The sequence below is a fragment of the Anguilla rostrata genome, chromosome 5 (genome assembly GCF_018555375.3).
Source record: "Anguilla rostrata isolate EN2019 chromosome 5, ASM1855537v3, whole genome shotgun sequence".
Lineage (NCBI taxonomy): Eukaryota > Metazoa > Chordata > Actinopteri > Anguilliformes > Anguillidae > Anguilla > Anguilla rostrata.
This window is the reverse complement of record NC_057937.1, coordinates 48801933-49262545: the sequence shown is the minus strand read 5'-3', so window position 1 is coordinate 49262545 and position 460613 is coordinate 48801933. Positions and strand designations below refer to the sequence as shown.

Genomic DNA, 460613 nt, shown 5'->3' with positions numbered 1-460613 from the left:
AAGGACATATATGAATTGGAAAAGAAAAGACTTGCTTACTCACTTGATACTCCAAAAAAGAAATAATATTATTTGTTTAGCCATGAGAAGGGCTGATGTTTAGACTACATAAACTTCAAGGGAGGCGCAAAAACCATACGTCAGAATAGCAATAGTACATACAACAAACATTTCCATGACTGAATAAATATGAACCAGTATATCACAACAAATAACATGATACAGTGTAAAAGAAAATAATTGGAGAATATTGGATGTTCCCCAGTTCTTCTCTTTCTAACATTTAACAGTTTTCAGATAAATAAAGAGGTCATTGCATTATGTTTTTTCTGTGAACACTTCCACAGAGACCATTTCTCCAGTATTGATGGGTAACAGCAACAAGAACAGGGAGGAAGTCAGCTAAGCTGTTATTGGAAAATCAAAGGAAGAGACACCATTAGTGAGTATTTTTTCAGGTTTTTATGCTGACTAACAGCACAACATACATTAAGTGATTTTGTACTTCAGAAAAAAATTATATTTTATATCAGGGTGGATCTCGAGAGGTTCTTGAGGATCCTTGAGAACATAAATAGTACTTTCTCTTTTTAAGAATATGTTTTTCAATATATTACAAAAGTTACATAAATTAAAGTTTTATTTAAAATAAACATTTCCTGAACAACACATCTTTTTGATCAGTGTAATTACCAAATAGACCTCTCCCTCAATATTTACAAATCAGCAAGATTTCGTGGGGAAGGAAATTCCAAGTGGAAAACTGAAGCACACTGATGTAGAAAATGTAAAACATTTGGACAACTAAATGCAATTTAATTCTGCCACACTTTAACAAGAATAAATACAGAATAAATTGATGTTTTTTTTATATTAAAAATATATAGGCATTTCACTCTCACTGTCTCTGTTGAATGTTATGTTTTAATGTGTCAGAACAGGCACATTTGGAAGACGATTAACAAAATTCATAAATAATGTGTGGTACAAAACATACCTGTTTATGACAGTAGTACATGCATGAACTTGCTTCATTCTGCCCATTAGAATTTGGGATGGGAAATTTAGCAGGACATATAAATGTGCGCACACGCGCACACACACACACACAGCCCTTCCCAATACTCTTAAATTGCGTCCTCTCCTCTCATCTTTTCGTTCATGAGCATTGATCTATAAGGACATAAAAGGTGACAGCATGGTACCAGATCTATCTAGTTGGTGCTGTAGAAGGCAAACCAGCTTTTGAGACAACCAGCCATATGCACTAAAGATCTTCTTTTTTTAAAGCCAAAATATTGAGGAAGTGCAACACTTGGTATTTCTAAAGTAGCAAGCATTTAGCTGTCTTCTCATCTCATGTGAGCAGATCACCCACAGTTTGCAAACTGGCAAGCAAATTATCTAGGTTTTACAGCTTGCATTGTGCTAACAAAATATGATGAGAAATATGATGTTAAACAATCATAAAAATCATCCATAAACTATAATCTTTGCAGACCTAGTTGCCAACTAACTTACTCTGATTATCTCAGGGAACAGTCTCATAGTCACGCACACACAGCAACAGCAGTGTGTCAGCAGAGACTTCCCGTGCACGGGAAGAGAGAGGCCTACGTTCCTATTGGCTGCGTATATTCGACAAAGGCAACATTGTGCGCGACATACAGCTTTTTGAAATGAATAGATATTCAGAACCTGCTTGACAAGCTGACAAACTGAGCAAGTTTTAAAATGGAACAGCATCCACACTTGATATGTACTACCCAGACACCGTCCCCCCCACATGCTCTCTGGTAGCAGTTGTTATAGAGGTGAGCACATGCTGTTGGCTGGTTCTTATTTTCACCCTGCAGTCCACCAGCTGAGCCATGCAGTCATTGTGTGAAGACAACACTCACAGCTGGCACCCAATCAAACAGAGGTGCTCACTGGTGCACAATTAGCAGGGCCTGGGTTCTTCTTCTGCAGACAGGATTAATAGAATGCAATTTCTGTTATTCCATTTTTATATTCCATTTTATTTGACAGATGTTTTTATCCAAAGTGATCTACGATAAGTACATACCGAAGGTCACTGGAACAACTACCGAACACAGGTCCAATAAGGTACAATTCTCATGAAGTATCAGTTATCCATAGCCATGGACCTCAAGTCTATTTCACACAGTAAGCCTGCGCTAAGACATTAAAGTTATAGAAAGTCAAGCTAGAAGTGAGGAATGATTACAAGAGATATGATAAAGAGCTACAACTTCAAGATGGCAATACAAGTACAAAATAAAACTGCTAGATGAAGATACAACTGCAACATGAAAGTGCTATAAGATCAAGAGATCAAGATAGGGGGTGCCATCTTTCCACTTATACTTATACTATACTGAGCTCCTGACTCACTGTGCTTGTTACCATGGTGCTTATTGCAAGGATTAGGAGGTTCTCTGGTGTCCTGGGCTTTGTTAAAATCCACCTCCTAAATTCTGTGTCCTCAAAGTATTTGCTGTCCGCTAAGCAGTTTAATTTGGCAAACTAGTAAAGAAATTCATTTTAGAATAATCAACAGCTTTCGATAGTAAGCCCAGTAACACATAGCACACATGGAATATTCTCACAGCAATCAGAAATCCTTGAAATCCCTGTTTTGTTTTGGTTGTACTGCCCATTTATAGCTGTTTTTATTCTTAGAAAGACATTTAAACATCTTACATCTGTGGTCTTATTTTATCATCTGTGAAGTTTTTTTTTAATGAGGCTCCTAAGGAAACATAGAGAAACAAGACCAGGTTAAAACCTAGTATACAGCTGGACCTAACACACCTGATCCGGCCGACCAATGGTGTAACTTCATCACTCAGTTAGTCAGTCACTCATACACATTGTTGCGGTCCAGCCAAAAATATGCATACATCTTTTGGCCACAGTATTTACTTAAGATATTAAGAAAAGTTATGCATCATTCTAAACCCTTTTCAAACTTAGTGTCATCAGCAAATCTAGTCTAATACAACATCCCAGTCTGAAGCTTTGGCAAAGAATAAAATATGCAGTGATCTGAAGAACTACAGACCCAGCACACATTGAACCTCACATGCCTTTTTCCCCCTTTTTTTTCCCTTTTTCCAAAAAATAGTACATTTTTCCTGAGTAGGTTTCTTTATATCTACTTGACACACCACATGCCACATAAATTATGAGAACAGGTCAGTAGCATACTGTCAACCAAACAGAAATAAATTCTGCATAGCCTTTGTTTCCTACTATAAATGTTGGTGGTCCGCCTCTTCCCTAGGTCACTGTATATTGACTACTGTAGCACATCTCACATATAATTATGACTAAAACACCACTAGATATTTTCAATTTACATTCAATTTACTATAAATCCCTGCCTCTTATGCATACTAGTGTTCTCATCAAGATACTCTATAAAACAGTGGAAACTGCATACTGAAACCACCAGCCCTCACAGGCCCCTATTACATCCCACTTTGGGCTCTTTGACTGAGGAGCTCCCACAAAGGCAATAGGGGTGATGCTCACTCACACAAACAGAGCGTGGAGAAAGAAGTGACCTCACTAGTGTACATCCCATATTTTCTCCCCTTAGCAACCACAGTAACCAGGGGGAATACTTCGCCCAAGAATCACCTTGGCCTTTCGCCCCAAGATCTAGATACTGGCTGAACACACCATTCCCACACCTGTCTCTTCCCACACAATACCCAGCTGACACAAAGCTTGACAGAAGTAGCAAGAGACCTACAATTACTTATGCTCAGTTATATACTGAGAGATGCAAATAATGAAAATTTTGACTCAAATCAAAGATTTCATTATTCACCCACCACTGTTCACAGTGGCTCCTCAATCCTCACTCCTCAGTTCTCATTTCACGAGTATTGTTTTACTTTTTTATATTTGCTTTGCAACCATGAACAATTCTGCATAATAGAAATGCATTATATGCAGTACTAGTACAGCTAGGCATTTGGTACACTGGTTTTCCCCAATGTATGAATCAAATCTCCAGACTTCCATAAAGAAACTATTGTAATAAACTATAATTCTAGTGCCTTACAGTGGCACAACATAGAGCAAGAAGAAAAAGTACCAAGCCAAAATTGAACTTTTTGCTGCTGATCCTCTTTCCACTTGCTGAATTGCTTATTCATTTTATTCTTTGTAGTTGTAGTATGGTTCAAACTATTTGGAAACCATCCAAGGAAAACAGGTGAGACAAACAGCTGTTCTGGAAAGCAACAAGTTACAAGCTACAAATTGAAACATGATTAAATGTCTTGCTGAAATATATGCAAATCTACAGCAAATATTCTGCAGCATTTTCAAGGCTGTGAAATAACTTGGGAAACTTCCATATGTAACACATCCCCAGTTATATCATTCCTTATCAATTTATTCCATGCTACTATTAGCCTACCTTATCATATTTTTGAAGTTATTTATTTGTGTATGAGTCAGAATATATAAACCAAATTCGGATGCACTCATTTTGCATCTGAGCATTTCTTTCACTCAGAAAGGCTGGGTAAGTGTTTATTTTAAATTATTTGGTTTGATAGAGTGCGCAAGGAAAATCAATTATAATTATGCTGTTTTGATTAGCAGTGCTATTGCTATGATCGTATTTCAGTTGACGTGAATCATTTTTACGACCTCTAGGACTTTGGCTCCAATGGCTTTCTTCACATTTCCTGTGGGTCTCCTGACCCTTCTGCTGGTTTCATCCACCTGGGCAGATGAGGTGAATATAATGCTGTTGTTTGCATGTGAGTTGCTGCAGGCATACACATGCACGTGTGTATCATTGTATGAGAGGGACTGCGTGTGTTTGTGCTGTTTACATTCACAAGATAGATATAACTATATACAACTACCCAGTTTGATAAACACTTCAAGTAAATAAGTGATTGTAAAAGTATCACATATGTGGGAATTTACATTTTAATGGCTTTGAATGCTGATGCATTCATACACTCTGTTCATAATGTTATCAATGCATCATTTTTTACTGTTTGTATTGATGGCCATTTTTGTCTCTTTTTAACCTCTGTACAGGGTCTGAAGATAGGTAAGTGCAGTATATAAACTTTGGCTTTCTTCTTGATATTGTGATATCAATAAAATATATTATATAGGTTACAGCATGATTCCAACCAACTCTTTAAAGCTCTTTCTGATGAATATAAAACAAATCCAGAACACTTTCAGGACATAATGCACAGTACATTTAAACAGCAAACAGCAATGCAACCACTAGGGCAGACAGAAGAGAGGGGAGGGGAGGGGAGTCAGAATAGTTTTAGTATGTGAATGACAAGAATTAATGCACTCGGTGTATATGGTGCATGATGCAACAAGGAAGCGGTTAAGAGTGAGAGATTGATCTCTCTCTTATGGAGCAATTTAATGATACTTTGATTCTACTAGATATACATATTCATGACCAATTCATGTTCTGTGGATTCTGTTAAATGAGGTGTTAAGCAAAGTTAAAAAAAATTTTGTGCTGTCACATCAGTATATGCAGTATAAAACAATTTGATCTGGATGTACCTCTGCACAAGGCTGTGACACTGCTGCTGGCCTTTTATTCTGGATTATGTTTCCTGTCACTTTTCCAGTATGTTTCCAACCACTTTTATAAAGTGTTTATTTTGTGATTGTTTGTTTACTGTCAATAGAAATAAATGGCTGTGAAAGCACATATTTCTGTCAGTCAGTAAATTTAAAATGTAGGACTTTAAATTTATCCATCTTGATATATAAAATGTGTTTATTAAATGCAATGTTCGGTGTTTTGACATTTTATTCTTTTAGTAGGCAATGGTAATTAACAATAACAAAGTATTCATTCAGGTCTCTAATTACAAGCAAACCCCCCTTTCATAAACCTTTGTAAATGTGGTGTATGAAATAAAGGTACAGCTCTCATTCTCAGGGATATAATGCACCCCTTGGCCCTTGTTGGCTCTCTTGCAGGGTGGTATATAATTGCCCACAGAATTTTCTCTCATTGGATTGATTTTGCAATGTAAGCTAATCACACAAGAGTGATTCCTTTTGTCAATCAAGCACCCGCTGTCTGTCTGTCAAAGCTGCACAAGTCTCTTGCACAAAGACTGTGCATCTGAACTGGTGGACTGCAGGGTGAAAAGAGGCAGACTACAACTTTGTAAGGACGTGCATACCTGTCTGCATAACTTAGAGGTGCATGCATTTACAGAAGGTTTCTAGGAAACTGGACAGACTTAAAATGCATTCATATTAGGAGAAAAAAATAAAATAAAAAGGGGGATCAAAAAGGAGGCATCCAATTTGAAAATCAATAAATAAAATAAATAAAATTACATCAATAAATAAGTAAATTAATTAAGCAATAAATAGATAGATAAATAAAAGTCAATCTCATAACATTACACACTTATTCTAAGAAATTACTGAATGTATAAGGTCAGCTTGTATTATTTATGCAATGAGAATTTGATGAGTACTTTCTCCCATAGAAAATACCTTTGAAGAGGATCTTTCTGTCTCAACCTTACTTGAGAAAGCAAACCGGAATGTAGGTAAGATGTTACTTTTCAAACAAACATTTTATTACTTACAGTATGATTGCCATCTCAAATCCCAGGTTAAATAATGTTATTGCACCTTTAAGCAAACAACCATACCATAATAGCTTCTAAAAATACCCATTTAATATGTAAAATGTCAATAAACCACAAAAAACATAAGTTCCTGTGGCAAATTGTATCTGTTAAGCAGCTATATCATGCAGTAATTATGTCTTTACTCAAGAGAAAAACGAAAAAAGAAAAAAAAACAGGAATCATGTGAAGTTCATTTGAAGTTGAATTTCCCTAAAATTTTACCTGCACCATAACTGTCTCTTGATGATTTTTCTGCCAAACCTCTGTATTAGCTGTTTTTGTGCCAAATGGGCTGGATGCAGAGATGCTGATGCTGACAGTTCTATTCCATTACTTGGATGCCTGCTGGTAGTCTGCAGGTGAATTAAAATTCACTGCAATCATGAGCATTCAAAGCTTTTTTTGTAGCAAAATGCCAGACAGTACGTGCCGATGACGGTTGATATCACAGACATTCTCCAATTCTTTCACCACACACCAGTTAGCTGTGATACTGTGACGCAATATGTCTCCCCAGTGTGCTGCTTGTTATTCTGGTCGGTCTGTGTGTTCCTCCAGCTTGACTGCACAAGCCTGTGAGAGTGTGTCGGCAAGAACATGCAGACATACCGGCCAATCTAATCCTGAGAAACATTGCCATTCAAGCAGCTCAGATACTGGCTCGTAACTGAAAGGACTGAGTTAATATGCATAGCAGTGTTCCAAACGATATACCAGTGGCTTGTGTTTGGCAAGGACCATAGGTAGATTTGTTATTAGGCATAGGATGGCAATTGCTTGGGGCCTTGTGACTCAAACCTTCAGCTTGAGGCCTTGTGAATCTAGAATTTAGTTTTAAAAAATTTAAAAAACAAGGACTCAGTTAATACATACAGCGGTGTTCCAAACAATATACCAGTGGCTTGTATTTGGACAGGGATGCTAAGGTACCTGCTAAGCCATTTTTGAGCAATCTGTAGTATGAGGTGTACACTCTAAGAGGAAAATACTATTTTTCTGGCATTAAACTAAGGTGGATCAGCTTAATGAGACTTACAGCAGATTACGAGACTTAACAGCAGAATGCATTTTCTAATTTACTTGTTTAGTTGTATGAGATCTAGACCTGCGCATGTGCATTTTCAAACAAGCCAGATTATACACATTTTGCACAACCATGATAGCTGCAGTCTATCAGCCCATGCGATTAAAATGGATGCTGGTTTCTCACCAGAGAAAGCACTCAATCTTTGTATGTCTTTGGTGGCATTCTTGTTGGAATGAAGATTTATTTGATGGCAACTAAGGCCCTTGTTGACTACTGTATTGTATAAATATTAGATAAGCTCTTACAATTAACATCAATACCGAACAAATGATAAAAGATATTTTTGAAAGAAAATATTATTGGTCAGAGTCTAAATAATGTTGCAGGAAGCCACTGAATAACAGCAGAAACTCTCATTCTCAATATTTCTTGATAGAATGCATTAAGCCAAAACAAAGGGTAGTAGACTTTTATAAATTTACAATAAGCCATTATAATTAAAGCTAGAGTTAATTATATTGCGCTTGATCGTGCCTTCACTGACCTTTTCTTCTATTTTTCAAGTACATGACCCCAATGAGCCAACCATTGTGGATGACATTGCCATTGTCTCTGAGAAGAATGCAGACCCTTGCACATATCGTGGTTGCCTGTGGCCTAAGTACTCTGATGGGATAGTTTATGTGCCCTATGTCATCGCCAACCAATACTGTAAGTAACTTATTTTAAATTTTAATATGTAATGATATATATGCATTATATATACATACAGTACTGACAAAAGTCAGAGACCACCTTTTTTTTACTTTACATTGAATACAGCCAAGTTATTTATTTTTCAATGTCAGAAAAAAAAATGCAGCAAACATATATTTAACTCAGAATTACACAAAAAAAACTCTGTACAATATCAAATATTTTACTTTTTTGTGTCCACCCTTTATTACGACTTCAGTCCTTTATGGGAGACTTGCTTAAGAAATCTGCAGGGATATTTTTTCCATGCTTCATTTAAACACCTTCAAAGTTCAGTCTTAGAAGTTGGTTGCATTTTCTGCTTCTCTCAATCCAAGTAATCCCAAACACATTTAGTGATGTTTAGGTCTAGATTCTGGGGTGATCAGAACATTGTTGATCAACCAGCAGGTTGATCTACTCACTGGTGTGTTTTGGGTCATTATATTGCTATAAAATGAATTTGGTCACAATCGAACGTTGTCAATGAATATTGCATGATATGTTAGAATTTGTTTTTATTTATCAGCATTAATCATGCCTTCAATCACCACCAAATCACCAACTCCAGATGTTGTTATACAACCCAAAACTTCTCCACCATGTTTCGTCTTTCATTTCAACATACATACTGCCTTCTCTTACTTTTGAAAATCTCAAATTTAGATGCATCAGTAAATAAAACCTACACATAATAGCCACACATCCTTTCAGAACCATTGTCTTCTCACAGTGGAATGACTTACAGAGCTGAAGTAAGAGTGGAAATAGATTCTTTCCCATCTCTCAAAGATAAAATCTTGAAATACTGTCTTTTTGATGGTGATACTTTTTGTGGTCTACAAGCACTGTTATTAGGAATCCCATTTTCTCAGTATCTTGCAATCATTTGAACTCTAGTTTTGGCACCTATTTTTCTTTGACTTTCATCTCGCTTATGCAGTTGAATTAACTTATGTATAATTGCATCAGAAATATCTTTACATTCACATGACAAAGAAATCTGCAAAGCAGCTAAGGTGTGCTTGGGTAGTTTGTTTGAATGTTAGAGTCACTCTTGAAGGCAAAGGGTTCTAAGATAATATCATTGACACTAGCAGCTTTTGTTGGGAGGATACAGCTGTTAAATATATGTTTCCAGCATTATTGTCTGACACTGAAAAAAAAAAGCATAGAATGGATTTGACTGGAAAATGGATAAACAAAAGTGGTCTCTGACTTTCCCACAGTACTTCATATGTGTGTGCGTGTGTATGTGCGTGTGCGTGTGTGTGTGCGTGTGCATGTGTGTGTGTTATTTTTCTAATACTTCATGCCATGAGTTCTTATAACAATGTGGAATACATCATGATGGTGTTTTTTTTTTTTGGCATTTCCCATATTGACTCTGAAAGCATCCCGTGAGTTATCCATTATTGAGCGTGGGCTTGAGTCCTTTGCTTCCTCCACCTGCATACGTTTCATACGCCGCACCAATCAGAGAGACTATGTGCACATCCAGTCTCAAAACGGGTGAGTAAAAAAAGACAAAAAGTGTTTTATGATACTGTTTATGGGACATTGTAAAATCTGGTCCTGGTCACCAAAATGGTCTCTGATTTAACTACAAATGGCACTAAGCTATTCCATGCAACTCTCAGTGTGAATGCCTTACTAGTAACAGCTCAAAACTTACTAAAACTAATTAAAAAGTCTTTTTATGCAGTTGACACTGATTTGTGCTTTGTGCTGCACACTGAGGCAAATTCAGAATCTGTGTTACTTTGTACAATGGCTTTTGAAAATTCAAAATATGAAATATTGTATTTCAAATTTGAGTCTTTAAACAGTTTGTAGTATCCTCTCAGAAATTTAAAATGTCTTCACAATCTCTCATGGTAAATATCATGTTGAATAATCATTATGACACTGTTGGTCATGGTATTAATTCAAATTTGTCCTAAAATTGTAGACTCCCGTATTTTTCATAATGTGTTTATTAATGCGTTTATAATTAAAAGACTGCATTTTCAGTCATGAAAGATTTCTTAAGATGTGGAAGAATTTTTGTTAAGTTAACATGAAAAAGAATTCATTGTTATTGGTTTACCCTTGTTCATAAACAATTATGGCTTCATAGCTTATTCATTCCAATATAAATACTTATTAATGGTATTGCTAACAATTTTTCTAGAGAAGAGCAATAAGTTCTCTTAACAGCAGAACTGAATCTCAATTTAATAAGATACTTATAAAGGCAAACTCTTTTACTATCAAGTTTGTCCTCCAGTGTGTGTGGCTGAGTCCTCCAGATTGTTTTCCAGGTGTTATTCATATGTGGGGCGGCTTGGTAATGGCCAGGTAGTGTCTCTAAGTCGTCAAGGCTGCATCTACCATGGTACAGTACAGCACGAGCTCCTGCATGCTCTGGGTTTCAACCACGAGCAGACGCGCAGTGACCGTGACAACCACATCCGCGTCCTCCTGCAAAACGTTGTCTCCGGTGTGTACAGTATCGCTACTTCCTCTTATGTACAGTCTTTTTGGTTCCTTTTTTTTTGGTTCTGCCATGCAATGAACAAGAATGTATTTTCAAATATCATTATATGGCTGTGTTGAGAAAAAAAAACATCTTTCTAGTTTGACATTCTGACTGATTTGGCCTTTAGAATCCACGTGAAAATAATTAGATTGTGGTTGTAAGGGGAGTACATTCAAAATAAATATTTTAGTTAGAAATGCTAACAAGATTATGTGAATTGTAATACTGTATATAGAACCATTAAGTTGAATTATCAGCTGCTTTTAGATCCAATTAGAAATGCCTGGTAATAGTATCACTTCTTTGTTTCAGGTATGGAACACAATTTCAATAGAATTGACACCAACAACCTGGCGACTCCATATGATTACAACTCTGTTATGCAGTACCATAGGTCAGTGAAATCAACATTACTTAAGAGTACTGTATGCACTGTACAATACACACAGTATGAACTATGTGCTACTGCAATTCTTTCTTATACACTTCACTTTTGACAGCCAAATGGTTGTCTACTTTATTTGGAATACAAAAGCAACATTATCTGCATTAGTGTTTCTATTAAGGATGTTTTTAACTAAAAAAAAAAACAGTGGAATGCACTCAAAAATGTTTTTGCCTTCTCACTTTTTTAGTGGCTCTTGTGGGAGGAATCCTCACCTTATGTTTGATCCTTTCTTTTTACTCATGTTGCCATGGCAACTGACAGGCAGGCAGGCAGGGTGATGAAGCAAAAGAAAATATGTTTTTATGTTTTTTTTAAGCCTTCATGTGAATTTGGACTTTTTAAAAATGGATTTTATCCAAGAAACAGAAAATCTTATCAATTTCTACTGTTATTATATTCATACTTCACCAGACCTTTGAGACTATGTTTCTATAATAACAAGCATATAAATATTTTAATAACTTTTAGAAAATTGGAAAGCATATTAGAATCTATTTAGATTTAACACAGCCACTTACGTGGATTCCATTCCAGTATATTCCATTCATTTAGCAGGGAAAATTGCGACTTTGTGGCCAGTGACTGTGTGTGATGTATTCTGCTCTTAGGATATGACATTAAATGTGCATAGCATTGATGATTTGAGTATCTTCAGCATTCCTTCAGAAAAGGGCAGTTTACATAATTTAACAATGTATGATCATTGTCACCAGCTATTATCACAGCTGATGGTCAGTAGCAATGGTTTTGATTTATGCTAGGGCAGCAGATTATTTGTCATCATTGTGATCATTTGTGTCCATCTTTGAGACTGAAATTGTATTGAACATTGACCCCATCACTGGCTCAGTTGTCATGACAGCATGCAAGAACATTCTCATCTCCCTTAAATCAATTGTCTTCTGCGTTAAGTGCAAATGACTCTACTTCAGCGATGCAATCTATTATCATTCATGTGTTTGTATGTTTTATGAGTGACAGAATTTAGAATCAAAGATGAGTGATGATGGATGGCGGGTGACAATGTAACGATATCCATTAGGCAATCATATGTTGCCAACCTGTAAGCTGCCCTTAATAGCTCTGTTGACATCAGTCCTTCATCCATCCATCCATTTATGCATGTTAAATGCCAGCTCAGAGTGCTAGTGGCTTGGTGAGAGGGTCAGAATCTTTACTGTGCTTTTTATTGTTGTAGGTATGCCTTCTCCAAGAACAACCAGCCAACTATGGTGCCTATCCCAAACAACAATGTGGAAATTGGGGCAGCCACACAAATGAGTTACAATGACATCTTGAGGATCAACAGGCTGTACCAGTGCTGTGCGTATTCTTTCTGTCAAAATATAGGTTTCACAAGGTAACTGTATGATGTTAATTCAATAGTGTTCTACACTTGATGAAAGATTAATATCAAGGTTGTTCAGGTATAGGGGCCTTGTTTGTGTATAGTATGTGTGTGTGTGTGTGTGTGTGTGTGGAAGAGGCATGACACACACACACACATAGAATGAGCTCCATAATGTTTGGAACATAAATATAATCTGTCTGTGTGTCATGCATATTTTTAAAAAAGCCATTTTGTTTTGTTTATTTCATAGAATGAAACAAGCTGTATGAAGTCCAAACTGAGGAATCCCCATAAATTGCTCCAAAGACGAACTTTCACTTTCTTTTACAGCATATGTTCAGTGCTGACATCTTTCCTTTTATAGAAATGTGGGGGTACAATAGAGATCTGTGCCCAATCCCAATAAACCTATATATCTGCAAAGAAATGTTGAAATTGTGTTTTTTTCCCCTTCACTTTTGGTATAATATGTTTTTATTGTTGCATTATTGCTCCCAAGTTGTGTGATGAACCAAATGTTGGTGTGAGGCTGAGGCATGTTTTTAATGCCCTCAACTTCATCTACATGGGGACCTCCTAACTCCCGCTTCCCAAGATGGTAGCCACAGTAGCGCATTTCTTCCCTGGCCCACTCGCATTTCTACAAGGAGTGTTGTTATGTCATGTAGTTTATTCAGACTGTTTGCAACTATGCTTGGAAAATAAATATTGGTGACTCAGAAACAGACAAGGAATTATAAATACCCAGCAAATATCCAGCAACACAACACAGAAGTCCACACACCAAGCACACCGGCTGCTCAGGCTCAGGCCTGTACTTATCAGCTGAGCCCTCCTGGGAGAAGCTCTCCTGTTGTGTCCTTCCAGATGATAGATTGTTTATGCAGGTTTACATTAAGTTTGCATTTTCCTTGGCACAAAGAGGAAAAGACTGATTGGTCATTATAGAGTTACAAAACCCAAATGGCAGGCAACTCTTTGCTAGGCAGATATGTTGCTTTATTGACAGTATAGAAAAATTCAGCACAGAGGTTTAACAATATATATCATTATTCTTTTATTTACGACATGCATTGAGAAGTTTTAAAGAATGAAGTAAGCTTAAACATTTTTATTGCTTTTAGATTAAGCATTAAAATGATAGATGCAATAAAAAGATGCAAGGACATTTTCTTGAGATACCAGTCCTGAATTACATGGATTTTCCTGTTTCAATGCACAAAAGAGATAACAGAAACAAATGATTAATATTCTGGATATGAAATGCAGTATGTGTCTGAAACAATGTGACAATAGACGCATTCACCATATTGTAAAACATATTCATGCACCTAGTCTGAAAAAAACATGGATTTCCTTTACCTATTCTCAAGTTCATTTATCAAGAAGGTAACAGCATTTGTGTGGATGAGGATTTAGAAAGATGAGACATTAACACGTTTGAATATAAGGTGTGATTGAAATGGTGGTGCACGTACCTGAACTTCAATATAAGAATCACTACAATTACTTATGATATACTGTATATTCCTCAGTAGCATTCACTGAAGATAACATACAATATTATGTCTGCTTATAAAAAGGACAAAGTGTGGTCTAATATGAATGAATATAGACACTAGGGTCATTTAAATCATTGAACAGGTATGCCAGTTTTTCCTTAAAAAATGAGATTAACACATAACAATAAAATGAGGGGAAAAAAATTTTTGATTGATATGACAAATCATACCATGTAGAAGGGTCACAATAAAATCATGCTGATTTGAAAATAACAGATGTACCACTGTCTGACTTTAGCTGTGTGTATATAATGCAGTTTTAAAGCAGCATTTACTTTATTGGCTTAAATTGTCAATGCTAACAACTCTACAAAACTCTTGAATTTCCATTACTTTGTTTTCATAATGAACAGCAGAGATTGAAACTTCCTAAATCAAAGTGATTACTTGCATTGTAGCCACATGAATTACAGGCTAGGCAGTGAGTGTATTAACAGTGTATACTCATTAACTAGTACTGTAGCTTACTGTTCTGTGCATCTGCTTATCGCCAGACTCCCCTATTGTTATTTTAAGCTGTGGAAGGTGTTTGTCTCTTCCTAGTTAACCCAGAGTGTGTTTACTGAATGATTGACATGTGCGAACAAATCTGTTCTCCTAGATGATGCTATTTAGTGTAAACCTGCTGCTCTGAAACATGCTGCTCTTAAAATGTATTTTTCCCAGAGGCATCTCAGCGTTCTGGATTTAATTATTTTGTCTGTTGCCTGTTGTACTGCTGTTGCTGCTCTGATTGGTTTCTACTCCCTTTGCCTCCCTCTGCTGTTTACTTATTTAACGATAAAGCTATAAAAACAGCATATCATGCTTTGATGAAGAAATCCGTTTCTCTAGTTTATGTTTCTCTGACAGCTCTTATCTCGGTTTGGTCAATAAAATAATGCTTACCACACCCATAGAGCTTATTAATCCTCAGAATGTCAAGGCGACTCATCTGCTTCCTTTTTCCAATTTCCACATTACTGTTTGGAATGGGGATAATGGTTGGCTCCCTGTTTTTGGAGAAGGCATACCTAGAAATGATATTAAATGTGTTTTAATATTTCATTATTTACTGACTGCATTAATGTGACTTTCCTTTGGAAATATCAGTTATTTGAATGATTTGACAGATTGGCTAAATTGGAATTTAACATGTTACAAATGATTTCTCAGCATAGGCAATAATATTCTCATTTATTCTTATTGATTATGTTAGTGTTACCAGAACTGCCAGTGCACATCATATTACTGTACATCATAGAATTTTGTCTGACCTCCCATAGTGCATGACAGAGCTGTAGTCATATGCGGTCCCTAGGTTGTTGGTTTGGATTTTCCTGAAATTGTGCTCCTTACCTGCAGGAAAAAAAATGACAAGAAATGATTATGCTGTTGTCCCCATTTCTGCTAAAGCACTATGGTGTTGGTTTGACCGAGTAGTTACTATTGAGCAATGCAATGGCATGGGTGATGCCACTGGCCTTTATTCTGCTTTATTTCTCTTCCTCCTTATTTTCGTTGGATATGAAAGATTTCTGTTGTTTAGAGGAACATTTCAGACTCAATACAAGTGTATTGGCCCTTCCTTGCCATCTGGATTTGTAGCTCGTTCCACACAGTTGACATTCTGGGATAATATCCAAACCATGCCTTAATTTAGCCAAAAAGAAGACCATCTGTGATTCTGCCTATTGGACAGAACTGGATAAGTTCACATGGTCCTTTGTCCTCAGTGTGGTCTTCATTAATATAATTGAAGCTGCACTTAGTGTCTTCTCATCTCTATGGCAATTATTCCAGTATTGAGATTCTAAAGGTTATTACTCGTGCACTGTGCACTACATGCAATGACATTCTTGGTATATGTTACCTGTTTGTGGGGCTGATACAGTCCAACTAGCTGTATAAAAGCTGTAGTAGAAGTTGGACTGTTTCAGTCATGGTGTCGTATAGTGACTATAATACCTGGTGTTTGTAAGGAACTAAATGTTACCCCACCCAATAACAGAACTACTTTTATATTAATGCTTTGCATCAACAAAGCATCTCCACTAGTGGTACAGGATTGCCACTGGTACAGTCCAACTTATGCAATGGCTTATGTAAATCTCAATTAAACATGGCTAATAGTCTGGTCTCTTGGATGGGGTCTGTCTCCGCACCTCATCCCCTTGTTACAGGAGTCCCACAGGGATCTGTACTGGGGCTTCTACTACTCTCCATTACAGTAACACCAAATCTCTTGGTTCAGTCATTAACTCACATGGCTTCTCTTATCACTGTTATGCTGAAAATACACAACCCCAATTCTCTTTCCCCTCCCCCCTCTGTCATTCAGATCAATGACAGAATATCTGCCTGTCTGGCTGACATGGATGACCAGGCATCACCTGAAGCTCGACCTCAACAAGACCAAGCTGCTGTTCATCCCTTACAAGACCTCCCTACTACAGGAGCTCTCAATTACTGTTGATGGAACCACAGTGACTGCCTCTCACTCTGCAAAGAGTCTGGGGGTGGTCCTGGATGACCAGCTGGACCACATGGAGCACATCAAGGCAAAATCACGGTCCTAGAGATTCCTCCTGTAAAACATCAGGAGGATTCAACCATACCTGACCACGTACTCCATCCAGCTACTTGTCCAGGCTATGGTGATCTCCGGACTACTGCAACTCCCTCCTTGTAAGCCTGCCAGCTTGTGCTGTCCAGCCGCTTCAGATGATTCAAAACACTGCTGTCCGACTTGTCTTCAACTTTCCTAAATTCTCACGTCACTCTCCTGCTGAGGTCACTCCACTGGCTACCCGTTGCTGGCAGGATCAGGTTCAAAGTCCTGACCCTCGCCTACACTGCAGCCAACAGGAAAGCCCCCGGGTACCTACAGGACATGATTCAATACTACAAGCTCGACCACTCCGCTCTGCTGCAGCAGGGCGATTCACACTCCCTGCCATCCGGGTGAATGGCTCTCCCTCGTCCCTACCACGGAGCTTCTCCACCCTAGCTCCCCAGTGGTGGAATGATCGCCCTGTTCCTCTACAAACCATTCAGTCATTGCCCATCTTCCGCTGTTACCTGAAGACGTATCTCTTCAGACTGTACCTGGACTAACACTACTGCAGGAAACTCCTAATCTAGAATCACCCTTATCACTTGTATCCTTTTATTTTGTTCCTGTAGCACTTTCATGTTACACTTGTACCTCTGTCCAGCAATTATATTGCACTTGTTATCTTGGTGTTGTAGCTCGTTGTCATGCCTCCTAGTTTGACTAACCACAGCATGCTGACCTTGCCTATGCTTACTGTGTGAACAGGACTTAATGAGTTTATGGCTATGAATAACTGTTACATAATGAGTATTGTAGTTGTTCCAATGACCTTTGGTATGCACTTATTGTACGTCGCTTTAGATAATAGCGTCTTAAAAATAAATGTATTGTAATATAATGTACTAGTTTGGCAACTAAAGCAAAAAAAAAACCTATTTCCTGGCCTCTGTGGACATTCCGGTTTAAATCTGAGAAAAGGAGACGGTAGAAGCACATACCTGGGATGATGTTCTCATACAAGATACGAACATGCTTATCACGATCGCTGCGTGTCTGCTCGTGGTCGAATCCTAGGGCGTGCAGGATTTCATGCTGGACAATCCCATGATAGACGCAGCCCTGGCGTTTCAGAGAAACCACCTGACCACCACCCCGTCGGCCCACATAAGAGTAACACCTGGAATATGGTGAAATAATGACCAGTGCTTTTCATGAAAAGATGATGTACTGTATTATAATAACAGCTAGAAATTGAATAAAGTGCAGTGCAACACAAGGCAAAATATCAGAGGGGTTCAGTAAATTTAGAAAAACTTTATCATTACTGTAACACTTTAATTAGTTTAATTAGTTGATGAAAAAAAATGTACGTAGATGTAAACCCTAAAATGTGTCATTTTGTGTCTTTGAGACAGTTGTTTATCAGAGTTGTGTATAGGCAAATGTACCCTTCACGGGACTGGATGTTCAAAAAGTCTTTCTCTCTTCTGTGTCGCCTGAAACGGATGCAGGTGCGGGAGGCAAAGGACTTCAGCCCACGCTCAATGATGCACCTTTCTCTTTTTGCTATTGGAAAACAATATGACATCACCCAGCTGGCCCTAATGCATAGCAAGTCTAACAAAGGAAGATTAAATAAACATAATATTTAAACATATTTAAACATAATAAACATTACACTAATCACAGCATGAAGCCTGTAATACTGTCTACTGTCATTGCAAAAACTGCTGGCTTCATACAAAATCAATGTAGTTAATTTATGTGTTGAATAACAGTATTTCAGAAGAGGTGACTTACAGTACTGTTTGGAGATTACATAGGGTACATAAACCTTCCCTTTTGATGATTTTTTCCACTTGCATCCACGGGATGTGCAAGGATCAGCATTCCCAAGATCAGTAGGAATGGCAATGTCCCCAATGACAGTTGGCTCATCCAGTCCTTGTCCTTAGAAAAAACATAACAAAACAAATTGGGACTGACTTTCCTGAAGAAAATGCAGAATGAGTTTGCTTTGCATCAGAGGACATGGTTCTTGGACTGTTGGCAGGTGATGGAATTTGACAATGGAACAACTTCCAAATTGAGTGTCAGGTGACCATTGTGAATTTATATATATATATATATATATATATATATATATATATACACACACACACACACACACACACACACACTGCCTGCCTCTCCTGCCTCTTGCCCAATGCATGCTGGGACAAGCTCCAGCACCTCCTACAACCCTGTTAGGAAACTGTAGAATTGGATACACACATGATAGATAATGGTCACTGCACTTACACATTCTTGTTGTTTCACTGTCACATTACCCAATCTTGTTTGCTTTCTCAATTAAAGTTGAAATATCACTTTCGTCTTCATCCAGACTGTTGTCTGTCAAAGAATTGGCAGAGAATCATCAGATTTGTTGAAAAATTGAATAAATAAATGAAACACACATTGCAAAATAATTCAGTTTCATGATAATTCAATAGTTTAAAATATGTGGTGAAAAAGGAATTAATGGTAGTGATAATTTTTTCAATTGACAGAAGAGCCTAGGAACATAGTCACATGTGATTATAAAGCTGCACTGTAACAATTGTTTTATTCTTTCCATCTTTGTAATGCTTTATTGTGATTGCATTTCCAATGTATTTACTTGGTAAACACCTACAGTTATCTTGCCAAGTCACTCTTGCAAAAGAGCTTTTGATGTCAATGACACTGACTGATTCAAAAAGGTTAAATAAATAAGTAGAGGAACCTACCATAGATTGGGTCCTTCTCCTGTACAGAAAAAATTTCAGAAGAACCCTGCTATATAAATAAAAATAAAAATGTTTTGGGGTATATGATTGTACAGTGTTCAGTCAGATTTTTTGTAGACAGCTATCAACTAGTTCACAGCTATCAACAACTTCACTCTAGTGTTTCTTTTGCACCTCTACATCATGAACCTATGCACTTGTTGGACGTCGCCCTGGATAAGAGCGTCTGCTAAATGCCTATAATGTAATGTAATGTAACTATATATTAATTGTATTTGCACGTGTATTAAACATGAATGCTTAATTGGATTGTTCTATATTTGCAGGAATGTTCAACCATGGGAAGTAGTTCAACATGCAGGGAACTGGGACTGAAAATATCTGTATACCAGCTCAATGAAGTTAAGCTGAATCGGGTGGTTTTGTGTTTGGAGTACAACAAAAATCTTCCAGCACAATGGGTAGCTGGATGAGAAGAAATACAGGATGATTTGATACAAGACAGGTGTATAAATACACAGAGATCAGTTACACAAATCATTTATTTGGCTGACACTCAAGCCAATGAGAAATTATTAGACCACAAAATATAGGCGATTGGAGTGCAAAGGGCTAAATAAATTTGACAAATAACTAGAGCAATCAGACCCAGTGTTACTCATCTAAAACATGTGACTCTGTAACATGTATTAATATTATATATATTAAAAAAAACAATACAAGTTAAAATGATTCAATTATCTAATAATGGTAAATATTTATATTCGTAATAATTGTTCTTACCTCTGAGGGGTAACAGTGCACTGCCGAGAGCACCATGAAGGCGAAGGTGAGCCAGAGAAGAGATGACATGATGAAGAAGTTGTGGTCTTGGCAATTTGTCCCACTATTACTGTATGAGAGCCCCGTAATTTATATGGGTAAACTGGTCATGTGTTTTCAAAAAGAGATGTTGCCTAAGGGTATGGCTAGCCTCAAAGGTTTCAACAGAGTCTAGAAAAAACGTTTTTTAACGGTTGACGGAGTGTGGCACAGTGGGTAAGGAACTGCGCTTGTAACCGAAAGGTCGCAGGTTCGATTCCCGGGTAAGGACACTGCCGTTGTACCCTTGAGCAAGGTACTTAACCTGCATTGCTTCAGTATATATCCAGCTGTATAAATGGATACAATGTAAAGTGCTATGTAAAAAAAAAAAAAAAAGTTGTGTAAGTCGCTCTGGATAAGAGCGTCTGCTAAATGCCTGTAATGTAATGTAATGTAATGCTGAATAAGACAAGAATGTGTCATTACAAAAATAATAAATTCACAAATGTCCCCACACGGACACAGGGTGAACATGCAAACTCCACACAGAAAGGCCCCAAGCCGAGATGCAAACCCACAACCATCTTGTTGTAAGGCAACGGTGCTACCCACTGCACCATAGTGACACCCCACTTATTTAGCTCCATCATGCTCCATGCTAACCCATGTTAGAGAATTTCATGAGGTTATAATGAGACAACTACATTTTATGAAATCAAGTTCATCAATACAGGCAATGCATTAATAAAACCAGTGAAACCAATACTTTTTTGCTTGGTTAATAGAATATCATAAATTACAATGTAAATGAGTGCACGGATCCATTTGTATTTTAATATTTTAATAATTAATTAAAACATACTTTAAATACTTGTATTTATTTATTGTGACCTACATGTAAAAATTGGTAGGCCAAATCTTTGGTATGCCACATCTGTCTGTGTTTTCTCTATGATTAGATTTCATGTTAGTGTCAAATAATCACACCAGTTCACATTGGGTAAAGACAGTTCCTCTTTTACACAAACCGTTCTTTCCAGTGAATGCAGAAAGAGACCAGCGTTGCATTGCAAAATTTGACCTGTGGTTTTGTCAATATTTTGCAGATACCTTACAGACTCATCCTTAACATAATTTTCTATTTAATTTAGACATAAATTAACAGTCTATTAAGGTATTTTCTGAGTGCCTTTATAGAAGGTAGTTCTAAATGGAAGGGATTGTGATATGATACTCATACTGTTCACAGACACTGATACTGGGGTTGTGGAGGATGCAAAAAGGTTGTGCTGCCAACAGACAGCTGAAAATATTTGCTGGATATTTTGTAGACTGTCATAAGGGGCAATTGTTGAAAAGTAAAAAAAAAAAAACATAAATAAAAAATAAAGTAAATTTTTGTATGAAGGACTGTCAGGTCCGAAACTTTCTCCCATAGAAAACACCTTTTAAGTGGATCTTTCTGTCTCAGCTTTATGCGAGAAAGCGAATTGGAATGTAAGCAAGACGTTACTGTACCTGCATACCTGTATTATTTCCAGACAGTGCGTGCCTATGGCGGTTGACATACACACTGCATTCTCTTCACCATATACCAGTTAGCTTTGATACAATGACACAATATACACTACATAGCCAAAAGTATGTGGATACCCGAACATCACACCCATACAATAATAATACTACTAATAATAAAATTACTACTACTACTTCTACTACTACTATTACTGCTGCTACTACTACTACTGCTACTACTAGTACTAGAACTACTACTACTACTACTACTACTACTAATAATAATAATAATAATAATAATAATAATAATAATAATAGCTTTATCTGTATAGCACCTTTCATACTGAATGCAGCTTAAAGTGCTGTACAGAAATAATAAAAGCAAAGGAAGATAGAGAAAAGCACAACAACGATAGTCAGATATACAAGTTAAAACATATGTGCTTGTTGAACAAAACCATCAGCATTGATATGGAGTTGGTCCCCTCTTTGCTGTTATATCTGTCTCCACTCTTCTGGGAAGGTCATCCGCTAGATTTTGGGACATGGCTGCAGGGATACACTTCCATTCCGCCACCAGAGCATTAGTGAGGTTGGGCACTGATGTTGGGTGAAAGGTCTGGCTCACAGTCGGCATTCCAGTTCATCCCAAAGGTGTTCAATTGGGGTGAAGTCAGGGCGCCAGTCAAGTTCTTCCACACCAAACTCGGCAAACCATTTCTTTATAGATCTTGTTTTGTGCACAGGGACATTGTCATGCTGAGCAGGAAAGGGCCTTTCCACAAAGTTGCCACAAAGTTGCAATTGCACAGTTCTCTAGAATTTCATTGTATACTGTTGTGTTAAGAGTTCCCTTTACTGAAACTAAGGGGCCTAGTCCAAACCATGAAAAACAGGCCCAGACCATTATTCCTCCTCCACCAAGTTTTACATTTGGTACTATGCATTCGGGCAGGCAGTGTTCTCCTGCCAAACCCAGATTCATCCGTGAGACTGCTAGATAGTGAAGTGTGATTCATGACTCCAGAGAATGTGTGCAGCTGCTGGGTCATGGAAACCTTTTTCATGAATCTCACGCTTCAGCACTCGGTGGTTCTGTGAGCTTGTGTGGCCCACCGCTTCATGGCTGAGCTGTTGTTGCTCCTAGACGTTTCCACTTCACAATAACTGCACTTACAGTTGATTGGGGCAGCTCCTGCAGGGCAGAAATTTGACAAACTTACGTGCTTTGTCAAGGATGGCATGTTATGACAGTACCAAATTGAAAATCACTGAGCTCCACAGTACGGCCCATTCTACTGCCAATGTTTGCCTATGGAAATTGCATGGCTATATGCTTGATTTTATGCACCTGTTATAAATGGGTGTGACTGAACTAGCCAAACCCACTAATTAGAAGGGGTGTCCACATACTTTTGGCCATGTAGTGTATCTCCCTGGTATGATACTTATTATTCTAGGTCTGTCTGAATAAGCTTGATTGCACACGCATTTTAGAGGATGTCAGCAAGAACATGCAGACACACCGGCTAATCTAACTCTGAGAAACATTGCCATTCAAACAGCTCAGATACTGGCTTGTAACTGAAAAGACTCGGTTAATACATATAGCAGTGTTCTGAATGATATGCCAGTGGCTTATACTTAGGAGGGAGCAGGGACAGGGCTACTATGGTATCTGTTAAGTCATTTTTGAGTGATGTGAAGTGGCAGGTGTACACTCTAAGATGAAGGTGCTTGTCATTTTTTGGGAGAGTAAAGCAGATTAAATTAATTAGACAATTTTGAGATTTAACGCTAGAACACAGGTGCTAATTACATGTTTAGTCATAAGAGATGTGTGCATGTGTTTATTTTCAGACAAACCAGATTATACAATTTTTTCACTACCATGGTAGCTGCAGGCTCCCTGCTGATGGGTCAGCCCATGAGATTAAAATGCATGCTTGTATTTCATCAGAGAAAACATATTTTCTTTGTACAGTATGTATTTTCTGGGGTTCTTTTTGGAATGGCGATTGATCTGATGACAACTAAGACCATTGTTTTTGCCATCCAATGCTGGCAGAGACAATATCCTTCAATGAGTTATAAATCATTGAGGGTGGCTGGCATCCTTGACTTGCATACGTTCTACACACCACACAAATCATAGAGACCATTTGCACATTCAGGGTATGTATAGCAAAGACAACTATGGATTTATAACAAAAGACAGTGTCAAATCTGGTCCTGAAAGCAAAAATGGTGTCTGCATTAGCTGCAAATGCCAACATTCAGCTCCATGCATTAACAACTCTTCTCATTGTCAAACGTCTTCATAGTAACAGCACAAAACTTGCTAAAATTATTTTTCACCTACACTTATGTCTTTTTGTGCTGTTGACTGAATTTGACGTCAGAAATTACACCCCATTTCCCCCAAGTTTCTCATATGTTTCTACAGGTCTTTACTGCCTGCAAAAAAAATCATATAATGAATAAATTATTTTTTCATAATGCACACAGTCTAAAATTATCACCAGGCATAACATCACATTTACTAACTTCAAACATTTTCTTCACCCTCAAATTTATTCTCAAAAATATCAGTTAATTTAAGTACTGCATGTCTAATATTTCTATAAATGTCATTTATGTAAATGTGAAAGAGCAGATATCCCAAAATGTATCCTTAGGGAACATAATTTCCTACAAACCCCTGCCTTGACATGATTATTCTTATCATTATCCTTTGTACTGCACACTGAAGCAAATTTTAAAATGCTTTGAGTCTTTTCCTTTAATGGTGCTTTTGGTTGCTCACTTTAGTTGTTACTTTATACAACGGTTTTTGAAAATTCCAAATATGGACTATCATATTCCCAGTTTGAGTCCCTAATCACTTTGTAGCACCCTTTCAGAATTCCAAGACAACTCCCATTATAAAAATGTTGAATATTCATCACGATGCTGTTTTTCAAGGCATTCATTCCATCATTTGAAAGTTAAACTAAATTGGCTGCAGTATCCTTCATTTAATTGCAAATACTTTTGATTGTATATTATCAAATGCCTGTATTTTCAGTTATGAACAATTTTTCATAAACCATTATGGCATGATATCTTATTAATTGCAATATAAATGTTATTCATTTCTGACTGTCATTATATCACAGAAAATTAAATATTATTCATTTTGTATACTGTGTTAAGTGCTCTTAACAGTAGAATTGAACCACGGTTTTATAATAACAATATATTACATTACAGGCATTTAGCAGACGCTCTTATCCAGAGCGACTTACACAACTTTTTTACATAGCACTTTACATTGTATCCATTTATACAGCTGGATATATACTGAAGCAATGCAGGTTAAGTACCTTGCTCAAGGGTACAACGGCAGTGTCCTCTCCCGGGAATCGAACCTACGACCTTTCGGTTACAGGCGCAGTTCCTTACCCACTGTGCCACACTTCGTCCTACATATATTTATAAAGGCAAATTCTTCTGTCCTCCAGATTGTTTTCCAGGTGTTATTCATATGTGGGGCGGCTTGGTAATGGCCAGGTGGTGTCTCTGAGTCGTCAAGGCTGCATCCACCATGGTACAGTACAGCACGAGCTCCTGCATGCTCTGGGCTTCAACCACGAGCAGACGCGCAGTGACCGTGACAAACATGTTTGCGTCCTCCTGCACAACGGCATCTTTGGCGTGTATCTTTACCTCCTCTTATTCACAGTCTTGTGGGTACTTATTGCCATCCTGTGAACCCGCTATGAACAAAATTATTATTTAACCCTCCTATTATGTTTGGGGTCAAATTGACCCCATTCAATGTTTACTGTCTCTAAAAATATGGTTACCATACTTTTTTCAGCTAGATATTTCATGACTTTTCCTAACTTTATGGGGAAAACATGGCAAACATGAAATTAACTGAAAAAATTATTTTCAATGTCCTGTACACATGTTGTACGCATCGGTGTTGTTGGGGTCATTTTGACCCCAAACTCTATTGTTATATAAAACCATCATTTTGATCTTGTTTTTGATCTTGATCTTTTGTTTTGCTCCTTTTGTTTCTCAACCACCAATAAACTGTCCTGTCATCTCTCAACCACCAAGAAACCCCCCTGTCATCTCTCAACCCCCAAGAAACCCCCCTGTCATCACTCAACCACCAAGAAACCTTCCTGTTGCCTCTCAACCACCAAGAAACCCTCCTGTCATCTCTCAACCCCCAAGAAACACCCCTGTCATCTCTCAACCACCAAGAACTGACATGTTCACCAGAGGTGGGTAACCCGGCTTCAAAGAGTAAAAAGACTGACCCTGTATTTGCGCCATCACTATGCACTAAACCAGCTGATTCTAATTAGCATAACTCTTCAGCATGATAGGAGAACTAACTATTGTAATCAGCTGGTTTAGTGCATGTTGGTGGAGCAAATACATGGTCAGTCTTTTTTACTCTTTGAAGCCGGGTTACCCACCTCTGATGTTCACTTCCAAAAACTGGATCCCCAGTTGAAAGACAGGCATGTACAAGACATAAAGTCTGCATTTGAGCTCTTCATAACACCATCAATGCAAAAGGATATTCTTGAGATGGCAAACTTAGAGGGGAGGCGTGTGTATGGTGACATTGGAAAGAGCTGGATGTGACCCACTAGCAATCCTATATTGGGTTGCTTATTTTGGCAGGAGTGTACAAGTCAAAAGGTGAAGCAACAGCAAGCCTTTAGAATGCTGACACTGGTAGGGCAATTTTTCCAGCCAGTCTCTGGAGAAATTTCATGTTTTCTCCCACATTATACGCTTTGATGACAGGGAAACAAGGCAGAGTCGACAGGAGCATGACAAACTTGCACCTATCTCATCTGAATGAAAAAAAAATTGATACCCACGGGTACCTAGTTGAGCTGTTATGTTCATTTTTTTATCAAAACTCAATTCTGGTGATTAATTTACTTTTTATTGGTGTTTCATCATTATTGAATAACTGTCATATGTTACTTATTGATGTTCTGAAGTGTTTTCTCAACCTAAACATTTGAAATGTTTGACATTTTAAATATTTTTTCCTGGGGTCAAATTGACCCTGAACATAAAATGTTACTACACCTGATAATAAAAGGTGTGTTTCCTTCCAAATGTTATTTTTCTTTTTTAATGAGCACTTAATACCAACATAAAGCCATGCAAACACCAAAACATACTTTGTTTTCCATTTTAGGTCAATGAATGAGATTGTACAGTCATTTGCATATTTCGCAATAGTCATATAAAATCAATACTTGATGTATAAGGGGAGGATGGGGGGAGTCATGTTTTATTTACTGGGCTATTAAGATGGTCAGTAGAAAGGCCTGAAGTAGCTGAGAGAGAAACTTTGGTAACACTTTCAGTTACAATTATTTTCTGCAGGTTTATATTGCTGGTCAAATTGACCCCAAACATAAAAGTTGTTAGTTAATTTCAACATAATAGGAGGGTTAAAAAAATATATTATATATGCTTATTTTGAGAAAATAATATTTCTAGGTTGATTTGGCTGATTCGGGCCACATTAAAATGTTACGTTGCATTCACAAGGGATATAGGTTTCCCTGACTATAACTGACTAGGGCAGTTATTATTGTGTGCCCCTTATCAGACCCCTAAAGGAAAACAGTCTGTATACTGCTGACAGAGAGTCAGCAGGGTGTGATAAAGACAGTGCTCAGTTGCAAAACATCGTACTGGATCAGCATTATGTAAACCTTAGGTTCTCCGTAATACAGAGTAATAACTCTTGGTATTGTTGGAAAACCAATGTTATGGGGAGCAAGTTGGTGTCTCAGCTAGAAAGGTTAACTCGGTGTGATACACTTACAGAAGTAGCACAAGCAGGATCATTGATGTACTGTTTTCTTATGATTGTGTCTTTATTTGATAACTTGGGGTTTTTCCTTGGGCATATAAAGGGAAAAGTGCAATGGTTTGGGGAGATCTGTCAACACCGTCTCCTTCATGTCATACATGTATAGCTATTCAGCTATGCACACATTTTTCACCATTGTATGTTGCCATTATTGAACACACCGTACAATAAACTGCATTCACTTTAACTGACCCTTCCTCTATGACTCTTACCACTATACACCCTAGAGTTTTAAGGTCCTAACATACACACAGAACTCAGGATATCTGCACCCCCTTGTCACTTGCCTATACACCAGTGTCATAGCAAGATACACAACTGTATCACAACTTTGTGAACTAAACTGTGTTCTTGGCTAGAAATAGCTGTACAAAATAAGTATTGTACCTTACTGAACCTGTGTTTAGTAGTTGTCTATGACCATGAAGTGCACTTTTTGTACATCGCTTTGGATAAAAGCGTCTGCCAAATAAATGTAATGTAATGTATCTATGCAGGCTAGCCAGAGGCACATCTATGTCTATTATGTCTATGTCTCTCCCCCCCCCCCCCCCATCCCCTGTCAGACAATAGACAACAACAGGTACTTATACCCAGTTTCCAATGTGCTGCTGTCTACTCCGTCATGCTAATCAGCAATTGAATGACTGGCCCTTTGATACTAATTTCTCAATCAAACGCTATCTGAACTCATTTCACACATACTGTATAATCACACGAAAGTCATTCACTGCAATCGTGTGATGAAGTTCATAAAACCTTTAGCGTGGGGATGAATAATTGTGGATGCTGTAGTTAAAAATTATAACTCCGCGAATATAACGCCAACAACATATTTTCAGGTTTTCATTGAAACTGAGACTTGGAATAAACTGAATAGAGTCGCACATGACAACTGTGTGAAATATAACCCATTTTTGTGTGTGCGCCCCCAGCAAACCACCAAAGCTGTGCATTCTCCGTGAAATGGATAAGAGGAGAATGATGGCTCATAGGCTATTTAAATGCACCCTCCAAAGTGAGTGCTGAATGACCATAGAAATTACTTTGTACAAAAAAAGAATTATCAACTCATGCACTCAAAGTTTTTAACAAACTAGGCTATATAACAAATGAATGGTGCGTTGGCTTCTCATAGATAAGCATAGAAAGGAAAGACGGGAGCCTGCACTCTTAATGAATAGATATAGATTATGAATGTCTACGCAACAAAATAATTTTCATTTTTATTCCTATTTGGACAAAGAGACAGACATGTTTCGGCCTAAGCCGTTTTCTTATTTTTCTTATTAGCCTGCCTGATAGGCACTGTTTTGGGTATCTGATGGGGTTTCTTATATTATTCCTTATTTTTGCTAGGAATTCTACGAGATTATGTAGGTTACAGTACAATAGACCCAACGTATATAAAACCAATGAAGTCAAATTATCTGCTGCTTTTAGATCCAATTAGAAATGCCTGGTAACAGCACCATCTCTTTTTTCATGTATGAGAATTTCAATCAAATTAACACCAACAACCCGGCGACTCAATATGATTACAACTGTGCTATAGGTCAGTGAAATGAACATTACTCAAGACCACTGTATGTACTCTATATATGCACTATATTCCTACTGTGAGACTATTACACACTTGATTGGTAACAGGCAATTGGTTGTTTAATTTCTTTGGAATGCAAATGTATCATTATCTGCATAATTGCTGCCTCCACTGAAAACAAAAACAGTGGCATGCACTCAGAAATGTTTTTGCCTTCTCATTTTTTTTTCTTCAGTGGCAGTTCTAGGAGAAATACTCACCTTACATTTCATCCTTTCTTTGTAATGCTGTTGCCTTGGCAACTGAACAGGCAGGCAGGCAGGGTGATGAAGCAAAGAAAATATAGATTTTTTTGTTTTTCTTCAGCCTTCATTTGACTGAAAATTTTTTGTATCCATGTATTTATATTCTAAAAAAATATAAATAGATATTTGTATTGATACGTCAACGTGAGTGGAAGACAATTGGGAATTCCATACTCCAAATTATTATTATTTAAAGAAACTAGAATTAGCAGCTGCTACTGAGAATTCTAGCTAAGTAAAGACAATCTAGTGAATGGTTTTGCTGGCTACTTTACATTACATTACAGGCTTTATGCTGCCTGCATAGCCAAGGCTGTTGTTGACCTGGTTTAAAACCTTTTTCACATCTATTTAAAACATGTTTAAATGCAACTAGAAATCATCCCATTAGATTTACAAGAATTCCCTAAAAAAATTGTGAAATCATCTGTTAATTTTTAAAAAATCCTTTTCACTGATACTGTAGCCGAAGGAAACAGTTACACGCATTTACTTTATAGCCTTTCAGTGGCTAGCTAGTGCCCCTTAATAATGAATATGAACCACTGGGTAATTTTCCATTTAATGTCCTTGCTCTTAGTTTCGGTCATTACTGTCTTCGTTTATGTTTTCTACCAAGTTCCACATACCCATTCTTTTGAGTTACATAGGCATAGTTTATATAAATGAGGTTATATAGTGTCAACTAACTTAACCACACAATGTCACAATGTTGCGCTGAGTAATACAAATGTCACAATTGCAATGCTTGCACAAGACATAACACCAGAACCACGAAGATCTCTTTCTCTCATACACCAAAAAGAGAGCATTCCAATGAACACAGCAGCCCCTCATGGAGTGAAAAGGCTGAATATTTCAAATCCATGAGTGGCTACTTAGAACTCTCCATTTAATATTTAGCTCTGAACAAGTACTGTGAGTATCCTACATTACCATGGGCATGTGGTGGTTCATGGTTTTGGTTATACACTTTGTTGTATGTCGCTCAGGATAAGAGCATCTGCCAAATGCCTGTAATGTAATGTAATGTAATGGTGTATAGCAGTATTAGGCATACCCATATGTAACTTATAGCCTACTATAGTAGGAGTGGATAAAAAGCAGTAACCTGTTTTTACAGCATCCCAGCCATAGGTGTAGAGACCGACCCAAGAAAAAGGCCAGGGAGCAGCTAGGCAGCCTCAGGAGGATTGCTACTATATAAAACAGGGTTTTTATATCTGTGATCCCAGCTTTGCTTTGTGTTTTATTGGTTTTAAACATTCTTACACGTTAAAAAGTAATCAACTCAAAAGTCCACATGCAAAACATCACCTTGATGTTCCTTGTCTCCCATAGGACTTGTTTTATGGTGTTGATGATCCTCCGCTGATGCTGGAGCTCAGTTGTTTTCCACCCTCCTGGGTGACTGTAGGGGATGCCCTCAGCAGTCAGGGAGGACCTTGGCAGCAATCTGTTCTGGGGGACAGGAGGGACTATAAGGCTCCAGAACCTGCCTGGCCACAGTGCACTCCAAGAAGAGATGGTGTTCATGCTCTGTGTCAGTGCATCCGTGGGGACAGCACTCAGTCATAGTTTGACTCACCATGACTTTACTGACTAGGCTTACTGCATGAACTAGACTTGATGTTCATGGCTTTTGTAGCGATTGATCTGCCATAATGGGTACAAGATGGAGACTACATAAGTACGAGTTAACAAGAAACTATTTATTACAATGAAACACATCACTCAAACATCCAACATGCCAAACATGAGATGTGAAGTGCAATGCAAATGGAGTATGAATGACTGCTTGTATGTGCACCATGAGATCAGTAAGCGAGTGTTACATGGACATAAAGAAAACCAATGACAAAAAAAGGCAGACACCTGTGCACAACCACAGCTGCCCGGTTGTGTGGGGGAGAGGGGATAAAAATGAGAGCTGCCATGGAGCGGCAAACAGTCTCCCGAATAGAGGCAGGACAGGTGGAGCGATAAGGTGTCTACCGCTACTGCTCGACGCACCTGTAAATTACAAGGAAACATTGCAGCCGGCGGGGGAAGGGAGGGGCACAGAAGACAGGGTCATCACACCACGGATAACTGTTTAGTGCTTAGTGGGAATTGCACTTTAACGGGCCTGTGTTCTGTAGTTGTCCCAATGTCCTTCGGTATGCGTCTATTGTACATAGCTTTGGATAAAACCGTCTGCCAAACAAAATGTTATGTAATGATATATACCCGGCCAATGTGCAGCAACACAACACAGAAATTCACACACCGAGCACACCGGCTGCTCAGGCTCAGGCCTGCACTTATCAGCTGAGCCTTCCTGGTTGTATCCTGCCACATGATGGATTGTTTACACAGGTATACTTTAAGATAGCAGTTTGCTTGTCACTAAGAGGAAAAGGCTGATTGGCCATTATACGGTCAAACTTAGAAAGTCTGTGAATGCAACCTCTTTACCAGGAGCATTACCAAGCACTACCGCTTTCCTTGCCGTGTCCAACAGCCAGTTGCATACTGTGTTATGATAGTGTTATGATAAACAGTAGCAGTTACACCGTAAAAACCCAATGCGAGGCAACCTTTTGCAATGTAGATATGTTGCTTTATTGACAATGCAGAATTTTTTAACATACTGTAGTTCTGATGTGTAACAACATATTATCTTTTTATTTATGGCATGCACTGAGAGGTTTTAAAGAATGTTTTGATAAAGTAAGCTTACATATATATATATATATATATATAATTTTTTTTTTTTTTTTTTTAATTGCAATGAGCGTAAGCGTTATATTTCCTTTCCAAACAACAAACAAAAAAAAAAAGGAAGGAAATCTTCATTTGTGAGACGTTTGTGAGATACCAGTCTTGAATTACCCGGATCTTCCTGTTTTCATGCAGAAAAAAAGATTACAGAAACAAATGATTAATAGTGTGAATGTGAAATATGTGTCTAAAACAATGGGCCACATGCACAACACGTGTACGATCACATTTGTTTGTAAACTCAAAGAACATTTCGGCATTCATAATTTTTTTCTTATCTGTATTTGTATATGGCTGTTCCTGCATGTTAATCACATGAATAGGATTGCGCGTGAAATTTAGAAACCGCATTCATCATCTCATACACCTGGGATACTGTATGTGCAAAAACAAAGGTCTGCAGGTGTGTCATTAGTCCCATATTGGTTTTTCATAGGAACATTTTAAGCATAAGTAAGAATAATATAATAATGAGTTTTGTGAATGAGGCCCAATGTGACAATAGACATATTCACCATAATCTAAAAATATATTCATGCACCTACTCTGAAGAAGCATGGATTTCCTTTACCTATTCCCAAGTTCACTTATCAAGAAGGCAACAACATAAATTTGAATTAAGATTTTTATAAATAAGACAGTAACCCATTTGAATATAAGGTGCAATTCAAGCATAAGTGCATATACTATACCTACACGTCAATATGTGAAATACTACTTGCCCTTTCTGTAATTTGGAAATGTAAATGAATTCAGCCATTGTGGCCAGGTGATGTCACAATGCTTTCCATCTCAGCTTGTTAAGGACATTATGGAAATGTATTATCCATGAGCATATTAATCCAGAGTTGTGCGATCTTACCCAAAAAGGACCAGTGCGGGTAAAGGTTTTTGCTTTAGCCCAGCACTATGACAGCTATTTCAACTGATTAACCAATCGTGGTCTTCAGTCAAGAAATAGATAAGTAAAGACAGGTGTCTCAGTGTTGAGCTGAAACCAAATCCTGCATCCACGTTGGCACTTAACAACTTACTGACAGAACTCATATGTTGTGCATGCAAAAATGGTCTGTCATACAAAAATGTTAAAGCTACCTAGAAACCATTGTTTTGTGGTTTTCATATATAAATGTATGCAGTTTTGTTTCATGAGTAATATTACAATATACAGAGCCCTCCAACATGTTTGGGGCATAGACATTTTTGTTCTTAATTTGTCACTGCACTACACAATCTTTCATATGTGGTTAAAGTGAAGATTCTCAGCTGTTATAAAGGTGATTTTTATACATTTTGGTTTCACCATAAAGAAATTACAACCCCCCCCCCCCCCCCCACTACAAATATAATTGTGGAGTACAGAGGCAGATTCGGACAAAAACATTATGGAGGGCACTGTATATTGCTTGAATATCACTCAGTACTTACTCACTGAAAACAGCATAAAATGTTATATCTGCTTATGTAAAGGACAAAGTCCTCTCTGCTATGAAGGAGTTTGGACCTTAGGGTCATTTACACACACACACGCACAAGAATTTATTGCTATACTTGTGAGGACTTTGCATTGACTACATTAATTCTGTAACCTCTAACCCTAACCGCAACCACTACATGCCTAACCTTAACCTAATTGTAACCCTAACCCTAACCCTAAGTCCTAACCCTAAAACAGCCTCTTGAACTTGTGGGGACCAGCAAAAGGTCCCCACCTTGTGTAATTTTCCTCATCTTTCTATCCTTGTGGGGACATTTGGTTCTCACAAAGATAGTAATACATGTCCACACACACACACACACACACAAAGCCACACAAAAAATGTTTTTAAATCTTTTTTTCTTTCTTCTGGTTTTAATTATTCTATCTGTAGCCTACTTGTAGCTCTATGGCTGCTATGATTGTATTCCATTCCCTCTGCCTCCCTCTGCTGTCTGCTTTTTGAAAGCTAAAGAAACAAAAGCAGGGGTGGAAAATCCAGCGGTCAGAAATTAAAAGCCCTGCCATGTGTTTCTTCCACCAATGAACTCAGTCAGCTGATTTCACTTACTAGTTCTACCTCCTGGCTGAAAGATTTAGCTAATTAGTAAATCCAGGTGATTGGAACAAAATACTGGGGAGGATTTTTACCTTCTGAACCTGAATTTTCCCATCTTTGTGCAAAAGCAAAATGTTTTTCTTTGATTAAGGAATCCGTTTCTCAAGTTTCCTGACAGACCTTATCTCTTTTTAGTCAAGAAAATAATGCTTACCACACTCATAGAGCCTATTAATCCTCATAACGTCATAGCGACTCATTTCTATCGCTTTTCCAATTTCCACATTACTGTCTGGAATGGGCACAATAGTTGGCTGCCCATTTTTGGAGAAGGCGTCCCTGGAAATCATATTAAACGTGTTTAATATTTCATTATTTACTGACTGAATTAATGTGACTTTCATTTGTAAAAATAAGTTATGTGCATAGATTTTCAGACAGATGAACTCTAATCAATTGGTTAGAAAATAATATTCTTCTTAATTCAGTGACACTCCATCAGTGTTACGAAAACTGTCACGTTACATCATAAAATGTCTGACCTCCCATAGTGCATGACAGAGCTGTAGTCATATGGGGTCCCTAGGTTGTTGGTATGGATTTTCCTGAAATTGTACTCCTGACCTGCATGGGGAAAAAATTACAAAAAATTATTGCAGCTGTTGTCCGTATTTCTGCAAAATACTATGGTGCTGGTTTGACCTTTGTAACTACTGAGTAATGCCATGGGTGAAGACAATCGAACAATGTGGTGAATTAATATCATAAGTAGTCCCATTATAGGGCTGAGGCCCAATAAAAAACAGATGCTGCAGTGTCTCTTCTGCTTTATTTTTCTTGGATATGCAATATTTCTGTTGTGTATGGAAGGCAGCAAGTGGCACAGTGGGTAGCACTGTTGCCTCACTGTTGGTTCGAATCCCAGCTGGAGCCTTTCTGTGTGGAGTGTTGCATGTTCTTCCCAAGTTTGTGTGGGTATCCTCCCACAGTCCAAAGACTTGTAGGTTAGTTTTACTGAAGGCTATAAATTGCCCCTAAGTGTGAGTGAATGACGTGTGTGCCCTGCAGTGGACTGGCAAACTGTCCTGGGTGTATTCCTGCCTCTCGCCCAATGCCTACTGGGAAAGGCTACTGACAAGGAATAAGCAGGTATAGATGATGGGTGGATGTTGTTTTTGAAAGCAATTCAGACTCTATACAAGAGTATTGACCCTTCATTCTGGATTTTAAGCTCATTCCACACAGTTGGTTCTTAAATTCTGGGAAAATATCCAAACAATGCCTTTAGCCACAAAAAAGACCATCTGTGTTTCTGCCTACTGGACCTCTTGATTCTTTGTCCTGAATGTGGTATTATTATTGGCACTGTCCTTAGTGTCTGCTCATCCTCATGGCAAAGATTCCAATACTGAGATTCTAAAGGTTAACAACTCTTGTACTGTGTACAGCACACAATAACATACTAGCTATATGTCACCTGTTACTTTGGTATATGTTACTTGTGTGGCTGGTACAGTCCAATTAGTAATGTAGAAGCTGTAGTAAAAATTGGGCTCTATGAGTCATGCTGTCACAGTGATCATAGCACCTGGTGTTTGTCAGGACCTAAATGCTACCCCACCCAATAACAGGACTACTTTGATATTAATGCGTTGCATCAACAAATTGTCTCCATCACTGGTACAGGATTGCCACTGGTCCAGTCCAATCTATGCACTGGCTTATGTGAATCTCAATTTAACATGACTAACAGTTTGGCAGCTACAGAAAAAAAAAACCTGTTTCCTATCAGTGATTCAGGCAGCCAGGCAAATGGCAAGATTCTAGCTGCCCAGAGAGGTGTAGCTTCTAGGGACATTTCAGTTAGATCTGATAGAAGGAGAAGGTTGGAGCACACACCTTGGATGATGTTCTCAAACAGGATACGAACATGCTCATCACGATCGCTGCGTGTCTGCTCGTGGTTGAATCCTAGGGCGTGCAGGAGTTCATGCTGGACAACCCCGTGATAGATGCAGCCCTGGCGATTCAGAGACACCACCTGGCCACCACCCCGTCGGCCCACATAAGAGTAACACCTGGAATATGGTGAAATAATGACCAGTGCTTTTCATGAAAAGATGATGTACTGTATTATAATACCAGCTAGAAAATGAATAAAGTGCAGTGCAGCGAAATTTAAGGAATTTAAGGAAAAGTGTAGCTCCTTCCAAAGATTGGGATCATATTTCAAAATGAGATGTTTAATTCAGGGAGATAAATTCAGTTTGAAAAATAGTTGACACGAGTGAATTAAAACGACAAGGTCAATAATGTAGACACAAGGCAAACTATCAGAGTGATTCAGTTCATTTTGAAAAACTTCTAAAAACTTAAATAAAAGCATAGTTCCTTCCGAAGATCGGTACAATCCTTGGGATTTTACTTTATCATTACTTCATATCTTCAAAATGAGGGGTTTAACTCTGGGGGTTCCAAATTCAGTTTGGAAAATAGTGAATTAAGAGTGAATTAAAACAAAAATATCAATAATGTAGATGTGCACCCTAAAATGTGTCTGTTTGTGTTTTTGAGACAGTTGTTCATCAGAGCTGTGAATAGACAGACGTACCCTCCGCGAGACTGGATGTGCACGAAGTCTCTCTCCGTTGTGTGTGGCTTGAAACGGACGCAGGTGTAGGATGGAAAGGAGTGCAGCCCACGCTCAATGATGTATCTTTCCCGCGATGCTGTTGTAATGCAATTTGAGAACACTTCACTAGCCCTAGCCGATCTACATGAACATTATATTATAAGACAGAATATGTCTTCAGAAAGAATCAGTCCAGTTAATTTATGTGTTGAGCAACGTTACTTCTGAAGAGCTGACTTACAATACTGATTGGCGATTACATAGGGCACATAAACAGTCCCGTCTGAAGATTTTTCCCACTTGCATCCACGAGATGTGCAAGGGTCAGCATTCCCAAGATCAGCAGGAACAGCGATGTCCCCAATGACAGTTGGCTCATCCAGTTCTTGTCCTTTGGAAAAATATTTTTGAAAATGCATATAAAGCCTCTGTGATGGGAGGTCAAAACACCACATGCAGTTGTAGTTTCTAGTTGTAGTTTCTAGCTCATACTCTTAATTCATTGGCCACACGTGGACAGTACATTGACAACACACACCTTCTCAAAAATAAAATGCAATTCAATTTATTTGTCAGGCAACCTCCACATGTCCATGTCAACATTGAACCAAAGTAACAAACTCAAAGAAATATCTAAGTAATATATGACAATGTCATTTTACATTATTAAGTGGTATTTACCATTGCCTGATTTTAAACAAAATGCATAGAAGACCAATTAGACCCTCATTAAGCCCCCCCCCCCCCCAATTAGATCCTCTCATCTGTCTCCAGAAAATGTGTCAATTTTGCATCTCTTTGCAATAATAATTGTTCTTTATTACCACCCCTCTTTAGACTTTGCACTGCCCCAAAGCCCTGAAATGTCAGAGTGCATGACCCATTGCATTGACATATCTAGCAACCAGTGGATTTTTGTATTTGGATTTTTGCACAGGAGGTGTCTAGTCACAGCTATGCTTTAAATGTACCTTTTTATTTAGCCTGAAATTTTGTTCTGATTTTATATAAACACCCACTTACCCACATACTTGTTTGCTTTCTCAATTAAAGTTGAGACATCACTTTCCTCTTCTTTCAGACTGTTGTCTGTGAAAGAATTGACAGAAAATTATCAGGTTTATTGAAAAATTAAAATCAATGAAATAAACTTCATTATAGTTCAAGTTAATAATAATTCAATAGTTAAAGATAATCAAAATGATAGTGAATTAATGATAATGATATATTTCCCAATGCATAGAAGAGCCTAGGAATATAGCCACATGGTAATTTAATTCTGTACTGTAACAATGTGTTTTATTCTTGTCATCACTGTAATGTTTTGCTTTGATTGCATTTCCAATGTTTTTACCCTGTAAACTCCTACAACTGCCTTACCAAGTCAATCTCCAAAAAAAGACCTCAATCTCAATGAGACTTCCTGGTTCAAAAATAAGGAACCTACCATAGACTGGGTCCCCCTCCTCTTCAGCAGAGATGTCAGATGAACCCTGCTATATGAATAAAAATTAAAATGTTTCGGGGGCACGCAGTTGTACAGTGTTCAGTCAGATTCATTGCAGATGAGAGTTATAAACTATATATAAATTGTACATTTTGGATTTGCATGTGTATTATATATGCATGCTTAATTTGTTTGTAATATATTTTCAGAAATGCTCAACAAAAGTTTGTAATTCAGCATGTTGAGAACATGGACTGAAAATAACTGTACACCAGCTCAATGACATTAAGCTGAATACATTACATTACAGGCATTTAGCAGATGCTCTTATCCAGAAGGACTTACACAACTTATTTTTATATTGCATTTACATTGCATCCAAGTGAATATAAATTGAAGCAATGCAGGTTAAGGGTACAATGGCAGTATCCTCCCAGTATCAAACCAGTTTTGTACCCATTATACTACACTGCCACCCTACATGAATCAGGTGGTTTTGTATTTGGAGTACAACAAAAATCTGCCGGCATAATGGGTGGCAGAATGTCCTGAAATATGCTTTTGATGCAAAACAGGCACATAAATACACAGAGATCAGTCACAAAAATGATTTATTTGGCTGACACTCAAGCCAATGAGAATTTATTAGACCAAAATATAAGTGATTACAAGTGACACAAGTGCAAATAAATGTGAAAAAAGGCTAAAAGACACTCTCTCTCTCATCTAAAAATCTGTAACTGTAACATACGTGAATATAATACACATTTAAATAACATTACAGATTACAAAGATTTAATTACGTAATGATGGAAAACGGAGATTCATTCTTACCTCCAAGGGATAACAGTGCACTGCACAGAGCACAATGAAGGCAAAGGTGAACCAGAGGAGAGACGACATAATGAAGAAGTTGTGGGTCTTTGTAATTTGTCTCACTATTATATGAGCCCCACATTTTATACAGGTAGATTGGTCATGTGCTTTCAAAAAGTGCAGAAGTTCTACACATTGCCTAAGAGTGTGGCTAGCTTGAAAAGTTTCAACAGAAATAGTCCAAACTGCAAAACGTTTTTCTTTTTTTTTTAAGTTTCCTTCTTTGGATGTTGAATAAGGCAAGAAATGTCATTACAAAAAGCAGCAAACTAGACTACTTGAAATGTGCACACTGTCATTTATAGGTTTTTGAATTGTATAGTGCTGTGGAAAAGTATTTGCCCCCTTCCTTATTTCCTATTTTACTGAATATTTGTTACACTGAATGGTTTCAGACATTTGGACAAAATGTAACTGACATTAGCTTAGGCTGCAGAGGCCTGCAATACTTTCAATGTTCTTTTGGGATCTTTTGCAACTTCCTGGATGAATTGCTGTTGGATTCTTGGAGAAATTATGACAGGCGAGCCACTCCTGGGAAGATTAACCGCCTTTTCAAGTGTTCTCCATTTGAAGATAATGGTCCTCACTGTGGTTAGGTGGGGTCTCATAAATGGCTTTGTAACCCTTTCCAGACTGATATATTTCAACAATGTACGTGATTGTGGCATAGTGTACTTGTAGAACTTAAGTAGTCTCAAACTTTGTTGAGACTACTTAAATCGGAAGGTTCAATATGAGTGAGGTTTAGATTCAACAGGGTTGGCCAGAAGCAAGTGTTCAATAAGCTGAATTTAATGATCAATAAAATTAGGTTAATTCGTTTATTGTGTAACTAAAGGGGAAATTACGTGTCACATGGGGATTATGGGTGCTTTTTTCATTAAATAAATGAAATAAATAATGCACTTTCTATGTACTCAGGTACCCTTTATCTAATATTATATTTTGTCTAAAGATCTGAAACCATTCAGTGGGACAATTATGCAATAATAGAGGAAGTCAGGACGGGGGTGAATCAGGACAGGGTGGTGGGGGTGGGGGTCCTAATTTATTGTGGTTTGGGTTGTGGAGGTTGCAAAAAGGGTGTGCTGACTACAGGTAGCTGAGGCAGAACATTCAGCTGGACGTTTTTATATAAAAGTGAAATATAAAATAATAAAGCATAAAAACAATAATAAGACTGTAAGATCCAAAATCCAAAAGGTGTTAGAGATGGGCAACACCATACTGTGCAACACCTTACAAAATATCTTTGCCAAGTGACTGTTATTTGGTTTCTTGCAAAATAATGTTTTGTAACTCTTTTGTATTGTATTTAAAGACAGCCAAGCGATAAGATGTTAGAGGTAAATGTGCAAAACACTTATAAATGTCGGAAATAGCATATTCCAAAAAATGTAATGTTTGTGTCTCATTTATCAGAGGTTAATTTCAAAGTACTGTTGATATGTAAAAACCAGACATGAATTAATTATGCAATCAGTGTAGTTTTCTATTCAGTTGAAATACAGTTGAACAGTTGAAACTGCGAGAATGACATGACCTTTTATACATAGTTCCTCAATTTCAGGGCACATAAGGTAGAGACATTGATCAAACCTTAAAATAAACTGTTTGGAAGATCACTAAGAAGAAAGAAAGCACTGGTAAGCTTAGTGATTGCAAAGGGGCTGGTTGGCCAAGGAAGACCTCTACAGATTATGACTGAAAAATTATCACCATAAGGAAGAAAAAACCCCAAACACCTGCCCAACAGGTCATAAAGACTCTTCAGGAGCCTGACAGACAGGGACCCGGCAGAAATATGAGATCATAGATTTTTATGAAGTGGTAGGGCCTAATGTGAGATCCTTTCATGGGGTCAGCCCAAAATCCCTGGTGATACCCCAGTTACCTGGTATTATAACTTGGCCACTGAGTGGATGTAAGGTGAATGGTAAATGGACTGCATTTATATAGCGCTTTTATCCAAAGCACTTTACAATTGATGCCTCTCATTCACCCATTCACACATACACACTCACACACCAACGGTGAAAGGCTGCCATGCAAGGTACCAATCAGCTCGTTGGGAGCAATTAGGGGTTAGGTGTCTTGCTCAGTGACACTTCGACATGCCCAGGGCGGGGGATCGAACCGGCAACACTCTGACTGCCAGATAACCGCTCTTACCTCCTGAGCTATGTCGCCCCATCATATCTCATGTCCATCTTGTTACATGTGCAGATTGCTTGGAAAAGCTCAGAAAATAGCAAATCGCTGTACATTGGCATGTGCTTTACGTTGCAGATGTGGTTTAGCTGGCAGGCAGCAAATAGCACAAATGGCAGACTAGTCTGACCTGAAATTTCCAATGTTTTCCAAAATTTTCAAACTTGCACAGCGCAATGCAATAATGATTGACATATCCCCAGCAGCACCTCCCCTCCCGCTTCGGGGCATGGTGGGTGATAAAATTACCAAAGGACATTGGCGCGTCAAAATCAATGATGGAAATAGCATTTCACCAGTGCGATGGCTCACAATATGCAACATGTCTCTCAGATATATTGAATAGACTGACAATAAATCTAGACTTGCATTTGAAAACTGCAACTACATTTTGCTAAATTTCGGCTGTTTCAAGACCAACCTTACTATCTGCAGAAAACATACACAAAGCACAAAGCATGCAGTTTTAATACTTCAGAAACATATTCTGAGAAATAAAAGTTATTAGTAAAACTACCACTTCATGCCATACTTCATTCTAAGGAGGAAGATGATGGTCGGGAGGTCAAAGGGAAAGTGCACTAGGGATGTTTATTTCCATGAAAGATGATGTACAATTCAGGGCGACGTGAAACTGAATTCACACACTATTTTAACGGGTTACATGTTGTTTTATGGTTTGTGTAACGAAATACAAATGTAACTCTATATACATTCCACTACTATATTGCCAAGTATAACTATAGGAATATAACCATTGTTTTAATGACATTACAAAGCCCACAGTTATTCTGACTCTGAGTCTGAAACTTTGGGGTTCCGTAGGCTGTTTCACCTGCTTCAGTAGCGTGTAGACAAATCATTCAGTTCATGGCAAAAAAAATATATATAAGTAGTAGTTGTATGCATAGTTATTTATAAAGGTATTTATTTTTGTTTCATCTCATGGTTATATATAATGTAAATTGGTTTTCTTATTTTATAATTTATTGTTGTTAAATATTTATTGATTGTTTGAATTGGTTCCAATGTATTCAAAATAAAAGAAAACTGTTTTGTTTAACCATTTCAGTTCTCAGAGCATATTTCCACCAGGTACTCTGTTGATATTTCTGTGCATTATAAAGCAATGGTATGTCCTATTGACATGACCTTATGATGTGGTTACTCCATACAAACTACTCTTGCAATGTAAGGTGTATGCCTGAGGTGACAGTTTTGGTTTTGGAGATATACTCAAGGGAACACATTTTTTTATAAAAAGATTTTTTTCTCCTAAAATAGGGCTTAATAACAACGTACGATGAGAACAGGCCATTCAGCCCAACACTGCTTGTCTATTCCTACCACCAAACTGTACTTAATGCTTAATTTACCTAAAAGCTAGACAGTATCTAACACTGTATCAAGCCGGCTCTTGAATACCCCCAGTGTTTCTGCCTCCACTACATGTCCAAGCAAGCTATTCCACACATTAACCACTCTCTGTGTGAAAAAATATTTCCTAATGTCTGTGTAAAATTTACCCTTTGCCAGTTTCCATTTATGCCCCCTCATTTTGCTAACCAAACTCAACTTGAATAATTTCCTGTAGTTCACTTTGTTAATCCCTTTAATAAATTTAAAAGCCTCAATCAAATCTCCCCTAAGTTTCCTTTTACTAAGCTTGAAAAGTCCAAGCATCTCAAGCCTTTCCTCATAAAACTTATCTTTTATACCCGGAATCAATCTGGTTGCCCATCTTTGGACCTTTTCCAGAGCCTCTATATCTTTCTTGTAGTACGGTCCCCAGAACTGCACACAATACTGTAAGTGTGGTCTGACAAGGTTATTGTATAGGGTGAGTATGATCTCCTTAGATTTATACTCAATACTCCCAGCTATGTATCCCAGCATTCTGTTGGCTTTTATTTTTTTTTACTGCTACAGCACATTGCCCAGACCCTGATAGGCTTTGAGCAACTATTAGTCCCAATGTTTTTCTACATGTGCACATTCTAATTTTACAAACTAATACATATCATCTCTAGGCCTGAACTTGATATTTCCAGATAGGGACCTTTTAAATCTGGAAATAACTGAGGGTATTGAAAAAACATCAAAATCACCATAGGGCTCAGTGAGTTAAAACAGTAGCATTTACACTGTGAAAACCCAGGCAAGGCAATGTTTTGCAAGGTAAACATGCTTTATTGGCGCAGCAGAAATATTTCACTCAGGTCTGATGTTTAACAGCGCATTGTTATCCTTTTATTTATGACATACACTGAGAGGTTTTAAAGAATGCCTTGATGAAGTAAGCTATACATATATATATATTTATTTTTTTTTTATGAGCTTAAGCGTTGCATTTCCTTTCCCAAAAAAAAAAAAAAAAGGGAATCTTCTTTTGTGAGATACCAGTCTTGAATTACCCGGATCTTCCTGTTTTCGTGCAGGAAAAAGATAACAGAAACAAATGATTAATAGCGTGAATGTGAAATGTGTGTCTGAGACAGTGTGACAATAGATACATTCACCATAACATATTACTCTGAATTAATGTGGATTTAGAAAGATGGGACAGTAACCCATTAGAATATAAGGTGTGAATCAAGCATCTGTGCATATACCTACACTTCAATACGTGAACTACTACATGCCCTTTTGTGCAATTTGGAAATGTAAATGAATTCAGCCAGTGTGGCCAGGTGCTGTGACAATGCGTTCCATCTCAATTTGTTAAGGACATTACGGAAATGTATTATCTGTGAGCATATTACTTCAGGGTTGTGCAATCTTATCCGGGAAGGACTGGTGTGGGTGCAGTCATAGATAAGTAGAATCAGGTGCCTTAGTGTTAGTCTAATGCAAAAACCTGCATCCACAGCAGCCCTTTTTGGATAAGAATGGACACTCCTGTATTACTCTTAGTGACAGAACTCATATGTTGTGTGTTTGATATCTAGTTCTTAGATGATCACCTTTGAGAAACAGGTGATATAATTTGGTCTGGCAACCTTGCTGTGTGTGTTTTCTCTTCCTCTGTCGCCACTTCCCTTCACAAACACCAAAGGAATGCCTTTGGGGTAATTAGGGTCACACCAGAGGTCTCTCAAATGTATACAAGGCCCCAGACTTTTCTTCCTTGAAAGTTTTATTATTTTTTTGTCAGTGCGTGGGCCATAGACCAACTGTATGACTAAAGGATTCTGCACAAGAATGTTCATTGTGATCTGAAATTTTAATACAATTTGTGATATTTCTCTGAGGATTCTCCATCTCTGCACAAAAGCACGGAATCAATTTTTCAAGTTTCCTGGCAGTCCTTATCTCTGTTTGGTCAAGAAAATAATTCTTACCACGCTTTTTACACCCATAGAGCCTGTTAATCCTCAGAATGTCAAAGCGACTCATCTGTGTCGCTCTTCCAATTGCCACATTACTGTTTGGAATGGGGACAATGGTTGGCTGCCTGTTTCTGGAGAAGGCGTACCTGGAAATCATATTAAATGTGTCTTAATATTTCATTATTTACTGACTGCATTAATGTGTCTTTCATTTGTCAAATTCAGTTATGTGAATGAACTGTGAGATATATTTAATTAAATTAATGGATTAGACAGTAACGTTCTTCTTGATTCAGTGATAGCCCATCAGTGTTACCAAAACTGGCATTGTACATCATAGGATGTCATAAAATGATTTCTGACCTCCCATAGTGCATGACAGAGCTGTAGTCATATGGGGTCCCTAGGTTGTTGGTTTGGATTTTCCTGAAATTGTGCTCCTGACCTGCAGTAAAAAAATCAAATCAAATAAAATTAATTACAAGAAATGCTTGCAGCTGTTGAAATGCTTGCAGTGCTATGGTACTGGTTTGACCTTCCTAAATACTGAGTAATGCAATGCCATGGGTAAAGATAATCTATCAATGTGGTGAATTTATATCACTGTAGTCCCAGTATGGGGCTGAGCCCCAATAAAAACCAGATTCTGCTGTGTCTTTTGCTCTTTATTTTCCTTGGATATGCAAGATTTCTGGTGTTTATGAAAGCAATTCAGACTCCATACGAGAGTATTGGCCCTTCCTTGCCATCTGGATTTTAAGATCATTCCACACAGTTGGTTCTGACATTCTGGGAAAATATCCAAACAATGACTTTAGCCACAGAGAAGACCATCTGTGATTCTGCCTATTGGACATATCTGGATAAGTTCACTTGGTTATTTGTCTTTAGTGTGGTCTCCATTAATATCAGTGAAGCTGTACTTAGTGTCTGCACATCCCCATGGCAATTATTCCAGTATTGAGATTCTAAAGGTTTGTAACTCATACTGTGTACAGTACACAGTAACGTACACACTGTACTATATGTTACCTACTTGTGGGGCTGGTACAGTTCAACTAGTACGGTTGCGGCTGCAGTAAAAATTTGACTGTATCAGTCATGCTGTCATACAGTGATTATAGCACCTGGTGTTTGTTAGGACCGAAATGTTGCCCCACACAACAACAGGACTACTTAGATATTAATGCTTTGCATCAACAAAGTACCACCACCTCTGGCACAGGATTGCCACTGGTCCAATCCAATTTATGCATTGGCCTATGTAAGTCTCAATTTAACATGGCTAACAGTCTGGCAAGTAAAGCCAAAAAAAAAAAAAAAACCTATTTCCTTTTGGTGATCCAGATAGCCAGGCAAATCGCAAGTTTCAAGCTGCCAAGAGACATCTAACCAATGGACACATTTCAGTTTAAATCTGAGAGAAAGAAAAGGGAGAGGCACACACCTCGAATGATGTTCTGATACAAGATACGAACATGCTGATCACGATCGCTGCGTGTCTGCTCGTGGTTGAATCCTAGAGCGTGCAGGAGTTCATGTTGGACGATCTGGTGAAACACGCAGCCCTGGCGACTCAGAGACACCACCTGACCGCGACCACGTCGCCCCACAAAGGAGTAACACCTGGAATATGGTGAAATAATGACCAGTGCTTTCACGAAAAGATGATGTACTGTATTATAATACCAGCTAGAAAATGAAAAAAGTGCAGTGCATCACAAGGCAAACTATCAGAGTGATTCAGTTCATTTTGAAAAACTTCTAAAAACTTAAATAAAAGCATAGTTCCTTCCGAAGATCGGTACAATCCTTGGGATTTTATTTTATCATTACTTCATATCTTCAAAATGAGGGGTTTAACTCTGGGGGTTCCAAATTCAGTTTGGAAAATAGTGAATTAAGAGTGAATTAAAACAAAAATATCAATAATGTAGACGTGCACCCTAAAATGCGTCTGTTTGTGTTTTTGAGACAGTTGTTCATCAGAGCTGTGAATAGACAGACGTACCCTCCGCGAGACTGGATGTCCACAAAGTCTCTCTCCCTGGTACGTCGCTTGAAACGGATGCAGGTGGAGGCAGCAAAGGACTGCAGCCCTCGCTCAATGATGGACCTTTCTCGTGATGCTGTGGAAATACAATATAAGAACACTTCACTACCCATAATGCATAGCAGGTCTAAGGTGTGCAGATTTATGTAAACGTTATATTAAGGAAAACATAAAGTAAGCCTGTAATACCATCCACTTTCATTGCAAAACCTGCTGGTTACAGACAGAATGGGCCTCATTCTCAAAACTTTTCTTAAATTACTCTTTTTTTGTTCTTAAAGATGAAAGTTCTGACGAAAAACCAATATGGGATTCAGGGTACATGTGCAGACCTTTGTTTTCGTGCATGAGATGATGAATGCTGATCCTGTAAATTCTTACGTGCAATCCTGTTCATGTGATTAGCATAAGGAAACACCCACCCAGATAAGAGTAAAAATGATAAATGTCGAAATGTTCTTACACACAGTTCATGATCAAATCTGATTGTATGCATGTTTTGTAAATGAGGCCCATTCAGTCCATTTATGTGTTGATATTTTTGTGTTGAGTAATGTTATTTATGATAAGGTGACTTACAGTACTGATTGGAGATTACATAAGGCACAGAAACAAGCCCGTTTGATGATTTTTTCCACTTGCATCCGCGAGATGTGCAAGGATCAGCATTCCCAAGATCAGTAGGAATGGCAATGTCCCCAATGACAGTTGGCTCATCCAGTTCTTGTCCTTGGAAAAATATATAATAATGCATATAAAGCCACTGTGATGGGAGGTCGAAACACTATATCCAGCTGTAGAATTTCAGCTAGGTAGTAGGATGAGAAGGTGGCTGTTCACTGCTTGCATTCCTAAAGATGTGAAGTCAATCTCCTATCATAACTTGATGGAGGATATTGCAGTGATGAGATGGGCTAAGAATGTGGAATGGGCAATCTTGAGAATGAAGTGTGTGAAATATGGAAAATTTGTTTTAAAAACTTGATAGCTTACAGGTTGGAAACATATAATAACCTTTAAATGATAGTTTCTGGTGTTATTTGTTTTCATGATAAGAATATGTACATTCTATGGACATACCCTCTTTCAATTGTGATCTAGTTTAGCCAGTCAATGTGTTAAATAAGATAAGATAATATAAGATATACTTTATTGAACCCCGTGGGGTAATTTGACCTCTGCATTTGACCCATCCTAGTTACTTAGGAGCAGTGGGCAGCCACAGTACAGCGCCCGGGGACCAACTCCAGTTCTGAGGCCAGTGCCTTGGTCAAGGGCAACTGCAGGAGCGCACCTAACACGCATGTCTTTTAAATCAGAGTCATAACTATATATCCCATGGCTAATCATGAATAGCTAACCAATACTATTTCCAACACCTGGTAAAGGTAGCTTACTCCTTACTTAGCTCAGTAGCTTACTTAAGCCATCCAGCAATAGCACTTGGTCAGGCTATCTGGGTTTTTAAATACCCATTTCTAATTTAATAAAACTCAGAGGCAGCACAAAAATGAATAGAGAATTAATACGTTCATAATTAAAAAGGCGCAATACAAACATTATGCACAAACATATAATTACATATTCATTTTTTCTTGATTAAAATATTTAATTAGATAATTTATTTATTAATGTATCCATATTTTTTTATGTTTTCCTATAATATTTTCTCCCCAGTGACAAATAATGCAGCACCACAGTCATGCAGCAATATCATGGGGAGTGTAATCAAGTCTGCACTCTCCTCAATAGCTTGTAATGTGGCTACCTTTCACTGCACCACCCAACCAGTTGCCGGAAGACACTTTTTTGTGCAGCTTTAGCAAACAGACCATGAGAGCAGAATCGACCTGTGGAGGTCATTAGAGAGTGTTGAGATGCAGATCCCAACCACCCCAACTCTGGGAGATTCTAATGCCAATAGTGTGTCACCCTGTGGGGCTACCAGCCACAGTCACCATTCAATCCTGGACCTTGGGGCCCAACCATGCACTAGAGCAGTTACTTAACGGGATGAGGCACCCAGCAGCTGATATTTATGTATTTTGACAAAATATGTATTATTTGGGACTCTGGTCTCAAGAAGATTTTTTTAGGATTTTTGCACAAAAGGTGCATAAAATCTAGTCACTTCTGTGCTTTTTTCTTTCATCTGAAATTTTGGTCTTACATTATATAAATACCCACTTACCCACATACTTGTTCGCTTTCTCAAGTAAAGTTGAGATATCATTTTCCTCTTCTTTCAGACTGTTGTCTGTCAAGAATAGACAGCAAATATCATATTTGATGAAGAATTCAATAAATCAAAGAAACATAGTAGTTCAAGTTCATAATAATTCAATAATTTAAAAATATATAGTCAAAAAGGATTTCATGGTAGCGATAGATTTCAATGCACACAAAAGCCTGGGAATATAGCCATGTGATTTTAAATCTGCACTATAACAATTGTTTTATTCTTGGCATCACTGTAATGTTTTACTGTGATTGATTGCTCTCAATGAGACTTCCTGGTTTTGAAAAAGGAGAAGTATTGCAATCTACCATTGACTGGGTCCTCCTCCTGTTCAGCAGAAATGCCAGATGAAATTTGCTAGATAAATTAAAATAAAAAATGTTTTAGGGGCACGCAAATGTACAGTGTTCAGATTCATTGTAGACAACAGTTATCAACTACATATCAATTGTACATTTTGGATTTGCATGTGCATTAAACATGAATGCTTAATTTGATTCTTCTATATTAGCAGGAATGTTCAACCAAGGGATGTAATTCAGTGTGAAGGGAACTGGGACAGAAAATATCTGTAAACCAGCTCAATGAAGTTAAGCTGAATACGGTGTTTTTGTGTTTCAAGTACGACAAAAGTCTGCCAGCATAATGAGCTGAAACACAGTGTGGGTTGATAAAAGACAGATGCATAAGTACAGAGATCAGTTACATTCATTATTTATTTGGCTGACAATTTAGTCAATGCGAAATTATTAGACCTCCAAACATTAGTGATTACAAGTGAAAAAAGTCCAAAACAAGTGCAAAATAAATGTAAAAAACAGCAAAAGCAATCAGACACTGTTACTCATCTAAAAATATGTGACTCTGTAACATGCATGAATATAATATCCTTTTTTAAAAAATAAAAAAAAACATTACAGATTACAATAATTTCATTATGTAATGATGGAAAATGGAGATTCATTCTTACCTCAGAGGGGTAACAGTGCACTGCACAGAGCACCATGAAGGTGAAGGTGAACCAGAGGAGAGACGACATAATGACGACGTTGTGGGTCTTCGTAATTCGTCTCACTATTACCAGAGCCTCACAATTTATACAGGTAGACAGGTCATGTGTTTTCAAAAAGTGGAGAAGTTCTAAAAGTTGCCTAAGAGTGTGGCTAGCTTGAAAAGTTTCAACAGAAAGACTACGGACGGCAGGAAAATGGTTTTTTAAAGTTTCCTTCTTCAGATGTTGAATGAGGCAAGAAAATATCATTATAAAAAACAGTAAACTAGACAGCTTGAAATAAATGAGCTCACTGTCATTCATAGGCTTTTGCACTATACAGCAATACCAATTATTTAACAATCCTTTCCAGGTCATTCCATTTCTCCTAATTTGTCTCGTGTTGTTGCTTCCCCATTCTTCATGCCAACTCCTGTTAGAGAATTTCATGAAGGTATAATAAAAGTGCCACATTTTGTGAAATCAACTTCATCATTACAAACAATTCATCAAAACATAGATAACAATAATTTGTTTTTCTTGGTTAATATAATATAATGATAAATGGCAATATGTCATTTTTTTTTTAATCAGATGTATTTTTTCTATATTTTACATAATTAATTACATTTATTTTAAATAATTGTAATCATTTATCCTGACCTACACTTGTTTATGTTAAATTGGTACAGTATGTCATATCATTACCATATTTCATTTTCTGCAGGGCTTTAATGTAAAATGCCATTGACATGAATTTAGAAAGGTAAAAAAAAAAAAATTTTTAAATTTGTTTTCTTACAGAAACTTTTTTTTATGGTGATGAGTTTCATGTTTGTGTCTGCTTATTCCAAATAATCACACTAGTTCACATTGAGTAAAGGCAGATCTTTCTATACAAACCATACTTACTAATGAATGAAAAATTGACATGTGACATAAGCTGCAAAATGTCACCTGTGAATTTGCCAAAATATGTCATAGGTATCTGAAATTATGCTCAGACATATCCATATTTTAGCAAAACATTACAAACTCATCCTTACATGGGAAAGTTTATTTAATTTCAACATAAATGATCAGTATTTCAAGTTATTCCCTGAGTACATTTATAAAAGCCAGGGGTAGATGGCAGGACATACTGATAGGCAGACTTTGGGACTACAGCTAACTGAAACATAAATTAGCTGACGTTTTGTGGGCCATGATTATAAGTGATAATTGTAAAAAAAAAAAAAAATTTGAATAAAAAAGAAAAAAAGCATAAGAAAGATAATATGATTGTAAGGTCCATACTCCAAAAGGCGTTAGAGATGGGGAACATCATACTGCGCAACAGCTTACACAATGTCTTTGCCAAGTGACTGTTATTTGGTTTCTTGCAAAACAATGTTTTGCAACATTTTTGTACTGAATGTAAAAGACAGCCAAGCAATACATTTTTTAGAGATAAATGTGCAATACACTTAAAAATGCAAATACTGAATGCCAAAAAATGTGTTTGTGTCTCATATATCAGAGGTTAATTTCAAACCAATGTTGATATGTAATAGCATACACAAATTAATTATGCTGTCAGTGTAGTTTTGCATGAATTCAGTTGAAATACAGTAACTACTTTGAGAATGAAATGAAATGCATGAAATATTTTACCATGCAAGACTGTATGTTTAGCCATTAATACTTGATGCCTGTACCTAGCTTGAGGTTGTGACACACAACTTCAAGACACTTTCAGTATTTTCAATCATTGGCTGTGGCACATTGGCACGCACGCATGCACACACGCACAGTGGTGCAATGACAAAAGAATGTGTGTGCATGTATGTGCATTAGATATCCACAAACTATTCACTTTTCAAATGCACACATATTCTTGAGGCAAGACATTCTGAAAAAAAAAAACTTTTTACTTTCCATTTACAGTGATCTCCATAATGTTTAGGACAGTCTTGATTTGGTTCTCTTTTTATACATCTTGCTTTCACCATGTAGAAATTACAGCAATTTTTATGCATAGACACCCCCCCCCCCCCAATTTCAGGACATGATATTTTGGATAAAAATGGCTTGAAAGGTATTTCTGATTTGTCAGGTATATTAAATTGGTTTTTTTAAGGCAGACATAAGAGACCTTTCAGTATCTAGTCTCAATTCTAAGCTCTTGATTGCCTTTGGAACCTGTTAGTGGCATTTATGAACATGAGGACCAGAGTTGTGCCAATGAATGTCAAGGAAACCATTATGAGGCTGAGAAATAAGGAAAACGAGTCAGAGACATAGGCCAAATCTTAGGCTTACAAAAAGCAACTGTTTGGAACATCATTAAGAAGAAAGAAAGCACTGGTGAGCTCGATAATTGCAAAGGGCCTGGCAGCCAAACAAGTGCTCTACATTCGATGACTGTAGAATTACCACCATAATGAAGAAAAACACCCGTCCAACCCCCCTCAGGCCACCGTGAATATGTTGGTGATAACTGTCCGCAGAACATTTCAAGAACGGAAACAACAGAGGCTGCACTGTAAGATACAAACCGTTAGTTAGCTGCAAAAACGAGATGGCTAGGTTACAGTTTGCTAAGAAGTACCTGAAAGACTGCAGAGTTCTGGAAAAAGGTGGACATATGTAGACATATGAGGCCAAAGAATCTATCAAAAATACAAAGCACGCCCCCCCCCCCCATCTGTGAAAAATGGGGGTGGGGGTGTTATAGTTTGGACATGTATGGGCCACAGGTACTGGCTCACTCGTTTTCATTCATGACGTAACTGCTCATAGCAGCAGCAGATTGAATTCTGTGTACAGAGGCATCTTATCTGCTCAAGTTCAACCAAATGCCTCCAAACTCATTGGATGATGTGTCATTGTACATCAACACAATGATCCCAAACATACTGCTAAAGCAACAAAGAAGTTTTTTTAAAGAAAAAACTGGCCAAGCAAAACAGCCTGACAAAATTCATTTACACGATCTGAATCCAATTGAACATGCTTTTCATATGCTGAAGAGAAAACTGAAGGCACCTAGCCCACAAAACAAGCACAAGCTGAAGATGGCTGCAGTACAGGCCTGGCAGAGCATCACCAGAGAAGATAATCAACACCTGGTGATGTCTATGGGTCATTGACTTCAAGCAGTCAATACATGCAAGTGATAGGTTATAAGTGCTGTGATTTCTACATAGTGAAAAATGTATAACAATACCACTTAATAGAAGCTAAGAATATGCACTTTAACCAGGTATGAATTGATTGATTATAAATCTAAACTTGTGGAGTACAAAGCCACACAAAATATGTCTTTATCCCAGACATTATGGAGCTCACTGTATAATCTTAATTTGTTTTCACAGCTACTTTTTAAAGATAAAGTTCAACAGGGAAAAAAGGCAATCAAGACCATACCAGTAAATGTGACAGACATTTTAATCAATCTGTAGATAACATGGAGATTACATAAAAACACTGAAAGAGAAACGCTAATCCATTGTACATCTGAGGAAAATGAGCAAGGTAGGGATAAAAGGTTTATTCTAATTGCTTCACACAGTTGAATGACACTCCTCATAGGGTTGTACTAAATTCCAAGATGCAAGAATACTCACAGACAAGACTGTAGCAAAAGCCCCATGATGAGATCTCAACAACGAGGCTTGTTGGTCTCTGTGTTCGTTTTAGTATGGAAGAGCCTCTTGAGAAAGAAGAGCTGAAGGTAGCCTGCTGCAATGATAACTATGCTTTGAACAGCAGACCACCAGTTAACATAGTTGTAGTTGGAGAGAAGCAGGTAGTAGTCGGCACCCTTTCTCATGCGTGCAAAGTTGTAAAACCGCCACATGTGGAAGGTATAGCCCTGTAGCTTGTTGGCACTGTCCTAGAAATAAATAATGAATCTTTGTTATTTAATCCTATAAAATTACATAAATTAACCTCAGAGAATGATTAGACAACAAATTCACAACCATGTTAAAAGGGTCTTATTTAACAGAGATTAAAATAATTTTGTATGAATATAATTTTCTCAGCCATCCTTCTGTTGGCACCAGGTGAAGTTTATCAAAAATGTAACTTTTCCGATTGAGAAACAAAACAAAAAAAAACTTTAATATAGAATTTATCAAAGATTAATTTTTATTTCCCTCATAGTGGATGTACGGCTTCACAGACTTTGTTAATTCTGCTCTCATCCATGATCTATGGTCATGTTACAGCCCAATATGTGAAGTGCTTAAGTGCTGAAACTGATGTTCCAATAAGATATATTTAAAAAAAGACCTTCACTTTAATGTACCGCCAAAACAACATATATTAAGCATTTCAAGTGCTTCCTCATATAGATGCTTCACTGACAGAAAACGTTATGCTAAACCACCTACGTGCCAGGATGAAGTTGTTACAACAGACTTTGCAAAAGTACTGAATGTGGATTCTGCAATATTTTGCACCGTGATGCAATTCTATCCACATTGATAGAATGACTTCTATTTGCATCAAACAAATATGAAAACATGACAATAGAAGTACTAGCGCCAGATATATGCAAATCCTTGATACAAATTATCTGTTTACAGGCTCAACTATCTTTTGAATCAGCAACTTAATTACATTGAATAATTCTGAATGTTTAGCATGTATAGGACCTGAAGTCTATGAGGGTGCACTCAGTCATGTGTGCCATTGACTACTCTGTGACTGTCAGTAGGGTAATGTTGACTCAGGTCATTACTTATTTAAACCAATGCCTACCTCAATGGTGTATAATGTGTCATTCAGATTTTTGCTGGCCTCTTCCTTTTTCTTCTTCTCCTTCTGTTTCTGGGCCTCATCTGCTTCACTGTAGTACACACCAAAATTCAGGAAGACTTGCATACTGCCAAAACGATTGTGGAAGTTATTCAGGCACATCTGGTAAAAACCTGAATCGATGAAATACAAGAATGTGAATTTACGAAAAGGCCACACATTTACAGTTTTACAATAGGTGCTTCAAGTGACAGTAGCTTGCCTAGCAGGCCTCTCCTCTTGGGGGGCAGGGGGGTTTGTGAGAGTATTGAGTTTCTTTTGTGTGTGTGTGTGTGTGTGTGTGTGTCTATCTGGCTGTCTGTTTGTCATTTGTTGTTGACTATCTTTTTGCCAGAATTGCCTATTTTGGAAACTTGCTTATTCATGACTGTGAAAACATACATTTATTTTAATAATGTCCCTGTAAATTTACTGAGTTTAAAGGCATACTATACAGGATTTAGCCTGTGTTTACAATCAAAGAAGCCTCCTCCTCAATCATCAACCCCACCCACTCACACTGAATAAGTTACTCTACTAAGTTACTCGAACATAGCTAGCTAGTGGTAACATTAGTTCCATGAAATGAGCTACCAAACATATATATTACTCTTAGAACCATGGTTACCTTCACAACAATTACTTTTTATATGTGTTATGCTGTTCAGGTATCCTCAAGGAGGATTCAATTTTACCCGTCTCCTCTGTTTTGAAGTTGATTTGACCAGTAGCATCATCTGTTGTAGCCACCAGGTGTCCATCTGGAGAGTTGACAGTGACTGAAAGGTGCCTGGCATTAGCCACACCTGTTGCCCACTGAACCTACAGTATTAAGACACAAACAAAAAAAAAAACAAAAAAAAAAACTAAAAAAGCTTTCATCAAACAGGACAGCCTCTTGTTTATTTTCTACTAGCAATGTAATTCAGACAATTAAAAAAAAAAAAATGTATACATTAAATTTATCTTGTTTCGTGGCAAATACAAAGTGATACAAAATATGGAGCTAAAATTATCGTGAAGACCTATGATATAGTTTTGAAGATTTGTGATCAAGGAAGTGTTACCAGTGAGTTAAAACGTATTTTCAGAGATATAGGAAACATTTATCTGTGCTCTTGATCACCTCATCCCAAGGAGTTGCACATTCATCTGAAGGATGATAAGAGATTGCATTTCGCTGAAGATCAAAACTTAGATGGTGATGCACCATAACAAGCCACATGGGATTTCTGTAGGCCTAGGCCTTTCAGCTAGCCATGGGCCCACATGCAGATCACTGTAGACTTCTTACTGGAACATTACTTTGCATCTAAAAAATGTGAGCAATACTGTGTCATTTATTGCAAATGAGAATGTGATTTCAGGTAATATCACAGACTACTTGTAAAATGCATGGTTCATCCTACTTATTCAAAAAGTATACAAATTATATACTCTGCCAATTCTCCACTTACCTCTCCCATTGTCAATGTGTTTTCACCCACGGAACTTCCATTCACTGAATGTTTTTTTTTTTTTTTTTGTTTATAGCACCATTCTCTGTAAGCTCTAGATACTGTAATGTATGAAAATCCCAGGAGGACAGTTATTTCTGAGATGCTGGAACCACTATGTCTTGCACCAACAATCATACCATGGTAAACGTTGCTTAGATGAAGCATATTCTTAATGTTTGGTTGGACAACAACTAAACCTCCTCACCATGTCTGCATGCTTTTATATACAGTATTGAGTTGCAGCAATACGATTAGCTTTTTTGAGCACCAGATTATTTGCATTAACGAGCAGTTAATAACTTGGCCACTGAGTGTATGTCCATCTTGTTTGTAAAAATTATTTGGTTTTACATTTGATTATGAAACTTAAGTATCTTTGTTTTGTAAGTCTGATTCTCTATCATGAGCTAATTGATATTTGTGCAAAATCACTTGCAGGCAGTCACAGGCCATGCCAGATGGACTGTAATATATTAATTAATGTACTACATTTCATGAAGGTCATTACGCAATGTAATCATTTATTAATTTAAACTCATTATATTATATGTTTGTGAATATTAGTCTTGGGTTCACCATAGAGGACTTTGAATGCATCAGAAATGAATGGTAACTTACCATATAAGTGAGGTAGAAGTGCTCACCATAGTGAGCAAAGTGCCAGAAGCACTCCAGTCCAGAAGCTGGCAGCACAATAGCGAAGTCATACTGGTCTGAGCCCCAGAGAAGCTCCTGATCCCCTGGCATGGCACGAACCCTGGTTGTCTGTCCCAAACCCCCCTTTCCCAGAAGCAGCAGGAACACAGTACAGCAGAGTGCGCCTTGCATTGTCTGTATTCTCACTCCCATAGTCACACAAAAGCAGGGATCAGATCACTTGCTGCTGATTGACTATAGAGCTTAGAAATGATTAACTTCCACTTGTACTTCAAGAGCTCATGTAAATTCCTGTTTTGCAAAGTTGTGGGAAACATCTAGTCATTCCACAGCTGGTGTGAGGTCCCGACAGCAAACACAGCTCAGCTTTAGATTGCAATGGGAAGGGCTGAAGTAAACAGGCATGTCACCCTGTTAGTATTTCATTATAATGAATTTCATTAAGCTTCAAAACCGTACATCACTATATTGAAACTCAATGTGTCGATTAGGATGAGCTGCCCAACAAACTTAAAAGAGTATTCATTTGGACATTTAAGTTAAATAAGTTAAACAAAACCTTTTATCACACATGCATAACAATGGTTTACTATATATTAGTGAAGAGGAAGGTAGCTAATAGAGATAATCAAATGATTACTAAAATAGAGGAAAATGATAATCCTAAAGGGGCAATGCAGTTCTTTGTTTCTGTGAGCAGCTAATCCAGGCATGTTTTCTGACAAATTTGATCACTTAAGAATTTAAATTGCATCTTCCCACCCCTTTTATTCTTCACTAAAATCAGTTATGTTCCCCACACACCAAATTCACCAATATAACACCCAATTATATGGTTTGTGTTCAACACATAATGGCACTATCAGTTACAGAAAAGGCCAGAGAAGTATGAATCAATACAGTATGAATCAATACAGTATGAATCAATATTTATTACTTTTTGTAATCATATGTACAGTAAATTTACAACGCTTTATGATGTTTCGACATTTTTTAAATTTCAGAAGTCATTCTCTCACACACCCTCTCTCTTTAAATTAATATTAAAGAACATATTTACAAAGAAGGAACTTTTCGAAAAACTACAAAATGATAAAAGAAGTAAATAAAGGATTCATGTCAGCAGTGATTCTGTCTACTCAAGAGGATTTAACCAAAAGACAGAAATAGTGTGTTGTTACAGTGTGTTGTTACAGTGAAATACAACATGATGGACCTCAAAGAGTTTTCTTCAGGTTAATCACGACACCAATATTTATATTAAGAAATATTGCACCCACATAGAAAATGAGTATTCTATAATGGTAGATATATGGTCACTGACACCCAGTTTTGACAAGTGTATATGAAATTTGATGAGTCCTGCAAAGAGCACACAGACTTGTAAATATAGAAAAATGATTACTCTTTTTTTCAGATGCAGAAAACCCAACTGCTGTGCTTAGCATTGTCTGAATGCCTGAAAAACAGTCCCTGTGTGCTGTCACACTAAACCCCTTGATAAAACATAAAGGCAATCTAAAATTTAAATGTCATATAAGTTATATCTTTTTCTAATGAAGTAAGAATCACTGGATAGCATATTCTTGACATTTAATAGAACATGTCTGTGTGTGTGTGTGTGTATGTGTGTGCAATATACATACAGACAGACAGATATACACATACAAATACTCACAGAATACTGAAAAAGAATGCACAAAATATTTTCTTCCAGAACCAAACATTTGAACTGCTTAGATGAGAAAAAAAAAAAAACATGGATCATAGATACAAAGCTATAATTATCTACCCAAAACCTAAAGCATTTCCTCTTGTGTTCTCATGTGTATACATATATCCCTCAACTATATTATCATATGGAGAACATAGGCAGTGGTACTCTATAGGATTTCAATAAACTCCACAAGTGACTGTTCTACACACCGTATCACCCAAAACAAATCTGTTGCCTGCAATATGTACGCAAAAGTGCAAAGAGGCACTTTAACACAATGCTTTAAAATAGTGCTGCAAAAAACACTAATTAATTTAGGTTCTATAGCAATAATCTTCTACATTGTAATTTTCCAACATGCACTCCCCTTCAGTGCCAGCCAGGTGATTATCAATAGATAATAAAAAAAACTATTTCTGGCAGAGAGAGAAAGGCATTTTGCTGGTTGAGGCTAGACTTATTCCAGCCTCACTGTATAATTATTCACAATTATTGCTCTACTAGTTGAATTTGAGGATGTAATGAATTATTTTCATGTCATCTGCTCATCACTGTGAACTTAAATAACCTCATGTTTTCTACTGTGAGGATTAAGCAGCACATTTAGATGCACAAATACAGAATCAGATTTTAAACTTTTCTTGGATTGGAGAACATAATATAAGGGGAGTGGGTACTGTAATATGAATGCTTGCACCTTACTGAATTTTAGTATACTTATTATAGTAATATGAATGGTGTTATTGCAGTCAGCATTTTCATAATCATCACCCTGGCTGCATCGTTTGCAGCAAATAAGGCAAGGTATACATTAAATAAATTAACAAACAACAGAAAACAAATAAAATAAAAATAGGCAGAACGCCCACAGGATATAGAGACCTGCATTGCCACATGCTCATGTTCTCACTCGTTTACAAACATGCAAACACACACATTCAAGCACACTAACTTAAGCATATAATACACATAGTAACAGATACCAGTGGCCCAGCTGTATTTCTGTATTAGCCATTCCGTTCCCTGAGCTGAAACTCAACGACTGTACCTGACAGTGAACATGTCTTTTACTTCAATGTCAGTCTGCAGGTCAGTACTATGTCACCAGATAATCTTGTCTGCGGCTTTTACTTTGGCAGACATCTAAAAATACACGGTAGCATTGGGAGGCACAACCCTGCCCCTTTCTGGAGCTCTAATAAAAGTCGTAAGCTCCTGTGGTAAGCGGCTCTGATCATATGTGCCGACACCTAGGGTTAATCTTCCCAGATTAGGACCGCCGAGGATAACTTAGACACTGCCTGCAGTTCATCAGCAGTGCTGGAGAGCATGTCTGTACCTGCCACCACCTGGCCTTCCAGTATAGGTACCTAAATTCATATTCAGATCTATAATCTATTCATTGCACTGACTTATTTATCAGGAAAATATGTTGTGTTTAGGTGAAAGATATGCAGAAACATTATTATATTTTTGTACACATTTCTAATGATAAAAAGTTACCCTATTTAAGTTGTGTAATGAAAGGCGGTTGGTTTTGGCTGCAAGAAGGTTCATTTTCATCCATGATCAGCCATATTGAAAACATATGAATCTACTTGAAAATGTTGTAAAACACTGCTTGCACTCAATCAAAAAAATATGTTTGTTTAAACTCTCCTTGATAATATATCCTGAAACCTTCTCCTTGATAATATATCCTGAAACAGGGAAACATGTCTCTACCATCACTATATAATTTCCAAATTATTTTATTGCATCATTGGATTCACAGACATGAATAAAAATATGGTAGTTCAATTTTAGAGCACCTTTCTCCAAATAGATGTTCAGATTCCCTTTCAACAAAAGCAAGAAATCAAGAAGCCACTGAGTTTGTGTAATGTGTTCAGGTTTAGAAGCAATAGTCCAAACGTTTTCTGGGGTGGATCAATGACCTTACTTTTGCAGCACACAACTCTCTCAGCTGATTCCAAGGAGGAAAATAGAAAAACTAATTTTACCTGAACAACAATAAATTATTGGAATCGTTCAAGTCCCTAACTTGCTCATGCTGTTACACTCACAGAGCATCTGCTATAGAAGAAGCCTTGCTAGATGAGTTTGGACTCTGCATTTGCCCTCCCCGCCTGGGTTTTTGAGAATCTCAGCAGTGTTGCGTCAGATTTTCTAGATCTGGGTTCTTTGCAAGTACACCACTCATAGCGAGACACAGTCACTGCCAGACAAGATGCTCGGTTAAAGGGTTAGGCTTATTGAACATCTGCTGCTGAGCATTGTCATCAAGGATATACAATGTGGGAACAACAGTTTGTGCCCAAGAATTTATTCAGTCAATTTCCAACTTCACGTCACACTCAATCGCCTGTATCAAACCATAGTGGTGAAACCTAAATTGTTTGTCTTTATTTTCTTTGTTCCTATCTATTTTTTTTTTCAAATAGATGCCTTGATTAATTGAAAATCACTATGAAACATTCTAGTCTCTCACACAATTGAAAGTATAGTCTATTTTTCAGTAGGTAAGTGATCAGACTACAGTAGTCCAGTTCAAAGATGGTCAGTTTGAGTTTATTCAGGGCAATATGAAATATCTACTAAACAAATATAAAATATTTATATCCAATCTTTTTATAGTTTGTTTTTTTATGTTCTTTGTTTTTCACCAGGGAGGAAACTTGTGGAACTCAGGGTAAGGCAGAGCAGGGGTCTGTGTGCTGTGTTATTCGCGTTTCCATGGTTCCTCCTCAACAAGAGAGTACTCCGCAGTGGAGCCATTTGTGGTTACCTGAAAGCAATTATCAGGAACATCTGACCAAGGCACTGTCAAATGCATTTCTCTCTTTTCTACAGTTTGGAGCAGAGAAACTCTTATTGTAATACACAAAGGCCCCTGCAATTTTCATCACCATATCAAGGTTGACTTTGTTATTGACCCAAATGGGTATATCCTCATTAATTATTGCTATATTCTATCCTTTATTTGAATGTTATGTAAGACATGATGTCATGATTTAATTTTGGTTATTAATACATTATCAAATCAGAACACTGTTATTTTTACTTTACTGGATATCCTTGCATGACATAGATTCTCTGCTCCAATACATATGGGTGTAATTATAAGAAAGAAAGTTTTGGGGAGACCTGAGCTACAGCTAGAATATAAGGGTCGCACTATCACACGACGGTTTCAAGAACAATCACTGCTGATGCTTAAAAACTTAATAAACCCACTACTTTAGGCATAAAATTGAACATACATATGCTTTCCACAAACATCGTAGTTCATAGAACACGTACTTTAAAAAGTTGGCTTGAGTTCAAACAAAATACTTAAGTCTCTGCAATAATATAATTTTGTGAATAATGGGTAAAATTTATGTAAACAATTACATGCATAGTGGACCAAAACATACATGAAAGTAAAAAAAGAATAGAGGAAATAGCAGCCTTTATGTCCTCAACAATCCACAATATGTCGAAACATCGTGCATAACCATTTTTTTTTTTGGTATGGCCTGTCATAAAATCTCTTATGCACTGCTGGTATGAGCTGCTATAACACTGGTGCTACAGTTAGAACCATTTGTTCAGCCACACCAGCCAGAGCCAGGTTGGCAAAATCATTAAAGATTCCAGTGATTTAGACTGTATTGCACTTCACCAGACCTGGGTCAAATACGTATTCGTTTTGGATTCAAATACTTTTCTGTGCTCTATTGATCTTGCTGGTGTAACTGAGCCTGCCAATATGACCAGAAGGCGGGGTTTGCACTTTTTGATAGCATTTCATTGGTTCCAATACACCAGACAAGATCAGTAAAGTGTATTTGAATCCAAAACAAATCCATATTTTAGTCAGGTCTGCACTTCACACTGTCCTTTTGATCAATGTCGTATTGCTATATTTTGCAAATGATTTACTGCTTCATAAATGTAATGGGATGGGGGCTACTGGATGGCTCGCTCATCCTGCTAAGACACAGTCACTGTGTTCAGTATACCCCATGATCTGCTATTGTATCCTGACTGTCATAGTACCTGTGGCCATTAACAATGCAGGGCAGCACACAAGTGACTGTAGTGTTGCCCAGGGAGGGACTGGCTCAGGTTGTCCATATCCCATTGCACATCAGCAGCTCCTCTAGTTGACTGGGCTCTTCCAGCCTGCCTGTGGCCTGCTCGCGACTGCTGCACATGAAGTATACTCAAAGTGCTCTGACTCTGCCGCTCTGTAGTGCAGAGCTTCAGATGAGATTACAGACCTTATCTGCAGTCTCCTGAATTAACAAAGACTAATGGGGCAATACATTGGGAGAAAAATATAGACAAACATGCTGATAAGGCTTGAGATACTACGCAACATTAATGAAGTATCCCTTGGCCTTTGGTGGTCCAAACAATAAAAAACATTTATAAATATATCTTTGAAATGTGGGTATTTTTAGACAGAAACCCCTTTTTAGAGTAATAGGGACTGCTTTAGTGAGACTGCAAAAATAGAATAAATCCTCTTACAGAAAATACTACACAAAATAGATATGATTAGGAATTAAGAGCAGATACAGCCATATAAATACAAGCATTAGAATAGCCCAGGCTGTTAATTGCATAGTTGAAAAAGACATTTGATTCATTATGTTTGTTTCTTTATCTTATGAAATGGGGGGGGGGGGGGGTATTCCCATTATCTCTCCTGGAGGGAACATTTAGCTGATTTGCATCCTTTTGCCCACAAAGAGAGAATACTTTGGGACTGTGTGGTTCAGAGAGTGTGATTTTGAAGGGCTATATTTTTTGTGATGCAGACCAATGCCTCCCTGAGCCCTGTTGTACAGCTTCAGGGAAATGACATTGACTTTTTTTGTTTAAATGCAGATAAATGCATAATATCGACATGGCACAAAAACTTCTATTCCACTTGAGTGAGTGGTAAAGAAATATGGTCATATTTATTTTGGAGTAAAAAAGTTTTTTTTTTTAAATATGTGTATTTATTTACATGAGCATTTAAACATGCAGGAAAAGATGAAAATAAATGTGGAGCAGGCAGGCAGGCATGGCAAACGTTGCTATATACAAGTCTCTATATCCGTAAGACTGAAATGTACCTTGCAGTCATCTACCAAGACTGAGTTGTGAGTGGCATAAACACACTGGTTGGTGTTGTTTTCGTGGTGGTTCTTGAGATCATCATAGTAGCAATGTGCCTTGTCCATCTCAATGTCATCTAATCTCGTCTGATTAGAGTCCAGGCTGTCCAGCTCCTCTTTTGACAGATGGTACACGATGCCCGCACCATAGGAGTCACCCACTACATTGACAGAGGTCCGGAACCGATCCCTATTTGGGGAGTAGAGGAGACACAGACACATAAAAATGAGAATGGGTAACTTCTAGGGGACAATGAATTTTGATTTTGAAGCTCTCTAATGGAGAATTTTACATGCTGTAAATCAATATGACATTTTGTTTTGATACCTCTCTTATTTATAAAGTACTGATACAGCAATTTCTGCAAACTGTATGAGCCCAAATATTGAGCTTTCTAAATATAATGTATAAAGTGATAAAGAAATACCATGTTTAGCTTTTCTGGAATAAATGTGTGTGTGTGTGTGTGTGTGTGTGCATGTATGTGTCTGAGAAAGAGAGAGAGCTCATGTGTGTGTGTGTGTGCTTGTACGTGTATGATCATGTGTGTGACTGTGCTTTTGTGTGCCTGTGTGTGTGTGTGTGTTTATTGAATTTACTCACAGAAGCCAGTCCACAGCCACCAGCAGGCTGATGTCCTGCGTGGGCAGTCCCACAGCAGTCAGGATCAGAAGCATGGTAACGAGTCCAGCACTGGGTATACTGGCTGCCCCCACACTCGCTAGAGTAGCTGTTAGACTGAGGCCAGGAACAATGTGGAACAGATATCATGAGTAAAGTGTCTGACAGTGCAGGGACAATAATCAGTGCTAAAACCAAAAATAGCAGAAACATTTTTTTAATGAACAACAACAACAGATAACATCTAACACTTCTAACCACACAGCTTACAGTACATGCCACCAGGCAATGGTCCATAAGAGCAACGATAACTTCTTTAAAATTCCTAAATGTAATTAGCAATTTACCGAATTCGGTCTTTCAAGTAAAATGAAGAACAACAGAAGAGAGGTTAGGAAAGATGATAATGGCAATATTAGGGACTTACAGATATGAACACAAAACAAGAGACTAACCTGACTGTGACAATCTGGCCGGCATCTAAGTAGATACCATTCATTTGTGCAATGAAGATGGCTGCCACAGCCTCATAGAGGGCTGTACCGTCCATGTTGATGGTGGCACCAACAGGTAGCACAAAACGTGTTACCCTTTTATCAATGCCCAGGTTTTCCTCCAGGCATCGGAATGTGACAGGCAGTGTTCCAGCACTGGGAGAGAGGAAGAGACGAGAGAGCAGTTTTAGGAACAGAGCAGACAAACAGAAGGCAAACATGGCTGAAGTTGTCAAAACTTTGCACGTTCTCCACAAGAGGTATATTATACATGAGCTTAATTTATTTTCTTTAAAAAACAGATTTTCATGTGGCAAGTGTGCTCTAAAGTTGCTAAACTGCTGTCATATTTAAAAATACTGGCATGTATCAATAAAAATAAATACATTAAATATATCAGATCATTTAAAATGTAAGCAATATTATCACAGTCAGTAATAAAAACTATTAGAAATTCTACAAATGCTAATTTTAGCAATATCATTTTGCCTAATATTGCCCATTTAAAGAAACATTACATAAAGCAACACTTAATTTTGTGTTCAATGCTTAATATTGAAATATAAGTCTAGACCATTTTGCCATGTATAAACATTACTAATGTAATTACTTTGTTAATAAATCACATTAAACTATAGTACAATAAATTAACAGTGTAATGGAAAAATAAGTAGATCCAGCACCACAAAAGAGAAAAAATTGCATATTTCATATTTATGAGAATTAGGACACACAAGAAGAACCCCTTGTACCTGGATGCTGTCCCCAAAGCAGTGATCCATGCTTGGAAGATGCCCATAAAGAAAGTGAAGGGATTTTTCCTGACAATGACAAAGTAGATAAGAGGCAGAAAGATGCCGCCGTGGATTATGAGTCCCACGACAACTGTCACCATGTACAATCCCAGTTGCCGTGCCACCACCTCCAGGTCTTTGATGGATATGATCTTTCCACAGATCAGGCAGGCGATACCCAGTGGTGAATACCTGTAAGAACAGGAACATCAGCTTACTGTGATGTTTCCGGTCTTAGTTTAGTGGTTGGGATTGTTGTAGTCATAAATTATTCAAAATACAATTATATCTCAGGATAGATAATTCATTACCTTTCATAATCCCATTTTTGTTTTCAAAGAACATGTGGAATAGTAATTGCACCATGTTTACAGCCCTTCTAACCCAGTGTAATACCCATAACTTTTTTTTTTTTAGTCCAATTGATGAATAAAAAATGTGATTCGCATACAAAAAAGTGCTGAATAAGCTCCTGGGAATTTCCTGTGACAACAGCTTACAATTATAGGATTCTATCTGCGGATAAGATCGATGTTTATTAATTCCACTCTGTTGGGAATTTCCATTTTTTCATTTTACAACCATTTTCTGTCTTACTAGTAAGCATATACACAATATTGTTAAGAACTTGTTAAAAATGACTGACCACATGATCATGCTGACAAGAGTCATGACGATCTCATTTAAGATGTTGAAGAAATCCAGCATCAGCCTTGCCTTCTCCCCCATCTTCCCCATGCATATCCCAAATGCAATGAAGAAGCCGATAAGGCCTAAAATAAAAAAATAAAATAAAATAACACAAATAGAATTTTTACATTTATGCTATATCATATGGATTTAGTCTCAAAAAAATTATATGGATGACCATACATCAAAATTGGCAAAACATAAACCTAGCAGCATTTGCAATAAGAATTTCAGAAACCATTTTGCTAAGCTCAACACAGAAGTTAGTATAAACAACATAAATCAATTCTAGTGCAATTACCAAAAAGTTAAAGAACTGTCAAGTTTATAGCACTAGATAGATTACACCATCAGCTTTAAAAGGTGTTTTTATGTAGATTATATATGCTCAATAAACCATACCTAATACATTCATTCCACCCTTGAACTGAAGGGCCTTTTTGATGACAATCACAGGCTGAGGCGGAGCTTTTGTTCCACTGAGAAGGAAATCATCCATGGTGCTGTTCACTTCTTCCGTGTAATCTGGAATCTGCTCCACTTTCTTTGAGACTGTTTGAATCTGTGAGGATGTACAAAAAACAGGACTAAAATATAAAAAATTGGGCCTATTCATTTTCCTAGATAAGGATTTACTTTAATAGACAATGTCTTCATGAATGTATGGAGCTCATGAACAAAAAATGTTTACTGGACCTAACCTGCTGAAAGCAAGCCTGAACCAGGTTCTCTGGGAAGAGGTTCCTGATGAGGTCGAGGAATGCATCCAAACTCGACACCTCGTCATTCTTGTTTCCCTCCCCGAGGTGGGCCTTCAGTTTTGGGTTACCGGGGTGAATGGCCAGCACCAAGATCACACCAAGTACGGCTGCGACGATTGTGGTAGACATGTAGTAGACCATGGCCCTGGTGCCTAGACGTCCGCTAGATTTAGCATCTAATCCCGCCAGACCTGGTTGAAAGAAGCACCATGCACATGTGAGTACCATTCAGATGCTGCCATATTTATCCAGTTATATCCTGAATTGTGAGAACCTAGGGTGGGAGAGTCACCTCTATGTGTGACATCTCATTGGCTGCTCATTTTTACCTCAATATATACAAATATTTAAAGGATAAAAAATAGTAATTCCTGTACAAGAATACAAATCTTTTTGTGGTATCACTTCTACGCAGACATACTTATCAACAGAACTGGCAGTTTGTGCCTATTCTTTATGATTCATATTTCTGTGGTCTGCTGCAAGAGAAAATAGTCCTCAAAATGGTAATTAGCAATCGACAAGGAAATAAACATTTGACAATTTGTCATTTTTAAAGAGCACTTATTTAAAATGACATTTATTTTGACTGCTACGCAATGGGACTTTCATTTTAGACATTGACAAAAATAAATAAAATCTATTTTACGTGCCATTTTGCAGAGTTAAATGATATATACTGTACCTGTGATTAAACTGGATATTATGAGAGGCAGAATAACCATCTTCAGCATCCTCATGAGGATGTCTCCAGGGAAACCAATGATCATTATGACATCAGCAGGCAGTGGGGAGACATAGCGCAGGAGCATTCCAGAGGTTGACCCCACAATCACACCTATAACCCAGAGACAGGTGTTTGTGAGACACAGCACACCCATGATTTAGACCTTTACTGGATAGATATACAATGTAAGTTATATTCAAATGTAATCCCACTGTTCTTATATGTGTTTCTTCATAGTACTAAATAAAATCTGACACAAATTACTGATTGGCCTTTTTTTATTAACCAAATTTGTAACAGCCAATAATGAACAGACTTGAAATGTTTTGCTTGTTTTCATTACTGTTTTTAAGCATTTTCAACTCATTCACCATGCAATTTTCAGTTGCATGCAATTATCAAATGTAATTCTAATGCATACAACACATTCATAAATTATGAAACACACCCTACACACAAGTATGCTAAGATGTAATTGTGCTACAGACATTGTAATTCTTTGCATTCTGATCTACATAATAGCCAGCCTTGCTACTCTAGTGGATCACAAAACACAGACCACAGCATCTGCTCTGAGCACTGCACTGCATTTCGAGCTAGGCATTGCTTAATGCATACAGGTATACCTCAGTAAACGAATGTGTTCATAGCCTGACATCCCCTTCTGTGGTTTCCGAGGTTCATTAGATGCAAAGTCTTTAGGCTTTTCCTTAATCCCAAAAGTCATTATACCTGTTCCTCCATGGACACGCTATCTCCACCCTCCATTTTAAACATGTTTCCATGTGGACTGGAACAGCCATCTGTCTACCAGCTGATCTGCACAGTCACTGTGCTGGTGGACAGCACCTCCAGCACAGCTGTCACTGACAGAATGGAGATTCCCAATTGACCCTTGTCCCTGGGTGATCCCATGGCCAATTATGATTAGATTCAGACTCAATTCTGCATTAAAGATTAATATTCCAGCTCAATGCATTACTGAGGAGATCCAGCTTACGCCAATCATAAAGCATCGTATCCATTCCCTTAGGACCAGGGGGTACTGACCCAGAATTGTGAGTGTGAGAAGCATGTTTTGGAAGAGCGTCTGGCAGATACCCCCACACATGGGCTTAGCCGGGGTGTCCACAGGCTCCAGGTGGCTCTCATGCATCCTGACCTCCACTTGCTTAGGCATCGCGTTGCCACTGACAGAGCAGAGAAGAAGGTTAATTTATGGTAGCGCTCGACTTTCGTCCATGATTTATCTAGCTAAATTTGAAAAAAAGTGCATAGAATTTTATTTGGATTAACTCTTTTTCCTCGCTCTCTCAAAATCACACATTAACGCTGGCATGAGCCTCCTCACTAACAAGTTCATTGCACTGTATTGCCATTATGCACAACATTTAAAGCTGGATAAGGAGGAGAACAACAAATAAATGCTTGCACAAAACGTATCCGAGCATTGCCGTTTCAAGATTACAGCAAATACATATGCATGTACTGAACATGGCTGGATAGTTCCTTTTAGCAATGCTGCTGTCGTGCTACTTCAAAACCAGCAGATGGAAGGATGATATTAGGGTGATGATTAAAAGGGCACTGCCTTTAAGACTGACTTTTAAAAGGAATAAGCCGAAATCAGATTTCAAAGAACAGATGTAGCATTTGGATTAGTGCACATGTTGAGACTTACTTGTCATGGAAGGCAGCATGTTCCAAGTTTTGCATTATGACACAGTATCTGGTAGAAAGAGGGCAAGACCAGAATGTGGGCTTATTTTGAAATTATTTACATTTACATACATTCATCTACATTTGCAATCAATCTACTCACATATGCAAACCCTAATCCTAACCCTTCCAATCATATTGTGTCTTCATTGCTAATGCAACTGGTATGACAGCTGGCATGGAAAACTTTTATTTACAACTGAAGATATTATTGGTCTAAGGAATACCTTTATCACAAGCACCGTATTTCACAAAAACTGAATTCCATAATTAAAAAAAAAAACTGAACACTGTTGAAAATGACAATTAATTTGATTGTATGCATAGATTTGAAAAAACTGTCTTACTCATTGCCATTATGCAGAATAACAATCAGCACAACGTTGATTGGTTTCATTTCACATTTTCCATTAAGGGCGTAACTACAGTAATCCCACTATAAGACCCAACCATAATTTATGATATCTTCCAAAATGAGTCAGCACAATGTGTGTCTACAGTGTATGTACAACTGCTATAGCCTAAGATTTGTATAAAGTGAACCATTTCAAATGCTTGCAAGTATGATGCAAAGCATTAGGGTGGGAGGGAGAGAGAGAAGACAGAGCATCACATGACCATCTACAATATAGAGCAGTGATCCCAAACCCTGGTCTTGGAGAGCCTGCTGTTTTTTCCTTTTGTTATTTTCAGTCAGAATGATTTATACACAAGGAACAAATTGATGCGAGAACTTCTAACTACTGAGTGACAATGAAAACAATCCAAGACCAGGGTGTGGGGGTCCCCGGTGTACAGGAAGGGAGAATCATGTACCAAGTGTAAAAATCAGGAGGAATGGAATGAAGCTCTTGAAGACAGAGATACAGAAAACAGCAGCATGTCCTCATCTGGAGTCTCACACCTTAACCTGACCACACAAATCCCTAATGTGGGACATTGTCAGTTGATGCATCATTTGATCCAGAACAGTGTCATTTGTTGCCTTTCTATTGGTTCACTTTGTCCTAAGCACTTTAAGTTTATCATGTTTCACCACACACAGACACACACACACACACCACAAAATGATATACATCTTTCTTAACAACTCTCATTATGTATGACTTATCTCTTAATCACACTTATGGAACAACACGTCCATATTAGTGAGAAATATGAAAATTGTTCCCTCTTGGAAAACAATGCAAATCAGTGAGGAAAGATGTTTTTTCCACATTTCCCATTCTGTATGTTCTGTAACAAGCCATTCATTCAGTAAAGATGTAAACCCCTCAGTACTGGTCAGTACTAACTGACAAAAGGCATGGAAGTATAGTCTTCTCATTGAAGAAATCTTCTATGCTGTTCTGAAATTTTGAAAAAATGGTATGCACATTCAAAGATAAAAAGGTACCAACACAGCACTAATTTGTATCTTGTTGTTCATAACATTGCCTTCACTTTTTGCAGGAGGCTTACTGCTGATATTACAGAAGGGAGCAAACAGAAAAAAGGATTTAAAAGATTAAATATATCGGAGGTCTGGTCTTTAACCTCTAGAGACTCCTTGCCTGATCTCTTTACACTGGCGATCGGGGGGGGACCTTTGACCGTCATGCAGTCCAGTGCTTGGCCGTTCTTGTAATCCTGACTCTGACTTTGACGTCCTCTTGCTACTGTGCTAGTACAAGACACTCTGTGTCCTCCAAAGCAGTTCACCAACCAGCTGATCTCAGCGGCATCACATGACGCGCATGAGGACTCTCCACTCGAAACAAACTGAACCTGCAGTGCTACCTAATTCTGCTGACCTCTGGTAATTAAATTAGCATGTGCTGTGATGCAATGTATGTTCAGAGCAGGCAAATTCATGCCCATTATTATTATATGTCTTGGAGCCCTTTTCATGTTGTCCCCACCTTAACAGCTTCCTGGAACTCCTCTGGGGTTCCCAAGCAGTCTCATAGACATTAACAAGAGAGGTGCACAAGAAGAAAAAGGTAACAGCTCCAACTTTTATTATGAGTTTACCAGTCTTTAGTTCAGAACACAAAGAATTTCACCCTAAAATTTTGATATGTTGCTAATTTTAAAACAACTGCATTGTACCATTGGACTTTGTTGGATAATGACATAAGATTAATAAGGAAACCGGTGCGAACAATCATCAAATCAGAATGCAATAAATGTGATTGACAAGAAAGCAATTGTCAGAAAAAGTGATTGGCATCTACATTGATTCCTCATGGGTCTCCAAAGAATGACTGCCAACATGATTAAACATTCTTTCTTTCTGAGCAGAACAGTTTATACTTCATAGTGCTTTTAGTTTCAGGTCTGTGCTAGTCTGGGTAATCACTACATGTGTGACAGCCACATTTTAGTATATATTTTAGTCTGGTATTTTTTGGTCAATTGTGGTTGACATATATGATGATCTAGACATGCTGACATTATTGTAACATTCTTATAATTACAACCCATTCAATCCTGTCTCTCTCCTTTAAGAACTGTCAGTTGTCAGCATTTGGATTCTGCTCTGACTGGACTGTTTTTGATATTATTGCATTATGTCTTGACTGCAAAACAAAATTATGTTGGTAATTGGAACGGAATAATTGTATTATTCATTGTCCAAATATCCAAAAATAGAAGGGTTCTCACTGTTACATGGTTAATTTTTCCTTTGATAGCTTGTGTTTTTTAAATAACACTGAAATTAAGAGAAGAAACAGTAAAATGTCTGAAAAGGGGAACTTTTCTTTGCATAATAAAGTCATTTGAGAGCACAGTAAGGGCACTTAATATTAAGTTCAGATGCTGAAGTAATTTACATTACTCCAGCTAAGCCAGTGTGTGGTATTATTGCTACTGTTAGGGTACACCTTGACAGAATTGCGCCCCTAACAGTTCACGTGCCACTGCAGGAGACAGGCAGTGAACGAGCTAATGATCTGACTACTGTCTGATACATGCATTTCCCACTCTAATGAGATTTCATCCTGTTTTGCTTTGCAAACCGGTTAAAATTAGCACTTGTAGTCCCACAGTAATTGCGTTGCACAACAGCCGAGGCTACCCAGGAAAGGTCAAGGTGTCATTAAAAAGGCAGGATTAGATCAGAGGCTTACGCAGTAGGGATTTCACTGTCTTTGAGGAGGGCCTGAGGGTTTACATCTCATCTCACAGGTTCAGCAGACAGATGAACCCTTGACTTTCTTTGCTGTGTCAGAGATACACCAACATCATAAATTCCCAACTGATAGGTCCCCTGTAGGCACACTAGGCACACAACCTTACACAGTACAGTTTGCTACAGGATAACGTAACTACCTTCGAATATGTAATTATTCTGCCAAGACTGAACCACTGGACACTTGGTGATGCAAAGTATTTTTGAAATGCTGTGGCCCTTGTGTAAGTTATGCTAAAATAGCAGAAGTCGTCAGCGTGCTCATTGTAAATGGGAACTGAATTCACTACTAAATTCACTCCGAGTCAGTTCTATCCCTTTCATAAACTGGATTGCTGTCCAGTTCATTAATATGTGCAGGGCAGCTATGTTGATGCATGTCGTAGAGTGTCTTGAGATCCAGGGACACAGGCACAACCTGACATTAGCTGCATCCTATTAGTGTTCTTGAGTGACCTTTACTCCATACTTACAAGCCAAACCGACAGGCCCAGCAAGAGTGACAATTTCCATTTGTGATGAAATAGTTAGGTTCATATGTGAAGTGACACTGTAGGCCTCCACCCTAATCATAAAAATCATTTTGTCAACATTAAGTATAGATTAATATGAGTACATGCAATATAATTACACAAAACTATACAGAATAACCTCATTTCCAAGCACCACCTGCACTTTTTTGCTTTGAAGGGGACGAACATACTGGCACAAGACAATTAAGGTGATCATCTCATCTTAACTCACACGTTTTTGCTTGTCTCCTCGTCTCCATTCATAAAAGTTGAGGATTGTACAAACAAGAAATGGTTTGACAAAGCATTCCTACTGCCCAATCACAGTCAATGTCTCACAATATAAAGCAGTTTCTAGACAACATCAAAAAATATGACGGCCATATAATGGAGAAACCAGCCATAAATCACCAAATGTAACTAGAAACAGGCTTATTATGAATGCAACAAATAGCCAAATCTCACCAGAATCTTCTTACCTGTTTATGTTGCAGTTTTCAATAGAATGTCACAGTAACTATTTACTCTTCAGCCATTGGCTGCAGTGAAGGATTTGAAAAGACTGGGGAGATCACAGCTTATCCATCCACTTTTTAAGTCAGGATCCTTGAAAGATTTTATCTCCCAGAACATGTGCTGACAATAATTGAGTATTTGCAATCACGATGCACTGTCACAGGCCAGCTGTCCTGTCTTTAAATCCAAACAGAAGGATTTCACCAATGCCAAAGGAAGACTCAGGATGATGCATGCATTTGCCCAGGCAGTCTGGACCAAGAGTGGGTGCCAGAGAAATGAACCATCTCCAAGCTTTGCACCAGACTCTCTGGGGGAACAGGAGGGAGAGGGTGGAGTCAGTGACCCAGCTTAAGTGTAAGTGGCAAGGGACAATCCCTGTGGCTCCTGCTCTAATCCCAGTGAAAAGCATGTTCTGCAATGTGTTCTGCTGCTCTGTGCAGTAGTGTCTAGCAGACTGGATAAAAATAATGCAAAGGCATGAGGTCAACTAAGAGTATCATAATTTATGTGCGTACAATAAGATATGCAAATGCACATCTATTTCAAACTGGTTGCAATAATATCACTCAAATGAAAAAACTGGGAATCGCCAAGCAGCAATTTCAATAGAAAATATCCTGTCCTGTACACGCAATTAGCTTAATCTGTGTTTTAATGTTCATGTAACAACAGAAACTCAAAACAAAGAGTTTAGATCAGCCATTAAATCTGATGTTGTTATGGTCCTTATTAAAGTTTGAAAAATACAAGGATAGCAGTAAATACAAAGGCATAGTATCCCACCCACAAATCCTCAGTGTAAACTAATTATCTCTTAATTCTGGGTTTGCAAGAATGAGGTGGTTATGTAACCGTGTTATTGGATATAAACCACTTGTTACAGCTGTTCCTTTGACTTGTGTACAAGGAAACAAAGATGAAATAGTATCACTGTCAATAATGTTAAATGTGTCATAATAAACCTGTCTCATTTATATATACAGATAATAGAGGGAGGTTTGCATGTTTATACCTTGAAAGAGTCACCAGTTACAGTGCTGTGAAAAAGTCTTTTTTTCCTGATTTCCTCTATTATTGCATATTTGTCTCACTGAATTATGTGGATTACCATTATGTGGATTGTATAGACCTATATTGTGAATTTGTAATGCATTGTATGATGTGATAAACTTGGTCTTTAGATTTTTTAAATTCTGATCAGATGGATTTAACTTTGCGAGAATATGTAAATGTGTCAAGATGAAGCACTGAGCAAAACCAGAGAATATCCATAAAAACTTTTTTTTGTGGATTGCATATGAACTGGAATTTTGTATTTTGGAGATCTGTGTTTGTGAAATGTGTGGTATCCATGTAATATTGCAACTGGTATTAGATAGTCGGGGTTAAAAATGTGTTTGGATGTAATAATGTGTTTGGACTTAATAACTGGGTGATTGAACGATTATTTACAGGTGTGTTTTTAGGCTTCTACCTTTTGATATAATGACCTGTTAAACTGATACCATTGTTACACCATGACGAAGACAAACTATATAATTGAATGAAATACCTCATCCAATTGGCTTTAGTTTCATCACTGCCATCAATGGATTTCTACATGTTGTTTTCATCAACAATCTAAGAAAATAAGGAAAAAGGAAATTAAAATATAACACTCAAAACATATAATACAATTACCACTGAGTGCAACATACAGCTTTTATATAACAGTGCATTAATGTAAATGAAAATGTATTGCCGAAACATGTTGGTGATTTTCAATGATAAGATCTTTTAACTGCATGTAGAGAAGTGTGCGATTTTGAAGATTCACCAATGTTCCAAGTGTTCTCCATCGGAAACCATGGCTCTCACTGTGTGCTTGTAGGCATAGTGTAAATAAATGAAATAATTTTAAAATGTGTTTAATGTTGACTCAGGTTCCCTTTGTCTAATATTACACTTGGTCTAAAGATCTGAAAACATTCAGTATGAAATATATCAAATTTAAGACTTTGGTGCTTGCATACCAGGCGGCAAAGGGGTCAGCACCAGGATATATCCAGAGGATCATCAGACCCTACACACCAGCCAGACCTCTCCGTTCTGCCACCTCTGGATGCTTGGCACCTCCCCCTCTTCATGTCTGTACTTCCCGTTCGCGTTCAATGTACTTAATATTCAAACAAGAGGATGCAATTTTTAAAAACACAACCCATGTGATTGAAGTGTGTGAAAGAAATACTGGAAGCCCCAACAATGCTAAATGGAAAACAAACAGAGGACATCCATATAACTGCAACAAGTGAATACGTACCAGAGGTGCAAAATCTGACAGCTTTAAAAACAACATTAACTCTATAACTATCCCACAGGTTTTTCAATGAGATTGCTCTTAAAGAAAAAGAGCATGATGTTCAGCTTGTTAGAGCTGAATACCACATCGGTTTTTACATAAGAAAAGGCCAAATTATCACAACCGCAGAAGGTTGCTATTTGAGTGGATAGTTTGGGCGCATTAAGTCATCAACTAAGGTTGTGGGGGTGATCTGGGAGCAGCCTAATCCCCGCACTGTAGCCGGTCCCAGGCACATGGCCACACGATCATCTCGTGCTGCTCCACGCTCATTTTTTTTGTCGCGCCGGACGACGTCTCCAGCATGGCTCCACCTGACCAGTGACCACGATTAGCTGACAAGTGTCTAAAATTAACTAATCTGTTTTAAGCTGTTCTAATCTCAAGCAAACACACAGCCCAGAACACCTTGGACGCACATTGTTAAAAGAAGATGCTTCGATACACCACACTGGCTTAGAAACTCCTGTGACATTCGAAAAATGAAAGATGGTTGCTCTACAATTTTGCTGCATGTAACACCAGTTCCAGTGCATCTACCAAAAAAAAAAAAAAGTTTTTTCCTGCAGTGCCAAACGACAATAGTGGCCGCATACAGAATATTTACTTTTACATTTTTAATGGCATTTATTGCTGAAGTGATATGACATTGGATTGTGATGTTGAGGTGTTGGGTAAAAGTATACAAAAAAACCTTGCTTTTGAGATATGCATATTCTTAGTTTAATACATTGTTTGCCCTTATGTACTTTCAATGCAATTTGTTGTCTACATGAAATTACACTGCAAAACCATAAGACATCATGACACACTGCCTTGAAGAAGGATAGCTGGAATTAGATCATTTGGACTCCAGTATTTCTACATTACGGTGATACAAGAGGTTGTCTGCTATTTTTTTAAAATATTTTTTGTGGAGCCAAAACTCTATCGTTAAACTCTATTAGTATTGATTGTTACCATGATGGTACAAAACATCTATTACCAAATGTTAATATACCGATGCAGAAATGGAAGAATGAGAAACATTTGTGTGCTCATAATTTATTAACTAATATTCTGTTTAACTATTTCAATCAATTTTAACTATGTTTTACTCCTTGAGCCTAAACTCCTGGGATCAGGGAACAAATTATGGACATTAAACTGTCCTGCTTCTGTTGCATAACTGGCTGTTGCAATTATATACAAGGGCATGTGACAAACGGGCATTTTTCCAGAAAATGGCTTCAGCTTATTACCACTGTCAAAGTATCTTTATTTGGCATAAGTACTCTAACATTGAAAAATATCTGTCATTCAAATATGTGTCTTGTTTACCATTTGGTGGCTATGTCTAAAAATGAATCTCTTTTCAATTAATTTATCAGTATCCAAAACTTATTTGAACTTATTTGAGCAAGTTTCAAGCTTACTGCATACTAGCTACATTTAGCACATTCTATATTTTCTCCCAAGATGGATTATCTGCAAACAGATTATAAATACATTTCTCAAGAACTGTTTGTGCATCACAGAAATGACAAGCCTAGTGAGGTACATTAGTAACAGACAGTAATGAGAACCAGTTTACAGATGCAATTTCAAAAAATGTTTTTTTTTTTTTTTTGTTTACATACTTTTACGAGTTCAACACATTCGCTTTTCATACCTGGGATGTTACTCACTCTAGTGGCCAAATAGTGCACTACAACAGTTGGGGTGGGGAGGGGGTGTGGTGTGTTTCTTGTGTCATCTTGTTTTGTGTTTGAGGTTTATTCTCATGGGTTTTTTTTTTTTTTTTGCATTCTACACTCCAACTGGTCTGTGTATATATTGTTAGGTTTATACTAACACATTCAATCACAAAAAGAAGTTTCTTAAATCAGTGTTTATGTCAATAACACAAACACCAGGGTACCTCTAAGTCTAATTGTGTTAGGTTCCACCTTTAAAAGTTGAGGGGGTTTCTCACACTGTTGTCGAGCTTATTTTTGCATGTAAATCAGTGGTCTTTGTGAAGTCTGTCTTTGTACATGCTCAAATTTTGCCAGTACTTAATTATCCGGCATCTGTAGTGAGTTCCAAAGGCTTTTAGTTAAAATGTTTATATTAAAAGCACTGAGTACACATGCAAAACAGACATGTGATATTTTCTTTAACCCTAGTCTTCCCAGAAAAAAAACATCCAGCGTTTATGGCATTTCAAAGGATTCCTTTGTCTTCTGTTGGAAGTGACGTGGGGTCCAAGCCACACTGCTTCATTTGAACAGCAATATCAAACAAGTAATCATAGCACTCACACCTGCAGGAAACACAAAATTGAAAACATGAAGTCTTCTCCTGTTGCTTTTTTAGAGAAAAGAGAAAGACGCAACTGCTTAAAGTGCACCTTCTGTGTCATTTCCAGTTAGCAAGTATAGTAAAACCAAAAAATCCTCTACTTTTACATCCTCTACTGCTATAGCAGCAATGTAATAACTGATAAAGTAAGCAGATCCTCACATGGCCTTGGCCTTTTCCCATGACTCCCCCCAGACATAGACCCCATGGCGACGAACCAGGACTGCACAGGAGTCTGGGTACTCCTCCATGGCCTGAGCCATGCGTTCCTTCAGGTCCTTCTCTTCAGGTGTGTTCTCAATGATCGGCACCACTAGGGTATCATCATACCTACACACACACACACACACACACAAACGCGCGCATGCGTGCGAGCACGGGCGCACACAATTAGCAAGCGCCAATTTTTCTGACATGTGAAGAGAGGACTTGTAGATTCCCTGAAAAATGCTTGCTAAGCGAGAAAGCAAATCTTTCTTTCACCTGTAGTTTGTGCCAGAGGTACCTTTGCGAATTCCCTTTATCATCTCCTGGTGGGTGATACAGAACTCCTTGCCAGGAAACATCAGGGTTGCCATGACCGCAGCCTTGGAATGTGTATGTATCACCGCCTGAGCCGCTGGGGAAAGGCGGGAAGACACAGGGTAAGAGCAATGTATATGATCAGGACCATAATGCAAAGACATATTATATACTGTTTACAACACAGGAAACATACCTCTCATAGTGTAGGCATTCATGAAAAGGGGGGTGCACTGGCTCTTTTTGAGCTTCTTCCAGGGTGGTGGGCAGCTGAGATCCCTCTCCTCTACGTCACACACAAACATGTCCTCTGGCTGTAGAGCAGAAAGTGTTTAGCATTCCCATTGTGCTTATGCTGCCCATGTGTGAAGACCCTTTTTGCATAGGAATTGTTTTATGGAACATACACATACAATCTTTGCATATATACACTGTATGCACAGAGCTTAGTTTTCAGCTGTTATTTTCAACATAAATCAACTGTAATAGTATCACTATGATTCACAATAAATTACATATTTGGTCTATTAAATGGTCTAGTCATACTCCAATATTCAATTAATAACCTACAATAATCTGCACAATAGCAGAAGAGAAAACCTGTGGTGCTTGGGTCCTTTAAAAAACATTCATTCCAGCAGATGAGGACACACACTCATAGTCCTTTCAGTAACCCTCCCATTGCTGACCTGTATCCTCTCCTTCTGGACGCCAGAGGGCGCAATATAAATATGGTCTCTATGATCGGGAAAAATAAATGGAAAAAGTGGTAAGAATTGGCTCCTACATTCAGTAACATCCAATATACTCGCAGAAATCTAACGAGCTTGGTTTCATTCTACACACGCCTACTGCCTGCTACTATTCATTAAATTGTGAATGCACAAGAGACAATGACAAAACTAAAGTGACGGCTTCATGTAGGATGTGAAAGGACATGCACGTTAGTATTGGTAGCTACCAAAAGCTTGACTTTTCATTACAAAATGGAGTACATACATAGTATTCCATACGTGATAATAATTAGTTATAAAGTCGTGTATAACAGAGCGAATCAACCACCAAGCTCCAGAACACTCACCCATGCCTCAGGCTTATTCCTCCACCTGTTCCCGTCACCCATCCCAGCTGATAGAAAAGTCTACAGAGCTCAGGGATCAACAACCTGGGATGCTCCTTGTCCTGAAAAAAAGTTTCAAATATGCGCAGGGTTAGAAGGACAACAAAACTCACAGAAACCTTTCCGCCTCCTCAAAGAACGATGCAACGCTTGTGGACCCGGAGGTCGTTTCGGAGAAAAGGCAAGTGCGAGCTAATATCTGCGTGATGCAACAATTTCTGTTTTCCGAGTTTTACAAACAAACAAACAAACAAGCAAATAAATTCGTTTCATCGTCGCATATTATTAAGTTTGAAATTTTGTCCTGGCCTTTGTGTCTCATGACTCTTTCAAGACGGCTCAATTCCAGCTTTCTTCCACTTTCAGTGAAGTTAAAATTATTTCTCTCGCTATGATAGCAAGAAGATACGCATGCTCTTAGCTGCAATAGCAGCATTGCATTAGCGAGAACTTACCAAAGGCTGAGGACATTCTGCACCTTTCCCATTAATGTCACCATTGCCACACGCTGACGACATCTCTACAGCCAGTAACTTTATTTTTATTTATTTATTTTAATAACGTATGTTGCCAATATAGTTGACCAGACAGCCTAACTGATTATAAACCAGGCTAGCTAGCTAACTGTTAGTTACGGAAATGGCGTAGCTAGTAAACACGCATGCATTGAACGGTCGCAGTTTGTGGTTCCAAGGTTAAATCTGACTGAACACAGAAATAGTTTTAGAATAGAATCGCAGTATAAGTAGCTAATAGTATTAGTTTAAGCAGTATAACACTGTATTTCAAATGGGAAAACTGCATAGGCATTCATATGTAACTGGCTTGCTAATCAGCGCTCTCGTTGGGAATGTACCTAGCCCCAATAAGGAATGTACTTCCGGTAACCAACAGAGCAGGGCATTTCACAATAAAAGTTTCACATTAAAAGAGTGCTAAATAGACAAAATAAAGACCAAATAAACTAACTTCGACCACATTTGTTAAATAGAGGTCGTAGTCAGCTGGGGAACTTACTGTTTCTTTCCTTACATTACAGGCATTTAGCCGACGCTCTTATCCAAAGCGACTTACAACTTTTACATATTTACATTTCTCCCATTTATACAGCTTTATATATACTGAAGCAATACAGGTTAAGTACCTTGCTCAAGGGTACAACGGCAGTGTCCTACCCAGGAATCGAACCTGTGACTTTTAGGCTCTGAGCTGATAATACAGCTAGCCATAAATGTTGAAATCCTGTCTTTCTACGTATGGTTATATTTTTAAAACAGTATAGGCTAGCAAGATAAATACAGACTTATCCTAAGCAGCATATCTTCCCCAAAGAACTTGAGCCAGCCATGTTTGTACTTAGTCCTGTGAAATCTCGAGCCTGTCAGATAAACTATCCAGATGAAATTGTTGCAATCAGGCATATGCTTGTAAAATATGTACTAGGTTTAATGGGATGCAACACTATATGATTTTTTAAATTTATTTATTTATTTATTTTTTTAAAGGCTTTACATTTTCCTTGAATTAAGGTCATAGGGGTTTACACAACAACCCCAGTGGCTTGTTTAAAACCTTCATTGTTTAAGCTGGCAGTCACATGCACATTTGGTATGGATTCTATGGACTTCTCATTTAAGTCTTTAGTCAGGAGTCAGTCAAAATCACTTCATGTGAAAGTATTTAATCTGAGGAAAGAATGTCTTTGTTAAGGTGCCAAGGCATAAAAAATGAACTGGGAAGCATGTCAAGAGAAAGGCAAACTGGAAATGATGGGGTATATAATTATAGAAATAATTTCTCATGTTCAGTGGCTTTATAGAGTGCATTGGTGATGGTGTGTTTTACTGTTACAGTCATTATTTGATATTTTGTTATTTTTCATATCATAAATATATATATTTAAAACAAAAATATGAACACAGTTTATTTGTTATGTAGATTAATATATAATATACCTCTTGTTACACAACATCTTAACTTTTCTCATTTTAACTTAGGGAAATTCCATGAAAAGGCCATACAGCAGTAAATCTAGGGGGATGAGAAATCACTGGAGGTGATGGACCATAAAGCAGTAAGTATGATTATGTTATCTAAAGGGAGTGGATAAAGTGAGCCAACAGATTTTGTATATACAGTACAGTAGACAGCAATATGCTCATGTTACCTTCTCTTTATTATATAAATATATGTAGCTGTAATTTCATGTCAGTGTAATGTCACTAAATAGAAGCACATACATTGAAGTATTATTTTTTCCATTTTCAATGGTGGCGCTGAAACATCATTTAAGTTTTCTCGAGAGCTGAAAAACCAACAATGCATGAGCCAAGTTTCAGTGAAAACAAGCTCACACAGTACACTTCCAGAACCAGGGTTCCTAAAGCACTGCTTATAATGTCACATTTATGTACACTAATCAAAACACATAAGCAAATGTATGATTAATGGTCCATAATTTACATTTGTATTCATGTGGAAAAGTAAAGGCCTAAAAGAATACATGACAACCAGTATCATAAAATCTCCAGTTTGATATATACCAAAGTTACATTGAATGTAAAGTTATTGAAATGTATTTTTGTTATACATAAACATACATACAATTACAGCACATATACTCAAGGGCATTAATTAGGCAACAAATGTATTTGACAGCCTGAATGAGCTTGAATGAGCACATATATGACCTGCATGCATAATTTAAGGTTGAGAATCCAATATCCTTTTACTATTTATAGTTTTTTCTGATGTAATTGTCATTTGGTTTACATCTTTGGCCTTTACTACAAAATATGTCATGGCTATTTTTCTAAATGATTGTATATGCTGCTGATGCCACAAAAGTTCTTTGAGGATAATCTGCAGCTCATTTAAAAATGAACAAAACTGCACACATTTTTACATCTATCAGGCCTTGTGTGCATGACAGATAACTTCCCTGTCAAATTACAAATTAAAATACAAATGAAGAAAAAACAAATGTAGTAAGAGCAGGTGGGACATCCATCAGTCAAACAGTTCATTCCTTTCATAATGTTTCTTTTTATGAATATATTTTCTTGATAGTTGTAAATTCCATGATGAAAAGTATTCCCTTAATTTATCCTGCCTTCAACCCCTCCAGCTTGCCTTCTTTTTTTGTCCCTCGTCAGTGTCTTTGCAAAATGCATCTGCTTTATTTTCCTCCATTTTTCTTCATTCAGCATTTTCTGGTGGGACTACTTCCATTAGTAACTGGAGGTGCATGGTAATCGGTCCTGTTAGGGTTAAAGGTCAAGTGATTAAATGGATGAAGCAATACAGAGTGTATTATTACATTACAGGCATTTAGCAGACGCTCTTATCCAGAGCGACTTACACAACTTTTAGTATTATAGTAAATACTATTATAGTAAATACTGATGAGATTCAAGTTATCGTGTTTTTACCGACTTGTTACATATTTTTGTTTATTTTCTGATGATAGGGGTGATTTGATAAAGACCGTCTCCGACATCTGCACTAGTATGTTTGGTTCTATGGTTGCCAAAGTGTAGAATGAACACACAAATGTAGGAAAATTCCATAGGAAAAATGTATAGGAGTCAACAGATTTTGGCTTGACTAGGGTGGGGGGGGGGGGGGTGTACTGTTACTGTAGAAGGTCTTGAGAAATATTTTTAAGAATAATTTTCACCCTGCCTAGCAACTCTGTTATTTTGTCTTTGCTCCCCTGCTTTAATATGCTTTGACTTTTAACTGAAGATACCACATTTATCTTTACCTACAGTATATCTTTCCTTTTACTGTTTGACAAAGCTTTGTATTTTATTTGTATTATGTCCATATAGTTGAAGTCATTTTCAAGCAAGATTCTTGCTTGAAAATATGCAGACTCCTAACTGACTGAACAGTCCCATGCCCTGGGCGACATAATCGTCAATGGCGTGTAACCCGGCCTCAGTCAGCACTGGCTCGATCCAGATTCAATCCAAGATTGTGGGGCTCATCCATGCACAATGTGGTGCCTTAACGGAATGAGCCACCCAGCAGCTCTAGCTTTGACTCTTAAAAATACACTTAAGATACATGTTCAGAATCTATCAAAATTTGTTTTGGGACTGAATATTTTATTTATTTCACTTGCGGAGGTTTTAAACAGACTGTACCGAATGATGTCAAACGGATAATCCTCACTAGGATGAAGTGAAGTGCCATACAAGAAAGCACTTGCACCGAATACTCACGCATGATCTTGCGTGTCCAGCCGAACTTGTAGTAAACAAGGGGGAAGTAGAAGAGGAACCCACAGCACATGAAGATGACGCAGTAAAGATATTCCAGCTCGGGCTTGTCAATGATGGGAGCCAGGACCAAGTAGAAAGACACCAAGACCACAATGCCCGGAATTACTACGGGTACCTATACGTGAGAGGACAAGAGCATACAATTCAGCAGTAGACCTCAGTGAATTGTCTTTGTCAATTCAGAAACTTTGGGATTAACCTTACCTTGACAGGTCTCATCATTTCTTTCTTAGTAAATCTCATGACAATGAGTGCCAAAGCTGTCAGTCCGTAGAAGAGCCACTGAGCAAAGCTGAAGTAGTTAATAAGGGCATTGATGTCTGCTGGCAGGATGTAAATGATCCCCAGAACCCCCTATATAAAAACACAAAGGTGAGACTGCACTTGAAACAAGCTTGATTAAAGACTCCTCCTGTGGAATCTTTCGATACCCACAAGCACATCAATAAGGGTTAACCTAAAATAAAGCTTGTGCTAAATAATCAGTAGAAGATGGAAGACTTGCATTAAAAATGAGGGCAGGTGATGGTGTGCAGCGTTTCAGACTAATATAGGACATGACCTTCACCATGTGACCCTCCCGACCTGCAACATAGGTCAGTCTGTGGAATGAGAAAAAAAAAAGACAAATAAAAGTAATTTTCCTACCAGGGACTTTCTTGGATGAATGATATAGCAAAAATGGTTGATATAGTATACACATAAAATAATTTAGAAATACAAAAATAATAATACATTGTTAAATTCTGTAGGATGTCATAACATGCACAAGATTATTTTATGTGTTTTTCATCCCAATTTCTAAGTTAGTCCTCAGTTTGGAATGCCCAATAATAATTGTAAGCCTGCTTCATCGCTGCAAAATTCTCTATCAATTCATGATGGTACATGCTGCAGTGCAAATTCTCCAAAGCCTTTGCAGTCAGCCTGCACTGTAGGCAGTGTGACAAAGCACAGCCTATGCAAATTAGACAGGCAGAGAGTAGGTGCTCAATGAACTAGAAACATCACCATTGGGTTGTGAGCTGGGGAATACATTGCATTACATTAGAATCTCTTATCTACAGCAACTCAAAATACTGGAGAACCATAAGTGCACACCCTTCAGGCTGAAACCCTCCCTCCTTGTGTGGATGCTAACGTTAAGTTTTAACGAAATCTTGGAAATGTACACACTGTGAACAACCACTCACCTGCCGGCAGTGAAGCAGCTTCCATTGGCAGCACCAAAAGTGGAAAAAACCACAAACAAAGGGACGATCCAAGACACAGGGTGCAGTACTCTATCACCAAAAGTCTGAAGAATACAAAATGAGGTCCCTAGAATGAATGAGGTATCACATTTAAAATATACAAACCAATGACCCCGGCTTTACAGCAGAGCAAGACCGTGACAGGGCATGACACTACTACATAATATCCTATTTTTAACTGGCCATGCTGGTGCATATTACAGACAGGCCTCTAAACTCTATAGCATAGTATATGAAACCATTGCATAAAAAAGTTTATGCACAGGATATTTGAATATTGAATGGGTTCCTACAGTCCATGCCAGGACTTAAACATAGTAAACCTTACCACAGCCACAGCTGGGGACTGCAGCAGTTCAGTGGGGGTCATCACTGTGAAGTAAGCAATGTTGACGAGGATATAGCAGACAGTCACCAGGGGAATCCCAATGATGATGGCTAAGGGTAGGTTTCTGACATGAAGACAACGAGAACAGTCTAATTCAACAGCACAGATCCTGGACGGTTTATTCTCTTGTAAAAGTACAATATTAGACATCATAATCCTACTGGCAACGTAGCACTTACCTGTATGGGTTTTTAAGCTCCTCTGTGATAAAGTTCAGTTGATTCCTGAAAGACAGTTTCATGATTTTAACTATGTTCCACACACCACAGCTGGTTTGTCATTGAGACTTTTGGGTTTATATTTTCACACAAAAACACTGACCTTGTCTTTTTAACTTTTGTAATAAACTGTAAGCACATTCATTTATAGATCACAACTGTGTTTGATGATTTTGTAAGTTTCAAGTGGGAAATCATTAGCAATTTACTTACCATCCATCATATGCCCAGAGCCCATTGTAAAATGCCAGCCCAATGTCCCCAAAAGAAGTAGATGCTCCCGCAAATGTATTTTTAAGGTTTTCTGTGTTTCCTGTAGGCAAATATTACAACAATATAGCAAAATATAGCAAATATTACACACCTCTACAGCAGATTGACTCTGTACTAGTGAAGCATACTAGACAGATTTTTTTATAACTTTTTTGTTTAGTAAACCAGTCATATTTATTGCAGTGATGAACTGTAATAGTGATGTTGTAATGTAGAGTCTCATGAACTTGATTAAACTGAGGAAGAAATTTTACTGTATATTTCTTGTAACCCCTTTTCATTTGTTTTACTTGCTTCTTAAACATTAATTGTACAAGATTCCTCTCAATTAAATATTCATCTTTTACTTGTGCCTTATTGTAGCATCCTTTTGTCATCTAATTGTGAAAAATGTCACTAATAACACACTGAAAAGGGTCCAATTTAAGGATATAAATGCAGTTGGCAATTGCATGTGCAAGTGCAAATTTGAAAAGGCATTACTGAATCATTTGTGTTTTTTTAATCTACAAACTTTTAATTAAAAAGCAAATAAATGGAAGAGTGAGGATCTTGCGTCAAAATGTTATGCATGTTGATTTTTATGAAGTCAGTATGCCAATACCCCTTAGAGAAATTGTAGATTTCACTTCAGGTTTTACAGCTGTAAAAAAAAATTCCTATAGCATAGCATATGAGTCTTCCATTAACCTGAACAGTTATACAACCTACAAATGATAACACTGGATAAATTAACTGCATTGCAAGGAGCTAAATCTGGAAATATTATCTCTTAGGCAATAAGGTTGAAAGACATTTTAGCTAACTACATTTGAAGTAATGATACGTAAATAGGCATTTACATATTCCATATAAAGATATGGGTATGATTCCAAATGTACTAATCCATTCATTCATATTTCTGCATTTCTTTTCAAAATAATTATTTCTGTACTCTTCTAGATCTGTTTTGTTTCATGTTGTCGTTCTGTGATATTGCCAGCCAACTTCTGTTTGGATGTATAATGAATTCCAAAAAACTCTGTGAACACGTTTGCACTTGCATTTGCATCTCGCGTCTTACTTTGATGCAATGGAAATAAGCCCTTACTCTTCGGTCCTAGTGCCCAAAAAAACTAATTAGGAGAGTACCTTTAGCCAGCATCACAGCCCCAGCCACCACAATGACGAGGATGATAAAGAGCTTGGCTGCAGTGAAGAAGTTTTGCACATAGCTGGCCAATTTGACGCTCAGACAGTTCACCAGCACAATCAGTACTAGAAAAGATAGAACACAAGATCAGAAGTGTCCTCGTTTCAGAGGCTGAAAGCTGTCTACTGTAGACAAATATTCAACCGGCAGAGAGCAAACCATTTTATACAGGTGTGGCAGGTTCAAACCCAATGTTTTTTAATGATAAACATGCCCCATTTCCACAAATAGCTTCCAACAAATGTTTTGTATTTTTTTTTACAGTTAAAGACCAAACCGTAAACATGACACAGCCTTTAAAGGTATAAAACTCTTCTTTGCTGACTTACTGAATGAAACAAAAGGGTTTACCTACGGTGGGAGTGAATGCTGAAGATGAAGCCAGGTGTGCTATGAGACTTTGGGAGAGGGCCTTTATATCTCTCATGGCTCATTCCATTTTAAGAATTTTTTTAATGTAATGCACTTTATATATTTTCATTCAAGTGTATTTCCTGTCTGCGTGTTTTGTATATCCAGCAATGCCAAAAATTGACATATTGCAATCACAGTGTATTTTTTATTTATGGTCATCCACCAGTAATGACCATAAGAACAGGCTGGAGCCTATGGTTGCCAGTCTGAGTATCCAGAATGCTAACTGCAGACTGCAGCTGCTGAACACAACAGGCATTGTACTAACAGAGCTAGGATGAGTTTATGTCAGCCAGGGCTCTTCAGGTTGCCACTAAATGAGTTGTTCCTAACAATGTGCCAGATGTCCACACGCTAACAGCAGTAATCAGTGAGACATATCCCTCTCCTCCAATAGGCAATAGCTCTCATAAAGTGTTCATCCTGTAGAGAGTAAATAGTCACTGATTCACAGCTGAGAGTATTGGAGCAGAGTGACCGTGGTGATGCCAGGCACAATAAACAGCACTAACATAAAACAATGTTTTTTAATTTTTTTTTTTTTTTTAAAGCAAGACCTTGCTAGACAACTCATTCTGAAGAGACATTTGGTTCCAGTGATGCAAACCATGGTCTGGCATGGACAGTGCATACTGTTCACTGCACTGGCGAGAGAGGAAAGGTTTCAGCCAGTTGGACTGGCCTCCTCTCATTGCGCAGTAGTGACTCTTCTGGTTGACCGAGTGCCTGCAACCTGCCTGCGCCAGCAACAGTGTACTCCTTCAACACTGCACAGAGCAGAGGAGTGTTAGCTGGCAGCGCACAATTTGGAGGAGAGAGTGCCCTTGTCTGTGCTCTCCCAAATTGACAGAGTATGCAAGAGATAAGACAAGCCTATAATTTGACATTAAAAATTAAGAGCCAAAATGAAAATAAAAATATGGATAAATCTTAGTCGTGAAACATGAAAGCCCTAACTACAATACAGATTCTTTAGCCGTTAAGCACTCACTTACTGATAGCAACTGCAGCCAAACACTTGATAATAAGCCCTGGAGGGGTGCATCCTGGGTAAAAAGGTGCGGCGGCATATTCGGCAAAACTGAGGGCGATGATGGCGAAGGAGGAAGGCTTTAAAACCATGATGGTGGTCCAAGAATACAGATAGGCCATTAGGGGGCCGTAAGCCGTCATCAGGTATGGGTATTCCCCTCCAGACTTGGTAATCATGGTGCCAAGTTCTGCATAGCACAGAGCTCCTAAAAACAACATAGAACACACAGACACTCAGGATGTAATTAGGTTTTGTTGGTAAGATGCGGTTTCAGGTGTTTTACCGCCAAAACCACTTTGTGGCTAAAAACATTACATAAGCTGTGAAATTACATGTACAAACGAGCAGATTTTTGCTGTTGTCAGATTTTATTCAATGCTGAATTACTGTAGCTATTACAAAGGAACACTACATTTACAGCTTGACAGCTGTTTGTATAAACCTATCGCTGCAGGAAGATCAAATTTTTTTCCTTCCTACATGGTGTGAGATAGTTCATATACATTTAACTACATACACCTGTGCCAATGTGTATGATAGCTACACATTAAGGATATCCTGCCAAATTCCGTGGCTTGAGTAGATAAACTGATATACTTAAACAAATAAATGCAATTTAGAGATAGAAATTATATAGCAAATATAGTGTGTGCTCTTATATGTGCGGTTACCTAGTGTTGACAGGACTCCGCAAGCTGCCCAAACACACAGACAGGGCCCCACAGCCCCTGTGCTGGCAAGCACAGACTTTGGAGAGATGAAGATCCCAGAGCCAATCATGGTCCCCACAATCAGACAGATCCCACTGATCAGGCCCACCTGTTGAATGCAGGGGAATGTGACCTCAGTTTCTGATACCCCTCCCCAATAACTCAGCTACAACAGACAATATGGCCAAGAATCGTTTACATGTCTAATGATTTTGACTCTGCTGGTTCTGATTAATTCCATGCACCTATGTGAATTTTCAGGTAGGTGAGCACAGAGAAGCACAAAACAGCACTTGCACATTCCTCGCGTATATTAGTGAGATTATGTCTATGCATATTAACTCAGATCCTAATTCAGAACTGTAATACCTGCCTGACAACAGTAATTAGCATGCCATTTGAACACACAGATAAAGACCTGTTTACACTTTAACACTGACAAGTAAATACATGTAAAAAAGATCTCATCCTCAACCTAAAAACACCTTCACTGATTGTACCTCTCTTAATTTTGATTTTCTGTCATTTAGAGTATTAATTATGCATTCTGTAGACCAGACAGTGCTGCTCCAGCAATTGATGGAATTCTGTTTAAGTCCCTGTTCATTACGTACCAGTCCCTGTTAGATTTTCATTGAAGCTACGGGGGTAGCACAGCCAAGAGCACAATGCTAATAGGGAATGGGAAAGGTCTGGACAGACACAGTATCAAGTGTGTTGGACTACTGTGGTGTGACAGTGGATGATGGGGCAGCATGGAGATGCCATGTGAATGGAAACAGACTGGAGGTCAACACTGTTCTGGTAATGACCGTGAGAAAAGAACAGATCCTACTCTCTCTCACTCTCTCTCTCTCACACACACACACATACTCACACACACACACACAAAGACAAGATAGGCTGCACTCTCTTACAACACTGACAGAAGTGGGAGGGGGGGTTGAGATGGGAGGGCTTCAGTCAGCCAGGACGACAGTATCTGTTTGTACACCAGCAACCCCCACCAGTTGATCAGGAACTCACAAGTCTGCTTATTGCGCTGCACACAAAATGTCTTCCCCCGACTTATGTCTTTAACAAACCTGAGTTATGAACTGTGAGCTGATAAGAAGCATTAGCTGACATGTGCTTCTGAAGAGAGTGCATGCTTATCTGCACTCTCCCAAATCAATAGCAGAGGTTGTGACAATGAGTGCTGATAAACACTGGACTGATCAATACTGAACAAGACCAGGTCAAAACCTAGTATATGGCTGGACCGGCCGACCAATGGTGTGACTTCATAACTCAGCCGACCAACGGTGTAACGTCCTCACTCACTCAGTCACTCAGTCACAGACATTCGTGTTTGTAGGGCTGGCCCCGCTGTTGCGGTCCAGCCAAAAATATTGAGAGTTCAAAACCGGCAAAAAAGCATCAAAAATATTGTAATGTCAGACCAGAGGCAGAGGTTTAATTTCAACTTTGGGTGAGACACACTGGTGGATCACCTAGTCTTGCACAGTCAGTCAAGTCTCACAAGACTACTAGCTAATATGCATACACAGTAAAATGTTCAGTGTTAATTCAACTCTAACAGTGTAGATATGAGAGGAATAGGGACCATATGTACTCAGTAAGAGTTGATTTAACACTGAACATTTCACTGTGTGTGTATCAAATCATGGAACATTCCACTAAACTGAACCAGTACATTAGTAGCCTACACTTAAATACTCTTTAAAAAATCCACACACACTCACACACACATACACACGCACGCACGCACGCACACACACACGGTTAACAAAACTCACATCTTTCTTGAGAGCTGTGGCTTTTACTTCCTCATCTGCATGCTGGGAATGGGAGTGGATGCTGGGGACCACATGGCCATTGAGTGACTCCTTCCTCTTCCTGATGCTGCCGTTCTCCATTATGCAAGGCTGCCATGAACAAGGCGAGACGTTTTAACGCAAACAGGTTTGAATCAGGGCAGTACTCTGCCCTGTACAGCCTTCCCAGTCTGGCTGTAGTTAATTCACCTCAATGCATTCAAATCAGGTTAACATTCTAAATCTACTTATGATACTTACATAACACGTACCGTGTTCAAAACAATATGGAGTTGAAAGATTGCATGAAGTTTGAAGGTTTTCTGTCTTTTAAAGACCAAATCCAATAAAGTATAGGCTACATACAATATATCACTGCATTTCAATATCTGATCATTTATCTCCTTTTTTCTTTTCTCTTCTCCTTTATATTTTTCTTGGGCCAGGTGTTGTAAACGAGCACCTGGTGCATATGGTGCTGCTCACTACATATTGCATGTTGTATTAATGCTACTGTGATGTCCACATTAAATAAACAAACAAATAAAGAAACATTACTGTTCTGTACTGAGTCTGTTTAATATTTTTTGAAACCCTCCTTGAAATTAAACCTGGTACTATGCAAGTGTGTAAGCTTATCTAGTTCAAATGAGATAATCCCTCCCAAATATACATCACTCTCAAGCAAGTAACCTCAATTTTATCTCACTTTTAGCTTGCTTTAAAAACCATACATGGTTTTCACAGCAAATTAATCATTAGCTTCTAGTGCACTGAAACTTGTTCAGGAATGCTTCTTCCTCACTCACAGGTCTGTGCTTGTTGCTTAATGCAGCTCTCACCCAGCTGACGTAGAATGGCCTTGCTGACTGCCTCGACACTCAGCTGGAACCTGGAGGCACAATTTCATTTCACAAACAGTATCAGTCCACTTTCAGGTACAAATATTTTCTTCAGCATATGTACAAGACCAAGAGAGCTGCCCAGTGAAAACAATAAAAATTAGCATAATCCTGTTTGTCATCATCTTACTTGCGGTTGAACTGTAATCAACAGGAATGTTCTAGATTTTTGCTGATGCTCAATAATCATAGCAAAGGGATGTATCGTGTACGTAGATGAAAATGATTTACCCTAATATGTGTATATATTTTGTAAATAGGCAAAAACCTAAAATTGTTAGGTTGTGCCCAGTGTCCCCTACGTTTGATTCACTTTACATCACTTTCCTTTTAAAGCAGCCTACAGGCTCACAACTGAGCAGACTTAATATTGTTAAATGCGTGCCTACATAGTTTGAATTACACTGAGGCTTAGGAGGGATTGGCCTTCTTACTGGTCGGGGAATCCCTCGGCCTATGAAAATCCAAGTTGGTTCTGCTTCGGTGGGTCACTGTGTCGTATGTAATTGACAGTGGGGGTAATTTTCAGCCTCTGACCCGGAGGCAAGATGCACTGAATACTGCACTGAATACATGGCACCCAGCTTCCAAGACAGAAACTTGTATTAAAAAATGTCTAAGTGAAATGCTACAACTTGCCCTATAGATATGAAAAGTTATAACAGCTCCGGGGCACACTGTAAGAACGTCCAAAATACAGGAAAATGAGCTGGAAATTGACTTTGTTTTAATACAATGAAAGGCTGGTGAATACAGCATGTCATATTCTATTCACATTTTTCTTCTTTGATTCTTTGATGTCATGCAGAAGTGGCCTATATTTGGTCTAAACGCATTTGACGCCTATCGTTGATTAGTATGTGATTAATATCTCTGAAGACATGGATAAGAGCAAGTGCTCCCTGTAGCCTATATAGGACAGAATAAGTGCATTGTACAGATGGAATATGTAACATTACATGAAAAGTTATTGTAGCAGTGTTTACTATAGGTGGGGGCATATTCTAACACAGCGTTACAGCTTGCCTCGCGCTACACAAGTTGTACTCCTTCATATCTTCTCACCCAAAAAAGTTAAAAATTTGGGTGCAATACGCTTTCAAATTCAGGTCATACATTTCAATTTAAGTTACTTTCTGTAACACACATTAGGGTCCTCTAAAAAAGCAAATGAGCAAAGATTCACTCGAACTGCAAACAACTGTGAGCACCACAGAAGTCCAGAAGAACTATAAAGGAAAAGGGGGTGACACAATTCCATTCAACTCTATTAAATGTGGCACTTCTGCAATAGGCACCACACCTAAATCCCCCTAGTGGCTTCACAACTTCTTCTCGTGATGCCTAACCCTATTGTAGCTTCACTTCCGTCTCCAAACCATTTCACTATGTAAGATAGCTCACAAACAGCCTACTACAGCTAACTAGCTACTGTAGCAGGCTATGCTAGCAAGTGCGTGCGTGAGTGTGTGTGTGTGTGCGTGTGTGCGTGTGCGTGTGTACGTGCGTGCGTGCGTGTGTGCGTGTGTGTGTGTGTGCGTGAGTGTGTGTGGTTATAAAGTTATAAAGGTCACAGTTTAGCTAGCTAGCAGCAATTGTCATGTTATTATCTTGTGCATAATAAAATGGTTTCAAATGCATTTCAAATGTTCCTGATGTGCGGCAACAAAACCTGGATTGTATTAGGTTGGGACTGGGAATGACACAGTAGCATTAACATAGAATTAGCATTAGCATTCATTTATGATATTTTTTAATTAAAGGATTGTTGGGAAATAATATGCTATATTCAATATAAGTAAAATTGTCATACTGTTAATAATGATAACAGTTTCGTATAATAAAAAAAATACCAATAGGATATAGGCCTATCTAAATATCGCTGGACCCAAGCACACTATTAAAATAGTTTCACTATTAAATCTAACTTCCATATGGAGAATACTTCTGTGTGGCCTTTCTTATCAGACTACAATTACAATACCCTAGTACTCTCAACACCAAGCCACATATGGTGCAGCTGATCAAAGTTGTATAGGCTATAGGTTTTGATCGCCAAGCCCTCTTCCTGGCTTCGAGTCATCAACCGGACTCCATTTAACAACAATACTTGGTTTCAATAGAATTCAACTCACCCAAAGAGGGCGTCACCCGGGCAGGCAGCCCTTTCCCGTCAAGGGACGGAGGACAACACTGACACTAACACAGACTTTTCACATAAGGTCTGCTTACGTTTTTCTATTTTCTATTGTCAGAAAGTCCTCTATCCATCGGCAGAAGCAGGTCACTCTTCCGGGGTATTGCCCTCCTGGGTGGCTCGCCAAAATTGTCTCCTCTGTAGATTCGGTCGGGTCTAGCGAATTCCATATATGTTGAATTAAAACACACTGAAAGCAAGGATACATTCAAATCACAAGCACTTTAATACAGAGTCTGTAAGAGCACAAAGACAGCATGTGCAGACCGACAGGGGTTCCCCAGCATACTGCAATGATCTCAACATAACAAAGAAATTGCACACTTTGAATAGGGAATCTTATCTTTCAGGTTCTGTACTTGGTTGCATGCCACACGTACACTTCTCCTGCAGAAAAACATTTCCCAGAAATTACCTCTCTTCCATAATTAACACAAAGATGCTTTCTTTTCTTGCAACCTTTCGGTTTGCTAGCAAAACTAACATAAGACACTGGGCCCAGTTAGTCCATAGCATGAGAGAGAGAACTTGGGAAAGGAGGGCACATCTCCTGTTCATGGAACCATCCTGAATCGTAACAGAATTGCATAGAGTATCTCAAAGCACATCATTATCTCATGCTTGAGATTTAAGCATTTTAATAAAGAGCATGTTTTCTTCTCACGCGAAGGTTAAGAATATGGGATTTAGTCATTAAATATGAAAACTGTTAAAAGAAAACATTTCTAATCACTTATATGTTAGAGTATATAATGTAAAACAATGATTAAACAGCATATTCTTCCACAGTAACACAGTGCACTTGACCAAAACACATTCCACATGCTTCAGATAAATGTTCTGCAAAAACATGGTCATCTGAATTTGCTACCTAAGCAGCACAATGTGATGATTCAATTCTAAGCAAATTGTGGTCAGGATCAAAATAACCGCACTCATGTCTTATCCTGTTGAATGTGCATTGCATCAGAGTTTATACTGTAGGCCATTGTGCACAGAATATGCATGTTTCTGTGACATCATGAAGCATCGTATGTCCACTCATGCTAGCATCACTACTTGCCTCCAGTTAACTGCCAAGGAAAAATGATTTTTAAAAATACACACCTGATTCAGTAACTTTGTACCAGTTCTTGCGCTGGCGCAATCAAGTTCCTTATAGAAACGTCTGGAGAGACTTACTGCTTTAAAGAGTCATTTATTTCAGTTTCTCTGCCTCTAATCAATGCACTACTCCATTACTGAGCGGGGGACCAGTCAGTTGCCCTGAGACATCCTGTTGCTATCGAAGCTGGGGTACAGCGAGGGAGCTCACCTCAACTGTGCGTCTCACACAATACCCCATTGACTGTGACACCTGACACCCTACTAAGAAAGAATGAAGTGGATTGACAGAAGGGATGGGACAAAACAGCAAGAAAGGATGGCCACAGATGCATTCAGGATCGACACTAGACAGGGATGGTCATTCACTGAAGTCATCAGGGTACCCAAGGCTACTGCACAGAAGACACAGCAAGAGCAATCTTGGTGCTGCAACTATACTAGTGACACTAATGCACCAGTTAGCAACGCTACTAACACGCCATGCTATGCTGGGAATGCCAAGAGCGCATTAGGGCACATTGAGGAAAAAATGTTGAAAATGCACCAGGCCAGTCTTCCTCAACCTTTTTCATATCAGCAACCGGCTTTCTGCCACCTTAATCCTGTGAGTATGCTCAAGCTAATTACTGAAACTAAATAAGACTAATTAAACTATTTCTATGTATGGTTCTGTGACTGCTTTTGTGTCTCCCATTTTGTCTCTGTTTCCCTGGTTATGTACTCACTACTCTCATCTTAGTTCTGTGTCTTTCAATCCCGTGAATCCATCTCTCCCATCATCTCTCTCTCTCTCCACCTGTCTCCCTCTCCACCTACATCTCTAACTTGTATGTTTCTCTGTGTTTGAATCTAGATTTCTGACTTCAGTATGTTGCACATCAAACAAAATACAGTTTGTTGAGAACAATATCATTTTTGGTATTTGTATAGGTTTAGATTGTTTTTTATTTTCTTATGTTTCTCTTCCACGGGCATGTTATGTATGTAGTCTGTATGTATTTGGAACTATAAGGTTGGTTCATGGATAGCATGGATAGCTGAAGTTTCATTAGTGGTTTTTTCATCTTTACTTGCTTGCCTAGGCATATTGTTAGCCAGACCAGGCACTATTGTTCATGTTAATAAACTGAATTCACTTATGTTACTCCTATATTGTAAGGCTCCAGAAATCTATGGAGTCAACTGTGACTGATTTCACATTTGAGTAACTGATCCCAGGAGTTGACTCAACAACGGAGACCAACTTGAAATAAGCACAAGCATACATACATTTAAAAATATCTGATTATTTTACTGTATATTATGCAAAACATAATTTCCATGTCAGATGGAATGACCTGCTGCAATGACACCTTGCCCAATAGGTATTACCGCTGCCCTGCCCTGCTATGACTAAGCATGACTCCACACTCCACATGCTATCATATGCTTAAAGAAATTATAATCTTGCAGCATGAGTATCTTTTTACTGCCAGAAATAGTAAGCAGAGAGAGGCCCTTACTGACCACAGGTTAAGTGACCACAGACTGGCCATTGAAAAAGCACGACACAAACAACCTGGAGCTCAAAGAAAATTGGTCATATAACCACTGTGATATAGGTTGAGATAGAGAAACACTTCCTCCTACACTGTAGTAAACACACAGACAAAGTGTCAGGCACCTCAATTAGAACACTGACTGATTTTTCTATAATCAGACAACAAAGTAAAGGGTAAAATATCTTTCAGATATTTGTCAGTTGGTTTACTTAACTGGGTTTTCTTTCTCCAATGATTGGGATTGTAATATCCTGCTTTTCTGTAATATCTCTGAGTTTTTCAGTTGCATCACGGAGTGTTTATGTCCATGCTTGACTTCACACTAATCCACAAAACTGTTTTTGCTTGCACTGCTGTACTGACTTCCGACTGTTAAACTCTGAGTGCCTGTTGGGACACCTGCAGGATAACGGCTGACAATAAGGTTTATATCACAACTTTATTATGCCAGTATGTTGTAACAATTAACAAGATACAGTAAATACCCCATAGTCTCTTCAGAGAATCACATTAAATAATGTTGGATCATGTAGGTCTGTGGTTGTTTTGTTTGTGACCAAAACTGCTGTAATGGCTTAATATCAATAATGTGATACATGTACATTTATGAAGTGTGTATTTATAAGAGTTTTTAAGCAACATATGGTTTGTACGAATATACATATATAATGCAAAAATGACTACAACATGGAAATTTAAATTTAAATGGATAAAATGTGTATTGTAGCAAAACAAGGTACACATACAAATAGTCATGTTGTTACAATGTTGCCAAAGTGTTACGATATAATATTTGCCAATGATCCAACCACTTTATAATTATCAGTCAAATTACAGTGTTGCCTTTTGCTGGTCCAGGTTAGTTAGCGGATTTATCACATCGTAACCGGATTTGTTTTTAACATACATTTGATTACAGATGCAAAGGTAACATACGAGCTCCATATTGCCTTTTGTTTTAAAATAAGTTACGAATGTCAACTGTTGTAATGATATGGGGAGAAACGCCGGGGAAGCGTCCGCAATTTAAAAGAAAAATGTTTACTCACCAAAGGTTTAGGTCAATTTAGCGTTGACGGGTAGCCAGTTGACTTCACATTTGATGAGTTCGCTAAGTCCACGCAAGCCCTTTCATGTTCACTGCTGTGTTCTGGGAGGAACCTCGGTAAAACGAGGTCCGTTGAGGTAATGATTAACTCGCCCCTCATAAAGACGTTATGGAATATTGAACAACATCGTTACGATTGACAATGAACGTTTCAATACATCATTTCTTCTACGAAAATTTTTTTCTACGGAGCTATGTTCTAAGATACGTCGACTGTTTATCGATTGTTCAAAATGGTTTTAGTCACGTGGGTTGCATATATCTTTTCAGTGCATATGATAATGGAACAGGTGCGTTGAACTCGACTTGATCCAAGGAATCCAACAGTACCTCATTTTTTTAAAATCAGGCATACGGCTCAAAACTTACATGCATAAATGTACCTCCAAATTTGACCCGTTGGTGGTGCTAGAGCGCTCGAGGTGGAGACATGAATCTTGGTGAAAAGAATCATGGGACTGTCCCCAATCAGTGTGCCAAATTTCAAAACTTTTTACCATACGGTTCTAAGGGCTGCAATAGACAACCTAGCCAAAAGAAAAAGATGAAGAAAAGGTACCTTCCCTCTGTTTTTGAATAAAGTGATCTCATTATTGGAGATGACTGTCATTTTTTTAAATCCTGGCACAAATAACAAGAGAATTAGAACTTTGCCTCAGGATAAAGCAATCCCAACAGGTGTCATAAAATGAAGTAATCACTTTACAAATTTAGAATGGAATCAGAACTGGACTTTTAATAATGATGTTTTATTGACCAACAAAATAAAACAATTATCTTTCAAAATACTTAATTTCTGCTACCTAATAAAACACAATCTAAAGAACGGGTATGGGTCTAGATTTTGTTAGACTCGTACTTTAACACTGCAGAAGAACATTTATTTTGGTCCTGCCCTTACTCCAGTGCTCTTTGGTCTCAACTTAATAGCTTGCTGGCAGCCTAACTGAGAGTAAACCTAGACATAAATTTTATATAGTCGGCCAATATGATGTCTGATATACTCTTCATTATCAATGTATTTGTACTGTCGGGTAAATAAGATCTACATATTGCCAGATCTTGTCGTTTTATGCCTAACATTCCGATTTTTTTAAATTCTACCAAACAATACATTGAAAAGCTGAAGCTATCAAATAAGAGGATATCCAATTTGAGGCTGTCAAAATGTACAGTAGCCCTTTTAGAAAATGTGATATTTTCAGTCTCTGATTGAATGGTACATGTCCTCCTCTTCCGCCCCCCCCCCCCCCTTTATTTGCGTCTGTCTACTTTGGTTGTTTAATCTATCTATCTCGTTATGTCTGGCCCCCTTTCACCATAATATTAATCTGCTATATTTTTTATTATTTTTTTTCTTTTTATTTTTGTTTCATCTCAGTTTGTCTTATCCATTCCTTTCAGAGGCTTCGGCACATATTTTTGTAAATTATAATTGTAAAATAAAAATAAAGTTGACCTCCGAAGAGGGGAGGTAGTGGGAGATAAAAACATTTTTTTTAAATAAAGTGTTGGAGAGGGTGAGGTACGGTGGCTCTGAAGTGCAAAACACAAAAACAAAAAGAAAACGCAAAAACAAATACTTTCAGCCCTGAGGTGCAGATGCAACATACAAAAACAAAAATGAGTGGTCCTGAGGTGCGGATGCAACATACAAAAACAAAAATGTGCAGCCCTGAAGTGCAAAACACAAATACAAAAAGAAAATGCAAAAACAAAACTTGCAGCCCTGGAATGTAAATACAACATACAAAAACAAAAACTAGTAGCCCCAAAGTGCAAAACAGTGTACTTCGGGGCTACTAGTTTTTGTTTTTGTATGTTGCATCTGCACCTCAGGACCACTCATTTTTGTTTTTGTATGTTGCATCTGCACCTCAGGGTCGAAAGTTTTTGTTTTTGCATTTTCTTTTTGTGTTTTGCACTTCAGAGCCACCGTAGTGAGGTCAATTGAAGAATGTTTTTACATCACTTTGTGTTGTTCCGACCAGGCACAAGACTATGTAGATAAAATCATTATACTTCACTGAGCTAAACCTCATGGCCTTGTCTTGATATTTGTGATAAGATAAGGTCTGTGTTGCTATAGAACACATGCAATTGTTTTAGGTGAGAAATCGTTGGCTGCCAGTAAAGTTATGGTGGACCAAAAAGAAGAAAAAAAATATTAGAATTAGTTTGAGTGGTCTTGTAATTGCTGCCAAATGAAATTATTTTCGACCAAACCTTATTTGATCAATCTACTTTCTTGAGGGATTGATTTGATATGAGTCCATAACTTATGTTCAAAGTCAAAGGATATGGGTATGGTTTTAATAAAGCAACAGTATCTAAACTGCAAGTAAAATCTTCTCAGTAAACGAAATCACGCTCCTATGCAGATGCATTGCAGCAGAGGAACTGGACATATCATCAAAGAAGCTTACTGTACATACAAGAGAACGGATAATCAATAAGTCAGTTATGGATTCAGAAAACTAGACATTTAGAGACCCTACTCTACTCAGGATGTGAGCACATAACCTTTTGTTAAGTCTACATGGGTTCAATAGTGTGAAAACAAACTGTATTTTAATCTGTTCTTCTAAATGAAAAGTGCATAAAGTACCTTGAAAAATAGAATAGATCAGACACTTAAAAACATTAACCTCCACTTATATTTTTCAGTTGAGAGTTACACAGTCAGCATGTTAATGAATACACAGAGAGGTCTTGGATTAAAAACTAGGGATGTGGTTTCCTGGTCCAAAGTACAGCCATCATGAAGCATTATTAGTGAGGAGTTTATGAGCTGAGATAAGAAAATTCTGCAGATGCAGTTTGTTGAAATGAGTAGTGATGTACTGCAAGTAAACACAGTCTATAACCACTGTTACCCATTATGTTACACGTAGGCTATAATCTAGGGATGGTGCCGAATACAAATACAATATTCAGCAATACTTGAATAATGGGTTCTCTCTGAATGTTATCTCCTCTCGAATTTGGACAATATTATTCAGATTTGGATCTTTTTTCCCACCTCTTCCATGCGATTCGCTCAGCACCAAGTCAGCACCATCCGGCATTGGGGACTTTAAAATCAAAATTCCTCCAACACTGTAAATGCTATTTCCACCTCTTACCTCGACTTTCCATGTCTCAGTATAGAAATACAGACAGTTTGTGCCATTTTCTTTGCAAAATCCCCCACCAGACAATAGACAACAGATGCTTTTACCCAGGTGCTGTCTACTCCAGCACACTGTTCAGCAACTGAATGACAAGGCGCTTTGATAAGAATTTCCCAATCAAGCGCTATCAAAATTCATTACGTACATGTAATCACACGAAATTCATTCACTGCAATTGTGATGAAGTTGATAAAGCCTTTAGGGTGGGGATCAATAATTATGGACACTGTAGTTATAGAAATGATAGGCTTAGAACTCCGTGGAGATAATGTCACCAACATATTTTCAGGTTTTCACTGAAACTGAGACTTAACTGAGAATAAACTGAATGGAGTAGCTACATGACAACTGCTTGAATGGTATCCAATTTGTGCGTATGCGGTCCTGGCAAACCACCAAAGCTGCTCTTTCTCTGCGGAAATAATAAGAGAAGAGTGATAAAAGTGCACTCCAAGGAGAAGGGAGGGAGCAATGTGTTGAATTCGGTTTGAAAAATACTTTAAAAAAAATATTGCTCATCGTATTTTTTTTAAACTACTTTTTCCATTTTGTGTTTTGTCATGCACATTTTAGCACGTTTCTCAGTGTTCTGTAATATGCCTCGATACATTTAGCCTTATATGGTTATATCATTTTCTTGTATATACCGCAAGAAAATTGAGCAATAAATGGTTTTGTAATCTTTATGAAATTAGGTTTTTGCTGGTGCAGAAATTGATGCTGTAATGCAGGATATGTCTGATGAAGCTGGACAACAGCCTAACGGTAGTAAGTAGTAACAAAGGTTGTTGGCTAATGACATGCAGCAGTGGCTCATGTGGCTATAAAATATATGACCTGCCCCCCAAGTGTTTCCTCCACATAACCTTTTTGCATAGCTGGGATTTTGTCTCCTCATCGCTCTGGAGCTTGTTTTTTACAAAATACATCTTGGGGAAGTCTGAGTAAGAGCATAATAGCTGAAGATGTTTTCCACCCAGGGAAGCTTTTAGATTTTACCTTAATTTATCCAAGCTCATGCAAGTCAAGCATGCAGGTAAAGTGGAGCTTCAACGAAGAGGGGTGAAAAAAGTACACATTGCCCTTACATTCTGTAGTTCTTTTATTTAATTAGGAGTTCATAGCATGCATTAGTTCATGATGAACATGAGGAACTATTTTTTGAATTATAAAAACATTTTGTCAGTTCATAATTGACTTCAGTGTCCCTCAGGTAGGGGTTGTGGTGGGGTTCATGCAGTTCATACTATGCAGTTCAGACTAAAGTAACTAAGAGTAACTATGTTTTGATTTATGAAAACATTTGCCTATGTTTGAGACTGTTTTTTGCTATGTTATAAAAGCCTATTATGGCTATAAAACATATAGGTCATTGTTAATCACAGATTTAAAAAGCAAATTACTTAAACTGGATTATCATTGATAAAACTGGCAATAGTAGTGCTAGCAATTATAATGGTAGAAAGTAGGGATTCAATCATGCCATTGTATATATATATATATATATATATATATATATATACACACTCACTGGCCACTTCATTAGGTGACAGGCGTGTCACCCGGTGTGGTCTTCTGCTGCTGTAGCCCAACTGCTTCAAGGTTCGACATGTTGTCCGTTCAGAGATGCTCTTCTGCATACCTTGGTTGTAACGAGTGGTTATTTGAGTTACTGTTGCCTTTCTATCAGCTCTAACCAGTCTGGCCATTCTCCTCTGACCTCTGCCATCAACAAGGCATTTTTGCCCAGAGAACTGCTGCTCACTGGATATTTTCTCTTTTTCTCTGTAAACCCTAGAGATGGTTGTGCGTGAAAATCCCAGTAGATCAGCAGTTTCTGAAATACTCAAACCAGCTCGTCTGGCACCAACAACCATGCCACGTTCAAAGTCACTTAAATCACCTTTCTTCCCCATTCTGATGCTTGGTTTGAAATTCAGGAGATCGTCTTGACCATGTCTACATGCCTAAATGCATTGAGTTGCTGCCACGTGATTGGCTGATGAGATAATTGCGTTAACGGGTGCAGTTTGCAGTTGCACAGGTGTACCTAATGAAGTGGCCGGCGAGTGTGTGTGTGTGTACATATATATATATATATATATATATATATATATATAAATAAAACTGAGGTGACTGAGAAGTCAATGCAGGACATGATTACACTGTCAGCAAGAACAGTTCATCGACAACTACAAAGAGAGGGATATTATAGTGGGGTTGCATTGCATGAACCCCTCATTACAAAGACGCATGCACATTTGAGACTTCAGTGGTGCAAAAACCATAGGCACTGGTCTACAGAGATGTGGAAAAAGGTGATATGGTCAGATGTGTCATTCTTCACCATATTCTTGACAGGTGGGCGAGTGCATTTGTGGTGTACACCAAGAGAACGGTAGTTTTGTGGGCTGCAGCCATGAACTTGGAATACAGTACATTAAATACAGTTGTTCATTGGGTGAAATCTTGACAAAAAGAAATGTCAGATGCCTCCTTTCATCTGACTTTTTTGAAAATGTCAGATGTAAAGAGAAATATTTACAGTATGCTGAACTGTGGTTCACCTTGCATTGCCTTTTCTAACGAGATTTGCAACAGCATAGCTGGCATTCCAACCTATAACGTGGGGTCAGAGGCTGAGGTTGAGAGCAAATACTGTGCCTGTGATCCTTTCAGGCAACAGGTACCAATTGGCCAAAACTACACTTAATATTGTATGCTGTGGCACACTGCCCCCATGTGGTGTCCGCAAACAAATATCCAAATCAGTAATAAGGTCAACATGCTCTGGGAATTAATCTAAGGTGAAGTTATTGAGTTATTGTAAACAGGATAAATATCTATAACTGTATGTACAGCATTAATACCAAATATATGTAATATGGATATACAGTGCGGTCTGTAAGCATTTGGACAGTGGCACAATTTTTGATGTTTTGGCTCTGCTCCAGCATGGAATTGAAATGAACTACTTCCACCATGTTTCACAGATGAGGGGGTGCTTTGGATCATCAGCAGTTGCTTTCTGTCTCCACACTTTTCTTTTCTATCACTTAAGTACAGGCTAATACTCATCTCATCTGTCCATAAAACTTTGTTCCAGAACTCCAGTTTTTTTTTTAAATTCCAACCTAGCCGTTCAGTCCTTGTATTGTTTGTATCTTGCAGTGAGGTTATGCAGGTGTAGTCATCTCTATATTTTAGTCTCTGACACATCTATGCCTACACCCCGAAGAGTGGTCTTGATCTGCTTGACAGCTGAAAAGGGGTTTTCTTTGCAAAAGTATTCTTCGGCCAACTACTACAATGGTATTCCATGGTCTACCAGGTTGTTTGCTATTGCTTAACTCACCAGTGGAGGGTTAAGTGAAGCAAGAAACATTCTTCCTTCTTAACAATTTACCAAACACTTGATTTTGACATTTAATATGTTGCCTATGTCTCTGATCAATTTATTCAGATTGTTTATTGGTATTGACACTTCTTTGAGTTTTTGTCTTGATTATCTGGGTCTATACTCCAATGCATATTCCGAACCTAGAAACAACTCTAGACCTTTTGTTGCATGAAGGTATATGGGTATGTTTGTGGACTATTATGATCACTGTTACAAAAGCAATTACCCCAAATCTACATGGAAGAATAAGTTTGAGTGTGCGACAGATATGTCCAAAAAGGCATGTCTGTCCATACGTCTTATCCACTGCTACAGTTCTTACCTACTCTCTTGCATCTGACATCATTACTATCACATCATTTCTAACATAACTGACATCATTACTATGCATGTTACCTATACCTGTAAAGCGCTTGGTGATGCTTAGCAAGGTGTTTACCACGTTGATCTGGCCGTCCACACCTGATGGTTGAAAGGCTGTGTACAGTGTGAGAGATTTTCTCAGGATTTAAGAGAAGTCCAATGATACAATCCAAGGAAATTGCTTAATTTCTTGGCAGTTAATAAATACCTCAGGGAACTGTCCGGTATGTACTTGGTTGTGTTACATTCTCAATACTGCACAATGGCTTAGCTTAGTTAATCCTTAGTCAGGACACTAAGCTCTTCTTGCGCTTTGTATTCTAAACATAGCAATGTTCATTAATAAACCATTGTGACTCTAAAATGTACACAATTTGACCTTTTCTCTTTCCCAAAGCCATTCCACCGCTCAAAAAGCTACTATTTCATATTGGATATTTCCACATGTTTGCACTATTGGTAATTCAAGGGAATGGACAGGTGACAGTCAGGATAGATCTGATGCAGTTCATTTGGATCTGAAAGGTATTTGTGCTATAAGCTGATAATAAAAACCTGCCAGTGGCTCGTGTTGTGTAATTACTTGTTTTTTTCCAGCAATTGCATATAGCTGTGTAAGCATTCACATTCTGGAACATTAAATTTATTGCAACACATGGTGTGACAGTGTAGTTCAGCACCAATTCCATTTATGATGAAAACTGTAAAAAAGAAACTATGGATTGCTGCGGAAGATAATAGCAAAGTATGTTCTACAGTCAGTTGCAACATACATGTTCTGACCATTATGCTGTCATGTGCAGGACAAAGGTTTTTTGACATACAGTATTTTGAGTGTGTAGTCTGTTTTAAAAAATTTCCAGTTTGATTGAAAATGGGTAAGGAAGCAATATTTTTTAAGTTAAAAAATCTTTAATTTGAAGTTCAGTAAGGTGCCAACATGACTTTACGCAGCTAAAAAAATACATAATTATTAAATAAAAATTATTACCAATAAAAATGACCCTATCAGGGAAATATACACATATTATGAACACAAACACTACATATAATATACTGTACACTATAGCATAGTTCAACACTTTCAATTTCTGAGATATATATTTGCAAGAATAAAAAAGTGGAAAACTGATTTTTAAAAGTCCCTATACATCCACTAATACTCCATTAATAAAATTATAAGTAAATAAGTAAATATTGAACATTTTTAAAAAGTCTGTATGATCACAATGACTCCTTATCAAATAACTATATTTGATACACCTCTGAAGTTAAAGCAGTCCAGTAATCGCTGTAGTTGAAAAGTAGAATGGCAGTGAGATACTTTCAACTGAGCTAACCCGCCCCCCCCCCCCCCAGTTTCACTCATGACTTAACTTTACTGGTAGCTTCCAGAAGTGAAGCAAACAGAGAGTCTGGTCTTCTCAGCAAAATCTCTGGTTTGTCAAACTCTGAGACCTAGAAGATAAAATGGTAAATGGATAAGCATCCTTACAAGCAAGCCACAACTCAGCTCAGTTTTTTTTTTTTTTTTGCATAATCATAATATGATTCCCAACACAGAAAACATCAATGGAAAAAACTAAACAAAAAATTTGTTCCTGACAGACACATTGCTCAACTCCTCAGAACAATGCATTTGTTCCCAACAAACAATGTTTACTGCTCAACTTTCTTGAGATACAGAATCTCAACTAAATATTGAGTGAGCAAAGAACATAATAGCCTTCCATCGACACATGGCCAGAATCAGTGGGAAACACTAGTACTGTGGCAACAGACACTCCCTACAGCCCCTGTCCATCCTTCCATTACATCTTCAACTATCTTAAATCATCAGATGTAATGTTATAAACTGTTGATTTCATAAATGACAAATATGTGTCATATATGTGACAAATATGTGACCATCAAAATGGAATTGGAATCTACAATCGTAAAATGTAGATTCCGAAATCCACACTACTGTGGCACAAATTATGACTTTAGCAGCTTACATTCAACAGTTAGCTATAGCAAAATATCACAGAAACTTCACAGCAACTGTTTACTGCTGGGAGTATAGTTAGAAAATCAAGACTGAGGAAATGCAGAAACCAAAAACATGGAAAAAAGTCTGCTTCAGTAAGCTAGCCCTATTTTCATGGTTCTGGAGCACAGTGGTGTAATAATTTGGCTACCTTTCCATTGTCCATGACAAGGATCTTGTCACACTCCAGCACGGTGTTGATGCGGTGAGCGATGGTCAGCATGGTGCAGTCTTGGAAAGCCTCTCGGATTGTGTGCTGGATCAGGGAGTCTGTCTCCGAGTCTATGGAGGCAGTGGCTTCATCCAATAATATTATCTGAAGAGGAAAAAGCTCAATTTAGACCAGGATGCATCTAAACCGATACAAATTTCCATACTTTTCAAGCCCTCATCTACTACAGAGTCCTGCAAATTATTCCTCCGAATTTTACCACATGCAATTGCACCACGTGCACAGTGAAAACATTTAGAAACAACCTATATTTTCTAATTAAATATCAAAACTATCAATTAACTAAAATTTTCCAGTAGTTCAATGAGTTTTTCGCATTCTTTCTCAGTTTCGTAAGTGAGATATACCATTAGGAAATCTGATAGCAAGAACATCTGGCATATGTGCTATATTTACTTTCAGATAAGACCATTCTGAAAAAATGAGACATAGAAAGATAGGCAAGGTGATAAATCCACAATTGATCAATGAGATTGATTAAAATGAGAAGCGAAACATTCAACCATTTCACCTTTGAGTTTCTCAGGAGTGCTCTGGCCATGCAGAGAAGTTGCCGTTCTCCCACAGAGAAGTTCTCTCCATTCTCGACTACCTTGGAGTCCAACTTTTCAGTCAGGTTGGATATCTACAAATAAAAAAAACCATCCCATCAGCATATTTGGAATATTGGTCAAGGTGATTTGAAAGGCCTGTGTCAGATGATTTGAGGAATGACTTTGCTGAAATGATGCAATCAGATCTTTAAACAGTAAACATCTGAAGCAATAGAGCATGACTCTAGTGGATAAGTTTCCTCTGCAATCAGGGCAGCATGTGAAGAGATATATCCAGCAGTATTACTCTAAGCTCACTACAACCTGTGACTAAGGACGTTGTGGAGGAGAAACTACTCAGGCCTACTGTTTACTCATTTTAACAGCAATATTACTGTATTCTGAACAGTACTTTATTGTTGGTGCTGTAAACAGCATGTTGCTGAAGATTTACAATGGGTTTTCTGTGAATTCTTTATGACTGAAAAATTATTACAGCAATAACCTTCAACTGCAATCCAAAACTGAACAAAAATGTTCCTTGAGCGTTAAAATGGACCAATCAGCTTGCACTAACGTTAACTGATTTTTTTATTGTTTACATTTTTTGCAGACCACAGCCAGTTGAAAGTGAAATTAATCATCAAAGGAGTTTTAGTTTTTGAACAGAATATTGTAGCACTGCAGTCTACCCGAGGGGCGGCCTAACTGCATTATAAAGGACATTAGGTATAGGGTAATGACAGCAATGAGGAAAAACTACTGTATTCTATCTACTGAGACTATTTAATATGGCAGTTTTTAATGGCTGCTGCTGTTTGCCATACCCGACTCGGTCTGCTGAATTACTGCCCCTCTTCCTCCTTCCCTCTCCTCTCTACCCTGCTTTCTCTCCCTGTGGGACCATGATGGAAATAAGCTTTAAAGCTTTATTGTGTTATCCTGACTGAGCTTTTGAAACGGAGGGGCAGCACTCTGTACTTTGTACTTTTTTTGATGACTTTGTTAAATAAAATAAAATCACACCAAACAGATAAGGCAAATACTATGACGCCATTATTTTTATGCATAAACCATATATATATATATATATATACATATAAATTGCTTTAAAGGTGAAAGAAACACATAAAAGTAATGCACAGCAATAAAGCTTGGGTGTAGAAATAGGAAGGCCAAGCTGAAAGACAACTTCTCCATATAAGAGTATTGGTACTGAGCTTACTGCTTCTTTCATGTACGTCTTCTCCAGCGCTTGCCAGATCTCTTCCTCACTGTAGTTGTTGAAAGGATCCAGATTGTATCTGCAAGGAAAGACCATTTGCAGTATATTCTCTGTGTCTGAAGTACAAAAGCAGACTGAATTCACTGCTATTTATTACTGCTGTATTTGTTAAAGGGGGTTAAATGGGGATGACCACTGAAAAACACACAGGGACCATAACTAAACAAGGACGCTGATAAGACTATTTTGACATTACCTTACTGAACCAATAAACAGTACTGGATCTTGAGGTATAACTGACAGTTTACTCCGTAAGTCTTCCAAACCAATTGAGCTGGTGTCTATGTCATCAATTAAGATCTTTCCTCCAGTTGGCTCCACAAGTCGAAATAGAGCTGTTATAAGTGATGACTTGCCTGGGAATAAAAAATGTTTTTTGTCATATTAAAACGCACACACATAGAATTGGAAAGATTTTAATAATATTAATGTTATGATTTATTTATAATCATAAATAATAACTGTCCGATTCTTTATGTAAAAGCTCCTGGTTGTGCTACACTGACAGTTGTAAAAGTCTCTTAAATCAGAAAGGCACAAAGAGAGTTAAAGTGCAGCACTATGTTATGATTATCTTAAGAAGACTGCAAGATAACAGCAGAAAAAGTGAACACATTAATTGTTCAAATTAAACTATGTATTAAATGGATCCATGCAACAGTGTGGTGTGTTAACCCATCCACCGACTTATAAGATCCCCACATCACAATGGCTGACAGCTAAGATTAAAATATAATTGGCTCCTTAGCTATGAATCCAGCAGAGACAGTATCCATTTTAAATGAGTTTTTCTTTAATTGATGTTATTATTGGAATTTATAGCACAATTTTGTTTTTACATTTATTAAGCTGTGATTTTCTGTACTCATCACACTTCTATTAAAATAACTGAAGACTTACCAGATCCGGTTCTTCCCACAATGCCAATCTTTTCTCTAGCAGCAATGCTCAGATTCAGTTCATTCAGCACAATGGGAGTGTGCTCTCTGTACCTCATCTTAAAGCTCTGGAAGGTGATGGCTCCATTTCTGGGCCACCCGTCTGGGATAGCAACATCTTTGAGCTTCCTTGGAGCTTCCGAGACACAGTCCTGGAACAGAGAACACTTGTGTTATCAAGCAGAAGGAAAAGTCCCTCAATATGTGTTACAATAAAGTTGATAAAATTACAAAAATGTCCGGCATCTAGCTGTCAGATCAGATGGCTGTGACCAGGGAAGGAAAAGTTTTTCAGAGGTAATCAACAAGCTGAAAATACAAAAGGTTTAATTTAACCTCTGACAACCATCCTACCGCAATATATTCAAGGATCCTTTCTACAGAGGTGAACCTTGCTTCCAGTTCTGTTGACAATCTCACTACATACTGCAACATTCCTGTTAACTGCAAAAAGAAAATGGAAATGTATTAGTGTGTCATTTTAAAACGGCAATCTTTCATGCATGAACATGATGACCATGATAAACATTCATGTGATTAAGCATTTATTTATATAAGCTTTAAATCTGTGTTAATGTTTGCATAGTAATAATGATAGGATTCCTCTGTGTCCTACCTGGATTGTGTATGACAGGGCCAGCCCTTTCATTGCTGGACTGATGGAGTCTGGGCTCAGCACAACAAATAAGCCCACAAACAGAGTGACTATAGCGGAGAGGAAGTCCAGCCTGAAGGACAGCCATCTGTTTCCGCAGTTAAACAGCAGTAAGTGGTTTGAATTTTTATCATTCAGTCCCTTGAACCTGAAATCATAATGACAATTCAATAAGTAACAAAGCACACACTATCCTTTTTTGAACACTCCAAGGTGTTCAAAACATATTTATGCACAAGTAGTTTATTTAAAATACCTCATTTATTACAAGGATACAAAAAAAGTCTTACAGCTCAATGTACTGTTCCCTCTTGTCATAGGCATGGATGGTTGGAAGTCCTTGAATAGTTGATGTTGTGAGAGAGATCCATGGAGACCTACTAATATTCTCCATTCTCTTCATCTCTCTTATACTTCTCTGGAAAACACTACATAAAACATGTAATTAACATGTAAGTTTCTGAAGATAATTCAAATCTGATGACACATAAATGTTATGACACACACCCACACACACACACACACACACATAAATGCCCGGTGTGATGACTCACTATAGGATGGCAGCAAAGATGGCCCCCAGTATGAAAACGGCGATGAGAAGCTGAGGGAACACCGCTGAGATAGTTACAAGGGTGTATGTCACCAATAGGCAGAACTGCAGGAAGTTTTCAGCATTGAAAGGCAGGCCTGTATCAATTTCATCTTGGTCTTTGGAAAACCGATTCACGATCCTGCCAATGGGTGTGGTGTCAAAGAAGCTCATTGGGCTCCGAAGGACCTGAGAACAGGGTCACATGACTTTAGCTCCAGTTAGGCCATGGTTAGGTGCAATTAAAAGGTACCTTGTCGACCTACAGAAGACATTCTTGTTCAGAATTTGTGTTCCACAAATCTTAATTTGCCACAACAAAGTCCAACTTTTCACACTCCGCAGTTTTATGCATACTCCCCCCGATATCAAACAGAAGATCCCTGGTTGGTTAGCCTCGTCATTAAACTGAATAACCGAATTTCACTTGCTGTATTTAAACCTCCTGCAACAGTGTGAGAGGACGGTCATCCGGAGGGTGGTGCAGGCTCAATAAAAGAAGAGAAGTTTTGAAGTGGCAAAAAAAAAATATATATATATATATATATATATATATATATAATTTGTTTGAATTTTGTTGCATTATTGTGCATTTTTTCTAGATCCTGCATTAATATACCCCGTTTACTATCAGAATTCAACAATATGTGCAGTATCGCAGCATTCTCCCAAACAGAATTACTTACACCTACCAATACCAAATTGCAATAAAAATGTATTACCGGATCAGCCAGGGAAAGTCAGCGAAAATATATTGTGCAGGAAATATATTGTATTTATAGATATAAAAATAGCTGTTCTACTGTACCTGGTTCATGGAAAGTATAAGGGTATGACACACTATTCGATACCACGATACCATGAGTACTCACCCTGTGAAACATTTTGTCATGGAGTTTGGAGGAGCCTCCCAAAGTGACTTTGGTGAAGGAATATGCTTTGATAGCACTGAGCAGTACCATCGCCACAATGGTCATACTGTAGATAAGCTGGTAGAATTCAAGGTTCGGATGCTGTGAAATGTTGCCGCTGTCTTCTGACTTGTTTGAGAAATTCTGTAGTTGTATAAATGACAGATTTTAAACATTAGGGATTTACCATTTTAAGAGATGAAGAATTGTTAATTCTATTTATATACAGGATTTTCCACACAGGCTCTATTTATACTAATAGTGAAACAAGAGCAGCTAACCAAGCATCAACTACGCATACTTTTACCTCGCTGTACTTACAACTGTGAAATTGTACATGCATAGATTTTAAAAAAAATATTAAAATCACATTACCCCTGATCCTTGTTCAAACCAGTAACTAAGCCACCAGCTACTGAAGGCTGTTGTCCCAACATGCAGGATGAAAATTAATAACATCAGCAGCACCAATACATACCCTGAAAAAAAGAGGACACGATTGAGTGAGTTTATAACAATTCATGTCACTTACACTTCATTAAAGTTGTTGCACATTACCCACCTCCAACAGCTTTGCAGTACTGATGGTATGTCCTCCACGTTACTGAACCTTCTTGGGAAGACTCTTGCGCAACAAGCTGATTTTTTGACTCTGTATATAACATAATGTTAAATACAAACATTGAAAACAATAATTTATATGATATATGCTGTAGTACTTTGTGGAATAAATTGATGAATGAGATTTACCTATAATGCCGTTTACACTTAATTCCTTTTTTGGTTCATCCACCTCATCTGACAAATCGAATGCTACAGAAAGTGTGTCAACATATTATTATTATTATTATTTTAAAACATAGACTTTATATACAATATCATCATATAAATATGTGAATGTAATATTCCTGACCTGGATTTTGTATTCCTCCAATGCTATTTCCATTTCCCGTTTGTTCTTTAGACTCTATTGTTTCTATTGGGGAATCTTCCTCATCAGATTCCTTCAAAAGCAAGAAACACACGTGAATAGGTATACAGCACTATCACGCATACCATTCACAGGATATATCATAATTATCCAAATAATGCTTTAATGATCCCAAAACATCCTCTTTGTGTATTGGGATTGTGAAAATGGATTAAATTAGGAACAGTTAAAACAGGAAATAGGAAAAACTACTTACTTTTGAATGTTCCAAATGGAAATTATTTATAAGCTGTGCATATCGACCTTTGGATTCCATTAAAGCACAATGTGTTCCCATCTCTTTGATTTCACCACTTTCAAGTAGCATAACATCATCACAGAACTCTAGATACTGGGAAAATTGTGAAATGATTAGACTTAAGATTACAGCATAAATGTCTGTGGGATAATATACTGTAATATACAGTGCTATTGACGAAAACATACTGAAATAAACGAGCTAATTAGTATGAAAAACATTCATTCCTGCCATGTGCTCATAGCCAAGTATACTAGACTTGCACTTTATTTGGAATTCCTTGATTAGTTAGAATATTTCTCTGGAATAAGGGCTCTGACTGACAGTCACTGATTCTGAAGCGAACATTTAGCAGCTACAGTAACCAAGAACGCAAGTTTTATATACTTCCAATAGCTGAAAGCTAGCAAACATGTAATAGTAAGAAGCAGACAATGCAGCCTTTAAAGTCTATGCGGCTACGTGCGCTGAACTAGGATGTGCGGTAATGTGTCTTGTACCTGCAGTTGATGGGTCACCAGAATCACAGACTTTCCTGTGAGCTCTTTCTTGATGCACTCCTCAAAGATGTGTTTCCCCACATGGGCATCAACGGCAGAGAGAGGGTCATCCAGGAGAAGGATATCTTTGTTGGAGTACACAGCTCTGGCTAGGCTAATTCTCTGCTTTTGTCCACCAGACAGGTTCAAGCCTCTTTCACCAATCTTCAGATCAAAACAATAAATAAATACAATTACAGAATGTTCTAATTTAGTGTCATTTAAACTGACATTTCGCTACTGTGCATATCTTTTTGGGTATCTATGCCGTTTTACTCCTGTATACAATGCAATACACAAATAAATGGTTCCGCAAAGCAAGAAAATGGAAATAATGAACATTCTTCGTTCTTTGGAAATAAGCTCTTAATGTATCTTCACAAAAGAAAATGCAAACCTCAGTCATGTCGCCGTAGGGAAAAATTGCCAAGTCGGGCTTAAGACAGCAAGCTTGAAGAACTCTGTTATACCTGTGAAATTGCAAACATGTTCAAATGAATCACAACATACTAAATTAGGATAAGTGATATGTTGCCAAAATGGAAATGGTAAACATTCTGCAGTTGTGTTTCAGCACTTCTAGCAAATTTTAAGGACCTCGTTTTATGCCTTTTCCCATTTTTCTCCCCAATACGAAATGGTCGATCAAGCTTGTGCTGCAACGCTCATTGCTAGCTTCATTGTTCATTAGAGCCACTTCTTATCACACCACAGCAAGTCAATTTTGACCAGACTTGAGTTGGAGGAAGATATTTCATGTACAGCACTAAAGATAAACTTCTCAGAGCCCAATCAACCAGCGAGGGTCGCTGGTGCGCAATGAACCATTGTCATACCCAGCTGACAGAAAGCCTACCCTCCCTGGGTGAAGCTTGAGAAAATTACGCTCTGCGGGACTGCCAGCCACAGTCGCCACGGAAACAGTCTGCACTTAAAGTGACTCCACAGCAGCTTGTACAGTGATGTTACGCCTTCAGAGATTGTACATTGTCATTCACGAAACTATCCTAAATCATAGTTTATGCCACAATATGAAAACTGATGTTTTTGCCTATAATTGTGAATAAACACTATAAAATGTATCTGTTCATATGTACAGCCTCTAGAAACAACATATTTGAACTGGCAGCTGTGGAGTTAATTGTAGTGTTTTTTTCTTGCAAGTGATCAGAATCTTCTGCATGTATCCAAAATATCCTTCATTGTACATAAACTGTCTGGGTCACTTAAGATCATGCACTAATACGGCAATAATATTAAAGCCATTTAACAGCCACCCAGTAACCCAGCGTCTTCTTTTAAGGATGTACACGTTCAGAAGAGCCCAGGTCAGTTTTGCATTTTAATATTACAAATATAACAGCAAACGTATGCTGAAAAGCACAGTGGGGAGTACTATTGTGATGAGGCCACCCAAATTCTAACATCATGTTAAGAATTAATCAAAGCAGTAATGCAACAGTTAACATTGATGTTAACATCAATGGCTTTATTGAAATGTTATAGTTCTAATTATTAAATAAAAACTAGCCAGATTTGTTTAAGATATAGATAAAATGTAACTGTTATTCAGCCACTTTCTAGCTAATGTGGTTCAAACCTCCTCTTCTCAATTTAGCATTACCTGGATTCATCAAACATCTCTCCCATGAGAATGTTATCGCGCACAGATCCATGAAATATCCAAGCTTGCTGGGACACATAGGCAAATGATCCATCAGCTATCACACGTCCATGCTGCAGGTACATCTAGTGAGAGTGTTAAATTCACAGAGAGAATAGCATCTTAGATCTTAACTGATCGCTAATCAGAGCAATTCATTTTCTCTGCCTTGTTTCTTGACACACACTCTTAATTTTGAACTTAATTTTTGAAATGTATTTCATTCTCACAAAATCAAGAGAAAGATTATGGAGGGGTTTAAAATGCAACCTGTAAATAAGAGAATTAGATGGATCAAGTAAAAACTATTTATTATGCACTTATTTTAGTTCTTAAGTTTTGTATAGATCACTTCATCAATGGAGAGCTCAAATCATCAAATAAGTACTTTCAGAAAAATTAATGGTTGTTTCTGTACTATCTGAAATTATTAGTTAAATATGTAATAGCTAGCATTTTTAGACAGGCTGAGTGACCACAATACAGCCTGACAGAGCTGAGCACATTTAAATGACACATTGACAATGGCACTGCATGCTTTGATCTGAATGTTATTTGAAATGTCTGTAAACCAATGTAAAACACCATTATTCTGAACTTACTTGCTCTAGAATACTAGATATTAACGATGTTTTTCCACTCCCCACATTCCCACAAATTCCAAGTAGACTTCCCTAAAATACGAAAGAGGACATTTTAGTTTTTTAACATGATTGAATGCAAAACATAAGAAATTAACTCTTCACATCGATCAGCTTTTGCACATGCTGATCTCGTAGGTGAGAACACCATGGTTCATTATGACAGGCCTGCATACTGATCCATTGGCATTTTCCTAGAAAATTAAATGTACGTAAGGGCATTTCCATGCCAAAAGCATTAAAACATGTACCTTCTTCAGATTAAAAGAGATGTTTTTAAGTGCTAAACTGCCGTCTGGCTTGTCTGAACTGCTTTCAGGCTTGTCCCAGGAGAAAGAGGCTTCTTCCATAGCGAGAGCATTGGCTGATCCTGGCTGCAGAGTCAAGTATTTCTCTGGATTCTCAATGAGGAGGATTTTCTTTAAAATAAAAAAATAAATACAGTTAATTTTAGTACACATGTGCATGTAAACATACATAATGATAAGATATTGTCTTGTTTGCACTCAAACATGGTTACATTTGCTTCTCATACCTTATCTAAAATTTCATTAAAAAATTGTCATTTAATATCTCAAAATCCAAATGAGATATTTTCTGAACAAATAATTGTAAGCTTAATGAAAATATTCCACATACTGTAAGTGTAAGAACATTATTCCCACCTTCAACCGAGCTAAAGCCACTCTTGCTTCAGCTATGCCTTTGACAGAAAATGGAAGGAGGCCCAAAGAGAATCTCATGGAATTGAAAATAGCAATGGTGGTGAAGGCCTGAAAAAGACAAGAGACGTCATGAATTGTACTCTGCTGAAGTGATGGCATCTTTCCAATGAGTAAAGACACATTCACAAAAGATAGGCAATTCACTCACAAGTGAAGAACTCAGGGGAAGCTTCAGTGATGTGTGGGCGACAAATGTGAGTATTGTAGCAACAGTAGGGATGACGGTTGTTATAGAAGAGTTCACACTCTGAACGTAGCCAGCGAATTCCAAAAGTCGTTTCTCGTGTTTCCTTACATCTGGGAAAAACAGGAACAAGCCAATGATACTATACATATCAATAAAGTTTTTAAATCAAAAACACAAACGAGTACATAAGAATGGTAGGTGGTAATATAAATATATATATTACACTCACCGGCCACTTTATTAGGTACACCTGTTCAACTGCTCATTAACGCAAATATCTAATCAGCTAATCACATGGCAGCAACTCAATGCATTTAGGCATGTAGACATGGTCAAGACAATCTGCTGAAGTTCAAACCAAGCATCAGAATGGGGAAGAAAGGTGATTTAAGTGACTTTGAACGTGGCATGGTTGTTGGTGCCAGACGGGCTGGTTTGAGTATTTCAGAAACTGCTGATCTACTGGGATTTTCACGCACAACCATCTCTAGGGTTTACAGAGAATGGTCCGAAAAAGAGAAAATATCCAGTGAGCGGCAGTTCTTTGGGCGAAAATGCCTTGATGATGGCAGAGGTCAGAGCAGAAAGGCCAGACTGGTTCAAGCTGATAGAAAGGCAACAGTAACTCAAATAACCACTCGTGTAACAACTGAGGTAAGCAGAAGAGCATCTCTGAATGCACAACACGTCGAACCTTGAAGCAGATGGGCTACAGCAACAGAAGACAACCCGGTACTAGCAAGGTGTACCTAATAAAGTGGCCGGTGAGTATGTGTGTGTGTGTCTGTGTATATATATATATATATATATATATATATTTGGGGCCTGGCCTCATGGGGTAAATTGCCAAAAATGACCATTTTGCTGTGGTGGATTAGTACATGGTCAACTGCCACTTGGTCTCAATAATAATATTATAATAATATTATCTGGCTACGTAATTTGCCACCAGTATTCTGCCGCGGTAAAATTCGAGTTTCTTTGAAAATCAAGATTAATGAAGGTGAGGTGCTCCTTTAAGTAATGACAAATTACACGTGCTGTGGATCCAAGAACAAGATGTTAGGAGGGGTTTAACTCATAACCAACAAATAACCATACTACTGCAAATACTGTACATATTTTAAGAGACCGCTCAATTATCTTGTTGTTTTTGTAGTTTTAAGTAGACTTGACTGGAAGCTCTGAAGTCCTGTTTGTAAATTTGCTACTTAATTTCAGCCAGTTGCTTTATGGCTGTGATTTTGTTCAAAATAGAAGGAAAGGTAAAAGACCCACACCACATACCAGTGATTTTCTTCTCAAATGAAGTTTCCCAAGCATACATTTTGATAAGCTTGATGCAGGAAAGAACCTCATTCATGGTACGAACACGAATGTCTGTTACAGATATAGCTTTCTTCCTGAACACACCAATCAATCGAGCCATTGCAAACTTGAAGAGAAAAGAAAGGATCATTAGACTGACAAGAGAAATCCAGAACTATTACAAAAGTTGCTTAATTTTGTAGATGCATAGAAAAACTAAGTAATATTAAAAAAACTAATATAATGCAAATGAATGAAAATGCACTTTCAGCATAATTGCAGCACAAAGTATGCACTTTATTTTGTGGAGGAAATGATCAAGATCATGATATTATACACAACCGTGAGATTAAATAGTTCTGAAAATTAAATACATTTTTTTGTGTTATTCTTTAGAAAGGGGTATATTAAAAAGAGTATCAAAGAGTCACACCTGTATAGGAATGAAAACGAGATAGACGAAGACACCAATGAGCGCCGTGTATCCCAGAATGTAGCAGGAATATGCAATGCACATGATCAACAGGGCAGGCATACAGACGAGGAAGGTTCCAAATACAACGGCCTCAAACATCCGATACCCATCACTGGTCAGCACATTTATTACCTGCAGAACAAGACAGACCCTTATTTTTTATTTTATTATCTCAGTCAAAACAGTCTGATTGTTGTATGGTTGTTAGTGCTTCCAAGTTATGAAATAACTAAACTGCCTTAGAAAAGATTGAATTTCTTGCATCGGTTGCAGTAATATTAAGTGCACATAAGAATAATTCAGCTAAAATAACCTGATTATTAACATCTCATACTTACTTTCTGTTATTCAGTTTAAGGTAAACTAGGTATGGAACAATGCCACTATTCTCACATTTAAAGGGAAACTACAAATGCGCAGTGAATCAGTAAATTACCTACCTCTCCCACAGAGATGCTGTTGAGTGACCTGAGAGAAATGATCTTCTGAAATGCTAGCATTGAAAAAGCATTCTTGACTCTGATGCCTGTTCGTAAATTAACTGCCCATAACAGTGAAATGAAGATGGCTTTGCAGAATTCCGTAATGAAAAGGGCAACAGAAAGGCCAATGCCATACGCGAGGCTAGGCTTCGAAACACTTTCTATGTAGGTAAGAAGTTTGTGAACCAGAATAGCCTGTAAATGAGAGGAGGTAAAATTAGAGTTCCTTCCTACTTCATGAATCAGCACTGTTTTAACTCAAATTTTGCAAAGGTCCTGTGTACATACAGTTATTGCAGATAAAGCATATTTGAGTTCATTGAATGTTAAAATGTTTTAAATGGAAAATGGAGACATACCGGCCCTACAAAAACGGCAATGGCGATCAAGATAGCAGCGATGGATGCCATTATTATCCTTGTTCTTTGAAAGCGCATGACCACTCGTTCCAAAGAGGCTTCTTCCAGGCCCGTTTTGGCTACCTCTTCCCCCCAAAGCCTCTGAAACCTGGGAAGTAACAAAAGAAAAGTACTAAATATTACAGTTCTGTAAATATGCAAATGTTCTCACAATACTGAAAACTTTAAAAAAAAAAAGTGTAACCTTTTCCCATTTGTATCGGCACTGTCATGAGGTGACAAAAACAGGGAATTCATATCAAGCCTTCCTTTGAACAATTTCCACATCATGGGAGTCATCCATGAGAAGGATATGAAGGAAAAGAACCCAGCATCATCCACAGGGTGCGACCTTGAATACAACAAAATCATCTGTGAGGCCACAGTGGAATATTTGAGATGGCAAACACATTTTATAAAGAGTGCCTCATCAGATGTGCAGCACTTTACATCGGTTGCAAGCTTTTTCTCCCTCTACAGTCCATGGTTGCAATACACAAATAACAAATTCTTTATGAATACAGCCACGATTAAGAGGCCGGAGGACAAGCAAGGGTCAGAATGAGCAGAAAGGAATTGTTAACAAAAACACTGCAAACACACTGCTGCCGTTTTACCCAACATCCGTGGATGTATTCCACATTTTAAAACGTAGTCTCCATGGCAGAACTGGGAATCTGGCATTGGCTCAGCATTTTGGGTTAATGCATACTGAGGAATGTTTAATCATTAATAGTAATAGGTATAACATACAGCAGCCCACAAATTAGTACAGGCAATTTGCACGATTGTATCGGGAAATGACAAACAGCAAAGCACTGCTCTGAGCCAGCTTTGTTTTACAAGCTATGAAATATGTTTTACAAGCTATAAAATATTATTGCATTTTGTGTCATGTAACAATGCAATGTATGACACAGTAGTGTTTACATTACAGTAAAATGTGATAATTCAGGAACAATTTAAAATATATTCAGTCAACATTTTATTCACTATTCACTAACACTACATGGCCAAAAGTATATGGACACCTGACATGCAACATCTCACCTAAAATTATGGGCATTAATATGGAGTTGGTCCACCCATTGCTGCTATAACAACCTCCACTCTCCTAGGGAGGCTTTATACTAGATGTTGGAGCATTGCTTCCATTCAGCCAGAAGAGCATTAGTGAGGTCTGGCACTATTTGGGCTTTCACATTTATCTCAAAGGGTGTTGGATGGGATCCTAAACTGTTGGTAAGCAAAGAATCGTCTGGAATGTGACTATGCTGTAGCATTAAGATTTGCCTCAGACTAAGGGGTGTCCAGATATTTTGGTAATATAGTGTATTTACTCAAAATAGCATATTCACAAATTATTATTTTTACACAAGCATGTATGTCATATATACATTAATGCATTCACATTTTACAAGTTTAGGTTACCCTGTCATACTGTTATTATACTATTCTGTAGTACTGCATTATGCATAGATTTTGATTGAATTTTGATTTCAAGTTGTGTGGCTGACTTAAACTAAATAATAATGCACAATGTTTTGACTAGTTTTGGCAGTCTCTGACCTCTGGAAAAAAAAAAAAACCCCTGGCTAATCTATTTTCAAAATCAACTATTAAAATTTTTATGAATAGCTATTTTTTATCATTATAATTTTATGAATTTTTATGCTGATTTTAATTATCACAAATGGGTACTTTCAGTGACTTTATATTAATTATAAACTACCGTTTGGTCTTACCAATGGCAATGTGTACAATCACAGGGCCACTTGAGCATATAAATTACATTAGTAGTACTTCTCATTTTATACACCTTCACTTCTTAAGTGTTTTTTCTTTTTCTGCAGTGTGAAATTAGTTTCATTTTTCACCCATGGCATTCACACATTTTACTTGATTACATGCTGCACACATATAGTGTAGAGCCCATAGCATTTTAGTGAATTGAAACACCCATGTTAATGGAAATCACAGCTGAAACAAACTTTCAAATTGATGAATTGTAAGTATATTTTCACAAACCCTGAGGAAAAACGGAAAGGAATCATGGTCTGGTAGCTGGCATGGTACTTCTTGTGGTGACTGTCCTCCGGTGGATCCAAAGATGGAAGGGCTTCTGGAGAAAAGTCCATGGTTGTGCTGGCTGTCCACTAGCTGTCCTTGGCTTTCTTTTTCTTACAGTAGGAAATATCATGGGAAACACCATTCTTTTTCTTATGGTAGGAAATACAGTATCAAGAGTACAATTTGCAATATTTACAAAAAAAAATTAGATGATATTTTATATTTTTGCTCTGTCTAAATTAACAGGCAAATTATTAAGGCTGAATTATTATGATGCGCAACTTTGAACTGCTGTGACTGATAAATTGAATTAAGTTTTTCTCAAGTAAATTTTTCTGAAGAAACAAAGAACCACAAAACAGTCACAGACAGTATTTTTGTCTGTTTGAATTATTCAAAATGAAACAATTTATAGCTATGTAAGCATCAAAAACCTCATTCCTGAAGACTCCACACTGAGGTAATGGGAAACGCACTGCACAGTTGTTACACTTATTGCTACACTCAACTATATTCATATTACATTCAACATTAAAAATTCAACAACATTCTATACCAGACTGATGATATCACTGTAGAAACTAAAAAATCAAGCACGCAAATTAGATTGCCATGTTGTCTCTTCTACAGAAAAGGTTTTAGCTTATTCAGGAAAATTGAAAAACATGGTTTAAATCTTGGTTTAAACATGAAGAAAAATTCAGCCTTACCTTTCTGTATTACAAGTGTGAAAGAGCTGACAGCAATGATGCATTGAAACTAACCTGTCAATGCTTATATCCAGAAACAAGCAGCAATGGCAAATGTCCCATTCAGCTGATTATATATCCCTCCATTTTATGAGGCTCAAAGGTTAATTTGTACAGAGGTTTCAGCTCTCTCACAACCTTGTACAGAGGTTTCCACACTCACCTATTCTACTATTTCTACAGATCACATTGTCAACATTTAACTAGTTTACCCAGCTGAAAAGGTGCAATGTGTGCTTGTCTTTGACTAAATAGCCATCACTCTAATTCAAAACTAACAAGTTGTCAGATTTGTGAAAGATTCAAAATAGACTTGCTGAAGGTGACATTTGTCTTCAATTTCTTTGCACTCTTTTGTGGACACAACTCTCAGTAAGCATATTCTCAGTGGGACCTTGAATTTGGAATGTATATGTTATGACATAAGTACTCTACTTATACAGTCCATTAAATTAGACAATCGAAATATGCTTCAGTTTAGGATCCGCTTCTGAAGTACAGTCCTGGAGTCTCTCTGTGCATGCTGGTTTTTGTTATAACTGATCTCTGGATCAATTAAGTTTGTTGAAAACAAGGCTTTCCAAACACAGATTTGGGAACAAAGTCCTTCTACTACTAAACAAAAGATTTGATTTTACTAAATATATTTCTAAAGAAATTATTTTCCATATAGCCTAGTACATTACAGAAACTTTAATAGCTTGGGTTTATCTGAATGCTTAAATCTCCAGGAATACCAGTATGAAACACTTATTCTTCATGCATGTCATTTCTGACATGATGTCCTTAAGCACACCTCATTAAAAATGAACCATCCCACACAATTCAAGGGTTACAATTGAGGTGGGAACAAAAATCAGCGCACAGGGAGGCCTCTGGACAGGGATATAAGTATCCCCGTTTTGACAAATTTGAACATCAAATATATATATTTGTACCAAAATACGTATGTATTATATGTATTATATACATATATGTATGTACCAAAATACACAAACTGCTTCCGCATTATGAGTCAACCAGTAAACTGTCTTCAAGGGTAATACAACACAAGATGTCAAACGTTTACATATTACATAGCGCAGCCAAGCCATGCCAGAGTTCACGGAATGACGGGGCTTTACCTTTTACTTACAAAGGGTGACTAGCGTTTCTTTCCTGAGTCAGGTCTCCTGTATGCATCATATACTTTTACAACCATAATAACTGAGGTTATAAAACAGTATAATACAGTGAGTACAACAAGGAATAGACTGAAAGCATAACAGGGAATATAAAAGAGGAAAGCACCCAGGCTGTACTCTGTGAGAACTAAAGCCATTGAACACAATATATCTCTGTGTGTTTCACAGGCCAGCTATGTATTTTTTGAATAAAGAAGACTGGATAGGCCCACCCTTATTTGTTTTTGCTTTGTTCAGACAGGGAGGGTAACAAAACAGAGGGGGTAACAGAGAAGGTATGACAGCACAGAAGGTGTCGCGGTGGGGATCAATCAGGTGGGGGGGTATTTGCACTTAGCTGTCCAGTGGAATGCCACCGCATATCTTGCCTGCAGGGGCTGTAAATGTATAAAATGGTCTGCCTCTGACAGTTCAGCACCCTTGTTGCATAATACTTTTTGCTGACTCTACACACAGTTTTACATGTTTGTCATTAGCAGCGCTGCCAGGGAACATTTAGTATTTACCAAATCCTCCAAAGTCAGTTGAACATACATTTCACTCTGAATATTTTTTCCTTTTTGTCAAAACCTCTATGTCTGGCAATCCTGCTGACTAGGGCCCAGAGAAAATATCAATCAAGTGACTATCTGGGCTGTCAACCTCAACTTCACTAATATCTTCCAGACAACCATGATGATGATGGCATGCCAAATTCAGTGATCATTTGGAAAGCAACATGGGATTAGTCATGGGACTAATCATGCAATTAGAGACTAATAGGTCGAAAGCACAATGAAGCTGCTGTGGTATTTAAAGTTAGCTGTAAATTATAAATGTAAACTTTTCAAATGAACTTGCTTTAAATGTCTGTGCTCCTTAATATGCAGTGACTGTTTCTGACCACCAGAGGCCGCCAGGTCCCCAGTCCTAGGGTTTCCTCATTTATTTATTTTTTTTTCTGGTTCATTGTCATTGTCATTCATTGTCATTATTGTATCATTGTTTTAATTATTGCTTGCACCCATATCCCATTAGTTTACTCTGTTCACTTGTTTTCTATGCATTTAAGTTCCTCAACCTTGGTTACACTTTGCTTGGTCTTTGTTTTCACATTCTGTCAGCCTGTAGAGTCCTTTTCTCTAGCTTTGTTCCTAGTTGTTCCCTAATGTTTGTTGTTTTGGTCCAGGTTCCTAGTTGTTCAAGTAAAGACTTTTGTTATTTCACTTACCACAATCAAATAAGTTTGCCTTGTATTTGGATCCCTTCCTGAGAACTTGTGACACCTCAAGGGTGCATCTTCTGAGTTTTATTATTTCCCATACATGCTAACACTTCTGTAAAGTAATACAAATATTCCAAAGGTAAGGTTTCTATTGGGCTACTTTCAAGTGACCGTTCTTTGTGTGATAAATCTAATTTCATCAGGTTATTCCTCCCAGAATTGCTGGAAACAGCGTGCTGGAAAACGGATTTCACCAAAACCACCAAGCTTATTAAAAAAAAGATAAACCAATAATCTGGCCAATGTGCGGCCTGTGTCCTTCAATAACAAACAGGCAGAGATTCCGGAATGTCTTAAAGAACTGGGGACCAACTTAATCACCAAGTTTTACTGAGACCACTGACCGTACTTCTAAAAGCTAGCCAGCATGTTTGGAGTTGGCCTTCATATCCTAGAAAAGGGTCTATAGGAGTCCTGTGGAAAGAATTCTGTCCTTCGACAAATGTCAAATGTGGAATGGCAATAAAAAAGTTCCAAAAAACAAACTGACAGGAATTGTAAACGTTGCTGGAAAAAATTGCTCAAACATTGCGGAAAACATAAAAACTCCATAAAATGAACTATAGCTTTAATCCCTGATCACCCCCTTCTGGAAATTTGGCAAAACACCATGAAACCAAATGAGTGAAACAGTATACACAGTTTGCACAGTTCAGTTCAGTTCACCAAAAGAACATAGTATTATTGTAATGTCATTTTTTTAAAATCAACAGTTTAGCATACTGAATGTGAAGCCATACAGACACAACTTATCCAACTGAAACTATGTAGTTTGCAAGGAAAATCACAAGGAAAACTTGAAAAAACTTGAACTTACCACAAATGTGTAGTAAGTTAATGAACACAGAAGAAAACACAATGCAGGTTCTTTTCAGTGTCCCCTCAGTGAGTGGGAGGACAAATACTGTAAGAATTTTACTCAATGTAATTTTATCTTTTAAAAAAAAAGGCAGTCAGTAAATGTTCATGTTCTAAATGTGCTCTTAAGACTGAAAACTGAAAGCAAACCTTAGCTGAAAAAAAAAAAGTTTAAACCACACTGCCGATTTGGAGCACTGTAACACCCCAAAAATGACCCCCGAGCCTGTGCGTTGGTTAGTTATCTACCATCGTCCGTGCGTTGGTTAGTTATCTACCATCATCTGAAGAAATTTGAGCAATTTTACCCTAGGCCTGTCCCTAAGGTTGCGGGGTCACATTCCTGTCCCACAGAGCCTGGGCCAACAGTTGTAACAACCAAGTAAATTCTAACGGGGCACAATTCATAACAAAGATGAAACACCATGGATAGTAATCCATACAAATACACTGCTGTTATTACAGACAGAAATAAATAAAATCATTAGATACATAAAATATATTTGACATTTGTATTTCAACTTCAATATACGCTAACCAAAATAAGAGGCCCTAAGTGAGATATGTCAAGTACCCCCCCTGAAAAATAACATTCAGATTCCAAAACCCCAAGGAATGACATGATGTTGTCACAAGGAGACTAATAGCAAATAGGTTTAATAGCATCATATTAGAAATAGATACTTACATATAGGCTACAAGTGAAAGAACATTCCTGGAATACCAAATTGCACTTGTGATTAGCCTACTTCTCATAAAATGTTAAAAAATAAAATATCTAATTTAATATTAATTAAATAATCAAAGTCCAAGGCAATAACCAAATGGCATTCCAAATGAAAGAGTCAATCATTCCAAGTAAATAATTTTTAAAGATACAAAATTAAAGTTCTACCTAATTAAGCGATGCAATACAACTGCGACACGAACAGTGTCCCTATATTGCACGTCGTGGAATTAAATTAAACTAGCCGAAACTGCACTGCATACTGCCTAAACTAAAAGGCTATATGACGCAACTACATTTATTACTGATAATGGCCTGGCGAAGTGCCTACTGTAACGCGAGGGCAGAACACTAAAGATAGGTCCATACTTTCCGTCTTGAACTACTAGGTTTACTTGTAGCTCTACCGCTGTATGGGATTGATTGCCTTTCCAAATTGAGCTATGAACAAAGACAGACATTGGAACAAAACTGTTCGTTGAATTCAGCTTTGCACATATGCATTTTGACCATGCCATACAAATTTTTTGGTTTGTTTTACCGGTTGTTCCAGTATTTGAGTCTCCTCCTACTATGCGTATATGTATGTATATATGAAACACTGATAAACCAAAGGGAAAGGTGAAGTAACACACTGAGGACCACTTTCCAATTGAAAAGGTTTTATTTCGATGCGCAAAGGGAGACTCGCCACGGTGCCACGACAAGCGCTCCGTACGAATCTCAACGAGACAGCTACAAGTGAAGGTTTAAGTATTCTGTTGAGAGGTGTGGTGAAGGGCTAAATTGCTAATTGGTACGGTCTCAGGAAATCAATCAATCTTAGATACGATAAACTTTGCATATGATATTAAGAATGGCCAATTGAATACACTGAGCTTTGAAAGTCAGGAATTCAGTCTTACCGTTTTCTCTCAGGCACATTCAGCGTTACCGGCAATTTTTTTCAACCGCTCTCTCTGCGGATGGTGGAATTGGCAGAAGGGGGAGCGCTAGTATTTTCCTCACGGCGCGCAGGAACTGCCGCCTTGGGCTATGCATGGCACATTGTGGTCACTCACTCACTCACGGACGACCTTTTAGGGACGTTTTGTGGGCGCATGAGCAGGTGGTGCCAGCTAAAATCTGTGTCTGCGGAACTGAGATGCGCCGTCGGTCAACGGTTACGTGCTTGTTGGTAAACTAATTGGTCACGTGGGCGCTGTCATCGGCGATAGCAGTGATTTCAAAATCCCAGATATCAGCTCAATTAATAGGCCAGCCTATCTACCAGTCGACCATTAATATTGAGTTATTACAACCAGTTGGTGCTCAAATGTGTCCTGTGTTCACTAGCACACTCAAATGTCTGGTCAATGTATAACATTTTCCAATACATTCCAAACATAAGGCCACAGTATTCAGTTCACCAGAATATTCCAAATGGCTGCACCAGTGATCCAGCACCTTATTGCACACAGTCCAGAGGGTTGGCAGAGCTCTGCAGCAGAGGCATCCTCTGGCCCAGTGTCAGTAGCTAAACAGAGGCTGTATGGTAATGCGGTGGTTATGGGGAATGTATTGCACTAAATATTAACATTTTTCTGTCTTTCTTTATTTCTAAGAAATTAATCCTGAAGGGTTGGACAGGGCCACTATAATATAACATATATGGTTATGCAATTGCCATGAATTCTTCCAATTTACCTTTTTGTATAATTTAGCTGTCTTTATTTAGATGGTTTTTATCCAAATGGGATCAACCCTTTCTTTTTTTCATGAATGTCAATTATAGCTTTGATGCACATATTAGCATTGTATATCACAACAAGCACGAAACTGTCCATACCCACGGCGTAACTTGGCGAACTATATTTTTTTGTTGATTTTACACACTCATATATGGCAGTTGGTTGAAAATAGACACTTCACGCTACAATCCTGATAATGGCAATGTGCTGTGAAGTTTAGGTAGCAAACAACAAGGCTGAATCCTTTTGATGTAATTTACATAGAAACTACGCTCAAATAACCTAGTTTCACTCACTGTGGCCAAGTGGAAGCGATACCGTTTCAGAAAATATATAATGTTAAAAGATTTAATTTGATCTTCTACTAGGAGTTTTGCCGTTTATTGAGGGTGTGACAGAAAATTTTGGTGCCACTGACTGTAATCAAATGTTTTTCACATTTACCGTTCGATTGAGCAAGTACCATTCACAGTACACTTTTATGGGTTAGTGCTGTCAGATTGTGCTGGCTACTTTACATGAACCTTGTAGGTCGATCAATAAAGGCTAACAGCACAGTACCACTTCTTGTCACTTGTACCACCACTGTAATGAAATAAAAAAAGACTACAAACTACCTTTTCTATGAGAAATGTCGAGCTCACGCGCATACACCGCTGGCGACATTCTAAAGCTCCGTTTTGCCCTCCATACTATATAGCTAGCTAGCTATGGCACGTCCTCACCTCTGTAACATTATTTGTTGTCCCCCGTGTGTCCATACATCTGTATCATTGGTTGTAGCTGTGTGTCCTTAGCTCCTACTCATGCGTGCAGGATAGCATCCGTATGCGCTAACTAGGTTAACTAAAGTAGGCGATCCATACGCGCTTACTAGGTTAGTTAAAGTAGGCAAAACGCGAACATGTTAGCTAAAGTAGCGTTAGGCGATAAAGCTCTGCTTAAAATGTTGTGCCGTACAACCTGTGCATGCGTCCTACTAAACAAAGCACCACCTGCGCATGCGTCCCACCAAACCTCCCTCAAAGGTTGTCCGTGAGTGAGTGACCACAATTTGCCACGCATAGCCCACGGCGCCAGTTCCTGTGCTCCGTGGGAAAAATCGGCTAGTTGTAGGTTCTGTTGTTCAATTGCATACTTTATCATCACTTCCTAAAGTTTGTTTTCAATGATGTTGGAACAGTCATTGCATAATTCTCCTAGAATCAATTTATCAGTAAACTGAATACAGTGCTTGGAAAAAGTGGAACAGAAGTGCACAACTATATGGCCAAATAATTTCCTAATATTTCTAATTTACTCTAATTTACACTTAACTTGGCCAGAAGATGTATATAATCCTAATCCATGAAAAATAACATTCAGATTCCAAAAGCCCAAAGAATCACATGATGTTGTCACAAGGAGACTAATAGCAAATAGGTTTAATAGCATAATATTAGAAATAGATACTTACATATACAAGTGAAAGAACATTCCTGGAATTCCAAATTGCATTTGTGATTAGCCTACTTCTCATAAAATGTTAAAAAATAAAATATCTAATTTAATATTAATTAAATAATCAAAGTCCAAGGCAATAACCAAATGGCATTCCAAATGAAAGAGTAAATCATTACAAGTAAATAATTTTTAAAGATACAAAATGAAAACTAGGCCTAAGTTCTACCTAATTAAGCATGCAATACAACTGCAATACGAACAGTGTCCCTATATTGCACGTTGTGGCATTAAATGAATCTAGCTGAAACTGCACTGCATACTGCCTAAACTAAAAGGCTATATGACGCAACTAGCCTACATTTATTACTGATAATGGCCTGCCGAAGTGCCTACTGTAACGCGAGGGCAGAACACTAAAGATAGGTCCATACTTTCCGTCTTGGACTACTAGGTTTACTTGTACCTCTACCGCTGTATGCGATTGATTGCCTATCCAAATTGAGCTATGAACAAAGACAGACATTGGAACTAAACTGTTTCTTTAATTAATTCAGCTTTGCATATGTATTTTGATCATGCCATGCTAATTTTTAATTTTGGTTTGTTTTACCGGTTTATCTGACTTTTCCAGTATTTGAGTCTACTCCTACTATGTGTCATCTCATACGATGTTGACTTTTAGTAGTTATTGAACTATATATATGAAACACTGATAAACCAAAGGGAAAGGTGAAGTAACACACTGAGGACCACTTTCCAATTGAAAAGGTTTTATTTCGATGCGCAAATAAAGGGAGACTCGCCACGGTGCCACGTCAAGCGCTCTGTACGAATCTCAACGAGACAGCCACAAGGGAAGGTTTAAGTATTCTGTTGAGAGGTATGGTGATGGCCTACTGTGAACGTTCCCAGGAAGGAATGTACATTGCACCAGACTTACCGGGGGCACCCAAATGGCCTGCTGTCGGTGACACCCCTTTGATCTGTGGCTATTGTATATCCTTACAAACCGTGATTGAACTCTATTTGTGGCCATTTGACTCTAACAATGGGAAGCAGTTACAGAGTGTGAGTGTGGGAATGTGTATTCAGAATGAAATTGAGCCACAGAATTGTTCAAACCTATCAATACTAATGATGTACACTTGCACTGTCCACAAACTGTGGACATAAAATCTTGGGAAACATCTGAGTTTCATTATTCATACATTATTAAGGTTGCAGCCATTGACTGTAGAAAAAAATGTGACATAGCCCATTGACTCTCCATGTGCTTGGTGAATAGCATTTGAAGTAAGGGAAGTGCAGTTAAGAATTGAACTGGTGACCTTTAGGTTACAAGACCAGTCCCTTACCCATTATACTACACTGCCACCCTATCTAAAGAAAAAAAAATCATTGTCCAGGCTGTCACAACCTGACCGCAGGTTTGAAATGAGCAGGGTCATTTGTATAGTCATATTAGATTGGTTTGAATATGTAAAAGTTACCCATCAATCAAGAAGAGGGGTGGAGATGGGCCGGTGACGTGCGTCCGTAAAGGCGGGTTTTTTACCTACTTCTACATCTCGGACGTAGCCCAGGAAATAAAAAAAACTTCTCACCTTTGGGTGGCAGTGCTTCATTAGATTTTAGTTTTTTTAACAATAGGACTAATGTGATGATTCAAACGGAAATGGTATACTCGGCTTTAGACTCAAAAAACGTGATTTAGTGTTTATTACCCCTTTCGATTATTCCTATCAAGCCAGCCTCTTTCACAGCTGTGCTACAGTTGTGGCAAAGCAGAGTGTCACAAAATTATCGAAATTCCGTTGGACACGCTGTAATGTGCCAAATTCTTGAGTTACGGCTTGCATTTGACAATCACACCTTGACTGCTACAATCAAAAAATGAATTAATGAAAGTAGAAAGCAAAACAAAGCTTGTCTCTCCAAAAGGCAATTCCAAGTATGTGCCATGGCCAAAATTCAAAAACCAACAGACAGCAGAATGTTCCACCAGGGATGAAATGTTGAAGGGCAGACCCAAATGCAATACGCAGATGCCAATTTCCAATTTACTACAAAACTAAAAGAAAAGGCCACATTTTATCTACAGTAGTTGAAAGAGAAGGGGGGGGGGCAGGGGGTTCACCTTCTCTTCACCAGGCCCATACATAGGCCTACTTAATGTTCAGGGGAGGATCCATTCTGGCCTTTTATACATTATTGGTTCAGGTCAATCTACAATACAACAGATCTTTTTAAGGTCATAGCTAAATTAACACTCTCCTAGCGAGCATTATTGTGACATTAAATGTTTAGGATGTTGAATTTTGTTTGAGAATGACAAATTTGAATATTCTTGAAATTACACTATGTGGAGAGAATTACAAAGCCAGTATTGGCACTTTATTGCAGCACTTTTTTTTATAAATAGTTCCCCATTCAGGGCATTGTTTGGCACAGATGGTGTCACAGGTGTTTCTGATTAGTCAGGTGTGTTCAATTGCTTCCTTAGTGCAGAAGAGGGATTTTAGTATCTAGTTCTGATTTTAGGTGTTGATTGCCTTTGGACTCTGTTATTGGCATTTGTTCATATGAGGACCAGAGTTGTGAACTTGTGCAAATGAAAGTCAAGGAAGCCAATATGAGGCTGAGAAATAAGCCATCAGCCATACCTCCCCACAGCAGGTTCACAGTTATTCTGCAGTGATGTGGGGGTAGTGGTCGACTGATATGGGGTTTTTAATGGCCGATGCTGATACTGATATTCAGAGAGCAGGGCGGCCGATGGCTGATATACAGTAATGCCGATAAATTTTATTTAGGCTATTTATTTTTTTTGCACCTGATAAAATCAAAATTCAAGAGGCACAAAATTGCTGAACTTAAATTAACATTTATTAAGCACTCAAAAACACAGAACATTCTTGAAAATTTTAAAATAAAGTTTTAGTGCACTTAACAGCATTTATCTGCAGATAACAGCCTCTCCTTGTTTCTGTTCAATAGCCCCAGTTTAATAAATGGACCCCTCCACAAATTACATCACAATCTAATATAAATGGCTTTTATTTTCGTGAATTAATGAGATACCTATTACGGTCAGCATTTGGGTTAAAAACTAAAAAATGCCATATATAGCCTAATTCCATTGTTCCATCCACATTACTATCTAGGCCTAATATGTAGTCATTTTAAGGATCAAAAGGCTGTTTTAGATTAATTAATGCAAGACAACATATAACCTACGTAATTCTGTCGATTTCAAAACCACTAGCATTAAAGGAGAACAGGGGTCAGTATTTCAGTTAAAAACCTACATCATCATGCAATTATTCTATCAACATTACAATATAATATATTTAGCCAGTAAATGTTTTAGATCAGATTTCCTGTCATTTAGGATGAGAAAACGAGTGAAGATTTAGAAAGTTCAATAACGACAGAGGAAATTTGGGCGAACGCTGCATAAGTATAAGTATCGTTACTGAGTGCGACTGGGAGGTAATAATATTTGGGTACCGTGCGCAGTGTTTGGTAACGCAGGTCAACTCGCCAAACGTACGCTTCGTCTGTGCAATTTTAGGATTCTATGCATTCACCTATACATAGCAGAGTTTATGACTGGTCACTCTTCCATTATTTGTGAATGCACGCAGCATACCAGCAAACCAGCTGAACTGTCTGTAACTAGCCAAGTTATGTAGTCACCTGACTTTCCCTCGATCACAGTACCTATCGATAGTACCTGGCGTTAGCTGAAAAGGAGAATCTCTTTCAGTAGCTACAGCTAATGTTACTTAGCAAACTAAGACTTTCACGAAGTGTCAAAGTATAGGTTAACCGCCGACATTGTTTGAATAATCAAAACAATAACTATGCTCAGCAAAGGCTTATATTTGGCTAATTACCGAGTTTACTCATGTTAGCTATATTAGCTTAGCTGATTGATGACTGCTAGTTTTGCACAGGTTAATTTACTAATTGGTACGCTCTCAGGAAATCAGTCGAATCTTAGGTACGATAAACTTTGCATATGATATTAAGAATGGCCAATTAAATACACTGAGCTTTGAAAGTCAGGAATTCAGTCTTACCGTTTTCTCTCAGGCACATTCAGCCTTACTGGCAATTTTTTTTCAACCGCTCTCTCTGTGGATGGTGGAATTGGCACAAGGGGGAGCGCTAGCATTTTTCCCACGGCGCGCAGGAACTGCCGTCTTGGGCTATGCATGGCATCAGTGACCCAGCACCTTATTGCACACAGTCCAGAGGGTTGGCAGAGCTCTGCAGCAGAGGCATCCTCTGGCCCAGTGTCAGTAGCTAAACAGAGGCTGTATGGTAATGCGGTGGTTATGGGGAATGTATTGGACTAAATATTAACATTTTTCTGTCTTTCTTTATTTCTAAGAAATTAATCCTGAAGGGTTGGACAGGGCCACTATAATATTACATATCTGGTTATGCAATTGCCATGAATTCTTCCAATTTACCTTTTTGTATAATTTAGCTGTATTTATTTAGATGGTTTTTATCCAAATGGGATCAATCCTATTTTTTTTTCATGAATGTCAATTATAGCTTTGATGCACATATTAGCATTGTAGCCTATATCTCAACAAGCACGAAACCGTCCAGGCCCATGGCGCAACTCGGCAAACTATATTTTTTGGTTGATTTTACGTGCTCAAATATGGCAGTTGGTTGAAAATAGACACTTCATGCTACAATCCTGATAAATGCACTGACTGTGCTGTGAAGTTTAGGTAGCAAACAACAAGTATGAATCCTTTTGACGTAATTTACATAGAAACTACGCTCAGATCACCTAGTTTCACTCACTGTGGCCAAGTGGAATCGATAACGTTTCAGAAAATATTTAACGTTAAAAGATTTAATTCAATTTTCTACTAGGAGTTTTGCCGTTTATTGAGGGTGTGACAGAAAATTTTGGTGCCGCTGACTGTAATCGAATGTTTTTCACATTTACCGTTCGATTGAGCAAGTACCATTCACAGTACATTTTTATGGGTTAGCGCTGTCAGATTTTGTTAGCTACTTTACATGAACCTTGTACGGCGATCAATAAAGGCTAACAGCACAGTACCACTTCTTGTCACTTGTACCGCCACTGTAATGAACTAAAAAAAGACTACAAACTACCTTTTCTATGAGAAATGTGTTGTCGAGCTCACGCGCATACACCGCTGGCGACATTCTAAAGCTCCGTTTTGCACTCCGTACTATATAGCTAGCTAGCTATGGCACATCCTCACCTCTGCAACGTTTATTTGTTGTCCTCCGTGTGTCCATACATCTGTATCGGTGGTTGTAGGGTGTGTCCTTAGCTCCTACTCATGCGTGCAGGATAGCATCCATATGCACTAACTAGGTAAACTAAAGTAGGCGATCGGTACGCACTAACTAGGTTAGCTAAAGTAGGCGAAACGCGATCATATTAGCTAAAGTAACGCTAGGCGATAAAGCTCTGCTTAGAAATGTTGTGCCGTACAACCTGTGCATGCGTCCTACTAAACGAAGCACCACCTGCGCATGCGTCCCACCAAACCACCCTCAAAGGTTGTCCGTGAGTGAATGAGTGACCACAATTTGCCACGCATAGTCCACGGTGCCAGTTCCTGCGCTCCATGGGAAAAATGGGCTGGTTGTAGGTTCTGTTGTTCAATTCCATACTTCATCATCACTGCCCTAAAGTTTGATGTCAATGATGTTGGAACAGTCATTGCATAATTCTCCTAGAATCAATTTATCAGTGAACTGAATACAGTGCTTGGAAAAAGTGGAACAGAAGTGCAGAAATATATGGCCAAATAATTTCCTAATATTTCCACTGAGATGTGTCTCCATGGGCTGGAGCTCACACACTCAGCACTTTCTGTGGGACCCAAGCTCCTGAACTACTGTATTTTCTGGATCTTAAACAAAACAAGACAAAACAAAAAAATAGCCTCTTGCCATTTCATATATTTGGATTGTCCACAACAAATGCAGGTTGTTTGAAGGCTAAAATAAACAATAAGCTATTACTATTCTTGCTCTCTTTATTGACAGCTTTTATTAATTAAAATTAGTGTGTTAGTTAGCGTTACAGTGGCATACAGTAGCAAGCTTGCCAACTATAGCTCCAACTATCCACTGCTAGCTTTTGTCTCTGCCACCCACAGAGGTTTGCTCACATACATTACATTCTTATGGGTGCTTGTTCATCAAAAATTGTGACAAAACAAAATGTAAAATGTAAATAATTTTACACTGCCCAACACAAAATTAGACAAAGTTGACATAAGAGGCCCAGGTAACAGTCAGAAGCCAACTAAGGAAGTAGGAGATTCAGATATTAAATTTTTACAACATTTCTTTAAATTAAAATGTAATTACTTAATATATTTTACTAAGATTAGGGTTAAAAAGGTTACTGCTGAATATTAAATGCACCTCTTTATTGCTTACCTTCTCTAACAGATTTCATCAACATCTACTCATTGATAGACATATTTTTAATAAATAAATAAAATTGACAAAAATACTTTAAAGGTTACACTTAACTGAAAGGATTCCATGAAAGTTCATGCTGCAATGTCACTAGAAAATAAAAAAACAAACTCTTGTGTCAGAATGAGAGGATCTAGGCTCACAGTCCCTGAAGGAATGTTGAATTTGACTGGAACGCTGTGTGATGGGCGAGGGAGAGAGAAGGATAAAGAGAAGCCAGCAGAACACTGCCTAAAGGCAATATATAAATCATCTGAGGAAGGTGAAAATGGGAGAGAACAGATGATAGTTAGAACATGATAAAAGAAAACATATTAAGGGAGGATAAATTCACTGAACAAGAGTGAGAGACAGCAACAAACTAAAACAGGACTAAGTAGAGTAATTCCCATGGTTGGGCCTGATTCGACTTCCTCAGACAGGGGTGTCAAATTGAATCCCAAGGGAGACACAGTGTCTGCTGGTTTTTGCGGCTTCTTCTACAATCAGCTGGTTTGAGAACATGGTGTGTGGATTCCTTAGCGAATCAATGACCTAAATGAACCACTGGTGCTGAGAACACCCCAAAAACCAGCAGACACTCTTGCCTTCCAGGACTGGAGTTTGACATCTGTGTCCTAAGTCCTGGAAATTCATTTTTGTCACCGGTATGGGACATGAGTCTCTGATCTTAAAATTCAAGAGCCATATATTCTACTATGCTGAAGCCTACATTACAAGGGGCATCCAATAAAATAATATTTTGAAAATATTTTCATTGGAATATGTAATTGCCTTCTAAGACACATGTATTATATCAAAAGATGACTGTTGTCATTATGAATACATAATTCAAAAAGCCTTGGCATAGCTGCATTGTTATGACAACTAATCAATTGATTGTCATGAGTGTTTGTTGAATTTATAAAAACTTACTGTGTGACTGTGAAGGTATAACTCAGGCAGAACATATATATGTTATATATGTTAGAATATAATCGTTAGTTGAAAAGTGGATCAGCATTTAAGGACGCCGACTTTCGCATGTTTTTTATTTTTTATTTATCTACATTTGGGGTCAATGTTCTGGCAATCCTAGGCCTACTAGTCAATAACATTTCTTGGGACGGGTGTTGTCCTTTCCGGAGATTTGATTGGACACGGTATTTTGACACCCCACGTGTGCCTTACGCTCCGCCTTGCTTCCAGTGGGTAATAATCGAAATCTTTATTGTTACAAAACAGAACTGAAATAAGGCCCTGCGCAGACTGACAGTTACTGGAGCTAAGGAAATTGCATTGAGGCAGCAGAGAGAATTATAGTGAGAGTTGCCGGTAATGGATTTCTTCGAAAATTGTGACAGATTGTAAGTTTAAAAGACGCTTCATGGCGACGTGGCATGGATATAAAAGGTTAACCAAAAACGACAAAGGCACAAGAACGCCTTTAGTTATTGTTAGCTAGCTGGATTAGCTGATTTTCGGAGGAACTAGCTAGATACGAGTGCAGGTCGTCTCAGATGTCAGTATATTTAAGTTTTAAACTCTGAAGATTTCCCCGGTTGTTGCCGAGTAGTACCAGGTGTCTTCTGAACATCTGCATTCTACAGAGTACTTCAAGGAGAAGACTAAAACATGTTTCCCCTGGAATCGCCCTGGAACATCTCCTTTGCAGGCTGTGGTTTCCTCGGCATCTATCATGTTGGGGTTGCTAGTTGTCTGCAGGAACAGGCACCTTTTTTAGTAGACAATGCACGACATATTTACGGAGCTTCGGCGGGTGCTCTTACCGCGTCTGCCCTCGTCAGTGGAGCATGTTTGGGTACGTAGTTATCGTTAGCTGTCCGGACATCTTTGTTTGTAGTAGCAGACGTTAACCCATTGATTCTCAAACCGTTATGTACGCTGGTTTTCGTTAGTTCCAACCGAAATTTCAATCCAGCATTTTAACAGGAGGTTCATATGTCAAGCCATTGATGTTTAGAACGATTATTTACCCTCTTATTTATCCACATTATGTCAGAAATAGCTATGCATGTCATGAAGAATAAGAGGCCCATGTTCACATTGCTTATTGTACTACATTGCAAAAAAAAAACTGCATTAGAAAGTAGCAAAATTGTTGAATTGATCAAATTGCATTGGAAGGTAACAAACTTGTTGAATTGATCAAATTAAAGACTGAGGTGAATCAGGCTCCTAATTAGTGAGTGGCCACTAAAACTGTCCATTTCGTTGATAATGAAGAATTCAAAGACAAAGCAATTTATGTCGAGCCAAATCTGCGTTGTGATAATAAATTTAAGGGGTCAAAAAATTATGAAAGAATCACGTGTCCAACCTCCTATTGATTCGCCTCAGTTCTGAATTGTATCAGTTAAGTTTTTGTTGCAATATAGCACAATGTGAACATGGAACTTTTATTCTTCATAGCAATGCTATTTCTGACGTGTCTGACAATCCCTCGAAACATGAAAAGCACCTACTTAAGAGAAATGAACAGCTTGCACGTTCTGGGATTGCGGCTGTGGTCGAACGAAAATCAGGGGGTTTACACAGGGGGTCACCAGGATCTAGTTTGAGAATCACCCTGTTGGTATAGTTTTGAGAATTATAATATATGAGTGACTTGTAAATTGTTTAGTTTGTGGCAGTGTAGATTGAAATTACTGCCTGGCCATCACTTCTTCTTTCTAATTGCTGATGTATTCTTGTTGGTTTAAATACAGCACCGGCAATCTGTAACAGTGCTACCTTCCACTCTTAAATTTAGGCCTTGGTGTCATAAAACAGTATCGGTTATTTTGTATTATGCTATTTTGAGGGAACATTGTATTGATATGTGTGTAGTAGATAAAGCACAAAAAGTACAGTTTTGGTTAGCCAGAACATTGCTTTCTGTCATGCTCTTGTCGGTTTTTCTGTTTGAACATGTTTCTACCTGTTGACCGTGCTGAATGTCCTTTACTGATAGTGTAGTATTTATCAACTACAAGCACTGAGTTCTTACTGTGTCAGTAAGAACTCTGTCCATCTTTCTAGGTCAGGCAGGGGCGAACATTATTGATGTGGCGAAAGAGGCCCGGAAACGGTTTCTGGGACCCATGCACCCCTCCTTCAACCTGGTGAAGATCATGCGAACCATGTTGTACCGCACCCTTCCTCCAGATGCGCACACACTCGCCAACGGGCGGTTGGGTATCTCCCTGACCCGCGTGTCTGATGGAGAGAATGTTCTGGTTTCCCAGTTCAACAGTAAAGAGGAGCTGGTGCAGGTGAGGTCTCACTGAGGTCACTCAACTGACATACCAATACCAGTGGATGTGAACACACAGGCACTGATTTATGCATTGACTGAGTTACTGCGCCACAATCCTTTTAACACAGTCATTCATAAGCTCATACACTGACACTGGCGTGACTGACTGACACTGTGCACTAGCACATTTTATGCTATGTTATGAGACTCATTTTGACTGATTGCTGATCAGACTGATTGATGCACCCTTAGCATTATCAGTCCTTTATTTTTTTCCATGCTATTAATGACTGAGTGTCAGTTTGATTGTCTGATAAATGGACTGATTGAAATTGCGGTTGACATACTGATCCCCAGTTACTGAAATTTTTGGATTTTTCTCATGTAGTATACATGATATGATAGAATTTCAAGCATATTTAGCCTACTTGTAGATGACAAAATTATAAATTAAATAAAGATTTTTAAGTCACAAGTTATTGTCTATCAGAAATAATACTTTTTATGCACCATCCATATTGTCACAGGTTCTTTACTTAATTGAAACTGAGTACTTGTAACTTAACAAACTTTTCTGTGTCCAGGCATGTGTATGCAGTGCCTACATTCCTGTATACTGTGGCCTTATTCCTCCTACATTACAGGGTGTGGTAAGTGTCTTGCCTCTCTTGCTTGTCTGTCTTATTGTGTATCATCCAATGAGAAATTTCGGTGGTGTTCCCAAAATCGGGAATAGTTATCTTTCATATATTTTCTGTATCTAGATATTTTGACCCAAAAATGGTTGTAACTGAATCTGTGTATTCAATTTGTCACATGGACGGCATAGAAAATTGGCCCCAAAGATGGGGTATGCAGTGATGTCGGCAGGGCATGCTGTTCATGGAGTTTAGAGGGCATCGTAATGGTAATGGGGTACCATTCAGAAAACGCATGACATTTATAAAACAAGCCTGTAACTGGCAGTCTCACAGCGATATTGAAAGAACGGTATGTGTTCCTGGGGCACATGGTGTGTGTATATCCCACGGGACTTCAAGTGCTCTGAGAGGAATCTACTTTGCCACTTATGCCATTGAAATAGAGAAACTAGAGTAACTCATAAAATATCCATGTATTTAGGTAGAATAGTCAAAATCATGACTGTGGAACACCTGATCCCACATTGCTGTCCATTATATCAATATAAATGGTCAGCTGTTCCCTGCATATTTTAATTCAGCGCATCTCCGTAGGTTTATGTGACTAAAATGCACTCAGCAGTGTTCAGATGCTGCATCAAGTAGTGCGTAGCTAGCCTATAACCTTCTGGGCCCCAGGATTCAGTGCTCTTATCATACAAGATGATTGTCATAATGGCTGTTGGCACCTCTTAGCTTTCTATTACAGAGAATGCAGTGGGACATTAGGGTGCTGTGTAGTGCACTTCTTTTATGAAGTAGTTATCGCACTATTCCTTGACCTGATTGTCCTGGAATACCAATGGGTGTATAATCATTGAGATCAGTTCCTATTAATTATGTGATGTTAGGATTGTGTAAATGTACGCTCTATTTTATTATCCATTTGCATCATTGCTCCTTCGCTTTCTCATTCTCTGTTTATGAGTCATCCCATGCTCTTTGTACTCAGTATGATCCGTTTCATTCCTCTTGTGAAACATCCTCTGCACTTTATCTGTTACCCCTGCTTTCCCTTCTGTCAGTCTTCGATCTTATGTGCCTCTCTTGCCCCCGACCCCTTCGATATTCTCACCCACCTACTTCTTTCCTCCTGTCTGTGCATCCTTATCTTCCTTTTTTCTCTTGCTTGCTTCTCCTTTCTCCTTCTCTCTTGCTCTTTCTCCATGTCCCTGTTTTCCAACCATAGCTTTCTGACCTTTTGTCTTGTTCTTCCTCTCTCCTTATTTTGTGTTTTTGTTGCTGTGCTCTGGGGAGTTTCGTGCCTCCCCCCCCCTTTCATTTTCTCTCTGAGTGAATACCTCCCTTTCTCCACAATGTGGTATTTGCCCTCTTCAATCCAAACAAAATTCCTCATAGATTTTATGTATTGAATGACCTCAAAACTCAATATTGCCAAAGTGGGGGAAAAAATATCAGAACCCATTTGATGAAAGGTGAAAGAAAGGAAACGATACACATGATGTCACAAGTTGTACTAAAAACAAGATGAGTTGTATTGTTAAAGAAAATTTCAAACCTTGCTCTCAATAGACAGCAACGATAAGTGTTTCAGTGTTTTAAGAGATGGTGCTCCTCTGGTTTCATATGACTGTGCATGACAAACATGGCCTATTTAAAGGTCCTGATATAAACATATAAAAATGTTAAGGTCATTGAATCTCCTAACTGTTCATACTGGCTAAAATTAAACCCAGATTGTCTTCCTAACAAAAGCTGCTCTCTCAGACATGAGCATTGGAACACTCCCTGCACCACCCTTTCCCTAAGACACACACACACGCACATGCACATGCTGACTTATATGACTCAGCAGGATTTTTTTCTTTAAATACCTTGGTGTTATGGTCTCTCTTTCCTATGAACACATTTCTGGCAGCAGTTGTTTATCATGTGTAGCCCTCTTGCATGCTGGGAATGGAGAAGTAGGGGAAAGTTCTGTGTAGAGCTTGTGTACTCTGCTCTCACTGTCTCTCACTTTCAGTTATTCACTGTGCTTTGTTGGAATTAAATACAAATTTTTATATTTTAGTATAGTCAACATCGTATGTCTTATTTTAGTGTAGTGTACATAAAAATTCAAGAAAGCATAGCATACATACAAAAAATGTAAATTTAATCAAAAGAGCTTGACACATGAAAATAACTATTGCTTAGTAAAGTGATAGTTACAGGCAACAATGTATAGAATTGATTATGCTTATTCTTATCTTTTTTTATTGTTGTGCAAGAACAATACTAACTGTTCCTCAAGCTATGGCCAGAAAATGCTGTGCTGCTAATGGAACAGTCAGTATGTCCTTAACAGCACTTGGGGTTTCAGGAAAGATTATAATTTGCTATAATGTAGGCTATTTAAATGTAATCTTTAAAACATATATATTTTTGTACAGTGTGTCTGCCTCTACCTCTTCTGTCCTACAGTGAAATCATTTTGGCAATAATTACGTTTTTCTGTTTTTTATTTTAATTGCTAGAATGTCATGAAAGTTACTCTTGGTCTGGATCTGTCTTGTATTTTTGTCTCTGAAAAAGAATAAATGTACACTGGTAGACTATATCTTCACAGTTAGTGTTAATAGCCCTATAGAGTTCAATAGCCAATCAGACTGGTTTTGGGATTTAGGTTCCATGTTTCAAGGTTTCAGATTAATCAGAGGTTAATCAGGTTGACTGTAATTGAGTGTTGTGAAACTTTGCTTACCTAAAGCTAGATTGTGTTCATGTGATAATGAGGTGAGGGTAGTTAAGGACCAGTTGAGTGGCACTATGAGTTTGAGCTTGTGTTTGGAGTACTATTGTAAAGGCCATGCTAGATGTATTTTTAGATGTTCTATAACATGTAGTGCCCTTTGCCCAGTTGTAATGAGAACTGAATGTCTGGCCAACCCTGCTATTAAGAGCAGTGCTCTCTACTGTCCTCTGTCCTTCTATATAGTTTTTTTTTTTGGAATTCTACATTTTCGGTGCCTGCTAGAGATTTTTCTGATAGCAAATGAGAATTCCTGATAATTTCAGTTTGCTGTGTTTTATTTCCTTTTTATGTGCATATATGAGTTATTTCTCTGCCTGTTAAATTGGCAAGATTTTGAATGAATTAAACAATGCAGTGAATTGTCATGGGCAAACAGCTCTGATTTACATTAAGCCTACTTTCTGTTTTTATTTTTTTTGCAGCACTAAATATACTCATTAAGTGACTCTGAAATCATGGACAGGAGTTGTAATGCCATGTAGTATCACCTCAGATTGACTTTATTATTTCATAATGTCTTTTGTAGACTACAATGGGGTTTTTTTCATAGAAAGTGCTACCAAATGGTCACCCGCCAAAGTGGCTGGTAAGAATGACGGGAGTTACACGACACTGCCAAACTCTTCCCACATTTGGCAGGTGGCATGTGTTAACGTCAAGCCCTGCATTGCTGTAAAATATTTCCATGGCATTGCTCACAGTCTTGTGTTGTGTGTTTCCCATGAAACAAATAATAATGCGGAGTTAAAAATCTTAATTAAAGGTGGAATAATGTGTAGGAACATAATACGATATCTCTCTCTCTCTCCCTCTCTCTCTCTCTCTCAGCGATATGTAGATGGAGGGATTTCAGACAACCTGCCCCAGTACGAGCTGAAGAACACAATCACAGTGTCGCCCTTCTCTGGAGAGAGTGACATCTGCCCTAGAGACACCTCCACCAACCTGCATGAGTTGCGCTTCACCAACACCAGCATTCAGTTTACCCTCACAAATCTCTACAGGGTCTCGAAGGCCCTCTTCCCCCCTGACCCACAGGTACTCCTCATACTACTGTCTTCTGCATATACACACACACAGCATTCGCCGGGTCGCCCTGTTGCCAGGGTCCCTGTCCTTACAGCCACAAGTATTTAGTGAAACTCCACCTGTTAACATACTGACAGATACTTGAGCATGTGATATGTGCTGAGCTGAAGCGCCCTCTGTAAAGGCTGAGTCTGAAAAATGATGTTGGCATGAGCTCACCTGATGTTCACCTCAGCAGATAATTGAATGTCTTCTTGTATCTCTATGTAGACAATGAAGACCATGTGCAAACAGGGCTACAAAGATGCCCTGCATTTCATCAGGAGGAATGGTAAGAAAGAGACAATTATGTTTCTTGGCCATGAGTATTCTTTTCTTTTTTTGGGGGGGGGGTGTTGGGCACCTTACTCCAGGTGCATTATGCTGGTTGTTCATCGGGTTACTATTACTGTACTACACTATTACTATTAACATTGGTTGTAAAGAAAGAATGAACAACCTTCTTTTGGGATATTCAGGACTGCTGCAATATCGAGGACCCCAACGTGCACTTGGAAGAGCAGATGGGGAGGAGGAAGAGGTAGAAGAGGAGGGAGACGAGGAAGAGGAAGTGGCCACTGGAGTGAACCACCATGACGGGAGGGAGGTGGCTGTCTTCAGTGAAAACTCCACAGCAGAGGATCACATTTTTGAGCACCTGCCTCCAAGACTGCACAGAGGTAGCCACATTGGGCTGACAATATTTCAGAGTTTGAGCATCGGGAATCCAGACTAGCACATGGCTTGGCTACAGCATCAAAAGTGTCACAAAATTACTGCTAGGGTCTGCTTGACACCTGTTGCCTTTAGTTTCCCTGCTTGCTGTCTGGAGCACCTTGTAAATATTGCTGCTTTAACTTGTGTAGCTGGAGAGCAATTATAATCAATGGTAAAATATTTTGAATATCCTGCATTTATTTATTTTTTAATTGATCAGCATCTGATTGTTTTCGTTTTCATCCAACATTGCTTGTTGTATTAGTTGCAAACTATTTTTTTGCCAGATAAATTGCTGACTTTCAGTGCTTATTTTTACCTAAATGGCTAAATAAAATGTCACAATGTTTGACAGATATTTTATTATGTCAATTAGATTGAATATCCCTATTACCATATCTGTTTCTTTAATTTCCCTATTGAAATTTTCAAAATTACTGAAAGTCATTCAGGGCCATCGGGTTTAAAACAAGTTGTCCGTGCCAAATTTGGTACAAAATAGCAAATACCTCAATTGTGTCCTCTACTGCTTGCTACACATATGTTTGGAAAATCGGAAATACCATCTTTAGTTAGTGTTGACTTTGAACCATAGTAATTTTGCTCTGTTGTTCCTTTTTGGGTGGTTCTTAGAAGGCACATGTTAAGTCTGTGTTATAAACATGATATATTCACTCATTCACAGTAATTTTAAGTATCACTTGAACAGGGTAGCCATTTGTAATAATTATTTTTAAGTATGCTATCATCAGTGCTTAAGGAGAAAAATGAACGAGCAGTCTCTTTCCCATTTAAGCACTGGTAGAGGCCTGCAAGGAGAGGAGGAGCCTGTTCCAGTCTCTCGGCAACCTGCTGCCAATCAGGATGGCTTCAGCCATGATGCTTCCATACACTCTGCCCTTGGAGTCTGCTATGTCTATGACTATTAGGTACGATCTATGTTTCTGACTGTCCGTGTATCATTATTTCTCTGAGCTAGTTTGTGCATCTCTGTCACTTTTTTGATGTAGTTTCTCACTCAGTCTTTCTGTATAATGTCCGTGTATGAGAGTGTTGGAGAGTTCACTGTAAGTGTCTTTATGGAAACTGTTGGAGTGCATGCGCAAGTGTATTATGAATGCCTTTCTCACCCTCCCTCTATGGCAGGCTTTTGGAGTGGCTGCCAGACGTACAGGAGGATGTTGGATGGATTCGAGAGCAAATGGTGAAGCTGGCGCAATGCTTTCTGAATCAGGCCAGGAGAACGCTGTCCCAGCAGGTGTCTGCAAGGTGAAGATCCACACCAACAGGCATCAGTTTTGCAATAAATGAATTTCAGTTCCCATACTTTCCCATAAGTCTGTGATGCATGTGTAGATGTTGTCATGGTAGTTTTATCATAATATTGAACCTCTTGACCATAGATGCCCAAAATAAGGTAAAACAAATCATTGCTATAGTACCAGAATTGCAATAAGGTAGATCGTAAATGCCAGTGAGGATACCAAGTAAAATAATTATAAAATCCATGGTACTATGCGCAATGCAATGGTTGTTGTCCAGGTCTAAAAATTATTAAAACATACTGTTCTTGCTTAATATGATTTGCTTAATATGATTTGGTTAATATGAATTGCAAATTATTTTTACATGTATTATAAAATGCAGAGATCATGTTCAGTGTGAATCATTCTAGCCGGGGGTATGCTTTCCTCACCCGTCTCCTGTGTGTGTGCCAGGTTGTCCTACCAGGTGGAGCTGCGGCGCACCCAGTCCCTGCCTGCCCGGCCCGGGCCCGGGCCCAGGCCCGTCAGCATCCTGCCCGGCTGGATGAGCGGGGGCAGCTCCTCCATGCTGGACCTCATCCTCCGCCTGGACCAGTACCAGCGGCAGCTTCTGCCGGGCTTGCTGTGCGTCAACTTGGACCTGCGCGCGTCCATCTTCACCCAGACCTCAGCGGAAGGAGGCCTGGGCCCCCTCGCCGAGGAGCCAGAGGAGGGGCTGGTAATGCGCCCGGTGGGCCCTGAAGCTTCCACGGCGTCACCGCCATCTTCCGCGAGGGACCCCGGAATCCCCTAGGATCCCTCAGGTCTTTCCCTGCCACAGGAAGGCCCTGAACAAGACTTACGGAGGTTCATGGAGCAAAAACGACAAACTGACTATTATAATGTCAGGCCCAAAGAATCTAAAGTAGACTATTTCCAAACCTCCAAATTGCTGTGCCAAGTGCCTTTGACTAACAAAGTATATATTTGAAATCTACATTATTATATCAAGATCAGTGATGCCTTCAGGTTTTGTCTCTTGTCTTTTAACTCAGTGGAGACACCAGTTAACTACAACGTTTAGTTAATCTGTAAAGCTTCTATTTTCTCACATTTCATAACTTTTCCAGGCTGAGGAAAGTTAATGCTGCCAGACCATAAAAAATAATGCGAATGAGCAATGAAGGAATGGGAAAAGTAGAAATAAGAACATTTTGGGATGGATAGTAAGATGTATGTCTCCATCAATATTGGTCAGCACTAACTCGTACTGTACAGTGTCTTGGAGCATTTTTGTCCATTACAGAATACCAGTGAGTTTGTCTCAGATACTTGGAAAAGGTAAATTGAACTTTCAATGCAGTGTCACGTGTACTGTACTAGAGCCATTTTGTTTTCCATGAGTCTGTTTAATTCCTGAATGTAATATCCTGAATGTGATTATATTTGTTTTTGTTAGACTGTTCAATATTGGACACACCTGAATGATGCAAGTGAATTTAGGGTCAAGTGAATTTTTGGCATGAGGAAGTGGATTTATACATGAGTACTGAAATGATTTATATCCTTAAGTGGTATAAAGTAAGGGCAAGAGGCTGCATTCTTCAAGAAAATTGACTAGGCAGTTTTATATATAATGCTCATGAAAGATTTTTTGCTCGTGTCTTTCAAAAAGTTTGGATGTTTCAGCCACGAGCGTTCTCAACCAATAGTAACCAAGTAGCAAATACAGCTACAGCTTGCAAGTAAATCACCAAGCAATGCATGTCTGTGTTCACGTTAACCCTTTGAATGTTTGACATTCTATACATCACCTATAATCTACGAGTAGTCAGTGAAATCAAAATTGATTATTAAAATAAAGAGAACATCAGAGTTTCCTGGAAGAAAGGAAATGGAAATTTGCACATTAACTTTTGATCTTACTTGTACTTTCAATGCAAACATACACCTGTTTGACTGAATTGTGCCACCTCTTGGCAGCAACATTCTAATCATTTGTCTTTTATTAATATGTTAAAATGTAGAATATTTTAAAGGTTTTGAGACTGGAAAGTATGTGAATTTCACATATTGCTTATTTCTATTTATTTTGTAAGTAATTGCATCGTGGATCATCAAATTTAACTAGGGTTATTTTACCAGTTACCTCTGCTTTTTTGAGAGCCAATAGCTGGGGATCTACCACTGCGAAGGGAATGTTTCCTTCTTCAGTTAAAAATGAATATTCACTTTGTTACACCCACTTGTGAATTCAGTACTATTCTTTATATTGAATAATCTGGGAGAAAGGTTTGTGCCTTTTTTGTAGAATTATTTAATAGAACCTCTGCTGAATTCTGCGCATTTTAATTGTTCTTTTATTGAGAATATACAGTAATTTGATGTGATCCAGGTGTGAAAAGGCTGAATGCTAAATTTATTTGCACATACTATATACACCCTTATTGTGCCAATCTTGGTGTTTTAATTGTTGTGCATACAAACTGTTAATGTACATCATCTCAAACATGTCTGTGGTCTTCCCAGGTTCTGTCCCTTGTGTCTGATTAGTTCTCCTGTTAGTGTGCTACCCTTCATCCAAATAACATTCTATGGTGTAGTGCAGAAAAGGATGGGTGTACCTTTTTATAGTTTGTATGTTGAGGGGTGTTGTCTGAAACTACCATTTGTGTGCATCTCATTTATTCTAAGCTAATTTTGCCTGCTGCATAGATTTTATTTATATTTTGCACAGTGATAAGTGTACTAATTAAATTTGCTGTGACTGTCAAGTCTCTATGTAGGGATATGCACAGTTAATTGAAATCAGATGAGAACTTTAACTTTGTAGTAAATGACGCTGTGCTTGATAACTAAAATACTTTACCAGCCGATGTGGTGGGTGACTGATTGCTTACACAAAACAAGGGAAGATTACCTGCCTCTTTTTTTCAGCTCAACGAACAAGCTTGCATTTCTTAGACACAGTAGCTGTGTAAGCCAGCAAATCACCTTTGCCCAACTACTAGTAAATATTTAAAAATGTAAATATAAATTTATACTGATTATGTTGACAATGATAAGTTTTAATTATGCTGTTGCCTATCTTGCCTTACCTGCAAGTTGGCAAATACACTGACGTTCTTGTGCTATACTGGCATTATTTGAAGGAGGAAACTCAAAGGTGGTAAGGTTCAAATTATTGCCTCCTTTAGCCATGCCATTCTTTTTGTATTGCCAACAAATTGTCTATGAATATAATCAGAGATTACGGCATCCATGTCTAAGAACTTTCATTATATTATGTTGAAATGTTACGATGCCTTTTATGTTTGGAGTTAGACTGGCCCCAACAGTTTACACCAACATAATTAAAATCTAAAAAGTTTGACACTTTGTCACCTTCTTAATGTCTCCCAACTGACTAGCCTTTTATCCCTAAATATTAAATATAAGTAATAAACTTCTCATTTTAGAGCTTGAAGTAACTGAAAGTTAGTTTTAAACCTGTATGGGAAAGTGTCACCAGAATCACCCACAGAAAATCAGAGAAAATAAAAAGGGTTGTATATTGTCTTGCGTTTTTATATGGCTACAAAATTACCCCACACGCCTTTGTATACAAAATTGGTATAGGGCTTTTGGTACAGTTAACTGGTTTTGAAGAGATGTCAAACACTAAATGGTTTCAAATTGACCCCAAACATAATATGAGGGTGCAAGAAATTAAGTCTTGCTCCATGTCTTGGGTAGTCTTGTTATAGGAGCTGCATTCTTTTAAACAGAATTATGCTGAAACCTTCATCACTAATTGAAACTCAAGGGACTTTATTTTTAAATCATTCCACCTTTCTGAGTATAATTTGTAGTAGGCAGACCCAGTTGTGTAAAATGAATTTATTCAAGTACTGCCAATCAAGGCAAACTCATTGAACACTCATGACCACACATTTCCTCAACACTAAATATTGATCAGTGACCAAACACACCTCCCCAGTCCTGTGACACTTCCAAATGATATGTTGGATTTTAAAGCCAACTGCTGTCATTCCAGGTTCACAATGAAGTTGAGATAAATACGGGCCACTTTGAGATACTAAAGAAAATCATTGCACTTAATTACTTGGTACTTGAATTTCTTTGGTGACCATCGGAGAACAAGGGACAGTTGGGAAAACTCATCCCTGACGGTTTTTTTCCTATCAAGTACATAAAAGCACCGTGATTTAATATGAATGTTCAAGTTATTGAGTTGAGTTCAACTGTCTCACCATCCACACTCTAGCATATATTCAATTTTAGGCAATGTTCATATTTTTACACACACTTAATATTGCAATAGAATGTAATAACTGCTTTGTCAGATGCAGTATATTAAATAAAAAGTAATGTTTCGTACATCTTTTCAAAATAAAAGTATTAATGACAATGTAGTAAACTTGTTTTTTGGAACTGTAATAGTCCTGGTAATATTTAAAATTGGATTTAAATTGGATATTTTTTTTACTAAATATAAAGTGGCAAAAAATATACGGAAACATACATTTTCAAATGTCAATTTGGAGCACTGTTGCAGTAATATTATCAATTAAGAGCATAAATAGAAAAACAAAAACACATAAAAATTGCATACCATCATTACCCAAAATGCAGAGAACACAAAGTGCCTCCATTCTCCTACTCTGTGTGAGTTTGTTGGTGCTTCTTTAAAGTAGTTGAGCGACTGAAGCTCTTCCCACACTGGGAGCAGTGGAATGGACGTTCCCCTGTATGAGTTCTCTGGTGTCTCTTCAACGTGCTTGAGTGACTGAAGCTTTTCCCACACTGAGAGCAGTGGTACAGGCACTCCCCTGTATGAGTCTGCTGGTGTCTCCTCAAGGTACTTGAGCGACTGAAGCTTTTCCCACAGTCCGAGCAGTGGAACGGGCGCTCTCCTGTGTGAGTTTGCTGGTGGTTCCGCAGAGTGCTTAAGTGGCTGAAGCTCTTGCCGCAGTCGGAGCAGTGGAAAGGCCGCTCGCCCGTGTGAGTTTGTCGGTGGTTCCTCAGAGTACTTAAGTGACTGAAGCTCTTCTCACACTGTGAGCAGTGGTACGGGCGTTCTCCCGTGTGAGTTCGCTGGTGCAGTGTTAGATGAGTTAGCTGAGTGAAGCTCTTCTCACAGTGGGAGCAAAGGAAGGGGCGCTCCCCTGTGTGAGCTTGCTGGTGGTTTTTCAAGGAACTCGAGTGCCTGAAATGCTTCCCACACTGTGCGCAGTGGTATGGGCGTGCTCCTGTATGACTGCGCTGGTGTTTCCGTAGGGAGCTTGAGTGAATGAAGTTTTTCCCGCACTGTGCGCAGTGGTATGGCAGTGCTCCAGTACGACTTTGCTGGTGTTTCTGTAAAGAGCTTGAGCGTCTTAAGTTTTTCCCATACTGAGCGCTATGGTATTGGTGCTCCCCTGTATGTATTTTCTGATGTAGGGTAAGATGAGCTAACTGACTGAAGCTCTTCTGACACTGGGAGCACTGGTACGGGCACACCCGTGTATGAGTTTGGTTGTGTAATTTCAGATTGCTTGAATGGCTAAAGCTGCTCCCACACTGGGAGCAGTTCGTCAGATGTGATGTCCATCTGTAGTTATTCCCACACTGGGAACATATGAGCACCCCTGCAGGGAACAGACATGTATAGATGTAATAAAGAATTAACAAAAACTGCAAAAATGTGGGGGAAAAAGTGTCTATAGATAGTGTAGCCTAGTGTAATCCTTTCTCGAAGAGCAGAGGAGGTCTCTCACCGGTGGCAAGGTTGCTGTCAATGGTGTCTTGGGACATGCTGTGTAACTTCCCCATGTAGTCCTCGCTGTACCACACGCGCAGTTTCTCGCCTACTGCCAGGTCCCGGCATACCCGGAAGTAGATGTGCTCACCGTGCTGAAAGGCAGTCAGGTTCCGCTCACTCTCCTCCGCTGAATTCCGCACATACCTAGGGCCAAACAAAGGCCAAACTCCTGAACGTCGCCATTTTCCCCATGGCTGCTTTAGTGTATTGAAAGGTGATGAATTATGACGATGATTTATGATCATATTTAACTTATTTGCACAGCTGAACATTCTGAACAGTCTTGCAAGATACAAGTAATGCATACTCAATGAAACTTAGATAATTAGTGAAGAACCACTACAGTCTAATGTAAAGTGAATATTGAACAATGATCCAGTTCTCTTATTCATCTGTAATAAATCATTTTATTTTTACTCAAATGCTAGTAATATTACCTTAAAAAGCTCAATATACATCATGCATGCATATTAAATAACGGAGTAAAAAGTTCAGCCACTAACCATGTACCAAAAACAAAAGCTCTGCAGCAGCGCCCTTGTTATTAATTCACCCATGGTAACAGGTGATAAGTATATTTTGGCTAGTCCAGTAGTTCCCAACAAAATTTTGCTAGTCCAGTAGTTCCCAAACTTTCTGAGTTCATGTTCCACTTGCAAATGCATTTCCTGTGAAGTGTGTGAATTTACTTTTTGCCATGTGTCCTCTCACAACCCACCTCAACCCCTCCTATGACCCCAGCAATGGGTCTAGATCCACAGTTAGGAAGCAGCTGGAATAGGCTTCAGCTGTGCATATCTGCAATTAAATGGATGGATAAATTTGCCAAGATGGTAGCGACACTAATTTTGTAAAAAATGTCTCAAAGTCATATTCTATGGTTTTGAAGACATTTCAACATGGTACCACTAAGACTGTCTACAAGCTAATCCACTGTATGCTTTGACTGATGCCTCTACATAACTGATGTGATTTAGTTACATTTAGGGGTATTAGAATAATAGAACATCATGCTACAATGGTCCTTCACACCAAATAAAAATAGCATGTGTTTATGGTAGCATTGAATGAAATACCTCATCCAATTGGCTTTGGTTTCATCGCTGCCATCAATGGATTTGTATGTGTTGTTTTCATCAACAATCTTAAGAAAAAATAAGGAAATTAAAATAAAACACCCAAAACACATGACAATAATACAATTACCATTCAGTGTAACATCTTACATATAACAGTGCCTTAATGTAAATTAAATTAAGAATATAATATGAGATCCCATAAATATGTCAAACAATATAATTATTAAATAATACAAGCATAAACAATACTGCAATTCGGACCGCTGTCCTTCTTTGTAAAATGATGCCTGGCTAAATACCTTTGATTGACAACAACCACGCAACATGTGGTGATGTCTGTGAATGTCTATTAACCACACGAATCTGGAAAGCCATCTACAGTGCCATGAACAAGTATTTGCCCCCTTCCTGATTTCCTCCATTATTGCATACTGGTCACACTGAATGTTTTCAGAGCTTTTCACAAAATGTAATATTAGACAAAGGGAATCAAGCACACTTTTTTGTTTAAATGAAATAATAATTCAAAAAAATGTTTTGTGTTTACTCAGGTTCCACTTGTCTAATATTACATTTTGTCTAAATATCTGAAAGCATTCTGTGTGACAAATATGTGATAATACAGGAAATCAGGAAGGGAGCAAATACTTTTTCAGCGCACTGTATAGTAGTATGCCCATTGCTGTGGGGGGTAACCCATAATGAAATCCAGATGATGTGTCTGCTGAACTCACCATCCAGGAGAAGAAGCCTGAGGACTTGTCCTGAGAGACAACCTCTCCTTGGTAAGGGCCAAACAGGGCCCCCTTTGGGATGTGTTTGTCCATGCAGCACACGTCCATTCCACCTCCCTCCTGGATAATCTCGATTCCAGATGGGACAGTGAGAACAGCACGGTTGGGCACCCCTAAGGCCACAGGTGTGTCTGGCATGAAGACCGGGGGTCCATGGGTTGGACATTCCTCTATGAAGTATTCCTTACATTCTTCACAGACTACACACAGGGAAGCAAATATATTATATATATATATATAATCTGTTATGTTATCTGTCTGAAATTTTTTATTTATTTCAAAAAGATGGTTTTATTTATCAGTCACTGGTATTCAGTAACCATGCAATTTGTAAAATCACACACACCAATTTTTAATCAGACACTGACTAGGCAAATGTTTTGTTCATCATCTTAAACTTTACCACACAGGCTAACTACAATGGGAGTCATTATTGCCATTCATGAAGATATTCCATTAGTGAAGAAAACATTTTTTTATGCAATGACATGGGAATTCAATTAAGACAGCAAGCAAATTGTAAGAGAACTTACACCAGAAGTCCACTTTTGTGTGGCTCTCTGTAACACTAAGCTCTGGATCACCTTTCAGTTTGTTTGGTTCCTGAGACTCAAAGAGCTCTTCGTTTTTCAGCTGACAACTAAAAAAAAAAGATTCTGGCATCAACATCTTTCCATATTGAGTCCCTCGTACAACACATAAAAAATATATCCCAGCTGCAAACTACTGAGAAACCTCAACACCTCTCATATGAATTATACAGTATGACTAATTTATTAAGTTAGATAAGGCTACACACCCCATCTGGTGCAGGCAGGACACGTATCACTATACTGCAATGAGGCAGGGAATACTGAATTAAAATCCCCCCTCTCTCATGATGGTATTGGTCATTTATGCATGGCCATGCATAACCCTCAGCTGCAGATGGTACTGGTGTTTGATTTGACGCTAGTCCAAACGAAATCACTGCACCAATTGCACGTATTTTAGTGGCATGTCACTTGTGCCACTGAAGCCATAATCTCATACTTTTGGAGCTGAGAGTAATGTAAAGCCAATGGCCGAGGGAAACTACCTTCCATTGCAGTCAAGCTCCAAGTTCAAGGATGTGTCTTTATGGGTAGCAGTGGACTCGTCCATCAAGCTGAGTGCCAGAATCAGAGAGTTACTGCTCAGTCTCACGTCAGGGCTCAGCAAAAACAAAAGTGCGATTATAAGTACTGTCCATTTTCTCTCACTACTCCTGATTCCTAGGTCTGGGGAAATCTTGAGCCCCATTAGAAATGATAATTTATGGCGAATCTGGAATCTTTTCCCCCCATCCAAAATTCATTGGAATTATCTCCCAGCCCCAAGCTTTCCAGTTAGGTAGTTCAGCACCCGAGCTGTTAGCGGGTAGCAAAAAATGAAGGAAAGCACCTGGATATAGGTGATCTAGATCCGGATGTTTCCACTATTCAGGTTCCAGTTAAACAGTGAAATAGTGGTAAGCAATACGTGAGCATTTTATTCATCATTCCATTCGATATACAGAAAATCATTCTCGTGCGACATAAATAAGAACGTAAAAGGAACATGCTCTCATGGAACAGATGCAATGTTGCCACTCCGTGTTGTGCTTACGAAAATCGATAGGTCGGTTCACGCTTGGTCACCTCGTTCACCAAGCACAATCGGCAAACTTTCAGAACATATGCATTCTCTAACATCTCTCTAAACACTAACGACATAACTAGTAGTTTGCCAGCTCGAAGTCTCGTGCGTAGGATCATGATAATTCCTGGTCTGGCGTCTGGCATTTATAAACTTTAGCAGCATAGCCCTATCCTTAGTTACACTAGCAAGCAAGCCAATAAAAACACTCACCCTCGACAATCCGCTGTTTCTATGGTTTATTATAGTCACTCTGTTTAAGCATTCTCACGCCCCCTCCTGCTTACTAAATTAATGACAGACACAGGATTTAAGTCCACGAATGGAATGCAAGTTTTTTGAGGTATGAAATTACATTACTATACATATATAAACATATAAGTTTTCCTTTACCTTGATCTGAATCGTAAATGAAGCTAGCCGCGAATCTACCCATCTAGTTCTGGTGGCCACTAGGGCTGAAAATGTCAAAATAAAAGCGATTATTAGTTCTCAGTCATGAAATCAAGCGTAAGTTTTCTCTATGAAAAAAATGTAACATTTCCATTCTATAAAAATTGGCTGAAGCGAATTTCTCTGCATTCTCTGCAGTTCAATCAACAATTAAGAAATGACATTTTATAAAATGTATCACACACTATAGTACAGAAAAGCAAAAGAATTTATGCTTTATGTGTTTTCAGACTACTTTAATCACTGAAGCTATTCTCACATTAGGAACAATGGTATATACACTACCCAGTATGAGTACTGTATTGTCAAATGAGAACAATTCCAAGGGCCCTGACGGACAGGGGCCCTCCAAAAATATTAGAACATAGGATTTTCTGGGGAGGTGGGCCCAAATGTGAGATCTTTTCTTGGGTCCCAGAATCCCTGGTGGTGCCACTGTGTCTAATTAAGAACAATTAACCACTAAAAGCAGTTGAGCCATTGCAATTGTGGTTTCAACTGAAACCTACATTCATAGGAGTACCTCAAAACCTAAAAATCCTGTATTATCCCACCAAATAAAACAGGGGTCCTCAATGCTTGGTCGTAAAAAAAAGCCAGCACCCACATAAGCCCTTGCTGGATAAGACTGAGGATTCCTGAAATAAAATTTGAGTTAAAATAAGCATAAATAGCAGGGGTACTCAAAGCTGGCCCTTGATAGCAGGGGTATTCAAATCTAGTTTCCCATTACTAAATCAGACCCTGAATAGAGGGAGGAAAAATAAGGAGCAGCATTAATAGTGGCCTCGAGGGCTGAATTCAGTATCCCTGATCCATGGTCTCTGTGTCTTGGTGCCTCTACACCAACACAAACACATTATACCCGATTGTAGCTGTGCATAATGCAAACTTGCAAATTCGTAGTCTATATCATAATGTTCATAATTTGATTGCAACAGTAATCAGTCTTTTCCTCCCAGGGACAAATAGTTCTTCAACTGTTCCGCTTCACATTCTACCAATGTAAGAGGTCACTCCATGGCCCAGTAAATAATCCTAAATTGATTCCAGAGATTATTTGTATGATATCAACAGTCTGATTTCAGAGCAGAAACATTGTCCATACCCTTTACAGTGGTCCTAGGGACCACTATTGTGTGCTGGGTTTTTTTTTTTCCCAACCACAAAACTTCCGGAAAAAACTGCAGCAATTGTGTTGGTTGAAACATCGAAGCATTTGACTCCTGTCTCTCTAGTGACATCTCCTGGTCAATAAATATTACTGTCATTACTCCTCACAGTAGTGATACATTGAAATCAGTGAAACACTACCACTTGACTTTTGACTGTAAAATTCTGTTTTTTAATATTAATGCTATTGCCAAGTATTCTCAAAACACTCTCCAACTGAGCCTATTTATTAAAAAAAAGGGTTTTACTAATTGAACTTGACATAATGACGATGAGATGACGATAATCATTAAAGTGAAATGCAGCTGTGTTGTGTATTTCATGAGCATAATGCAATCATATCAATCAAAGCCTCATCTATTTCCTCTTGTATGCCTGGTAAAGGGGAGCACATTGCAATTTTAAAATATTTTCACCATTTATTGGGCCATATTACAGGAGTATCTTTTAACTTTTTTGTAGCATTATGGAAAGGATATACTAAACACACACACACATACACTACATGGCCAAACGTATGTGGACTTCAAATTAGTGGGGCTACTTCAGCTGCACCCCTTGCTAACAGGTGTATAAAATCAAGCATACGGCCATGCAATCTCCATAGAATAAACACTGGCAGTAGAATGGGTCTTCCTGAAGTACTTCCTAAAGAATGGTGTGTAACTGCTTAGTTTGAACGAAAGACTGCACCCACACTGGCCGTTTTTGGATAATATTGAGGAACCCTGCTCTCTGACAAGGGTGTCCAATCTGCTCCGAAACGTACGGGTGAAGGTTTTTGTTTTGGCCCCGTGCTATGACACCTGATCAAATAAACTAACTAATCTTGTTCTTCATTCAAAATGTTGATAAGTAGAAACAGGTATCTTAGTGTCTCAGGTGTCTTTTGGAAAAGATAAGATACCCCTGCTCTATGTTATAACCATGCCAGATGCTAAGCACACTATATGTCTTAGGTCACGTGAACTTCATTTACCTCACCTAGTAGTTCCTTTTTAATTTATGTTTTACCATGTCTTAACCACCTCAGAATGAACTATTACATATTACATATATACATATTTCAGTATTTCTATTATTATTTAGTATTTCATATGTGCATGGAAAATGGAAAAATGGCATTCTATTGTGTCTCTTGCCACTGAATTGTGTACTCCATACAACAAATGTAAAGCAAAATATCAACCAAACAGAAGTTGTCATTCAATACTGATTTAACATTTATTACAAGCAAAAGGAAACAAATACTGGGAATTCTACAGTATCTGTTACTGAGAGCATTTTATTTTTACCAAATGATTTTATTTATTTATTTATTTTATTTTTTTTTAAAGAAAAACAAATGGTAACAACCCTAATACTGGCTGAGTGTGGGACATTGAGTGAATACACAGGAGACGTGTCCTTTCCTGGAGAGTTGTGCAACCTGCCTCTCAGCTCCCCTCCCCCCCCCACCCCCCCCCAACCCCCCCCCCCCCCCGACCCCTCCCCCTCCATGTGATGTTGCCCAAGAGTGACAGTCTTCATAGAAATGGGAGAGCAAAACAGCGAATCTCCCATTGCTGTGGTGGAGGGGTCACTGGTTATTGTCCCACTCTGACCTAATCATCTCCGGCGCACAGGCTGAGCAGAGCCCGCTGGTAGTCTCCTTTAGTGTGCTCCTGGAAGAAGGGAGAGTGGTGAAGAACACAGCGTCAGTGCCTAAAGACCAAACAGCTCAGGCGACTGTTATGGTTACCTAACTTCCACTCCACCGTTCACAGCTGTGAGTGACAGCGAGTGACACACAAATTTTGATCGAGCTGAGCAAATTGCTTCATGCCACCAACTATTCACCTGCAACAATATTAATGTATGGTTTTTAACTGTTTTTTTCAATGTATTTTTCACCATAAGTCTGGGGAGACATGCTTGCCCAAGGTAAATACGCAAAATCGTGTGTTTACTTTGTAGCTAGTGCGTGGGGAAAAATCCATTATGCAGGAATGTGACCTTTTCACTTAAACTCAGTGAAAATAAAATTGTTTATGTTGAGACCCTGGTTTCCTTAGAGATCAACTGGACACATGTTGCGACTTATTAATGTCAATCTTATGAATATGATTTCAAGTGTTATTTAACTGTATCTAACAAAAGGATGTTCAATTCATCCATCTCTGTATTAAATCAACCCAAGGTTTATCATCTGTCTTAGATTATGGTTTCTGTAGGTTATATCTGCTTCTCTACTAAGGCATCATTACTTTTTAATAAGTTATACTTGTTGTGAAATCAGATGATTATATGAAATGCACGCAGGGCTTCTGTCTAACAAGAATTGCTTAATTGATCAGTTGAAGTGAGTGGCCCTGTTTTGTAACAAGCATTGTGAGACACTCACTGCGATGGTCTGGTGCAGTGACTTTCCGTAATGCTTCTTAAACTCGGTACGGATCTTCATGAGGTCCACCTCGCAGCGAGATATCATGATCCGGGTCACCACCTTCTCCTTAGCACCTTTACTCTGAGCCAGAAAATGTAGGGGAGGAGAGAAAGACAGAGAGAGAAAGAGAAGGAACAACAACCCATGGTATTACACAGCGACCTCTGCCATCAGTGTTTCAACACTGTAAGTGCAGGTTAATGACCAGGTTAACAGCCCTAAGTGTTTAACAGCAGACAGACAGAGATACAGTCACAATGAACAAGATGCTTTATGGTCTGTGCATAATGCAGAGTAGACTTTGATTTGTTTGCTATACATTGTTCATTCCATTCCTTAGAAAGACAGTTTTTTCCAGTTCCATATGCATCTTTGTAAAACTAGTTTTACGAAAAAATTTGTTTTAAACTATCTACTTCTGTTCATTTCTGCTTAATTTTACAAAAGCAGACAGAAAACATGCTTGTTGTCAATGTACTTTTGAGCTACATACAACTTTTTGGTCTGAACAGGATCTTAGTTCCGCTCCAATGCTTTGATGTGCTTTTCCCTACATCAAAATACGTTTTAAGAATAAAATGAGGATCGTTTGAAATTACCTTCATGGCATTGCATAATCTGGTCGCAAAGTACAGCTGTTTGTTTTCAAAGCAATCAACTGGAAGGAGAAACAGAAAAGAGAATTAAAAGAGGGAGAAACACGGACAGAGATGCAGAAAGAGAAAGGAGACAATTAGTATTGTTGTATTTTCTATGCATGATCCTTGGCAGTTCTCCATGTGTTTATTACAGAAATCGGAGATTCTGGGCAGGGGGTATGGCTTTGTTCCAAATCATTATCTTTTTTGTGACCCTTGAACTTCATGATTGCTTCTCTTGCAACATATTGCAGTTATGTTCAACAATAAATGAATGAACTGCTAACAGGAACGAGGCAGGAAGAATTGGCCAGGCCTCCACTCAGCTCATTCAGTTCGAATCAGGGCATTGAGATTGAGGCATCCATTCAAAATGACGAAATGTTTTTGTCAGTCTTAACAGGGTGAGAGCGCTATCAAACTGCTACTGTTGCTTAAAAAGGAGACGTATGCACTGCACATGTGCACGCGTTAACACACATGTGTGCGCACACACACGGACGCAAGCATGCGCACAAACACACACACGCACACGCACACACACACGTACGCGCACAAAGGAGCAGTACAGAATGTATCAAGTACAGACAGGACAGTCCTGTGTGATACTGCGACCATCTGGAGTACACATTTTTTTTACGAAACCAGTAAAGTGGATAAGATAAGTTAAGATAAAATTTATTCATCCCCAGGTGAGAAAATTTGGGTGTTACCGCAGCAGATATAACAACATATCACACATAGACATATAAAGGAAAGCATTCATAAAGTGCTTTTAGGATACAGCGAGAGAGTTTCAATACCTAGAGTAAGGAAGGATTTTTCCAGGTCCCCTTTCACTTCCTTGTGGATGCTCTCCTGCATGTTGTATGGGCTGTAGCTCTTGTACCTCTCAAACACTAGGGAAACACCAGACAGTCATAACGATCGCTTAAACAGTATTTTGCATTTTACCCATTCACACAAATAGTTTATTTTGAAGCAATTCAGTACTTGGCTGGAGGGTGTAACTGCAATGCCCTACCAAGGGCCTGATGCTTTCTGGCTGTGCTCTCTTGTCAGCTGTTTGAATGAACAGCTAGCAGCCTGCACTACCACTGTAGTGATGGATTAGAAGGATAGTATAAAAGGTCTAACCTCAACCTGCTGCTTCTCTAAGGCAGAGGACCACAAACGTGTTCAGCTCAACACCCTATAAAATGCTGATCTTTTCACTGAAGATCCCCAACTCTACAAAAAGTTAACATTTGATATCTTTCTACAGCACCCATAATTGGTTGAAATTCAATGGCATTTCAGTACATTGACACTTACACAATATACAGTAATACACACATAGTATACACCGTCAAGTCATTCATATTATACACATGTAATCAAATACAATTATCATAATATTGCAAATGACATATAGATAATTTCTTATAAACCAGGTTCATTTTATCTCCGATTTAAAATGAAATTTATGAGAAATAAACTAATCTTTCTTTCAAAGGGAAATATTTTTTCCTGGGATCACTCATTGTGATTCCAGTTTGGGAACATCCGTGATAATGGACTGCAATGCACCTTTCTGCAGGTGGGGGACGCTCCTCTCTGACATGATGGAGATCCACGTGGCCACATCAGTTCCTTTCCTCTTGACACCGGCTTCATATAGGGCCTGAAGGGGGTGGGCATATCAGGGCACGTGGGTGAGCGGCACAAGGGATTACAGCATGCAGATAACACTGTAGCAGTTCCAAAGGAGCCTATGGGACAGATATGGTTTATTGCTCCTCGCGTGCTAAAGGTATTGCCCCTAGCTCGGTATTTACGTCTTGTCACATCAACGAGGTGCCGTAATAATATTTCACATGGTCACCAAGCATCAACAAACTACGCATCAATCTACAATTATGTTTGTATTGACTGTATATTTGCTTATGAAGTTAACTTATCCAGGATGACAACTTCAGACTCACTCTTGCATCCGCGTCAATCTTCTCATAGTCCACCATGCTGCCGGGCACTGACCTCTTTGTCTGTGGAGGGAAGGATCCAGTGTAAGGTTAACACCGCAGTCCAGGAGGACGTGACTAAATGTGCCCATCTCTGTTCACCTGCCTACCTCACCTGTACAAGGGCCAGCAGCAGTTTGCAGAAGTCTCCGGAGGTGTCTCCAGCCACATCTTTCTCCAGGTCTTTCTTGAACACTGCGGAGCAGAAGCAGGGATAATAATATAATATAATAAATGCCTGAAGACAGATGTTTTTTCTGACTGCGGACATCGGCTGATGTTCTCGACTCACACTCCTTGTAGACTCGTTTGATCTCCACCAGTTCTTCATTGCTGCGAGAGCAGACGATTTCGATTAAACTTTCTTCATCAGTCCCTAAACCCTGTTGAGAGACATTTTATATGTAATTTTATATGATAAACGTACACATAGTGATACAATAACATCTGCAAAAATAATCCTGCCATGCTAATGATCAGAAACTTCTTTATTTTCACGTTCTACTTGAGGCCACTCAGAAATGTGCTTCCTCAGCCCTCCAGCAGAGGGCAGCAGAGATATTCTATACCAGTGGTTCTCAACCTTTTTGCCCCCAAGGCACCCCGTGTCCATGGAAAATATTCCAGGACCCCCCTCCCCCCTCAAGCTTATTCCAATTAACCCCATAAAAATTTGGCATTTTTGTAATCCTCAAATATTTACAAAGCAAAATAACTATTTTTCCTTTTCCCCATTCATAGCAAAAAAATGAGTCTACAGAAAGTAAAAAGGTAATATTTTATATACTATTCATTTCTTGCTTTGTATTATTTGTTTAGCTAAATAATTACTCATGTCTTCATGTTTTGTGATTGAAGCTTTCAATAAAGTTCTATCATCTCAGGGCCCCCCTGGCAGCCCCCCCCCCCCGGCAGCACCCTAGGGCCCCATTTTGGGCCCCGGCCCCCCTGTTGAGAACCACTGTTATATAGTCTTCTCTTTGTACTGTGCATGACCAATGAAGTCATCTTTCCCATTTTTGTGTCATGTGATAACTTAGCATTCAATACTTAAAATGAGCAATTCTGCACAGTCAGGGAATCAAGAGCGTCCGTGTTCCTCACCTTCATAGAAGCCTTGAGCTCCGAGGCATCATACTGGGCGGTACTCTTCATCAGACCCAGAATCACAGTCTCCAGGGAGCCAGACAATGCCCCCTTCAGAGCTGTGATCATATCCTGTGATCAAAACACAATTTGCAGCTCGGTCAAAACCAGATCCAGGGAACACACAGACTTTATGTCCCGCATTTTTTCACACAAGGAATTCTCTCTCAGTGCAGTCTTAGCAAGGCATAATCTCATCAACCATAAATCCCAACACATACAGATTACAGATATATTCTTTATGGAATATATAACTGTTGAATCAATCATGTAAAATATATTATGCAACGAGTCATTTAATAAGTGCTTTGCTTTTAAACATTAACAGTGTGCAAGTGTATGATGCTGTGGCATTCTAACCTTCTTAGCTCTCCTCTCATAGGCAAAGGCAATATCCCGTCTCTGAGAGTAGCTGCGTCTGGTTAAGATGTCGATGATGGTCTGCTCATCTACACCTGGAAATGATTATGTATCAGTCAGAGCTAATCTCAGAATCATCCCCTCTGGGGCAAAACAGCAGTACAGGCAGCCTTTCCAAACTATTCAGCACTGTTGTTACATTTAAGACAGAAGCAATTAAAGAAGAAATTCTGAAGAGCAGTTATTAAATCAAAAATGTCAAGGTCACAGTAAATTAACACTCAAAAACTTCAAGCTGGAACTGTGGAATTACATTCCAGCACCGCAACAAACCATGGTGGGTGACTGCACACTGGGAAGCCCCACTAGCTATAATTAAGCGCAAATGTTTTTCCTTTAAATTCAAGAAAATCTGCATGTCTGCATGGAAATTTTGCAAGCCTGTGGCCTGGACTAGGTCATTGGTAAGGGAAACCGCCCACTGCTGAGGTCTGAACACAGCCAGGAAGCTGACTCATGTGTCCCAGCTCCGCTCAGGCAAGTCGGTTTCCAGTCGGACCTCAAAACATGGAAACAGCTGCAGTAAAAATTCCCTGAACACTTTAAACTGATTTAACTTCTTTAACCCATTAAATGTCCTGAACTTGTTTCACTTTAAATTAAACATCTGCACACGATTCTCCTTATCCTTTGTTCACTACATTCATATGACCATGCTCATCATTTTCCAGGATAAGGAAAAAAGATTTAAAAGTTAAAGGTGCAGTATGTAAGTTTGAAAATCAAGCAAGAGAAATCAAGAAAAAAAAAAAAAAAGCATTCCACCGCCTCCCCTCAGCTCTCCCTCCAAAGCCCCTCCCCCCAAACACATGCATGTGCACTGCCTCACTGAGAACTGGAGAGAGAGGACATATCTGTGTGATTTGTTCAATCATAATCAGTCAGAAGTCGCTATGGCCAATTTCATATAAATCAATGTTTATGTCAAAACATTTTTCACAGAACAATATCTTGGCTTTCATAATCAGATTTTTTTAAATAATTAATTTTAATTTATTGATATCGGTCAGGATGTGAAGGAAATTTAACCAAATATAAACAAAAGGGTACACTTGCATACTAAACCTTTAAGGTCCATTGGAAGAATAACTGCATTAACTGTACAAATTACTATAAAAACTATATACAACATACTGTATATTACTGTATATAAGAATTGCTGTATTAACTGTACAGATTACTAAGTACTGTATACAACATACCGTATATTCCTGTATACAAAAATACTGTAAATATACAGAATTACTGTAAAGTATATGCACTTTTGGCTCAAAGTTATGGTAATAATCTGAATCCAGTGAGTGCTTGGTAGAGCTGTGATTCACGGACAGCCACATATTTCGGTCTTACCCTTTGTTTTTATAGCAGTCTCGATTCTGGCAGCATCTTTTTCAGGATCAAAGTCAGCAAAGGGAACCACAGTCGGGTATTTGGGCTCACTTTCCTGTGAGATTAAGAGGTTTCAACACCGGGGGCACAGTCAAAGGGTAGAACATCACAAAACATTTCAGGGAATACAGTGTGAAGTCCAGATATTATTTAAAATACAGACTCCACTTCCCATCAAACACTTTGCACAATGTTCATTGAGCCATTCACCTCGTATTCATATTTAAAAAATGGGCAGAGGGGGCGTTTTACCTGTCATTTTGTGACATCTACTTATTTATACAAACAGAAAAGGTTGAGAAATTGTTGGGACCTTTTTGTGACATTGCTCATCTTTGTTTCAATTCGACACTAATAGCATATCTATTAAATGGAAATATACATCTAAGATAGAACTATTGCGATGTGCTGTGTGGGGCCCTACCGCCTACCACCCCCTGGTGGTCATTTGTCACAACAGATTGCCATTGCATCCGTGGATGGCTTCAGACTACATTGTATGGGGTTGCTAAGGTATGTATTAAGCATCAGTTGAACTTCTAGGATACCATTTGTGTATTTCTGATGTGTTTGTTTAGCCATGTGTGTTTGTTTACTCATGGGTGGGACCATTTGGGAGGAGTTCAGCAGCGAGGTGGAGACCACGCCCATACAATCCTGAGGTTTTTCTCAATACGGATTTTATGCCGGATTTGGAACAAGTGTCATTACAGTTATTGACATTACTTTGAATAGATATTTTGTGGATGTGATAATTTATGGCTATTTCAACTATTTTCAGCCACTTTTACAATCCCTTTAAGTGCTTTTGCTCCCAAAATTTGCCAAGTCTTACTTCTTAGTTTTCATTATGAACTTTTAATTAGTTTTGTTTGTTTTCTTTTTTATTGCAGCCTTTCTTGAGTGCAAGTCATTGCAATACTTTGTTCAGCATTTTCTTTTCCTTCTTGTCATTTTCAGTTTCAAGCACAGCAACCTTAGCATACGGCAAGGCACTTCACAAATGAATGATACATTTATACATGGGTCCTATGAGACTGGGCTTGTCCTGAGCTCATCCATCTGCAGAGGGGTGTAACTTTTCAACACAAGAGTCAGACAAACAGCTCCAGTGTCCAGCTATGCAAGCACTGTGTGAAAGTTTAATCATGTGGAAGAATGAAGCAGCTGTGACTGCAGGCTACTCACCCCACCAAAATTCAGGGTAAGTTGGCCCAAGAATTCAGATACCAGTGCCATTATGACCTTCATGTAAAGAGAAAAAAGGGGGAAAAAAAGCTTTAGATAAGCAGGCAATATAGACCGACAGTGTTTGTTAGGCTCCATGACAACCGAATCTGTGATTTTGAATCCTGCTATGAAGCATAATTGCCATTACGCAACTTTGGCAATGTTCTCATGCCTCTTTCATTATTTAGATTTGAGTGAGATAACATTAAGGGGGGAAATATGCCAAGGTTTAAACGATTAATTAATAACGATGCTTACAGTGTAGCCAGTGTGATTCTGTGAGGAAATTGAACAGGGAATGTATTTAGCTTGACATAGAACAAATGTGTTAAATTTTACACTGACCCAAAAGCTGATGTGTGCTTGATTAATTTGTCATTTTTTGTGAAGGTGATATAGCAATAGTTATCATTATCATTTTCATTATCAATATCATTTTCACCCAGGAAACCCAATAATGTAAAGTTACAGTAAGCATTGATTTCATGTAAAATCTTAATTATAAGCAGAACCAGTTTTGTTTTTAAGAGTACAGCCTTGGTATTGTAGGTAGAGTTTAAGCATAGGCTTGCTAATTCCTGATTTAGCAAAAGCTTAAAATAAATTATATAAAAAAACATTAGTATTGCTGAAAGTGTTCACTACCACCAAGCGACCATCTAAGACGGTTTCCCGAGAAACGAGGAAGAACCACACCCTCATATGCCCAATATAGAAAGCATGATGAATAGCACATGAATCACATATCCCGTACTATCAGGGGCATGAAGGAACCACATACTGCGTCTATAATTTTCTTCATTTTTCCAATACACCATTGCGTAAAAAGGCAATGATTAGAGATTAGCAACAGCCAGTGATTGCGTTCCAAAACCAAACATCAATAAACAACTAAAGCACTGCAATTATGCAGAGCTCCACAAAGCCTTTGATGAGACTTGGTGGATGGTATAATTTTAAATAAACTGTCTGGTTAGAACTCACACAGACTCGTTGCTCAGACAACACCCAGGAACTCAAAAAAATAAAAAATAAAAATCAGGGCCACTCCAAAGAATGGTGCGAAATCCAATTATCACCATCACACAGATATCAGTTTCTTTTCAAACAGGGAATCAATTAGGACAGTTGAATAACTGGGTTACATTTGAAAAATCACAGGGCAAAGTGTAATCTGTACACTTTGCACAAACATATTGGTTATTTGTATGAAAATGTTGCAGGACCCAGAGAAGTCCTTTGACCACTGCTGACCTCATTGTACACTTCCAGCTGCATTCCAACTTAGCAATACTGCTCTGAGGCAGATTGTTCAATCCTAAAGCAATCCCCAAACTGACCCACACCTTTAACTTCAGTAAGTCCTCAACAAGTGCTATAGCAAGATAAAGTAGGGTTCAGACTTACCTCAGTTAAGTGAGACAGTTCCTGCACAGGGTAACTTTGTGCTGTGAGGACAGGAGGTGGGTGTGGTGTTTAAATACCAGAGACAGTATGCCAGCATGCTTTGTGTTCCAGACCACACCCCTGCACACAGCAGCCCCTCCAGTCCCAGTCTCCACCCACTGCAGCAAGTCCAGTGTGTTCTCATATACCCTCTGCTAAATCTTTCTTACAGAGGAACCACTTGGGAATAATGGTGGATCATTGGAACCCAGAAGATCATGTTGCAGATGGACAGAATGATTCAGCAGGAATAAATCTGCGGTCTACTCATGCTAACTTTGCTAACACCAGGAACGTTCGGTGTTAATTTTTAACAGAAATTGGGACAGCGCCATGTTAATCCAGTTGGACCCTGGCATGGACTAAAGAAGCATCGCAGGGGAGAACAATGGGCCAACTGAGTTTCTCTTGGGGATTAATTCCTTCTGAATGACTGATACAAGACCTCACTTTTCCTTTTTTTGAAAAGCCATTTTAAGAGTCTGCATACAAGAACTTAACTGAAGAATAGCCCTTGGGTCTCACACATTAATTGAACACCATGTGATGCTAAGGAATAGCACAGGACAACACAACAAGCCCATTCAGCTGGCTGAGAGGGGTGGAGTGCTGCTGGGTTTCTCACTGTGTGATGGGGTAAATGTCATTAAAGGGACCTCTTCCAAATGGAGTCCAAACGATCCTAACTGAACACCCAGCCTCCACACACGGTCAAACCACAGCAGGAGAAATGACCCCTGGCCTGGGTCCTCTCCACCAACAACTCCTGCATTTCCTAAGGTAAATCACAAAATTAGCAGGGAAGCATACTTTTGTTTTGATGCTACAAGATGCTATAGTATATCAGACACTTGGCATCAATTTCGAATTTAAAACAATAACACCACGCAGGTCCTATACCTTGTTTTTAAAATCCCTGTTTGTCATGCCAATTTTAATGAGACACTATAACCAAAGATTTCCCATCAAATGTGACAAATGTGAAGCAATTATTTTGACCGTTGTGGCATGGCTCGGTTTGTGGGAGTTCAGGGCAATCGAAGGACCACGCCCACTGGTTAAGTGGCCACACGCACCTGGAGTGTATTACCAATTAGTCCGGGTATTTAAAGTGTACTCTTTCCTCAGGAGGTGGCTGTGACCGGGGAAATCCTAGCTCGAGAAAGAGAAAGAAACAGCTGCACCAACGAGGAGCTGGAAAGCTGCAGTGGGCTGCTTGTTTGATTTGTCTGTTATTTTAGTTTGTTGTGTTCCTTTGTCGTTTTTACCTGGATCCCGTAAGGGTGAAGGGCAAAGACGTTTTGTTTTGTTTCCGTTCTAAAGGATCACTCTCTCTCTCTCTCTCTACTAAGCATTTAAATAAAGTTCCGGAATTCCCGTATCTCCCCGGGTCCAACTCTTCTGTCAACAAAAGCGGTGTGTCGCAATCCCAGATATCAGTGCACATTCAAACTGAAAACAAAATGTTAACATTAAAAATCTACTAATCTGGTCTCTCCACCATAGCCTCTCAGACCAAAACTGTGCTGCATATACCTTCCTCATGTCAAGCACTCATAATGCGTGTGAGGGGTCTCATGATCTAAGGATGGTAAAGTCATGCAAAGCATTGTAAGCTTGTCATTACCATCAACCAACCCTCTCCTATGTAACAGGAGTCTTTGTCTCCATCAAACTCTGAACCCTGAAACAAACTTAAAACCTCAGTTTGCATTATGAAATCCCAAGTATGAATGAGAGATTGCACGTTTGGGTTTGTGTTGTTCTCCATATGGTGGCGGGAAAAATTGTTGGCGGGCCATTTTAAATACAAATGCAAAAACAAAAGTTTAATAATTTAACAAAATCCAGAATTGACATAACAAACCTTTGAATATGGAGGAAATGTCCGATATATTTTACATTATTAAGCTTCAACCCTTAAAGGGAGACAAAATCAATACACTTTAAAATGCACAGCATTTTATAAAAAAAAGAAAATACCTACAGCGGGGGGAAAGCATCACTGATTTAGAAATGAGTTTTTAAATAGCTGCATGCCAGTCTCCACCGACTTGGCACACGCAGCAGATGAGGAAAATGGACGCCTGTTCATTCAGCCGTGTCCCGTGCGCGCGGAGTCTCCCCGCCGCTCGGTCTCTCGTGTTCTGTGCTCGGCTTAGTTGGGCTTGTCGTTTCCTCTCCTTCGCACCGCTTCATCCACCCCGCCGCTCCCTCCCCTTTTCGTCCTGGTGACCACGGGTCTCGTCCTGTTCGCCTGTAAAGAGAGGGGGCAGAAGACGCCGTCAAAATGAGACACCACCGCACAGACACTAAGGAACATCTTAAAGCTCTCCAAACAAAGAACCAATACAACAGTTGCGCACTACCTGCCAGTGTTAATTGTGGACTGAGACTCATACGATTCTGAACGTTGCCAAGTCAAATGTTATTTGTGGGCTCTGGAACCTGGGGACAGCATTTAAATTCAGGGATAGTTTAGCAGCATTTTACAGTACAGGGCCTGACTAACAGCAATGCAGTTTGCCCTCGGCTCTGAATAACAAATCGGCTACAACAGTTTTTATTTTGGGCTACTTAACATCAAGAAACCGACAGCCACCGAAAACCAACAGTGCGAACGCAGAGTGGACCATTTGTCCATAGAGAGAGGAGAAATGGGAGCGTCCATGCTTTCATACCCTACACTGACAATTAAGAGCCATGCTGCAGACACAGGGCCTCTTGGAATAGTTTGTGGAATGTCTCACTGTTTCCACGCTGACTCAGACAGAGGTTATCCTGGGCTGTGGTGACTGACTAAGTCTGGGAACGCCCACATCTCCTGCTTTGTAAATCACAGGGCTAGACAATCACTGGGCTACAGGGGCTTAGGAAACATAAACTGTGCTTGCAGGGTCTCCAATTCAAAGTAATCAGAACAGACATGCCTACGCCTGAAACATTTCCATACAGCACTTTTACAAAGAGCAAATTCCCATTGTTCATCCTTGCATTGTAATGTAATGTAATGTAATGCATTGTATTTCTATTCATTGAAGAAAAATACAAATGAACTTCTTTGGAATTTCAGGTGGAATCCTCCCCCTCCCAAAAAAATATTAAATAAATAATAAATAGACAACTGGCAGCCATTTGGAAAATTAAAGTCCAGGGCACGGTTTTGTATCAAGCGCAGTTTGTCAGAGCAGCTGAACAGTACGGCCAGTTGAACTGGTATCAAGTGCCTGTTCGATAAGTTTCACATCCACAGGTCAGTTTGCAGCTCCCTCTCCCATCCCAGTATTGTTAGACAGAAGGGTCCTTACATATACTTTAACTAATTCCTTGCACATATACTTTAACCTATTCCTTTTTCTATGTAACAATCCAAACCCGATTACTCACTGGTCTGTGCTGCTGTACACTATGACCTGGTACCATCTCACCGAGAGTTTTTACACTCCTCCACAGACATCCAATGCCTTGAATCTGGAAGGAGTGCACATTCTCTGGCACATTCTAGGTTACAGGTCACTGCAGAAATTAATGCTCGGCAGTACTATGAATAAACCAAGCAAAAATGCTATCAAACTATCCTTGCTGGTGAAGAACGCATGTACTGATTAATAACTGATTGCTATGCAGAAGCACACAGGTGGGTGAGTCTCCAGGGGGCTGTGTGCACCAGCTGTTGTGCACCTGTACCACCAGATGAATGTTATTGTCTGCTGTACTGTAAATGTAATGCTCTTAGAGAGCAGGCATATAATAACAATAATATTAATAATAATAATTAAACAGCGTATCTACAATTATATTTATGAACATACATTTCATACCACAAATTTAGCATAGCCAATATTATTTTAAGACTATGCACAAACTGATGTAAACTCTTGACCATATCACATGGAAGTCATTCAAGGGTTTTATGTGCAGCTGGTGCAACCAGCCCCATGTGACATGGATATTTTGAGAATGTGCTTTGCAAAAAAAAAAAAAAAACTTAAATCTGAGGAACAGTTGCGAAATGCGTGCAGTCCTCCTCTGAATCCCTGAAGTAGTAGTTTGGGTTTTTATCAAAGTAACCAGAACATGGCAATGGATAATCTGAGTCTCACAGTCTCAATCATGGACAGGGCACAACTGCTACTAGCTCGTATTCATCTTTCTATCAGCAGTTTGAGATCAGATAACCGAGGAGTGTTCGAAGCTATGCTGGAGGAAGTGAAATTGAGAAATTTGGTTCATATTCGTTCTAGTTTTACTGTGTGTGGGAGAGGTGTAAAAATCTTCGCTCGAAAATATCCATGTCTCATTAATTTTATGTTTAGTCATTCTTAACATCAAATATTTCACAACACTATGACTAACTAGAATGTAACAATTAGATCACACGTCTAGGCTCAACAATAGGCCTACACTGTAGAATTAGGCCTTGTTGCTACGCAACAAAATAATCAATGAAATGATGACCCATCAACTGGAAGGGGGCTCTGTTTGGCTTGCGCTGTTACGTAATAAATAAATACATTTGTCAATGCGTCATGAAATGTATCATATTCCATCTAAATGCGTGTAACAAATAGTGGATGATTTAATGCTTGCTTTAACCGCTGACCACACCTTACAAATACCGTTTTTCTACCTTAAAAAGAAAACAACTCCATACAACACATTATCTGTGCAAACATTGTCTTGTGTTTCAGATACACCCCTACTCACCACAGTATTGTGGAGAGGGTACTTACTGCATGGTATTGAAGGCATTACACATTTACCCCTTTTGTCCCTTTCAGTCATGAGCAAATATTCCATCTCTTAAGTACCATACTGTATCTGGAAGGGCTCCTGAGTCATCCTGTCATGTAAGTGAACATTTGGGCCATCCCCTTTACCTGGAAAGCTGGCCTTGGTGGGAAGGTGCATGGGACGCGGTTGTACTTGATGTGGTAAGGGAGCATGTGGGTGGGGTCCAAAGGCACCCAGGGGATAGGGGCGTGGGGCGGGGCCTGAGGCAGGTGGGCGTGGGCCTGGTGCAGGTCATAGGTCGCCCGCGTTGTCGACGTTCCCTCGCACGCTTTCAGGATGGTGACAAAAGACTCCCCCGCTTTGTGGCACAGCAGGTACCTCCCCTCCTGCAAACTAGACACCAGGCACACTTCAATAGTGGCGATGAAAAGTCTTAAGCTACCAGATTTTTTCCAGTCCGTCACAAATAAATAAGAAATTCCTCTTTATTGAAAAACAGAACTGTTGATATAAAATTCAAGCCAAACACAGTATTACAATATTAAAAGACTGGCTGCCAGACTGAGAATTCCTTCCTCCATTAATCATACTAAAATTTAATATCATAACTATCCACATTACACCACCATCTAAGTATAAACCCAAACATTCAAAACTGGAACCAAGAGAAGCTGGTACTCACCCAGAAACCTTTTTGATCAAATGGTGGAGGATATTTAGTGGCCTGGCAGGGCTGTAGACCAGATCACAAAAAGATCACAGTTAACCAAAGACACAGAAACAAACTGATGAGCTAAAAGTCTGACGCAAGAGTCCTGTAATTCTGTAGGAAAAAGCTCAGATCAAAAACACATTATTGTGGCTGTCTGAAAAGAGCCCTGTAAGATGGTTGTATGAAAGAGGGGGGGAACGTGCAAGTCAAAATCGGTCTGTTGCAGATGTAGCGTAGCCCTGTGAAATGAAGGCTTAAGGCAGGTTGGAGATGCATGAGAAGACGGGGGGGGGGGGGGGGAGTCAGCCAGAGACCCCTCGGGCACAGGCATGTCCGCAGCGATACTCACACAAAACCACAGGAGGCCTTGGCCATCTTCTCAGGCGAGAGCTCCTCCGTCTTGAACAGCATCGACGTGAGCGGGTCGATGTGCCCTGTGGGGGGTGGACGGCAGGCGACGCATCAGAGACAAGGAGGGGCCACACCGAGTGCGGGGTGCTCAGGAGGGACACTGCCTGAGCACAGCAAGTCCCTCATGCTCATACTTCCTTGATTTGGGTACAAGTCACCCACTGACAAACTGGGGTCTGAAAATGCACCATTTGCTGTCAGTTTACCACACTCGTGTGACTGGGTGATTGTTCTGAATGTCTGTGCCATCACAGTAGTTCGTGATGGAAGCAGTTATAACTGTACTGACTGTTGGGATTTATTTTTGTTAATGACTTCACAGATCAGTCAGAGATCAGAGTGGGCCTCCTGCAGCTTTGAGGCCAGCTAACTGCTAAATACCGATTTACTTCAGTCAATAGCCAATCAGCACTCCTGTACAAATATCATGCCAGATAGCAAATGACACATTCCTAGCAGTATACATCTGCAGAACACTGGCCATGTTCCAACATCACAGCATTACAAAGACAATATTATGTCTTTGCAGCAAGTAAAGTTTGTATGCACACTTAAAGAAAAAATGGCACTGCAAATTCTTCTATTACAAAAAAAGTAATGGTTACCAGCAAGGAATTATTATTTTTACAGTTATACTGAAACAATAGATACTGAAGGAATTCAGGAACTCCTGCAAAGAGTTCCTAGGAATTCCCCTGGTTTCCTAACCACAACTCTGCTGTGCTTTCCATGGAACACAGCCAATGCAACACTCCCCTTGCGAACAATGGCTCTTTGAGGATGGCAACCGTCTGGAGCATACACACGTTTATCATACGAACGAGTCTTGGGAGGACACTAAATCAGCGAGACTTGCAGGGACCCTAGGTGAACCTTCATTTCACCTAGGATAGGACACTGAAAAAACAATCATAAGAAACTGATGCATTTCATCAGTGAATGAACCACTGGGTGAGAGAGTCATTTTGATGGTTCACATGACCACATTCTTCTATACACATTATTCAAGACTGGTGAGTAAGAATGAAAAAATATGGGAGAAAGTATTTGTTTGGACACCTTGAGCATTTAGAGATACTTACAGCCTGGGGAAAAGGCCAGGGCCCTGTATCACAAATCAGGATTCCAGAGTTAGCTGGATAACTGCACTGAGAACAACCCGGAACCCTCCACAATCTGGAATATGGTCTTAAGAAAAAAAAGAGCTGGTCTAGGTTTTACTCAGTGCAGTTATCCAGCTAACTCAGTAATCTTGCTTTGTGATACTGGCCCCAGGTGTTCAGTGTAGCCCACTTAACACATTCCCCAGGGTTTCAAATACTAATGTCTAATAACCAAAACACAGGCTATTGAGCTCTATTTCATTCCATGTTAAAGAACTGCTGACATAGCCAAATAATCACCTGCTCTGTCTCGTCCCGAGATGGTACTAGGTCATCTTCTAGAACAGTGGTAACCAACCCTTTTCCTGGAGATCTACCATCCAGTAGGTTTCCATTCTAACCCTAACAAAGCACACCTTATTCAACAGCTAGATATCTTGTTGAGCTGCTAATTAGTAGAGTCAGGTGTGCCAAATTAGGGTAGAAATGAAAACCTACAGGATGGTAGATCTCCAGGAACAGGGTTGGTTACCACCGTTCTAGAACAACCCAATCCCATTCCCGGCAAAGTTAATCCGTCCCACGCACGCAACTTGAAGGATCATTACAACACTCTGAAGGAATGCATTGATGAACACACTCTCCTTTTCACTCCCAGATCCACCCTACTGAGCAAACAGCCAAAGTTTTGGGTCCCATGGAGTCTCAGTCACACTGCAGGGCTCTTCGGTTAGCAGGGATAACAGACAGGCAGGTTAGGGACATGCACGCACACATGCGCACACACGCCAGGGTTTGGAGCCAAGAGGGAGTATCCTCATATGAACCTTAGAAAGCAGTAAATGGCAGTGGGAAGCAAAGCCTCCAAGGGTTGGTTTAACTGGGTGGAGTAACCACATGCTGTCGAGCAGGACACTTGCAGTAAGCTAAACAAGAGTAACATCTGGGACATAGCTACTTATCTGATTCTGAAGACTCATCTCTTCAGACTATACCTGGACTAACTACCACCACTCTGTATATCTCATTCTCGTTACATGTTCCCCCATCCCAGCCCTTTTTGGAATTTGTATTTGTCCTAATACTGTAGCTTGTTCTTCTGCCTAGTAGGCTTTGCGGAGGTTAGGTCAGAATAGTGTTCACTGTGTGAACTAAACTGTGTTCTTGACTAGAATTAGCTGTACAAAATAAGTATTTCATCTTATTGAACCTGTGTTTTGTAGTTGTCCATGATCTTGAAATGCACTTTTTGTACATCGCTTATAAAAGCGATAAAAGCGTCTGCCAAATAAATGTAATGTAATGATTCCGAGAAGGAACACTGGATCAGGTACTACTGCATTACCCACCCAATTACCAAAGGCCAAAAACCTGTACAATTCCCCACTTTTTTTGTTGCAATGAGTCAGATCCTGAAATGACTGTATGAAGCCATGAAAGAAAAGACTAATCTACCCAGTTTTTCAGAAAGAGGGAACTCCGAATTACAAATGTGGGTAATACACAGCCATCAGCGATAACTCATTTCCCATGGACACGGTGGTACGGTAGGCACGGCAACGCAGCAAACAAACTCCAAACAGCGAGTCATCCAAGACTGAAAACGGTTCAGGGCTAGGGGGACTGGGTTAAGTTCTGGCCACAAGACTTTGCTACCATTTCATTTTTCATTTTCAGATTTGATTTATGAGCATAAATGTTTGAAACCGTTGAGTGAAGTGAAACAGCCTCGGTGTGTGGAGAAATCAGGGAATGTTACTGGTGTCACTGAGGGGGATGAGACAACAGGATAGGGTTGGTAGATTGTAAGGCTGCTATCTTGTAAAACACCATTGTGTGTTTTTTTTTAAATTATTATTTTTTTTTTTAAATCACATGAAAAGCCTGATATAATATTGAGAGCTTGAACTGCATGGGACAGAGATGATTGGGTACTGAACTTCTAATTTTTTAGCATGCTTTTTCATTTGCTAATCTTACTGAAATCTTGTTTTGCATTTGTTTTATGATGCGTTCGTATTCTTAAGTTTTTTTAAATCCTACTACTGCCAGGAAGAATTATTCCACTTGGTTGTAAAATAAAATAGTATGGCATGACAGAATAAACAAAATTTAAAAACTGAATGATTATTGATTTAGTTTTAAAATGATTATTTATAGGCTTGGCATTTCCAATTAGTTACAATCAACACCATTTTCAACTGGTTTCCACTACCTTTTAATGCGTTCAAGACTCAAGTATTAAAACCATGTAAAGCTAACAGGAACATTGACTAATCAGTGCCCCCTAGTGAACAAAATGCGTATTAGATGAAACATGCAATGAAAAACTGTTTTGTTGGCTGTTACACACAAGCATATAAACCCTTCAGGAGCATGGGACAGTATTTTACTTGAAATAAAATAAAAACAAATTGGGTAATTGAAACTGAATATGTTTTTGGAGGAAAAAATAATGAAAAAAAAAAAAAACTTTCCTTTACAATAAAAATACTGAAACATGTTCACGGTAACTGAAAGCATGACCAACTCACCTATATATGAGACAGTGCTGGAGTGCAGCAGCCTCTCAGCCCATAACTGACACACTTCACTCTTAGTGAGGCGCTCTATGCCATAACACAGCTGGTACTGTAACTTTGGCAAAAAGTGTACAGGAAGAACCTGAAGAGAAAAAAAAAGTTTAAAATATTAGAACTTCTTCATACTGTCCCATTACATTACAGGCATTTAGCAAATGCTCTTATCCAGAGCGACTTACAAAACTTTTTACATAGCATTTACATTGCATCCATTTTTATACAGCTAGATATATACTGAAGCAGCGCAGGTTAAGTACCTTGTTCAAGGGTACAACGGCAGTGTCCTATCCAGGAATCAAACCTATGAACCTTTCAGTTACAAGCCCAGTTCCTTACACACTAAGCTACACTGTCCCCTAAGTTACCATTACTCAATATATGAAGTGCGCCAAAAATAATTGTTCAAGTCCACCTTTGATGGGACTTTGATGAGTTTTTTTTTTAAATTTTTTAACTACATTCACAATTCAGTGTAATTCTTTGTTGTAAGCCCCAATTTGTCCCACAAAACACTGTTCCCACTGAATTATCTACAGTGTGGAATCCACTGAATGATCAACTGGAGGTCTGAGAGAGCGTACGCTGGACAGAAACACCAACCTCTGACACATTCTCATTCATCTTCCACCGGGCCAGAGGCACACTGCTGCGCACCATGAGGAGCACGTCCTTCAGGCTGTACAGGCGATACAGCAGGTTCCCCTCCTCCGGGCACGCATAGTCCAGCTTATCCTCCTCACTGAGCATCAGCTCTTCTGACAGGAGTTCTGCACGAGGACACATTACACAAGACTCACCATTTCCGCATTATATACAGCACGTACTGACCAGCATTACAGCACCCCTTAACACACCATTACATACAACACACAGTGAATCATCTATACAATTACACAACAAACAATCCTATACAAGAAAACCAAGATATCTGATGCTTATTATTCTTGTATATTGATTTAGCTTTGCCAGCGCTAGCATATTAAACAATATAATCAACATACATAAAATTAGGGATGCATGATAATATTGTGGCGGTATAGGACTAATGGCAAGATCATGGCAGTCATGGACTTAGACCTGACGAGCACTTACTCTTGCGCTCTGCAGTGTTCTGGTTGTTATCTGGACTAGGGGCAGCTGAAGCCGAACAGACGGAGGCCCCCTGGACCGGGCCCTGATTGGCCTCCAGGTAGGACGACACGCACGTCTTCACCAGGGACTGCGAGTGACTCTGAGCAGGGTGGGCGGAGCTACCCGGGGTGGCCCCGCGTGGGGGGGAGGGCACGGGGTCCTGGGCGGGGCTGGGGCTGGGCTTCAGCAGAGCGCTCTGCATGCGCAGGATCTGCCCCAGCTGGTCGCAGTCCTGCGGCGCCCTGGGGGCGGCTCTCCTGCCGGCCCTCCTGGCCTTCTCGCCGGTGGCGGGCGAGGCGTCGCTGGACCCGGCCCGACCGCTCGGTTCTGGGGAGGGGGACCTCGGGGTGTCCGAGGCGGGGGGATTCAGCGGGTCAGGGACGCCGTCCGATGAGCGCGAGCTGGGGGCGTGGAGGGTGGAATCGGGGGGAGGAGCAGGCTCTTTCGTGGCAGACGTGCTCGGGGGCTTGGGCCTGGCCGTTTCCGAGGAGCTGCTTCTGGGAGAGGGCGGGGCGTCGATCACCAGCCGCTCCTCGTCCGAATCGCCAGAGGCGGAGCGGTCTGAGGGACACTCCACAGGAGGCTCGCCTTTCAGCCTCTTTCTTGGCAGGGGTCCTTCTTGGGGCGGGCTTTTGACCGCAGCAAGTGCCGATTTCACAGCACTCCCAGACGGGTTTGGTTCCTTCAGGCTCTTGGCTGTTGATTCGCCGAAGGTCTCTAGGTCTGTGAGGTCTACGTCCGAGTCAATGCTGTCATTGGCAAAAGAAATCACACTTCTTTGGCTCTCTTCGACTCTTGGCCTTTCACCCTGAGGTAATGCAACCTAGAAAGGTATTCAATCCTAAGCATATTGTTCTATATGCACAGTTGCCATTCAAATCTAATTTACATTTTCCACGACTACCTACCACCATTTTAAAACATACACGATTGTCACACACTTGCTGTGAAATATTCAGAAAGGAGTTATGAGCCACATTTTTAAATATTGTATCTGAAAAGTCATACTCTATACTCTTCAGTGATCAATCACATTTGGAAGTTGACTTAACGTACACACCAGTGAACTGACCATATGTTAGCACTCTCAGCAAGAACAGATAGGAACATCAAGTTAGTTACTTAGCAACAATTTTTCCATTACATTTCAGGAAGAGTGGGCTATTTTATCAATTTCCATGATTTTCTAGATATACAAAGAATATTATGAATATCATATTTTCACATTTTTTTAAATGACCTTAACTGGCCTGTAAAAAATTGAGGGTCCCAATCTGTGAAATCATGAAACTGTTTTAAAACGTGTCCCCTACACTGAAGCAAAACGCACCGTGGAATCCGATGTCGATCTGTCCAACAGGAGCTCCAGCACGTTCTTCGGGAAGGGCCGCCTCAGTGCCAGTTTGATGCTCTCCTCGTGGAAGAGACGGATCTTCTCCCTCACGGTCATCTCCGTTTCCACCAGAGGTGAATCAATGTACACCTCTTTCTTGGGATCTGGAAGGCAAAAAGACGACACTTTGCATATTCAAAAATGAAGTCAGTCAACATGTGCAGAAAAATGCTGTACATGCTCTGTCAGAGCACTGTTTTCTATGCCCCTGTGTACCGGTGTAGGAACACAATCAAGACAGACACTCATAATTAAGAAATGTTTCTAAAATCAAATGTTTCTATTGCAAGAGTGCCTGTTCCTCAAGGTTATGGCAGAAAGTATGTTAGGACTGAAAGGGTGTGCATAACACCGAACAGGTGCTACTTTTATTTTCAGTTCCAATGCAGCAAGAGAGGATTTTTTTCAGTGGCCAGGTCCTCTAGTCTTGTTAACATTACAATTCACCCTAAGAGTTTGTTTCATTTATCCAAGAGGTCCCTGAACGAAATCTATTCAAGTTGCACAATTTATAAAGGGAACATCCTCATTGGAAAGGCCACAGCTCCATGTCTTCTCCTGCCACACCCACTATACCTTTCCCAGTTGTCATCTTCACCCAGACAGGAATCTCCCACTGCTCACTGTATTCTGGGCCGTGGTTGTTGAGAAGTCTGTGAAAAGCCTGGCTGGTCATACAAACATGTGGTTCATATCTTGCGTATAGTTTCTCTGCGTTCAGGTCATTACTGATGCTCTGCAAAGACACGGGATGTACACGTAAATTAAAGCATAAGTAGGACCAAGTACAGGACGCACACCTGACATATCTAAGCAGAATTTATATTTTTGTGCTCCACCAGTGATGACCATGTAACTGGTGGAGAAACCATGTAATGCTAATGACTGAATAACAAGAACCTATCAAAAGACTTGCCCTCCACAGCAGTGATACTAATAAAAAAAGAATCACATTTCCCTTTGCACTTCTAGCAAAAAAATGGACCTTTCTACATAGAAAAATTTCATGATTTGAACAGGGGCACATCCAGAACAACCTTTAATAAACAGTTGACTGCAACTCAATTTTACAAAATCATAGTCAGAACAAGCACGAAACCATCCAGACCCACGGCGCAAGTTGGCAAACTATATTTTTTGGTTGATTTTACGCGCTCATATATGGCAGTTGGTTGAAAGTAGACACTTCATGCTACAATCATGATAACGGCAATGACTGTGCTGTGAGGTTTAGGTAGCAAACAAGGCTGAATCCTTTTGACGTAATTTACATATAAACTATACGCTGAGATTGCCTAGTTTCACTCACTGTGGCCAAGCGGAATCGATAACGTTTAAGAAAATATATATAATGTTAAAAGATTGAGTTCAATCTTCTACTGGGAGTTTTGTCGTTTATTGAGGGTGTGACAGAAAATTTTGGTGCCCCTGACTGTAATCGAATGTTTTTCACATGTTTTAACGTGTGACCAAAGGGCAACATAGCTCAGGAGGTAAGACCGATTGTCTGGCAGTCGGAGGGTTGCCGGTTCAAACCCCGCCCTGGGCATGTCGAAGTGTCCTTGAGCAAGACACCTAACCCCTAACTGCTCTGGCGAATGAGAGGCATCAATTGTAAAGCGCTTTGGATAAAAGCGCTATATAAATGCAGTCCATTTACAATCCGGCCAAGTTATGTTGAACTCTATCCTTTTTCCGAATGAAATAAGCTTCTGAGCTTCTCAAACAATTTTTGTAATACATCAGCACTGTTTTTGTACAGTGATTTCATTTGTAATACCTTGGTCTACTAGGGCCATGTGATGTTGTGTCAAGTAAGAATTCTGGAAATGCAAAAGACAGGCCCAAGTGAAATGCTTACTGTGTGTATCCAACTTGATTTCTTCACTGGTGGAGTCTCTGATGACACTGGCTCAAAATCTTCTGCTAACTGAACATTTTTTGGTAGCTTTTTAGAAGGAAGTGCCACCATCATCACATTTCCCTGCAAAAGGCAAAAAAGGAGAAAGAAACAACTTGTCAGAATTGTAATAGTATGCAATTGAGCAACAAAGAAGCGCGCTGAACTTTTCATACAAATTTTTTAATAAAACCAATCAAAGCTGTGAGAGGCACCCTCGCACCTTACCAAAGTCAACAGTTGTTTCTCAAGGTAGAGGGACAGGCCAGGGTTGAATTTGCCCCCTGTTATGCTGGTCATTTCATGGATGAGATAGAGCTGTGGGTAATTCTTCACCATTTCGAGGCTGGCTCTGAGACACTCCTGATAAATGCATAAGTGGTAGAGATTCATTGCTTGAATATGACTGAGACCAATGACTTCATACTTCATACATTCAAAACTTTGTACAATATTGCAGAAGGGTGGTCATGGGGAAAGCAAAGTTCACAGCTAGTATAAAGGCTCAAGGTACCCTCAAAGCACACACTACCATGACTCTTTAGAAAAAGTGAACCACATTTCCTAACAGTACATGCATTGAAACATTCCTGAAGGAACAGGGTGATGCCGCACCTCGGAGTACCGAGCTGCTCCTTTGGACATGTAGTTGTATTCATCGGCAAAAATCTTTGCCACATCTTGCAGGTACTTCATGAACTCGGATGTTTCATTGTTCACACGTTCTTGCAATTGCTGGAAAATACGGATTAATGAGCTTTCAAATACACTGTTGGCATTATAGACAGTTTAACTCTAGGGAGACCACAAAGCCTTGGAACTGCCCACTGAAACCAACATAAACCCCATGTGACTTAAGTAATGTTTCCTTGATAATATTCTGTTGATTATATTATTTCCTATTAAGGGAAGAGTGTGAAAAGATATTTTACAATTTTCAGAAATACACAAACAGTCAATATTTTTGACACGTCATAGCACAGAAATCTCTGGCCTAAATTAGACGCCATTGTGTTTAAACAAAGATTCCATTATATTAATGGATCGACTGAATTGGCCAAGACTTAATCTGTGTGGAGTCTCTCCTTTCATATTTACTTCATGTAAAGAGATGGATCTTACTCACTGAAAAATTCACATCTGGAATAGTGTCTAGAGACAACTGTTGCTTCAGCCATCGCATGTATAAGACCTGCTCTTTGAATGTCATGCTGGAAAGGCGGGGGAAAGGCACTTTGGGCTCTGGCAAAACTTGTTTTGCATGAGTGGTAGTCTTCTCTAGCTCCACCGAGGGATTGCAGTCTGGTTTATTGTGGACGTTTTCTACTTTGGGCTCTGGTTTTACTTCAGCCTTTACTGGAGAACTTTAAGTGAAGAAAAAGAAAAAAAAAAAACAGAATGATATATTTACCGGCATGCTAGTTTTCAAAAAAAAAGAAAAAAAAAAAAAAAAAAAAAAAGAAGCACAGCACAGGACCCATGAAGAAACAAATGGGACTACGTGTTGTTTTAGACAACGAATCCTCAGTGAGTGCACATCAGTCTACGTACTGATAATAATATTACGCCAAAATCCTTGTTGTACTTTTTCTTTTCTTTTTTAAAAACTGCATTCATCCAGGTTTAATACTGAAATGTAAGCTGAAGCAAAAAAGCCATTTCATTTTAAATTATCAAAACTTAAAAGTTCTCCGTTAAGTTTTACTCGTGCATGCAAGCGGTCCAAATTGCAATATTCACTATGTTTGGGCATCAGGGCTGACATTTGCATGTCTAAACACTTGGGTGCACAACTACGCCACGTGCGTTAGCCAATCGCTACATACACTATATGGCCAAAATGTGCACATCACACATGTGGGCAGCTCTAGCAGAGAGAAATTTGATGAACTGACTTGTTAGAAAGGTGGCATCCTATGACAGTGTCACGTTGAAAGTCAGTACAACCCATTCTACTGCCAATGGTGATTGCATGGGTGTAGCTTGATTTTAAACAACTGTAAGCAATGGGTGTGGCTGAAGTAGCCAAACCCACTAATTAGAACGGGTGTCCACATACGTTCGGCCATATAGTGTACACTGCCGAACCACTTGTGATAAACTCGTTTGTTAGCTACAGATGCACTAGGCAGCACGTACCGAATTTGTGCTATCGCACATAGTTCTTTCATGGTGGGTGCCAAAGAGTACTTATCATACAGGTCTCGAGGAAAGCCAACGGTGCCACCGTACTGGAGATCCTCCCTGTTAACAGAATGAGCATCTCAGTTTTCAAGATAACATTGGCAGTGATTTTGCAATTAATCATTTAAAATTTTTTTTAAAAAAACCCCAACAGCTGAATCTCTTCTAACGCCAGTAGATTTAGTTAAGGCGAGCTGTCTTAACTAACGTTAGCTATAACTTATATTCTTTGGATCACAGAATGTTTAGAATCGCTGAGAAATAACTACTGCTTCTGATAGATGATAGAAGCCCTGTATTAAGCACTTCCAAGCGTTCGAAAACTTCCAATCCTAGCGACCAATACGCTTACTCTAAGTACCTACTCCAAAACGGCATGTACACCATGCCATCGAGTTCCCACTAGCAACTGGCTAACTCATTTACAGATACCAACCGAGCTAGCCTACTATATGCACATTTGCTAAGCAGACATCTACTCATCCATCAATACTGGTTGTGAAACGCAAACAAAGACTATACTGATTTTTTAAAATGATTATTTATTTCAACTGTTTCAATCATCTACGTACCATTTCAACTCCATCCCATCACTGATTGAGCCAATATCAGGTAGGTAAGCTTCAAAAATGCATGAACGTATTTATTGCGTCGCCACCTGTGCTACGTTTTTCATCTTCCCCCAGGAAACAAGACCTCGCTTGCAATACTGTGCTTTTTTCTCAACCCATGAAATGTTTTCAATGTTGAAATTATTTAACTCAGCAAAAACACATTTTCAACGCACAAAAATGCCAAGTTATTCACGAATACAAAGCACAATGTCTATAAGGCATTAAATACAACTTTTTATGAAAATGCAATTTTTGTGGGTTGAATATGTGCTTCTGATGCGATATCATTTCTTTTTTAAACTGTGTTTGTTATTCAGAAACTGATAATAATATGTAAATGTACGGGCCACACATAAATAGCCTACATGCAAACACATTCTATCTCAAAGAAACACATAGGCGTGGTCTAGTTATTTTCCTTCACAATGAATACGAATACAATTAAATGAAAGTGTTTGGCTTATTATAAAATTAATTGCGGTAACTATTTTAATGAGTTGTATGAGCTACTAGACCAACTAATTATTTGTATAGCCTATCGGTAGATTATCGATAGATAGGCCTAGCTAGCATTAATTTTACTTGACGTTTGCACCGTAGCTATAGTAGGTTAAAAACTAGTAACAGTAGAAACGCTGCGGTCAATTTGACCGTTGCCACTTTAATTAAATCAATAAATCTGCCCTCACAAAAAGCTTGCCCTCCACAACTTTCCTAAATATGTATTGGACATTCCTAACCATATAGCCTATATTGGACACATTCTGCTCAATTATTGCATGAGACAATTAAGTTTTCTTCATAAACGTTAAACATTTAAACACTTACTTAAATGACCATTGGCCATAAGCATATTGATCACAGGGTATAACAAAAGGATTCCAACAAAAGGATTCCAATCCTAGCTAGCCATGCAGCTGGTTTAATGTGTAGCTATGTAGCCAGCCAGCTGTATGAATCAACAAAAACAAATGTAGTAGTCTTTCATGTTTGCAATGGCATCAGATACCCTTGCAATTATTTGTCTTACTTGTGCTCCCCAAAAAGGTCTCCATCCACCATTTGAAAAGCACCCAGTTGCATAAAACCTAAGTGCAACCTAAGTGAGTTGAAGCATTGGTGGGATAGAAAAGTTTCTGCACTCCCATGCTTTATTTTCCAATCGAAAGATTAACCAATTCTTTGGTGAAGTGGTGCTGTGCTAAACATTCTTCATTGTCAAAAAAACTCCAGTGGATTAGCCTGTCTGTAATTGTCCTGCAAGAAACTCCCCTCTGTAGTTCAATCCACTTCAAATAAACTGCCATTTTAGTAAATTAAACCACCTCCAGGGACAGTTTAGAATTAATCCTCAATCAAGATTTAAATTGAACTTCAAAATTCTGAAACAACCCATTAATGTTAAACTCAGTTTCAAGTACAAATTAAGATGAGATTAAAAGAAGGTTTAAAAGAAATCAGGATTTATTTTAATCAAGGTTCATTTTTTGTGCAAGTGGATTAAATATAATCCTTGATTAAACCTGGTTTAAGAGGTCATCCTTGTTGGTGCAACCCACCCTTACGGATATAGATTCAGCCTGAGGATTTTTGGCCTACTTTGTAGTCATGTAGCTATGAGTCATTAAAGAATATTATGTGGGGTTTGCATGTGAAATGATAGAGAATGCATTTAAATGTATTATAAATGAGCTTGCAACAAAGATTATACAGCTGTAAAAGCAGCATTTTAAATTTTATTCACAATTATTTGTGTAATTATTAGCAAGATAGCTCCCACACAGAATGAGGACTGCAACCACAAAGTATTTACAATGTTCAGTTGCCTGGTATCAACTGTCCTGTAATTAGCTAGTTTCACTGTTGTCATTGACATATGTAGTGAAGGTACAATGGGGAGAATTATTGATAGTGGAATTGGAGCATTTGTGATGATGTAATTGGCAGGAAAAACAAGAAGGAAAAAACACAAAATCACCCAAGTTTGGAGCTTTATTGTGTGGACGTGTGAAGTTGTTTGTGAATTCTGTCTGCTTATAAGAGGTGAGAAGGGACAGGAATGAATGTTTATACAGTAAGGACTGAGAGCCTGCCGTCATTGTGGTTATTTTCTGAAAAGCGGCAAACTCTCAGTGCTGTATAGGTATGGGTATTATTTTTTATTTTATTTTTTTACAATTGCTTAGGTTATAGGCTATATCATTGTTTAATATGCTATTTATTTTAAAATTGAATGTTGAATTGTCAGTCTTGTTTTAAGTTTGCAGGCTATGCCTTATATTTCTATGTCCTCAGGTACTGGTGCAAAATAAATTGATTTGGTGCCAATAAAGGTTGCACTTATAAAAAACGGAACTGAAGTGTACTGATAGCTAATAATAATAATAATAATAATAATAATAATAATAATAATAATAATAATAATAACAACAACAACAACAACAACAACAACAACAACAACAACAACAACAACAACAACAACAATAGTAATACAAAGCTTCATTGTACACTGTATTATGATAGCCATGGTATTTGATCGTGAAAAATCACATGCTGCTAAATAAAACCAGACACCAAAATTAAGTAGACAAATGACAAGAGCCCATTACAAGCCGCCGTTTTTATTATGGGTAACAGCACATGAAGCACATCTTAAATCGATGTGTCCATTGTGCTTTTAATAAAGGTAATATTAAAGGTACAGTTTCTAAGTACAATATAACAACATTCATATTAGAATGAAAAGTATTTAAAAGACAACATTAAATTTCTTATTTTCTTTACAGCTGTATTTACAAAATGAATCAAAATACTTTTTATATATTTAAGAATCAGACAATAAGGAGCAAAACTACTATTGTGAAGAGACAAGTCTTAACGAGAATTAAAATGGGCTGGATAAAAATGACAATATTCTGTCCTCATTTTAAGATCAGTAGCAAACGTGACATAAAAAAATTGCAATACACACAATCCTGGTTTAAGTTTTCCACAGATTATACTGCTTTAGCACAGAACAGCCTCCCTTGAATTTATATTTAACAAAACAACTTCAAAGAGATCCAAATGTGTTGTAAAAATTATTTACAGACACATTTGCATACTTAAAATACAATGCATTTGTCAACTTTGTCAAAAGAAAAAAAAAAAATTTCTACCAACTTAAAACACACCAAGGATTGTCCATTCTTTTCAGACATGAGTGTGAACTGAGCTGAGGGTTTCACTTAACTTGCTAATGTCAGCTAAAACATTCATGGTATATTTGATGTATTCATTTTAATCCGGTGTTTTGTCTGTTTGTCGCCTGCCCTGTTCATGCTCTTTGACTTTAAAAAAACATTGTATATTGTACATTGCAATTGCATTATTCTATACAGACTTAAATATACAACACATTGTATCAAAGAAAAACTGGTTTCAATGGTCTTAACTGTTATACAAACATGGGAAATATAAATTCCTAAAGAAGATGGAATACAAAATGAGAGTGAAACTGACCTATGAGTACATATGCATATACATCCAATACATATTCGGAAAAAAAACAACAAACAAACAAAAAAATCTGTTTAAAATAATTTATGCGTCCTACAACACTGTGACTCCGTAATTTACCACTTATTATTATTGCAAGCATATTCTGGCTGGTTGTAGGAACAAGAATGTGACATCCCCAGAGGTGATTTTCTGTTACATGTTTTTTATTATAATAATACTGAGTATAGGTTTTGGGGCACATGTCCTATTGATTGTGGTGGACACCCTTGCTAATTTTGAAAAATAAAAAGTTTAGTTTTGGAGTCCAAGAACCAGAACTTATCTGATAAATAATATTTTATTACATTTGATGAAGGAGGGCCTAATCAAGCTTTATGACAAGGTTCGTTATTCTTAGAATTTATTTTCAAAAAACTGATTTGAGGTAGGGACTGCAGCAACGTACAGTTTTTGACACAAAGGGAGGTACATTCTCAGGTACGCCCTACGAGGCCAGCTCTGCCACTGGTTCGGTGCTTCAGCTTAAACCAGCAGTTTGCCCAATAAGGACTAGCACTGAGATGAAAAACAACACTGCTTTTTCAGCAAAAAATCTAATAAATGCTTTTTTTTGGAAACACTTGTATTATGACTCTGCCATGTACTGATACTCCCTTTGCTAATAATCTTAAAGTGAGAAGGACAATAAAAGCCTCGTCCCAATACTAGCACACTGATACAGGCACTAGTTGGGTATTACAATTAATCTCACTATTATCAGTATCATTATTCATAATTATTTATTCATTTATTCCTAATATTAATTATATATCAATACTCAGTTAAATGAACAGGACAAATAGGGTGGCCTAGTTTACGAATCAAGGTTTTGTTCACAAAAGTAACTTCACCTCACATTAGAATAACACAAAATAAAATTCAGCACACCCTACTGCTATCAAACTAATTCTAAAAGAGTAATATACTAAAACAGATATATTGTACAGCATGATGTCTTGAAAAACAGATAAATATTTGGACTGAGTAGGTATTTATAGCAGTATTTTCCATTTACCTATACAGACAGAAGTTATAAAGTTACCTCTATACATGTGATCAATAACATTACATATTGTGAATTAAAAGTGGAGAGAGAGGGAGAAGTATGTGTACAGGCCATCTGAAGTTCTGAGTCTCCAACACAGGAGCAGAACCAGTCAAATATACAAAAGAAAACAATACAACACCAGAAAAAATAAACCAACAAAAAAGAGAGACAAAACCAAACCATAAGTGATAAATAAGAGGTATTTACATGCAGATGTCTAAAACCTATGCAAAAAATAAGAATTCAACACTTATATTATTGCTTTACATTCGGTTATGGCTAGAAGTTATTATTTCATTATTTTGAAAACTGCTCTTTACTTGTTGTCATTGCTATGCCTGCTGTGCTTTGGAAAGTTAGACTATTGTTCAAATATGCTGTAAAACATATTTATACTACCCTTTTAAAATGAAGAGAAAACAAAGGGAAAAGACTACAGTTTTACCACCTGACCCTGTCATTCTCAACTCAGTACAGCCTTGTCTGGGGCTCATTCTATGTGTGAACGATAGATTCATATATCGGTCTCTCTCTCTCTCTCTCTCTCTCTCTCTCTTTCTCTCTCTCTCTCTAACACACACACACACAGCCAGTCACACAAATACACAACGCTAGTAAGCAGTGGTTGTTTAGCCCACATTTTTTTAAAAATATTTCTTTCACGCATATTACCTGACAAACAGCAAGCACAAAAGAACAAAAAGCATCATTCATTGTTATTAGAGGACATGTCAAAGATATACAAATGTTGTTTCACCTAAGTAGTAAATTGTCACATTTTCTCAGCTAATGAGCATAATTGAGTATGGGTACTGTTTAAAAACCTGCAATCTCCCCTCAGGGACAAATCCAAATGCCATCTGTTGCAATAAACATGAACATACTACATGAGCCTGCTATAGACATTTTACCTTTTAGGCAAAACAAAATGAAAGGTTTTCACCACTATGTCTGAGGAAAGTTTACAGTATATACAAGATGCCATGATTTGAAACAACCCAATTTTGGCCACAAAGGGACTAAGAGGTGCCTTAATTTGAAAAGCAGATGAAAGAAAGCATCCTGTCTTTGATTATTTTCCCATTGATATTGCTTTTGCTCCATTTAAAGCAGAGGTGCATCTGATTGGAATGGCAGAACATATGCACACAAATACAGATTGGAGGGGATTTGTTTAAGCGGTTATGTGTAGCTGTATAGTTTTTCATGATGGGGTGTGGGCGTGCACTTCACACTCATTTATGTGAAGCAGACATTGTTTAGCACCAGATGGTATGAAAGGGTGTTTCACCGCTGTTTGTTCAACAGCTCCCGCAGCAGTGATTACCCTCTAAAACCCGTATCGCTAGTGTACAAGATTTGCACAAAGGGTAGAATCTATCGCTGTGCTAGGCACAGAAGGGGGGGGGGGGGGGGTGGTGTTCATTTGGCACTAAGCTGAAAAAAGTTTACCCCAGTAAAACCCAAAATCACTCATGGAGTGACTCTGTGATAACTTGCAGAAAGAGAAACTACTCACAATCGGCTGCGTTAGGTAACATTAGAAAGCTGAATTTTTCCCAAAAAACATGGCAATCTTGGCGAGTGCTGAACAACAGAGAAGTGGCCTAACAGCTGGTAAAGGAGGATCTGACTAAGTACGTGGCAGAAAGGATGCTACGGGATCCTCAGACTCCAAAGTGCTCCAATAAACAGGCTATAATCAGTGTCTCCATTACATAATCAATTTCTGTATAATTACCACTGACAAATGAGCATTGACAGACTGACGATTTCTTGCGGCATACACATACGATGTTAAAATAGTGTGCTGCAGTACTAGCGTGGGCTTTGCTGTTACTGTAATAGTGTCCAGTAAAGTTCTTTTTTTTCAGGATGGCACAACATTTATCCAAATATATAATCGAGGAGTATTACAATAAACAACTCTGCAAATACGTCTCCCTTATTCTTGCACGAACAAAAACAGAAAAAAAAACAACCCTGAAATGCACCAGTTTGCACCCTGCACTTAGGAAATTATGCATTTTCAGCTTGTTTTCAAATGAAATCCGCATCTTAAATCAAAAGTATGGAATAACTTTTCTCCCAAAAGAGCTAAGCATGTATGTCAGTTCAAGTGCATACCTGGAGAAACAGATTTCCCACAAAATGACCTCACTACTTTAATACAATAATTTATTTTTCCCTGAGCATTAATTTTCTAATTCAAAACCCATACTTCACAACTTGGAGGTACCTATGTACATGGATTGTCATTCACAGTTTGAGAGTGTGTTTCTAAACTTTAAGAATGTAGATACTGGAAGCTATATACAGGTCTGCAATTCAGATGGCACAGGGAAACATAGTAAACACAGGGATTCTAGAGCTGAAACTGCGCATAGTAAAATATTGCTTCCCTCACCTTCTATAACAAAACACACGTATATAAATATTAAGAACTGTTTCCACAAGGAAGTACGACAAATCCATTCAACTCAAATTTTGTGACACTAACCTGATGACATTACTGGAATCTTAATTTGTCTGAATGGTATTACATATACCAAAATTGTCTGACTGGCATACTAAGCATATATTTTATATAGAGAAAAAAAGTTTGAGATTGGAGAAGACTGACTTAAAATAAGTAACCAGCTTTAGCAAAAGAATCTATAGGTTTCGTTCTTAGACACTGTATGTTTGTGTGTTCTTATATCTGAGTGCCAAAGACATACGTATGAACAATCCTAATTAATTTCCGTATGCTCGGGTTCTGGAGACTCAAGTCGATCTCCTAAGACAGCTGTTTTCCGTCCATCATACATACAAGATTTCAATGGTGCTTCTCTTCCTCTCTATCCTTTTGGATCACTAACATTCCATTCTGGAATGAGCATATTAAATATAGTCAATAGAAAACAAACAAAACCTTCTTTCAACGGTAACTGTAACTGTTTTTTATTTTATTTTCTTTCACACTTCCCTGAGGGTTAACAGTACACCACAGTGGAGTCATGTACATATTGCACTGCAGAGGAATGAAGACAATGTGCAAAAAAACAGAAAAAGAAAAAGAAAGCAACCAACTGTGCGATGATCTCTCAAATGAATAAGCCTAACTGGTGCCACCACTCCAAAAGTCAACATCCTGGCTCCTGGAATGTCAACACAACACTGTCCATCTTCATAAAACTGGAAAGAACCTAGCATGACTATTTACTATGGCACGATAAGGTACAAATGGTAAGGTTGGACCACAACACAAGCAAGAAAAACAACAGCAAAGCATTTTGTGAAAGCACTCGTATTACAACTGAACTTTTCTCATATTTACACAAATCACTCCTACTCTTTGTATTGCAAGAATACTATAAGTGCTGTCTGTCATCTCTCTTACACACTTTCATGTCATTTATTATGGGTTATAAAAATAGAACCTTTACAACCAGACAAGGCTTTGAACAGTCTATTTCTCTCTCTTTTCCTTTTCCATCCAATGGCAAAAAAATCACAGCTGGCTGAGGACTTACTGTAGAGAGGCAATCACCAAACTGTTCACACACAGACACAGACACAGACGTACACTGTACTCACATACTGATCAGCTGACAAGGAATTGGACTGTTGGGGTTCATCAAAACAGAGCTGCAAGCACATTCCCTGTTCCCTCTGACTGCTATCTTGTTTGCAGCCAGTAGGTGGCACTATTTTACAATGCATCTTTCTCAAAACCTCACAGCTCCAATGTCTGAAAATAGACCAGGCAGATGCGTTTCTTTAATACACCACACAATGTCCTCTTGGCAGTCCCTCCCCCAGGAACATGTGAAGTTTATCAGCGAGTCTCACAGACATAAAGTTGCTGAGATCAGTCTATTTTCCAGTTTGTATAGGGAAAAAATCTCAAATGAACTCAACGAAGTCTACCAGTCTACAGAGAGCAGTAACTTTCGAGGAGCTCCAGCAAATCCTAAAACCTCTATTTTGAATCTGAAGTAGTCTTCACAAGGGACTATTTTCAAATGTCCAAAAGTGGAAGGTCCTTGTGTCTTTTCAGTAGGCAAAACTGCACATACAGAGATATTTCCAATATTTTAAAAATCTACTTTTGTTTTAGGATGAGACTACTGCTGAAAAGGGACCTGCAGTTTTATATAAACGGACAGACTGGTAGTTCACACTCTTTCCCGCTTGAAGCCCTCAGTTTAAAGAGGTGTGTAAGCACCACTGTGAGGTGCAATACACAAGCATGTGCTGGGCGCCTGCTCACCCGTTCACTAACTTCCCTGCTCTCTGTCGTTTGCTTATCCACTAACTAATTTGTGGTCTGAGTCACATGCGCATGCACTTACTTATCTGTTACCCTCACTCATTCACCCGTTCACGAGCTCACTCATTCACTCTCTAGCTCTTCCAGTCTTTCCCTCACACACTCACTCACTTGCTCAGTCACTGTACTCTCATTTCACACCTCACCATTGATCCTATTTTTAATCACAAGTTGACACCGGATCCCTCTCTACACTGTGGTTGGAGATTAGTGGGCAGACCACCTGCGGACTTGGACAAGACCTAGAAATTACATCTGGTTATGCAACAACCCCTAGAAAATGTGGAGGTGCATTTAAACATACACTCCTCCATTCAGGGGTCTTGGCAGAAATGTGAAGGGAGCCCGAAAAACAGCCTCGGGCACAGTGTAGTACTGCCTCTTTGTTTCCTAACAGCCATTTCCCATTTCCTGGCATTGCCACTGTCGGTTAAACCGAGCTCTTGGGAAGCTGTTTGTGGAGAACGATGACAGCTCTTGTCACTGATTGAGGGGAATGGATTAAAAGTGGCTTATCTGCTTCTCATGTAATCTCACAGCCAAAAACCCAGCATCAATTTCTCTCAATCCTAGCCTCGCACGACTGTGGTAAAACCAGTATCTCTTCCGCACATGCAACACATCACTAGGTAATACGCGAGTCTTAAATAAAAGAACGGTGCAAATAAAAAGTGCCTTATCAATTCAACAATAAAGAATAGTCTAACCACTAATATCATACATGTTATTTAAAATAGAATCTAAAAACATTTTTTTTAAATCTGTATAGTAAGTACTTACTACTGTATACCCTGTAGCACATTTAAAAAACAGGTGGAATGGACCCTTTAAATTCTGTCAGTACCCCCAAGTTTGCCTGGGACATCTCAGCAGTGAAGGATTTAAAGCAGACGGCCTCACATGATTTCACTATGCAACCATGAAGGATGGAGTTTTGTGACAGCTAAAGTTATTCTTTTCAAAACTAGAATTACCAGAATTCTACATTTAGACGATTGTCCGTAAAAAGGTGCATTTTGTACATCACCGTGGCGGGCAGACCAAACTCAACCCACCGTGCTCTCTCTCCCTGCCCCCGGTCACTGGAGGCATGCCTCCTGAGCACAGCACTCCAAAGGAAAAGTCAGTAAAACACTAAATCAGAAGATAAAAGGGTCGAACTTGACCAGGACATGCATATAGCTCCTAATCAATGCACTGGGGTAAATAACTGCTACAACTGCACACAGAGTGTCTGTAGAATCATCCTTTTCTCTGTGATAAAGGTGCAACCCGAATTAACTTTTGACACTGAAAGAAATTATTTGGATAGCATGTATGCCATCAGCCAAGTTATGGCCTGGCAAGGCATGCCCCATACCTAATACAGCACCAAAGAAATTTTAATTGGTGCAGACAGTGGGAATGGTTCTTGCAATATTAGCACAATTTTTGATTTCTATTTAAATACATATTTATATCACCAATGACACCTTATATACAGTAAGTGGTTGTTCCAGGTCGGCTTTGAGAAACATTTTGACAATAGATGCATATAAAGGCCAAGTTCAGCTCGAAAAGGAAGTTACATCAGAGTTTCATCACCGCTCCTTTCCATGCGGGTAAAGAATCCCACGCGCAATAAAGAAAACAAAAACAACAAGAGAACAGAATTTTAACAATGAAAAGAAGAACGATAAAAGCCCGCCACCCTCCCCGAATTGTGCAGCGGATTGGCTGTCCCGGTGTGGGAAGTGCACCAGTAAAGTGTCTCGGATTGGTTCAGCTCCGCTCCCTCCGGCGTGGTGGGCGGAGCCTACGCCCGCGGCGGGCCGTTACCCATCCACAGGCATGGACTGCTCGAAGTCCGAACCGAAAAGCTCCTTGTAAAGGGGGGGGAAGTGGGTGCGAACAATGTCCGGGTATATTGCTTTGAAAGCCGTGAGCTTCTCCGTATGTCTGCTGCACAGGGCTCGCAGTGTTGACACTTTGCATATCAACTGTGAAAAGAACAGAGAGAGTGTGATTCTAGAGAAACTGAAGTGGGAGGGGGGCAAGCTGGGGGATGGGGCATGCTGGGGAAGTACTCCCAGATTAGCTTTTACACATCTGATGCAAAAAGAGCAGGGGGTCATTAATCTGCTCACTTTCAGGATCAAGTGCGAAATTCTTCTGGAGCACTTAATGAAAATAATTAGCACGCAGCCTTTCTTTAGCATATACAGCGCACACGAGTGCCCGTACAGGCAGCATTTCCAAAATAAGCCGAGCCCTGGGTTAAAGTGCACGTGCCGTGGCCTGATGGAATAAGAAGGCAGACATTTTGGTGTGTGACTTTTTGATGTTTTCACTTTAAAAAAAGAGCACCCAGCCCAGGCCAGAGCCCAGATGGGAGCCTGTTCGGCTGCTTAGGCCTGTGCGCGGTAGCTCGGCAACCGGTACCTTTGTCAAAATTCCGTCCTCCCGGTGGTTCTTCTGCAGGATGTGCTGAAGGGCCAGCTGGATCTTCTGCTGCAGCTTCTCCACCTTGACCTTCTCCTGAAGCCAGGAGCGATCTGGGGAAGGAAGGGACAGGAGAGGTTAACAAAAATCACAGAAGCAACTTCAACCAAGAAAACCAGGGCCAGGAACACTGCTTTTAATATCCTTCCAAAAAGTAGCAAATATCTATTAACACAATCACACACCGTTATACTGTATGTCAAATGCAGTTTAAGAAAATACTGCTAAATACCAGTGCTGTTATGTGTTCAGGGAAGCAAACAGAATGTGTTACAGTGCATTTACAGAAGGTATTTCAGGGATTTGAGCCATTGTGATCACGGAAGCATGGATGAACGAACAGGGCTACGGAACAATATCTCGTTTGTGGCCATAATTCTTTGTGTGATTTCTCTCTGAGTTTTTTTTAACAAACCTTGCTTACCTGCAGACATTAACACAAATGCAGAGAACAAAGCGATTTCGTCTTCAGACAGATGCATAGAGCATAGGTTCTTCCCAAACTCAAAGACCGAGGTGATCAAATCATCACATCCTGCCAGAATGGAGAGAGAAAGAGAGAGAGAGAGAGAATGATCACAACCTGTGACTGGGGATTCACAAAGACTCTGGGATCAGGATAAAGTCACTTGCCCAGGCTCTGAATCACCCTGATTCACAGCACTAAATACACACAAGCACACATACTGTACATGAGATCACTCTCACACACAAACACACACACACACACACGAGGTGGCGTGCATGAACCCACAGTGGATAAACACTCACCTAATGATTTGAAGACATCTGGCCCTGCATACTTGCTGTCGAAATAGACTGTGTTGTTCTGAGAGTCGTAGGCACGACACATTCTCACGAACACGACCTCCAAAGAACCTGCAGAATACACCACATCACACACATAACATTGCTCATCATTAGCACGTTCTCATAGACAGCTTTGATACCCCTCTCCCCTGTCTCCATATTGGGATGGCCCCTCGGCCCCCCCCCACCCACCCACCAACCCACGTCAAGGCTGCTGAACCAGCGTACCTGCTTTCAGAAGCACGATCTGATCATTCTGACACAGCTCCATGAAGCCATCGATGCGCTTGGCGAACTCCACCACGTACTGGATGGCCTCAGTGATTTTGATGGCACACAGCTGCCACATGACTTCCCGGGGCTGGAACAGAAATGGAATTCACAACGTCTGGTTACTGAGCTGCTGGTGTAGCGGAGGCCCGAGACTAGTCCTGGACTAATGAGCGCCCCCTGGCTGTGGAGGGTGACCACGCAGTACCTTGTTCTGGTAGTTTTCCACCTCCTCCTGCAGGAAGGCCTGCCAGGTCATCTGCTGGAGCTCCTCCCGCAGGTACTGACACGTCTCCATGTGGGACTTGGAGATGTTCTGGGCCAGATGTTCTGCGAAAACAACAGCAGTAGAAAGCAATTATATCCAGCCCAATCACTACGAGAATGTGGGCAGTTCATAACGGGACTGTCCTGTTACATTCTGTTCATTTCCAAAGCCTTCAATGAGGAAAAAGAATCAGTGTGTGCGTGCTTGTGTGTGGGTGTGTGCGTAGATGTATGTCCGCATGTGTGAGTGTGTGTGTGTGTGTGTGTGTTTGTGCATATGTGTGTGTGTGTGTGTGTGTGTGGAGCCAGCCTGATTCAAACTGAATGAATAAAATAGAGAGGGGATGGGTGGAGCGATGACAAAATATAATTCACAGAAAAATGCATGAAACGTACAGAAAAAAAAACAAAAAGAAAAGTATTCCAAAGCACTTGGGAGCCTCAAAAATGATTTCCCCTGGCATGTGCCCTGCTGGATCCTGATTGGCCCTAATTAACGGAAACTAATTACAAAAAATGCGCTCGCTAATGAGTTTGGCAGATGAGTTTTCAAAACTCCTGCTATTTTAAGCCACCTTTTGTCTCAATTGCCCCCTGGTTGTGCTCTTCCCCCACCCACCCTCCAAACCCCCTTTTGCCCCAGCACCCCCTCATCGCCCCCCGATCCCCCACCGGCCCCCGTCGCACCCTCACCTAGCTCTGCCATGGACACGGTGGGGGAGGTGTCCCCGTTGGTGAAGGAGCAGTAGGGGAAGAACCCGGAGCCGGGGGCGAAGTCGCAGATGGGCTCCGGCTTGATGCCGTTGATGTCCAGGCCGGACTGGTCGGGCGAGGGCTGGATGTCCAGGTAGAAGCCGCCCACGGCCGGGTCGGCCTTGGCGCCGTCGGGGGTGTGGCCGTCCATGTAGCCGCCGAGGTCCTCGTGCAGCTCGGTCAGGCCGTTGGCGGACAGGCCGTAGGTGGGCGTGAGAGGCTCCGCCTCCCCCGGCTGCTGCTGGTGGTCGCGCTGCTGCTGCTGCAGCCGGTGCTTCTGCACCTCCGCGTACAGGCTGTCCCTCTGCTTCTTAGACATTCGGCCAAACTTCACCGCTGCAGTACAGAACACACACATGGACACACACACACACACACACAAACACACACACACACAGAGAAACACACACACGCACACACACACACAAACGCACACACACACACGCACACACACACATATGCACGGACACACACACACGCACACACACAAGTGTGAGCAGTTGAAACCTGCTGTACAAGCCCTGGAACAGTCCTTCTCTGAGAACTCCTTGCTCTTTACACATGTGACACCAGCCCCTGTCTGCTAGAGCAGCCTTGCTTAGCCTGAGAACATCCTGCACAGGTTTTGCATAAGATCAGCATCTCCCAGTCTGGCTAAATACATCCTGCTTCAGCATCTGTGTTAGATCAGCACCTCCCAGGGGTGCAGAAAGAAAGACTGACTTCAGAGTCAAAAATATAACACATTAAAAATGCATAATCCTAAATATTTGAAATATATTTTCAGTATTCTGCATATCAACATACTACATTGCACATATAGAAAATAAATTACATTCTAAAATGACATGGCACTATTTGAAAAATAATAGCAACACTATCTTGAAAAAGACCCTTTTTTTAAATTCATGAAATACCTGACACAGACAGTTATAAACCATAAATTAGCTGGTCTTCCTCAGAATAAAATAACAAACGCACTTCCAAAAGACAAGCAGTCCAGCAGTTAAAAGGGTGTGTTCTGATTAAAGTCAGTCAGTGATTTGTAGTATTGAAAATAAATGTATTTTAAATATGGCTCCTATTTTGTTCTATGATTTGAACATGAAGCTACCTACATAACCTCCCTCCATTTTGAGGATGGAGTGAACACAAAATGTAAAAAAAAAACAGGGTAGCCTGATAAAAAAATTGGGATTTAAAGAGGTGAATTATCCCAAGAAGTATTTATGTCCCTAGGTCAGGGGGGCTGCAGAAAGTAATCTCAACAATGGCTGTTTTGTACAGCGGCTCCATAGTTCTTAAATGTATCCCTATGAATGAAAATATGAAAATCCAGTCCTAATATTGAATCGACCAATTTTAAGATAATTCTACTTATTCTGGGGAGCTGCATTCGCTGTTCCTGTCTGAATGAGTGAAAATACGTATGGTCTACGTACACTGCCGACAAAAAAAAGGTAGCTTACAATCAGACGTGAAACAGAAGCGCGACTCCCTGCGTTATGTCTGATGTAAAACAGGCTAAATCCTGCACTCCCGAGTTACCAATTATAGCGGCAATCTCTCCCTCCCCTGCAGCAGCAGAGGCCGCACGGCGCGTGACGCAGCCAGTCTGAGGAGGGAGAGGAGGCGGAGCCTCGCGGACGGGCCGCTGTGGGCGGAGTGCAGTTACAAGGAGTCACCTTGCCTGTCCTGATTGTGTGAGCGAGCGTCTGAGACTCGGAAGGGCTGGCCTGGTTACAGCCCCGCGCTGAGCTCGCACAACCCTGTTCAGGCTGCGTTTATCCCCCCCCCCACCCCCCCGGCATCAAGGATGCACATAAGATGCTAACACTTTGCGTATTACTTTGAATATAACACACAACATGAAATCTGAAACAACTGCACACATAACTATACAAATACACAAGTTCACTGCAAATCAACCTAAAGTAATAGCTCGTTAACTAGCTGGCTAGTCAGCTAGTTACTGCATTCAGATTACCAAACGGACAGCTGTAGAGGAAGTGAGATCTCTTTACGATTTGGAATCTAACGAAAGATTGTCCCATGTATGTATGTAAGGTACACAGTACTGTAAAGAGTGCTCCAAGCTTCCATCAGCATGCTAAAATAGCACATGCTACAGAACAGCCTGAAAAAGCCCCATGCGACAGCTACTGTATACACTCTCACCATAACTTGTTGGAACCATACTTCCATCACTGTTACTGAATTACATTTAATCCCCACATTGGGTAAGAGTTGCCTGCTGTCTACAGGCCACCTTGAGAACGTTATAGCTGGCAAACAAGTGAACTACGCAAAGGAATAGCCACGCCCCCACTCCCTGGTACGTACCGTCCCGGGACATGCCCACCGCCAGGCACTTCTGTAGCCGGCAGTGCTGGCAGCGGTTGCGGCTGGTTCGGTCGATCAGGCAGTTCTTCTGACGGGGGCAGGAGTACGCAGCATTGCTCTGCTGGCTTCTCCTGAAGAAGCCCTGGAGGAAGAGACACAGTGGACACTAGTGTCTCACACTTCACAATAAGAGTACATTACACACCACAATAAGAGCACGCTACACACCTCACAAACTTCATAATAAGGGTGCACAAAGCACCTCTCACATTTCACAATAACAGTACACTACAAACCTCTCACACTTCACAATAAGAGTACATTACACACCACAACAAAAGCACGCTACACACCTCACAAACTTCATAATAAGGGTGCACAAAGCACCTCTCACATTTCACAATAACAGTACACTACAAACCCCTCACACTTCACATAAGAGTACACTACACACCACAACAAGGCCACACTATACACCTCTCACATTATATAATATAAGAGTACACAACACACCTCACAGACGACAACACATAAGAGCACACTACACACCTCTCACGCAAAGTGCACCACAGAGTTATGTTGCAAATGGTTTCCACTGTAAGTGAAGTGTGTTTGTGCTCATTTGGATAATAACAGAGGGGATGGTTTCTTAGAGGTCAATGGGTCAACTGGACTGGAATGTCCTTATTGCTCCACGATAAGTTAGCTAGTTTTTCAGATACTTGACAAAAATGCATGAGGGAGATTAAGACATTTCTTACATATATTTTCCAGAAACCACTATTATAGATACTGTACTTCTCTTTTATGTGGATTAATTCATGATCCATACACTGTGGTACTCAACTGTTTCCTAGCAACATCTGATTCAGGTGCTGATATAGGTAGACTCATAAATGCACCAATAACCTTGCCTGAGATCGAATGGTTTCTTGATGCTGTCATCAATCTACAATATATTTCTATCCGTCTTGCTAGATAACTACCTTCAGTAGCTGGCTATTTAATCTCCAGCAACCCATAGCACTGATCTGTCAGATGGGGACATTTTATCTGAAATTACACTGAAATAAAAAGAAGAAATCGGGCGCATCGATAGTTGGGGTCAACGTGGCCAAAACGGACTCTAAGTACTACAAAGAGAGTTGTAGGTGAGAACGGAAATATTGATAATAATCACGCCACTAGATGACTTTTGTCAACTTTCTACAACAACTGGCTTCATATTGTAACTTTTCCAATTGCTCTTGGTTTGCTTGCAACAGAAACCGTCGTAATAGCATACAGGTATTATACAGAACACAGACACCCTTTGATCTAGGCTCTAGGTGTGTCAATTGGTCCTTTCCCTACTTAACAGCAGTGGACTGGAGGAAATCCACTGGATGTGGATGAGACTATACTTTTTTTGCAAACAATGAAATGGAGAAATGCATGGAGAATAAATGACGTCTACATGTACAGTATATCGCTTCAGGAAATGTGTCAAGTTTGGTGCCTTCTTCAAATGGTTTGTTTCCATGTGAACCTCAATTACATTCACATTATACAAATATCTGATGGACTAAAATCACAAATTCACTGAGAGAAGCTCCAAACAGTCAGACTAAGCTTTTCAACCGATCTTGGTTTAATTGTTTTAATTTGCATTCTGGTGCTATTATGTAGCCGTATAAGGATTTCCACATAACTCCAAACGAACCAAACCACGCTTCTGTTTGAATAAAACAGCCGAACGAACTCGGTGTGAAAGCGTCTCACGCAGCTTGGTCACAGAACTGCTTGAGGACTGCACACCCATTTGATGCTCCATCTCTTGACAATTTCCTACTTAATGAATTGATTCCAGCGCATCAGTTACATACCCCATTCCACCGCTCGATACACATATGTCTTAATTAGTTGCTCGATGGCTGTATAATTACAAGAAAACAGCTGACAGCTGCCAAGCCGCTATCTAATGGAAGCCATTATGGTAGTGGGGTGTAAACACTGTTGACAAGAAGGACTTTTTCATAATGCTGTGATTTATGGTCCAAACTCGTGTAGGCCTAACTTGCACAAATCATTAAATGATTCTGTGCCTGATGTATAATGAGCAATCATGAAAGCTACATTTCAGCAGTTTATTCAACAGCTTGTTTTCGTTTCAGCCCTCATTCTGCGTGAGAGAAAGAGCACAGTGACACTGCAAGAGAGACCTTGTCTCTCGCACTAGCTGAACGAAGGCACCACGTCCGCTTTCAGAATGCTAATTCAGCAGGTGACTAAAAGAGAATGCAAAAACAAAAAAGAGTTTCTTCCCTGAATAGGTATTGAAATCCTTCAAAACATGCATGCAGATCAGACCATGTAACTTCCGCTACTAGAGAAAACAGTTTATTTTACGAAATGAGGAGTTACAATCCTTAGGTGTAATTTATCCAGAAATGTCCTCAATCACGCAAACAATTGTGACAGCATTGCACTCAAAGCTTAAAAATCAAACTCTGGCTGCAAAAAGACTTTTGTCCAGTGAATGACTCAGTGCTGTGTCATCCTTATGTATTTGACCAGTGTGACAAACATTTGCTATTCCCTTCGGTTGCTTTGAAGCTCTGAATGTTTTTTTTTTCATTTTTTTTTCAGAACCGAAGATGAAAATTACAAAGAGCTTTCAAAGCTTTTTCAAAAACAAGCAGTCAAGAAAACAACGAGAGTCTCAGAGCAGTGTCAACTGGAGAGGAAGAGACATTTCGCTGACATTCTGACGGCGCTCACCTTGCATCCTTCGCACGTAATCACGCCGTAATGGATTCCGGATGATTTATCGCCACAGATTTTGCAGGGAATAATTTCGATTTGAGCTGGTGAGAGAAAAAGGGACAGAGAAAAGTGTCAGAATCTCGCAGTCACCTGTCGCATCAAAGACCTTCAAACACAGTTCGAACTGATGTGTGAGACGATGATTCATAAACAACCAGAGACTTCATTTCTTGGTGACTACTGCTAAAAGGAATAAGATAAAAAACAATTGAGTTGGATTTACTGGGTACTGGCACTTTATCATTAACTGGCCTATATTCGTAGCATCAGCACCCAAAGGCTTAGCTTTTTCAGTTGTTTTTTAAGTGCATTTTAAGTTCCAGCAGGTCAGACAACGGCACGTTTGCTTTTTAATTTTTGAAAATACATCCTTATTTTTAATCCAGTTTTTAGAACCGTCCAAATATCAACGCAGGATGATCATGCTTTATCAATGCATGATGAAGTATGCAGTATGCTAGTATGCTTCAGACCGAATCCCTCCCCCACCAGAGAATGGCCAATTATTTGCTGCCAGTAAGCCAGTAAGAGTGTGGCACAGTCAAGATGACCTGGTGATTAGTCACAGCAGGCTGTCATTCATATTTTTGAGCGCGTTTTTAATGGTCCCTCTTCTGTCCATCTAAAGAGCTCTTTCTCAGTGCAGTGACATGTCACCTGACCGCCCCATAAATAGCTAAATGTCGGCTGATCACCATTGAACGTGCAGCTGCAGTATGCCATGTTCCTCTACTAAAAATGTTTTTCAGATGTCGAATGCATGGGTACAAAATACGAAATCAGGAGTCAATCAAATATATCGCACATTGATATCAAGGACTTATGATGGAAACACCCTCTATCCTGAGATTCTATGCATTACATTTTGGGAATTCAGATCACAATTTCTTTACTGATATCAAGCAATGGACACCTGTTTATATACATATAAAATATATATAATAGTGTTTCTTGACTTGAATAATGGTCATAGCCAGGTATATGGATACACCCAGGGAAGAGCAACAACTAGAGTGACTTGAATTGTCAAAGTCGGTTTTCCAAGTGACATTTTCATAAATTGCCAAAAATGAAATCTGTAAGCAAACTATCACAATCAGGATCACCACAGAACCATGAAAAAAAAGTGAAATTCACTCATGCCATTGAGTGTCTTTGTGACAGCCTTATCAAAGAGAAGAATTCCACACATTCAAAAAGCCACTTTATACTTGCGACAGTGACCATAGAGCATGCCCTTCATCTTTGCGGTATCCTTTTCATAGATACAAATTAAGATGTCTACATTCTTCTTGCCCTTTGAAAAACCGGTATAAGCTAACGTTTCATATGAATAGCAACCACAGAGACGTTAAAACAGAAGGCACAGGTGTCTCTATCTAACGACTGTGAGAATTTAACCATTTGTGGGTCAGCAGAACTGAACTGAACTTAAATGTAGCTACATCTGCTGTATCACAGTTAACATTTTGGTATTAAATCATGGGATTTCCAAACTACAGTCTCTATGACTCATTGACAGTATACAAAATATAACTTTTTTTGGCATGGGGGCATGAATAGGCACTGCAAATTAAATCTAGCCACAGGCACTAAAGCAGCCAAAAGCTTGATATGGCTGCATTTTTTGACTTGGGAAATGTGCACTGAACTGACCAGTCAATCTTGCTCATTAACTGCCTATCTTACTCGCTAAGCAGTGACAACATTTAAATATTTTTGCCAATAAAGGACCAGTTTAAGTCTTTTCTTTCAGAAGTATGCAATATTATTATCATCGTTCTCTCAATTAAAGAAAACAAACAAAAAAATGTACTGTACAAGCCAGGATGCCAAGATTTTCTAACTTGCCAGTTGTCTGGGGACAAACATGTTTTATTTTATTTTGATGGTGGTCTCTTTCAAGAGGGACACAGATTTATTTCCTAATTTGAAATGCCACAAACCTTCCTGTTGTTTGTTAATTTAACTGTCAGCTATTTATTTTCTCTTCTTGAATATAAGTGGTTCTATCCTATTGAGATGATATTTCTCAGCTAGAAACATTCAAGGGGAAGCTACAACCTAACTAGTACAGAAACATAGTAACACGTTTTATTGTTATAAGACATACTTTATTGTACCCCATGGGTTAATTTCCCCTCTGCATTTAATGCATGATAGCTACTTAGGAGCAGTAGGGCAGTCACATGTCCTCCAGGTTTTCATAAAACCCATGTGCATTGTATTTAAGATAAGTGTTAAAATAACACTTGCATTACCCTGCTACTGTTAAGGAAAAACACATTTAAGCTAGAATGAATTTGAAAAGCTGAGCCTTCACAGTCAGCGAACAGCACATTGTCCCTTTTTGGTAACTCAAATAACAATACCCATAACCACTACAATTCCCCATTACGTTGGGGGAAAGCGCGTTGACGCCAAAAGGGCTTCCAGTAGAGGAGTTCAATCAAACCAAATAAACCACTGTGAAAGGGCTTTCATCGAGGGGAAAACCTTGAGTAAATGTCAAACCTTCAACTTGTCAAATCTTTCAATCACCCTTCCTCCCCAACAGAAATGCCCCTGTCCAGAGTCATGAAAAGATAAAATAAATGAATAAAACTTTAGATAGCAAAAAAGAGCAAAAGTTCTCCAATCATGGCTGTTCTGGCCTGTGGCACATCAGGCCAGTGTGTTTGTCTTGTACAGATGAATGTCCAAGCAGGCCTTCCGGCTTAGAGCTGCTCAGAAAAGCCTGGTAATGCATGGACCCAGAGACATGCCACAGAGAGGCAGTCATGGACCCAGACAGGATCCCCAGAATATCAGGGAAAATCCCACTGGATGGGCTAAGCTATGTTTGCTCACGGCAGTGCGCTGCATCAATGTTTTAAAATTTCATTCCATCGTTTTGCTTTTGAACACTGCACAATCTTGTGAGAAGCTGAGGAAGTAATTGTCTCGGATTTGATCATCATTTGTGTTCAATTTCAGTTAAAAATAAACAAAAATCTCTTCACGGTTAGTGAGTTAATGTGGGTGATAGCTGAACTTGCTAACCTGTGGAAAAAAAATAACTCTAATTGGCATTATTGCAAGTCATTGTTGAGGAATAAAGTAGATAGAACCAAAGCATTTAACGAAGATCCACTAAAGCCACTAAACAGAAGCCTTTGTTGTAGTAACTAATGACTGCAGTGTACTGAACGTCCATGGTGCTGTAGCTTTGTATTGCTTGAGCACACTTCAGTTGAATGAAATTTGCTTCAAACAACCTCTGTCCCTGGGCTTCAACCAAACCACAAGGCTGCTGTGGGGTCATTTGGCTAATGCTGTTCTCCCTCAGGCGAGCCTACGGGCTGTCCTTTGTACCAAATGGCTGAGCCGCTAAGTTAATACCGGGAGCTTTGTGATTCACCGTGTTACACTGGTCCCAGGCATTCAGAAACACCGGCCAGCTGCGTTTGCAGCGATAGTCACCGAAATCCACCACGCAAATGCTGCATTAGCCTACATTTCATTTAGCGAATGCGGCAGAGACTGACGCCCGCTGCATTACTGTCCATTACACGCCGCAGTCTCCCACCGTTCTGTCGAATGGCTTAAGCATGTTGTTATGAATGTAAAACCGCCACTAATAAGAGGAATCCCTCACACTTGGGCAAATTCTCTTGTGTAATATTAGGCTGGTGTAACTTGTCAGAGGGGATTTCGGCGGGAATACTGAAATGGGCAGAAAAGTCACTCTCAGATGATCTCTGAGATTAGCGCCATTTCGCTGCGTGCCTCTGTGCGGCTGGAATTCGCCTCGGAGTATTAGGGCTGCGCTGTTGTGTTTTTACTTCTTCGCTTCCCCTGTATGAATATTAACGGGGCATTGTATTTGTACTCCCCTAGCATTTTCAGCTTCATTACTTACATAATTTGTTCTGACATGCACTCACAACAGCTTGAGCGCGCTGTAATTACGGCTGGCTGCGGCCTAGCGGCGGGGGCTGCCAGCGCGGGGGCTGCCCAGCAGGTGGCAGTGTAGAGCTGCGGCTGACTCCTCGCGGCGCTGCTCGTGGGGGCCACATGCCGGCCTGCTCTAGTCTCCAGGCCGTTTATTAAATCTCTTTCCCTTTTTTCCCCCTGTGAACATGTCTCTCTATGAGGCACCTATCCCCTCCAAGCCAGATCTGGCTGCATGCCCACTCAGAACTTACAGGCTAGGCCCCGTACAGTGAAGAGGGAAAGAGAGGAGATGAATGACTGTGGACAGACCAGTCAAAAGGTGCTATTCCGCTAGACAAAATCATTGAATTGTAAAAGCCGCAAGCAAGACCCTTATTACAAAGGAGCCTTTTAGTTTTATTTCTGTGAATTTGTGATAAAATGATGGATCTATCTTTATCACCATGATGTTTGAAGAGAAACTTTTATGTAAAGAAGGGGCATATGGAAGAGACATTACAGATATCAAAGCAAACATAAGATCAGAGATTGAATTTATACGGTTTGAATCTCATTTTTTTAATCTCATGAGATGAGTTGCATTCATGTAAAGGTTGGATTTTACTAAATACATAAAGTTGTCTATAAAAATCTATATTAGACGACGCCAACAAAGAATAACTGGACTGGGGGGCCATCTTGTGAGCTGCACAGGTTCAGGTTACAGAGAGAGGGTTCAGAACTCTCAAAACTGACATCGCCTGAGAGAGAAAGCCTCATGCTTAAATGCTGTGGATCAGCAAGCCAATGTTTATTTACCTAAGCAATTATCTGCTATGCCTCCTCTCTGAAGGAGAGCCTTGACTTGCACTTGACCTTTCTAAAGATGCTGACCACAATTTGCCCAGTCTTATTCTTCGGAAAAAAAGTTTAAGTTTTTTTTGTTTACCACTTCAAAGATGCGCAGATTCAGAAGAGCAGCTCCACCGCTGTGCCTTTCATCAGATTTTCCTACCCCGCCATGTTCCAGCCTGGTCCCCACTTATGCATCAGATCAAAGCCTGTGTCATAGACCTTGCTGCAGCACCGAGGCGAGCTTTATTTCAGTGTGAGGGAGTTCGCAGAATATTGCACAAATACGCAGAAGCAAAAAAGGGAGGACGGCAGCAACTTGCTGCTCAAGCCATCCGAAAGTTTCCAGCTCTGTCTCTAGCATCGTCGACAGGCCGACCTTACGTCCGATAGGGTCAGGACCAACACCTGGCACTGACATGGTTTTGCTCTGTCACCTGACAACCAGTGAAGGCAGATGACAGAATATGCTGGCTGCTACCTGTTTTGGGATGCACGGAACGCAGGAAGCTGAGAACATTTTCACCGATGCTCGCATTCTCTGCATCGCACGGATCATGTGACTGGTTCCCGAAGCATGAGCTTCACTACTACGGCAGCACACAAAACAAGGTTTGCCTTACGCCCCGAAAACCTTTCAACTTTCTGTTAAAACCAGAAAACAAATGGCACAAATTAGCCATGCTTAAAGCCCACCAAGACCTTGCCAGGGCCTACTGTGTGCTTATCACACCCCCCCCCCCCCTTCCCCGACTCCACAACCACCACTTCTCGCTGACATCAGCATCACAAGAAGAGTCTTCTTAGAGCGAGCGTTTATTCTGTCACCACTTAAAAGCGCCAGCCGTTAATTTGTACCCAGAGAGCATCATTTGGAGAGGATTCAAAGTGCAATGTTGACATAATGCAAGGGTATGAAGTCGACTAAAATTCTGCTGTGACTTCTGAAAGCTACTCTAATCAGCTCCTTGTTGGAAAGATAGCTGATTAATATTTTTTGTCTTACCGGAGGTGCTTACTTCAATTTGCAAACAATGCACTACAAATCCTGCCATGTTTGTGTTTTACTAAGTAGCTGATCTACTTTACTACATCTGAACATCTAAGCAGTCAGACGGCCCAAGATGACACTTTCATCATTATAAACACTTTTTTGGGAGTACATTGTTTTTCTATGTGTGTATGGCTGTACATTAGTTTTCTGTGTGTGATGAGAGACTTAATGCTGTTGCTCCAAGGTGTGAATTTATTTTGCAATCGTACAGGGGGAAAAAAGCAGCGTGCGGGTACTATTTATCCTTCTGGCTGAATTTATCCTTGCCTTTATCCATACCTGCAATTATTCAGGATGTGCATATCCCTTATTTTGTTCATACTGACCGAAAACCCAATAGAAATAGCTTGGTAAATCTCACTCCAGACTCAACTTGCCATGAACTCTCGAACTATTGACCTGACCTGCCTGACCTTACAGGATGGAGATAATCTTTGACACTATGGAACAACATTGGCCATAATACTGCCGCTATGCTGAAAGCTTAACCCTTCGCAGGCCCGGATCGCGCACACTTGAGAGCTCCTGGGGATGGGGGCCTACAGGAGCTGAAAGGTGCCAAACTGTGTTTGTCACAATGGCGGCACACGGATGACTCCTTCAGACAGCAATGGAATTACCGGTTTACTCAAGCGGGCACCCGCACTCGCTCAACACAGCCTGCGCGTTTAAGGTCTTTTTCATCGTGTCTCACACGTATATCTTTATTCTTTCGACCTGTGATCTGATAGGATATAAGCGTTTTTGGTTCCACCTTTATTTATTTATTTATTTATTTTTAAAATAGTTACAAAACAACTGCGAACACAACTGAGAGCACCACATGAACAGAGTTTTTCCTCCGTTCATTCGGACAGAGAATACATTAGCCACTGTAAAGGGACTTTATGTGAGCATGTGAGCATGTGTGTGTGCTTGCTGACATCTGTCAGTGACCAGATGACGCAATTCCGAGGCCTGTTGTTAGCCCGTTATGTAAGAGATTGGATGGAGACACAAGGACTGCATTCAGCACAGCATAATGTGTGCAGATTAACAGTGTCTCCTGACTACAGTGCACAGGGACAAACAAGGTTTAATCAAACACCCCAATTCAACAATTTCCCAATAAGACACATGCTCACAAAAACCTGTTAAAGTTTTGAATGTTTTAGATGTAAACACATTTACCATTTCAGACATGCACATTTACCTAAAATTACAGAGAAATCATTTTAACAGTTGCATAAACTGTGCTCCTGTGTAACTATACAAATATACTGATCTTACAGAGTAAACAGTGGCTCACTGTTATTACACACACAAAATCTAATTTTGTCTTAGAGCAATAGAGATCAATTGAACATTCATAAAAATTTTGTATAAATTTGAAATGAAAAGCCATGAATTTTGGGACAATGGAAAAAAAAAGAGCTTGCATCAGTGCTGTAGCAATTCAAATTTGGGGAGGGGGGGCTTTTATATAGCATAACAGAGCATGTACCACTTCATATTCCCAGATGAGTTCAAAAGAAGGTTATCAGAATGTCAGCGGACACACTAAAGAGTACACACGGAAGACCATAAATCTGTCATCTGCTTGGGGATTGTCATGTGTTGGCACAACACTGCACAGCGTTTGATTCGCCCAGAGCTCTGTGAGAGAATCTTTTCACTCTCTGTGTTTTCTCCAGCTAATGCCTTCTCCTGGGGATTCCTCAGATCATCACTGGAATCACAGAGCGCTCTCCATTTTAAAGGGGAAAAACGAGGGGTAGACAATGCAACGGCATGAAAAATGCGGGGGAGGCAGAAAGGCCTCCGAACCGCCTTTGCGTTAGGTTCCATGCTCCCTCATTTTAAGTGGCTTAATGCAGGTCTAAAACAGAAACCCCCACCATGGGAAACCTTGCCATAGTCATATATGAGGACGTCACTGAAAAACAGCTCTAAGCCGAACCATGGTTTCTGTGGAAATGACTGGCGCATGGAGGCCCTTGTGCTAGCCTAGGGCTGCTTTGGCTTTAATTCATGCATGTGTTTGTATGGGCGCGCATGTGAGGATATTAATATTTCAACACTTGATGACTTGATGAGATGCCTTTAAAGCCAACGGCATTTCTTTATTTATTCCGCTCTCTCGCTGATACCCACTGAACATCAGCGATGGATAGAAAGGGGAAATTATTCTTGAACCTCCAGAGAAAGTCATCGTCATATCTCTTTATGTCTCTCTCCCTCCCTCGGTCTCTCTCTGTTTTTCTTTCTGTTTCTCTCTCTTTCCAGAAGAACAGTAATTGGGCCTCTAATTTATGTGTTGTCGTGGCGCAGATGGACGAGATGCCTGACTGAGAGACCGCGCGTTCGCACCCCAGGGGATACAGCACAAGTCTGGGTTTACAAAGCAGACAAGCTCCGCTCTTCGAAACAGAGGGGGAGCCCTGCCTCTCGGTACCACCACCCACCCCCCCAAGCCCCAAGCCCCAAGCCCCAACCCCCAACACCCTCCACATGTGCCAGACACTGCCTCTGAAATCCCTCACCTTATGTAGAGAAACTCAAGCACCCTCACCACCTTCACAGCAACCCAGCTCTCCCCCAAGGAACCCTGAAGGAAAGTGCATCAGGCGCTCTGGTGGAGAGGCAATGACTGAGTGTGGTACAGTGCACCCCTTATCACCCCAGCCACAAGTAAACCTCTGACCTCTATGGTTTATGTATGTACTGACAAGCCTGATTATCTCCATGGAGTTAGAAGGTTGACAATATGAAGTATACAGTACATATCACGGTGAGCTATCACTGGAGATACATACTATCCTGAGAAATTTCAGGCTGTAAGAATTTCACTATTTTGAAGTTTTTAATGATGGTTTTGGACATTTTTAAGTATTTTTTGAGGTTGTTTTTGAATGAACTTTATTTATATAACTTTATTTATATTCATATTTTTACACTGGGCATTACTCTAACTAAAGAAAAGCCATGAATGCAAACATATTTTAACTATCTGTTTAATATTCAATTGCCTAGACAGTTATTTTATCATTATTATTGTTTAGTGACAAGTGAAGTGACATTACGTCAGCTATTATTGTCAAATTAAGGGAACCATTCAGCTACTTGCTCATTGTCTTCCAAATTTCAGACACCTAACCTATTTTCAGTAATACTGCTGGATGAATATTCACGGCTGAGGGCGGAAACATATGATGTGTGGGAATTAGTGTAACAAAAGAAGGAGAAAGCAAACTAGGCTTTAAAGTTCAGATGATGGGCACCTGTCAACATTAATTTAAAACATCAAAAATGAAGGCAGCAAACAATAATTCCCTGAAAACTATCTTCTTTATAATGTGAGGCATCATTCTCTAGAGAATGATAATGCTACATTTTTGCCCAACAGAATAATAAAAACATCATGGTGGATGGATTTTAAAACCACACACACATACAATACATTATTGAGCTGATACTGAGATGATGACTGGGCAGCTTAGTGCCAGCTGTGTGAAGACACTGAACTTTGAAATTGCGCAGTCCTTGGGTAAAGCTCTAGACTGAGCCCTCGAGTCAGAGGGGTGCTTTAGAACTGCATTGCACAGCCCAAACAACGCCTAAAGGCCCCGCTGTCTGCTAAGAGTGTAACAGAATGGCTATAAAGCACAGCAGGAAATATGAATAATGAACCCTTCAAAACATCTTCTGCAATTACACAGAAAAACCTTCACCTAACAACAGGCCTTGGTTAATGCACAGGGGGATAAACAACACCGAACACAACCGCCATGTTAGGGCGATAATTGCGGCATTACCACGCAATAGCGTAATAGCTTTGACTTTTGTTGAGCTTTTGCCTGAGCTACACAAAGCAAGATGGACACGGTATGTGTGCCACACATACAAAGGCAGTATGAAGGCGTCTATGCCTATGTGCACATGTGTGGAGGTAACTTGTGTTGCTACTGAGAAAATGTTCCTTGGGAGCCCATTTCACATACTTAATGGCAGGTTTCAGACAACCTGAAATGAATGAAATGCATTTTTTTCTACCTGTTATTTTTTGGGAGAAGCTCCAGGATACGTTTAAAGGACTCCGGAAACATCTCTTGAGGGCATGCAGAGCTCTGCTTTGTGCAGGTGGGTGGGGGGGGGGGTGTTCCTGCAAGCTTATCCCTGCAGATCACGTTCTGAGCTGATGGGCTAGAAAACCTCCTTCAGCCACGTGATGAGAATAAAGGCCATTTTAACTGAGGTTAATTGTCCCAATGAGGTCTCCGTAGGGAGAGTGCGTCATGCTATATTCAAATTATGACTAATTGTGATCTCAGAATGAAAATCAAAGCCTGTGAGCCTTTGGTTTTCTCAATACCAGCAGCTCAGTAGTTCATGGCTGAAGAGCGCTGCCACAGCGAAGAAGCCAGAGAGTCAGTGTACCGGGGGCAGCCAGTCAAAGCAAGACGTGTAGCAGAGAGACTTCGGGCAGTCGCTACACAGAAAGATGACAGTGACGAGCCATTGACCGATAAGGCTGTGACAGAGTTGCTCACCCACTGATGCAGGTTTAACACACAGCTACAGTAAATGCGCACCATTTTGATTTATGTATTTTTACCCATTGTAAAAAAAAAAAAAAAAACAAGTATGAATGTCAGTTGACTTGGTTTACCTAAATAACACAATGCTGATGCCATTCAACTGGAACCTGTTGACATAACTGGGTTATGCAAGTCCAATATTAATTTTTTTTGAGTGCAGATGAAAGCAACCACAAGTCCCATCAAGCAAACTGCAAAGATGGGAGTGGATATTGGTGTGTAATCTCACACGAGCACAAACCTGCTGGGCTATTCAGCCCTGTTCTCTGGAAGGGATTCACCTTGTGACCCAGTGAACACTCGTGCTGTGGATCAGATCAAACCAGGATTAGGCTCCTAACTCTGTCTCAGCCTTCAACACCATTAGACCACAAGAAGCACTGTTAACTGTGGCCTGGGCCTGCCCTACCACTCAAACACAAAAGTAGTCCTTTTCCACTGTGGATCCAGATCTAAGCTTCCATTTGCAATAACCGTGCTGCTGCTCTGCTTGCTAGTTATGCAGCGTAAAAGCAAACACACTATGCCTTGCCAACCAGCTCTAGCCCCAGTCTGGCTCCAGGTCTACAGTGGAAAAGGACTGTAGAGCAAAAGTACTATCAAACCCACTATGGTTTATGCTGTTAAATAAAACAGGGCAAGAGTATCAGTTTGAAAAACAACGTTTATAACCGTCAAGGCCAGTATTGATTAAATAACTGCTTATTAAAGAAAGAGCGGCAGTATGCAGTTGTAGGTCAGAAAACCTTAGAAAGCACTGTTACCAGGAAAGCACTTAGAAGAATAAAATAAATAAATGAATAAACAGAAAAGCTCCCTGAGGAAAAATTAACTGCTTCATTCACATCATAGACAAAGAGGCTGTTTTTCCAGAGGTGTTTGATTGCTTGATTTATGTGACCCTTGAGAGGATGATGCCATTTCTCTGCTTAAATCATTTGAGGCAATAAAAAACAATTACGCAGCCTCCGCCAACCCATCTGCGTGTTTTGCAGTTGTACAGTAACACTCACAGAGAGAGGCAAACGTAAACAGTGTCCTCCAGTCGATCACTACTGCAATGGATGTGTGACTGTGAAAAATGGACTTGTTAGAGTACATTAGCAGTACTACCTAATATGGCTTCTCACAGATTTACAGAGATACAACAGAAAACTGATACAAGCCAGCCTTAACCTGACTTTCTGAAGATCGCTCGTTTTGAAGTAATTAGAGGGAAAGCCTTGTCAAATAAGCCAGTAATACAGATGAGACAGAACACCTGAGAAGCAGTGAGAGGACAGCCTTACCTCTCACTGCTTCTCAGTTGTTCTGTCCTCATCTGTATTACTGGTTTATTTACAGTTCTCTGATTGGCTGCTGAAGTCTGTGTACTGCACAGGTGGAGAGTGTAAATGAAAAACAGAAAAACCTAACTCACCTGACTAGGGTGGTCGAAATAAATAAAAAAAAACATGTCTCAACTCAACTTTGGGTCAGCCACATACAGTACAGTTCTTACAATTCTTGCTTGACGCTGATTTTTTTACCTCACCGTTTTACTACTTTGGGGACATAATCAAGGTCTTTTTTTAATGGAGGGAGGGGGATTAAGCAGTCGCACACACGAAGGCCGCTTCTCTCCAGAAACCCAGGGAACAGGAAGGATTCTGCACCCGCAGCTACCTTTCAATGAACCTGCTTAGTGGCAGCCAGTGAATGAGCTGGGAGCTGTAATCCCGGGTAAATAAAGACGTACACAGATTAATGATTACATAAACAGACCCAGAAGCCCAGGATAATAATCAGCCTGTTCTACCTACATAGCAAAACCTCTTTTTGAGTCAGCTGACAACCTTTAAATGCAAACAGTTCCCCCGTGAACTGGCCTGTGTCCACACTCCGCTGCCTCGTTAGCGCCAGGGACCGGTCAATACTTTCCATCGGGGGAAAAACGAGGGCCCGGGCACAGAAAGAGGGGACGACGGAGACCGCGCTGGAAGACCAGAGGCTGCGCAGAATAACTGGCTCAGCTCCACCACCCCGCCAACCAGCCCAGGCAGACAAGGCCTGCCTGGCCCCACTGCGCTGTCAGAACACAGGCCAAACCTGCCCACTCCAACCCACGCCCCCATTTTAGGACTGACATTAAATCAATGCTGACAGAGAGAAGGCTTTCAGACCATGTGGAAAAAGCGTCCGCGGTAGGATTTCTGATCAGAGACACGATGAGCACGAGAAAGCCCGTTTCTCAGTCGTGAGAGAAGACAAGCATCTGTACAGTACAGTACATAAAAATCAACACTTTAGCTAAGGGGCGGAGCTAGCCTGTCATAAATTTGGGTGCAAGGCATGACGGAGCGTCACGGAGTCAATTTAAAAGATATGTCAATATCCCCCCCCCCCGGGTGCTCATATGGGTGTGGCCCACCTACGGCACACCCGTTATTTTCGCTTCTGCTTCAGCTAAACCTTTACAAAGACGTGACACAACCACACCCTGCCTGACCTTATTGTCAAGGCCAGTGTTAAAATGCTACAGGGCCCAAGTAAAAGCATCTCTACCTTCAAAGACAAAACGTAGGTGCACAACATTCTCTCGGTTCCACAATGGAAGGAAGCTAGTTGTTTGGCACCCAAGACATGTAGTCCTGGGCACAGTTTCCATATGGAACTACAGTCCCCTGCAATCAAAATGAAGCTGCTGCTGTGTTATGCTTTACTTTCTCACTGAGACAATTGGCCAGAATGTGCACACCGAGAGCAAACCAGGTCACTATGGATTACTGTGAGAGGAAGTGTGAAAGTGTGCGAAAGTGGTCATTGGCTGGAGGGGTGGACAGGCAGGACGGGGGGTCAGCAGCTGATTGGGAGAGGGTAAACATTAAGTCCGGGGAGACCGAGGAGAGAGAAATTGAGCTGGAAAGGCTTCTCCTCACCGGGACGCCTGCTCTCCAAGATGAACGCCGAAATAAAAACCATTTAATGAAGGGTGAAGGAGAGAACCTCCGGGACCCCTGAGGCAAATTCATTAGGAGATGAAAAAGCCCCCTCCTCCTCCTCCCCCTCCTTTCCAAAGCAAATCGCTGCCTGACTGAAATCCTGGACATACTTCATTTAGGACCCATGTGAAAGCCAGCCAGACTGGCCCTGGCTCCAGTCTCACACAACAGTGGGAACTGATAAGAGGCAGGAGCCATGAGGCTGAGGATAAGTGAAAGTGTATGGACACATCTCTCCCCGCCTCTCTCCCAGCACCGCCGCATCGACTGCTATGGCTGATCCAATACAGAACCAGGTCAATGCTACCACCGTGGATGACAGAGCAAAGGTACCACAAACACTCCTGGATTTACAAGCATACACCCATACACACATACATGTATGTATTTACACACATATTTATACACGCACTGTAGATACTGAGGAAGCGTCTTCTGGCTCTAGAACCAAAATGAAGAATAACACATTCTATAAATTTAAGCGATAAAGAATTTAAAACATGCATTCCTTGTGTGTGTGTGTGTGTGTGTGTGTATAAAATGTCAAAAATCAATGCACTTTTTTAACCTGCACTTCATCTTGTATAACCAACAACGTGGAGGCAGCGTGAACTGCTAGATAAGGTACTGGACTGACTGATCGAAGGTTTTAATCATGGGTTGGAGTCGGCTACAGTACGGTTGAGAGCACTGCCTAATTGGATACTCATGAATCAGTCTTTTTTTCTTATTAGACCATCATATCCAAAGATACTTACATTTGAGCTTTTGTGCATTCATACAGCAGTGCATTTACTGATGTAATTCTGGGTTTGTATAGCATATTACTGCAATTCCCAACAGGACCTTAATCCTATAGAGTTATGTAGTGCCCGTATTTGTAAATCACTGATATTTTGTAACTACAATTCAAATGAAAAAAAAACCTAGTTTAAATGTTATGAGAGTGTTATGAGGAAATCAGTGAATGTTACACGTATGAAGTATGATTTAGGGATACACACTTGAAGCATCATATTTGGTCTTTGGAAGAATGGAACAATACACTTTTTACATTTAAATCACACAATTCACTCAAAAACAGAAGAGAAACAAACATTTAAATATTCAGCAAAGTATATGCAGCTCAGAATAAAATGTGTTATGGTCTATCCTTATAACTGATAGGAACTATCAGCCTATTAAGGCTGTCTACTTTCCTTGTTCGGTATTTATAACCATTCTCATATAATTAGCAACTCTTAACCTTGTGGGTATTAGTCCTTCCTGAGTTAAGGATTTGTACATCAAAGCACACATTTCAATACACTGTAGTTTGTGCTTATAGTTAATTTGAAACCTGCAATTATTTGTATTCTCACAAACAGCCTACCTTTTTATGTTTCCTAGAATCGCCGGGGGTTTACAGTAAAGAACAGTTAATCCATTCTAAAGAGTGCCAAATTTAAAGTTAACACTTAGTTCCAACACTCAGGTGTATGGTGCAATTCTCACTCTACACAGAGGGCAATGTGGAAAAAATAATTGCTTGATTCACTGCTAATTTGTTCACCTTCCTGAGATGATAGCTACAGTACAGGCCATGTTGGCAGTAAACAAGGAGTATGCCCACACAGTGGAATCCACTTCTGTTACTCCAAATGAAATTAAATAAATAAATAAATAAATAAATAAATAATATTCACTAAAACCAACCAATATACCACACAGCCAATATTTCTAATTCACTGGTAATTTGCTCATTAAGGCACCAGTCAAATTTCCATTAATTTAGCATAAAGTGTATTTGTTAACGACTAAAGAAAGGTATAGGGAGTGTTCCAAGGTAGAACCATACTTTGGTGATAACGTCAACTGTGTCTGAAAATCCCCTTACTGTAAGCAGCAACCTGCCGACAACACTGTCACTGATAAGGTATGTGACGATGGTTGATGGCAGCCTCCACACCGTATCAGAGCTCAGATATGCATGCCAGCCTGTGTTAGACTCCCCGCGATTTCATGCAATACCTGGTTGAGTGTCAAGGCAAATCAAGATTCATGCGGTTCCCAGTGCCTGTCAGAAGAAGACTGTGGACCAGGCTCATCTTTTAACATCCTCTTCAGATTTGTGTGATCATGTCAAATTTATCGTCTGATAAAATGCAGCATCTGAAGTGTGGCACAAATTGGCTTTGACTGATCGCAGTAACCTTGGGTGGCAGCTAAATGATGATGAATGGCTTCAGGCGCAGGAGTAACTTCTGGCGCTGAACTTCCAGTTCATGCTATGAGACTGTAAACATCAATCCGCCCAGAACACTGCATATTCGGAGGAAAAAGGCCTTAAAACCGCCTAGTTTGCCACCTCTTCCAGTCTCCATTTTATTACAGCACAGCTATTCACCCACATCTGTCTCACCTCAGAAGTCAATTGACACATCTAATTTAGTTTAAGAGTAGTCATTTGCACAACTTCCATCGAATAATGGAATCTAGCTGTCAGTGCTGCTTTACATGCCAAGAAAGGTTATAAACTCTGACTTAAAAACTGCATATTCTATTTGTCTGGTTATCTTTTTTTCATTATGAAAACCAAAGGGAGATTAAAAAATAAATTAACTGCAGGAACTCTTCTGGATACATATTTTGACAGCATTGTATCAATCCACTGCAATAACTTACACTTTTTTTAAAGATCAATGAACTTAACAGAACAGTATCTTCTGCACAGCCTAGTTCTGAAATTGACTGAACTATTAAAACCTCACAACTGATATTCATTGTATTTCAGCAATATACTGTATATAGACATACAGTAGCCCTGAGTTCAGGTATAGATCATCTGTGGATTGTGCATTTAATTGTGATGAGAATGTAGGTACTGTGGCTAATGGGAATTTACACTGAATAAAGCGGGAGACCGTACCATTGTTTTCCTCACACTGGAACTCTTCCACATACTGTATGGCATTCCAATTCAAGCATATTGGCTTTCGATGCATCACTTGGGTGTGAATCATTTGCTACAAAAAATAATGTTTTTGCCTGTTGTCCCTGGTTACTCTGTTTATTTTATTTTAATAGTGCTGTTTTCAACAAAAAAAGTCAACCAACCTCCACTAGGCAGATTGCCTGTGATTCCCACGTACTGGTGGGAATTTCAATGCAAAATAAATACAAATGTCTATTTAATGTCTAATTTAATCTAATTCAAACCACAGGCATGGATAACAATAGTAGGCTTGTGCATTTCACTAGAATAAAAAATAAGTTCAGCCTTCTCAAAATATCTGCTACAAAATATTTAGAGAATTCAGAGAATGCAAACCAAACAGTCTGAAATCACACCGGTTCAAGCTTGTCAAGATTCATGAGCATGATAAACCTGGGCTGGGAGATCTTTAGAGTTAAGTCTGGATTTAGAGGTTTTTGGACCGCAAGTCAATGACAACACAATTACATAACATGTGGCACACGGTGCCATGAAATAATCCCACTGACATGCTTGGATTGGGGCCGTGGAACACATCTGAATTTAACCGATGTGATCTAGACTCCCACTAATGGGTCCCTGCACCTCTGACCTCCACACAGACAGTGGAGCTGCAGTAAATCTCTGACCTTTGTGGGCAGTACCGATAACGGGTGGAGCGAGCGGGGGCGTAATAAAAAAGGCTGCCCTGAATCGCCTCAGAGGGAGACGGACGCATGCCCTGACAGACCGGCCGCGCTGTGCTCCAGGTTCGAAATCGATTTGTTGGCGAAGGAAAGAAAGGAAATGAATGTCAAATGTCCTCATTATCTTTCATGTGCCACAAATCATAAACAGGTGGGCTGAGGTGAGGGCAGGCATGCACATCAGCTGTTCTAGGGTTCCAGGGCAGAGTAACCCAATCTGTACAGGTGGTAAGCACTACAAACCTGTGGAATCTAGTGGACTTTTCTGTAGTATGTGCACTTCTATTTTTAAATTATGCCATAACACCAATGGTTTAAGCAATGATCACAGACACTTCAACATCTCCATCTCTTACCTTATATCTTATCTCTCTTAAATAATAAATGGGAAGTAAAAAGCTTGTCATTTTACCACTTACTCTAAACAAATGGTTGAATGGCTGAATGACTCAATTCCTGGAATAATTGGCCAGTGTGCGCCAACCCCCACACACACAGGCAATCAAGCAAACAAACAAACAAACAAACATGAAAATAAAAAAATAATCACTATAGAAAGCTAGTTCACGATACAAAGGACTGGCTACTCCCTCACAGTAGCAGTAGAGTTCTGGTTGCTGCTGAGCTTTGCGATCTCATGAAAACATGTTACAGTACCACTGGGGCCCTGTGAATGTAATCTAAAGATAGCTGCAGGTTATGCAACTTGGACCTAGGGCCACATTCAAGGGCTGAGTCTTTTCATAGCCCGGTCAGCTGCCTGACTGCTGTAAATAGGTATGGCACGTACTGGCTCTGAAATAGCAGGATGGGGGATTAGGCCTTAAGCCAACCCTTTGGGTAACTGGAGATCTGTATCACGCTCAAGCCCCGACCCCTGGAATTTTGACTCTGCGGCTCAGGTGAACACCGCTAAGGGAGGCCCGTCCCGGACAGGGGCGATGATGCGTTCTGAAACGTACACAGCGAGCCCGTCCCGTACGCCCCCCCCCCCCCCCCACGGGGACTTTGCCTCACGCTCTCCTGCTGAGACGTGATGAAAATGAAAATGCATGAGATTATCAAGTCTCAGCGGGAGAAGCTTGATAATGAGCAACTTCAGCAAAGCCATGGGAAAATGCCCATCCCGCAGTCCAGCGAAGCACCGTATCTGCGATTTCTCTGATGTCTCAATTCTCTGTATTCAGAGTACTTAACATTCAAAATATTACTAACTGCCAGGCCTTTGCATTTTTTATGCGGAGATATGAGAACTCTTTCCAAGTTACTTTTCAAATGTCCTTTTCAATTTTAGGGTGTCAGAAAAGTTTGCAGTTCATTTGGCAGAGATATTTGTAAATTTTTAAACAACAAGACTTTTTTTTGTTTTACTGTGCAACTTTTTACAGGAAAAATACTTATTTCATGCTAATTAGCTTATCATCTTTTCATATCAATTAGCCAGCATAATAAGATTTCTTCACTGAAGTACTCTAAATGCCCCAAATATGAAACTTATGATTCTGAACTCATGTTTCCTTCATTTTAGGTTCATTTAAAAATCCTTTGAAAGTGAATCTTAGCCAGAGTTATAATAGACTTCATCATTACCCAGCATGCTGTGTTCAGCTAGATTGTTTATAATCCTGTTCACTGACGAGCTTCTTTGACACCTCAGGTAGTTTCGTGGAACAAGAACACACACTTAAGCGCCAAGATCTTATTACATTTTAATGGAAAATAATGCTATTTTGGGCGTGATTAAAAACGAAACTCGATCCAAACACACAACTTTCTACATGTTATTCTGGCCTCAAAAGGCCTACTACAGCACAGTGGAATGTTTTCAAGACACACACTGTGACATAATATGCTTTTAAATACCCAAGAGATAAGGATGGAAAGGGAAAGCAATTTTCCCCTCCTAACATCCACCATCCACTACATACAGTATTAGTACCATAAAGCAATGCGCGCACTCGTTTAAAAACATAATTTAAGGGTTTTCCGGCAACAGAGGCACACTTCTGCATGTCTAAGCCAACCGTAGAGGTTTTACAGTGTGTGTTGATGCCTTACAGACCACATTAGTCCAGAGTGGAAAATGAACCCTTTTGGCAAACCCTGGCCGTGTTATTAACTGAGCAGGTTTTTGGGAGGTGCTCCTCTAGCAGTGCATTCGACTGCTGGCGAAGGGACAGTCAGACATGACAAAATGGCCGTTCCTTATCTGAGCTGTGCATATGAAAGGCTCATTGCATCGACATGACAGATCCCTGCCTCGTCACCCAGGGATTTACTGAGGTGGAGGAGAAGAGAATGAAAAATAACAACATATCAAATACACATCCCTCTCTCAGCACTGTCAATCACTGCACTGATGAGTGCAGGAATGAGAGAGACGGAGGGAGGGATAAAGAAAAGAAGACACAGCCGACAAAGAGAGAAAGCAAAAGAAAGAGAAGGGGGCGGGGTAAATTCCGAATTCTTATTACTGTTATGGTACCATACCGCCTCGTTTTTATTGCTGAAAATTTTATTCATCTTTCATTAGTATACAATGCTTGAGTACAGGTATGGATGTGTACAACTGTATTTCATTAACAATCTCACTCATTAAGCAAAGGATAAAATATTATGATGAAATACCTGAATTTACTTATATCTCAATCTACAGATTGCCATGCTTTAACTAACACATATATCTTGAAATGTTAATGTATTAATTAAAAAAAATTATATAGCTTGGTGGCAGATTTCGCATTGCATTGTATGAACAAATAACATGTTAAAGGAAATGGTTCAGTTGTCAATCTGATTTTTATCTCGACAGGGATTATTCTCACACATTCTATCTATGTCGTGTTTAACCTGCAGCTTCTCGAAAGCATTGGCAGGGTCCTGCTCTGCTTTCGTCCCTTCCATCAGGTTGGAGCCAAACTAGGCCTACAGAAAGGGTGCAGCGATCTGCAGTCATGAACAGTACCTACAGTAGTCACTTCCTGACCAGTCTTTAATCTAATATCGTTAATGAGCAGAACTGGTTGCTTCGCCATTAGTATCAATCAACACTGCCCGTCTCCCTCTGGATCAGCTACACCGCTGCCCGTCTGTATAGTTTGAATGTATTAACCAGTCTATCCATCCTATTTCCTTGGCTTTATTTGTATTCAAGCTTTGTTTCACTTGTGCCATATCTTCGGATGGAAATGTTCAGCACGAATCAAATCAGAAATGGCCTACATGAGAGTGAATAGTTGTTCTACATTAAGGGAAATGAATCCTGTGAACTGTGGCCATTTCTTCACCCTGCTCACCTTGGTGCCCTGCAGCAGTGATTATAGCTAAATTGGATCATGCCCTCATTAGGGTCTTTGGGAAGCCAGATGCATCTTGGGATATCGTGCAGGCGCTTGAGAAAAGCTTGCCAATGGATCTTCCATGGGATTATGTGGGATAGTGTTTAATGGGTTGGGTTTGTCAGTAGAATGCTGCAGGTTTGTTTTCTAGAACACTGCTGTTGCATCTTTACCTCAAGTATACTAGGTTGTATTCTATACTGCCTCAAAATACTGTAACTATCTGAATAAATGGGCAAATTAAACTGCAATAAATGTAATATATATGCAATATATATTTGAAAGAGACTGTACTAGAGCTGAGACTGTAAATATAAATGTAATACATGTAATGTATTATGTAATGTAATGTAATGTATATGTAATGTAAATGATCCACATGAAGCAAATTTATGAATGTTGTGCATAAGTCACCAAAGAAGCTTTAGGATTTTGCCTGCCTTTTTACATGTGAATTTAATTCAGTATTTCTGAAAATGGAGGCCAAAAACTACACTGGCCTGCTAGATCAAACCTGAATCCCAGTCGATGTGCATCTTAGGGAATCTAAACATGTGGGAATCCCATTAACACCTCAGACTGTGCCAATAAGAGCACTGCAAACAAGAGTTTAAATTCCTGCACGAATGCACCAGAGACGGGGTCTTTCTCATAGTCAAAGCCACAGTCACTGCATCACTCATCATAGTCCCTCTTAGACCTCTAGAAATGGTGGTTACCACAGACAGGGGATTCACATGTTCAGCTGTAGAGCATGCAGGGTCTGCATGCACATGCATTGAGAACTCTTCTTCCTCAGCTGCAGTTCCAGAGGAAGGACAGATGGCACGACAGGAGTGTGCTGCCGCGTACGGACCAGGGTCGATATCGGCAGTGGAGTCAGACGCTGGCTCAAACTCTAATAAACCGGGAGAGCTTTCCGTCTTCAATCTTCATTAGAAAATCGCCATTAAGAATAATTTTCTGCCAACGGTGTGCTTCGATCGGCTTCATTCCTTCACAGAGGAGAGTTACTGTCTCAGTGAACTCAATTAAGGTGTCTCCCCGCTACTTCTCACAACCTTAATAGAAACTAAAGGCAGAAATAAATGTATCTCCCTGGTGCTTGTGGATGGAAAACATTTGCAATCTTATCCACATTTCTTTCCAAAACCTTGAGTATACGTTGTGTCTTATGGCACTGGTCAGATCTGTCGGGCTTTAAATGCTCTGACAAATCCACGCCATGCATGCCATTACCTATAGGGAGCTGAGTTTTCCAATAAAGCCCAACTTTCTCCACACAGCCAGGCATTCACAATCTGCTTCCAATAGTGGCTTTCAGGAAATGAGGCTCCCTCATTGAAAACCAAGATCAGATAAGGCTGTTTATTCATTTCACATTTCTGTTGCTTAGACCAATGGTGTCTGCACCACTCTGTTCCTTGGTGGAGTTGTGAGAGACTTCCAACCAAACCAGAGCTTAAGGGGTGGATATTGTGTAGAAGTAGCGTGCATGACCATTTTCATTTTAAAGTGTAAGCACCTGACTGGAAGACAGAAAAGACTTAAGCCTCAGAACTCTGACATTGGGGCTGCTATGTCTGTGTACTGTATGCACTTTACCTAGATTCTATCTGGCAGTTTCAAAAATTGGGAAACAACGGAAAGCCCAGCAAATAAATTCTGTTTCCACCAAGAAAATAATCAGCCATGTCTCTTTGCCTGTCTGAGAAAGCCATAGTAATTATGGAGGAATCAATCTTCTAATCAGGATGTAGGATTCATTTGTAGGTAGGGCTTCAATTTTGTTAAGAACCTTGATTTGAAGCTACAGCCCTCTAGGGACCTGCATCTATGACCGACAGTCCAAACTGTGTGGTAGGGCTTCTGGGAAATTCAATTTGTGCCAAAAAAATAAACTTTGATGTAGCCTGATCAGTTTCTTCTTTCGCTGCAACAAAATGGCAAGCACATCAAAATTTTCCATGTCCACGTATATATTTAAAACCGATCGGAACTCTTTCAAGACAATTTTCCACTTTCCAGAAGAATGACCAAAGAGTGTATGGTTAATCAAAAAGACAAATCATACACAATACAGGTTTATAGTACACAGGGAGTGATATGTACAAGTCCACACTGAGCAGAGGTTAATCGCACTATATGCACCAAACACTAAATATTACAATTTCTTGACTATAAAAACAAAAAAGTATGTGAACATTAAAAGCAGTAATTTTTGCAGTTCAGTTTTCCTCACTGGGATAGACCTCAGCTCTACCCACCAGACTACTTCTCTTTGCAGAAAATGGCCTTCAGAGGGCCGTATCGCAGCTCTCTGCTCAGGAGTACCGTCAGCCTGGGCTAGGGCTGGAGCAGTAGGGGCTGAAGCAGTAGGGGCTGGAGCAGTAGGGGCTGGAGCAGTAGGGGCTGCAGCAGTAGGGGGCTGGAGCAGTAGGGGCTGAGGCAGAGGGGGCTGGAGCAGTAGGGGCTGGAGCAGAGGGGGCTGGAGCAGAGGGGGCTGGAGCAGTAGGGACTGAAGCAAAGGGGGCTGCAGCATTAGAGGCTGGAGCAATAGGGGCTGCAGCATTAGGGGCTGCAGCATTAGGGGCTTGAGCAGTAGGGGCTGCTATCAGAGCTGCGGTCAGCGTGGTCATATCGGAGCCTGTACATAACATTGCATGTGACCTTCTCTCTAAGTGCTGGCCGTCCCTCATCTGCTCACCGCGCACGCTGTCAGAGCGAAGCCATTAAGGGCCGGGCTGAGCAGCTGACACGGCGCGCGGGGACCGGGGCTGCAGTGCTGACTTTGAAATGCCGGACCGCTGCAAATGCGAAACATGAAAGTGAATGCGTGTGACTGTGATCACTGTTCGCCTTTTTTCCCCCGCTAGCATACCCACGTACAAACTGACAAATATACACACATGAATGCATGCATGGGGGCACACACACACACACACATGCATACACACACACACACACACACACACACCATTTGCTCTATATTTTAAAGAAGGTATTGGATCAGGCACCGTTTAGGCACCATTTTAAAAGTTTGTATTAGCACCGGTATCGGCAAAATCTAAAGGATACCCATCCCTACCCAGACAGTATCACATTCTCTGCGGTGCTACAGTCGACTTGATTGGCAGTATGTTGCATGCTCTGAAGTCTTTGAGACTGAGTGCATCAAATTCTTAGTGAACCTTAACTAACTTCATTGACATCAAAGCATTTCTGCAGCAGCAATGGTGAAAGAAGCAATTTCATGTATAAAGTGCTTCTCCTGAGCTGGATATAATAATTTATACACTCATCCACTCATCAACATTCAAGCTGTTAATTTGTTGTTGTCAAGCTCATTGCTTTTACTAGTTCTGAAATGAACTCATTAGAGTCCAGAGACTTCAAAAAAAAGAGTTAAATTTACCCAACGCACCCCATCCGATTGAAAGACACACTCCAAATGCCTTCCTGTGAACACATTCAGTTCTGCCACTCAGTGTCCTCTGCGTTCATGGAATGTCCAATAGTGATAGCTAACTATAGCTTCCATGGCAAATTGAGCTAAAGCAGTCTTCTCAAGAACGGTCTGGTTCACTCTCAGAAATAAAGGTAGATTACAAGTATATTTCTGTTCTTTTAGGAGAAGATTCACTTTGAAAGTTACAATAATGTTTTACTTGGGTACCAATAAGTGACTTTTACAAGCAAAAAAAAAAAAGAAAATGAATGATCAAATCTATGGCTAGGGGTACATTTTGCAAACCTATGGGGTACCAACTTAGAGACAAGTACCTTTTCTGAGGTACTTTTTTGTGCCCTTTTTTTGAGTGTTGCAGGACAAAGACCACAGCTTGAACACCTTCCAAAGTCTTCCAGCCACAGTCTATTTTGGATTCCGTTCAAGTAAGCATAACCATTATGATCAGACCCTTAACGCCAAGGCTAAATGCAACCGTGAATTATTTTCTCCCCCCCCCCATTAAAAAAAAAAAAAAAAAGCTTGCGGATTGAGGTCACCACGGTGAGAACCCGGGCTCCTCCCTGCAGCCAGACACAGCACACTCGGTCATCTGTGCCGGCACTGGCCTGTGATGCAAGGTCACGGGAGCCAACCTCCCGCTATTAAAGAAAACCACATCAGATCTGTCATCCGGAGACAGCAATGGCCACTGAGCTCACAGCCCGGAGGCGGGGGAGGGGGAGGGAGGGCCCAACACCTGCTCTGTTCCCTTTCAGCCCCTGAGGTTTATTCAGCACCTTAGGCCTCCATCTTTCACTCTCCCCGTGTATCCACGCGAAAAAAGCGTCGCCCTAGACTACGTGCAGTCCTCACGTTTCTCACGGAAGCGCTGCTTTATTGTCTGTGAAGCTGAAGCACCCTTGGACCACAGGTGCGGTATCAAAATAGGTTTAAAAATTCCTCTGCTGATTACGGAAAGGGACAGAAAAAGGCACGGAATTTAGAGTCACAGTTATTCACAAGACGATAAATGATGCGCTCTCATTGAGAGTCTATCTAATCTCTTCTCTCCTTTCCCAGAAAGCTATGGCCAGATGTTTGGAGAAAAAAAAACAGACATATTGCACATTTAACCAGGCCAGACACTGCACAAACACTTCTAGTGCTCATTCAGAATCAGTAAAGCATGCTTGGCTAAACCTACTCTGAAACTCATGAGTCAATCACACACAGTAAGTGCAGCGAATGCACCAATGAAAAAAGAGGAGGTGATATTGCACCCTAATCAGCCAATTGCACGGATTTCTGTCTCGGTCCGCAGCGTTCCACGGCAAAATTTGCTTACAAAATAATTAGGCATATCACAGTTTGTGTGATGCGCAAATTAGCTGAGTTATTTAGAGCTCTCTCATTAATTCTATTGAATTCCTCTCAACACGACCTTGCAAGCATGTATTCAGACACACACAGCACACATCCATGCGTGCATCTCTTGCATGAACAGGCACATGCAGGCAAGCAGCGGCTAACATTTCACTTAATGAAGGGCTTAATTTAAAATCAGCCTTTGATGTTTTTCGTGGTAGCGTAACACCTTGTCATGCACCTCCAGTGAGCTTCTGGGAACGTGCTAATTGACTCCCGGCAGGCAGCACCGCTGCTTTGCTGTGAAGACGCGTAGCGTTTGAGAACCGGGAATAACCAGGCACGGCCTGGGACCTCCCAAAAATACACACAAGACACTGAGGGTGAGAGAATGGGATGTGAGACACAACCAAGTAATGAGACACAGGCCCCCAGTGATATACAAAACAGCCCACTGTGAGGTTCTCATCCTTATCACCCCTCAATAGTCTAAAGTGGTGCTTCGAATATCCCAGCCCCACAGAAATATGCAGCTCGAACCGGAACAATACGTTTGATTTGTAAGCCCCAAGTACAGTCAGATGGATATGATGTCTGTCGTCAGCAATTATTAATAGCAAGCTATCATCCAAAATGGCCTTCAGTAAATCGGTTCCGACCACAACAGTAAACAGCCCTCTCTATTTCTACTGTGTATGTATTTATAACATGAACACAGGTCACTGGAGAAACATTGAGCCAGAATTACCATAGAACACTAATCCATTCTGAGATCGAATAGCATCTCAAAGCCCAGTGCATTCATTTACTGTAACACCAGAAATACACATAGCTAAGCTAAATCACATAATACAAAAATATATTTAGATATATTTTTCCGGAAAATATGTTTGGTTTGTGATTTCGTTATCTCTGAGGTTACTTTAAAAAAAACAGCATACATTCAGTGTACACGATACAAAGATGAAAATAGGTCTTTCTTTAAAATGGCATCAAATGACACTGGAATGAAGCGCCAACAAAAAATGTTGGCCACATTAGCTCACACAAAGCGCACATGTACCTTGGTCATTTTTTATTTATTGTGTAGTTATCAAAGAATACAGTCTTTGAAACTTGAGTCTCATATCAAAAAATGAGATTCTGAATGGAGAGCACCAGCAATTCTACTCTATATGAATGTTGAAAGTTTGTGAGACAATTCTTATTTTTCTACTATTAGAAAGAGTGTTTATTCCTCCAACTTTGCTGCTTCAGAGTATATTTAGTTAACTATGGACCAACCTTCAGGGTGAGGACACGGCTAAATATAATTTACTGCTCCATGCAGCCTGTACCTGATATGTATGCAGTTAAATATAACCTTGCAGGACCTGAAGCATGTCTACACATGCAGAACAGTAGCTAGCTGCTCATTCATTCACAACACCAGTCTTTAAACAGTAATTTCATGGTAATAAAAAATGATATCAATATGATCTTGAAAAAAATTGATTTTACACCAACACATACATCAAAGAACATTTCTCATACTATCCATCCGGTGAAGAGTGTGGGTATTTTGCCACCACAAGGGCATGGCAGTTGAATATTTCTTTGATGATTAAATCACAAAGCTTATGAATACTATGTGGTCTGTGGAGGGCGAGTTTTTCCATTCAAAATGTCCTGGCCCAAACTGTTTTTGCAAAACCTTAATAAAGAACTATATTAAAAATATAGCTTTCCCCACTGTAGCCCAGACAGTGGAGTATCGCTAGAGAAAACATGGAGAGATTTTTAATTCACCAGAAAAGAGGCACATGAAGTTTAATTTCATAAAGCTGAAAGGGAGCATGGGGATGTTATTTTATGATTTAACCCTTTTGAGAATCCACCCTTTCTTTCTAATTACGCTTTTCAGTGGAAAGCATGTTTCTTACTTTCAAACCGCTCAGACGTATGTGCTACACTAGGCCCTTCGAGCGAGTCAATTATTGAATGCCGGATTTGGACCTTTGTGTGTATAATGCATACTTTTCTCATCGTTTGTAATGAGATACGATGTAAAATAAATAAATAAAATACAATGGCTTAGCGTGTTTACTTCTGACTGCCCAAGCTAGGGAAAACAAATCCCCACATGTATAAATTATAATAATCTGCCAACCCTGAAAAAAAACAAAAAACTTTTTTCCCATACAGATCAAAGATTGAAGTGCAGACCAATCAATGCCTTTGTCAGTTTTAAGCCTGTTTTACTCACAACACTTCTCACCAGACACAAAGACTCTGTAGCCTTGTCATTTCTGATCTACATGTAGCTGTATTCTGTTCTCACTTAAACACATTTTCCTGATGTATTTCCTTATGATATTTAATCATTCACCACTCAGTAAATTATTCAACATTAAGTTTGATGATTTGAATAACTCACACGGGATTAGTGAAAAGCTTTGCCCAGTTGCCACTGTGTAGTTACATACAGTATCTTTGTTTTCAGACCTTTTTTTTTTGAGATTCCAACTAAATTCTGCCTAAAAAATCACAACATTCAGGGGATAAAAACTTACATATTTTACCTCTACTGAGGACAAAAAAGATTTTAAAGGCTGATTTATTCATATAATGCTAAAAATGTTCTTGGACAAAGAAATGAGCCATTATGGTTGAGGCCAGGAGGCACTGGAAGATTATTTGTTTGTCACATATGCAGTCTAGCTAAAAAAGACTTCCACACCCACTCTCAAAATCATTTTAACCAGCGAAATATAATTTACAGAAGAAAGGGGTACTATGGCAACTTACCTACAAAATGACCATGCAAACAAAAAAACATCCTAACACCGTAAAGAACAAACACACAAAGAAAAAAAACACACACACAGTTATACCCAAACACACACGCACGCACACACACACACACACACACACACACACACACACCTGGCTTTCTGTTTCTCTCTGAAGCTAGCAACAGCATGTCTGAGAAGCGGCGGTTAGAGCATCACACACACAACTCATCCCTCCACACAGCGCCTTCGCATGCGAGACAGCGAGAGGGAGCACCAATCTAAATGCATCTAAATGCATGCATGTATTTGCCTATAGCTTTAGGCCATATGTGACTTACGTAATGTGCGGTAAACACTGCAAATAATATGCGATATACATGTTTATGAGAATCACTGATAGAATGATGATTTACAATGCAGAACGAAGGCCAATGTTCTTGGCGATGCGTCGTCATTACAGGAGAACACTCTGTTTCACTCCAGCAGACAGCCTGAGCAATCAACAATATCCATCATTACAGCCATCATTCAGGCACTCCTGCCTACTTACAAACACAAAGTCACATGTTTACATGCAGCAGTATTTTCCATTATGAAACAGGTAATCGCAGAATTCGCTGCAGCTACTAATGAAGCCCATCTCCTAACACTGCTTTGCTTTTGACGCTTTTGTAAATGTCTGTTCGTCTTGTCTGTTTGTCTTCTCTTAAATGCTTCCATTTTGGCCAGGGCTCTCTCTCTCTCAAAAAAAAAAGATCCTTGATCTCCAAGAGACATACCTGGTAAAATAAAGGTTAATTAAAAATGAAATAAAACGTGTAAACCGGCAGGTAGTTTCCATTGGACTGAATGGGGGAAACGTCTTTAATGTAAATTGAATGTGATTTTTTGTGCTGTATTAGCCTACTTTTAATTGCTATCAGACGTTTAGCCCCTCTGCACCATGAAACAGTAACAATTTGAATTGTAGCATTTTAACAGCATCAAGGCTGTCTGTGTTCTGCATTCCATCTTTACAAAGCACAAGAGAAACCAGCCAATCAAGGGTGCATGCAGAGAGGGCACTCGGTTTAAGAGGCAGTGACTCTATTATAAGTAAACTATAATCCACAGTTGTTCCTTCCTAGAGTCACAGGCATACACTCAGAAATTTGAACAATGATACAACAGCATTACCATCATTACAGTTATTTGATACATTATAACTATACCATTAATGTGCTTTCAGAAATGTGTTTTGTACCCTAGTGAATAAGACATATAGCACATAAGAGGAAGCTACAATTACTCTAAACATAACATGCACAGTATGTTAGAGGTACTTGTACACATGTGAACATTATTCAAATTATTATCACCTTTGTTGTCATTTGAAGACAGTTTAAAAAGGAATGTAGTGTAACTAGCCTGCTCGCCAGCTGTATTGAATCATGTGGGTCATTAAACACAAAAAATGACTTAGCTTACTAGCTAGCAATTTATCATCCTGTCAAATATGCTAATGCTAGCCATAACTACATGTAGCTATAGTGTAAGCTGAGATATGGACCTCAGTTAGTGTACAGATCTACAACAAGAAATAATTAATTGCTGCCACATCTATTTGAAATTTTCCCCAGACTAAACAGCTATGAGTTTTTATGCAACGTCTTCTAAATGCATATCTGAAACTACAATTATTCTGCATATATTCTGTTTCAAAACAGGGGATTTTGTGTGTGCATGTACTGAGTGTGTGTGTGCATTCATGGGTGTTGGGTGTGTGCAAGTGTGTAATTCAAGAGATCCCTGTGCTTGAAATGTGTGGTTCTGTGCAGTAAAAATGGTTGACAATTTGCCACTACCATGAGCTCTTATAGCCCACAAATAATTATCCTGAAAAGAAGAGGAAATCACCATGTTTAATCAGCACAGCAATTTTAGGAAAAAAACAAGGACCTAATGTTTGTCCTCTGACTGTTTTAGTACACCCAGAGCTGGCTGCTGGTATAAATGGTTTATGCAGTCATTTAGGGCCACAACCACAGAAGGGCCACACAAGTCCGATTTTAAATGTTTTTTCTTTTCTTTCATTTTTTGAAAGACATTTTAAATGTACAGCATTCAGAGGGCATTTCAACACAGTGCTTGCGCTGGTTCCCTGCTCGGCAATCGCAAATTCCCCCACCCATCCCTCGGCGATTGCTACACACAGTACAGCCCCACATCATACTGACAGTGCTTTGTTATGCTGTTAAAATGTAGCGGCCTGTCATAAATCAAGACCTTAAAGAATAAAATACAGCATAAAGGTCACGTGATGACTCATTTCTGTGGCTTAAGTTTAAGGGTAAAACAGTATGTTTTGGTGAAAAATATACTGAAAACATAACAAAGACAGTTGAGAATTTGGGCCTTTGTGATTTCACAACAGATTTTCTTCTAATTATTTCAGTGTTTTTATGATGACATACCAAGCAAGGTTTCCCATTTTTCTGTGATTCCTCATTTTCATATTTATGATGAAGGTAATATTCACTCCACACAATGTAAATACCAGCTTAATTGCAGTATCTCTGGGATAACCGATGCAACACTATACTTACATGTTTGGCCATTCCTCTGTTATTGTCTCATTGAAAGTCAAGCAATGTTATAATGCATGCTTTTTAAAGTTGGTTGAGGGATTTGGAGCAGAAGGCGATCACTGGAATAAAGCAGATCTCTCTGTCTCTCTCGCAGCTTCATGTAAGAAGGCCTACTCACAATTCCAGCCAGAAGTTCAGGCACTTCTGTGCAATGATTTTTAATTATGGAATTACCCAAATACCAATCAGTCCAGCCAGACACCCGCTGTCTGGCACGGCAGGATATGCCATTAAAATGCTCTCAGCTCCCCTCTCCCCCAGCACACATGCACGTATGCGCATACGCACACACACACACATGCATGCACACCCACGCAGCCCCACACACACACACGAACACACATACGCACACAGACACACACGCACACACACACAAGCATGCCGCACACACATACACAAGCACACACACACGTACACGCACACAGTCGCACACACACACACACACACGCACATGTACGCAGCCGCACACACTCACAAATGCACAGACACAAACTTATGCATACCTTCCTACACACACACATATTCATGCATAGATGCACACACAGGGGCTAATATGCAATTATCTGAAATCAAATTCACTCTTCGGATGTAATTTGTCCTGACTTTTGTTAAAGTATAGTAAACTGTTATCCCCTATGAAAATGAAAATTCTATAACACTTCTTGAATATACTGTAGTTATTATTCTCATTCAAAACAACCACTATGTAACATATCAAATGTCAAATGTATTATTATTATTATTTCCCCTCCCAGTCAGTGCACAGCATGTGACTGGTCTCCATGGAGGAAGAGAAGGCATTTGCCACCCTGAAGATCCCCCCTACCGCCTTGACCCTAGAAATGAACTCACACTCTGCCCCCCACGTCCCGGGACAGTCTGTCTGGAACAGTGGGGCCTGCGGTGCCCCACCCTCCATAACCTGTCTGAGGCCTCAGAATCACTCCTCCTCGTCAGACGCCCCACGCAGGCATTCAGAGCACTGTCTCACTCCATATGCTACTTCAGGTGTCATCCCGTGACAGAACATTCTCCTTTTCATTAAAAAATCCACATGGGTTGCCAGAGTGGAATTCGGTCTCTTGTAGAGCTATGCAGTTACACGGCCATAATTCATTTTTGCACACACAGGCAGCTGAGGAATGCAAAAAAACAACACGGACGCGGTCCGGTCCAGCAGATGCAGCCCTTAGTAAGTCACTGCTGGGTCATGGCGGTCCAGACAGGACCGCTGCTCTCTGGCTTTACAGCTGCTCGCCCCCGATTCCGTCGACCAGGGAGGCGGAGGACGAGCGAAAGCGAAGCTCCACTTGGCGGTTTCCACTTCACGCTCGGGCGGTGCGGAGATTCGATTACCGCCGAGAGCTGAACAACTTTGTCTCTCGAGAGGAGCGGCTTAACTTCAGAGCTCTGGCATTAAAAAATAAAAAAAACCAACCGGTCTAGTCGGGTACGGTGGGTAGGAGGACGGGACGTCTTCAGAGAAATACTGTAGATGTTCACCATTCCTGGGTTCGCAGTTGCCCTGAGTCAGCCGTTTTCTTTTTTTTTTTTCTTTTCACAAAAGCGTTAAAGGCAGCGTTTCTGAGAGTTTGAGGCCCACGTGAGACACCAGACAGGTGAGGAGGCAGAGCGGACATCCTGCCGCTTGGCGGCTCTTATACTTCTGCCCACTCTGAACCAGACAAAACGCACAATCGATAATGCCTCTTCTCCCCCCGCTCCCCTTTGATGCCACTTCAAAGGGCCAACGGAGGGACGGGCAGCACAAGGGACGGTAAATACAGCAGGTTTTACGATAACAGCGCCGCCGCGACGACAAAAAAAGAAACCCGTTTCTCTGAAGGAACTTGTTTTGAACTTGTTGATCCCCCGGCCTTGGGTGCGCACAAGCCCACAAGGCCATCCTCACCAGACCCCCATATATCATTCTGAGCAGTAAGAGAACACCACAGCACACAGCGGCCACCGCTCAACTCTATTACTCACCGCCAAATGGCGCCACAGCTGCAGCGTCTGAAACGACCATAACAACAGGGGAAAAAAAGGAAAAGAAAATTCATTTATCTGAAGATCGGTTAATCGCGACGAGATTCGCGCGATGCGCGCGATGTTGAGACAGGTCACACCGATAATAATGTTGGGATCATCATAAAATCAGTTGGCTACTGATGTCCTGAAATTTTATCGTAAAAAAAAGTAATTGATTCAATTATTAAGTTGGCAGATTTTCAAATTATACCAAAATACACTAAATGTGTTGAAATTAAATATGTAGATTGTAGAGAACAGCTGTAAAATGACGAATAAGTATTACACTGAAAAGCTGCATTAAAGCAGTACTTACAAGTATATTAATAAATTATATAATACCATGCCAACAATCCTAAATTATGATCATGCAGCACTAATTTAGGAAACATGCATAAACAAACATCAAACATCATTCACTAAAACTTAGGCTATATTGACTAACAATGACCAGGAGTACATTACCCTATATTAGATGATGTTATATATTGCACGTGATATGTGATACTTAAGAAATAAATGGTGACAAAACACTAAAGGGCACAACAGCATTCTCATCTGAGATTCAACCTGAAGCCTCCTGGCTACGCTTCAGGTTCCCTGACCACCAGGCCTAGGTGCTACCTAAGGAGAGATACTCTTAAGACAGAAGTGTTCCAAAGAAGCAGCAGCTCAGGATTATTGAACGAGTTCCTGATAGCATTCTGAGAGAAAGGATATTCAGGTAAGCATTAAATATGATGGGGTATCACTTCAGATGAACATGAATATACCCCATGTCAAAAACATGTTGTCTTATATTTGGCTGTTCAGATTGAAATAAAGTATTCACCAAAGCAACGATAGAATGGGTGAATCCGACACATGCATAAAGTGGCACGCATGGCCAAATGTTCAGAGAATCACAAAAATGATTTAAAAAAATTATGGAACAAATTATTACATGAATCAGTTCAAAAATGATTTGAAATTTATTGTCATCATTATTGACTACTACTGTAAATCACAACAAATAATTCAGAATGGAAAAAACATGAAAGGACAGAGGACTTTTTGTTGTGATGCAATTTTCAAAAAGATTTTCATGTGTACTGACTACCCTGCTGAGACCTCACAAAACAAACATTATATAACATGCATATGAAAACCCAGAGTTACACCACAGAAGAACCATCATTTTAAACTCCAAACTATAGAGACAACTCTCAGTCAGACCATACTTTCTTCATGATGCTCCTATAAATGGAATGTTCAATATTTTCAAGGGCAGTCAATATCCTGTTATCTACTTCTACACTCAAGCGGGTAGTGTGTTTCACATGAAGAGGTTGAGTGACAGGGACAAATTTCATGCAGTTTTAAACATGTGAAGAAATTATAAGTTTACCAAGAGGTGCAATCTTAACAGAAGGAAACTGTCAACAAACAACAGAGGCAAAACGCATTCCACTTCATTCAAGCTACAGATATATAAAAAATGTCCCTAACCCTTTATCTTCAAAGGATGAAAAAACTGATTAAAGTGATTAACAAAGAAAAGATCGTTGAAAAAAATGAATGTCACACTTATTTATCTATTTGATGTTACAGTATAAAAACCGGGCCTGGTTAAAAACAGACTTGAGTACTATAAAGTCTGCCTTAAAATTGTCGTAGTTGAGCACGTTTTTCAGATCATCTAAGCGTTCTGATCTTGGCAGATATAACCAGTGGACTGATTTTTTTTTAACCTTAATGTGCAATATCATTTTGTTAACCTTGTTAATCGCTCCTGCAATATGAGCAAACTCTGTTTCAAGTGTGTTACACATTATTATTATTATTATTATTATTATTGATACATTATACTCTTTTGTGTATTACCATATTATTATAAATACACTACACACTGCTGCATATACCTTTTTTTAGACTATGAACAAATTATTGCGATCTGGTAGGCACCATACTGAACACACAGTCCTGTAAATCACGGTCCCTACTGATACATATATTTTTGCTGTCGGCCATTTCAAACAACCTTGAATATGTCTGTCTTCTGCATGAGTAAACCGACCAAAGGGTTGCTACGTTTTCAGATGAAACGCATTAGAAACGCGTTTCCTCATTTTCACCAACTCCTGTCCTTTATTAATTCTCAAATTAATATTGGGAAGTTCCACTGAATTTTGACGAGCTGGGGCAGCCAATAGGCATTCTGTAATGAGGGGGATGTTTCCATTAATGGCCATTAGGCCCTTGTGAAGGGTGTGTGACTGTACGTAGCCGTGAGACTGGGGGAGATAGCTCATTGTGATGAAGCAATGGCGTACAGCACAATGCTCATCGTCACGTTTACGCTACACTCAGGAGCCTTTCGTACCAAGGCACTGTGCAAGCAGAGGCTGCTGGACTGGATACCACCAAATAAATGACAGACATGGGAGGAAATAAGCGGGATAACATTCTGAATTAAAAGGAGTTTTGTCCTATGGCATTCCTGCAGTCACAAACTGAAATGCAGCCTTCCTGAAATTACACCTGTTTGATGGGAGTGTAATTCATCTGGTTGGAACCATAAGGATCGTAAATATTTGACCGATGCCCAGGTAGGTTACTGCGGAATGACTGAAGTTACAAAATACAACATAAAATATATTCGCTTCCAGACATATTCCCTCAGTTTTCAGTCATTGTGATCATTTTTTTCCCCCGGCTTCTAGTCCAGTGATCCAGGGTATTTTCCCTGTAGTAGAGAGCTAGTAGAGAGGACTCGGGGTCAGATGGCGTCCTCCAAATCTGCCGCCACTGGCTTCCATGGCATTACACGTCCCCTTCACAGCTGTCTCACTGACAGTTCATCATGGAGATTAGAGCTCTGCCACGTTCACCCATTAGATGAAAGCAAGAGCCCAACACAGAAATAATTATTAATTGATTATGTTAAAGTACCAGTGCTCTGATTCCCTTCCAAACCCACACCAGCTCAACGACAGAAAAAAGTAATTAATTCCATTTAAAATAATAACGCTGCAATAATGCACATGACTACCCCATCATGACTGTTATATTATCTGTTATCCCGTAATCAAACCCTACAGCAAAATTTCCAAGAATTTTTTTCTTGTAATTATGTACATTGATTTGTCGCACACACACGCACCTACGTACACGACACGCGCACACACACACATACACACACACGCATGCTCTCTCAATCTCTCTCTCTCTCATACACACACACACACACACACAATTTTAACTAAATTCAAGGTGGCGGAAATAAAATTCCCTCCACATGACTAATACAAGGGGAAGCAGATGCTCCAGGCTCTCCACTGGAAACAGCATTCAGTAAAATGGTAGAACCCAAGCCTTTTCCCCCCTTCCATTCCCGCCACTTTGAGACTAATGCGTAGTGACAGCTAGCCAGGCTGCACTCCGGGAGAGGGTGGTGTTGGTGGAGGCAGGGCTCTGCGAGGGCTGATGTTATGGCTATAATGATGGTGGTGGGGGGGGAGGGGTGGATTAAGCATGCTCAGTCCAATGTGCTGGATCTACATCGCTGGGACGCGATAAACAAGCACTGTTCCTATGGTGGTGTGTGCACCAGCCCTGGAGCCCAAAAAATAGGTCAGTGGAACACAACAAACCAGTATGAGCCTGGAAAACCCACAATGGCAGCACCAATGCCACCCTTACCACCAGGAATCACACAGGAGACAAGGAAGCAGAGTAGTTCACCATAACTGCTGTCAGAACTGACAGGTCGCCTAGACTGGAACAACAGGATTATGCGTGTGTGTGTGTGTGCGCGTGTGTGTGTGGGTGGCTGTGTGTGCATGTGGGGGTGGGTGTGTGCATGTGGGTGTGTGTGTATGTATGTGTGTGTGTGAGCTAGAGAGAGAGAAAGGATAAAAAACATGCAGACTCCCTCCCCATCTGCGCACACCAACCACCACAGCAGGAAGTTTCAGCTGTCTCAGGGTCTCGAAGCTTGTATTTCACTGGCTCATCATAAAACATACAACCAAGAATACATATAATATAATCTGTCTGAAAATACACGGATGCGTAATACTCTGTCAAAGCAGGGGCTTATTTAATCTCTGCTAAAAGCACTGACACATTAAACACACAGCTGAATAAAAAACAGTGCTCACACTCCCCTTACTGCCAGTTTTATTTGCCCGACATGAATAGAAAGGGAGAACTCTCGCCATCCATTCAAAATTCGCTAACTTCATTACCTCATGGTGTAAAAAACGCTCACGACTCAGGCAGAAAAACAAACTGTGACAGCTTAATTCTGAGGTAATGAACACATTTAAAGAGAGCCGCCTCTCTCTACTCTCTACCCTCCCTCATATCTCTCTCTCTCCCTCTCTCTCTCTCTCTCACTCTTCTGAAAAGATACTGAAATAGACTTGGCAGACTACGAACACCGAAGTCAAGCTCACCCCCACCCCTTTCTCTGCCTACTCCTTCGGTGTCTCCAACTTGTTACTCTACTCTCTACAGCATTGTGCAACAGCATGCAATGACCTCTTACCTTTCATAGCTGAAATCACAAAATACATCATTGAGTTCCAAGTCCATAGGAGAATACTATCGGCAGCGTACAGCCCTCACTGCTGTCTCAGCAGCAGCTGGCTAGCACGGCACCGTTTCTGCCTCAGAGCATGACCACATGAGAATCCATGTGACTGTGATGTCATAATCGGGAGACTCCGCCCTTCTCCCCACCCTCCCCTGCTCTGAGTGGTGCAGTGAGTAGCCACTCAAAAGCCAGTTGGGAGGGATCTGGCGAGGCACCTGGAGCACTTCCCACCGATTGCAGCACTGTGCCTGTGTGTCTGTAGCCAGTAGTCACATAAGACCCTGTCTTGTCTTATCTCTTGAAGAGAATGAAGTCATAACAGTAGCTGTACCAGACATATCTCTCTCTCTCTCCCTCTATCTCTCTCTCTTCTCTTGGAAGCAGAATGCAAAAAAGGAAAATAAGACTTTGTTCTCATTCTTATCTTTCACTGGTATCAACAATATCCTCCTGCCATAATGGGTAAGCACACAGAAGTTCATACATACAGTAATATTGCAAATGCTCTTCTGTGAAGCACTTTGGGCTGCAAACCATTGTATGAAAAGTGCTATATAAATAAAGTGATTATTATTATTATTATGATTAATTGCAAGGGGATGAGAAACACTCCAGATGCTGGAGAACAGCATATTTCTCTCAAGTGGACTGACATCTCTGATACAACTCATAGGTTCTGCCCTCAGAGGCAATGACTGTACCCACAGTTAATTATTCATATTCCAGTAACACTATGTGGGCTAGGCCTATCATTGACAGGTACGATGGTGCACAATCAGAAGGGAACGGAAAATACTGTAGTTGTGAGTAATGTGTTGTCTGGCTGTGTGTAGACTGAGCTCTCGGATGCCATGGCGACTAGGTGTGATCAGCAAGGAAACAGACACACCCTCCATCTCTCTCTCTCTCTCTCTCTCATTCGTATGGTAAGCTGATCAGACGCTCGCCACAGCTGTCTCCCTCTGATAGAATATTCTGGACTTAGCGCAAGTCGGCTCTGGCAGCAGTGGGCCTCCATTTTGAATTTCCATTAATACGCCGGTGTCCCCCACACACGGACGGCCACACGGCGCTTCCTCTCCACTAAAGACAAACATGTCCGTACTGCTGCCGGCTTCGTTTCCAGCCTTCGACTGATGATAATCCTTCCCCCATTTCCTATCCGTTGTTTGCGTTCACTTGTTTTACTTTCCAGTTTTCCTTCGGTTAATTTTTATTTCACTCGATTTCGCAGTGCCATATGCAGACTTGTGCAGGGCGGATATTGTCGGCTCATATCCCTCCATATGTACATTATTGCCATAATTGCAGTGTCAACATTTAGTCAGTGGGCGCTGCCTGCCTGGAGAGAATACCAAAAAAAAAAAAAAAAGTACAAATTTCTGCTGTTTCCATCAAGCAGTTTATGCCCAGGCATGTTCTAGAGCTGTCCCTCAAATCAGGCACTGGGCTGCCTCATCACGAAAACTTCACCACATTCAACTGCTTGCAGAATCGACTCACGCATATGAAACAGCCAAAAAGATCCCAAGTCATCTGTGGAGAAAAAAAAAATCCATACAGCTCTTCTCATCACTATGGCATCAACATAACCTCGCGCTGTGCGGCTGTTAGAAGAGGAAAGAGCTCTCACGCACACAAACTACATGTAAAATTAAATAATGAAGTTTTCTGAGGCAGATTAGACAGCATAATTCTTTTGGATCTCTAAATCATAGGCATATCACACAGTGCAGATGGTGGTGTCCACCACCATCAACGAAGAGAAGATTCAAGCGTTTCACACAACAGAAGTGATGTGCTACTGCTTGCACATGAGTTAAACTATCAAGAAGTACTACTGCATGAGAAAGAGAGAGAGAGAGGGATATAAAGAGATGAAAGGGTATACAGTATGTGAGAGACATTATTGGACAGACAAAACACATAGCTGTGCACTTTACTTGTGTACTGTTCTTCATTCTCTATTTCCATGGGTCCTTCACAAGGTTTGAATACAGGAAGGGTTGAGAGAAATGGGTTCTGGGTGGAAGCTGCATGTATGGGTGGATATTGCATAAGCTGCTTTTGTTTTGGGCCCTGGAGACAGGTCCCAAACTACTCATGTTTATGTCTGGGGCCCAACCGGGAAAAGTCAGTTGAAAAGATGAGGCACACCCACACACACACACACACACACACACACACAACCTTCTATATGGCACCAGATTTGATAGAAATAAACATGAGGTATTTTTTCTTCCTTCCAGTAACTTCCAGTGAAGCTATATGAAAATATTGTGTTTGGATGGCTTACATTTGACCTGGTCGCATTTGCTAGCTTCAGCAATCCACAATCCAAGTGCATGTCTTCTATAGCCACGGGAGCTTGAGAGAGTAGAGAAAATATTGACCTCTTTGTAGGAAAAATCAGTTTTGTGCCTGAAATATTGTAATTACAGAACAAGCTCAATTCACTATCCACTACAACAAAGCATAGATGCAGCGTGAGAGTGCTGGAAAGCAGTTGCACAGGTCATTTTCTGCTGATAGAAAGAACCCAATTTAATTATGGTCCAGCATTCATATTGTTTTAACAATGTCTTAATTTCTGTTTTCCAAAGCACAGTATGCAACCTCCACTTATTTCTTGAAACCCTTAAAAGGGCCATGTGTTTGTGTTGAAAGACGTGGCTGCTTGTGTCCCTACAGTTCAAATTCCTTTGCACCACCATGAAGCATGTCAATGGCAGCTCTGTCTAAAGCACTGAAGACATTCCTATAATTATGCCCACCAACTGTGCAGAGATGACTTTATCTAACGTGTCAGTCTCACAGGGCTGACTCAGCCAGACTCTTCTAAACCACTGACCAAAGGAAAAATGGTTCTGATATAAAATGGATTTGCGATATGTGTTCTGACATTTGTCTTTCATCATAATCTATTAATGACACAGTGTACAGTACGTAGAAAAGCATTAATGCAAATGAAGGAAAGTACTGGAATGGAATATATACTACACACACACACACATATATGTATACAGAAGAGACAATACAACACTTCACAATATATGAGCGGCTATATAAAAATTACCACCATGTTCAGATGTTGCAAATTCCTTTTCTAAAAAACATGTGGTTGTGAGATATACTTATTGTTATATTTTCCAAAAGGTCCACATATTCAAAATATATTTCAGTATGTTCCATTCACATGAGGGTACATTAAGTTTTACGATGCTACATCATAAGGTAGGTGTTTTTAGTAAGACTTTTGAAATGCTTTTCATTAAAATCAATATGGCCACAAAGCCACGAGACCCTGCGGTGGCTCCAGCGGGCTCCGATGCCCTCCCCACACCTGTGGACATTCGCTCCAAATCGAACAATTCATTAACGTTCTACAGCAGGCTTTAGCAAAATGGAGGAGGAAGGAGGAGAGATCTGGCGTTCGGCTCCTTAATGGGTTTGCGGCGGCACTCCGGGGTGAGAGCCGCCACAGCGCAGGGGACCGGCGTGGGCTCTGGCACACAGAGAGCGTCGGTCTGTGTAGCGTTACGCTTCATTACCAAGCAGCTGTTTCCATCTGCGCTACCCCAGGGCGGTTAAACTCTGCCCGTAAATGGAGACGTACTGTAGTTACGGAGCAATCAAGGAAAAACCGCGAGAGAGGCTACGCATCACTCTGCTCACAAACAAAAGCAGGCTCAATATGAACCTTTTTTCAGATCAATCCAAATAGGAAATGTTGACACAGTGACTTCGTCATCAAAGCCGGAATAATTCTGTAATATCCCCTCTCATTAAACCAGTGTGTGTGTGTGTGTGAGGGAGAGAGACTGTGCATGTGTGTGAGTGTGTACGTCAGTGTGTGTGTGTGCGTGTGTGTATTTGTGTGCTTGTGTGTATGCGTGTGTGTGTGTGTGTGTGTGTGTTATGTGGGTGTTATTGTTATTGTTTAGAATTATTTTGTATGGAAGGCTTCTCTGACAATATGCATATGGCCCTGTTAGTGTTTAAAGTGAGGTGATGAGAAAAAGGGTTTAGTCATCAGGGAACATCGGAACCGTCTTTCAAGCTGGAATAATTCCCCAGGCCATGGAAAATTAGCTTTCAAGAAACCCCTGAAAAAATCACAGTCTTACAGTAAAAATATTTACCATTTCTACCAAAAGGATGACAAGCTAATTCCCTAAAAGTTAATTCTACCGGCAATGTCGTTTTTTTCCCCTATTCTCTCTTTTAACGATTGTATTTTACTGTATTAAAAAAATCAAATGCATGAAAAAAATACAAATAATACTAACACATAAACATTTCAATCATCCATTAGCAGAATGCGTGGAAAGAATTTAACTTTAATACAGGGGCACTGCAGAACTACTCACAGAATTTTTTATGCCGTAAAACATTTTGTTATTCTTCCTTCCTGAAGTCTGGAGAGCTGCGATCTCTCGGCGTAGCTTATTCAAGCTTACAGTGCGCGGAGCCATCCTGACTCAAGGCTCGGTCGACCCCAGGCAGACTGAATAATTCACAGCCCAGCATCCCCAATCAAGGCTGTCAGTTAATTAGCTCACTTATTACACGACTGTACTACAACACAGCCTCATAAGGAGACTCTGGAGGAATACAAAATAAAATAAAGGGAAACAGAGAGAGAGCTGAAAGAATGGGCTTTGATTCAGAAAGCCGGGAAGTTTTCCCTGAACAGCGAAAGGGTCTGAAGCATTTTTAAGCCCGCTGTACTCAACCAATCCCACAGACTGACACGCTGGATCAGCCCTGCACCTTACTAAACTCACGCCCTTCCAGGTACACGATAGGAACATTTTTGCAGGAAACAAATTTGATAAGTTGTAAACTCCTCTTGTTCTTTCTCTAACTGAAAACATCAGACGTCCCTCTGAGCTGCAGTGGCTGTTGCTCCTGTTGTTGATGTCGCCATGGTCACCGCTTGGCTGGTTTTAATAGAGCTGGAATGTCAGGGAAAAGGCTTTGTCTTTGGGCATTTGTTTCTGAGACGAAAAGGGAGAGCATAATGAGCTAAATTCAGGCATGGAGAGCCTGAGGAGAGTGGACGGAAAAGAAGGAAGTCAAGTTTGGGAAGGAAGACAATTCTTATACGATGAGGGACCACCGAAATACTTTAGAATATGATTAGATAGATGATAACTAGATGCCTTTTTACTACTGTAGAATCGTGCTTGTGAGAACTGCTACCCGAAAACACACTGAAGACTTGCACATAATAAATAGATACAGATAAATCACTCCACGAGATACAAGTTATTTGCACACTGCCCATCCAGAAGTTCACTTATATACAACAGCTTCACACTGATGGTTTATTATTTTTTTTAAAGAGTCTACCCTCCTTATGTATTTTTTACTTTATTCAGACAGGGGCAGAGCAAAAAGGATCACAGATACAGCTGAGAAAACAGAAAGAAAGTGCCATAGTGGTGCATCAAACTGCCAGCAGCATGGGGCAGGGTTCATACATGGGTGTGATTTGAGTTTCCTAACGGATTGTGCCACACACTGATGATTTCTTATTGAATTTCAGAGCTAGAGAGGGTCTGTATGGCTTTAGCCACATCCATGGCAATTTGCGGACCCGAACAAGCGGCTTTGAAGGCGGTTGCGCTGACACACAAAAACAGCCTCTCAGACACTTCTGCTTTGTCTGTGCGAAAGGGCTTAGTCCACCACAGAGAAGAGCTACCACCGTGAAGCACGGCTATCCGAATTCCAATTAACTGGCAACATTCCGCCTTTCCCCAAAACCGATCCATCTTCCACAAAAAAATGAAGGTGATTAGAGGGGCCCCCGAACCGCCTTCTTTCAACAAACTAGGGCGGGTCGCAGTCTCTGCAATAATTACGGTCATAACCAGGTATGAGAAATTGATAATGCGCCTGTTTATTCTTCACGGGAAGCGGGAAGTCATTGAGGAAGGGGGGTCGCGATTACACTTTCTTTTTCCCGGCGCGGGCTAACTCCGGTAACAGTCGCGTTGGATGCTGGAAAGGGCAGCAGGCGAACGTGGCCTTTCGGAAGAATTTAACAAATGAACTTCATTACGGCAGACCATACGAGGCAGACCCCCTATAGCGCGTGATGCATTGCTCTGACACAAAGCCCGCGTTCTCTCCTCCCACTTCGCCGCTATTGAGTTATGTCAGCGGCGGTGGGAGGGAAGCATGAAAAACAATATAGTTAACCTTCTGGCTGTTGTATGATCTCCCACGTGTTTGTAAATATACGGCACTTGTCTATTCATTTCTAAAATACTTCAAAGCAACATAAGACACTGCTTAACCCACGTAAAAATCATATGTAGAATGCATCACAGGAGAGCAAGCAGCACTTCGCACCTATAATAACACTTGATTGTTCAGTTGCTCTTTGTTTCTTTATAATGATCTCGAGGGGAAGTTCAAGCAACTGAAACTCAACGCTGCAACATAACCACATTTCCTCCAGACAGCCAGCGTCCAAACACACGGGCTTATTGTCACTGGGCTCAGACGGCGCGTTTCTTTAGAGCAGTAACCGCGCTTTGATTTACATCTCTAAAGGACTTCGCTCGGGTAAGAATAAGCTCGCGCGGCAACCCGGGGAGACTCGCCTGTGATCAGTCAGCTTAATGCGGTCATTTATTAACATTACGGCTGTCAGGGAAAGAAATAACTTTTCAGGGGATTGTAGTACTGTTTAAAAAAGGAGGGGGGGGGAGGGGGGGAGTAAAACAGACGGCTCGCTGCGGGGAGCGCTGTCCGCGCAAGATTGAGGGGGGTCTTCAGGCGGTCCGGCGCACGTCGCGCGGCGGCTCCGCTCCCCCGGCCTCCGTCGGGCCGGCGCGGGCGCGGGCGCGGGGGCCCGGCTGTGCGCCGGACGGGGCCTTCCTCGCGGCGCGCTCCTCCGCGCGGTTTCGCTCGTGACTTATGAGGACGCCTCCGCCGCGGCGCTGCGATTCATCACGCGGGCCGCTCCCCTCTCTCTCGCGTGCGCGCGTCTGTGTGTGTGTGCGTGTGTGTGCTCTCGCATTTGTAACGCGGTCCGGCGAGGAGGGGGCCTGTCAGGACGCCGGGCTTCCGGAAAACCTCTGAGCAAGGTAGGTCACCGGGAGGCCTCGGAGCCTGGCCCACTTTTAGTCTTTCAGAACACCTTTAAGTTTCCTCCAACTCGAGGAGCCGGAGACAAGGTGAACCGGGCAGCGCCTCACAGCACCACCCTTATGGGCACACGACTGAATCACAAGCTTTTCTTTCCTGTGTTCAGAAGAAAATGAGACTCAAAAAGAGGTTACAAAACAGAATAAAAATAGTAATCTCAATAATTACTTTTTTTTCTGTACACATTATCTATGTACTGTATGTAAAAACACAAATAATTCATGGGTTTTCAACTTTCATATCATTTTGTCAGGTCTTCAAAATGTTTCCCTGCAGAAAAAGTGTTATCTGGACATTTTAACAATGTAGCTGGAAAGCTGTGGTTTGGGGACATGGTATAAAAAAAAGTGTTTTTCAATTGCTAAATTTCAATTACACAACTTTGAGTTCTAAGTGTTGTAGAGAGGCAATTATGCTTTGTGCCACTGGAAAGAACATGAGGTTAAATGGTACGTAGAAAAGCTAGATAGCAGCCGGGGCTGCATACAGGCCATTTCTATGTGGCAGCTGAAGCAGGCTTTTAAAACTGACAACTGTCCTGTTTTTTTATAATTTATTTTCCATACACATCATTCAGCAGCACCTGACATCTTTTTACTTCACTGCGTCTACTGTAGCTTTGCAGTATGTACATGCGGCATAGCCTGCTTCACATTAAACCACTGCAATAACTGGATCACATAAAATATATGCATTTGCAACAAACATATTGGATGTTTGTTTTAAGTTATTAAACAAAAACCAACAGAATTTCACTGAAGCGACACAAATTATCACATTAGGTACAATCAGCAGCTCATGGGTGACTCTTATTTAAACTGGTAGGCTTGTTATTCATGCAAATCTATCAAAGATAAAGTTCAGAATAGCTATCAAGTAAAGTTTCCTATCATCAGCTACCCCCAGAATACTGCAATGAACAAACTGAGCATTATATGACGCTGAAGAGCCCTGTATATCAATGGCAGCTAGGGTGAGTCACCCTGTCCTTCACGACAAAGTGCTATGAGGTCCTTGAAAGTGATGAAATGTGCTATATAAATGCAATTTATTGGCAAGTATCCTTTGGCCTCACAGATAAATTATTGTTTTTTTTCCCTCTTTTAAAATAACAGACGAGGGCATTGCGCAAAGTCGCAGTAACGGTGAAAAAGTGATGATTCTCTGTGGATGAATCCCTTCAGGGTAGAACAAAACAGTGGAGACGGTCCACCTCACCGTTCGATTGAGTAAGACCCTGCTACACAATTACATTACATTACATTACAGGCATTTAGCAGACGCTCTTATCCAGAGCGACTTACACAACTTTTACATAGCATTTTTACATTGTATCCATTTATACAGCTGGATATATACTGAAGCAATCTCGGTTAAGTACCTTGCTCAAGGGTACAACGGCAGTGTCCTACCCGGGAATCGAACCTGCAACCTTTCGGTTACAAGCCCAGTTCCTTACCCACTGTGCTACACTCCGTCCGATAATAAAAGCAAAAGCAAAAGCAATAAAAGCAAAACACACCGATGCCTCCCAAGAAACCCATATAACAAGGAGCTACAGAAATAAAACAGCTGCTCACCACTGCCAAAGCACAAATGTTCTTTAAAAAAAATACAGCAAGCAGTTCAGATTTTTCCATAATATTTAGCCAGATTTCAGGCCAATTCAAGAAGACTACATTTTATAATAGCAGCAAAACTGGCAGGGACGGGGGAAAAAGGCCGGTCACGTGAGCTATGTCATATAAATGAGAGAGATTATCAGAAATAAATGTAATCCAATTCCAGTATAATAATGTAGACAATAGCAGGCTCTTGCTACTGTGTGGATTGAAAGATTAAGCACTCATTTCAATGTACATATTTCTCATTTAATTCCAGTGGATTAGATATATAAACTGTCCATTTGAAACCAAAACCCCAAAATTGAAGAGTAACATTGAGAGGTTGGCCAGTTGTTCCCCCTTGACACAGTAAGTCTACACCATCTTATACTGCGCACTGTTCTTGCGGCAAACCATCTTTGGAACTGCGAAAGGAAGGGCGCTCACTCATCACCAAATACTAAGAAAACATCACTAATTGCCCAGAAGGAAATTGCTCAAATTACACAGGAAGAAAATCTGTCAGTATTAGGACATGTTGGAAATATATTCTGGGAATATTGTGAGGACTTGTGTTTGCAATTACTGGGGCTCCTGGTGAATTACCTAAATCCAAGCATAGCTCAGAATCGGATTGCAAAGTTTACTGAGAGTGCAGTGAAAGACAGAAGTAATGTGGTCTGGACTTGATTTCATCAAATACATTCAATCACAAAAATCTGGGAGATAGCAGATTGGTCAGGTTGTGCTATAGCTTTAGAATTACAGCATATAGTTCTACATTTTACAGTATTTACTATGTAGTTCATAATTTCAGAACTGTAAAAATATTTTAAGTTTTTAATTTACATTTTAATAAAAAGTATCAGAAGCCAATATTGAACAGTGCAAAACATGCCCAGCTAGCATGTAATGTAAAAAAAAAAAAAAAAAGCTAGCAATGGAAATTAATTTATTAAGTCAAAATTAATGAAGCAGAATTGTGTTTAGTTCATTATTTAAGCATAACCAGAGAGAATGGCAGCATCCAGGCTGCATTACTTATTTCAGGTAAGAAATGAGCTTGATCTTTCAAAGTGAACTAACCTCCAGACTGGCCCGACGTCATTAGGGAAGTTACCCATTAATCACACCGGACGCCAATTTAGTGAGATGTTAATTATGCTGGAGGAGCCTTGAACGAGAACAACACATTTATAAAAAAGGGGGGGAGGGGGGGTGAGTACGGAGATGTAGACAGAGGATGGTCTCACTCCCTTCCTTTCTTCCAGAGTAACAGACCGGCCGTGATGCAGCAGCAAACCCTCAGGTGTCTAAGACCCTAATCACACAGGAGTGTGAGTCCCTATTCTGTGTGAATCTTATTTATGTATTTTTATTGAATAGTGGATCATCTGGGGCTGTCTCATACTCATGATGGACTCATAGAATGTTTCTGAGGATCTTCCTGCTAACACACACGTTTCGGAAATGTCCACAGCCTGCCGTCCCTGAGGAGGAGGGTAAAAGGGCGTAATGTCCTCTGCCCTCATTCACACTCTTTGCGTGACAACCACAGAGCATGAATGAGCCTATATGTTCTTCAAGACAAACGCAGACAAGCACACGCGTAGACACAGACACACAAGTAAACAAATCGCCAGTCACTGCATAACTGGGTTGTAGACTTGCAAAGAAACAGAGAGGGATAGTGAGAGAGAAAGAGAGAGAGAGTGTGTGTGTAAAGAAGAGAGCATAGGAGACAGAGTAAGAGAAAAGGGGGAAAGGAGAAAGGGCAAGGTCTTTGACATCAGTAATTAAGTTCTTGGTGTCTCTCTGCCCTTACAGAGAAGACTCATGCTCTCTGTGAGTCTAAACATCATCTCCTGGCTTCGCCCTCCGCTCGAGGTAATTGATTTATGGAGGGGGTAATCAGGCGGCGAGCTGCACAGACACTGCCTCTCTCCCAAATGTCACACAAGTTAACAAAGCACACAATCTATTTCATGGGCCCAGCTTCCCTTTAATGGCCGCCTGTCACCCAGTCATTCGTCTCCGCTGCCCCGACTCCGTTCGGCCATCCCTCCATAATCTGCTCTCCGCTGCAGCGATCATGAAACAGCACCCATCATGCCTTTCAGATCACGGGTTTCCTCCGCGGTTCGTTTGCCCGCAGCTCGGCGCGCTCGGGGAGGGGAAATCAGCAGACACGTAACGTTTGTACGCGGGCGTGCAGCGAACGACGCGCTCAACGTCGCTTCGCCAAAGCGGCTCGCTGTACGTGAAATCGGCCGGCTTTGTATGAGTCATTAGATAAGATTACATCTGAATAATTGGAATTCTACATATTTATTATTAGCCAAATGACTTATGCATAATTCAATTTCATGTAATTTCATCAGCTCTTTAATGCTCGCTGTCATCGCCATGCCTTTCATATCAAACTACCACAAAGCTCTGGATATTAACCTCATTTGTGTTTGTCGGGGCATATGTAGCAATTGTGTCAAATAAATTCTGAAGTATAATGCTCGAGGTACTTTCACGTATTCTGTGCTACTCCTATGAAATGTCAAATAGACGTGTGCTCATAACATCAAAGGTTCACAGCAAACACTTGAGTGTGTTGTAGTTTGTGTGCTGTGAGAGGCATGAATTATTTTCCATTTTATAAACTCATATGTTGCCCCTCTGCTAGATAACATTGGCCTTTCAAGCTAAGTTGACTGTTTAGCCTCCAATTTAAATGCTGTCAACTGCCTGGCACCTGGTCAACACAAAAATCTGCTCAAAAATATTTTTTACTTATTTTTGATAATAATACAATAATACCAACCCACACAAAATGAGCACATACACATGCACACACTCACTCACACAAACACACAAAATCATGCACATAAACACATTCATGCATGCACACCCATGCGCACGTCCACACACACATGCATGCACGCACGCACACCCACATTCACACCCACACATACACATTATGTAGAATACTTCCTGTTTTAGCTGTTATTACCGTGGTAACAATACAGGGCACAAGTTCAACTCAGTCCAGTCAAAATAAGAGCGGACAGTGGAATTCTCCCCAGTATTACCATTGGAGCAACTGCAAGCTGACGTGATCCATGGCACACACTGCATCCGCACATGACAGCTTTATTTAGACAAACTGCATCAAGGTCTGGAGTGCTCCAGAGAGACGTGCGTGTAAGGATAGCGGCTGAAACAGGTAGCAGGATGGAAGGAAAGGTGAAAAGCCTGTGCTGTAGACTGGAATACAACGATGGTGCAAGGCCATATTTCACCCTGCTGTGCATCTGAAACCCCTCTCAGTCACTGGCTTTCAGAACTATATGAGAAGATGAGCAGTGACCTCCGTTTTTGTCAAGCTAGATTAATCAAAGGCACCATCACACGCTGACATCAATATCTAGTGTCGTGTTTGAGGCACACACACACACACACACACACACACACACACACACACACACAGGATGAGCCAGCGATAAGGAATTAAAAAAAAGCTCCAAACGGCTGAGACAGTGCAAGGCCATCGTACAAAAAGGAAATAGGGAAGCACCCATATCCCCGCATGCCCCATAACTTTACCTGGAACGGCCTGCAGGACGGCCCATGGGACAGCCTTGGACAAGCCTATCGGCGCAGAATTACCCAGTTTCAACACCCTCATCAGCACACTGCCGTTGCTAACTATCATTAGCACTCCCTACATGATGGTGCTTCATTATACTAGGCCTTTCAGAAGAGGCGACAAAGAAGCTGACGGAGAAACAGGTGATGGATCTCCCCACTTCCCTGTACACCCCACCACAAGTGTCCATAAAGCATTACCACCGAGAAAGGAAATGCATGCCTCTGCTAGTCACTGTGTCTATGAGTTGGTCCACTATGCAGACCACACAGGCAATTAACAACTCTTGCTATTCTGCTGAAATCATGAGAAGTGGTTTTTCCCTAATTAAAGAATAAAAAATTGCACTTTTAGCATTAGGCATGCATGTTTTTCCAAGAATGTCTTCAGGCATAACATTATTGCTGAAGATTGAAAAACTGCCTTAAATATTGGCTGAAAAAAGAGGTGTCCATCTTGTTTATCCAAAATGTTTCTTTTCCACACTCCTGTGATCACTGTAGCCTATTCCAGAAAGTCTTGTTGGTTAAAGTAAGCAAGAGAGAAGTGAAATATTCTTTTTCACACAAATAAACAAAAACATAACCCTTTGTTTAAATTTGAATGTGATTATTTTAACAGAGATCCCACAGTGTTATCTTTAGTTTATAACCAGAACATGCTGAGAAACAAACCTTTGAAGAAAATTTAGATAGCTCTGTTCTTGTCTATTTTAAGAATCTTCCTAGTACTTTTTATTACCAATTTCACTCAGATTCCTGTAATAAGAAGATATAAACTACTTATATAAACAATTTACATATTGCAAATTGTTAAATGATATGTGTAGGTTTCAAATCATACTGTCAGACCATCTGTTTTTACTTTTATTTCACTATGTAGGTGCAATGATTGCAATAGTGGAAGAAAAGCTTGCAGGTGGTATATTTGCCTAACTTTTCACAGGCGTGTGAGGTTCGGGGACTTCCTGTTTCCTGTCTGCATCTCAGTAAAACATGTTGCTGAAAACTGGAGGGACTCTAAGTGAAATGTTTCTGAATGGCCTCTAGCGATATTATACAATAGCATGACACAAGCCATTATCTCCCACAACTTTCTGTTAAAGAGTTATCTCAACTCTCCTGGTCTCATTTTCAGCTGAAACTAACAATGCAATTAACATGCTTCCCACGCAAGCGCTGCAAACGAATCCCCATTGTGCTGAATCAACATAACAACATCATTCACACCATCAAACCAATATTGAGCGAACAACAACAGTACAAAGAGAAGACGTTTACACCCTTCAGCTCGTTCACAGGACCACACTCCCGGCCAAGTGAAATTGAACCACAACCGGCACATAATTGCTTCTGATTGGCAGGATACAGTACGATTACTGTTCAGAAAACCTTACGAGGTTAGATTTCCCACAAAGCCATAATGACCTTAAACACAGTGTAATGCTATCTCTATACTCGATATTTGAGCAAGTTATGAAATTAGCTTTTTAAGTGGCTGTTATTTAGGGCTATAGACAAAACCAGAGGCATGCAGATCAAAACAAATTTCTGTAACTGCATTCACAAGAGGTCGACACTAAGGGTTTCATTTTTATAAAAATGCAGATAGGGTGAAATATTATGGGATTTTGGTTTGGAATTAGTTTAAAATGCTTTAGCCCTCTGACTAAAACACAGTTTACAGTTGACCCGATCTTTCCCCAATGCGCTACTAGCTCACGGAAGTCAGAATAGGCTGACTTAACAACCTGAGCTCTTTCTGTGTGGCTCTCCTGGGGGACTTTTTTCCCCCCCCGGAGTCGGTGGAAGAGCTGCCTGAATCGGTGCACTCGACTCCCGCGGGCCCAGACAGCCTCTGGCGGAACAGGAGACGGGCCTCTTCGCACACGCGCTCGCCACAGATGCCACTTTTCTGTTCACAGCGGCTGCAAAACAAACAGATTCTCCAGCAGCTGACTAAGTGGCATCTGCCTAATGACCTGCGACATTAATGGATGTGCACTCTGGATCTCGGCTTGCCTTTAGGAGACTGAGGGGAAATTTTACGCTTCCTACCACTTGAATTTGCATTTCCTCATACCATAAACAGCTAAATATTTGCAGTTGCTGTAAAGTGCCTTAATATATTCATTGGTTTTTCACATGAGGTCTTATACTTGGGGGTTGGTCCTTAAATGCAAATCTAATCTATTTACTTACATTTGTTTGGAACAGGGTTGCCTGTACAGGGTTTACAAACACCCTTATGCAGTAACAAGTCCTATTAAATATCCCTAAAAATGCAGCGCTGGTTGTATTTAGCTGGAGAGTGAATATAAATGTGACTCAAGATCTCTCAAGATCTGAAGCACTTGTTCACATGGATGTGGTTTTTCTGTTTCAGCTTGTGTCTACAATTCTTGCCATGTTGGCGCACCATGCACAATTTAAGCTTTGAATGCAATGTTCAAAATTCAGACCGGAGAGCTAAAAATACCTCACACAATGAAGAAAAAAAATCATATTTTTAAGAGCATGAAATACCATGTAGATGGCAACAATAAACTAAATGAGCTTACAAATTTTATTAACTTGTACACACAAGCATTGTATGAACACAATATCACCTAGTCTTTGATAGCTCGATGGCAAAGTACAAGACAATTAATTAACACCAGGAACTCACACTCTCACAAAATACTTATGGAAGAAAAAACAGACATCTACAGTCTACATATTCAAACTGTTATCTTGTCTTCTTGGGCCAGAAAGGGTACAGTCTTCCATCTAGACCACATGAGAAACTAAAGCCCCATTGCACCGATGGGAACACTGTGCTGTTGGTGATGCCGTGTTTGGATGAGATTTTACAGTAACACAAGTTCCTGACTCGCTGACCTGACAGACATCTTCACAATCCTGAAAAAAATCACAATCTGGCAGTTCACATCTGCCCATCTAATCGTGCCTCAGTTTAACTAGCTGAATTAATGGCTCCCTCTCCTCCTCAGCTGATTACAGCTGATCGTTCAGTAGTCAAATGTCTTCCAAGCATTACCTGGGGTGTGCTACACATTGCCATGAGTGGCTGCCACGAGCCACCCCCCCACCTAACAGTAAAGCAGCTTGATCTGCTATTTACCATAAATATACCAACTGATACACTGGAACCACTGAATCAGACTGGATTCTGTCTTTCAGGTAAAGCAATTTGCGAAGACGCTTCATTCTGAATTTAAATTCTAATGCCTGGCGAGTCTAAAGACAGTCCTCCGGCAGCTTTCTCTTCCTCAAGAGGATTTGGGGTTAGAGTGAATACGGAGGAAGTCTTAGAATCTGATGATAATCAGCTTACAAATGACACAATGCTTGCTAAACACTTTTTAACCGTAATGATGTTTGAAATATGAATGAATAAAGATGAAGGTAGAGTGTGTATCTAAATGAACATGCTGTCAGGTGAACTATGACACCATTATCAGTGACACTGTCATAACCTTTCAAATAACCAAAGACAACAGGAACCATAAAGGCTTACACACCTGACCTCACTTTTTGATTTCATGTATGACATACAATGCCTACATTAAATGAGCTTGCACTGAATGTTTTTCTGTGTAGCAATTTACACATTATCTTAAGAATGCACAGCAAAGTTATCATTGTTAAACAACTAATTATCTGAAAAACCTGAAAAAAAAGAAATATAATATATATATTCTGCATCAACAAATGTCAAAGTCAAAGCAGTCAGAGATTTTCCCTGTATACACATTTATGCACTACTACAAATAGATGATTTCCCATCAGATTTAGCATTGCGATACACTATGATGCATATACTTCTACAGCACAAGGTCTGTAGGTTGCTTTGAAATACAATAAACAGAAAACATGACACGCAGTGCTCAAATGCACTACGGTAGGAGTGAATTTAACTTCAAGTTGTTTCATTGTTTTCTGTGAAAATGTGGTGGTGCCGATAATTGTCTCGTCAGGACAAGGTGGTCTGTCAAAATGGAAGACTGTCTTTTTTTCCTCAGGTTTCAAGAGAAAACTAAAGAAGAAGCAGGAAGATAAACTTGAGCTAATTGCCACCTCAATCTTCCTCTGAGAGACGACCGGGCACACCGAGATGGTTTTATCGCGACTTTAGCTTGAGTGGCCATCAGTTATCAAAACTGGAAGAACAAGAGTGAGTGGATGAAAGATCAAAGCTGTGCTCTGCACACTTAGTGAAACTCCCACCTAAACGGAAAAAATGCCAGCACCAGGGCGAGAGATTTGTGCTTTACTCCAGAACCAGTAAACATAAATCAGTAAACATAAAACTCGAGCTATCGCCAATGATGTCTCCACAATCCAATTTGAAAAAAATTCATTAGATAAAGACAATGTCTAAATATGATTGCATTCCTTCTCAAACTGGTAACACAGTAAGAAACTGTAGTTCAGTTTTTCGATCTTGCATTCCATGCTTCATGTAAGAGTTGATCAGTATGAATTAAAATAAATATTAGTTGCAGTTTAGTAAAGAGATGGGAAAAATACATTTATATTTCCCATTAATTTCTTCATCTATTAATCATTACATCATTTCTAATTTTCATAATCTGTTCTAAAGAAAATAAAATAATGTCAAAACTATTACCACCAAAGTTATAGTCTGTTTTCTGTGGTTTTATTGGCTTGATAAGCACTGTCATGGTGTAAAAATCAATATGTGTGGTGTAAAACTAGAAATGTGCTCAAGCTATTTCGCACTTATTTAGCTGACAATTTGTCATAATGAAGGAATTTGTTGAAAGAGCTGCATTCACTCACATGCTTATCTAAATAGGACTGTTTATCCAAGAATGAAATATAACCACCTGTCAAAACAGTTTTATGAAACATTTTGTTTCACAGTAATACCAAATAAACATAATGCCTATAAAGTTGTCTGGGGAAAAATAAAATAAAACGAAGCCATATGTTCATGTGGGAGAATTACAGCTTGTGGTATGGGTAGTATGCCCAGATCACTCTTCACATTAAAGCTTTACATTACGTTCCCCATAAAAGTACTTTTCCTTTTTATTTTACTTTTTTAAATCTGCCTCGTGGTCTGAAGAGGGGAGGGCTAATGTGGCTTCTGCGGTACTGTAAAGCACCATTTATCTTTCACAATAATTCGCACTATTAAGATTCACAACAAGATCTTAGATGTGTCTGTTGGATCACAGCCACCCTGAACATTTGTATTGACGACGGGACTAGTGAGGGGCTTAGAGAGTGTTAATCAGTCACCCCACGTTGCTAGTGCACCTAGTCTAGATGGGTGCACTCAGTGCCCTTTCACACTAAAGTGAAATTTAAATTACTATTTTACAAAGAAATTGTTTGTGGTGTAGCAGTAATATAACATATTTCACAGTTATTTTAAATGAAATATTTTCATGCATGCATGAAAAAAAGAAAGATAACACCATTAAACATTCGAGGAAGTGTTCCTTCCAAAAGTGTCATGTGGATGCCAGTGAGCTCACAGCATTCCCCTCCTATGCAGAAAAATTTTCCAGCGTGAAACCTACCCCTGGTTACAGACTGCACAAGATGCCTCTGCCAAGGAACCACCAGTCACACAGTTTACCGCTTAGCTGGCTATTGCTATGTGCACACTGTGGTGCTTTTTTCTTTTTGTTTTTTCACAGGTGTTGTTTCCTGCCAAATCAAGAATGTGTTTGCCACTGAAAACGGTAAACAAACTGCTTGGTTTGATACTTCCTGCAGACATTTTGTAGATAACTTGTTAATCAAGCTCACCTTTTAGAAATAAACCTACATGCTGGAAAGTCGACCGGTGAATTGCTGGTAGAGGCCGATGCAGAGAAAGCATCTGCTGTCTCCATGTTGAGTAATAAGGCTGCATGCTCTGAGAAAAATTAGGTTTGTTGTAGTTTTGCTCCAGTCAAAGCCAGACAGTGACTGTTGTCACAATGATCTGAGTCTGCAGGCTGCAGGCCAAACCTCACCTTCACCTTGGGAAGATGGTGCATTTTAACGTCCACCGGCCTTCAGGAATTTATGATTTAGGTTGTCAGATGGACACACTTACACACACACACACACACGTGTGCGTTCACAGACAGAGACACACTATTTATATATGTTATATTTTCTTAAAGAATAATACTAGGTGCCTTTTGGCACGTTTATCTAATAATGGATATTCTTTGTGCTATTTAAATGGAATGGCTCGCATTTGTTGGGATATGATGTGGTTAGGCATGATTTTCCTCCAGACTAGAGTGCAAAATAAGATCTTGACGTTCACAGTGTATACACAGAAAATTGTATCTGAGGCTAAAAGTCATTCCTTATATCACAAAAGGGATTTTACTGACATCACTGTTTCTGCACATTAATTTCAAAAGTGAGGACTATCAGAGAGTTCAAAGGTAAAAAGCCTCTCAATGGTTATAAACAAACCACATCCTTGTTTTTCACAAGCTATACACACAACAAAGAACAGCTTTAGCAAATCAGCTGACATTGCGCTATGTGACTCCAACGCAGTCATATGACAAATTTCCAATTATTTCAATGTTTTAACATAGCAACTTCATAACAAATGCCCAAGGAAGACCAAAGTGAAATGAAACAAGAGAGACATTATACTGTCTTTCCAAAGGTCAATGCCTATTTATTTTTTCTCAGATTCCAACATGTAGCCCTTACGCACATACACCATTCAGAGTGTATAGTTAGTGTTTTAAATAATAAAATCATCATTGCATCATTAATTTGGGTTTTTTTGCTGATTGTTTTTCCCACATGTACATGTCGAAATCAACCTCTACAATTTAAGAAGTCAAGACTTCAGCAACCAGCAGGAAATAGGTTATCTCAGACTGAAAGATAAAAACCAGACCTGAACAAAAACAATGCAGTAGGAAAACGTTGCTTGAAAACTGCAGTTGATTGAATTGATTTGAAATTGCAACCATGGCACATAATACAGTTTAGTTTATAGTGTTAATTTATTCTGTATTTTCATATTCATTGAAATAAACTTCAATGAATCTTAATCTCTTTCTCAATCATTTGAAAGGACAAGCCATTATCAATACCATTAGACTTTCACCAGCTCATATTATGCATATTAACTGCAGCTTTGAAATACTGACATGTTCATACTTACAAGTGTGCGTCTTCTTTGTTACTGAAATACCTGAAAAAGAGAAAAGGTAAAATTAGCATAGCATTTTTTTAAAGGTGTCTAGAAACGTGTGGAATATGTTGTTAAACAGAATAAATTCCACTGGCTCTCACACAACCCAGAGCATAAATCTGACTGGCTACGGTGACATGCTCCAGTGGGGTTGTTGCCCATGCCCAGGTGAGGTCATAGGGTCAAAGGTTACGAGAGGCAGGGTGTGGCCCATCTGAGACCCAGCTGTTTAAACGCATCCTGGCAGCAAAGGCAGATTCGGTGCCCTATTATCATCGCGCAGAGTGCTATGTTGTGCTAATTTATGTGTGGGTTGAGGATGAGATATGCATGACACCTCTTACACTTCTATGTCATACACACATTAGAGGCATGGCTACTCTGGGGACCTCAGCTTGCAGATCCTTCAATAATCCTGGTTTGTGGTTTGTCTGTAACTTTCACTCAAATTTAAGTGATTTTTGAGTCTTTTTTTTTAGGATTGATCGACCAACGTTAGTTCAGAAACCTCTATTGAATCAACATTTATTCTTTACTGCGACTTACAAGTAAATGTAAGCTTTATATTTTTCCTCCACAAACTCAGCTTGGCAAGTTAGTTTTACTGATTGCTGAGCTCGCCAAACTATGTTTGATTTTCTCTTAATTGTTATTCAATGTTACGATCAATTGCTGACTGAATCCCAGCCAGATTGCTGAGTTTCTCACAGAAACAACAGGAAAAAAAAGCAAAATAATATTCACTTCTATGCCAGTAAAAAAATAAGGGCGAATGACAAAGTGGGTGGATTGAATACCCGGATAATTTACTAGGAGTAGCTGGAGTCACAGTGTTACTGGAGTCATCTGTGCTGACCAAGCTTGGGTTCATCACTCATCTGACTGCACTCTGTGGATGGGATGCGCTCAAATTTATCACTGTAAAGTTGATTTAATCCCTGTGCAAACTGACCAGAGCATGGCCTATAAGGGGGGGGGGGGGTCAGACGGCCAGATCTCAATCATCACCATAATGCCATAGCAATGGACAGGGCGAGTAGGCTTCACTGAAGAGCTGTGCAGCTCGACTGAGCAGGATATTTAAAAAATGGAAACATGAGGCAACAAGTGGTAATCCCCCCTGCAATACCAGGTCACAATCTACTCACAGATCCGTCCATATGGGCTAAAACATTAGATGGCAATGACAGCACAAGGAGGTCCAGCGCAACTGAAACAGGCCGTGTGTGCAGTCTATATTTGACGATGCCCATCTGCTTTTAATCTGCTGTGTTTATAAAAGCAGTACAGCACAAGCTACGAACTGGAAACTAAAATGAGCTGTCTTGAAATTTTACATGGATTCATACTGGTAGGGTAAAAGATTGTAAAAGCACATAATGTGGGTTGACATAAATATGTTCCTATGTAAAACACGTTTCCAAAACAATTACAAATCGTCAAACTGTATCCGTGTTTAGAAAGCATGCACGGAAAATACTTAATGTGCATTTCAATATTATACACCACTTCAAAAGGAATTATGGCAAATGTGTACCTTTATCAAAGGTTAACAGTCACACTGGATATAAATTTTTTTTGCACAAATATGCCAAACTGACATTGTTTTTCTTGTCTCCAGAGCAATGAAGTAAGGGCGAAGATAGCGGTTGTTAGTTTGATTCTAATCTCTCGTCACTTTTCTCACAGAGCGGGGGGGGAGGGGGGAGGGGCGTTCTGACTGCATGTTTACGGGGGCGGAAACGCACAGAGCAGAGAGCAGCGCGCGCTCCGGACTGACCACAGAGCACACAATGCATTCATCCAATTGCCAACGTACAGTAATCAACGCCCAGGCACAAACGGTACAGTAATAAAGGCCCCGGCAAAAATGTCGGATGCTATCGGGGGCGACATAGCTCAGGAGGTAAGAGCGGTTGTCTGGCAGTCGGAGGGTTGCCGGTTCGAGTGTCCCTGAGCAAGACACCTAACCCCTAACTGCTCTGGTGAATGAGAGGCATCAATTGTAAAGCGCTTTGGATAAAAGCGCCATATAAATGCAGTCCATTTACCATTAATTTACCATCTATTGCATAGCTTCTTGCATAATAAGGGATGCCGTCATGCCTTTCTTTTGTTGCTTTAGGGTACTGCAGTCTCTACTGCAGGCTTGAACCATGACAAATGCACATCTACACACACATTTCTACTAAACAGGACCTGACTGTAACTGTTTGTCTTTCTACACGCACACTTTTACACTTTTTCATCTGCCTTCCTTTGACGGCAGTCCCAGCGTTTATCAGCCGAGGCGTTACATCAGCAGCTTTCTCTTTGTTTGCTTCTGTCTGGGGTATCGCTCTGTTGACATTCAAAATACATCTCTATTAAGCGGGACGCTGCAGCAGTGAGGGATTATTCCCCTGGATGTATTCACCTGCGACGCAACTTCCCACACAGAAATGAATAAAATTCCGTTTAAGGCAATAGTCTGCAAAACACGTTATCAGCAACGAGGAGATGATGAGACATTTTCACTGCGTTAGCTATAACACATCCTGCCTCCGGGAGTACCATGAAGCAAACCCTGTTTTTTTATTTATTTATTTTTTTACATGGAAGGAGGCCCATTTCCGTACTGCGAGAAGGTCGGCTCTCGTAGACTTTCGCACATCAGAGGCGGGGCCGTGTGGAAGCGGCCTATCCAGAGCCCTCTCTCCCTCTGGCATGAGAGGACCTGTACCCGGAACCGTAGCCAACACGCCCCCTCAGCTTACGGAGAACGTGGCATAGGGGGCGAGTTTAACCTTTCTGCCTCGTGCAGCCATGTCTCCCTCCGCTCCGTCTCGCTCCCGTTGAGTCAACCCTGCCCACCATCTGGCTCCATTCCTCGGCCACACCGCAAACAGTCACCCTGTCGGAGCCACTCAGATATACGAAAACTAATCTAAACAGAAGAACTAAAGCGCTTGCATGGAAATCATTACTGTCAGATGTGATCCACACTGAATCTCCTGTTGCTAGGGGTGGGGACGGGAGTAGGGGGGGGAGGGGTTTGGGAGGAAGGGGTGAGGGGGGGGGGGTGGCACTCAGGAAGCCGGTTTCCTCCTCTGTGTGTCATTCAGAGTTCAGCCATTGGAGGGGGCAGGAGGCCAGGAGAGAGGGGAGGGCAGGGAGAGATATTAGGGGTGAACTGCCAAAGCCAGCGCCTGCCAGGTTATGTCAGCCCTGCTGTCATAATGGTAGCGAGGTGGAGGATAATTTTAAGGAGAAAGCACCCTTGATGGATGTAATAGCCTATCGGGGGCCAGTTCACGGGTTGGGCAAGGTTGTTTTTTGTTTTGTTTCGGCTTTTTTTCTCATGCTGTAATGGTGTAAGATGGCCACTCCATTCAATTAACTGTTCTCGGCCTCCTCGTTCTCCAAGCGGGCACTGCTAACGAGATTTAATCACTCCTGTCGGTGTAAATCAATAGGACAACACATGCTCTTCTTTAATGGAGACGACTTGCTGATAATTAGGGCCATCTGGATGACCGGAGGTCAAAACACTTGCCTTGATATATTTTCATTCAGATCTACCTTTTCATTGTCTGGGCAGCTTAATTTGTGATTAGAATAAAATCCACATCCCTCTGTGAACACAGTGTACTGTATGGATGCAAGAGTATTAACACCGCACTGTATAACTCTTGAGATAATTTCTCTTTATTTCTCACACAACCTAGATGAATTCAATTTATAATTTTGCCTTTTTTCCATTTTTTTTTTTCTGGGCTAATTAAATATTTCAGGTTGGGAATTTGTCATCCCGGAGAGGCAAGGGAAGACTTAACCTCTGGATATGAAGAGCAGACGGAAAAATCATTTATGGCACAGAGACCGCGGCGCATCATCTCTGTGGCTAATGGAATCAGAGGTAGCTGTTTAAACGAAACATTCGTAAGCCAGTTTCCAAAGCATCAGCGCTCAATTGATGACACTAAGCGGAGCCTGCGGTGCAGCTAAGTACGCTTAATAAGTGCGCTTAATAAGCACGCTTAACCTCACCGGTCCATCTTCTCCAAAAGCCTCTCTTTCGCGTATCAAACTGCAAGGGGGTCTAACCTGCTGTAAACGCTGGGCGTAAGAACCGGCAGTGTCAACACAGCGTGAGCACAGGGAGGAGTCCCGGGAGAGGGGCCGGGCCGGGCCGGGGCGACAGGGGGAGCCGGGCCAATAAAGAGGCGGCGCGGACCTGCCGCCGAACTGACAGGGCAGAAATGAAGTCGGCGGAGAGCGCCGGGCCGTAAGTCATAATTCCGGGTTCCTTAACTTGTGACGGCGGATGATTATCATAAATGGAGCTGTCGCCCTGCCGGCGAGGCCACGCGCGGGAGCTCCGGCGCGCGCGGTGACATTCAAAGTTACAGTCTCCTTCCCCGTAATGGAGCTGTCCTCTCACCGCGCTAATGGCAGCGATTCATTTAACCCGCGCCGGATACACAGGGGGCGGCGTGGGGGGGGGGCTTCCTAATGCCAGGCAATTCCGGAGGGGAAATTGACCCACACCCCCTCTGGCGGGGCTGTCCTGCCAGGTGATTCATTGACGGGCGCAGCTCACTTATCCTCATTCACTGCTCACTCTGCGGAGACGGAGAGGTCAGACGAAAACTGGGGCCTGTGAACCGCCAATCCCCCCGCCCCACACACACACACACACCACACCCACCACCCCCCCTCCCACAGCCCGCGCACAAGGACATCTCCGACAAAGCCGGCTGGCTGTTGGAACTGACAAAACGAAGTCATCAGCAGAACTCACAGCATCATGTGTTTCAAGCTTTGCAGACCTGCTACAGCACCCTTATGGCTGTCACTGGTACTGAGAATTAGAGTTTTTAAAAGTATCTAAAATGTTTAAAATAAGACATTTAAAAAATATTTTATGCCCTATTTTTCGTCCCCCTTTTCAGGTTGGAATACCTAAATGCAACTGGAGGCCTGTCCCACTGCTGAAATGTCACTGGAGGGCATATGTTTGCATAGGATTTCTCCAAGTGGCTTCTTTTGTCTGTAAAGTCCACAAGCTGAGCGTGCACTTGCCATGATGATAGGCAACACCACTGTCACATGATTGACCAGGCAGAACATTACTATCCGAAAGCCTCCCTCTATGGGTGACGGCTAATTATGCATCTCTCAGCGATGCGATCACTGTCAGGATATGCGCTGGATCAGGGGGTATAATCACTGTTCTAATGACAGGGCCCTCAGCTGGAAATGCCAGCCAGGAAGCCAATAATACAAGCCTTTTCAAGTGCATTTGAGTATGCACTGCCAGCACTTCATTAACACAATCGGAAAAGTCTGTTCAGGTAACAGATGAGGAGCACTATTGACAGCTTGCACATCCTTCCATTATTGATTGTGCATAGAATTGAGATGAGAACACGGTGGTCCTGGTCAAAGCTTTTGCTGAACTATGTACAATGCCAATCTGAGCTCAAAACAGCTGAAAAAAGAAAGTATTTATCTTGAATGAGGAGTTAATTGGGCTATGCCTTTAAAAATGAGCAAACAAAACCTGAAAAAACATCCCAGCAGTCCATTACTGAGATTCCAGCCTCCCACCATTACTCTTAACATTCTACGGCTTAGAATTTGGCCATTTGTTTTCAGGGAGCTAAATTCCTCTGATCAGTTCTCAGACATCTGGATATACAAAACTGGGCTAAGTATAGCCTGTTCAATTGCAGTATCAACTAGAAAGAATACTACACTTTGCAATTAGCCTGAATTTTAACAATGACAAATAATTGAAACATAATTCAAATAATTTAAAACAGAACCCACAATGAATATTCTTGGTAACAGAATATGCATTCTGGATCATTTTGGTTGTGTCACCATTCTCTTCGCTATTTTTTGTTAGTTAAATGGGATGTGTTACCCCCAAATTGGTACATTAGAATACTTTAACCAAATAGTACACCGTAGCTTAAAAAAGGTATGTGATGGGTACAAAGAGAATCTGTATCTCTCGTTTCCAACTGAATTGCACTGCATTTTGAGGTGTGTGCTATGATTTGTTGTAAATCAGAGTACGGATTGTACTGTTGTGCAAACAAACCTTTACTGAAGTTAAAATAATTTAAAAAACTTATAAAGAGACCTGGCTTTTAAAAGGCAGAATATATCTAGCCACTTCAGCCATTACCAACTCCATCAATGTTATTGGGAAAAAGAGCCAGAGAGACCCATCACAACCATCGCACCATTACAGCCCCTTTCCACTCAGTACTGAGTGACTGGCCTCACAGGACAGGATATTGCCACCTCAACACCATATCAATGCAAGGAAATGAACATAAATGACATCTAATAACATCTAATTGGTTAATGATGCTTTATATATTTATCTGATAATGGAAATGGGTTTCATTCCACTGTAAGAAATGTAATAGTGAAGTATAAATATCCTGTTTCTGTACAAAAAAACAAAAAATGTCCTCTTAAGTCTCAAGATCAGATAAGCGCTTCTGTTCCAGATAACACTGCGCTTGACATTCACAATCATCACCTCCTTATTCAAAGTGAACGGACAACACATTTCCACTAATTTAAATGGAAATGAATAGTCCTGCCCAATATAAGTAATTAAAATCAGCCTCTATTTCTAGCACTGTTGGTTTATAAAAGTTTCTTTTTTTTTAAAGGCAGGTAATCGTGTCAATATCTCAGAAAAGGGAAAATGTTCAAGTTGCTGAGAAGTCTCAGGAGACCAATTGCAGACCAGGAATAACCCATAAGCACCGTGATTCAAGAGAAGGGAAACCTTCTGACAGGGATTAACCTACATCAGGCCTCATTCTAATACCCCAACCCCTCAAAAGTCACAAAACGTGGTCATTATAAGAGAATAATGCCCCGGGAATATGTCTGGTTTGACTTACTGGATATATTTGCCATCCAACTAAAAAAAAAAAAAAAAAAAAGTTTCCTGAAAAACTTAATTTTCAAACATTTGTGCCTTTCGGCAGGGACCTTAAAATGAGTTTCAAGCTTCAATTAGACAGGCGTGCACATTGATAGTGGAAAGGTTATCTACTGCATAATTTTTCAGAGAACATTCCAAGGTGCCCTTTAATGGTCTTCTGGGAACAGATGAAGACGTGGGGCGTCTGTAGGGCGTACTCAGGGTGTGCTAAAATGTGACCCCATTTCTGCTGAAGAGCAAGTTCATTTCGCAAAAAGTAATTCCAAAAAACTTCTCAGTGACACAATTAGCCCAATACTGATATAAACTATAAATACAAAAAAGGTAATGATTTACGGAAAAAAAAAATCCCGTTAATCAGCTGTCCCCTAATTTTTGAAACACTTAACTAATCCATGGAGATGCTGTTTCTCCAGGGATTTTTAAGAGAAAAATGACCTGTAAATCCCCCGGTGCTTTTATTTCTGGTCATTTATAATTGGTTTTACTTGTATCTACCACACAGAGGCTCAACAGGTTTCTCATTGTATCTTTTAGCCTCTGTGGAATTATCTGTAAATGGAAAATTTACATCCATTTCAGTCTGAAAAAGCATCGGAGCCTTTGCTCTGTATGTCTGTCCTTTGAACCAGGGCAGAAGCACTTTGTTCATGTTTAAAATGCCTAGGCACCGGCAGAGGTAACCCAAAGGCTCAACAAAATCAACTTGTAAAGGCCCCGTGGGACTCCGAGATCCAAAAAAGAGTCCATGTGCCAAATGCCAATGATGCCCCGCACTGACAGAATGCAGATTGCCGTCTCCCGTGTGCCTTAAATTCATCAATTAACCGATCTATCATTTGAATATGTTTTATTAATCTCTGCAGGTGAGCCCTCGCCCTGTTTGTAAGCTCTTGAATTATGAATCATACTGTACATAGCAGATGAGTCGCAGAAGCCCAGGAGGGGAGCGGGACCCGCAGGTGTGGCTGGGGAACAGGGAAGGACTCCACAGAGCTGTATTTGTCCTGCAGGCAGTTGGCCTGTAAGGCTTGTTGTTACCGATAAGACGCGGCAACAGAGGCTCATTCAGTTGTGTACTGTAACAAATGGTTTGATGTGCCAACGCATCGCTCAACACAATTACCGGCCCCTGCATGCTCATTAGAGAAAATTAGGGAGAAGGACACTAATTGCAATAAGACAGTAATTATACGTGGTAAACACCGGTTTGTGTAATTACGTAACAACCCTTCTCGATTGAGGGATAGTGGTGCTGAATGCCACCGAATATTCATGAAACAGCGATGGATGATGGTAACAGAACAATGACAGAGCTCCCACTCATTCAGAAAGTGCTCCACATTTTCAGAATCCCTGTAGCTGCAGAGGGTATGAAGTTCCGGGTAAAACAAAATGAACAGTTCCACCAACTCTGGTCCCTGTCCAGTGTCCACGCACACTTACAGGAGCAGTGCGCCGGTTAGAGAATGAGATGTATGACCAGAAGGTTGCCGGCCTGAATCCTGGGCCAGACACTGCCGTCGGAAGGGGCTTAACCTGAATTGCTTCATGATAATTTAACAAAATATATGCTAGAGAAAAGATATAGTATAGCAAGTATGAAATTGCATTGTTTACTAGCTCTCTGTATAAGAATGTGTGTTGAAACATGATGTCTTTTCTGTAATACTGTATTTGACAAGGCTTTCCTGTACAGGTACGAGCCAATCAACTGAATGGCTCCTCTCCAGATGGTGTTGGTGAGGGCAAGGAGGGCCCTGATCAGGGACCGTAACACGCAGAATGAAGGGGAGGAAGAGGTGACACGGAGGCGTGAGATTGCCAGACGCGCTGCCCCCTCAGCATGCTGGGAAATGAAGGGGTGGGTGTGAGGCCCTCGCTCTCCTGCAGACGGTGAGACAGAGAGACGGAGGCACACAGGTGTTCCCTCAAGATAAGGGGCTGTGCTGGGCAGGTTAAATGACTTCCTCAGCAGCTGCCATAGGAAGGGAAACTTTAGAAATACATACGGATGGCGGCATGTGCAGCAATTATACAGGTGGCTACATTTATTTAACTCATTTTATAATGAAAGATAAACCCTGTGGATCAATAGTTGAATAAGCTAATATGTTAACCGCTGCAAATTGCACTTTATACCTTCAGTAATATCATAAAAGAGACGCATTATACAGTACCTTCAGTAATATCATACGATTTAGGTTTTACTTTCTTGAACAAAATGTGTGAGGCATTGCGACAGTTTAAAAAAAAAAAATCACCTGAATAGCATTTCTTTATCTTTCTGACCACATCTATCTTCCCGTTCCATGCACGTGTTTACACAGCTGGGAGGCCAATCGTCTTCATCAGATCCGATTCATTTTGACAAAACTTAGTCTGAACTGACAACACAAGCTGTAGGCTCTGCACTGTCTAGAACATAAAGACCTCGGTGCTTGCTTTAATTTAACCAATAGCCGGTATATAAGAAGAAAAGGATTAAGGGGAATGAACAGTATAAACAAACAAAAGCCATGTCAAAATGAACTAGCGGTTATGTCTGGCAGTTGATGTCTACATTCCAGGCATGGCTTTACCTGTGGGCCGTGTATGACCGTGAAAAAAGAAAAATCTGACTGGACGATGATTGCTTTCTCAGAATTGGTAACCACCACAGGATACCATGCAGGAAATGGCTTAGCTGCCCTTTTAACGTAATGCAATATGAGGTTTTATTGAAATGTCTTTCAGAGATAATTTAATTTCCTATTATTTTCTGAATGATTTGCTCTGTTTCACAGCCCATTTAAAATGAAGCCCACGTTCTATGTAATTGTACTTGTATTAATAATAATTGTATTGGTGTATGGTGTGCTGGTTATATTTCATTTTCATGGTGAATACCTGCCTTGCTGTGCGCTGCTTCATACAAACATGTGCGTACAGTACACACAAACACACACAAAAGCTCTATATGCACACAAACATTCACACAGCCACGGGAATGCAGTTACAAACACACACACACACACACACACACGCACGCACGCACGCACAAACGCTCTCTCTTCTCTCTCTCTCTCTCTCTCTCTCTCTCTCACACACACAAACACACGCACAAACACTCTCTCTCTCTCTCTCTCTCTCACACACACACACATTCGCAGAAGTGCATAGTATGCACACATGAACACACACAAAGATGTGCACTCACACACATAAAGACATATTAGAAAATGCATAAATAGAGACAGCTGCACACAAACATCCACAGTTACTATAAAAAGATGTTTTTGCAGCTGATCTTGCCTCACTTTGCCTTTGGCTTTCATGAAGTACTTATATTTCAAGAGCTCCTGGCAATGATAGATTTCTGCCTGCTCTCTCTGCTCTAAATAAAAAAATTAAAAAAACCTTCTATCCATGGTGTGGCGTGAAGGCCTACCAGAAATTTGGTCTTGTGAATCATTAGACACTGAGCCATTATTCAAATGTGAGAACAAACAAGTACCTCATGAAACCAAAGCAAAGAGAATGAATGAGTCCTCACTGTCTGAGACAAACAAGCAGGTGACACATCCGTTTCTCTGTGTACCATGTACACACTGACTCTATACCTTTCTTAGCCACGGAAAAAACTAAAGATCATCGTGGTTTTGCAGAAGTCTCAGGTGGGCGAGTTCAACCCAGGCCAGTCTACAGGTCTCGTTATTTAACTGACCTTCATACAGTAGCTCTCAGTACAAAGCGCATTTGTTAACCTGCACTTGGAGAAAAGAGACATGGTAACATCAACATGCAAAAGGGCCTCCCCTGCTATCAAGGCACCACCCAGGGATACAAAAACAAGAAGAAAAGACACTGGTGGAAGTGAGCGGATCTGAAGATAGCAGTATGAGAGGCGCTGGAGAGGCCCAGACTAACAAAAAAATGCTGATGGCAATGGTTATGACTGCATAGCTAACAGAATCTGAGAGAGGGTGGGGAAAATGGCTGTGCTGATGGGCTGAGGTGTAGAAGGGCGGAGGTGTGATTGCAGGGTCATACCGGCACTGTCATATCTGAAAGCCGACAAATTTTTGTATTAAAGTTGCCTTATGCTGTTGGAAGCAGGGCTAAGCACTTTTTATATTCATGGTTTTAGCCCCTTTATAATGACCAAACATTTATTTTGCTACTAATAACAGAGGTGATATTCGCAGACAACTAACTGTTAAATCCTGCCAATTGCAATCTCCACAAGGCCTCAACAACCATTATCTATATAGACATTAAGATTTTCAATTAACAGTTTCAATTAAATGTCACAGATTACACTCAACAGGAACATGATCTTTGTGTGGCATTCCCTGGTCACACTGATCTCTGGGTTTCCCATATTCCCTCCAGAAGGTAATCAAATCAGATCAAATTATATTGTCTGTTTGTCAAAGGTGATAATCTCGAAACTAGATATCCAGCCTGTACCTTAAAACACAACACTCAGTGACTCGCTTTTGCTATCTTGGCAACTTTGGGCAAGACTTCATATACGGTCCTTCCCATGAGAAAAAATATAGTATGCTGAAGTATACCTAAAGTATACTATTTTATACTTCAGAATACTTAAAGTATAATGAAACTTCATCTCAAGTATGCTGATAATACTGTTTGTCACATGGTTCTTATACTGCGTCTTTCACAATTAACATGAAGAAAATTCTGAAAGCCCGCCAAATGTCTCATGAATCAAAAGCGCTCTTCAAAGAGAGGTTCAGTGAGAGTTCACTGCTTTTGGCAGGAGAATTTTACTTTTTATACGAATGTAAAACAATTACATGTGTATGTAATAACAGCACATGGATTCAAAATAGGCCTTTCCAGACTACTCCTTCATTCTCGACCATGATTAATATACAGCAATACTGAGGGATTTTTCCTTTGCTTTTTATGAAAGAACACTAGATGTGAAATCTTGTATCTTTACACAGAGCTAATGAGGTGTCTGATAAAGATTAATTAGCTCACAGGGTAATGCAATGCCCGATGTACACAGCACACGTAGGCTGTACAAATCCCAAGCACTTCCAGTGAAACTGAGCCTCATGCACTAAGCTCCAGTCTAGGGAATGGGAAAAATGAACTCCATTGTGAAGGAATATTCCGCTAAATGGGATGTACTTATTTATTTATTTTGCCGGTCAATTCTTAATTCTTAAAAGTGAATACAAACTCACTGGGTTTTCTGACCAAATGGCCCTTTCCATTGATTCAGTAAGACCGATATGGTCAGAAGCAGAACTCAATCCCCCATTTGGAGATGAATTCTGCTCACTGAAGGATTCCTCATCTACTACCACTGTTTACCTGTGTCTACACCTTCCCTTATAAGCAACACATATTATACGATTTTTGGTAAGCCCTGTTATTCAGAAGAAATTGCCAGGCGATTAAAGATAATACACATGCGAGATCAACAAGAACATAAGGGTAGGTACATAAAAGCTATATACAACAGTGAATGTGTATTAAGATTAAAACTCTTCAAATATATAGTAAGTGCACAACAGTAATTGACTCAGTGCAAGCATATCATTCAAGTTCATCATACTAACATGCACATGGGGCTTAGATATGGTCTGAAAGACTAACGATACTTTATTTTACAATGTTCAAATAGTATCAAACAGCAACAATGATTGTTGTCATAATCACACACTCAAACAACTGTAAGAGCAACATTACATCATCTTATTCATTCAGGGTTTGCAGTCATCATGTATTGAGTGCTAGGTGATGGCTATTATAAAATCTACTAGCAGTATTTAAAACGTGAGGGTTCATTTATGACATGCTATCCAGGACAAAGCAACAAGGCAGCAATCCAATTTGAGGTATAGGTGATGCCCATAAAACATACCTGCAGACTCTGGGTTAACATCAAAATTAGGAGGTACTGAGGCTGCAAACAGACAGGCCAGGTTTCAGGCACCACACTAATTCACAGAACACTACCACTGCTAACGTAATCCCTGAGCTGAGGTATTGGACTGCCACAACAGACAGAGTTGATGATAAAGATGTTAGTTGGACTAGTGAGAAGGCAGCTGACAAAGAGTTCCTCTTGACTTTGGAAATCTGAGTTCCTCTAAGCCCTTGGCCTACATGCCTTCTTGCTTAATAAACATTTAATGGAGGCGGGATCTCTAGAATAGAAGCTTTTTGCTCACAGTTATCAGCACAATTTAATCCCCTTGCATCCTTGCTGAATGCCCATTTCAATCCAGGAATTAATTGCTGTCCATGTTTTTGATGTCTTTGGCTGTGTGAGAGGGGCGGGCAGCCACACTGCACATTGCCATTAACATTTATAAGAACACATTGCTACAGACTGGCAGTAGCAGAATGCTCGCTTTGATGAAGTAATAAAAACCCACATCAAATGTTAATATCTAAGTGCAGGCGATTTCTAAGGTTAAAAGAGGGAGGAAACTGCCCGTCATGGAAAGCTCTGCACATATCAGGAGTCCAAGCACAGAACACACGTCTTTGTGTGTGAAGACGCACTTTGGGGAAAATAACCCTTTTTATATTTATAGGTGCTAAATTAACACTAGGGGGGTAATTAAGTGAAAATTTCGGCATGAAAGACAAATGTATATTTATATTTCACACATATTTCAACCGTCAGAGTCACGACTGATTGCGTGAACTTAGGCCTAGATTCAGACAACATTTGTCATTAATTTAGACTAATTAAATTAATGTGCTCAAGTTTCTCCATGAACACAATTTGTTGATCCATAATAAAAATAAAAATAAGCTGTTATACAGCCGAACACATACCTCAGTATATACAGGATGATATTGATGTAAGTTCAGGAAATCAAATTATAGACAGATAATAGATAATATATAATAGTGTTGCATCAAATATAAATTTTTCATTTGACTGAACTGTTACATTTAATTTAAAGAATAAATAGGCAAATTTAATTTAAGCTGAGTCAAATAATTTTTTTTAGATGTGACCACTTGAAGAAGAATTTTGATTGGTCATTTAGCTTTCTTCAGTGTACATAGGGACATGCGCTCACATACTGTATGGGTGTACACACATGTTCAGGCAGACACATTCATACACAGACACACACACACACACACACACACATTATAGATGAAAAAACTCTCACAAAACCTTAAATACATATCACATACCATACGCTACTATCACATACACGTGCTATAACCAAATAGATATCAATGCATATGCATCCGTACCCGCATTTATAAGGTAGCTTAAACCCGGGCAGGGCCTACGGAATAATGCGTACCTTTTGCGGTGATAATAAATAGTAATAAGTGGGCAAAATAGTAATAATTAATGTCAAAGTCTATATGCATTCCATTAGGAGCAGGCAGCTGTCATAAACATCTTAATTAATTTAAAAAGCGAGCGGCGGGGGAATCGCGGCGGCGTAAAAATCTGCTTCCTTCTGCCGCTCCACAGCGCTGGAACAGATTGGGCTTCTGAATTTTTAAACGCGCCTTTCATGTTCTCCTGAGCACGGAGGAAAAGCCTTTCAACAGTCAGCTTGTTAGCAGAGGCACCTAGCAGCCTCCCACCTCCACGTCCAACCCGCGCCTTTTCATACGCTGGTTGGTTTTGTTTTGTTTTGTTTTGTTTTGTTTTCGTTTCGTATCAACGCGTTGGCTGAGGGAGGACAGGCCTTTTTTCCCCCGACTGCTGTCCTCCGCAACGTCTGCTGACGTTGTTTCTCTCGTTCCACTTGTTTTCGATCCGTTTCATTTCATGGTGTTGGAACTGCTGTCTCTATCTGTGTGCTTCTCCACCTTTTTTAAATACGGGGAGAAGGATACAGCTACAGAATATAGCTTATTCTAACCGCTCTGCGTGCCATTTTTGTGAGCCTTGTATCAGTTTTTAGTGAGGTAGAAAACCGTAGGTGGTTTTCGTGTGTGTGTGTGTGTGTGTGTGTGTGTGTGTGTGTGTGTGTGCATTTGTGTGTGCATATGTGTTTGCATGTATGTATATGTCTGTGCATGTGTCAAATACAGGTGTGCACCTCGCAAAGCCACATAAAATGGAATACACACAGTCACATTGTTGCACACCCGCAAACACATCTCACAAAAACCTTCACATCCATGGAAAGTGTCAGTTCCTGCCACTGTTTCCTGTTTCCTGCTGATCTCTACTGCACATGAAAATGCTTTAGGAAATGTACAAAAAAAGCAACTTAACCTTTTAAAAACTAGTTGTGTAAGAGGGGCGGGTGTCAGGAGAATATTTAGCGAGACCATCGGAGGGGGGTGGAACGCAGAGGTGGAGTATCGCGCTGTAGCATTTCACTGACCAGAAATGAAGGGGTCTCCAGTGAGAGAAAGGATCAAAGGGACTAGTTCAACAGCCTTGTTTCCTTCATTCTCGCTCCTGTGAGAAGCCTGAAAGGGCCGGGATTAAGCTCACCAATGCGTGGTGGCGGCTTAAGCCCATCCTTTCGGGGGGGGGGGGGGGAATATGAGCCGCATTTAACCTTAGCAGGGATTGGAATTGAAAAGGGCCCCGCGGAGCTGCTCCCTCTCACTCGCCCGGGAGCGGAAATCCTCCGGCTTCCAATCAGGCGAGGAGAAAACCTGGGAAGGAGTCGAGTCGAGCGCGAGACCGTGGCTATGGCCATGTCAGAGAGCGACCCTCCCAAGCACGAAAGCTGGAATATCATCCCCCTCTGACTGCTGAGCCTGCTCAGACTCTGTGACGCTGTGACTTTCAGCGACACTTTACACCTGACGGGCCCTGACCGGTCAGCACACCTGACCAACAGAGCCCCGGTCATAGAATCACACCGATCTCCATGGGTAACCGCTCGTCAAGCCTCCCTCCTGCCCCATCCTTAGCCAGGTTGTTAAAGCAGTATACTAGAGGACAGAATGCACGCCAATCAGAAGGGCAGCATTCAATGCTCGAGATCAAATTCAACAGTCAATCCACACTGCGCACACCACCATTTTATCTTGCCAAAGTCCTAACCTTGTAGGACAAGTCTTTATTTATTTATGACTTATTCCATGTAATCGTATTACTAGTGATATAACACTCTTATTAATTGGTCATAAAAGCATTTTCATTTTCAGAGGAAAAACATTGCAGGGTTGTTCACAATATTATTTCACAAATAAATGATTAAATAAATAAATTAGTCAATATGATAAATACATTATATACATACTAAAACCTTTCCTATATTCATTAACTAGTTATTTGCAACCAAAGTTACCCCTATACAACTACTTTAACATCTGCATAAGTGAGAACAGAAATAACTGAAGTCATTCTTTCTGAAATAAAGCAGTGTGGGTACACAGCATGACTACGAACTTTCTGGAAAAGTGTAACAACTTCCTTTATAAATCAATACTGTAAATTCACACATCATTAACAAAGTACCTAACAAAGACTGAGCACTGCAGCATATTTTTCTTAATTTAGGCAAAATACAATCAAGAACTGCTTCCGCACTCCATGGGGGTCTACAATCACACACTGGGGCTTTGATTGACAGCGCTCTATAGCTTGTTAGCAGTTGACAAACAAATGAATAAAAGGCTGTGAATAAATAAACCAATTAATAAATAAATAATACATAAACACACAAATAAATGGATTCAGGTAATTAAATACTGTTTATGTATTTTTTTACTTCTGTATTTAGTTTTGCCATACCCTATATGTATTTAATTTATCTGCTATTTACTGTTGTATTAATAAAATATTTATTCCACAGTTAAGTCATTGATTGATAGACTCATTTTGACTTTGCACTGAATACCTCCAGTACAGGACTTGGCTGTATGCCATTGACACCTTTAATTACATCAGAAGCACTGTACACAGTGGCTCTGCTCTCTAACCCTGAAGGCCAGGGTCCTTTACTGAAGAAGATGCTGTGATAGCAGCCATGAGCACTCAAGCGGATCAGCTCTCGTTATTCCTCCTGCCTGGCCTTCCTCACCCCCTCCTCCTCCTCCTCCTCCTCCTCCGAGCCCGCCAGAAATCTTTTCATGCGGAGGATGTCAGAGCTGATTGCTGTCAGTGAAGTGGCACACTGACACACTGGCCCAAAACTGTGAGTTTGACGGCAGTTCGCTATTGATTTAGGCTAAGAGGCGCTACCGTGAGTCACGACTACGAGCAGGGCTGCTTTCTTAATTAATCCTCGCCAGCACAGCATATGTGGAAGGTAGGGCCGGTATTGATTCACCTGTTGCAAAGGTAGAGTAGAAACCTATAGATGTCACAGGGCTTCAGGCAATAGAGAGGGACAGCGGTAGAGCCAGGATGGCTGCACACCAGTGTAGTTTTCTGCCACCTGTCAAATCATTCTACCATTCAAATCTCAAATTTTAATTTGCTAAGATATTTTATTACACTCAGCTGAAGATGACCTGCTTACAGTACCAAATGATGTTGTTTGGTGGTAAATTTTGATGAGACGGTAGAAGTACTATTCAACACCAGGTCAGGTCAGGGGTAAAGCAGAAATGTCAGCGGCAACCAGAGCAGGGGGGTTGCAGTCTGGCAGGAAGCTATGGATAACTGCAGGCTCGCTAACCGCACGTTTCACCTCCCACAGAGAAGCACGCAGACAGCTCTCGCTTCCTATAAACATTACTGATGATGATGTCCCCTGACTCTCAGCAGCCCACTGCAGAGCAGAAATGGGTTTGACACGTGGTCCACTTGTGAGCTCCTTGACAACGCGTTCTGAGCAAATGGCGTGTTTCGGTCTGATTCGACCGTGCTGCAGCCGTGGGAGATGGCGACCGTGGTGGTCACACTCTTTTGATGAAGATGAAAAGAGTTTAACTGTCAACAAATTTGATTTCTTTGAAGGTTTCCAGCACAAAATCTAAGTGGAACGCCGCGAAAGGCACACGTTAAAGAACAAAAAATTCCAACTACGCTCAGTGGAGTCAATTCACAGAGAGGGGAACTCCAGCACCAAAAGAAACAGTGTGAAATGTTTTCATATAAATAACTTGTTTATTTCTACCTGCTTTCATGACTCAAATAAAGACACAGAACAAAGCACATTAAACACACTTTCCAAGTGTTTGCATTAATCGCCCAGATACAAACCTCTCAAGCTTCGTGCATTTCTCAGCACACTTAATTAAAATAAGATCTGTGGGTCTGTACGGGTCATGCTCTGCATGGTCTTTGGCCTGAATGACACAGAGACACTGAAGATGTTCTTCGTTTCTCACAATGCACGGCACAATACAAGACATGACAAAAGTCAAAATACAAAATACAAGGTTACAATTTCTAGGTTCCTCTCTAACAGAAATGCTGAAGGACACCACTTCAAGCTTGAGCCAAGGTGTTATCTATTGCTGCTCACTAAAACTAAAAATAAAAATGAAAAATCCAAAGATACTTGAAACTGCAAATACACATCCAAAAAAATCTCCAATAGACTAATCCTATGCTTTTTCCTCTTCAGAATTTAAAGACTGATGGAAGTCATGTGATTGGAGGTCAATGAATCAAGTGCTCAAATCAAGTGCAGTCTTCAAATACAAGATAATCATGTAGCATGATTTGAGGAAAACTACTGGTATTTTCACAGCAATAGCCTATACGATACAAGAGGAAAATTGGCTGACAATAACCCTGTAATGAATTGATGCTGTGATTAATGTGTGGTGGTAGACTGGCCAGCTGGAACGCCTGCTATATCACCTTTAAATGTGTGGGTATTTAAAAGTGCTTTTGGAGGAGCGCATGCAGTTCTGCATTAGGGTTGTAATTGTGGTGTTTCAACCAGCAAGTCCACACATCTGAAATTCATTTTGAGCGTGCCAAATGTTCATGCAAAAACAAAAACCACAGGCAGCTAACGTTTAGAGCTTTCTGTCAGCCGTCATCCACAGCACGGCCTCTTTAACACTGAGGGACGGTTGGGCAGCATGAAGCAGTCATAGGCGGACCCAGAATAATTGAAAAACATTTTTGCAGTGTGGAACCAGATGGATAGATAGAGCCCTCTTTCAGTTCATATAAAATATGGAGCCACTGAGTGATTCTGCACACGACTGCTCTGTCACCCCAGCAGCAACAGGTAAGGAAACGGTGCGTGCAACATGCATTTCAAAATCTGCCACGAGCGACTGACAGGTCCCCAAAACCTGTTGCTGAGGCAGGTGTAGCTTATTCCTGTGCCTATACCTGGCACATTATCGCCAAAACATTTTCTGTGGCAGTGTGAACGGTTTGTAAGAGCTGAGCTATCACTACATACACATTATCATAAACACACATCGTATGTGGTGGTCCACATTCAGTTAAACTTTGTTCACTATATCAAAGGGCTGTGAAACTCAACTCACTGTATTGATAAAGCTAACACTACCCTTGCATGAACAACATGATTGCAGGATATAACTGATTGATTGAAGGAGAATCAATAACGTGTGTTTTCTTATTAATCTTCAGGTGCTGATGGTGCTCTACTTAACACGGTGGATGCAGAAAAAGAGTAGGCACAAAGCAGAGCATACATAGAATAGAACTGATAGAATTGCACTGTCATAACTTCAGTCGGCGCTGTGCCACTCGAGCAGAGTGCACTGCAGTAGAACTAAACCTCAGATGCACTCACCTGCAAGCCAGTGACTAAACATGGGTTTAAAGATAATGTGTGAGCAAGTAAATATTTAATTAAAAAAAACTTCCTGAAATGGCATAATATAGTATGGCTTATTACTTGCTTGTGATGACAGTAGAACTGTTTAAATAAAATAAATAGGTAGACTATACTGGTTTTTCTGTCAGTTCTAGTTAACTATTGTGCTAGTCTCATTGAGTTTGTATTTAAAATAACGCTAGATAGCAAAAATGTATAATTCTGGGGGTGTCGAGTAGAAGAACTATACAATTAGAAATGAACAATAATATGACTAATCTATGTTGACTTTTTAAAATGCCATTGTGTATGTCAGGAAAACTTGGTTTGATGTTTTGTATGCTGTTATACAATGACTAATCTTCAGCTGCTATTCTCATTAACAGTTTGACTGTTAGGTAGGAGTAGGAGTAATGTGTTAGTGTATGGGCCGCTCATGGATTTTACTGTATTCATATACAGTCCACCAGCACTGTCCACAAAATTGATCACTACTCATGGGCACTGCGGGGTACGGTGTTTACGGCGCCGTTTCCCTCTCTGCATGGACAGGATGTAGCATCAAAGCGGACCTTCGGTTGTGCCGGCAGCGAATTCCCCACGCGCTCGGAGACGCCGCAGCGCCACGCCGAACCGACCGCCGCGCTCAGCCCACTCTCTCGCCGCGCGCCACTTTACACATCTGGCCAGGGGCCAGAGAAAACTTCCAGCTTAATAATGCATCAGGCAGGGAGCGGGGGGGGGGGAGAAGATTGGGCCTGTGGTGATGGCTATACTCCTCATCTCCTCACTGCACTTCCACATGGATCCTGCGCCTCCATAATTCAGATGACTTATGGATGGGGAGGGGGGAGGGAGGAGGGGGGTGATCAGAGCCAATGGGACCTCACGTCCGGTCAGGGAAAGATAAACACAAGAGCCCGCCCAGACCTTGGCTGATTTGACGGCAACATGCTAAGACATGTCTCGGGGGTGCTGATAGATAGGGAAAGCGATAGCGAGGCTCTCCGTCTACTAAGCCAAGCAGAACGTGGAAGCTACAGATAGCGCAAGATGTCAGACACCGAAGGAGCACAGCTCCAAGATCATGGGAGCGTTATCTATTATTAATTAGCTGAGTTTAGCTAGCCGTCTGCCAGTAGGCACCGTACAACCAAACTCAGCTGGCAGAATCCACACATGCTCAGTACCCCCCAATGCAGTAAGCCAACCGCAGTCACATTAGTTTCAAATGGGCTGTGAAATGGGGATTTGATAGGCTCTATTTGGATCAAGGCAAAAAATGACCAGAGGTTATGTAGGGATAAAAGGCTTCTCCCCATCCGATAATGAAAGCATTCAATACAAGCGGTATTTAAAATCCATCAGAAAAGAGCTAAAATCACAAACAACGGCATTAAACCTCCTTTTAAACCATAATGGACAGAACCAATTCCTCCCGTTTTATGGAAACTAGCGCATGAATGGCAATCGGTTGTTTAATTACAGGCATGTCACAATCCAGACCTCTGATGGCTATGCTTGCTGTTTCCATATCAGTCCTACTCCTATGTAAAGTGCAACACTGAAGCCAGGTGCCGTTTTTGTGAACTTGTGCATACTTGGAGGTGTATGCAACACATAATGTATGTAATGTGCATGTAACTATGTAGCTATTACTTGTTTTATCTGTTCAATTATGTGTATTGGGGGAATGAGTATTATCAAATTTAATCTAATACTGCACTGTTTGCAGCCTTGTGACTTCAATTCTAAGAGCCAGTTTATTCTTTCAACTGAGTGTTTTTTTCTATTGCACAATTTTTGAAAATGGCTTAAAATATGCAAATTACTGTATATTGTGTCTAATTAATTGCATTTGTATGTGTACTCCATTATTGCGATAATGTTGGACACTACTCTGGAATGTTTCTTAGCATAAAATGCGCTCGCATACATTTATGTGTGCGCGCATGTGTATTACTAGTCTGTATAAGCTGAAAAAGAGGGAAACTGCAGTGAGAGCTCAATGGCCCTATAACTTGCCCTATGCCACGGCAGGGCATTCCAACAGGGCTTTTTCTTAATGTTACTGTATCAAACACAGCTTCATTTCAGCGAAAATGCACTCATCCCTCAGCAGGATGGTACTGTGGGCTGCTGTGGATATGGAACAAGCGAGCCCTCAAGAAGCTTAGCAGAGCTCAGCCCAGTGCAATTCTGAAAAGCACTGTGCGTTGGAAAGCAATGTTATGGCATAGGTCAAGCAAATATGGAGATGTGGAGCTATTTGTTAATATTTATACAGTATTTGTCCAATGTTGTCTGAAAACAGTTTATTGACTTCAACAGAACATTATCCTACTCAAAAAACTGAGCTTACTAAATTTGTATCTCTCTATTAAGGCTCAATGAGATGGGCTTTCAATATTTCAAGGGATTTACTTTTTTTTCAATGTCAACCAGCATACAAGCCTCCTAAGATAATCAGCAAGATAGGTAGGTAAATAAAAACATTTTTCTGATAAATTCCATGGCAATCGTGTCTTGTTATTTAGCAAGCCATGTTGTTATTTTCCACCATACAGTCACGTTTAAAAATGAAAATACCTATAACTCATATAATAATCAAATTCATGAACATACATAAAAACAGTTAAACTATTTTTTATGTTTATGACAGCTCTACTAAACTACTCTCTTTCTAATCCTTTGTAATGTGTGCACATTACATACAAAAATATTATATTTTAGATCAAGGAAAGTACATATGGTTTTAACATGATAATGTTTCAAATGGACAGGCTTGGCCAAGAGAGCAACATTACAGTATGCTTGAAATGCCATTATCCTGGTAGACACACTTTCACATGTTTTAAGCTGATCTGCTCATGTGCAGTGCTCTGTGTTGCCGGCCCTCCAGAGTGCTACTGCATTAGATTGATTTGACATGCGGAACACTGAGAAAGCTGTGACATCACAAAGATAGGGATTATAAAATACGGAGGGAACACAGCGGCCATCACCTTCCATGTCAAAACCACAGAAGAGCACCACCAATCCTGGAATATGTTGGTAACAAATAGAAAGCCATTGGAAATGGGTGGATACCTGCTGGCTATACTGCCAAAGTACAGGAAGAGACCCTGGTGATAGCCATAAAAATTTACCAGTTACTATTTGCATTGTTCTGCTTCTTATTACCAACATACTCCTACATTGATGGAGTTTCTCTTTGTTTTCTATTCAAAAGCTGAGACCACAACTGCCTCATCCCTATTTTATTGTCCATGAGCAAAATCAAAGAGCAATTATGATAAAAAATTTTTAAAAAGTACATAAAAAGCGAAGCGCATCATGTAAAAAATACAGCATGAAAATTTTGTGGGATGATTTACTGGCACTCCTAAAGTCAAGAGGCTGAATCCAGGGTACTCCAACCTTGTCTTTAAAAGCCTCAATGGTATAGTTCACAGAACCGCCCATTCATTGACCAGTGGTAAGTGGTATTTAGAACATTTAAAACAATTCATATTATTTGCCAATGGGCGCATTGGAAAGTCGCGATTCTAAGGTTTCTGTCAATTTTTGTTGCGTCTGTATGATAACAGCACGTGAAGTTAATCATCCAAATAGAAACGAAAGTAAATTTCATCTTGTCGAGCTCCGCTGGCGGAGCTCTCGACCCCAGAGGGTTAAAAATATTTTGCAAGACAACTTCTATGTAAACATTTCTAAGAGCACTTATCTATACTGTACAGATTTATGGAATTACTTTCTTCAGGGTAACATTTCTAGTTCAACAAGTATGTACACACAATTTACAGCAGATAATTACTATATCACATTAAATTGTCAGGGTCTATAAATAATACTGTGCTTAAAACTATACAAAATGCATAAATGATTGTGTAATGTGCTTTTGCCGTATGGTCCTGACAGCCATATGTAATCTGCCACACATTCTGGAGTGAAGCTTGAGCACTTTTAAAATTATATCACATTTTCTGTCACAAAACATGAGATTCCATGAGGACTTTATCCAAAATACACTAATGTAAAAGACAAAGACAGGGTTACAGTTAGCAAAAAATAACAAAAATAAATGTCTGCATTAAATACCGACCGTGCATGACAGAATGGTTTGATAATAGAAAAAAGAGCCTTCATATTAACTTGGCTGTCCTTCAAAGCCCACTGCAGTTGCATTTTTCCCTTTTGTGTTAATGCCTCAGAGGAAATCTGAAAAGCAGACATGACTATGATTCTCTTCACCTAGCTCTATATTTAATGTCTTTCGCTCTGTCCTGGAAATGAAGAATAGCGTAGATGAAAAAAAGTTTGCAAACAGCACTTTTATCCCTGAAAACAAAAGACCGGTACTTTCATTTCTGCCACATCTCAGCATAAAACACAGATTTTTTTTTTTTTAATGCCAATCAGAGCAACGGGAGAAAAATGTGAATTTTCTTTTATTTCATTTCCTGCATTTGAACTTAACATACTGTGGCAACTTACTTCACAAGCTCAAAGGTAATTTAGAAAAAAGAGCTTGAAAAAAGAAAAAAGGTAACGTGGAAAATTTGAGGAATTTGATTGTGGAACGTCAAAGCGGCTGTAAGCTGTCAGCTCTTCTCATCCTGCCTGAGTCTACATCACACGTCTGTTTATTTTCACGGTCTCCACCATCGCCACGCTCACGGAGACAAAGCCACTCGGACAGTTTGTTTGCGATTACACAATGAAGGGAAAAAGAACCCCTTCACAGGCCAAATCATCTTGATCTGTTTACTGATCTGTAATGCAGTGGGGATTTCAGTGGAGAGGCAGAAATGTCGGAAGACGGAAAATTAACAATTCTCAATTTCATATCAACCTGCTAAAACACAAAGGGACATTACAAGCTCATACCCCTCAAAGTTCCATGAAGTCAAATTCAAATGAATCATATTAATGAATGCACCCACAAAGGAAAACAAAAAAACAACTAAAAACTTTTTTCTCTCGCATCTGTCTGCAGAAAAAAAACAATTTATTTCTGCTTTCATCTCTAAATTGGAAGCCATTTATTGCCTCTCCAAAGCTCATTTTTCTCCAGCAGACATGATCTCTGTGTATCTGACTCCTTCCATTGGCCTTGGGTGCTAATATATGGAAACCAGTCCATGGGCCCAGGGAAGAATGAGGGTAAGAGTAACAGCAGGGGATGGGGAGAAAACCTATCCTTAATCGAGGGAAGAAAGAGGCAGGAGGAGGGGCAGTGAGACGTGGAAGTATATGCCGTGTTTACCAGCAGAAATGTGAGCTGGGAAGGCTGGCTTGAGAAAGCGGCAGGGAGTTACATAACTGCAGTGCCGCGACATGGCCTTTAAGGAGCTGATTCAGAGCATCTGACAGAATGAAGAGCCCCCTCCACTGGCTGGAAAAACAGTGGGGAGATGAAAGAGCTCGCAACAACAGCAGAGCAGGCCAGCAATGCTCCAACGTGCGTATCCTGTAGGTATGCCGGGTCGCATGCATCACACTTCAGATGCAGACTTAAATACAGATGTGAATGCCGGTCAAAGCTCAGTTGGTCCTTTGTCAGCTAGCCAGCCCCTGAAAAAGACATGAACACAGCATCCCTCCTGCGGCAGTTGGAGCATTGAGAATGGAGTTTATGAGGACGGCCCACCAGCAGACTCGTGCAGAAACAGATCCCTGCCACAGTGAGTCTAACCGTCACGTTTTTAAATTTTTTTTTAACAAAACTGAAGGCCGTCTGTCAGATCAACTGTATAACCACACTGTACACCTGCAGCCAATTTAACATTAGTTCAAATAATAGTAGACTGTCAGCTCAGTTAAAAACCAAATCAATCATCAGATCAAAGAAGCCAGAAAAAAAAAATCAAACAAGAAATGCAGACTTACGCTACTGCACCTGCATGCTTGGTGCGCATGCACACCTGTGCCCATGCACACTGTTATGTAGGCTTTGTTCACACATGCACACTATTTTAAGCACATGCACTATGAATTCCCACACCGTGAGAACAGAGAACCTGAACTACCCCCAACACTGTGGAACAACGTGAAAATGGTTAGCTTATGGTACGCTCCGCCCTGTTACCTTGATGTTGAAACGCACGCAGGGCAATGAATGACTATCAAACCTTGTCAGCTGACAGCTAACACCTGAAGGCACCGGTGATATATGAGGTGTGACAAGAGCTTCAAATTAAACGTTAAGGTGCTGGATGTAAAATGGCAGCAGGGGGACAAATCATAAGCAGGAAGAGAGCCACAGACCAGCATGCACCACTCTGAACAAGAGCCCAGCTGTCAGGGCCGCTCAGCTGTCTCCACAAACATGCGACTTCCTAACAGGTGACTAACCTATGCAGAGAGAGACAAGCTTTGCCTTCAGGGTAAAAGACAACAGGCACACGGCGGGAAACTGCCCAGCCTACCTAAAATGGAACATAAATAAATGATGCTGAGCAATGCTGTGAAGATCAAGTGAAAAAATTCTCGCTTTTTGGGTCGGAAACCTGCCATGCATGAAAACACTTTCGATAATCAGCAATTGTGCTGTACTTGGAATGAGACAGGTGCAGAGACAGTACAACACTGGTGGAGTTTCTCCAAATTCCCCGTTCTTGTGAAAACATATGAATCACAGCAATATGACAATAGTTTGGAGGAAAAGTTAATACTAACCTAATAGTACAAGATCTAGAATGCATCTTGAAACAGCATAGCTACCATTAGACCCCTTGTGGATCCACTTTGCATATCTGATTAATCCCAGATCTTTCTGGAAGGGCTGAGGTTACCCAAGTCACAGTCTGCCAGCGAACAGCAACTCAGCATCGCGAATGACTCCGACATGAACCACAGAACGTGCCAGTTGGCGGCTGTTTGGAAACTGTGGCCAGATCATAACCGTATCAGGAATTGGCCTCATAATCAGAAACTGATCAGACTAATTCATACCTCCTTGTGCTATAGTTTTCTTACATGTTATTTTGGTCTCCCCTTACATGAATCTGATTTGCACCATAAAACTAATTATTTCCATTTTTTTTTATTGTAAATCTTTTCACGAGTGAACTATTTCAGTATGAACTTAACATATTCCATGCCTTTCTAAATGCATATGCCTATCATAATCTGAGGTCAGAGAACTGGATTTGCAGGTAGAAGGTTGCAGACCTAAATACCAAATAAAGCAAATTTGGGTACACCCCTGGGCAGCTTTCCCTGAACACCTTTCAGTCAATATCCTCTATTAAAATGGACACCGTTGGTCTAATTCTGCATTCTCACTAAAAAAAAGGCAGGATATCAACCATAGCTGCTCTGAATAACAATGTTTTCATGCCATCTTACTGCATATCAATGAAACTCTAACACATTGAACCTGTTTGACACTCATCTCAGATGAGACATGTAGTTATCAGCAGTCAGCATTTTGTACAGGGTGCTGTCAGATGCATTTACAGCTTGGCTTGCAAGAACCCTGTCCTGCAGATGACCTTACAGTCTATAACATACAGAGGAATAGTGTGCGTTTGTTGGCTGCTACATGGCTGAATATTTAATCTTCAAACCAAACGGCTTTGGTCTTGCAGCATTACTGGAAATGATGCAGAAATTAACTACTACCAGGCTCACCAGTAATAAAATAACACGTGCACTTCATTGTGAGTCAAAGCTAAGGCCAAATGTTTGCTGATTGAATCCAGGCATATATTTTGATCGAAATAGATGATTAAATTAATTTTCTTTTAAGAGTTAATTAAGAGTTTTGTGTCCAACCTTACAATAGCCTGTGGAAATTATATAGAACTTAAACATCACCTTCCCCTCCTTGTGTTGGGTGCTGGATAACCATAGAGCCCTTGAGCAAGGCCCATGCAGAATTTCTTCAGTAATTATCAAAGTATAGAACATGTAAAATATGAACCATGTAAGTTTGTGCTTGGGTGCTTTGTAGTTCAAAGCATAGTATTAAGTGTATCAAACAAAACAACAATAATAATAATAATAATAATAATAATAATTTCCTTTCAGATATTGCTCTCTCCCTCCCTTACTGAACCCATGTAGCTTGTCCCATGTCTCTGTATTTTTAAAAATGCTCCATCCCTCTATTTTTGGTGTCTCACAAAGCCACTGATGTGATTAGAGGGGATGATTATTACACTTACATAACGGCATCAAATTCATTTGCAGCCAAGTGCACTGGTGATGGCAGCAAATCACTCACGCTCTCAAATCTCTCCCCTCAATCTCCTCCCATCAAATCCCTTCCCCCACCGCCCGGCCCCTGCCCCCACTGCATCCACTCACACCCACACCCCCCCTATTAAAGCAATGTCAGGGGATTAAAGCAAAATGGGTCAGTAGTACACAGGAAGGAAAAAAAACACAAACACACAAACAAACTAAAAAAAAAACCTCACAGTATCAGTATTAGCCCTGTAAACCAATGTGGGACATTTTGATTGGACAGGCTAGGGGGCTGGGGGTGAATACTGTATGGAGGACACCGGCCAGACTGCTGAGATCCTGAGCTGCTGGTAACCGGGGGAAACACAAGGAGCGGATGAGAATGAGGGGCTCCTTCAACTCCCCAGTGACACAGCCGCCACCTGGAAGGCTCAGCCATGACGATTTTATCATAAACACTGCAAGAAAACTCCCCCACACTCCCACCTCACTCAGAGAGAGAGAAACAGACAGACAGACAGACAGGCAGGCAGACAGTGAGTGGGGGGGAAAGAGAGATTTATGAGAATGAGAGAAAGAGCAAGGGGGAGAGAAAGAGATCGTGCTGGTTGTGTGACAGTTTCAGAAGTGGCCCTCAGCGTGCGAACGACACTCTGCAGGGGAGCCGAATGACTGCCAGCTTGATTCCGCAGTACAGGCTGAATTTAAAATGTGCCCGTGCTGCATCCAAATCAGTGTGTGTGTGTGTGTGTGTGTGGGTGTGTGTGTGTGTGTGTGTGTGTGTGTGTGTGTGTGTGTGTGTGTGTGTGTGTGTGTGTGTGTGTGTGTGTGGTGTGTGTGGTGTGTGTGTGTGTGTGTGTGTGTGTGTGTGTGTGTGTGAGTGTGTGTGTGTGTGTGTGTGTGTGTGTGTGTGTGTGTGTGTGTGTGAGTGTGTGTGTGTGCAGCAGCGTGCCAACGAGAGAAGAGGAACAGGGCAAGCGCGAACCGTATTGGACCAATCAAAACCACACAGGGCCACGCAGGGATGCTCCACCCATCGAGATTCTCCTGCAAGCATTGACTCCGTTTTTCACACATTTACAGCACTGTCATAACATATTTTCTCTGATGTTTTCATGAGATTGATTCAGATGTACATTAAAAAAAAAACTGTAGCTCCTTATAAACATTTTAAATGCTGCCAACATACTTCTTTCCTCATAACTCAGGGAGAACATTGTGTAAATGCCACAGAATCCATCCGGCCCACATTTTTGGAAGTGACATTTACTGAGACATGTATCGCACTGCAGATTTAACTGAACTTTAACCGTAATTAATAAGTGAATCTCCATCACGGCTGTGTTCCTCAGTGCTTCACATCTGTAAAAACACATCTGAGCACAGACTTCAGTAAAGGTGTAGCATATGCATCACGGCACAGTGTGGAGCCTCAGTGACCCTCCAATCCCACACAAAGAGAGTGTAATGATGGCCAACCTAAACCATCTGTGCAGTGCCCTGGGGTTTTCATTGAGACACATCTGCAAAGAGGCTCAGACAGAGAGGTAGAGAGGCCCGGAGAGACAGAGAGACAGGGATTATAGGCAGGACAGCTTTGCTTGGGCTGCTAGGCCCACCATGCAGTCTAACCTCTCCTAGATTCGGTTGCTCTAACACAAGGTGTTAAAGCAACCCAACGAAGCACATCTGACCTCAGGGTGGTGGCTAAGGATGCTAGCAGGAGAGGGGTGCTCCGGCTACTATGGAATCATCCTCCTTGCCTTCCACTAAAGAGACTCAGCAAAGAAAATGAATTAATGCAGCTGATATCAGACTGAATATTTCCGAAAACTGAGTTAACTTCACATTCTTCCAGAGGGCCCCATGTCTATATCTCATTTATTTCTGAGAACAAACAGACACTGATCTCCCAGGTCCCATCTTCGCTCATCTCTAATCTTAGATTGTTTGTTGTCAGCTTTTCAATGGTCGCTTGTGCTTGTGCTTTGTACTTGTGTATATAAAAGATTCAAGAAAGGTGCTTATAATATTTACAAAGCCTACCTCTCTTTTGTAAAATGGAGTGAGATAAAATAAAACCATTTTTTTCCAGGTGTGGATTATGGTGATGTAATCCAAATGCAAGCCTTGTCAACAACTCTGAAGACATTGAATTCAAAACATCACGCAGCACTTGATTGTAATTACTGCAAGACTATTATGGCACAGAGAAAGTTATAGTGCTGTTAATTGGACATCTCTTCCATCTCATTGGCTTAAAAGCTGATATATATTGTATATATATTACGAGGCTATACAAACTGCTACACCCTTCAATACATTTAAATCTGTATTAAATGGCCATTTTATCACTGAATATACAGGACTTTATCTGAGCTCACAGTAAAAATAAGTAGGAATGCCAATTCAGTTACTGTGTAAAATTGCACTTATTGTTATTTATTGTTGGGAATGTATTACCTGCTTGCACTTTGTATTTTGTCAAGCAGAATTTATCTCTTTCATTTTCTTGCTGTCTTGGGCATGCTCTTTCTTGTAAAACAGATCAGTATATCAGGGTAACAACCTGGTTAAAAAAAAGGTGAATAAAATGACTATCGTAAATAACTAAAACTACAACTACAACTGTAAACTGAGGGGATATTGTCTTCCTGCCTTCCATGACACAGCTGCCAGGCACAAAATAAAGATGCAGAATGACGCTGAGGTGAAGTCTGCAGACGTGTGCCCATGATTTGGGCTAACAGAGCACTGGCTGTGGAGTTCAATGATTCACAGATGACTGCCCTGCTGGACACTTAAAACATGCATAATCCTCACAAAGTCCTAGTGGCAAAAAACAAGCACCTACTCCTCATAAATAAATAAATAAACCTTCTCAGTCAAATGCTGTCCTTATGTAATTAACTGAAATTTATGAGCCCTCCCAAACCTTTAAACACTTCAACTGCATTTTTCAGTGGTTGCCAGGATGATAATAGTAATATCATATGGGCACAAAAAAGACACTTGACCCGAAGCTGGATCAATCATCTTTGGCCGTGAGACAACATTACCTTGGGAAATACGTAGTATACGTATATCCCACTGCCTTGGCCAGGTGCATGGCAAAAAATGAGACAATGGCAACAAATATATAGTATACCTGCACACTAGCAAAAGCTCCCTTGCGGTTTATTAAAGATGCTTTTTGACGAAAGAGGTCTTACTATAAGCCTGACAGAGACCTCTTTGATCGAAACATTGCATCTTGAATAAACCATAAGGGAGAATTTGCTAGTGTGTGGGTATTCTATTTATTTTCTTCCAGAACATCACCTTGGCCCAATGAATTTATCCAATTTCAGGCTCTGAAACAAGGATTACTGTAAGAGATTAAACACCCACATAAAAATATGGTCAGCACCCAGCCAAAAATGACACATGGCTATGGAAGTGATAAACAGGAAGTGACTCAAATTTCAGTCTGTCTTTGTCACCGTATTTATCACCCTAGTGCTATTTGAGTGGTCACATGTCAATAAATATGACTTAAAATGAAATAGGAGAGCAAATGGAACATCTCTCTTAGCGAAAGGTTGTGTTTAAGGGTATTTTGCTGTACAAATGAATACATATTTTTATGGCACCTGGATTATTCGGCCACACCATCTTATCCACATAACAGCGATCACTGAATCTGTGCAGAACTTTTCTCTTCAGAATCGCAAACTGAAACTGAAACAAGCACCATCTGATTTACAATGCGATGCGTCGAGCTGAGGCTTAAAATCAATAAAAGCTAATCTTTTTGTCAACACAAAGTATATAAATAATAATAAATTATATATTGACAGGCCTATCAATATGTTCAGACTGAACCTGGCACGAAAAGAAATTGGCTCACAAACAGTGATACTATCTGCACATGCAATCAGAATTTTTGTACATTGATTTTGAAGCCATGATTCGGGGAGGGGGTTAAACAAGCTGTCTGAGAAAAAAAAACCCGAAGGTGATGTGTTGCATCTGTAGAGAAATAGTACAAATAGTAACTCTGCCAGGGACAAACACGTGGGAATCTGATACTGTACAAAGATAAGCTTTGTGATGGCCCGATCCTAACCGACCCCATTTTGTGCAAATGGTGACAAGAGATATAGGATCAGCACTTGAGGACAGAATTGTTCCACACTTTTACAGCACATTTTACAGCTTCATATGTCAAATAAAAGGGAGCCCAGGTGAGAAGGAAGAAGTCTGCAGAAAGCACAGCCAGCCATGCTCTGCTACTGAAGAGATGTCAGAAAAAAATGACTCCCCGTTTGCCAATATGTACACAGACCAGCTGTTCTGCAGACATGAGAAGCAGGCAGCTTAGTTTTTCTCTGTGTAGGAATATAGGAATAATGGAAAGGAAGTTAATTTTTTATATTCTTAAAAAAGGCATAATACTTGACCAAATATTCCTGGCAAGACCAATGCGAGACCCCCACCACGCAAAAGAAATGGCTGCCATGGAAACAAACTCTTTTCATATAAAACAGGGTGATAAAGTCAGGGAGTCCACTATGCATTGTGGGATATAGTCAGGAATGGTGCTATTTCTGGTCCCTGCAGAGAGACATCAAGCAGACCGCCTAGGATCGCATCACATACAAAAAACTGAAACAGTGACAGAACCTGAATTAGACCTGCTCCTCTGTGCTATAACCTTTAACATTTCCACACACTTACTGGAGCATATATACAACTTTACAACAACGGTATTCTTCAAGTTAAATGAGAAATGTGAATTTTTCTTCCTTCAAACTTCTGTTTACCTTCCTCAAATTTCCAACAATACATTTCTTTATCTTGGGCCTTCAACAATGAAAAACCATGTTTTCCAGTCTGGGAAAGTGAGACAGATAGGATAACGTCTCAAAAGTTCCTTGAAGCTGAAATGGTGATAAGCTACCTCGAAAAAAAATGAGGCACTCTATTTATTGAGAGGACAAGGGTGCATGAGTCATACTTCCGTCACTAAATGTTCCGTCTTTTTTCCCCCAAAATATCCTCCATCCTCCCCATTCCAGCAGGCCTTCAGTACAAACAGGTTTTCCTCCTTATTGGAATTCCGTGGGCCAGACTTGGTGTATTTTAATCACCTGCATAAATATTTACATTTGATTGGGCTGACCTCGGAATGCCCCACTGCTTCAAACAATATTTACCGCCGCCATTCTTTCAATAACACTGGAACCTCCTGAGAAATGTCAAAGCGGTGTGACCGTGGTCACTTTCCTGCCGGATTTCAGGTGCCAATAAAGGAGACCCATAAAGGAATTTTGTCCCATTCTTTGTTCTGCGGAGCAAACCGCTCTTTGTGTGATAGCACAGAAAAGGTTCATTGGGGAGGCTGCCAGGGTTCCAGAACCCGTTGTAAAAAGCTTTGATGGGGAGTAATGAATTTCTCCTCGCGCCAGTCAGAATCCTGACCTTGAGCTTTCCACTTAAGCTGCCTTCTGGGCAACAAAGCGCGCAATGGAGAAAGGAGCCCGGCCCTTCGGAAAATCCGGCTCACGCTCGGAAGGGAGAGAAGCCCTGGCATCGGTAATTGTTCGGAGGAAAAGCGCCTCTTCCTAATTATAGAGCATTAAAGACAAACTCATTTCATTCTCCTCATTAAGGAATCTGACTCTGCAGAATGTAAATTCTGCTTCTGCTGTCTCCAGCAAAAAAACAACAGCAAAAAAACAAATATAAAGCGTTATTTAAGATTAATATGCGATATTAAAGGATAACAAGAGAATGAAAAAGGACACATTGTTGTATAATAAACCCTGTTAGCACAGGGAACTGTTGAGAATGAATGGCTGAGCAACCACTGCGGTTATTCTGGAAAAATCCAGCCCCTTCATATGTAAAAAATATATATCCTAAAGTTGCCTCCTCAGGCTGAAAGATGCTTGAGCCAACTGTGTTCATGTCAGCTAAAAGCGAACTTTTAGTACAGTTCTGCTCTGTAGACACTCTGGAATGATCTTTCCCCTGTCAGTGAAAAAAAAGAACCTGTTTGACCCCAAATAACTCTCTAAATGCCCTGTCCTACACCCAAATGGCCTGTAACTACCCTCTCCCACTTGCTAAAAGGACTTCAAGATTCCACCACAACTCTCTAAATTACTCATAACCTCTGACCCACGCTCCTATCTCAACAAACCATTTTTGAATGTTTCTGTATTTCTGGTGTAAACCGTGTTTTTGTGGTTGGGGTTTTACAGATACGCTGCAGCTCATATTTATATGTTCCGCAGCTGGGTTTTCACTCAACCACGGGCCGGTGGAGTGAGGCCAGGGTATCAGCTGTTGCCGAGCGCCTGCCTTTGACGGGCAAGCCGCTCGGGCGGTCAGGCAGGCGTGGCGTAGCATAGCGCGCGGCACGGCGTGGCGCAGGTGTGTCGGGGGCTCGTCAACGCCGCTTCTCCCGGCTCCGTGATCCCAGGACGTCCCCGAGCTGTCCGTCAAAGAGCTAACGATGGAGCGTCCATTTTGATCTCTCCCTGTTTGCCTTCCCTTCAAATGTCTCCACTGATGTTATCGTAGGTCATAAAACTGAATAAATATTTGAGTTAGGGTAAACACGTGGCTCTTTCCCCTCACCGGTGCATGCATAATTAAAACTCCCTAGGACTAGCCATGCCTCTGTTGTTAGTGCTCGGAAAGGGAATTTTAACAGGGAAGTCTTCGACTCTGCTGGGTGTATTAACGCTTACAGACAGAAGGTTCGATGAGTCAACTATTTCCCATAAAAGGCAGAAAAGCTCAGGGCCATAACCTCATAGATAAAGTGTTGAAATCATAGCTTTTACAGGACGTAAACTGTACGTTAGATCAGACGGAGCCTTGACATCGTTACCTGTACGAGCGTGAGGCACACAGATCTGATGAAGCATGCATCCAACCACATGCTCGGTGGTAATGTGCAACATATTCCTTTTTGAACGAGGCTTAATTTTATTTTGTGGCCACATAACTTGTCGTTATGTATTAGAATAAAACATAAACAACATTAGTGCAACACTTTGTGCCACTTCACTAGTTTGAATGGGTCCAAATTAGTCCCTGGAAAAGTCCTAGCTTGTCTTCTCTACCAACAGCTGAAAGCAAAATCTGCAGACACATAAACAAGCACATTATAAAACTAATGCAATTATTGGATTGGTTGGATCAAACTAGCACATGGGTCCCCAGGACCACGTTTGACAAGCCCAAACAGATCTAGTCATGTTATGAAATGCTTTGTTTTTCAGACTACAGAAAGGGCATCTACATCCAGCTCCACAGCACCGCAATCATCCACCTGTGTCGCAGTGACAGCGCCTAGCCTAAACCTGCTGTTTCTCTTACTCATTCAGAGTCTTATATCTAATCAACTCAGCCACAGAAAACAGAGTTAAGATTGTCTGGCAACATTCATGCATTTATAAGTGAAATTTCAGATGTGAAATTTGGACTGAGTGGTTTACAAAGGTTTTGTTAACGAAGGTGGCTCCAAGGCTTCAACACTTTCATTTTCAAAATTTCATACAAAAACAGAAATTTTGGAAAAGGCTCACAAAATCATTGCAGCATAATTTCCTACATGCTTTCAAAAAGTCATCCTGCATGCTCCCTCATCCAGTTCTAAGATAGGATTCCTTCTTTCCTAATTCAGAGAGCAAAAAACGTACTCGTCACCATGTTAAACATATTTTAAATGGCTGTTAAAAGCTGTCTCCAACGTAGCCTTCTGGTACGTTGCCATGGTACCACCATAATTTATAGCAGTAAACATCAGCGCCCGGAACATATATCAAAGCGCCCCATGTGATCAGAAGAGCTCTCTTGTACAAGAGCAAGTGGTCATTTGTGTCCCTCCAATAAAAGACACCAGATCCCACTATTAATAATTACTACTCCCTGTGGGCTGACAACTGGTACTTCTGTGCTTTCATTTCACACAATGAATGTGAATGAGTTAGGGGAAAGATGTTCAGGCATTAGATATAATGTGCTGGGAAGACACCCTCCTAACACACACACACACACACACACACACAGCCTCTCTCTGATTACATGCAGTCTTTTATTATCAAAGCAAGGCAAGCTAGAGAGTGTTGGGGTCCACAGTAAATCTTACATATCTCAGCACCCCTGCCATAAAAGGGTTTTTTGTGGTTAGTTGTAAGTAGGGACATAAATGATGGGTAAAAGTCAACCGTAATAACAGTAATCAGCATCACCCTAAAAACCAATAGGAAAAGTGTTTATTCAAGAAGATTGCACTGAATCCTTAAGGGAGGAGATTCACTGATAGTCTTACGAACAACCCGTACGCAAAATGACATATTTTCATCGTTTTCATCTTGGTTGCAAAAACAAATGTGTAGGCATGCAGACAATACTGTGGCTGAGGAAGGGATGGGTAAAAGGGCATAAAAGTGTGCGATGGAATACTGCTTGTGTTCTATAGTTGCTCTGGGCTGGGATGAAGCTCCATTAAGGTAGGGGAGGGTCAGAGATGAGGTATGGTGGGCTGTCCAATCGCAGCTCTGCTGCTCCCCCACGTCAGGGACAGAAGTGGATGCTGCGGTCTACTGTACATTCGACCCCTTCTCACGGCCTGGAGTTGGACCTGAGGGACACCCACCCCGCTGCCTACCGTGATAGCCACTTCCTGGCCCCTCACTACCAATCAAGCTAAAAAAAAGCAACAACGAATGAGACCATCTCTCAGTTACATGTTATCATGGTCCCCTGGCACACTGATGTTTTATATACACCACGATTACTGCTTTACCTTTTTAACTTCTCAAGCTGGGTTCTTCTGGGTATGGGGAGGCAGCCTACAAGCACTTGTTTGATTGAGACCTGGCCAAGCTGGTCAACCACAAGAAGATAAATGTAGGCTAAAGAGGATTCTAAAGCTTAAGCATTTCCTTCTTTAGAAAGTGCTCTCGATTCACTCTTGAACGCTGTATCAATATTTCAAACAGCCTGTGCCAAGATGCATATACTGGAATTCAGAGCACCTGAGTACTGTAAAAAAAAAAACTGAAATAACAGTATGTGATTTCATAATGCAACAGGTGCAAACATAAGCAACATAACTTGAATTTTATTATTTGGACTTTGGAAAAACAATATTATGCAAGTGATTTGAACAACAAAAAAAAAGCCTTTGGTGAATAATTAACAGCTGTAACATGTCTGTGGATCTTTTGAAAAATGTAGATGGTCATTGGAAGTGAGGCAAATCCTATCAGCTTCTAAGGATCTGTTTGAGATATTTTTCTGCATCCTGAAAATGAATTTTTAATCACAAGATGCGACAGACAGGCACAACATGGAATACCAGTGCAGGGCCTGACACTCAGGGGAAAGCAATATACCGTACACTGTGTGGGATTTTCTTTTGCTAAACATATGGCTACATGCTAGCTCATCTTCCGTCCACAACATATAAAAACAAAAGAAAATGCTGAAAAATATTCTCAGGGGATTTGCGTAATATGAGTAGCACAGCTTTTCATGTGTTAGGGTTTCAATGAATGGGATATATGTTTTTGTCCAATATATGCTAGTGTTCATTATTTTACTTGTGTTTGCCTACAAAAACAGATGTATTTGTTGTAACCCAACCAATTATATACTGTATATGAAATTGCATCCTAGCATACTATTTAGTATGCCAAAATAGTATGTGAACATTTTCAGTATGTCGGAAAACACAGTATGCATGAAATAGTGCAAAAAATACCTGGATGTCATACTACAACTGGTGAAACAAAATTAAAAATAATATTTACAGGGTTCAAAACTGACCTTGGCTAAAAGTCAGCCACTTACTTTATATGCTGAAGTTTGCGTGGTTATAGAGAATTGCCTAAATTGACGAAAAGGCTAGTTCTGATTTCAGCTTGTCTTTAAGGGTGAAGGACAGTTGAAAACGTTCTCAGCACACCTGGTTGTATGTAATCTCCAGGACTGAGGTTGTCTCTCTTCCCCTTAGAGCCTCAGCTCAAAGTGCTCCTTCTCCTCTGCACTCTAATTGCCTCCATTACTGTATCTTCAGTCAGATAAAATGCTCATTTCACACCACATTAATTTCACCAAGCTGAACACTAACCAACAAAGAAACGTGACTGGCTGGCTGTGTCATGCTCCTGACAAAGGCGGGGCTGAGCCGTCAAATGGCAAATGAGAGAGAGCGCCATTATAGGCAGTTCAGTAATATAAAGTAATGATTCCACATGTCATAAAAAGAATACAAAAGGACATGGGAGGGGCAAAATGCATCAGCCTGAAGACCAGCTGAGGAACTGTAGTAGAGGGAGAGTGAAGAATCATAGGCAGGGATATGTAACCACTGAAAAGTTAAAATAGTATTTCTTAAGTGTCTGTTCTATCCTCCCCCTATGTGCAATTATGACCCCCCAGAGTTACCCTTAATCTATTTATACCACTGTCACTCATTTGAACCATACCTGAATTTTACTGACAGAAATGACAGTTCATTGAGATGTCAATGTGTAATAATGAAATGTTCAATGGAATTACATGCTTGGCTTCTCTCTCCCCCTCCCCACCTGCACTCCAGCTCCTCGCGGATTAGCGCGTCCGCGGCTCACTTTGGTAATCAAAATGTTTAATATTAATAGCCTTCCTTTTTCTTTTAATAACTACACAATGCACTTAATTTATTCATTCCTTCTTGTTAATAAGCAATTATGAATTTCAGCTTAATTTCATCCTGAGGGTTTGCCCTTCAGGATAAGGAGAACTCTGCAGGCTGCATTGTTAACCCTTTGCTTCCCTGTGGGCCTGCCTGGAAAGGCCTCAATCCTGACATGTTTCGGTCTCAAAAGGAACAGATTCTGCCTCAGGATTTGGACCTGATCTAGTGCTTTGTGGCAGGCTGTTGAACCAAGTGCCAGTGCAATGTGGTAGAAACGTATTCAGTCAAACCTGAATATCTTACAATTTCTTATTTTCCATATGTACTCAGCGGCATATTTACTGAAGCAATTTTGGTTAAGTCTTCAGCTCAAGGGTATAACTCCAATTCTTTACCCACTATACCACAATCTTTGTTGATTCATTTGAATATGTTGCACTCATTATACAGCATGTCCTGTATCATTCTTTATAGGGCCCCTTGCATCCTGCACCTCTTCATGGAAATGAATCAAATTAACTTATGTGGAATAGTCAAGCCTGCGCTAAATACCATGTGCAAAAGTCTAAGTACGGAGCCCAGAAGTTGCGTCTGGTGTTTTGCGAATGTCGCATCCAAACTTTAAAGCAGGGAGCGAGCGAGCCTCCTGCGGTGATGCTCTGTGTACAGTACATCACAGGACTCAGAACGGTGCGAAAAGGGCAGAGAGCGGGCCGGAAAAGAAGAAAGACGAATGGGTGAAAATCATCTGCAGCGTCCGCGATGCCAGTGAGCAGAACGCAGTGCATCTCCAGCGGAAGAAAACAGGAGCGTTCTGTCATTCATGGAAAAGTACTGGTGGACACGGGCCCTTTTATGAATCAGGAGCAACGAGGTTATGTCACGCCATTAAACTCCCGTCTGTTGTGTTGCCTCCCAACAGCCCCTCCCAGCAGAACCCGATTCATTGTGGGCGTCCTGATGGATTGAGTGTGTGTTTACGGGAAGGGCTGCGGCTTACACATGTGCCGCGTGTATGTGTGCGCAGCCTGTCAGGGGTGGGGTCGGCGGCGGGGGCGGCGGTTAACTCTACAGAGGGATTGAGGGGTACCCGTTTGTGTTTACCGGGGGCCCGAGAACAGCAGATTGCGACGTGACTTCTGCAGCTCCTCATCACTCCCGCAAATCTTTCAGAAAGGGCCGGCAGATGGAGCGGCATGATGCCGGCTTGCCCTCCTCTAATTAAAACATTACTGCAGGGTGTGTGCGTGTGTGTGTGTGTGTGTGTGTGTTTGTGTGCTTGTGTGTGTCCGTGTGTGTGTGTGTATATGTGTGTGTGTTGTACGTGTGCGAGTGTGAGTGCGTGTGTGTGTGTGTTTGGGTGTGTGTATGTGTGTGCTTGTGTGTATGTGTGCGAGTGTGTGTGTGTGTGTGTGTGTATGTGTGTGTGTGTGTTGTACGTGTGCGAGTGTGAGTGCGTGTGTGTGTTTGGGTGTGTGTGTGTGTGAGTGAGTGTGTGTGTGTGTGTGTGTGGGGGGTGGTGGTTACATAACAGCTTTTGAATATGCTGTAATTGAGGGAGAAATAGAGAGATATAGAGAAAGAGCTACAGAGAGTGAATACTATCGTTATTGTTAATTAATTCCAGATAATTATCATTGTTGCTGTTGGTATAAATACATTTCTCTTTTCGCTTTGGCAATATCCACATGACATGACATATACCTCATGGCAATAAAGCATTCAGAATTAAAATTAAATTAAGCGACAGATTGAGCAGTGACAGCTGCATAATGCATACTGTGCTAATAAATGCACAATGTGTTACTCAATGGGTAATACAGGCAATCAAGCAATTGTTTTTCTTTTTAAAAAAAGATCATTTAAAATAAGGAATGCACATATTATACAGTGGACGCTCTTACAGGAAGTATTTCTGAGTCATATTACAGAGTGCACTGAGGAAACATCGTCCCTGTCACACCCTGTACATCCCTTTAATAGTTTATTAACTGAATGGAGCAGAAACGACTGACTAGGAGACTGAGGAAACACTGATATCTGATTTCTCTCTTCACTACACTTTCGCAACTGTTATTTCTAGCAACATGAAAAATAGAGTTATCTAACATATAGTCACGCGGTTTTTTATGCTGCACTCAAAAACATGTATTTCTCAGATGATACACACGTGTTATTTAATACATAGCTGCATGTCGATTAACCTCTTATCTCTTAAAAGCGGTGCGGTGTGACGTGAGCCGTGCGCTTTTCTGTTCAGATGCGGCCATTTTCATTATCTTTCAGTTCAGCTTTCTCTCGAGTAGCATCAGATAAACGACTTAAACACATCTGATTGCGAGCGTGTGAGCGCTGGTGTGTCGTGAGTTTCATGAGTACGTAAGCTCTGTTTCGCCGACAGGAATCCTGACTGTTCAGACATGCCGGGCACCAGATGCTGCCAGCCGCGCCAGCCGCGTCGGCCGCTGTGGGTCCGCGCGGCGGCACGGCGGCGAGGCGGCGTGTTTTCACAACAACTCGGGCGCGTCAGCCGCGCAGCTGTTCCCCGCGGTCCCCACGGTCTCTTACAGAGGCAATGCATCAATCTAGCAGCCACTTAATACTGGCAAGGAAATTGACCAATTAAACTGGCCCAAGATACTAGCGTTCAGGTGGACGATTTTGCAAATTGCGGTCTATTAACGCGTAAGACTGTTGCTTCACAACAGTTTCCCCTGACTTTGTCCATTAAACCTTTTTTTGGCAAGAGACTGACATACCTTAACAAAGCTCCTTAACTACTTTTCAACAATTCTCAATCCAACAGTACCCTAGCACAATGGATTTATATCTTTTTGATATGTTAGCTCCTTTGAAAAGTTTATTTTTGCACCCATAGGCCTTGTTGTAATGTATTGTATATTCACATCCATCTGGATCTTTAAATAGGCGTACTTTGTTATTGCTGTAATATTGGTGTTTGTCTTTGGCTGGATACAAAAATAAAGAACATTTTGAATTATCTACAGTGCCTTTTCAGGGCGCGTATGCTTTCAGAATAACCCATAAGAATATTAATGGAAAAAGGAGGGCTACAGTGTACTAACATCTGCTTGTAATTTGTCTGTGTGCAAGCTTTACTGATGGTTGTTCCAAAAGTCATTTATCGTCACTTTTTGTGCTGTGAAGCAAACAGCATCCTCATTCCCTTTCCGTGTGTTTTTAATCTCTATATAAAAACTGAATTATTCACCGATGCCAAATGAAGCCTTTCTGTAACTGTACAATTCATGCAGAGCTGCAGTGACTATGGAGTTTCAACCAGAAGGGCATGGCACCTAGTTGTGTAAATACATAATAAGTAAAAATGGACCGCTATCTACAGTTAGATAAGGTTGTCTTCCAAGAAAATATAAATGAATAAAAAGAAGAAGATAGGGTGCCCGGCGAATAAAATGATATTACCAATTTTATAGTTAAAAGATCAAATGAAAAATAAGATACAAAATGAACAAATTCAATTGTGTCGAAAATGAACGGTGTCATGAAAAGTGTAATTACGCTGTTGATCTGTCCTCCCACGCGGAATCCTAACACTCACTTAGCCTTTTGCTAAAGCCGGTGAATCATAATTATAAAGGAAAGCTCATTGCATTACTCACTGCGTAGCAACTAGGGAAACTCTTCTAAGCAGCAGGACGGACGCTAACCCTTCTATGGATGCAGTACAGCTCTTGTACGGTAGATTTTCTATTTTTGAAAATACACACCCACCTCTTCAGGAAACATACTGAGGTGTGTGCGTGCATGCGTGTGTGTGTTTTCTTGTTTGTGGGGGGTTGCTGACCCTAAATGTATTAGCCACCTGGGGGGTAGACATTTGTGTCATTTTAGAGGAGAGTATAAAGGTAATGTGATTTCCATGATTTGGCCTGGAGCTGGAAGATGGAGAGAGTGATGAAGCTGGAGCAGAACAGATTCCCACATACTTTCCCTTTCCAGTCTGACCTCACCATTTCCCCTCCTGCAGCCCCAACAACAACATCCACTCCATCACGTGAATAAAAAGTCCATGTTTGCCACGAGCCATTTAGAAACACTTCCTCTTAGGTGTAACGTCATGATACCTCAAACAGCATTCATAACACCTTAATGAGCATGGCAGAGTACAAAGCATCTCTACTTTACAGCGGTGGACTCATACAGAACATGCTATTTGATTCCATCAATTCAAGGATGTTAAAATAGAACATATCACTCTCTTGCTAACTGTCATGGAACACATTTGCCTCAAATGCTTTATACAGTGGTAATGCCATTCTCATAAATGTGTTATGAAGGTGTTATGAAGGCCCCATGAAGCCATATTTAATATAAAGAGTATCCAGCCATTTCATGATGCTGGGCAAAGAGTTTAATCTGTTAGCTGTTATGTGTTTTACCCTGACTCTTGAAATGAGACAGTCATTTTAGTGCCTGGAACCCCTGGGGGCTATTTGTGAGTGTTGCTGTGGTTTTGGTCAGAAGCCATAATGTCAAATCTGTGTGAATTCTCTAAGCAGGGAGAGGCCCCTGTAATGAAACAAAGAAATTTCCCAGTCCCCACCCTTCCATTGTGGCTCGGCCATTCTGAAAAACTGTCTTATTTCAAGAATTTGACTAGCAGGTATACAATCTGTTAAATTACAGGTTAGCAAGGCATGTCTCACACCAATACAGTATTTTCAATGTTTCCCACAGAAATAACTACAGTGACCACAGGCCTTCCCCCTTACAAAGAGATACAAGTTACGCAAACATACGTGGGAAAATGTAGGTGGCATTGTGCATTAGTGCATGCATAGGGGGAACTTATTTAGAGTGTCAAATATCAGTGAACATTTAGCTGCAACTTGCTATTATTTTGATAGCAATGATTTTAGGAATAGCATTTTTACAGCTGTACAAATGTACTTATGTGAGCAGTCTGACTTTTTAAACTTCAAAATGTATTTGTTGCATCTGGCTGACACAAAGGTAAAAGTAATTACCGTTCTAATGTAGGGTCGAGGTTCAGCAGGCTAATGGACACTGACAGTGTTAGCATGCCGAGCCGATTCAGGCTATAGGCAAAATCCAAATAATAAATCAAAATAAATCCAAAACAAATGATTCCTTTCATAGTTAGTGTTTACATATTGTACATGGACTCCAGGCTGTGTTGGGTCATTTTGCCAGATGCTTCGCCGCCACATCAATGGAAAGGTTGTCAGCGTCACTTGCTTCCTTTATGCGGTACAATACTTTTATCTATCATGCTGCCAGACAACTGCAAAACAAGTTAACCCTCCATCGCAGCAGGCGAAACTTCACTGGGAAGACCTGCAAAACTCAAAGTAACACTACCTCATTAAATCCTTCCATTATGACAACATCAAAAAAAAAATGAGTCGTAGGTGAACCTTTGAACTCCAAACACGGCGTTCATTCATCTAATGACGCCAAACACGTTTTAATCTAACAGAATCAGAGTGGGAAGAATCACTCAGTGAGCCCTGAGGCAGGGTCCGGAAGCACACGCAGCAGGCCTCCTGAACTAAAGTGCACGACAGCCGTAGTTCAGACATAATCGCGTTTTGTGGTTTCTGACGACAGCGTTCTGTGGCAGCGGACCCTGTCAGCAGACGCTCCCTTTAATAGCAGCCCACCCTCCTCAGCTCTGTTCTGGCGCGTCGGGCTGGCCGATCTTCTAATCTGCCTCTCTCGATGAGAAAAGAAAAACGGCGAAAGCGTCCGGCAGCGGCGAGCTAGCGAGCTAGCAAACAGCGTCGGCGCTGCGAGGCGCAGCGAGGCCAGACGGCGGCGGCGCTCGTGTCCAGCGGCGCGCCGGGGCGCGGGCGTGTTAGCGCGCTTCGCCCCGTCCACTGTTTGTCACAATTACAGCGCCGCTCGTTTGTCTTCGTGCGCTCGCTCTCCCCCGGCGCTCGCTGATCTGCTTTCACTCACTTTCTCTTGTCTGTGTGCGCCGCTGTGTGTTTTTCTCTCCCATCGTTCGCCGCTCGGGCCCGCCGCTCGACTGAAACCTCGGATTGAGAACGTGAGGTAGAAACAGAGATGTAGCCGAAACCCAGTCAGTCACACTACCGGACTCAAGTGAACTGCTTAAAGCTTTGTCCGTAAATTAGAGAGATTAACGGAATTAAAATTTTTCAAATTGAATTGTCACCACTTTTTATGAGTTTAGCATTCCCATTGAACTCAGGATGTTCTGTGGGTTAGGCCGACTCAAAGGGGAGCCATTTTATCAAAGTTTAACGTTAGTCGTTCACTTTAACTTGTAATTAAGACTAAAAGATGAACAACTCTCTTTAATGGGTTGCAGTTAACCTTAAATAACACGCTTTGGATTTTTGTGATATTTAGGGGGAAAAAAAACAATTATATTGGTGAACAAGTTGTTAAAAGTCAGACAGGCAATTAGATTCCCTTTTCTGAGAGCTGTTTTAACGAGAAGCCACCCTGCTATCGCCGCTGTCTGGGGTAAAGGAGGCTCAAACTCATTTAAACTGAACCTCTTTCAAGTGGAAGATACCATATCGCGCCACGTCCACAATCTAATTAGCTCTCCTCAAATGGCAGAATACATTTCTATGGATACTGAACTATGCTGTTCAAGATAAGCTGTGCATAGTAGTATTTCACTTCAAGACAGATCCTCATTTTCTGAGTGTCATAAGTATATGCGACATTATGCGACAAACTCAATGCTCGCCCAGCCAATAGGCTTCATGAGGACTTCTACTTAAAAACAAAGTATAAAGCATGTAGCCTACTGTGTGCCCTTGTTTTTCAGTTATCTTGTACAACTAGGGATTTTCATTCTCAACTCAAAGTGAGCTTGCGGGTCCCATTTCTTCCTTATAATCTCTTTTAGGTTATTCTTAATGCAGAACTGGCATAATACAAGCTCCACATTTTGAATAAAATTATATATTTTTTAAACCAAAGCATCTCCTTCTACTTAGTATGTCATGCGTTATAAATCTCTTGATAAAAGCAGTGACCACAACTCTAGAATATAAATGTCCTTCTGCGCATCAAAATACAAACATTAGATTATGGCATTACGACCTTGCTTGAATATAAAACATAAGGAAGAAAATAAAGCTTGTATTTTGTAATATCTACAGTATAACAAATAGAGCATGGACTCATAGGTACAACAATATATATGTGATGGATTTCTCCCCTTCTCTACCCCCTCCCACACACACACACACACACACAGACACACACACACGCCACTGAGTCAGTTTGTCTTGGCAACCACTAAAGCAAGCTACAGCTTTATCTTCCACTGTTCCCATGGTGATGGTTGTACCTTTCCAGTTGTACCTCACTCGCCACTAAAACATGCGCCCTGCGTTAAAAGCCTATAATAACAAATAAAATGTGTATGATGAATATTTCATGCACCATGCTTTAGGCTGAAAGCTCAGAACACTCCTGACTCATAATGCACCAGAATGAGGCTGACTATCACATCACAACACACTGTCAGCCAAGGAATGGGGGGAGGGGGTGTGCACATATTGGGTGATGGTGAGGTGGGGAGGAATATGATCTAATATCTTATATCCAAGGAATAAATCTTTAGCGGCTTCCAGCCTGTGCAGTGGAACTCAAAATGTGCAGTATAGGAAATATAGCAGCTCCAGACAACACCTGGAGTTGGTGATTTGGTTTTTATTGAAGGCATCACAAATGCTGACAAATACAAAAAAAAGAAAAAATCTTAACATATCACCAAATACCCTCTGGACAATGTTTGATTGGGAGAAAATTCATTCTACAGCAAGATAATGACCCCCAAGCACACTGCTAAGAAGAAGATCAAGTTGCTGGTGTTCTCAGAACAATGGACCGGCCACCCCAGAGTCCAGACCTTAACATCAATGAATGTGTTTGGGATTACTTAGATTGAGAGAAGCAGAACATGCAACCAACTTCAAAGACTTTGAAGGTGTTTGCAAGAAGCATGGAAAAAAATGCTTGCAGATTTCTTTGAAAAAGTCATAGCAAGCCTCTTGGAATGAATGGAATCTGCACTAAAGGAAAAAGCTAGATACACAAAACACTAAAAGGAGGTTTTTGTGTAATTTTGTTTATTATTTTCTGACACTGAAAAATAAATGACTTGTACATAATGGCTATTTTCACTGGAAAATTTTCCCTATTTTCCCGTCATCTTTCAAAAGAGCCCACATCACCCCCATTCTGAAGAAACCAACACTGGACCCCTGCCTCACCCAGAACTACAGACCGGTATCCCTTCTTCCATTCCTATCTAAAACTCTCGAACGTGCTGCGTCTAACCAACTTTCCTCTTTTCTTTCTAAGCATAACCTCCAAGACCCTCAGCAGTCTGGTTTCAGACCCGGTCACTCGACGGAGACCGCCCTGCTCTCCGTCACTGAGTCTCTCCACGCAGCACACGCAGCATCCCGTTCATCTGTCCTAATTCTTCTTGACCTCTCAGCTGCCTTCGACACCGTTGACCATCCTACACTTCTGTCTTCCCTGACAGGATTGGGAATTTGCGGACCAGCCCTCAACTGGATTGCGTCCTATCTCTCCGGCCGCTCCTTCCAGGTTGCCTGGGCCGGTGCAGTATCAGCTCCTCGTCCCCTCACAACTGGGGTCCCTCAGGGCTCTGTCCTTGGTCCCCTCCTCTTTTCTCTGTACACTAGGTCCCTTGGCCCTGTTATTGCCGCCCATGGCATGTCATATCATCTTTATGCAGATGATATTCAACTTTTCTACTCTTTCTCTCCCACAGACACTCAGGTCTCCGATCGCATATCCGCCTGCCTGAGTGACATCCAGAGCTGGATGACCAAACACCAACTCAAGCTCAACACAAGCAAAACGGAACTTCTCCATATTCCTTCTCTTACCTCTCCCACTTCTCATCTGCCCATTTCTTTAGGAGACACTCCCCTACACCCTTCGCAGAGTGCCCGAAATCTTGGAGTTGTGCTGGACAACAGGCTGTCACTCTCTGAGAATATCGCGGCAACCACCCGGTCGTGCAGGTTCATCCTGTACAATATCCGCAGAATAAGACCACTCCTCACCAATTATTCCACACAGCTCCTGGTCCAGGCCATGATACTGTCACGTCTGGACTACTGCAACTCCCTCCTGGCTGGCCTCCCAGCATCAGCCACCAGACCCCTTCAGCTCATCCAGAATGCAGCAGCACGTCTGGTTTACAACCTCCCTCGTGACTCCCACGTCACTCCCCTCCTCATCTCCCTCCACTGGCTACCAGTGCAAGCTCGCATCCGGTTTAAGACACTGGTGCTTGCTTTCCAAGCAGTCAAGGGGTCAGCTCCTGGTTATCTGCAGAAGATGATCAGACCCTACAAGCCGGCCAGATCGCTCCGATCGGCTACTACAGGGCGGCTGATTCCTCCCCCAACACGAGCAGCAACAAGGTCTCGACTCTTTGCAGTTCTGGCCCCACGATGGTGGAACGATCTTCCAGTGGAGGTCAGAACAGCAGAGTGTCTGAGCACCTTCAAACGGAAACTCAAGACGCACCTCTTCTCTGTGTACCTCTCTCCTCTTCCCTAAACCCCCTCCCATAACTATCAAAAAAAAAAAAAAAAAAAAAAATATATATATATTTTTGGTTCAGACTATCTTGTTTCTCCTTAATGTATGCTATCATAGTAAAGGCTTTTTATCTGCATTTTGTTCAATGGACTTAAGTGGACTTGATCCTGAGTTTGGTTACACTGTTGTAAGTCGCTCTGGATAAGAGCGTCAGCTAAATGCCTATAATGTAATGTAATGTAATGTAAATAGAAGGGACGTCTCAAATGTATGCACAGTACTGTACTTTCTTGCTTTGAACATGTTAATTCACACTGTGTAAAATGCACAGTTTATTTTAATCGGAAGGAATGACATTGGCTTCAATCATAATCATTGACTTCAATTCAGTGGAACATGCAGATTATACCTTAGAGTCTCGTCAAACAGGGAAAACAAGTGCTGGCAATTTCAATACTTGCCCCCTATGGCTGCAAAGGGCATAACTTGGTTGGCGGTGAATTCACCGAGGGCCAATCTGTGACAGTGAAAAAACGTGGTGGTGCTGTTCATGGCACAGATAGAAGACACGTCACTTCCAAATGTATAATACTTGCTACCTGTGTCGTTAGTAAGTATACTGGTGAACAGACATAATGTGAAATACTTGCTAACTCAAAAAAGTGTTTCATAGACTTCTCAGAACTTGTAGTATAGTCTCTGACAGCCCATTGGCTCTCTTCTTCAGTCACTGTGAAAGGTTAGAGCTTTCCCATAAGATGTCCAATGCTGGGGTTCCGAAGGGGGGGGGGGGTGCTGTGTCATCGTTCTTGTCATACTCCGGACTCCTGCTTGAGCTTCGCGCCCCCTCCCCTCCCACCCTACCCACCTTCCCACCCACCCCTCCACGGCACATCATCACGGACAGAGTGTGGCAGTGAAATCAAAGGGGACCACAGAGCCAGTCCTTCGCGCATAACACCGGCCCATCCATAAAAGAAGGCATTAATAGCACAGCCAACCCCGTCATTTTTCATCTGCAACAAGGCCAATTAGAAGAGCCGAAACAAACCTTTGGAAGGATGCCCATTTTTAACGGGATGCCACACGACGCAGTCACATTATTTATCCACCCACCCCCCCTTCCCCCTTCCTTCCTGTCACCCACCCCAGCCAAGTCAAAATGAATGGCCCTAAACAACATAATTATTGTGGCTAATCTGGATTATTATACATGTGTTTCCAGATCAGCTCTCAGCAAATGAGGCCCCAAGCAGTTACTATGCTATAAAAACCATATGCATTCACCTCACCCCCACTATATCAGGTGCAGGATATCCATTTAGGTTTCAGTCAGGATTATATTTTGCTCCATCTGACATTGACTCTGATGAAGAAGACGAAGGAAATAACGGAGACTTTTCTGATACCAATGAGAAAGTACTAGAACAAAATAATTAACCAAATTCTAATTTGAACTGTCTTGATAAAACTTAAAGGACAATTATTGGCCTACCTCTCAGGCAAGAGAGAACATTTAGATTTATTTCCTCACCAATATTTTTGAGCATTTTATTTATTTATTTTTTTCTCTAGAAGAAAAAATATATGAATGTGCTTAATTGTGTGTAGCACTCTGGGATAACACCTTTTAAAAAAGCTAAATAGAATAAAATGCGACTGATGATATGAAATCTGTATACATCTGTTATATTCGCATCAAACCTCTTAAGTGAGAGCCAACAAATGGTAATGGTGGGTGAAAGAAAATGAGAAAATTCCACACATTAAAATACATGCTGTTTCACTTGCTTGAGTGTACCCATCTCAGTAATGCACACCGTAACATCACATTGAATTGCTTCAGTCCAGCAAGCCAGGCCTCCACCGTAATAACACATTTACATTTATTAATATTGACATTTTACATCTTAGCCATAAACTAGCTGTGACTTACACTGCTTACAAACTTTACACCACGGATATTAACAGAAGTCACCTAATTCAGTTAAATACTGTGCTCAAGGGTACAACAACAGTGACCCGCCTGGGAATGAATCTTACAACCTCAAAGAACAGGCCCTGCTCCTCAACCATTTTTATACACTTACATGAAAAGCAACAGCATGCTTGTTAAGGGTTTAGAATACATTATCCATGTTTCATTAAGTACATAAAAAGTGAACCGTACTGTAAAGAGCTCATTTCAGGAAAACATCGTAAACCATTTCTGAAATATATGCCATTTTCCTCCAGCCTGCTAGAGTATCTGAACATGAAGTCATTTTTTAGCGTGGTCTTGCTGATTTCCTTTTAGCTCTATGAAAATTAAACATTACCATGCAGGGACGTAGTTAAGGCAGCACATATTTTGCATACTTAAGCTGTTTCAGTTTTGATTCTAGGCCGCTTTCAATGTTTTTTTTTCCAACTGCTGAAAGTATGATCTGCCCTTCCCCATTCTTCCTCTCTGCTCCCTTTAGGTCCTGTGCCTTGGGACAGACAAGAACCCTCTGGTGCCGGTAGAAACGCGTGCCTGCAGGGTATGTAGCTCCACACTCAGAGGTACGCTCAGAGTTTTAGCACTGGTGTATTTCAGTCACCCTTTCGTCTTCATGCGAGAAGCAAAGGTTTCCAGTTTATGTAAGAATGACACCTGCTGGAATGTGGTGGAGTGACTATCTCCCCTCAGGTACAGGTTCGTTTCTGTTTCTCATGCCCCTCACTCATACCAGCGATACTGTCGGCAGTCAAAAAGACGCAGGTACCGCCCTCAGCTTCCTGTCCTTTGCAATATCGAAGCAGAGACGCAACAACCTTGAAATGTCAGCATCAATCTTGCAAAATCTGAATCATGCCGACAACGTTCCAGATACACAGGCCTACGCTTCTTCCTAAAACATGAACGCGAGTGAACTCGGTACAGATGTAGTACGAGCAGGCGACTGCAGAAGGAGCTTGGGACTGATATACTGGAACAGAAAAATGGTATTATGTGTCACCACATGTGGTGGAGTCGTACGGTGCAAGCCGCTGTGGTTAAAGAGCAAACATCCATAACTCCAAGACACAAAGTCATCAAATGCTTCTGGCAAGCTCTGTTCTTTTAGCCCCGTGCATCAGCTGCTAACAATGGATGACTTCTGGGGTTAGAAGTCTGGGGAAAGAAGTCTCGCATAAAGCTCAACAATTCCCAATTTCCCCCTCCTATCCAGTGCATTTTTCTGTTTGGTGCTCATGCCTTTTGCATTGTATTATTCTGCTTCCAAGACTCTTGCTTGCATGTGATACCCAAGACCAAACAGGAATTCATGGAAAATAGGTTTCCATTAACCGCTTGCTATGAATCTGCAGCTCGTGTTGCAAGGCACTTATAGTACACATTTCATTGTCCAAACGATTTGAAGTACAGTACACAATCTAAGACATGGTCATGTGGTTGCTGATATGTGGTTACAGTCTGCATATGGCAAATTTAGCAAAGAATGATGACAAACTTCAAGCAACTTTACAAAAGAATTTGAAAATTTGAAAGATTAATAAGCACATGGTGTGCGCAGCACCAGGTATAACTATTCCAGAAAACAAGCAACTATATCCGGCTGCAGGCTGGAGCTTGAACTCTCCTTGTGGACCCTTTAAACCTCAGGCTGTTGGCTACACATGCAGCTTTTGCTACCACTGTGCATCACACAATGGTGATGCCCATACACATTCATGAGGTGAATCTGGGACAGGCTAAGGCTTCAGGCCTATGGCAGAACCTCCAGGAGAGACTCCTGCTCTTCCCAACACTAGAGGGAATGAGTGTTGTGCATCTTCACCCTGGCTTTTCCAGCGTAAAGCAGACCACAACCACACCACCCCTAATATATATGCATGCGCATTACAGCTGTCAATCAATCAAAACATTAGTTCATTATTTTTTCTATTGGCAGAAATAAGCTGCGTATTAACCAGATGTTTCATTACGTAATTTGGTGTTCATTCCTATCAAATGCTTGAATTTCAAATGAGTGACATTCAATATGGAATCAGCCGGATTTTACTGCTCAGAATTTAAAACTGTGACAAAAGAGCAGTTGTTCTTTTTCAGTTAACCTTCTAGCAAATACAGACAGAATGCTCTGTGTGTAGGTAATAGCTAAATCTTGTTATGCTCTATTGACAAATCAAAAATTAAACGTTTTCTGCTATGCTGTATTCTATTCTGACCTTTGAAAAAAGGCCACTGTGCTGCTGTACAGACAAGCTGCCAGTACAGTATCACACCACATTTTTAATTACCTTAAAGGGACATTTCCTATATTGCTCTATGGTGAACATATACATTTAATCTGTGTAAAAATGAATCTAATTATCACCTTTCCTTTGAAAGATGCATCAGATGATTTATCATTGGAGCTCTTGTATATCCATAAATGTAGTGACCATAGAAACATGAAATGGGTGGTTTAGCCTTTTCCCTCCAAAATACAAAATATGCTGATATAATTTCTTGATCTCATATTCTCTACTCGCTATTAGAGAAGAAATGCAAATACATTCATTTGAGTATATACCTGCTATAGTTCAGAACTGAATGATAGGGTGATTGATTTTTAAAATACACAGTGTAAAAACCACATGGATAGTGCTTGGCCATCCTATGTTAGAGATGTTTCGACACCCTTACAATAAGAGTCATTTATGGAGTGTTGCTGAACCTGGATCAATAGTTTTACATTTCCAAGGTAATAAAACAATCTCAGCACCTGAAATTAATAGAGCCCACATGTTCAGTCTGAAGTCAGCCCAGCATTCTGTGGTAAGGGAAATCTTTATGCAGAGACATCTGCTGCAGCAGCCTTGCTGTTACCTCTTTTCCTAGCTGTAGCAGTTGCCGCTTGCATTCATTTATGCCTTTTTGCCCCCGAGTGAACCACATTAAAGGGACTTTCCAAATATGGTGTTGCCCTTATTTTACAGGAGACATCGCCATGATAATGACAGGAACCCAAGATATTTCATTTTAAATTGGTCTTAAATTAATTGCCAATTCACTACTTTTTGTGTTTGTGTATCTGCTTTTTGTACGTGTACAGACATATATTACCGCACAGCTATGCATAATAATATAGATGCCTGTAGATAGCATAGTTCCAGATTATGCCAGTAAATACTATATGATCCTGTACTGATGACTTGAATTGTTGAATTATGAATTCTTGAAATTATTAAATGTTGTTTATTTAGCTTAAATAACGGCATAATTGATTTTTTCCCTCTTTCAATGAGGGAAATAAAGCAAAAAGTCCACTTACTTTTTAATATATAAAACGGGAACCAGTGAAAATAAATCAGATATTGAAATAGGGATTGATGTATGGCTTTTCATACGTGTGTTTTTATTGGTTGTCTGCTAATGTGTAAACGTCATTAAGCAGCAGAGTTAATCCTTGTTCCCCGATCCCTGCTGCAGGGTACCCCAAACACTCTTATTAAACAGGGACACAGGGAAACCCAAAGAGTTTAGAGCCATAAGCTCTATAAAAGATAAAGGTGGAAACATCTTGTTGCCATGGCAGTGCATATGGAACAACTTGCAACCATGTGGTGCCTCACTAATACATTCATATTATTTATAAAATATGTGACAGGATGGAGCCTAAAATGCTAAACATAAATCCTGTTCCAGTGGCTCCTTTACTCTTTATTGGGAAGACCTTGAAGGCCAGAGAAGTCCTTGCGCAGTGTGTCTTGTGACTGAGAAATTTAGCTTGTTTTCCAAAAGTTCGTACATTTTTTAAAGAAAAATCCTCACCCAGGAAAAGCCCAGAGAAAATATCCTTCCTTCTCAATACATACAGAGGGCAATAGCCAACAAAAGACGTAATTTGAGGTGTTCTGTGGGGAAATCTGATCTGAGCCACAGAGATGCTCAGGGGTACAAGTGAGCAAAGGAAAACTAGATGACTATATATATATATATATATATATATATATATATATACACACACTACTGTATATACACACACACACACACACAAACAAAAGGTACAAAGAAAATCAATCAGGAGGCAGGTAAATCTAAAAGGAGGATGCTGGAAAACAAAAAAACAAAAATAATTAAAGAAGGATAAAGCATTTACGATGCAAAAGGAACAAAAATGAAAATATGCCAATTGAAATGTACCCTCTATCTAACCATTCTGAATGGTAGGACCACACCAGTCGTGCACAGCTCTCCCACACTTGTAAAAACTCACTCAGTCAGATGGTCAACACTGAGTGCCACTCTAAAGATGACACATGACTTTCCTCCTCTTTTTTTTAACCTGTTTTATTTAGTGTGACTGGGCAGGACGACTGCCCTGCCATTTCTCCAGTCAATGGTCTCAGCATCCATTTTCACCCGGCTGACACCATTTACCGGTCAAGGGATGAATAAATCACACTTAGCCAACTCCCTGGGTAGTTTGACTAAAAAAAGGATATCAACATGAAGAAGGACTGCGGTGTTTGCCTGTCAGCGCTGCCCCGGAGGTGCGGTGAAAAATTGCAGCCAATAAAATAACATTTTTCAAAGAGTGACAGCGCTCTTTTAATCCATCTTCCGCAATGAACGGGTCCCGGGGACGCGTTTCGTTTCATCTGAACACAAACAATCTTTCAAAGGCCTTAATAAAAGTTGCGCAAATGAGCTTCATTAATTACCTGCAAATGGAATAATGGCTGTGCCGCCTTCTGCGGTCACAGCACTGCAGGGAATGCAAGAATGTCTGAGGAAGAACAGCGCATGAAGACCAACTTTCAGAACCTGGTATGGGTATGTTTTCAGGGGACACATAAAAAGTGATACATCTCCAAGAAGAGTCTCCTTTTTACCGCTTCTCGCTTTTTTACACTTCAACTAAAAATATTTTTTTTAATGTAAAGGATGCCTAAATGAGCTGATTACATTCAATGCAGGAGGAACAAACATGGACCACCCTTCCAGAACATTCCTTCGTCCCCAGACTTGGTTTTTATCTCATTAAAGCATGCACTTAGAAGCTGAGGAAGTGGTCATATAGCTGAAGGACTTATTTTCAGGTTATGCATACCCAAATTCCACTTACTCAAAGCACTTAAATTACTACAAGGAAGCATGTTAAATGTAATGGAAAGCCTGTAATAATAATAATAATAATAATAATAATAATATGCCAATAAAGTGGGATGTCTAAATACTACACTTTCTCTAACACATTAGATCACGGTACGTAACACAACAGTACATCAAAAAGTAGAGATTAAAGTCTGAAACAAGCAGGCATTCGGGCTGTGGGAGGAAAGATGCAAATTAATGACATTCTTGGCTGAATAAGAGCATATTATCCCTTTGCATGCAGAATCACGAGGCATTGTTAGAACAGCAGAAGGAAGCCTAAAAGTCCTTGAGTCTTCAACATCCTCTACACTGACTGAATTCCTCTTTGAAACAGCGATATGCTGCATGGAGTATTTTGTTCTACCCTAACAGCTACCTAATGAAATCTCCCACTTGACAATAACAGGGCGTTATGAATAATTTAATGTCAAGGACTGAGGTAAAAACTGTGCCCTGAGCATTTTGAGAGAATTCAATTAGAGTTCCTTTTCAGAATGGAGACATTTTTTAAACACAAACGTACATGTACAGTAGGTGCTAAAACATAATTATTATTATGTATGTGTGGCACAAACGGCATTTCCCTATAGTGAAGATGTTCAGAAAAACCCCCCTGACTGTACAGAACTATTGAGAGTGGGGAATAGGTGATTTTACCTCCCTATCGGCACGACATATTGGATCTTTTAAACAAATAAAATCTATTGAAATCAAATTGCACCTATAAATGGCATTAATTTCATTAAGTAGATACAGTGAATATAGGGATTTTTAAAAAAACTTTTTCATAAACATTTTCATAAACCCATGTTACATGCACAGTACAGTACATGCACAATTTAATTTTCATACATAGGAAATGTATATACTGGCATACATTTACGTATCAATAGATAAAGTGAATTTGCATACGCTTGTACATTACTGTACTGAATCAATTGATATAAAAATGCAGTTTGTGCATATAAAAAACTGCATTTTTGAAGAAAAAGGAAAACACTGGGAAAAAAAGCATGGATTCAGCTGAAAAATAAAAAAACATTGTTAACGGATGATGAATTATAGAGTAACCCCGGCATCATAAATTTCGACAACATCCTCTCGGCTGCCAAGGGATATACAGTGAGCGGAGAGCGGCACAGACTCCCGGGGTATCTCCGAGAGCCTCGCTGACACTTTATCTTTTAGATTCTGTTAGATTACACCTAGAGGGCTCAGGTGAGAATCCATCATGGCTATTATTACCTGAAGCTGTGGGCTGCATCTATCATGTCTAAGGTTACCATAACCTCAATATTAACCGAGGAAAAACCTTCTAATAAACAGCAGGACGGATGGGCCCGGGCAGTGGGGTTTCATCTTCCTATCACTTTTAATAAGGCACTCAGAGGAATAAAGATTACAGGTCACATTTAGCATGCAGAACAAATCCGGCCGCTCCTCCTCCCGTCCGCTTTTCATTTCCGAAAGTCATTAGGGGGCTCCGGGTTCCAGCGGCTCTCCGGTTCGGCGTCCCTGCCCTGCCCCGCCCGCCCGCCGCCCGCGCCCTGCCCTGCCCCTGCCCGCCTGCCCGCCCGCCCTGCCCCGCCCCGCCCGCCCGCCTGCCTGCCCGCCGTATTTCGCGGACGCAGCCTTTGGGCCGCGAGCGGCGGGCACCGTCCTCGCGGCCGGTTTGAACAGCAGGGTTCCGCGGGGCTGCGCTACGCTGGACTGCACACCGCGGTGAAGCATTCGCACAGCCAGGTGAGTCCAGCAGGGGGGGATGTCAAAAACATGCTGGAGGACCCTGCTGCATTAACGAAAACGACTAGAATAATCCTCCATTACACAATAAAGCCCCAGCAAAACAAGAATGGAAAATGAATGTGCATTAGGCTAAAAACGGGTAAGCTTCTTTAAGGATTAACGCAATCTGGTCCAGTAGGGCTCCAGGAGTATCTCGGTTCAGAAGTGTATGCGAGGTCATGACTTCACCAGCACGTGACGCGTCAAGAGTACATCCAAAACCGCACCCGATAAATCATCGCCTGGCCGCCCTGCACAGTGCTCAGTCACTCAGCCAACGCTTCTATCTTCCAAGCAATTCCTAACATGACATCCACACATAAAAGGGGACCAAATTAATTTTGCTTTCCTAACTTGTGATATTGCAACCTCAAAATCAACTCTGGTAATACACTCAGAAAAATTAAGCTGCATATCATCCAAATAAAATCCAGTGCCTTTTATTTTTCGCAACATCCAGGAATGTTGAATCTTTGAACAAGAAGTAAAAAAGAGATGTAAATATTTAAAGTCTCCAAACACTCTAATATGAATATTCATTAATTTCATTCCAGAATTGTTTGATGCACTAAATAAGTAATTCCTTAGTAAATAAAAGATACTGCAAAATAAAATTTTAAAAGGGGATCTGGGGAAAAAACATGAAGGTGGGGAGTGTTTCTTGAGAGGAAACCATCAGAAATCACTCCACCCCATTTGGTAACTTACAGCGGCTATGCAAATGTCATCATTAAAATGATGCAATCATTTGGAGGGTGTTGCAGTATACCTGGTATGGAGAGGTGTGAAGGGTGTGCCATAGTGACAGATACCGGGCAGACCAGGCAAGGGGCCAAAATGAAATTAAGAAAAGACAGGTACGCGTGTCAAAGGAAGCCGGTCTTTCCAAGAAACGGGTCCATGGTCCTAGTGCCCCCAAGCTCAACCCTGCAACTATCCTACCCCAATCAAGGTCATATTGGAGATTTGCCAGAATGGCATTCGATCTGCCAGTAAGAGTGCTTGGATGAGGTTGCCACTCCATACTTATTTGGAGTTTTGGTGTGGACAGTCAGCACCTAGCCAAGGGAAACTACAAATATAGCAATGTTGTAATTCAAATTCACAAATGAGTCATTGTTCCTTACCTAGGGCGTATGTTATTCCCAAGGAAATTGTCATTTGTGCATTTAAAACAAATTTGAGTTTTGGGTGAAATTTATAAGATCACAGCATTCATACACAAGCTTATTTATCACAAAAAACGTAAACTTTTTTCATGTTAAGTGGCCTTTCAACCTGCAATTTCTTTTAAATGCCATACTGGAGTAATCCCAATCGAGATTAATTCTTTCCTCCTGTCTCTGCTTTGCACTGTTCTGCAGAGATCGACGTCTCCGTGTCTCTGGCTACCTGGCTATCACTCCCTATAGCAGAAGACAAGGCCTTTTGTGATGTCTGTGATTACCCTTTTGTGTTGCTGGTTAAAATTAGAGATTAAATTCTACAGACGGCATTGTGCTTCTACCTCTGGGACGTGCTGAAAAGAAGGGCCATTTTTATTGGGAAAATGAAGCTCAGAGGGCCTTCCTTGACAGACTGTTCTTTATGGGAAACACGCAAGCCCAACACAATGGGGACAATTTTGCCCTTCGGATTTTTCTCTCCGCTGAGCTTCTATCTGACTGCCTCGTCTCCTTTAGTTTCGTCAGGCCTACAGTGTCTGACCCCAGTCTATCTACGCATTTCTAATGTGTATTTATTGAAAATCGTTCCATACCAAACAACTCCAATGTCCTATAAAAAGGATACAATGTATTGAGCTGTACCACCATTAATCTCAATAGCGTCTGCAGTGAAAATAAACACATTTATCTTATCTCAACCTCCAACGGGAAGACTAGTGTATTACAATGCTTTTAGTGTTTCCGTACCATGAAACAGAACCTCTGTATTATAACCACAATCACTTACAAGCACTACTAATGGAGTGACAGTTTTCTATTCGCTATTACATTAGGAAGAGCAGGTGACAAGAGACAAGAGAAACTGATGAAATTTCTCAGACTGCAAATTAATTATTTCAAAGTCGACTTGCGGAGAGAACAGCAACATCTTGGCGATCCAGAGTTCATTGCATAGGAAAAAAGCCATTCGTTTTTTTGCAATGCAACTATGGGAGGGAGAGAGAGAGAGAGACGGTGTGTGAATGAGAGAGTTCACACCTGCTGAAGAAGAGATGCTGGTCCCGTGAGAGGAGGGCCATGCACTAAGGAGCGAAATGCAGCGGCCACACTTACACAGGCCCAACAGCCCTGCTCAGTGCTCACACGTTCGCCTGTCACCCTTCCAGAAAACCGGCCTCCATTGAATATTTACACAATCACACAACAACGGGACCTGTCTGTCGACACTGCATGGCCTTAGTTGCATCCCACAATCAGGAACTCTGGACAAAGAGGTCCAACAAACAGAAAAATAGATAAAAGTGTGGAGGAGAAGGGCAGAACCTTACAAAACTGCAGGTGTGTGGACGATGGGTGTTACTAACACTGTGAAAGCTCTTAACATTTTTTGCTGGTTGCATTTAAAGGTATTCACAATAGTGCTATGCAGACTTTTCAGGGAGTGTCTAATCCTGTTTTTTTTTTCATATTCCCAAACACCAGTGTGAATTACTGTATGACATGTCACGACAGACATGGGCACTATGTTGATATCACAATATTAAAACGTGCCAATATTTTTTTATTGTTGTTGTTGTTTGTTGTTGTTGTACTGCAAGCACACCAATGTGTGTGTATAAAATTCAACACAGGAATATACCAATGGATTTATGAAACTGACAAAATACAACTTTATAGTTCATATAACACTGTATGCTTGAATTTGTGATTTTTAGATTACACAAGTTAGACAACAGCTGATAAGGACCAAGTATAACTATTAGGCCTAAATATTTACTTTATTAGCTTAACACATGAAACCATAAAAAGGTAAGAAGGCGGTCATAAACATTGTACCATTGCCATTTTGGGTGCTAGCAAACCACTTTGCTCAGGAAACTTAAACTGTATTATCAATGTAACTCAAACTCACAGTTTAAAAGGTAATCTTTAAAAGTACCTTTTAAAAACAATCACCTTTAAAAGTGTCATGTTTGACGAATGTCAGTTTATTATCGCCTACCTACTAAATAAATCTTTACTAAATAATACAACACTGGCAATGCTTATAATATTGTAATAACAACTTTTAACTTACTTAATGAATAGGTAATAATGTATAATGACCTGTTTTCTCACACAGTACTCAGAGGAAAAAAGCAATACAGTCTGCCCCTTTTCAGAGATATATTATACAATATAGTATGTAATTATCCTGTTTTAATTTAGTGCTTCTTCAAGTGATTTTAAACCATTGCCACAAGAGAAAGTCCAGCTCAATGAAAAACATTAAACAGCTTACCTTCATGAAGGGATTGAGGCGAACCAATGGACCAACGAGCACGGCAGGAACATAAAAAGAAGAGAAAAAACAGAGAAATAAGACACGTCAGGAAAAGAGAGATAGACCAGCGTGACCCAGCGCAAATTTGTCTGACTCGGGTCGGTGCCTTACAGGAAATGAGGTCGCTCGAACAATTTCAGATGTGCCTGGCCCCTGAACACAGCCCCAAGTAGAAGACGTGGTGGGTCTTTATGAGTTGTATGAGGTTAAGGACTGATTTGATTTGCTTTCTTTTCACATGGAGTCATGGTGTTTTTTTGCACTGCTTTCGTTTCCGGTGCTTGTTCAGTGACCAGATCTGTGCAGAACCAAAACAGGTGCGGCACAGATCCAATTATCTTTATACCTGCCCAAACATTGCTAGTGGTCAGAGACAAGAAGATTAGCAAGTCCATGTAAAATATGGATGTGAGGATGGCTGCACATCTGCTCTAAACTGATGCCAGAATACAAGCAGCTAGTTCTCACTGGTAATGTGAACACTGAGACAGTCACAGTGCACCCTGATGACACCACACACTTTCCTAGTGTCCCAGGTAATATCTATGATACACGTAGCTTTGGAGGGCAGGGAAGCAGGCAGGTGAGGACAGAAGAGCCCGCACAGCACATCAGCGAGGAAACCTCAAAGTGAGAGCTCCATGCGAGAAGTGCTGCCCTCTGCTGGCTGAGAGAGGGGAAAGCGGGCCACGTGCTAGCTTCCGCAGGAGGGCTGCCAGTTAAAAATCACTGGGGTCCTGGTGATGTATGCCTGTGTGTGGGGAAGTCAGGGGTGGCCTGAATTCTTCACGGTAGCAGCTGACAGATTCAGTGAATTGCAATGACTTTCACTGAGGTTCCTGCTCTATTTGAAGAACATTAAAGGTGCAGCCCCTCCCCTACAGCTGAAACCTACAGCCCAAGCTATTTCCAGCTCCGATTTCCCTTCCCGATGCCATTACTTCTTTTGTCTAGCAGACATACCTGCTTATGTTCTTGCATACAATCATTCTTAAAGGCTCCTTGCTTATTGAAGCAGGTTGTGCTAAGCATCTTGGTCACCTGTGAATCAAACCTGGAGCTTCTGGGTTACATACCCAGGTCTTAAACAGACATGCCTGCTGTCCATGACATCATATCCAGGTTTTCAATTTCAAAGGCACAAACAGCCGCTCTGTATTGCTGGAGGTCAGGTGGAGGTCACAGAGACATTCTGAAAACTGCACTCTGAGCTCTAGGGAAAGGCATACTATTCCCACTAGCATACCTAGGGATTACATTTTGGTAACTTCTGTGTTATATTCCTTTATGTGCTCACTAATAAAATTCGAAACATATTTAATTACTTATGGAACTGATGGCACATACGTTTTAAGGCACAGTAGTAAACATCTTCCTGATTGTAGAAACAATCCTGTCAGTGCACAGTCATTTGGGAAAATATCACATTTGACACATTTTAAGCAAAGACTAAAAATTATATATTAATGCTACAGAGTATAATTTATTACAAAATTACAAATTTACAAAAATGATCTCCATGTCCTGTGCCCAAAGCCACTGGTTCTACTGCACTTGATGACAGATGGCCGTACTTGTAGGATATGCAGAATTAGCCACAGTAGGGGAGTAATGAAAGGTGCTAAAACAGGGAACGTTATTACTGCTCAATATTTCAGATATTAAAAGAATTATATAATTTATGGACAAAAACTAACCCAATAAAACAGCACTTTATTTAACCTTGTAAGTACTGTAAATTGTCCTACAACTATGGCCATTGCAATTCCTCTAGAGAAACATTCTACATAACAGCTGTGAAATTACTCAAACAAACTCAGTTTGACATTAAATTCAATTGTTTCATTGCCACTTCACTAGTCATGCTTCTTCAAGAACAATTGCAGTTACATTGTGCCCAATGATGCGTGTGTATCTCCCATAGAAGAGCCTCTAAGCACTGATTCAGATGTACAGAAACAAATTATTGTACACTGGGAACTCTCTTTATACCCTTTGCTCGCTCAGCTGTCCTGAATCTGGTCATTAGTCTTAAAATCAAACCCATCACGACTTCATGGGTTCACCATTTTGCTTTCATTTCTTTGTGCTAAGAAATGCAGGCTATATTATGAACACCATGGCTTGCACAGTCAACTTGGGTGTTAATGTATTTACCATTTTAATTTTTACATTACATACATGCGCCGTTTACCAACAGGACCGTGTAATATTATATATTTTATAATGTAGCACGCATACATAATATATGTGTTATATTATAAAATATAAAAAAGAGGTAATTATCATCCAAAGGTACAATTTTAAGATGCAAGGCCTTAATTGTTGTTGTTTTGTTAATGCTTGTTTTATTTTTTATAATGCTTGTAAAATGAAAATGGATTAATAAAGCTCATTAAAAAAAACATTAAAAGTTAAAGGTTAAAGTGCTACAGTACTGTATGTGATTTACTGTAATGTGTGATTCAGTCATGAAACCCAAAACCAACGAGCTGATTGGTACCTTGCATGGCAGCCTTTCACCGTTGGTGTGTGAGTGTGCGTGTGAATGGGTGAATGAGAGGCATCAATTGTAAAGCGTTTCGGATAAAAGCGCTATATAAAATGCAGTCCATTTACCATTTACCATTAACTGTCATATACCTGTGCTTTAACAAAACAACCAAACCACAAAACAGATACAGAATCGGTGCGCATATTTTTAAAGCCTTTCTTTCCATCTTTTTCAAAGTCTATTGCTGTCACATATGAGAGGATGTGAAGAAATGTTACTTCCATGCTTCAATTTCCATTTATAATCACTTTTTCTTGCGTATACTACTGGCCAATTTTTTTTTTTTTTTGAATATGCTGTCTTCCAATATATATTTTTCCTTTATCAAGCCACTCTTTCTTATAACCTTTTCATTTCATTTAATTGATTATCTTTCCCTTGTTTTGGCCACCATGTCATTTTTGAGTATTACAAAAAAATAAAAATAAACACGTAATTGCCCCTTCATTGTTTTATTCAGGAAAACCCTGCAATGCTGCTTTATCACATAAGTAGCCATATTCTAAAAAAAAACCACAACATTCAGTGCTGGGAAAAAATGATCAACAAATACCCATTTAATTTCCTTCATGTATAACGCCAAGCACCTATCATATGCTAGGAAATTCAGTAAAATAGGTATAACTGAACAGCAAGTTGCAAGCCAACTTACGAAAATGAATGGAATGAAATATGTGACTACTCTCACTCCCTCTACTTTCCTATAAACACGGGGGGGGGGGGCGGGGGGTGGAAAACAGGTATTTTGTGAGCGTTAGTAAACCGAGCGGATTTTATCTGCCATGAAAGGCCTGCTGTGAGTAATCCTGAGGTGTTTCCGCACAGTGGCTGAGGCATCTCCAAGCGCACGCCGTCTCTCTCGCCGATAACATCAGCTCGGCAAGATGCAACTGAAGTGCAGATTAACGTCTCCTACGTGCTCGCAGGACGGAATAAAAAACAATAAGACAGCGAGCAAAAAATGAATAAATTACAGGACTCTTGTGACCCTTGCGAGCAGACAGAACCAAGCCGTGTTTCCACAGCTAAGAATACATCTGCCCGGAGAGCAAACGGCCGGGGAGACTCACAGGCCCGGGAGCCGGGGGTAGGGAGGGGCGCACGGGGGAAGGGATTCTAATCCTTTAAAAAATAATAACCGCTGGCTAGCGTTTTGACAAGGACAAGCTCGTCTGTGTCTGATGGCGTGAGCAGAAGGACGGCGCTGAGAGACAGGTGAGGTATTGGAAGGCCTTGGTTTGAGTGAGGAGTGACAGCGGTGACAGGAGTGAGATGTCAGCAGTTGGGGAAAGGGGACCCGGAGTCGGCGCGTTTATCGCTCAAGGACGAGGATGACAGAGCGATGGCGGCGGCGGCGGCGACGCCCAAACCAGACCTGCCACGGAGGGAGCTGGACAGGTGCATGGTCCGCCTCGGCCGGAGACTCCGATTGGCCCCTGGCCAGACACCAGAGGGTACCATGCTGTCAATGGTCTTTCAGAGGCCCCAGGAAAGCCAGGATGATTTTGAGTGAATTAAAAAAAAAAACCTTTGAAAAGCTTGGTTTCATCCATATGGTGACTCCAATTTAGATTTGCACATAAGAAAAACCCGGCAAGTCATCACACACCAATCTGGTGCCAGAGAGGTTCATTATTTTCAGAATGAAAGGAGAATAAAGGTAAGCTAAGGAGCTGAGAAGGTACGAGTAAATTATCAGTATGAGACATGCAGGAGCAGTTACAGCCCTTTGGATGTATCCTATATGCCATACAAGAAGATAATCCCCTCACCTACCCACCCACACATTCACACACATGCACACACACATGCACACACATGCACACACACAGGCACACACACCCTCAAACGTGTACACACTGGCATACACACAGACACACAGTGTTACAACGGCACACAGAAACCCTCATTACCTTACCTTGCACCTGAATTGCTCTTTGAAGTGCTTTGAGGTACTTCACTTCATGAAACGAGCATCGTTAATCCACTTGATAATTAAGAGCATGTTCATGTGTTCTTGTCAGGAGCACCTCTTTCTCCTTGAAAGAAGATTTTGGAGATATCAAAAAACTCACTGGATTTTCCAACACACCGACAATGCTCGAAATGCTGACTAGAGAACATTCTTAAACTTTGCACAGTGCTGAGAAAATTCTGAATGCCTGAGAGAGTGTTTAATATTTTGACAGTTGGCTAACAAGCCTGATATTTCTCTGATGCTGGATCCGGAATTGTTGTTTTTTTTCTTCAGTAAGAAAAGTAAGGAAAATTATCACAACATTTATCATCAGTTTTACGAGCAAGGTAGAAAAACGTTTGACAGAAATGCTAAGGGAGTTGTAAAACCTTTCAGGTATTGAGGGAGCTTAAATTGCTTAAATAGCTGCAGAAAGCAGGGGGCCAAAAGAAGAGAAAAATAATAATGTATGGGTTGTCATCCCACTCTTTTCCCTCAACATTCCTCCTGAAAGCCACGCCAAGGTCTCGGGCAAACGGGGAAGGACTGCGCAGGCAGCGGCGTCCTTTCCTCCCGGCTCCGCGGATAGCGCCAGGCGCCGCGACAGAGGCCTGCTGAAGTCTCCCCGCTGCGCCAACAACGCTCCCTTTCAGTTCAATTAATGATCCATAAATAACCCAATGAAGGTGTCAACAAAGAGCGCAATTTATCACGGCTTTCACCGGCGCACTTCACGAGAGCGCAACGCTTATTCACGGGGGGGGGGGGGGGGGGGGGAGGAGAGAGAGAGAGAGAGAGAGAGAGAGAGAGAGAGAGAGAGAGAGAGAGAAAGGCAGAGAGGAGAGAGAGAGAGAGAGAGAGCAGAGAGAGAGAGAGAGAGAGAGACAGAGTAAGAGAGAGAGGGAGAGGCAGAGAGAGAGAGAGAGAGATTTATTCCAGACCGACCGTTCCAACCTAAAATTCATCTTGAGCAGGAACCCTCACAGGTGCGCTGCTTTGACAAATACGCTGGGAGTTGTGGACCCGCGCCTTTGTTAGTGGAAACAGAGACAGAGTGGCAATACATTTGGTTAAGAGCGAGGGACAACACACTCTTTCGTCTCCCATGGGGTCTCTGAGCAGCCTGATTTAAAGGTAAAGCCCTTTTCTCCGTCTCGCTCTCCCTCTCAGTCACAGATTTCTTGATTGCATGGTACGGATCTTCACAAGGGCAGCCTGCTCCTGAAAGCTGCAAGCCTTGCACTGTATGAGACAGTCGAGACAGCTAACACAGTGGACTCACATTGCTTTATCAAAGAGCTCCTCAAATGTCACTTCAAGTGAATAAGCACTCCATAAAATAGAACCCAACTCTCCAATGAATGGAGAGATGACTTTAATCAAGTTGAGGTTTGATGCAATGCTTTGGAGACACACACACACACACTTACAAACTGTAAGGTACGCCAGACTCAGGTTAAAATAAGATAATAAAGTGACAATATTAGTACTATTGTAGTTTAAGCAAAATAATTACATCCATGAAGTAGTTGCAGAAGAAAATTGCAGGTACTGTATATTCAGGACTCTCCAAATATGGAAATACATCTTCAAACTCTGCTAGAACACAAGAGGAATGAATTCTACAAAATGAATTAATTATTCCTGTTGAGCCACTCATCTTTGAAGCCTATTTTAATTTAAATAATACAGCTACATTTTCTCTCTGAAGCAGAGAACCTCCCCGCACACACATATACATAAAAGCTCTAACAAAGAGCAAGCTGTTGGCACTTGAAGAAGAAGTGTTTTCTTCAGTATCGCAAACACTGTGACATCCCTGAGAAACTCTGAGACCCTGTGAAGTCCTCTACTAGGCCTCCTCGCAGCCTTTCTTACAGTACACAAAGAGAAGAACACACACATGCATACACACACACACACGCACACACACACAGTAAAACACACACACAGTATGTATGCGTCACTAGTTTATCAATATCTTGATTACTTTCGCATGATGAAAGCACCATCTGCAATAATTGCACATACAGTCTACTATACTATCTATAGCATGAATGCAATGACAAGCAGTGGGATGGAACATTACTGATTATACCACTGAAGGACAGACAGCCCCACTTGACTGACAAGATTAATCAGGAACTTGCCTGTTGGGGTGAGTGACACTTTTCTGGCCTATTGGTGATAAACAGGAGGTGCCAAAGAACGATACCTGTAAGCATTCAGGAGGCACGTGTGGGGTTGTGGGTGGCATTCTAGCAGTTCAAAGATCATGTGGGAAAACAAGAGCACAGGGCCCTGAGTGTTCACCGGTCCCCAGCGCTGTGGGACAGTGCACTGCATCGACCGGTCTACAGGTAGTTACGGCACACCTGGCTAGAGAGGGAGGAACCTGGCCTGAGTGCTCGGCATATAAAAGTTTGGATAAGAGAGAGTGAGATGGGAGACTTAAAAGGCAAAGCGAAATCCTGCTAGGGCAGCAAGCAAAAAGAAAATCCTGTTTATAGCGACAGAACCATTATTTTATTAATACTAGGATTTATGATTTATTATTATTTGAACTAGGATTTATTATTATCTGCTTTCAGACAAATACTTAATAATAATCCCTGTGAATATGTGGGCCAATAATTCTGAAGCCACAAATTAGTTTATGCATCAGAATGTACCCTTTAACCTGTGGTAATGCAGATGAAATAAGGCAAGTCCAGACCGCAGAACTGACACAAAATGCATTAATGAGGCCGAATGAAAGAAAAGAGGAAGGCTCTCTAACTCTGCTTTTAAAGAGAGACAGTTAAAAAAAGGGCTGAGACAAAAGGAAGAGGATATATAGCAACTGCAGAAAAGCTATAAAATTAGAGCGCTTGCATGTTTAGCGGCCAGACAGCGGAAGTCTGAGTAATGTAACTAATGAGTCGCAGAACTCGTTAATGAGAATCCCTTCCGTTCTTTTATCAAAGCCAATCTTTTAAACAAAATTGCATTAACCACGACAGCAGTGAATATTGCCTAATCTGCGATAGGAACAATGGGTATTATGAGCTCACTTATATCTGCTATTACCCCATTTGCTCTCCAATACAAAAGCGATTTTTTGAACCTCGGAATCTCCGCCATTTCAAAACCAATCTCAGTGCCATGTCAGAGAGCTGGACTACAATCACCATGGGCTGGCCAAATACTGATTTTGGTATAGCTACTTTACACCATTACAATGTTGTGGACACCGCCTATCAGCATAAAAAAATAAAACTAGATATATATAACTCAATTATATCCAACAGATCACGACACAAGACCCCCTCATACTTATAGGCACAGTGTGTTTGGCTGGGATTTTTCTCCTACCTATGGTGCTATACTATGCACGTATGTACTGCAGTGTAATAGAAAATATGAATTAAACATATAATAGACTACTATATGATCTAATACTTTTTAGGATGATGTGTTGAATTTCATATAGTAATTCGCAGAGAGGTTTACATGCACAATAATACTAAGTGATAATTAAATCTCCCAAACTAAGGACATTAATCATAAACTATGCTTTAAGTGAAATGCTTGTGTTTGCCAAAAGCCTTAAAAAAAACAGCTCCAGCACTAACATCAGCCAGTGCACCATACGAGATATGTGGTCCCAAATAGGACACAAGGGCATGCTGGAAATTAAGCATGCTTTACAAAGTGCAAAATCTGTGATGCCTCTGGCCTTAAAAACCCACAGTTGCCAATACTGTGCATACTGTACCCTAAGAGTATGAATTAGGTTCTTTGAGACAAGATTTGAGTCTTAAGCTATCTGCCCAGTGGTGCGTACATGTCCTTTGAAGTAAAGTATACATATACAGGGCTGTAGCAGATTTTCTGATTAATAGAATATTCAACTGATTTATTTTACTTTTTCTATTGAGCAGCATACAAACTTATACTCAGGATGCGTTTTTCACCAAATTAAGCAAGCAGATAATTTTCAAGTGTTCCAATGCAGTCAGCTCTAGCCAACTGATATTCACTGATAAACAGTGAATACAAATGAACAAAGTGTTCTTGTTAGTATTCATAATCACTGCAGTATTTATTTAAAACATGGAAAATTATGGCAATTATCGGAGCATATGTCTTTCTTGGCATCTTTAACTTGAGAACAGGTGTCCACACACAACAAAATTGGAAGAACTGAAAAGAATTTCTCTCAGCACAGAGAGGCCAGGTGTACTGCTTATACTGAAGCCAACCCAAAGTTCACACTTTTTTTCAAAACAAGGACTGCATTGCTGTCATCTTTCTAAAGGAGCTAACCCTTATTAAGCACCACAAGCGTTCCATTCAAGATGACCAGCGTGCCAGACAACAACGTCCAAGAGATCTCAACTGCAGGCTATAGCAGTCCATAACTAGGCTACCAGCTTCTGTTCCAATTATCTATTTACCCACTCATTTAAGATGATAGAAATATACATGTAGATGATCCCCCCCTCCCCCCCCCCAAAAAAACATGACCATCTCCATTGGAACAAAATCTAGATCTTTCCAGACTCTATCTCTTTCAAGCACACCAAAGGTAAAAACTGGGCTGATTCAGTTTTTTCCCCCCATTTTGCTTAAACTTGCAGAAAATCTGAGTGTTAGGATATAGGCCTATAAGTGTGCAAATCAGTCTAACAGTTCTTAGTCAATATAAAGCATAACTAACACTGCAGAAGTGCTGCACCGACAGTAAATCTTCATCAAATAAAAACATAAAACAAGTTATCAGGTCGCAGCATAGAGCATCTGCTATTGCTTTTAACGGCTCATTTCTCAAATGATTCTCGTGTCAGTTTACACACCTGCTGAAGACCAAAGAAATGAGTAAAAAATGAGAGGGAAAAACAGAGAGAGAGAGAGAGAGAGAGAGAGAGCAAGACTGAAAAAGAGATGACCCGCGAGAGGAACCTAGAGCTTATATAATAACAATCGCAGTGGATTTGCCTCATCTTGCGTAATGACGTAGATGTCTTCACATCCATTTGCCTTCCGCCCAGATGGCCTGGCCTCGCTGCTCTCTGAGACGCAGGCTAGTTTCAGCAGCTGGCTCAGCTTTCCCATCATTAACAACCGTCCCTCAAATAAAAGTCCTTTTTCCCCCAATGGCTCTCATCTGAGATCAGGGTTCGCCCTTAAGCCGCAGTCCGATTGAGACATCTCATCTCAAATTTGTAAACAAAGGGGACAGACTCCACGGCATCTGACGCGCGATGTGTTCGGGGGAGAGACGGGGACAGGCAAGAGCAAGAGAACGAGAGACAGAGAAAAATCTGCTGTCTGCTACGTAGCGCATTTCCACATTTGATACGGAACTGCTGCTGGAGGAATATCAGATGCATGATGGGAGACAGTATGCGGCCAAGAAAGGTACATAATTGGGTCTTGGAAAACACATCTTTCTCAGTCATACTGAGTCACCCACTACAAACAGAGTTGTGGTGCAGCTCTGCGTTTAATGGACGTCATTGATAAGACGATCATCCACAACTACGACCATGATTCATTTCCGAGTTTAACAGGCAGAACATCTCGTGCATAAATATTACACAATTAAAAACCAGAATTCCAAACACAGGCAGTCATTGATGGTGAATCCATTAATAGATCTGTTTTCATTGATTTATCACTGGCTTCAAATGTATTTAATTACCGGCTTGAATTCATATATGATTTGGATTAATATATTGGTATGTTTAATTAAACTCCTAGTGTATTGTACAGTGAATGCCAAAATAAATGATAATAAAATGCAAATCAGCTTTCAAAGGGTGAATATATGCATGTGATTAGACCGAGGGTACTGTTATAAATCACTCTCTGAGGATAAGGGTATTATAGGTTTTCCGTGTCTTCGGATTTAATATCAAAAATTAATTTTTTTCACTTTATGGTATACGATACATAAATGAAATCAGGTGAGCATCATGGGTAATGAAGTGCTACATGCATAATCTAATGAAGTACACATTAAAAACCTGCCTGCCAGGCTGTGTTTCTGGACATCTTCCACTCGCCGCATCAAAAACAGTATCTTGTTTGCCGCTGAGCCGGGAGATGATGGATGACTTAACAAGATATAAATTACATAACAGCAGGTAAACCCAAAACACTCATTAGTTTCCCAAGCTTTTTCATTCCTCCCCGAGAGTGGCTAATTGCTGCTTTCCTGTTCCCTCTGCTTATTTTTACAGAATGCGTGAGGAAGAAACCCGCTCTCCAGCATTGCATGCCAGGCACCCCACACACACCTTGTTTGCACACTTACGCACGTACTTATGTGAACACAGCATGTGCACGTGCACTTGTTTGAACACTTACACAGCCATGCAGATACATACTGAATGCACACTTATACAAACATATTATCATGTGCACATACACACATACATACACTTTACATGGGTTAAAGGTGAAACATTAATTGGAAATTGTAATTGGACAATATTTAAGATCTTCAATGTCACATTTCTCGCTTCTATTAAAAAGCTAGTTTGACTGAACTTGTTCCACCCATGAATAATTTCCCTGTTTCGTTTTCGGGAAGAAACAATATAAGTCTGCAATCCGTCTAAATATGGCACAGAATGAAAGCAGTGATTTCCAAAACAAACAGACACGTACAAAGGTTTCCAGATGCTTTCATTATGGTCACTGTGCAATAGCATCAGAAAGCAGAAGAAAAGAAACTACAAAGACCTGGGCATGGCTGTCTGAATTAGTCCCACTGCCTCAGGTGAGTGTGTTACTGCACAGATGTGTGTGAGAGAGAAAGAGACAGAGAGAAAGAGAGAGATTTATTTAATTATTTACTATCTTGAGCAGGAGAGAGAGAGAGACATCTATTTTATTAGAACAAAAAAACATTTAGTACCCACCCTTTTCTATACATCCCTTTGCAACACATATCAGGGCGAGAGAGAGAAGACTGCCATCTTACTTGAATAAAGACCTCAAACAAGGAGTCAATGTGTGCCATTTCAGACAGTTAGATATTATTTTCAGACCTCAGAATGTGGCGTTGGATGTTGAAATAATTGTGAAATATATATTAAATAAAAATAACACACTTTTTTGGACGAAAATATAACACATGGTCACATAGAACATAGTTTACAGGAACCCAGGAATGATTTTTCTCAAGTCAAGGTACTGTAATGAGCCTTAAAAAGGATATTAAAGAAATGCGATAATGTATACGTGTACAGACAGGGGAATCTTTCCCTCAAGCCGCACTTTTAATTAGACATGATTTGTTGTTTTCTGTCTCTACCTCTAGCTTTAGGCGTTCTTTTCCTGCTCTCCAATTTGAATATGTCACTGGTGGGTCTCTTTCAGCTTCCCAATGATGAAGTCATCATCGGCAACGTTCCAAATAGGAGTCGACGGCACGGACGACAAAGAGGAGCCCATTTTGTGACCTTCTGAGCGCGTGCGCTGCCATTTTTCCCTCTGATTTTTTCCAGGAACCCACTTTAGCGGGCCATTACAGAGATGTGCCTCCAACGGGGGCAGGAGCACGACTCCCATTCGTTTTCCCTGACGGCCGGCTCCAAAATCATCTTCATTAAGTCTCAGAGAGATTAAGCCATCAGCTCCTGCCTGCCATAACCTCCAGGACCCTCACCGTCCTCTCGGCCCAGAACATTCCCCCTCCGCGGGCACCGCTGTCCTTCTTTCATACTAGGAAAACAAAATGGGGAGCTGTCGCTATGGACACGGAGCATGGAAGAAAAAAAAAAAAGAAAAGAAAGCAAAACAGGAACTTTTCTGTCTGAAATGATTGGAGCATAAACTAGCCATTCAAGGCCTCTGGTGATGCATATGCCAACCATGGTGACGGCTAAAGAACAAGCAAGTGGTCAAAGCTGACAGAACAAAAGAGTCAGGGGTCAGTTATATAAATCGTTATGGTAACCACTGCTCAACTCCCAGAGAAAGGCAATTTTGATAAAGGACATCAAAATGGCTTTGTGAGCTCCTTGTGCTCTGTAGATATGTTTGAGGGACGGAATGGATTCAGGAAGAATTGGAGATTTGTGCTTGTGTTTATTAGAGAGCCATCTCCAAAGGTCAGGAATAACAATTCGTCAAGCGAAGGGGCAGTAGATTACTGTATATGTGCTTCCCATTCAGTCCAAACCTGTATATTTTGAATGTACTTCATTTCCTATCCCACTATCAGACTGGATTCCCCAAATGCAAAATAAACAAACAAATAAAAATATGATTAAAAAATAAAAATCCTTGTGAAATAATCTCCCAGTCTGAGTGCCACAGAGTGCTGTAATCCTCATTTACTGCCATGTGCTCCCCTTTCATCTCATAGGCCTGCCCAAGGGATTTCACTATATAATGTTCAGGCTTGCATTAAGACTGCCAAACACTTAATACTCTGGTCTCCATCAAATAAACAGCACAACCAATACCTTGGAATCATAACAATGATCTTCTTCTTTTTTTTCTCGCTCTCCACTTCATCAGCTTGGAAATCTCACAACACAACTTTAAAAAAAAAATTTTTTTTATTGATGCCAGACAAACTTAGAAAATATAAAACACGAAATTCTTCTTACTGTTGTCATTTACAAAATCATTGCTGCAATCAAGACAATTTTCTGAACCCCACAAAAAGGGGTAGGCCTATATGTTACAGTACATGCTCAGAAATTCAAGCTGGTCAAAATTTTTGACTTGCGAAAGTGCACACATAACACGCAGTGGTTTTCTGAGGACCCACACATCCCATTGCTAGCACAAGCGCAGCTGTTGCTTGCACAGACTGATATTTTGGAGTAGCAGAAAGCAGCTGAAGGATGTCTGTCCCCGAGGTTGGTATTTTCAGTGCTAGTGCAAGTTTTGAGCTGTTACACTTTGTGGTTGAATAGGGGTCTGAGCCAGTGGTTTGAGGGTGTAGCTTGATGGTAATGCATGGCACTGTGGTATCTTATGGGATCTGAGAATTTGTTACCAGAAACCTGGTCTTAGTGCAGATACAACAATACGCTGGCAGTTGATATTTTCTTATGACAACACATAGGCCTAGATGCTACTAGAAAAAAATATTGAAATCCAGTAGAAGAAAATTATTTGTTTTCCCTGAGTTGTATTCATGAAAGAGCATGTGATATCTATAGATATATGACTAAACATAGTGTACAATAAACACCCAATAATACAGAGCACTAGGCAAACAGCTGTGTCACCTTCCTGAAAGGAAGACCCAGTTCAAGTGAAACTCAAAATACAGTATACAATATGGTCACATAAGCAAACCATTCTGTAATCTTTAAAAACTCTTTTTTGTTGTTGCTTTTTAACCATTCCAGGAAACGTGCTGGTCTAAATTAAACCAAAGATCACAGACATGTGTGAGTTAGGTTATAAATCTATGATCTAAGTGTCTAGTAAACCAGACTTCAATATAACTAAGCACATACAAGCTCCATCACCATCAATGGCTGTTTTCTAAGACATGGGGTCCACTTTTATCAAGGCACAAATGGATAATGATGACAAATACATACTAGTTCTCACATGATTGGCAGACATACCCTGTCTGCTTAACTCTTTCATTCTCACCAACACTTAGCTTTCTATAGAACCGCACAAGGTATAATAACCAGAATGCACAAAATTCATGATCCATGATCCAAATATTGTGTTATTGAACAAACATGGGAAACGTTTAGAATGCCTTTCAGATGTCTGGATAGTTTGGGCGATATAGAAAAGCTATAGAAAAACTTTTAAAAACCTAGGCTATTTAGATTTTAATAATATAGTATTGCAATATTAACATTTCCATTTTGGCTCACATTTTACTCTTAGCCTTTGAAAAAGAATAATTTTATTTCTCTGGTCAAGAAAACAACTTTATTGGTAAGCTGAAGCTGGATCTAGACTCGACAGGGGATGACTGCAATTTGACATTTGTTTTCCACAGACACCTGATGTCCCATCCACTCCCAAGTGATCAATATTTAATCTGGGGAGATAAATTGCTGTTGTTTGCCTTTTATATCTTCAGGAAAATGTATAAACACTGTGACAAAACCCTAGAAGCATTAATCAAATAAAGTATCTTGGGGGGGAAAAAAAACCAAAACTCAACCGACAACTACTGTCAGATATTCACCGTGACCCGGGATAGCCGACATGATTTTGTTCACATCGCATGTTGTTACAGAAGCTCAGCTAGGTGACATCAGCAGCGATCAGCTCTTCCTTGTGTCATAAACAAAGGTGATAAATTGGATAGCTAAGAAAAGATTCGTACCCACGCAGGAGTTGAGAATAAGACTGCAGCAAGTGTGGTTGTCATAATCTTGTGCTTTTGACCTTTTTTCATGCGATGGTAAAGAACTAGGCTATTTTCTGTACACTTTCTTGTCTTTGCAATTACCGAGTTCCAATCTCCATTTGTCCCCACAGTCACAAACAATACCCCAGGGATTTGCTATTCTTCAGGTGTACCAATTATCATCCCCACCTTTTAAAACACGAGTTTCAGAGTAGGATATTGGGAAACGATGTAAAATTCAGGTTCACATTTATATTCTCCTCCAGTGGTGTAGTAGCAGTCTGGAAACAGATTCTTTGCAACACCTGCATAATGCAATAATGACACATTCCACTCCTGAGCATCTACATGCATACTATGATAACATGCAGAAGCACAACTAGTTTACTCTCTAAAAGGAGCAAAAAGATATTACAGAGACAGGCCTAAATAAGATTCATCTCCAATTATTTATCATTATATTATTCAGATAACAGATTGATGAATCAGAAATACCTTGTGCGATCATCTTGAGAGCTCAGATTTAGGCTTATGCTGTTTTCAATATTGCAACACTGATATGTAACGGATACACTAAAGCGCTTGCTTACCTAAATCCTACCTGACTGCTGGGTGTTAATATTGTCTGCTTATCACTCCGTTGCAGAACTGGCTTATCTCATCCCAAGCCTTCAGTCCAATACTGTCACCCTGCTATTGCATACAAGCATCTGTTTCCCAGAATACCCAAGCTACCTACAATCACAACGGTCGATGCCATTCACACCTCATGCACATGCAAACCTCGTGCTACCAAAATAAGTAAAAAAGTCAATAAAACAATACTGATTAAAGGAAAGTTGCACTTTAACATGGCCTTGCTCTATAGCAGACAGCAAGAAAGCTATTCAGAATTCCGTCATTGCAAAAAGTCAAAATGCTCAGTGCCGACATTTTTAACAATCACACCTAAGGAGTCAGCAGGCGTCACTGTGCGAATGATGCAACGCAATGTTTTTGCGAAGTATTTTGAATTTGTCGAAAAGCATGTGGGGCCTAATCCAAAAAACAGGATCCTCAGAGCTGCTACAGTACTTTTCTGCAAATAAACTCCACTAAATGCAAGGATGCTCAGTCTGCATTTTTCCACTGCATTACTCAACAACCGGCGAGCCTCGCAACAGATGTGTCCGGGCTTTCGCAAAAGTGGAAAATCTGCATGATGTAACAGGCCTCTTAAATTGAAGAAATTCCATGCCCCGGTCCCTCGCTAACCATTTCCCTTGGCTTCTGGGATCATTGGTGCGATGGCACGCACCGAAGCGTCTGCATCTGATTGTCGCAAATGTTTTTTGTTAGGCTGTCACACTGCTATAATTAGCTATTTTCCAAGGCTAACGCTTTTACACAATGTCTCATTTCAAATTAAAAGCCGTTTCAGTGAGATCATTTCCTTCTGTGAAATCCAAACCAGCGCACTGAGAGAGAGTGCAATTGTAGTTCGATGAAAGGAAATATCTCCTTGACAACAAACAACAACAAAAAAAATGAAGCCGTAAGGAGGGATAGCATACGGCTATCCCACATCTGCTTTCCAACAGTCAAACTACTCACTGTTTACTGAGACATGGTCAACTCAGCACAGCCGGCAGGAAGGGTTACAGTTGCTATAGAAACAAAACAGGGCTGCCCTTGTTGTCAAAGGATGTCTGTCTGGGAGAAGTGTCTCCTGTTTTCTTTTAGCAGGAACTTTAATCACAGCATCCACCCCACTCACCTCAAAGGCTCAGATGTATGTTCCAGTGCGCGCTATTCCGTTTTTTTGCTCCCATTCGTCCAGTGAACTTAAAAAGAACTGAATCACCAGACCTGCCAGCCGGTGGATTGAAATCCAGAAGGAAACATGGAATGTGGAAAGGGGGATGTCACTGTTTTGAAAAGATCGAGTGCAGGCAGGTGGTGCTACAGGGTACCATTCTATCATCCCTATTTAGTTTCTTCAGATAAATTACTCAATATAAACAGTTCAGTATGAAATACTTTATCAGTTATACAGCCTATATCACTGGCATGCTCATCATTTTTATACGGAATTCCATATTGTCATGGATGTACCCCTGCAGGGTACCATTAGTACCTTTGATAAATAATTTAAAATGTGCATGTATTCACTTATATCTATTTATTCACTTCAGATACTGCAGGCTATACGATACCATGCAGGTGGCCATCTATGAAGACTTAAAAATATTACCAGGTAGTAGGCTACTAGGAGTCCAGAATGGCTGAATAAATGCAGTGTCTTCCTGCCAGGGGTAGGGTGTCTTAAGTCAGCCAGGGGTAATAGGGTTATTCTTACATAGTTTCACCACAGTGATACGCCAGCTACCCACAGACAGCCAGAGGGTCATCGAGAGGATTTGACTTGGCACTAGCTCTCCTGTAGCACTGTGTTGACTGTGAAACAGTATGCAATTGGAGCTGCATGTTTTTCAGCTACAGTACAGCTTCTGGTTCATGGCGTGGGTGGCATAACAGTAACCTGAGAATAACAATTGCCAAGATGACTCACAAAAGACAGCTTGAGAAAAATAATAAAATAATAAAATAGCCATTGTAGGAAAATTCCTGACTGGAGTGGTTTGCTAAATTAGCTCCCATTTCTGTGTTTGAAAGTAGAAGGCAGCTTAAGCAAATAATGCAGTCATTGAAACCACAACTTTTGCTCTCTACAATTGTGTCACAGAAATTATCAACCACACTATATGAATTTTTTTTTTTTTAATATGGTGTTATTCTGTAACAGTACATACATATTGTACATTTACAAATATTTTTCATGACTAAATTTCCTGTGGTATCCTTCATACACACAGTCAAATGTGAATGTGAAAATTCAGCCCAGTATTCCGCATGAAAAACACAGTAAAAATTAAGCTACAAACTGTTTTGTGCTTTTGTATTTCCATAGAATAGAATCTCATTTCGTCGCAGAGGGTATTCCTGACCTGGAGCCGGTGAAGAGGGAAATAAAGCGAAAGATGTGCCATTGCAGGCTGTTGATCCAATTACCTGGGATGGCGAACGCTTAAACCTGAACAGAGCAACGGGGCCGTACTCAATTAAGCGAGTCAATGTGCCTGAATTAAGGCCATTACCAACAAAACTCAGCATCCCCTCCATTTTAGCCCAACCCTCCATCCACCTCTTGACTCCATACACTGATGTAGAAGGATTTACATACCGCAGGTAAACTAGGGAATGGAAAAATGCAGATGCAATTAAACCTCCCGGGAACTAATTAGCTACAATGATGTTTCTGCCTCACTTAGCGTACTGGAATGTGTAACAATATGGGCTATACACACACATGTTGTGTGTGCACATACGGAGTAAAAATAAATGATCTTCTCAATGTTCAGCAGGAAACAAATTAATGTTACACAGTAATGAGAAACAATTAAAAAGAAGGAAGGAAAATAATGCCACTAGAAAAGTACTAGGCCTACTCGTTATACATTATTGACATTGCTCTTTGTGGGAGGCCATGGTGTGTTGTCCTTTGATACAGTCCAGTATATGAGTTCAGTCTACTGCACTTCAGGAAGAAACTGCCGAAGCCCTGTTTCTGGCCAAGATTAAAGGTGATAAAAAATAACTTGCAAAGACCTTATATTTAATCCATTCACAAAGGGTTCTTATTATTAGTTTATGATACAATCTCAATGAAAACTCTAGGATATGAACCCAGAACCTTCTGGTTTCAAACTGAGGTCTCTTTAGTGTACACCACACTGCCACCTACTAGGCTCAAACCAAAAATGACACCGCGCGAGTGGTATTCTGCAGCGTCCTATGAAAACACTGTTGACTGCTGACACCGATGACATCAGCACTCATCAGAGCATGGGCCACAGGTGACACTACCTGTCAGGCCGTGTGGGCAGTGAAGGAGAGAGCCTGATCTGCTAAGCCGCAGGAGACACTGAAGAAGATTCTACGCTACTTAATGACAAGAAACAACGAGCAGGGAGACGTGGCAGGTAACGAGGCAGGTGCAAGCATGCAAAAACAGAGCGCAAACACCGGCTTCACATCGACGGCAGGCAGAGAAAGAGATGCAAATGAATTTAAACCGACGCAAACAGAAAGCGCTGTCGGACAGCCCGACTCACCTCTCATCCTGCAATCACAACAAGTGGCCAGGTAAATCTGTTCCTTGCTTTGCTTGCATATTGCATTTCACCCATCGATATGGGATCGAAAGGGATATACACGTATATTAAGCACCATATCACAGTAGTCTCCCCTAAATAAAGACCTGCACACTTCTGGTTACAGGCCTGGTTCCACAGCCAAAATGTTACGCAGCTGACTCAGCCCATGGAGCTTGAACAGTACCGTGCGTAAGCCATGCGTCTAGCTCTGCTTATCCAAAGTCCAAGGACATGTGTGTGACCAGTGGATTGGGCTCTGAGCAAACAGCTGGTCCTTTCATGCCCTGACTTAGATAGGAGAATCTCATGAAGCTGAATGATCACTGAAAATTATGACTATGTACCTTTCTGCAATTATAAACTCTGGACTCAAGCCTACATCCTTCTGGTTGCTAGCTTACCTTATGATCATGTGATCTCAATGCTGAGGACTGGAGCAACAGACATCTCTTTCCAACCTGCTGGGCTTCCCTAGGCTCTTTGAAAGCTAAACCACACCCTTCTCCTATGTACAGAGTGATGGAGGTGTCAAACTGTCAATGTGCACTGAATGAAGGAAGGCTCTGTCAACAGTGGACACGTAAAAAAATAAATAAATAAATAAATAAATAAATAAATAAATAAATAAATAAATAAATAAAAAACCTCAGCCTGAATCAGTAAATATCTGTCTTATAAAGCTTGAAAGCAAAAAAAGCCAGTTTTGTCAAACAGTTCCCCTTGTTAAAATAAATGCCTCAAAAAGCAACGCTGGCAGGTTTGTCTGGAAGGTTCTGTGCCATTGGTTTACCCCAAGCCTTTGTTCTCTGACAAACATGATGTTTATTTCCGAATGTCTGTCGCTGAAATGAGCCTAATGAGTCTTGCCAGTCAACTGCAGTCTTCGCAGAAGACGTAAATGGGAAGAGACATTTTGTTTACCCCAACCATGGCAATATGAGCCATTCTGTCTTGAGTATGCATCTCGGATTATGCTGTCTTAGATCATCTGCAGAATCGAATAAATATAGCCCATACAATGTATAGAATTCTAACCAATATCTATTTCTATGTCTATAATCAGAGATAGAGACATACAGTGTAAAGTATTGCACTCGTTTTCTAATTTATAAATTCATTTGAATTGAAATGTACATACATTTGAACATCCAAAAGGAACATACACAGGAGGACCACCATTGCATAAGGATTTCATCACCCAGACATACTTAGATGTGTTAAATGCAGACAGAGAACTTAGTGCACGTTAGTGACAGTTGAGATGCTGATCTTCCATATTAGATGTATTTCAGAACACATGATCGACTCTGCAGATACTCATACACATGAACATAACATGACAAAACAAATGAATGTGTGCACACTAATGCACACACACACACACAAGTGCACATATACTCATGCACACATATGCATATGAATTCATGCAAAAAGAATGAACACAAATGAAATTAAAAATAATATTTTGTTCATATTTAATTAACTGAGATATGTTGAAGGAGCATCATGTTAATTTGTCTTGGAAATACTGAGATTATGTCATACACAGTGTAAAAATGACTCAAATTAATTTTTACTTAATTAATAGATTTTTTCAGTCATAAGTAATGGGGAGAAACAAAGCACACCATGGTTACTAAGAAGGTCTATGCCTGAATAGGTAGAATCTGTTGTCTGTCCAATAAGATATAAAATATATTTTTTTTCAATGAGCATTTGTTTCTGTGGAGCAGAAAAAGCAGTAACTTTAATCAAAGTACAAAAAACTTGTGGATCAGAATTGACCACGGCACAGTACCGGTTTTGTGTTGAGCTCTATGGCAGCTGGGGAAGTGAAAAACAACACAAAGTCCACACATTCTAATACCATCTGTCCTTAAATTTGAGTAAAACATTCATGCATGTTGTTTTAAGTCTATATGTTTCAACACAGAATCTTACGCTACAATAGAAAAAATGTAGGCTACTTCTTTTGCACCTTAAACCAATGCAAACATTCCCATTAGCTTGCTGGTTTCAAAAAACCATGTTAGTAGTGGTGCTTTCCTTTAAGTGCTTTCTCATTAATCCCCTGCAACATCGCCCACTGTAAAGCACATGGAAACAGTTAGGAGAGAAAAGCATGCACATTACAGGATCTCAATTTACGTCATCTGTAGACTACTACTGGAAAAACCTTTAAAACGAAAACAAACTCATGAGCTAAAGTAATCAATCTTGTGAACAGCGACAATACAAGCTGTAATTCAATTTTCTGTAAATTGAGTCAGAACGTTTTGACCACAATCACATTCATTTCTGAGATTCACAAGCCAAGATTACTATAAAAAAGTCAATCAACAATGCAATTTCACAGCAACTCTAGAACCACAAACACAAAGAATAAGTGACTTCTATAAGGACTGTGGACAAAGAACCTGACAATTTCACAGAAGGAAATCATCGGCAATTCATCCAGTGTGATGGATGCACTCTCAGAACACTCACGTAAGATTTTCAGAAATCTTACCACGTGTTTAAGGATTTCGGGAGAAAGCACAGTCACTAGAGAAACAGCAAATAAAGAGTCCAGAGACCTTCAGAATGAGACAACAGATCCTTTTTTCCCCATCAGTATTAAGTTTTCCTGACAGCACAGTGAATAGCTTGTCTTCCCACATGCTAAAGCTTTCAGCCCACAGAGAAACAAGTGATAGGAATCATCAGTTTTCAGAAAAGGCTGCTTTCCCACTACACATCTTTTTGGTGAAAAGTTAGAACAACACTGTCTAGCTGTTCAGGTGAAAACATCTGGTTGAAAAGTGAAAGTTTTATAGCCGTCTAGGACATAGCCAGGCCGCTTCCGGGTAAAACAGAGCTATATTAGGGTTAACCTAGACTGTTTTTGTCAAAACATCGCTCAACGTAGATTTCCATCGCACGAGATGTCCAGATTCCAGCTTTTTCTCAGAGACATTACTGTTAACCAGTTTGGCTACAGGGAGACTCACAGTGCTGAGTACAGTTGCAGATGAGAAAGAAAATAAAACTGATACACGCAAAAATTATTTTGACACCCCCACCCCCCCCCCACCCCCCCAAAAAAGAAAAGAAAAACAATAGAGATGAAAGAATGAAGAGAAAAGTGATTAAGAAAAATGAGTGTGAAACTTTCTTTGTCCTCCCTTTTCCCTCCTCACAGATGCGCAGTCGAGCCAATGCAGCTGGCGGCCTGACAAATGGGAAAAAATAAGCCAATTTGAGCTGGTCGTTAGCAGGCGGAGCGCAGTGGCTCAGATAAATGAGTGTCTGCCTCAGGTATGGCAGCAGATCTTCCTGAAGCGTTCCTGAGAGACTCGGCGGTATCGCGCCGGCCCCCTTCGCCATCCCTTCGATCCGCTGGCCCCGACGCCGGGGTAGAGGTGACCTTGCGAGAGCCGCGCGCTCTCTCCGCTTTTATTTTTACACTGGCGACCCCCCCCCCCACGTACCTCCTCCTTAATGTCCCCCTTTTTACAACAAAAAAAAAAAACTCCATTGCAAAGGGACTGAGAATTGGTTTGTATATTATCGGCCCTTTTGCGTTTATGTGGGAGGAGAGAGGTTGAACACCATGGACTGGGTTGGCTGGATGAGGGAGAGTAGCGCACTCTTATTAAAGGCTTCTGAAGGAGCAGGGCTGAATGTAAATGCTCGCTGTGTAATCTGGAGTCATACTCTCTCATTGATCATGCTGTGACCAGCATGAATACTTTCACCAAGAGCACAAGGGCCACTGATACCTTAATGAAGTGTGGTCTGGCTGGTAAACCACAGTTTGCCTAAAAACAAACAACAAAAAAAGAAACAACACTAGTCTGACTGTTATTCTACTGATTTATACAAGGTAAAGCCCAAAGAGTCCAGCTGTTAGGTTAACAGCAACAAATGTCAAGATTTGAGAAGGACAAATCTGTGTAAAATACAGAACACCCCGGAGCTTGGGAGCCTTGTGAAAACATTCAATCTCCATCAGTGTTTCAAGTGAAAATCAAATCTTTAAATGGGATCAAATCTTATGGATTTAGTTAAACTTTGTTTAACCAGGCAGGGAAATTGAAAGCATTCTTATTTCTAATAACATCCTCTCACTTGAAAGGGCTTCACCTGGCCCATTCTAAAGATGTCATAGAGCCCATTGTAAAACAAATCATGATCAGTTCCCCAGTGGCTTGCAGGTCCTCCATTCCTGGAGCTCAAATTTCATACGAATAGTGCAGTTCTTGCTCAAAGACTGCATGCTATCAAATTTGTTATTGACTCTATAGATGCAGACTATATCTGCAATTATTTGACTTGAAGTATCAGCTTCCGATCTGTCTTCCATAACAGTTGATCAGCTTACATATAATAAGCTTCTTTTTCGTCTTCTAAAATGTGAGGTCATACAAAGAGAAGCACACTCAACATTTTGGGCAAGGAAGGCCAGATACAGGTCAGACACTATCGCTACAGGCACACAGGAAAAATGACTAGAATTCCTTTACTGTGTATAATATTTTAGCAATATTTCAACATTTACAGAAGAAATGTATACTTCATATTTATTAACTGACTTGTCAACCAAATGGATATGAAACCTGCAATAGCATATTGGCACAGAATACATACATCTCGCCAGAGAAAAGTAAACCCCACTGTTTGTGTTAGCTACAAATATAATGTTGTGTGCCAAAATTTTATAGAGATTATATAGTTCAGTACATTTGCAATTAATTGTTATAATTAATGTAGTTAATTCAACTGAGTTTATTTTTACCTGCCAATTTAATGTTCACTGGTCACCATTGTTAATGAAAGACCTCTGAGCCCATAGGGGAGGGCTTGGTTGAGTTACAGTAGAGAAGCAAAATAGCATTGATCAGGTACAGAACATCAAAGCACCTGTGCATTTTTTATATATGACTTTTTCCCTAATGCAGTTTTTTCATTTCATGTTGAATCTCTACGTATATTAATCTACACACAGGGGGTTGCTGCTGAAGCTCAAGTTAACTTTAGCTTTTTGATGGTGTCCTATTGCTGATGTATTACTGGGAAACACATGTTAAATTAAACATCAGTATTAAAGTGATTGCAGGTCCAAATGCATTATATTGTATGTCTTCTTTGCTTTAATGCTGTAGACATACTAAGAAAATCAGATGAGCAACTGTAAAATGAATATTCCGTTTGTTTATTTTTTCACAGCACTAGGCATGTGGTGTACTGCGTGGGTAGTACTTAAAACGTACGTCCAACAGATAAACAATCACTCAGCTTAGCACAGTGCATCCATAAATACACTTAAGTAGACGTGATTCAGTCTGTGCAAATTAAATAGATTACAGATGAGCAATGAATGACCAAACTCATGCAAATACAATGTGGTAAAACTGGGAAGATTTCAAAATAGCATGTAATATCTTTTATCCAGAATAAACAGAAAAGAAATGTTTCAAATACTTGACCTTAATTCCATTTAAATGCAAATGCAAGCAGTGTCAAATGTTCAATTTTTACTCCTTTATCATTGCAGGACACTCGACTACTGTAGGTAATGAGCTGAATCTGATTCAAGGTGTATTATTTGTAGCAGGAATGACCGTAGTAACTTTAATGCCTTTTTGACGTTGTATTATTCAAAATACAATTTAGCTAGAATTGATTTAAGGGTAATTTAGAGAATCGTGCTTTTTCAATATTTCGTTGAATTAGTGATTATTGGGTGGAATGATATTCTAAAGAGATGAGGGAGAGTGGGTCATTTTGCAATTCCAATAAACGGTAATGCTGCATCGATTCCCTATTACGCAGGCCTCCAGTACCTCAAAGGCCACGTCGGTACAGGGCCACACCACCGTGAAGCTGCTCTGAGCGCGTTAGGAACTAAAATTCCACGCCGGGGCCGAAGCAAAAATCTTCTGGTTATTAGTCTTGCTCGTTATCTACTCACCAAACTGCCAAACTCAGTTTGGGGGCAGAGTGGAGGGACATACGCTGCAGTGTCAGGCTGTCTGTTTAATGCCAGACTGAATTTTCATAAGACCTTTCATGGCATTCAGTTGTTTTCTATTTCAGTTTGTTTGTGCTACTCTAACGTGTCCCCTTGAACTTAAAGCACAATTATATTCCTAAAGATATAAATAATGGAACTGAGCCAAACATCTGCTGTAAAATGAATGTCAGAAGAAGAAAAAAAACTGCTTTCTCAGGATTTTCACTGATAACCTGCTGGTCACATGGAGTATTAGCCAGGATGTGTTCTGGTACTCCGGTAAGGCACTGCTGTTGTATGCAGATGAAATGATGATGTAAAATGTAAGCTATGTAGTAATGCTGAAGAGGATGGGCTGTACTTCATAGTCACTGATTTTAAAGATAGCACAATGGGTTTATGAGATGTTACTGTTATTCTAAACAGAAACTTGAAAAATTATCCCAGAATACCAAAACTTACTACCTTAACCTTCAACTCGGAAAAAGTCAAAACGCAACATCATGTTCTATCATCAAAAAAAAAAAATTTAATTCACATTTTCAAAAACTCAGTATAAACTTTCAGCACACACTCCCTCACATCCAAAAACAGACTTGGTCAATGTCAATGGTCCCTACAGGGCCATCTGTGAGCATGGGTGGGGGGGGGGGGAGGGGCGGGGGTGGGCTCTGGGGGGGCGAGGAAGGCAGACTGGAGATAAGAGTTCTCCGAACAGCCATTCGCCTTAATGCCACCATCCCTGCTCAGCTCCCATCAGCTATTGATCCGCTATCCCCTATCGTTCAGACTAAATCCCCTCCAAAACTGCAAATTAGCTGTCTGCTCACAAACAGACCTATACCTGACAGAGAGAGAGAGAGAGAGACAGCATCAGGTGGGCCACAGGCAAAATCACAACCCCCTCCAAACAGGTTTTCTGTGGAAGCTGTGATGCAGCGGGTTTGGAAGCTCAAAGCATCTGGAACGTGACCTTTCCTCTGGCATGGCGAGGCACAGAAAAACCAGGCCCTTCTGTACAACTGAAAACTGCGGTGGCATCCAATCAGAAGGCGCCGTGCAGCCTGACTGCTCCCTCCACTCCTTAACTGGCAACGCCAAGATGGGTTTCTTCCCTGGCTGGACCCCAGGCCTCAGCCATACGTTTATTGGTTTAGCAGCAGGGATTTTTTTTTTCTAAATGTTCATCAGAAATGCACAAACCTGTTCTTTTGCCCTCCAACAAAATATCTTTTCATCTCATTTCTTTCATTAATTATTATATTTGGATAACAATAAAGGGCTTTAAAGGTCGGGGGAATCAGCTACCATAATGGGCTGTTCATAAACAAATAATTCCTGTTCTGACGCTTTACATCAAAAAGGTCGAATAATACCCTGACATCAGGATTTAAACGGAAGCAAATGCCATACATTTTGATGACCGGGACTTGGAAGTGCATCTGGCACTGAGTAACATTAAACTAACTTTGGACACGAGATCTGACTCCAGTCAGTTTAAAGGAATAACTACAGCCCAGCTTTTTTTTTTCCAAGGGAAATTATTTCAGTTTCAACATCAAGTAGATGCCCAGAGGAAATTGAGACCGTAACATGCCACTAGCAAAAGTAAGCCCAATGGCACCGGTTCCGCCCGTATCGGGTTCTGTGCTCATAGAGCTTAATCCATGTTGAGTTACAAAACAGCCCAAGGCATCTGCAGAGTATGGATATCAAACAATCTGTTTTAAGAAGAATCTGTGCCGAATCTCCATTGCCATGAATGTAATGAGCCATCAGATTATCTTCTGTGGAAGGAAACTGTACGAGTGCTCAAGCATCATACAAATGATTTTTAAAAATCACATTCGACTGCTTCATACATCAATAACAACAGACATGTCAGCCGATTAATCAAACACATATTTGCTTCCTGTTGAGGTGAGGTAATGTACAGATATAATGATGATGATATGTACTGTAATCTCATCATATTGAACAGCATTGTAACAGTTTCCTCTACCGGTAAAGAGTTTCTGACCTCAGAAAATCTTTGTAGTCCCTGTGTACACCTTAGTGTAAGACCTCTACAGTGCCTGTGTCTGGCACAATTTAGCTCAGCAGAACACCTTCTTGGCTAGCTTGTGTACAGTGTTTATGGTGGCCATGCTGTGACAGGCAGCAGCAGGCAGGCAAAAGAAGGACAGCCATTCACTGGAACATCAGCAAGTTTGGTTTTCATGATTTTAAAGAAATGAAAAGACTTTGTCATGAGGTAACCAAGCTTTCTTGGGCCAAGTGCCTCTACGAAAGGGAAATTAGATAGGCAGTACCAGTGTAAAATCAAGTGCTCTTACAGTAGGCGTCTTCCCCAACAACAGTCCAGTCAAGATATGGATAATTTGCCTGAGGCACAAGAAGCAGCATAAGAAATTATCAGAAATGTTGCAACTTCTATAACAACATTCATAAGATTGGAATTTCTTCAGTTCTATGTTCTGCTACTTTCTGAAACACTGAAGTAACTTTTCAAAAATGAATGAAAATAAACTTGGCTTGGCATAATAGAAATAAAACTTAATGGCTTGCAGTGGACTGCATAACAGAATGATTTAGGCAGAAATGGGGATAGAAGGAAAATAAAGGAGAAAGCTGGACAAGTCCCCGGATGAACTGGGCAGTCATACTCCTGACTGTTCAGTGTGCTTGAGGCACGCACTCTGACAGCTAGGTAAGGTAAATTATGAGAAAATCCATCCTTACTTGTTAAGTTACAGGCGGTCTGATGCCTTACACGTGTCAGCCAATCAGGGTTGATGGATCTGTGTCCAAGGTGTCATGACAATGGTTACAGAAATGGAGCCACACCCCTGCTTTCGGATTATCAAGAGGCAGAAGGAGGGAGAGCCAGCTGGGCCAATGAGTGAAAATGACTTGGGCCAGGGCTGGCTTGGATTACTACCGTCTTGTGAAACACGCAGAAGCGAGTCACGCTCTCAAATCAACAGAGACATGCGCAGCTGACAGGGCCCTAACAGCCCTAAGACGGAACTGCCACTGAAACGGTCCGCGTGTGTCATGCAGCACGCTCCGTGCTTTCCAAGAGGGATCCCAGTGTGGGGCCCTTTTTGCTTTACTACCACAACTAACCATTGATTTAAGGCTGCTGTGAGTCTCCGGTCTCGGACTGCGTTTTGATGCTGACATATTGCTGTGAGCCGTAATGGTGTGTTGTGGAAAGCCTGCCATTAGCCCACAGGAATGTGCACTGTGCTGCATTTTCTCCATCCCCTCAGGAAAAACACATTTGCGGTAATATTGCATTCCTGCTACAGAAGCCTTGTCTTCATTTTGGTGTCCACCTGGAGGGCACCTGCTGTTAACTCTCTCTCTCTCTCACACACACACATGCACAGACACACACACACACACACACACATACACCACTTTAATGAGCTGAGGCAATACTGGCCAGAGAAAATACAGTTTTCTGCGGTCAGATCAGGTCAAATATGTGGAACCAGTATTCATAACTGATGTGGGCACCATAAACTGCTACACAACACTATATGAAAAACCAGTACGTTAATATCAGAAAGTAGAAATCATAATTTATTATTCATCCAAGCCCTGTATATTCTGTCCCGTCCATGTGCTTCCAGAATTGTGCAGAGCCCCTATCCTCACATAACAGCTTAAAAACACTGCTGTGAAAGCAAGTTCACTTTCAGCCCCTATGACACAGAGCCTGTATTCAACACCTTGCTCATTTGTATGAATATTAAAAAAGCAAGAGTTAAAAAAAAAAAAGAAGAAATATCAGGCTGGGCAAGGAAAACCATCTTCAATTCATTAGAGAGAGAAAAAGCCACTTTGTGGGAAGATATTCAGCGGAAGGGTCAAATTACCCAGGCATGTTTAATATGGTACTTGTTCAGTCTGCAGGCAGAATGAGCTTCTATTAAAGTGGTGTGTAATAGGTGAAAGGGCTTTTGTGAAATGCACTCTTTCAAATGAGCTATTAATCAACACTGAAAGAGGTGAGCACCACATTTAGTGCTTCAGAGGTCTTCATTAGTCGTCTGAGGAGATGCATACAGTGCTATTAGCTTAGGAACCATGCCTTTAGCCCCACTGAGGTTGCTACAGGGTGTGTACAGTACTGTACCCAGCATAACTTTCATAGGGGGGCACTTTGTAACAAAGGTCAGAGTTAGACACAGAGCTGCACACATATTAGCCAGGGATTTATACACCCTTCTTACAATCTGAGCTGGCTGATCAGCATCAGTATCGGATGTATATTTGGGTTTTATTTAGCACTTATTTGAGGAACTACAACCCCAACAATGTTTTGCACTGACAAAAAAACAACTTACAGTATTTGCAAATAAATTGTGCTCTTTTGCAGTTTTAAGCAGATTGCATATGTGTTTACATATCACATTTCATGTATCTAACTTCCATTTTGTCACAGATTTCAAAAACAATTATTCCTTGCCAAAAAAGCCACTGCGATACATTTAAATAGATTTGTTGCAAAGCACATGGAATTCGCTTTTTTAAATGCCATTAAATCATTCCTTTTGGTGTTTATACCATAAGTATGACAATGCTACAATGATCCTTCTGTCTTTCAGACAAAAAATTTTCCATACAAGGAAACATTAACATTATATATATATATATATATATAATTTTTTTTGTAATTTTCCATTTGCTCCCATCTGCTCAAACAAAGTAGGAAATATGTCTTGGTCCCAAAAGTTATGGTGTAGTACCCCAACCCCAATACATAAGCTATTTGTTGTCAGTGTGAAAATGAACTGAAATAGAATATTCTGCTCAAAGCAACTGTGTATGTGTGCAATAAAAATTGTTTGTGTGTGTGTGTGTGTGTGTGTGTGTTGAGGGAGAATCTAAGAATTCGGCAGAAAGTGAAAAAGGAAGCAATAGGGTGAAGAGGAAAAACAAGGTAAGGACTGAGCAGAGAGGAGGCACCCTATTCTAAGCAGTCCATTCCACATCTCCACAAACGGACTCCTCCACCATTGGGCCCCACGTCTGTTTTTTACTCATTTCCCCCCTCCTCTTGTGGTAATGCGCTTCTCACTGGAAAAACAGTGAAAATGCAACAAATGCAGTCCTTTACAGGGACTCTATTTTCAGGCTGGAGGACAGCTCCCTTCCCCTTGCCACTGAATTAATCAGATCCAAAGGACATCATCTTCAAACCTTACATCCCCCTCAAGGAGAGCGTCTCAATACGCACGTGGCAGAGGGAAGACTTCACAACGCTGAAAACAATGCTCTTCTGGAAGCAAGACGCTTCTTTTCCTTCTGTCTGAGGAGAAAGATGAGTAACTAGCGTGCTCCTGGGAATAGACAGTGTGATTAGATGCACAAAATAACAATGAAAAACCGCCACTTTCAGGAACAACAGCAGCCTCTGTTATATTTCCAAAGCTCTGTAACTTCCTACACATGCACTCTTCCCTAGCCTTCTCTCTTTGTTAAGACTTGAGCTCGTTTTTCCACAAGCTGAGGTGAGACCGACCCTATTACCTGCCCACCAATGCAACGGAGCAGACATTGTTCTCCTTAAGCTGGCCGCCCTCTGTTGTAACAGGGTCCTGAGTGTTTTTTTTAAATGGTATTCTGTTCCCCATTTTTCTTTTCTCATCCAGTGTTGAATAGCCAGTCAAAAACTGTCGCTACATCACAGCAACATCCAAAACGCACACCAATTCTTTTCACTCTGTCCTTTGAGCTGCACAGTCACTGGAGGACTGCACAACTAATATAGCACCAAGCCGAGTGCAGCCGCCCAATCGACCAATGGAGTCGTTACTGAGAGGTGAGGAAGAGAAAACCCTAATGAGTGATATACTCCTACTCTGGCCAACACTGTGGCCAATCACGTATGAGCTCCTGGCACAGTCAGACATGGCCCAGGCACGATTTAGTTCAGAACACATCAGTCCTCTAGGTACAGGTTCCTCAGCTGGAAGCCCTAAAACACACCGCAATGAAGATGTGACTTTGAATCATTCCTTTCAGCTACACAGAGTGGGAAAAGGCTCTGACAACCAACCAGATGAAGTTCATTTTCAGGTCTGTCGCGTGTTTGGGCTTATGGTTGTCGTGTGCATATCTGTGCTTTAAATTGGACTTCGAGCCAGAAAGGAAAATACTGTAAGAGCTAATGCAAGTCTTTAACTTTAAAGCACTTCAGAAGCATAGGTGGGATTTGTGAAAATGAATTTCCTGCAAATGAATAATCAAACAAGTCATGTGTTTGATTATTCATCCAATTCCACCTGCAGACAAATGCATTAATACTTCATGATAGCACCACTTGATTTGATGATGACAGGCTCTGTTGTATGTAGACAAATGCTAATGCCAGACATGTAAGAACCACTCCCCACCCCAACCTGAAACTGGCCACTCACGTGGACTACAGTTGCTATGGAGACACGGCAACACAGAGCAACTTGTATTTCAATTCGGTAAAGGTAATGAGAGTCGACAATTCTGCACTCCATCATTCACTGTCAGTAGTGGTTCTTAGCAAATCTGTCATATTGTCAGTCAGTTCAGACTTCCCTCCCTCCCAACTCAGAAATTGACTTCTGCGACTTAAATTTGAGGAAAAACAAGTTTTTACAAAAATACCCAAACACTTCCCTTCACTGTTCCTTAACCTGACTTTGAGCGCCAGGGCACAACAGGCCAACTGTACGGGTCATCACCCCCGCTCCCTCATTGGGTGGTATGGCTCGGCTGATAATAATCAGAAGAAAATGACGTTGAACTTCAGGAACATTTTGGTAAAAAACAGAACGACAAGTCACTAATGTGGTTTATAAATTATAATCTGAAGCAAAAAACAGCCCACAGTTTGACCTATCAAAATTTTGACAAAATAGGAACAGCACAGTGTTAGCGGCATGGCTCAAGGGTTAGCACGCGAGAGAGCGTCCTCCAAGAATGTGATATGAGTAAGCACTCACTTCCTGTTTTTATAGATCAGTCAAGCAGAAACGAATTCCAGTCAGGCCAATATAATGGAACATGCAGGGATATTTTACAGGAAAATAAAAGCAAGCATTTCTGAATGAGTCTTGTGGATGGAGACTTGCATGTAAGGGTTTAAGTATAGGAAATTTTTGAATGGTAAAACACAGAGTGGCTTGGACAATGAATAACAAAACTGATCCAATTATGTAATTCATAAATAAAACTTCAGTGAAATTCTGGGAGCAGGAAGTCTACCTTACGCACATTAGCTTGCTGTGCGTATTTGTTCATTTTATGATTTAATGTAACAAATTGCAGTCGCCTGAACGGAGCTAAGATATGACATTGCGTGGTCATGCAAATTGGTCTGTGCTGCTGGGGGCCAGCGACTTGACTATGATAAGACAAGACACAATAAAAAAAGAAAAACAGATCAAAGCAATCTCTGGTGTTTTGCCCCCCAGCAAAGTGAAGGGGATGGGGGAGCACTGGGAAGAGTGGACAGGAAGAGGCGGAGCATCCGCTGGAGATACATTAGAGGGCACGGTCCTTGCAGTCCGGTCTAGCTGACCTTTATGGTGTCCTCAATGATGTCATCAGTGAAGTGGCAGCTCAGTTCATTGGGCTGGACAGTAGGAGGCCCGATGCTCCCTTCACCGCATTAAAAGTCAAGGCACATTTTGAATGGGGATGAAACTGCTGCCGCATGCAAGTAAAACACTTTAATCCTTCTCATTCCAGTCTTCCACCTTGTTCCAAAGGAAAAAGTAACCACTACTTTTTTTTTTTGTTTTTTAGGCAGACACTATAAAGAGCAAATACAATGGAATTACATTTTAAATGCAAATAAAATGGATACATTTAAGGATGTGCATAATTAGAACTATATGGGGATGTGGTACAGAGATTGCAGAAGTGCTTTGTCTGGAATTATATCCACAAGCTAAGGTATCCTACGGTGCATTTTGACAACTGATTTTGGATAGCTACTGCAAATGCTCAGCCCTTTGGAAGTATTTTCTCCATTTGTCTACGCTGAATCATGTATGAAAAGATTTATGTATAACAATTGCATTTAAACATGCTGAGCGCATTCATACTTTCCGATACAAAAATACTAAAACTTTGAAGTTGCACGTAGTTCTCTCTCCGCCGTACACCGTGCGCTGAACTACGCGCAGTTTCAGTTCAGAAAGCGCACAGCGCAGAGCACCTGTGTGGAGAGAGCCGCTGCGAGAGAAAGCCACTTCCTGGCGAGCGGGCGCTTCAAACGGCGGCTCTGTGTAACGGCACCGGGCACCTGCTCTACCTCTCCCCCTCCCCTCGCAGGGACCCAGAGGAGATAGCGGGAACGGCGGTTTGCTTCTGACAGGAAGGGCCCGCGCCGTCACGGAGGGAGTGCTGCCACTCGGAGAGAGACGAAGGAGGACGGGGCCTTTCAAAACCCGAAAGTGCTCTCGTCTTCCCTCCCCCTCCCGCTCCCGCTCCCTCTCCCGCTCTCTCTCTCTCTCTCTCCCCTTCTCCGCGCTTCACACCTGATTCCCACGGGGGTCACCATTGATTTGCTCGGCGCGACGTGTTAGCCGGCTGCGCTAAAAAAAAAAAAACCTCTTTTCACTCGCTCTGCGCAGAAAAAAAAGGCTCCCGCGCCTTTTCAACCCCCCGTGTCACATCCTGACGACGTGAGGCCGCTTCTGAAGCCGAACAGGCGCGGAATAACAACAGCCATAAGAAAAAACAAACAATGCCTCGCTAGCACTTCATACGCAGCTGCATGTCTCGTGTATTACAAAAAAACAAAAAAACCAACGCTGTCACCCGGCTCAGAAACGCTTCTTTGTTGCCGTACAGAACAGCGCCGTGTTTTTCACTCATTCGGCTGCGGCGGTACGCTGAACGCCAGCGCGAGCCGAGCCGAGCGGCGGGCGGGCGGAACATCAGAGCGCCGTGGCGGGAAGGGCCCTGTCTGACGGCTGGCTCGGGGGCCGAGGAGGCGCGGCTCCTGGGGCCCTCGGCCGTTTTAAGTCGAACATCAGGCAGGGGGACTACAAAGGGGCCGGCCGGCCTGCGAGGCGACAGAGGAGGCAGGAGGGCCGTCACCTCCCAATGGCGGTGCAAGATCTCTGATTTTTATTTTTTATTTTTAAAAAAATGTATGTTGCTTCCAAAAGAATGGTGGATGTAGGGGGAGAAAAAAGCTTTGATCTGTAAATATGCTGCGATTCTCAATAGAGGGGTGAGTAAAAAGAGAGGAGTGCCTCTCGCTCGTACGCGTCTTTGGGGAGGAGTAGTGTTTTTTCAAAGATCCAAAAGGAAATACCTTCGGAAACAGAGAGAAAGACTAGCAGCGAACGAGGGAGAGCGGGGAGGCAGCAGAGTACACAGCCGGTGATTATAAACATTAAGGGAGCGCTGGGGAGCTCGCTGCCGCACGCGCACACCAAAGGCTGGGCTCGGAGTCAGTCATGTGGCTAACTGCACGCCGTACGAGCGCGCACATCAAATTAGCTCATGAATAACGCAGCCCGTCCCCACGGAGACACGTCGCCGTGCGTCTGCTTCCCCCCCCGCTCTTCTTTTTTTGTCTCAGAGCGTTTGCCGTACATCACCCAATAGAAACTAAATGCACGTAGGGAGGAAAAAAAAAAAAAAACCTCATGCCCAATGCTGTTACGGCAGACACAAAGCAGGCGGGCTTGCTCCGTCTTCCTGTCATTCCGAATGAAGGAGAAGAAGTCTTGACCTTTTTTTTTTTACTAGCAGTGAATACGCTCTCCCCTGAAATGGCCCACCACTCTTCAGAGCGCTACACGCATTGCACTGCAGTGTCTCACCCCTGAATAATTCAGGCTCTGCTAAGTGCAAGGAGGTGCAGAGGTGGGAATGGAGGCTCCTGCATGGGGAGGGGGGGAGAGGTGCGAGGTGAAGTCGTCTGGGGCCTGCTGACACCGCATCAGGTAGGCAGTAAAATGTCTAGTGTTCATTCAACTCTAACAGAGGTACATATGAATCCGATAGGGACACTGAACATATTACTGTGTACATGCAGATGTCATTAAGAGAGGAGGTGGGCGGAGTTGTGCGCAAAGAATTCTGGGAAGGCAGAGGAAGGTGACTGATTGAAGAAAGAGGTGTGACTTATGCCACAAAGCAGTGCTGTAGTACAGTGAATTTCATCTTCATTAAAGATGCTGACAGTCAAATCTACTGGACCGAGCGTCTACTAAGCTTCCCCTAATTTGATGCATGTCTGAGTAAGAAATCACTGCAATGACTGCTTGTAAAGTATAAACAGTCTGAACAGTCAAGTATATTATAAAATATGAAATGCCATATTAAATCCGGTTGTCTACTAAAATCCCACCACTAAAGGTAGCAGTACAGTAGTTATAATGTTTCTAAAATATTTACTAGGTTTTCATTCTCAGATCACAATGGTCAGGGCATAGACTTGTATCATCTGATCGCCTACAGACACAAAATTCACCTCCACAATGCAGAAGTTCAGCACAGATTATGCAACAGCTTTCTGAAACAACTGTTCTGAGTTATTTTCACAAAGTACTCTACAGTAGAGAAGAGGGAATTCAGATGAGAAAGAACTCTAACCCACGGCAAAGCGAACTCCTATGTCTGAAATCATTCTTAAAATGCAGGGCTTGTCTAGCTGGCAAGCAAAAGTTCATGCAAGGTATATGAGGTCCTGGACTAATGTGTTTACAAAAAGGGTCAGAGAAGTGCGTGTGGACAACATGCCTGGGGCACACATTCAAAGTGGATGAGTGGTCCTCTCTCTCTCTTTTGGTCTCTCTCCCCCCTCTTTCTCTCCATCTCTCTCACTCTCTCTCACACATTATCTCTCCCCCACTCTCTCCCTCTCTCTCTGTCTCTCTCCCCCTCTTTCTACCCCCCTCTCTCTCCATCTCTCTGTCATATGGTGTGACTCAGTTCCACAATGTGGTTCAAACTGGGACATACATGTTGTCCAGCAGCTGTCCACTGAGTGATTCAGCAGTCCAGCAAGTTGACATTTCGGGCAATTGAACCATCTCCTCAAAATGTGCATAAATAGAATTGAGTCCCTTTAAACTATGTTCAAAAAATGAAGGTTTGAATCAAATGGTCAGGTGAAGTCCTGTCGGCTGGAACTCATCAACTGGTTTTCTAGTTTCAGGAGAAGCTGATGATTGAATTCATGGGTAGGATGCTGGCATTAGCCAACAATCTTTTTTGCTTAAGCATATATTATCAACATAAAAATGTTGAGCATGTACATTACCTTAGATCAGGATACAGGTGATTATAAGCAGTAATAATGACACCAAATAAATGAATGATAATGAAAGGTATAGGTAGAAATGAATTATATTGTATGGCATGGGTAGAAATGAATGATAATGAATGGCATGAGTAGAAACTAATGAAAATGAATTGCATGGGTATAAATGAATGATAATGAATGGCATGGGTATAAATGAATGATAATGAATGGCATGGGCAGAAATGAATGATAATGAATTGCATGGGTATAAATGAATGACAATGAATGGCATGGGTATAAATGAATGATAATGAATGGCATGGGCAGAAATGAATGATAATGAATGGCATGGGTATAAATTAATGGTAATGAATGGCATGGGTATAAATGAATGCTAATGAATGGCATGGGTATTAATGAATGGCATGGGTATAAATGAATGATAATGAATGGCATGGGCAGAAATGAATGCTAATGAATTGCATGGGTATAAATGAATGATAATGAATGGCATGGGTATAAATGAATGATAATGAATGGCATGGGCAGAAATGAATGCTAATGAATTGCAGGGGTATAAATGAATGATAATGAATGGCATGGGTATAAATGAATGATAATGAATGGCATGGGCAGAAATGAATGATAATGAATGGCATGGGTATAAATTAATGGTAATGAATGGCATGGGTATAAATGAATGCTAATGAATGGCATGGGTATTAATGAATGGCATGGGTATAAATGAATGATAATGAATGGCATGGGCAGAAATGAATGCTAATGAATTGCATAGGTATAAATGAATGATAATGAATGGCATGGGTATAAATGAATGATAATGAATGGCATGGGCAGAAATGAATGATAATGAATGGCATGGGTATAAATGAATGATATGGCCTGGATAATGGCGAAGGTTTGGCAGAGGCTGGAGCTGAAGACTTGTGTGAGAAGGTTTGTGAAGAGCGGCGGGTTTGGCGCTAGACTGCTGACGCATGCACAGCTGCGAGACGGGCCCCAGAGAGGAGGCGGAGGAGGCCTCGCACTCTGGCGGTCTCCTGGAAGGCCGCGGTGGCCCTCTGCGGGGAAGTGACTAACGAGCCGGGCCCTGCTCCAGCGGGGCACCAATTGGTTCCAAAGGGTTTAAGCAGCTTCTATCTGTCTGGGTGATGGTAGGCTAATAAAAAAGGCACTTGCACCAGAAATACCACGGTCATCAAACATTCATAACCAAACAGTATAGAGAACTATCAAAAGAAGAAGTTGTTGTTTCATAGAAGGCTGTTCCCCCATATTATGTATAGCAGTTTGTGAAATAGACATTGTGAGTAGCTTCTTCATGTGTTTATCTCATATGTAATTCATGTCCAATATGAATTATTCAAAATATAAACTCAACTGTGATTTCCAGATTATTTCAAAACTGCTTTTAATACTGGAGATATAAACTAGCCTGAAGCTAATAGACCATAGTCCAAGCATGAAAGCCATTTTTATTAACCACAGAACTGTTTGAGCATGTCTGGGGAAATATGATTTCTGCGAATATGATTACATTGGAACCTGGTTAAAATATTTCACAAAATAATCCCTGTGTTATGAAACAATGCAGAATTTCAGAAAAATATGTCTTAGCAGGTTTCACACCACCTTTGCTGAACTCAAAATGCTGTAAAAAAACACCTGCTTTGGTTCATGTTGTCTCATGTTGGCAGCTGTCAATAAACATTACTGTAAATGCCTGCAAAATAATTCCATGTCCCTTCATAAGTGCCTTGATTTTTCTGCAGGTATTTTTTCAAAACCTGGAATTCAGTCCTCAGAGGCAAAGTGCGATACAACTTCTGCATGAATCTTTAAGCAATCGTTAAAAATGATCACATTTTTATAATACTCATAGAGCATATTTTATGTTTTATTCAGCAGTATTTTTAAAAATGAGTCATATCATTCAGCCTGCCAGGGTAGGGCCGGCTTTAGTCAGCTTTGGTTCCTCAGACTAAGTTCCGCCTGGAGTCTTATCAGGAATAGATATACTTTAAAAATGATAAACAATAAAAATAAGACATCGATATGTGTAAATACTCTCCTGGCTCCAGCCCGTCTTCAGGCTTGCGGCCTGTGGCACCTCACTACAGCCACTCAGACTTATTGAAGGTGTGGCTAGTCTTTTAATTAACTGAACTAAAACCACTGCTGTCACAAGCAGGGGTGCCATGGGGGAGGGGGCTGAATGAGTCCAAGGCCTCTGACTGACTAGGGCCCTCAAAAAACATTGGATTTTCGGGGGTGGTGGGGCCCAATGCAAGATCTTTTCACGGGGCCCAAAATCTCTGGTGGCACCCCTGGTCGCAAATACAGTAAAGTATCATTTGAAATTTTCACGATGTTGGAGAGCGGCGAGGGTGAATAACAACACCGTGGCACAACGTTTTCACAATGTTCATTTTCTAACCATGCCCTAACCACTTTTCTGCTATGTTGTAAACAGGACTAGATTTCATCTGTACTCCTCTCCCACAGGAAAATGTTTTAGAGACATGTTTGTGAGCTGACACATTTCACACAATTTTCACGACATAAAACGGCAAGCTGGGCTTTGAATGTCCCGGGGGGGCCCGGATTACCCAATGCTCACGTACGCTTGAGAGGGTACGCCATTTAGCGCATGCACGAGTCCTGTGCTTATTAAAGAGGGAGCGGTCGCTCTGTCTGGAGGTTCATTTTTTTACTCCAGGTTTTTGTTCCGTGCCTACAGAGACGAGGCAAGGTTTGGGCAGCTGATCGCAGAGCCCTGGTGGTGGGACGTTGGGGAGCGGTCCCTTTTTTAACCAGCGCTGCACTACAGACAGAGAAGGTGCAGGAGGCCATTTCGCACGAGGCGTGAAGGCCTGCTTACTGACTGACCCCCGTTTCATGCACGTGAACGGCAGTGCAAGTTTCCTAAAAACTTGTCTCCAAGTACAAAATGTCACTGAGCAAAGCTTGCCCTCAACAGCTAATACTCGCAGCCAGTCTGAGAACATTAATCATTAAAACAGCCATCTCTTTTGAGATAAGGTGGCTACATGTACCTTGCAACAGACCCTCAACTTCATATTCTCTTTACTCTGTCTCTGCCCCCCACCCCCTCGTCCCTCCAAAACCACATTCATATTGCTCGGTTAAGTCAACTTTAACCCTTAAGTGAAATGGCCTTCTAGCCTTAGTCCTGCAGAATATCCTGCTCCCTCTATACTGTCAGAGTATGACATACAGAAATACACACACAAACACACAATATATTTTGTTAACCTTTAACACTACAAAGAACATCACTACAGTATTTTTCAGCAGGTACATGATGATTAAAGTCACTTAGTGAAGGCAGGTCTCCCTGCGCAAAAATTCTCACTCCGAAATGACAGTCTGCTCAAAGCAATAGCAAAACCATACTTTCCAGATGCTGAAATGATGCCGCCTACAAAAATATTTTCATTTCAGAGTAATTTAATTGCTTTTTGGTTGTCTACGCATGCTTACTGAGAGTACACACTGGTGCACTGAGCAGATGTTACACAGCTGTCAACAAAGATTAAAGCATAATTTTAGCGGTCGCTGTGCAGTTGGCCATTTTCTACCCTCACAGATAAATCGACGAGCCTGAAACAAGGGCAGTAAAAAGCAAGCAAAAACAGCACAAATATGACCTGCCATCTGTGGTATGCTTTTTTTTTTTGTTGATAGCATTTAGCTTTCTATGTATTTCTCATAAGCCACAAAAAATACCGCGCCTCCGTACGTTATACTGCATAGTACAGTTAATCAGTAACAGTCAGAAGATTGACATGCAATAGCCAGCCAATCAGAGCTCATTAAGCAGCAAACATCATGATATAATGCTAGACAAGCAAGCCAATCAAGCTCATTTATGTAATGTGACAGTTATGTTTACCTGAACTTGCGGAGCATTCTACCCATTTTGCACATTAATAATTTAAATTTTATACCTTATTTTAATCTGCTTTAGCAAGCGCTTTGTGCTCTATGCTTGAAAGGCGCTATATAAATAAAATGTATTATATTACTGTACATTATAATACTATGTGAAAATGACACACATAAACAGTTTAATGAGTAATAAACAACCGATAAAACAAAAAAAGAAAAAAACAACTCATCTGCAGTGGCACTGTGTTTTATGATACAAAACCACCACAATTTTACATAACGCCTACTTTAGATTTCCTCCTCCAAAAGAGATTACAATTCTGACATTATCCAAAAGAGTATAGCGAGTAAAAAAGATAACTACCAAGTCCACTTGGCCATGATTCCCACAGGTGTAAACCTTCCGGTACACATGGAAAAAGGCCTCCTTAATTAATACACCGATATTCTCAGTGAGACAGCCAGTATAAATCTTCAGATTTATAAATAAAACACATTTAATTCAGTCTCTTTATGTGTTTAGGCCAGGGTCACCTCTGGAGAAGAATTCCACGAGCCAGAATGGATATCATCGGCAAATCCAACTGACCTGAGAACAGTGCAGAGACGTCACCACACTGCCTCAATTCTGTGCCCCAAGATAGTTCAGAGAGAAGTAGGAAAAGTATCAAAGCCAGGAACCAGGTTATGATGTTTCAGTGTGATTCTTTGTTTTTTGCTGTATATCAAGCTAAATCGCACTGTGACTAATGAATCTACTCTTGTTTCTCTCCTGTCAGCCTGCTGTCAGGCGATGATGAGACACTCGTGTAGGAGAGGACATCAAAGGAAGGTCCACAGTACAAGAAGCTGCTCTCCACCTTAGTGCACAGAGTATCTCTTCAGGCAAAGACACAGGTCCATCAGATGCAGCCACCATCTAGAGCCTATTACACATGCACACACACACACATATACACACAGACATAGCACAGCCACACGTGCACACACGCGCACACACACACACACATAACACACAGACACACACACAAAACAGGCACACACACACAGACACACACACACACACACATAACACCTGCACACACACACACACACACACACACAAGCACACACACACACACACTCCTAAGACCTAATCTTCTTATTCAAAGGCATCACACTCTGCCGCTGCCTGCCTCCATGAAAAGAAAGGAGGACGTGAATTACCGTAAGAAAGACAGACCCTGCCCTGGACATCCTCAGTCACCTCAGCCATGTATGCCCATATCATTCATACACTGATCTGGTGTGTGCATGCCATTGTCTGTCCTACTCAGCTGTTTCTAGGGTCCATTGTCCAAAAATGACTTTTTTCAGATAAAATTCACTTCATCCTTTAATTAGATACACATAACTAGGAGATAATCTTTCTCTCACAATGCTCAGTCAAGCTTCTTAAAATGAAAAAAGCCAATGGAATCAGAATTATATTTCAGCGCCATCAAAGAGCACACACCCAGGGCTCTGAAACAGGAACACTAACAATTACGAACAATTAGATCTGCGCAGCAGAAATAATTCCTCCCCAGTTCTGATCTGCTCAGCTTCCTCTCTTCTGACCTGTACCCATCGCTTCATTCAATTAAAGCTTGCTTTGACTTTTTAAAGAATCTCCCATTCGCACAAAATATTAATTATGTTAATTAAAGTTCACACTTTCCCAGTTAATTGTTCAGCAGCAGCAGACTTCACAGGGCCCCAGCCGAAGCCTGCGAGATGGGAGGCGGGGTGCTGGCGGAGGGGGGTATAAACATCAGAGTCAAGGCCCAGCTGGGGGCCCCAGCCCTGCCCCCTGAAATACCCCCCAACACAGACACACACAGACACACAGACACACACACACACATATACAAAGCCAATATATTTCGTTTCCTTTTAACACACACACACACATATACAAAGCCAATATATTATGTTTCCTTTTAACACACACACACACACACACACACACATATACTGTAAACACACACACTCACACACGCATGCACCTGCCCTCCCGCCCAGCACAAAGGATCACGGCTGGCTCATTCCCCCAGTCACCAGAGCATCACCTGGCCCACTCTCCCCTCTGTAAATAACAGCATCTCAGACAATGCTCTCCATTGTCAATTGTTTGTCAATTTCACATCTTCTTAGCTCACACCATTTTCCCCGGTGCATAACCATATGCTTTTCAATGGTGTATGAAGCAGGAAGTGAGAGTGTTGTACAAAATGGAAAAGAGGGGAAGGAACTGCCATAGTAATCCATATAATTGGATGTAATATAGATGTTAAATGTTTAATATATCATACTGCACTGTACGTCACCCTGGATTGCGAAAAAATAAACATGAACATATACCTCTGATATCTGCCTGTATAGATATACAAATTTTACAAATTCAAGATTTCTTCATAACAAGAAATGTGGCATATCTGCATACTCTAGTTCACTATGCAGAACTATCGTAAACAACACGAGGCAAAACGGTGTTTTTCGAGAAAGGAGACCGAGGGAAACAGATGGGTATCCAAAGTGCTTAACGTGTAATCTCTTCTCTCCTTCCGTAACTGCGGCAACATGCAATAATGCTGACTGGAGTCCTGGAGTTTGTAATAACGGTACTGTACATGACTCCAATTAAACAGGTGCTTAGGGCTTATGCAAATGAAGCAGGTACTGAGCTATACTGTGATTGGGCAGCAGCCCCTGTGTCCGACAGGGCCCAGCCGACGGCCTCCTCAGTCAGGACGGATACCGGTACAGCCTCGTCAGCAGGCTCACCTCGTCTGAAACCAACCGAGCGGTGGCCTGGAGAGCATCCACAGCTACATGAAGGAAATGAAATGTTCCTGTTCGCGACATCCATTGTTACATTAAATGTCACTGAAGCCCCAATATTAAACTACCGCACATCCTTTTCAGGAAATTACATGCTTTTGAGCCAGGGCGATACAGATAAAGATAGTGACGCGAGAAGCACCTCAACTTCGCACTGGTGTAGTCGTAACATCACCGACTCCACAGGAAGATGCTTCAAAACATATCAGCAAGTATAATTTTGTTTTCTGTTCATGATTCGGCATGATCTTTAACTGTGTGTGACAACTGTCTGAGGAAATCTGTCTTTTATTGCTGTTGCTTTGTTTTACTGTCCTTTATTTGGTTTGCGCACTTGCTAATCTGATATTGGCAAAGATTTTTTTCCCCCATTTATTGTGATAAGATAAGAGTAGCCTAATTAGTGTTGAGTGAATTGTAAAATAAAGTAGCTGCAAGTGAATTTTCAAAGAGCCTGGCAGACCGGGGGAAAAACAGACAGAAGAACGGGATCTGAAGTAGTTCTGTATGCAAACCGCTACAAAATGCTGATGACTTCAGAAGGCGAGGAGAGCTGACAGGTTTTCAATAAAAAAGGGTTGCTGAGATTCAGCGCTGCCAGATGTTTGAGCGTCCTAATCCTACCCGCCTCTCCGGCGCGGGGGGGGGGGGGGGCGGGCAGGGAGGAAAGCCGTAGCCCTCTCTCTCTCTCCCGGCTCAGTATCAGCGGCTGCAGGACGGTGCCTGGAACCCCGTATCAATAGGACAGGGGGCTGTGGGGGGGGGGCGGTGCAGGAGGGGCCTGGCTCGCAGCGCCGGGGTTGGGAGGATTTAACTAGGCTCTCTGGGCACACATCAGAGCGCTCTAATGAAACATTCATGAGGCTGCCAGCGCCCAGACGGGCCCGCGCCTCTGATCTGTGCGGAGGGGGTCCGTCTGAGCGCCGCTGTTCCGGGGGCCGTACCTCAGATCCGTCCGGCGAGCCCGCTTCAAGCGCCGCGGCGACGACAGCGCTGACCGTGGGGGGGGTTTTGGGTGCGACCCCGTGCTCGCTCCGAGTCAGCGAAGTTTCGCCTGGGGTTACCTCCGCACCGGCAGCTCCGGGGAGCCTGTCTCTGTCTCTGGTGTTCTGGAGAGGGGTGACCAGACCCGGGCGAACTCGGAGGCCGAGGCTCGCGGAGGGGGGCAGGAAGCAGGATTTTTCTGTCTGTTGTTTCTTTATTATTTCGGTTCCGGCTCTTTTTCCTCAACAGCAGGGCACACGGGGCCGGCACAGCTGGCGGGTTATTAAAGCTGCCCCGTTTGGACCTGCGAAGGGCTGCGCAGTCAGAGCAGCTACTGCGCTGACTGCACAGCTGTCTCTACAAGACAGAGTGGTGCGTTTATTTGCAATAAGCCTTTACACTGTCCCAACCAGAACCATTAAAAAAGGCTCCACGCATCGCTGGCACAGCCCTATTAGCTTCAGTTTAGTGAGATCATCTTTTTGTCCATTCGGTAATTCAATGTCGCACGTAATGCATCAACTTTAAATGTGTAATTTCCTCCAAATGTATCTCATGATGACAAGCTTCTATTAAATGCCTGGCCAAGATTCTCCAGTGATGTCTCTTTCCTCATTTTTTGCTGGCAACATTTAGCATGCATATAGGTTGGTTTTTCAGCAACAAAGCCAAACGTTACCTGTGGATTGAATGAATGTGTAAGGTAATTTGCCATTACAGCTAACCTAAGCACAGCAACCAGCACTGACAGCAGTACTTCTACTGCATTAATTCTACATTTGGCATGTTCACACTGTAAAGACATCAGCTACAATGATTCTGTCCACCCAACTAAAAGCATGAACTAAGTACACACACTGCAGCTCTATTCTGTGACTAAAGAATTGTGCAATCAGAGCCCACAATTTTCTCCAAGGAAACGTAGCATGTGTTATGTCATCCTATGATCAAGGCAGCAGGTGTTCACCTGCATGAAGGTATGCATGTGGGTGTCAGGGTGATTAAACTCAGCGTGTCTGTTCTCTCCAGAGAGTGTGTGTGCGTGTGTGCGTGCATGTGTGTGTGAGAGAGAGGAAGAGAAAAACAGAATAAATGGAGTAATGTTTATATACAGTATGTGCGTGCGTGCGTGCATGTATGTGTGCACAAATGAGAGAGAGGATGAGAGAAATAGAATGAACGGTGTAACTTTGATGTGTGCATGCATTTGTGTGTGTGTGTGTGTGTGTGTATGTATGAGATAGTGTTATTGTAGTTGTGGTAAGTATGGAAGAGAGAGGGAGAGAATCTGTCCATGTGCCCTTGTGTCGCGCAGAGATATGAGTGTGATCGTGTGCGTGTGCGTGTGTGTGTACGTGTGTGAGAGAGGAAGAGAGAAATAGAATGAATGGTGTTACTCTGACATGTGTGCGTGCGTGTATGCATGTGTATATTTGAGATAGTGTTACTGTAGTTGTGGTGAGTATGGGGGGGGGAATCTGTCTGTGTGTCTCTGTGTCACACAGAGAAATGAGTGTGAGCGTGTGCGTGCGTGCGTGCGTGGGTGTGTGCGTGTGTGTGTGCGTGTGTGTGTGAGAGGATTCTTGCTGCTGAACAAGCTTACTCTACAGGGTTGGAGTCCTGATCGATGTGGTCACTTCTGGCACTACGATCCTTACTTCACTCTAGTGTTTCTTTTGCGCCTCTACATCTTGAAACCTATGCACTTGTTGTACGTCGCTCTGGATAAGAGCGTCTGCTAAATGCCTGTAATGTAATGTAATGTAATGAGAGAGGAAGAGAGAAATAGAATGAATGGTGTTACTTTGATGTGTGTGTGTGCGTATATTTGAGGTAGCGTTATTGTCGTCGTGGTGAGTATGGAAGGGGGCGGGGAGAGAATCTGTCTGAGTGTCTCTGTGTCACACAGAGAAATGAGTGTGAGCGCGAGTGTGTCTGCACGCCGACAGCGCCGCGTATCCGCGGGCGTGTGATTGGATGTCTCGGCCTTGCCTCTCTCTTGATTTGCCGGCCCAGGGCACTTCTCCCCTATCAGGCCGGCCTGCCATTGAGTGTGAGGTGAGACGTGGCGACGGAGTCATTAAAGTGACTTTGAACTCCCGCTCCTCTGTTTGACTATCACAGCCCCACACGCGCTAGGCGAGGGCTCCCTTAAATGCATGAAATGCACCCGCTCGGAGACTGCAGGCAGTATATGACACCAATTACACAGTATTCTAAAGTCTCTAATTGAAGGCCTTGAGCACCAGGGCTTTATATCGGCGCTTTTGATACACAAATGAAGGAAACCTGTTAAATACTCTAAGTATGCGAGGCATTTTCATGAGGAGATGGTGTTAATATGAAAGCAGGCGCGTGGAATTTGTGTTCCCTTACAAAGTGACTGCCCCCTGCAGAGATAATCTTTATTTGTTGCCATCGCTGATTACAATGTTCACGTTGAGCGTTACATTAAACATAGCTCCTGCATAAAGTGAGCAAACATTCCTGAATTAGTGTTTGACTTGATTAGTGGGGGAAATCACACCGGATATTCAACTGCACACACATTACATGCCACCAAAACAGCTAATAAGATCGAGCTTCTTTATGTGGCAATGTAAACAGAAACCAGTTACACGCTCTTCAGTGGGATGTGGGACTGTACAATTTACAATCGAGTCATTTGGCAGAGGCTTTCAGCCGGTGACATGCATGTGCAGTCTATATGGCAAGCAAACTCCAGTCCACATAGAGAGACAAAGTTACAGTCGTAAATGTCACGTTCACAGTAGATGCCTCAGGACGTGCATGATGAAGGGAGAGAAGGTTATTTATTTATTCATTCATTTATATTTATGAAATGAAAATATTGAGGTGTATAAAGAGATGACTGCAAACGCAGCCAGGGAATCTGCCTTCCTGACTGACTGACTGAGGAAGAACAGAAAAAAAATTTTTTTAATTGAGTTGAGGCGCAGCCTTTAACCAGGTACCGGTGCTTTGACGACACTCTTTTCCAGCTTGACTTACAAAACAGAAGTGATTTCAACAGTGCAATTTAATTATTACATTATTTCATAATTAAGAGCAACAGGAACCACGGAGAAGGACAGTTAACACTCTTAACCACACACTGAGACCAGGGGCACGACCACGAGTTCTGCAGCACCCCGAATTTCCTAAGATCTTCAGTTTGAGGGTAATTCCCCGCACGGGGGGTCACATGCTGACTTCAGTCGCCCCAAATATAAGGGCCATCAGACGCTCATTAGACACACACAGTACCAGACCATGAATTATGCAGCGTTTGGAGCGCTGGCTCAAGTCTTGCATTAAACAAAAAAAAAAAAAAAAAAAAGCTTTTGATCGTGTTGACGTGTTATTTTTTAAATAATCCGGGGACCATTTTTGTGCTCATTTTGTGGAGCCCGGAAAAGCACCCTAAAATCGTGTGGGATGGTCTCGTGCGGATTCCTGGCATTTTACAGGTATAGACATGGCAGCTTTTGAGGACGAACCCAAAGGGGCACTCGTGGCACTGACTCTTGTCACTGGTTCATAAGCTAATGAAAAGCTCTGCCCTGGCGACACAGGCCTGGTAAACATTTTTCACTATAAATACTCCAGTCCCCACTAGGCAGCAAACTGCCTGGAGATCTTCCTTATGAACTGCTCTCCATCTCATTAAAGATCCAAAGATGAGAGCAGAGAGCAATGGCAACTCATTTTGAGTTATTTATGTATTTATTTTTTTCTGAATCACATCTTAAAGAGGCAGAGTGCTAATGGCTAATGGCACTGCTCATAGGCCTACAGAAAATGAAGGATTTTCATTACATTCTCAGACATGGAACATTCAACAGTAATTGGTGTTGATGGATGGCACTGCTATAACACTGTTAAAACGGGCTACTGCCTTCTCTCAAAAGGAATAATTCTGACATGTGCATAGCAATAATGATACAAGTAGTACCACTGTGAAAATATAAAGTTATAGAACATTTACAAATATAGCATGACAAATATCTAGATCATTAGAACAAACAGTTTATCACTGAGGAGAACAAACATTCTGTGTTTTTCCTGATGGAGCAGAGGAATTCTGCTTGGTATTTAAATTCTTAAACAAACTCTGGAAGTTCTGATGGTAGAACTTTTAACAGAACACTGCTAGGAACATGACATTTGATGTACAACATCCATCTTGATTTTATAAAGTATCTTTGCATTGTATTGTACATTACCCATTACAGTGGATATAAAAAATTGGAGACTTCAAGTAAAGCTTTGGTACTCCCTCTAGAGTACTTGGAAACAAATCTCACACAACACTGGGGTTGAGAGATAAACAAACAAATATGCTTGTTATTTATCCTTTGTAGAACATGCGACAATATCATGGTCTGACCAAACAAAGACAATTTATAAACCTGTCAGTGTCACACCTGCTGGAAAGAAATTACTGTTATTTTATTTGCAGTACAGTGTTGGTTTTCTAACCAGATTTAGAAACAATAGAAACATTTCACAGTCACTGAAGAAGGTTTCAAGAGCTGATTACTTTCAAGTAAGTGAAGAAACATGAAATCTTTCAAATCTTTCCCCTCTCTCTTTCCCCCCAATAAATCCCTCAATATTCCATTCCAGAAACCATCGTGAAATCAAGCAAGAGCAGCGCGATTGTAACTGAATCTCTGCCGTTGGCTCTCTCAGTAGCAGGGGCCAGTTCTGCCCTGAGAATGCTATGGAGCCTCCAGCCGCACTCTGGCGGATGGGAGAGACTGATAACAAGGGGAACCGGAGTAGAGTCCCCAGCCTGACCTGTCTGAGGACATACATACAGGCACTTACTAACAACAACAGTAATCAATCACCATCTCTCTGCAGTCAACCAGCCAGGCAATAGCTTAAGCATTCACAGTCAGTTTGTCAGCAGGGCAGGACCAATTTGAGAGATGGGCTGAATATTATTCCTCACAAAATGCAGTATAAATTTATTCTCGCATAATCTGGGCAAGACCATTTTGAGTTTACTTTCATATAATGCATTTCAGTGCGGTTTATGGGTATTTTCATACAGTATTTTGCTGTGGGCAAAAGAGTGACCGGATACTTTTCCACACACATTATGGGTGACTATTTCCATAGGCCAGAACAGAACTGGCTGCTTATAAGACACACATTGGAAACACTGTTTATTCACTGAGATCAATGTAAAATTCCCATTCCAAGTCACTAACATTCAATGGTCTGAGCAAAGAAAATCAACATGGTAAGAACACATCTCCTGTCTCATAGAGTATAACTCACCCAAAAAAGAGGATGCATGAAAATGGATGAGTGTATTTGTATGTTTTCTTTGCATGCATGTTCTCGCATGTAAGTGAGTGATTGTGTGTGTGTGTGTGTGTGCTACTGTGTATGTGAGCGGAGTGGTACAAGGACTGATGGGAAGGATAAGGGACAGCTGGGTGTTCTCAGCTCTATCAATATTATCCCAGCATTTCTAGTTGTCAGTGTCAGCTGAAACCTGTTACAATCCTCAAACCCCTATAGACATAGTGCCATTTTCCACAGTGCCATAGAGTTCCATAATTCTGAAATCCTCCAAAAAAGGATGGCAAAATAAAATGTTGGTGACATGGGTGACAACAGTCCAGTCTTATTACATCATTGAGTTTTTGATTCATATCAACAGAAATGTCATAGACAATAACCCCTTTAAAGAATTAGCAGCTTCACATTGACCTACATTTACAGTTGATCTGCCAATCATTGATCTGTATCAACTAATGGTAATATTGTCCCCTCCAAAGTAAAATAACCTGTGATTTGTTCACAGCAGTGCATGACTGATGACTATCTCCTAAGAGAGTCACAATGCTTAATTCTCCTATTTCTAGTCATTAGCTGAGAACAATTAGCTATAGCTATCTATTCTTGATTCTCTCTCTATTCTCTATCTCTGAGCCACAGAGGTGTTTCAAAGATGTTTTCTACTTCACAGGCATAATGGCAGCTTTATACTCCATTAGGCTTGATGTTATGGAAACACTTTGTCCAATAATGACCACGCTGCATGATGTGTACCAATGCAGAACCTACATCATTCATTCCCAGGCGAAAATCGCATACCTTTAGTGCATAAATTGTTAGATATTACGCAGACCATAGTCATTAGCTTGACAAAAGAGCCAGACTTGGCCGTGTTAAAAATTCATTGATTTTTAAGAACTAATGTCAAAAAGGTATATCAAAAAATATTGCTGAAATGAAAAAAAAAAAAATCCCTCAGCGAGTATGTGAAGCATATGAAATGATAGTTATTTCCCCTAACGCTGTTAACACAAGCAGCAGTGGGGTTCCCAGGTGAATGGAGACGCAGCCTTGCTCAGCAGACCAAACGGTTATCGTTCCACACGGGATTTGTGATAATATCGCTGCCTCATTATAATTACCACTGAAGAGCTTCGGTGTTCTTTAAGCAACGGATATTTGAACAAAAAGGCGAAACACTAATGGATGCATATGGCCAACAGTGTCTGAACTGAATAAAATTCATACAAAAGCATAAAATAGCCCTTACCACAGTTTTTTTTTAAAAAGAAAGAAAAAAAAGATCTCTCCAAATTATAAAATATTTTCTGGCATTCAGTCAGAGAGAACTCATGTAGCCTTATTTGATGTATCTACAGTAACTCATACAGCTGGATATATAATGCCAGCGCCTTGCTCAAGGATGAACCCTGGAATTGAACCAGAAACCTTCTGGCCGCAAGCACGGTCATTACATCACACATCAACCGCCACGCGACCTTACTAGCTTCTGGCGCTGAAGTGAGAGATGCAGCGGCCATAAAAGTGATGTATACGACAATGCTATTCCATCACATCAGCTCCCAGAAAACCTCTGCTTTCCGGCGACCCTGAGGAATTCCCATTATCTGCTTTGATAAACTCACCTCGCGTGATTTAATGACTAGTAAATCACGCATTTCTGACCACAGTATGCAGAGCAGACTTGCGGGTCCCTTGCAGTAACCTCACCAGTGAAGGACGGCCAAAGTCGTTTATTAGCACTTCACACCACATTGAAACCACAGGCTTACATTAGCAATGAACTTGCTAGGCCAACACTCTTAAGTCGATGCTGAAAAACAAACAAAGGCTCTCAGGTTAGATTTAATAAATCCCTTGGGAGCATAATAAGACTGTGCTGATATTCTCTTCTTCTTTCAACATAATCAGAAATATGGTATACAATTGTCCAGAAATTACCAGAGGACTTTGCCAATGGCAATCTTGATTTGAATCTGGACTAGGGAATAATTGTAAATACAGTAAATGACAGATATATTGAATCTTTCCTTTTAATTTTTATATGAAAAGAGATACTCCCTTTACACCTTTGGGTGCAGTATTTACACTTTTGTGTTATTGTATTAAGACTATAAATAACATTACAGTATCAAAAAGACACTTGTGCTCACAATTTCTCCAGTTACACAAGAAATTTTCCCCCTTCACCAACACAATAAATGCAATGCATTTATGTATTTCCAAAAAAATATTTAACATATTTACATTTCTTAATTACAAAAAATTTCATCTTTTAAAAAAATGTATAATTCTGAAGACTTGAGAAATAATCAATTTGGGGTGAAAACTTTATAAAGGCACTGAATAGCAATTTGGGATCCAAATGATCAAAGTTACCATTCTTAATGTATGTTAAAGAAAAATTATTTCAGTGCTGCCTGGATATCTCGTGAACAGATGGTGGCCTCTTTCAGGTTAATATTCCTTGTGTACTTTTCAAAGTTATAAGCCAATATTGTAGAGTTTTTGGAGCCACTACCATTGTCAGAAGTAGTTCCACTGCCCAAAGTGACCTTGTTTCTATTAGCCTACATGGCAAAGCAGCTGTCTTTTCACACTGGGTAAAGGCCTGGCCTCTTGTCTCCCCAGCACAGTGCTGGCAAAAGACTACACATGCAGAATTCTGGAAAGGCTTTTTCTCTGAACTTCCATCTGCCACAACTCTGTCCACAGCCACTTCTTAATTTAGACCGTCTATTCATGTCCATTTTCACAAAGACCTCCCTCTCCTCTCCCCTCCTGCCCGCTCTCAGAACACACGGTTCCTTAATTTCGGTCCCCCCGGCCATTCCCTTTCACAGTCCAGAAGAAAGTAGACTGGAAACAGCACCGCCCTTCTTCATGCAAACTTTGCTGGGCGAAGGAAGGTCGCGTTCACCTAATGGGCAAGGGTACATCGAGTGCTCTCGCACTCCACATTTCAGCATCAGTCCCTAACACAGAGCGAGAAAGAAAAACATTCAATGGGTAAGATCTCACAGTAATGAGCTGAAGGGAAAAATAAGGTCAGGACAATAGCCCAAAACAGACTATAAACTTAGATTTTTCTATGCCTGTAGAGTCTGTTTGAATGCACCGAGTGTACTGTAAGATAACAGGGGTTAATGTGCAGTGCTTTTAAATGCAAACACTGACAGCCAGAGAGAAAAATGACAATTATGACATCAAGGAGGCAAAATGACAAATCTCACTCAAATCCCTAAATCACAAAAGTTTCTATTGGTATAAATTACATGAGGAGATGAACCCACGGGTTAACCTGCTTCTCGCCAATTTAAAGTGCGAGGACGCATGTAGGAGAGAGTGACAAGAGCGGCCCTGAATCAATAATTCATAAGAACGTTTTGTCCTTTTCTTAATAAGTATGGAACCTGCCACTTGTCAAATGGATCTAGTTTTATCCAAGCTATAGCCCCTGATCCTCCACTTCATACTCTCCCTCGACACCTTCCCTCAGCCTCTAAGTGGCTTCTGCTGATATTTTCTCATAAAAAATATTCTTGAAGCTTCCTCCATCCTCACCTACCTGCTGGTACCACCCAGAGTGGATAATAACAACACAGTCTTGTTCCTCGAGCGGTTAGCCCAGATGTTAAGAAACAGGCAAACATCTCTCCATAGCTTTCGACACTGTTTACAACTGGTTACTGCTATCTTTGTTAAGCTGTGCAACTCATTTGCTGCTACCAAGTGTATCTTCAACAACAGTGTGTGAAGCTGCAAAAGAGATGAGCTCTGCCTCTCTTAATTAGTGTACCACACGGCTCAGTACTTGGTCTTTTGATATCCCCCTAAACTGGATTTCTCTCCTGTCTTGCACTCCCAGGCTAACACTCCTCGAGCAGTTTACAATTTTCCCCCATTTACATTCTCATCATTAAAACACCGTTGTTCCTACAGAATCATACTAGGCTTGACACAGAGCTAGATGAAGCAAAGAACAAAATTACCCAAAGGAGCTGTTCTCATCAATACGTTTCGTCCTTGTATTCTTATATTCCACAGGCTGCCGTGCCACCCATCCAAACAATAGACTTTTGAAGACTGGCATCCTTATGCTCTGCTTCAATCTCTGACTTATCTGGGGTGAACTTCTAGTGACTGCATCACTGAATTAGGTCACTGCTATGAACTGACCCACAAGTGGTTCAGATCCTACACCAGATTAAAATGATATATTTTGTTGCTTTAATGATGACAAATTACAACGGCACTTGCAAAACCGACAATGATGTGTTAGTATGTTTCGCTTCATCTCCTCCATATTGCTCTTTCCAACTTGACTGTAGTGCAATACTCAAAATGTGTACATTCAAATGCATCCCACCCTAAGTAAATGAATAATAACAACAGGTAGGCTAATTACTGTTTGAAACAACTGTAAACAATGGCTGCCATTAAAAGCAGGGCATCTCCACTGGGATTGTTAGCATTCTTCAAGGAATTTCAAAGAGTGGCCAACCCTACATATAGGGTATAAATATACATGTGGAGTAAGAAAGCAGAGGCATTACAGAGATACATTCAAACAAGGTCCCCAGAGATTGGGTTCATGTTCCTGTTTGAAGACACTGGAGCCAATCAGCAGTGGGATCAGAATACTGCCCAGGCTACAGGGGGAGTTGTAATTGGCTCTTCTGTTGTCCTTGTTTTTTTTAATGCAGAGCATCATTTATTTTAGAACATTTAAGTAATGAATACGGGACAGGATGTATACAGTCACTCTGACTGGCCTTCATGTTAAAAGGTATTTACTCTGCCCTGACAAAGATATTTTTCAATGGCCCACTCTGTAAATGAGGAGAAACTTACAAATGCAGTCTACTGTGAAGCATCTAGCTTGGAGTATACACTTGTGCACCATATAATACAGTAAGCCAAGGCACATGTTTATCCTTTCACCTCTGTGGGCCTGACTTTATCATTGAAAAACAAGGAAAATCACCAAAGATTTCAAAACGCAAACCTGCATAATTTCAGTTATTGAATCGTCCCAAAGTTTTTCATTTCTAATGAACACCAAGTGTCTAATGACACCCAATAAAATAGTTAATACTTTATGCCTTCATCCAACACCCATTACAAGCTGCAGAATTTATTTAACACACTGGACGTATGTCTAAACTGTGATGTAGTTAGCCTATATCATGGAACTATATAATACACATAGCTATTATAAATATTACACCTACATTATGTTTTGCAAAATGTAATTTAAACCTACTACTAATGGCAGCCGATTACCAAGTACTTTGTTTTGGTTGTTAGGTTTTAAATATTGTACTGATGAATAAAATAAGATATGATATGGAAAATGGATGAAAGAATAAAAACAATAAAATATAATTTGTAAAAATCAGTCTGACTGCTGCATACACGTTCCATCAAACAATATCTAAAAGAATTTTAAAAACTAAATACTGATGTTGAGGATGAAAATAAAGCTTTCTGCAGGACTGACAAACTCCATCTTTCCCAATGTGTGCGATCCTTCATCTGGCACTGCAAGATTCCTTCTTTCCCCTTTCCCTTGACTGCACCAAATTTCAGCAGGAAATTTCCCAACTGAGCATGCATTAAAATGACTCCCCCAAGGGAATTTGCAACTCCAAATTATTTTGTGTGAAGGAGCGTGGATTAATAAATCATAATCCCCGATTGCTATGACAACTCCAAACCCTTCAGTCACTTTTATTGTTTAATAATGCTCCTCCTCTCCCCGTCAGTGAGTACAGTTATCACAACATGGCAGAGAGAAAACTATCAGGTGGTAAAAGGGCTTGTGTACAGCTAAGTTAGAGAGGGTAATGTTCTCTGCATCCCAACAACACTACAACAACACTCCAATGCTCGGTCCCTATCAACAGTAAACACATAGTACTCCAGCACCACTGTGACACAGTCCTGGTCCAGTCCCCTAGCACTCTCAATAGCCAAACATCCCCTTGCCTCCATTACGTTACAGCAACAGTGATTCATAATGTCTGTGGCGCAGAGCAGCAGAGTTTTGAAGTTCTAAGTCGGCGCAAGGTGGTGTCTGTTTCAAGGACACTCAGGATCCCTGGGTACTTGTTGAAGAAGACGAATATCATTAACCCCTGTGGCATGGCCTTCCATTTCCTCATATTTTAGCAGTGGACCGTCAAGTCGTCACATTACGCACACTCCTGTGTACGGTGAAAGCTAATTTGGCTCTGGAAATTGTTCGGCATGAGGTCAAAATAATGGCAGAAGTGGGACATTTTTAAAAAGTAACGAATGGGAAAATGGGAAAAGAAAAATAATATAGCCTAAATGTATTTTAAAATCTATTCTTTTTTCTGGATCAGTATATCAGATCCTTTGTACAATATGTAAAGGATAAAAAGTTGTTCTTTATTTCTCAGAAATAAAAACACATACACTCAATCTTATTGTTCATAAGATCTTATAGTTCAACGTAACATGACAACTCTCAATCAAATCTGGGCATGACCTTGGCTTTTACCTTACTGAGAATACACGTCTGGCCTAGACTCATGAGGCATTTTGCCATCGATAAAATCCTGATATTTTGTTACGAGACTGAAACTTGTAGATCAAGATGCCAGGACAAGAGACCAAAGTGAATGGATGAGGCTGTTGATAGCAGATGATCTGCCCATCCTCTAGCCTTTCTGTCCCGGACGTGGCAAAATGACAATAATCTGACAGGCCTCCGCATCCTCTGTGACTGCAGACCTTGATGGCGCTCTATAATTAACCCTGGCTGCGCTCCAGCGCAGCCTGCGCAGGGAGGGCACGGCGCTTTCCAGCATGTCTGGCAGACGCAGTCGACTCGCCGAGACCGAAGTTCGCCCGGCGTAGGAGACGCCGCGACACTTTCACAGCCACCCGGCACGCCGGATTCACCACAGCGCTTCTCACACAGAACACGTCTGCGGGATTCATCATCCGGCCGCGGTCACGAGCGCCATTACCGCTGCGGGCTTCGCCTGCTCTTCCTTTCCATGGCTAAGCGGAAAAGTAGCCAAATGTTTATGAAACTTAACAAACCACTGAATGTGTCTCATAATATGAAATGCTAGACATTTGGGAGAAAAAATTGCCACAACGTAAAAAAAAAGGAAGGAAAAAAAACGAATTCTGAGGAGTCCTTTGGCTTTTAACTTGGCTGCAACATGAGCTTGTTATGATTATTCTGATCAGTGACATTCAGCACGGGCCCTGTGTTCACATGTCAGAATTTATCCTGCAGAACATCCATCTCACCAGCAACGGGAGAGCCAATGAAATCCCCAAAGCCTCAGCAATGTCTCAGCCCCTTCCTGTAGAAGCCTCAACTCCTTCCTGTAGAAACTCAATCTGAGTGTTCATGTAAACATCTAGACAGTAAATTTTAAGTGATTTTATATTTCAAAAATAGTAATGAAGACACTAAACAATGACTAAATCAAGTCCCACAATAAAGCACTTCCAATACAGGAGAATAGACAAGCAGCTCAAGGTTCATGCATGAGTATTCACTCTCGACAAGGCAAAAGTTTAAATAGAGTCCTCATGCACATGAAGCAGTCAGCCAGAAATGGGCACATTCAAGGCATCTAGCTTGAACATAGATCCTCAGCCATTGTGCCCATAAACCAACACGATCTATAAACCACTTATTGTTTTCAGTGTAACCAGGTGCTTGGCACACACTAACGCCTTCACTGCCAAGAGCTTCTGGCTTCAACAGAAGATCCCAACTACATTATTTCCCTATGCTTATACTCTATGTATAGATTTCAGAGACGAATCGCACAACTCCAATTTCTGAGCATCTGACCACCAAGGTTAGAAAGCTAAATTTTCTTTGCAAAATGACATTGCAAATAAAACTTATTTCCATGAATGTTGATGTGTTGCTCCTAATCTAAAAAAAGTAAAAAATAAAAAAAAGCTTATCAATGGATTGTCGAAAATCTTTAGCAATAAAAGCCATATATGGTATTTAATTTCTATCATTTGGTAAGTCAGAATAGGCACGATCGCATGCTGGTCGCAAGCGTTGCAATAGCAACAGCACCATTCCAACAGTCACAGTCTTCTCTCTTCTCTTCATCACTGTGATCAAATTCTGGGTGAAGTAAAGGCCTAATGGGGTGCTGACAAATGTGAAACCTACACAGATTAGACAGGAAATAGAATAGTCTGCCCCCAGAGGATCCTATCCTGGCCCCCAGGCCTCCAGTCCGCAGCAGGAGGTAGGGCCAGAGGAACTCATCGCATATTGCCTGCAAGCCAAAACATCATGGTGCATAAGGCAGTTCTCACTTCCTCTTCAAAGGAAACGTCAAAGACATACTGGTGTTTATTTTGCTTTTACAGTATGTATCAAGCTTGTGTGTAAGAATGCATTTGGGCACACTGTCATAACCGAGCTTGTACAGGTCTGTCTTTCCAGCATTTTCCTCTGTGGCTTTTCATCTGAAATGTGTGAAATTAATAAACAAATGAACCAGTACATTGTCCTGAAGTCCGATGCATAGAATTTATTTCAAATCGCAAAAATATCTGTTCTGATGGCTTTGTAATTAATTTATAATGTCCAACTCCAGCTCGAACACCATCACAAGATGTATGATAACTGAAGTATAAAAATATATTTAAACAGAACAGTCTGTGTGGAAGGTAGTCCTTTAATTGCGTTGTATGTATATCAAAAACAAGCTACGATTTCCAATACTGCAATAAAGGAATATCCTTACCAACATAAGAACAGAATGTCTGATGTAGTCAACTTATAAAATGGCAGAACACTCATGCCAAAATGCATGCCTTTTATACACAATTAAAGGAGAAAACATGTTGCTATTGAAAGAGCTGAAACACAGGGATGAATTTAGCTCCTTAAGGTATTCAAAGCAGACTAACTGAAGAGGTGCCAGATTTATTTGAATCAAAAGACTTAATTTTGCATTATCCTTATCTCCAAAAGCATTGACAAAAATATAGTGATTAGCTCCAAACGAGCCCACCCATTCCTCGTCTCCTGCACACGCAATTCTGTTCTTAATTCCATAATTATGACCCGTCATCGATCTTTTACCTTTATATATCAATTCAGATACAAATTGAGAGTTTTATGTTGAATTGATCTTTTTTCTAAATGATTTGCTCCCACACAGAAGGTTTCCTCTTGACAACGAAGAGCTTCTGGGGTAGCCAGAAAACCTTGTTTGTGAGTAACAGGAAGAAAATGTCAGAATATTAAGACGCCTCAGGGACACGGCTGCTGTTTTGAACTGCAAGGCTTCAGACCAGGTTTCCCTGGTCAGGTTCTTCAGACCAGCGCTTTTTTAACTTTGATGATCTAAAGGCACTTTACCTCACCAGTCTTCTCATGTCTTTCACCATTTCCCCTGTGCAGACTTTTTTTAATTATCATTTCCTCTGCTGTTCTCTCATTTATGGCGGTAAGGGTCAGTGTCTGCTCTTTAAAAATACCCTGCTTTTCCCAGAGTCAGCTGGGCACAAAATATCCGTCTGTTACTGCTGTCAGCTCCTGAAGCCCTTTACGCTATTGTAGACAAAGCGGGGGGGAGCAAGGAAGGTGGTGGGGCTGACAAGCAGTGTGTGTATGGGGGGGGGAGGGAAAATGAACCAACCCACAGAGGGGATTTCTAAATTAGTAAGAGCAGCCAGTGAGTGGGCTCCTTCAGTTTTTGTCCTCCTTGGACAAACTGAAGAAAGACTTTCTTACAAACTTCCCCTGAACTGTCATCAGTTCCCCAAAAGAAAAGATGAGGGACATAGGTTCAATTGCTTTTCTTACAGTTTTCTGAAAACTGTCCATGCACACAGTAGCACAATTCCAAATTATATATTTATTTATCTTTGTATTTGCATTTCGATTCATTGTTTTAATTAACATTCCATACAATGTTTTGCCGGTATGGGGCTACAGATACAGATAGTGAACAACAGGGGGTGGTGGAGAATTCACTCAGACATGATTGATCTTCTCTTCTCTCTTTGATGAATTGAGGTAATCGAGTGAAATCGCGGTTGTGATCTGGCATTCAGCTCAGCGGTTTTCAGTCAGGGCGTTTTCCCATCTCTGCCCAACCCGCAATGCCTGCCCCCAACAGGTGATCAGGGTGTACTGCAGGTTGAGTGTTATTGAAAATGGAGTGCTTTTATGGGCTCCGTCTTTCAAAGTACTTATTTTCAGCAATCCAAGCCAAACTTGCTTTTATGTGCAACAAGAAAAACAATAATCCTGTGTCGATTACAACTCACATTTAGTATCTCCTGAACCCTGGGTAGACTGTGTTTGGGACTTTGATTGGTTTAACGCATGCAACTACATCTGTTAAATTTCATTTCAAATGTCATTTCATAAAATAAAATTAAAAATGCTTAATAAATATACTACTTATTAATTACTCCTACTTTTGCTGTATAAAGAGCCTAAAATATACTTTATGATATATATTAAAATACAAATCTTCTAGTAGTAGGCCTAACTGACACATTCTGCATTTTGTGCCCTGTTTTGATCGCCATACGTGCCATTTTCATAAGCGTTTTCATCTGCACGTGGAAGCACAACACATGAAAATAATAGCCTTTTATCAAAACAGTTCCCCATGTGGTTCAGCGAAATCTTGGCCAGAGACTTGATGAAGCCGAAGCCGTCCCACTGAATTCCTCCTCAAGCAGTGGGCATATGGGGCGTAAGAGCTGCACCTGGTCCCCTGGCACCGCCTCCATTCCAACCAAACGGGCATCGCTGTCTTCCCATCTCACTGGACAGGTGGCCAACCTGCCCTGAAATATTAATTTTAGATTTACGGCGAGAGCGTGTCAGCTCCTCTCTGGACAGAGCGCAGAAAGGGGGCTGCGTCCCATATGGTACGCCTGGTAAACAAATTCCCGTAAAACGAAGAAAAATGAGGCGTACATATGAAAAAGTTTCACCTGCCAAAAGCATAATTAACCTGTGAAACTCACCTCGCCAAAAACCCAGATTAAATTAACACAAATTATCCCGGAAGATGCGCCTCTCCTTCATTATTATCAATAGATTAAAACTTCCATTAGAATAACTCACAGAAGATCCTTCAGCATATGTGAAAACACCCAGAAATTTCAGAATATTCACCCCGATTTACACACATCATCAAACAGGGAAGAGCCTAAGCAGAAGGCCGAAACCTAAAATCAGAGATGAACAAACAGTAATGTCAAATCCTTTACGTTTCCCACTGCATGTTTTCTGTAATAACCACACAGTGCATGGGATCGACAAAAACAGCTACTAACTTAGGCTATGAGAAATGAACAGCAGGAGTTCAAAATGTTGGCGGAAACACAATCCCCTTAAAATACATGATTGGAGTTAATTGCATTTAAAATTTGCAATTACTACAGTACCTAATGGATTTTCACATCAGTGGGTCCAAGAATGGATGAGAACATTTCCCTTCAACACCACCTCCTGCCAAGGAAAGTGCATTCAAACTGTTATAAGTTAACCAAGGCCTCACATTCAAAATCCGCACAGTTGTGCAATCCATGGGTACCGCCCCAATATAATATATTAGAATATAATTCTGGGGCCAATACCAATAGCTAACTGATATTCGACTGGTCATATTGGTCCATACAAAAGCTGATGCCTCCTATTTTACATTATACTCCAAATGCAAGCTGCAACATTTCCACACTCATGGAGGAAGTATGCCAAGATCAGCACCGCGATAACTCATGAAGGGAAAAGCGTATACGCATAAAAACATCAACCCATTTACTTTATTATTAAGCAGATGACATGAGTCAAAAGAGCTAGAGTCTGAATGCCTTTGCTTGTGAGTTTAGAGGGTAAAAATGATACATGAAAAATTAATAATATAATTAGGTAATTTTTTGAGCATGACATTTTTACTTAATTTATGGCATCAGCAATGCAACAAATGCATCATTGATCTGGCATATGCATGCTGTATTAACCTATCTGCCCATTACTATCTGCCATAAGAGGAACACGGCTGATAAGAGGGCAGATAAGTTTATTATTAAAACTATTATTGGCCAATGCTCGTACAAACCAAAATTATCATCCAAAATATCTGACAAAAGTGAAACCATTTCATCCAAAGCTGTACATCCTTATATACTGTCTGCAGTCTTCTGGCATTATGCAAAGTTTTACATCTGTTATTTCTGTACAGTCTACAGTGCTTGGCTGGACAGCAGCCATGTCTTGTAGTGAGTTAAAGCCTCGCACCAACTCAGCAGTTAGGCTATACGGGGCAAGAAAACATATGAAAACAGACAGGAATATACAGATAAGGAGGGATTCTGGAGCCATTTCAACTGAAAAATTCAAAACAGGGCACGTTCCCCCTGAAATAACATTCCTGTGCTATGTGCTCAGAACACACATTCATTTCATTATCATCCTCATTCTCAGACACACTCAGAATGGCATCTAATTGCGTTCATTACAGTAGCTTCAGGAGACTAATACCCAGGTTTGGGGGGAGGTAACCAAATGAATGATATTTCTCCGGGAAGTGAATATGCTGGGGCATTCTTGTAGTATGCTACACTTCAGAATGACTTGTGGCACTGTTGAATTTTCTTCCACACACCGGATGGTGTCTCAAATTTACGGGTGTAATCTATGGCCTAGTTAAATAAAAGAAGAAGAAAAAACGGAAGTCAAGAGACGAGTGGAGTTAGGGGAAGGAGACATCCAAGGACAAGCCCACCTCCCTTCCTCCACTCTCTCCTGGAGTGAATATCTCACTGGTAATGAGAGGCTGGAGGAAATGGATTCTCCCTCAGTTCAATTTCAATTTTAAATGCTTCACTGGCATGACACATTTAAAAAAAATATTGCCAAAGCTTAAATTAAATTAATAGGAAACAACTGAACAGTTAAAAGAAAACGACATTATAGCAACAATAAGACGGAAAATATATTTTATGAAAAATAATAATAATAAATATACTAACAAAATCAAACAATTTACAAGGGTTAAGTGTCATCGATATTTTTTCTCAGGCTGTGGCTGGTATGGGTAGAATACATACTACAAAGCAAAGCATCTGACCACTGTGAAGAATTCAGAGAAACATGCAAATGTACACTCAAGAGGAAACACATTTTCTTAACAGCTTTTTTTTCACACAGTAGTTTTGCAAAGAATTACAATTGCGTTCATTAAAATATCATTTTCTGAAGAATGTGATGTAGGCACATCACAGTACTACACACAATTCAAATGAAGGGAATGGCATAAATTGTACATTATATTCATATTGCCTATAAATGCCCTAAAATTTAAAATGAAAAAACTAATTTCTAAATGCTTTATCTATGGCAAGAAATCTACTGTATGCTCATTGCTCATAAAAAAGCATTCATTAAATAATTCCAGGAATGCGATGCAGTTGTTTGTAACCTGTGGTCCATGAAAGATTTCTGGTACTCAAGAAATATCAAGGCTGTCTGGGGAGGTCTCTGATAATCGCACCCACTTGAACTCCATTAAGCTACTGCTTGCCCAGATACACAACGGCAGAGAAACGGTTATGAGCTTAGTACTTGAACAACAGCCATATTCATTTCCCTGTGTTGCATAATAATAGCAATTTTCCACTAAGCATAATGCTGTTATGAATGTTAACGACTATCACCGTCTAATCTTAGAGTAATTCATCGGGTTCTGACAAACCAAATTTTCTTCGTCACCAAAAAATACAAAGGGTATTCAAAGGGTTGAGGGTAGGCCTATTCATAACCAAGTTTGGAAGAAGAAGGTTTCCTCACCATCTGTCTCTACATTTACTTTCGCCGACAGACCAGTTATAATACAAATAAAAAGAAGAATGCCGTATTTGGTTTGCAACTTATGACGCATGTAAAATATGAAATATGTGTACACACAAATTCAGGCACACACAGACATGCACTACACACAATCTAGTGCTCACAGGCGTAGGCGAATGTTTTGACCAGACAGCAGGTTAAGATTCTCTAATGTGCCTACGCACACCGATTCCCAGCAGCCCCTAGTGTCTCTTACAGGATTTTGATTGGTGTTTGTGTCCAGTCGCATGTCCAGGAACTGAAAGCTGCTGAAACCATTTCTGAGTAGCACCAGGGGGAACAGAGGAACTTGGGAGGTTTCCTGTGCTGTGCAGACACCCAGTCGGTAGACGTGGCACTGTCCCACATGTTGTGAGCCGCTGGCGATTTTAAATGACCATAACCCAAAAAGATGACCAGTCACATCAGGCCAGGTTATCGTTGTCTGACAACCGTTCGCTCAATATACAGTATTTCAGTAGTGTGGCGGTGTACAGTTTCATTGGCATCCTACATTTGTAAGACTGTCTGCTAAATGGCTGCAATGTAATGCAAGGGGTTCAATTCTGAATGAATTCTGAAAATGACTTCAATACAAAGGTCATTAACCCCCTTTTCATACACAGCTAGTCCATAAAACTTTAAAATAAGTTGAACAGCAACTCCTGGTGATTAATAACAGAAGTCTGGAGTGGCCACTGCAACCCCCCCCCCACCACCACCACCACCTCCCCTCTGTCGCCCCCGCCTGAGAGAAAATGGGCAGGACAGCAAAGAGGAAGGGTCTGAAGTAAGTTCTGCCAAGCTAAGCTGGAGGGAGCTTAAAGACACATGTCCTCAAATAACCATATTGAGTTTCAAAGTGGCCACCATTAGTGAGCTCTCGCTGAGAGGCCCCCATACACCCTCAGCACAAATTTCCGTCACGTTGCCACGGCGAGTTCAATTCCCAGCCCAACTGTCACTGCTGGAACGGCGCTAGGCTCACTCAGGAGGCTCTGCTCAGTCGGACTTCATTTCAAAACCCTTCCACTCTTCAGAATACACAGCCAAGGATTTTTCATAGCACCTATATGCCTTTACGCATACTGTTCATGTAACTGCCTCAGCAGAAAGACGCAGACAAAAACACAGGCAACGTATGAAGGCAAATTACCTTTAATGAGGCAAACAGTGTAGGTATTTGATGACCCATATGTCTTTCTCTCTATCTCTTCTGTTTTTAAAAAGAGAATAGGAGATAACTAAAAAAAAAATGAACCATGGTACTTGAAACAGACTAATATGAATATTATTAAATACTATATGAGTATTACTAATATTAAGAATAATATGAATGACTGCAGAACAGTCTAGTGTGATTTAAAAAGAAAAAGTGATTCAAGGAAAAAGGTCCAAATAAAATCAACTGTTAAACCATGTCCTAATCAAACTACCCAAGAGATATTTTCAGTGAAATTAATACAACTAATGTAAGAACTTAAGCCAGAAGATTAATATTTTCCAATTATACCGGGGCACATGCTCAAATCAACATTTTATTTGAAGGCTTGAGAGGGAAAAAAACGAAACGCTCTTAGGAATAAAAGTGATGGGTTTAGCGCGAGAACCGGTGGGTTAGCGGATGTTACCAGTACATTACCGCAAAACAACAAATAAGAAAACAAGAATAACTGCGCCAACAACGTTAATAACGATAACCATGACACCGCTGCCCACGACTGATAATGAATGCCTTTCCAGAACGCTTCAGGCAGCAAGCACAGCGCTGAGCTTCTGTGAGATACCAGCGCCATTTCCCCGTCTATCCATCCCTTTTTTTCCCTCACTCTCTCCCCTTCTCACTCCTTCTCCCTTCAACAGAACGCAAGGCATGCTGCAGACTGAAAGGGAAGCGAACGAACGATCCTCAATTCTGGCTCTTTAAATCAACAAGGTCGACCGTACCCGTCTACATCTTAGCCCTGCTGCTAAACGGAATGCACTGGAGCTGGAGCTGGCACAAGCACAGCTTCTTTCACTGAGTTTTTCCAAATGGCAGGCCTGACGGGCTGCTACATTTATTTCACATGGGGTTTAGGCAGAGGATCATAAAAATTCCGCCAACTTTATTAAAATGGCTGCTGTGCATCAGGTAGGCACAATGTACCGGTGGCGGTTGAGGCGTGTTTCCACCTAAACCCACTTCAAAGTGTTATGAAATCCTCGCATTGGAAGAAAAAGGATACAGTAAGTGACTGGTTTTAATTCCAGGGTTGGTGCAGACTCTGCAATGTGTTACGAAGAATTCACTAAACATTCTTTGCCCTGCGTGTCATAATGCTGGATAACCACCGGCCCCCAACGGCACGAACTGATAATGCAAGATGCGTCCAGGTGAGCTCGTTTTAATTGTGAAACTGGCCGTCCAATTGGTGCCCAGCTGTCTTCGCCTACCACAAAACAAAGCAATTTCAGAGCGGATGGAAGGGCGCCAGCCGGGGGCGGGAGGGTGTAAATGATGAGACAGAAGGTCACCGCTTCACTCCCCCGCCAAGGCTTTTACTCCGTCCTCCACCGTCTACCTGCAATCCCAGCATGCTCTGAGGCTGACACCGAGACGCATCACACAGACGTGCTTCTCCATCTGCTTTCCACTCACTCCAACTGCAGAACAGTGCCCAGCCACGATTCCACTACCCCGCCTTGGCTGTACGAGCCCCGTTCTAATGTGGCCTTAACACGGTGGTTTTGTAGTTCCACCGGGTTGAGTCTCACCTAGCGCACAAGAGCTAAATGTGCATCTTCGGAGATTAGCCGTTCAGGGAACGCCCACACCAGCCGGCAACATGCTCCCTTCGTTTGTGAATAGATTTTGTTTATAAATAAATCTGAGTGGCTGCTCAGCACTCCAGCTTGCAATGGAGGTGGAAATCCTGACGCTCGCGTTTTCATTATGCCTGTCTTTAACGAGGCGACCACAAAAAGAGACAGGAGAATGAAGCCGACTATGAGTGCGTTCAGCACACAGGTTAGGAGCTAAAGGTTACTGTTGCTTAACTCCTAGCATGAGCTGTCAATAATACGTTAAGGGGGCTGAGGTAATCTAGCTAAGCAGCGTAAAAGGCTTTCCGGCTAAGGCATTTTAGCACAGGGAAAATGCACGTACTCGCACTCGACACGCCTGAGCTCTGGGTGACTGTTGTACAAGTAGCAGGCAGACAAGCTGCTGGCCTGGGTCAACTAGCAGTGGAATCGAGTCTGACTCACCTCAGGTATACTGAACCTAAAGCTAAGGTGAGCCTGTGGAAATATGGTTCATATTACTACATGAGAGGCAGAGAACGGGGGCAGCTGTTACTCTAAAATTACAATAATGTGAAATAACTGAACATCCCCTCCAGTTCACAACCCCCCTAGCAACTCTAAAGCCTGTCGTGCTATGCTGTCCACTAGTAGTTATCTATAGTCCACCCCTTTTTTGAAACTTCCACATCCAGAAAAAACATAATTTGTTGGAGGGAGCACATGCCAGGGAGACTCGTAGTAGCAGGTAGCTGCAGTGACATGACAGATATCTAGCAACAGCCCAATATTGCTTTTTTTCTGACTCTAATCAATGGACTCAGAAGATGAAGTAGTTGAAGCTGGTAGAGGTTTGACAGTGCTGTCTGCTCCCACAGCACCTGCAGTGTCTGGTGTGGCTAGGGCCAGCACTCATGTTGCTCAGAGACTATTTTAAAATGTAGCTGTATAGGATGGATAATAATTTACAACATCTAGGTCAGTATTGTTTGTAAAATATTGGCATGGTTATAAAAAGAATCAAAATATTATTTTACTTCACTATTAATGATATGTTGAGGTGAAATCACAAGTTGCAGCTGAACACTGTGCTTTAAAAGAACAATGTTCAGCTGCCAAACCATAAATTAGACAAGAAAACTGACATTTTCCCCCGTTTTAACTGCTGGTTTAAGCCATGCCCCCTTATGCCAGAGCTACAGACAATTTTCTGGTTGAACACACATATCTCTATATACCCTTACAAGTTAGGGCCCAGCATTTATACTCTTCAGTAATGCTTTTACTCAAAATGCTTCAGTAAATATTTCGTAGTGCAAATTAATAATGTGCCTAATTCACACTGAATTATCTTGGATAAGTATCTTAGATAATATAATACACCCAATTCCCTCCCAGTGTGATTGCGTTGTATTTTGTTTTGGTGAAGAAGCGCGTGCACGTTCGGTTGACGGAAGCTCCAGGTGTGGTGCAGCGGCACGGTGCACGCCAGGTCTCACCTCTGCTGGCACGTCGCTTCTCCGCTCGCCGCATTCTCGGAGAAGCACGGCAACCTCGTGCGCGGAGGCTTGAAATCCCAGAGTGCACTGGCACAGCTCAAGCCCGGGGCTGTTTGGCCTGTCAAACACTGTGGCTCCTCGAGAAGCTCTCAGCCACCCACATTTGAAAAGCATCAATAAAGCTTTCAAAAGGCACGCTTCCAAGAGCTCTCTTCCTCAGAGGCAAAATAAGATGCAACACTGTCAGCAGAGCCGGACCAGGTGCCATCAAACTGTGAACACTGCATAGCTCTGGAAGGACTGTAGGGAACCGTACATACGAAAATACACTGTCACTTTATTAAGAATATTTGATAAATGCAACTTATGTGCAAACTTAATTACTTAACTGTCCCTTACATTGCTACATTTCTTGATAAGTGCATGAATGGCAGCCAAAAACTGTTCTTGTGTCCCTATATGAAATGTTCTGCTGTGATCTAATCTACAAATGGTGCATACAGCTAATTAACTCATTTAGCTAGGGTAATTGGTGGAAACAAATACCTGCAAACGCACCGACCCTCCAGGACCAGAACTGACTGTGAAAATAGAGCCCAAAATGTGGTGGAGTCAACCTGAACATGGATAATCAACACTCCTCTGTGACATCAAAATATGATTCACACAGACAGTGGCTTTGCGATTATTGCAATAGTGTCAACATGCAGTTGCTCTATTCTTCAAGGTGAATGAACCTGCAGGTGACAACCAAGCAAAACCTCAGGTGTAAGGGTTCGATTTTTACACCACAGCATCGTGAGAGAGCTGTCACGAAGGCTGCCACTGACTGTTCTGCTTCAATGGACCGTGACAATACAATCACAAAGCAGTCTCAACGAAAGCCAAATTAATATTTTAACAGAGGAGAAAGTAGGAAACTCATCCAGTTGTTGTTCCATAACAACATAATTGCAAATTAGCATAGGGCACTATGAGAGCATATAGAATTGGTTTCATTAGATTTCATCTGATTTGATGAATTACTTTCAAGCTGCAGCAATGGAAAAGAAAGAGATCCCTGACAGACTGGCCTGATAATACTTTAGCATGGTTTATTATTGTTCCATACAGGTCTGTGTGAGAGAGAGTGTGTGTGTGTGTGTGTGTGGGTACAGCCTATATCTAATGCACACTGGGTTTTGTAACACTCATGAATATTTGCTATTCTCTGAGGTAGAACTGATACAGGAGTCATGAGATGCAGAGAGCCCCCGGCTGTGTTGGCACAACCTTCCTGAGATAATCTTTTAATTTGTCCCTGTATTTGCATGCAGTCGAAGGAAGCGCACACCTCAAACAAAGTGCGGATCTGAGGTGCGCTGCTGCAGTCTGATAGGACGTTCCCACAGGCACAATCCAGCCTTATCGGGCTCCAGACTCCATCAGCACGTTCTCTTGTTCACTCTATAGGGTGGAATCAAATATCTACATGGAAATGAGCATTTTACATATTAATGCTGTTATTACTTCGAGATTTAAATACCGCCTTGGTTACAACGTCGCAGTCATCTTCTCTGTAAGGCATGAAGACGTATTCAGGTCTATGTTTTTCTGGTAATAAACTATGTCCCCTGTCACGAACCAGAGGGCACACGTGACACTCAAACACGCTATCATTAAGCAAATCACTTAGTAATTATTTTATCTGAAATGAGGTATGACAACACTTAATGTAGGCCTAATGAAATAATTAAAATTATTACTTCTGCCTCAAAGCTAAAAATAAATGAGTAATAAATACAGGGTAGTGCAAAAGTCTCTATACAGTGAAATCTAGTTAACTAAATAAGCAAGGTGCTAAATGTTTAACATGTAACAATGTGTTTAGCTCATAGCTGAAGTTAGCAGAAATAGCCTATTTACGTTATTATGTTTACGTTTCATTTTTTATATATTTTTGCATTATTTAAAACATCCAGGAGTACAGTTACTTCTTGTTTCACCCTGTATAATATGAAGTAAAATGCTATAAGCATATGCATCATTCTATATTGAAGAAAGCTTTGAGATGAAAAAATGCACATCATAATTACTCACAATGTTTTGATTTCTGTCTAATGTGTATTAATGTATTGTGGATACATTCTGTTTTTTTAAGGAAATGTCTTCTTTGCATAAAAGCTAATTTATACTTGTTTCCTCAAAGACAAACATTCCAAGATATTCCATATCATATTACTTGTATTTGTCACTGTGTAGGCCTATTGCATAGTATTACAAGTAAAGTAATATTTTAATCTGATGATGCTTTAAGATTTTAGGAATGCATTAATTAAACTGCATGATGATTTATAAACAAACTCCCAAAAATTACTGTTAGGCATACCTAAATGTCAGCATTGTATATACCTATAAAACCACAGGAGAATATGTCAATTTAATTTGATCACAAAATACTTTTGAATTACGTACCTGTTAACTACCTATGCTAAACATGTTAGTATATGGTTATTTAAAATGTATTGGTTGTATCACAGCCTTGTATTTAGATGTAACCTTAGACACAGAGTTCATTAAAACAAAACAATAAGGTTTTGGCTGAGCCTCCATTATTTGAGTAAAGTATTCTAAAGTTTGTGCTGGCATACACAGTAAGTTTTATTTATCATTGCAATGATGGGGACCTGACTGGTGAGCACAGGATCCTGGCACACAGGGAGAGACAGAGAGAGAGAGAGAGAGAGACAGAACTCATATTGATGGGCCTGCTGGCTGCTGATCTGATCTTTGAGTGATGGCAGGGAGTTTGAAAGGCACTTTGTCCAATTAGAACTGCTGAAAATTTCCACCTGTCCCTGACAAAGATGAAGTGGCTCTCTGAGAGGACACCATGGAGCAGGGCCAGGTGAGAAAGCCCAAAACATCGCTGCCAGAGCTCGCAGCAATTAATGAGATTTTCAACCCCCAATTCACCCCCCCTCCAATACACCCATAATATGAAAAGGCAGATAATTAATATTCCTACACAATTAAAACTCAAGATTTGTCATTATCTGTTTTAAAGTTGTTCTGTATCTCCACCTGCAGGATGGTTTTCATGGGAAGGCTGCTTCGGACTTCCGGAACGTTCTCCATCAAAGGAAGCAGAGTGATAAGGAAAGAGAGGAGCCGTGTGCTCGAAGTGCCAGAGGGCCAGCTGATACTATGGGATTTACGTGAGGAAAAGCATATTTATGAAGCTGCAGTGTGACAGCATCATCTTCTGACAGCGTGTGACAATATGCATACAGGACCACAAATGAGCATTCCCTTCTGAACAGCAGAATACCAGGCTGAAAGACACATCAGACATACAAAGACATCCAGCCTCTTGAGTAGGCTGCCAATATTAGAAAGTTAGGCAGCATGAACTTTACTAGTTAGCCGATCATTACTAGTAACTCTTTGAGGAGGTTAAAAATATGCTGACCACATCACCTCTACTACAAAGTTAAAATGGGAAAGAGAAGACATTTTCTGCATGTAAATACACAATATAATGCTTTATGGTTGAAACGAATGAGCACGTATAAATTCAGAGACCACAAGTTGAGTTTGACTAATGCAGACGAAAACAAACGATTTGATCTGCGTGTGAAGTAAGGTACCCAAGGCAATTTGAAAGATGAATGAACGTGTCAAATGCACCCCGAGAAAATTGAATCGATCAAATCCACGTGTGGTCGTGTCTTGGTCGACGCAATCTGAAACCACACTGATAGTTATGTAAGTCTAGCCAGGGTATCCAATTCTTACTAGGTGTAACTCACATTACCAAACACTGTTTTTCATCTGGTCATTGGGTTCATATCTTCATCGGGTTCATATCTTCATCCAGCACAAAAAAGCCCTTTATCAATGAGGATATTCTTTAATAAAGAATCTTGATTAGAAATCGTGATGAACGTGACAGCAAACCTATGCCTTGGCTGACTCTTATCACATGAAAAAGATATCCCACTCTAGACTGGCAGGCCATCATCAGGGTTTCCATTTTGCTATTTCCGTTGTAGCTATTTTGAGTCCCTCACTTAAAAATGGCATTTTAATAACCTGACATTGTGTAAATGATTACTCCTTAACTATGGGCATTAGGAAAAATAAAGTGGCAAATATTGAGAGTGAGACAAAGCTGTGCAGAGGATGGGTAACTGACATAATTGATGCTGAAGACATGTCAAGTACTAAATAATTTTTCAAAGCAAATTCCTTAACAGTTTTCCAGAGTTTTGATTGGTGTTGCTCTGGCCTTCCAGTTCAACTGTGAAATGCCAACGTCACTGTGACACACTCACATGTAGCCTAACCCTACAGCCAATGAGCAGCGGCCTCTTTGATTGGGTGCCCAATCACCAATCAAGCCTCCAGTGCTGAAGACATTAAATTGACAACGGTTCACTTAATTCTACAACAGAATATGAGGATAATAATCACTTCTGTCTTGTTCCTTTTCTACTGGAGATACTCTTTGTGACTATGTATGGACGAAGCACTATATTAGATCTGATTGCTTTGAGGATGCATCACTACGATTTGATCCACTGTGTTATGCACTGCTGAAGTAAGTTATGCATTGCCATAAAAAGTGTCATACACAACTAGTTCAGATTTGATGGTTATCAAACCACACTAATTCTCACATTTTATTTGTAATCAAATAAATAGTACTCCACAGGAATTGATTTTAAAAAGCCAGCATTTTATTTAAAACTGGGTATTCATTACAATGCTTAATGTCATCATGATGCCCACAGATTACACAAGGCAGCAAATGACTATAGGCCTACATCAGCAGTAGCAATTACAACCCCCTGCTCTTTCAAAAACCAATAAAAATGTGTGTTCATGGGAAATCATCATTTCTTTTTTATCTTGAGCAGATACAATTATTTCATTATTTTGTTGAAGCAAACATTCATCCCTGCATATATGCAGCAATTTAATACTTTATTTCATTCAAAAATTAAGGCTGAGACAGAATATATGATTATTAATTAGATCAGATCAGCAGTCCGATGCTTAGTTTTATTATCTCTATAAATTATAAATATTCATGAATGAGAGCTTAAGTACCCTTCCTAAACTAACAAGAGTAGCCTAATTCTGGCTATTTCTGAATGCAAATCTCTCTGCAGTGAGTCATTATTTACACACAACTGGACTAGATAGTGTTTTAAAAAAATCAAACATTGAAAATGACAAATATTTTAAGACCGCAGTTAATAGCATTATAACTACCGTTTGTTTTATCTAAATTTAATCTACTTGTAAATTAATGCACTTACTGATATTGAAATTCATAATGAAAAACTGAGACAATTGTACAATTGTACCCATGAAATAATAAAATCACAGGTGAAGCTAATTATAGCCTAACTTTTATATAAAGCTTGTTTTGTTTTAAAAAATCTTTTGTTTAGCACAAGAGGATAAGGATTTTTTTTCCATTTCAAGCCATAATCAGTGTGACTAACCCTTTTAAGCAGAACAAACAAGATAAACAGCCACCACTTTAAACTAATTTGCTACAGGTACCCAATGGGTACTGAAATCATATGCTTCTCAGCTGCAATATTAATCTCATAATTAACACCATTATTTAAAGGAAAGTGGGACAGTTGGCTCTCCATGTGTATTTGTGCTTTGCTGAGGCAGGTAGAAAACAGATAGGGTGACAGAGAAGAGACCACAGCTGAGAAAGTACCATGCAGGGATCTCAACCCCCCTCCCCCACGCGGGAGGGTTCGAATATGGCTCATGAGTCAACTGTTCTATGGACTGTGCTATGTGTCTCGCCATTAATACCATTATCAACACTTCATTGTTATTCAATTTGTAAAGCAAACACAAACTAAAATTGTTATATGCTGTATGTATTATATATACATATAGGCTATAACAATTACAAACATCATCACCATTAATAGAAAAATGATGTAAATATGAACATTTTGATGTGGTTACTGATGCTCCAATCCTGAATTGCAATCTTTAGATATTGGAAAATACTGCAAGCAGCATGGCAACAAAAGAGCCTAACTATCCATCATCAATTTAGCAAAATTTCAACATTTTTCAATAAAATAGCATCAGCTTATTGAGGACAGTGCTTTTGATCACAGCAATAAAACAAAATCCATGTTCTTATTTATTTATATTCTGCCCACCATAAGATAAAAATATGTAATAAAGAAAAGTATTTATTTTATGACTTCCTGGAAGAACTATGAGGATCAACATGAACAGGCCCTTTTAGGCAGCAAATATATTTTATCCACTTAAATAAGACTTCAAGTTTACATCCAACACAGCTGAACTCAATGACTGCATTAGACCATTGTTCCAATTTAAGCACTAAATTATGTTTTTCCCACAGGGCCACATTAAACACCACACAAATTGGAGAGGTTGGAATAATTAGTTTGTTGGTTCAGCACTCAAGAAATTGTGTAGAACATTGCCAGATTTTTATCAGACGATGAAAACGGAGTGTGATCATAATCTGTATTCCACAGTCACTGGGGTGTTTGAAGAATTCAGGATGACAAAATGGAAGACAGATTTGATTGCATGCATCCGGTGCCTATAAGGGATAGATCCCTATCACTTTATTTATGAGATTATGCCTTTGCTTGTTAATCAAATATCAAGTCAGTACAAGTGACACTGATCTCCAATCTTCTAATCCTCTCATCTCCTTAAACTTTTTGTTTATTAAAAGTATCAAATGAACTTTGCTGAGTGCAAAATAGTGTATCGCTGAAATATTAAACTCTGGCACCTACTTAAAGATGTCAACACGAACCGCACCACAAGCAAAGCACAACACGTTAAATATAAGACTGGTGATTTATTGGTAGCAATGATATGCATCATATAGACAACATACGACGTAATATACAACATAAAACTGACACCAGCTGATTAGGCATAATTATTATCATTAGTAGAAGTAGTAGTAGCATTAAGTGTACTACTAGTAGTAGTGGTAGTAGTACGTAGCAGTGGTAGTAATTTACAAGTAATGGCTTACTCAGCAGTTTCTTTTAAACTTGCCTATTTTAAATCACTGCAATAGAGTAAAATATTCAGGCACCAGAATTGGGTATGCCAAAATATGCTCTGCCCAAGCCAGCCAGCCAGCCATAAGGTTTCTACAGATGCTGAAGTCCGTTACAGACCAGATCATTTTGTGCTAGCACACCAAAGGGGGTCGCTAGAGCATAATAAGACCAAGACATCCAGCTGACTGAAATCCCTCCCTCTGTAAGCAACACTATGGCCAAATATGTATCACCCTGCCTAAATGCCACCCATGCACCAGATTTATCCAATGGGACAATCCACACAATAGAAACAGTACAGATGCGAAACACTCAATTTCTGTTTGGGTTCCACCAACTCCTTTGCATAGCATATTCATAAAGTAGGCTAATACGTAACTGACTGGATTTTAGAAATAAAAAAGAACAAAACTACTAATGCTTCTTATAGGACAAGACAGCTGAAATACCTAATGAAACGGCCAAAGGCAGTAAAGTCCAGGGCAAAGAAAGCCAGTAAATTTTAGGAAACTGCTTTCCACATGCTGCTTTATGCTCCACATGTTCCTTTATGAATAAATAAAAATGGACATCTCGTAAAGAAGTATTTAAAGAAGTGTTAAGTGGCTTCAAATGCTTTGGCCGTGTATTCATGCTAAGGCATGCTCCTGGTGGACTAAACTGCAGATAACCTCCATTAAGTGAGAATGAGGGCAAGATTGCAGAGATTCTCAGTGGCTGCAGGTCAAACACTGCAGGTTCTATGCCGTTGCCTCTTTGTGCTTTAAAGATACAACCTCCACACGTGTTAATGTCTTGGGGATTACATAAATGTGTATGTGTTTCATCTCATTACACGCATGCAACGTGTAACCTTTGATAAAAGCTTGTTTCTGAAGAAGGAAGAAAAATGGTATTGTCTAAGAAAAGGTTATCAAGATCTACAACACATGTCCTATTTATTTATCACCAATTACAGCACAAGAACCTTACAAGAATAAACAGTACTCATGCTTATGTCTTCAGAAAACATAAGTGATGTTGGCCAATTTAAGTGAAGACCACCGTATAACCGCAGCAGTGGAAATGATGTGGGCCCAAAAACCCAAAAATGTCAAAACATCAATGAAATGCACCAGGGGAGCCAAGGGAGTCCGGATTCAAACGATATTCAATGATCCCTCGAGTCCCCTCACCACCTATAACTCCCGCGTCACCACGTTTTCATCCCAGTAAATCTGTAGTGTGGGTCTACGAATTGCAGAAGGTCTCCGGCGCATGTGACAACATTGAGCGAAAGGTTAAAAATTCTTCAAAGCACCCTATCCATGCATCTAGAGGATTTCCTCCCCTTTATATTTCAGATAACTTACTCAGATATTAACTTCTGTAAATGGGACATGGATCTGAGAAGTCTGCTGTCACCGGAGATTTCACATCAAATCCGGCTTCTGTCACCAGAAGACTCTTGTTTGCCAGCCCCACTTCTGCCACTTGTGAGTTGCACTCCAAAATAAAACTGTCCCAAAAGGGCGCAACTTTTCAGCTTGGTTTAAGAGAAACTGGCTTGGCTGACTTTATAAGCCCAAACACCCAGTTTAACCAATAAAAGGGGGTCACGATTCAAATATACAACATTACTTTCATTTGCACAGTTCTTTTCTTTTCTGCATTTCTACATTGTATGTCAGGATTTCAAGGAAGACACTTTTGAAGCGCTCTGAATGGACATGCTGACTCAGCTGACTCAAAATGTTTTGTTTACAAGTTTACAATATTCAAAAATGTGTGTACCACATCCTGTCTGTGCATAGGCACGAGAAACTTCAACTATGTTCACTTAAACACTGCAGTTTAAGTGAACATAGTTAGGGTGCTGGGTCTTACCAAACTTTCGATACACAGCTGTATGTTTGTAACTAGTAATATATGTATATATTATATAAACATGTAATATGTATATATAAATATATAATGTATTATAAATATATATCATAATATATCTAAATACCTACTAGATAATAATTAATAGAACAAAGCTCCATGTCTGTATTCATCTGTTATTGCAGGGAGCAACTGTACTGTGATTCTGAATGCAATATTAAAAAGTGAAAGAAATGTAGACCAAGCAATAAAATAAAGCAACAGATGGAATGGTGCGATATCAGCACCAGTGCAATGCAAGCGGATAACTGGAGGTTACTGTATAATTCAACTGCCTTGTGGTGCATAACACAATTATTTAGTACATTGCTGTGTGTTAGAGCATTGTGCCACTCAAGTGGACTCAGTGGGGTTGCTGATAAAGCCTTGATGTAATGAACAAGTGATCTTTCACCCATTTACACCCAGGGGTGAAAAACTCCTTTCTTCCCAGCACAAGCAGCAGAGGTTCAAATAAACAGCAGATGACTGAGTTCAGTGCTTTATAAATCCTTCTGAACGAGATCTGAATACCCCCTCATGAAAAACAGTCCCGCTGCATATTCTTTCAGTGCTCTGTTAAAATAAAATTTGTGCACTCTAACGAGAGCCCAACAGCTCCTCTCGTTAGCCAGGAAGCATGGAGCCTACCGCTGTAGCAGTGTAAGGAGCCTATAGACCTGAGGCCACAGGCTCATTACTGAGATATCAGCTGGCACCGTGAACATCAACATGTGTCAGCACCACAGCCCCAGACATGCGCACACGACACCCACACACACACACACACACACACACACACTAAAATACACATGCAATCACACACACACAAATACATACATACACACGCACACACACAAATTGCACTGCACCATAAATCATGCAGCTACCCCTTGCACCCACACTCTTATGATGAAAAATAAAGTTTCAGTGTTATTCCCAGGACCGAATGACACATAATTTTAAATATAAGAATGAGTAGCCTACATTGAGTATGAGTCTAACAATGAAATATAAGTGAGACAAATACTTTAACCACACTCACCTTAAATTCTCAAAGGTTCTTTGATGTCATTCTTAAAGACAATTTAATTACCACAACCCTTATTTGTAAGTTGGCTGCCCTTGGCCAGACTGACTTTGTAACTCATTTTACAAAACATTCAATTACACAACAGGTTATTTTTTGGGGAAATTCAGACAGAGTACCTTGAGGGGTATAGTCACTAAGTCAGGCCTGCCACAAAAGCATTGCAGGGTTTTTCCTGGTTCAAAATAGGGCTTATGTGTTGGCTGTGTGACAGTCAGTCCAGCTTTACTACCACTGTCAACCCAACGTGTCGTCTCCCTACATTTACTGTAGCCACATTCAGAATGTAAAGTTCTTGACTTCGAGAGACCACCACAAGTCTATAAAAAATGAAATGTGTAACAAAAATAAAAAATGAGAACAACTTCAATATTTATTGAAGGGTTACATATTGTAAGTGCAAGAACTGGATGGAAATTACTGCATAGCTTATACAGAAATATTTACACATTGTAAGGAGGTCATCCTACAGGAATACTGGAATTTGGAATTGAAATGCATTTCATTGTTGTCACTCAAAATTTCTTTTAATTAACCTTTGTAACATAATGAATCTACACAAATGCCAGCTTACTGTATTTAAATTATTTTTATACATTCAATCAAAGAATGCTTGCACTATAATTTTGTCACTATTGTTACCCTACACATCATTAAATGCTTTTCAGAATTGTATTTCTCTGTTCAATCAGCAAAAACAGTGTAGGTTAACACAGTAGAATCCACTTAATTGCATAATGGTTTACTGCATAATTCAGGTATTTACATAGAATTGCCAAATCCTGCACCATTTCTCAGTCATTCCATTGTAAAGAGATTGTATATTTGCATAAACCAGTGTGTATTTCGGATATTTTCATAGCATTACAGTATGTCCACGTTACATTGCATAGTTACATTGCATAATGATCTATAAATATGTTAAAGATTGGCAGATGTGAGATAAATAAACTGACAATTGACCTATACAATCACACAAAACCACAAAAATTTGCCAAGTCAGGCAGTTGAAAATCACACCGATAGCAGATGCTTGAGTGATACCCACGGTTGGCAATCTGTCTGTTCCATTCTTTTATGCAATTAAGCTGATTCTACTGTAGTTAATTTAGCACATAAACTTGCAAGTTGCACGTAAACTTGGAAGCAGTCAAAACTTTAAAAACCTGAAATGTAGTATCATTCAGGACGATATTGTACCAATTCATTTATGGACCATTTCTAATTGTTTTAAACTTTCTCCTAAAGATGGCTTAGCTGGCTTGAAAAAAAAAACATTTCAATGGAGGAAAAACCCTGCAATCGTTGTCACATGTTCATCACACCTCACTGCCACCATAAACCTGCACTCTCTAGATATTGTTGAGCACATGATATCTGGGAATGTGACAGCCTCCTACTATGCTGCCTTTGCAGGAGCCCATCACACGCTACCAGCTAAGACTTTCCGGCACTTTCTGCCGAGCCTGGTTTCGAGGCCTCCATGCTCCATCAATCTCCTGTCAGGGCAGTGTAAACACATATGCCAGTCCAGCCCACAGCAAGACTCAAATAGAACTTGCAGCGTTGAAAGTCTACTTAAGTGCTCCATAATGACAAGACCAGAGATTTATTTATTTAGTTATTTATACATTCATTCATTCACTCTTTCATTCATCCATTGGGGGGGTCAACACAGTCATAAAACTGCCAAAAAAAAAACTTGCCAATAAAAACCTGCCAAAAAAATCTGCCAATATAGCAACCATGGATACCTAGCCTATATGAATCTCAAATGGCTGTCTATTGAAAGCCAATATAGGTCTTGCTTTAGGGTGTCATTGAGTAGACACAGACAGTGCAGATGCATTGATATTTGTGGTATGCGGATCAGACATCCACATGATCTAAAGGCTGATAAACATGCACCCAAAGACTTCTACACACTCAACAGTTAGTACAGTAGACTGAAGCGGTGTCTTTTGAGCTGCCCCCTGCTGGAAGAACATGGTCACAACAGCCCAGGACATTTACCTCACAGTATAACACCACGTACAAGAATCTTATATATGTATAAGACACTTATACAGTATCTTACCATTGCTGTTTTCATCTGCCAGACAAACTAATGTGTTATGAAGAAGTAGTCCTCAACAAACAGCCATAGCTCTTCATTGTTTCTGGCTAAATAAACTGAGTTGAAGAGGAAAACCTTCAGAGGATAGTAACTTGTGCCCACAAAGTAGTAGAGTTGTAGGCAGCTTAACTACAACAGACTCATCACCTGAATTACAAAAACACCCGAGTAGTTTAAAGTATGTTGAATATGTTGTTTTTTAATTGAAAGAGGAAATTGGGAATTTAATTTAAAGAGGCTTGTCTGTATTTTTTTTTAAGTCAACCTGTTCGTTGTTGGGATGGATATGCACCAAGTCAAAGGCCCCTGTGAGGCTCATTTTCTAACACTTTTCCAACACTAACAACTTTGCCTACTATTCGTCCATGTAGCCTACTCAAACCGCAAATGTTTCCTTCACAAATGGAGATCAGCAATAACTAAAATCAACTTATGATGCTATGTTTGTGAGTGGAACACATTTACTTGTGAATCAAAGGACAAACATTTATTAAATTCAGGCCACCCTTAAAAAATATTGTTACACTGTAGTTTAACTGACATACAATGCAGTACAAAAGAGTTCTGCTTCATGAGTGCTGCACATGAAGTTGTGAAACGGTACTATAATCGCAGTCATTTAAAAAAAGGGGGGGGGGTGTCCAAAATATCGCATAATACTGCAGTCATACTGCAAGTTACAATTATAACTACAGTTGAACTGCAGTTAACTTTTGCAAGGGGAAGTGCAGGCTACATTTTACACTAAATGAAAATGAATGTAACCGCAGTATCTACCAACAGTATCTCACAAGAAAAAGAACTGAAAAGGTCTTTAAAGCCGTCCCATTGCACTGCATAGGTCCCTTGCTTTTTCTTTTTTTTCCCCCAAGAAGTTACATAACACGATCCTGTCTTTCTTTCTCCACCCAGTGCCCTCTGATCTTATGCAAAAGTATGGGTCAGAGCGGGTTGGGAGTGTGTGTAACCTAGGTTGCAAGATACAAACCCCGATAGTCACACCTGGACATCTTCAAAACGGCATTGTATTCATACCTTCTTTGCCCCTAATTACACAAATGCGCATCGTCTACAAACTATTAAAGGGAAACCACATCCTTGTTCTGTAGCGGCAACATGAGCAGCCACAAATTCACCTAAAAAAACGGCAACGTTGTTGGCAAATGGCATATTTGTGCCCGCGTAGAGAAACTCTCTCTCGCGCGCGCGTTCTCTCTCCCTCTGTCTCTAAACCTGTTACATAACCAGCTTTCATTCCAAATGAAACGTAGCAAGCTGGCTAGGTAGCTAACAGATTAAACTGTGCTTACAATGGCATAATAGGTTAAAATAAATTAAAATGACGTGTGTTCATGTATGAACTTGATTTACACTGAATGCCACGGTGTAAAGCTGCATTAAGATATCACGCTTCTTCGCTATATGATACTACTTGCATTACTGGCCGGGTTAGCTAGCTAGCAAGTGAGCTACGTATGCTATACGGAGGCTGTCTGGAGGGGGTGTGGTTACACTGTCTGTACTGTAAAACACAGACAGTGCACATTCAGCCATATTTTCTATGAGTGTATGAAAATTTAAATAGCTGAACAGGCTTTACTGCTAAAAAATATATATCCTACTGTACTTGATCTCCAACCTCCCAGCTGCCATATAGCCTACAGCAGCCTACGTTCGCAATCATCTGTCAACGACACGATAAGCCTTCTACAGATAAACGACTGGGTTCAAATCCGTGCTTGAAACAAATGCGTCTGATATTGTGGCTGTGCACATATCGACAGTTTGCCATCTCTTGGTCATTCAATAATGTGATTGTGCAAAATAAGTGATTAACATTGGGCTACTTCCAAGTGACAACTTTATGTAGCTAGCTACTTTTCAAAACTTAACTTCCTAAACGGTGCAGAACAGCCTTAAACATTTATTACGGTAGGCTACGTTACACGTCGGAAATTCATTGTACCCTATCTATCTAGCAGGCGAAAAACGTTTGTAGTCTAACATTTAAAATATTGCTCTCCTGATGATTTCATTAGAAAGTAGCCAAAATTCGTGCAGCCAAGCTGTTCAAGCTATTCTGTCCTTCGCAATTGCTGTTCTCATACTCCACGCTCATGAGTAGGCATGTCAATTGTATCAGACGCTACAGCGGCACTTTCTACGTTAATTGTACAGGCAGCTGTGAAACTTTTGTCCCCGGCGGCTGAAACTGGACTTCGAAACAAATAAATGAAAAGGAGCGACTGTTGTCTAAAATGTACGTTATCGACACAAGTGCTCCAAAGCAACGCGACAGCACTTTTAAGTTGCCGCACCAGTTCGCTATCTAGCAAGGCATTTTCATTCTATGGCTCATCCAACATTTCACATATTCGCAAGAAAATATTTCCAGCCTACCTCTGTTGGTGCTGGAACAGGTTTGCCTTCGTACTGGAGCTTGCTGGTCAGCTTTTCGGAGAGTCTCCAGGTTTACCGGGGTGTCCCTGACCGGGGTAGCCGGCTCCGAGGCGCTGTTGCCCGGGTCGCTTGCTGGATCAGGAGGCGATTCCATTTTTGTGTATTTTGTTAGCTGTCGTAATATTTCGCGACTGTTTTGTTTGATTTCAAAGCTCCGAGACTTCTCCCGACTATCTAATTTACAGACAGTAGAACTATCAAATGTCAATGTGCGAGTGTAGATTGAAGAGGGTGTGTGGGTTCAGTCGTCCACTGGCAGCGCTAGTGAGAGCTACAGTCAAACAACTGAAAGGGGAAGGTTGTCAATAGCCGAGAGAATAGATGAAGCTGTGAGTGGATGATCCCCATTCGGGGGTACGGCACTGGCACTGCTCAGCAATAACTGTCGGGGATAATGTCGAATTACAGTATGCGTCTCTCTAGCACGTCCATGCGATTTACTCTAAACGTGACTGATATCAAAAGGTGTGCTACTGCTACTGATAATGACCAGTTGTATAGAGCTGTAGCCTATATGACTGATAACACATGGAAGATAGTGTCATTGCAGTTGGTCGCGTTTCTCACACACGTTGGCTTATCTTATTTTCATGTTAAAGACATGTTAGCTCAAACGAATAAAGTGCAATTGGCTACATATTTTAAGATTGACAAATGATATGTCAGCTAAGATAGCCAATATTGTTTCTTGTAACTTGAGCTGATTTTGATATAAATAATTTTAATGGCAGGCCAAGATTGTGCAAGTTTGAATTAATGACTTTCAGACAGTGCTTTGTATGTGTGAGTGACTTGGAATTTTTGTACGTTGAACACGTGCTTTTGTTCAGATCCACTTTAGCTGAACATGTCTATGGCTACAAATGAGAGCAGCCTATGTAAAAATAAGGTAGCAATAATGATTTGCCTCAGAAGTGAAAAAAAAAACTTCAATTCCGTGTTTTAATATCTTAAATGTTCTACACGTATTTATTTTACAAACGCTTAACTTAGACACTTGGAGAAGTGTAGAGGCAGTCAGGGGTAGCACAGTGGTGTAGTAAATAGTGCTGTCGCCTCAAGAAAATACTGAGTTTGAATCCAGACCAAGGGCCTTTCTGTGTGGAGTTTGCATATTCACACTGTCCATGTGGTTTCCACCAGGTACTCTGGTTTCTTCCCACAGTCTAAAGACATGCAGTAGGCTAATTGAAGGCTCTAAATTCCCCATAGGTATGAATGTGTGAGTGAATGGTGTGTGGGCCCTGTGATGGATTGGCGACCTGTCCAGGATGTATTCCTGCCTGTGTCCCACTGCATGCTGGGTTACAGATTCTGTTGGTATAAATTACTACTTCTTCCAAGCATGATTTACAAAGAAAGATTATTGTTATTATTATATTGATCATATTTAGCAATAGTGCCCTCTATAAAAGAAGAATAGTACTCTAACACATGTATACATCTCCCAGTTTAATTTCAAAGCCAGAAATTTTTTTTTTGGTAAATATGATTTCTGTTGTGTCACAAATTACATTGATAAATAGCAGACTGTGGATAATGAAAGTTTTCATTCAATATGGCTCTGGGTACAAAACTAAACAATGGATTTTTCTTTGCCTTGATGCTTTTTTGTTCTGTTAAACACACATTCATGTAGCTGCTTTTATACAATGGGACACTGAAGCTAATATAAAACTTGTGATTTCTGTCCTTTTATGAATTACATTTAACTTAAGGCACCACATTTAATGGGATAAACAGAATTTCATTAACAGCTAAAGAAGACAAAATGGGTCCTATAAAATGTTAATTACAGATCCACACTCATCCCTTTACATTTTGTCTTCATAATTGCTTTTTAGATATTTTATTTTGCAAAGATTAGATAATCAACATTTCAATATTCTGCTGAAATATCAATTTTCATTTAATGTAAGGTTTAAAAAAAAACCTGCTTTTACAGTTTTATAAAATTGCATTACATTATACTCTACTGGTCTGATTGCACAAAGAATATATTTTTCATATGGTGTATTCATATTTACTTAGGGCCTGCTTGCATACTAATCACCACTGTGCTATTTATTAAGGAATGCCTTACCTGTTATTTTGCTCTGACAGATAAAATGAATGTAAATAATAGTAATTCCATCATGTAAATCCTGTTTATATGCAAGACATTAGAATAATATATTTTTAAGGATGCAAGGACAAAATCTACTGGGGTTTGATTGAGTCTAGGCATCTCTACATTTCTACATGATTGCCTGACCCATAAATGTTGTATTTGCCAGTTTCCAAAATACAATTCAATATGAACAAAAAAGAGTTACTTTCCTTAAAACAATATAGTGCTTCAGTCTTTTGTTTCTATGCACTCAAAACAAAGAAATTTGAGCTTTGATATCACATGAGAAACATTGCTTTAAAAAGCAGGGAGTTATTTGACAATAGAACACATATTTGAGCTAATTTTAGTTGGGTTATTATGACTCCCCCCCTCTTCCCCAGACACACACATACACGGCCTGGACTGCCAGGGTGTCGCCACAACTTCAGTCAGATTTAGCTGGCGGTAAATTACTCGGGCATCAACCCCTGCTGCTCCAGTCTCTATAGTAAGCCTCAACTGCTAATTTATCCGGAAAATAATTAGTGTAACTCATCAGAGATGTATTTACTTCAATAGGATCCTACAGTCAGTCTGACTTTTTAATTGTGCTGAATGTAGACAGTAATCCACTGGTTTTAATGAAATACATTTCTCATCTCGCAGACTTATCCCTCTGAGACTCTGAGCAAAACAGACGTGCGGAGCTCAGTCTTAAAGTTCTTGTGATGCTCGCATTACACCACTTCAGTTTGTCTGCTCACAACATGGGCCGAGAACCAGTACCGAATGCTGGACGCGCTCACAGGCCAAATGACTTATTACACTGGTTCTAATCCCATCCTATCTATTCTAACAAAAAGGGAAGATGCTAGACTTGTACAGGCATGGTCAGGGTGATTCTCTGACATAAATAATCCAATTCAGTGTAAATAATATTTTATTTGTTACTTGATGTGTGTGCAGTTTGTATTGTGACAAGCTGCTGGTTTATGTATTTATTTTTTGGAAGTGTTTTTGTAGTAAGCTGCCCCTTTTTTTCCCTGAAAGGTCAATGAAAAGTTACACCCAATAAGAAAAGAGGGAGGATGAAGCCCTGTAAAACCTTCATGAAGTAAGTGTCAAAGACTTGTTCCATTGTCCAAACTTTAAAAAGCCATATGGTACTGTAGGTCTATTTCAACTGGAGGTCAACTGACGTATAGGCCTGGCCAATTAATCGGGTGATAATGAACATTGCACGCAATTGGAAATCCACTGGTATGGATGCAAATATTATTCATTTACATTTTTCGCACAAGCACACTCTCTAGCCTTAAAATAGTCCTCCCTCACACTGCACGTGACCATGGGACTGTGGAATATCTCAGAAATCTGAAAGCTATGGCACAGTGAAGGTGTATGAACGCCCACTTAAGCATCAAATGTAAACATCAGCATATTCTTGACATTCAGGCATTTGCAAGTAACCGGGCTGCTAATGCTAGTCTGTGAGCAATGCCCACTGAGACATTTAGATAACAAGCTCCATTGCTTGGCTTATGTTATATTGTTCTAAAAACAAAATCTGAACCAGTGTTTTGTTTTACCTAAAGTGAATCTTGATCTTAGTAACAGACCTTATATTTTGCATTGTTGTTGCTGTTAGTTAAATGCTATTGAACAATGTTTTTTTTTCATTTAAATTACACTTGTATCTTTGTTTTCTTAAGCTTTAAAATACCATTTCATGTTTCAAAATAAAACTGACAATCATACACACAACAAAACATTTGACATTTGACAGTTCTAGTAAAAACACTTTTTTTTTTGTTATAATCCTTAATCCTTCAGGCATTATATTATGGGATAATTATACAAAAGCATTTAAATAAATAATGTGAATTGCTGAACAGATGTGACAACAACTGAGTTCTGGAGTCTAACATGGGTTTCAGTGATGTACAATACCAAAGAGCTTCACACCAGAGTAATGCTAGGATGTTTGGGCCTGGTTCTTTTTAAGAGCAAGTTTCCAGCAAACTACAGAGGGCAGGGAAGAATTTGTGCAGAAACTGTGGGACGGATACTGTTTCATCCACATCGCTTTCTGTGCATACTCAGCCCTGTCCGCAGCAAACCCAGATGACTGTAATTCCCCGTAAGTGCAGTTTTAAAAAGCTATGAGATACTCAACTTTATTTGTGTTTAAGTTTCCATATTTGATTAGGGCTACAAGTGGTGAGACCACAGAAATTGCCTGGCTGCATTTAGGGTTTGGCCCTACTCTACTTTATAATCAGTGCTCAGTGGCCCTGGAGCAGGAAAAGGTGTTTAATGGCTGAGCAGATGACTGTGGTCTTTTGAGCCATAACGATGGGCTCTGGCATCACTCAGGTCCAGGCTAATGTAGAAGAACGGTGAAAATGTACAAAGAAAGAACAGTCCTATACAAATTTAAATGTCAGTTATGCAACTTCATTTTATACATTATGCAACATTTTCTCTTAACAACAACAATATTAATAATAGTTGTAATAATACCTTGTATTTATATGGTGCTTGTCTCACACTTAACACATTTTGCAGTGAAGAGACAAAAAACTCTCCTCAACTACCACTGGTGTGTAGCACCCACATGGGCTGATTTGGAAAGGGAGTTTATGCAATTAAACTGGGGAATAATTAGGTGGTAGTTTAACAAAGCCAAGTAGAGAATTTAGCCAGGATAACAAGGAACCCCCTACTCTTTGCAATGAGTGGCATGGAATCTTTAACCACATTGAGTTAGGACCATAGTCTACTATCCAAAAGATAGCATCTCCTATAGCACAGTGTCCATTGGACTGAGGCATTGGAGTGTGTATGAAAACAGAGAAGATCTCCTCCTACTGGCCCACCAACATCACTTCCAGTAGCAACTTAGTTTCTCAGAAGGTATTCTAGCCAAGTACTAATCAAGTCCACACAAGTCCAGCTTAACTTCAGCCATTCAGCAGGAGTAGGGTACATGGTGGTATGGCTGGGTTAGGGAAGAAGTAGGTGGTGGAAGTAGGCTTCTACTATCTAGAGAGAAAATAGCATCTAAACCAGAGCTAAATAGTGCTGCTAATAAATATTAGCATAGATTTCAATGGCTTACACTGTATTTTTTGCTTCTCCGAAACTCAAATGGCATTACAGCTTGCAGGCTTACAGGCATTACTGACACATCATCTTGTGTATTGCTTTGTGAGCCACTGATTTTCAGCATTGATGCAGGCCTGTGGACAATTCTACCAAATTTGGAAAGGCTGCCCACAAACAAATCACATCTTCTGGAAAAAAAAAAAAAAAAAAACATGGCCACGGAGTATTGCCAAATTTGCTCTCCAAATTTCCTTAAATTTCATATTTATATATATTTTATATTCTTTACAATTCTTTTCCTGATCTCTCATGAAATAGAAGCAAATGTTGGAAACACTGTTTGAGATCGATGGATTGACATGAAAAATAGATTCTAAGAATAAACTCACTGAAATGTACATCTGATAAAAACCATTTGTGGTGTAAAATGTAGTAATGCAGTTTGCAAGGCCATTAGCTTTGCCTGTACCTGTACTATTGCACTGTCAGTGTTGTGTAACTGGCTAGGTTACCAGAAACATACACTGTTTGGAACAACATGTTTATTAATGTGTATTGAGGCACACAAAAAACACCAGGTGTCGTATTTCCTGAAAGTTAAAGTTCCATGAGTTAAAAATTTCTGTTTGCTCTTGTAATTAATACAGAGATGAAGAAATAGACTGAGGCAGGACAGAAAAGTGTACTATTTTGGCCAGAAATGGTTGAAAGAATTCAATTTCTTTGAGGTTATGTTTTGTTTTAGACTGTGCCATCATTAGTTAATAGTTGTGCTTAGGGAACAAGAAATAATTAATGAGCTTAATCAGTGATGTGCCTGCTATAATTGTGAATAATTATTTGTGCACAATGTATAATTTGCATGCTACTCAAGAAGCCTGGGAAAGTGTTGTATAAAGGGTTTCACACATTCAATAACTACCCCTATCAAAAAGCCATTGTTTATGAAAATTTGTATATTCTTCTTGTTGCAAAAATAAAAAAATTAAAATCAAACAAATAGACATGAGTAGCTTATGTTTTGTTAGGGAAACCCTTGGCATATACAGGGATTGGGAGAATTCACAAGCTGTCATGTGGGACTTATGTGATAAATTCTTTATTTAACATCTTTGATTTGTTTTAATTAAAACTTAATTTATTCTTATATTTCACATCCTGTTACCATTGTTCTTTTTAAATTAAAAAAAAAAAATTAATAAACCAAACCAAACTTTCTTAAGATCATCACTTTCCTCAGTGGAGGCAATCAATGTTATTCAGGTGAAAAGCTGGTGTGAAACACAGCAAGTCCTTGAAAATCTAACTCTAGGTGCTTGTGCCTCTGCATAGATCAGGGCTGATGTGAGGTTAACAGGCAAGCTCAAGGCTTTCCCTGATTAATCAAGTGGAAACTCCCCAATGGCTTTTCCCAGTACGCACGATGAAGGATGGGCCGCCTTTTGACGGCAGCCGGGTGTGTGCAGGCGATGCACCTCAGAGTATATTCTCTAATACCATCTCTCCGGTTCTGAACAGGGCCAACTGCAGGCTGGCTGGCTGGTGCTTTGATGGGGGAGACTTTGGCCCCAGGGAATCACTCCTATCAGAAAGCAGTAAAGAATTTCACATGGCATTGGGAGGAGCTTGAGTCCCAACCCCCCACCCCGACTCAATTTCCCTCCTGGGATCTTTCCAGGAAGATGTCAACCTCCCCGACCGTTTGTTTTTCACCTCTCTGCCCCTGACCGTAAACTTAGTCTCTCACTTTCTTTCTTTCTTTTTTCTTCCTTTCAGGAAATAAAATGAGGTGTAAGACAAAAGAAAAGCAGAAGCGTGTCTTTCTTCTTTCTTTTATGCAGAATTCAAGTGAAAATCTTCAGCACTCAACGCCCAAGAACGCGCCCCCCCCCCATTCCCCCCATTTCCCCCTACAAAAAAGGAACCTGAGATAAGGCAAGGACAAGTTTGATGCTGCCGGTTTAATTTCTGAGTTATGATGAATTATGGCTGCCGTTGCTGAGAGGAGCAGGAGAAGGAGAAGGATACAGCACATCTGAGCCTTGCCGCACTTCACGCCTGCCTGTGTTTAAAAATGATTGATTAAGCTGACACTCACTCAGGAGAGCACGGCCGCCTCATTTCTCTTCCTCATTACATAAGACAATATTTCAAATCAACAGAGTACAAGAGACGACACCAAAGGTATGGGACATCCTTCAGAGAAAGTTGGGAGTGCAAACAATGCACAGAACCTGTCAGGGAAAACTTGTTTTCTGCATGCTCCTAGCTTGTAACATCAATGTTAACATTGATCTGTACTAAGTGCTACAGTAACATATGCATGCTGCAGAAACGTAAAACTAAAATATTAGCCTAGTCAGGCCTCATTCCAGTGTGCTCTGATGTGTCACTCTGGCCTGTCCCCTACAAGGTACTGCAGCCTCAGTTTTAAAGGGTACTATTGTTGGTTCTACAAAGAACTAGTGTTTGGTTACATAAATGTTTATCAAGTCCTTTGTCAGGGTCATTGACTTGGTGTTTTGATCTGTTAATGAAAATTCCTGCAATTTTTTGGCTGGACTAAATGCAAACTAAAAACCCCAGGAGCCTCATCTTTTCATTCAGTTTAATATTACACATTATAAGTGAATTCCAAGATAAGAACACATGTATTTAATAATGATGTTGCTATAAAGCTTAAAAAGAGCTGGTGTTATGCATTGGGTCTGTATGGAGCATTTTTGGGGGCAATTTCCCCTGATGCAGCCCCCCTGTTACCTTCATGTGATGAAGATGACTTTCAGGTTTATAATTAACAAACCTCTTGTTTTATTCGTGAGCCAGACTACTCAGCTCATCAGGTGACAGTGAGGCTCACGGTGTTCAAACAGAATTAAAAGATGCAGCAAACTTTCAGGGACCCTCAGGAAGGATGCTCTCACGCTGGCAGAGCCTGATATGGGCTGTGTCGAAGAATGCGTCTCTCCTACAAACATGCATCCTGCCGACTTATGTGACTTGCCTGGAGCCACAAAGATGTATTGCATTACTGTGAGTGTATGTGCAGTAACGAGGCAAATTGATCTTTTAATAAAAGGTGCCAGTCTGCCTCTTATTTTTAACTGCTTTGAATTAAACCCAAACCTTTGTCCTTAGGCCACTACCGCAGAAAGGAATTTGTTGTTAACCCCTAACCTTTTCACTGGTATCACAAGGCTTTAACATGGATGTTTAAAGCATTACATATTGAATTTTCCCAGCATGCTCTCTCAGGCCAGCATACGGCATCCTATATTAAACATGACCGAAACCCTAAAGCTTGAATATTGAAGGGGGCTTATTTTATCCTACATTTTCTCTGGAAAGCCTGACAGGTAAACCAGGCTTGATGATCAACAGAATCCTCTGTTAAGTCCAATAGGGAGGGGCGGATCACAGCTCTCTATTGGTTATAAAGTATGTACAGGGTTTCTCCCTGAGTTATTTGATAATGATGCTCTACACAGTTCATCCAGCATGATGAAATGACCCAGGAGATACTGACACTTGCAGAGGGTATCTTACAGATATACTAGTGAGGAGAGTGTTGCCATATTTTCACCTGTTTACTCTGCAGTTTTGGCCATCATCAGCAACACCTCAAATGCTTTTAAAAATACCTTCACTAAAGATATTATGTTAGGTGAACGGCCCGGACCTTGATCCACCCCTGAGGAAAGATAAAAAATCATCCTCTGCTATTGGCCAAAAAAATATCTGAGCAATATTTCTTTTTTCGTATATATGTTTCTACTTATATTTTATTCAGACTATGCACTGATTGCAAAACTGTAGGACATCTTGGAAAGATGATATTTTTGGAAGGAGAAGTAGGCCATTATCAAGACTTTTCACTGTATATGAAATAAAAGAATGTTATTAACAAATTAATTTAAGTGCATTTATGTACCTCACACTAGGAGTATAGCAGTTATGAACTGGAATAGATTTTATGAATACAAATGTATTGATGTTAATATTTTAAACCTAATTGCTGTTATGAGATCAGCGCTGATGTCATATAAATATGTTTGGACAAAAATGAACTTAGTTATTATATTAGAAACTATACATCCAAGAATTTTAGCTGCATCAGTAACTTATCTTCTCTTATTTAATGATTATAACCCACAAAATTAAACTCACAGTCAGTATGATTACTGTATAAAAATAAAGCAGTAAAACTATCTGAATGCAAAATGTGGCTGTTATTGGAGAACTTCAACATTTACAGTATCTGTTCATAATTCACGACAATACAAATCTCACAAGTTCCCTTAACTTAATAAATAGAAATGTATGGAACAATAAAGCTCATAATCAGACATGATTACTCTCCATGAGTATAAAACGAAAGCTCACTTAAAGAAAAATGTGCTTTGTACTTTTACTGACACACATCTGTCTAAAATAGTGTAGCAGAACTGCAAACATCTCTCCATTTTTAGATAAAGTACGGAACAGTAAAGCTCAGTGAATATGAAACTGGTTCATTCATCGCGCTGACAGCTTGAGAGTTGCCTGGGTGTGGAGTAGATGCTAAGGGAGTGCCGTATGTGAAATTTTAATCGGAGGAAAACATGAGACAGGAAGACAAAGTGACACATTTGAGGCGGTTCAAAGTGATTAATGATGTGATGCGTGATATGAAAGGGGAACCTTGGCACAGGGGCGCAGAGACGGATTAATGAGAGGGGGGACTCCGGGGGTGGGGAGAGTTGGATGGGGGGAGAGTACTGAAAGAGCTCAGTTCTCCTTTGAATCGGCTGAAGATGGGATGGTCCCAGTCATGTTCCCCCCTTAAACAGGCTGCAATATCAGAAACGCCAAAATACACAATATGAACTGCTTTGAATGCGAGAGATTAAGAACAAAAGGCCTTGCCCACACACAGCTAGAAGTGGCTTTATTTCATGTGTAAGGGAGACAATGCTACCAAACAGCACCACCTAGCAGCAGCTGGAATTATCTTTATAACATCAGCCAGCAATGAGATATCCCTGGCCAGTAATGAAATAGATTAAATGAAATTTGATGAAGCTGACTATCTTTAGGTAGCTTACATTCAGGCATTTTTTATTTGTCTCCAGTGTTACAACACACTCTGAATTAATGAGTAAATCACCACTCATTCAGAATGGTTGTGTCCCTGAAATAAATGCATACATTTTTTATAATTTCCTCTAAATGTTAATACTATTCCAAAGATAATGGTTAGATAAAAAGGTAAATTTTGTCAGTGTGCAATGCTGTGTCTGTATAACAACCAATGCAAAAAAAGCCTCTTTTCTGTTTAGATGTTTCAACCCCATATCATTGGAATGTTTATTTTTTATAATTTTGATTTTTTTAAAGGTGAATAGTTAAAAAAAAAAAGAACAGGCAAAAAATATAAATAAAAACCATTTTGCCGATTATTGGAAAAGCTAGTGGAGTCAGTGAAGAGTCAGGAGGTGAAAAATGGAATGGTTATTTATGTCTGACAGAAGTTAAGTGTTACTCCCTGAGGTGCAGGTACTCCCCATGGGCAGCTAGGAATGCCCCTCTCATATACCCTCACCGTGCCCTGTGAGAGTGTGCAGTGGAGCTGAAACCTACACACACATCACGTCAGTCAAGCTGTGTGTGCTCTGTGTGTGTCTGTACGCAAATCATGCATACTTGCGTGTACAGGGGAGTGTATACAGTCTCTAAATGGCTTCCATTTAATCAAAAAGGTTGCCATATGTCTTACTGTCCCGGAAACGTCCTGTTTATTTTTGGCCATTCAAATCGCCCCAAAACTGCTGCGCCTGTGAGCTCAGGAGAGGCGCAGGGCCTGTGAGAAGAGCGCAGACTGTGGAGTCTGTGCAGGAGCCAGGAGGAACGGGACCGAGCCGGGAAGGGAGGCTACATCAAAACGAAAGCGGAAAATGGATGTGCTGGAATACAGAGCCCAGGCTCCCACATCATCCCAGCCCCGGCTTCAAAACAATTAAAGAGCTCTCCCCCATGACGCTTCAAAGGGAGATTAAAGCGAGGTGCAGCGGGCCAATTAAAACGAAGACTGAGGAATCCTTTTCATTACACTGCTGACTCGCTGTATTGAACCTACTGTATTCAGCTGTTTGCAGGGGGCATCCCTATCCTTCAAACATACGCTGGGATATATCATAACTTCCCAGCCTGTTCTAAGAAGAGACGCATTTTACACACTGAGGTATACATGCACATGTACAAAGAGTCAAACATACACAAGCACGCATTCTTAAACCTGCTAAAGTATATAACCTATCCTTATCTGTTTTTTTCCAGTTTGTTCATCTACGGGCATGAGTTTTGTTAACCTCAATTACAAGTCTAATTCATTCAGCTGAGCAGATACGTAAAACCAACGAGCAACAAATATCTCTGCTCACTGATCTCTGACAAATATAGACTGTTGGAACTAGTCTGGTCTCTGAAGTAGAGGGGTTCTAATTTAGCCTTTAACTCCACAGTACTGTAAACCATAGCGCTCAAGAAGACAAATGTCAGAACACATGTCGGAGGAGTGCGCCTTTGTGCAGCCGATTCCTTTAATTGGGCGAGCAGGGACCGGGTTCACTTCCCAGCACACCCGCCTATCCCCCGTTTCTGAATGTTAACCAAAGACGCTGAGATGAAAAAGACTGGGCCTACCCAAGCCATCACAGAGCAGACGCACCAAGGGTAAGGAGGTATGACGCACAGCTTCAAGGAGACCTTAATATAACTTGCGTTTTATTCCTTGCGTTTCATGTTTATTTTACTTCTCCTGCCTTTCTGCTCTCTGAAATCTTTTATCATTTATTAAACCGCCTCGATTGTGCTCTTAGCTCCTTGAAAATACTCACTCCGGAATTTGTGACCAAAGGAGAGGGAAAAGAGAGGGTTTCCGAATGTCAATATGGTCACAGCACTCCAAATATTGCTGTGAATCCATTCTTCACCAGGAGAAGCAGAATAAGGAAACCTAACAGATATTTAAATAGGAGAGCACATCTCCTCTACAAACCTATAAAGGTCAATTTTCAAGTCTTGGATTTAAGCTTTTTTGAAAGAAAAAAAAGATACAATATGAATTATAATAATAGTAATTATATAACAACAACACTACGATAGTGCTTTAACCCCTGAATTAACTGCATCAAAGTTCATGGGAAGTTCACTTCACGCGTATTAAAATGAGCACGCTCAGATAATGAAACTCTGGAGGCATGCACATCACCTGCGTCTCACAGCCAATCAGCACCAGGCTTTCTGGCTCTGCCCAGCTCCACATTAAAGAGCAGACAGAGCTGGACCCAGAAAAAGAGGAGACCCGCGGTGAACTTGGGTGGGGATTCAATATTAGCTGTGCACCGGGCTCTCATCCAGCACTGAGATATTAATTCACCCTCCCTCCAGTAATTACTTAAGTATGTTTTTGTGTCCACATGGGTCCCAGAATGCAGGCTTTGATTAATACAATACAGTAAGTCATTGCAAAATTTCAAGGGCTCCCTATAAAATCCTTCCTCTGGCTCGCCCAGCAGCTGAGAACCACGAGGAATAGTGCACTCAAAGAACCATCTTACAACCCAGCTGAATCTGAAGGACGGTTGTGATAATGAAATAACCTCACTTGTAGAACAGTATGATTTTGGACACTTTCAACCTATTTAATGTACTTGCTCATGAACTTGTCTGATAAATCACAGCACAGCATTATTAAAGCCCTATCAGAAAGGTTCAGTTTTATTTAATGGTACCCCGATATACAGACAATGACCTTTTTCAAGGCAAAAATCTCTCAGCTGGGCCGCTTGTAGCTCATCCTGCTAAGGTACAGATCTAGAGCATGTGTGGATATGGCATGGTAATGAATCTGGACCTTTTTGCTCGCACAATTGGCTCGAGGGTCACCTAGGGATGGGAGAGTTTCAGCTGACAGGAGTGACCACATCTCATTGCACACCAAGAAGTTTTGGTTGGGTGTCTGTTGAGCCATGTATGAAGTGTCCTCCTCTGACTCATGCCTGTGTGAGACTGACTTGTGAACAGCGATATGATAAGAGGTGTCGGACATGACCTACTCCGGAGGACAGCACATACATGTTGCACAGCTGATAGAGCCCATTTGTCTCATAGTTGGGTTGTCCCCCTTGCACATTTACAATATCCTACTCTGTCCAATTCTACTCCAAGAGCAGAACAAAAAGTTCTGATGGTACTTTGTCCAGACCTCATCGTGGGAAGCCAGCACTTTTTATTGATCAACACGATTTCCCAAATAAATGAGCAGGAAATGAAAGCCATGCTCCAAGGAGTTTGGTGTTAGCCAGTCTCTTTAGGTTTTCATCATTTTTAATCAGGACCCTAATGAAGGAACTCCATTCTAGCGGACAGCCATAACTCACAATAAGAGGGTACCTTCAAAAGGAAAATCACACAATTTTTACATTACCCCCTTCAATAAAACAATAATGGCTTTTCCCAAAATAGCCTGTACATCACACTAATGCTTCAAGCACATGATAACAGATTACAAAATTTCATTACAAAATGAAATACCCGTGGTTCTTGATTTGTTCTGCTTTTGACATATGAAATTGTGCTATTATTTTTAACAGTTTCCTTGGCAGAATTCATCAATGTACACAGAGCAGTTGGTTTTTATTCTTTAAATTGCCAAAATGAGGCAATTTAATTTGTTAATTTTTCCAGGGTTATGACAAAGACAAGATAAAGTGCACCAAAATATAACTGTGTGTCAAAAAACACTAAGGTGCACATACCATGAATAAATGTGACTGTCCATTGCCTGCAAATTTTACTTTTTGAAGCTGTTTCCACACTAAGTAAGTATTAATGTTGTTTAATGTTAATGTATAGATGCTCAATATCAGGATCATACACTGTAGGTAATGGCCAATAATTGGATTTAACAAGCTTGTCTGTATCGGCCTGAGGCTAAGATTATGTGATGAAGCAACATGCAAGCTCCAGAGAGGTGACACGTCTGATATGCTGCTGAAGGTGTAAAATCATTGAGTGTGTCATTCTGAAAAAAGTAGCTTAATCATAGTCATCTGAACCTGTGGAGCTGCCACTGTCAAAGTTAAGGATTTTTCCATCACTACAGGCAGATCAGTGAATGGGATAGGACTGCATAGAAATGGAATCTGGGACAATCAATAATGAATTTTTAAATCACATGGAAAAGTGAAACTATTGTTCTAAATAGCCTTACTATTTGTGAACAGTGGTCTGCATCAAACATCATTCTTTAACTTTAGCTCACAATTATTTGTAGGTGATAGTTTTTCATTTTCACAGACAGTCGAATACATGCCTCTATTTTTATTTCTAAGTCATAGATAAACACAGCAGATTAAATCCTGGCCAGTGTCTCTGTCTAATGGAAATGACTGCTGTCATGGCTAAAGCACGACTGGTTTTATGTATGCAACCAACTGTGTGCTGAATTAACTGTTTTTTGAATCATTGATTTTTTTTTCTCATTTATACCATGGCTTAATTAGCACAGACCTTTGAGAATTAGCTGGAATATTTAACATGCCTCATTTGCACAGTCTCCTCCTCTTTTGCATGAACAACCTAGAAATGCATATGCATGTAAGAAATTACATATGTATCACAAGCAGACATGCACGCCATTGAAATTTGCAAGGAATGACCTTTGACTGTGACTTTCACCCATTACGGGTGCTTTGTGAAGTTCCCTTGTATCTTACTGTCAGAAAGAAGGTACAATCCCTTCATGAAATAAAGCAAATGTCTCAAAAATACATTGAAAATTCAATAAAAAAATACTGATTGATATCAAGATAATGCTGAGATCAACTGAAAAAAAAAATAATAATAATTTTGTGAAGTACTGTACTATATATTAACAATAAGGCAGTCAAGGCTTTGTATGGTGACAGATCGCTGAATGATTCACATGATTCACAACTCACCCTGCCATGACATACAACATACTGTAGAACTCATAAATCTACATTTAGCAGCAAACATCACTTCACTCTGTCCCCAAGTGGCCACTTCAACATTTGTACCACCTGCTCACATTACCGGGAATAAAACCAAATAAAGAACGAGTCACAAGCCGCAGCTTGAGTTCTCCAGACGTTTCACAGCTTGATTCATTTCATAATCTTCTGTTTTGTTCGGGGAGGGGAAATAATCATAAAAAATGTCATAGTCTTAAGGTCTGAAAGGATACGTGTCACTTCTGACTAATCAAGATGTCCTAGTCAGTTCTTGGCAGTTCTCCAGATTTAGACTGAACTGTGTTCACATTTGGCTGTGATTTTATTTTCAAACATGTCGCAGTCCTCCACAACAGGCACATACATGCAGCCAAACAGTCTTTCATCTCGATGTAAATTGACACAGCTCTGATTGATAAAAAGAAGTGACAAACATTTTAATTAGGGTTTTTAACATACATGGAGGTCGACATGCATTGGCACGTGTTGTCAGTTAAAATAAACCTTATACTGTATAAGCAAACATGCACGCTGGCAGTATGGGGCTGTACCAAACAATGCTTGAGAACAGTTCAGTACAAAAAACTCGCTGAAATTAACAATTCATTATCAGATTCGAATGTTTGATTCCAGTCTTTAATTAAACCTACATGGAATAAATGACATACAGCAGGAATTTGAACGGAAATAGCCGTGTATGAAGTGAATTGTCTCTATGATGCTGGATAACATGGACTATTTGTCCAAAAATGTAGAAATCGCAGGGATGAATCAAGGTGTTTTAAAATGATGGGGACTGGAGCTTTACAACAGCTAGACAACAAAATGCCTCGGTGTTCTGACATCTTATTTTTTAAAAGTTAATTCTGAAAAGTTATTGAAACTCCAGAAGTCCCCACCAGCACTAAAGACTCATATTTCACTTCTTGGGGCGCCCAGAATCTTTTTCTGGCATCTGCTCCACTCACAGCAGGTAGGGAGAAATCCATCCCGCCCCCCCCGGGATTTGCATAATCTCCTCGTGCCAGTAAAGTGGCTGTTGGGCTATTTGCTGCCTCGTCCTGGGACTAGAGCTGTCTCCCGGTATCTCATGCAGGCCCATTTCATTCGGCTGGTCAGCCCACGCCTTCTACTCCTTCTTTACTCAAAGACTTTCCACCGTGAACCATCACGTCTCCGAACCCCAGCAAAGTTAAACTTGTCTTGGCCGCCCGCACCTTCGCTGGAAATTGATATGGCAGTACATAAATAAATAAAGGCAGATTGAGATATATATATATATATTGAGATCTCAAACCGATAGAACTCCCTTTCATGTTCCCAAACCTGCAACACAATTTATAACTGTTCACCACCACATGTGCTTCATTGTTAAGCTCCCTGTTGGCATCGCCCGTTATAGGCCTGGACTCAATCAACATTTGTCTTTAACTATGACTTAAGAATACATACATGTTTGAGAGTATCAATTTTTTTAGTGAGAGAAGTTTGGTGAGTTACCTTTTCTGAACTTGCATCATCGGAACTCTGCATCGTCAACTAAACAAATGTCTGCTCCAAGATTTGTGTCCTTTCTCCCCCATTTCTCTAATTGCATGAGAACGTCCCACGACACATTTGTTCTGGCTTGCCAGCTGTTTTTGCCTTTTTGCACTTTGTCTTGTCCCTGATATAATCTATAGGTTGACTGTTTCTTGCATATCTGTGTTCTCCTATTTCTGGAGCTCATTTCTTGCCTTCGCTAATTCCCCAATGGAGAAACAAATATGAGAACTATGCAGTCCCTCTTCTAAAGACAAACCTTCACCCATTCTTCTATGCATGCCGTTTGTGTTTTGTTGATAATTTAATTTGTTGATTTAATTTTCATATGCATTTTAATGCACACCAGTTTACAACTTTTGCTAACACTTCTACTACTGCTGTTACTACTATTTGTACTACTACAACAACACTAATAATAATAATAATAATAATAATAATAATAATAATAATAATAATAATAATAATAATATAAACACATTATAAATAATTTAATTGGATTCCTCAGTGATATTCATGTGACATAACATGGCTCTGGTAGATGCCTTATTTCCAGGCTAATTTCTGGGCTGCCCTGAGTGATTGGACTTGATTGGAGTGATTGGAGGTTATGGCATCTCATTGGCAGGCAGAGCTAATAGATTGGCTATCCATAGATAAGGATCCTAATATGTTTATCTAAATTCCTTTCCCAGTTCTGTCCAACTCATTATTTTTGTGAGTTGCCTGCATGCATGATTCTTGCGTAATTCTTTGTGCGGGTTGATCAAATTTTTCTCACAGGCAACCCATTAGACTGAATTACATATGTAAATATAATCTTTCCTGACACTTGGCCAATCACTGGCACCCACATTCAGAGAAACAGATTCCTTTACGGAGCAGCAAAGGAACGTTCAGTTTTAATCATTTCTAAATAGACAAATATTGTGAAATCCCTGATTTTCTGGAGCATAACCTTTGAATTTCAAGATACATCATACTATTGGGAACTCTGTTTACACATTCAAATACAGTGCCCTCCAAAATTAGTTACACCCTTGAAAACAATGAGCCACAAGGCTGTATAAAATAAATAATACTGGTCATGAGCTATACTGTACCTACAAAAGCATTGAAAATTCTATTTTTTAATACTAATGCAGTTGTTCAGTAAATATATTTTGATTAAGCAATTTTTTCAACAAAAAGATTCACTCTGTTTTATTGGCGTATAACAATGAGGTCACACTCATGTAAAATCCGTGTTTCATCCAGCATCATGGGGAAAGGCAAAGAACCCTCAGAAGTAACAAGATAACAGGATCATTATATAGTATGATGACGGGGTGTGACGCTGCAGCAGCATTCTGGGGGCTAAAAGAGGGCACAGGTCCAGTTGATTTGAAGCTGGAATGGGGATACCTGAGGGGGGCAGCACACGTGTTACCTTAGGGGGTGGGCAGGATGTGGCTGTGGTTTGATCACAAGGGAGATTACTGCAAGGGAGATTACTACAAACTACAAAGGAGATTATTACAGGTGCATATTCACTAGGGATTCAACATAGAGACCTATTCAGCATAGAGTCTAGGATGGAGTGCAGAGGGAATCCTTGCTGGGATTATGCAGTTATTTTGGTTTAGACTTCTGTGCACACATTACTGAGCAATGTTGGGGTATTTTTATACAACATACATATATCTACAAATAGTCTATTATGGCTCACTATGTGCTTTGACTGAAGGTTTCAGATTGAGGTGATTGGATTGATTACTTGACCAATGTAGATATGCTGTTTCAAAGGACCAGCTGTTCCTTTCTATTTTTTTTCCCTGACGAAGTCTCCCTGTTTGTTACTGGTCTGGGCCTTTGACAAACTCCTTTTGCCAGCTTCCAGGCTTCAGGGGATTAAGAAGACTCCGAACTGCCGTCTACAAGGGTTTCCTCATGCTGCAAAGCCTTGTACAGAACTTAAATAAACTGCTGCCAAAACCAATATCCTGCTGCGTTAGTCAACCTATGAGAAAATGCATGTGCACACGCATGAGAGTGTATGTTCTCATTACATTATTTGCTTTGAGTAAAATGCCTGCGGACACAGACAAATGAACCACAACTATAAGCCACATGATCTGATCAGTGCTTCTTGTCTCTTTATCATCTCCCCACACAGACAGGCACACACAACTGAATTTCTGCATTTACCTTACTCTAAAGAGAACTGGAATTCCAAATATCAGTATTTCTCTAAAAAACACACCCCTTTACATCCAACCACAAGAAATAAAGTATGCACATGGAGACACATACACACACACACACCAAACCAAATATGCATTGGTGAAACTATATACTATATGTAAGCACTCCAGAAGATCAGTGAGTGTTCAATGAAACGTCATACTTAAAAAAAAATGTTTCTTTTTAAATGGTCAGTAACTCAATCATGAGAAATGTCAGGGGAAGAAAGGGTTAATTCCTCTCAGACAGAGGCAGATCTTAGGGGAGACAGTGAAACATAACAATTTAGCCCTGAATCAAAAATGTTTCTTCCTTCAGGAAGTTCAGATATCTCAGATGTAAAGCAAATATTTCTGCCACGACTCTTTCCTATGCAAAGAGATGGATGTCATTTAATCCAATCTATATTATTGCATTATTGAAAACACGTGTTCTTTTCGGTATAGATGATGTGATTTATCCTACATACACTACAGGAATAGATAACTCAGAATGAAGTGGGAAGCATAGTTTACAGTAGGCTGATGAATGTGTCGTGCCTGTATATTCCTCTCTGTCACATTTATTTGTTGTTATTATTGATCAAACTAAACCACCCCATAGCACAGAGCAGAAGTCACCTTGTAATTCAGGCAATAAGTCTTTACAAGAACGCTTTCCGTCTTTTCTGTCAGCGCCATTAACATCAGTGTGCCGTGGAAGAAAAACACAAAGAGAAAGAGAAATAGGCTTATATATATTTATTCTGCAATAGCTTATCACTACAATGGGTCTTCTGAGTAAAAGAGTAAGAAAGTGACTGATACCAGCACTAAAACTCGTATTGGTAGGAAATATAGCTCCGGATATTGTTTTTATTGACAGACGAACCAGACCATAAATGTTTCCAGAACCAAAATAATTAAGCATGTAATTGGCTTGCTCTACTTAATGTTTTTCCATATTTGCTTTGTCACAGTTGTACAGTAAATATATTGGGCCTGAATTAATTTCTAAATAAATTCAATAAAGTACTGATGAATGAATGAATTCATACATTAATGCATTTCGATAATGCTCAGGGAATTCTAAAATGTCCAAAATTCTTAAATAGTGGCAACAAAATTTAAGATATCATTCAGTTTGCTGATAACTGATTTTTATGGTAGTTCAATATTTGCATGATAACAATATTCAGATTATAATTTATCATATAATATATTATGTATAAAGTACATATAATATATTCCTTTTTTAAGCTCTCCTTCCAGCTCCGGAATTATCATAATAAGGAAATCTACCATGGAAAATGAGTCAAGAATGATGGTCTAAGAAGCTCAGAGATTTCTTAAGCTTTCTCTGCTGAATCTTGTGGCTAACAATAGCCCCCAGTTCATCAAGCGGGCACAATTTAACTTATCCAGGGTCAGGTTTCTTTTTCTATTTTTCTAATCCCAAGGCCCACTCTTTGTATCTCAAGCCATATCTTCCTCAATCAAAATTTGCTTGTGGTAAATGATTTATTACGCTATGGTTTTAACACCTCATGCCCATACCAGCATCACGCGGTAGAATTGTGCAGTGCAAAATTTTTGTTAAAATGCGAAAAATTTGATTTTCTCCCAGTCAGGGAAAATTTACTCAGCTCTTGCTGAGCCTCAATCAAACTTGTACAAATAAAAGTGAACCAGCTCCCTGGCACTGTAGTCAACACACATACACTCCGTACCATTGTTCGATTCAGGTTCGATTCAGGCTGAGGGATGTATTATGTTCAGTAATGTCGCTTGATAATATATTTACAGCAAAGATATTTCAATCATAATTATCTTAATTATCTCTACATTTTTGCTGAATATTACTGTAAGTGAGCTGTTTGAATTTATTAACTTAATGTTTATCCAGAAATGATACCCCATTTTCTCTGAAGCGTAAAGCTTTGAGACTAATTAGATGATCCAGGTCTATCTCACACAGGACAGGGGAGAGTTTGAGGAGTGGTTGAGCCCACAGGGGACAGCTGGTACACATAGACAGATGTGGTGATGGAAGCAGGCTGGCCTTATTGTAGAACGATTCACCCAAACTCTGCCGATAGACTGAGCAGTCCAGAGCACAGTTGCCTCCTGCCTATCTAATCCGACCGGGCTGACTTTATCGCTCGTGTTAATTTTGCAGCGCTACATCAATGTGCTTATATCCAGGCCGGATTACCATGGGTCCTCATCTGGGCAGGCTCACTCAGCTTACATTCGGCACATTATCCATTTACACAGCTGGATATTTACTCAATCAATTCAGCCTAAGCACCAGGCTCCAAGGGAACCATAGCAGTAATCGACCCGGGAGTCAAACCTACAACCTTCTGGTCACATGCCCAGCTCATTAATCAACACTCCACTGCCGTGCTGGTGTGTAGAAAATATACGATATTATAACATATTTCTCTGGCATGAAAAACTCTATTTTTCTGTCTAATGGATCCATCACATTGAATGGGCTTTTTAAAAATGCGCTTGACATTCCAAGGCAACAATATCCGCAGATACGGAATTTAGAGCCCACCTTCATTCTCGGCCCTTAGTATAGCTGGTTAAATTGGAATTCAGAAGTGGACTACACCTCTTCAACAGAAAGATGAGTAAATTATCTCAGCAGACAGGAATTCAGGAGCAGGCTGAATTGCATTCCAAAGAAAACAGAACGTATGGGGAGTGCTGTCATGCATTTTAGCGCCTCCACTATTGCTGCAAAGGGCAACAATTGTCAATTAAAATAACAATTATCTTTAAGTAAACAAATAATTTTTCCAGTTCAAAGTACTTAAGACAATGGTATTCTGCCACATGGCGTCTGGCTTGAGCCATCATGAGAAGAATAGCCTGAAATTGTGCATTTGGGAAAAGGGGGAGGGGCGTGCTTGTTTGACTGCCCGTCAGCTGTCAGCGCTGTTTGAGTTCTGAAAACTTGGGGAAGGGCGCGCGTGTCCCACGTGCGCGACGTGTGTGCCTTCAAAGGGCCACAGGGCAGCCGCTGCTCGTCTAAACGCCACTTATTTCAGCACACAGCCAGCTGGACGAGCTGTTGAATACCACAGCCTACCCCCCTTTGTTATAACAAACAGCGCACAGCAACTCCCCCACTTATTTATGTACTCTAAATGAAGAGTGTTTGGCAGTGCCTAAGTGTGGATATGCAACATTTAGTTGAGGAGTTAACTTTGGCACTAAAAAAAGGGGGGAAAAAAACAAAATTAAGTCTCGCTCCGCTCTCTAAAGATGGTAAATGTTAGTGCGCCTCCTGCATCTGACTCCTTATTGCATCGCCGTTATGAAAAATAGTCTGCTATTTTGGAAACCCCTGGCAGCCATACTGAATCACCAAGGACCCAGAGCTCATTTGTCTTTTGTCAAAAATAAAGCCAAACTCGTGCCATCTCTGGAAGCCGCTAAAGAATGAGGAGGAACAGGAGGAGGTAAAAATAGCCCACCGAATCTCAGGTAACTACATAGATAAGTCACTTTACTGGTACTGAGCGGCTTTTAAAAGTAGAGCTCCAATTGTTCCAGCTTTTTAAAGTGGAGCTGTTAGTCTCAGAACATATTGTTTCCCTTGTCATTCTCTAAGCTTCCAATAAGCTTATAAATAACAAGAATTGAACAAATAAAGGCAATGGTCATATTTTTAAAAAAATTAATTCAAAATTAAATTAATTTTAATTATAAAATTCTACCATATAAGCATTTTGTAATTGATATAGAAAAAATATTTTACTTAAATAGCATGAAACTACATTCATTTCACATATACAAACATATACATTAACAACCTCATATGGTGCCCTCTTCCATAACATTTTTAATATATAAAACAAGAGAAATAATCTGTCCTTAAGTACTTTAATTACAATGATCAAAATGTTTTAGCTTTACATGTGATTATTGTGCGTGTAGTGTTACTGAGGCTTAATTTTTTGATGTTGCATTCCTGTTGCACCCTGCTCGAGGAGATAAATTGCTTTGAACCTCAGGGATTGAAATACGACACAATTATTGATTCAAAAAGAGGTCATTGTCTTGAAAAATGCTAGTCAATAGGAGAACCCATTCCCCCCTATGCTGATATCATGAGGGGAACCATGAGGGGAGCTACACCTCCCCCATATAGTCAGAGACCAATGGTAAGTCCCACTTCAAACGTTGGGGTGGGGGTAGAGGGAGAGACACTGTCCCTTGGTGTTTGAGGATTGCTCTCCCATCCCCCCACAAACAGAAATGCTGCTGAAAATGCACCTAACAGTGCAATTTATATTATATATTTTGTAACATATTTGGTAGAACAGCTACAATCAGAAATGTACACACTTACAGCTTTCTCAATATTCAAAATTCTCCCTAGTGTTTTCCAGGTAGAGCATGGCTTTTCTTCATCAGTTTATAACTCACATGCCAAGATACTGTTTTTTGTTTGTGTTCTTAAAAATGACTAGTCCAGTTTTTCTCTGCTTCACTTGTCAATAACCAACAATAGCTGATCGCATTGAATGGAGTGCTTGGGAAATTGCAGCTCATTTTCACTTACTGATATCTCAGTCCCACGATCGACCAAATAGGCAAAGTGATTTATTTTCAAAGATTTTATTTTTCATTGTTATTATCGAACCAAGAGGACATTTTCCTATTAGGCTGTGTGGGTTTTTGGGCATTTTTGTGTTTTGTTTATTGCTTTTGTATAACCTTTCTGTATACAAGTGAAATGTTACATTTGGATACATGTCTAATCATTACATATCAGTGCTTTGAGTATCATACTGGTTTAATTATTTTCTAATGCCAAAGCACCATTCCTGTATTGGATAAAAGATGAATTTTCAAGATCAATCTTGAAGGCCAGCATAGAGTTTACTATTAATCTAAGACAGTAACTAAATCATTTTGGTTTACGTGATGTTATGCAAGAGTTTTTTTTATGTTTCCATTAAAAATTATATTTGTACATTTTATGGATGATTACCCATCAACAATTCCTGACAGGTGTATTTCATCAAAACAATAAAAAAACCAAAACAAACAACAACAAAAAAACTGAATTAGGATTGGGATCAATAATGGTGATAAAGTTAGATGATACATCACATATTTACAGATCTGAAATGTAATCCGCACTTACTACATATATCTAATTCAATAAATATTAGTAAATTGCACTGCAAAGGGAAAAAAAAGCACCAAATATTTAGTCCCAACAGCATGTTACTGTATTCACAGAGCGCTGCTCTTGGTAAATGATGCTAATTTGCCATTTAAATCAGCTGTCCGGGCTAAAGCACGGCTTCATCGGTGGGAGAAGCAGCCGGCTGGCGCTGGCTGGGCGACATATGCTAAGTTTATCTTGGGCAAATAGATCAGCGGTGCTTTAATACGCGTCCCCCGTAATGACCTCCCCCCTCTCTCTCTGGTGCCGGACCCGTTCGGAGCTTCTTCGCTGCCGGGCAAGGCCGCTTAATAGAATTCCGATTTGACTCCCGCTTAGCGGCCTTAATTTGAAGGCAGGCCGTGTGCAGCCTCGGATAGTCGATGGCAGTTCATTTGCACGGGCTGTTTTGCATCGCCTTTGTAGTCGGGGGAGCGGGGCGCAGAATTTCAAGTGAAGTTCAAATAATAATAAAGCGGCTTAGCCCGCCGTTCCCTCCGGGGCAGCGAAAGTAGCCTGTCTTCAGAAGAAAGAAAACTCTCCCCGACCCGTTTCCCATCATTTTCTCACAATAACCTGCCCCCTACGCCCAGTCACAACAGGAGCCTTTATTATTAAAATATGGTTCCTTCCTTTAACTCTTCAAAAAGCACAGTGTTTATTATTTTATTAATTATTTCAAATTTTATATTTATTTTAATATTTCTTATTAAAAATATATATTTTGTTGCAATCTTTTAAAAGTAATTACGCAATTAAAAGGAATCATATCAATTAGAATTACCATATTTACCATGGATTAATAAAATATTATTTGTACCCCAGACCAATGCTGAACAAAGCTATATGTAGTTATAAAACTATAGTATGTTTTTCAGTCATACAGGAAGATTGTAATCCTATGAGGAATTTACTTATGCACTCACATTATTATTTACAGTGCGCAATTTGAGAATGTCCATTATCAGTTAAGTTTACCATGAACAAGGACTCATTCGCTGTCCAATCTGAAACTCTGGTTAAACTCTGCCACAGGGCCATACAGTAGCCCACTCAAGGGCTGAAGAAAGAACTTAGCCTTGCTGTGAAAGAGACACACTCAGGAAATGTGATGAGCTAAAAATGAACATGCTAATTTGATAAGCCCATTAAGAAGAACAAGCTTCTTCATGCACGAACCATAGCCGCTCTCAGAAAATTGGGAGTTTGCCTCTTTCTGGATGCAGTGCTATAAGCAGCCATGGTGCTGACAGGAAATTAAGATCTCAGGCGACAGGACAGATTCTGCATTTTCATTAAATAAGCCAATACATTATTTTAATCTGTGGTTAATGGAAACTACATTTACAGTTTGCTTTTAGGCCTGGCCAGTTTGTTAAGATGCAAAAGGCAAAATGTACTTTAAATGTAATGTATAAATACAGCTAAACAATGCTGCAGTTTATTAAGACAATAGTTTATTAAGAAGAAATACCACCTAAAAAAAACATGTATCAATTATGTTTTTTGAACAAGCTTGAATTTACAAGGTCTGACAGACCACTGTTTTTGCCAGACTTCCTTACACTTTCTTCAAAACAGGCAACCACAAACCAGGCCATTAAATTCAGAAAGTCCAGTGATGCTCTTCAGTGCAGTGAATTAATGTTAAAATGAATTGGATTAGTTGTGACAGGAGTGTGAGCTTTATGAGTCCTATGATGGGTGGAGCCATCACATGCAGCCAATCATGATTTTTTTTTTTTTGATTGAAAAAAAATGAACAAATAGCATGTATGGTAAACAGGTAATACTCATTACACCCTCCTATATGTATTAATTCATACCTACACAATAGTGTGTGTGTGCGCGCGTGTGTGCAAAACTCTTTAAAGCTGCTTCTTTCCTTGAATAGAATGGTACTCTATAAATATATTATGATATGGATGATGTTTATCGTTTCCTCTCTTCTTTCTGAGAGATTCAAAATTACTACCTAAAATGCTTCATAATTAGGAAGCAGATTCAAGAGTTCTCAAATCCATCTGATTGCAGCTTCATCGTCCATCCATGAGGTGCAAATCAAGTCGACCAATTTGCTCATTTGCTTACAATTATCCCATTGGCTTTCATTTCATAATTGCAATTACCTCAGTTATTATTTTTAATTATGTCTACCACCTCATGATTGAAAGGAATTTTCAGCGGTTGGCCAGTAAGGCTATGACTAGTACATTTCTCTGGAGGAACTACATGTATGAATGCACACAGTTCGCTAACACAATATTACTGTTACAGAAAAGAAGAAGACAAAGAAGACTGAAATAGCTGGAAAATAACATCAGGCAATAGCTCTCTCGGCTACTAAGCTTTGGTTACAAGCCAAAATAAAGTTTTTAATTAGAAGTTGTTGTGGTGGAGAGTGGACGGTTTATCAGGCCATAAACAAGTATATAACCAGGAGGCTTTCAGAAAGCCCTTTTGAAAATCACTCTCAGACACATGACACCAGAAGCTAGGAAATGGGTGGGGTGGGGGGTGGGGGGCTCAACAGGGCACAAGATTACAATTTGCGTGGGGGCAAAAGCCTGCAGCTGTGTAATTTCAACAATTACACAATCACCAGAAGAACACTACAAGAAGAACGAGGGCTTTAGAAAATTATAGAGTCTGCCTGTGAATTTACAGCAAACGGAAATAAGTCATCAGCACCACCCTTTACAAGTAGAAATCTGCTATGATAAGTGAAGTGAGTATAAGTGAAATAAATAAATGTGAAATAGCTATTTTAATAAATATTGATTAACTCTTGAAACTGCTGGAATTTCAGCACATTAAAACATAATGAGACATGACAATGTTTCAACAAAAAAGTGGATGTTTTTTCTTCATCTATAGCAGACAGGACATGCTTAACATGGGGCATCAGGTCATTGATAAAATTTAACTTACAGTAGCTACCACATACATGTGTGTCAAACGACACAAGAGTTATTAGAGATTAAACCTCATCCAGGTGCTTCATCACCAGGGGTACAATGTTTTGTAACGCAGGTAAGAATGACCGTGTACAGTGGAACCATACTGGACTGCACCATAGCTACAGTGAAATGAGTCCGGCGGCCCTTATAGTGGAAACAGTACAGCTATAGTGGAAACAACCAGTTTCTCCCTGAATGTAATATTGCGCCTGTGTGGGGGTCAGACAGAGAGCCATTGTTAGAATATTTTCTTCTGGCTTCATATGCTGCTGTCATACCGTCTTACATCACATTAACTGTAACGTCATGTGATTTCCAACTATATTCCATACACAGTATGACAGCAAGTGCTCCATGGAATTAGAAATACTGTGTTGGAACCGTAGGAGAATTGATTTGGCAGAACCTTTTGAAGCTTTATGGAAGGAGTACATGCACAAGAGCTATGCCCACAGATTTACAAATATATAAAGAATAACACTCATTAACAAAAAAGAAATTAAACATAACTAATAATAATAATAATAATAATAATAATACATAGTTGAATGATAAAAGGAGACTAAATATATCTGGACAGATGCCAAATGCCATTCACCACCAAACTGCATGTGTGGGAATTCTGCAGGACTCCAGCACAGCTGTAGTCCAGACTGCTCAGAATCAAAGCAGCGACTGCGCAGTCAGCTGCAGCTGTGATCTCAGCTTCACTGCCTACCTAATGAGCCTCCATCTCTTCCCATCTCCACAAAGACCCCCCCCTCCCCCCCCCAAAGCCTTTGAGGTTGAGGGAGGGTAATGCGGCCCACGCGCTCTTCACACGCCCTGCCACTCGCGAAAACAGCGGGAAACAGACGCTAGCACACCTAAAAGCTCAGCAAACACACTCCTGTTCTCATCCCAAAACATCAATCCCAAGAGCGCCAGGCCCCAGTGCGGCCTCCTCCATGCAAATAGCCCATTTCCAATTCAAATTTAGGAAAAGTTCAAAGTGAGGTTGAGCCCGAGCACCTTACAGAGCCAGAATACGGAACGCTCAGCAGTGGGGTGGAGGAGCAGGAGAAAGAGGGGCCGGCGTGGATAGACTGAACCATGGTGACGGAGTTTGCTTTTGCTTCAGTCTCTTCATTTATCTTGACTGAAAAATAAAAACCCAATGGGTGCACTGGAATTCCCTTATTTCCCAACCACCCCAATAATTGTTCTGCACTGTCACCTACAAGAAAAAGGACCATGCAATTGCAATAAATCTTTGAAAAGAAAACATAATATATAAAAGCAATAACAGATTTTGACCTGTTCCATGTACCCAGCAGCCGAACTCAGACAGGCGGAATATGAATTACAGAATAAAATTTGCCAGAGAAGTACGAGACTGTATTTCTTGAAAGATTGCTTGTTTCCTTTTTGAAGCCACTGTATCCGGCGTTTTAGATTCATTTCTGGTTAGCAGAGCCCCTTTGGTATTTCTTAAAGTTTAAAAAACCATGTCTAAATGGCCTTTGCTTTTTACAGTGGCAGTCAAGTATTTCCAGTGTGGCTGAGTACTCTCCAGAGAGTTGTAAATTCCAACAAAGGCTCCTAGGCTGAAGAAAGCATGAGAGTCATCCTGCTAAAGCAGAAAAGGTATTGGCATTGCTACCATTTCCAAAGCTAGTCCTGCTCTTCTGTCAGGTAAAATGTCTTGTTATTATTAAGTGTTTTTAACTTTAAATATACACAAATGCTTTGCTTTGTCCACCCTGATTAATATTAAAAATGTAATAGTGAATGATATATAATGCTCAAAAAAAATAAGAATAGACTACTCCTCACCACTAAAATGCCAAGGACATGATAAATATAGCAATGTTAGAATTATTTTCATAAGCTAAATGTCGATTTTTACTTCTTAAGCTAAATGTCAACTTGCACCTTCATTTCTAGAAAATAATAAAAATAACATGAGCAACATGAACTGACATGCCGTAGAACAGATACGAGTTGCCCTGACAAATCTGTCTATAATCTTTTTGTGAAATTTAATTTCAAATGTTTTGAAACACGTAGACACGTATTTAATCCACGCTTCCCACATTCAAACTATTGTCCTTACAGGCACAATTGAATATTTTTAATCATGTCTTGTCAGCCTAGAACCCAACATTTCTCTTTCAATTAATGATGCAAGCCAGTCTTGCTGTCAACTAGAGCTTTTCATCAGAGTGAATGGAGAAATACAAACCCTGCTAAAAAACTTTCTTTTTACAATGACACTTCTCTGATCATGTAAAAACACAGAGAAGAAAACACTTTGTTTACATGAGTGATTTAAAGGATACTAGTGCTCATGAACTAAGAGAAATGCTCAACAAAAAAGAAACAATCATAAAAATACAAGAGACTCAATAAATTCACTGTCTTCATGTGAATTAGATTTATCTTTGCTGCAAGCAGTAGAAATTACCAAAAAGGCAGAATAGTAGTTTGCATACATTTGTATTTGTGATGAATGAGCTGATTATTGTTTTTGTTTTTTTAAACAAATTTGTAAATTCACAATATTTGGATGTGAAATTGGTTGCGTTAAGAGTCATTGTCTGTCAAGCACTTCCATATGACAAGAACTTATCTGCATGGCAAGTAGTGCTATTTGCCTGCTATTGGGAAATTTTATTCAGGAAGATCTCCATTCCTGCCTTTTTGATGTAAGGTGATATTTTGTTAGATTTCACAGCAACAATAAACAATATTTGAACATCTATTTAAACACCTTCTGGCCAGAGCAGTCAATCACAGTTGTTGAGAATGGGCAATGAGGCATTGGACGAGATTCCCAGAGTCTGGTGTTTTTTTTAATTAGCTGCCAACTAAGCTTTAAATTACTGGAGGACAACTATTGATAATTAATCATATCATCTGCTTCCCCTCTCTCTGACACAAGTCCAAAAACTTGCCTGTTCCCCCCTCATCACAGTGGTATGATTCCAACATTCCTACCCTCTGCTCCCAAAGAGAACACCGTCAACACAGGGTGGTAGGAGAGCACTGTTGAGCCACAACAGCCAGAAACAAGCCTAGCTCTGAACAGTCATAAACATCAATGTATTAAACATAACGTTAAATGAATTTCATTACATAAGGAGAAAGCTTTCACTATGAGCCACACTAACTGCACTTGAACAGACAGGAGCGTCAGACCACAAGCGTTTACTTGTACCTCTCATCGGAGTCGCTCGTTTTGCGATAAATACAGTATAAATGGTGGATGAAGAACAAGCGTGCATCACTGTGCACTGTTCCTGAGTGTGAGCAGGTCTGGAGAAATACGGAGGCATCAATACTGCATAGCTCCCCTCCAGCCTTGCCTCTGCTGGCTCGGAGCTCCTTTGCTCCAGCAGGACGCTGACACTGCCTCCCAGCCAAGCCCCACTGCGTGAGCATCAGACTGGTCTGTGCGCAGCCAAGCAGATTCGCCCATGAGATTCACATGTATGGAGTTTGTGGCAAGCGGAGATGCAAAGTGCGATCAATACTGAGATCTCCGAGGAAGGGCCGTCTTTAATCTGCGCTCTCACAACATTCTGCGAATCGTAACGTCTGCTCTCCGTGACTCGTCTGTCACCGTCCGGCCTCCTGTACACACTGAGTCTTCACTATCTGTCCCCAGTCCAGAGAGCACGGACTCTGTCTGCAGCAGGCTGTGCGCCCCTGCGTGGGAACATTCCTTATCGCAATAATTAATAATTACAGGGATGCTGAATAATTCAGCTGAACTTGGAGGCTTTTTGGTGCAACAGAGCGTCGCATGTGGTTGATGGATCCCTGGGATTTGATGCCTTGGCCCCGTGCATTATAACAGAGACAGGACTTAGTGCAGAGCTGTGTTTCATCTTACGCCACATCCGTTGGTAAATTATTCAGCCCTAACACTAGAAAAAAGGTGACCGGTGCTCTGACCAGCCTTATGTATGAAGTTAACAGTGTTTCCTGCAGCTCTGACTCAACACACACCTGAACATAGAACGGACATAGAACATAGAACACACACCTTTCACCATTAATTTTGTTAGGCAATGTTAGTATAGTCTTTTAAAAAAATCAGGGAGAAAAGCATGATTATTAGGCTGCACGCCTAAGCAAATATCACTCATAGATAGATCTGCTTGTATGGGTTTGTCATCATAAACATTGGTCTGATGGTAGCATTCTAAGCATGAAACTATGCAGAATCACTCCTATTGCCTATTACCAGAAGTTCAGAAGGTCAGTCTGTTGTGGGATCACAAACCACTTAATCCAACTGTGAGTGGTCCTATAGTGAAACACGGGATTGGACAATACAACCAAATTCCATTTGTAGAAAAAAAGAGCACAGCGTGCTTGTTTTTGTTGTCTATCAGCTTGTAATACATTTTCTGAAATGCACAATTAGTAGGGATGGTCCATATACAGCAAAATGTTAGTTAAAAACACCATTTTCTCAATATCATATGTACCCCTGTACCAGTAAGAATTAAACAATAGAACTGACCCTGATTTTTCTCTGACCCCTGAAATGGTCATAATTAATATGATGACACTTGGGTGCAGAGAATCTGCTATGAATATAACCTGACACTAAGAGGGCAAATTATTCATAGATGCAAATTTCCGATGAAAACTACACAACCGCATCTTTTTAGACAATGTAAGGCGAGGCAATTAATGGGGAATAAATTCAGTCACCTCCACAGGCAGAGTTTCACTGTGATAATTTTTTCTTACGTAAAAATCCAAGTTGCCACCTTCTCGCAGGGTTGCGTCTGTTGATATGTAGCAGAGAGCGGGAAAACAAGGAGGTAACAAGCACCTAATTTGTGTTTAGCCTTTATTCGGAAGTGTGTTTATTCTCACAGGAATTCATTATTTCCAGAGGCGAATCCATTTTTCCTCTCTTCCCTCAGCAAGGTGATTTAATTATATTCACAGGGTAATGAAGAACTGAGCAGCATGACGAAAGATGCAGTGAATAAATTATCTTTCCTTTTCTCTGGAAGATCATTCTATCCTATAAATTACTATATATATATACACACACACACACATACACACACACAAATGCACACTCACACGCATGCTAACATTTTTCTTCTATTGCAGTGTTTCCTCCAAGTAATTACTCATATTTAATCATTTTCTAAAAATACAAGGAGGGCGCAATTTGACCAACTTGTTTACAATTGCATTTCACTGTATTGTAACCACTGTGTTGTAGTATAATTTACTATTGGTATAATGTCTATATCATTTTAACTCTGGATATTACAATCTCTTATTAAATGTGTAAATAATGGTTAAACATATGAGAAATTAAAATCATATAGGTGAATACTATAAACTACAAATATGATCAGACAGAATGCAATTAAAAACTTATATTAGCTTGATTTCAGTTTGTTTGAACTTTGAAGTTTTTTTGAAAACTTTACTTTTTATTTCTGCAAACTCTGGATAAGACTGTCCTGAAATATCACGCGGAAGCAGTAAATGTAAAAGGTACACTGCTAATAAACCCTGTAATCCTAAAGCATATCCATCATGGTTATTTTTCTCATTTACAGACCATATTTTTAGGAGTTCTACCACACGGAGGAGGGAAGAACTACAGAACCAGTGTTTAATTTCTCGTGCAGGTGCCTGTGAAGACTTCCCCAGTTTGACTAATACACATGGCCTTGCATTAGATGTTGGAGGATTCATTTACAAAGTGCCTGGAAATGCAGAGCACCATCTGTGGCGATGGAGGGATCAACTGTTGCTGGCGAAATTAGCTAGCTCCATCATCGTGATGTATCAGTGGAGAACGCACACTTCCAAGTGACCTTTCCCTCTCCCGCACCCAAGCCCCTCCCTTCCCGCTAATGTAGATGCTAACTCAAGTAGGTCAAACACTGGGTATGAATCTTCCTCTGTAGGGACAGGTAGCCTTCATTAGGTGTGCGCTGCCAGCATGTTTGACAGCGCACGAGCGAGACCAAGGGTTGAGCGCGTGGCCCGTACCTCCTGTGCCCATGTCAGCGTGAAGGGCTCAGCGTGTCATTGGCCGAAATTCTCATTGCCACTCCCACCCAGTTGATCACTGCCTTTTATTTTGAAAACAGACAAAAAAAGATGGGTAGCATACCCACTGTAATGTAAAGGGTAAGTTGCTTCATGTTTTACAGAAAAGTAAAATGGCTGAATGAATGTATTTTACTTCAAATGTTAAAATGATTCTTGAAAATTCAATAGATTCAGCCATAATGATATGATGACTCGGGCTAATTGTCCATGTTACTCGGAGGCAAAAGCAGAGGCAAGGGCACTATGTAGCACTTTATACCCATTAGTGACAACTGAGGGAAACCAGAGCCAGTTAGTTCATCAGTGGAATCAGTGATAGATTTCTCTGGAAATGTTTGGCTGGCCTGTCTTGTTATACTCCTTAATCTGACACATTAAGAATCTAGAATTAAACACTTCTTTCCAGGCAGTATAGTTCTGAGATTATATTTCTGTCAATATTCTAGTCCCTTATGATAGTATTGCGCTGAATCACACACGTTTTAACACGCCCTAAAAAGGAATTGCAGGGGATCATATTATTGTGTCGAAAAGTGCATAAAAATACCTATTATGTGAATAGTTCTAACAAAAATGGTGGAGTGCTTTTTTAACTCCATAATTCTCATTTGATCAGGCATTATTGCCATAATGCCTTTCTACAATAGTGTATTTATTAAATAAAAATACATATTTTTTGCTCATCTGATGCCTTTGTCAAGCTAGACTTGACAAAGCTTACTATTTACATAATGTCCACCGACCTCAGCTGAATTCTCTCAGTAAATATTCAGCTGCACTGGGATTGTTTGCAAAAAAAATAAATAAAAAAGGCATTTGCTATTTCATAAGTGTTTCCGACAGGTAGACAAATAAATGACACACATGGGCATTGAAGCAATTCAGAACTTTAAATCACCTTCTGGTAGCAGGTTCAGCTCCCTAAACATGGGTCTGCTACTGCAGCTCATTTATTCTCATAAAAGCCATAAACCTTTTTCCCCCACAATACCAATTGTGGGGAAAAATAAAAAGTGATTAGAGAGAAATGTTTAAATATTTTGATTTATCAATTTATGTCAAGTTAGTTTGTATGAGTATGAAATATTTGGCTTGATAATGTACCTAATTTAAGGATCAAACAGCATATTATTTAGTTTTATGATTAATGAATTGAATAATATTATACAGCAATAAACATGCATTACCAATTTATTCAAACCAAAATGAGCATGTTTTCTCCCTATTGATATTATCACAATAATATTCTGCGACTTATTTCAACCAGTGCTCTGAGATTGAAACTTTCTTACTGTCATATTTAGTGTTTTAAACTTAATTCTTTGCAGATATGATAGACCATACTATTTAAAAAAAATTTAAGTTAATTTTTCTTTCTGCGCCCCATCCCTTCAGTGCAATCTCCTGTCTACCAACACCTCTGACCCACACCTGCGACCAATGGATTCTTTCCTTTGACTTGTCCCAGTTACATAAGCGTGGTAATAGGCCCCCAGGTGGAATGATGTAATATTGCATTTTTTTTCTGCTGTCTTTAAGAGGCAGCTATAAGGCAAACATGCTTCAGTTTGTCTGCTTCGAGCAGAGGGTCAGCGTGTTGACCCACTGACTGCTACGCAAACAGTGAAAGAGAGAAAAATGAATTCAACATTGTTCAAAACTGATGAGGCACGTAATGTCAGGTCATCTAGCTAATATTTATATCAGCTCAACATGGCTGATTGTGATAGAGGTGCACCACAAGGTTAAATATTTACTTGAGCTCTTTACATCAGTCTCCTTTTGCATGGTGACTTGCTGTACATGGTATCCATTAAGACATCATAAGGTAAAATGTCTTATTAAATATTTTGCTCAAATGTACAACAAAGGGAATTGAATCTGTGATCTTCAGGTTTCAGTATCCATGCATGTAACTGCTACACCTGGCAGTCTCCTTACTGTGTTTCACTGCAGATAATGAGTTACTTTTGTAACTGTGGACAGGCCAGAGCAAAGGCAGGTGGACCTATAACAGACCAGCATATGGATTACCACCAATGAGATCCTATCCTTTACTGAAGAAGCCTCCAATAAAAATCTGCTGGTTTCAGTCTCTTGCATGCATGCACACTCTAATGGCCAATGAAAATAACGAAAAAGGAAATCAGTGATTAGGAAATGGGACAATTCAATCCCCTTAGATGTGATTACAGATGACTCAAGGGAGTGCTTGTACTCTGCTCATCAGAAACCAGCAGTGACTGGGGGTTCAGGGATAAAAATATGACATAATGCAATCAGAGAGCCTTTCTGTTGACATGCAGCCGCCCAGCTGTGCATAAATGACCCCACTGCTGTCAGAATGGCATACCCTAAGCCTGAGTCAGATACTGTGGGAGGGGTTACTGGACAATCATCTTCATCTACTGCAGACACAGATAACAGATAGAAGAGCGTATTAAAGCTCACTGCTGTCTCTCTCCAACTATAACTCTTAAGTACTGTGCTTTCATCTCTCAACTACAGCTTGCAAACTGAATGAAAATAAAAATGAATGAAAAGTCACAATATGAAATTTAATTTAGTTAATAATTTGGTGCATCATATTTATGGATTTGCAAATAATTTCAACTTCACAGAATACACCAAAGAAATTGCATCTTCCATGGAGCTGTGGATAGTTTTTTTTTTTCTTTATAAAAAATGTAAATGTACCAAGAGGCAGCAACAGCAGAACATTTAAAAAATCAACACCATTGTTTGTTTAGGTTGTTAAAATGATATTCATATTATAGAAAGATAACTGTGTGAAATGTGCCTCACTATTGGTAGTTGTAGACAGCCACAGGAGTTAAAGAATATAAAGTGGGTGTGCATTATTTGTGTTCTCCCTTGCTTTAGGTTGAACAGATAAACGAATGGGACAGTACCTCAAACTGGCATGAGCCACTCTGATATGAAGTGCCCAACGTTAAGTTAGAGCGGTGCACATCGTCTTCCTCGCCAGGACCGATATTTCTGACTTCATTACTCGGTGGGCGGGAGAAAGGCCTTGGGACACGGTGGAGCCAAATGAAAAGTAAAGCTGCAAAAACGTCTCATCGAAATTTCCATAATTCATTTCCGTGCGTTTCTTCCGTGTGAGGGCGTGTCGCGCGGAGAGATGCAGGGAGGAGGCCCGAGTCTGACTGCGACTGCACAGCCATGTGGAGAGAGAAATGGCCCAGTCAGAGCCTACATGTCTGACTTCCAGTAATTGCAGTGTATCAGCACCTGGTAACTTCAGTTTCTCATGGTTCTGGAAGGAGGAGCACATCATTTCGCTCTTGTTTTATTAATAATAATAATAATAATAATAATAATAATAATAAAATGTATTAAAAAAACATTGGAAATGTTTTGTCACATCCAGTTAAGGTGATACACAGAAAAGATGAAAAAGGATAAATGGAAAATATGGGGGGAAAAAACAAAGAGCATGTGAAAATCACAGAAAAGGAATGAAACTGCTGCTCGTCTGTCACGCTGTAGAATGCACACAGTGCACTGCTAGAACACATAGAAGGAGGAGTGGGTTTTAATATGAGTATCAAACACTTTTCCAGTTGTGGAGGAGTTCTCCTTTCCTCTGTGAATTAACTGCTCCTGTGGTATTTCCTTACACCTGTTTCCTCAGAGTGTGCTTGCCATCCAGCCTACAGACAGCAAACGGCAAGAGACAGCTCCTCGGAAACGCATTTTCTAATTGCCACCACTGTCACCCAAGTGATTTTAAGTGAAAATTTGACTGCGGTACTTGTAATAAATGGCTTGCCTTTATACTATATCATACCTTTCTTGGGTCTCAAAGAATTCAGTTTATGGTTAGTACAATAATTTGAGCCAACATGCTCATCACAGGTGGGGATGAGGGAGGATTCGTTTAGCCAATTATATTGTATCGGATACATAGCAATATTAGAAATTTGGCTAATTTATCTGGGAATCCCCAAGATTTTTGATGAGCCACATGATTTTTAATTAATTAAGACATTATATTAACATCTCAAAAAATCATATGAAAGAGCATAGGACCCATCACTCTGTTAGGGCATTTTCTGTTTGGTTCATAGTGAAGAACCAAAAGAGCCCTGCTATATTCTTTTTTCTTCTTCTTTGCATTCAAACTGTAACCATTTCCCTCATTTAAATTTCTAGTTATAAAAACAAAAATTGCCTCATTCATTACAAGTGACATTGGTGACATGGCCACATTGAATTCTTGGCATCGCTGGTTGTCTGTAAATGTGCTGGGGTACCTCAAAGATATTGGTAGTAAGTTATTGGCGCTCATTTTTGATCCAGTAAAATAAGGTACAGTACAGATCCAGAAAAATAAGGTAAAAATGTATTCCTGATGAGACTGAGTAAATTTAGCCACCATATCGAGACGTTGCTATTACACTCACAAAGAGTGAGCGTCTGTGTCCTTTCTATGGCATTCAAGATGGAATATCCGCCCTAGTTTGAGAGAACCTATTCTTAGTGTGAGGTGTAGAACTTTGCATACTAATGCAGTCTGTTCTAGGGTTTCTCAACACTTTCACTAACATTACTTCCAAAAACTTTTTTCAGACTGAATTAGATTACATTTTCACTAAACTTACAACATGATTAACTAGAAATATGGTGTTTTTTACTTATTAAAACTATTTTCAGAATGCCATGGTGGAGAAAACAAAAATGTTATAATACACCAATATTTTTATACAGTATATTCAATAACCAGATGGACACAGAGCAAATTAAAATGCCCAAGATTTACTATTGGCCAGTTAAAATGTAAGACAGTGTAGTCATGTTGGCTATTAATATCACTGAGAGAACTCTTCTAATAAATGTCATACAGGCTGAAGCTTTGCAACTGGTCCAAGCACACATTGATGAGACCTTGTTCTTTTGGGCAGGTCACACCGAAATCACATTAAAATTGCCATCAAATCTCTATTCTCAGACCAAACTGGGTCGGTGTCTGGAGGCAAGGCGAGGCCTCAGTGACTTTGAAAGAGGGCTGATTGTCGGGCCATGTTTGGCAGGAGCATCAGTGACCAAGACACCTGACTTTGCTCTTAATTTACTTACAATGATTTCTATTGGTGATGCGAGCATGGAACTGTGAGAAAGAGACATTATCAGCAAAGGGCAACAGTGGGCAGAAGCATCTACTCCAGGATCTGGATGTCCGTGCATTAGATTTTGTGTTTCCATTTTTTCACTACCTTTACATGGGTCACATGACCTGTTGCCATCATTAAGCTTTCTCATTAACATTTCCTAATACAATTAAAGCTTGGGAACTGACTTAATCTAGTTTTGGCTGCTGAAAAACAAATAATGACCCACAGAATATATATGTATTGCAGCACAATTTAGAGATTTTTCTGGGCTGCGACACAGGTGGATAGAGCCGGGAGGCGGGGGAAGGGTTCGCAGCAAAGATTTATATTACGCAGAGAGTGCAGAACAGAAGAAGAATGGCCGTGCGTGCCAGCGGCTCGCCGACGCGAGCGAAGCAGCTGCGGGCGGAGCGAAGAAACGGTCAGGTAGCGCGAGCTGGAAATAATAATCGCAGGCCCATCTGCTGACCCAGGGCAGTGCACCCCCCCCCCCCCGGGCCCCCGGCCCCCCGGGCCCCCCTCCGCATTCCTCCTGCACAGAGCACGGCGCGCAGCCCAAATCAGGGAATTTATTTCGGAGCACCGAGACTGGAGCAGCGTGATAACGCCCCACAGGCTCTCACTCACACTCCAGCTTCTCTCTCCCGACAGCAAGGCACTGCACTGCACTCGCTGTTACTGCATATCCAGTGTCATACTGTAAAGTGTCATACAGTCAAATCACACCAGGCTGCGATCCTTTCAACCTGTTTATATAAGAAAACTGTGCAAAATATATGAGGGTCTGTAATGAATTACACAGAAGAATCACTTGTTTAAAAATACAGGAAAAACAGGATGATATTTTATCCCAGTATCATATCCTCCTAAGACCAGGCAATTAATATTTGGTCTCTGGCCTTAATCTCAAGAATCATATATTCTCATACATTTTTCTATGGTGAAATCTACTCTACAAGGGACTTTCAATAAAAATGAAAGAATATTTTTGGAAATATTTTCAATGCAACATGTTTTTGTCATCTAAAACACTTCTATTATGTCAAAAAATTGAAATACTTAAACTTCAAAGTTATATACCCTGCAAGTAGGCTTTGAAACTTCCAAAACCACACAATATTTGTGTCAAAACCACATTATAAATCAATAGTAATGAATGTCAGAAGGTAGACATGGCAAACTGTATGGCATTCTATTCCTCACCAGTTCAAGAGAAGTATAATAGTATCTTAAAAATAAGAACCGCAAATCTCAAGCCATGTCACACACCCAACATACCATACGCATATCTTGCACACACACACGTGTGTGTTTCACTTGTATGTTGCAAGCCAAAGTAATGAGTCCCTAAAAAGAAACTTTCCGAACAAGAACTGGCTTCACTGAGTCGCCCACATGAAAAAGAAAAAAGAAATTCCGAATCAATAACTGGCATTCCTAATCCACATGAAACAAGAATTTAATTAACCATTAATTGCAATTTAATGAATAAATGAAATGAAAGAGTATTAATTAACATTTAGCATAGTCTGGAATAATGAAATCCAAGAATATTGTGCCTTAATGGCTATTGCTAGGAACAAATCAATATTGTGTGGTAATTGACTGATGAAGCGAACTGAGAGTGTGAAAAGTTGAAATTTCATCATATATTCCTGAGAAGAGGAGTGGATGTGATGAAAAAGAATGGCTGTTAAGAGGGAAGGAGGGAAGTGGAGATGAATGGAAACTTCCTGAGAGGCTAATCATTCACCACACCTCTTCCAGCACCTTCACTCCCTTTCAACGTACATAACAACGCAACTTATTGACATCCCTCGACTCCTCCACCACAAACCTAGCTGTTAATTACCGGTGCTAGCATTCTGCAAAGACAGGGGAGAAAGCTTATGATTTCTGGATGCAAAAAATCCATGACAGGTGCAGGCAGCTTTTCACTAAAATTACAAATGATGGGCTGTACAGAATGTCAGGTTTTTATAATATAAATATAATAAATATATAGCATCGCATACTCACTGTAAGTCACAGTTACAGACCCCTGAATCAGTTAGAGTACACAGATTTAAGACCAGGAGTTTAATGATGCTTGGATAAGAAAGGTACTGGAAAGCTGGGTAAACCAGCAGGCATTGATTGATATAGGCATAAAAGGGGGAAATGTGCTGTCTGTAAACTACAAGTGAAGAGACACCGAGGTCTAGCAAAAAGAATATACAAGTAACCTCCTCTCAAGTTACAAGAAATCCAGTCTGTGGAGTGTCAATCCATGTCTTTTGTCTCTGTTGTGTGACCCCCTGTTATTAAGGGTTCCTGTAAATCCTGTATTTTGTATAATTTCTGTATAATTCTGTATGTATTACCTGTTTGTGTTATGTATGCACCTATTGTGGAAAAGAACTTCCTCCTTGAGGACAAAATAAACTATCTATCTATCTATATGAAGTGTGGTGCATATAGCACTCAAGTGAATCATGAAAAAAAATCTCAAAAGCAAACGTTTCAACAATCGGCCTTCATCTGAGCCATTATTACAATAGACAATATAGTTTTAATGCGATTGTTTTACAGGCATCGAATGTGTCAATAATGTACATTTTATTTTAAAAAGTACAAACAAACGTACGTGTAAATACAAGAGCATTTTCTTAGAAATAAAATATTCAACATGCAATATTCCTCACATGGACACAGCCAAGAAATGTAAAAACACTCGCAGTGCCCACCTCCAGTGCTGACATCATTGATTAACTGGGTAAACACAAACTACAGCCCCACTCACTCAATGCTGAGAGCAGAGACACAAACAACCATAATACTGACAGAGATACATAAAGACAAAGGATTCAGTGGTATATACAAAGAATAAGCCTGAGGACATGCATAATAAACTGACCAATGAAGATGATAATGAACTCCATCCTCCCCATGGCTGCCCCAAAATAAGGGACAAAGGTAAGGGCAATTTAAGGTTTGTTGGTTCATTTGTGCCGCTCATGAATGTATTGTTGTGGTATTTTTCAAACATAATGATATTTCCCATTAACAGTCCTAGGTGAAATTTCAGTCTTAAAAAAATCAATTAATTTACTCCCCCTCCCCTCATTCTTGTAAATACTTCCACATAAATGCAACGGAAGCATATCTTTGAGAATTTGAAGAACTAAATGGAAGGGTAGAAAATTTTGCTTTTAGTTAGAATTTATTCATGCCAATCTGTGATCTATTGATTGATGTATTATTATAATAATCTTTTTGATGATCTTCAAGCCTCAATTAGTGCATATTCAAAAATGATTTTAATAATAATACCAACTAAAGTATACCAAGGGAGAAGAATATTTTCTGCCTGTTTTATATAACTATGATTCTCCAATGTTATCTACATTGTTCAGTTGATACAGTTTAGCTTTAGATGTCGGCTTGTGTTAATGTTTGTTTTGTAATGGACTTTAACACTGCTACAATTTCAAAAAGAACAACCCGTATTAATTTTACCAGATTGAGGAGGAGCTGTTCTGTAGAAATATTGCAATAGTTAATGATGGATTTGAAGAAAATGTCAAACTGACATTAATTTGAAAAGCAGAAAATTCTGGATTCTGGAAAATGCTGTGGATCAGTTTGAATGGGACAGCTAAGCATGAAGTCAAAGTGTGTCAAAGTGTGTGACCTCCTGGGCCTCGCATTGTAGCCTGCCTTACCAACAGTAAATCCAAAGCCAAGTTTTAAAATACCTTGAATCCTTTGCAGAACAACACAATGTCGATTGACTGATGAGTAAATACACTTTGATGATAAAGAATTCCATCCAAATTACTGTACAATTTTATCCAAAAGAGGTCACGGTAGGGGAAGCTAATTTGATTCCTGGAGGGCTTTGCGTGTTTGTAAGTGAATTCAAGTTAATTCACTTAAACTGGCGTACAAAGTTGCTAGAGGTAGTGTGTGATAATGATGCGGGCACATATTATCACGAGCGCGCCTTTATGTGCTGAAGCGCATATTATCATGAGCGGGCCTTCAAGCATTGAAGCGCTCAAACCCGCCACTTCCGCATTTTTCACTCCCGGACCATTTCACACTTTAAAAATAAACTTTCAAGGACGCTAATAATTCACTGTACATAATTTCTCTTATGACTGTTGCATGGATATGTGAATTAATAAGTACACAATTAATTAAAGTGGCACGGATCAGCTGAGAGTATTGTATAAACGCTGTTTAAATTTGAACTGCTTTTCATTAATTACTTACGCTCAACTCTTTGTCGATCTACGCATCTGGTTTCCAACTGGCAAACGGTGCGCTATGGCACGCGCATTGTTAAAGGAATAAGCGCGCCTACTGTGTTTTGCAAGGGGGGAGCGTGTGAACTTCGCTTGTTTAACTGATTGCCCTGTGGGAATTTGAATGTGGTTTGTCCCTCCATTTTAGCGGGAGGCTGAAGAGTATAAAAGCTAGTCTGTGCTGGACAGTGAGGGTAAGTGGTCTGTATAAATGTTATTGCTGACAGGGAGCTACATGTTTTGCAGTGAGTGCAAGTTGCAAATAGACCAAGTCAAGTCTGGACACTTTGTAAATATCTATTATTATTATTTTTTTTTTTTTTTTTTGGCAAAATCTTTATTTCACAGTATTTCCCTTTATTCATCCAAAATATTATGATATGAGGACTTCAGAAACTACAGAAATGTCAGCTAGCCTGTATATACATATGCACCCCTCATCGATGTAGAGTGGTTTGGGTCCCTGTGTGGTCTAAGGACTAAAAAGCAAGAACGGAGAATGCTAAAATACATTGGTACTATAGTATTTTCCATATGTTTGATAAGGGTAAAAGATGAGGATGCAGAAGTAGACTCAGTGTTCCTTGTTTTCCACATTAAATTCAGACCATTGTAATGGCAAGAACAGTAGACCAGAAAAACCCGCGTCAATCTGTTTCTGGTTTAGATATCATTTGGACATATCCACTTTACTGGATACAAGACTAAACATGCATAACTGTGCTTATTCGCGTATAATCTGTGTTAGACAGTAATACCTATTATTAGCCTGCTGGCTAATGCTCTGCAAGTTAAGTAGTTAGCAAAAGCAAGTGAACATTTTAATAGATATTTGCCAGAGCTATCAAGCTACCCAGATACTACATCACATTACATCACATTACATTACATTACATTACAGGCATTTGGCAGACACTCTTTTCCAGAGCGACGTACAACAAAGTGTAGAACCATGACCAGGAACAAGTGTGTTGAAAACCCTAGAGGGAAGTACAGTACCAAGTGCAGGGAACGATCACGTAGTATAACTTGGACCCTGTAGGTTAATCTGATCGCCAGTGACTCCAGGCTGGATCTGTGCCTATTCTGGCCCGGCAGGGTTGACTTTGCTTAGTTACAAAGTGTGACATTTCTGCAATATGAACTGAACTGAATTTAATGTGGCTTTATCATTATGGCAAGTTCACAGCTTGCTAGCTAGCAAGATGACTTTTGAGATGATAAATCCAGCTACAGAGCTTTGTTACTGTAGCTACCTTCATAGTTAGTAAGCTACATACAAGGCTACTAAGTTAACTGACATACTAGTAACTTGTATATACGCATGTGCAAAACAATGTGCCGAAGTACATAATCATGTGATAGCCTTGTATCCAATAAGGGATTGATACGTTCAAATGACACCTGAACCGGAAACCGATTGACGCAGGTTTTGCAGGTCCACCCTTTTTTCAGTTACACTGTATCCAAATTGGCACATTTGCCTGTTGAGTATAGAGGTTGTGTACAACTTGTGTGCAACTTGTATACTCAATAGTAGGCAACTGTGCTGATTTGGACACAGCTTCAGTGGTATCTTTATGCTGCATTGCTTTTCTTTACTTTGATATACAGCAACACTCCTGGCCTATAGCACACCAGCACCATTGCTGCAAGGGGGTACTAGTTTTTTTGCTTAGTCCTAAGGGGTGAATTCCTCCACTAAGTCAACTCAATCAACCAACAATACTTCCTACAGTCAGTGGGCTCTCCCATTGTAGAATGTGCAGAGTAAAGGAATCAGGGATCAACTAATACTAATTTATTCCTGTATCCAGTTTCCATGGTTAGAGACATAAATGGGCCCAGCAATCAAATTTACAGGCTGAGTGCAATGATCCTTGGGATACTGTGTGCTGTGTTGATGGCTGTCATCATAGGTCTGTGCATCAGCTGTAAGTATGACTGCCCTTTTCATTAAAAAGGCTTATCTGGCCATGTCCTTTCCTATTGTATAGTAGCATCTAAAAAAGCAGTTCGCATAAATGTTGGATTTCCCTCCTTCACAGATAAAGGGCTCAGTGAAAAGCACATTTTTCTGTCACAGAATTCATCAGTGGCAAACAGCAACCTGAAGCAACTGTTAGGCAACTATGACCTGCTGACTACAGTTCTGATGAAGGTGCAGACAAGCTATCAGGAAACTGTCAATGCCAGAGACAGCATGCAGAGAGAAAGAGACAGGGACAGGCAGGAGAAGGAACTTCTGCAAGAACACAAGAAGGACCTGATGAACGAGCAAACTAAACTTCAGACACGTGTCACTGCACTAGGTAAGATGGATTGTGGGTCAGGAAGGATTTCTGCCTAACTTATGACCAAATGTTAGAAATGCACGAGCACCATCATGGATCCCTACCATTTGCTGTCCTCCCTTGTGCTTTTGATACAGAAAAGAACTGTGAACGTTGTCCAGCAGGATGGGAGCTGCTGCACTCCTCCTGTTATTTCTTCCCTCCAACTGATGCTGGTCAAAAGCTAACATGGCAACAGAGTCGTGAGGAGTGCAAGAAATCTGGAGCTGACCTGGCAGAGATAGACAGCCAAGAAAAGCAGGTTTGACTCTGGATTACTGTATCAGTATCAGTCATGAGAAATGATGAGCTTCACTCTTAAAAAAATTTAAGGCTAGCTGGAGAAATTGAAGATATAATTTATGCTGCCCATGAACTACTTTCCCAGTGCTATTATTTATTATGTAAAGTGCCTATCCAAAATTAATCTAAAACTTTCAGTGGGGAAATTGAAATACAAACAATTAAATATTTTACTTTGTGTTCATCATTTAATTTGTAGGAATTATTTTATCAAAAGTGTAAATAATTAAAATCAATTGCCCATATAACATTTTTGCGTATCCTTGTGGTGCCTTCAATGCTAATTCAGCATCTTGTTGGACCATGTGAGTACAGTGGATGTGTTTGGATCCAGTGTTGAAAGGAATATGCTGTTTTCCTGTTTTGTGTCCGCACGTCCAGGAGTTTATCAGCGGAATCTTAATCGGAAAGAGGAGACGCCCTGGACACACATACACATCAGGATACTGGATAGGACTGAGAGATGTTGAAACGGAAGGAGTGTGGAAGTGGTTGAATGGAACAGCGCTGACCCAAGGGTAAGAGCCGTCAGTGACACCTACAAATATGTACACACGGTGAACACACGCCAGCATGCCAACTTGAGCAGTGCATGTCCCATAGAAGTATGAAATTATTTTAAAATAACCATGGGCAATGTGACAAGAGTTGGCCCTATACTCACAATGTTCCAACATGTGAAATCAGCGAATGAAGCCGATTGTCCTGGGAGACACTTTCTCTCACAGCCCAGTTTTTTTGGACAGTAACAGTAAGTCTCATGTGATGCTGCTTGTCCAGCCTGATTTGACTGTTTATTGAGGACAGTTCTGTAATTACTGTATGTCAGTGACCCCCTTGATTAACTGTGAAACATTACTACAGTTACTGTCGCAAGGAAGAAAATGTATTTAATGTCCATTCTGCACTGGTTTGAAGGTACTGGTTTGATGGAGAGCCTAACGATTCGGGTTCCGAAGACTGCGCTGCTACCTACCCTTATGACATCTCCTTAAAGACATGGAATGACGCCCCATGCGACTTCGTATTGAAATGGATATGCGAGATAAAGTTACAGGAGCCCTAGATATCATCACACAGTGTGTACACAAAAGTATATTGGCCATAGCTCTATATCTGAAGCATTAAGATATTACAGCGTAGTCCCAAAAACCCAGGATTTCAGACAGAAACTCCTTTACACAATACACACATCACACTGCTTTTATGATGAGTAAAATATGAATGCTATCATGTATTGAGATAATGAATTCACTCACAAAAAAAATAAAAATTAATCAAACATCTGGCGCTCCATGTATTGATCAGACAACTGATATGTTTATTGTTGTGCACTGTCACTTTTAAATAAATAAATCTGCAACAGAAATCACCAAGTTTACCTTTACTTGGTTCGTTGTGTCAAAACAAGTGGAATATGCTCAAATGAAAAAAATGAATGGTTCAAACTCAAAAATTTTACTTGCTTTTAAAGTTCACATTATGCTATTTTTCTTTTTTTGCAAATGCAGAGTAGACATCTTGCACAAACATTTCAGCTATGCCTTCTTTAGTGTACAGGCTCAAAGCTTGTGACATTCCACAATCTATTAAAACAAGGTAGGCCCAGCCTCAATCAATTAAAGCTGCTGGCTAATCTGCATGAGACAATTAAGTGTCAGGATTATTACAGACACAGAGCAATCAGAGTGAGGGCTAGTAAAGGAGTAGACGTGTCCCTGAGTCGCCAGAGCAGAGGACATCAAGCTGGGCCATCCATACATCTGAGTGGCTTCTTCCCACGGACGCAGTCACCCCTCACAAACACAGAAGCATTTGGGTTACGCACAATGCAACGACATCATTAGTGAATATTTTGGAGCTCAGAAGTCCACTAGCAGTAACCACAGATGACATTCGGCGGATGACGTATTAAGGACCGCCACACACCTGTAGGGCTGCCCACGGACCTCAAACACAGATGCAGAGTCCATACCTATGGAAATGGGGTGAGATCGAACTCCTCATTGAGGCTCCTTGGTGCCAGAATGTATGTCCAGTTCGTATATCCAGAAGGCCTCCTTTTGGAGTAGCTTTTTTATCAAAAAAATCACCTGCGCTGTATGCTGGCATTACTCTTATTGTCTAATGTACAGGTGCAACTCTTGCTCTGTTTTATTTTCTATCTTCATTTTAAGTTGCAAATACACAAGTGCTTGACTACCAAGTATATCCTTTCTGGACTGTAAATTTTCATCAGCTGTTTAAAATATCCATTTAAATGACAACTTCTTTCATGAATCATTTTTTGTTATTTGACACTGTGATATGACACAATGTTTGAATGAGTACTGTATACCTACTATCCCAATACACAAGCAAACATGAGCTTCTCCATTAAGGTGGTAACAAACTATAGCTGACATCCTGAAATAATTTGTTCCAGGTCTCTTAAATTTCTAAACAAATTGTCAAGAACTACAAAACTGAATAAAATGGAGGAGTGGAAGGAAAAAGGCTTTGCAGAAGTTCACACTTAGAAATAGAATGGTGCCTTCAGAAGCAAAGCCCCTTAATTGTATCGACTCAGGTTTACAAACGTGTGATTCCCGCGGAAAGCGCTTGCGTCAGTACTGACTGATCGCTCGAGTGAAGGCCTGTTGTGTTAAGACCCGCGCTTCAGATTGTCACTGTGAAAACAGTTAGTTGCAAAGAGCTTTGTTTTCCCTCCACACAAAATATCAGAAAGTTTGGTGAAAAAGAAACAACTCACACGGTCTGTTTAATCATGATATATCCCCAATGTAAGACAGAGAGGGTAATAAATGATCTTCAAGTTATTGGAGATGGTAGCATATTTTCAGAGGGCTTTCATTGTGGATAGGAACTGTATTTTCCTGACACGTGGCATGTAATTTAAAGAGACTTGTCAGGTAGTGACTCGTTATAGAGAACATTGGCCAGATCGACCTCCAATTAGACGCTTGAGCAGAAGAAACAAGCAGCGCTTTCAACGGAGCTCAGCTGTGATGGTTCTTCTCCTCTGTGGTACACTATAGCATTACGCCAGGAGCCAGACTTTCATGACGCGAAGAGAAAGGGAAACATCAGAGCGCTTAACCAAGTAAAGGAGAGGGAGATCATTTTAGTGAGCAAAATATTGCTCACTAAAATGTTTCTTCTAACGCACTGCCTGCCATGGTTGAGAACAAGTGAGAGCATGCCTTGCAGGCACCGTTCAGCTTTGTTCAAAGGGCACCTAAATTGATGGAACATCTCAGTGATTAAATTGTAAAGCAATTGCCCATTGAATTGGTCATTATGGGTTGCGTTCCAAAATTGTTTACGATGTTATATATCAGTGCCATAACACTAAAATAAATCGCCTTTATTGAATTTGCTTCCTTTTAATGATAGCAGGCTACAACCGCACTGAATTGGTGAAGGTATGATGTGCACACATCACACAAACATTTCAGGGACTCAATTAAATGTTCCAGTTTTCAAGAAAGCTTCATGTTTGTCCCGTTATTCACGTGTTTATGTAGTCCGCAGGAGGAAAATAAGCATTATTAAAATGTTTCTTGTGAATAACTGTGAAAACATTGCATTTTCACGCCCTTAAAACCATTTTATACAGTAAAAGTAGCCTGTAAGTATGATGATATAATCTTTACAGCATTATGGGAACAGAAAAAACTGTGGTATTCCAACTGAATCACTTCTACAATATTTGTGTGGTATGATAAATATTAATGTGTAATAAAATACATATTTTATAACTATTTTATGTTTTGAAAATTAAATTGGTCGATAATCTTAATTTGTTCATAATTTGAGTCTGGTACAAATGAATGCACCTCATATGAATAAACACATGTACCAGGAGAAAACCATGCCCTGTGCACAGTTACACATGATCTCTAGGAGTCCCCACAAAGCAGAAATCCATGACCCTCTGTTGACATCTGCACTTGATAGCTTTGAGTCTGAGGTGAGTCGTCACTTCCCAGGTATTTACAAGGACAAGGTGATTGATTGGATTTGTCTGCTTGTCAGGGGAAGTTATCTAATGGAGGGTGCATATCTGGTCCAGGGAAGATAATACTGACACAGGCTGCATGTGTTACCTCCATAGATTGTGACACTATAGAAAGCTGCCCCTCATGAGCATGAGTAGTTCCTTCCTTTCTCCACACTTTCCTCTTTACATCACTCTGGTACAGGTTAATACTAGTCTCATCTGTCCATACGACTGTTCCAGAACTCCACAGTTTTAAAAAAATGTACTTTCAAACTCTAGCAAATTCCAACCTGACCATTCTGTTCTTCAGGTTTACCAGTGGTTGGCATCTTGCGATGAACACTATGAGGTTGTGCTGGTGTAGTCTTCTCTTCACGGTACTTTGACACATCTATGCCTACATCCTGGAGAGTGTTCTTGATCTGTTCGACAATTGAAATGGGGTTTCTCTTCCCAATTGAAAATATTTTTTTGGTCATCCATTACAGTGGTCTGCTATGATCTACTGTGCTGTTGCTGACCTGTGCATTTTTGCTTCCTAACAATATATCAACTAGTTTATTTTGAAACACCCAATTGTTTGGCTATGTCTCTGATTTATTCAGATTTTTTCAGCCTCATGATGGTCTGCTGCACTGTCATTGACACATATTTGCTCCACATGTTGAGACGCAACTGTAACAGACTCCAAATGCAAATTCCACACATAGAATCAACTCCAGTCCTTTTGTTTGATTTCTTGTGCATGAACTAATGATGCAAAGACACACAGCTTGTCAAGAAACAGCTGAGTAGGCAATTGTCCATTTACTTTTAATTGGCTCCCATAAAATGGGGCGGAAATTTATTAAAAGGGCTGTAAATCCTACACAGATTACCCAATATGGATGTGAATACAATCAAAGTAAAGCTGACAGTCTGTGCTTTAATCTGTCATTTATTGTTTTATTTCAAATCCAATGTGCTGGAGTACAGAGCCAAAACAACAAAAATTGTGTTACCACCTCAGTGACAAGCATTTGAAACTTTTAAGGCACTTTTTTCTGAGACTGCATAATTTGACATGCTAAAAATAGGATAATTAATTTTTAATGACCCACAAAATATTTCTGCAACACTCCTGTTCCAATGCACTGCTGACTGCCCAACCCACATACAACAGTTTATTCAATTTAACCCACTGAGAAAATATATAGCATTTCCCTCACCTGCGTAAATCCGTTCAAAATGATTCATGTTATACTCAGGATTGGCCTCTGGCTTGAATTAGTTTCCAACCTCCCAGCATCCTTTACATCATTAGGGCCTTGTTCTGAAAGTAATAGCCATAAACCACTACCCCGGGTTATTGAGAAGTCCCCGCAGGGTCTGCAGGCTGGCAGGGGTAATGGTGCTATCATGTTAGCAATTTTGACCTAAGGTAAGAGACTTGGGGAAAACACTGTCATCCTTTGTTTTCTGCCAACCTTTGATTGTTTTTCCCTTTTATTCCAGTACACAGGACTTGTCGTGGGGATATTGCTGAATATACAAATTTAGCATTTGTGTGAATGAACCTGTCAGCTGGTGTAGAGGATATTCTATCTCTCTCTCTCTCTCTCTCTCTCTCTCTCAACACACACACACACACACACACACATATATATATATGTATGTGCGTGTGTTTGTGAGTGAGTATAAACAAAAGTCACACACTCAATGATGATAATGATGAATAGCTAATACAGAAGGAAAAAGTGTATCAGGCAGACTTTGTAGATGGTGTTGAAAATTTTCTTGGTATTGTATTTGGGCTATTGTGTATCAGTCAATTATTTCAAGGAAACAAACAGCTTGAAATTCTCAAGATTTATTAGACAAGTTAGGCCTTAGAAATGTTTGAAAATGCCTCACAGTGTCTTCACCTTGATCTTTGATAACATCATATATTCAATTTCTTTAAAACTACCACAACAAAATAGAGATGCCAGGAAGATGCAGGAAACAGAAGGAGTGAGGAATCAGCTGGCTAAAGCCATGACAGGCCTTTGTTCTGAAAGATTGTGCTTCATCAAGCTGAGGTACAGTTGTTTGAAAGCCCAAAAGATGCACTGCATCATCAAAGTCCAGCAAGTCATCAAAATATCAGCCAGCGATTAATCTTTTTTAAAAACATGTCAATGTCCTTGGTGAAAGCCTTGAAATGTGAGGAGAGGAATAGTAGGCTGCACTTGATGCATATCAATGTAACAGAACTGGAGGCTAATGAAAAGATTTGATATACTGTAGTGAATTAATGAGAGTCTCTCTCCACAGTTCTAACTTTGACAGATACTATTGAAGAGTAATCGTAAGTTCACTACACTGCCATCAAAATTAATATTAGTAGCCTACTGTATAAAAGGCCTGGTCACAACATAGAGAATGATAGTGGCAACTATAATGCTAATGACCTATCAGTTGCTAGTACAGTAGTTACATTGGACTGTTCTTGCCTTCAACTCTTGACCAAATTCTCAATCTCTGTTATGACCTCTTCATTATTCTATTTAAATGGCACTGATTCGTTGAAATTACTTCATCAACAGAATACCACATAAAAATGCAACGGAGAACATTATTATCATTCAAGGTCATTTTCAAACTCGAACCCTAGTAATGTTTTGTACAATACAAATAATAAATATTTGTCATTCTTTTAAAGGGAACACATCTGTTAGCTAATCATACATCCAGTGTTGTCTCAAAGTCCTGTTTTAAAATACACCATACCATTGCGCATTGTTAGATACACATACTGTACAGTGTTTAGAGAAATTGTACCCTACACCAGCACCCAGAAACAACTCCTCTCTAAATTGGTTTGTTGACTCCGCCCAGTTCTCATTCCCAGAGCATTTCTCTGTTTCTTCAAGGTCAGTGAAGGACAGTAGAACCATGGACCAGTAGGGGTGGCAGCCATGAGAAAAGGAAAAGTAGGAAGATGCTTTCATGCTGATGTCCGCCCTGGACAGAGCTGTTCTTATAAAGCGCTCACCCCCTTTGTCTGCAAGATGGGTTACGACGGAGTCAGTTCAGGCAGATGGATTGCTTGCATCTTTCATGATCCGCCCCCGACATTTCTTCCCTCCCGCCCACCCCGTTCGTGTCCGATCTGGCGCACTTCCACCCCTGACAAAAGCGACAAGTCGGCCGTTGCTCTTCACGCGGAGCGACGGTTCACACCGCAAATGGAATCCACATGCCGTGGGTTTTTTGTTTTTTTTGTGGACTGGGCCGCGTTCCTGTATCTGAGTGCCAGATATTGACGCGTTTTACCCACCATGCCCCACTGTGGGGTATAATTGCTAAAGGCCGAGCGGCTCAAGACGTGGATATTATTGGCCTAATGTTTAGTGCTGCTTCTCTGGTCAGATGGTCAATGCTTGGGGGCAGTGAGTCACACTGTGTGGGCACAAGTGGTGGCCTGACAGCACCAGTCGGCATCGCGAGAGGGCCAGGTGCACCTGCCATAATGTCCAATTGGCGCCTGTCTTCTTCTGAGAGTAGCGGAGCGTGCGGCTAAATCTGTTGGACCCCCTGAGTCTCTGATCATCATCCCCACGCACCTTTATGTCTGTTCTCAGCAGTCCATGTAAACTGTCAAGCATGAACACGATCACTGTTCCTTCACTTGGTGTCCATCCACACAAACTGCCAATCAACCAACTGTGACCAGCAGAACAGAAACTCACAGTTTTTTTATCTGGGCCATGTCATGCTACATACAAAAGACAAACTTACTGTAGGTGAAATGTATGAGAGGAAGCCTGTGCCAGTAAAAACAACAGTATCTATCTTATGGACATGCACTAGAATTACATTTTGTGCACTCTCCAGAAAGTGATAAATTTTATTTAGTCTAATCTCTTCACTGCCTCACTAAATTCACTGCCATTGAGCTTGGGCAGTTGTTTAATTCAGAACAACTAGGACAACCGGGGAATATTTTCGTGTTTAGTGGCCAATAAATAGGGATGTAGGACATAATAACCACAACAATCAATACCATGCTAACAACTACTTTCCATAGAAACATTTTATAATTTTCTGGTGTTACTATTTACTATTTATTGTATATTTTGAGAAATCAACTTTTTATGAAAATAAATTTGTAATTCTTCAATGGGAAGATATAAATTAACTGTTTTCAGACTGGCTGTTCTGGAGGAGGTGATCAATACTGTGACAAAATTCTTTAGGCTGCAAGTTAAAAATTTTACTTTCACAGCACTGTAAATACACAGAGCTCTTCACTGAACTATGTCTTGCTGATGTCGTGGTTTCCCCTTGACCTGCAGTTGAGTCCTTATAGCCTTCTGGGAAGTCTGTTGGAGGTCTGTCAGAAAAAGACATTCCACAGGCTGTGATGAAGACATCATACAATACCACAATATACAGGCTGTATCTTCAAACACTCCTGTTTCGATGAGGTTTCCATGTGGAGTTAAACATCCTGGCTAACTTTAAGGGTGTGTTTGTGTTAAAAAAAACCAGTTTAGGATGAACATTGTGAGCTGGAATTGTATTACTTCTTAAATTCATATGTAGCAGATGCCATGTCATATAGAGAGACATATGGAACTGGCAATGCTTGGGAATCGTGATATATTTATAGTAGCATTTATAACTCTTCAGAGATGCTCTATCGTATTTTAAATGAAGACTAATAAATCATAGACACAATCCTTTTCTGACAGAAAAGGGAGATTACAAACAGCAAACCCATTATATATGAAACAGCATTTCTCCCTCCATTAAAATCGATCAAGTATGTGTACATATTAGTACCACATTTATATCTATATTCACATTTACTTTGAATGTTGCAGCACATAAAATATTGTTTTTCCTCAAACACCTCATACTCTCACAGGCAGAAGTGGTGGAGGGCGCTCCAGCCGGAAAATGGCATTCTTGACCTCAAAGAAGGGAATTATTGTGCAGCGCTGTTAAATTCTCAGTTTTAGTGCGAGAACACTATAGCTGGACTCAATAGAGTCACAATGTGCTTTCAAAGCCTGCTTTTGAGAGATGATGAGCGGGTGCTTGCGGTCAGAGCCCAGACCTCCCTCTTCAACTGCCCTTCAGACCCTTGTCAAAAGCAGTGGGGTTGGGACCGCCCGCCCACCCCCCCTCCACCCCACAGAAGCAGGGTCGCAGCATGTCCAAACCTATTTACGTGCTTCTTAGGGACCAGTGCACCGGGCCCTCACCCCACTCTAGCCTTTCCTGTGCACTGTCTCCTGGGAAGAGAGACAACAATGACCCCCGGAGAGCTCTCTCGATGTGCTTTGTTAGTGGCTCAGGGGAGAGGTAAACACTGCCATCTTAATACGGCAGCCAGAAGTGCAGAGAAAAGGATTGTGGGCATGTACACAGCACACACGCGTACCTTGGAAAGGACTTTCTTTTTGATGTGACTTCAAAGGAGCCCTCCTCCCCAATCCTCCGGCTCTAAGCTCTCCTCGTATCATTCATCCCTCAGCAGAGGGAAAAGGCTGCTTTTTGGGTAAATACCTCCATCTTGTGGACATACTCCCATTGAGGGGTGTTGCTCTGAGGTGCTCCAATGCAGTTAGTGAGGTTGTGACATCATTATCTGCTGTGGAAAAAGGAGGTACAAGGACAAGAGCACCATTTTAGCACATTGACCTGAATCAGTACCAGATTTCTTCCCTTTTCTAATTGCTGGTAGACATTGACAAAACTTTAACTTAAAGATCAACAAGAAACAAAAAACAGTTTTTACTGAAATATATAAAGATTAGGTTTGACAGCAAGAAAAACAACAGCCTTAGCAAAATAATTTCCCTAGATTTTCTCTTGTTCAAACTCAAAAAAGGAGAGTTTGACTCATGAATTTTTTCTGTAGTTGTTTCTGGCTGGATGTTAATCTGTCATTCAGGCAGAGATCTCAGATGACGGGACAGTTGAAGCCTGCAGAGGAAAGCACTTCCTCTCTCAAACACTGAAGAGAGTTCCAAAATGGCGGCCCCTTGGAGAATAACCGAGGATGGCCAGATGTGGGTGGCATTATTGCTCCTGCAAGGACGCATCTAAAAATTCAGTGTCAATTTGTCCTTAGCGAGCTTAGGTATTGCCATTCTTCAAAAAAGTAATTCATTTTATATATACGTGCATCTATATTACAGTAATATATAGGACTAGGACAGTACATACTATATTGTAAAATACACACAGACTGCATAATATAATATAAACTGTATGAAAATGTATATATTTTCTCTTTTTTTTGGTGTAACATTGCATCGATAGCTGGCCTCTGATCAGTAAGTCTTGTGGCAGTTCAGTACTCTGGATAAGGAACTAGGCATGTAATCATAATTTTGAAGGTTTGATTCTCTGGAGGGGCATGGACCAACAAACAATGTAAATACAATATTCTGTGCTATTATATGCAACTAATTATAGAATATAAGCTATTCTGCCTTAAACTCAAAAATTGAGAAAAGAGGGATACCCATCCGATGAACTGGCATGAGATTAAATCAATAAAAGAATGCTGATCCTTTACAAACCCAAAATTGCTGTAGTTACAGTACCATGTGATATCAACAATTTGATCTCAGCCACGAGAGCCAATGGCCTTGGGCTGTACATATACATGCACAAGCACACGCATGTCTCCTCCCCCCATCTGTACCTTTTCATCTCGGGCTGTGGTGGGGCTGACCCTGATTAGACCGATAATGAGAAGAAACGGGGGCACACTCCAGGGCCATGCTGCTGGGGTTCAGGCTTCTGGGGTTCAGCAAATTGAAAAAGCAGAACAAGGCCATTAAGACACAGAGTGGAGAGATATGGACTACAGAGGGCTGGTTTTGTTGAACCAGCAAGTTGCAGGATCAAATCCAGGGAGACACTGTGCTTTTGTGTGTATCCTGGGGCACTTCATTAAATGTGGAATAAATGGATAATCTGGCAAATTAAAATACACAATTCACCCTTCTAAAAGCATCTGCTATGCACATAAATAACATAATAATGAGATCTTGAAAGAACTGGGTCCAGGTGGTACCAGTCTACTGTACCATGTTAGCGTTTCAAAAAGAGATGCGATCATGCCTTTTTCCCAAAGAGTAAAATACATTTTTTTATACAGGCCCAAAACTTAAATGTACCTTATCATCCATCTTTTCATTTGGGAAACAGACAGCACATACAGATACAGAGGAAAAAGATAGAGCTACATAATGCATCACCTACAAAGAAAATGTAAAAAAAGATGATATCTATATTTAATGGTTGCCATACCGGCTGGGGCTAAGCAAAGCAAGGCTTGTTTGCTTTCTTTTTCTCACAACCCCCTTCAGCATGGTGCTTATGACAGGACTCCTTGTATCCTGGAAAATGACCCGTATGAATTCCTGCAGACAATAACAGGCCAGCGTGGAGCGTCACTTTGCATCAGGGTCCATCTGTCAGACAAGAATCATCTTGAGAAGAGAACATGGAGGCACGTGGAGGGGAAAGCCTCAAAATGCCCATGCAACAGCCATTATGAAGGAGGATGGCCGGGGAAACAGAAATGGGAGGAGCCATTATGGCCGGGGAAACAGAAATGGGAGGAGAAAAACCATGAGAGCAACTGCAAAGCAACGGCTTAAGAGCAACTGAATCATATAATTCTTTTGAAAATGTACCAGCCATTCTGATAAGCAATGTCAACAACAATTATTCATAGCAAATATCAACAGTCAAAATGAAGCCTTTGTTTTTATTTACATAATTTCAAGAGAGAGGCAATGTGCTACTGCTTATTTGTTTATATGATGCAACTTCATTATTCTCATGTAAGAGATTGCAAGATTGCAACTGCTTTGTTGCCGAGGAAGTGGCAGCTTCATTTCCGAAAGTAAATCATTCGACAACATTACTCTTTTTACCTTCAGATTCACAAGAGTGCCACTGCTTATCTGCTTCC

At 40.2% G+C, this 460613-nt stretch overlaps 13 protein-coding genes and 3 long non-coding RNA genes across 37 annotated transcripts; 5 read left to right on the top strand and 11 right to left on the bottom strand.

The window, feature by feature from the left end:
• Positions 1-4441: 4441 nt before the first annotated feature.
• On the top strand, positions 4442-25708 carry LOC135255526 (high choriolytic enzyme 2-like). 2 transcript variants are annotated; one of them, XM_064336825.1, is made up of 10 exons: positions 4445-4546; positions 4681-4762; positions 5077-5089; positions 6525-6587; positions 8263-8409; positions 9828-9945; positions 10737-10915; positions 11267-11348; positions 12601-12725; positions 13004-13180. In XM_064336825.1, coding segments are annotated over exons 2-10 (798 nt in total). In that variant the 5' UTR covers positions 4445-4546; positions 4681-4693; the 3' UTR covers positions 13006-13180. The 2 variants fall into 2 exon arrangements, with proteins under 2 accessions (XP_064192896.1, XP_064192895.1); XM_064336826.1 differs by lacking the exons at positions 10737-10915; positions 11267-11348; positions 12601-12725; positions 13004-13180 and adding an exon at positions 25457-25708 and having other exon boundaries at positions 4442-4546.
• Positions 13731-50500, bottom strand: LOC135255525 (hatching enzyme 1.2-like). Of its 9 annotated transcripts, none has more exons than XM_064336816.1 (10): positions 50257-50417; positions 49595-49643; positions 49239-49304; positions 38152-38217; positions 18652-18801; positions 18300-18417; positions 17850-18028; positions 15572-15653; positions 15204-15328; positions 13731-13959 (listed from the first exon to the last, which is right to left on the bottom strand). In XM_064336816.1, the coding sequence occupies exons 1-10, from the start codon at positions 50323-50325 to the stop codon at positions 13946-13948; spliced, it is 918 nt and encodes a 305-aa protein (XP_064192886.1). In that variant the 5' UTR covers positions 50326-50417; the 3' UTR covers positions 13731-13945. The 9 variants fall into 9 exon arrangements, with proteins under 9 accessions (XP_064192886.1, XP_064192891.1, XP_064192889.1 ...); XM_064336815.1 differs by lacking the exons at positions 13731-13959; positions 15204-15328; positions 15572-15653; ... (1 more) ...; positions 18300-18417; positions 18652-18801 and adding exons at positions 32278-32581; positions 34711-34835; positions 35039-35120; ... (1 more) ...; positions 37108-37225; positions 37370-37519; XM_064336821.1 differs by lacking the exons at positions 49239-49304; positions 49595-49643 and adding an exon at positions 38576-38621 and having other exon boundaries at positions 50257-50500.
• Positions 19181-20559, bottom strand: LOC135255529 (uncharacterized). Its single transcript, XR_010330180.1, has 3 exons — positions 20406-20559; positions 19623-19671; positions 19181-19245 (listed from the first exon to the last, which is right to left on the bottom strand). It is a non-coding gene; the product is annotated as an uncharacterized LOC135255529 (long non-coding RNA).
• A 3188-nt stretch (positions 50501-53688) lies between the features above and the next one.
• LOC135255527 (transmembrane emp24 domain-containing protein 6-like) lies at positions 53689-57511 on the bottom strand. Its single transcript, XM_064336827.1, has 4 exons — positions 57180-57511; positions 55758-55884; positions 55027-55196; positions 53689-54154 (listed from the first exon to the last, which is right to left on the bottom strand). Exons 1-4 carry the CDS (start codon positions 57408-57410, stop codon positions 53921-53923), a joined length of 762 nt encoding a protein of 253 aa, XP_064192897.1. The 5' UTR covers positions 57411-57511; the 3' UTR covers positions 53689-53920.
• A 619-nt stretch (positions 57512-58130) lies between these two features.
• On the bottom strand, positions 58131-76436 carry LOC135255523 (excitatory amino acid transporter 2-like). The gene is made up of 14 exons (XM_064336812.1): positions 76117-76436; positions 75657-75724; positions 74065-74411; positions 69861-69908; positions 69230-69369; positions 68138-68290; positions 67393-67643; positions 67094-67253; positions 66648-66774; positions 65960-66193; positions 65169-65363; positions 64696-64830; positions 64050-64281; positions 58131-61723 (listed from the first exon to the last, which is right to left on the bottom strand). The coding sequence occupies exons 4-14, from the start codon at positions 69893-69895 to the stop codon at positions 61658-61660; spliced, it is 1728 nt and encodes a 575-aa protein (XP_064192882.1). The 5' UTR covers positions 69896-69908; positions 74065-74411; positions 75657-75724; positions 76117-76436; the 3' UTR covers positions 58131-61657.
• Positions 76437-77141: 705 nt separating this feature from the next.
• apip (APAF1 interacting protein) lies at positions 77142-81280 on the bottom strand. The gene is made up of 7 exons (XM_064336828.1): positions 80862-81280; positions 80368-80468; positions 79976-80024; positions 79483-79600; positions 79248-79383; positions 78927-79094; positions 77142-78726 (listed from the first exon to the last, which is right to left on the bottom strand). The coding sequence occupies exons 1-7, from the start codon at positions 80922-80924 to the stop codon at positions 78627-78629; spliced, it is 735 nt and encodes a 244-aa protein (XP_064192898.1). The 5' UTR covers positions 80925-81280; the 3' UTR covers positions 77142-78626.
• LOC135255530 (uncharacterized) lies at positions 80452-83389 on the top strand. Its single transcript, XR_010330181.1, has 2 exons — positions 80452-80587; positions 82404-83389. It is a non-coding gene; the product is annotated as an uncharacterized LOC135255530 (long non-coding RNA).
• Positions 82560-99165, bottom strand: slc7a9 (solute carrier family 7 member 9). The gene is made up of 15 exons (XM_064336814.1): positions 98790-99165; positions 95128-95248; positions 92803-92885; positions 91976-92104; positions 90138-90285; positions 89429-89671; positions 87959-88084; positions 86768-86867; positions 86516-86560; positions 86277-86400; positions 85889-85992; positions 85201-85297; positions 84900-85049; positions 84636-84810; positions 82560-83666 (listed from the first exon to the last, which is right to left on the bottom strand). The coding sequence occupies exons 4-15, from the start codon at positions 92093-92095 to the stop codon at positions 83605-83607; spliced, it is 1494 nt and encodes a 497-aa protein (XP_064192884.1). The 5' UTR covers positions 92096-92104; positions 92803-92885; positions 95128-95248; positions 98790-99165; the 3' UTR covers positions 82560-83604.
• A 7511-nt stretch (positions 99166-106676) lies between these two features.
• Positions 106677-134862, bottom strand: abcc12 (ATP-binding cassette, sub-family C (CFTR/MRP), member 12). 4 transcript variants are annotated; one of them, XM_064336805.1, is made up of 30 exons: positions 134717-134862; positions 122635-122786; positions 120812-120958; positions 120568-120715; positions 120167-120403; positions 119685-119858; positions 119231-119378; positions 117905-118053; positions 117697-117804; positions 117283-117450; positions 116993-117064; positions 116352-116476; positions 115125-115197; positions 114689-114892; positions 114147-114281; positions 113873-113963; positions 113710-113772; positions 113522-113611; positions 113335-113438; positions 112921-113103; positions 112011-112237; positions 111747-111884; positions 111418-111604; positions 111156-111245; positions 110764-110953; positions 110060-110219; positions 109804-109882; positions 108557-108670; positions 107965-108129; positions 106677-107242 (listed from the first exon to the last, which is right to left on the bottom strand). In XM_064336805.1, exons 2-30 carry the CDS (start codon positions 122742-122744, stop codon positions 107150-107152), a joined length of 3972 nt encoding a protein of 1323 aa, XP_064192875.1. In that variant the 5' UTR covers positions 122745-122786; positions 134717-134862; the 3' UTR covers positions 106677-107149. The 4 variants fall into 4 exon arrangements, with proteins under 4 accessions (XP_064192875.1, XP_064192872.1, XP_064192873.1 ...); XM_064336802.1 differs by lacking the exon at positions 134717-134862 and adding an exon at positions 123387-123507; XM_064336803.1 differs by lacking the exon at positions 134717-134862 and adding an exon at positions 123441-123494.
• Positions 134863-138320: 3458 nt separating this feature from the next.
• On the top strand, positions 138321-150912 carry pnpla2 (patatin-like phospholipase domain containing 2). Its single transcript, XM_064336811.1, has 9 exons — positions 138321-138933; positions 140154-140386; positions 140955-141020; positions 144634-144843; positions 145105-145165; positions 145353-145553; positions 146387-146519; positions 146737-146859; positions 147309-150912. The coding sequence occupies exons 1-9, from the start codon at positions 138747-138749 to the stop codon at positions 147646-147648; spliced, it is 1554 nt and encodes a 517-aa protein (XP_064192881.1). The 5' UTR covers positions 138321-138746; the 3' UTR covers positions 147649-150912.
• LOC135255521 (zinc finger protein ZFP2-like) lies at positions 150699-156674 on the bottom strand. 4 transcript variants are annotated; one of them, XM_064336809.1, is made up of 8 exons: positions 156560-156674; positions 156380-156452; positions 155589-155657; positions 155044-155150; positions 154451-154710; positions 153714-153781; positions 152594-152781; positions 150699-152464 (listed from the first exon to the last, which is right to left on the bottom strand). In XM_064336809.1, exons 3-8 carry the CDS (start codon positions 155651-155653, stop codon positions 151494-151496), a joined length of 1659 nt encoding a protein of 552 aa, XP_064192879.1. In that variant the 5' UTR covers positions 155654-155657; positions 156380-156452; positions 156560-156674; the 3' UTR covers positions 150699-151493. The 4 variants fall into 4 exon arrangements, with proteins under 4 accessions (XP_064192879.1, XP_064192880.1, XP_064192878.1 ...); XM_064336810.1 differs by lacking the exon at positions 156380-156452 and having other exon boundaries at positions 156560-156627; XM_064336808.1 differs by lacking the exon at positions 156560-156674 and having other exon boundaries at positions 156380-156553.
• A 2317-nt stretch (positions 156675-158991) lies between these two features.
• Positions 158992-168589, bottom strand: LOC135255518 (annexin A2-A-like). Its single transcript, XM_064336801.1, has 13 exons — positions 168448-168589; positions 166999-167055; positions 165772-165865; positions 164362-164456; positions 163960-164073; positions 163148-163238; positions 162971-163050; positions 162820-162879; positions 162425-162518; positions 161659-161754; positions 160817-160875; positions 160176-160298; positions 158992-159456 (listed from the first exon to the last, which is right to left on the bottom strand). The coding sequence occupies exons 2-13, from the start codon at positions 167047-167049 to the stop codon at positions 159397-159399; spliced, it is 1017 nt and encodes a 338-aa protein (XP_064192871.1). The 5' UTR covers positions 167050-167055; positions 168448-168589; the 3' UTR covers positions 158992-159396.
• Positions 168571-169867, top strand: LOC135255519 (uncharacterized). The gene is made up of 2 exons (XR_010330179.1): positions 168571-169266; positions 169615-169867. It is a non-coding gene; the product is annotated as an uncharacterized LOC135255519 (long non-coding RNA).
• A 420-nt stretch (positions 169868-170287) lies between these two features.
• On the bottom strand, positions 170288-185345 carry ice2 (interactor of little elongator complex ELL subunit 2). 2 transcript variants are annotated; one of them, XM_064336799.1, is made up of 15 exons: positions 185209-185345; positions 184592-184696; positions 183579-183816; positions 183068-183187; positions 182681-182815; positions 182414-182536; positions 181129-181288; positions 180490-180656; positions 179121-179982; positions 178629-178795; positions 177981-178110; positions 174282-174366; positions 173903-173953; positions 173367-173613; positions 170288-170743 (listed from the first exon to the last, which is right to left on the bottom strand). In XM_064336799.1, the coding sequence occupies exons 1-15, from the start codon at positions 185220-185222 to the stop codon at positions 170645-170647; spliced, it is 2703 nt and encodes a 900-aa protein (XP_064192869.1). In that variant the 5' UTR covers positions 185223-185345; the 3' UTR covers positions 170288-170644. The 2 variants fall into 2 exon arrangements, with proteins under 2 accessions (XP_064192869.1, XP_064192870.1); XM_064336800.1 differs by having other exon boundaries at positions 179121-179967.
• Positions 185346-187851: 2506 nt separating this feature from the next.
• Positions 187852-403644, bottom strand: LOC135255516 (nuclear receptor ROR-alpha A). Of its 2 annotated transcripts, XM_064336797.1 has the most exons (11): positions 403325-403644; positions 260659-260688; positions 203838-203923; positions 201078-201219; positions 198675-199070; positions 197923-198044; positions 197673-197805; positions 197406-197513; positions 197059-197169; positions 196575-196687; positions 187852-196132 (listed from the first exon to the last, which is right to left on the bottom strand). In XM_064336797.1, the coding sequence occupies exons 1-11, from the start codon at positions 403476-403478 to the stop codon at positions 195968-195970; spliced, it is 1560 nt and encodes a 519-aa protein (XP_064192867.1). In that variant the 5' UTR covers positions 403479-403644; the 3' UTR covers positions 187852-195967. The 2 variants fall into 2 exon arrangements, with proteins under 2 accessions (XP_064192867.1, XP_064192868.1); XM_064336798.1 differs by lacking the exons at positions 260659-260688; positions 403325-403644 and adding an exon at positions 241039-241197.
• A 40838-nt stretch (positions 403645-444482) lies between these two features.
• LOC135255514 (CD209 antigen-like protein C) lies at positions 444483-450021 on the top strand. 5 transcript variants are annotated; one of them, XM_064336791.1, is made up of 6 exons: positions 444483-444674; positions 447826-447942; positions 448057-448320; positions 448440-448603; positions 449026-449162; positions 449563-450021. In XM_064336791.1, exons 1-6 carry the CDS (start codon positions 444599-444601, stop codon positions 449708-449710), a joined length of 906 nt encoding a protein of 301 aa, XP_064192861.1. In that variant the 5' UTR covers positions 444483-444598; the 3' UTR covers positions 449711-450021. The 5 variants fall into 5 exon arrangements, with proteins under 5 accessions (XP_064192861.1, XP_064192865.1, XP_064192862.1 ...); XM_064336792.1 differs by lacking the exon at positions 444483-444674 and adding an exon at positions 444729-446253; XM_064336794.1 differs by lacking the exon at positions 444483-444674 and adding an exon at positions 446279-446297.
• The last annotated feature ends 10592 nt before the right edge of the window (positions 450022-460613 follow it).

Coding starts and splice junctions, on each gene's coding strand:
- LOC135255526 (XM_064336825.1), top strand. CDS start 4,694: ATGGCTTTCTTCACATTTCCTGTGGGTCTCCTGACCCTTCTGCTGGTT. Junction 9,946..10,736: donor CACATCCAGTCTCAAAACGG/GTGAGTAAAAAA, acceptor ATTGTTTTCCAG/GTGTTATTCATATGTGGGGC. Junction 10,916..11,266: donor CCTGCAAAACGTTGTCTCCG/GTGTGTACAGTA, acceptor TCTTTGTTTCAG/GTATGGAACACAATTTCAAT.
- LOC135255525 (XM_064336816.1), bottom strand. CDS start 50,325: ATGTCGTCTCTCCTCTGGTTCACCTTCACCTTCATGGTGCTCTGTGCA. Junction 18,418..18,651: donor TGTAATCTCCAAACAGTACT/GTAAGTCACCTC, acceptor GTTTTCCAATAG/CAAAAAGAGAAAGGTGCATC. Junction 18,029..18,299: donor AACATCCAGTCCCGTGAAGG/GTACATTTGCCT, acceptor ACCATATTCCAG/GTGTTACTCTTATGTGGGCC.
- LOC135255527 (XM_064336827.1), bottom strand. CDS start 57,410: ATGGGAGTGAGAATACAGACAATGCAAGGCGCACTCTGCTGTACTGTG. Junction 55,885..57,179: donor ACTTCTACCTCACTTATATG/GTAAGTTACCAT, acceptor TTAATACTGTAG/GTTCAGTGGGCAACAGGTGT. Junction 55,197..55,757: donor CTTCAAAACAGAGGAGACGG/GTAAAATTGAAT, acceptor TCATCGATTCAG/GTTTTTACCAGATGTGCCTG.
- LOC135255523 (XM_064336812.1), bottom strand. CDS start 69,895: ATGCAAAACTTGGAACATGCTGCCTTCCATGACAA. Junction 68,291..69,229: donor TCTCACACTCACAATTCTGG/GTCAGTACCCCC, acceptor TCTGGGTTATAG/GTGTGATTGTGGGGTCAACC. Junction 66,775..67,093: donor GGGTGGAATGAATGTATTAG/GTATGGTTTATT, acceptor TTTTTATTTTAG/GCCTTATCGGCTTCTTCATT.
- apip (XM_064336828.1), bottom strand. CDS start 80,924: ATGTCGTCAGCGTGTGGCAATGGTGACATTAATGGGAAAGGTGCAGAA. Junction 80,025..80,367: donor GGAATAAGCCTGAGGCATGG/GTGAGTGTTCTG, acceptor TCCCGATCATAG/AGACCATATTTATATTGCGC. Junction 79,384..79,482: donor GAATGCCTACACTATGAGAG/GTATGTTTCCTG, acceptor GCCTTTCCCCAG/CGGCTCAGGCGGTGATACAT.
- slc7a9 (XM_064336814.1), bottom strand. CDS start 92,095: ATGGAGAACGGCAGCATCAGGAAGAGGAAGGAGTCACTCAATGGCCAT. Junction 85,050..85,200: donor CACCTGCCCTCATTTTTAAT/GCAAGTCTTCCA, acceptor GTTTTTATATAG/GGGGTTCTGGGGATCATTTA. Junction 83,667..84,635: donor CTGGACACGCAAGATCATGC/GTGAGTATTCGG, acceptor TAACCCTAACAG/GACCGATTACCATGCACCTC.
- abcc12 (XM_064336805.1), bottom strand. CDS start 122,744: ATGGACTTTTCTCCAGAAGCCCTTCCATCTTTGGATCCACCGGAGGAC. Junction 120,404..120,567: donor TTGCCGTTTTTGTAGGGCCG/GTATGTCTCCAT, acceptor TCTCATTTACAG/GCTATTCTGGTTCACAAACT. Junction 113,612..113,709: donor AAGTGTAAACGGCATTATAG/GTAAATCTCATT, acceptor TGTTATATACAG/AGTCAAAAAATCAGCTTGTT.
- pnpla2 (XM_064336811.1), top strand. CDS start 138,747: ATGTTTCCCCTGGAATCGCCCTGGAACATCTCCTTTGCAGGCTGTGGT. Junction 140,387..140,954: donor GTAAAGAGGAGCTGGTGCAG/GTGAGGTCTCAC, acceptor TTCTGTGTCCAG/GCATGTGTATGCAGTGCCTA. Junction 145,554..146,386: donor GCCTCCAAGACTGCACAGAG/GTAGCCACATTG, acceptor TTCCCATTTAAG/CACTGGTAGAGGCCTGCAAG.
- LOC135255521 (XM_064336807.1), bottom strand. CDS start 156,312: ATGCCAGACGCCAGACCAGGAATTATCATGATCCTACGCACGAGACTT. Junction 153,782..154,450: donor CAGGCTTCTTCTCCTGGATG/GTGAGTTCAGCA, acceptor TTTTTTCTTAAG/ATTGTTGATGAAAACAACAC. Junction 152,782..153,713: donor ACCAAAGCCAATTGGATGAG/GTATTTCATTCA, acceptor GTTTGGCCCTAG/GTATGTGCGGAATTCAGCGG.
- LOC135255518 (XM_064336801.1), bottom strand. CDS start 167,049: ATGGCACTGGTATCTGAATTCTTGGGCCAACTTACCCTGAATTTTGGT. Junction 163,051..163,147: donor CAAACGAGTCTACAAGGAGT/GTGAGTCGAGAA, acceptor TCTGCTCCGCAG/TGTTCAAGAAAGACCTGGAG. Junction 159,457..160,175: donor CACTGCACCAGACCATCGCA/GTGAGTGTCTCA, acceptor CCCTTCTTCCAG/GAGCACACTAAAGGAGACTA.
- ice2 (XM_064336799.1), bottom strand. Junction 174,367..177,980: donor CAGCACTGTCTCATATATAG/GTGAGTTGGTCA, acceptor CACCCCCCACAG/GGCACATCGACCCGCTCACG. Junction 173,614..173,902: donor TTGATCAAAAAGGTTTCTGG/GTGAGTACCAGC, acceptor CCTGGTGTCTAG/TTTGCAGGAGGGGAGGTACC.
- LOC135255516 (XM_064336797.1), bottom strand. CDS start 403,478: ATGGAATCGCCTCCTGATCCAGCAAGCGACCCGGGCAACAGCGCCTCG. Junction 198,045..198,674: donor CGTGTCCATGGCAGAGCTAG/GTGAGGGTGCGA, acceptor TTGTTTTCGCAG/AACATCTGGCCCAGAACATC. Junction 197,806..197,922: donor TGGAAAACTACCAGAACAAG/GTACTGCGTGGT, acceptor TTTCTGTTCCAG/CCCCGGGAAGTCATGTGGCA.
- LOC135255514 (XM_064336791.1), top strand. CDS start 444,599: ATGCATAATAAACTGACCAATGAAGATGATAATGAACTCCATCCTCCC. Junction 444,675..447,825: donor CCCCAAAATAAGGGACAAAG/GTAAGGGCAATT, acceptor TCCTGTATCCAG/TTTCCATGGTTAGAGACATA. Junction 447,943..448,056: donor CATAGGTCTGTGCATCAGCT/GTAAGTATGACT, acceptor CCTCCTTCACAG/ATAAAGGGCTCAGTGAAAAG.